This window comes from Oenanthe melanoleuca, chromosome 6 (genome assembly GCF_029582105.1).
Source record: "Oenanthe melanoleuca isolate GR-GAL-2019-014 chromosome 6, OMel1.0, whole genome shotgun sequence".
In the NCBI taxonomy this organism is placed as follows: domain Eukaryota; kingdom Metazoa; phylum Chordata; class Aves; order Passeriformes; family Muscicapidae; genus Oenanthe; species Oenanthe melanoleuca.
In genome coordinates this window covers 22619070-23166283 of record NC_079340.1, presented here as the reverse complement: position 1 = coordinate 23166283, position 547214 = coordinate 22619070, and the positions used below count along the sequence as shown (strand labels likewise).

General features: G+C 45.3%; 18 protein-coding genes across 40 annotated transcripts; 8 read left to right on the top strand and 10 right to left on the bottom strand.

Annotated features, from left to right (window-relative positions):
• Positions 1-11512: 11512 nt before the first annotated feature.
• On the top strand, positions 11513-14294 carry CALHM3 (calcium homeostasis modulator 3). The gene is made up of 3 exons (XM_056495650.1): positions 11513-11799; positions 12687-12942; positions 13833-14294. The coding sequence occupies exons 1-3, from the start codon at positions 11513-11515 to the stop codon at positions 14292-14294; spliced, it is 1005 nt and encodes a 334-aa protein (XP_056351625.1).
• A 4279-nt stretch (positions 14295-18573) lies between these two features.
• Positions 18574-20950, top strand: CALHM1 (calcium homeostasis modulator 1). Its single transcript, XM_056495319.1, has 2 exons — positions 18574-19122; positions 20483-20950. Exons 1-2 carry the CDS (start codon positions 18574-18576, stop codon positions 20948-20950), a joined length of 1017 nt encoding a protein of 338 aa, XP_056351294.1.
• Positions 20951-23687: 2737 nt separating this feature from the next.
• CALHM2 (calcium homeostasis modulator family member 2) lies at positions 23688-29322 on the top strand. Its single transcript, XM_056494432.1, has 3 exons — positions 23688-24212; positions 25936-26915; positions 26999-29322. Exons 2-3 carry the CDS (start codon positions 26373-26375, stop codon positions 27413-27415), a joined length of 960 nt encoding a protein of 319 aa, XP_056350407.1. The 5' UTR covers positions 23688-24212; positions 25936-26372; the 3' UTR covers positions 27416-29322.
• Positions 27836-54915, bottom strand: PDCD11 (programmed cell death 11). 2 transcript variants are annotated; one of them, XM_056494429.1, is made up of 36 exons: positions 54732-54915; positions 53742-53862; positions 53013-53156; positions 52685-52852; positions 51969-52130; positions 51259-51382; positions 50750-50931; positions 50116-50223; positions 49484-49690; positions 49050-49174; positions 48658-48718; positions 47851-47997; positions 47478-47729; positions 46517-46660; positions 46082-46282; positions 45367-45537; positions 44765-44981; positions 43856-43996; positions 42805-42920; positions 42113-42633; positions 41566-41628; positions 41032-41134; positions 40474-40563; positions 40043-40145; positions 39332-39509; positions 38629-38685; positions 37727-37849; positions 37319-37441; positions 36953-37145; positions 36435-36557; positions 35962-36102; positions 34764-35014; positions 33975-34143; positions 33563-33716; positions 32844-33009; positions 27836-32177 (listed from the first exon to the last, which is right to left on the bottom strand). In XM_056494429.1, exons 2-36 carry the CDS (start codon positions 53841-53843, stop codon positions 32006-32008), a joined length of 5502 nt encoding a protein of 1833 aa, XP_056350404.1. In that variant the 5' UTR covers positions 53844-53862; positions 54732-54915; the 3' UTR covers positions 27836-32005. The 2 variants fall into 2 exon arrangements, with proteins under 2 accessions (XP_056350404.1, XP_056350406.1); XM_056494431.1 differs by having other exon boundaries at positions 42113-42630.
• A 57-nt stretch (positions 54916-54972) lies between these two features.
• Positions 54973-57185, top strand: ATP5MK (ATP synthase membrane subunit k). The gene is made up of 4 exons (XM_056494428.1): positions 54973-55110; positions 55952-56049; positions 56143-56240; positions 57064-57185. The coding sequence occupies exons 2-3, from the start codon at positions 55963-55965 to the stop codon at positions 56233-56235; spliced, it is 180 nt and encodes a 59-aa protein (XP_056350403.1). The 5' UTR covers positions 54973-55110; positions 55952-55962; the 3' UTR covers positions 56236-56240; positions 57064-57185.
• A 1062-nt stretch (positions 57186-58247) lies between these two features.
• Positions 58248-68539, bottom strand: TAF5 (TATA-box binding protein associated factor 5). The gene is made up of 11 exons (XM_056494427.1): positions 68018-68539; positions 66637-66877; positions 65680-65995; positions 64860-65023; positions 64258-64393; positions 63648-63768; positions 62930-63059; positions 61730-61894; positions 60631-60808; positions 60315-60492; positions 58248-60028 (listed from the first exon to the last, which is right to left on the bottom strand). The coding sequence occupies exons 1-11, from the start codon at positions 68523-68525 to the stop codon at positions 59811-59813; spliced, it is 2355 nt and encodes a 784-aa protein (XP_056350402.1). The 5' UTR covers positions 68526-68539; the 3' UTR covers positions 58248-59810.
• Positions 68540-68695: 156 nt separating this feature from the next.
• On the top strand, positions 68696-89980 carry PCGF6 (polycomb group ring finger 6). Of its 2 annotated transcripts, XM_056495192.1 has the most exons (10): positions 68696-69917; positions 70856-70955; positions 72249-72345; positions 72921-72976; positions 73856-73915; positions 74521-74629; positions 76567-76594; positions 77157-77255; positions 83321-83407; positions 87697-89980. In XM_056495192.1, the coding sequence occupies exons 1-10, from the start codon at positions 69579-69581 to the stop codon at positions 87745-87747; spliced, it is 1026 nt and encodes a 341-aa protein (XP_056351167.1). In that variant the 5' UTR covers positions 68696-69578; the 3' UTR covers positions 87748-89980. The 2 variants fall into 2 exon arrangements, with proteins under 2 accessions (XP_056351167.1, XP_056351168.1); XM_056495193.1 differs by lacking the exons at positions 76567-76594; positions 87697-89980 and having other exon boundaries at positions 69528-69917.
• Positions 89981-96328: 6348 nt separating this feature from the next.
• INA (internexin neuronal intermediate filament protein alpha) lies at positions 96329-102837 on the bottom strand. Its single transcript, XM_056494273.1, has 3 exons — positions 101750-102837; positions 98249-98373; positions 96329-97721 (listed from the first exon to the last, which is right to left on the bottom strand). Exons 1-3 carry the CDS (start codon positions 102680-102682, stop codon positions 97448-97450), a joined length of 1332 nt encoding a protein of 443 aa, XP_056350248.1. The 5' UTR covers positions 102683-102837; the 3' UTR covers positions 96329-97447.
• A 5899-nt stretch (positions 102838-108736) lies between these two features.
• NT5C2 (5'-nucleotidase, cytosolic II) lies at positions 108737-168566 on the top strand. 8 transcript variants are annotated; one of them, XM_056494269.1, is made up of 20 exons: positions 108783-108827; positions 114802-114977; positions 119651-119691; positions 127361-127481; positions 139015-139088; positions 155917-156034; positions 157432-157527; positions 158832-158923; positions 159094-159151; positions 160341-160434; positions 161455-161508; positions 162633-162716; positions 163460-163501; positions 164630-164737; positions 165053-165119; positions 165700-165870; positions 166723-166774; positions 167012-167072; positions 167587-167763; positions 167980-168566. In XM_056494269.1, exons 4-20 carry the CDS (start codon positions 127381-127383, stop codon positions 168229-168231), a joined length of 1701 nt encoding a protein of 566 aa, XP_056350244.1. In that variant the 5' UTR covers positions 108783-108827; positions 114802-114977; positions 119651-119691; positions 127361-127380; the 3' UTR covers positions 168232-168566. The 8 variants fall into 8 exon arrangements, with proteins under 8 accessions (XP_056350240.1, XP_056350241.1, XP_056350244.1 ...); XM_056494266.1 differs by lacking the exon at positions 119651-119691 and having other exon boundaries at positions 108752-108827; XM_056494268.1 differs by lacking the exons at positions 108783-108827; positions 114802-114977 and adding an exon at positions 116214-116531.
• Positions 168567-172556: 3990 nt separating this feature from the next.
• Positions 172557-289542, bottom strand: CNNM2 (cyclin and CBS domain divalent metal cation transport mediator 2). 4 transcript variants are annotated; one of them, XM_056494983.1, is made up of 8 exons: positions 287894-289534; positions 200093-200236; positions 194083-194220; positions 191827-191996; positions 188906-188999; positions 186435-186500; positions 182632-182816; positions 172557-180434 (listed from the first exon to the last, which is right to left on the bottom strand). In XM_056494983.1, exons 1-8 carry the CDS (start codon positions 289455-289457, stop codon positions 180225-180227), a joined length of 2571 nt encoding a protein of 856 aa, XP_056350958.1. In that variant the 5' UTR covers positions 289458-289534; the 3' UTR covers positions 172557-180224. The 4 variants fall into 4 exon arrangements, 3 of the variants coding, with proteins under 3 accessions (XP_056350958.1, XP_056350959.1, XP_056350960.1); XM_056494984.1 differs by lacking the exon at positions 186435-186500 and having other exon boundaries at positions 287894-289533; XM_056494985.1 differs by lacking the exons at positions 172557-180434; positions 186435-186500; positions 188906-188999 and having other exon boundaries at positions 182696-182816; positions 287894-289539.
• Positions 289543-292446: 2904 nt separating this feature from the next.
• AS3MT (arsenite methyltransferase) lies at positions 292447-296767 on the bottom strand. 2 transcript variants are annotated; one of them, XM_056494504.1, is made up of 11 exons: positions 296565-296767; positions 296202-296268; positions 295565-295692; positions 295312-295462; positions 295104-295240; positions 294761-294830; positions 294445-294526; positions 294227-294358; positions 293979-294121; positions 293455-293589; positions 292447-292649 (listed from the first exon to the last, which is right to left on the bottom strand). In XM_056494504.1, the coding sequence occupies exons 1-11, from the start codon at positions 296759-296761 to the stop codon at positions 292551-292553; spliced, it is 1341 nt and encodes a 446-aa protein (XP_056350479.1). In that variant the 5' UTR covers positions 296762-296767; the 3' UTR covers positions 292447-292550. The 2 variants fall into 2 exon arrangements, with proteins under 2 accessions (XP_056350479.1, XP_056350480.1); XM_056494505.1 differs by having other exon boundaries at positions 296202-296242; positions 296565-296663.
• A 1247-nt stretch (positions 296768-298014) lies between these two features.
• BORCS7 (BLOC-1 related complex subunit 7) lies at positions 298015-300237 on the bottom strand. Its single transcript, XM_056494511.1, has 5 exons — positions 300059-300237; positions 299686-299748; positions 299195-299238; positions 298760-298780; positions 298015-298310 (listed from the first exon to the last, which is right to left on the bottom strand). Exons 1-5 carry the CDS (start codon positions 300197-300199, stop codon positions 298259-298261), a joined length of 321 nt encoding a protein of 106 aa, XP_056350486.1. The 5' UTR covers positions 300200-300237; the 3' UTR covers positions 298015-298258.
• A 441-nt stretch (positions 300238-300678) lies between these two features.
• On the top strand, positions 300679-304949 carry LOC130254684 (steroid 17-alpha-hydroxylase/17,20 lyase). Its single transcript, XM_056494503.1, has 8 exons — positions 300679-301316; positions 301798-301936; positions 302431-302660; positions 302868-302954; positions 303045-303254; positions 303497-303666; positions 303751-303854; positions 304094-304949. The coding sequence occupies exons 1-8, from the start codon at positions 300792-300794 to the stop codon at positions 304360-304362; spliced, it is 1734 nt and encodes a 577-aa protein (XP_056350478.1). The 5' UTR covers positions 300679-300791; the 3' UTR covers positions 304363-304949.
• A 3934-nt stretch (positions 304950-308883) lies between these two features.
• On the bottom strand, positions 308884-368145 carry WBP1L (WW domain binding protein 1 like). 5 transcript variants are annotated; one of them, XM_056494506.1, is made up of 4 exons: positions 368017-368145; positions 323518-323620; positions 312646-312807; positions 308884-311237 (listed from the first exon to the last, which is right to left on the bottom strand). In XM_056494506.1, exons 1-4 carry the CDS (start codon positions 368101-368103, stop codon positions 310498-310500), a joined length of 1092 nt encoding a protein of 363 aa, XP_056350481.1. In that variant the 5' UTR covers positions 368104-368145; the 3' UTR covers positions 308884-310497. The 5 variants fall into 5 exon arrangements, with proteins under 5 accessions (XP_056350481.1, XP_056350482.1, XP_056350485.1 ...); XM_056494507.1 differs by lacking the exon at positions 368017-368145 and adding an exon at positions 361120-361234; XM_056494510.1 differs by lacking the exon at positions 368017-368145 and adding an exon at positions 335676-335748.
• Positions 368146-371330: 3185 nt separating this feature from the next.
• SFXN2 (sideroflexin 2) lies at positions 371331-378370 on the bottom strand. Of its 4 annotated transcripts, none has more exons than XM_056494584.1 (12): positions 378282-378370; positions 376970-377142; positions 376496-376666; positions 375523-375621; positions 375296-375371; positions 375133-375218; positions 374407-374467; positions 374269-374335; positions 373687-373736; positions 373365-373414; positions 373077-373124; positions 371331-372698 (listed from the first exon to the last, which is right to left on the bottom strand). In XM_056494584.1, exons 2-12 carry the CDS (start codon positions 377128-377130, stop codon positions 372599-372601), a joined length of 969 nt encoding a protein of 322 aa, XP_056350559.1. In that variant the 5' UTR covers positions 377131-377142; positions 378282-378370; the 3' UTR covers positions 371331-372598. The 4 variants fall into 4 exon arrangements, with proteins under 4 accessions (XP_056350559.1, XP_056350560.1, XP_056350562.1 ...); XM_056494585.1 differs by having other exon boundaries at positions 378237-378298; XM_056494587.1 differs by lacking the exon at positions 378282-378370 and adding an exon at positions 377863-378185.
• Positions 378365-408730, top strand: ARL3 (ADP ribosylation factor like GTPase 3). 2 transcript variants are annotated; one of them, XM_056494589.1, is made up of 6 exons: positions 378365-378487; positions 388559-388702; positions 389827-389943; positions 394040-394090; positions 396051-396236; positions 404730-408730. In XM_056494589.1, exons 1-6 carry the CDS (start codon positions 378485-378487, stop codon positions 404775-404777), a joined length of 549 nt encoding a protein of 182 aa, XP_056350564.1. In that variant the 5' UTR covers positions 378365-378484; the 3' UTR covers positions 404778-408730. The 2 variants fall into 2 exon arrangements, with proteins under 2 accessions (XP_056350564.1, XP_056350563.1); XM_056494588.1 differs by having other exon boundaries at positions 378391-378496.
• A 6761-nt stretch (positions 408731-415491) lies between these two features.
• TRIM8 (tripartite motif containing 8) lies at positions 415492-445342 on the bottom strand. Its single transcript, XM_056495217.1, has 7 exons — positions 444330-445342; positions 443385-444040; positions 419848-419943; positions 418867-419100; positions 418475-418506; positions 417800-417915; positions 415492-417077 (listed from the first exon to the last, which is right to left on the bottom strand). The coding sequence occupies exons 2-7, from the start codon at positions 443952-443954 to the stop codon at positions 416470-416472; spliced, it is 1656 nt and encodes a 551-aa protein (XP_056351192.1). The 5' UTR covers positions 443955-444040; positions 444330-445342; the 3' UTR covers positions 415492-416469.
• A 16725-nt stretch (positions 445343-462067) lies between these two features.
• SUFU (SUFU negative regulator of hedgehog signaling) lies at positions 462068-546005 on the bottom strand. 2 transcript variants are annotated; one of them, XM_056495027.1, is made up of 12 exons: positions 545711-546005; positions 539927-540061; positions 521877-522013; positions 501773-501915; positions 499399-499484; positions 497305-497377; positions 492564-492720; positions 490952-491063; positions 480354-480488; positions 478763-478901; positions 465708-465776; positions 462068-462563 (listed from the first exon to the last, which is right to left on the bottom strand). In XM_056495027.1, exons 1-12 carry the CDS (start codon positions 545890-545892, stop codon positions 462474-462476), a joined length of 1458 nt encoding a protein of 485 aa, XP_056351002.1. In that variant the 5' UTR covers positions 545893-546005; the 3' UTR covers positions 462068-462473. The 2 variants fall into 2 exon arrangements, with proteins under 2 accessions (XP_056351002.1, XP_056351004.1); XM_056495029.1 differs by having other exon boundaries at positions 492564-492717.
• Positions 546006-547214: the final 1209 nt, after the last annotated feature.

Genomic DNA, 547214 nt, shown 5'->3' with positions numbered 1-547214 from the left:
CTTTCTTCCAAAAGCTGATTTTGCCAATCTATCCATCTGCCTCCACCCTTCACTTTCCCTCCTCTTAGTAAATGTAAGAAAAGCCGTTCCTGGAAAAGGACCACATATGAACATTTTCACCCTGAAAACAGTTACTGCTGCAATTTCAACCAGAAAGCCGAGAGACCCTTCTGTTCTTTGAAACCTCTCAAGTACCTAAGTTTCAGAGGAGAAATTAAAGGTTATTTCTGAGGTTAAATAACAAGATTTGATAAGAAATATTGAAAATCTCAACCAAAATATGATGCTTTAATCCAGGTGAGGATTTCTTTTGGTATGTGTGATGCACAGAGCCAGGGTGAAGAATCATTACTGTCCTGCCCAGCCTTTGATTTCACTATGGGTGAGATGTGCACCTTTTTTTCATTCTTTCCCATTCTCTTAGAAGCAGAAAGGAATGACCACACTGCTCAGAGCAAAGCATGGTAGAGTGGGGTTGGAGTCTGGCCCAAACATGAGCCCTTCTTGTGGTGTATTGGGTCCTGCTCTGACCCCACGTTGTTCCACCAGCTGCCTCCACATGCAGGAAGCTCAAGGACAGAGGTGAGACAGAGACTGAGTCACATGTTTGTTTAGATCCCTTGTGAATATGAACACTGTATTTCCAGCTAGCTCATTACAGTGAGCCCAAAAGGAAACAAATGACCCTGTGATGAGCTCAGTTGATTTGGCATGGTGCTAATAACACCAAGGTTGTGGGTTCAATCCCTGTATGGGCCATTCACTTAAGAATTGGACTTGATGATCTTTGTGGGTCCCTTTCAACCCAGAATAGTCTATGATTTGTGACACAAGACTGGAATAGAGGGACAATTCCACCTCCTCATCATACAATACCTTCCATCCTGCTGAACCTAATTGTCTCCAACCAACGAAAAGAAAACCCCTGTTCTTTCTCCATTTCTTTTCTCTGAGCTCTCTCTCTGCGTGTCCTTGAATTGCAAGAGACCTTGAGCAAGGACTGTCACTTTTCTGGGAAGTTTCATGTTTAATGTGGCAGAAAGAGATGTCAACATAAGGTTGAATTATAATTCTATTCTATAAAAGAGATCTTGGAAAAGGAAAGGTACCAGTTTTGGACTGGAGTCATAGGGAACACCCATGTAAATGCACAGGAAAGATTTTTGTGCAGTTACCCATTAAATGACAGGCACTCACACATGCAGGGTGCAGGCTGCTACTGTGCCATGTGTGATAGCTCAACATGTGGTGAGCCTGTTTCTCAGAAGGACCACGTGCTTTCTGCTGCTACCAAATCCACCCTGAGTTTTAGACACCAGACACCAATTTAACCTTGGTGCCATAGTGTGAATATTAAACTATACCCCACATGGCTAGTGGGTTCTGTGCTCAAATACCTGCCTTTCCAACCTGGATAACCAAGGTAAAGCACAGTTTCATCAGTGAAAGGAGGAAGCCTTATAGGCCTGCTTTAGCAACATGTTCAGCTACCATGAGGGATGGGCTTTTCTTTGCCTGGCACAGCAGCCTGCAGCTGACACTATGGGGAAGAATGCAGAACAGCATCAGAGGGTTGTTGTGATTGTACCTTGGTTCACTTTATCAGAGTCTTTGAATTCACTCCTTATATTGGTTGGAAAATGAGTGAGAAGGAGGGGCTGCTTGCTGTCCTTGCCAACTTGTCAGTTTTTCCTGCAAAAAATGTTGAGCAGGGTGAGAAATATGCTCTGTGATCACAGGGGCCCTTGATAGACAAAACAGGATCACACTGATTCTGGGTTTTTGCCTTTTTCCTGTGCACTAGCAGCAAGGAGCATTGAAACAGCTTGTCAAAACTGCAGGGCTTTCATACCAGCAAGTCAGGACTTTCCTTGTGTGTTAGTGATAGCAATTGAATTGGCTAATTAGAGACATGCAATTCCTTGGTACCAGCCCTGCCAGGTAGTGGGGACCTGGTGCAGAGCGTGCTGTGTGACAGAGAGGATGAGTTTAGAGTGACTTAAAACTCCTCTCCACTTTCTGAATTTGTGCATGGGCACCTGACTTCCAATTTGTAATTTGTGCTTAGGAGTCAATGGAGACAATGCAGTCACTCCATTAATTTCATCTGAAGCTAGTATCAGCTAGTATTGTAATTATAATTATGGACAAACACAAGGAGAAAGGCTCTGCACAGTCACATCTGCTCATGGAACAAAAGTCACGAAACCACCCATCAATTTTCCACCCGAGAGCTGGGTGCAAGGATGAGCTGCAGCTGTTCAGCTAAGGCATATGTGAAAGACCACAGAGACAGGATGTGGAGGAGGATTTGTGAGAGGCTGGAGGGTAGTATCTATGTGCTGGATCATAACCAGCCACAAAACCAACTGCTAGGCTGGGTACATAGGGGTGATTTCAGACTGTGAAGGGGCCAAGGTCAGATGAGTGCATTTGCATTTAAGGACTCTGGGTATTTTGCAAAGGTCTCTAGCACTGAAGCACTGTGCAACAATGAAGCAAATGTAGTTAAAAATTCCTTTTTTAAAGCCTATGTTTGAGCCTTCTAGGCACATGAGCCCTCAAGAGGCTTCACAAGAAACCAGGTAATCACATACGTGGAATAATATGAGGAATCAGAAGAATGGGAGTAGAGCTGAAGCCTGAGCCACCATTCCCTGAAATGTGGGCAAACACATCAGAATTCATGTTCTGAGAGGATGCTCAGAGTAGGAGGTGTGACCCAGGGAATAAATGTCATGGGATAAAACACAAAGCAGTAAGTAGGCACTAGCCAGGCCCTTTTGGATTTGAAACTCATGGGGTGCAGCAGCCTGGACCACTCACTGACACACAAGTGAGAGTGCTGAGAATGTGGCATTTTAAGCATTAAAGGCTCTGAGAATGGAAATATGCCACACATCATTTCCTGAGCAAGGTTTGATCCGCTGGGCCCTGCTGACTTCACATACCCATTAATCTAATTTTTTCCCTTATATATTGAAGAAGGATCTCAAAAGCTGTTGCTTTAATTGCTGTAATTAAGTGCCTGGCATCAGAACTTAACAGATGTGAAAGAAAAAGACACACCTATCCATGAAATGCACAGATCTGCATGCTGCAGGGAGAAAAGATCATCTGGGAGATATTCATTGCATCTAATTGTTGGGCTAATCCCTTATTTGTGTACTTTACACTGCCTGAGTAAAATAGGCATTCTTGATGTGGCGTGCATCATCCCAAAATTAAATACCCTGCAGCCACTACACCCATTTACCCCCATTGCTGTCACCTTGGACAATGAAAACTGGATGTAAGACTCAGTTGTGTGTTTCTGCATCTAACAGGACAACAGATTTCATAGCAGAAACCAGAAGAGTATGCAAAAATGCTTCTAGGGATAATAGGTGTAAGTGAAGAAGGGGAAAAAAGATCTGTAGATATAAAGCCTCATAAAATGCTTAGTCTCAGACAGCAGTCAGAAAAACATCATGACAAGTGATCATTCAATTTCGTGCTTTTTCCCTGAGAAAACTAAATCCCATGTCACCTCTTACATGAGAAATGTAGATACTTGTTGTACATGAGTGGGACAGGCAAGAGGTGTCCATCTTTTGTGACATACTGGCTGTACAGTGTGCAGAATGGGAAAAATGCTTTGTGCAGCCATCTTGATGCTTTAGATTAATTCTATTTGTTTTCTGACCTTTACATTTGCAGTTCTCCCATTCATCAGCAATGGATTTCCATGAGAGAAGGCTTTTACATACTTCAGCAGCCATTTAGCAAAGTGCTACTTAGGTATTTGTTATGAGCTATGCTCAAAGACAATCATCTGAAGACCAAAAAAACAGGAGACAACAAACAGCTGGTTAGAAAATATTAATTTCTTCCACATATACTGGTCACATTTTTTGAGCTCTGACATGAAAGTACAATTATACTCTTGCAATGCCTCTGTGAGGAGGGTTTAAGTACCTTTTAATTCAAGTCTATTGTGCTTCTCATACTGGGAAACTCAGTGAGGCCTGTTGAGCCCCAAGTGTACTTCAGAGCAACCCCAAGGCTGCTTCCTCCCATAGCAGAAAGCTTCAAGGGGCACATTTGTGCCATATCCCAGTGGCCCAAATCTCACCACTAAGCTGGGGCTTACATGAAAGGCCAGTACTGAGCAGAGGATATTTCCAGGGGAATCAGCTCCTCCCTATTTAAAGGGTCCTTTGATCTACAAGAGAAATCTAACAGGAATTTAGCATAGCTAATAGTCAAGCCTTTGATCTTCCCTTTGGAGTTTCACTGGCTGTCAGACAGCCTGAACCCCTACTTCCAGAAACAGGAGCCAGAGATTTCTCCCTAGCACTTTACAGTGAATTTGCCACATTCATAGACTGACCAGTTTGAAGGGATTTTTGTTCCTATTCACTTAACTTTTAGGGAATTTCTCCCTCTAAACCTTTTGTTAGACAATGGACCTTCCTTTCAGTCTTACTTTCATATTTCTGTCAAGATGGTGCATATTGCTGCTGAGGTGGCATAGTCCACTGTAGCAGAACACAGACTCTAAGGGATATCTGCCTTCTAAAAAGGATCCTACATTCCTTCCAGATCTAAATGGGTGCAAGTTAAAGGAGGGATATATCAAGACTTTGATGACAGATGCCAGTGCCAAATTCATATCCTATTTCTGCATCAAAATATTTATGCTCTTAATTGAATTTACTGCACAAATCAACAGAGGAGGTGCCCAGATTTCTAAATGGACCATTGCAAGCCAACTTTTCATCATACTGAGAAGTCAGCATGCTTGAGGAATATTGGGAGAAAAATCAAATATTTACTAAATGTGGTGAGTTAGAGAAAAGGAAAGTGTATTAAGGATGTTAAGGATGTTAGTCTGAGCCTTTAAATGTGTTTGACATTCTTAGTACCTTAAATGGTGGGTTAGATTATCAAAGGCAGCTTTGGTACACTGGTCAGTATTTCCTTTCTCCATGTGGTTCCGGCATAGCAGTGTATCTTCACAGGTTCCAAAGATTATTAACTCCAAACAAAACAATAAGTAAACTCTGGATTTTGATTTCCCAGTCTTCCACATTCTGCAGAGCGTGCACACAGCCAGCACCACCACAGAGAATGACATAAACAGTATCAAAGAGCCAAGCAAGATGGTCTTCCCACATCAGACTCAGCCTTAACATGGCCATAGACACAGGATATGTTCAGTACTTGTGCTCCTGACAAGCTCTCATCCAAGTCAGTCAGGCTCTGTGTAGTCCCTGGAGTCACCTTCAGAGGTCTCCAGAAAGGCTGAGACTGCTCATTAATTCCCTCCAGTCCACACAGGGTGTTCCAGGCAGATTGCAAGGAAATTGGCTGAATCTCAAAAAGATGACCTGGAAATTGCAGCAGTAGCTTTCTCTACCCATTCTACAGAGCCCTGCTGGATGTGTAGCCTGCTGGTAGCATCTGAAGCCACCATTTCTCTTTGCTTCTTGATGCAAATGGTGGGAGCCAGCCTGCACAAACTCAGAAATGTCAAGTTTGGTATCATAAAGCTCCACTGACTCACTGTTTGTAGAACATCATGATGAAGAGCATTTCCCACCAGGAGAATGTCATGACCTGCTCCATTCAGCAAATAAGATGCAAGTATTTCTTTTTCCAAGGATACAATCTGGTCCCAGCAGTGAGGATTAACCCCTCAGACAAATATTAGCCTTAATTTTGGTTTAACAGCCAGGATCAGCTAGAACTAATTTCAAAACTGTTGTCTTGAAATGCTCAACTAAATCAAGGAGGAACAGGGGAGAGCATAAGTTCCCAACAGCACTTATTTGAATAATCTTGCTGACAGATCAGTTCTTTTCTCAGAATTTCCAGTCTGCATAACAGATCACAATATAAAATCAGATACTGTCACTGGGCTCTGATAAATGGGAATGCAAGGACTAAATATTCCTTTTCTATGTGAATAAATACTCCAATTCAAACAGCACCATTCACATTGTTCACACTGTCACCAAAATCCTGCAGGCAGCATCACAGCATAGTAACTGAGCAGCACCCATCATTATTCACTTCATGAGCAGATATAGATTTTCAGCTCTCATTTACTGACAACATGTTCCTGACACTATTATATCTTCTAAAAGCTTCTGCATGAGTTACAGCTACTGGATTCAAAAGGAAATTTTGCATCTCTGCCTCTCAATTGCTGACAATATTTTCAGTGTCTCTGAGACATTTTGGGAACAAATTTCCCTTTAATTTTAAGACTGCAAACAAAGGAAAAGCTATTACACTATTAAGCTAATTTTTGCAATGCTTTAATAACTGTTGGTTAAAGTCCTACAATTTCCAGTCTGAATTTGCTGAGTTACAAGTTCCTTGTCAGTGGAGTTTCTTAGATACTTTCTGTTTGACACAAAAGGCAAAGTACATACTTACGAATTGTAGTTCCATCATTCATCCTTCTTTTGCACAAATTGAACTGGTCAAAGCCCTAGTTCCAGTCTTGCTAGCAGTTAAGGCAAATTGCCAAAGCTTTTGCTTTTATTCTTTTTTTCTTTTGCTTTTATTCTTTGCTTTTATTCTTACAGTTCTTTTCTTCACTGTCCCCATCTTTGCAGTAGTCAAAAACCTTATGGTGGAATCTATCCTCATTTTAGGAATTAATTTTTTAGCAAGAGCTGGAGTTGCAATGCTTCTGTCTACTTTCAGAGTGCACTTCTAGCTAAAAGAGCCCGTGGGCAATTAAACAACAATCATGCCACATTCAGAGACTGAGAATGTGATAATGTGGAATAACCCAAAATGCAATCCCTGCCTTACACTTATATGTCTTAACCATTCTGTGCTGCTGCCCAGGGTAGAAAGCTGCTGCTGTAAGCCAGCAAACACTCAGGTGCAGTCAAATTTGGGTGCTGTGTGCACCCAGGGCCACTAACGCTCCGGGAGTTCTGACCTCTCCATCCCTGAGCACACCACGGCAGCGCTCCCAGGGATGCTCAGCACTCCTGACCAATGTCCCTGCTGCCTGTGGGTGCTCTGGGAAGGACGGGGCACGGAGGAAGGAGGAGCTGCAGCAGCGTTCCCAGGGATGCTCAGCACTCCTGACCAATGTCCCTGCTGCCTGTGGGTGCTCTGGGAAGGACGGGGCACTGAGGAAGGAGGAGCTGCAGCAGCGTTCCCAGGGATGCTCAGCACTCCTGACCAATGTCCCTGCTGCCTGTGGGTGCTCTGGGAAGGACGGGGCACGGAGGAAGGAGGAGCCGCAGCACCGCTCCGTGGTGGCGGCTCCCCTTGCAAGTTAAGGACAAGGACACCGGCTCGCTCCTCTCAAACACTGCCTCAGACCGATGCATCCCTTTTTGTGGCACCAAGAAAAGCTGTTTCCTCACGTTTCAAGGCTTTGCTCTGCTCCCCTCCTTCCTTCCCCCCCCGCTCTAATCCCTTTGCCTGCAAACTCCTCAGTTTTAAAGCCCCTGCACCCCAGGATACAGCAGTGATATTGGGATGCTGCTTCACAGACCTATGCCTGACTGGAAAACACAGTCACCTGTGCTTTATCTTTCGAGTCCAAAAAAAAAAATTTACCTACACATTTCTCTTTTTATCTCTGCCAGTTTTTCTATTCCACACACACAAATTAGAGAAATATAGGATCATTCCTTACAAAAGATCTGTGACATCAGTTTTTAGATATGACTTGCCTAAGGGGTTTTGGTGGATTAATAACACAGTACAGAGAGAAATTTTGACTTAAAAGCCATGAATCCTGATACTGAATGATATTGTCTGGATATGGTCTGAAGGATGTGGTCTGCTTCCTAGAGTAGTCACACAGGACAAAGACTGGGTCACCCTTAAATCCAAATGCAGAAGCCCAGAGTCATAGCACTGAGATGGGTTTTGTCCCTCAACTCTCATTTCCTTTTAAACACCAAAACAGTCTCTATAACATCTCTGCAAATTAAAGACAAACTGATCTCTCAAGAAAAGTTTGTTATCAGTGGTTTTCATCCTGTGAACTGTGGACCCCCCAGGGCTGGAGCTTAATTTTGATTGTCTGAAAAGAAAACAAAAACAAAAACACACACAAAAACCAACCAAACAAAAACCAAAAAATAACAACAAAAAACCCACAACCCCCCCAGCATATATGTGAGCATTAGCAAACCAGAAAAAAGTCTGAGAAATCACTGAGCTGCAATGTTTAGAGATCAGTCTGTTTTCTTAATTCTCCACCTTATTCCCTAATTCCCTCTTAACTGAGAAGAGACTCTATCTCAAATGATGTCACTGCAGCATCATCTCCAAGCCAAGCAGATAAACGGCCTTACAAAAATCCCTCACAGTCAGAAATGGTGTGAATTAGGTCAAGATTGGGGTAATGCAGAGATCAGGAAATAAGGCTTCTAACTCAGCCAGGGCAGCAATATATAATGAGCTCTTAAGAAGAACAACACATAACTAAGCCATGTACTTCCTCACAGGCAGTCAGCTACATGTTGGTGCCTTAATGAAGTTACAAAGCAGAACACAGGAGTATTAATCTCCAGAGAACATCATTAGTGAAGACAAACTACATTTTACAATACTGCCATTATTTTTGTTAGCATCTCATTAATCATGTAATGGTCATTACTCATTATTTGCTTAGCCTGGACAGAGTACACAGCTGTGCAAAAATACCCAGAGTCACAGATTCAGCCAACATGGAGCCAACAAAGGCGTAATTTGTCACTGCTTCCAGTGACCATCAGAAGTCTGCATAGGAGGAAATACTGTCTATGTCCATCTTCATGGGCAATTGAAATGCAAGTTGACTTCTGATGTGATAAATTGAGGATGCTGAATGATTTCCAGGCAGTGAGGACTAAATCCTCTGCCAGATTTGGAGAAAAAACAAGGCAATCATGTTTCTTTGCTGTCCTTGGATACCAGTGGGGGACTGGACCTCCAAACTGTTTGGAAAAGGCCACAGAAGATAAAGCTCAGTTGCAACCTGCTGGTCAAGTATAGACAGGCTCTCAGGGTGTCTCCCTGTGGGCACAAGGACTCCTGGACACAGGCTCAGGCACAAAACCAAACACACCTTTCTGCTGAACTTACCCCATTTTAAATGACCAGTTCAAATTTTAGTGATGAAATCTTCCTTGTCCCCAAAGTCAGAGGGACTTCTCACACCTGTACCCACCAGCCTCTCCATCACCTGAGGCAAGAAGCCTACAGCTGGTATTTTACTTCCATAAAGAGGCAGGGAAGGGAGGCCCCCTCCTTTGCACTGTGTTGTGCCGTGCTGAGGCAAAAGCACAGGGTTGTTTAACATGGCCCTCCAAAAGATGCACTGAGAAACAACAGCTTCCAGCATGGTTTTGGAGATTTGCTATCAAGGAGAGCTGCCTTCCTCTGAGGAAGGTTCTCTAGAGAGCTCCAGGCAGCCTCACCTCCAATGAGGGTGACTACTGATAGGGACGTGGGGCAGGTCCACTTGCTAGAGGAGAGGAGATAGATTATTTTAATCCTTGTTTCCTCTTCATTTTGCCCTAAGAACTGAGTCATCAAATGTGCTAAACATTGATCTGAGAAACATTCTGAACCCTTGTCCATATCTAGTAATTTACTTATCTCAAAAGTCCTTTCTCTCTTTCCTCAGGAAGCTCTGAATTACTTTTTCTTCAAGTTAAGGAATATTCCCTTTCTTGTACAGTTCAACAACTCCATGTCTCAGCTCTGAATCACTGGTGAGATCCCAATCACAACAGGGCACAGTGATTACCCTGAGCCATCTATACAGACTTCTAATATCCAGGTCAGGAGACCTTGGGAGAAGTAAAATTCCCTTGTAGATTGTCCTGTCCAGAGGAGATTTCCTACTCTTTTTATGTCTTATTTTCCTGAGCTGTGAGGAACAGTTTAGCCTTTACTATGTTTTTGCCCAGGAGAGCTGGAAAGGCAAAATGATTTTTCTAAAGTAATTGCTCTACAGTGAGTGCACAGCACTTTCTTGAGCCGAGTCAGCACATAAATGTAAGCCTCTAAATGAGAAATCCACTGAGTGTCAAAGCAGCTGAGAACCAAGACCGGCTGCACCCTGGCTAAAAATCAACTATGGAGTTCAGCCAGGGGTCATGATGCCCTAAAACAGCAATGTGGAGGGGTCCTAATGTCCTATAATGGCAAAATGGAAACATGAGCTGATTAGCCAGGGGTTTTTATTGCTGATGGATGAACATTAACAGGCAATTCACTCACAGGTAAAGGAGAGCACAAATATTATGGTTGGAACAAATGTATTTCATTAAAGTAACTGTGCGAGTTGCTGTTCAGATTGGAGGAGATGACATTCATCTGTGATTCATCTGGATGTGCCTGTGTACAACTACAGGTACCTCCTCCCTGTTGATCTTTTTCAACATGATCCCATCAAGGCAACCTGTCATGCAGTGGGAGACAGCATGGGCAGAAACCCCAGTGATGGCAGATAATGTACTTCAGCGGAGATAATTCCTCTCCTTCTAAACAAAATAGTTAAAAGTAACACCCTTATTTCCTCCCCCTTTCCTGAATGCATTTGGAAACCTGAGCTGAGAAGAAATCTGAAAGAGAAAAGCTGGGGAGAGGAAAATTATGTTCAATATGTCAGGGAAAACCCCCAGAACTTCCTTGTGTGGTAATGAGTTGTATCTATCTGTAAAATAAATTTCTGAGATAAAAAGTTGATGAAGACGATAACCTGGCCCCACAGGACAAAAGACCCAGCTGCTCTGATTGTATTGTGCCCTCTGATGAGGAGCCAGAAGTGCCCCAGTGCAAGAGCCCTGGACACACATGTACACAGTACAAATATCCCAGGATATATAGGATATAGCCAAGAGCAGCCTTTGCCCTCAGTGCCGTTCCAGCCTTTCAAAGCTATGGATTCTAACATCCTCATGACTAAAGGGTTGGTCCTTTCAGCCTGTTTTCATAGGGAAATCTGAGCTTGCAGCCATGCAGTGCACTTGAAGCCAGGTGTGTGCTCCCTGCCTTCTCCCCTGCCCCACACAGGGCTGGGGACTCACAAAGAGAAGTGGGGCAGCAGCAGAAACATAGGTGAGCTCATTTGATTTACCTGGTTTCTCCTGGGCAGTGGATCACTCAAGAGGCTTGAATCAGCAGAGAGAGCAGCTCGCAAGCATCCACCGATGGCTCTCCATAGAGAGTTACCATCCCCTGGAGGGAGGGACCAGGCACTGCTAGAGGCTGTCACTGCTTGTCATGTGGCACAGCCCTGACAATGAAAACCTGGAGGTTGTATCCATCAGCTCATCTAGAAAGCTACCAACTGCCCTGGAAGACAAACACTGGGTGGGAGACAGACCTGTGAGAGCTGTGTGCCAGTGGGGAAGCCCCAGCACAGGGTGTTCCCCCTACCACAGCAGCTCTCTTCCATCCTCATCCTCCTGCTTACTGGAGGCTTAGCTGCACCTCCTGCCCTGTGGCAGCAGAAGGATTTCCCAGGAGGAGCACCCCTGGCCAAAAGAACACAATGGATCGTTTCAGGATGATCTTCCAGTACTTCCAATCCAACTCGGAGTCTGTGATGAACGGGATCTGTGGGCTGCTGGCCCTGGCAAGTGTAAAGATGTACACCAGCTTTGACTTCAGCTGCCCCTGCCTGCCCCAGTACAACATGGCATATGGCTTGGGGATCATGTTCATACCCCCCATCATCCTCTTCTTGTGTGGTCTCATCCTCAACAGACAGTCCCTGGTGATGCTGGAGGAGTGGAGACGACCACAGGGGCACAGGAAGAAGGACCTTGCTGTCATCAGGTGGGGTTTGCAGCAGCAATGGCATCCCTCTTTTCACCTCCTGTTTAGCTGTCTTTCTCCATAGCTTTGATCCTCCTGGTAGATTAATTTTCTTGTATCTCATCTCCTAGACCTGTCCCCATGACCCTGGAGGGGCAGGGGTATGGTAAATGCATTCACATCCAGCAGATATTGAGGCAGTCTCATTCCATCCCAGCTCAGGAGGGCAGGAGTGCCTCAACACCTGGGCTTATGCAGCCACCCTGGGAAACTGCATTACTGCTGCCCTGTCATGCACTCACAAGGTGTCTCCTGGTCTTCCATGTGCAAAAAGATGAGGCATTTGCTTTTAAATATGCAGAAGGTGTGGCATTTTCATCACAGTCATTCATTATTAAAAGGCTCATGATCTCCCTCCCTTCACCTGATTTTTTTTCTAATTTGTACTGGTGGAAGGGTGAGGAGAATCATATTCTGTCTGTTACATGCAAAGTTTCATTCAGTACACAGGTTGGTTCAGAGAGGGGCAAGAAAGACTGCAGTAAAAAGGGGATTTTCCAGATTGAAATTGATGAGAAAAGGAAGTGTGAATGTGGAAGGCAAGGGAGAGCTGACAAAGATTTGTGCATGGGAAATACAAGGGTACGGTCAAGGCAATCACATGATGAGGGAACTGTGCAGTGAGTGCAGACAGCACACAGAGAACTGCCATGTGCCACTGCAGGCTTCACTGGGAGGCAGAACCAATAAAGACATCCCAGAGCAGAAGCATCAGCTGGAGCAATGCTGAGGGCAACCCTGGGAGTCAGCTCCCTGGGTCTGGAAAGGACAGGCTGCATCCCTCAGGGCTCTGGATGAGGAGAAAGCTCTCAGCATTAACCCGCTCACCTCTCTCTCTGCTGCTCCAGGTACATGTGCTCCTCCATTATGCAGCGAGCCATGGTTGCCCCTGTTGTCTGGATCATAGTCACCCTCCTGGATGGCAAATGCCTGATCTGTGCTTTCAGTGGCTCTGTGGATCCCGAGAAGTTTGTGGGATTTGCCAATGTGAGCACAGTGCAGGTGCAGCAGCTGCTGGCCAAGGTGCCCTGCAAGGACGAGGAGCTCCTGAGGAACAGCACGTCCCGTAAGGCAGTGTCCAGGTACCTGCGCTGCTGCTCCCAGGTGGGTCACTGCTGGCAGAGCCTCTCATGTTGGTGAGATGACCAGGCATGTGGCATCTGCTCCTGCTGTTCCTTGATTTGCCATCACTTCAATGTGGTCAGGCTGCTCTGGGCTTCTTTCTGCCTCAAAATGTTGCTATCTTAAGTGATAATCTTGAGTCAGGTAGGGAAAAGGAAAGAAATGATGAATGGTTTATTAAAAGAATGAGCAGATTCTAAACCCAGATAATAAAAGGTGTTGTGTTCAGTGTCAGAAGATCTTTCTAACTGCTAACCCTGCAGACAGGACCCACTGTTTTAAGGACAGTGCAAGATGAAAACAACTTGCTCAGGGGCAATAGAACAGGGCACAACAGGGAGTGGAGCCCTAACTGGCCTCAGCTCTTGGTACAGAAGTGCTTGGTCAGGCATCAGGAGTGGTGGAAGGTCATTGAAAACAAGCCCTTCCTCCTTATCAAAAGGAGCTGCCCATAGTCTGGGCTGTCTTCATGCTGCTATAAGGAGTCCTGGGCCCTGGAGTTAGTGTAGGTGGCAGATGAAGATCAGTGGAGATAAGGACATGCCAAAGGAGAGCACTAAAGTCCCCTTTCCCTGGGGCATTCCTATGCTCATAGCAAATGCCTGTTTGCTCCAGGCAATTTTGCAACCAGTTATCCTCACTGAATGATTCATGCACAGATAAATAGTCCCTTCCCTGGGAGGAAATTACACCAACCCTCCGGATGCAGTATGAGGTGCTGGACTACAGGGACAGATCAAAGACAGGAGTCCAGATATATCACATTTCCCCTGCAGCCACACAAACTCCTTGTCTCACTGATACAGCCAAAGAGCTTGTGCCTATCCTTGTGTCTGTTGCTCCTATTTCTCTGCTTCTTTCTTATCACACAGGCACTTGGCTGGAGCATTTTGTTGATCCTTATCATAGCAGCTTTCCTTGCCCGCTGGCTCAGACCTTGCTTCAACCAGGCCACCCTCCTACAGGCACGTCACTGGAGCAACTACATTGACATGGAGCAAAAGATTTTTGAGGAAGCCTGCTGTGAGCACAGCCGGCTCTTTGCTCACAAATGCATCCTCCACTTCTTCGAAAGCATGCGGCAAGAGATAAAACTGCACAGCTTCAGCTTGCCTAGGGAGGGAGAGCGGGCTGAAGGAGAGGAAGATCTTCTCCAGGGCATCACAGATCAGGACCAGGTGAACAAACTTCTGAAAACGTGGTACTATGAGAAACCTCCCCTGGATGTCAGCCAGGCACACCAGAGGCATCCCCTGGTGCGAGAGAGATCATCTCTGCCCTGGGCAGACAACACCAGCACCCACTCCAAATTCCCCCTGCACACCAATGTGTAAAGGGGGCTTTGTCCTGCAGACACAGAAGGTTTGTCCTTGACAAACCTCTGCACAAAGACCAGCAGGCAGATGACAGTGGTGCTCATATCCTCCTCCAAAACTCCAGCCCCAAAGGCTGCATTCCAGGGCTGCCTAGCAAAACCTCCAAAGTCAGCTAGATCTGAGGGTCTAAGGGTCCCAGATACAGTCACTGTTAATGGCATTTCTCAGCCAAGAGCTCTGTGGGGTATTTTTGTCATATCAAAGAGTTTGCAGCTTCTTACAGCTGTGATAAAAATGTTCTGGCTTGAGGAAGGATTTAACTATGGCAGAAAATTCTGGCTGCATACACAGACCATACACACACAGAGGTGTGAGAAGCTCCTGCCCATTCTAGTGAAACCTGGTTCAAAGTGTTGTCAGAGCTGACACAGAAATTATTTAACTGGTTACTCTCTTAGTACCACACCAACATATGTACTCAAAAAGGCAAAACCACCTCCTATGTCTTCCCATATGCATTAAAATTCATGGAGCAGCATAACTTTAATTGAAGACACCTCCGAATAAGAATTGGATTGGGTTGGATTTGCAGAACGAACAGAAGATGGAGGCTTTGCAAAACACAGCCACAGGGCTATGCTGGGGTTTAGGTAGCTGCTCTAAGCACTGCTGTTAAGCCATGGAAACTACACACTGACTCTGCCTGAGAAGTCTGAACACAGATTTTAAACACCCGACCTTCTTGTATTTGAGTACAAACTGACATATCCAGAGGATCATCCTTGCAGCACCTATTTGGGTATTTTCATCCACAGTTTCAAAGTTGTTTGAATGTAACCTTATGCCTTTAATGATAATTGCTTTCTTAACTGCCTTTTTCAGCCTCTATTGTATATGGTGCCAGTATGACTGGTACCTCTATCCAGCATTGCTGCCTGGATACATTAAAGCCTTTGCTGCAAACTAACCCAGAACAGACATATCTATTCCTCCAGGCTGAACCTCACACTGATGCCCACTTTGTCCCTTCGAGGGAGAGGTGCAGCATGGAAGGGCTGGGAGGAGATGGGGGTGAAGAAGAAACGTCTCCTTGGGTGTGCATGGATAGGTAGGGCAAGCAGGTCTTCCAGGAGGAAAGAAGAGGGTGGGATAGGGGAAGAGAAACTTGCCACCACATTGGGACTAAATCCAAAATGAGGGATCAAAATGAAAATTTGTATTAATGCCCGATATTGACCTGTCAAGCTGCTGGCAGGTGGGTCACCTCCTCCCCAGGATGTTTGTATGCACAGGCCAGAGAATGAGGATGTACTGGGTAAAACACTGAGAGGCAAAATGAATCCATAGCCCAGCCATGGGCAGCTGCATCTCTTGGCCCACTGGGGCTCAGTCAGGAGCTGCAGGGATGGGCTGCAGAGCTTTTCTTGTTTGCATAGCAAAATCAGATCTGGATGAATCCTTGAGCTCCCTTGGATATGCTAGGAGAGTGCACAGAGCCAGCTGTGGCCCATGCTGGCAGGGAAAAACACAGTGGTCTTCCCCTCAGGAGCTCTTTAGATCCAAGGAACTTCTGAGCTCTTACTTGAAATCAGCATTGCACTTTGAATTGTGTCTCTGATTTACTTTTATCATAAATGACAACACAAATCTGAGGCTGCAGCTCAGTTTGGATTCACCATTCCATACTAGTCAAATTAGGTATTTCCCTAACACGCTCAGAGCTGAGGTCTGCAGTTCCATTTGCATGCTGCTTTCCATGTTCTCAGGTTTTAAGCCATCCCAGTGTGGCCACAAAATATGAAATGCAAAAAAGGGGAAGAGGAACAGACTTGTCATCTGTACCAGGGGGGAGAAAACAGGAGGGTTTAAGGGTGCTGCCATAGACTTTGAAGATCTACAAAGGTTCACGTGCTGCTGGGAGAGTCTGATCAGGTCATGGAGTAGCTCCAGTTGGCTGGGGCCATGGGTGCTCATTTCTCCCAGCCTCCCTGAGTCTCCTGCTGTGTTTCCTCTCCCTTGTGGAAAGTGGTATCTGGCACCCTGTGACAGCACAAGAGGCAGTAGACCCAAAATGCAGGAAATTCCATTCAAACAGAAGAAAATATTGATTTTGAGGGGGATGGAAAGGCTTGCCCAGAAAGTCTATGGCACCTCCATCTATGGAAATATTCACATCCTGGTTGTATGTGAGCCTGAATGTGCTTTGTGCGGGGAGGGGTGGGTGGACCAAAAAATCTCCAGAAGTTTCTTCCCACCAGCTCTATTAAGAGTTTGCTCCCTCCTGTGGAAGTTGGGGCAGAGAAGGTCATTCACAAACTTTAGCAGCTGTCTGTCTCTTAGGGCTGTTGTGATGCCTGACCTGCAGATATACCCGGCATCCTTAGGGATCCTCACCTGCCAAGAGCCTGTGAATCAGCAGAGCTGACTGCAAAGACAACTTCCCCAGTCACTTCCTAAACTCTCCTGATGGGAATTGTTGCTGCTTTCACATCCCTCCTTTCTATATCCTACACTGACTGGGACATGCAAAGCCCCCCTCAACTCCACACCTTCCAGTCTGTCTTGGTGTGCAGGTGCAGGACTGGGTCCTGGGAGGGATTAGGGCATATACCATCTCTTTCAGGACAGGGTGGAAACCCTGCACAAATAGGCACAAATAAGTTGGGATTTGGGAAGAATCATCAGCTCTGCCTTCCCTTGCAAGTCAGTTAGAGTGAATTTTCTGTTGGGAAGCTCATGAAAACAAAGTCCTTCCTAACATGGAAAGCAACATGGAAAGAAAGACCTAAGCATTGTCTTCCATGAGCTCTTTTTTGATTCCCACTGACCTATTGTTGGCTTCAGTGAGAACTGTAGTGCTGTACACCAAGCAGGCTCAGGCCCTTCACTCATGTTTAATAAAAGGCAGGGTTTTCCTGGAGATCAAAAAGCTCTCAGATTTTTACAGGGCTGATTCACGCAGGCTTTGATGTGAACTGCCCTTCAAAAAGCTACTTGCCAGGTGAATAGAGAAGCCAGTCTGAACTCTTAGCTAGCAGTACAATAGGCCTCATCTATATTCATGCAGCAAAATCTCTTTCCATTTGATGAGATCATGCAATTAACCTCTCCACAGCAAGCAGGGCTAAGACTGCTCAGGTATTACCCACGCGTTCTGTGCTCACCTCTGCGGTGGCATCTCAGGGTGAACTCAGCATAATCAACTGAGCCCTGGGTCTGGTGCAAGGCAGACTCAGAACCTGCAGGGCTGACAAATGGTCAAAATACCTGGTCTGGCTTCCTACCTCTGTACTGACACACTGCAAAACCTTGGGGGAAAGTACCCCTCCTGTGTCTTCCTTGTGCCACCTACCTATGTACAGCTTCCCCTGGTGACATGTCCCACAGTCACCATTGCAGTCACACTGGTGCCCAGTCACATGTATCTTGATCCTCACATGAACAGCTCAGGTGGTGCCTGGACAGGAGTGACTGAGCCATTGCCACCATCTCTGTTTTACAGCCACTTGTAGCCCCAGTAATCCCTCATCTTTTGGCCAGCTTGAGGGAGCAACCGAGTGCACCAAGGCTGCTTTGTGAATTGGGAACTGAGATGCAGGAGCACACCATCAGCACCATCAACTTCTTTTAGAAGCCTGGCCCTACTGTTACCTCTCCCTCCTCTGCTTTTCTTTTTCTTTTCCCTTCCCTCTGTAGAATAAAAAAGAAGAGGTGTTTCCCAGTGAACAGGTACAGAAGTAGGGGCTGGCAGACCTCCAAGGTGCTTGCCTCAGATGCACGGAGGGAAGGGGGGAGCTCTGGAATCCAGTTTTTCCTTGTGTGCCAGCATTGCAGAGGTGGGGTGTCCTATTCAGCCCTGGGAGGAGCACCCACCCCCTGCATTTGCAAACAGGTTCACAGAGGCCAATCAGCCAACTCTGCCCAGGGCACAAAGTGCTCTGAGGAGGACACAGCCACAGTAACACCTGCATCCTCCAGCAAAGAGGACTGGTGGCTGGGAGGCTGCAGAAATGGGGATGTGGAGAAGAATGAAATCAGGCTTTGTAAATCAGAAACAGCCCACATCCCAGATCCAAATAAGAGCAGGAGGGAGCAAGCTCTAAACTTTTGTAGGCAGCAAAATCAGCAGAAAAAAAAATTAATTTTCTCCTTTAAATAGTGAGGTTGTAAGAGTGCATGAATGAAACACTGAACTGCACAGAAACTTGGTGATGCCATCTTTGAAGAGGAAATCTGAAAGAATGGAATAAACTGAGGTCACAGCTTGGACCCTAGTGAGAGAAGGAATCAAGCAAAGATGGACAAATTTCGGATGATCTTCCAGTTCTTCCAGTCCAACCAAGAGTCCTTCATGAATGGCATCTGTGGGATCATGGCCCTTGCCAGCACCCAGATGTACTCAGCTTTTGATTTCAACTGCCCCTGCCTGCCACACTACAACCTGGCCTATGGGCTGGGCATCCTCCTGGTGCCCCCCTTCATCTTGTTTCTGCTGGGTTTTGTGCTGAACAACAACATCTCCATGCTGGCAGAGGAGTGGAGGCGGCCGCAGGGCCAGCGGGGGAAGGACCCGGCTGTGCTGCGCTACATGTTCTGCTCCATGGCCCAGCGGGCCATGATCGCCCCTGCGGTCTGGGTGTCGGTGACACTGCTGGATGGCAAGTGCATCACCTGTGCCTTCTGCACCTCGGTGCCCGTGGAGAGCCTGGGCAACGCCAGCCACCCCCGCCTCTCCCAGGGGGAGATACAGCGGGTCCTGGCCCGGATCCCCTGCAAGGAGATCTACAATGGGCAGCAGCTCATTGCCAACGAAGTGGCCGTCAGGTACCTGCGCTGTATCTCACAGGTAAGAGGCACCATGGCTGTGCTCTCACTGGTGGCTTGGGGTTAGGCACTGCCAGCCTTAGCTCCCCCCTCGACAGAATCTCCTTGTTGAAATCAAGCTGCAGCAGGAGAGATTGGCGATTTTGCAGGGGTACAAGGTGTTCAGACTCAGCTCTCTGGAGTTATGCCTCCAGTGTGGTGCAGAGGCTGTAGCTGTAAGTTAGCTACTATGTAGCTGATAATTAGCCCCCACTCCTGCCTGGGCACCCCAGGGCTGCAGAGCAATGACAGCCAAACCGTCTGCATGTATTTATTCACAGCAAATTCAGAAGGGGCTGAGATGGATCAGTGGCTGGTAGGTTGTCACCCTCTCCAATAACCCATCAGTTGTCCTTGCTTCTTATTACAACATGTGCAAGCAACGGGCCAATAACCATCTATGCCACTTGTCTCTGCCGCTACATGGGAACAGCCAGTCTGTGTTTATTAACCATCCCAGAGAACCACAAATGAAATGCCACTAACCACTTATCCTGTCCTTAATTCCTCTCAAGCCCTCTGCTCCTGGCCATGCAGGAGACAGGATAGTCTGAAACACCTGTCACTCATGCACTCCCATTTATAAGCAGCCCTTCTGCCTGACCTCCTTAGGGCAGACAGGAGTTATTATTCCCTTTAAGAGAAATGGAGCCACAGGGACTTCTCCAAAGACACAAAGCAGATTTTCCTGGGCAGACCCTAATTGCAAAGCATTGGGAGCTAAAAAACAGGGTATCCCACATAGAACCTCCCCCCAGGTGCTCTTTTAGGGGGCTGCATTTCCAGGAGAGTTGAACCTCATGAGCTCTGGCAGTACAGCCTGGAGGCAGCTTGAGTTAAGACTGATGGTGAACAAGACAGACTGGTCCTGGCTCTGCCCTCATCTCACCCTTCCTGTCAAACCCCATTAACAGGGGAGCTTTCACTGCTGTTCACTCACAGTAGATGTTAGTAAGTTCAACAGCTTGGAAACCAGGGAGTATCTGGGACAATGCTGCAAGTCAGAGGACACAGGTTATCCTAGACCTAGGTGAGGCACTATCATATCAGAGGCACGAACAAGGGCTGGGCACAGGATTCAGCCCTGGTGTTATTTATGGTCAGTGCCTGCTGAAGCTCCACAAGTAAGAGGTGCTGCCTGTGTGGATGCACTGAACAAAATTTCAGTGCAAATGGTTCATAGGGCCTCCTTGTCCAGTTTTACAGTGTAAACACAGCCAAATGTCAAACAGCCCAAAGTGGAGTCAGGCTTGTTTGCAAGCCAGGGGGGTTCTGCTAGCTGGTTCTGCTGGGCATGTGCTCTGCCTGCCTGTGACAGCTCTGGTTCCCCTTCATCCCTGCAGGCTCTGGGCTGGTCCTTTGTGCTGCTGATGACCACTCTGGCTTTCTTGGTCAGATCTCTTCGGCCCTGTTTCAGCCAGGCTGCCTTCCTGAAGAGCAGATACTGGTCCCACTACATCGACATCGAGCGCAAGCTGTTCGATGAGACGTGTGCAGAGCACGCCAGGAGCTTTGCCAAGGTCTGCATCCAGCAGTTCTTTGAGGGCATGAGGACAGACCTGGTGGCTGCTCGCTGCCACCTGCCCAGGAAAGCCCCTGCTGATGCAGGGGAAGCTGCTGAGAAGCTCTTGGGCATCACTGACCAGGGCACCATGAACATGGCCCTGAAGAGCTGGCACAGATGCAAGCCCCCACTTCATCTCCACCCACCCACCCTCCCCACGGGAAATGGCTGGGCAGGAGGAGAGCAGCCCCCCATGTACCCCTCTGCACCCCGAAGAGAGACAGCTGCCTACTACAGCTGGGTGTGAGGGCCCACAGAGCTGTGCAGAGGCAGAATCACATTTTTGTGAGATGGGCTGCAGAGAGGGCAGAAGAAGCCAGGGCACAGGCAAGGACCAGTGCTACAGCAGCTGCAGGGAAACAGGCACCCAACGGGCTCAGTGATGCCAGTGTGATCCCATCTGCTCTCACCTGCTCTCACATCCAGTCCTACAGCATCAGTAATTCAGGTAATGAGTTTTGTGCCAGGAGGGACAATTTTTCAAGGCCATGGTGGACAAGCCCCAGGGATGCTGAAGGGTGCAACGTGGCAGCCAGATGTGCCATGTGTCCCACACCACTGAGCAGCAGGTTGGTGTTGTGGCAGTTGCCAAGACAGATATTACAAGATGTGCAAAACTTCCTTTCTTTCATGACATGCTCAGCACTGGGCAGTATTAAAAATCCCCTGGTGGGGAAACAAGGTGGGAGTGCCCCCTTCTCCTGACAAGTTGTGAAACCCTAAAAGATCACATTACCCCTCCACACTACATCCCCACAGACACACAGCTCCAAGCCAAGAAAAGCTTAAAAACAAATTTGACCAAAGCAATGAGCTAGTGAAGGGACATCCCATATCACACTACATGTGACAGAAACTGTGTTTGGTGTTACAGGCACCATTAAATGAGGATTCCACTGAGATGTTCCTTGAGGGAAGTGTCCAGACAAGGAGAGAAGTTAGCATTCAGCAGCAGGGAGTGGAGAGGGGGTCTGACCAATGCCCTGCCACAAATCTGCCTCAGGATGATTTGTTCTTACAATTTTTCCTGTATTTCTCCCTGACACAAAGATTGTTGTTAAAAACCCACCTGGGTGATTTTTTAAGGAGCCAAATAAATAATTCAGGCTTACCATTCAAGCTCTGCTCTCAGGCACCAGGATTTATAAAAGCTATTTACAAAAGCTGTTGGTGTTTCTTTACTTGGATGCAATGAAAAGGACTGGAAGAGCCCCCAGGCCAAGCCTGAGGTGCTGAGGCTATGTGAGTTGAAGTGTTTTGCCAGTGCATGGCCACCAGCAGCAGCCAGCCCTGGGCCTCAGAAGAGAAGCTGGGAAGTCACTGCCAATATTACACAATACAAGGTGGCTGCCCATTTCCATAGAAACAGAGGATAACATGATGCAGGCCTTGAGGTGACCATTGAAATCACAGCCTGGAAGAGTGTTTCCCAGTGGCCCTGATTTGATTACAAATATGCAGAAGGCAAACCCCTTTTGAGGGATGAGTTTTAGCCCAGCCACGTCCCTTCTGAGATGTTTGTGCACTTGAAATTCTGCTGTGGTGTTCTTGTTCAAACAACTTATTATGGCTGGCCATAATAACTGAGGTGACTGTCATTTACATAAACCTTAATTATCAATGTGTAACTCCACAGAGGCTTTGGGGAGAAGAGAACAAAGGACCAAAATGATGAGGAAATTTTCCTGGCTGCTGTGAGAGCATTTTAGCAAGCCCATAGTCAAGGGCAGGCTAAATTTGGCCAACTCCCAGGAGAAAGGAGCGTGACATGGCTTTGTCATTAATCTTCACACCCAAACTTTAATTAACGCACCTGCCCAGAAATTAATGGGCACAAAACCTGATCTACAAAGCAAAGGAGATTAAAAGATAAAGGTGGTTTCCACTCCTATTATTTGCAGCTCGTTGCCGTTCGTGGCTCACTGAGAAGCCGTGCTCAGAGTCCCCACGATGGCGAGCAGCACAGAGGGATGGCAGGCTCCATGCCACAGCCATTAAGGTACCAAAATAATGCATTTGCATTGAGAAGCTTTAGGACTTTTAACTAAGATTTTTAGGATTAGAGCTTTTTCCCCATGCAGCAAATTCGGCAGTTGCAAAGTCTTCATAGATCAGGGAGGTTCTCCTCTCCTGGCTGGAATCTGGGGATGTTGCTCACTGCCTTTGGGAGGAGAGCCTTCCCAAGGGAACCCGGCAGACCCCCTGGGATTTCAGCCGGGCTGTGGTCCCGGCGCCGATCCCGGTTTGTGGCAGTGCCCTGAGCGCGGAGCGAGCCCCACGGGCCCCACCAGGCCGGCAGCGGAGCCAGCCCCAGGCAGGCCCGAGGCTGTGGGACAGCCAAGGGATGCACCGCACCCAAACAACCGGGAGCTGCAAAAACCCGCCCGGGGACCCCGCATCTGGGGCTAGGGAGGAGCACGGCCCAAAAATCCCACGGGCTGAGCTGCCAGCGCTGGGCTGAGCCACCAGCACTGGGCTGAGCCTAGGTTTGCTCGGGGCAGAGGGGAACGTGGGTGTTGCTGAAGATTTGCCTGTGCTGAAGGCGTTCTCTGGGGAGGGCTGAGTTTAACAGCAGAGACGAGACGGCAAGGAGGGTGGGGAAGGAGGAAGGGGGCCTCCAGCCTCTGCAACAGGCTGGGCAGAGCTGGGCTGAGGGACAGATAGCGGAGAGGAGGGAGCAAAGAGAAAGCGAGGCGCTCTCGGCCGCCTCACGGGCATCGCTCGAGCAGAGGAAGCGGCGAGCGGAAAGGCTGAGCCGAAAGGCTGAGCCAGGCAGGAATGCACCACACTCGCCAAAAAGCAGGCTGTGCCCAGCCCTGCACACGGCCCCCACCCTGCTGGGCCCCCAGCCTGCTCGGTCCCGTGTGGGGGGAAGAGGAACCTGGCACCCCTCAGAGCTTGCCGTGCCCCAAACACCCACCCAGGCGGGCGCCGGCTCCCATGTGCTGAAACAGAAATTTCTGCCCCTTCCCGTGGGACCACGGGCTTCTCCCGTGCTGTCCCTGCCCGCTTGCTGTGCTCCCACCGACATGGCCGTGTCACCTGGGAGCTGTGGGGGATGCACCCAAGCCCCAGGCCGGGGGGATCCCCCCTTTCCCCTCTGCACCCCTGCAAGCTGCCTCATCGCTGCCGTTCTCCAGGCAAACTCCATCCCGGCCAGCCACTGCACATCTGCATCATGAGTCTGAGAAAGATGTGCTTTTTCCAGTGACTCAGCCGGGCACAGAGCCAAGCTCCTCTCTTTGCCCCACCCAGGAGCTCAGGGTTTGAGAACCTCCTTCCTCTTCCCAAAAGCCGTCGGAGAAGGGCACGTTTCAAACTGAAGCCTTTGCAAAGTGTTAAGGCTGTTTTCAAAAGCTTCCATTTTGCCCATCAGATCAGCCTTGGCTGCATCCCAACTCCTGCACAGCCCTATGTGCTGATGGAAACCCCCCACGACCACAGCCTGAGCAAAAAGTGCACAGAAAGTACTGAGAAAGCTCCAGAACTGGTTTCAGCAACTTTTTCAAGTAAGTGACTTAATTTTTTTCTTGCTTTCATATATATTTTGGGGAAAGAAACAGAGGCTCTTAGAAACGTAGCTATTTCAAACAACTTCTCTCCTCCCCTTCTACCCTACCCTCTCTCCCAGACCAAAACCACTGAGCAGAGGAAGTAGTCTCTAAATGGCTAATACTTCTCTTTGCCAGCTACTCAGATTTTTGCTTTGCCTTTTTCCAGGCTCTGTCAGAAAGGTTACAGGGCTGTGTTTATCGGGGCTGTTTGTGGGTAACTAACAACAGATGCTTGAACTAGAGCAAGTTTGTGGGTTTAGCATCTGGCTGCAAATGTGGAGCTCCACCAAGCATGGAGATAGAGGCCTGGCTCCTCATCACGTGGTAGCAGTTTTCAGCAGGTTTGTCTCCTTTGCAGAGGGAGTTTTGCATATGGAAAACTGGGAAGCTGCAGGAATACATTAAGGGCTGTTTACATTTGAACTCAGCAATATTGCAGTGTGACTTTAAAGGGGCTGTCATGGTTAGACACAGCAAAGAACAGAGACCAAATTTCTGCCCCTGTTCCCCACCCCTGCCCCACGGAGAAAGGGAGTAAACCAGGATTTGTTGGGGCAGCAGATGAACTGAGGCAGAGTAGTGATTTAAAGCATAGTGTAAAAGCGAGCCTTGTGCAAAAGACCATAAGGATTAAAGTATCTTTGTCTCTTCTGCCTGAATGTCCCTACAGTTGGGGTGGCCCAGGGAAGACTTTGGGGCAGCCCTGTGGGCCATGGCTCCCAGGTAGCCCCAGATGCATGACAATACTTCCAGCACCGTGCAAGCTGCCAGATATGGTTAGTTGGGTGCCTAGGTCCTTGCTGTCCCCATCAAACCCTGGTGACAGCAGTTCCTCTGAGGCCAGTGTGTTTTGTCACAGAGGTAAGGATTCCCAAAGCTTGCAAGGTGCTTCCCTTGCATCCCTGTGGGGATGCAGCACTGATGAAAAGTCAGCTAAGAAATTAATTGCATCCAGCTTGCAGATGGGATGGGGAAATGGACATTGTTGCAGAAAGTGTGGGTCCATTCCCCAGTTATTTCCCTGCCCTTAAAAAAAATCAGTGCCTGCAGCCCTGTTGGTAGGTTAAACACAGGCAAAGGGCACCAAAGAGCATCTCTGGCACTGAGGTTGCAGGTTGAGGGGCTCAGTCTCAGGACAGCAATTAAGAGGCTGAGCTGGGACTCCTGAGCAGGCCAGGACAGGGAGTATGATTATGTCAATCAACTGCAGGATGGAAGATCATCCTGCCACACCTAATCCTAGCAAAACCTCACACATAATTGCTGTCCCAGCTCTGTGAGCATTTGGTGTTTGTATCCTGAGACATCAGGATAAGCTTACACAGAAAGTAACTTCTCTTGCTGGTAGCAACAGCCCCCAGGCATTCCTTCACCCTTCTCAGCTAAGGCTGCTCCTGCCTGGGCCTCCTATGCCACATTTCTGTGCTCCCAAATCTGCTGGGATATTTCACAGTGCCCCTTGCTGCCTTCCTCACATACTTGTATCTGTTAATAAATATTAACTCATCAGCTCTAAAGAGAAGCAAAAGCCACACAGAGCACCTTCAAAGCAGCACAACCCCAGCCATGTTCCACATGTAGCTGGGCTAGTGTGAGTCAGTGGCAGGGCTGGGACACATCCTAGTGCTAGTGTTCCGGTCCAGTTTTCCCAGTAACATGGAGTCCTCCTTCATTGCAGGTTTGGGAGATCATCAAGACTTTGCCAGTGATGCTAACAATAATTGCCTCTGTGGGAAGTGACTAAAACCAAACAGAAGGAAAGAGGACAAACATGCAATTGAGAGGGACAGAAAGAGATGTCTCACCTGTCATCTTTGCTGTAGTGAAGCTTTTGGAGGGCTTACTGGGAAACTAAAATGGCTGAGGTTTCACATATTGCTTAGGTAAGTCCCTTTTCAGCCCCTTTTGAAGTACCCCTGGTATCAGCAAGCAGCTCCAGAGGCTGGGACAGTAGGTAGGAGGAAGGGACATTAGCAAAGGTGTCTTGCTCCTGGAACAGCTCCTTGCACATCAGCTAGCACCAGCCATTTCATCCCCCACTGGAGTGTTCCTCAGTGCTGGGGCTGAGCCAGCACAGCTCCCACTGCAGCACACACCTCTCAGCCCCCGGACGAGATGGCCGCCCTCATCGCTGAGAACTTCCGCTTCCTCTCCTTGTTCTTCAAGAGCAAAGACGTGATGATTTTCAATGGTTTGGTGGCCCTGGGCACGGTGGGGAGCGAGGAGCTCTTCTCAGTCGTTGCCTTCAACTGCCCCTGCTCCCCTGCCCGCAACTACATCTATGGGCTGGCTGCCATCGGTGTCCCGGCCCTGGCCCTCTTCCTCATTGGTGTCATGTGGAACAACCACACCTGGAACCTGGTGGCCGAGTGCCACAAGCGTGGCACCAAGAACTTCTCTGCTGCTGCCACCTTCCTCCTCTTTGGCTCCATCCTTGGCCGGGCATCCGTGGCACCCATCACGTGGTCGGTGATCTCTCTGCTGCGTGGGGAAGCTTACATCTGTGCCCTCAGCGAGTTTGTCAAGCCGTCCTCCCTGGACAAGTTTCCGGCTGAGTACGGGGCTGAGGTGCTGGCCAAGTTCCCCTGTAGAGACGTCCCTGCAAACCTCACCAAGTCCAGGGACGAGGTGACACGGAGGCTGAGATACGAGTCCCAGGTAGGCACACCAGGGAGAAAGCCACAGGGAGTGGGTAAGACCTCCTTGCCGTGTCCTAACGCAGCCTCTCTCTTCCCTCCCAGCTCTTCGGCTGGCTGCTCATCGGCATCGTTGCGGTCCTGGTTTTCCTCACCAAGTGCCTGAAGCACTGCTGCTCGCCGCTCAGCTACCGGCAGGAGGCCTACTGGGCCCAGTACCGCGCCAACGAGGACAAGCTCTTCCGACGCACGGCCGAGGTCCACTCCAGGATCCTGGCAGCCAAGAATGTCAAACAGTTCTTTGGCTTTGTGGCACTGGACAAGGAGGAGAAGGAGCTGGTGCAGGAGTTCCCGGTGGAGGGCGTGCAGCCGAGCCCCCAGTGGAATGCCATCACAGGTGTCTACATCTACCGAGAGAACAAGGGCTTCCCCCTCTACAGCCGCCTCCACAAATGGGCCAAAGGAGTGGAGGGGAATGGGCCAACCCCAGAAGGCCACGAACTGCTGTTTTTAGCTTCCTGAGACAGATGTGCACCCCACTTCCCCAGACTGCCTGTATCGGTGCTCAGCTGAGGGATGCACTGGGAACATTCCTCCCAGCAGCATGACTTCTCTCAGCAGGTAAACAGGAATCAACAGCCTCAAGGAAGACTGATAAGCAATACCCCGAGCTGGGAAACCCCTCTCTTGGAAACAACAGTCACACTGATGTTCCCAGAGACACAGGGGAGCAAAGAGCAGATGCTGGGCAGGTCCCAGAGCACTTTACAGACTTTGCCGCCTTCTTTTGCAGGCAAAAGGAAGCAGTGGGTAAATTTCTGTCTTGATTTGAAAAACAGGTGTCTGCTAAGGAAAGCACGAGTCTCTCTTGAAATGGGAAATGTAACTCCCCCTCCCTCCAAATTATTATAATTTTGAAATTAAGGAGTTCTCAAGCAAAGATATGGGAATAGGAATAACAGTTCTTTACTAGGAAAATTAAAATAGAAATACAATATTACAAAGAACAAACCAAAACACTGGCAGAGTTAGAATACAACCTGACACCCCATCAGTCAGTCAGGGTGTTGCTAGCAGTCCCATTAAATGGTGGCTGCAGTCCTCCTGCAGTGGCAGATGTGGTTCAGTTGGAGCAGTGCTCCTGTAGAAGGGTGCAGTTTTCCTCTGAACGTCCAGTGATGGTGTGGAAAGGTCTGGTTTTCCTCTGGAATCCAGTTGAAAAAGGCTGCCCTGACGTTCCAAATCTCAGACTTTATCTAGGTAGGAAATGCTTGGCTCCTCCCCCTGGCTGGAGCATCTCACAATGGGATGTTGTAATTTTATCAGTCATGCAGTGGGACTTAATGATGGATTGTGGAAGAGATAAAGAACCTGGTTTCAACAGATGGTTGCAAGCCAAGACAATTCCTGGGGCAAGGAGGATGCAATAGCATCTAGGATGGAATGGGTCAGTAACATAGCCACATTCCAAATAACAGAGACTAAAGCAGGAGGAATCACCAATATGCCTGGTATTCAGAAAGGCACTCTGTAATCACCAAGTTGAAATTTGGGTAAGAGACCGAACTCCCTTTGTTCTTACTGAAGTGCCTGGCAATTTCTGATGAACCCAAATGGTCGCCACCATGAGTCTATACACCCAAAGGAGGCACCATCAGCAGAACAGCTTTGGGGCAAGGTAGCACGGTGGAGATTGAGTGGAATCAGTACCCACAGCACTCTGCACCTCATTGCATTTCTCATCCAACCATTGGATGAGAGTCCTTTGTTTAGGTTACAAGCTGCAGGAAGTCCTCATCCAGATTTGGCTTTACATACATGTGTATATAAGCATACATATAGTGTATATACTGTGTAACTGTAGTTAGTCAGTTGTAATTATGGAGCATCTTTCTCAGAAGGGAAGAGGATGAGAAAGCTGCCAGCCCAAAGAGCACATTGCATTCACCCATCTGCTGCACTGGGACTGCAGCCCTGGAGCAACAAGGGAACAGCAGTAACAGGATTGGGGAGCAGCCCTCTCCCCACCCATCTACCACTGAATTTTCTAAAACTTTCCACTGCCTTAATTGGCCCCTGGAGCAGAAGGTCTCTTTTATGGACTTGGCAATATTCTTGGAAAGCAAAACCAGAAAGGTGTAAAATTACTGCCCTCACCAAGACACTGTGTGACTATGGCTTCAAGGCTGCTCCTCTGGCATTGCACAGTCCCTTTTCTCCCAAGGGTCAATCCTGTGTACCCAATACTTTTCAAAGAGGTGGCAGGACAGAGAAGTTTGTTCTTCCTACTTGAACTGTTTTGTTATAGGTACAACTTCCTCTTACACTGTGCCATTTACCAAAAAGCCTTAAGTTGTTAAAAAAACAGCTCAAACCCTCAGAACTCAGAGGGGCTTACAAGGAAATTTGAAATACATTATTAAATGAGAGTTATTTTTCATTGCCTTCTGAGTTTTTTTCAGGGGGGCATAAAAGGCATAATTTAACATTCTCTTTGAACTCAAGGACTGGGAACTTATTTTTTCTTTCTATTAAAGATTCAGATCCTCTCCTATCCAGACGATTCTAGAATGTTTTAAAGCATTACCACTTATTACAAGTTAGTAATACAGCTTTTTAGTTATTTTTGCAGTGAGAGCACAAATCTTGTAAATCAGGATACACAATTGCAGCAAAGGAGAGAAAATTATTTAAAAAGCTTTTGACAAGTATGGTGTCTTGCAAGAAAGAGCTGCAGGCTATTCCCTCACATAAAGAGGCTGGAACACCGCTGAATGGGCAAGGCATCCCAGGATCAGATTTGCTTTGCATTTGCTTTTGTGGGAAGGCTTGGCTCTCAGCCTCACCATCAACTAATCCACAGAAATAATCAGATGGAAGTTAACTGAAATTGCATTAACTTCAGATGAAAGGAGTTCATTTGCATTTCTCACTGGCTCTCGAGTGCGAACATGCAGATGTGCACGCCACCCCCACACAGCCAGCAGACACAGGATAACTTGCTGAAACACAGTTCCTCTTACTTCCTTTATTTCCCTGGCCTTCCTCCTTGATAGTCCTAATTATTCCTTTGAACTACCTCCACTCTGGTTCCTTCTCTTCCCCGGAAACGGGCAAGACACGTAATTCTTGAGAATGGATTTTTATCCTAAGAATAAACCATGAGCACAAATCATCTTTTATTCTTTTTTACATCCCTTCTCTCTCTCCTACATTAAATCCACTCTCTTTCCATGTGGGATGGGCTTGGGGCTTGTCCAGCTTGTCTTTTTTCCCTCATTGTTGGAGAGGCAATTTTGAGTGGACAGCTGTCAGTGAGGAGTGGAGCAAGACACTACACTCAGAAATTTGCAATTGCAGATTTGGTTTTTCTCCTCTCCTCTGCCACTCTACGTGTAGTCCTCACTGAGACAGCCTCAGGAATATCCCTGCTGTTCCTGTCACGCAGTGTCCCCCAGTGACAATGCTGAGGTGAGGAACATTAACCCACATAGTTTTACACACAAGCACAAGCAGCCAGGTTAGATTTCTCACTGAAATGCCTAGAGTGAAATTGAGCCAATTATCCTCCCAGCATGATAGATCACACAGGCTATGAGCTCACATTCCCTGCTTTTCCTCCAAAGACCAGCAACAGTCCCATCACAGAGCAGCCCACAGGTCACAGCTCCCAGCAGCAAGACGGGTTCAAACCAGGCTCCTCTAGCACAGAGAATTACACACAGGTTTTTCACTTTTCCTGCCTACTACAGACTTTAATAGCCCCAGCAGTGAAGAATAAACAATACCTCTGAGGGATCTTGGTTTCTATTGCAACGCTTATTTACATGTTCTATTATGCAACTAATTAAACCAAGAGAAAGAGCCACCATCATTGAAGTGTTCTTTAAAAAAAGCAGCAGTTGCTACTGGATGTTGCAATCAGCTTCCTCCACTACAAGACCATTAAGCAAACTCTGAGTACAGCACCCTGCTCTTCCTGGGGGCAAGAAGTGAAATGACTTGTTTCTGGATCCCAAAGGACTTGGGAATGAAATAAATGCTGAATCATGCAGCCTTTCCAACACTGGGCATTCACAAAGGCAGAAGAGCTGGTTCCTGCAGAGCTATGGTTTTGAGTTTAGAGTGCCTCCAATGAGTAAGACTCTTCAAGTTTGGTATTTCAAAGCTGGGCATCTACTTGCTAGGGTCTACAATGGATAATCACATCTGTTTGCATACCCTGTTTTCCCCTTGCCTCGAGTTCTTCCTCTGTAAAACATATGGCTGATCATATCCACATCTCAGTGGAAAGTTAGACGAATACAGAATTGTAAGGATATGGACCATAAGGCACCGACATCAGTGACAACTTTTTTAAATACCCAAAATACCTGGCTTTTTCTAAGCAGTAGTTTGGGATAACGTTTTTCAGCACAGAAAAAACCACTTTTTTTCTTTGACTTCAGTGATTTCTCTTAAGAGACAATGACTAATGAAAATCACTGTTTCTGTCATCAATCCCTAGCGACTTTTTACAACAGATGGTTGCCCAGAGAGGTTGTGAAGTCTCCATTTTTGGAGAAATCAAAACCAAACTGGGAGTGCACCTGAGCTACCTAGTCGTGCTGACCCCTGCTTTGAGCAGGAGCTTGAAGATTATCAAGAAGAGGTTCCTTCCAGCTTCAACTATGCCACAATCCAGTGTTGCTCTGCCAATTTCTAGAGCACAAAGGCACCTGAGATAAATTTTTTGAAGTGTTAATTCATTCAAAAGACAAGAATCTTCTTGGCCATCTTAACAGTAAGAAAAATCAATTTATAAGGTATTGCTGTACTTAAAAGCAGCGTGTCATAACTGCACCATTTCCCTAGGAAAGTAAAACAGGTACGGCTGATGTTTCCTTTGATTATAAAACAGTCTATATTTAAAAACACTTCAACAGACCAGCATTATTTGTAACATCTGGACAAAGCTGCAAACATTTATCAAATCTTTTCATTTGATTGATTGTTCATTCCAAGCTGGTTTGGTCACAGACCAATACTCTCCAGAAACTCACTGTCCATAACAGTCATAGCAGAACTTCACACATGAAAAGCCAAGTCTCTCTGCTTTCACTTGCACCACACTTAGGTGTCAGCAAGGGAACTCTTGGTCTCCACATACTCAAGTGCTGCTCTTTTAACAGCCAGGACACTTTCTGCTGTACCAAATTTCTTCTCATAATCCAGGTAGCGTTTGAAGAAGAATTTCATCTTCTTTGGTGCCAAGCTCAGGTGTATGACTCTCTCAAAGATATCTCTGCAAGAAAGCAAAGTGATTCAAATCACTGTATTTGTAACAGCACTCAATACAGGCCCTGAACCCTGTCTTCTAACAAAGAGCAGAAAGCCCAGGGAAATATTCACAGGAAATTGCTGTTAAGTGCTGGTTCTTGAAGAAAGAGATTCCTAACAATTGGCCAAGATCTCTAAGTAGAAGCCTTCTACTTGCTTGCAGAACACTAAGGCTGCTGGTCAACTTAAACAAAGATCCAGACACTGCACTGGACCCTGCATTCATTAAATGTTTGTGGAAAACTACTTTCTTTTATCACCTCTCAGGAAAAAAAAAAGGAAAAAATATGTTTTTCCATTTTGACGTTGAAAAATACAAAGACTGATTATTCAAGATTGATCTCACCCTTCAGATACAAGGCAGAGGGACAGGTGAAGCTCAGTGCAAGGACTCTAGTTTCTGTCATGCAGGCCACAAATTACAAATCAGTCCCCATATGCCCTATGGAACTCTTTGGAGTCTCCTCAGTCCCAGCAGGGATAAGCACTTCCACCACCAGTGGAAGTTTTGTGGAAAAACAAAACTGTTTTGCTGTGCTGTGGGAGGCCCTATACAACCTCACACTGCAGGGCACCTCTGCTCTTTTCAGGTGTGCTCTGCCCCTTCCCAGGCTGCTGCACCACAACTCACCGTATTTCCTTCTGGCTGCCATGCTTGATCATGATGTCCATGTAGATGGACCAAACGTCTGTCCGCTTGGGATAGCTGCTGAGGGTGCTCTCAAAGAGAGCCTTGGCATGTTCTGTGTCCCCAGAATGGAACTCCAGCTGTGCAAACCTTGAAATGACATCCACATCTGGAAAAAGTAATGACATGTTAGGGTATCACAGCAATTCTCTTCCACACGATCAAACACAAGTGAGAATTACACAGAACAGAGGCAAGCACAGAGACCACACCATCTCTATCCAGAGACAAAAGGCTCTGTCATAAAGAGGTTCTGGACCAAGGTGGGATCAAAGTGGGAGACAGAAGGGTCACAGTTAACTTCTCATTTCAGCTCTCTGTGGGAGACAGGTTTATTTTTATATTCATAACGTAACATGCAGCACCCATGGGCAGACCCAGAAACCTGGGCTTAGACCAAGTGAACTTTTCTAGAGGGCTGTAAAACTCAAAGCTGCCTTTGATTTGGGTACTTTGTTTTTGTGCATCACATTAAATTCTATTTGGTGCCTTTAGCAGAGGTGCATTAGCAGTGACATCCAGCTTGAAAGTTTCCCTTTCCTGAGAGCCAGCTGGCTGCACTTTTCACTTATTACAATGCTGTCACAGGCAGAGATACCAGACAGCAGCCCATCCCTGTCTATGTTAAGGTCCACAAAAAGGCTGAGGCAGAGAGAGCTTACGTTCTTTGGTGGGCAGAGCCTTGAGAGCACGCTCCAGAAGCCTGTGTGTAGCCTCAGCCTGGCCTTGCTTCAGGAGGAAAGAGGCATATTTCAGCCACACGGACTTCTCCTGACGAAAACGCTTCAGCATTGTTTGGTACAATTCTTCTGCTTGCTGGAAGGACAGAGTTGGGTTAGATCACACATTCATAATAAAGCCTTGTTTTAAGACTCTCATTCTTAGGCTGGATATCTCTGAACACTTATGACATAAAAGCAAGCATCAATGCATCCTTGCCCACTGTCAATCATAACCATTAATTCCAGTCAAGAACAGGACAGCCCCAACATCTGACATCTGACAGCTGGAAGCTTACACAGCCAGCTTTGAACTTTACTGGCATGCCTGAATGGGATTTTTGCACTGTCTTACCTTGTACTTCTCAGAACTGGCATAGATGTCACACAGATGCTGGAAGACTTTCAGAGGTTCATTGTATTGAACTGCTCTCTCAAAGACTTTCATCAGTGTCTCCTCAGTACCATACATGTTCTCCAAATTCAGCAGAGCTACCCAGACATTCAGCTTCTCCTGTTCTTCCCTTAAAGCAGATGTGAACAAGAATATTCAGCCTTTTGTCAGTCTTCACCAGATTTTTGCAAACTACCCTACACAGACTCACTGACTTCTAGCAGGCTTCCAGGAAAAGAAAAAGGACATACTGCTCCCTGAAACACCAGTTTTGAAACAGAGCACAGCAGCTGATTCACACTACAGTTTTTTATCATTGTTGTTTGTAATTAAAAACCAGAAGGTTGAGTCAAGAAAGCACAATATACTTAACCATGCAGTAGAGATGATTTAATGTACAGCCCTACAGCAAAAGCAACAGGAGTGCCACCGTTTGTTTAATGTTTTGATTCAAGGACATCACTGTCAGCGTTATGCTCTTCCAACACTTCTGACTGCCCAGAAGAATGTCTGTGACACCTCCAGGAGTCCTTAAGTTTGTCAGGTCAGCTATGGGCCAGTGGTGGTGACTCAAGCCAGACCTTCAAAGGGCCAGCTGACAGTCACCACCATTTAATCCTGAGCTCCCTGAAGCAGACTCTGTCACTCCACACACACAGATGCACACTGATACTACCAGTGTTCTTCCACCACAGATACCCCGTCATGGTTTATTCTTTGGGGCAAAGAAAAGCAGAGCTCCAGTATTACCTGAAACTGATTGTTTTAAGTGCTCTCTCTGCCACAGCTCTGGCCTTCTCAATCTCTGTAGCCTGGAGGTGGAAAGCCATGTACTGCAGCCAGAGGATGGAGCTGTTGGGACTGCCCAGCACCAGGCGGTCGAAGTCATCTGCTGACTGGGGCTGCCGACTCGGGTCCATCAGAGCTGCCTCTACTTTGCAAAGCTCCTTCTCCTCCTTCTGCTTCTCCAGCTCCTTCTCTTTCTTTGTTCGTTTCTTTAACTGAAAGAGCAAAACAGGAGGACTGAGGAAGGGCAGGCACTTCATGGGGGAATAGGCAGGTCCAGCTAAAGCACAGCCAGACCTCAGTATGTCCAAGGCTAAGCAGTTCCCACAGGAAGAAATGAGGCCAACTGTTCAAAAGAGGATAAAAATTATATACACCCCCACCCTTTCTTACACAGTTCACACTTCAAAAAGAGCTGCAGTACATGAAATTCTGGGTTTTTTTTAAATTAACTACATTGAGGGACCAAATATTTTGCTAGTCTGGCACCACAATTGCAGGATCCACACTTTGCCCTTCCCTCTCATTCTTCCATCTTTACCCTCCAGGCCAGTACTTGCCACCACCCTCCTTCACTCTTAAAAATGAGACACAATTTCTCCCCATGTACAACTGGAACATGTTGCTGGATCACTAGGGTGACTCAGGTCTAAATTTGGAACCCACAGTGCCATAGTTCTCTGCCTTGTCACCTTGGGCAATAAAGCATCAGCCATGCATTGCCTTTACAGAGGTAAGTTTTGAGGGACAGGGGAAATCCTGAGGAGCAAACATGAAAGTTCACGATCTTGTAACTGATTTTGCTGAATTGCTCCCAGTGGAAAGCCCTTCTAAATGTTATAGCATAAGAGGGTTGCTTTTTGGTGTTTTGCTAAATAAGAGAACTATAATTTGAAAGATTTTTTATCTCCAAGTTTTTCTGTAAATTTACAACACTCAGGAAAGTAAAATATAGAGCCGACATTAAATTTAAAAGTTTTGTGTTCATGGAAGCATCTGACTCTAAATACTTTTTTTTTAACATGTCAACATGTCAGCTGCCAAAGATGTTCCCATGTGTTAAAAGGGTTTGCTACAGGGCAGACAGACATGCAAATACCAAAACATGACATTATAGCCACTGTGTGGTGTCTCCTGTGCAGACAACACAATTACATAGTACCTTGGACTGCATGTCCTCCTCCTCCTCGCTCTCTGAGCTCTCTTCCTTCTGATCCAGCACAGGTATATCCATTGCATTGTCTTCATCCCAGGTGAAGCCCATGGAAACTTGCAGCCTGGGAGCTTCACCAGGCTTCTTTACCTGCTCAGAGGAAGACAGAAAATGGCCTGAGGTTTTAATTTTAAGTTTTCAAACTGGGATCAGACAATTGCTCTTTGCTTGTGGCATCTCTCTATTCAGTACTGTTGACTTCTTGTACTTGCAAACAGCCCATCAGCAAAAATATTACCTCTGTGACCAGCTTTGCTGTAATTTAAACTCCATCTACCTCAAGCCATTTCCAGATGACACAAACACCAGCCTGTGTCACTCCTATCTGCAGCAGTAACACTTATTGTCTTAAAGTCAAACTGATACATATCAACAGGGTTAGAAGGTCCTTTCAGGCTCAGGTTCTCCTCCAAACTTCTCACCTTAGTTTTCTTTTTATTTGCCTCTTCCTCCTGGTCATCCTCTTCCTCCTCACGGTAATACACCTCAATTCCACTGTCATTTTCATCTGCTGGGCAGATCTTCCTCTTCTTTGGCTTTGCCTCCTGCAGCAAGTGGAAATGGAAGGCAACAACTGTCATAATCTTAAAGGCAATTCTGATCTCAAAGTAAAGAGCCTGGCAGCAGAGAGAGGGCAGTGCCCTGGCACAGCATCCCCCACTACTCTCTCCACTAACAGAGACAGTGGAGAAAAAACCCACACTCACCGTCACAGGGTACAAAGACCAAAGGGACAGGAAACACAACTGGGCTGTTTTGTAAGCTCTCACCCAAAAGGAGTAGGTTTTGATCATTGCCATCTCCAATGCAATCTTTTTTTTCCTAGTCGGTATAATTTCTCAGCCTCATCCTTCTAGGATCAGACTGGGATCTTCCCAGTCACTTCAGTATTTGAACCAACAAAGTCCTCTAGCACATCCTTTATCAATCACATCCATACCTGATGATTTTCATTGTTTCCTCTTCTTTTTTTCTTCAGCTTAGGCTCTTCTCTTTTTTCCTCATTATCTGCCTCTCTTTTCTCTTCTTCTGCTCCATATTGTGGTAGGCCTAGGGATTCAGGCAAGACACTTGGCATCCCAGTGTCCTCAGGCAGGAGAGAGAGCTCAATATACTTTTCTTTTCTATTTACCCTGTGGTGCATCACCAGGAGTAGCAGAACAGAAGAATAAAAAAAAAATCAGAGAATTTACAATGACTGCAAGGACCTGAACTTTTTTCAAACCTTCCTGTCTTTTATCCTCCCTTATTTCCATCCTCTACTCTCTTCTAATTCATAGTCCATTTTAAAGAACATTGGACCTACTCAAGTACTTTGGCAGTGAGCAGTTTTCCTTCAGGCAGGTATTTTTCATATAAGGAGTGTTCCTGTACAAAGTATGGTGAAACATTCTGGAACAGGATCCGGCCCAGGAGAGAAGTGGACAATCTGAGAAGAAAAAGAAAACCAAAAATAAGTACTACAGCAGGAGGAAAGAAAAATAAAGTGTATTTGTAGCACCACCAGTTCTATAAAGTGTCTCACTAACTTTCCCTACTTTAATTTCACACGCTCAAGACAGGATCCATGATATCTTGATTCCCAAGACTAAATTTATATTTTCACCTCACATTATGGCAGAGACCATCCCCAAACAAGATTCCACAATCATATACCCAAAATAAGTTCTCCAAGACACATCACTTGCCAGAATAATTTTGTCAGGCTACTCACCCAAAGAATACACCTGATGGAGTGATTGATTTGACATAACCTCTCACTAGCTGGCCTTTTTTAACATCCTTAATGCTTGTTATTTCAATATCCTCCACTTTACTGTTTATCTTTGGATTTAGCCTAAAAGAAAAGAGAAGTTAGAAGTTAAAGCACTCATCTGAATAATTCACATTCTGCTCTGGATAGCAGAAAATAGACTAGTATTAACAACAGCTAGTACTCTCTGGAAAACATATTGGACCAGAGACACCCTTCAGTTTATTGAAATGTACTAATGGACTACCTGCATCTCTGCAAGCTCTACACAGCATTAGGGAATACACATGCTGCTGCAAACAAAGCCAAACCCATCAGCCTGGCTTTCTCTGACACTAAGAAACTGAGGAGAGTAAAATGCTGTCTGGAACTTTGAACAGTATTTGCTTGGTGTTTGCCCCACTTATTTCTACGATACTTAATTCCAAACTTGTGTTCCATAAGGAAGACAAAGCAAGAGGCTCAGTTTTAAGAGACATTTAGGGCTAATTCTATTATTTAATCAAAACTGTTAAAATGCAGCTGAACATTGAAACATAACATATTTGTATTGTAAATTCAGTGGTAGAACTTTCTTCCCAAATAAGCAAACAAAAAAGATAAGGCAGGCCTAGAAACTATGACAAACAGAAATTAAATCTCAACCCACTTGAACAGCTTTATGTTAAGTGTCAGACCCTTCAATGTTTGCTGATATACAGGAAAAAAATCTTTCTGAAATAGGAACAAGTATCATTCATTACAAAATGCATTCCTTGTTCTTTTAACACTTCTCACTGATCTTCTCAAACAAACAACAACTGCATTTCATGAACATTTTTTTCACTAGTAGGAGATCAACAGACTAGAGGGATAACACATACCGGGATTGCCGGAGAGATAACTGGATTTTACCATTCTCATTGGAGAGGATGTAACACCTGCATGGCAGAGGATGGGGAGAAAACAGAAAGCTTTTTCACATGCTAAAAAAAGCCACAGGTAGAAAATAAATATTTGCACGAGCAGAAAAAGGAACAAAGCACTGTTCCTTGGAGCACTTTCTGTCTAATACAAACCAGCATGACACAATAATTCATAAAACTAGATAAAGGACTTTTGAAACATGTCTACTTGATTTATTCAGTCTCTACTGCCAGTATAAAAAATTAAATATTGTTATACCTGAAATCACTTGGCCTGTTGCACTCTCCAACATTCCCAACAAGTATGTGAAGCAGGGAAATGCAATTGCTTGTGCATTACAGATGTAAAAACAACTCAATTCTCAAACAGCCCACAGAACCACTGCAGAGCTGAGACACCTGGCTACCCTTAGCCCCATCAGCACATTAGAGTAGTTACTCTCAGAAAGACACTCCACAAAGGCAGCTGAAAAGGGGCTTCTTCAATAAATAGAAAATAAAAGACTTTCACTCAAACATATATAATGGAAGTCAGCATCACTTCTTAGCTACAGATTGACCTTATAGTCTAGCATTACCTCAAGGCAGTGAAAAGCCTGTCACCAAATGAGGATATTTCTAAGCCTTGTAACTTGAATGAGCAAGGAAGACAATCACTGACCTGACAATCTTGCCAGCTTTGAAGTTCCCCAGAGGATCCTCTATGTAAGTATCATTCAAGTGAAAGATGCTGACTTTGCCAGTCTTCCCACCTGGCAGTGCAATGGTCAAGCCAGTGTGTGGAGTCACCTTTATTACCATGCCTACAGTGATGGTACCCTGCTCCAGTGACTGAATTCCTGGAAAAGTTGAAGGAGGAAAAGGGTTTCATAATACTTGAAAATATGAAGCAACAGAGGTTAGTAAGTTAGTGTAGCTGATTTTAGTTGCTTAGTCACATATCAAAGCCACAAACTTTTGGTAAGGTGAAGTCTATGCAATCTCTGTTCACAGCTATGTTTGCCTTGGTAGCCCAGAGAAGGTCCCTTAGTTGCACAATTCCAAGATCCAGAGTAACTGACAAATGTTGATAAATGTACCACCTCATGTCTGAGATTAGAAAGGAATATGTTCAGAAAGGCTCAGAGAAGGGCAACACTAGGAAACACTATTCTTGCAACACTAGGAAAGTGATTCTTTATTCTAGAGGTCTGACCTTGCTTGCCTTAGATGCTGCTACATCTAAGTCAGGGTGCCAGGGGTTAGCTCTGTTCTACAGGGAGGTACAGCTTGGCTCTGGAGTGTAACATCTTCACCTGAGGGGTCAATTCAGACCCAACTCTGAGTAAAGCACCACATGTGGTGGGGTCCTGCTGTTAAGGCTCCACAATACCTGTGACTGACAAGCAGAGGTTTGTTCCAGTGGCATCTGTTCCAGTCACTGTAGCTGATATTGCCTGGCCATTTTTAAAAGTCTTTTCTGGATGTTTTAAGACCTGAAATAAAATACATGTTTACACTTATTTCCAGAAAAGGAGCTTTGCACAACTCTGACTCATGTTTCCCCTATGAACCTTTACACTTTGTATAAACATCTTTGATGTGCAGTTGACTGATGGCTCAGCACTGCTTCAAATGGCTCTGCTATCCTGAGCCAAACTAGCTACAGGCACAGTGCTTACTTGTTAGCAAGGGGCAGCAATGCCTAAAGGGAAGAGCACTGGGTTATGAGTTCACATGGATGTCAGAATTGTCTGCAGTCATTACTTGTGGCCAAGCATACTGGAAAAAAAGTCTGTGTAGCTCACAGTAACAGCCTCTTACCTTGGTGTTCATAGACAGCAGCAGGTGAGGAACTCTTCCTCGAATGTCGGGGCCGACTTCTACCTCCAGCCAATTTTTGAGCATGTTATACTAAAAAGACACCAAATAACCAGAGAAGACAGTATGATACCTTGGGGGAAAAAAAATCTTCCCTAGCAGAAATTTTTCACTAATTTTTAAGGCTAAAAAGAACTAGTCCAGTCTTGGCCTCTGCACCAAGCAAAAATGGATTCTGTTCTTACAAGCATAACACTGCTGTGGTTCACAGGCAAGTGCACACAGTGGATCAGCAGCAACTGCACTTTGTGCTGGTAGCATACTCAAAGGCCATTTTACTAGAGCCTGCTGGCAACAAACAGGCCATGTCAAACAGGACAAGTCAGCCTGACTCCATCAAGTTTCCTCTACTTTCCCCATAAGACACTGCAGCTGCCATGGGCCACTCTGACAGTTAATGAAGACCATAGTCTTCAGTATTTAGGTCTGAGCTAAGGCCCCCAAGGTCATGCCCACTTGCTGCCTCCCTCAACACACTTCCTAAGACGACTCTGACCTCACCTTCTTAACAAAACAGGTGACTGTCTGCCCAACACTGTAGAGTTCCTTGAGGGAACTTTCTTCTTTAAGGTTCAGCATTGCTGTGAATTCCCCTTCTTTTTCACTGTTTGCAAAAAAAGAAAGGACATCAGTAAAACAGTTTTGGTCCTAATGATGAAGATGGAAGTTAGAAACCCAGGGGAATGTGGTAAGCTAGTACTACTTTCACACCTCTGAGCTGCATTTTTTCTGCCAGGAATTAATTCTTCCCTGATCATAAGAGCAAATCTTTCTGATAGGAATAGATGTGACAGAGTCCAGATTGGCAGAACCTAAAGCCAAAAGCACATTCAAATGAAATCATGTGCTAGGAGAGTAGTTAACACAGCTACAGGACCCAAGTTAGTGTGAAAGAGTAAGAGGCCTTGCCTTACTGCATACATGAGGTCCTTACTCATGGCCAGCTCCTTCATGAATGAGAGGTACAAGGGATGGGACATCCAAGGATACAAGGTCTGTAAAGCATGTGCAGACAGCACAGAGGCCAACACTTACCTTGGTCGAATGCTGAGCTCTGGAATGGATTGTTTGAAGTGTGGATGGGTGATTGGCAGGCACCTAAAAAAAGAGGAAAAGGATCCAAGTTTCTCATGATCTCCTCAGGCCCCAGTCATCCACAAGTAATGTCTCTGCACTGACAAAAAAAAAACCAGGTGCAAGCCCCCTAAAACTACCAGAGCCTTCCAGTTCCAGTTCTTCCTATTACTATTTCAGCAGCAATTTGGGTAACCAAAATACCTCAGCAAATTTAGTCCCTGGGGCCTCTATTTAGGGCTTCCACTGGATCTTAAGAGTTTAGACATCTTTTTTTCCTTGCAATCTATACTCAAGATCAATACAGTGACACAGGTAGAAAGCTAGTTTACTGAAAGCTGGATCTGGGATAGAATATAAGAGCAGATTTCCTCAGGCCTCAACTACTCCAGCAAAGGCAGCTGTAACAGCATCTGCTGACAGAGGGCCTAGATAACCTGAATTGTAACACCAACTGTTTCATCCTTTGAATCCCTCCAGAAGCAATACCATGTACATGTTTTCCCACCTGTGAGTATTCACATCTCTGCCTCCAATGACTCGAGCAGTCACTTTCTGTCCAGTTTTCAGAGTAGAAGTTGGAAAAGAGCCTATGGGCACTTCATCCAGAATCCGGGATGCATGGATTGAACCTATCAGCTTGTCATCAATAGCAACAGTGACGTGGGTGGGTTTGACAGATTTAACAGTACCAGTAACAAGGTTCCCCGTGGACAGTGAGTGTTTCAGAGCAGGAAGCATCTCCTCTAGTGCTGTCTCTGACTCGTTCCGCACCCTTACAAACACATTCTTCTTGGCTGAGCCTTGTACTGCTAGCAGGACTCCGTGGTGGTTCTTCTTCACTGCTTTTAGGGTGACAGAGATTGTCCGTCCCACGCTCAGTTTCTCCGAGTCGAAGCGGAAGGTGTCGTTGAAGTGGCAGGCGATGGGGACAGCTGCCAGCTGGGCTGTTTGCAGCAGAGACACCATGGCAAAGTGCTCTGTGATGTGCTGCACCACCGCAGAGTGCTGCGAGTTCTCCCGGAGCTGCTAGGCAGAAATGGACAGATAGAGTCACTTCTCCTGCTGGGATTCTGATTCCTTCCACTCTACCTCCCACAGCTCTAAAAGAGGAAACAGCCCCCCTTGAAATTTACCCATCACCTACAGTTTGCCAGACAAGCAGAAACACACAAACTCAAAAACTGAATGCATACTTACTCGCCTGGGTCTTTGCTCTAGCAGCTCTTCCCGAAGAGACACATACACCTCAGATTTGAGGGCATCCACATGAAGAACCAACGCCTTCCTTTTCTCACCACGAGCAATATTTTTACCTACAAATGAGAACAAGGAGATTATGTCCTGATGACAATGAAGAATTCTGAGCATCTATGATAGTGGTACATGACAAATAGGAATGGTTTAATTCCTGAAGACCAAAGACTGCTTAATTACTATTGTACCTGAACCCAAATTAGTACTAAACATACAATAAATCTATTTAAGATTCTTCCAACATTACTGGCAATGAGGAAAAAAAAAGATCTTTGTATTTGGAAAAGGTCTGATCCTTCTCGGAAAAACTAAGTTGATTTTATGAAGACACAGCTCTTAAATAATGAAGACAAGGCTGACTGAAAACAAGGTCAAGATAAAATAGGTTTTGAAAAAGATCTTCCTAATATTTGCACAAAACTATCATCAGGCTATCTGTTGCTAAGGAAAAAAAACTCTTCTGACACAGAAGTGCTGGGGTTATTACTTCTGCTGAAGTTAGAGGTTTATCTTGCTTTCACTGGTTTATTCTTTACTTCAGCAAGTATATGTTTGGTTTTGCACTATATGACACCTGTCTTTAATTTTTGAATTACGTGCCTATTTTAACATCATTGATTTTTCAAGAAAAATTGACAGCAATTTCAGATATATATTCCTTGGAGTATGCTCTTCCTAAAGGAAGAAGAAAAAAACCAAGAAAGGTGGAGCTTGTATTCATACTTGTCTATATACAACATGGTTCAACTAAGGATCTCTGAGCACAAACTAGATGCCCAAAATATGAGACAAGATTAACAGAGGCACAGCGAGGTTTATATCATATTTTCTAAATCACACAAATGGGCCAACAAGACATTGGAAAACTTAACTACCCTTCAAGGCCATCCCTACTCTGATCAGACTTCTCCCTAATAGTTCCTCATCAGCAGAATCCATTTGGGGAGGGGTTTCAAAGTACAAGACTGAAACCAACACAAGCAAAGGCCCTCACCTCCCAAATGGTAGCAGGTGGCAGTTACAGTCCAGCCTGTGGCAGAGCAGCCACTGAACAGTGCTGAGCCATCCTCCCTCACATCCTGCACGACCAGATGCACCCTCTTCCCAGGCACCAACTCACAATTGCTGGGCTCTCCTAAATAAAGGGAAGAAAAAACAGGAAATTAGTTTTACTTATGCAGTTTCTTTGCAAAACAAAGACAAGCTTTTGCATTTACTCAGTGGTACATGAAGCATTCATCTGCCTTCATAAGGGAAAACAAAGCCTGGGCTCCTGAATTTGTAGAAATACAAAGTAAATTCTCAGAGTTAATCAAAGTAGAAACCCTTCTCTAATTTTAGAGTGAGAATATTTTCCAATCTTATACAAACACTGGCACTCAGCATTGCATATGGAAAACAGTGAAAGCAAAACAGATTAACACTAGAAACACAAACAGATCTGTCACTTAACAATTACAGGAAACATTAAAAAGTACTAGATATAGGAATCTAAAAAGACAAAGTCAGAATTTGATAAAAACACTAAAAAACCAGCATGAGAGAGAATATCAGATGGAGGATCTGTAAATGCAAGTAGGTAAATCTATCTGAACAAACTCATCCTCATGTGAGTACTGTGTTTGGGTTATCACAAGCACTTGACCCAAAATTAATGGAAGAGGCTTAGCAGACTTCAATGAAAAGAGCAGTTTCTTTGGCTTGTTCCAGCTGTACTTACAAAAAACCTCTTGCTGATGGCAGACACTGCACACACATCCTTTTTCTAATGAGCTACTTTGGGAAGTGAAGTCTTTGCTTAAACTGAGCTTTCTTTCACTTAAATGTTTTTCTTTTCTTGTTCCTCTAGAGCACCACTTTTTTTTACCTGATATCCTTTTGCAGAACATTTATGATCTTTTACCTCTTTTCAACAAGTCCCTGATTCCTTTCAGCTCCTTGAAATATTGATTCAGGAGGGCAAAGCTCTCTGCAGCAGAATCTCCTGAGCTGCACTCAGACACCTTCAGATTGAGGAGCACACGCTGCTTCTCCTCATCAATGCTCATCACCTTTGCAATCACAGTCTGTCCCACCACAAAGTGGTCCTTGGTGTCTGTCACAAACTTATCACTCATGCTCTGTGCAAAGGAAACAGAGGGCAAGGTTACTGAGCACAGCTGGTACTGATCAACCACCCACAGAGCTGTTCAGAAGGGTTTGAGTTAGGACTTCATGTAAATGCATAAGAGAAATTAACAGAGACTAAGAAAAACCCATCAATTAAAATGAATTACTGAGATCACATGAAATCCTTGTTGAAGCTTAAGCTCACTTGAATGAAGTGCTTAATTTTATTTTGGGTGTGATTTAAAAGGCAAATCCTCTACCCTGCAGCAGGAAGCTGTGCAAATGCAGGGCCTGCAGCCCAGTTGCTCCCTCCTTGTCTTTGCACCTTTGCTAAAAGTATGTTTCATGCAGCCTGATCATACAGATGCTGCTTACTGAACTGGAGGCATTGCTTACCACTTTAGGTGCTAGTCCTGTCACACCAAAAGGGAACTCCACAAACACTCCAAAGGGCATCACATTCCTCACATAACCAGTCAACAGCATGCCAGGCTGGATTTCAGAGAAGCTTCTCACAACTTGCTCCTCCTGTACAGCAGAAATCACTGCAGACTTTCTACTCAAGATCTGGACAACCAGTTAAGAAAAATGTGAAAAGATGAATGAATGCAGCACAATGCCAAGTAAATCTCTCAGTGCTGCTAACCATTGGGCTAAAGCACTTGCTGCAAATTAGAGAGTACAGGAGCTCTAAATGCTGTAATTCCAATTTCTGTCTTGATCTTCCCACACAAAAATTTAGTAACTCATGTATCTTAAACTGCTCAGCATTAAAGATGCATGCTGCACAGTAGCAAAAATATCAACTTCCTAACAATTCAGTTCAGATTTTTGATATAAAAACAGTAGCATTTTTCCTAAGGTTGTGATAAGTTTAACAGCCCAGAAGCAGGTTGACAAAACAAGTCAGCTCACAATCTAGCTCTGAAGAGATTCTAGTCCCAGCTGAGCCTCACTTCTAGCAGAGGTTATAATGCCTCTTGGAAGTATCATTAAAACTTCCACTTCACACTAACTACAGTAACCTTATGTTTGTTGCAGATACTCTGGAATCCTCAGAGATACCTCCTTCCCCAGACTTTGTTTGTCTGGTTGAGGTGGCAAAGGATACAATGTGCTCTCCCTTGTCACTTAGATACATAACTCTGGGCAGGACATCTCCCTCTTGAAGACAGTGCCACAGGAGCTTGGAGGTAGCAACAAAGTCAGAGAGGTGCAGCATAGGGATCCAGGCTATCACATTATCTTCATCTTCTAAGATGGAAACTTCTAACCCATTATCTTTCTTCTTGAGGATTTTCACATCAACTATCTGAAAAGAGAACAAGTACAGTGATATAAAATTCCAAGTGTTTTTGAAGTCATCTCTTCTGATGCACAAGGGATGTGATGTGATGTGCTGCAGGGGATCTGATGTTGCCTCCCAACTACACAGGATCCTGATCAGCATCAGCTTTGTCAAAGCAAAGTTGTTCAAAGTGATAACATATCACATGGAAAATGAGTAGGAAAAGGCTAAAAAGGAATCAGCCATTGAATGTAATACCTCTCCTATTTGGTATTTCACTTCCTGTTTCTCCTTTGGAGTACATTTCCACTTGTCCTCAGGGCCAGGCTTGCTTGATAATTTGAAGGACAACAAGAGCCTTTCCTGCTGAGGCTCACATTTTAAGACCATTACTTTAAGAACCTGCAGGAAAAAACAAAGTATAAAACACAAGTTAAGTACAGGTGACTCTCCTCCTCAAAACAAGACAGGGACATACATACACAGTACACATTTCTCTCACACCTGAGGATAGCAGGCCAGTGGCTAGAACTTAACAGGTTCAACCACAGACAAATGTCCTTCTGATCACACAGATAGAAAACAGAAGTACATAATAATTAAATGAGCTCGTGAAAATATGTAGCAAGTCTGTAGTTAAGAAGAAAATCCAGATCTCCAGATCCAAATTCACAAATTCTGACTAGAACATTACCTTTGTCCTAAGTCAGCCAACAAATAAGAACAGGATTAAAGACAAAGAAAAGCATCAGAAAAATAATGAAAATGGCTGAGATCTCTATACCTTCACCCACAACAAAAACCAGAACTGTAAATAACAGTTCCTAAAGTGCCTGTACTTCAAAATCAACAGGATAACCAGAGTAACACTGAGGCAGAAAACATGCTTATGATTCTGTAGGTAGGTTTTAACTTCCTTAGGAGAAACAGCAGCCTTGAACTCCAGACTTCTACTGAGATCTAAGTTACATACCATATGACTGTGTTCTCCTGCAGAACACAGAGAGCTTAGAAACAAAGGCAAGTCAGACATACCCAAAGAAGAGTTGCCCTTTTTACAGCCTACCCTGTTTAAATGGAGCACTGCTAAGTAATAAAGTGAAAGGACAAACATCTCCTGGTGTAGCTGGCTCCCCAGGAAAATCCACAACTCAACTGCAAACTTCCCTTTCACTTTCACTTTCAAACTCACAGCACAGCAGAGTGATACACTGATTACCTGGCCTTCATAGAAGACTTTATCTGGACAAGATATGGGTTCTGAGGCCAGCTCATTCTTGGGTACCAGACCTTTGACATCATTGTAGAACTTCACAATGCAACCAAACTCCCTTGCACACACTACAAAGCCATGTGTGATCAACCCTGGTTTTGCATCTTCATAATTTGAGAGGATTGGAAGCTTTGATTGGACGAGACTTTTCTTTAGAGTAAGGATCAGCTTCTTTCCTTCAGGATTGCACTCTAGCACCTACAAGATTGGAGTACAGAGGTTCAAAAAGCATGTCTGCCCTTGCCTCATCAATCCAGCTGCAAAATACTCAGAAGAGAAGAGTGCAAAGCAGCTGAAGACCCAGTCTGGCAGTTCTCACCCGACACTTGACTTCATCTCCTATGTTGTACTTCTTCTCAGGCTGCTTCAGGATCACATCAGAGAGATGGATGGATGGCACAAGTCCTCTAATCCCATCAGCCACTTTCACCTGCATCCCAATGGGTTTTAGAGAGAGCACTTTGCCCTACAACCCAAAATAGGGGAAAGAATAGGTAAATTCAGCATGAAAAGCAGACTGTGGTCAGGTAGGAAACAGCCAAGACACCACAACACCTACAATCACCAAACCTAATTACATTTTTATTAAAAATAATCTTAGACCAAACTACACTCCACCCAACTAATCTGACTTTTATATTTCATAAAGTTGTTGTATGGCCTCTTTTCTCTAAGCATAGACTACTTCTGCAAAATCCCTACTGCTGCCAGCAAACTAGAATTGTTTCCAGAGATATATCCAATACATCCATGGCTCAGACATAACAATCATAATGAGTAACTTTCTGCCCATCAGCTCATTGTGATTCTTCACACATGAACTTTGACTGCAAGGCAAGTTTTAGTATCTTTCACTTGTGTCTTTCTAAAAATGTATTCATGGCCACAAATAAATTACTGACCATAGATAAAACTTGATTGCCTTAGACACATCATGAATAAAAAAACATGAACAAAATGGAAAGAGTACTGCATTCCACTAATCAAGTCCTGAAAGACAAGGTTTTTCTCATTTTCATCTCACTAGTCTGGATCAGAAGTTGGACACATATACTAGGCAGAAGCAGTATATATTGGCAAGATCACTGTTCTAACTATAACATGCTCAGGTCCTTCAGAAACTCACCTGCACCACATCACCCATGTGGATATCCTGGTATTGCAGAAACCTTGCTTCAATGATCTGACTAGAGAAGAGACACAAAGAGAAGACCAGTCAGTCTTCTTGAAGGAAATCCAGGATAAGACAAGACAGTTCCATCTCTGACTTGTCCCAAATATCCATTATTAATTTAGCCTCCTTGTGCCTCAGCTCACCAACAATACTGATGGCATCCCAATTCCACAGATACGGGGAATACATGCAGGATGCCCAGACAACTGATGTGCCATAACATAGATACAAGTCAAAAACCCCAAATAGCAAGTTCAAGTCCAGCAAAGCAATAAAATATTTGCCACTCTTGAACACCTTTCTAATTCTTCAACCAGTTTTCTGGAAGAGTCTATCATACTCACTGCTTCAGAGATACAATACACATCTCATCCATCAGGCTGTAGTCAATGATCCGACATTTATGTTTGCAGCCTTCCTTAAATGCCCCAGGTTTGAAGGATTTTCTGGTTTTTGAAAGATGTTTCAACTAGAAAAAAATGAATTACAAGTGAGTGTTTGGAAAGTGGAAGCACTGATATGAGCCTTAGGTTAAAGTGGTAGCATCTGACAAATCTGTTCCTCTAGCATTCTCTTTATGCAGGTCTCATCAGCTCTTCCACAACAACCCTCCAACATTTCAATTCAAACAATTCAATGATTTGACAAACACCTCACATGCTGTCTTAGTTCTATCTCACAAAGAGGATAAAGGCAAAAAACAAAACCCTCTCCCAGCCCCCTTTCCCAGCAGGCTAAGATAGATATGGAGGACTTGCCCCGCCAGGCTGGCACTTACCCGTGCAAATGCAAAAGTGCCATCATCCAGCTCAAAGACAGCCCCAAACTGTTTGTAGAAGACTTTGACCGTGGCCTCCTCCAGCACTGCCCCCAGGCGCTGCCCGGGGAGCTGCCGGGGGGCTCCCCCCGCGTGCAGGAAGGGCGGGAGCAGCGAGAGCCGCACCGCCCGCGACGTGGGGTGCACAGACAGCACACAGGCCCTCACCTGTGTGAGGAACACAGTGTGTTCGTTAAACAGAACAGGACAAAGGCACCTCACTCATGCTCACAGACACTCTGCTTGGTACCTGAACTCTCTGTCCATGTACAAGCATTTTCCAGTATTGCTACTAAGACTTTACGTGCTTCTAACAGCTTCACCAAAGAGGGACTTTTGCTTTTGTCTATTGTTTACAGACTAGGCTGGTATCAATGCACAAGCCATGTTTCTATCCCTTACAAATCTCCAGGATTCCCAAATAAGTCTTCCAGGAATGGCTTAGCTCTTTACAGCTTTAAAGCAGCCACAATAGTAATTTAAGTAAAAGATATGAAAGAAGCTATCAGCCTTAATATTTCAGAGATAATTCCATAGAAATATTGGAAAAGATACGAAACATAACAATTGCAGGCATCCTCCACTCTCCTTACCACTTGATCTTGAGAATAGCTCATGGATTTCTCTGGGTCCATGTGCATGAAATCCACAATGCCAGTGAAGTAAGACAGAAATGTCAGCTTCATCCCAAGTGGGGCCAGCTAGGAAGGGGAATGAAAAGATTACAAAAAATTCTGCACTCAGTTTTCAGGCAGCACAGAGAGCAATTCACACATTTCAAAAAATGGCACTGTCAGTGTTAATCAACAAGTGCATCACAAGAGACAGAAAAACTGGTAACAATTCTGCTTTACACAGTCTGTTGAAAAAACAATCCTTTAGTTTTTTGATAATGCTGTGTGTACTCTGAAGACTACTGCTATGTTGAATACTTTAGCAGTAAAGGCCAGAAAGCACAAAATGAGTCCTGTTCTGCATCAAACTCCATCACCAGCTTCAGTGTGAAGCCTTTATACTCGGGGGAATCACAGCCAGAACTGAGATCAGACCTCAGGTGAATGCAGTGGAGGAAAGTGTCTAGCAGATTATGTTTGCTACTGCTGAGTAATTGAGACCAACCAGAAATTTTCCAGGGCATAAATTCTCATCTCTGCTTCACCTTTCTCCTGCCCTCAACAATGCTCAAAAGAAACAAACCCAACAAAAGAAACCCAAACCAGAGCTTACCTTCTGCACTCGAGCTTTCACCACCAGCCCTGGCAATAAATTAGAGAGTGTCCAGTTCTGTCGCTCTGTGGCAATGGATGCAGCCACCTCCGATCGGTCAATGGACAAACAGACCACCCTGCCCTCATTCTTCACTTCCACAATGAGGCAGTTCAGGTTCTGACCTATTTTCAAGTCAGGCCCTACAAAGACAAGTCACAGCATAAAACCTCTACCAAGAACACTCAGTATTTCCTCCCACTCTTTCCAAAGCTTTTACAGAGTTCCCTCATGATCTAAGTGAAGTTTAGCTCCAGCAGGGCCTGGAACACAGTCTGTCAGATCATGGGCTGAAACAAAAAGGCTTTTTGCAGACCAGCCACAAAACTGCTTTTTGCAGCAACCTGCAGAGACTCCACCTTGACCCAATCCAACCAAGGTGCACTAACACCACAGATATAATAAACTCTAATCCCTGTCATTCTCCACCTCCATTTTAAATCATCAGATCCTCCTGCAATACTTCTTACCTTTCTTCAGTGCTTTGATGTAAGTTTTGGCTTTCTGATGGGGCAGGAAAGCATGAGTTCCAGTGACACCAATATCTATGAGGTAGCCATGGTCTTCCATGCTCATCACAGAGCCAGAGAGCAGCTGTTGGGAGGAAAGCATTGCAACTCAGTAATGTAATGAAACAGCTGGGTCCTCAAAGAATGAGGATATGGTAAGAGATTCCCCATCCAAGTACTCCCTTGCTTTGTATGGACAGAGAACTGAGCTTTTCAGAGCAGCAGCAAGAACACTACAATCTTTCTTATTACACAGCTCACCTAGCAGTGAGGTCTTAAATCTAACTTTATCCAGTTATGCACATAAGGAGCTCAAAACTAGTAAGAAAAGAATTGTAATGCTCAAAAATAGCAGATGCATACAATCATACAGCTGAAAACACAAATCATAAACAACCAAGCACTTTTGCAAGCCATGTTACATGCTACTCTCTGTAAAAATTAACAAAGAAATCTACTAAGAAAGAAATCATTAAATAACTTGGCCATATTGAAACAGAATAACCTGAATTAATTTCATTAATGACAACCTGGAGACAAGAATTAAACCCACCCTCTCCTCACAGGTATCTTCCATGGTGGGAGTAGCTCCACATTCTGGTCTGATTCCATGTAAGGACAAACTGAAATGCAAGAGCCCAGAGAGGCTGTGACAGACCCAGAAAACTTACCATGCCTGCTGCTAGTGCTGTAGAGTTCAGGCCTTTGTTGACCTTCTTGGGGTCAATGGATAACTTGACACTGCGACGTCCATCATCACTTTTCTCAACACTGGTCACGATGCACCTGACCAGTGTCCCTGGAGAAAACAGGTCTGGGAGCGAATTCAACTCCTGCCCAGCAACATGATCAACAGAGAAACATGCCATTTTTTCAATACTAAATAATATAAGGTTAGAATTTGTTATTGAAGCAAATTTTGAAATCAAAATCCCATAGGAAAGTCCTGTTTCTCTGTCAACACTACAGTAACAGGCAGGAAATTTAACAGAGAGGAAGGGATGACACTATGTCATGCCAGCAAGACTGAGAGGCTTTGCTTCAAAACACTGTGTGGGTTGGAGTCAGGAGACTGCAGCTGAGGAAACATCTACAGAGCCAACAGCCTCCCCCTTCAGCAGGGAAAAGGGGTAGTACTAATCCCACATTCTGCAACATCTTGGGAAAACTTAGGCACTGCTGACACCAGAGAGGTAGGGTAACTGATTTTTTTTTTTCCTAGCAGTCAGCTGTTACCAGGAAATCACAAAGTTTGCTTGGAAAATCCAGTTCCAAACGAAGGTTAGTCAATGTCCGACTCCTAAGCAAGACCTCAGGGTTGGTTCTGAGGTACTAACAACACTCTCTAGCTCCAAGCACAAATCACAGCCCCAGTCCCAGGTCTCACCTCCAGGAGTTCTCCTTGGGCCACCTGCTTGGTCAGCAGTTTGCTGTAGGCATCGCTGATCTGCGTGACTGGCACAAATCCAGAGAGGCCGCTGGGCAAACTGATGGCGAGCTCATAGTCAGTGACCTCTTTTATACAGCCAAGGAGCAGCATCCCCTCACTGAGCGCCTGGGAAAGCAGGAAAAACAGCATGCTACAGATTATCTTGGAAAGTCAATGATAACAGAGGATAAGCAGATATATTTGGCAGGTTTAGGGAGGAAAAACATGCCATTTTTATGTAGCCCAGAAAAGAGAGGCATACAAAATCAAACATTTATGCACCAACCTCAATTGTGAGTGGTCCAATATTCATAACATTGTCTTTAGCAGCAGCTTCTTTGTCTGCCTTGAACCTTTTCTTGCTTTCCTGCTGCTTTCCTTGATCCTTCTGGCTTCTTTTTCTTTTCTGGGATTTTTCTTCATGCTGAACCTAAAGCAGATTAAAAGCACAGAAGGTTACAAAATAGAAGTCGATAAAGAAACAAACTTTGCACTATGGCAGAACTCTGCTGCTATGAATAAAATACTGCTTTGGATGAAAAAGGAGAACCATCTTGCTAATTGCTGTCTGTCTACATACAAGTGTTCCAAAGTATCTCCTTTGGGCTGATAATTTATAAAGCTAAACCTTGGGAACGGAAAAGAGTGGTGGAAGAGATCTGCACCACACTCTACTAACAGAAAGAACAACTTAGCCAGTATCCAGTAACAGCAGGCTCATCATGAAGCACCTTGGGATAAGATGCTTGTGCAAAGTTTAAAAACTACAGCCAGATCAATAATTTTGACTGTTCTTTTGTCAACAATTTTGACAGGTTCTCAGTCATCATATTCAAGATGTAACAGATATCAGGGATCTTTCAGAGATCAGGAGGATGGTGGATGTCAGCAGACATCAATTTTTGGGAGTCCTTTCTGTAGTTCACTGTAGAAGTAACAGGTAGAGAAGGTTGTCCTCAAATTCTGACACTGGAAGAGCTCTGAAAAGTTAATCAAGAATATGTAAATAACGTACATCAAACAAATTGTCCCTCTCTAACTTTGGCTTGGGTGTTTTTCCCTCTGCAGGTTTCTTCTGGATGCCCCCTCGAGGAAAGTTTTCTTCCATGGATGCCATGCTTGCACTCTGGGAGGCCCTGGGACAAATGACAAAGCAGAAATTAATCATACAGTTATTGTGCTTGTACCTCACAAATACTGAGGTGACATAAGAGTGAACTACCCCCAAAATAAGAAAGACTTTGGACAGCTGCTCTAGTTAGTCAGTGACAAAACAGGAACCCACATGCAAATGGATTTAACATTTGACTACAATGAAGTGTTGCAATAGTCTATCTAAATATGCACATCCATAACACTTTTCACAACTGCACAGTTTCACTGAAGTATTACAGTAATAATTTTTAAGGCACTAGATACACCATATATATATTCATAAAATTTCTTTAACTGTATATTTCCTAAACCAGCCTTTATTATATTCAGTGGCTGGATCTACCAGCTTCATCAAGGAGAAAAACGCTATATAAGCTTGGCCTGCAATTTTATTTTTGAATGCTACTTATGAATTAATTACTTATGACTAATATATCTTGCTATCTGTTTGTCTAAACCATAAGTATATGTTCATAAAATAGACTTTTAACCTTACTATTTCAATCAATAAACAACACCTTGCTTATTAGACCACAATTCACTTGTTACTATTACTAATAAATAATAATAATAATAAATAAAAGTAGTTACTAGTAATATATTCTTATTGCACTTGTAGTATTACTTAAAGCATTGCTTATTATGAGCCAACAATACTTCTACAAAAAATAGCCCTGAAACCCTATGTTGCCAAACTTGAGGCAACCACTCAGACATACAAAACTTCTTTAAATGATAAGCACATGATAAAGCGAAAGCGCATCAAGGTACGCTTCACCTCAGGGCTCGCTAAGGAACACAGACGGCAACAAAGCCGGCAGGGCTGGAGCGGGCAGGGCTGGCGTCTTACCTGCCCGGGGCCGCTGCCAGGGGGGAGCGCGGGACCGGGAGCGTTCCCGGGATGGGAATCGGGACCGGGAGCGTTCCCGGGATGGGGATCGGGATCGGGACCGGGAGCGTTCCCGGGATCGGGATGAGGATGGGGAAGGTTCCGGCGGCGGGAGGCGCACGCGGCGCCGGGCGGAAGCGGCGCGCGGGACAGAGGGCAAAGGGCGGCCGGAAGTGACGTAACCTACGTCACCGGCCCGGCGGAGAGGGGGCGGGGCCAGGCCGCGCCCCGGTTCCGCAGCCAATCGGAGCGCCAGGGGCTGCGCGCGGCGCCCGCGGCCGCCATCTTGTGGGAGGGCAGAGGCGAAGGGCAGAGCGCGGCGGGGACGGCGGCGGCCGAGGTACAGCGGGGCGGCCCGGGCGGGGGCGGGTGCCGGGCCGGACTCGGGTCCTGTTCCTGACGGGTGGGACGCCTTCTGCCGCGGCGCCGCTCCCTCCGAGTCCCGGGCGCTGCGCCTCCCTTCCCCGGCCTGACGCGAGCGCGGGGTCGCGGGTGTAGCCGGGCAAGGGCACCGGGCTCCTCCGGAAAACGGGGTTCATATTGTCACGGGTTGCCTTCCCGTCCTCGGAAGGGCGCCTCGGCTCTTGCCCAGCCTTGTGCATCAGTCAGGCACGAGAAGAGATGACCTTGGCTTCTCAAGTCTTTGCCAATAGTGTGTGGCAGACGTTTAGACAGGCTGTTTCATTAAGCGTTTTACCTGTTGCACAGTCAGCCGAGCTAACGCTTTACCTGGTTATAGGCCAGAGATAACGCTGCTGATTGGGTTAGATAAGAGACAGATGACACACGGGAGCTGCGTTAGTGACCGCAGCATCTGCGGGGCTGGGGAACTGTGTCGGGTGCCTTTGGGGGAGGCAGAAGAAAAGCAGCAAATGTGTGTCCTAAACATACCATCCTTTTCAGAAAAATATATCTCTATACATTAAAAAAGCACTCAGCTTTTATTGTGCAGTGAACCCTGTATTTGCTTATCTTCTCCCATCAACTGTTTTGTTCTCAAGAGAGAATGCTCTGGATGTGCCTACGCCTTATGTATATCCACTACTTGTCAAATGTCCTGAAAGCAGAGTTAGGAACAGACAATGGAATTATGAAGCTCAGTGTAGTGATTAGTTTGGTTTTCCTATTCATCCCATCCAAGCGACTTTTAAATTAATTAACTGTTGTGTACTGTTTGTTAGGATAAGTAGCCATGGCTGGCCATGACTCGGGATCTCAGCACCAGTTCACTGGATTTCAGAAGTACTTCAATTCCTATACCATCATAGGCAGGAGGAATGTATGTATTATTATGTACTTTGTTTTGTAGTCTTGTACAATGGTGTTTTTTGCGGCTCAGACTGAAACCAAATTTAACTTTTCTCTCTTCCAGTATGTAATAGCAACATACACAGGTGTTGCACTCCTTGTCTTATATTTCAAGTTTAGGCCTAAGAAGCAAACTCCTGCTGTGACAGATAAGTAAAAGGTAAGTGGCTGATGTTCCTCCAGGACTAAAATGCTTCAGTGCCAGCTCAGGAAGTGGTGACAAAGGGCTAGTTGCCAATAATACAGTGTAATGAGAGACAGAAACACAGGCACATGGACTTCCTATTTACCATTTTAAACCTCAAACTATGGTGTCAACTTACTTGGGGGCATTCTAAATGGAGTTAAAGGAAGTGCAGAAAGTGTGGGATACAGTATTCTTGTTCTTCTGACATGGTAAATGGGACTAGGGATGGGGATGCAGGGAGGGAGGAACAGAAGGATGTTGCAGCAAGATACAAATAGTAGGTGCCTCTGGTCTGCCCTCTTGCTGTAAAATATGGATAACTTGCTTTGTAGGTTATTGAACTAATGAAGCGGTACTTAAGGACTTATTTCTCCACTTATTAGAATTTTAAGTGGAGATTAATGCAGTCTCTTAAAACCTTCATTTGAACAGAGTAAAGGAGTACCATATGATGGAACTGTGTATGTTGCACACATGATTTTTCAAGGCCCATGTAGAAGTGACTGGACTTGTATAGCAACAACCAAGTCTTAAATTTTGGAGTCACTTTCAAATAAAGAATTTTCACCAAAGTGGCATTTTGGCAAAACATATGGGCTGTCATCATAGCCTGAAGAAAGGAGTATGAAACAATAAGTTTTAGCATTGCTGTTGTGTGTTAAGGGGACATCAGTCACTTCTTCCTGGGTATGCTGAAATCTGGCTGCTCGTAGCTAAAATAGTTTGGGCTTGGGGAAGGGGGGTGCTCAGTTAACATTGTGCAAGAATTGCTATGTTTGACTTTTCTCTTGACAGGTTCCTGGCATGTCTGAACCTCCAGTCTGTGTCAATGTAATGCAAGCTGATGACCTCTTGTGGCTAATAAAATATAAATAATTACTTGTTTTATTGAAAATACGAAATAGCCTAAAAAAGCTCAAGTGTGGTACTTCTCATTTTTCCTCCTTTGTCAGAAATAGTTGCTTGTAGCAGAGATGGAGCATCTGATCATGTTGTTACTATCTTAACTCTGCTGCTGTTGTAACACATCGTGAGGTGTTCTGAGTACCAGGCAGTAACCTAGGAAGGACCTCCTGGAGCTGATCCAAGCATCTCCACATGTCCGTGTCACATGGTTGCTCCCAGTTTTTGCATTCCAAGCTAGTAGCTTACATGGAAACCATAACATCTTCTGCCTCAGTTGTCTGTATTTTGCACAGAAGTTCTTTGGTTTTGACAGAAAACCTCTGAAAAGAGGCTGACCCAGTTATGCTATTTGAGCTTCTTCTGTTACTGGCTTCCCTTGTGGAGGGAAGAAGGAAAATGGCTTAGCCTGCTGATGTTAAGCTTCTGTAACTCTACACATTCATAAACAGTGACTTAAATACTCCAGTGCTTACTTTTCCTGTCTCCTGTGAAAGGTGTTCTACCACAGTTAGATGTGCACAGCCTCCTCCCTGCCCAGCACTAAAATCTCTATCACATTCTCCACAATGTCTTTCCATGGTTTAATTAACACTTGGTACCTTCCCTAGATGCCCACACTTCTGCCAGCAGCAGGGATTGAACCATGCAAAAGCTCGCAAATACCCTTCCCAAACTGAGGACAGCAGGAAGTAGGAATTGTTGCTGAAAAAAAAGGAAAAATTAATTGCAGGGTCTTGATGCTCCCTCTACTTCATTTTTTCTTAAAACTATTTCTGTACATGCTGGGCCTGAACAAATCTGATCATTTTTCCTTCCTGAGTGTTTGCATAGATGGCTTCAGCTGCACTCAATAGCTCCACTAAAGAATAGTGGCTGTAAGAGTGTAATAATGTCAGGAGCTAGAACCTGTTGCCTTCCTTTAGAACAGGATTCACAGGGAATGGCTACTCATCAACCTAAACATTTCTGATTACTTTGTTTCTCTTAGCTGAGTTGTCACAGTTACAAACTACTCTCACTTCCATTGCAGCCATTAAGGGGGTAAATACTTTCTTGTAACATATAGACACAAACTATGTAGTTTTAGTATTTATTATAATATCAAAAGTATAAAACTGTACAAAATACAAAGGCAGAATGTGGCAGTGTTTTCTTTAAGCTGTCAAAAATTATACTTTAACTGGTCGTATTGAGAGCTAGGAAATTTTGTTGAGGTATCATTACACAAAAAAAAAATCAAAATAATTTTTATCCTTTTTTTCTTTGAAGAAAATGTCTAGGTGAGCTTCCTATTCCACACTTTATTTTGATGTATAATGCCTGTAGTATAGCTTTACTCTAAGAGCAAGACGAGATGAAAGAGGAGGTAGTTCTCCATTTACTTGACCTTAGAAGTGACAAGTCTTGTTTTTTTTTTCACTAGAGAGCCAGTAGATTGTTCAAGTGTCCAAGTCCTTAATTGTGAAATAATGAGGAACACAAAACAGATTTCTCTGCACAAATCTTGTAAGAGATTAAGAACAAAAACTAACCCAAACCCAAGCCACACTGGACCTGGCCTTTGGCGGTGCTGTTTTCGGTTCAAAGACACTGATGTTATTCCCAGTGTTCTGCATGTTTTACTGTTCTTCAGAAATAAAACACAGCTTTATTGGTAGTCCAGAAGGATTCACTGAGTACAATCTTCTTGTGGATAGGAATTGTCACTCAGCAGACAAGCTGGCCTTTCAAAAGCAAACTGACCATGCACTTATTCTTTCAGTGCTGCAGTAATGTTTTCTTGGCTAGTTTTACTGGTTTTTTATGTTAAACCTTATGCAGAAAGGATACAGGTTATTAATGTTCTTTTACATCTAATACAAAGTAAAGAGTTTAAGTCACTTTTTTAATAGAGACTATTTCAGTGCCTCAGCTCCCGTTTTTTATTTTCTCATACAATAAAGTATGAAAGTAAAGTTCACATCGCTCTTGTGGTTGCTTATCACACTGACAGCACTGGCTACCTTTGAAAACAGTAACAAGATCTGTGTTTCTGAGACTCAAAAGAGCACATGAGTTTGAAATCTTTTCAGGACTTGGTACTTGGCTGCATAAAAACCGTGCACGGAGCTTCGTGGCAGTTCCCCACAAGCATCAGGCTGTCAGGCCGCTCCGTCAATGCCCTGCTTGTTGCTGTGATCTCACCACGCCTGCTGCCCAGACCAGGCTGTAGTGAATCAAACTACATTCTTCTTTCCTGAAAATGGACAGTTTTGCTTGTGTTTGAGACTGACGAAATATTTGCTAACCATAAATTAAGTGCTTTAAAAAATATCTGAGAACACATGTAAAGGCTGTTAACTTTTCACAAGTTTCAGCAGAGCTCAGTCCCACCTCTGGGAAGAGATGGCTCTTTTCATATGTACATATCTATGTTACCAAAAGCACCACGAACAGTTCCTTCTTTTATAGCCATGTCTTGTCAATCTCCAGCATTTTCAAACTGCAGATAAATATAAAACAGCAGAACTGAGAAACGCTGCTTGCACTAATTACAGTTTCATACTCGTAGGGTCCTTCTGTTCAAGACATTCCCTCTTGTCTCACATCCTGAGGTCACTCCTGCAGTGACTTGGCACAGTCAGTCTCAGCTTCCTGATCTACTGTGAGCTGTAGGCACCCGCAGCCAGCAGCAGGTTCCTGCGTGTGAAATGGAGATGAACAACAGGGGTTGATTTGGTCATGTATGTGCCCAGTAGCAAGTCCTGTGAGTTTTCAGGCAAGTTTATGTGTCCAGTGGCTGTAGTAAAGTCATCAGTTTCTAAATCTTCAAATGCCTTCACAGCATCCCACAGGCGAACTGTGTTATCCATTGAACCTAAAAGGAAACAAAACCCCCACAGTTTAAAGTATTCTATTAATAAAATGGTATATTAAAAATGCTTCTGGGGAGCAAGTTAGCAGAAATTAAAGCTCAGAAAGCAAAAGACTATAGCAAGCCTCATATAGCATACTGAATGCCCACATAAAAGTTACCAGTCCTTGCTGCTTTTGCTAAGCAAGTGATTCTACTTTGTCTTTCTCGATTTAAGGAATTAATTATATCATTCGTCTTCAGAATTATGGAATACAATGGACACTTCACTGTTCCTGGTGAATTTTACCTGATGCTAAAATCTCCCCATCCCTACTGAATCTGAGCGCGTAGACAGTGTCAGTGTGCCCTTTCAATTCGCCAACCATCAAGCCGTGTCCAATATCCCACAGCAGAACTCTTCCATCTGTTGCTCCAGTAGCCAGGAATCGTCCGTTAGGAGAAAATGCCAATGAATGAATTGGTCCCTACAACAGACATGGGGATGCAGCAAAACAAGTTAATTAAGTCTACTCATGTTCAGTCAGTCGAGCTGTGTACAGAACTGTTTAGAATCTCAGCACAGAAATAAAATCACTCTCACACTGTCAGTGATTTGCCTTTACCTTATGTCCAGTGAATATTCTTACACAATTCCCATTCAAAACATCCCAGAGCCTTATAGTTCTATCTGCTGAGCCTGTAGCAATATAGTTGGAGTTTGGATGAAATCGGGTACACGTCACATCTGCAAGATGGCCAGCAAAGATCCGTAGTGGCTGGTAGTGATCTGTTGCCCACAGACTGAAAAGAAAAGCTTTGTTAATAAAAGAACCCTAAAGAAGTTCAGTCTCTATCTGTTGGAGCAGCTCTAGAGGAAGCCACAAAAATGCTGAGAGGGCTGAAGTACCTCTGCGATGAGGAAAGGATAACAGTTCAGCCTGGAGAGGAGTTGGCTCTGGGGAGACCTTGTTGTGGCCTTTCAGTACTTAAAGGGGGATTAGAAGAGGACAGACTTTTTATCAGGGCCTATTAAAACAGGACAAGGATAATGGTTTTAAACTAAAGGAAGGTAGATTTAGTCTAGATATAAGGAAGACATTTTTTACAAGGAGGGTAGTGAAGCACCCAGGTTGCCCAGAGAGGTGGGAGTTGCCCCATCCCTGGATACATTCCAGATCAGGTTGGATGGGGTTCCGAGCAGTCTGAACTAATTTAAGATCAGCCCTGCTCATTGCAGGCTGTTGGACTAAATGGCCTTTAAAGGTCCCTTCCAACCCAAACTGTTCCATAATTCTATGATCTGTTACACAATGAGAAAAAAAAAAGTAATTGTTGAGTGATTTATTATGGGTCAGTTTATTGAATTAGCAGGATGTTTTTTGGAAAAGTATACTTTTCAGAATGGAGAAATAAAGAATATTCTATCAAGTTGTTCCACAATTAGAGGAGAATACTTCTAATCAGAGGGTCACTTATGAGGGCATCATCTCTTTAATCTTCAGATAATGTAACATGTGTTGAAAAAATAGAAAAAGAAAAACCATGAAATAATGTGTGTTGGAAAAAAATAGAAAAACCACATTAAAACATTTGTTCACTATTTTAACTGACATAAAACGTATTTTAAGTAATAAAGTAGGCAAGAGTATATCAGCTAATGACTTTCAGGGTTGATCCACCACAAACTGACCCAGATAAGTAAAAACACATGCAGTTTCTTACCGAGCCACTCTGTCGTGTCCCCCAGACACAAAGTAATAACCATAAGGAGAGAACTGTGTATCCCAAACTGGATAATTGTGTCCTTTATATCCCACCAAACACGTGAATGTTTGGAGACTCCACAATCTCACGGTGCCATCCTCAGAACAGGACAACAGATAGTTCCTGTCACAGGAGAAAATATAGCATGTAACATTTCAAACTCACACGGGGCTGTATAAATATTGCATGAACTCTGTGAGATGTCCATGATAGAAATGTCCCCTCAGCAGTACCCGTTTGGTATGTCACCCATCAATCAGCATTTCAGTTAAGTAAGCAATAACAACCAATTCAAGAAGAACCCAGACCTAGGGCCTTATGCAAAAAAAGAGATGATTTGACATTGATGATTAATCCTGATGGCACTTAATACTGAGGAGAATGAGGAGAAAAAAAAAACAAAAAACACACCACAGATGAGGTCGTTACTCAGAAATTACAGTTACAAGAAAAAATAACTAGTATACTGCTACACTGTATTATTTTTTTAAAATATCTTCTATTACAACTCCAAACAAAACTTCACAATTCCCTGAAAGAGAATTCATATCATGCTCTCATTCTCAATTAATAATTACAGACTATATTTGTTCCACACAAAGTTTACTTCTCAGCTGTGTTTCTGTGGTGGCTGTTTCCTGACTGAACACAAGCAAAAGCAAAACTTAAGATATTTAAACCTCTTTTCCACTGTCCAGACTCCCATCATTATGCAAATGTTTCAAATCTCTTATTTTAAAGATACTGTTTCATACATTCTGAAAATAATTTCTCAAAAGAATACGAGAAACTTGAAGTGCAACAATGAGCTACTGAGACTTTTTAAGTTTTGCAACACTCTAAGTTATATTAGTGCTGCAGTATTTTTCCTCTCTATGTATCAGTTAGTTAAAACTCAGCTTAAACTACAATTTGCAAAACTATAGTTTTGCCATTTAAGTCCTAAATCTCCAAAACAGTACTGGTATTCTCAGCTATAGCTGATCTCAGTAATAGCTGACAGAGCTTAACACTCTGAACTTTATGAGCATTTACACAGTCTCTTACAACCTGCAGGAGCAAGAATTACTTTAATCTGGAAAAAACTGCATTAAGAATATGTTCTCATTCATAGCATGCAATTAAGACAAACAAACTAGTTAGCTTGCAAACTTTTACCTATCAGGACTGAAGCTGGTGCCATAGACAGGTCCACTGTGACCATATAAAATCTTCAACTCACTTGCTGTTTTCTCATCCATGATCCTCTCCAAGACATCATCAGATTCCTTGTCAATGAGACTGAGGTCTGCAAGATTTCAAAGTTCATGTATCAGAGTAACTGCCAGAAGTTCAAAGATAAATGTCATCATGATATCATCTCAGTTAAATATCAAGGTTAAGAAATGTTTGCACGGTTTGCTTCAACCACAACACAATTTTACACAAACAGCAGAATTAAAGCAAGCTGGTTTCCATGAATTTGTGTAGATATTTAGCTAAGTACATTATTTCCCAACCTTCTCAGAGTTCCCTCCTATCCTTTCCCCTATGGTATCTCTAGTCTCTCCCCTAGACCACCTAACCCCAACTATTACACCCTGTAGTTACCATCCAGTTAAGAACCACGATGGTTAGTTCCACACTAGTTATGGCTAGATCCAAGCTCTGTGCACTGACCACCTCATATACATGACCAGATTTCTCACTCCTTTAAAGCTGTTTCTAATTGTAGAATGTAAGATGTAATCATTTTTCTGTGCAGATATTGTTTCTTCAGAGTGAAGCATCTAACTACTTCAGCCAACTCTCCTGCCACAGATATCTTCCCTGTTCAGACAGAATACAAATGTCACAAGTTATGTGTGCATCTATTAAGTGTTACTGTCTCAATTACCTGCAGCTGTTTTCACACTACGTAGCTTTTTTGGAGTCACAGACCACACTCTGACAGTAGAGTCAGCAAAGCCTCCTACAATCATGCTGGAGTCATCTGTAATATCCACTGCAGTCAGACCCTACACACAAAATATCCAGTTATATTGTTTGCATCTCTCATGATACATTGCAAATATTACAAAATCCTAAGAACTACCAAAAATGTAATTTGACTCATTTACAAAAATAAATTTACAATAAACACACACAAATTCTTGCCCCATTAAAAATAAAGCTTTATGTATGAAGTATAGTCAGTAGTGACAAAGAGTATTGTTTTCCAGTACTCCAGTGCAAAACATCTACTGTGCTCTGTAGGAAACACTTGGGGCAGGAAAAGCAAAGGAAGGAATTATAGCAAAATCCAAGCAAAACCAAAGAATGTGGAAATTTTATAGATTAAGGAGTCTTTGAAGAGAATTTTTAAAGTTTTGAAACATAAACTTGGCAATGCTTAATTCAAGTACTCTAATAATCCTTGCCAACACTGTTATCTCTTTTATCTTTAGCAAGAATGATACTCATAATTTTGATTCCCTTTCCCCTATTACCCAAACTCTTCTACCAACCTGGTAAGCATTAAGGAATGTGTAGAAACAGATGGAGGGCAAGCACTCTGGTCCAAGACGCACTCGCCTCGCAGCTTCCTTCATATTCATTACTTTATCCAGCTTGTCAGAGTCTTTCAGTTCTGGCAGAGGAATTCTACACAAGAAGCACACATTTTTACAAAGTAAAAGCACCTTCCTTGCTGTTAATCCAAACAAAGAAAGTGAAACCCTGATATGCAACTCCATACCTCAGTATTCAAATAAGAAACAAGAATTAGAAAAAATTAAAGACTATGTAGACAACTAACTGAAAAGAAAGAAAGCAAATAGCTTTCAGAATTTCAGCCAGGTACTGGAACAAGATAAACAATTGAGAATGACCTGAAAAGATTAGTGAGTAACCAAGTAAATTTTCATCAAGGGAAATCTAGATTGACTTTATGGGCAATGACAAAGGGTTATATGCTAAGGGTTCCATGACCTCCCTTAGAAGTCTTATGGCTAAAGCTGTGTACAGCCAAAATAGCCAAAATTATAAAAATGCCATGTGAACAGAGATGCAGATTTGGCTTGACAAGACTGGATTTTAAAGACATCTCTACACATCATTTCCTTGGTACCTGTTTTGGGGAGGAGCATTAGGGTCTTGTTTTTTACTTTTTGACCCTACATTATCTTTTTTAGGTTTTTTCTTCTTTGGTTTTCCTTCCTCATTTTCTCCTTCTTCATCTTCATCATCCAAAGGCACATCAAATTCTGGTTCTTTCAATAAGCCGAAGAAAACCTACAAGCCAATAAAAAAACACACAAGACAAAACAGTAATTGCTGGTCTTACTAAAAACTGAAAATGTTAATTGTAACATTTCAATGTAGTATTCCAAGCAACAGAGGTGCCCCTTTAAAGATGCTCTGTTTAATATTACAGTATATGTTACTGTTTAGCCCATAAGAAATATTCTTCTGGTTTAGCCAGCCAACTAATCTGGACAACTATAAGTTCTCCCACCATCTCTCAGCCCTTCCTTAAAAGTAGAATCCCCACCTACCTCATTTATTTGTACAACACTGTGGTACTGCACACACAGCTCTTCTAGGAACAACTGGTAGCAAGCTAAAATTACTATCTGTTGTACAAAAGAGGAAGCCAAATTGCCAGGTGTCCGTTTCAAAACTTCAAAGTAATTATTGAATTAGTTTAAGTTTAGTTCAGTGGGCTGAATACAAGGTTATCTCTCAAAAGTGTTCAGCAGTTTCATCCACCTGACAGCAATACATCTGGATCTCTCTACTCCTGTCAACACCTTTTTGTACACTTCTCTTTCTTTGTTCTTTTCATGCTGCCTTTTAAGATTTCAAGTTACGACTGTCAATCTATATTAAGGCATCTCCCTGAAAAAACAGGGAGATTTGTAAGAAGTGCAACAATCTTTGTCTCCTACCTTTGCTTTATTAGCCTCTCGTTTTGCCTCCCCAGCCAAGCTTCCAACCATAGCATCTATCTGTTGTTTACTGCGAGGCATTCCATCAAAGATATCAATGTAAAGATGCTCCTGAACAATGTTCCAGATCTGATTGTTCTGCTTTTCCTGAAGATGCCTCTTCAGGAGCTGGTAAGAGTCACGGGAAATGCGCAGCACAAACTTGCTTGTTCGGAAATCCAGCATGGTCTCATTACCTTTCATATGTTCTTTTTTGGTTAAACTCGACAATACACGCAGGTCATCCTGGTAATAGCACTCCTGATCCCCATGAAATCTATTGAAACATTTAAGAACCATTTGAAGGAAAACAAAGTTATCCTTTTGGAATGAAGTATTTCACAATTGGTCTGAATCCATGAAACAAATTAAATACTATTTCCTTCTCAAGTGATAAACAAGTGAAACATAGTAAGAGTATAGAAAGTTATAGATTAGCCAGAAAGTAATTTCTTTAAGGTCATTTGAAGAATTTCAGTGTACATGCTATGATATCAGCAAATACTTACAGCATTCATTATTTTGGCATCTCAGTGCAATCTTTCAGTGCTAAAGACTGATCCAAATCTTCCAGCGCTAAAAACTGACCCCACCCATCTTTCCCTAAAGATGCAGAACCTCTTCATTGACACTTTTGCAGCAAGGAGCCTATCAGCACACCATTAACATGGTTCAAACTCTGCCAATGCACCGTTCAGTAGTTTGCACATATTTCTAACAGGCGATTGGAAATGAATTTAAGAACAGTTACTACAACCCATGGCATTGTTACTTGAGATTTCAAATCTCTTCAACTTTAGAGAAGAAAAAGAATACATATGCAAGTATATGTATATAAATCTATGCTACTATTGCTCACAGATTTAGCCAAAGTAGCAAACACAAAATAATGCAAAAGTACAAATGAAAATGAATTACCTTTCAAAAAAAGACTTTGCCTCACTCTCATGTTGATTGTAGACCAATTCCAAGTACATGTGCACGAAGAGAGGATAAAAGAGCTGAGACAGTTCTGCCCGATGACAGTCCAGGGAGCACTCGATGAAGTGCTTCAAGCCGCTGTAGTACTCCTCGTACAGCGTGGGGTCCCCTTGCTGGTTGTAGGCCGACAGCACCGCGCTCACGTCCGGCTGATCCTCCACAACCACCGCGCCTCCGACTGCAAAAGCACCAGCCAACAACAACAGCTGCTCAGTCTGGAAGAGCCAGCAAACAAACAGTGACCACAACCCCCCGGTCAGGTGAACAAAACACATCCTGTGTGCATTCAGCACCAAGTCTAAACAACACAGGCGAGAGCACATTGGTGCAGCAACCAATTCTCTCCAGCAGTCTTTTGGACATTCCCTGCCAACAGCTGCCTGTAAGGTAGGCACTTAGTGCCTAATTCAGACAGGATTTTAAGTGTAAAGAAAGAAGCCACTAACATCACCAGAATGAGTTATTTTACTGCTAGGGCTAGGAACTCTTAAACAAGGAGCAGAATGTAAGACATACCCACTGTAATTATTTTGCTTCCAGTAAACAAGCAAATTAGGTAGACTAAGTGAAAAAGTCACCAAGACCACCACACAAGCATTACAGAGCAGGGATACTTAACACTCTGACAGTTCTACACAGTTGTTACACACTTCCATCGTTTTGTCTTCTATATAAAAACAATCATATTTGGTGATGACAGGAACAAGCTGACTTTTTGCTGTACACTCATTAGTACTCATACCAGCAGTTACTGAAATGCCATTATTCAGTAAAGCTGCCTCACAGAGCACCTTGATTAACACTTATAACTGAATTATCCAAAGGACATCTCAAGCACTTAGAAACCTGATAAAGAAATGCAGAAAGCCTCACTTACAAATATCCCACGGCTCCTTTACTAAAACATAGTCTGTATATTAGACCATTGTTCTCATCCCTGCGGCCAGACCCAGGACAATCCCCAGTAACTACAACGGAAACCTCCTGTTCCTGCTACTCTGTCAGTTGTGATGGGACACAAAGACAAGCGAGAGCACCTTTCACTTCACAGCGCTCCCTGCAAATGCGAGAGACACCCTGTCCTTGGTCCCTTGCTCCAGGAGATACGGATATCTCCACGGATTGTACGGGGAAACGAGACATCCAGGGACCTCCCGCAAGCCCGGGGTAGACTCTCGGTGGCACCGAGAACCTGATACCGACCCTTGCGTCCCGGCATAACGGAGAGCCCCGGAGGCTGCGAGCAGCACACAGGCTCCCGCTTCCCGGGGATCCCGCCGAGAGGAGGGACCGACCTCGCAGTTCCCGCGGACCTCACCTTTCCCCGGCGGCACGGCGGCAACTGCAGCCACCCCGGGGCTGGAAGTCGCGACAGTGGCGACGTTGCCTCCTATGGCGACGGCGGCAGCGCCGGTGCCCCGGCCGAGCAACGCGTCGCCGGAGTCCGCGTCGCTGCCGGAGCCCCCCAGGAGCCCGGCGCTGGCGGGGCTGAGGGCGGCGGCACCCAGGTCATCTCCGAGCAGGCGGGCTTCGCGACGTAGGATCTCCTCGGACTCGCGGAGGTTGCTGCGCCGCAGGAACTGCAGCACAGCCACAAGCGTCTGCCGGTCCAATGCCGACGGGGAGGCAGCCGGGCCAGGCGCCGCGGGCTTCGCGGATGCCGCATCCCCACCGCCTCCCGCCACCTCTCCCTCTGCCGTGGTGGCCGGGGCCGCGGCGGGAGCGGGGGCGGGAGGCACCGCGGGCGGCGGCGGCGGCGGCGTCCCCGCGTCGGGGTCCGGCTGCACCGCCGCCACCTCCGCCGGCTCCTCATGCAGCGCCGCCATCTTGCGCCGCCTCCCATTCGCCGGCGGCGCAGGGCCGCCGCCAGGCGCGGCTGCTCTTGCGACAGTGAGGGCAAAGGAAGGGCACTGCCGCCGCTACCCCCACCGGCACGCGCGGCTTCGCTTTGCGGCGCTGCGGAAGCGCTTTGTGGCAGCGAGGCCGCGGTCAGGGCCGCGGTGCCGGGGCGGTGTGGGGGCTGAGTGGGCGCTGCGGGGCTCACGGAGATCCCTGGAGAGAGCAAGGATGGGCTTCGGACTGTGTGTCCTCTGTACCCTTAGGGGCCGGGCGCACAATTAACCTAATTACGGTTGGACCGCTGAGTTGTCCAGATGTTTCTAATTCTGCTTCTTTTAATCGTGTCTGTTAAACGGAGATTCGGTGATACTTGTCGAAAGGCTGAGAGAGCTGGGGGTGTTCAGCCTGGAATAAAAAAGACTCCGGAGAGACCTTACAGCACTTTCCAGTATCTCAAGAGGCTGCAACAGAGCTGGAGAGGGACTTTGGACAAGGGCATGTAGTGACAGGACAAAGGAGAATGGCTTTAAACAGCCAAGCAGGCTTGGATTAGATAAGGAATTAGATAAGGAATTCTTTACTGAGAGTGGTGAGGCACTGGCACAGGTTGCCCAGAGAAGATGTGGATGCCCCAGCCCTGGAAGTGTTCCGGGACAGGTTGGATGGGGCTTTGAGGAATTTGTTTTAGTGGAAGGTGTCCCTGCCCATGGCAGGCAGTTGGAGCTAGATGATATCTAAGATCCCTTGCAACCCAAAGAATTTAATTATGTTACCTAATTAAAACCTTATTTTGAATGAAACTGTTATTGTTTGATTGAGAGTCTTTCGGGACAAATTAAGTGTTAATTGGCGAGTCGCTTGGAAAAAAATATTAAGAAAAAACAAAAAGCCGTGAGGATAGAAATTATAAACCAGTTGTGGCTCAGCGCACGCACGGTAGCGTTACTGTCTTTAGAACTACATTTCCCAGCGTGCCCCGCGGAGTTCTCACGCATGCGCTCTGGGCGTGGAGCGACCCGTGCCAGCCCGGGTCCTTGGACATGGAGGGAGACACCGCATCAGGGGTCCCGGCGCTGTCGGGCGCGGATGGAGCGGGCCAGGGCCAGGGCCAGGGCCAGAGCCAGAGCCAGAGCCAGGGCCAGAGCCAGGCCCCGGCCGATGAGGATCGGGACATGGAGGGGGCCCCCAGCTGCTCGGGGTCGCGCTCCCTCCCCTTCGAGTTTGAGCGGGGTCGCTCGGAATCCAGCGGCGATGAGGATGACGACGACGAAGACGACGAGGAAGAAGAGGTGGAGGAGGAGGAGGAGGAGATGGAGGGCGACACCAGGGCTCGGTTCGGAACGGATGACGGGGATCTCGACTCGGACGACGACCGGGAGGTAAAGAGGGCGGGAGGGTGCCCGGGGCACGCCAGGCCCCGCTCCCGGCGTGCCCCGCGTGTGGTAATGGGCTTTTAATTATTTTTACTACATTATTATTTTAGTTTTTTTTTTTAATATTTATTTTCTTATTCCCCGAATTCACTTCATCTGTCTTATTTAAGTGACGCCCTTACAAACTCTCGGCGTGGCTGAGAGGGTGGGAGACAGTGGCACGTGGGCGAAATGGATGGTGTAATTGAGGGAAGAAAGCCCTTTAGTCGGGCTTTGAGACGAGAGAAAACGTAATAATCTAATGTGTCACCTCTTTCAGACACATCTCAGATCGTCGCTATCGAAGAAATTAGTTCTTTTTTGAAATAGTATTATTCAGCCAGGAAAGCTGTTGTACAACTACTTGTGTGCTTTGCTGTTCCTCATGACCAGGATTCAAAGCAGTGAAATTTCAGCCTTTGCTTCTATGTGTATTTGCATAATCCATAACTGTGTGTACAAACAAGAGGTGACTGTCTCTTGTCATTCAAACTCTCTCTATATCTTGATTTGGGACTCCAACTGAGCATTGCTGGGCATTTTCAAATAATAATGTTGTTTGCCACCCCTATCCACTTCAAGCTTGCTGGCTATGTGATATTTTGTTAAAAGAGTTTATCCAAGATCAATTTTCCTAAAATAATTGTTTAAAGTTTTCTTTTTAGATATGATTCATGAAACAAGTTGGATTATTGCTGTCAAAAAGCTCAGCTTAGAAGACTAGGTAAAAGTCTTTAGAAAAGAGCTGTATATGAGACGCAACTGATGGGTTAGGAAAACCCATTTCTGTAACATTGATCCCATTTTTTCCCATGGTTTTAAGGCTGTGGTATTTTGGAAGCTGCAGTCAGGGAATTTCACGACTTAGCCTGTGTATTCAAACTCTTACCAATTTTCGTTTGCAGCGGATGATAAACCTCGCAGAGTTGACCCCCTACATCCTGTGTTCCATCTGCAAAGGTTACTTTATCGATGCTACAACTATTACAGAATGTCTGCACACATGTAAGTGTCTGTCAGCATTGTCTATCTAAGGGTTTAGTTGCAAGTTCAAACCAATTCAGCTGTTGAAATGTTCTGAGTTCAGAAAAATAATTCTCTGTTCGAAGTGAACATGTGTTGCGTTTATTCTGTTCCTTAAGCAAGATATATTTCTGGGTATTTTAAGCATCAGAAAATTATTAGATCAATCCATCATGAAGTCAGCTTTTCATATTAATGAAGATGGCGTAGGAAAAGATAATGCCCAAGTAAGACAAGAGCCAGAGCTACTACATACTTTTCCTTAATTTTTTTTTAAAGTAGACTCTGGGAATTTGAGTGTATAATTGAGAAAAGAAAGTTGAGTGGCTCTGCTTTTAAGGGACTAGAAAGTTTCCTAAGATGTTGTTGATGTGAGCTTGTAAATTCACAAAACCCCATAAGTGCCTGTGTGGAAGTACCAATTCAGATACAAAAACAGTGGTCTGCACCCATGGGACAGTTTGTCCATAATCAGATGAATGGAAATAGATGGGTAATAAATAGCTGATTTCAATGTGCTTGTCTTGTTATTTTCCACCCTCAATCCTAGTGCCAACAATTTTCCCGGTGCTAACAGAACTTTTCTCTCCAAACTAATAAAGCACCTTCTGTGAAGCTGACTCTTTCAGCCACACCCATGTTCATATCTGAATCCAAGAATCCTGGTTTACTAAATCTCCCAAATATTCATACTGCATATAGGGAAAACTCTCTCTCTCTCTTTTTTTTTTTTTTTTTCCCCTGCCTTTTTTGGAGCACTGCTCACTAGTTTGTTCTATAGCACGAAGTATTCAGCACAGTTTGCAATTTACAAATAAGCACAACGGTTAGTAAGGACAGCATAATGTTGCAAATGCAGCTGTGGTGGTGTCTTAGAACTTTCCTGGTGAATGTTATGGAAAATGTTCCTCTGTTCAGGCTAATGGGGAGCTGACTTGATAGTAGGTTATTTATTCTAGGTATTTCCACTTAGTAGCTTTCCTTCCAAATTTTTAAAGGAAAAATGAAAATGGCAGTTATGATTTCTTACCTTGTTTCTACTGAAAGAGCTTGTAGGGTGCTTTTCAGCAGTCAATATTCTGCTTAGTTCTACTCATTTTCTACATACACATTGAACACTCACCTATGCATCCATTGGAGTAGGAGTGTTCAGTGACTTCATTTTGTCTCTGACAAATTTTCTATGGGAGGTCTGGGTGTATTTACCCCTTTTGCCTGAACAGATGGCACTGTGTAATGAACATGTGACCCCTATGGGGTTTCTTTTCTTTACAGTTTGTAAAAGCTGCATTGTGAGACACTTCTACTATAGCAACAGATGTCCAAAGTGCAATATTGTTGTACATCAGACACAGCCCCTCTATAATATCAGGTAATAAATTTGTCCCATTTTTATAGATTTGCTACTTGCTTTTAAATGTTTTGTTTTACAGACTTGTGCTTTCTTATTTGAAACAACGGAATATTACAAGAAACACATTGTGTTCTTCACTAGTATGAGTTTCACCACAATAATTAAGATAAAAAGACACTATTGTTTTATCTAGTTTGTATCCATTTCTAGGATTTGTTACCCTGCCCTGGATATTTTTATGCATTTGCTCAGTGTTACAGGTGATACACTTAACTATTTGCTTTAGTTTCCTGTTAAGATGAAGTCTTTTTGGCGTGGTATATTTACTAACTCCAAAAATTGAGTTTTAGTTTATTGAGCTGTTCATTAAGGGTGGTGCTTTAAACTTTACATGGCTTCTGTTGGAGCTCTGCTGTACGGGTATGGAAGATGAGTATTTAGAGAGGTGTGAGGTAGATGTGAAGTTGCTGCTCTGTCACTCCATGTACATCCCATTTCAGTGTTGCATTTGGCATCTATGTTACAGTTTACTGAAACCATTTTGTCTTGCACCAAAGGCTCTTTATTTATTTATTTTTTTTCCTAATTCATAGACTGGACCGACAGCTGCAGGATATAGTCTATAAGTTAGTTGTCAATCTGGAGGAAAGTAAGTGCCTTTCTTTATTATATTGCTATCTAGAGATTGAAAAGAACAGAAAAGAGTAATTCAAAACCTTGTTTCTACTCAGGACTCTTTAAAATAGTTTTGTGATGTTTGCTTATAAGTTGTAATGAATTAACTGTAACAACTGGCATCTTTCTGGCTGCTAAATGTTATTGTGGTAGTGATGTGTACCTTATCTCATGAAACACAGCTGTCACTGTATCCAGATAAACATGCAGATAATATTTCATAGTCCTTCCTCTTACCTTAGTAGAACTGTATTATATCATTCTGTGTAAAAAGTTCACCTGGCTCAGTAGAAAAAATGCCAAGACTGATTCTCTCAAATGATTTTAATTTTTCCTCATTGCCATGTTTACTTGTCTGATTTTAGATGTGTTTACTGTCTCATCTCATTTATCTTCAACTTTGGGAGTCCCTGGGTGGGCTGAGTGAAATATACAATCTAGTGAATATCTATGGACTATAGATAGTATTACTTTGTATATCGTGAACATGTATATAAAAAATATATGTATACATAATAATATATGTAGATATAGTATAAAAGTACTGTGCTCTGTGTGAACAGTTATAAAATACTCTGTCATGTCATGAGGCATGACAGCCAGAAGGATACTAGTTCTTGCAGCTATCTCAGTATTTTTTATGGCCAGTTTGTCTGATTTCCTGCTAGTTTTTACCAATAAAATTTTAGTCTGGGTTTCTTAAGTATCTAAGCCTCATTAAATACTAGTGATGGTAAAGGTCTGTAGAAACTTGGAAAGTTTTTACTGCTCTAACCATTGAAAATTGGTCAATGAGAATGGATATTCTCAGCATCTGAAACATTTCAATTTATATTTGCATTTTTTTTTTCAGGAGAGAAAAAACAAATGCATGACTTCTATAAAGAAAGAGGATTAGAAGTGCCCAAACCAGGTGAGCTGTAATCACTTTAAAAACACTCTTAAGGAAATACTTACTGTATATTTTATTCTTAAGGACTTTCTTTAAAATATTAGTTCACAACTGAAGATGGAAGTACTACTGGAAATATAGGATTCTTAGTTATCTGGACATTATAACTTGTCACAGATCTCAGATTACAAAAACAGGTGAATTGGCATCACTTAAACCTGATCATGGTTGAATTATTTTAAACTACATATTCTGCTTACAATCAGGAAATATATGTAAAATGTTCATTAATGTTATTTTCTGGCTGTTAATAAATAATAGACATTATAAAGGAATAAAAATGAGAGCTTCAAAGTCTGCTAAACAGTAGGAGGATTATTCTAATTGTTTTGTGTCTTCCTGTCAAACAAAGCTCTTTGGAGAGTGCTGTGGTGAAAGCTATTAAAATTGTGATTGAAATAAACAGCACAGGATGTAGGAAGTGCTGATTTAGTAATAAAAAACAAGAAGATTAATTGCATGGGCTTTTTCACTTGGTGAGCTATTGTTTTGCTCAGTGCATGCTGGTATCTTATGCTTCTTTTATTTCAAGTTATCTTTGCATTTTGGCTACTTGAATATTTTAGCTGTCCCACAGCCAGTTCCACCAAGCAGAGGAAGACCTCGAAAAGTTCTGGGCTCAGTGTTCCGGATCCCACCAGAACTTGACATTTCCATACTTCTAGAGTTTATTGGGTGAGTCGTGGGCAAATGTAAGAGCAGCTGGCTGACATGAGAGTGCTGCTGGCATGTGATGGACCATGAACTGCCTCTTGGTTTTTATTAAGTGTGCATTTCTTCCATCTCAAATAGTGGTGGGAAACCAGTTTTAACTTACAGTGCAGTTGCCACTACGGCAACCAATGCATGCACAGGAAGATGATGCAGATAATTAAATGTTTAAGATGTATCTTCCTATAAAAGTAGGAGAAGTAGCTTCTTAGGAAGTATAGTTTTAAAATGTAGATGTGTTTTATTTTTCACAAAGTCATGCAGTCTCAGTAAACTGATCAGAGGAATCCCTGTCTGTTCCAGTCCCTGATCCCTGTAGGTGGCAGCACTGTTAATGCTGCATGTGCTTGGACGAAGCACTCAGCAGCTTTCAGATAATAGGAAGTGTTTACCATTGTGAATCCACATACCTGCCTTCGTTTCAGTGCTCATTTTCTTCATGCCTGACTTGCAGAAGTCAATTTAGACCTCAAACTGGTAAACTTGTATCTGCCTGAGAAACAAGATGACTTTTTGAGTCTGTCTGTTATATTTGGTTATTTGGTAGTTTTATTTTAAAGGTCCAGCATTGGCAGCAAAGCAGGTAATACTGTCAAATACTACCTATACCACTGTGGTTTTGTTATTTATATGGAGGGAAGCACAGAATGTTTCTAACAAAAAAAGATGATGGTTTAACACCATCTACTAAAATAAAATAATATTTTAATTTATTGACTTTTTTAACCTTTGATAATTTACATGTTCAAAATCAAAGAGATTATCACAGCAATGAGAGATTAATTAAGCATTTTGGATAAAGAAAACTTGGAATAGATTGGACCAGCCAGAAGAAATTGTTACTTTGAAAGTCTGACTTCTACATTGTGTCTCTACAGTTTGTAATGTGGTCCATCTCTGGCTTTGGAACTGAATCAAAGAAAATGACAACTGTAGTGGAAAAGCTTTTTTATGTTTGTTTCTTAGTTCATGACAGATTTACTTAGCTCTGGTACCTAGTACATATTTAGAGATGGAGATACTCAATCACAGTAACTTGAAGTGCCCTGTTATAGTGTGGTCTTCACAAGTGTTACATTTGTTTGCTATAGCAAATGGTCAGCTGATTCATAGCAATGTTTGATGTTTTGCCATCTCCGGGGCAAGGAAAATATTGCACTGTTTCCTCTCTCATATGTACATACTTGCTAATGCAGTGCAAGAATAATGAAATGTCATGTGTTGGCCTTAATTAACTGAGAAATTTACACATTGCACTACAAGAAGGAGATGTGGAGTATAGGTGATCAGTGGTAGATTGCATGCTCAGGCTGAACCTTGGCTGAAACCAGCTGGAAATCTGGTTATTTGCCACCTGTGTGTGTATTTCACATTCCAGAGAAGCACATGGTGCTTTCCTGAGTTCCTAGATAGCATTTGCATTAATATTGCCATATGGACAGTCTGGAAGGTCAACATCTTGCCCAGAGAGCCCCGTAGGTGGCTGGGTGTGTTCTGTCAGTAACTTCTTAGGTACTGTTTGAAATATTAAGGATCATGAACTATGGATGTTTAAGAGGCATCAATATTGCAACCTAATATGAAAATTAGTGTTATGTTGTGTTTAAAAATGACTTTAGGCTGCATTGGTTTTTATTCACATTACAAACCTTAACATCATAAATAGCTGAATTCACAAGAAAAATGGAGCAGAAAAATAAAGGGCAGGAGAAAAAAAATATATAAATTCAGTCCAATATTAATTTATGTATAGCAACTTAATGAAAGGAAGGCCTAAATTGGAAAAATAAGTTGGATATGCAAGACTCAAATCAATAAGTCACTTTTATAATAAAGAGCTTGAGGATATTAATAACTGATAATCTTAGCAATGTTGACTATTTACTCTTTTGTTTTTTCAGAGCTAATGAAGGCACAGGGAATTTTAAGGTACAAATGTGATTAAATTTTTGTCTTACAGTTTACTTCAGAAATAATTATATCCTGAGAATATTTAATTTAGTATGGTTTTCTTATACCGAGTGCAGCTGGAGCATTTATCAGAATAATAATTACCAATCTTGTATTACAGCATATTTCAAACTTATTGTATAATATCACACCTACCCAGCATTTTTTCTTCTTTTTATCCACATATTTCACGGTATTTTTTAAATCTTTTTTCATCTTCAATATCACCTCCTCCCCTTCCTGTATCATATTTGCCCTTCTTTCTGCCTTGTTTATCCTGGGGTTTTTGGGCCACACAGAACATAGGTCTGTTTAAAACATTTAAAGAATAATCAGTTGCTTACTATTTTTTTAATGTTTAAACAGCATCTGGAGTTTTAGTCCGTACCCTATGAGGTGATCTGCAGGTAGATCAGAGAAGGGTTTAAAAATGTTTCCCTGTTATTTGTTTCCCTGTTATTGTTGCTTGAGTTTGGAGTTTATGAGGAATTAGTGCCAAAACCTTTAACTTTAGCTTAAAACCTTTGTTTATTCTGTGCAGCCTTTGGAAAAGAAGTTTGTGCGTGTTTCCGGGGAGGCAACAATTGGACATGTGGAGAAATTCCTCAGAAGAAAAATGGATCTAGACCCTGCTTGTCAGGTATGTCACTTACTGTAGCCCTCACATGTTGTCTGTGCTCTGGGCAGACATTTCCATTGTTCCTTAGATTCTAGAAGTAATGTTAGAGGTTTTTATACAGTAAGAATTAAAAAATTAGTTGTTTGTAATGTTGTGATCTGCAAGGAACAACTCTTCTAACTCGTTCACAACCTGTTCAGATTTTCATAGTATTGTACTAATTAGACAGAATTTCTGATGTGTCTTGTAAAATTTCAGCCAATTAAATTCAAAGCCAAGAGATTGTGCTGTTTCAAAGGTAAAACTGGCAGGAAAGTGAGAATGTGGGAGCATGCAAAGTCAGAGACAGGTACAAGCTAAATAATAATAAAATTTGACTGAAGGCATACAAGGACTAAGAAAGAATTATACTATGGATGGATGTGTGGAAATAAAAGGTATGAATGCAAATACAGGCACTTATCTCCAAATAAGAATTCAGAGGAGCAGAATATGGCACAAAAGGATTTAGCTTCATATTTCTCAACCATTTTGAGAGGAACTTCATGTCAGAACAAATTTCCAGTTCTTCAGTGTATTTCAACAGCCATTCAGTAGGGAAAGTACAAAAGAGTTCTGTAAAGTGTAAATAATTGTTAAAGCTGTCAATTCCTGAAAGATCAAACTGATGCTGATGTGAATAGGCTAATGGGAGAAGTTTAGTCCTGGATTTGGAGTTAGGGCTATTTTCTTACAGCAATAGCTGTAGGATTGTGTATTTTGGTAATGAGTGTTCATGCTGCTTACCTTTTCAGTGGTGACAAAGCAAATCAGATATAAATTATTCATCTTGCAGAGGCATTAATGTATTTTCATTTGCTGGTTTCCTCTCAGTGAGAGTCTGTAGCTTATACATGGTGGTGAGTTGATATTCTAAACAAATAAAAGTATCCTCAAAATGAGGCTGGAGGAACTTCTTGCATTATTTAGTTGGTTTTTATTTGAGGGGACGGAATTGTTTTGTTGTTTGGATTTTCTTAAATAGTACATCAGAATCTCAATTTTCTGTATCACTGAGTATCCATCTTGGAAACTGCAGGTGTCCATCTTTCAAAATCAGCCTGGGCCTGTGTGTTGGATGTCTTTCAAATTGTAAAATTTTTACTTCATCTGTTAGAAAACTTGAGAATTTTTCACCCATTAGTTACTTTCTAATTAAACTTCGCCAGACAGGTACAATCCCCTATTGGTGGGTAAATGTTACTACTTCTCAAAAGGAGATGATTTCATAGCCTTCCTTTCTCAAGATGGGCAAATCAGTCCTATCTCTGCTAATATTTAGGTTGCCATTGTGGTGTAAGGCACAATCATTGTCTGGTTCTAATCCTTGGTCTCTTCTATGCAAACCCTGCCTGTTTGGAGGAAATGATAAATCTTCTTCTACAGGCAGATGCCTTGGCTGCCTTTTTTTCTCATCTTAAATGATTGCTCCTTGTTTCTTTTCTGCGAGTATTTTTTTTTTTATCATTAGAAATCTGTAGTTGATTTTTATGCCCTAAATCATGACTGTTGTCTTCAAGATATCCAGACTCATTTTTTAAAAAATTGGAAATTCGGGAAATGAAGCTGGAAGTATTTTTTCCTAGCCTGAGTGATCATTTCTTTGTCATGTGGCGACTGAGATTAAAGGACTGTATGTACTGAGCTATTACCTTCTCATGGCAGTACACAGAACTGAAGCTGATGGTTTGTTGGTGAACATTCAGAAAGTAAAAGAGATGTCAGATATGTTATTGAAGATGAATAAGCCTAATGAATCATGTCTAACTCCAGCTTCCTAGGATGGCTAATAAACTGTAAAACAAAATTAAAGAGAACCTGATTCTGAATTAGCACAAGCAGAAGAATTTAGAGAACTAGGTTACAAACCATATGTGCAAAGAATAAATGTAGAAGATTCTTTGCTGCTTTTTTAGTTTGCTCTAGATATTTGGAAGTGTTGAGGACTACAGAGGTTCATTTCCTGTCAGCTTCCCCAAAGTATGTTAGAAATAAATAGAAAGTCCCTTTGGACAACAGGCTCTTCCTTTTAATATTACTTCTTTAGTCTTAATTTCCAACTCTCTTACCTAAAATAATCCATTTGTATATAAAATGTCTTGAGATTGGTTTGTTTAGCTTGGGACTGGAGTCCAAGAATTTGATTCTCTTGGGAAGCTTGGAGGTTTCTTTCAGAAACCTGCATTTCAGACATGAAGCTAAAATTTTGCTACATTTGCAATATTTTTTTACTACATCTACTACAGAAAATTTATTTCAACAGTATTGAATTGTTTTGCTTGGGACTTTGAAAGATTTGACTGTAAGGGAGGTACAGAGTATTTCTTCCTTTATCTCCTCAGCATATCAATTGCATTTTTGGTTTTGTTGTTCAAACTTCTCATGAGGACACTAGGTGTGGTTGTTTTGTGAGTGCAGTCAGTTCCTACTGAATATCAGCTTACTTTGGCAGTCTGCAGAAGTACTATTTTAGAATGTTTCAGTCATTCCCTATTAGAGCTGTTTTGGGGACCAAGTGGTCAAGGTATATTACTCACCCCACTGAATTCCTGGCTCTGCTTGGACATCTCTGACTTAATCTTTTCATGTGGAATGTGAGCTAATACTTGTCCTTCTTCAGTGACCTGCACAAGTGCAATAGATTTAGGTTAATGAAAATGTGAAATAAGCCATCTGGCTCGTGTGTGACAGTATATATAAAAGTCTGAAAAGCAGTTTTGAAGCTACTGCCTTTGTTCTTTTTTTCCTACTCTGAGGCTTCAAATTACTTTCAGACTTCTGTATTTGAATTTGCACATGGATTATGATTTGAATTCCCTAGTTTATCTGAAAGTTAAGGCTTAATTTTTTTTTATCTACCACTTGAGCTGGCAGACTGTAGTTTACTCTTTCTAATGCTTTGTTTTGAACTCTGATTTAATTTTCTGTATGTGTTTATATATACTTCTAATTACAAAGTCTCTCTTGAATATTCTTGCTGGAATTTTTTGGGAGAGGTTGAAAATAATATTTTAGAGACTGGAATTGGCAGTAATAGCTAAGTAGGTAACATCTGATAGAAGCTAAATACAGGTTGTGGTGTTTGGAGCCCAGTAGATTCTTTTCTTTGGCATCAGAAGTTTTCTTTAGAGCATGATTTCCTTTGAGCTCCTCCTGCAGCAGCAGTATTCTTTCTGCTATTTCTTCTGTAAGGATGAGAAAAACTGTTGAAAGACTTGCAGCTCAGCTGCTCAGAATTCATTAATGTAGCTGATGGAACAGAAATGTTCCATAACCAGATGTGCATTCCTGAAAGTGTGTGAACTGCAGTCTTGGGAGAGATTGGGAGAAAGGACTCGGTGCTTATACACGGTGTAGTTGATGCATTTCTTTATGCCAGTCCTAACCCTGAAATAAAAGCATGCAGGGCCTCTGGAAAATAAACAGCAGCTAGAGGAAATGGGAAATTCTAACAGCTTTTTGAATAACTAGCCCAAATACTCATGTCAGTCTCTAATACTTTGTGTTTTCCTTGTCCTTCCCTGGATGGTATGAGTTGATATAGAAAATACTGCTTTCTGGGCCAAATTATCCCTTGGGATGAGTCTTATATGCAGTGTCCCTTGCATGAACTTCTATTTTTATTTCTGTCTTACCTGAGCATGAGTTTATAGTTGTCTGTTATGGTGGCTTTTGGAGAAGTAGCTCTAATAGCAGACATGCCACCAAAAGAAAAGAAATAGCATAATGGAAAACCTACTTTATTTTAATAAGAATTCTAACAGAAGTTACTGAGTATTCAGCAGATCTACCTTCATGCTTCCTTTCAACAAAATGTCAAGCTGACGTCATTGCAGTCTCAGGCAGTCAGTACTAATTGGCTTCAATTTTACCAGTCATTTGAAATTTTAGTAAGTACATAACATTTGTGGTGCTGATGCCACTTTTGTAATAGAACATACTAATTCCTGTATGATATAAGGATTCATCTGAGACACATTTCACAATTTATTTTTGCACTGACCTGAGATTATTGTTTCCATTGTATGTTTTATTCACTTGTCCTTATAGAATGAATGGTAGCGTAACAATTAGCAGGCAATATTTCAGGCTTTGGTGCTGGAATTAGGAGATTAAGCATTTGGTATTCAAAGAACTCTAATACAGTAAATGTGAAAAATTCTTTAAATTTATTATTAGACGCTGGCTATTTAATGACTGCCATTTGAAACTGGAGCAGCAGATACAACAGTGTACTTTCAAACAAGCATTCTAATTCTATTTCAAGAGATTATCAGCAGCTGTGACTGTCTGTTTGCATCCTGTATTGGTCAAACAGATTAGATTTTCTATTTCTGTAGAATATATAAAACATTTATGTGTTAGGTTTCATTGGTAGCAAGATTGAGTTTTCAGTGCCCTATGCTATAAAAATTGTACAAGTAAGCTTATAAAGCAGAAGTAATTAAACTCGTATCTCTGGAAAGTAAAGCAGTCATGTTTGTCTTCCTGCAGTAATAACTGTCAAGGTTAAGAATGCTTGGATGATAGCAGAAAGAGCTGCTGACAGTTTTCCAAAAGGAAAAGAAATGTATTTTTCAAGTACTGTGTTAAATACATCAAATGTTGACGTTAAATATATGAGTATACATGGATCAATAGCTAATCAGTATTTACTGTTATGTCCACACAAATTTTTACTTCCTGGCTTCTTTCTGGAAGGTAAAAGCAGAAGTGCTACTAGGCAGTTTACATTTTCTGCACATTTAGAATCAAACATAAAGACAGTATTCTGCATCATTCTCATACAATACAGGTTGTGCAGTAAATTAGTCCTTTTTGAACCTCTGAGGAGTAGAATTCCTGCATTTCCAAGTCTCAGAATAATGTAGTCTGCCAGCATGAATCTTACTAAATCTTCCCATGAAGAACAGGAGAGAGACAGTGGGTCAGCCTGCAGATGATAAATCTGAAGGAGTGGAATAGCTGCAGCACAGAGCACATCCTGTGGTGGAAGGTGGCTGTATAAGAAATACGTCATGATGTTGCAGTGTGCTCCCCAGCTGCTGCAGGGGCAGAGCTTAGGCAGTTCCCTTGCAGAAAGCTGTGGGACTGCTCATTGTCAATGCTCTTACCTTCAATTTTGAGTTCTTGTCCATTCACAAATGAGAGCACTCTCATTTCCTTGTCTAGAAATTGCTCATAGGAAAATGTAAACAAGCTCCAGTTGAGAGACAAAAACAGTGCTGTTAGCTGCTCTAATTTGGGATGTTAGACTGGATTTACATTATCCACAGTAAATCCATGGTAACTTTATAGAGAAGCCTACTTTTAATAATAATCAGGGCAAGGAATTCAAAATACCTGATAAAGGTTTGTGTGTTGCACAAAATTATTTGTTTTGTGTGCAGTTACTAAACAAAGGGGCCCCCCATGAAATTGCAGGCACCTCTGACAGCAGATTTCAGCTGCTGTAGAGGACAATGCATGGAACTGCTGAGTATGGGCCTGTAGCTGCACCCCAGGAATACTGAGTGCATGCTGAAGAAGGACTCTGATGTAACTGCTGCCAATGGCATGCACCAAGATGCTCTTTTCTATTAAGGCACTTCTTCCACAGTATTAAGTGGAATTAGAGATGTGTTTTCTCCCTCAAGATAAGAATAAGGGTGTCAATGGCTCTTTTTTGTGTTGGTGGCACAAACAAGTTTCCCACTTTTGCAACTGATTAATGAAGCCAAATGTTCATGTGATCATTTTAATACATGATATAAATTCTCATTGAATTCAACACAATTATTACTAAATACATCTTTCAGTGGACACACCAAACTGAGTGAAAACAATAAACTGTCCTTTCTGTTCAGCAGTGAGCCCAGGTCAGGGCCATGAAAGGCATTAGGGCAGTGCAGTGGTGCTGTGAATGCTAAATACATTTGGACAACAGAGGTACAGATGGCTTTAGTGTCTAACATGCTATCATTGAACTCTGCTAATAAAATTGAAAAGACCTTGTTTTGCAACTCCAAAGGCAAGTTGGACTTAACCATACTTGTGTTTTTTCACAGGTGGATATAATATGTGGTGATCACCTGCTGGAGCACTACCAGACACTGAGGGAAATTCGTCAGGTCATAGGAGAGAGTGCAGTGCAGGTATGTGGCAGCTGGGGCTTGGTTGCAGGTTTTCTGTTTCAAAAGAGAAGACCTCTCTTAAGCCCTTGGGTAGCACCAGCTTGTCTGGAGAAGTCACTTAGAAAAATCTCTCCAGTTTATATAAAATCATTTTTATCAATTAAATAAAGTTGACAAGTGTACCATGTTCTTCTTGGTCTCACGATGTTCTGGATATGAGGGGTTTGTGTTGAGTTTTGTTTTGAGGGTTTTTTTCCCCTCAAAACAAGTTGCTATCTTACCTGTGAAAAAAATGTACCAACATTCTTTCAATTAACATTCTTTGTTTTTCCTCTCTGGCAATTGCATCTCTGTGGGAAATCAGAGGACAATTCCCAAATAAGGCTATTCTTGTGACTGGATCAGGAGAATAAACTTGCTTATAAGAACACAAACCAAAGATAGAGGGTAATGAATGCAGTAAATGTGCTTGATGCATATTGTATTGGCTCTGGTCACGGCATGAGTGTATGGCCAGTTATTTCTTGTTGATAACTTGCTGTCTTTAGTGTTGCTGACTTTGCAAATAAGAATGCATTTTTAAAAATTTTTTGTGAATCTTTTCAAAGCATCTTTAAAGGATCACACCATTTTAGAAGTACTGCAAAAACAATGAACTACTCTGCCAAGTGAATCATAAGATAGAGATGCAGAATTTTGATATGTGGTAAATTGTATCTTAGTCTGAACTTGGAAGTCTAAAAAGTTAATATTTAATACAGTGGGAAGAAATGGGATTAGATTGGTATTTTATTTGGAAAGCAATCTTAGCAGATAGCAGAAGGGCTAAAATAGTAGCAAAATCAGCTTTCCTCTCTTGTTTGTGCACACATATGCACAAACATTTACATTTAAAATTCCTGCTGAGCTCTCTTATGCTGCAGGAAGGCTTCTGTGTTGGGGGCAGGAAGTGAAAAGCTCATTTTGAGATCTGTTGGTCTTAGCATCACTTGTACCTGATTTGAATCATTAGGAGGAGTCCCGGAGTCAGAGCAGAGGCAGTTGGTTCCTGTTAATGTTGGCAGATATTAAAATCTGTGAGGCTTGTGCTGCTTCTGCTATTGAAGGGAGTAAATGGTGCACATGATGTCTTAGCTGTTTTATAATAGCATAAAGAAGAAATGAAAACATAACCTAATCCAGTTTGGGGAGCAGGGGATAGAAACTGGGTACTGGTAACAAACTTGTTTCTAGCACTATGAGTCATTGTAAGTAAATTCAGCAATCAGCACATAGTGATTGATGGAAGTGCCCTCTACTAAAAGCTTCAGTAAATGGCATGGGGATGATACATTTCTCAGTCCAGAGTTACAGTCACATGTATGGTTTTAGACTTGAGCTTAGCAGCAGAGCTTTTCATGTATGAGAAATGCTCTTGGGGAAGCACTTCAAGGAATACTGCAGCTGTTCCATTTCTTGTCAGAACTGGGTCTGCCTGATTGATGTTTAGTGAAAAAGTACCAGTCAGCAGCTCCATGAAGAGAGCAGTTGTCTTGGGATGCATTCTCCAGTGATGCTTCAAGTCTCATTTATTACCAAATCAGTATGCTGGCAGTTAATTCTCTACTTCTACTGGACAAACAAATAGAAAAGAAACATCTTGGCTTATTGTGAAGTCTTGTTTTTTCATAGTCAGTTTCGACAGGAAATTTGAAATTCCAGGTTCATCTTTAATTTCTCTTCATATTGTTAGAAGATCTCTAAAGATGCCAAATAGTTACAGTAGAAATCTTTCTTCTTTTTTATATTGAAATAATTGTGATATTTTCATGTACTTTGGTCTAACATTATAATATTTTTTTATAAATCAAGAGGATGCATTTCTAGGATTGAAAAAACCTTGGAAAATATTTTTAGATAATTACCCATGAAAATAAATCCCAGCTGATAGGTCAAGTCTAAAATGGTGAGGGTTGGTTGTTTCTCACCAGGATCTGAAATTCAATAAGGGACACAGTTGTCCTGTCCAGTGAAACTACAAGTACAGAGGAACATTGATGAATTTTACATTAAACTCCAAGGGCATCTTGTGCATTTGTAACTTTCCAGCCTTTCCAAATCAGTGCTGGAGCTTGGAATGTCCCTAACAGCTCTCACCAGGATGCTGAGACACTGTTCAAAACTGCTGTTGTCATTGACAAGTTTCTGAGGTTCATTGTAGATGTTTCATGCAAAGAAAACAGCTTCAGTAGCTACTTCTGCAACAGAAAGTCATTTGAAGGAATAAACATTGGGCTCTTTTATTTAGATGAGTACAACCACTGTTAGAGGAGAAAAATAGCTCCTATTCTGAGTCACATTTTTCACTTGAAAGTTCATTCATGTCAGCAGTTATTCTTTTTGCTGGGAAAAGTGATTATTAAAATGCAGATAAGTTTCTCTTTGGCAAATATATTAATTTTAACGTGCATTCTTTGGTAGCATTTGCAGTGCAGCATCACATATGTTGTATGTGATTTATTGTTCTAAACCATAATCTGTGGGGTTTTTAATGGCTTTTACTTGCACTGAATGGTTCTTATGATTTGTTTGTAAAGATTTCGGGTATTATACTTCTTCCTTTTTTTCCTACTGACTAGCACTGTGTAGTGATGCCTTAGAGCCTGAGTAAATTAGAGTCTCCTGGAGGTGCAAGCTAGCAGGATTTTGGCTCTTCTGGATACATTTCTGCCTTCCAACAAGTGTGGGAAGACAAAGTCTGATCTGATTATAAAATAAATATTCCCACCACTGACCTCATAGTAACCCATTTGGGTTGTTCTAATATGAGTAAATAGGCAACTAATTTTAGTGGTTAAATGTAAGCAATTAACATGTTCATTTCTGAGTAGTTGATAGAAGACTGAAAAATAATCAAGAATAAATCTTGTTTATATCTTGTAGATGTCAAGATATTTTGACGTTTGAAAGTGGGTGGTTGATTAAATCTTCCTAATTAGCTGAAAGTAGGATTTCTAGTTCTGTTTAGGGCAAAACCATTAAAAACTCACTGACAGAATTTATATAATAAGGAACAATTTTGCTTTTTTTCATTTTTTAAACAATGTAAAACTTCTGGACTTTACTGCAAGGAGTGATCAAAGACACTTACAGAGACTTTTAAAGGGTCAATTTTGTTACCAGGCATTGAGATCTGCCTGTAATTAGGAGTTTGATCAAGTAGCTGAGAAAGGAATCTTGTTATTAACTAAATGGGAATAGAACTTCTTCCCTGTATACTTTCCTCCTCTCTGCTGCACAAATGCAACCTGATCCAAGCTGCTGGTTATTTTCACTTGTCTAAAACTGGACCTTCTCAGAGTTCTGCAGCACTGATGGATATAATGAGCTCACACATGGGAAAAGCTAAAAGCAGTAGCTTCCTTGATGTCCTTGGCACAGAGGTTTGGCAGATTATAATGGTCTCTTTGTAGCTCTCACCTTTTTGTAACCCAATGCTATTGTCCTGTTTTTTGGTCTCCTGAGCTAGGCAGCAAAAGCTGTGCTCTAATTTAATTACTGTGACCTTCTAGCACACATTTCCTATGGAAGTGTTCTGCTCTTTGCTATGGAGTTGTTGAATTTGGAAAGTGGGGCACTTTTTGTTGTTGCTGCTCTTAGAACATCAAAAGAAGTGTATGCTCTGATGTTTTGGGCTGTCAGTTTCACTCTAAAGTTTATGGTTGAATGTAACAGGTGGGATCCTTTGCAATTTTTTGGGTCAGGGTCACAAATGTGTGTCAAAGGACACTGGAGAGCTTTGCTTTTCTTCTGTGTCTGAGTTAGCCTTGAGATTTGTAATGGGCAGTGAGAGTTCATTCTCTGTTTGGACTTCCCTTTAATAACATAGTATCTAGAGAAAGCAGCTGAACATTGATAGAAATATGTAATACTTTACAAGTGAATAATTACAGAGTAAGAATTGCCAGTACTGAGGTAACTCAGTAACTGGGGTTACTCAGTAGGTAACTCTAGAGAGTAGAGAAGGAATTGCAGTGGGTTTGACCTTGTGTTTAACAGGGCTATTTCCTTTTAATCTGATGCATTTATTACTTAATAAATGTGTATAGTAGTACAAGATTTTACTTTTTTTTTAACACCCTTTTCCATCTCAAAGAGAAGCGGGGAAAACAGTTATTTGTCATGATAATTCAAAAGTTGCAATCTCCATATGGAGGGTATAAAATGATGAGATTGTACCATGCAGCAATTGTTGTACCAGGTGGTGGCAGAAATGCCTCACAGAGAAGGGAAAGTGCTGTAATGAGACAGTTTATTTTTCTTCTCTCCAGGATGGTCTACTTGTACTGCACTATGGCCTAGTGGTATCTCCACTAACTTAAAGGTGTCTGGAATATCAGAAGGCAAAAGAATCTGAAGTCATGGAGCTTCTTCACTGCTGTTTCTCACCAAAGAAGCCATTGCATTTCCTGTGGCAGGAAGCGAGTGAAAGAAACCACCACTAACTGCTGTGTGCTTGTAATGTAACATCTGACTTTACCACTGTAAAAAATTGCAGCTTCTGTAAGTACAGCTATAGATGTTGCTATGCTTCATGTTACAAATTATTCTCTTCAAATTTCACTCAGCTCAGGGAAACTAAATGCTCAAAGCAGCTAATTTTTTTTTTACTTTCTAAAACCACAAGATTTCACAGGGTGAACAGCCTTTTTTTCCTCTAAGCTCTGAGATTTCTCTTGCTGTCTAAGGGTCTAGCTAGAACAGTGCTCTCAGGGATGGTCTTCAATGAGTAGTATAATTTGTTTTGGGGAAGAGACACACTAATTTGCCTAAAAAAAAGTATACTGTGATCATCTGTCTTTGGATGTGATTTGAGGAGAGGAAGGAAACTTCAGAAATACAGACCAAAACAGGTAGAAAATGATGCAGCATAAGCATTGTTTTTTGAGAAGTAGCATTAAATTTGTTGTTTTTCTTGAAGAAAGACAATTTTGTTTGCACTGGAAATATATTTGCTGGTAGTTTGGCTTATACCAAATGGTGGATCATGCATCTCTAGTCTGAATGGAGATGAGCTGGCTGTAAGCTGGTTAAACTATGCATGAAAAAAAAAAAAAGTAGCACCTCTTTTTACCTGCTTGCTGTATATAAAGTAATCACTGTCAACCTGATTCTGCTATCATATAAAATCCATCAATTGACTTGACTGTCAGGAGCATAAATCCATTCACTTTAGCACATACCTCTCCAGCAGCTGTGAAAATGGTCACTTTTGCCACTCTTTCTAATGTGTTTTAGTGCATTGTAGTGGAGACCAGAGTTGAGTAATGTAATACCTGCCTGTTACTACCATATTCACAGTGGATGTTAGGTGACTTTAATTTTAACATGTTAAAATACTAGGTTTTGTGACAACTGTAACACTTCAAATTTTCTTCTGTTTAAGATTTCCATGTTGTCTTGTGCAGCATTAAGGACACAGAGCTCTGTGTGTTATGGTCTTGCTGCATACTGCATTGTCAATGTGGGGATTTGTGAAAGGTTTCATTAGGCATCAGATTCCTTCCCTTACCTACAGTCAGTGCAGGGAAAAGAAAGAGATTCCTTTGTAAGGCATTTCAGAGCACCTTAGTTACAGAACCATAGAACTGTTAGGGTTGGACTGGCCTGTGGAGATCATCCAGTCCAGCCTCCCTGCCAAGGCAGGGTCACCCAGAGCAGGTGACACAGGAATGTGTCCAGGTGGGTTTGAATGTCTCCAGAGAGGGAGACTCCACACCCTCCCTGGGCAGCCTGTTTGGTGCTCTGCCACCCTCAATGTAAAGAAGTTCTTCTTTCTTTCAGTCCTCCTTTCTTTCAGTCAGCTAATGAGGCAACAGCAACAGCTGAGCTAAGTCCAGGGGTGAGGGTTTGATTGAGCTGTACAGGGGTTCTGGAGCTTGGGGACACCTGAGCAGCAGCCCCAAGCTCCATGCAGACCTGGAAGCCCTTGGCAGCCATGGAGGGGACATTACCAGGAGCAGCAAGGGACATTTAAATGTCCCTAAGGAGTGGAGCAACCCCTTGTGGCCTCTGCTGTGGCTTCTCCAGAAGCTCCTTGTCTTTCTTGTCCTGAGGATCCCAAAACTGGACACAGCACTCCAGATGTGGCCTCACCAGGCTGAGTAGAGAGGTAGGATCACTTCCTTTAACCTGCTGGCCACACTTTCCAATGCACTCCCAGATTCCATTTGCCCTCCTGGCTGCAAGGGACTGTCAGCGTAAAAGGACTGGCATCCTTTGTCTAAAGAAAGCTTTCATGAATCCTCCCTCAGGTCTTGACAATAAACATTGTTTTGTCTGTGAAGGTAGCACCATAAGAAAAAAAAGTTTTGTTTGAAGTAATTCTCATGATGCTTCTAAAAATGTAACAAAAAGCCTTTTTAGCTACAAACTCCTATTTTACCTTTAAAGTTTGTATAAAAGTAGTGTTTAAAATGCAGCAGAAAATGAGATTATTTTGTAAACCCCTCGTGAGTTGTGTTGATAAAAGATTATATATTGTAACAGTAAAATAAACTTTATTTTAGCCAATTTAAAATTGAGCTCTTGTGTTTCCATGCCTATGTCAGCTTCAGAATAATAGTGGGTGATAGTGAAATTGCTGAATGTCTTCTGGGGTGTTAGAATGACAAATTTCAGTTAAGACGCTGAATGATGAAGAGTAATTCAATACCAGAGTCTCCACTGGAGGTAAGTGTGGTATTGTTAGCTGCAGTAACATGAAATCTCTGGGACTCTCCTTTTAATGAGTATTTTGGTGAGAAATAGCTCAGTAAAGAAGTCAAGATGATTCCTCCACAGAAATACAGGTGAAATAATCCTATGTAGTTAAAGGACTCCTTTTTCCATCAATAAGAATATGTTTTTGTGAAAGCTGCCTCTCAATTATAGTCTTTATGTTTATGGCTGTTGTTCTTGAGTCCCTGTTCTTGGCTTTCTCTGCCACTGAAATCAAAGCATCTGGTTCAAATACTCCATATTGTCCATTCCATTATCACTCAGAGGTTTGTTTTCAAATTTACAGCTCTGTGCTAAAAAATCATTATCAGCATAGTCACATTTTACAATGCAAATTCACCCTTAATCCTGGCTTGAACTTCACGTCTACAGAAGGGCTCATGTGCAGAGTTTAACAGCTGTGTAGAAGCTGATAGTTAATTCAAATTAATGTCATTCTAGGATGCATTTGACTTGGATGGCCCCAAGAGGGCTGTGCTGCCACTGGCACTAATGTCAGTGTCAAATTCTGCTTTTCAAAAAAAAAAAAAAAAAGGCCTCCTAGATATCTTAGAAGGACTTTCCTGTAGGATAAATCACATGTCACCTAAAATGCAGAAGGCCAACACTGCCTTCTTCACCTTTTTAATGACTTAATGAGGAGGATTGGTATTTTTGACATGAATGCTTAGTGACCTGTTATTTCCCTTTTGTCCACTTCTCTCTATTTCTTGCTCACCTGCCTTCAGAAAGTGTATTTTTAGCATAGTTTTCCTGGCTGAACATCCTGCTTTCTTTCACCTGAAGGCACTGATGTGTTCCTTCTCCCCAGTGCTGCAGGTCCCCTGGGGTACATCCGTGTGCAGCAGGGTGACCTTTAGCTATTGCCAAGGCTGAGCTGAGGCTCTGTGGTTTCCTGCATAATCAGCCTGCTTGCTTTAAAATGTGCCAATCTTCTTTCAGCTCTCCTGCTGCTGTTTTATTTCTGTTGGTCTCCTTTTAACCTTGGCTTCCCTCCAGCCACTTTTGGTCCTGATGATAGAAGAGCATCTGTAACAACAGGCCGTCTATGGGATGGCATCTCTGCCCTCATGGGAGATGAGCCAGCCTTGTGCTCTGGAAGTGAGGGGAGGTGTGCTTGGACTCATTCATTATTTTACAGACACTATTGTTTCTTTACTTGATGAGATAATTCTGGTTTCCCTTTCTCATTACCTTCTTAATAGCATCATGGCTAACACAGATCCTTTTTAAATACTGGTTATAAATGCAGCCTAATTCTGAGTTCCTGTACAGACCTGCTAATTCCCAGCAAGAGGAGATGATGAGCCTTAGTTTCTGGATTTCTTTTAAATGCAGAATGAAGGTACAATCATGTCATGAACAGAGTTATATTGGTTACATTCTGCCTGTTTTCATTGTGTTCAGTACAGGTTCAGTGTAAGAATAAGATAAGGTGACAGGTGAAATGTGCAGCTGAGCTCTCCGAGCAGAGGGGACCTGCAATGGCCAGGGGTAGCTGTCATTTATATCCTGAACCTGACAGTGCACCCAGCCTGGCTCTGCACTGCCACCAGACTGTGGCACACATGAGCCAGGGGACCTCTTAAAGCTTATTTCTGTTGATGTGAAACTACCAAAGAGTTTTATTGAAAAACCATTCAAGCTTGTCAAATACTAGTCCATGTTGAATATATTTTCAGGGAATCATTAATCATTTATGTGCAATGATTTATATTAATAGATTTTTAACAGTCAGTAGGAAAATTACATCCCTAACATTTCTGATTTTACTTTTTTTCAGTGTGGAATATCATTAGTATGAAATTTGTGGTCAATACAAATGAATGGAGGTATTCATTCCAGCAGCTGAGAGAAAGACTGTTCATAGATATATGAGTTTTTGTGTATTGCATGCCTTTCTTTTAAAGAGATTGTCACATTGTCCCCATTAATCTTTTAATATGCTCAATAGAATGCACCGAGGGCCAGCCTGATTGTTTAAGTTCTTTAAAATGTACATTTTAGGCTGTCATAAGTACCTACTGAGAAATGGAGAAGTGTTGCAAATGGTGCATTCTCTTCACTTCTGCTTTTTATTTGGTTTTTCTATCTCGTGGTTCTTCTGTAGCACTTATTAGTTCAGCAGAAAGAGAAGCAAAGTGGTCACAAATTTTACCATGTCCTCTTTAAGAGACCATTGTTGAATGAGCCAAAGGATATTTACATTGACTGAGGTTTCAGAGTGTTGCCATAGATACAGCTTTAATCACTGGACAAGTCAAATTTAATTATTTTTGAGAGAGAAATGGTAATTGCATCTGAGATTACATGCAATATTGATTGGCTGCCCTACAACTGCAGAATTCTTGCTGGAGCTGTATTATATTGTATCTTTACTAGGTTTGAATTTCATGTAAAACAGTGTATTTGTGTCAAATATGGCAGTGGTCTGCAAAAGAAATGTTTCCCAAAGTGGAAAAGAAACCTTGCATTTTCTAATTGTGTGGTAAAAAGTCTATTTGGAAATGAAAGCTTAAAATGTCTGTTTTCTTCCAAAAGAAACATTAACAGTAGAAAAGTAGGTGGTGGAGATTTGGCAAAGATTGAGGAAAATTGTGTGTTCCTGTGAGAGTCCTCTCAATGGATTTTCTGGTGTCAAGTAGGGGAAGCTCAGTCTCTCAGTCCATGACAATGTTTCACCTGTGTACCTGAGCATGAAACTGAGAGGAATTTGGTATCTTTGGGACTTCCAGTGTTCTCAAATGTGGCTGAAGTTCAGCTGGTGAGCATAAGAAATGCTCAGGGGAGGATGTAGGAGGTAAAGAGGACATGGAGTCACATTATGATCCTATAATCCTTGTTTCCTTAAGAAGAAGAATCTAGCCTAAATGTTTTGGCTTGCTGAATCATTTTGGCTTGCTTCAGGCTTTATTCATACATCTCTCAGGTCTCATTGGTAGACTAGGAATTTGCTAATGAGGTGTCATATCTGGGCTTAGGGTGTTGTGGGTTTTTTTGTTTTGTTTGGTTTTTTGTTTTGCATTTCCATTGAAAATTTGCTTAAACTTAATGATGTTCTGAGCCTCAGTACAAACCATGTTTTTCAGTCTGATCTCAGCTTTTCCAAATGGCACCTCCAAACAGCTTTTTCTTACAGACCACACTTGGTCTGCATGTGCATCATCTCAGGGAATGGCTACATGTCTGTCAGAGCATTTACAAGGCTGCTCTGGACATTGGAGAGCCAATAACTTGTTTTTCCTTGTGCTCTCTGGCATGCAGGCAGGCAGCAGCTGCCTCTCAATTCAAAGGCAAAGGAACAGAGTGAACCTGCTGTGGTAGAAATGGACTTTGGGCCTCTGTTGTTTCAGAACTGATACAGCACCTCAAGAGCTTTGCTGCCATCAGCAAGTGAATGTGTACCTGGGACTCTGGAATTGCACTCTGACATCTTCTGAGTATTTCCCTTCTGGATAAGCAGACGGTTATCATGGACACTGCTCTTTCTTCATGCTATGCTCTATGTCAGTTCTGGCCAGCACAATACCTGCTTTAACAAGGATGTGATTTCTTGTCACAGAGTTACAGGCTCTCCTCTGATTGAGCTGGGTTTTGGATGAAGACCCCTTCACAATCTGTAGGAGTGCTTTCCCCCTGTTCAGCTGGAAGGGTCAATGAAAATTCTTCCACCCCAAGCAGTGCCCTGTTTGCATGTTGTGCTGCATTTGCCAAATGATCCCTATTCCCATAGGCCTGTGAAGACCTGCATGAATGAGCTGGCATTGCTTGTGCTATTAAACTCTGCTTCAAAGTGTCAAGCCCCAGTGATGGGGATGTTTGATCATTCAGAAATGTCTGTTTGGCTGCTGGTGTTAGGGCTCTGTGTGGGTCACTCTCTGCAGGAAGGAGCTCTTTTCCTTAAAGAGGTGTCTGTGCCACGAGCTGGCACAGAGAGTTGGATGGATCCAGCCAAAGGTGCCGGAAGAGACTTTGCTCTGAATTGCTTATTGATTCCTTCTTGCTGAATGACAGCATTCTTCCTCAGTCTGGAAAAGGAGATGTTTGCATTCCTGCCAAGGGAAAACATTTAGGATTTGTGGGGTTTTTTTCCCCTTTGGCTGTTTTTTTTTGGCTTACTTTTTAATGAATTGCAGCATCTAGATAAGCATCATTAGCAAAACTTCTCCATGTGCAGCAACTTTGTTTTCAAGGAGTTCTAAATCTCTGCTATATGGGCCAGCATCTACATCCAGGGAAAAAACAAACTGCCAGTTCAGTGGTGGGAATTTGTCTCATTGTGTGGAAGCTCAAGTTCTCCCCAGCATAAAGATGAAGGAAATGCAGTATCATGGAGAAATAGCTGCGCTCTGCTGCTTCCTGAGCTGACGGTGCAGTCCATGTCCACAGCTGCCTTTTATCCAAGAGGTCAAGGTTTTATAGAGGTATAAATCTTTCAACATCTGCAGTGTGACTCACTCCTTCCCTCTGTCAGCCTGGTTGTTTAACCCAGTTATAAAGATGGAACCACAAAGGAGGATTTATTGTTCTGTTCCAGCTTATGGTTTCACTGTAGAAGCCTTCTGGTGCATATAAGCAGGCAGGTAAAAGGAGCCACTCTGAAGAAGATAGCAGTGGAAAAGGAGGCCTGGATGGAGATAGTCAGAGGTCAGCATTGGCAACATGTTCAGCCAGGCCTGTCCCTCTTTGCTGTCATTTTTCTTCTCATAAAGAAAATGGGAGTGTAGACATGGGCCTCCCTGCCTGTTGCCCCTCTGTCACCTCTGGAGTTTAACACCATGAGACAGCACCAGACTGCTGCAGAGCTCCAGAAATGCAGGAAATCTCTGGGCTGGCCCCACACTGCAGCCATTTTCTAAAATAGTTTCTTGTCCTTCCCGCAGTTCCTCCATCCTGCTCCACCACAGGCAACCCCTTTATACTGATCTCACCAAAGTAAAATTCCCAGCTTCATTATTAGCATCCAGTTAGCTGAGCAAGCAGGAATTCTGACTGAAGATTGTGCTGGGAACAAAGGATGGGTCAGGCTGCCTATGCTCAAGGGACTGAAAGCAGCAGGGCTGGAGAGTGTTTGAGATTCAGAATGTATTTCATTAGCTGCACAGTCACATCTGCTTTTTATTCCCCCTATGGACTAGGAGAAATACTGTTGTGTTTGCATTTCCTAACTGACAGCCGAGCCAGGAGATATTTGGATGTTTCTTGATCTTGTTATATGTGTTAATGCCTTGGACTTAACTCCACAGGTGCTGGCTCCCCCAGGCTCTGCCTGGGCACCCCAAGTTGCTCTGTGCTGTTTTGCCAGGAGCTGCTGGTGAGCTGCATTGCTCCAGCCATTCCCTGGGGCCCCTCTCCTGCCTCTGGAAAGTGCCCCTTGCTTCACCCACCTGCAGGGCTGCTGTCACCCCACAGTGAGCAGCCTGTCCAGGGCATGTCCCCGAGGTTATCAGTGTGACAGGATCAAGGTGTAGCCGTGCTGCTCCTGGCCTGCAGCTCTGGTGGCAAAGCCTGTGACTGTCACACTGTGTCCCTGAGGCTCTGGGGCAGATTGCCATGACATGGTGCAACAAAGCAGGAATGGAAAGGCAACAGAACAGTGTGCTCTGGCAGGGCCACCCAGCAGGAAGCTGTCTGTGCTTTTTCACTCTACAGGCACATCTCAAGCAGAATGTGTGCATCTTCCAAATATAAGCCACTGCTGGTCACAGCACCTGTGACTGCTGAGTTTACTTGGGAAATGGGTGCACCCTCTGCTCTTGTGTAAATCACTTTATCTTCAGTTGTGTAAAGCACGAGGCTGTTTCTAACTCCTGGGCACACAGTAGCATGGAGAGGAAATAGCAGGTACCTTGGGACTGAACTGTCAGGAGCTTGATGCAAATCACAGCCTCAGAGTCCATTTTCTGAGCAAATGAGGGTGCACTCGGCCATGGCAGACCTTGATCCCTCAGCCAGCTGGCCATGAACTCTTCTACACAGCAGGGTCACCACAACAGGCACCTAAGCTGAGCCCCAGACATTGCCCTACTGCCATGGGTGGGTCCAGCCTTACCCAGCAGGAGGGGCTGGCAGCTGTACCCCAACACTGAGCTCTTTGCAGGGGCCCAGAGGGACTGCTGGGGGGCCAGACACCGAGGTGTGTTCCCAAGATGACGCAGCAGCAAAGACGACAAAACAGCTCGGTTTGATCCACACAACTATTTCTTTTTTTAATTATTAACTTGTGCCTTACAATAGAAGAGGAAAGAGTGCGAGCAAACAGTTTGCTGGTTCCAGGAACTACCCTGGCAGCACCGCAAGGGCAGCGAGGTCTGGTGATGATAACCCTGACACACAACACGTGGAGTCTCCGGCTCTTGCAAAAGCGATCGCTGGCGATTTAAGGCATTGAAGGAAACCTATGGTTATTAAATCCTATATCAAATTTGGCACGCGTTGGAACAGTTAGAGCGGAGACAAGGATGCTTTGCAGGCTGGTGTTCAGGAGTCCTGCAGCTTCCCAGTGCTGGCTGGGGCACAATGCTAATCTGGGCACAGGGTTTTCATGTGAAGGCTGTGCAGTCAAACAAGGGGCCCTCAGACCCTCATATTTGGGAGACAGAGATACCACATGAGGTGCTGCACCCTACAACATGGTGGTGCCTTAACCTCCAATGTAACAGTTCCCTGCCCTGTGCCTGCTGCTTATAAACCCCATGTGTCTGGCTTGACTAGTGCTGTCAGAAATCAAGATTTGTCAGTACAAAGAAAAATTAACATTCCTTATAGTTCAAAACATACGTGGCTGAGATCAGATGTCAGGTGTGGTTACAGTCCAGTATGGCTATTTCTGTGCTTCTAGGGTTAAAAGTGGATGGCTACAGTTTGAAGAGTGGGGAAGAGTTTAGCCGTACATGGGTTTGGATAGTTGATGAAGGTATTTAGCCTTGAAACTAGTAACAGTAAACACGTTGTTTCCCTCCCCTCCCCAGAGAGCTGGCTCAGCAGCGTTCCCAGCTGGCTGCCCCTCGCCCGCCGCAGGAGGAGAGGGAGCGTGCTCGAGTCCACGTGCCACCACCACAATGACCAACATGCATCTCTAGCTACCTGTCCTGTGTGCCCCCACCCCATTTAAAAGGGAGCAATGTGCCAAGCTCGGCCTCTGTGTGGCAGGACCCGCAAGGAAGCCATCCCTGGGTGTCCCCAGGGGGGTTTTGTGTTTTCAAGGGAAGCTTCCTGCGAGCCCAGTGCAGCTTTGTGCCCAGAGGGACAATTTCAAGGCCGAGTGGAGACTGTTCCCCCTCAAATGCTTGTGAACAGGGGTTACATCTTTGCATTTGCAAGGATTCCCCCATGCAGGTTTAACCTCCCTCTTTTCTTGACAGAGGTTATGGTCCCCTCAATCACCTCAGCCCTGCTGGATGATATTTTAGAGGTCACTTTAATAACCTCTCCTTGCTCCTCCTCTTTGAAGGACAGCATAGAGGAACTAAAGCTCCTTGGCTGGAAGGAGTAAGTGGGGCTGGGAAGAGAACTGAGTGATGGAAGGCCACTGCTTCCCATGTTGAAGAGGGTCTCCTCTCCCTCCAGCAGCTTCCTGAAAGCACATCACAAGGGAAGAGGTTAGTATGGGGATGTGAAACATCTGCAAAACTTGAGAGCAGGCTGTGCCCTGCAGGCAAGTCCAAGCCATCCCCACAGGGCACACTGCACCATGAAACTGATTTAAAATCATATTTTGGTCAACCATTTCTGGAAAACTTGCAATATGGGGTACATGAGAGCAACCTTCTCCCTAATTTCCTCTCCAGAACCGCCAGGAAAATAAATACCTGAAGCACAGCCTTTTGCATCTACTTTTAACTTTGCAAGAGAGACAAGTTTCCAACCCTAACTGCCTCCATTAAAATTACTGCTTCTGGGATGGCTGAGGGATGTGGTTCACAGCTGGGCATGGAGCCATGGCTGCTCCCCAGGCAGGAGTATGGCACATCCAGGTGGCAGAGATTATTAACATGCTTGTGGTGCTCCTTGAGTGCGTTCCCAAGCATTTTCTGGGCCTACTGAGGTCAGGGGATTGGGCCTGGGAAGTGTCCAGGTAGAGCAGGAATAGAGCAGCCTTACCTGTAGGCAGCTATCTCAATATCAAGGGCCATCTTGACATTGAGCAGGTCTTGGTACTCCCTCAAGTGCCGAGCCATCTCATTTTTGGTGTTCCTCAGGTCATCCTCCAGCTGTCCAATGGTGTCCTGCAAAGGAAAGGGTGCTCAGCCCTGTATTCTGGAACAGGGACTTCTCCCACAGTCCCACTCTGCTTTGCCCATTGTAGAGACAGGGAAGCTGCAATGGGCAATTGATGGCACATCCCACCAGGAGCTTGGGACCATGAAATCTCATGCTAGCAGGGATGAAGAAGCAGGCAGAGACCAGGCATGGCTTGTGAGCCTGTGCAGTGGGGAGGTTTTAGCCATTGATGGATTTATGTAGTTTCCCATCTGCAGTGGGGTGTGTGAGATGGGCAAATAGCGCATGGTGGTGGGACCCCCAGTCCTGCAGGGGACAAGGCAGGCTGCCACAGAGGGAAGTTTTGGGCTTAAACATCATCAAAGTAGAGGCAGCAGTTCAACAAGACAAGCGAAAGCATCCCACACTGCAGCAGCAAAGAAAGACTGCAGTCTACATCTGCAGGGCTTAAGAAGGGTTGGGACACACTTCCAAGAGGTGGAAGGAGAAGTGCTGCTGCAGGGCATCCCCTCCAAGGGGAGAAGTCTGTCACCTTCCTGGGAAAATGCCTCAGAGCCCTGGAGTGAGGGATTCTGAATGCAGGGATTTGGGGAGGTTACAGAGACAGGGGCCTGCCCTGCAAGAGCCAGGGTGCTCAGCTGGACAAGATGTCCTTCCAACATCCTTCCTGTCAGCTTTGCCCTGCCTTTTGTCCCTTATAATCAGTTCTACTGTGGTGCAGAGGGCTCCAAGGCCAGAATTCCAGCTAACAAAGGAGACTAATCTTTTCTTCTATTCTTTTTCTCAGAAAACAAGCAGTCTGTATTTTTCCCTGTATGCATCTAGGTATCTAAGCAGCAGCTTGAAAGCAGTGAAACCTTTCCCAGTCATGTTTCCCGCTGCCAGATGCCCCACTGTGCCACCAGAGGAGCGTGATTTGGAACAGGAATGAGTCAGCAGTTTGCACTTAAGCCACGATGCAGCCCTTCCTACAGATCCCTGCAATGGCCACTGCCAACCTCCACTCTCCTGCACCCCCTCCCAGAGTCAGGCCTTTGCAATTGCTTCCAGAGCCTCTGTTCCAGCAAACGATCTTTGCCCTGTCATATCGTCCTTATCATGTCCCAATTCCTATCATGTCCCCAGCTTCCTCTCCTGCCTAACCTTCCTCGTGGACAGTGCAGAGGCAGTCATGGCATGTGGAGCTGCCAAGGAGCAGGGAGCTGTGCTGACCCTGATGCAGTGGGCCCCGTTCAAGCAGAGCCCCTCAGAGTAGCAGCTCATCCTGAACGCAGCATGGAGCATCTCACAGTGGGATTAGCTGGGCACAACCAGCCTTGCAGGACATTTAAGAGCCATCCTTGTGGTCTCTGCTCTGACCTGTGCTGCCCTAACCATTTTCCACAGCAAGAAGCTGTGCCTCTGAGGAGATCATTGGGGCATCAACTGAAAACCCCCAGAACATGCACAGCTGCTGCTGCTGCTGTACAGGTTAAAGCCTCTGCTCTGATACAGACAGATTGCTGCTGCACCAAGCCAGGACAGGAAGGCATGACTTGAGGTGATCCCCACCCTGGGACAGCTCCACTCTTGCTGCTGTGACTCTTTGTACCTCCAACCCTCTTCCCTCTGCCTGTAACCCACACAAACAAAAAGCTCTTTCAAAACTGATTGCCCTTGTTCCTTGTCTGCACCTCTCTTCCACACCCCAGCTCTACCAGCTGGTAGAATAAAAACCCCCTCCTCACACTACTGCAAACCTGTCCCCTAACAAAAAGCTTTTGCATGTTGGTTCAGATTTGACTGGGCAGCCCACAATTACAAAGACATGCCCCTGCTTTAGCAGGATCATTTTAAAAGCTCAGACAATAAGAATATTCTCTTTTAAGACATTCGTCCAACCTTTTCCACTGTTTGCAGCCAGGGAAATTACTTAGCTGTTACACATGCACATTGCTCAAAAGAATTTTAAGTATTGCTACACATAAAGCAGATCCTGAGGGTCGTATAGGAAAGCACTGTCATGCTGTCACTGAAGCAATTTCAATTATGGTACTGTTTAATTGAGTTGCTTAATTTTTTTTCCCCAATTGATAGGTTGCTCTTTCACATGGCATCAAGAGTATTTAAGAAGATTATTGTGTATAATTTTTTCACTAGAGATAATACTTTATATTGCCTATTTCCACAAAAATTGTTGAAGACCACCTCAACCGTTCAGGAAGCTTGCAAGCAGCTTGGAACTAAGTCACGAATTCCGGAGTGCCTGGCAAAATTTGGCCTTGGAAATGACAAAGCATTACTTGGGCCCTCCAGGTAAGATTAAAGTCAATTGTTTCAGTATTTAGAAGGAAACGTCTTGATTTAGAAATTACAGATCATTTAACAGCCATGTAATAGAACAATCTCATGATTCATTTTATTGTAAATCATGAACGTTTCCTTATAGCAAGAAAATGTGACAATTCTGCCATAATGGAATAAGAGATGTGGAGCACTCAGTGTTTGCTTTACATGAGTCTTTCCACAGACATAAAAGATGCTGAGATCTGTCTGCAAGTCCAGACTTAACCTTTGCAGAGCTCCAATTTCTGCAGTGCAGGTGCCAAGAGCCAGGCCACAGGGCAAAGGGCCAAGCCTGGGCAGACAGCTTCGAGGAATTACCCACAACAATGTGTAGGCAATTTTGGACCTGATCCTTAAGGGACTGGGCAGGGACAGATCGATGCCCCAGACAGCATTACTGTGTGCAGGGATGTTCCCTGCAGGAAGGGAGTGTTGGAGGGGGTGTCCGAAATCTGCCCTGTGGGGTTTTGCCTCTGGATAAAGGTTGAAGGCAGCAGGCAATGCCGTGGAGGGGCAGGATCTGTGTGCAGGGCAGAGAGGCACAGTGCTGGGCCGTGGGAAAGCTGCAGGGATGCCTGGCGCTGTGCAGCGCTGCAGGGGCACTGCCTGCATGGGTGAGTGCTGCGCAAGGCAGGAGGGGTGGGTGCCGTTCCGTGCTGGGGCTGTTGTGTGCAGAGCGGCACTGATGGGACAGCGCAGCGATGGTGCTGAGCGGTGCGGGCTGGAGGCGGCACCGCACGGGGCCGGGGAGTGCAGAGCTGCACAGAACTGCGGAAGGGGCTGCTGCAGGAGGCAGAGCTGCGCTGCAGCACTTCGCAGGCCGCGGAGATGCTCAGCGCGGCACAGGACCAGGGGACAGACAGAGCAGGGTCCCGGGTACCGGTGCGGCACCGCGCCGGGTTTTTGCGTGGGATGAAATTCCCGGTGGTACATATCACAGGGACGGCTGCTGGGTTGCAGTTGCTGACTGGTGCGGATGGAGCGGGAGGAGGATGCTCGGTGCTGCCCGGTGCCAGGGGAGGGGACAGTGACGGTTCCCGGCGCCGCCCGGCTCACCTGCAGGCCGGCGGCCTCGGCGTTGTGTCGCTCCTCCAGCTCCTGCAGCTGCCTCTCCAGGGACTGGTGAGCGCCGCGCAGGCTCTCCATCTCCACCAGGCGAGCCTGGAGCTGGCGGCGGCACTCGCCGGCCTCCCGGCGGCTGGCGCGCACGGCCTCCTGGCTGCGGGCCGCCCGCTCGTGCAGACGGGCGCAGCGGGCGCGGTACCAGTCCTCGGCCGCCTGCAGGTTGCGGGCCGCCAGCGCCTCGTACTGAGCGCGCAGCTCCCGCAGCGCCGCGGCCAGGTCGGGCCGCTGTGCCGGCGGCGGGGCCGCGGCCGGGAGCGCGGCGCCCAGCTCGGCGAGATGCTCGGCGTGGGCGCTGCGCAGCGCCGCCAGCTCCTCCTGCAGGGCCGCCGCCCGCCGCTCCAGATCGGCGCTGGCGCGGGAGGCCGCCTCGGCCGCCTGCTGCCGGGAGCGCAGCGCCCGCTCCGCCTCGGCGCGGCTCCGCGCCTCCTCCTCGCAGCGCGCCCGCAGCCGCTGCGTCTCCTCGGCCAGGCGCGCCCGCTCCAGCGCCGCCTGCGCCCGCTCCCCGTGCGCCTCCTCCAGCCGGGCGCGCAGGGCGCGCAGCTCGCCGCCCAGCAGCTGCCCCAGCCGGCGCGGCTCGTCCGAGCGCTGCCGCAGCGCCGCCAGCTCCGCCGCCAGCGCCTGGTTCCGCTCCTCCAGCGCCCGCACCCTCTCGATGTACCCGGCGAAGCGCTCGTTGAGGCCCTGCAGCTGCTCCTTTTCGCTGCCCCGCGCCCGCCCCGTCTCCGCGCCGCGCTCCCGCACCGCCTCCGGCTCCGCGCCCGGGCGTGCCCACCGGCCCGCCGGCATCTCGGGGCGCCGCGGAGCCTCCGCGAAGAGGCGGCGGTAGGAGGTGGACAGCGCCGCCGGCTCCGCGCTGTAGCTCATGGCGGAGGAGCGGGACCAGCGGCGGTGCCGGCGCTTATGTACGGCGGGGCGGAGCGCGGCGCGGAGGGGGCGCGGGGCGGAGCGGTGCCGCGAGGAGGGGGCGCGGTGCGGTGCGGTGCGGTGCGGTGCGGTGCGGTGCGGTGCGGTGCGGTGCGGTGCGGTTCTGCGCAGCGCGGTGCGGTGCGGTGCGGTACCGCCCGGTGCGGCAGGAGGAGGCAGGAGCTGTCCGTCCGCCGCGGTGCTGAAGGGCTGTGGCAGCGGGCGGGGCACGGGGCGGGACGAACGGAAGGATGGATGGATGTAGGGGGGATGTATGTGGGGAATAAACGGACACACGGACGTAGAAGGAGCATGCAAACACACACAGGCATATGGAAGAGGTCATACACAACACAAAGAGATGGATGCACAGGCATGTGGAAAGGGTGGGGCGCATTCACACTAAGACACAACACGTCTCCATGCTCGGAGCCAGAGAGACAAAGGAACAAGCAGCCGTTCAGAGAGACACGCAGATGCATTGGCAAGGAGAGGCAGAAAGGAAGAGAGACAGAAGGAAGCAGGCAGAAATGGGCAGGTGGAGAGAGTCAGGCAGGCACCTAGAGGGACAAAAGACAGACACACAGGCGCACACACACATGCACACACAAATCACTCTTGCTGGGTATACCCAGCTGTCCCCTCCAGTGCTCAAGGGAAGCTGTGCTGTGCATCTGTGTCTGGGCTGAAGGTGTCCTGGAGGGGTTGGTTCCAGCCCCTCTTCTCTGATAAGGACCAGGCTTATGGCTGCGTGGGACCGCGGGATGTTGATGGGGGCTGTTGGTGTGGAAAGTTGGGGATATGCCTGGAGGGAGTGTGTGACCAGGACAAAGTCTGATAATGATCAGTCGAGATGTACCACAGGTACACAGGGAGGATTTTGCCTTGAGTTGTTTGCCCAGAACTGAAACACTTCCATTTCTCTACTGCCCACGGAAGCAGGCTGGGCCCTCCCACTGGCTGGGGTTTGCTGGGAGTACCCAGGGCTGCATCACTGACAGGAGGGGGGGTACATGCACACCCCATCTCCAGGCCAAGTGCACTGCCTGCACCCCAGTGCAGGACCTCCAAGAGATCAGTGAGAAGTGACTGATTCCTGGGAGCAGCAGCACAAAATATAGCTCAGAGGTGGAAGAGCAAATTGTGATCTAAGAGAGGAACATAGTTAAATGAGTAAATATTTGGATGCTATCCCCTGCTGTACATCTCTGTGCCACAGAGATCTGCACTGATGTCCCATTCCTCTACTTCATTTATCCCTGTTTGTCCTCACAGGTGACCAGAGGACAGCATGGGAGAGTTCCAGCAAATGAGCAGGGAGGACAAACAAGCCAGCGCTGGCATTAGAGAGAGCTGTGACTTCCAAAAGAGCTGTTGCTGTGGTTGAGCAATACTTTCAGTGCAGGTAGCTCTATGTGCAGCTGCAGCATGAGCTGCACACTTGCATAATCTGAGCAGCTCATATTTTGATGGCAGAGCATCCCAGGCAGAGAGCCTCGGCACAGGTGGGGCTGCTAAGCCTTGCCCTGGCCTGGGTTGCCTAGCTCACACTGCCAGGACAGAAATCCTCTCCTTGGTCGGTTTTTTTTCCCCAGATATTCATATACTCCCCACACACAAGTGTGTTCTACCATTTCCTCAATATCTCCTACTTTGCACTACAATATCCTAAGTCAGGGGGTTACTACTGCAAGTAACTGATCACTGAACAGAGAAGTTTCCAGCTCTGCTTAGATATGTGCATGGCATTGCTTTGATGACTTTGCTCTGATGCTTATTACTGATGATAGAGGCTTCTGTGGTTCTCTTTGTCATGGAAAAGTGGAGTGCAGCTTACCCTGGCTTCCTCACTTCTGTTGTTTTTAGCACTGCCATACATATGTACCCTAACAGCTGAGTTAGGGGTGTCACAGTCTCCTCCAGCACATGAACTACAAGGTAGAAGAACTGCTGACTTCCATGGGGAAAGACCGTGAGATAATCCCTTTGCTACCCAATGGGTCAAGGAGCTCTGACATCATTCTACACACCCAGAAGGAGGCTGCATGAAACAGTTGAGACCTGTGCCAATCACTGATGTGACTGCTGGAACTGTGTGGCAGAATGAGTACAAGGGGTCAGAGTCACTAAATTACAGTGAGCACTGCTGTCCTGCAGAACAAGGCTGGAGAATGGCTGGAGAAAAGCTGAACACTGGCATGACAGACCTGAAACAAGATGACAAGCTGGATAAGTGGGTACAAACCAAAAGCAGGGCAGTGCCTGTGATGAGTTCAGCATCCAGAAACCTTGACACTTGAATAAGTGTTGGGACACAGGGACCCATGGCATCAGGGGGAACTTTATAAGGCTAGAAAACAAGCAGAAAACCAAAGAGAAACAGTCCCATAGCTAAGAATTTTATACCAATGAAACAACGATGGGTTGTGTTAGGGATTAAATTACCCAGGACCATTCCATACCTCCTAGCTACTTCAAAAATCAAGTCTTGTATGTGAGACAGCAGGAGGACTCCTTAAAGCTCAGTGATACTCTCCGCACAGCATCTGCCGAGGCTCATTAAACCACTTATCTCCTGAGCTGCAATCTGCCTGGGCTTGTGAGTCACAGGGAAAAGCCACACTCTGAGCTGTGCACACACAGCAATGGGACACACACCTCCTGGCCAGCCCATGAAACTAATGCTCTGGGGAGCTGTTTCCCCAGCCAGCCTCACCACGGCAGCTTTGTGAGAGGGAAGTGCTTGCCAGCAGTGGGAAAAAGGCAGACCCCAGTGTCTTCCAGGAGGCTGCTGCCAGATCTCCTGTTTGATCCCCTGCAGGAGGGAGAGCTCTTTGGGTCAGGGCAGCAAAGTCAGGGAAAAAACATGTAAGTGGTAAACACACATGTAAGGAGGACGGATGCATTTGCTTAGTTGTGCACACACACACACACACACACACACACACACACACAAACACACACACTCTCTCTCTAATAAAAATAGGAAAATGGCTGTATTGGATGCCTCTAACTCAGGAGTTTGTTTCTCACAATGGAAGATTAATGCTTCTTTGGTATAACTTCTCTGGTTCTGTCTGTCTGCAGCTCTGGGGCTTCCCAGACAGCAGTCATATCTCTGTTTGCTGGCTCTTATCTAATCAGTGCAAGTTCACGTCCTGCATGCCATTGTGCTCTGTAATCCACAGTTTGATAATGCACTCTATGAAAAAACATCTTTTTTCATGTTTCAGAGTGGCTGTGAGCTAATTTCTTTCCATGCCCCTGGCTTGTGGGACACAGTGGAAAAACTGGGATATGGTTTCTCCCCATCCGCCTCCCAGTGCAGAATTTTGCAGACCTCTGCCTTACCCCACTTCACCTCTTCCCTAGGCTGAAATGTTTTTGTCTATTTCATTTTCCTTCAAAGAAAAGCCATTTCACATTTTTAGTCATGTCCTTGTTGGCTTCAGTGACTCTTCTTGGGTTATGTGTTGCAAAGATGCACAGACAGACATTTCAGGAGGGACCTTGCTGTGAGGATACATGGAAATGACAAATACAGATGGCTGCATCTCCAAGTGAAAACTCCTGCTTCGGGGCCCGGTGTGGGTGCTGTGAGATGTCCCAGGGTATTGGGAAGTACAGGCTGAGCTTTCCTCGTAGGCAGTGCCTCCTCACCAGAGGCTTGGCACCAAAAATGGGCTTTGCTACAGTCAGAACTAATAATTCTGCTGCTGTTGGGTGTTTCCCCTTGGAAGGGGATGGAGCAAGGCTGACAGAGGCTGGAGAGGTACAATGGGTCAAGTGCATCCAACTCAGCAAAACCCTGCCCAGCTGCATGTCCCTGTGCCAGAGGGTGGTGGCAGAACCTTATCACCTGGAGCAGGGTAGAGGGCAATACAAACAGCTGAGCTGAGGGAATCCTTGGGGAGATAAAGGAAACATCATGGCAGTGGGGACAGAAGAGCTGCTGCCAGAGTGAGGCAGACATTCCCACATTCCACAGATTGGATGAGTGTTTCAGTGGCTTGGCACAGCAGTGTGGGCCTGGGTGAGGTGAGGTAGATGGATGGCTTCCATCATCCTTGTCACTGGCAGGGATCAACCTGAGGTGCCAGAATCCCAATGTGAGGCCTTTTCCAGCCCTCTAGTGTCAGGAAAAACAGACAGAAAAAGGGAGGCTTGTTTTGCTGGGTATGGTTGTTTTGCTCTGCATTTTTGTGTGGCAGTGCTGACCCAGCATGGGTCACAGGGCAGTTTCTGCTCTGCACAATGATCCCCTTAGCCTGTCCAACCTAATGGCCATGCCTGGAGATATGAGGGATGATGTGCTCAGGGTAGACTGGGATGGGACACACCTTTGGGCACCTCCTCACCACCCTCCTGACAGCAGATGGGGCACACATCAACCCAGCCTTGTCCCAGCCCATGCTGCAGAGACACTCCCCAAAGTATCAATGATTAATCACATCATTTTAACCCAACCTCTGGCTCTCCCAGCCATTGTGGAGCTTAACACTAAGTGAACATTATGCAGCTTGGGGAGCTGATATCAAAGCCTAGGTTTTTATTTGATACTGAAGCCTGTACTTCCTTAAGCTCCAGCTCAAGGTGCTGTAACTCAATGGCAAACTAACACAAAGTAGCCTCGTGCCAGACTTTGAAAATGAGCATTATGTGGCACACAGCAGCACGGAGGCTGGCTGACAGAACTGTGGGAGCTCAGGCAGGCCAGGCAGATGCAGGCCTGGGGGTGCAGCCCCAGGGATTTTGTCTGGGGCAATGCCAGGTGCTGGAGGAAGCTGCTGAGGAGGGGCTGTGTGGTTGTTCTGTCAGTTGCCACATTGAATCACAGAATTGTTAGGGCTGGAACAGACCTCTGGAGATCTTCCAGTCCAAGCCCCCTGACAGGTTACCCGGCAGGGTTACCCGGGCCATGAAAAATAGGGACATGTCTGGGTGGGTTTTGAATGTCTTCGGGGAGGGAGACTCCATAACCTCCTTGGGCAGCCTCTTCAGTGCTCTGCTACCCTCAGCATAAAGTTTTTCCTCATCAGAGAAGGTCATGGGTGTGGAGCACCTTGTATGAGGAAAGCCTGAGGCCTGTTCAGCCTCGAGAAGAGGAAACTGAGACAGGACTCAATCATGGATATGAATATCTGAAGGGAGGGTGTCAGGATGATGGACCAGCCTCTGCTCAGTGCTGTTGGGCAATAGGACAAGGGGCAGTGGGCAGAAGCTGATGCAAAGGAAGTTCCACCTGAACTTGAGGAGGAACTTCTGAGCTGTGTAGGTGAACACACACTGGAACAGATTGTCCAGAGAGGCTGTGGAGTCTCCCTCACTGGAGGTGTTCAAGAACCACCTAGACACAATGCTGTGCCATGTCTCCGGTAACCCTGCTTGAGTGGGAGCTTGGACCAGACAATCCGCTCTGGTCCCTTCCAACCAGATTCATTTTGTGATTCCGTGACTCATGTTGAGGTGGAACTTCTTGTGGCTTAGTCTATGGTCATTGCTCCTCATCCTGTCTCTGGGCACCACTAAAAGAGCTGGGCAGCATTTTCCTGGCACCCGCCTCTGAGACATTTCCATGCACTGATGAGATCCGCCCTCAGTCTGTCTTCCCCAGCCCGAGCAGGCCGAGCTCCCGCAGTTTATCCCCACACGGGGGGCGCTCCCGCAGTTTATCCCCACACGGGGGGCGCTCCCGCAGCGTGCCCCACACAGAGGACGCTCCCGCAGTGATCCCCACACGGGGGGCGCTCCCGCAGTGATCCCCACACGGGGGACGCTCCTGCAGTTTATTCCCTCACGGGGGGCGCTCCAGCAGTGTATCCCCACACGGGGGGCGCTCCCGCAGTGTGTCCCCTCACGGGGGGCGCTCCCGCAGTGATCCCCACACGGGGGACACTCCCGGCTCCCCCTGCAGCGGCTGCCGGTCTCGCACTTTGCCGACGGTCCCTGGGCTGCGGGCTGTGCGGCGCGCGCGCGGCTCGCACACTGCCCGCGCTCCCTGCCGGCGGGCGGGGCGGGGCGGGGCGCGGGCGGCGCCTGCGCAGTGCGGGCGGCGCGGGCGCTGCGGCAGTTGGTGCGGGGCAGTTCCACCCGAGCGCGGCGAGAGGTGAGAGCGGCGGCGGGCGCGCGCGGCGGGTGCGGGGAGCGCGCGCGGGGCGGGGGCGCGCCGGGGCGGGAGCGCGCCGAGGACCGCCGGGGCGGGTGGCGGGGTGGGGGGCAGCGCCCCCTCCCTCGGGCGCGCGCCGCTGTGAGCGGGGCGCTGAGCCCGCGGCCGCGGCTGGGGCGGCGCGGAGAGACCCCCGGGCAGGGCAGCGCCCACCGCTGTTCTGTTCTGCCCTGCCCTGCCCGGCCCTGCTGTGCCCCGGCAGCAGCCGCCGCCGCCACGTCCCGCCCTGGGCAGGGCAGCCCCTCGCCGTGCCTCAGCCCCCCGAGCTGCCCCCGCCCGCGGCAGGGCGGCGATTCCCTGCCCGCTCCGCCGCCCGAGCCCCCGGCACGGTGTGTGTGTGAGCAGGGCCGGGGCCGGCACCCGGTGCCTCCGTTTCCGCTTTCCTTCCGCCCCACGTGGAGCGGAGGGTCCCGGCGGCGCCTTGCCGCCCGCAGTGCCCCCGGGGCGGCCGCCGCCCGGCGCGGAGGGAGCGGCGCGGTCGGGGCAGCCTCGGGTCGGGGCGAGGCTTCGCTGTCACCGCTCCCGCTCCGTTCCGTTTGACTGGCGCTTGGCAGTCCGGCTGTGTCAGCCCGGAGCTGATAACCCAAAGCCAGGACCGAGGCACCAAGGAAATAAATAAATAAAACAAACCAGTGCAAGATTGCTTTCCTCGCATTTTGCTTACCTTTTTTTTTTTTTTTTTTTTTTTAATCCCTCTTTGCGTGCCAAAAATAATGTTGCAAAATGTGTGGTGGAAACAAACCTACACTGGTTTTCTGATAGACCAGATGACTTAATATGACAGTACTGCTTCTTGTAGCACAGACAGTTTTGAAAATTCCTGGAACCACTGTGATTATGAAACGCTGAAGTTTATTCCCTTGCTAGTGTTTCGAAAGGCTGCCAAGCTGGATGCTGAGGCTCCTCTTTGACGTGGTCTTGAGAACATTCCTCCCAAGCCATAATCACTCATGTTCTAAAATATTTTTTTTAGCTCTGTAAGATTTATTGTTTGAACATTAAAGATTGCAAAATGCTCCCTAAGTAGTCACTTAGAAACGTCTCCCTATCAGTTCAGAGTAACACTGCCACCAACTGAAATGTATTGATCCAAACAATACTTTGTCGCTAGTGATTGAACTGAATATATGTAGATTTTTAGGTGCTTTCAGGTGCTGCATAGTTTCACAGAAAAGCAGAAACAAAATGCAAAACTGCATTTTGATCTTCAGTTCAGGTGCTGAATTTGTAGTTCCACCTTTGAGCAAAAACCCCAGTGTTTTACATGCAAATCAATCAGCTTAGCTCAGGAAGTCTGTCACTGTTCCTGTCAGCCTGTGTCAACCTAAACATATTTTAGAGTAGAACTGCTATTTAAAATAATCTATTGCCATTAGTCCAGTGTCCAAAAGATCGTTCAGGAACTTGCTGGTTTGATTAACAGCAGTTAGGGTTTGTTCAAGCATAGTCGTGGTTTCATTATATAGCACAATACAACCTTTACTCTGTACAGCGTCATTCAAACAAATTGTATGGCTAATGCACCACCGAACTGCGTTTAGAATGCTCCATTGAATTAAGTACAATTGCAGAGAGAAATGGGGAGAAAAGCCGTAAGAATGGAGAGATGTTTTCAGCTGAGGTTTGAAATTAGCAGCCTGTTAGTATATTTGCACTGGTAGCAGTAGTGTTATATGATGATTCTAGGATATACGCTGGTGAAAATCAGACGCAGGCTGAAACTTTCCCAGGCAAATTTCCAGTTTGTAGGCAATTTTTAATCATCATAATGATAATGATAGTAATATCCCTCCCTTAGAGCTGTCACTTCTTGTCATGTTTTATTCCTCATATAACTTGAAGAGAAAGCTAATAGACCCATCTTAAAATCACTAGAAATATTTATCCTAGACTTCTTTTAACTTTCAGGGGAATTTTTGTTTTCTTTTTAACAGAAGGCTTAGTATGGTGTTTACTGGTAAACATTGTGATATTGTGCTTTTTGGGGAACACTGAAAGGAATGTTTTATTTCCTTCAAAAATATACAAGTATATATTTTTGCATTGGAAGTAGAAGGGAAGGAAACTCTTAGAATACGGTGTTTAAATGATGCTTATTGAAAAAACAGCTTTATTTAATCACATCATAACTCTTACTAGCAGTTCAGCGTAATAAAATAATGCTTGTTGCAAAGTGACAGGTGGGTGGGTGAGCTGTTGCAGTGTGAGCTGTTATCTGGGGATGGCGCAGGCTGGCTGCAGAGCTGGTCTGGTGCTCCAGGACAAGCTGAGAGGGTCTGCAACCTTTGAATCCTGCAGGAATTGTAGATACAGACTTGAGAGGAGGTGCAGGAAGAAGGGGTGACCACAGCTCTTCCCTGAAAATCTTGAGTAAGAGACAGAAGTGCAGTCATGCAGTTGCACTCAGTGAACCATCGTTTTGCGGGAATTTTGAATTAGGGAGTGCTGTGGGGTCTGGGTGGTCAGTACCATGGAATTTGCCGTTGCTTGGGCACTGGTGACAATCCTACACAAAGCAGCGTTACCACGGAGAAGCTGCTTGGCCTGGGGAGAGTGGATTAATGGTCTCTAGCCAGGCTGCAGTGGAAAGTTGTCATAGGAACTGGCTCGCTGTTCCGCAGGCCTGTGCCTTGTCTTCACTCCTTTGAAAGAACACCCCAGGATAAGAAATGCATGCCCTCCATCCAGTGTAAAGCCGTGAAGAGAGCAGGGCACTCCTGCTCCACCAAGGGAAACTGAGGACAGTGCTGTACCCAGCCTGAGTGATGTGCCTTGGGATGAGCTCACAGCGCCTGCTCTGCACCAGGCCCACAAACACTGGGTATCCTGATGTAAAACAGCTGTGGCTTCTTCAGCAGTGAGAATAATAGGAGAGAAAACTGAACAGAATGTGCCCGGGAGGGGAAGCCTTGCCTGGCTCTTTGGGATGTATTTAGGAAGAGATGTTTCCAAGTCAGTGCATGGGAATTCCTCACTTTCTGCTTGTACTGCGTCTACTTTTAAAATTTTATTTATTTAGTGTCAGCAGCACAAATATAATTTGAATTTTATTTGAAATGGCTACAATCCAGGTCTTCAAGAGTTGGCTATTCTGTGCTGAATCTTATTCTTCGTATCTTTGAAGTGCACATTGATATAAATATTTCCTATTTTAAACTGTCTGTTTTGTGCTATTAAAGAAATTATTATGTGTCATGATTATGATGCTTGTAGCAATGAGCAATGAGTATTTTGTTTTTTAATCATTATGACTTATTAACTGGAATGGTTCCTAAAACTTGGGACTTTGCACTCTACACAGAGATCATGTGTATAACATGAATCTGCTTCTTTAACACAACTGCAGAGAGAATCCAGCATATACAATAAATAGAACTTTATGTATGGTAAACAGACCTTAAGTAACATCTGGAAAAAATTGCATCGATCTTAAAGGTAGCCACTGTAAGAAGCTGATAATCTAAACCTGCCTACATAAATGTGGTTAATAAATCTCATGCATGTGTTTGCAGGGCTAAAAAGGTGCTGGGGAGACCTGCCTGTATGAAGCCATAACTGGAGAAATGAATTTTTTATATGGCAATATGAGATCAAGGAGGGAGCCTGAGTAATTCAGCCTAAAAAACCCACTGCAGTCTGTGTTGAAACTTTACTATTACCTGAATGTGTAACAGTGTGTGCACCATGCTATAAAATCAAAAGCAGATATACTTCCTGGAAAAATGGGTCCCCAGACATAGGAGCAGTGAGTGGCTGTGTACCAGAACTCTTAGTCCTGTCACTTTTTCAAGTGTGGTACAGCATGGTAGAGGTTAAACTTGTGGCTTGCTGATGACCTTAATTTATCATCCTCTGGGCATGAATACCTGCTGTGGGATTTACCAGCATAGTCAGCCTTTTTTTGGTGGTTTCACTAGAGACACTATTCTGACTAAACTGGGGAGGTTGGAGACTCCACTGTGATCATCTGCATGCTTCTCTTAACAAACAAGTGGGTTCTTACCCTGTGCATCATTCCGACTCAAACTGGCTAAAGTTCTGCAAATGTGTGAGTCTGTCAGATGTGGAGAGCAGGAGCCACAGTAATGAGAAATGCTGTAGAAATAATGCTGGGACTGAAACCTGTTGGTTTCTCTTTTGAAACTGAAAAATGTGTGGGCAGAGCTTCTGTAGGTGGATGGAAGAAGAAAGGGAGGTCCAAGGAGATGTGATTTTTCTGAGATTGGGAGGTGGCTCTAAAGTGAAGTTAGTAGAAACAGATGTGCAGGAGCAGTGTACTTTAGTGCAGCTCCTGTTGTACCCAGCCTGTAAATAAGAAGGCAGTTGTGGTTGCTATAACTGCCATTCTGGCTCTTTTCACCACAAGTGATTTATTTAAAAACAAAAGCTCCTTGAAGTCATCATGTGGTCCATACTTAGCTTAATTTAGTTGTAAAGTATTCACAGCTCCTAGCTGTGTTTCAGATATTTTCAAAGACTTGGTATTTTGCTTCTGTGGTTACTATAAGATTACCATTGAACCTTTCTTAGCACAGTTGGTTTTGAGGAAGGGGTAAAACAGAGATTTCCTGTACATATTTCTGCAGAAGGCTCTAAAATAGAGTGTTTTTCCACTGTGTATTTAAGAGCAGGCCTTTGGATAGCTGGCTTTCACCCAGGCCTTGTAGTTCTCCCTGTTAACATTGGCATAATAGACAAAACTCTTAAGATACGTTCTTGCTAGATTTTCAGGAAGCAACTTCTCACTGAACCTTCCAGGAAGGTACACTTCCCCAAAATATTTTCCAACTGGTGTGGTGCAGTTTTGGCAGTTGTGGTGTCCAGATCTGGATTGTGAGACCTTCTGGGTGGGTTGTCCCTCTTTTGTGCAAGCTGCTGCCTTTTCCCTGGCAGCAGCTGCTGCCTGCACTGCTGTGGTAGGAACAGCTGCATCCCAGCTGTGTCCATTGGGTTCAGGAGGAAGCGTTTAGCTGTTCAGGCAGTGTTTGCTGCTGAAAGCAGTGCTGCTTATCTCCTGTGGAGAGTGTTAGCTGTGGATGGGAATCAGCTCATACTTTACTGCTTGGACCATGCTACTCTTGGCATTTGCATCAAATGCAGTGTGTCTGGCCATGGTACATAACAAGAGAAACTTTGTAGTCAGTTTGTAAAGTAACCTGGAAAGGGAGGTAAATTCAAAACACTGAAGATGGTTTAGCATAAAGCATCGAGAGTTCTCTAGACTAGCTGAAATCTGCTGTTGTTTGGGTTGATTCAGTTGGTGGTGAGTTACATATAGGCATGCACAGTGAATAATTAGGAACATGAGGTCAGAGAAGAGCATGTGAATATTCTGCTCTCAGAAACCCAAAAGAGGTCCTGAGGTTTATGCCAGAGCTTTGTAATCATAACACAGCAATTACCAATAACAACATCTAAGAATAAGTGCCACCAAAGGGCAGGCAGCATAGGTAATTTTGGAAGTCATTAAATAGAACAGTTGCAATCAAAAATAAATAATCTTTTAATGTTGATTTTGTTTGCTTTCTCTGTCTCCAAGATACCTTCCCCCCCACCCAAATGAATAGCTAAACATGTTGGCAAAGGTATTTCAAATGTTTCTCTCTGATCTTTTTAGATGTTACAAAGCAGTTCCATTTCAAGACTGTGCAAAGATGTAGGTGGCCTTTGAAGTCACAGGAAGGGGCTGTAAAATTTGGTCCCAAGTGTCCTGCTTAAATCATGTCCTTTCTGACACCCCATGCAGTATTCCCTGAGAGCTTTTAAGAATACATGTCCATAATAGCTGCATAATAGTTTCTTTTTCATTACTTGTTCAGTTCCACTTTTATAGTGGTACTCTCAGTGTGTTCTTTTGGGTTAGGATGAGTTCATTCCCTAAAGAAAAAACTGATCTGTTGACCATAAATTGCAGGTGTTCTGAGCATCAGTTAACTTGAGACTGACCCTGGAAACTGCTCTTCCAGTTCAGTTCCTGTAGCTTTCTCATCATTGAATACCAGTGGCTGAATGAAACTGGAAAGAGGAATTTAGCATAGAAGCAAGCCAGACTGGTAAATCATCTGTTAGTCCTGCTGTTTGGAAACTGAGGTAGGAGTCAAATTTCATTTTCCGCTTCATGCTGGAAGTATCAGTTGGTGCATCAGTGATGTTTAAGGGCAGGTCAGCAGGACAGCCTATCTTGAGTCTTTCAGTGTTCGGGGATGCTGCATTTCCCCATTGCTTACCTTTGTTAAAAAAAAAAAAAAAAAAAAAAAAAGGAAATATAAAGCATAGATTAAAACATGTGAACCAGGTCTCTCTGAAGGAAGAAGTGGTTGTCAGGCCACTGTATTCCACCTGTAATTAAAAGCAAGACTTCAGCAGTCAGGGCTGGGTAGAGCTCTGCTAGGGAAAAAGGATAAAAAAGAGTGTTTTTGCCTAGAGCTATAAGTGGTTCAGGTAAGTAGAGATAAACCCCATCTTCTCTAGCTGAAAATGCGTGCTCTTCCCAAAAGTGTCTCTCCTAAGCAGTTACTGGTATACCAGATGATCTTCTGCTAAGTTCTTGTAAGTTAATTATGTGATTTTAGCCTCTAGAAGGCATTAGCTTCCATGTACCCATAACCAATTGGTGACTGGAGACATCTTGAGCAGAATGTGTCTTGCACGAGTTCTCTTGTTTATTAGGATTGTCCTTATAGTGGTATTGAAATAGAATGATTTTATAGAGAGTAAGTATATTTAAAATGTAATTCCTGGAATCATCAGCAGATGTATATTTTATGAGCAAATTTATACAAATTGGAAAGAGTTTTATTTGCTGTGATCTGAGATGGAGTGTCCATCTATAACTTTCAATAATTTGGGGACTTTTTCAATTCTGATCAAAATAACACTGTAGCCTTTCTAAGAGTTTGCAATTTAACCTTTCCTTTTTTTTTTTTTTTTTTTTTTTTCATGTGGTAAGAGATTAGGCAGGTTCTTAACCTCTTGTTTTACATGTGTTTTAACTTCTCTTTCAATATTGCACTGGCAGTTTTATGAGCCAAGGCCAAAATACTCTGCTTGCTAAACTTGAGCAATCAGGAGGGAACAGATGATGAAAAACTAACAGTGTTTTACTCATCCACCACATTTTTCTTCACAGACATGTAGAGAGTAGATATTAACGAAAACAGTAATAAAAAGCACTGTGAGGCCTCATAAATCAATGCGTGGTGGTGGGGTCAGGAACAAATATTGGAAAGGTTAGAACATGTAGAGAACTGTGTTCTCATGTTGTGACGCTCAAAGCAAGGCTGGGAGTTTTTCATTTGCTGATTTGAAAGCAATTAGGAGGAGGCATTTCTGTGGCTGCCCAGGAGGCTTTGTGCTGGCTGGGCGTGTGGTCAGCTCATTTTTTTAGTGGCTACAGCAGGTCAGGTAATATGCTGAAAAATAAGTCCTGGGTGAATCAGGGCTTTTTGTATTGCTGTGCTAGGGACAGATTTTTTTAAAGGTGTCGCAGAACCCAGGGGATCCAAGCTGTTTGCTCATCTGCAGCAGGACAAGACTGTGCTTTTGAACGCATCTGCAAGCCTACATTGACAAGACACTTGAGGTTCCCTGAAGAGATAAGTCCTGGCCAGAGGGAAGGTTCAGTGTTGGAAACTCTCAGCTCAGGTGATGTGCTAATGATGCCTTCTTAGTTGTTTGTTAATGTTCTCTCACCCTGCAGGCTGGCAGGTTTCTTCCAGTTTGCAGCTGATGAAGTAGATCTGTCACTTCATCGTGTTCCTTCTGAGAACTGCTTATGCTGAGACAAATGCAGAGACAACACTCTGTGTCCTCCTCTGCTCCTGCCAGGGAACAGTCTCCTCTGTCAGCAGGACTGATTTAGTATTAAACCCTAGGAACTGAACGGCCCATGGAAAGGTAGCTGTTTCCCCAAATTAACTTAGTGGTTTGTGTTTGCTTGGACAGATAAAAAGAAGTTTCGAAAGAAAAGAGGTTGATTCAGTTGGAAAACGGTTTAATGTAGGTCTTTGGAATCACTTGATAAAGCTGAGTCAGTTAGGTTATCAGAGGGAAGACAGAAACCTAGCAAGAGCACAATCTCATCCTAGATGTTCAGTTATTTTACTGATGAATGTAGTCACATAGGATGCCTAACAAAAGCTGTACAAATCAGCAGTCTTTTGGAAGAGCTTGCGTATACTGCAAAGAAAGTATTCGTAAAATTAATTTACTTGTAGAGTTTCCTGTAGTGGTGCCTCTACTGCACATCTGTCAAGATTAAATGAGATTTGGGGACTGATAACATCTAGGTGGGGACAGTATCGTGCCCTTAGGACAGATTTGTAATTTCATTTGTAATCAGGCAGACTATAATTACTATATTTGCCTCTGATTAAAAAAACAGGTCAGAAAAGTAATGAATTGTTCTTATGGGGGGAGGGGAACTTCATACGGTAAGAGCATTTCAAAACATGTTCAGTCTTCACGTTCCTTGATTTTCCATCTTTGTGCTTGCTGGGTTGGTAGGTCTGTGTGGCTTGTTTCATGTCAGCAGGGAGCTGCTGCCTGCTGAGAACAGAGTGCCGGGTAGGTTTTGGGTACATGCCCTTGTGATCTCCGTGGTGAGTGCTAGGCACTGGCCAGCCTCTGATTTGGGGAGAAAGGGGACTTCTGTGTGTCACAGATTGCAGGGCAGGGGTACCTGTAGGTACTGAACTAGGAGGAACACACAGAAGGTGGAAGTTGTAATTCTGGCTTTTGTGAGCACTTCAGGAGAGTATGAGAGCCAGCCCAGGGTCGATTTTGATGAGCTGAGCCTGCTCACAGGCTGTTCTCACCTGAAAGGCTGGATCAGCCTCAGGGAAGGCTTCTTGGAAGGGAGATGTGTAACTATTATTATGGATGAAAGCAGGAAGAGTATATTAGGCTAGTTTGTGTCTGGAGCCCTATATGTTAGGATAGCAGAGAATCAGGATCCTCCTTACTAAATTATCTCAGTATTTATTTTCACAGTGCCCTTTACAGCTGTGGAGTTTCATTATTTTGGTTTGGGTTTTGTGAAAAAATAGCAAGCTGAAAATTGGCTGAATTTTGTGTATGAAGTTCCTGGCTTTGCTGAATATTAGTCTGTGTCTGGCATAGTTCCATAGTCATCCAGTTTTTTGAAAGATGGGTTTATTTGTCAAAGATCTGTCTTTAATTGTTTGGTAAGTTTTCAAAAAGAAGAGAGACCAGGTTAGTATGTAAGCATTTGCTCAACTTTTTCCTTAAAGAAGCTGAGAGGAGAAGGGAATGGTACTGGAAAACAAAACTCTTAGCAGGGAAAGAAAATTCTCACTGGTTTTGACAGAGCAGTTCTCAGAATTATTGGATTGTTTTCAGCTGTTGATCTCAGTGGTTTTTTTCAATCCCTTTTTTTAAGGGAGGAGGAGCCGGTGCTCCCCAGTTCTTTATTCAGTGGCGTGTCCCTTGGCAAGAGTTGTGTCTAGAGCCCTGGGACTCAGGCTGGCCAGCCAGTTGGCTCTCCTCACTGGGGCTGAGCAGGGAATACTTTCTGCTGAGGCTGGAGAGAGATGTGAGTTCATATTTCCAGCCTGCAGAGATGGTTCAGATGCTGATTCTGCTTTCACATCTGTTTGTGTAGCCCATAAATGTGTAGAGAGGGCCCATGCTGCATGGAAGAGGGTTCAAGGGTCTCCAAAAAATAATCCTTCTTCTTCTTTTTAAAGGCTAGAAAAAACGAGAATGAAGTTTAAGTATCTTTGCTCTTTCCATAAAATATTAATGAAGCAGGGATGTGATCTTCAGAGACAAGGGTTTTTGTATCAGTAAGCTCAGTCAGTAAGGAAAGACAATAAAAATGTCCTCCTTCAGCTTCTGTGTTCAGAAGATGAAGTGAACTTTTGGCTGTTTGCATTATCCAAGCTGTCCTGGTTGCATGTTATCAGAATGACTGTGCCACTGAGCCCAGTTGTGCATCTCAAATACTTTGTCATTATTGCTTCTGGAAAGGCCTGTTAGGTCTGAGATTGCTTCCCGAAGCACAGTGGAATCTAATGAAAAGCATCATTGTTTTGAAACACTCTGATCTGCTGCCAAAAGAGCTACTGTTGTATAATCCTTAACAGCAGATTAGAGTGGCAGTTGCTCCTTGGTTTGAAATTGGTATGTGGCAGGATGGCTTCCCAGTTCTCTCTCTGGGGATGGCATGTCTCATCTTGTTCTTCCCTTTGGGAGCTGTGACTCACATGGCGTTCAGCTGTCCTGAGTTGGGAATAGACCCTTGAACAGGCTGAGCATCAGTGGCACTACTTAGGGGTGACAAGGGAAGGGAAGAAAAATTGGCAGTTTCCTTTGAGAATGGGGAGCAGTGCTCTGCCTGCTGAGTACCAGGGATTACATTTCTCTGTTATTGCCAGCACATTGTTCTGATGTAAAATAAAAGAGATGGAATAAAAAAAAATTGTCTTGACTTCCCTTTCTGATTTGCAGAACTTCCATGCTGACATTTCTGCCTTTTGTGATCTTTATGTTAACCTACAGCTTGGCTGGCATGCTGTCAGGCTTCATCTGTGTAGCAAAGATAGTATTTGCAAGTATCATTCAAACATTGAATTCCTGTTGTGATGGGCATTGGCATCAAAGTTTACTGCCGAATTTTTCAGCTAAAGTAAATATATGAGAACTCTGATAAATATTTTTAAATAAATATACTATAAATTTCTGTAGGGTGGGCTGTATTACAACAAAAGGGTCAAATTCAACTCTAGTTTTTAATCTTTCAGGACTCTGGGCAACTAGAGGAATTGCTTACGGGAAAAACAATGTGAGTAAAGTAATTTAATTATGTTACATGTTTCTTGCTGGAATTTAACAGCTGGAAACAAAAAAGGCAGTGAGAACATCTTTGTAGCCAGGTCCGTGCTTGCCTTTGGCAGGTGCTCAATTGGACAGCAGTTTGGGAACCTCCATGGCAGAGGTTGCTGCAGGCTGCTGAGGGCCTTTTCCCAAGGAAGAGTTTCCCAGGGCCATCAGGGTGCACAGTTTATTGCATTGGTGTTGGCTCAGAAGAGCCTTTTCTTATCCATTCACCTTCTGTTCATGTGAAGCTACTCTGGAGGTTTCTTTTGAATACTGGTTGTGCCTCAGCCTCATATCTGCTGAGGTATTGGGGTATAAGGTGAGGAAAAGTCTCCTGAGGCATGATACTCAGTTTGACTGTCCTGCTGTATAGCTCAGACCATTTGACTTACTGCATTTATTCTTGACTCTGAAAAAAAATGCTGATTGAAACACCCACTCACTTCATTTAGAGCCCTCTGATGGTGGAAAAAGTATTTCATAAATTTGTTGTTTCATAGCTAACTCTCCTCTCTGTTAATATTTTTGTGTTGTTTGATTTATTTAACTTCCAGGAATCTTCTGTCATTGCTAGACTGAGAGCCCTCCACAGTCAGGCTGCTTGCCTGTGTGCAAATGCTTCTAGACCATTTTCAAATCACCTGCAGAGCTACTCTCTGTACACTGGCAGCCTTCCACTCCAGCCTTACTCTCTCTCCCAGCATTATTCCTTTCTCAGTGTAATCAGTGTCTTTCTGAATGGGGACAGCAGGCTGAAGACAGTTTTCCAGCAGAGCTTGTGTCAGTGACAGAGACAGACAATGGAGTCCTGCTTGGTAGTCTTGTACATCCAAGGATCATATTTGACCTGCAGCTGCAGCATTTCTTTGAGAGCTCATGTTTGCTAATTCTTCTCTGTGGCATAGCTCTTGTGCTTCTGGATCAAGTCTCACATTCCTTAAGTATGGACCTTCTTTATTTTTTTGGTGCTGGGAGAATGGGGCACACTAGAGTTAGAGAAGTGGAGAAATACCATTACCCCTAACAAGCTCATTATGTAAGAAGCAGTAAATTGGAAATAACTAAAATGGTAGTTCTGGAAGAGATAGTGGAGAAGCATGAGCAATATGGAATGTAGAAAATATGCTTAACTCACTGGAGAATGGAGTTCCTGTTTCAAGGCATTAAATTCATTTGCAGATAGATGAGGAGAATGAATGGTCTATGGTACAAAGGGTCAGATTTGAGGTTTGCTCCTCAGAGTTGCACTGCAGATTTCATAGTTTTCCAAATTCTATTCTAACCATCCATAACATTGATGATAATTAAATAATACTTAAAATATCTTAATGAACGAGTGCTGCTTGGAACTCCTGAAAGAATAGAATTTCTTGGATAGAAATGGATGTACTCGAGAAGAAACTCCAAATTAATGTATTTCTGGGTTTTAGTCTGTCAAATGCATTTGAGTCCTGGAGTGTTGCTATAGCTCTAGGAACTGTACAGTCACTCTGTGGGTATAGTTGCCAGTAGAAATATTATGATTTAAAAGTCCATGTAAAATAAGTAGGGTTTTGTTAAATATATTTTACAACATATTTGATACACAGACATTACTTTAGCATCTGGCATTAAAACAGAGATAAAATTCAGCCTGAAATGAGATCAAATCCCATAAGAAATGGGATGAGTAAAATTCTCCTTTCTCATATCTTACCCACTCAGAAATAGTCCATGAGTTACCATTGCCTATCAGTCAGACAATAGTCAAATGAACATATGACTGGGAATGCTTTACAAATTTCACTAAAAGCATGCTCTTGAAAAAGCAGCTTCATGATGTAAGCACTGTGGTGGTGTCCAAGAGTAACTGCTACCCCCTTGCTGTAGGATGAGTTAGAGACAGTGTCAGAGATCGTAGGCTTGGAGATAGGAGGTTTAATATGATCCATGGAGTGAGGAGAGTGTTACCCATCTAATGTAATCCAGTGGATCTTTGGATACCACAAGTGGCACCTGTAAACTGACTGCACGTCTGTGGTTAACCTTAACAGGTTCTTAACAGCAGCTCTCTACCTCTTTAATACCCTGTAATCAGTATACAGAATTATCCTGCTTAAAGCCAACCTTAATTACCATGAGTGAGAGTACTCTTTGAAGTGTCTCTTGGAAGTAATTTAATATTCTAATATGAAGGATGTATTTTGCCTGTCCTGCCATAATGGACATGAAGCTTTGCTGTCAGGCAGCCACACCAAAGTGGAAGATCTTCAAGTGAAGAACTTAACTTTAGGCACAAGGAGGGGAGAGAAAAAGAGTCAGTTTTCTGGTTTAGATCATTTAGAAGCATCACTGCTTATTTCTCAAGACATGGGCACAGTAATTTTCTGAAAGCATCGCTAATTAAAAACACCTTTTGGAAACAGTTTTCCTTTGGCCATCAAAGCAGAAGAGTTGTCAGCAAAAGTCAAGAGTGGTTTGAATTGTCATCCCAGGGTTGTGGGGGAGAGGGAAGGAGCCATGTGAACTAAGAGAGCTAGTGTCTAGGGCTGCAGTTCAGAATAAAATCAGCATCATTTGGCATCCATGCAATCCCTGTGTCTTGGAGCCCATCAGAAACCTGCTGCTCTGTGGCTTCTGTCACGCAGAAGTACGGGCTGACCTCTCTGTGTCTGCCAGTTGACTAAGTATTGAAATTTGAATTTGTGTAAAAGTATACTGTGCTAGGAACATGCAGTGTATCTGTGATTCATCCTGACAGCACTAGGAGCTCAGGCTGACTTTTAGCACAGGGACTGAGAAATTAGTGCTTCTGCATTTGATTCCCACTTGCTCTGTGTTATTACCTTCTCTGTGCTTTGCTATCCTTAGCTGACAAAATGGGGACAGCACTTTTGCTGCCTGTAAATGTATTATGTGAACGGGAGCTGGTGAAGTGCTTTGGGACTGCAGGTGTGAGAATGGCACTTCTGGTGAGGCCAGGAGCCTGCCCAGCCCCTGCTCACACAGTGGCACTGGGAGGTGCCATTGAGGGGCATGACACAGTCCTGGCCACTTTTCTCTGTCCATCCCAGAGAATGGAGGAGGTATGATGCTAACCTGCGTGGATTTCACCTCCAGTGCTTGCTGTCCCAAGTGTCTAGCCTGAACAAGGTGCAAGCTATTTCTGCCCTCAGTGGAGGGAGTGGAATGCTCCTAGGAAGTGAGTCACTGGCTTTTCCTGACCATCCTCACATGGACAGACCTCTAAGCTACAGAAAAGATGACTTTTCCCCTCCCCTGCCCTATTCCTGAGGCTGTGTCATGACACAAGTCATGAACAAGCCAACCCTATTCCTGCTCCCTTCGCTTTTTCCAGTCTTTAGGATTTTAGGATGGTTCTCTCCTCCCTTGCTGAGACCCCACAAAGCACTTTGGGGTGGAGCAGCACTGCAGTGAGGAGCCAGGAGCTGCTCCAGGCTTGGCAGGGGCGTCACAAGGCTCGTCTGTACTCCCACAGGCTCCGACTAGACACAGAGCTCCTGAGGAGCCAACCTTGGCTGTGATGGTTTTCCCTCTGTTCACTTTCCGCTGTGCACGTACGTGAGTGGGCTGTGCTGCCAAGGTATTAATGATTCTTGAGGCAGAACATGTGAGAAGAGGCAGATGTAGTGCACGGTGAGTCAGTGGGAGTACACTACAACCTTGGCTTTAGTTAGGGATGCTTTTGTTTTCAGCTGTATAAACTCTCGGAGAATCTCCAGGAAATAGTGGGATTGTCACCAGAGTTTTGCTCATCTCCACGTTTTAGTGTGTATGCCTCTGATTTGGCATTGCATCATCAAAGTGTCGAGATGAACTCAGAAAAAATGAGAGGCAGCCAGTGCATTTAGCGTGAACATGTCAGATATTATCAGGTGCAGAAATTTCTAACTATTTGCTGCCCAAAAAAGATTTAACAAGTAATAGTAAAATTTGAAGGGAAATGCTTTGGCACATTTTATTTAATTTATATGAGTATTTGAAAAAATACAGTATGGATAATATTTTAAATCATCTAAAGTCTGACAAATGGATTTAATTCAAAATATATGCTAAAAATCTCACTTTCTTTTGGACCAAAGCATATGTGCTGGGCAACAACTGTATCAAAACTTTGCAGCTGAGATTTAAATACCTTTTCAATAGGAATCCTGTACCATAAATGCTATCAGATGCTTAATTAAGACAGCACAAGCAAGGAGCAATAAATTATGGGGATGTGTTCTGACATGCTTTATCTATGTAAAGATTTCTATTTTTATGTGAAGCTATTTACAGATTATTGATTGCAAAAATAGATTTGTAACTAAAGAAAGATGCATCATATTTCAGTTGCTTGAGTTGAGAATCCTGCCCGGCTGTCTGCATGCTCTCTTAGATGTTTATTCCAGTGGCTTACAAGTGTATGGAGTGATTCTATCCTTCTTGTTTTTCTCTCTCTATTTGGAAGAGGGAATTTGCATTCAGGGACCAGGTCCCAGATTTCTTACCCATGCAAGCAGGCTTATTTTTGTGCCTTTGAAGCGCAGAATAATTTCGGTGAAGTCCATGAGGCTTTTTGCATGAGTAAGACTTTTGGGTGGTGAAGATCCCTCACAATATATTTTGTCAGTTGTCAGTGTTTTGTTTCAGGGCAGCAAGCTGTTGTCACAGTGTCAGTGGAGCCTGCTAAGCTGTAAGCCTGCCTTTGAGTACGTGTAATAGAAACCTGTAGCATAATTTTTTGCAACTTAATGCTGTGTGAACATTAGAAGAAATATTTTGATAAATCAGGGCAAAACCTGAAGGTAAAGATAATATTTTTCATTAGAGGAACCTTCAGAATTTGAAAGTTCATGTAGGCTTGTGTACCCAAGAGCCTGTCTATTTTTTCCAGCCATACCAGTTGGTCTAATAAAGGATACTGCCTCTGTCTACAAAACTTGTCTTGCTTGCAAACTCTGTTGATTGCATCTACAGCAAAATACTGCTGGATTATTAAAAGAATTCAGGCCTTCTTTGCTTAATTATGGAAACTCAGATTTTTGTGGTTTCCTCAAGTCTCAGCTTTTTGAATCCCAACACGCAAAATGATGCTGTCTGATTTTTTGTACTGTAGAGGAGGGTTTCATCACATAGGAGCTCAAATTGCTTCACTGATTCCTTATTTTAGAATGGATATTATAAAGGTAGTCTGCTAGAATTCTTCTGCCATCTGGATTATAGGGTATTTTGTAGGATACTGTCCGTGTATACTGTCAGCTGTCTGGCATGGATGGCCTCTGGAAGCAGTCCTAACTTGGTACCTGTGTCAGCATCTGGTGTGGCATTGTGATGGGCAGCAGAAGAAATGGGAAGAGGCTGGCAGAACACAGTGTCTCTGGGATAGTCTGTTGGTGTAAATCTTTGAATCTTGCTATGTGTCTGGCTGGGTGGTGTACCCCTTCTAAACAGTAGGAGCTTAAATTTGGACTTGTTTGGAAGACCTAGACCCAGAGCTGTCTAAGGCCAGCCATGCAACAGCTTTTTCAGAGCTTTTTAATGTGCCTTTTAGAGGCTTTCAAAGAGTATGTCTCTCAGATCCGAATCTGGAGCTCTGGGCTAGTAGCTTTAAAATAGACCAAGATGGTGATGATCTGGATCATCTTGAAATGTCCATGACGTAGATGCTTTCCCACCCTCCGAGAGCAGAAGCCCTTTCTGTAGTTTGCTGTCTTGAGGTCTTACCAAATCACTCTCTCTGCTGCATGTCTTGGTTGAGTCTGTGAGCCTTGCAGGGACACTGCTCCCTTCCTGAGCAGCCCTTGCTGTCCCAGAGGAGCCTTGCTGCAGGCAGTGCCCTGCCTTCCCAGTGAAATGGGAACAGGTCAGTGCTTGAGGGGCGTTGAGTTCTGTGTCCTGTGCTGCCTTCTGTCTGCCTTTGGGCACGGCTTAAATAGATAGCTGGTAATTGCTTGTAAAGCCCTTGGTGGCTGTGGCTGGGGCTATTTTGGAAGCTGATTCTCCCTGCATGCCCTGTTGTGGCTGGCTGGAATGGCCTGTCATCCTCTCTGTGGTGACCTCCTCTCCTGGGTGTGTTGCAGGGAACTTAGGGGGAGAGCTCTCAGCAATGGCATGCGGTCTCTTGGGCTGCCTGCCAGGGCCTGGATTTGGTGACCTTTAGGATGTGGCAGAAGATGTATTTGTAAGCCTTGGTTATAGTGACTGGGAGACAAGCAGAGAATGCTGGAAGAGGAGGAGGAGCGTATTTTTTACAGACAAGCTGTTTGCTCTCTGTTTGATGTTTATGACCAGCAGCTAGTAGGTAAATATACTAAGGAGTGCTGTGACAATTGGAACTGTTGCTCTTTAATAGAATTTAAAATGAAAAAGTTATACAGATTTCCTTGAGGAGCATGTGTGTGATGCTGAGAGCACTGTGAGTTCTGGTGCTGGTTTGAACACTTCCTCTGCTCTCTGCTTTGCTGGAATCATTAAATTCCCTTCTGTAAAATGAATGCAGTCATATTTTAGAGGTGTCCAGATGTAGTTGCTATATCATTACCCATGTAGTTTGTGGGTGGTTTTGTTTCTTTTAAGAAGAGCAAACAAGCCAAGACCTGCAGTCCAGCAGTTGTGTGGGTTACACAAGAATGGTTTCATGCAATACCTGATTTGGTATCACTGTGGGTTGTGTGTCCCACCCTGTTCTCCCCACCAGCTCTAATGACAACATTTGGCAGGTTGAGCTGGTTTCAGCCTAGGTTCAGCTGACCACTGGGGGCTACTAGCCTTTCCTCACCTTTGATCAGTTGGTTTGGATAGATGAGGACTTGGACTGGTGAGCTGAACTGACCCACCATGGGGCTGCTTCATAACCCCACCTGGAGCCAGGGAATACAGCAGCGCATGTGTCTGGCTGGAGAAGCAGGCAAGCAGGGCTGCCCCAGTGTGCTAATAACAAAACTGGGAAAGGTGCCCCTCTTTCCTCAGCAGGGCCCTCCTGATGAGGGCTATCTGTGGTTTGGTTGTGACAGCCAGCACTTGAGAAGGGGCGCTCATGTTTGTGAAGATCTGCTGGTGAATATTTGCATCGCTCATGTTACAGGTTTGCAGCGCGTTCTTGCTCCGCCTGAATGTGTCTGACCTGCAGAGGACAAAGGATCATCTTTCTACTTTCCTTCCAATTGTTTCTGCTAATTTAGCATCAGTTTGAAGCTCTGTCTTTGCTTAGAGATCAAATGGCCAGGGACAAGGCTCTTTGTTTTCACTCTATGGTAAAAGTGGCAAGGTCAGTCCCAGTGGGGCTTGTACAGTTTACACTGCTGAATTCATCTCATGTATTAAGGGTTTTCTATCACCTACATTAATGCATATTAGTAACTCTAGAGTCAAAAATACCCCTTTTTAGATTTGGAAACAAGGTCTCTGTTTGTAAATGCATTATCACAATGGATAGGGGTATCTTTGCAGACAAGTAGAACAGCCTTCCTAGCTCTCTGTTTTAACATCTCAAAGAGCAGCATCTTACTTGACCTGCATACTCAGGTCATTCCACTGGGTACTTTGCAAGACTTCCTGAGTTGCACAGGAGTTCCTTCATACCAGGAAACAGACAATTTTCTGGCAAAACAAACCTTGAACTTAAGCAAGCTTTTCTTTTCTATCTCTTTCAGAAATAAGTAAGCATTTGAAGATGACAACCTCATGGAGCGACCGACTTCAGAATGCAGCAGATCTGCCTGCAAACATGGACGGACATGCTCTGAAAAAGTACCGCCGGGAAGCCTATCACCGGTAAGTCATCCCTGGAGCTCCAAAAATAAACACAAACCTCACATTGCTTGGGGTTTTTTTGCTTGTTAGTAAAACAGGAAGGTTGTTCTTATCTTCTGCGTGGAAGTGTTGGTAGAAGAGAGCTTAGGAGATGGCGCAGTATTGGCCTGCAGGAGTTTGCAGATAGCTGAGTTGAGATGCACGTACTAGAGTGAGAGAGGATATGCTTCTTCTTCTTGCGAAGATTAATCAAAGTCAGATTTTGGATAGAAGCTTTCAAGTCAATAAATACTCAGTGGCAGAGGTTTTATCATAATTATTGCAGTGCACATTGGGAGAGCAGAGCCTTAGACACTGGAATGCACAAATATGAATAAGGAAGAGATCAAAAGGGGTCAGAAATTGTTTGAGAATTACACCTAGTGTGAGTAACTGTGTGACCACAGGAGCATGCAGGAGCACTAGGTGAGGGCCCAGCCTTTTCACTATTAGGTATGCCTAAAAGCATCTTTGCTGTAAAACAATTACAGTAAGTAAAGAACATAGAATTCAAATGTTACCACTCTTAGTTTATAGTTTGGGAATCAAAGTGCACACACTAGGGTGATCTTTTTACAAGATCACATTGGAGGTTTGGTTGAGCCAAGAATTTAGTCCACAGATCTCAAGGTTCCAAGCTTAGAGCATAAAAGACTGATGAAGTCCGTATCCTTATCAGATGTCTGGACTGCTACAGAGTTAAAAACAACAGCATCTAGTAATTGTCAGTATTCTGTTTGTGGGAGGTGTATCTTCAAAGTTTAGCTTGGTTATTTTGAGAAGTCATACAGTGTGATGAGCAGAGGATATTCAACAGAAGGGGAAACGTGTGTCTGATGTAGAAACGGAAAAAGAAGTCAAGTTTCTCAACCTCATGCTTAAATGCCACATTGCATTTGTGATTCACATCGGTGGTATTTCTGGGGAAGTGTTTTAGAACTGTTAGATATCTTTTGATTCTCCAAGTGGAAGCTAATTTGAGAAAAATGCCTTAGTGCATCATATGATTTGCCAGGTTGTGCAAGTTGCAGTGTCCAGGGCTAAGTAATGGATCCTGTGTTGCATTTCTGAAGCTTTCCAATTTCCAATGAATATGTTTGAGCAACAGTCTTAAGAGGTGGCATTATTTGAATCTCTCTGTCAGCTGGTTTGTCAGATGTGGAAGCATTTAATGAATGTAACTATATATAGCATGTAAGAAGAGAGGGATTTTATACCATTCCCTGTCAAAATATCTTCACCTTGTTGCAGTCATTGGCAGGTTTACCTTTGTGTCAAAAATTTCTTTAAAACTTCAGCTGTGTTACTGCTGATTCAGTTTGATGGAAATGCCTATATTTTTTTCTAAGTGTTTCCTTAACATTTGTTGTGGTTAAGTGCTGACAGTTTGCTAAATGTTGTACAGGATCCAAAGGAAGGCGTGCTTGTCTTTAAGAGCTCATGCATTCAAGTCTTCATCATGTTTATCCTTACTTGTGTAAGAAATCCTTACTTTCAGAAAGAATTTCCTTATGGAAGATGGGACTGCAGTCATGTAAAGGAGGGTTTCCCACTAGGAGCTGGGAGCTGATAGCCCAAAATTAGTCTGTGGTAAAGTTTAGATACCTGTTCTTAGCATCTAGAAATGTCTTATGCAAAATATAGTGAGCAGAAATGCTGCTAGCATATCAGATTTTCATGGAAAGCACAACATTGGAAATACATTAAGGGGAGGCACATTTTTGTTTTGGAATTGCTATCCTCTTTCAGAGAGAGAGAGAGGGAGGGAATGGGAGAGAATGAGAGAACCTGATGCCAAGACTGTACTATAAATCTGTGCTATTAATGGCTTTGGTATACCAGTTTCATGGGAGTTATTTTGATAATCCAGTATTGTGAGAATCTGAAGCAATCTCATTCCAGAGGCAGTGTTGTCAGATTTCTATTTCTGGTACTTTTCATGGTCGTAGTGCTAACATTCATCAAGTAGTTACTTTAAAAAGTGCAAACTTAACATGATAGAGTATGACTGAAATTATTTCCCCTTGGTGTTTGATATTATATCTTTTACTGTTTTATTAATGCTTCAGGTGCAGACTATGTGTGCTGGTCACAGCCATTAGTTGTAGGATGTTGATTTGTTTCACTAAAGTCCAGGTATGCTCTGACTCTTGGATATTGCTGAAGCTCTGCAAATGTTATGAAAAAAGAGAAATAAAAAATACAAGGTGTCATTGTCAAGATTATTTTCTTTCTCTTTCTTCTTTTCTTCTCTTTTTATTTCAGTCTTTTTTTGTCTCTTTTTATTCTTACTCCAGTAGCTAAAGGAAAAATCCTTGAAAATGTGAATCTAAAGTGACTTAGAAGCAAAACCAGTAATATCATTGAATTTAAACCTATTCTGATTTTGTTACCTTAAAGCTGGTCAAAGTTATTTTGTGGTCCCAGTGTGAAAGGCTGGAGGAGTTTGGCAGCTACACCACATTTACAAATGAACATAAGTGGACTAGCTTTTGTTACCTGTGGTGAAAGCTGAGTTGAGCTCAAAGTCATTCAGCAGATTCTCTAAATGCTGCTAGGAGTGCTTAGTTTTCTGAAGTGTGAAATTTAAAAAACTTGTTTCACTGTTTGTTTGCTTCATGCTTACTTAAATACCAGTGGAGATACCTAGACCAATCAATTTAACATTCTTGTTCTCATGAAGTACACCAGATTTGATATGCTTGAATTGTAAATGAATTCAGATGAAATAAGGGGGAAAGCTTCCAAAAGCAAAATATCTTACGTTAAAATACATACATAAATGTTCTTGTGGTCATGAAACTTTTAAAAAACTTTTAAAAAATTACCTCTGAAGATGCCACTCTAATAGTCATAGTTTACGGTGGTCATTCTTACTTGGAATGTGTTTTTTCAGGTGCTGCACTTCTAATTGTATCATAATTGATGGATTAGTGTTAAACACATAATAATTGTTGGCAGAAGTCCCAGTTGAGACTGGTTTAACTGGTGCAGTGCTTACTTACTCAGAGTATGATTACTATATCATAATCATGTCTGAATGCCATGGGCAAGAATGTTCAGAATCAAATTTTTGTAGATACAGAATTGGAAAAATCCATTGGGGAGGAGAAATGGTGGAGTTTTATCTTCAGGGAGTTTCTGACAGCTTTAATGAAAGCTTTTATTTAGCTGGTGTTACTGTCAGACCTTGTTACACAACACTGCTGGCACCTGTTGGAGGTGAGGTCTGAACATGAATTAATATGCAAGCTACATGTTACTCATTCTCTAGCAGAGGTCACTGGTAAGAGGATACTGCATTACTGTGCTGTTGGCAACGCAGATTTTAATTCGGAAATAAAATGGATGTGGAGTTCTTGGGAGGCTTTTCCTTGGTGTGTGTGGTTGTGAGGCCACCTCCCTCGTGTGCTGCTTGTTGACTTTTCCGGGTAGAGGATAATCACTAGATCATTTGTTCTGGAGGAGCACTGTCATTTAATGTGATTGTAATTAGGCAGGAACTAGGTTGACTCTGAGCCACCAAATTGCCCTAGTGTCTATTTTTTAACTTGGAGTGAACACTTCTAGGCACCCTCTGGATTATCTCACATAGCTCTTTAGCGTTTAAATAGCAACCCCATCTCGTTAAAGCAAATAATGGAAAAAGTTGGTGTTCTATCCACTCTTGTTACTGACAGTTACCAAGATCCAGGAAACAGGTATTTGCACTTATATTTATTTGCACTTATATTTATTTATCTGTGGTTTTGGCTTAACAGAGCAGTAAGGCTGAAATGGCCTTTTTTCTTAAACATACTGGCTTCTACCAATTTGCATCAGAATAATTTGAGGCTTCTCATCCTGAACATGGGGCTTTTGTTGTTGTTTTAATTATTGGGTTTTTTCTTACTCTCTTTGTTTACTGGCTGGTGCAGGGCATGTGGCATCATGATTCCTAATCCTAATTCTCCTGCTGACTGCTGATAAAGTATTAAATAAATTGCTTCATAGTTTTGTACTTCAGTGTGCTTTCAAAGCACCTTATCGTGGTGATATAAGTGATTTTTGCTGTTACTATACACTGAGATTCTGGATTAAAAACAGTATATACTTTAATAATGACAAAGCAAAAGGATTGCCAATTGGTTGTTTTGATTTCATGGATTAAAGATGTACTTTAGCTTGTTCAAATTTGTAGACTCTGGGCTATTCACTGCTAATCTTGTTTCTTCATTTAATTGTTCCTGGATCATCAGTGATTGCAAACAGGTGGAAATGTTGTATAAACTAGGCTGTGAGACTTGAAACTGTTCATCTGTTTAGCTGGCTGTATTTAAAGTAGCTTCAAAATGATCAGTTCATTGAAGTGGGAAATTAGAATAAATCTTTATTAGTCTGAAAGTGCTCTTTTCATGAAACACATTTGGACAGGCCATGTGTGGTGTTTCCATGTACTGGGTAGCTCTAGAGGCTCTGCTGGCCATGGTCTGTCCTGGTGTGTCTGAGCAGCCCCCAGGGACCTGTGTGGTGGCGTGTGTGACACAGGGCAGCACAGTGTGGCTTTCTCTGGTTTTAGTGCTTTAGACACTGCAGGAGGGAGAGGGAGCGTCGCGTCTGCAGAATGAGTGAGCTTATAAAAAACCACACCACTTGCCAGATTAATAATAAAGAAATTACATTGTAAATGTCCCATGATCCTTAGCTTTAATAGTTTCAGGGAGTAGACAAGTGTTATTTTGGGATGCAATCCATGTGTGAGCTTCTTGGCACTTTGCTGTTGCCTGGGAAAAAAACCCAAACAATGAAAACAGAAATGGGCAATGCTGTCTCTTTGCATCTGATTCCTGTGGAATTTCAGAGGAAAGTGCTCACAGTTGTGTTTCTGGACACAGCCTCATCATGCTTTGAAGTTCCAGTCATTACTGGATTTTCCAGTTTTATGTCACTGTAACTGTGCAAGGACAGTTAGACTGGTGAAATTGTGGGGCATGGTGTTGGAAATGTTACAAGAAGTGGCCAGGAAATTTTTATGCCCTTCTTTTGTTTCCCCTGTGTGATACTATTTCATCCTCTAAAGTTATCTCAAGCCCAAATATTATCTCTAAATACGATTACAAATATTCAGAATATTCGTCTTTCGTTGAAGAGGGAATAAAAAATACAACTCAAAAAATCTAGAATTAAAAAAGAAAACCAAAATGGTATGATAAAAAGTAATCTCTGGAATGGTCAATACCTGCCTAAAGAGGCACAATTTAGCAAAAGAACCAATTTCATTGATTTTAAAAAGTTAAAATGGTTTATTTCTTCTCTAAGGCAGCTACCAAAGCATCCAGCATCCAAAGATGAGACATTTTGATGATATGGTAGTATCTTCTTTAGATTGCTCACATGCTTTTTATCAGATAAATAAGGTCAGTGGGGGAGCTTGCTGCTGCTGATGGAAGTCACCTGTGACCAAAACTGTAATGTCTTGCAGAGACACAAATCTCCAAGCAGAGCACATCTGAGGACTAGCTGATCATACTGAGAACATTGAATTGTCATAACAGTAGAGGGATGTTTATTTCATTATTTGCCTTTTTAAAGAGTCCATGGGGAACTTGGGCGTGGGAGACTATTAAAAGCTAATCCATTTAGTTCCCATTATTTCTTTTTAACTCTTCTAGCTTATTAAAAATGGAAGTTGTCCATAAAGCAAAGATTAACCAAAGTTCCTAAACCCTGAGTAAGCGGGAATCTGAGCCTTCTGGCTAGTTAGGCCCTGTTTTGTGGTTGGCTCCAGCCCAATTGTCCACCACAGGCTTTTTTAAACACACATGTGGGTCATGCTTAGCCAGCTCCCACTGTATTTGCTGTTCCACTCAGCAGTGTTGCAATTTTCTTTATGTTTATTTAATTTCCAGTGAAGCATACTGCCCAGAAAAATGCTGCAAGGTATTTCTAGACACATTTGTAAAATTAATATAAAATGTTCTGTTCCAGAAGCCTTGCCTCACATTGTTCATTTTCATTTCCTGGCTATGAGGAATTGTGAGCCATGTTCCTCCTTAATTGTAAAGTCCTGTGCATTTTGTTTATTTTTGTAAACTACAAGACTGTTGTACATGCAAATTTCATTCAGGGCACACAGTTCTTCAGAGATTTTGCACAAATAAAATAAAACCATTTCTCCCTCTCTGTGTTAGCTGCTCTCCAGTGTTACTTGAGAAGAGTTGGGATTTAGGTTCCTTCTTCAGAATTGATTGACAAGAACAGTAACAAAACCAAGATAAGTTCTCTTGTAAAAATATAAAGCACTATGAATTGCAGAGTTGGGGCTATTGGGACTGTGTGATTCCCCTGCTGCATGCTCAGCAGTTCCTTCTTCCTTGCAATACAACACATTTTTCTCTTACCCAGCACAATCCGTAGGGCTCAAAAAGAAAATAAATACTGTAGTCATTGAGAGCCTTCTGCTGTGGCCAAGCTGCAGGTTTAATCTTTGAGGAAGAGCTCATTAGAGAGGTAACATGCTTTGAGGTTTCCCTGGAACAGCTCCTCAAGTCCCTTTTTCCAGAGGTGGGGATCTGTGCCAGGCTAAGCCACCCCAAGTCCAGGTGCTGCTGCCCAATCCCTGCTATGCTCAGGGAGCCCATGGAGCTGGAATATGGTCCCTCAACACCTTCCCCACATGCTACACACCTTTTGTAACTCCAGCCACACTGCCCTGGCAGCCCAAAATGCAGGAGACTCACAGGGATATTCCTCAGAGCAGAAATGAAAAGCTTGGGTTTTCATCGGGAGGAAAGGGTGAAGGCAAGAGAAAGGCAGGGTCCTGTTTGAGGAGATGCTCTGGGTGCAGCCAGGTGTGGAGCTGGTTTTAGGCAATACTCACCTCTGCCTCAGCACAAGGAATGCAGAGGGTGTTCTCATGCTGTGCCTGCAGTTTGTTTTGTCTTACTGCCCAGTGCTGTTAGTTTTTAGATCAGCTTAAATTTTAACTCCAGTGCTTCCAGTTAAAGTGACTATTTTCTAAATGGAAAAAACCAAATTCAGGGGAAGGGAGACTGTGATTTCTTCTGATTTTGGCAAGTGGTGAAATTATTCTACATTAAAACTTCCTTGCCTGAAAATGTTAGATCATTATAGTTTTTCTCTTATTCTGATATTATTTCTACTGTTTGTAATCTGGAAGCTTCTTTGATTTTGTTCATCTGGATGAGCTGTAAAAAACTTGTTATTTCATCCTTTCCTTTCATGACCAGAGGATCTTTCCCTCAGGTGCCTGAGGTTCTTAGAGCCGTTGCTCTTACTTTATAGTCATTAAAAACAGCTCTTGTAATTTCTCTATAGCATTTGTTCTCAGGAGATGTTACCTTTCTGTAGCTAATAAACACAATGTCAGGTTGAATGGAGCCTGGAGAAATCTGATCTGGTGGAAGGTGTCCCTGCCCATGGCAGGGGCTTGGGAATGTGATGATCCTTAAAGTCCCTTCTGACCCCAGACCATTCTGTGATGCTATAATTTGATCTGTATTCTTGTAATCAGGCTGAGTGTACCTTCAACTGGAGTTTAAAAACAGCTCTGAAATGGGCTAAGTCTGCAGCTACTGAGAAGCACCTGTGTTTTTCACAAAACTGTCCAAGAGATTTAATCTCAGCTTTCAATTTTAGTTTCTAGGACACTGCAGATATTTTACTACTTTGAGTAAAATCCCTGAGTTAAGCCCATCAGTTTCTGGGAGTAAATATTTGTGAGTAGCTACTTACTGCCTTGTGCCTAGGGGAGCAGTGTTCACGGGAGATTTCTTTATCAGAATTTAAAATTGAGGTCCTGAGTGCCTACAAAATAAACCAATATCTATCTAGGCCTTCACAAGACAAGTGAAAATGGTCACTTTTTTTTTTTTTAACCACTGTTTAGTCTGTATTTAATCTGCCAAGGCATATGCAAGTTTAAACTGATTAAAATGTTCTCATTTCCTGTCCTGAACATCTTGTGTAATAGCCTTCTTTGGTTTTTTTTAATATTTGCTCTGTCTCACTCCAGCACTGGTGGGTGAAGTGATTACCACATCAGATCAGTTGGTAGGATGCCTTGCAATATGCCAGGTTGGGGTGTGATTAGACCCTGCCAGTGCAGTTTATAGGTCATAGGCAATAAGTGCAAATTAGTGGAGAAAGAGGCATCTTCAGCAGCTGTTACCAAAGGGTGCTGCTATGGTAATTTTCACATTTCAGTCAAAAGACTTATTTTGGAACAAAAATATACTAATGGGTGCTATTTGTTTTGTTGTTCAGAAAACTTTTCCAGATCTTCAGTCTCAAGGTATGCTGGTTTTGGGTTCAGTTTCTAAATACTATAAAACAAGGGATGTCAATCTATCAGAGTTTTAGAGATCTTTCCATGACTTTTTGATCAGTTTGGTGTCATCATCATCTAAACGCAGCAGGCTGGACTGGAACAGATCTCTTGGGTCACAGCCCCCTTGTTTCTGCCTTTCACAGGCACTCTCATATTACCCTTTTTGTGAGTGCATTCAGCTGTGTCTCAGTACTTGAGGTTTTTGTCCTCATTTGGGAAACTTACCAAATGTTGCAATTCTGAAATGATCTTGTGATCTTCTTTAAATTTTCCTTCTTGCTCGTGCCCTGTAAAGACAGTCAGAAAACTGTGCTGCAGGGATTAAGTGTAAAGGCAAGAGCAGAACTGGACTCTGCAGGTTAGACAAAAAATGTCTCCTGGAGGTATGTTATTCCTTCTTAAAGCTCTGCATTCTCAGAAACAAGCAGCACAAACATGAGATCAGAAATTATGTGCTTGAATTAGCTAATAATATTTCCTGACAGCAGCAGCAGCAGCATGTAATCATATGCATTATACAAAGTATCAGACTGTATTTAGTACTAAATAGTGCTTCTCTTTAGTCTCTTGTAAATCAGAACTGTCTTGATATTAAAAGACAAACATGGATTTAGATTGCAGATTCAGATAATTTGCTCCACCTACTCAAAAGCCAGCTATTTCAGGAGAGAGTTTTAGTGAGTTACAAGCCCATCTCATATTTCTGAAAGGCATTTCTTAACCAGTTTCCAGTGTTCATCCTATCACTTTGTCTTCTTTAGGTAATACATAAATCTGTAAGAAAAGAGGGTCATCTATAACCTCCAAGGCCCCTCAGTGACAAGCCCCATTGTCAAAGGCAGGCACTTTGCCAGGAAACAGTGACTCCCAGAGAGAGTGTGCAAGGTTAGGGGGAAAGTGTACTATTGCCAGAGAAACTGTATTCCAAGTGGATTTGCGTGGAACAACAACAATATCCAGTGACTAGTTAAATTAGCCACAGATGTGTTTTCTAGAACACTGTCCAAGAAGATATACAGTACTTTAAGGCTTGGTTCTGGCATAATGATCTTCTGAAGTCAAATCAGATCCAAGCAAAATTGCATGGGTACCAGGGAAGCTTTAAAGGAATTCTGTAATATGATTCAGACAAGTAGATGAATCAGACTGCTGCGAGCTGAACAAGGAGCACGCCGGCGAGAGATGAGGTAAGAGGCTGCACAGCAGCCTGGAGTGAGCTTTGCTGTTAAAATCCGGGCTGTGGAGGATTGGCAGGGCCGGCGGGACGGGCGCGCTGTGCCGGCACCTGCACGCAAGGTGTGTGTGAGCAGGATCCCTGGGGGCTCCTTCAGCTTTCCCGAATGCAGGAGCAGAGTCCCTGCGGGGCTCCTTCAGCTTTCCCGAATGCAGGAGCAGAGTCCCTGCGGGGCTCCTTCAGCTTTCCCGAATGCAGGAGCAGAGTCCCTGCAGGGCTCCTTCAGCTTTCCCGAATGCAGGAGCAGAGTCCCTGCGGGGCTCCTTCAGCTTTCCCGAATGCAGGAGCAGAGTCCCTGCAGGGCTCCTTCAGCTTTCCCGAATGCAGGAGCAGAGTCCCTGCAGGGCTCCTTCAGCTTTCCCGAATGCAGGAGGAGAGTCCCTGCAGGGCTCTTTCAGCTTTCCCGAATGCAGGAGCAGAATCTCCACGGGGCTCCTTCAGCTTTCCCAGCTTTCCTGAATATAGGAGCAGAATCTCCGCCAGGCTCCTTCCAGCTTTCCCAAATGCAGGAGCAGGATCTCCCAGGGCTCCTTCCAGCTTTCCCGAATGCAGGAGCAGGATCTCCCGGAGCTCCTTCCAGCTTTCCCAAATGCAGGAGCAGGATCTCCCGGGGCTCCTTCCAGCTTTCCCGAATGCAGGAGCAGGATCTCCCGGGGCTCCTTCCAGCTTTCCAGAATGCAGGAGCAGGATCTCCCGGAGCTCCTTCCAGCTTTCCCAGCTTTTCTGAATGCTTGGCTCTGCACTTGCCGTCTCCATCGTGTCGCGCTGTCCCCCAGCCGTGCCTCCAGCCCGGCAGTGCTGCCCGTTCCGAGTCTTAAGAGGATAATCTCTGTGCTGAGGGCAGTACACTTAGTAAATATTTTGAGAATTTTCACATGCTGAAGTCAGAGTACAAGTGAAGGCTCTGGGACTTTACTCATACGGGAGAATTTTGTCTTGGCATCGCAGCTGGAGCAGTGCATGGGATTTCGGTCTGAGATGGGTGTTGAAAAGCTCAGCTTCCCTCCCACAGACCAGTTCTGACTCTCATTTTTAAAGTTCAGATAAGCCAGTGGAAAGAAGTCCTGTTGAATTACAGAAATGCTTTATGCTTTAAAGTTCTGGGGAAACATAAGCAGCTTAGCTACTGTCGTAGTTGGAACAGGAAGCAATAAAAGCTTTTGTTGTATTCTCTGACCTGTTTCTTTACCACGTTATTTACTTGAACTAAATTGGATATCATGTATTAATGTTGTCATCTAAAAGTGCCTGGAAGTATTCAGCCTAGAGTCTCATTATAATAAGCATTAATAGTAAAAGTCAAATTTACAAAATAACAGTTGCCAAGTTTCAGAGGAGTTATAAATAAAAATTTTCACAGTAGAAACAGCATGTCTTGTGTATGAAAATTTTTCTCAGTTGCTTTTTTTTAGAGCTTTATTAAATGTTTTTAATGGTATTGGTGGAAATGTGAAAATTAATCTGTTTGGATTTGCTTTGAACTTCCAGATATAGTTTCAAAGAGGAGGCAAATGCTGTGAATTTATTCACAGAAATATTATTTTATTTTCCTTCTTACCTCTTGCTAATAATTTGTTTTCATCAAACAAATTTTATTGCTTTGCATCTACTGTTTCCAGTTTTATATCCTTTGAGGTCTGAATTCTGCTTCAGGAGTTTTGCACTTGTATTCTTAGGAATTTTTGCAGGTCACATGGAAGGCCGTGTGTGTGTGTGCATGCATGCGTGTATGTCTTTGGACAGCATACCGATAATTAGAATAACTCCACAAAGTCATGGCTTTGCTTCAGGAGAACTCGCAAAAAATGAGACTTGACTCTGTTTTCAGGTATATTTGCTGGTTTTGAGCTATGGAAGCCAGACATCCTGACAGTGGCAGAATGTGTTTGTTCTAAAACGTGACTATTTTGAAAATGCTCGTACCTCTGGTGATATTTCTTCTCTCTTTTCAGGGTCTTTGTAAACAGAAGTTTAGCCATGGAGAAGATAAAGTGCTTTGGTTTTGATATGGACTATACACTTGCTGGTGAGTATCTTCTTAAGTTTTTTGAGCACTGGCTTAGTTTGGAATATTGTTTCTTGCAGAGCAAAGAACAGCAAAAAAGCTGATTGGGCTACTTCAGTTAACAACTGCTTCTTTTATTCGTAAATGCATCTTTCACTATTCCTTGCATTTTCATTTTAGGAATTTCCCTTAATTTTGTGATCTGCAAGCTGTATTTGGTCACAAGCCATGTTACTGTGGTTCAGTTTCAAGCGATTATGGGTGTCAAGAAAACCAAACCTTAACTAGCCTGCTTCCTTAGATTGCACTGTATTTTGACAATGCCCCTTGTGCATGCTTGGCTTTGAATAACAAGGTGATTTCTTTCATCCTTGTTGCACATAGCAGGCTACGCCTTTGGCCAGTAGGTTCTCCTGTGTCCTGGGAGAGTAATTTTTGAATAGGTTTTCCTCTTTCCCCTTTCTGGGTTAGTCACATCAATGACTCATTTCAAGACGAGTCATGGCAGGGGGAGTGCCTTTTATCAGCTGAACTAGTTAATTCATGAAGTTTTGTCCATTCTTTAAGACAGATAAGCTTTGGGAGGTTGCATAAGATCTTTTAGTTTCATAAAATTATTGGCATGACTTCTCCATCTTTCAGATACTCAACAGGCGAGTTCCCTGAGACTTTTGATGAGAGGAAATAAAGCTACCATTTTCTTCATAGTCAGACTTTCATGTTATGCATTTTAAGGAAGGAACAGATAAAAAGCTTACTTCCACTTTCCTAGATTATAGTATAACACAGGCTGTAACTGAGGATGTAATGTACCATCCTGCCTTCTTTCTCTTTACCACTTCCAAGGTTATGAATATAAAGTTCCTGTTACCATTAATATTTCGGTTTAGAGTTGTTGTGTATATGAACTGAGAAAATGTGAGGTAGAGTGTCAGGGTCACCTAATAATAGGTTAATGCAGTATGTCAGCTATGGTCATCTGGTTACTGTGTACTGAGAAGCAATGAGAGATGAGTAATGTGGCTGGGGGCAGTGTGAGGTTAGAGCTGGGGTCAGAGGTTAAGTGAAGGGCAGGAAGGTTTCCATAGTCTCGAGGTTCTACTGCAAGGAGCAATTTTGGAGACTGTGACAGGTAATTGCAGTTTATATTTAGATCAGTTCCTTGTGTTCTTTTATCTACAAGGAAGTAGTTACATATAAAAGGTTTGGTTGTTCAACACCTTATTGATACATCTGTGTAAAGTTCTTGCCACTTTTTAAGTAATGAAGTGTGTAGTTGTTAATCTGTGCTGGATATGACTGCAGGCACGTGCTTTCTGTTTGTGTTCCCCAGCTGGGACAGTCTTATGGCAGTGCTCTTGAGGGGTGCATGAAAAACAATTGTTCTAGAATAAATGCTTTAAAAAAAAAAGGGTCTCACTTCAGTAACAGAAAATCAAACTTCTGTGCCTTTTGCAAAGGAGGTGGCAGCACTTCCCAAGGTCCCAGGTGATCCCAGTGCATCTAATGTGGAGCATGAAGTTTGCTGCTAATTTTCATCCTGACAGAAAGAGAGCTTCAGTGCTGTCCTCACTTATCTGACTGTTCATTTTACTCAAATGTTCCTTGTTCATGTATACATAGAGCAAATGAGTTGTTATGCACAAAGTGATGCTTAATTTGATGAAAGGAAAAAATGTGAATGTTTCAGGCATCCTAAAGCAGTACCAGGGACATAAAAATATGGGGCTTCCAAGGCTGGAAGATCACAGTGCTTCAGCTGAGCAGGCAATGTCAGTGCCTTTGGGGGAGTTGAGTGACAGGGTGTGAGGCAGAAAAAGAAATGGGATGTGGTCTGAGCAGAAAACTGAAAATCTGGACTCCTCAGGGGTAAGCTGCTGTCCTGTGACTACTTCCATGGTACAAAAGAGATAATAGCTGCAAATCATTTCACTAGCAGTTGTGAGAATGTAATTAGGTTGGAAAGCCTTTTGCAGATGAAAAGCATTATGACTGGTAAGTACTATTTCCCTTTTTTCCACTCAAACTGGAAATTAACATTTGAAATTACCTGTTTATTATGTCTCAGAGTCATCCTTTCTTCTCCATGTGGGCTTTTATTATCTGACCACTATTAGCTATTTATAGTTTGCATACAAGAAAAAATACTTATCCACTGCAGGGACTTTAAGGAGTGCAGTGTAAGAATATGGTTACAATTACAATAAATTAATTGGAAATGATAATGAAGAAGTGGGACAAGTGAAGTATTACAGTAATATGCTATAGTCAGTGCATTCATGAGACCCTGTTGTGTTTTCTGATTGGTCACATTATCCTTTGCCCACTCTTTCACATGGACACACTACTTGTCTTGAGTAAAAAAAGAAAAAAAAAAAAAAAACAATGTAAAAAGCCAGTTTATGTGTAATTTAACATCTGGAAGTGGTATCTGCATACCAGATGGTGCATGCTGAGCAGAAGCCTTTTGGAGACCATTCAAAACACGTAAATAGGCCAAGGAAAAGAGCAGAAGCCTCTCCAGTGTCATTAGCTCCTCATCCAGTTTTCTGCATTTGTATTTTCAGACATCTCTAGGCTACTTTTCTGTAAAGCTTTTTAAAATATCCCAAGCACAATCTTCCTATTTAACTTAAGGCAGGCAGAGTCATTGACCCTGCCAAAATCTGTATGTGTACTTTCACATCAGAAATAGACTGACAGTCATACATTTTCCAGCTCAGAAGAATGATTATTTTGATACACATTGAGTTGCCTGTCTTGTAAAGAAGTACTCCTGTCTCGTCTCTTTCTACTTTCCAAATCAATCACCACTGGTAGCACCAAAAGTCTTCCTTAGGAGGTGGTCAATACCAGAAAAGTCAGAATAATTTAATGTATTTTGGACTTAAAAAGCTTGAGACGGTTTTATTGTTGCACATTATGAATTTAAGGACACAGATCTACTTACCATAACCATCTTTTCTGTCTAGAATAATCTTAATTTTGGTAGGGACATGGCATTTCCATTTTGAAGTCTATAGTAACAGCTACCATCCACACGCTGCAATGATCATCTACTACTACCAGCATGTCTGAGAATGTCAGCTGAGAGCAGTTTTAGTATCATCATGTTACATTACACATAAAGTACAATTTCATGTGGTATTTTGTAGAGTAGTATTTCTTAGAGTTATTAAATTAAAGAACCACTTAACTCAGAATTTAAAAGAATCCAAGGCTGTCTGATACAGCATTTCCACAGTGGTTTTGTTCACTTTCAAGCCAAAATTGGGTTAAACGTCGAATTTTTGTAAATAGCTCCTGTTTTCCCTGATTGTGCTTGTCCCTTTCCTTGCATGGCGTTGAGAAATACTGTTAATGGTTGGGTTGGGCAAACAAAGTGTTTTTGTGTAGAAAAGCCTGACAGTTTTAGCTTTTTTTTTTCTGAGAAATGATGAACCTTAAATAGCTGAATTTGTAATCACAGTGATTACATCTAGAACTAATTTTGACTTCTGGGAAAATAAAATGAAAGCAAAATGAAATAACTCTCACAGGTTTTAGGTTTCTTGTTTTCCCATAAAGGATTGTTGTTGTATTCTCACGGGGTGAATAAGATATCTTACGTGTGTGGAAACTCCCAAATCTCCCCATGTTAATGTTCTGGATAAATTAATACCAGAGGCTCAGAAATCTGTGTTAAACTGGCTGTCCCCTTCCTATTCAATCTGTTTGGGAATCACATTTAGTACACAAAATAATGCTTTTTAAAGCAAGGTGTTACTGAGAGGCAAGGGGAAGGAGCAGGAAGAACAGCAGGGGTTGGCTGTGGTTTGTGTGCTTAGTTAAGTAGTCGCTGTTTAAAGTGCTGCAGCAGTTGACACAAGCAAGAGTCATCAGCTGTTTCAGCCCTTGCTGTTAGAGGTTAAGACAAGTTTCTGTGATATTATGCAGCCCTTCATTCCCTGCCTCTGACCTTGCTGCCTGCCAGCCTGGGAGCGAGGTCCTGCCAGTTCCCTGTGGTGCCCTGGCTTCTTTGGAAGCCACAGTGTTACACCCAGGGCTGAATTTGCTGTCAGGGCAGAACTGAGAATTATTGAACGATTCCTGTTTAAATTAGAGAGATTGAAGATCCTTTCGTAGTTATTTTTTGTTTGCTAAACAGTAGTTTCATTTATTATCTGAATGATTCATCTCTGCTTATTCATCCAGCCAGAAGACCAACAGTCACTAACAATTCTGGTCTGCCTGCCTTTTTTCCTCAGTACTGTCAAAAGTGCCCATGCTTTGTTAAAAGAGAATGTTGCATGCAATCCAAATGATTCACAGCCTTCTCTGTTTTGTGTTTACTGCTATGTGCAGAAGGTAAAATAAAGGTATGTCAGTGGAAAGTCTTCACTGCGACACTCACATGAGCCTGAGGAGTTGGTGACACCCATTGGAAATGCAGCACAGAGAGATCAGTTTCACACAGCATTTTATTTGGCTGCTTCCTACTCAGTGTGAGCTACTCTTAATTATTAGATCTGGATCCAAATAATGCAGGTGGCCTTGGCAATACCAGCTCTTAAATGGGACAGGCTGCACAAGGTGATGGATAGATGCCCCTTGACAGGAGCAGTGCTAAAGCAGTGGGGGTCCCAAACTGGCTGTAATTTCACACTGGGCTGTTGGCAGATGGAGAGGTATAATAAGAATTACAAACTCAATTGTGCTTGAAAAGATTCCTCTGTGACTATTCTTCTTCTCCAAAAGTTATGGCCTTGTTGAAAGTTTTATCTTCTATCTCTGAAGAGGTAATATCAATAGACAGGATGCTTTCATTTGGAATGCTTTTCTTGTGCTTAATTCATTGCTGCTTCTATGTTCTCCAGAAATTGATAATGAAATTATCAATGGCTGCTGAAAACAGTTTCAATAAAAAAGGAGGGGAAATCAGGCTTGAAAAATACTGGTTTTATTGTGTGCAAATGTGATTAATGCAACATAATCTGATTGAAATATAGCTTGTGTCCTGGAAACATTGCCAATTTAATGCCAAGGTTTGGTGCACTGCAAAGATTTTATTGCAAAGTTGCTTATGCTTTCAGCTTGTAACATTTCCCTTCTCATCTCATGGGAAAAGATATGGGAGAGACAGCTTTAATCTTTCCCAACCCAATCCAAAGTGCAACATGCATAAACAGGTTTTGCCCTTTCCTCAGGTAGGTGTTTGTGTCAAAGCCATCCTTGCAATTTGCAAGAGGAAAATTTTCCACACTCTTGTCTTCTTTTTAAATGCTTTTCTTTATCTGTTGACTCTGGAAAAGACACACTCAGTCAGAAGGTAGAATTGGATTGTTGCTGCGTGTGATCTGGGAGAAAAAGTGACAGCAGAATTGAGAACAGGTTCTTCAGTCCATCTACTATTTTTACTGTAGCTGAGTCTATCAGGTTCCTGTATTTCAGTTTGCACAACTGAGAAATGTGACTCATGAATTTGTACCATGTATGAAAAAATTTCTGGATCACACAAATGAAAAACAAATTATAAAAGTGGGAGTTTCATGCATGAAAGATTGAACTGAATACTTAAACTACTGAGCTTGTAATGTAAACAACTACAGCATATCTGAATGTCAGTTCAGGTGCTCTTATTGTCTGTTTGTTAGTGCTGAACTCAAATGCAAATGTTCTAACGAGGCTCTCCTGCTTAGGTTCAAAGTTTGCCTTTAGTTTCACTGTGATGTAAGGACTACAGGCTTTGAGGCACTTTTGGGAAGACACTAAGCAGTTTTGCTTCTTTCCCAGTTTGCTGGATAATGCAGTTCTTTGTGTCATACAGAAATGTGGTGACTGGAGAAAGGAATTGGTAGATGTGCAGGAGAAGCCTTCCAACTTTCCTAAGCCAGGACCTGGAGATGCCCTGACTCTTGCACATCTGCTGTCTGCCTTTTCACATTTGCACATTGCCAGTTTGACAGGTGCAGATTTTGCAGATTTCAGAGGCTGGTTTAGCCATTGGTGTTTTAAAGCTAAAGGCAGATGGAGAAGCCAAGTTGTTCCAAGTATGCTTTGAGCTGGATGTCTTTCCAAATACCAGTGCAGTGGTTATTGTCCCTGCTCTCTTTGTGTTGCTGCTCTTCAGAGCCTGACCATTTAAAGCTGTGTAATGAGCAAATGAGGCCTGGAGCTGTGGGATCTCACATGCTGGCATTGGGAATGAGGAGTGCAGAAAGCACATGTTGCTCGCTCTGTCCCAGAAAATCACGGACTGACAAACTGCTAAGATGCTGTCTGTGGATTCTTGAAGAATCAGAGTGATAAACAGAAGCTGCCACAAGAGCGAGTCTTCACAGTGTAAGGAAAGTTTCAAAAGCTGCTATATTCTGTTTTCTTGCTCTTAAAAACATGATGATAACACCAAGCTGGGTCAGCAGGCTGTTAGTATACCAAGGCGAGCTCTCATCTTGCCAGATGATGAAAATAGGGAGGCATTTTTCAATCTAATCGACCCCCTTATCAAGTAATCTTAATACCACAACAGAAGTACTATTAAGTTGCAAATACCCTTGTGATGACTCAAACAGCTTACTCTGTAGGAGGAACCAAAGCTGAGAGTACAGAAGGCTTTAACTCTGAGATCACATGTGTGCCATTGCTTTGTGAATGCCTTATTTTAGCAGTACAGAAATTCTTCTGTATGTGGCTGCTTGCCAGCATGGGCACTTGTACTGCATCTAAGCCCAGGTGCACGCTGTTAAACAAATGTGTAGCCTTGGAGGCTCACTCTCTTCAGTGAATATGGAGAAAAATAAGAAGCTGGATGTGTTTGGACACTGATAAACCTGAAAAATGTCTTAGATATATGGTATTAGTGACTACAAGGCCTTTAAGTAATTTCCTTCTTATTTCTAGATGCTAGCAAATTATGTTTGAACCTGAAGCCCAAGCAACTATTTCTTCCCTGTTCATAAGTCTTTATTGAAGAACTAAGCCTATATTTTGGCACAGTAGTTTGTTTCCATGGAAATGCAGGGATATTTCCAATATGGGATTATAACTCACAGTGGGCTGTATCTGAGAGGTAAATTGTGAAGGCCATTTGTTAAGCACAAAAAGCATTCCCTTGTGTCAGGGAGACTGTCAAAATTTCCTGTGAAAAAACAGGTGGCTCTGTAGTAATTTTTAAAATATTGATCCAGTGCAAAGGAAAGTTATACCAACTATTAAAATAGACAAAGTGAAGTTTCCTTGAAATGCAGAGTCTGAGTTGCTTCTCTCAACACGCACAATGTGACCTCAGTGCTGCTGTACTTACCTCAAGCCATTCATTTTTATTCAGCAGAATAAATCTTTCCAACACTAAGTTCTGCTCTGCCAGCCTCTGAGGCATATTCAAACAACTCAAATCTTTGTTACATCGAAGGCAAACAAAGTGCAGCAGCAGAGAGCTAAAAATATCTGGAATTTACCAATGAGAGCACTAATAAGCCTACTTTGGGAAGAGTTAAAGCTGATGATACTTGACAACACTTGTTTTTAGAACAAGTAGAAATGCAGCACTAGAAACAACCTGAAGTGTAGACCCAGCAATTCACAGCCAGGCTGCACATACAGTGCTGTGTCAGTCCTTGAAGCAGCAACAAATCCTGTCTTTACACATCCTGTTAGCATGCACAGCGGGAGAGGGGGAGCTGATACAGTTCCAGGTTAGAGGTTTTAGAGCTGAAAGCAGTGCTGTGCACTTGGGGATGTTTGTAGGAGCATTAGAGGTAAGGAATTTTCCACTGCTCTCGGGCTGCAGCGGGTGCGTCGCTGCTTTATGGGCGCTGCTGCAGCTGGGGACTGCAGAGCCCTGGTGCTGCTCCGTAGGGGAGCTCTGCTTTCCACCCAGAGCCCCGTGTTTGGCATCTTCAGAAAAGGGTGCTCTGGAGCCACTGAAGCTCACATCCAAAAGATTCAACCCTCTGATGGTTACTGACCCTTGCCTTAGTTTCTGTTATCAGATTTACTGTCAAAAACATCTGTGGGCACAAAGATGCTGTGCAAGATCTGGCTGCTCACGCAGGGCAGAGCAGCTTGTGTGTTAAGCATACAAATCTATCCTGGGATGCACCTGGAGGTTTTGTCAAGTATTGTTTGTTGATCACTACAAATACTTAAATTTTAATGAAATAGAAAAGGCACATTAAATATTGTGCTTTAAAGCTAGGCTTACTGCACAGGTCATTTCTCTGTTTGAGAAGGTTTCTACAGGTAAGTGAAAATTATACTCAATGTGGCAGCAGTTTCTTCTCATTTGGACTGAAAAACTAAAAATTCAAAGAAACAAACCGATGTTGCTACCCATTTTGTTTGGTATTGTGAAAAGTCAATTTAAATATAGGCTGAAATGCTGCAATTCTGCTTTCCATAGTACCGTGCATTTTTATTTATGGTTTAGTGCTTAAAATCAAACCTCAGGAGTCAAGAGAACTGGAGTCTGTTCCTAATTGGTTTTCAACTCATTTTGACTGTAGACATGCCCTTTATGGTCACAGTTCAGCTGAGTTCATAAACAAATGGCGAGTCAGAAGTTCACCACGTTCCTAATTGAAAACATGTGAGTCGTCCCATGGGTTTCATTTGGGATTTCTTGTGGTTGCAAACAGGCACGTTTCCACTTTGTCAGTTTGTTTACAGGCACTGAGCTCCCAGGCCAGCACAGCACAAAGGTGCTCAACTCCACTGCCTGCACACAGGGCACATGTTTATGTGGGCCAAACCACTGCTGACACACCAGAGCTTTAAATAGGAGTGTTTTTCCCTCCATGTCCAGTGAAGATGCTGGGAAGTGAAATGCCTTCAGTGGCTGTGGCAGGAGTTGGAGGTAACACTTGATGTGTCATTGGAAAGAGAGATGCAAGGCAAGGGGATCTGGAGATCTATGCTTATCCCCCTTTCCTGGAATTGCCAAACCAGCTGAGTGTTTCTGCAGAGGGTCCCACAGTACAGGTACCTCTGTAGGATTTCTAGTTCTCATGGGAAGGAAAATCCTCAGCTTTATTTCCAGTGCAAAGTGACAGCACCCTGCCAGGCTGTGCAAGCCAAGCGAGAGTCTGGGCTCTCATCAGAGCTGAGCAGTCTGATTGCACTGTCAAAACTGAGGGTAGTTAACACCCAGGTGTGAAACTTAAACATGACATTTCAGATTCCTTCCTGTGTAAGTAATGAATTATTTTAACCTGGAGAGCAGCATAGCTTGAGAAACCTTAGCATTCCCCTTTTGTTAAATTTCAGTGGCAGTGCCTGACAATACCTGCCTGATTAGAATAGGTCCTGTAACACATGCTGAAGCAGAAATCCTCTTCTTTTCCGCTTGTATATGAAAAGTGACATTGATCTTTAACAAGTTTTGAAAATGAGATACCCTGGAAGGAGGGTCAGTGTGTGGAAGTCAGATAGCATTTCTCACTACCTAGTTACTTCTGGGGATCTGCAGGCCTCTGGCCCTACAGCTGAGACAGACTTTCCTCATACTATGGCAGTATGTGAAATGCTTGCCCAACATTTAGAAGTACATTTAATTGGTACTGTAATTTCAGTGGGGTTTGTTTTTTAACTAAGTGTAGTGTCCCGAACACCTCCAGGACTGGTCACTGGCTGTTTCCCTCTGGATTCTCAAGTGGAGTTGCAGATCAGGTGATCAGAAGTGCCAGGGGATGAGTATTTGGAGTTTGTGTGAAATAGCCAGTGGTGTGGTTGCTGTGGAGGAGTGACTGTCACAGACACAGTGTAGTGGACACTAAATGCCTGGATTTGGGGCCACATGCAGAGGAGATACTGACAGAATGGGGAGCTCTGGGGATAGATCTATCCTGCTCTGGGACACTAGGATCTCACTTGATAGACATTGTTGAGGCAGGATACATATATATTTGTACTGTTACAGGGAGTGAGGTTTGTAAAAGGGGATCTCAGGCTTTAACTAAGCAGTTTTTGTCAGTACAACACTGATATAAATCTATTCCTAATACATACTTGCACACCTGGCGAACCAAACCCACTACACGTTACTTAACTATGGTGCAATTCACAGCAATATTTTGATCCTGCTCTTTAAGTCAGGTTTGTGTAATTTCAGAAATGTTTTTATACAAGCCTAATTATGCATGTTGTGCCTGAGACATATAACTCTGGATACCAGCTCTCCACCTGCCCATGTATGTCCCTAACTGCCTGATTTGCATGCCTTACTCACTGGAAAATAAGCAGTAACTGAAAAAACCTGTTTTTAGTTATTTTACTTTCAATTCTTCAAGACTTAACATGAAGTAGTTGGGCTGCATTTCCTGTGCTTCAGAGAAAAGGCGAAACCCTGTACATTATCTGTCTACATTTTGGCTTATCTGTCTTTTTGTGACCTCTGGAGAACCCAGAGAGTGGGTAACATTTCTGAAGATTGAGTATTTGTTAAAGCCTTTTGCAACCCTTTTGGAGGAGGTCATCACCTCTAGTTTAAGAAATACTGATCTTATCTGGACACCTGAAAGTCAACAGCACAGACAGTGCTCTCAGCACCTGCCTGAGGAAGAAGTGGGGGCAATGTGTGCCCAAGGGATCAGAGCAGGATGCACCACCTGCAGGAAGCAGCTGCTCCCCTGAAGTGCCCTGACAGTGTGGGTTTCTTTTGGGGGGCATCACAAGCACCTTTCCCTGGGCTGCTCCTGCTTTCCAGGTGGGAGGAAAGGCAGGTGAGGAATTGGCAGATGGAAGGGGTGAAACTCCTTCAGGAGGTAGTAGGGTATAATGAGAGCAACAGATGGGGAAAAACTGGAGGCAGGCACAAATGATACTTGAGGTCATCATGCAGTGGTCCTGGCTCTGCCTCTGCTCGGAGGAGCTGCTCTCCCTGCAGGCTTTTGTTGCAGCAACATCCCAAACCTGTTTTTCCCTTCCTAAACAAGGATTCTGGTGAAGGAGAGCTGCTTTCTCAAAGCTGCCTTGGTGGTATGGGCAATCAGTGTGTTGTCACTGTTCCCAGTTCAGGGCTTTTACCAGCACCAAATCCACAGTGACTGGAAATAAAATGGCAGGCAGGACTGCTTGCAGGTATGCAGTTTGAGACAGCAAATACGTCTCACACATGGGAGACGACTGAAGCAGAGCAGAAAGGGGTCGTTATTTAAACTTCAGCTCCTGCTTCTCTCCCAAGATCCATGAGTACCCTGCAAGAAGTGTTGGCAAGCCCTGGAACAAACCATGTTACATCTTCAGTGAGAAGCTCCCCTGCCTGAATTTGTGTGTAGGAGAAACAAGGGAAGATACCAGCAGATCCTAAAGGGCTCCACAGCTCAAGCAGAGCCATTACATGCACTTCAGCCTTCCCCAGCTATTCATTTTGAAACAAAACAGGCTTTAAACGTTTATTTTCAGAGAAGCCTTCCAGGAGGTCTGCATACTTCTGTGGGTCATTTTTGCAACATTATTCCAACCAGTTCATCTTTGTATTTAGTGCAAATTGGATCTCAAAGATAATTCTTGATTACTCTATGCATACCTGTAAGTTACAAAATATCTCTGGTGTTCTCCCTGTGTGTGCTTGCCAGTGGAGCACTGCAGTGCAGCTCTCTGTGCAGGTTTGGTGCTGGTTTATCCTGGGGTGCTTTGCCCATGAAAGCCCAAGTGTAAATTTAAATGCAGACATGCACCACAGACTGACCCGGTGTGCGAGGCTCTCACTGGGAGCACCTTCAAGGTGTAGGGCAAAATTCTCTTCTCAGCTTCCCAGAGTAGCTCCTGACTCTGTCTCCCGAGTCTCCTGCATTGACATGTGCAGGCAATGTGTGGTGTGAGAGAGAATGTCCTGAAAGGAGTAATTTGCCACTGACTGAGGAATGGACCATAATAGCAAAGCCCCAAAAAAAGCATGAGACCTTTTCTTGAACCAGTGCTCTGTGTCTGTGAGAAACATGAAGGATTTGTATCACTTGGGCAATGTGCTTGTAGCCTTTTTCTCCTAATTATCCCTGAGCTGATGATGTAAAACTGCTTTGTGGATATGAGGACAGAATTTTGCCTGCAGGATGCACGATTACCAGCTGTGCCTCTTCTATAAATCAGTTGTAAGTGTATTTGGAATAACTGCCAGGCCAGCTTCTGAGCTTGCCAGAGGACGGAGCTCCAGCAGACACAGTCCCACATGGCACAGAGCTGTTGCAGTTTTAAAATCAGTCTGATTTTTTTCTTTAACAGGGGAGCCCAGTGTAACTCCGTCAAGCCTGGAGTGACACTCTGAATCTGCATCTGCCTCATGTGAGTTAAATCCTGGCAGCAGCATTTTGCATAAGCTGGAGCCTCTGTAGAGAGCTTTTTTTTTTCTTTTTCTTTATTTTTTTTTTTTCCTTTTCAGAAAGGCTATAAAATTGTAACTGTATGTGTCTTGGCAGCAAAAGTAAACACAACCACACAAATGCATGAGAATTGCATACCTTACTGCACAACCCCTGCTCATTCCAGACCAGCTTCCCTCCTAGCACGTCCTGTGTCAGTCAGGGGTGCCCGCACCCATCACAGACCTGAAGGCTTGCAGTGTTCACTCTGGGGTACTGCTTTTTACCTTTTAATAGTGTATTGATAAGCCAAGTATTAAGAGGAATCTGGAATACTGTCAACTGGCTTCTGTTTTATAAAAACCTTTAGTTGTTTTTTTCCACCCTAGTTGCGTAATCCATGAGCACTGGGTGCTGATTGCCCTGTGCTGCTGAAGCATTTGCCTGTGTTGGAACAGTACTATTAAAATAACAATTCCTCTGGAGCTGGAGACTTGGCTTTGTGGCAGAGACGTGGTTATCAAGCAGTAAGAAAAAGAAATCAGAACAAGTTGTAGCACGTGCTTTGGTTTTACTGTCATCCCACGTGTGTTGGGCAAGGACAGTGTGAAAATGTGTTTGTGGCTCTGCCTCCTCCCCTGTCACAGAGCTGGAAATGCTCGAAGACTGGCCCCTTCTCACCTGGATGAGAGAGCTGGGCACGGGAGACTGCATGGCAAATAGCAGAATTCATGATGTTGCCATGACAAACTATCTCCATCAGAGGTACCAGGATTCAGCAACCAGGTCTGAAGGAGGAGATAGTCCAGCAAAGTTAAAACCATGTTTTCATCTTGCAGCTGCAGAAAAAAAAGTATTGATCTATCCTCTCTACTCTGTTTCCTCACGGCTGCCTGAAGACATGAGAGAACAACCAGCCCTGAGTACAATATTGAAATAATGGAAATTTATGAAATAATATGGGAATAATGTAATTGGGGCATCTTCCCCAAATATGCTTCCACAGTTGCAGTGATATCAGCCTGTCCATTCTTGATCTGAGGAGGTGGATTGTTTGTTTGCCCAGAGGAAGCTTCAGTTACTCAAATAGGCTTATGAGAAATGTCAGGGATTGTGGTTCCAGTTGATGCAGCCAGTGCTGTGGTGTAGGGTGCTGTCAGGGTGGGCTCAGGGAGCTCTCATTCCTAGGTGTGTGTCTAATTAAAGGAAAGTTTATCTGGAACAGTAATATGCTGGTAACTAGAAAACATTAATTGTCCCTTTCATCAGTCCAGTTTCCTGTGTCTCTGTTTAGTTTGTGTGTCAAGGAGAAGGCTCTCATTTTCCAGATATTGTGGAGTAGTAGAAAAATAGAGATGAGATCTGAGATATGAATGAGCTAATAGTTTAGTTTTATTCGAAGAGACATCAAGGAAGCAAAATCTAGGGCTTGAGAGGTAAGGGGAATAACTGTCCCTCCAAAAGAAACATTTAGATTAATCCTGATTAATGTACTGCCTCATCAGAGACTTGGGATGACAAAGGCTGAGGTTGATACCTCTTCTTCAGTCTTTTTCCTAATGCTGCTTCAGCTTGTTTTCTCAGAGAGTTAAAAGGAGGTCTGTGGTGATTTCCTAAGATGGAGAGGCAAATAAGAAAGTAACAAGTTGAGTGAGGGTATTTTGTGAGCAGCTGGCCTTGTGTCCCACACAGCTGTTCCCTGGTGGAGAGTTAAAAAGATAGACAGATTGCTCATCAGAAAGCCCTAAATTTCCCTGGAAAGGCTCTGCTGGAGCTGTTGATGAACCACTTCTGCTTGTCCAGAGGAGATGCCAGTGTGCTCCTGCCCAGATTCCTGTCTGGGCAGCATCACCATGGTTGGTGAGTTCAGGAAGACCAGGGTTACCTCAGAGAAATGTTTTGTTTGGAAGTGATGTATTATGGATTAAGTTGGTAGCATGGTCTATTTCCCAGGAGGCTGAGAAGGAGAAGTGCAGCAGCTTCATGGGCAGAGCGGGGATTGGAGTCTGTTTCTTGTAATGAGGAGCTTTGCAGAGCTTTCACATTCTGAGAATATGTGCAGCTGCACTTATCAGAGTTTTCCCTGGGAAGTGCCTTTACTGTCCTGAATCAGAGGAATTCCTTGTTCCAGATGATGCCCTGGTGTCACTCTCACAATTTTGTTCATCACCTAACTGCCTATTGCTCCCTCCAACTCTAGCTCACTCCCCAGAATTGCCTTGTCAGTCACTGCTTTCTTCATTAGCTGTACTTTTTGACTGCTTATTCCTATCTATAGCTCAATCAATCCTTCCTTTCCTAAAGGATAGAAAAGACTACGTGCATTGAATGTTGTATCATGTTGTTGATGTTTGCCATTGGTGTAATATTGCTTGGAGATTCTGATAAGTGCTTTACTGATTTCAGTTATCTATATAAGACCATTACAGGTTTGCTTATTACATTTTTAATGTTGTTAGTTTAATGGGGAAAATTAACTCTTGGGATTTTGGTGCTTTTTAGGTTATTAAGAGGAACAGAAGCCCTCTGTCACGGGTACTGTGATCTCTGTCTTCTGACAGTCTTGTTTCATCTAAAATCCTTGCCTTTTGATTTTTTTTTTTTTTCAGTATTTTATATATTTTCTTTCTCCTCTCAGATTAAACTTCTGTATCCCACAGTATATATGTATGCTGGTGATTACTGGGCAGTAAAGATGGTGTGTATTAATATATATCATGGGGCCCACAGATGTGTTAGATCTGTCTCAGGAAAAGCAGTTTGTCCTCTAATGAGTTTAATGTGCAACTTGGCACATTTTCAGCTAAATTTGAAATATTTAAGTGTTGGAGGCAGTTGGACCCATTGAACCATGGTAACCCCTCATTGCAGTCAAGGGTTGTATTTATTTATCTTGGGACCAGTTAAAGGCAGCAACATTATGATGTTTCACTCCTAAGGGGAAGGGAGCACCTGGGATTTGTAGGTGCTCATGGTTGAAAGGAACAACAAAAGTCAGAGGATCCACAGAAGCTTACAAAGTTTTATTAGTAAATTACACTTGGCATAAAAGTTGGTATGTTAATCCCTGACCTTCTAGTATAAGCACACAGAAGTGGGGTTTGGATAAAGGGGTAGGGTAAAAGGGAAGAGAGAAAGAGATGAATTAAAGAGGGGAAGAAAGAGAGAAAAAGAGATGAGCAGTGCTGGCAGCAGCACTGGGGGGGTGTGCAGTGTCCTGGGGCACGTGCACACCTGGGCTTTGTGGGGGTATATTTTCATAGATGAGTTTTCCCATCCTTGAAAACAGGGCTCTTGCTTTCTATGGAAATCAGTTGCCACGTGCACTCCATTCTTCAGACCTTTCAGAAAATGGATCAGTGGTTGGGTGGTCTTGATCTCCCCCATGTGGTCCATGCCCACTTCTCGACCTCATTCCTGCACTTGAGCTGTGCTGTGCTTATCTCTGGGAGCCAAAACAGGACATCTGCTCCAGAAAAGTGCTGCCCTTACCTCCACATAGCCCCCTTCTCCAGCCACATCCTGTTCTTTCTCACAACATGTTATTACCAACAATCCCTGGCTGTTATTACCAACAATCCTTGGTCAGCTTCAGGACTGCCCAGCTGTCTCAGTGTTTGAAACATGCACATTAGCCCCTTATCTTCTGGGCTTCTGCAGACATGCAGCGAGCGTAAACATGCTGCCAGAGAAGCCCTGTGATTTCCATCTGTCCTGATTGCCTTTTAGATGTAATTTAATGATCTGATTAAACAGTAACATTTTCAGTACATGGGAAGGTCATTTGCAGGAAGAAGAAAGGCTGCATGGTAGGAATGACTTAGTTGAACAAGTCAATTTCTTTCGCATGGAGCGAAGGGAAAGTGTGTGTCCCAGATGAGCAGCTCCTCTGACATGTGAGAGCAGTGAGCTTGCTTTAAAAAGTAGCATTTTGATGCACAAGGGTAATAACGTACGGATTTTTTGCAGTACCATATGGTGTTATTAACAAACAAATCATATGTTAACTTGACAGCTCTACCTTCACGCTAACTTAGTCTGCAGCAAACATTAATTCCCCTGAGATGAAATCTGCAGCAATACTAAACTTTGGGATTGTATCCAGAGCAGTAACAGTAGCACAGAAGTGATGAATTTCAGGCTTTCTAACCTCCAACACATGTGCTCCTGCAATTCATTGGTTTCTTTATCGGCTTTGCAAAAAGGTATCAAACCAAAACCCTGTTGGAGCAGATGGAACAGGGAGTGTTCGTGCATCTGCTTTACAGGACTGCAGGGAGAGGAGCTGCTGTTTGAAATACATTTTTCCTGATGCAGAGAGCTATGATAAAACTGATGGATATTTCATCTGGTGTACTCTGCTGCTGAAATTCAAACTGCAGCTCTGTTTCACTGCAGCCCTGGGGCAGGAGCTAATTCCACCCTGCTCTGGGCTGAGGGACCCCAGGCATCCAAGGAGAGAATGGTATGTGGAGGAGGGAGGAGGGAGAATGGGTACATAACTTTTAATTGCCTTCTTGTTTAACCCCCTAGCTGTTTTCAAATTTTCTAACTGAAATCTCATCTTGGTACAGTGTATAAATCCCCTGAATACGAATCTCTTGGATTTGACCTGACCGTAGAAAGATTAGTTTCCATTGGATACCCTCATGAGCTGCTCAATTTTGTGTATGATCCTGCATTCCCTACCAGGTAAATGACTAACAGATACCCACCCTGCCTGCTCAAGGCCTCCAGTACTTGTTCTGTGAAGTTCACAGGTGACTTGTGAGGCCAGGTTTTCAGTTGTGGATGTGAAGCCTACATATCATGGGGAAGGGAGAAGACTAATCCAGGATGTGGGGGGCCTTTGCACACATGAACCCTTGCCAGCAAAGAGGGAGTGTGCAATAAAAGAACCCTACTGAAAACATGGTCCAAAAATAGCCCTTCAAAGCAAAGACAGCAGAGACACAATTGGATTGGGAGTGAAATCAGAATCAGGGGGAGAAGGAGCCATTACTGTCTAAGAGGCTGCTGGGATGTCTCAGAATATTTTTCTTTAATGATTTTAATTAGCAACATCGTGGTGCGTAAGACATCCTGAAAATTAAGCTGACAGTAAACAAGAATAGAAGTGGGACCAATCCAGTTCTCTTGTCAAGACCAAATCAAATGTCAAAAGCATTTGATTTAGTAACTTATTGATTTTATAGCTTTGCACTAAGTTAAGGGTGCAAAATTACTAAATTCCTATATTTAGTCTTTTGATGGGAGAGATAAAAAGGGTGGTTTGTTTTGAACAAAGCTTTTGATCTAACTCTGCACCTTCAAGTTCTTTCCACTTGTGCCTTTGCTGGATTTTGCTTCTTTGACTCCTTTGGAGTTTCTTTACAAAAGACTGGACCAGAGGGTCTGTTGGTTTGTTCCACTTTCAGTCTAGCAGCCTCCTTTCTTCCCTCCTCTCAGCATGTTTTACACCAAGAGTTGCTGCTGGCTGTGCCTTTGCCTGTAACAAGGCATAGCCCCTCACAAACCTGTGATGAGAGCTCTGTTAAATCTACTACCTTCATCCCAGGGAGGGGACAGAAGGGATATCTCTGTGGGAGGGCTGTGTTCTCCAGATGCAAGCTGCTAGATAAATGAGACAGAATTTTGTCAGAGTCAGAACTGGGCATGTCCAAAGTATTGTGCCATGGTTACATGCCCCATCTGGCTTTGTCTGTGACAGAGCCATGAAAAAACAGAGAGGAATTCCTTTAGCACACCTCACTGTTCCCTGCAGCCCCACAGGGGTGTCAGGTTTGTGACCCTGTGGAAGAGCCCACAGCTCCCCTGGAGGATGCAGAGCTGAGCCTCTTGGGTTGAACACTTTTGGGACCATGGGGAGTAGGTCAGGTGTCTCTCCTGCCTGGCCATGCTGGGCTCTGGTGCTGACCTGCTGCCAGCTGAAAGGGACAGTAGGGACCCCATCTGCATCATAACAGCAGCCCTGTTCTGATGCCCTATGCCAAGTGAGCAAAGTTGTTCTAGAGCTGTTCTAGCTGCTGTTGAAATGGTCACCCTTTAATGCACTTGCCTTTTCACATCCTAAACTGCTTTCTTAACAGAGGCCTGGTGTTTGACACCCACTATGGAAACCTGCTGAAAGTTGATGCCTATGGGAACCTCCTAGTATGTGCACATGGCTTTAATTTCCTCAGAGGGTGAGTGCAGACTCTTGGCTGTTCTTTTTCACTCAATACACTCTATTGTGTCAGTGATTCTCAGGGCACCCATTGTATATGGAGTCACAGGGACTCTGCTAACAGCAGAAGCTGTGTTGGTGTTCCTACAGCTCCAGGATTAGCTGTGGATGAATTGAGGGTCTCAGGTGCAGCAACAGCCCAGATGTTTACAAGGGAAAGGGCTGTGCCACTGCAGGCACATCCATAGCGTGCTGGGAATAGAGGAATGTGTGCTGTGGGGAAGAGCTGATGGGATCATCCAAGGGTTCTTCACCTATCCTGCCACAGTTTAACATCAGCAGCTTGTCAGTCAAGACAAAGTCATTGCATGTGGTCCTGTGCCCCATGAGACTGTCAGCTCCACAGACATTGCTAAGAACGTGTGAGGGATTAAGCTGACTTGGGGAAGGAACAATCTTGCTCTACCCCTTCATGTTTTGACCTTTGAGGGTGTCAGAACTGAGCATTACATGCCATTTCCTGCAGCCTTCCTTGGCTGCTTGTGTTTCTTGTCCCAGAGAAGGTGCTTTAGGAACCAGAAAGGACTGCATTTCCATGTTCCTGATGTGTCCTAGCAAATCCCCCCTTCCACATTGCTGCTGCAAGGGCATATGAATGGAAGGCAAGGCAAGCTCAGGGGCCCCAGGGTAACAAACCTTGTCATTGCAGGCCTCTAAGTCCTTGCATCAGGTCTCCAGAATTTAGAAAAAAAACCCTTATATGTGCACTCGAGTTCCTGTTTGAGTCTAAAATGATCTTTAGTATCTCCAGAAATTAAGGAGACCAGAATAATGATACAAGTTCAGTCATGGCCACCCTGCTGATGAATTGCCCCAAGCAAGCCTCCTGCAGCAAGCCCTGCATGCCCCTGGCTGAGAGCTGCTGGAGAGTGGAGAGCAGCACATGGAAAGTGGAGGAGAGTTTAAGATAAGCAAATAATGAAAGTGCAGATGATTTAAAGCATCCTCCTAGCCATCAGCATGGGGCTTAAGGTCGAGCTGTGGACTCTGGACCCCTCTGTGTCCCTGTGTGGGCTCTGCTCAGTTTGCTGGCTCAGCAGTGAGAGCTTTGTCCTGGCTCTGCTGGAGTCAGGACAGCCCAGGGAACACCCCTACATGCACTTTTGCTCTTGTGCCAAGAGTGCATGTGGGGAGGCTGGGTGTTGATTAAAGCACACCAGACTTTGGTTAGTGGACCCTGCTACAACTCTGTTTTGCAGGTCAGCACATTTTATCTTAATTATGTTTTGTGGTTTCACTGTTCTTCACTTTATTTATTCTCAGGCCTGAAACACGGGAACAATATCCAAATAAATTTATCCAGAGGGATGACACAGATAGATTTTACATTTTGAACACGTTATTCAATCTACCAGGTGAGTCTAGTTTGTGCCTTTTAAGCCAGTAAAGCTTTGCTGATGCTGTACTCTGCTTTTCTGTTTGGGGTTTTTTTTACATGAATTTTCTTTCTTTGGGCACTAGGTCTAAAGTTAGCTGCCTGCATGATGCTATCCTTGTCTTACAATCTTACTGTGTTTTCTTGCAGAGACCTACCTGTTGGCTTGCCTGGTGGATTTCTTTACTAACTGTGACCGATACACGAGGTTTGTATTCCCTCCACTTTGAGATGATGATGGAACAGTAAGATTGTTATTATTTTATACAAGATGGAGCACAAATGGAATACTCTTTATCAGTGGAGGCCTCTCAAGTGGTTTTGGTGGGCCTCCTATAATTTTGATCAGTGAGTTCTGCAGAGGCTGGTTATGAAGGTTCCTTCACAGGGTACAGCAGTACCAGCATACTGACTGACATTGGTATTTGGGGCAGTTTCTAGGGCTGCACACTTTTTACAGGGTGATTACAGGCACCAGTCAGTTCATTTTGAACCTGTGTCCATTGGAGCCTGGTAACTGAAAGGCTGAATTTCCTCAGCCTGTTACCACAAGTGCTTCATGTTGTAATAAAGGACATTGCACACTTAGAGATGAAATGCTCAGTGTGGTATAAAAGGCTGTTTGTGCAGCATGAGCATTTAACTTGCTTTCAAAAACATATAAGCATGAAAACAAGCTGTGGTTTGAACTGGCAAATGTGATGCTGCTCATCACTTCAGGTGATGGGTCATCTTTGCATATATGTGAGTGGAAGGCAAAGGTTTAATGTGATTTCACCTGGGAGCAGAGGAACTGTTTATGCTGGCAATCCATCAGGTGAAGAACCTTTTCTCAGAAGAGGCATGATGATTGCTGTCATAATAAATACAGCTCTGTATAATCCTTCTTGATTTCTTCTGATGCAAGCTGTCATGCTGTCTCAAAGATACCTCCAGAGTATCTTGTAATTTTAATTCTAAGTGTTCAACATAGAAAAAGTTCCTCCTCTCAGCAGCATTACATTTAGTTGATTTCCAGGACTCTCCCTTCCTGAGAAAGAGGGAGAAAAAGCATCACTCTGTTTATTCCCTCAGTACCATTCATCTTCTGTTGAATCCTGCAAATGGCATTTTTGCAATTTTCTGCAGTCTTTTTATCTTGTGGGTGAGAAGTAAGAGTTACAGAAAGCTGTAGTACTGCTGTGGAGGCACAGACATTCCTGGGTAACACACAGCTCCTGTTAAACTGTGGTTGTAGCCTTCTTTCAAGTCTGAGCTCTAGTAAAGCAGCAGATAAGAAACCATGATGGTAAGATGAAAACACAAGCTGCAAACAGCATTTTGAGCTGTCTCACTCCTTGGTGTGTTTCTTACCTGCTGTGACAGGCTGCTAGAATCTCTCTTCTGTCTCCTCACAGCTGTGAAACAGGGTTTAAGGATGGAGACCTCTTCATGTCCTTCAGGAGTATGTTCCAGGATGTCAGAGATGCTGTTGACTGGGTTCATTACAAGGTGACTGCAGGAACTCCGTGGGATGTGTGTGGTTGTAACTGGGTTTGGGGGCTGGTTTGTAACTCCTCAGTTCAGATGTTCTCTCCCTGCTCTGGGCAGGGTCCTGCTTTGCCGCCTAGTGAGCAAATAATAGACTGCAGTTTTGTGGGAGTAAGTCAAGATCTCAACTGCTCTCCTAGTATGGGAACATATCTGGCTTGGCTTCCTATTCCTTTCTTATTGTGCCCAGATTTCATTTTTGTACTGTAATTCATGGGGTTTAGAGCATGATGCCACAAGCGTATTTGCACTACAAATCCACAATTTGTACATTGTCCTAATTATTAAAGCAGTATTCTACTGCAAGTTCTGCCACTATTTACATTGGCACTATCCTATGTTGTCTAAAAAGTACTGGCATTAAAGAGAAAAATAGATCAGCTGTTCTCTAATTAGAGAGAAGCATTTCATCTTCTGCACACACTTGTGCACAAATTTAGAATATAATTTTGTGAGCATTAACATATGGTTAAAGACATGATTTTCTTGCTCTCCTTCATTCAAGCAGTCTGTTGGGTGGGATGGAAAACCATCACAGGAGAACTCTGCTCACAGTTGTACTTGTGGTGTCCTTTTACCCATGCAGAAGTCAGGAATCTATTTTTCTTTCCTTATGCAGTGTTGTGTGATAATGTTGGAGTTGGCCTTTGACTAAAGCATTATGGTCAGTGTTGGAGACAGGTCATTAACTATCTTGTTTGGTATGGCAAATCTATTTTTTGTTTGTTTCTATTGTATTCCCTTCCGAAAGGGTTAAAATGCTGTTGAAGTGGATTATTTACCATGGTGAGGGAATCGATGGATCACAGAGTTTGTGATGGTCCCTGCTACTCAAAGCCTCTCATCTCTAGAGTCACTGGTTCAGATTCGCCCTGGTTTGTACTTTCACAGCATTTTAAAGTGTGAAAGTTGGCATTACTTTGTTGTCTCTTACATCATAAGTTTCCATGACCTCACTGGGTTCTGTTGTTTCTATTTCAGGGATCACTTAAGGAAAAGACCCTTGAGAATCTGGAGAAGTATGTGGTGAAAGATGTAAGTGTGAAGTTACTTTACTTGTGCTATGTGACATTCAGTACTGACTAAGCAGGCAAGAAATAAACATGCTGATTTGCTTTGCTAAATCACAAAACAGATAAGGCTGTGATTTCTACTGTAATAGCTAAAGACAAAGTAGAAAGTTCAGATGCAGCCTTTATTCTGAGCCAGTGATCCACATGATTTTGTATTAATGTGCACAGTTTTATACATAAAATATAAAAGCCAGAGGAAATGTTATCAAGGCGAACAAACTGGCAAAGCTCACGTTGTTTCTTTCAGTGCTGAAAGCAACTGTGTTCCCTTTCAATGTTTTTTTGCCTAAGCAAACCTCTCTTTAAAAAGCAACATTTGAGCATCTTTTTAGCCACATGACAAAAAAGTTACACTTAGCCATGAGGGACTGAGGGAAAGATCCTGAAAGACTCACCAGTGTCTAGTCTCTTGATAACTCCAAAACGTGTGTTCAGCACATCTAACTGAGCAAGCTGCAGTGGTTCCCTTACTCCTGCCACCTGTTCAGTGTGCAAGGCCTCCCTGGACCACTTATGGAGTAAGTATTTCTTAGTTTAGATGAGTTCTCTGGTAGATTATCACTTTAAAGCAGTTAACCTTGTTTCTAGTTACACGCCTACAGAATTCTTAGGTAAGTGTCCAGTGAGGTAATCAGCTATTTTGGCAATGGACTGAGATTTCAGATTCAATAAAAATAGCCCCAGGAATAAATTCTCCCCTAATTTGAGGTTGGAATTATAATGCATTCCAACTTGTGGCTCGTGAGCTCAGATTTCACCTGCCTCTGGGCCCATTTCGGGAACGGACTTGGAGCTGGAGCAGATCGGTGGGAGCAGCACAGGGTGCCTGGCACTGTGGTTGGCAAAGGCACTGCAGCCCTGCTGAGCCCTTCCCCCTCGCCTTCCTCCCCTGGGCTGTGCTCTGGAGGGGTTCCCTGGATGGACCAGCAGCTGTCCTGGCTCTGGCCAGTGCACAACACGTGAGTTTGCTTGCTCGATGGTTTGATTTGCCTTGTTTTTGTCTGGTGGGATCATAGTTAAGTGTTTTTCCCATGATAAATGTCTGTAACTTTTGTGTGTGACTTGGATGTTCCCCTTGGCTTCCAGGGGAAGCTGCCACTGCTGCTCAGCCGCATGAATGAAGTGGGGAAGGTGTTTCTCGTCACAAACAGCGACTATAAATACACAGATGTAAGTGCTGCTTGAATTGGTTGGTATATCATGGAATAAGCATGAGCCAGCCAGGCATTTAGATGGGTTTTGATGGGGCATCTTCTGGTGGGGAATTGTGTTTTCTAATCTGTGTGTAGGAAGGGTTAGTGGTGGATGCAAATGCTTAAGTCACCTTTTGTCGTCCTGGTTCTGGCACTGAGCTAGTCTGGCACAGGTCTGGTTTAAGTCCCTCTGTGCTTCACTCAGTTCCTTAGCAATTAAAAAGCTGTAATGGAAAGTGATACTCAGTTTTGGATTTTAGCATCCTTTAAAATGCAGAGTTTCCCTTTCAAGTGAGATAGATGGTCTGAGTACAGAGAGGTCACCAAACCAAGATCCTGGAGAGGTCTGAGACCCAGAAAGGGCTGTCTGCTAAGCTGAGAAATAAACACGGTTACTTCCAACTCCAGGTGAATGTCAAGATGTTGGTAACACTGCTAAAGATTTATATGCCATTTTAAAGCATTGCAAGATATCCCTGAAGCAGTGTGCAGTTTTCTGAGACAACGTTATTTGTTATTTGATTATAAAAATTACTGATTTAATTCCTGTCACTGTCCTGTTCATTCATTTTGTCTCCAAATCCTATACTGGCTTCTGTGTAAATTCTAAAAATAAAGTTCTGTAATCTGAAAAGATAAAATCAGAAAAGTATGCTTTTATAAACTACACAAATGAATGTTTAAAAGCACATATTTGAATACTTTATTTCTCTCTTTTAGAAAATTATGACTTACTTGTTTGACTTTCCACATGGACCAAAGGTATGTGAATTCTAGACTGCAGTTGCAGTAGACACTGATGTGCCTAATTATCTGTGTAGCTAGAAAGCATTTTAATCCTGCTTCATCCGCTGCATGGGATTAGTTGCTTTAATCTGGTTAAAATACACTTGCTGTTTTGTGTCCTGTTTGAATGGGATCAAAGCAAATACAATATAACAAAGAGAAAAGGGGCATCATCTGGTCTCAAATGATAATCTGTGTTAATGATAACATGATTTCAGTGATAAAACATTTCAACTGTGGCATTTTGTAGCCAGATTTCTTAGAAATAATGCAGAGTGGTTAGGATGTTGTTAAAAAAAGCCATGATGGAAAGGAAATAGTTTAATAGAACAGCAGAAACGTTTATGGCTGATTGTGCCTTAATTATCGTAACTCCTAAAGTTGTAATCATGCTTTTTTTGTGTGTTTTTCTGAGGTCAAAACTCAGCCCTGCAACTTTTGGAGAAAGGTTTATGATACAAATTTATACTGCTCTTTCAGTATCCCAGTGAGAGGCTATGTCATTTTCAAAAGATGTGTTCTCACACTGCTTTAAAAGCAGAAGGCAGCCATGAGGGAAATTTTGAGAGCGTAGATACTCACCACAACTGATAGCTGAAGATGCCCCTTGCTGTGGCCTTGATCTCACAAAGTGTGGAAGCGTGGGGCAGAAAGGGCTCAGTATCCTTTGGGCAGGGCTGTGATTCAAAGCCATGCTCTGTGGGATAGAGTCCAGGCATTTTCCCACTCTTGGCAAAAGTACCAGTATGGCATTGTAAGCTGAAGCTGTAGAGCTGCATGTGCCTGGATCTGTGCAGGATGTCACTTCAGGAGCAGAAGCAGAGTGTCATTTATAGCACCTTTTTACATGGCAGCTGTGTGTTCAGTTCTGTTGTCCTGTCTCACACCATGTCCTCAGCCCCCACTGCTAGGACTGGGATAGGACGGGCTTGTGGCAAAAGGGGAATGCTTTAGGAGCCTTGTCCCACGGGAGGGATGAGCTAAGGGATTTTGATGGACCAGCAGTGTCACAAGGTTATGGCTATGGACAGCGACACTCCAGTCAAACTCCCTTGTGTTTTTATGTGTCATGCCTGATTCTAGGGTTTGTTTTTGCCTTTGTAGCCTGGGAGTGCCCACCGGCCATGGCAGTCCTACTTCGACCTGATCCTGGTGGATGCACGAAAACCCCTCTTCTTTGGGGAAGGCACTGTACTGCGGCAGGTGGACACGGTGAGTGCTCAGTGGAGGCTACCTCCGTGGCTGGAAGGGCTCCTGCACCTCCTCTATGGCATCCCTCAGTGACAAGGAGACAGGACGTACTCTAGAGGTTGTGGGCTGGAATCTCATCTTAGTGATTCCTGAGCAACCCTATCAACTCAAGGCTTTGCTGGCTTCCCTACCATACTGCAGGTGACAGTAGAAAAGCCACCTCTGGGCTGCTTGGGAGCGAGACATACAAAGAGTGATATATCTATGGTATCAATATAGAAAAGATCCAGACCATCCATCAGCTGTTCAGCACTAACACAACACCTCCTTCCACAGGTGACCGGGAAGCTGAAGATTGGTACTTACACTGGCCCACTGCAGCACGGCATTGTGTACTCTGGAGGTGAGGCAGGAGCCCTTCTTCTTGTGTGGAGTGGCTCTGACGTGGCCTTCAGCCACTCCAGCTGTGAGAGGACTTGTGCCAGGCAAGGTTGTACTTCCCAAGGCACATTGTTTAGTGCCCTCTGCACACTGCAGCAGAATCTCCATGGTCAGAGCTGCACACTGCAGGGAAGAGATGGACCCATTCCTCCTCAAATGTCCTTTTAATTCTTGCCAGAGAGGGTCTGGGAAATGCCTGCAGGGCCTGTGGTGGAGGGGTGGCTCCAGCTGGCCCAGTGCAGTGTCCCCAGCTGCACTTAAAGGTGCTGCCACCAGTGTGAACACACTTGGAAGGTTCTGCCAAGCCAGGGAAGGGCAGTGGGTGGATACAGAGCTGTCTGTGACACCCAAAGCTCCATTACTCTCCCATGGCCTCTCTTGCTGCCATTCCTGTAGGGGTGTGCATAGGCAGAGCTGCTCCTGGGTGAACTCCCAGGCAGGTGAGCAGTGTCCAGGGCAGCCACGGTTAAGGGTGGAGGTTTCTGGGAGGAAAATGCACCTGTTCTGGCTCACTGTTCTGAGCCACGCCATTCCTCTCTCAGGCTCTTCGGACACAGTGTGTGACCTGCTGGGGGCCAAGGGGAAGGATATCTTGTACATCGGAGACCATATCTTTGGAGACATCCTCAAATCCAAGAAGCGCCAGGGCTGGCGGACCTTCCTGGTGATCCCCGAGCTGGCGCAGGAGCTGCACGTCTGGACAGACAAAAGCGGTCAGGAGCCGGGCAAGCCCCTGGCCAGGCTTTGCTCTTGCTTGTCTGATGCTGCACCCCTGAGATCGCCAGGGCTTAGGGGTGCAGGGGAGAGATCACCCTGGCTTGCCACTTCTCCTTTTGGCCCTTTTCACTGGGTCTGGATGCTGGTGGCAGGAGCTGGGGTGTCTCTCCGTGGTTTGGCCTTGGGGTCCCAGGCCTTTCTGTGCTCTTTCTCAGGCTATTTGTGTAATCAGCCAAGTGCTGCCTTGGCCACGGGAGAAGCTGCAGCTGGGTGGGGTTGAGTTCTTCCTCATCAATAACGCCAGAACCTCCTCCTCCTCTGTACATATGGAGCTGTGGCTTTGGCTTCTATGTTAAAAAATATCTGACAATACCTGGGTTATTCTCCCTGTAATGCCTGAGCCATGACTGCTCTCCCATCTGCAGGGAGTCCCTATTCACCAGCTGCTTCCTCCTCGTTCCTCCCACTCCCTCTGCTGCTCTGCCGCCAAAGTGCTGTGTGTTTCCCATCCTCCAGCGCTCCTGCTTTTCTCCCAGGTTTGCCCTTCGGTGTGTAAATAGGGCTGGGGGTTATGCAAGCTGCCCCATGGCTGGTTAGAAGGCTTTGGTGAGAGCTGCAAAGGTTCAGCCTCGAAAACAAAAGGGCCAACCAGAAAGCAAGCCCAAAGTTCTTCCCATGGCACAGAATGTGATTGACCCCTCTCCCTGCCCAGAGGCCATGAGATGTGTCCCTGCTCCAGTGTCCCTCTGCTGCCACGCAAGGGGAGTGGGCAGGGGAGTGGATTCACTTTCAGCACTTTTCAACAGTTTAAACTTACCCTTTCCCCCTTTCTTTTCTGGATTTTCCAGCCCTTTTTGAAGAGCTGCAGAGTCTGGACATTTTCTTGGCCGAGCTGTACAAGTAAGTGTTCAAACAGTGACAACTTTCCTGCTGCCTCTCCCGGCTAACGAGCGGCAATGACAAAACCTTGGGGTTGGGTTAACGGCACTGCTGCCGGAGCCTTGACTCGGGCCTGGGCTCTGCCCACGAGACCAACCTTCCCCTCCAGACCAGCCTCCCTCCCCTGAGCCCCATCCCACAGCATCTGGTTCTGAAAGACTTTTCACACCATGTATTTACCTTCTCGCCTGTAACTAGGCATCTGGACAGTAGCAGCAATGAACGCCCCGACATCAGCTCCATCCAGAGACGCATTAAGGTACCAATCATCAAAATCCCTTTTCATCCTTCTGGATCCCAAAGGGCTTAACAACCCAACCCCACTGCTCAGTCCTGAAATGTTTTGCTCTGCCTTTGGGTGGGCACAGCAGGCTTGGCAAAGCCACTTTGTCTCAGATCTCTGGTGTCACTGGCTCTCCTGAAAGGCAGCCTGGTCTGGAATAGGGTCCCTTTCCTTATGCCTACAAGCAGCACTGGCTGAGGGTGCTCACTGCTGCAGCACGTGGCAGTGGCACACACAGGCTCAGAGGAGCTGTAGCCAGCCCTGGGGTGCCAGCTTAAAGCAGTGCTGGCCCTGAGCCTGCTGCCACCTTCCTTTCTGTTACCTGGGGCTCAGCTGTGCCCTCATGCCACGGGATACAAGCACAGAAAGCCTTGTTGGAGATCCTTAAAGGTCTCACATAGGCCCCAGCCCTCAGGGCACTCTGCCTCAGTGTTGTGGCTCTGAGGTGCTGCCTGCCTGGCCCAGGATCTAACCTGTGCTTTCCTCACAGAAAGTGACCCACGACATGGACATGTGCTACGGGATGATGGGGAGCCTGTTCCGCAGCGGCTCTCGGCAGACGCTGTTTGCCAGCCAGGTGATGCGCTACGCTGACCTCTATGCAGCCTCCTTCATCAACCTCCTCTACTACCCCTTCAGCTACCTCTTCAGAGCCGCCCACGTGCTGGTGAGTTGCAATCCCAGGGAGGTGGATCCCAGAGGTGCCCATGCTGGCGTCCATTATCAATTCCACAGGACACAACAGCACCTTGGAGGGTTTGGTGGCATTTGATGGACTGTAGACCAAATGGTCACATTCTGGGATTTGCTCTCCATGTGTCCCAGGGAGGCAGCCTGGGACTGGGACACCCCTTGTCACCTCCTCTCTCTGTTCCACGTGCAGATGCCACACGAGTCCACAGTAGAGCACACGCACGTCGACATCAATGAGAAGGAGTCGCCGATGGCCACACGCAATCGCACCTCGGTGGATTTCAAAGATTCCGACTACAAGCGGCACCAACTGACCCGTTCCATCAGTGAGATCAAACCGCCCAACCTCTTCCCCCAGGCACCTCAGGAAATCACACATTGCCATGATGAAGATGATGATGAGGAAGAGGAAGAGGAGGAAGAAGAGGAAGAAGAGGAATAAGAAGGAAAGAAACAAGTATTTCTGAAGATAAACCGTGACTCTAGCAGTGATCAGGAATGGATTGTTGTTGGGGCCCTTGGGGTGATGGGTTGGGGGGTGTGATTCTTGCAAAGGCACATTTTGAAAGTATTTGGAAACTTCTAACAAATTAACACTAATTAGGAGGAGACCCTTGTTTTCAGTTTTGCAGACGGTTCAAAAAGCTGATGGAGTCTAACTGGGTGGTGCATTGAGATTGGACTGCCCGCCTGTGCTGTCATGCTACTCCCATTACATTTTGGGATGCTGCATGTTTCTGCCTTTCCCATGATGTGTTTCATTTGGTTTTCATTTAACAGTGTCCTGTGAACGGTTTTTGGCATACGTTACATTCTCTGTGGAGACAGAAGGGATGTGCTGGGCCCTGCAGGAGACAAAATTATCCAAGTCCTGCTGCTTGTTAGGTTGCTGCCCTTAACCCTCTGCTCCTGGGTTACATAATCCCCCTTCCCCTGTTAGCCAGGCTGTTGCTGTGCCTTCCAGAACTCAGTTTACCTTCTGTTGGTGTGAGTTTCTCTGTGTAAGTGGTTTGACTCCTCCAGCCATCATGGATGGCAGTGAGATTCCAGCTCTTTGCACATCTGCTGCCATACACTTTTTACCTTGTAGCCACTTGTTACCCTCTCCCAGTGTCTCCAAGCTCTCTCACCATTGGCATGTGATGCATAATTTCCAGGGCATTTCTCAGACAGGTGAGCTGCACACTCTGTTCTCAACTCCTCCAGTTTCAGCAGCAAATATTAACCCAGGAGCCTGAAGCTGCTGCTTTAGCATTACATTAGTCACTCTGTGTTCCTCCTGATCTTTCTGTCCTCTCAACTTTTAAGTGAAGCATCCCAAAACCAACCCCAGCCACCATCTGGAGTGAAAGGGCCTGTTGTGCCAGAGGGCTGCAGGCCACAGGGGCCTGCCCTAAACTAGGAAACAGCAGATGCCCCAGGGCCAGCCCCAGGGTGGGAGCCATCCAGCAGCTGCCCTGGTCTTTGGTCTGGTGCGGAGCAAGCGGAGCCTCATCGCCGGCCGTGGGGGCAGGGCTGCGTCCCTGGCCAAGGAGGGGCACGGCTGCTGCGTGGGCACCGGGGGTGTCCCAGGCAGGGCAGGTAGTCCTTGTGCCTGAAAGCCAGCCCAGGGAAGGCACAGAGCTGGCACACAGCTGGGCAGCAGTGCCCTGTGGCTTCCTCTGAGTCACGGGTGCAGCCTCCCTTACTCCAGCCTCTGCCGTTCGCTGCAAAGGGATTACAACGAGGGCCCTCTTGTAATGAATTTGACTGTTGTTTCAGTACCATAAACTCATTTAATTTTTTTTCATTTTAAAGTATCTTAGTAGAGAATAAGAGAAGAAAAACCACACCACCAACATCTGAGCAGGAAAATGCTGCTCTAGTGGCAGTTGTTCAAGTCAATAAATGATGATGTTTCTAAGAAATGCCTGGTGCTTTGTGGTGTATTGCTGAGATGATGAGGGCTGTGCTGGAGTTGGTGGGAAGAGAGGGGACTGATCTGTGGGTTTACCAGCAGGATGGGTGACTGGGGAACATTTTTGGGAACTGGTCATGTGAAGCACTGAGGAGCAGTGGCAGTGGATCTTGCTGTAAGGGCACACGTGGTCCTCACATTGCCCCAGGAAGCAATGGTGGGGCATGAGGCTTCTGTCATCACCATCTGCATCAGCCAGGAAAGCATAAGGAGGGCAGAGAAACATTTGGCTTGGACATAGAGAGTGAGGAGGGGCTTTTTCATGGTAGGAAGGGGAACATCCCTGCACTACCACTATCTCCAACACTGTGTCTTGCCAGGGCTGTTTCCCACAGACCTTACCAAGGGCCACTTCCTGCCCCCTGCCCCTGCAAGACACATGGCCAGAGTGGCAGCAGGGCACAGCCTGTGCTCTCCAGGAGCTGCAAACCTGCTTAAATAGACAAGAATACCCAGGGAAGGCCAGTGCTGCCACACAGCCACACAAGGCTGTGCCCAGCTAAGACAGGCAGCCCTGGCACTGCTGAGCTCAACTCTCCCCTACAAACAAACTCCTTATGTCAACCAAACCAGACCTGAGGAGATTCCCCCATCAGCACCAACACAAAAGGATATTCAGTCCCAGGGCCCAAAGTGCCAGCTAGAAAAGCAATATTAAATGGCAACAGCTGGTGGCCAACACTTGACACTTAAGGGATTGCTGAAAACTCCAGAGCACTGAGCCCTTGACACCTCAGTTTTGGGGTCTGGAGAGGAGCTAACATGTACCCACAGTGAGAGTGCTGCAGGAAGGGTTCCAGGGAGCTGTTCCCGAGCCCTTTCACCAAAGGCCATGCTATGCTCAGCTATGTTTAAACTTTGTTTCTCCAAGTATAGCTACTTGAATTTTTTAAGCTTTAGCTCAGCAGCTGGGGGAGGCATGTGGCTGTGGAAAGGGAGGTCTGGGGAGCTCCATGCATTCCTCTTTCCCAATCAGTCACCACAAATAGCTCACTCCCAGCCCAGGGCTATTTCTGACAGATGGGGAGAAGAGTCTTCAAGGCTGGAGCAATGGAAAGTATTTGACCCTCACTTCATGGTGGGAAAATGTCGGGCAAAGCCTGACAGACACACAGGCCTTGTACTATCCTATCCATCCTGTGCTGGCTCCCCCATGAAATTGTGGATGGATCAAAAGCCAGGGTGAAGCTTCTTGCCCTGGCTGGCACTGGGGACATGGTCACAGCTCAGGTTTCCAGCCCACACCTTCCTCAGCCCATGGCTGACCTGCACCAGCTGCTGCTTTGCAGAGGCTGGTGGCCTGGCAGTGCCTGTGTCTCCAGTCACTCTGCAGAGCCTCAGGGAAAGCTCCTCCATAAACCTGCTGCTCTCTCTGTAATCGTCCCCCAGCCCAAGGACAGACATGCAGAAAAAGCCTTGTGGAAGCAAGGTGAGCATGGGGGGAACAGGCCTCACCCCCTGCCCCGAGCTCTCACTGGGATTTCGGGTTTGGGTTTCTCCCACTTTCCCCACCATCTCCCATCCACCTTCCCAGCTCCACAGAGCCTGAGGGGGCTCACAGGGGCTGCAGGAACCAAGCCCTACCAGTGCCAGGAACCCGAGGCTCTTGGCCACAGCCCTGCAGACACCAGGGCTGGGCACTGCCACTTCTGAGGAGGGCACAGCCATCAGAGCTGCTCCCAGCTCCTCTTCCTTTATGGCACCTCCTCACCCCAGAGCAAGGCCCAGCTGGGTATCAGGATATGCCTGACTGTGATGGAGGGTGAAAAGCTCTGTGCCAGTCCCTGAGCAGCAGCCATTCCAAACTCCAGCCTGGAGCCCCAGCACAGCAAACATGGATGAAGAAATCTGAAACTGCAGAGCCACTGGTCCACCCTGGCCTGGCACAAGGACACTTTCCCTCCAGGACAGCAGCCCTGTGGAGCCTGGCCATGGCAGGAGGTACTGCTGGAGCCTCCAGGACACAGAGCCCTGGGTACAGCTCTGGGCACTGCTGCCACAGCAGCTGGACCTAGCAGCCAAAATCCATCCCACCTCCCTGAAGGGATCTGCTCTCTTACACCCTTCCCTTCCAGAAGTCCTGAGCCCTGTTCCTCCTTCCCACTGCTCATTACCACCAGAGCCAGCCCCTAAGTTGGCCTCCACATTAATCCTACTTCTGTTGCACTTAAAACATCCCACCATCTGTCACCTGCTGCCAGGCAGGCACACACAGGGAGCAGGAGTCCTCAAGGACCTGCCACTCTCTCTGTCCTGCTGACACATCATGGGGAGGGAGGTCCAGATGAATGGGGCCATCCTGCAGCACAAAAGCAGGGACAGAGTGGGTGCAGCAAAAATCCCCAGGCTCGAGCAGCTGCTACTCATCTTGCCAACCCAGGGTTTGGCAGCTCCAGAGCTGAGCATGGTGCAGCGAGAGTGGCTGGGTGGAACAGCTTGAGGAGGAGAGGGGCTGAGGGATGGCAGAAGCACCATGGGCACATGGCAGGGCTGTATCTGACACACAGGAAAGGGGCTGTTCCTCCACCAGTGTGAGCTGGAGGTGATGGTGGGCAAAGGACTAAGCACAGGCTTGCTCTCCTGCTCAGAAATGTCTCTGTTGCTGCAGGCTCCACACAGCCCCACTGCCAAAACCCCAACACGAGGGGAGAAGGCAGCAGCACCCAAGTGCAGGGGGATGGACCAACTCTCTCCACCAAAGCTCACCCATCCCCAGCCACATCCCTCGCTGCAGACCCCGCCATGCCTGGCAGGAGCACCCACAGACACCATCTGCACTTGAGACAAACATGACCTATGGAGAGCAGGTTGTAATAAGGGGTTTTTATTACTGAAAGAAAAAGACCCTCACCCTTGAGGGAACTTCAGAAAGTCAGCTGCTTACCATTGCCACCAGCTTCCCAGCCAGCCCCTGATCAGCAAAGCCACCAGTACAGCCCTCCCCAAGGCCAGACCCACCAAAGCAAAGAGCAACACCTGCCTCTAAAGGAACAAGATCCGGCTTCTCTGTGGCTCTTGGCAGCTGAAGTGGAGATTAAAGACCGTTAAATGTGACTGTTAAATGTAGCAGAGATCTGGGTACAGGATCACAGGCATTAGCCCACCACCCACATGCCAAAATCTGTCCCTTGGAAATGAGAGGGGAGCATAGAGGAGGGAAAAATGCATAAACTGGAATGTTCAACAGAAAAAAAAAAAATCATCATTTATCTAAAAAGAATAGAAATAAACAAAATGCTTTAAAACAAAATCACAAAATATACAAATAAATCTGGTACAAAATAAATAGGAAAGATTGGAAATCTACAACAAAATTGGAATAATTATAAAATTAATTTGTATGACAATCAGTATATGAAACGTATACACTTCATTCAGGATTTCAGTTGTGCTTATTCAGGTTTATGTACACACACGGAAATACTGTAGTCAGAATACTACAACTCTGGAAACCCGAAGTCATGTACAATATGATACAATCAGCAAAGACCACATATGATGGCAAATAAGACACAGGGAAGAGCTGGCTGGAGTGGGATCAGACAGCCATGAAAATGCACTGCAAAGGGAGAGCCACCATGCTCTGGAATGGGGGGACCAAGGCCGAGCCACAGCAACCAGGACAGGGCTAGGGGCAGCCAGGAAGGAGAAAGGTTTGGTGTGAGAGCTCTGGCTGCTGAGCACCAGCTGCTCATGGCTTCAGAACACACATCAAGTATTTGGGCTTTCAAATTCACTTCATTTGGCATCCAAGCACCTGCCTGGTGATTCAGGTGTCAAGGCTGGCTCTGCTGGAGAAAAATCATGCCAAAAGCTCTGAGGTCCCTCAGCAGGGCCTGACCCTGAACTGCTGGTAAACCACCCTTGTGCTTAGGAGATCATGGATCAAATGGGACCACAGCACTGCTGCTGGGGCCCTGCTGGGCTTCCACTCACCAAATTCCATGTGATCTCCGAGGAAGGCAGCATCTCCTACCCTCAGTGTGAGAAATGAAGACAGAATGGCTGCAGCATGGCCTGTTCCTGACTGCTGCCCCTCCTTCTCACCTTCCTGAACACTCAGCTAAAGCCCAGCAAGCAGAGCAGAGGAGCAGCTGTGGCCAGTGTGAACACAGCTGTCACAGAAGCCACAATGCTGAATCCAAGCCAGCACAGTGCAGAAGGACAGAGCACGTACCCTGGGTGAAAACCCCCCAGCCTGCCCAGCCAAGCCCAGCCCAGCCTGCTGGACCTGAGATTTTAAAGCAGGAATGACACTAGAGCTGATCTAGGCCTGGCAGCTCAGCAGGAACCCCTCATCCCCCCACAGTGATCTTTGGGACATGCATTCCATATTGGCACTTCCAACTAAAGGCATCTGACACCAACTAGTTTTTCACTTGTATTTGGAAGGATTTGGTTCAACAGTGATGCCCAGAGAATAAAACACCACCTCCTATGATAAAGCTCTGTGATCAGCACACAGTTGAGAAGGGATGCTAGACTGCTACACCAAGCACCGAATGCTGGGACAAGCCCTTCCTCCCCAACAAATCCTGTTACAAACCAACTGCCACGCTGCTTTCTGGAGGAGAAGACAACAAAGAAATCAAATCCACCCCTGGAACATTGGAGCCACCTGCAGCCTTTGCATGTTTCAGGTTCACAACAGCTGACAAAGCTCCAGCCTAGGTCCATGACAGGCCACTTCTGCCAAGTCCAGCCAAACCTCTGCTTCTGGGGGAGGATCAAACACGAAGCACTTCCTTAGCCAGAAATCTGCACTGAAGGAGCAAGAGCAGCCAGGGTACCATCTACTGCAGGATCCTAGTGATCAGTCCTGCTCAGAGAAAAACAGAGCACAAAGACAAAACCTGAGAGAAGAACATTGTTTTTCAGCTGGAGACAGACCAGCAGCTTTGAGTACCGTATTTCCAACATGAAGAACTGCTATAGAGTCTAACCTCAGGATAACAAGAAGAAAACAGCATTTTGACTGAATTCAGTGCTACCAACCTATGAAACAACTCTATCTGCCACCTGTACTGTGCCACTGGCTGGAGGCAGCTTTCCAGCAACCCCTTCCCATCCCTAAAGCTCAGGAAAAAAAAGCACACACCAGATGGAAAAGCTCAGCTGTACTGCCTTGGACCCACAGCAACAGCATCTCCTCATCTGGATGCAGCCCTGAGACTGACCCCAGAGAAACACAACCCAGCATGAAGCCAGGCTCCAGGACAAGAGGGAGACACCAAGCAGGATTGCTGAGGGGGCTCTGCAGGAAGCCATGAATGTCCAGGTCCCCTGTGCTGCCCACACATGGGAGTGAAGCCAGAATCACCACCACAGACATCACACCAACAAGACAGCTGCAGCTGAGGGACCAAGTGTAGCAGCAGTGCAGGGATGAGGGTGGCTGCCCAGCCCAGCCTGTGGTGCAGAGCCTGTCTTCCCTGCTGGCTAAGTCAGATGAAGGCTGCTCTCCCATCCATGCCATGGAAAGATCCCTGATTGTTGGTTAAGCTCATCTTTTCAACACTGGGCCAAACCAACCCTCAGTATCCAGGGAACTGGTACTTCTTTGGGTCTATGTAGAGCCCCAGTGTAGATTCAGGTGGTGGGACAGGCAGCACATCTGGGGCTGTACCACACCACAGCCAGGGTTCTTGCCTTGGGACAGGGCACAGTGTGGACACAGGGACCCCTCAATGCTGGGTGGGCACCTTTGGGATGAAGCCTCAAGTCAGCACCACAAGAGGTACTCAGCAGCATCCCTTCCCACCCCCAGCCCCAGTTTTCTATTGGTAATCCAGACACTGGGTAACTTGACAATTGGTACACAGGTACTAGATTAAAACCACAGATGTGTGTATTAGCTATTATATAAAACATGGCACATCTTTCATGTGGGAATGATTTCTATAGAGAACGTAATTCTGCACAAGGAAGATGCAAGTTCCAAGGGGTGCTAGAGAATGTGGTTGTGTTCTCCATCATGTAGGATGCTTATGCAGGGTGCTTGTGAGGAGAAAGGGCTGCTCTTTGCCATCAGCACCCCCACACCCCTTGGCTGAGCTCTGCAGAGATCACAGGAAGCACCACCACTGCCCCTCACAAAAAGCTACCTCTTTGGTTTTCTTTGGGCTGATTTCAAACAGAGCCTGACACCACCAGTGCCAAATCTCATCCCCATGCAAGCTGGGCCCTGAAGGCTGAGAAGCAGCAACAGCAGGTGATGTGTGTGGGCCATGGGGGCAACTCACCCTACTAGCCCTGAGCTTTCTCCAGTCTGAGTGCAAAGGGCCATATCCTGAGACTCCTACTCTCCCAGCTCCACCCACACAAAAAGGCACTTAAAGAAAAGAAGAAACACAAACAAAAAAGCCCCCAGTGGTGAGGAAGAGGGAAGTGAGTCCAGGAGAAGAGAGGAGGAACAGAAAAGTGAGCACAATGTGAATGAGTGGCTAACCCTTCTTCCAACAGGCCCAAGGACTGCACACCTCCAGCAGGCAGCTCCAGCTGCCCTCACACAGATCTCAGCATCATCCCATTCCTGCTCAGTCTGGAGCAGGAACTTACAGGGGCAAAAAGAATGTGAGAGGGAACTACACATGACACAGGTTTGGAGCAGAAGTGGTGAGCAGAAGGATCTGCCCTGTGGAGCTTCCTCTCCTCATGCATCTGGATGAGGGAAGCACCTTCTCCTGCCACACCAGCCTTGGGGCCCCTGCCACCAGCCAGCCCAGACACCCTGCCAGCATTCCTCATCCCACTGTGGGATAACCCAACCAGAGCTCCTCCAGGGCAGCAGTCTCCAGCTGCACTGGGACTTCAGGGAGTGGACAAGCTGGGAACAAAACAACAAGCACTTTGTAAACTCTGAAGGGTTTGAGCTTGCAGCACAGAGTGGCTGAGGCTGGTTTGCTGAGCCCCCCACTGAGCCCCTCTCCTCTCAGAACTAATGTGTTTCATATGATCTCCACATCACCAGAGTCAGTCTCACTTGGAGAAAGATTCTCACTGGAAAGCAAGAACATTCCTTCACTCTTTTACAAAGATTTGGCAATACACAGAATTTAAAAAAATAAATCATAGTTACAACAGATTCAGGTTCATTTCATTTAAAGGAAATTCAACCAACAGGAGTGTAAAAGATATAATTCACAGTTGTGCATTTAAGATATTAGTGTTGAAAACCTCACTTCAAAGAACTCTTGTGCAAAATTGTATTGACAGTAGAAACCATGGCTAGATGCCCTCCCAGCCTCCCCTGGCCAACAGGCCACCATCCACCCTGCTGCCTGCACCGGGGCAGACGGGCAGGGGGAACAAAGGCAGCAGCAGGAGTTGACATGGGAAGATGCAGTATCCTTTCTACAAGTCAAAGCCTGGCCAAGGTCTGAGGTCAAGTCCAACGATTCCCAAAGCCACCAGCTGGTGCCCTGCGCTGTGGTGGGCCTGCAGCACGGCACCCAAGCGCCCTGCAAGGCAGAGGGAGCAGATCTGCTCGGGCAGGACACCCCTGCAAGGGCACGGATCAGGTACCGTGGCATCTCCACTGCAGCCAGGAGAGCCAAGCCCTGGCATCCCAGAGGGATCCTGAGCTGGGCATGGGCTCCTCTGCTGTGATGGTTCCCACCAGGAGAGCTGGGAACCCCTCGCACTTGTTAAACAGTAAAACTGTAAATACCCTGAGAACAGGGAGACTGGATTTTTTCCCCTCCAAGGAGAGGACCATGCTTTGTTCTTCAAGCTAATTAGTAGTAGCAGCTCCTAACCCCTTCTGGGTCAGGTTCGTATTTTCCATATGAAACATATCTATAGTCAACTATTTTTATGGAAATTAAGTGAAATTACTTCACTTTCCATTATTTGATCTGTACAAATGATGAAAAACAGTCATGCAAAAAATCGCCTGCAAATTTTGGAACAGTGCAGCATGGGCAGAAGCAGGAGGTATTTGCTTTGGGATCACATGGCTTTGGTTGGAAAAATTGAAGCTTTTTTTTTCACGTTTTTCTTTTTTTTTTTTTTAAAAAGGGAAACAGACATTGAAACAAATCCTTCACCTGCCATAAGAAGCAGAAGTCAGATCCAGCGAGCAACCTGATCCTGGAGAGAGCTGCCTTGACTTGAGCCTTCCCTCCTTTGGCAGGTTTGACAAAACGGATACTGCATCTCAAGTTCACCACCGTGTCAAACAAACTTTTACATTCAGCAACACTAGATAAAAACTGCAAACGCTGTAACATCTGGACATTTTGCTCTGTGAGAAAGGTGCAATATTGGCAGCTCTCTGGGAAGGTGCAAGGCTTAGGCCAGCCCGTGCTGCTGCCAAGCCCTGTGCTCTCAGCGGTGCTGGGCTGGTGCTAAGGAAACACTTTTAGATGGGAAAACGTCAAAAAGCTACATGTGAGAGCAAGGCTTTGGAGGGCCTGTTTCCTCCTCACTGGGTGCACAAGCTGGATACTGTGCAATCTCTATGTCTCTTACAGGGACTTCATCCTGATGGGTGGCTCCCACCAGGGCAGACAGCAAAAATTAGGGCTGCTTTCTGAAGCTGGAAGAGAGAGGAGGAGGAGAGAGACAAGCAAACCCAATTGGTTCTGACAACACATACTCCAATTCCCACGGGGAGATCCTGCAATGGAATATTGCACCTTTCCAGCCACCAGGCACACAGACAGACCACGGGAACTTGCAGTGAAAGCCTTTCACAGCCCAGGAGCAGGAGAGACGGGACAGGCCTGCAGCACAGAGAGCTCTGGCAGTTGTATTTGGGGCTGGGGGCTTCTTTGGGTGTCTCCAAAGAGACCATCCATTCATAAAGAAAGGGAAATGCTACATAGCCAGGGGCCATAGCAGGGTCTTGAAACACAGAAACCACAAAGCCTGATTTATCAATCCAGATACTGAGGACAATGATGTTCACATTTTGTTTGAGACAGCATTATAATGGGAGAGGACTGAGTGGGACAACTTTCTTTTTTTTATGAATTTGAGGACTTAGACTCCATCTGTGGAAATGTGTGATGCACAACTGCCATAAGGTGCCTCTTGCAGGCACCCAGTCTGCATCCAGGTTTTTGGGGTGGAGGAATTGGTTTCTGCTGCCCAAGACAGGTGTTACCCTGCGCTGGTGGCAGCTGGGTGGGAGGCTCTCTGCTCTGCTACCTTGGTAATCCTACAATGGCTGTTAAAAGGGACAAGAGACAAGGAAATGCACTAAAACCACTCAAAGGAATGAATGTGGCTGGGAACAGCCTGGAAATGAACCTCTCTGAATCCCTGAAGTGCAATACACTCGCGTCTGGAAAGTTTTGTCAGCTCTTAGACAGGAGAGGATGGTTCTGGCTCCTCAGCAGTGCCCATCCTTGCACTGGCAGAGGTTTACTGTCACCTGGAGCATGTACTTTGGGTGTAACTGTAGCAGCATCTTCTGTGTTAATATTAGAGATTACAGGGGGGACAGGGACTGATGTTCTGATACTCAGCAAAGGCTGGACCATCTGCTCTGGCCGAGATAATGGTGCACAGACCACTACAGCACGGGAGTGTTTAAAGCCTTGGCATCTCAGGGTGCACACATTACTTCACCATGCAATTGTCAGGAGCATCAATGAAAAATCACCCAGTTACTTCACTATGGAGTATCACACCCAGCTTTCATTTCACCAGACTACAGTTTTGCTAAGTAATTCCTTCCCCCCAGTATCATCTTCAACATACACAAAGGTTTTGGAGGTTACAAAACTGTAAGTGTAACAATGCTTTTGCCTGTTTAATAAAGAAACTTTCTGAAATTTGAAATATTATTAAATACCAAAGTAACCACTCCTTCCCTGAAAATTAACTGCAAGAATGTAATAATCCTCATGTCTTGGTCCTCCAGGTGGCTGAAACCAGAGGTTCCTTGAAGCTTGCTCATTCTTAGGACACAAATAACATACAAGTACCAGTTACTAACTTTTTCAACAGGGCAACAAAACGGACCACAGAGGGGTGAGAAGAGGCCTAAGGACATTGGAGCCAACTCACAAAACCATGACAGAGCCCATTTGAGGTTCATGAGGGACAGAAACAATTTAAAACTCTGCAAAATACTTCTTAAAAACATGATCTCTCTTGAAAAAATAATAGAGGAGCTTTTAAACTTCCCCGTATGTGTTTGAGGAGGAAAAACCCAACAAGGATCAAAAGTACAGATAAAAAATAAACATAATTCTACTTTGCAAGAAGAATTTTCATCGTTCTCAAGGGTGGCTCACCATTCCCAAATTATGTTTGGGTCTTTAGTCTCTCTTACTCTTTGCTCCTTTCTTCCTGTTTCTTCCTCTTCTGCTCTCAGAACGGACGCAAAAGTCTTTGGTCTCAGAACACTGGATGCAGCAGTGTTGCAAGCACGCACTAACGGTGTTCACACTCGGGGAGGAGGCAGGAAGGAGCGAGGGCTGGTCCTGCTGAGGAGATGGGATGGGTGAGTTGTGGGGAGTCAGCTCCTAGATGGCTCCTTCACTGTGCATACTGTGGTTGGGCTTGTTGTGAGTCACACAGTTCTGTTCGTTCAGCAGGTTTGCTGTCTCGTCTGGCAAACCATCGTGCAGCTCCGTAAGAGTCAGTTCGATTTTAGTGTTTTCACTGTCCGAGGACTGAGGTGTTTTGTCCATCCGGGATGCCATCAGGGCATTTTGGTACTGCTGTCTTGAGATCTGCTCCAAGCACAGGGAAGAAACAAAAAAAATCAGTTACACTTCTATGTCTCCTGTAGAGCACAATGAGAAGATGAAGTTTCTTCCCCTTCCAGATGACCACACTTCAACCCCTCTTTACCTGTTTCCACAAAACATCCCTGCACTTTGCAAGTCTAGAGCATCCCAGCTCAACACCCACAGCATGGTGACATTTCCAAGGAGGGTGGAAGAACAGTGCTGTGCAATCACCATGCTGTTCAAAGGCAGGGATTTACTCCTATGCAGAGATTTTTAAATCAGACCTCCATTTCCCTCTAACCATGCACACACCTTTAGGACCAGAACCAGAGATCAGTGAAGTCTTTCTCCCAGCTTCAGTGAGCTCCTGGTGAGGCTCTAAATGTCCCTATAGAGCCAAGCCAGCTCTATAGTACAAGTATAGAGTACAAGCATTCCTGCTCTTGTCTAGGCCAGCAAACACAGCAGGAGTTACAGCCTTATACATAAGGACATTTGATTCTAGAAAACACTGGTATGCCCATAGAGATGAGTCCAAATTAGCAACCCATGAAGTTTTCCACTGGTCTCTGCAAGAGCTGTCTGCATCCAGCAGAACAGTGATGACAGGAGCTGGCCTAGAGCACAGAGTGTCACTGCCCATGACGCCCCAGGGACAGGGAAGCCCAAACATCTGCACGTGGTGGCGGAAGGCAGAATTCCTCTTGGAGCCACAAGCAACCAGACCTGTGAACTCCTCCAGGCCAACCTTCTCAGCCAGAACAGGCAGCATGTGCACTGGCAGCCCCATGAGCCCACAGCAGTGGGTGATCTTGGCAGGCAGGAAGGTGGAAGAGATGAAATGACTTTTAGAAAACCACAAATTTCAGTAGCAACAGAAGAAGAGGGACTGGAAATGGACAGTCAGATGGACCAGGTCACAACTCCAAAAGCAAAACCCAAACATGCATGAGCAGGTCACAACCTCAGTTTTACAAGGTATTAATTGAATGAATGACCATGTGGCACAGTGAAAACACTAACGTTGAATACTCTGACCTACACATAAAGCAGAGTGATGCAAGAAGAGGTGTGCAAGTCTGATTGCAGAGATACCAGGACAGTTTCATTAACATTCATTAGCCTCATTATGAACACAGGAAGATTTGGAAGGACTCCACATAAACCAGCACAGGGTGAGCAGCTGCTCTGTTCAGCAGATTAGCCATTGAAATCTGTAGTGAGAATCACTTGCCCTGTGATAAACATCTACTGACAATCTTTGAAGGACTGAACAACTGACCAGTATGCTTGCATCTCAAAGTTTTGACAGCATGACTTTACTCTTCTTTTAAATTTTGGATACAGAATATTCAGTTAAGCATTCTAGTATGTCTACCCTTTTCCACACTCTTAACATTGAATTAAATAACAGAAGTGAAGTTCACAAATCACTTGAGTTACATACAAACAAACTGTGAACATGCACTTAATTTAAGAAAAGCATCAATGTCAACTTCTGGCCATGGGACATCAGCTTCCCTGGACTCCCAGCTGGGCTGGAATTGCTGCCAGCATTAGCTGTTCCTCAGCTCAGCTAGATTTCCTCTCCCACAGGACTCGCACACATTTCAGCGTGGGATGCACCATGCTGGGGGACAGAGCTGTATTTCATGCAGCAACTCACTGGTAGTATGAGACATGAGCCTAATACATGTGAAGTTAAGATAAAGAGAAATATCCAAGACTTCTCCAAGTTGAAGAAGGATGGCAAGTCGGAAAGTAAGATCAAGAACCCCAAACTGAAACCAAAATCAGAAGTGAATAAAAACTGCAACGAACAGTAAATGTGTCATCCTTTAGAAAAGGACAGTGTCTGATAATGAAGGGTCTCCATTTCAGATGGGTCCAAAAGCTTCACGAGGATTGGTCTGACTAAAAGCAAAGAGGTTATTTTCTATAATATTTCCTCAAAGGACCTGAAATCCAGATAATTATGTGACCAACCTACTTACAAGTCCAAATGAGAAGAACAGTGAAGACAAATCAGCAGACAGCAGATATTGGAAAAAAACGTAGTTTAAAGTAACTTTTAAACAGCTGCTTTCATAATGCTATTTACTCACAGAGGAATTTAGAGGGAATTCCCTTCCCCAGGCTCTCCATCCTACCAGCCAAGCCCGACTTTCCAGCAGGGTCTTTCTAGGTTTTTTCCTACCTTGACAAACTGAATGTCTGTGAGGGCTTTCACTGAGTAGTCTGGAACATACACTTGGAGGAAGGATGCATTCAGCTGGTTGTTGCTGCTCCCTAAGGTCGGGGTCACGGCGTCAATGCGGTCGCTCCGGTTTAAAGAGTCTGAGTGATTCAAGCCACAGGGCCGAGGTGGAGACTTGTTTTCAGCTAAGAAACAGGCAAGAGCAAGAGATTCCTTAACTCAAGTAGAAAATGTTTAATGTCACCAGTTTCAAAGGGACATAATAAATTGTGATGTAAGACAAATAAACTGCAAATGCTTAATCCATTCATAAGTAGATATGTGGCTAAACAACCAAATTATCCTGAACAATGGTACATTTTCAGTCCAGAGCTGGTAGCCAGCATCACTGAGTATATCCTAAACAAACCTGTACTCGTTTATGCTGCAACAGACATGCCCTGAAAACACAGTGCTTCAGCTGATGAGCAGAAACTACCACAGAAAGGTAACTTCCCAAGGCTCCCTTACAGGGCATCTTGATAGTTAGACCATGCTTAATATATTTTTATTTCTTAATCATTGTTACTCTCATCCACAGCCAGTCCCAGCTGAACTTTATCCCCTTTTATTTCATCTGATACCTACATATGCCTTGCTCCCTGAGCCAGAGCAGAGGGAGTAACAGAGTCCTCAGTGGACCAGAGTGCAGTGCACATGACAATTACTTCAGCATTTGCTCTCAGTGCTTGAAGTAGCAAAACCTCAATGCAGGAAAGCAAACTCCATGTAGAACATGCCAGCCAGTGACACAGGCAAAATAGTCCATGCTACAGAGAAAAATCTGTCCAGGAAAGGAGAACACTACAAACATCATTTTTCACCATTGGCCTTCAAGTCCTGCAGGGTTTCACTTGAAGACCTCACAGCTGTCCCATGAGTGTGACTGGACACAGTCTATCCAAAGCAAACGTGCTTTTGGGACAACACAGACATTCTGCATCTGTGGCTTCCACCCACACAGTGACCCAGAAGATAGGAGGGCAGAAATACATCCTAAGAGAGATTCCAAGCCCTCCTGCAGAAGGGCTGCTCCCTGGGCACACACACAGTACATACTGATCAAAGAACTATCTTTGAGATGAGAGAATTTTTGGATCTTAATGCACTTAAAACTCATTCAGCCAGCCCAAACTCAAACTTGATGTAAACTACGCTACTCACCACATGATCCCCATTTTCAAGCTGTAAGATAATTTTCATATAATCTTAAGATACAAAATCACTTTGAGCAAATGAACAAAAATATCCTTACAAGCTTTTCAAATTCTTTTTTGGAAGACTTTTCTACATATAATTTTATTTCTTAAAAAAATCAAAAACCTCCCTTAAATTTAACCCTACCTCTGCCACTTAATCACTAGAAATGTATCTTCTTGTCCAAATGACACAGCCTGTTCCACATCTCTGAATCCAGCCTTTCCTAAAGCTAACACTTTAGAATGCAGAATTGGCCTGATTCTTATACCCCTCTTAAAATCCTTCTGACATTGTCTTTATTGCAATTTTAAAAAGGGGAACAAAAAACCACAGGTTCTGACAACTTGATAATTTCCCGACCATTTCTGCACGATAGAATTAGAGCAGGACCCTATGGCAGCACCAAGTGCAGGCTTAGGGGGAAGCACTCAGAGCCTTGCAAGATTTTCCTCTGTGCCAACTTGAAAGCCACAGGAGGCTGCAATAACAGCAGGAGCCAAAACTCTACCTGCACACAGGGCTTGATGCTGAAATTCCCACTGGAGAACAAGGAACTGTGAAGGCTGGATGAATTTGTCCTCTTTCCCACCTCTCTGTACACACAAAATATGGCTCTGTGTGACAAGAAAAGCATCACTGCTGCTTGGCATAAAGGCTGGAACAACTTTACACTAGTGTGACCTGCATCTGCCCTTTCTTTCCACCAGGGAACTTATAGCAGATTACTAATAAAAAGCAAAGATATACAGCAACACGGCAAAGCGTTGTAAGGAAAAAAAAAAAAAAGAAGAGGTGAAACAAAAGGACAGAACAAAAAGGTATTATTTCTAAAAATGTGAGGGAAACAACATGATTTCTGGATCTCATTCAGTTCAGGTAAGATAAGATAATGAAGAGGAAAGGATACAGAAAGAACAGATGACAAACACCAGGCAGGTCCATGTTAGAGCTTCTCTACCCAGGTTTTCCCACACTCCTCACCTTTCTATAGAGGGGATAAAGAGCACAAGCCACAAGAAGGACATCAGTACAAGTGTGTTATGAATTTGTGTATAAACAACAGGATTATTTTCATAAGCACCACACAAAAGGTCTGAGTTTCATCAAAACTGGAACCACACTGCCATAGTGACCAGGCTTACACTACCAGCTCCTTATAAAGGAGATTCTTCCCACTATTATTTTTCCTTTTTGTTTTTGTTTTTTTTATTTAACTGGGGGAAAAGCTCTGAAAGTATGCTTGGCATTTTTACTGGAAACAACCTATTCAAAATGTACATTTATTTGTAGAATGGAAAAGGAAAAATGAAAGTAAAAAAAGAAGACCTGGCAAAACAAAATAACCAAACCAAGAATCAAATCAATAATCAAAGTTGCCAAGCTTAAAGGAGATACTTCAATTTAAAAAAGATCAAATTTCTCCCCCTTCTTTGGTGTTTAGCAGCAGGAAACTTTAACAGAGCAGGAAAAAAGAATCCTCTGCAAGGCAACAACAACCTGTAGTTTGTTCAGAATGTGCATGAAGATAATTTAGGGACCAATGATGAAACATATTTTCCAAAGTTAAAGAAAGAGTGAAATACAGGAAGCAGATGGTGAAAGTGCATAAAATGCATGATATGTATTAATGTTTAAGAGATGTTTCACTTAAATATGCATATCATTATCTTGTTTGCTTTTAGTTCTGAGGAAAGACTGAAAAAAAACAGAAAAGACTTCAAAGGAAGATATATGCTCACTGTGGCCCAAACTATTTTAGGATTCTGATCTTCCTACAGACTTTCTTGATGGGTTTCCATTTTTCCCAACCACTCCACGCATGCAGTGTCTGCAAAGCTCAGTTCTTGATGCTTCCCAATTAACAATCTCTCAACCACATCTCAGAGATCTTTTTGGCCCAGTTTGTTCCCTTCTTGGTCTCTGCACTCCAAAAGCATTTCTGTGCCAGTCAGCTTGGTAATACAGCAAGGAAAGGTCTTAAGCACAACAGGAACCAGAAAATCCTCCCAGACTTCTACAGCATTCCACTGCAAATCCATCCACTCAGCAGATCACTGTGCTGGTCCCTGGCATTAACCTCACTGAGAGAAAGCTCAAAGCTTTCCAGGAATTGAAATGGCCAGACTGTATACAAACCATAGAATTTACCCATAAGAGAATATAAAATACTTTCATTAAGTAAGTTTTCCTTTTATGGCAGTTTAGCAGCAGACATTCTCCTCTGCCAAACACATTTTCCTCAGAGTTTTTTATGCTTCAGCTTGGGGGAGAATACATTCTTCTAAAAAACCTCCCCTCCTGATTTTCCATCAGTGTTCATATGAGAAAAAAGAACAAGAACACATTACCAGATACATTTTCTTAAATGTGTTTTTAGTTCTTCCCATTTTGATGACTGAGCAGTTACCATAAACAAAAGTTCAGGATACCTACCTGTGAGGCACAACTCTGTGCTGGACTTCACCCTAACGAGCAAAGGGGTCAGACAAATACAGACTGCAGCTGACTTTTCATGGCATCAGGGCAGTCACAAGAATGGTGAAAATAGAAGCATGCAGATTTACCTGGAGAACCTGCTGCTAACAACTCTGTTCTGCTGACAACAAAGGTACGAGACAGGGACAAGGGAACTAGAAGAGGGAGAGAAAAAGGATGAGATCACGACCAGAAAGGTGGCAGCTATCCACATTCAACAGGGGAAGGAGCCAGCTGACAAACTGATGAACTAAAACCAGAAGTGCAAATCAACTGTGAAAAAGCAAAGGGTTAAAACAAAAGCAAAATCAAAAAACACAATCAAATTTAGGTATAAACCAAAAAACAAGACCAAGGAATTGGAGTGAAGTGAATAATTTTCACTTGCTATTTTAAATGATTATCCAGCACCAAACAGTCATCAAGGTACAGTCATGTTCAAAAAGAGCAGTGGTGCCTACTCCAGCCTAGCCTGGAAGGCAAGAATTAAAAAAAGCCAGAAAACATTCAGGGGTGCTCTTCCATATGAGAGCAAAATAACAGAAATAAAGCCAGAAGATACTTCATAGTTCTTCAAGTTTCCAGTAAAATATCAAGCAAGGCTGTGATTCTCCAAGATCACCCCTGTTGGGATAGGTATCATACTGCTCACCATTACTGCAAATCCTTCCCAAGCTGCACTTAAAAAAACCCTTTGCTTATTTGTCTGTTTATTTTCTGCAGTTTTATTTGTGGGGTTATTTTGGTTTTTTGTTGTTTGGTTTTAGTGTTTACTCTCCTGTTAGTGACTTCATCTTCCAGGTAGGGAGAGCAAGCATGTGTAGTTTATTTAGGACACACAGAAGAGAAGTTTTATTTCATTCCACAATAAATTGTACTTTCCCTCAGCTTTCCTATCTACACAGAGCAACAGGAACTTATTTTTATGAGCTCATCTCAACAGAAATCTCAGGATACCACAAGACATCATAAAATAAATTCCATGAACCTGGAGGCAAAGCTAACAAAATACGGGATTTTCTACAGGTGGAAAAAAACAAAAAAAAACAAAAAAAAACAACCAAAGCCAACCAATTGAAGGTAAATTCAAGATTGGCCAAGATTACTTTAGTAATCTTGCATGTTCTTAAGTGTGACATGATGAAATTAAAGACGGATTTCAGGGCACACAAAGAGGAGACTATTTGACTTGATAGGACTTGGGGCAACTGGCATGGTTGTGGGGAGGGTTAGGAACATTTAAAAAAGATAACCCAAAACCCAACAACACATGAAAACATTCAAACTGAACAATGCTGGCAAAACAGATGCCACAGGTGATTTCCAAGTGTAAGCCTGGTAGAAGTGACCATGCCTGATCACCCCAGCTCCATGCCTGGCCTGTACTGCAGAAGCTGAGGACATGATGCAGTTGTACATGTGTCACAATTCCTCATGAACACAGCTGCTATCACTGAGATAAAATCCAACCAGTGGTCTGCATGCTTTAAAACATCTCAAATCTCAAAAAAGTATAAGCTACTGATCAAATTAAAGTGCACATAATTAAGGAATTAGTCTTGCCTGTAGAAGTGAGCTCACAGAGGTCCAGAGAACTGCTGCTGATTGTAGAGTCTAACAAGGTTACACTCATAACTCACAAAACAATTTCCATTCCACCACTATTTGATGGTGTATATACACACAGGTACACACATGGAAAGGGAGCAATCCTGAGTGTACAATTAACACAAGGTGCCTCTCAAGTGGAATGTAAACCCTGCTGTGATAGGACACAATTTCAGCATGAGTAACATCTCTACCTGGAGCTGAACAAGTGGTTTTGTGTCAGCAGAAGGCCAACACCAGCTCCAGTGCCCCAGCTCACCCAGCAGGGCTGTACATTTCCAGCTGAGGTCAAGACCTAAGTGGTGACACTTCTGGCAATAAAATTCATCACCAACTGCTGAACTCTAGCATTGGAGCCAACTCTTGGTGGATTATATGAGAATTCCCCAAACTCTGCCAGTGAGGTGGTGGCTCGTGTGGCTACCACTTGTGTGCTGGTAGGTGGCTCACAGTCACCCTCAGACACCACCTCTTCCCTCTTGCTGATTTCACAGGTGCATTTTCACACAAGCTGGCAGGAGCAATTGTTTTTCTGGCACTGCTCCACCCTTTTTCTCCAGACAGCTTAAGGCACAGACTGGCAAAGAGATCCATCCCCAGCCTAACTGGGCAGCTGCTCCTCACACCACTAGATGTCCCTCTGCCATTAATTATTTTTTCCTGTTAATTCACTCCCTGCTACCCTGCCATGAGCAAAACTGCAAAGCTTTCCACCAGTACCAACCACATCCCTGGCTAAAGTAAACTCTCACATCCTCTGGCAGCTGGCAAACCACTGCCAACTGCTGGGTTCTGCAATCAGTGCCAGCATTGCCACCGGCCAGTCCCCCAGGGACACTGTGGCAGGCTGTGCTGGCAAGGAGGTGACAATCCCATCAGCCCCACAGGCACAGCCAGACAGGCCTGTGCAGGAGCTCAGACTGTTCCAGAAGCAGAAGATAAGAGGACATACCTGGTGATGCTGTGAGGGCCATCACCCCATAGTAGGAAAAAGCACCAGCTTCAAACTTCATCCCCTCTTTCCCAGCCTCCACTTCCACTTTCCCCTGTTAAGGAAAAGGAGAGAGAGCTGCAATTAAAAGGGACCATGGGTCTCAAGGCACAAGATCAGACTTGAGCCCTGAAAGACTAAGCAGTGTCATGGTCCCAGCAGTTTGTAACACTGCCTGAACTGGGACAGACCCTGAAGGGCAGCAGGGATTTGTGCCCTGAGCTAGCCTGTCTTTGATGCCTTGTGGCCAGCATAAGTCTCTGCAGAGGAGCAGGATCAGGATCACCACACAGCTTTGGGTTGTTACTATTGCCCTGCTCCAAGTGCTGCCAGGCTGTTTTCCTTAACTGCAAAGTGAAAAAATACTCCTGCAGTAGCACAACAAGCTTAAATGTAGCACAATCATCTGGCACCTTGAAGCACCTAGACATTCTGGGGCACAGCTCACATTCACACAGAATTCCCTCTAAGACAAATACAGGAAGGGAGATAATGTGTGAGGAGGCTGGCTGCCTACACCGATGAGGCTCCCACAGAAATAAAGCCCTTATTCCTGAAGGAGCAGCCTTGAGGATACCTTGGCTTGATTTCTAGCAGTTTTGCAGATTCCAGTACCATTAAGATCCTGCTCTTTCACAGAGTCTTGCCTACAAAAGACCCTCAGTGCTTCCCAAGATGTACAAAACTACACTACCATGCAAGTACACCTGTTTCTGATGTGGGCTCAACCAAATGTATAACATTATGTCCTACACAGGACTCCAGAACAGAACTGACCACATTAAACATAGCTGTAAAAACATCCCAGGCACTCTGGTACACAAGTAGACAAAAATAATTGTCTTTTTAGTGGGGCCTGTTTTTCATGTCCATCCATCCTTACTGCACTGAGACTCACAGCACACAGACAAAAGAGATCTCATCCAGTTTTCAGGCTGAACGACACAAAATTTAGAATTTCAGGCAAACAACAAAATTACCTGCAATGCTTTTCCTCTGGCTAGGTTGGGAAGGGGAGACAGACTGCCCATCCCAGGTATACTAAGAAGACTGAACATTGTCTAAACATAACTGGGTGAAGATGAGGCCAAAGGTAGAATTTATTTCTAAGCATTTATTTCATTAGCCCCATCTAAAGTAAATAACCATGCCTTTAAATTTACAGTACTAGACAAGGGCACAAAAAGGTGATAATGAACTCAACCTGCATGAACCCAAATACCAAGTCAGTTTATCTACCTGTCCCAGATGAGAAAAACCACAAAATCTGCCTAGCAGGAAGAAGATGCCCAGCTCACAAATCTACTTTCCTGCTACCACAAGAAATAGCTTCATATAAATCTCTTTTAAAACCAATTTCATTCTATGACACAAAAGTAGCTTATTACTTCATTATAAGCCTTCCAAAAGGTACAGTTCTGTCACCCAGGAAAAGACTGGTTACACACAAGAAGAATATACATTTAATTGTTTACTGGCATGCATTTAATGTGAAGGCATTCTTGGTCCCTCTGTGTGAGAGAATAAGTCCAAGTCCATTTAAATAAAAAAGCAGAGTATTTTTCCTCTCTTGATCCTGGCAGAACCAACCTTGTTACCATTTTTGTAGTATGTATTTACTGCAACACTCACTTTTCCAAATGCATTATAGAACTGGCATGTTGTTTTTGCTAAATACTTATTGATTGCAAAATAGCTCAGAAAGAACTGACTGTTCTTTTGTACCCCCATGTCCTCCATTTTCATCTTTGCAGCATTACATCAGGAGGATTATCTTGCCTTTGGAATATTTCAGATTGTAACAATTCAATATGTAAGAAAGAGCAGTTAAAGAGATACCAATGGCTCCTCAAATTCTTGGGGAAAAAAAAAAGATTTTTTTTTAACATCAGAATATAATATCCCAGTGCTCTCACACCTGTTTATCACGGAGTGTTTAAACTCGTGCCCTCCCCTTTTCTGTTTTAAAGGCCATGTTAAGATTTCAAGTCTTGTGCTAAAATTTCAGCCACAATGCCTGTACTTTTACAACCAAAACTGATTTTCAGTTGTGCAGGAGAGAGAAGAACATTTCCAGCAAAATTTCTCTGAAAGGACTATTCCTGTTTAAATGGTGCTGGATAGAAACTAAATTTCTGTGTAAAGCTTCACCGAAGCCATTCAACAATTCCTGACTGATACAAGACCTGGGAGATGCCAGCACTGGAAGCAGTCCTGTACAGAACACACAGAAAACAGTTCTCCTGCACCACCCAGGGCTCCAATCTAAAAGCCACAGCAGTGCAGGGATCTCAGGGCAGGATAAAGGCTTGGATGGCAGGGTTCCGAGGGTCTGCATTCTGCCAGGCTGTAGCAGGAGGTGACATCAGTTCAGTAGATGGCACAAGGCCCCCACTGAAACTTGTGCTTCTCACTATACCTCAGGTACAGACTTAAAAACTGCACAGAAAACTGTAATTTCTCCAAACCATCAAACTCCCTATGCCACCTTTTGCAAAAGGAAAAGGCACAGCAGATAACGTATGCTGGCCAAATTCTTATGAAGTGGCATTTTCTGCACCCCTGTTTTCCAAGCAGTGTCAAATGGGGATTCCTCTGCACTGTCTGTCTTGGGATAGTGAAAGCATAAGTAACTTTTGGCAGATCACTGAAAGTGGGAAGTGCTTTCTGTCCTTCACAACTGGTTTAACTGAAGGTGAAAGCAGCTGAGTGAACTCTTCAAAGTTGGCAAGGTCATAAAGGAGGCAGGAGCAGTTCCCAGGAGCCACAGTTCCCCTCCCATGTTTGAAAGAAGACAAACTTCAACAACTGGAACAGCTAGAGAGGGGGCTATATCAGGAGATAAAAGGTTTAGCACATATCTACACAATCACATGTCTGACCTGTAAAATGAGAACAAAGTAGTCGACGGGCTTGTTTCGCTGGTAGAGGTAGTGTTCTGGGGCTTTCTTGTTCTTCTCATCATACTTCAGCTCCTGGATCACGTTGGGATGTTTTAGCAGCCTGAGAAGGATCTTCTCTGACATCTGGGATGGACCAAATGCTTCTACTTCTATAACACAAGATACAACTTGGCATTACACCTCATATGCCTGGCAAGAAGTTAGCAATACTCATTAATAAGCATTTGCCTATAATAGACACACAGATGCAGAGAGATCCATTATGGAATTGCAGGTTTCCTGTCTTTTGAGACTGTTAGATTTGTAAAAGGGAGGGGGAAAAACACAGTAACACCCCAACTTCCATTAATGAAGTATTTTTCAGAACAACCAAAAATCATGTCTTCATCTGAAAGGGAAAAGAAAAAGATGGTCTTGCCCTCTTGAGAGTTCTGAGTCACAGAGTTGTATAAATAGAAGAGCTTTACAGTTAGGGAACAGAGAACCTTCGAATTTGTTTTTTTCTTCCCTAAAAGCTATTAAAGTTACTGCATTTATTGCACTTTATTAAAATAAAAAAAAAAATTAATTACTGCTTGAGGCCAAGAACGTTGCTTTAGAGAGATGTTCTACACAAATTAGACACAACTGGGGCTGCCATGGCTCATATGGGAACAGTTACTCAAAGCGAAAGAAGTACAGGTCAGCTCATGTGGGATTAATGCCTGACACACAGAACACAATCCCTATCCACTTGATCTTCAGTGTTTCCAACAGCAGTTGTTTGAAGCAGAAAAGCTCATCCTTGTGTGGGAGAGGTAAGCCAGGGACGTCGAGAATTACACATGCAAATTGACAAGCTTTCCCAACACCTCATTTCAGAACAGGACCATTAACAACTCATCATCTGCTAAAGAAACTATTCTCAATTTAGAACAGAGAAGCCAGAACTGTAGCTTCCATCTTTTTTAGCAGAGGCTTCACCAACAGAACTGTATTTAAGCTACACAATCCTTTCATCCACAAAACAAGTAGAGAAGCAGCACTGTAAGACTATGTCAGTTGAGCAGGTGTTTATGGAACTCCATGGAATCTTGTACACTACATGAACAAGGCCTTGCTTGCTGTTAAATCCACATCTTCCTGTTGAACTGCTTGCTTTCACCAAGGACACACTCATGTGCCCATGGGCTGTAGGAGTCGGAGCCTTCTAAGGAATTACTGCCCCTCAGCTGAGATGTGATAACCGATCATGTACAAATTTCTTTCAAGTCACAGAGGCAAAATAAAGCATGAAGATAGACTAGGAGCATCTAGGCAGGCAGTTACTGCATCTTAGAGGAGGGGAAGTACTAACTTCCAAGTGGAGCTGGCAGACTTCAGACAAAGCAACTTTATCATTTTCCACCCATGAATTTATGTTGACATGGCAGCGAAAGGTGATCATCTGAAAGGCCTGCATGTGGCAAGTCTTTATATGTCAAAGAGAGACAGCACAAGCAATAGGAAGGCATTTTTCCACAAGCTCTCCTGTTTAAAGGCCTCATCTCTGAGGTGAAAGGGCCAAGTTTATGACGAAAGGCAATACCAGCTGCAAGAAACCATTCAAGGCCCTGCTCTCTCTGCCAGACTGCCCACCCAAGGGCTAAAACATCAAGATGTTCTGGGATGGAGACAACTGTCCTCTGAAACCTCTGAAGTCATCAACGGAGGTCACACAAGCCAGACAGAAATCCATTTTAAAGAGTACAGTTCAACCACCTGTGCAGTCTGCATTAAATGTGTCAGGAGAGTTTTTCACTTGAAGTCATAAAGTCTCATGGAACAGGTTTAGACCTTCCTGCAAAAAGTCCCGCATCTCTTTCTGGAGAAGGCGCCAGAGTGCAATTACAGCCAGCTGGCCAGTGGTATCGAGTCCTCTTTGGTTTGTTCCCTGAGCTCTTCCTAATGGGGTGTACTTGCTAGTCGTTAATCTGACGGACTCTAGACATGCAGTGCGGCACTTGGCATTCATCCTTACCTTTCAGACCAATTTAAAGTTACTGGTCCACCCCTGGCATATGTCTCAGAGGGTTCATGCCGACACTGAACACAGGAGAGGAGAGAATTTAAAAAGAAAAACACAACAGTGGCATTATTTGTCACCCCACAATCCAGCCTCCCTTCCCACCTGTACTGTCCCACCCACCTCACCGGCCTTTGCTGGCCAACTCCGAGGCTCTGGCACGCTCACACAGAGAGATAACCCGCACTTGCCTGTGGCCAGGAACCGGTGCATTGCCAGGAGCAGCTGCGGTGATATTTTAACCTTCATCTCGCTGTCTGTCTGCTTGAAGGCAGAGAAGTCCTGCTTCCTGTCCCGATGAGCTACTTTCTTTTTCGTCTTGTTATCAGCTGGGGAAGGGAGGGTGGGAGAGGAAAGGAAGGAAGTGATTTCTGTTAGAACGGGGTCCAACACGAACCGCGCTGGCCAGTCAGCCAGGATGGCCACACGGAGCACAGGGTGCAGGCAGAGCCCTCTGCAAAGCCCAGCTCAGCATCACACAGCCCAAACCACAGACAATCAGGAGCTGTGCAGCCATGGGACAATGTCCTGCACAGCCAGGCACCCCAGCCTCTGTCACGTCTGTCACCTTGGTCAGGGGAAAGTCTCTGCTTGCAAACACCTGACTGCAGAGCAGCTCTGCATGTTACACTTCAGCTGGGGAGAAGCCCTGCCCAGCACTACTAAACATCAAAAGGTGTTGTTTTACAAGCATAGCTGTGATAGCTGTTTTTTACGTATACATTCCTTAGAAAATTCCCAGCACGTACACAGAGGAAATAGACAATAACTTATTTCTTTTGCTGCACCATTGGCTTCAGTGACTCTGCACAGCTGTGACAAAATCTGCATGCCTTTGGCTGAAGTATTCCCAATATCTGGTATATGCAGTTTCTTTTGTCCTGTCTAAACTTCAGGAGAAGCTGGCAAGGCATACAGCCTGGAGGTGGGAATCTCTGGCCACTCTACAGGCCCTGAAGCCAGAATAAAGTACAGAACAGCTTCAGAAGTTCAGATACAGGTATTTGTCTGCTAGTGATCCTGGACTCCTGTCCTTTATTCAGCTAAAAACTTGCCACTTGGTTCATCTGCATCTTAAAACAGGCTCTGTGGTGAGGAATCTCCATTTGTGAAAGACAAGGTGAAAGAGACACAGACAACCCAAGAATTACCATCTACCCCCTGAGCTAATGCCCAAAAAATGCTTAGGAAACCAGGTAAGTGGACAGCTATGGGTATGTTGAGGTATGGTATATATCAGTTCCAAGGAGAAGAGGTCTCTACTCAGATGGTAGGGTGCTGGCTGCTCCTCCCTGGTGACACCACGTGTAGGGTGGCAGTGGCTGTAAGCAGCACAATACTGTCAGACAGCTCTGAGCTTACACGTGTTGAGCCAATTCCTGTGAGCCGCTCAGCAATGAGACATGGCTCAGTTCTAGGGCCTTTGAGGGGGAATATCCTAAGAATACTACAGCAACTTGTCTATCAGCCACTTAGTCAATTGGTGTAAAATTACTGGGCTTCTGAAGGACCACAGGCACATGGATTCATGGCACAGGATTTGGGCAGGCACACAAAGAGGTGTAGGTGAAGCTGACACCATGAAACTGTACATACTCCCAGGTGCTTGTTCAGATTTTACATGCAAAGATGATTAAAGTGATGCACCGGAAGCCACTGAGATCTGGAGCCCTTTACAAGTCCAAATACATGCTACAGATTACATTAGGCTCAGAGTGGCTGAGTCTGAGGCTTGGAAATGCACAACTCTGGTAATTTACAGACTTCTAGATTTTCCCAAGTCACCTAGTCTTTTAGACATGAGTACATCAAGATCCTCAGCTTCCTAGGAACATGCCTCCACTACAGGACACTATCCACTATCCACTACTCCACTATCACAGACTCAACAGCAATACTGTACTGACAGTCATTTATTTATTTGAGATATCTTGAGCGTATTCTGTAAGCAGTGCAAATCAGAAAGTTAGAGATACTTGTTCCCAGGCACATGGAGAAGAACAATGGTGACCCATGTCCTTTTTCTTCTTTGAAAGCAGAAGCCCCTTACCCTAGTAGTACTTTACCCAAGACCTGGACTACATCAGGGACTGCAGTTTCTCTTCCAAAAGCAGGAATAGAAACTACTGAAGGGACTGCCTACAGACTAAAAACAATCCCTGCCTTAGGAAGATAGATTGAGACACACCTTATCTTACTTGCAGTTAAAGGAGAGATGCATACCAAAGCAATGGAAAATTAATAGGAAAAAAGTCGCCTAGAAGCTCTCACTAGGTCCTATCTCTTGTAAGAGATAAGAAGAATAGAAACTGCTTTTTCTGAAAAGCTCAGAGAATGTTATTTTTAAAGCACTATATCTGAGGTGTTTTCTCCCAAGGAGCTCTATCATTGCTCTCTACAGGGAGGCAAAAATCACAAGTACAAGTGTTGGCCCTGGGACAGGGAAACATCTCTGTGCTTTTCCTTTGAAAGAGCTGTAACACTGCAGGCTTCACACTGCACTACTGGTACCTGAAAACAAGATCAGCATCACACAATGGGAAGATGCTTTAAATCTTTCTGTCCCTAATGGTCATCAAGGTAAGATGACCCAGGCTCTAACCCAAATGATGGGCAATTTCAACTCCTCCTATTTTTTTTCCTTAGCAGCTTATCCAAAAATCTTCCCTCAAGAAAAATGTCACATGGTTATAGCAGAGCCACATGGCTTAAAGCCATTATCTTTGCTTATTTTTGCAAGGGATGGTTTTAAATTGTTCTTTGCTATCCAAACAACTTTTGAGTTTCTTGTAAGATGTAAGAACCAAGAACTGGATTGTGACTGATGTAACTGAATCTGAACCAGGTACTTCCTGTGGGTCCTTTCTCCAATAAGGGAGATGGAGATGTGGGCACTGAAGTTATCTTGGTGTGCTCAAGTGATCTCTGCTTACAGAGTGCTGAGAGCTGAAATGCTGTTTGGTTCTGCAACAGGAACAATGAGATGCATAAGGGATACTCTCATTACAACTTCTGGTGAGGTATCAACAAATACTGCAAACACCTTCAGTAGGTTCTGGGAGTATTTAGACTTCTCCTTCAAATTATAGGCAACAAGACCATGAACTCTGGGCTGAGGTAGGGAATGCCAGAGGATGAATGGTCAAAACAAAATTAAGGTTGTGATATCTCTCGTAATAATCCTAAACTTTGGTGCCTGATGGATAACATGATGAAATACTGAATTAATTTCCTTGAAGGAGCCTGCTTGGACTGGAGACAGCTACAGAACAGGCAGTTCAAACCTCAGATCACCCATTCAGCTGGAGAGGCAGGCAGGTTGATGGGCACTGCAAATGCACCCAGGCAATTGCTGGGGAATGTCCTTGTTCTCCTCCTGTGCCTTTTTTTGTCTTTAGGACAGAGGAGACATCTGCAGTGAGCTCCAGACAAGACAAAAAGATGATAAAACTCATCTTCAAGAAGAAGCTAAGATAGGCCACCAGACAAACCCGGACCAGAAGAATGAACCAGTCTGTGTAGTCTAACACAGAACAAACAGCTTTCTCTCTTGGGCCTCTGAGAAAGCTGAGAAATGCCCTCCCACCATGGTAGAGCAGCAGAGGACAGATTCCTGTAGTGTGCCAACCATGAAAAAATGCTACAACTTTCCAGTACTAAGAGCCAAACACTGGCAGCTCTTCAACATAACATGGGCTGAAATGTGCCATGTGTCATGACAGAGACCTCATCTTTCCACCCCTTCAGCATCCCCAATACAAAGTTTCATCCTCAGAAGTACTCAGTCTATCCAAATGTTGAAGGATCAGACATATTGAATAATTTTTCCTGCTCTCTCTTCTCCTTGCTCCCAACACCTCTGCAAGTGACAGCAGAATAGAGCCACATGAAGACATACCACACATTTATTTGGCAATCTCCAGAAATTCAGCTGCAGAGTTCAGCAGTGAAAGCAGCTTTCAGCAAAAACTGTAAATATATTATTGCTGCCACTTTAACACAATTCAAATGTTTTTTCATGGAAACAACAGAAAGGCACAGCTCCAACAACAAGGTCAGCCATTTCATCAAATTTCAAGTTTCCATCAAAGCAAAACAAAACATTTTTAAAACTTCAGAACAAAGTGTAACAATGCTGCCAGAATTTTTCAAAAGCTCTTTTTTAAAGTAAACACCTAGTACAGAGCAAATCAGTCCAAGGGTTTCAAGCTGACTTGTTCTGAGCTGAGCAAGCCAGACTGCTATAACAATGAACAGAATCAGAGGTGGGGTTACTTAAAACTGACACTGTGGTATCAACACCAAAAATAACCTGCCTTAACATATCATGGACAATAAAGTACATTCAGTAAATCCATATTCTTATACATGTTCTCATCACCAAACCTACTGGAGGTTGGCTGCCCAAGTCCAAACCCTCTCACACTTCCTGTGATCCTCACAGCTCCCTGGGATTTCTGCTCTCTCCTCTACTGCTACAGTATCCTTCAGTCCAATCAGTGCTTCATTAAGATCTCCAGTGCTTCATAAAGAAATTAGAAGCTCCTCATGGTACTTGGCAGGAGTCACCCCCTAAAATTTCCTGCATCCTCCAGGAAGCATAGGAAATTTCCTTCCTGTTCTGAATGAGGAATTTTCAACGGCAAAAAATTATGCCAGGAAGGAGAGCTTCAAATGAACTCAATGTTCACCAGGTCTATTTTATGAGCCTTCAGGTAGTAAAATTAAATTCTTGTTTCCTTGCCCTCTAACATCCTATTAATGGGTAAAGCTTTTTTTGTCCTGAAGAACAACACAGCATGATCTATGTGTTTTCTCTTAATAAACAAGGCAGGGGAGAAAATTGAAAGCATATGCAGCATTTTCCCTCATAGATGCATGTAAATATCTCAAAGGTAGATAAAGATAGGATCTTTTTGGAGTATAAAAGGAAGCTCGAATTCAGCCTGCAAAAGCATTATGTTGTAACTGATTAGCCCAACAATTCATTTGTGAAGGTATGAAAAGTAATCAATACTAACTGGACTTCTGTGATTTACATAGTAATTAGACTGTTCAGCACATGGTGAAACAACTGTAATTTACATGAACATTTGGGTACATAAATACTGATAAAATACTGACTAGGTACAGAAAACATTTTGGGCAAAAACAAGTAAGTCTATCCCAGAGTATAAAGTGCTCATTGGGCATTTGGCTTGGAGGGAGGATTGAAGATGCTTGGGTTGGCCTGAAAAAACACTGTAGAAACATTCCAATCCCTTCTGTGAGGAAAGAGAAAGAAAGCAAAGGAGAGCTGAACAGTGTTAAAGACACTTCAAATTATTATTTCTACTATAATAGAATCTGGAGACATCCTTGTGCTGCATGCAAACACAAAGTGAAAAATAGCATCTGCCAGCAAGTGATCAAACCACAGATAAGACAGATGAAGAATGACTGAAAGGAAGTTCTGTGTGCACAGCCCAGATTGTGCAGATGGGGAGAGAAGCAGACACTTTAGGTAACTGGCCAGGCTTTAATCTGGGAAAGAAGAGGATCCAGATTTCTCAAGTCCCAGGTAATGGTTGACCTGCAGCAGCATCTCCCTGAAGAGACATCAACACAAAGAAGGAAGATGTTGTGCTAAGTGTTAAAAAGGCATTTAGGACAGGCTTGTTTTCAGCCCTGAGGAAGACTTTCCATTCTCAAGACTTCTTAGTGAGTGACAGATATTCTAAAGAGACTCCATTCCTCTTCCTTGAGGCATGGTATTTGCCTGCCTCTTGCTGAAGTATAGTAGTACATGGACTACAGGCCCTTGAGGCAGAGGGACAAGAGAAGAAAATGAGGGAGATCATGAGCACTGTAACAGAAAGGTTTAACAAGCCTCAGTGGTGAACAGCAGGCAGGAGAGAGTAGATTTTTGCAGATGTAAACCTTCCTGGTAAAAGGATCAAACAAAAACTTGTTCTGCTTCTGAATTAACACAGCCTAAAAGGGTGAGGGTCCCATGCTGCAAAAACAAAAATTACTTTGACCATCTGTGGGATCTGTAGGTCATTTTGTTTAGGAAACTTCCTCAACAATTTAACTACTGAGATTTTAAATCAGGAGCATAATACCTCTCAAAAACAGCTAAAAATACAATTGCTGCTGGATGTAGTCTTTCTTCTCATCCATAAACAAATTGTTTATTTGTGAGTGTGTATTTCTACTCACTGTATAGATCTGTTTCATCCAGAATTTCAGACTTGATGATCTCTTCAATCACATCTTCTAAAGTGACAATTCCCAGGACTTCATAAAAGGGATCGCCTTCTCCTTCATTGTTTACTCTTTGCACTATAGCCAGGTGAGACTTGCCTGCAAGGAGACAGATCAGCAATTTAGACATTTTAGAAATTTCTGAATGATCAGAAATTATAGCAGAAGTAGAGACATGCAGGTATCAATAAAAAGACAAAAAGCTTGGTGTCAGGCTTTATGAAAAAAGGGGTAATGTTTAACAGATGCTTAAAAGCACAATCTGATTTCTGTCTGAGATACACATTCCTGCACCACATAAATCCATCTTATGCCCTAAAAGAGAGCTAAAGTGATCTGTGTTCTTGTTCTAATGTCTTTCCACACAAAACTGTCACCCTGGTACTGAATTAATCGTTTAATTTTGTTGTTCTGCTTCTTGTCTCATGCACTGGCAGAAGAAGGCCAGGCTGGAGCTCTCCTTTGCAGTGAGATCCCACGGATGTTTTCCTCAAGCCTGGAAAAAACAGCAACAATGACCAAACCACAGAAGCACAGGGCTAGGGAGAAGTCAGCCCCATCCATTAGCTCCTCTTTTTCCCCTCTCTTCCTCAAAAATAATTTATTTATATATTCTCCATATGGCGTGATGACACCTTATTTAGGAATTAATGAATTAAGATATTCAAAGCAACTGTCTGATCAACAAAGAGAAAAGCAAAGAGATTTAGTAGTAGATCTAAAGATTCCTGAGCTATGCATCATTCACAGTGAATTCCTGAAGTCTTTTATGCCATGGAATTATGACAGTAAGAATATATCATCATGACCCTTCAAACTGCCCTTGATACCTGTGGTTGCCAGTTTCTCCAGCTGCCATTGAAAACCAGCCCTTTGTGAAGCTGCATAAATGATAGCATTCATTCAAAGGGTCCACCAAATGCAAGTGGTATTTTGCAGTACAAATACACAGACATCAATATGCTTTCTAAACTATCAGGAGGTAAGAAACAGTGTCTCTCACACTCTTGTTTGCTGGTCTCAAAAAGTATACTTATCCCAAAAATAGTTCAACTTTGCTTAGACCCCTTTATAGGCAATAATGCCTGCCTGTTTTAAGATTCAGATTATTAGACTAACAAGCATTCAAACTATTCCAACCCAGACTTACTCATGCTTAAAGAATGAAAATATCCCGAACAAATTAGACGAGGGAGGAAAACTTATCAACTACTGATATAAACATTGCATCAGGTCAAGTCAATTCACTTTGGTAAGTTTTTCACATCTGCTTTCCCAGGGACCCAACATAAGCAGTTAAAAACAAATTCTTGGTGAATGCTGTCTGTCGAAAGTTAAATTCTTTTGCTATTCCCAGCTTGTGATCATTTAAAAGGAATTTTCCAAAGCAGGGTCTAATATTAGACTCAAAATGAAGTTTCCATTCCACTTAGGCGATATTCTCACCAAAGTAACTACTGCATAATCTGATTGTCTTGGAGCTACTCGTTTAGATGCAGATGGACATACTTTAAATACCAACTACACAGCACTGCTGAGTCTTATCTTGAGGAGACCTTATTCTACAGTGAATTAATAGAAAGATGATTTGTGATTTTTAAAGTACCAACATTCATATTGTACTGAAAGTCTTTCACTGTGCCAGGTTTTACGGGTTTTATTTCTCTGCATTCCTTGCAAGACTTCCAGCTCTTTCTACTCCTCAATGAACAGCATTAAAGTGACTTTATAAAAACATGAAAGATTTAAGCAATATTATTACTGCAAATCCCCTGTAATATATTACTCCAATTATATCCTTTCAACATAAGTCTTAAATAAGAACTGCAGCACAAAAAAAAATTACACAGGCAAAACAAATATTCTATTTCCCAGTGCTTACTCAGATATTAGTAATTTGCTTTCAAGTAAAAAGACATGGCTCCTTCAAGAACTGTTTCTATCACAGACCACAGCAGCTCATTAGCACATGCTTTTTCAGATGCTAATTCCTCAGGAAATCTGTTCTCACATATTAGTGAGTGGTAAGATCTGTTCAAGTGGGTTAAATTAAAAAAAACAAAACAAACCAAACCAGACAAACAAAAATGCCAAAAGGCAATGCTATCAACTCATGTTTCAGCTTTGATCAAAATCATCAAATTCCAGCCTTTTCTTCCACTTCTGCCTATGACAATGCTGAACTAAGTGATGAAATTTGCAATTTTGATAAGAACAGTCTTTCTAACAATGAAGTCATGAACACATCTACAAGCAACATCAAGATTTATGAAAATGGGACTGGGGAAGGACCTGAGGGGCTGGAATACAATGGGAAGCTGTGTACAAGTTTCATTCCCAAAACAAGTTGCATGCTCTTCCCACCGGAGTGGCCCCCACCAAGAATTCAGCATCACTAAAATATGTTATGTTCTCCCCATTTGAGCAGCTGCAGGACTCTGACCCAAGCAACAGCACCTAATGTGAGATGAATAACCAAAATCTGTACCAGCATCTGCTCTCTTAAGCAAAGTGAGCTGGTAAGACAGGAGTTATCAGACATTTTGCACTTTCTACAATTAAAAAGAAGGCTAGAAACACTTTTTTTCTGGCCTTGCCATAATCTTTGGATAATAAGTAAAAAACCCTTAAAATCAAAGTATCAAGACCATTGAAACTTGTCACCATGACTGGATTTTGGTGGGGTAGCATCTATACTCAGTTTTATGCTCATTATTAAATAAACTGCATGTTACAGAGAATTTGTCTGCTGAAAAGAGATAAATTATCCACACACATGGTGACTCTAACCTTTCTTCCCTCCTGACTTGTCAAGTTTTCCTGTTCCAGACTCTCATCACCCCAACACTTTGCTGGGGTCAGATGAATTTAAGCCAATCTAATAAGCTACTTCTAAAAGGGTGCCTTTTGCTCCCATGTTTTCTCCTTCCTTTCTATTGACTCCAATGTTTATATAATTATTTGATGAGACAGACCAGATATGAAAATTGCATTTCTTGTGTCTTTGCAAGATAATTTTGACCCAGATCCAATAACTTGGAAGAAATCACCAGACAGTGGAACACACATCAGAGGTGGTGATGGAGATGTTCTGAAGATGCATTCCCAGACTGGCTGCCCTCTCACCACAGAAGACTGCAAAACATCCTGCACGTATGGAAGTAACCAAGACATAAAAGGCTAAAGGAGAAGCTAGGAGTGCAAAGACGTCTATATACATAGTAAAAGAGCACAATACAGCATGTGCTCAACTGTAAAAGTGGCCTGTAAGTAAAATAATGACTCCTCTGAGTGTTTGAAACAGAAATTGGCTACAGCTTTATTCAAAGACTTTATGAGGCCACTGGCAATTATCATACTATTTTATTCAACTGAAAATGAGTGGTTTCAGCTTGTATTTTCCACTGCTAAAGACATTACAACTCAGATCCAGTAAGGAGCTGAATAAAGTAAACATCCAGCAGATAAGCAAATCTGGACTGAATATAATATTCCTAGGGCTTTGAGAGCAGAACACAAATTAAACAGAGAGAACAGGTGTGTGGGGAGCTCTGTACTCTAACCACACTTCATAGATGACATTAATGCTTCTTTAATCCCTTGTTTTAAGTGTTAATACAACGAGATTTAGTAATTGGGCAGCTCTGCAAAACTGCCAGGTCTGGCAACAAAGGCAGAAATGTGATGTGTGACCCACAGCTCCTCTGTGGGCACAGGCAGGCAGCATTTGCTTTCTGCCTCAGTTACCCCCTGTACAGTGACAGTCAGTGACACCACCAAGGGCTATGTGGAGCTGATACCCGTACACCTGAGGCACCAGTTGACAAAAATGTTACCTTCACAGGCAACTAAAGCACCAAGCAGTTTCAGTAAACATAAATCCAGTCTCATCCCATTGCTTCAAACCCTGCCGCTCAGCTTAGATTCTGCTCTGTAGAACTTCTGATTAATTTATTAAGCTAATTAAGAAACATGAAGATACTTAATTAAATCCCCATGAGTAAGTGAACTAGAATGAGCTCCTGGGAGTCCATGTGATTTACTGACCACACAGAACAGAAATGGAAGAAAGAAATGCCTGAAATACTCATTCTCTTACTGTACCATGATAATTTCCTGAAAAATGTATCATAGGGGAAAATTTTCCCTTTGATCCTGAGGTATTTATACATCTAGAGCAAGGACCTCGAGAACACTGTCATGCAGTTCAAACCAGAAATGAAAACATCTCTTCCAGGTCTGCTCTGGTCAGCCACAGGATTTTGACTCCATGAAGAAGTTTGCCATTTGGATGGAGCTTACCCACCCCACTCTGACATGTCACTTCCCCACAGACACACAGGCAGAAGAAAAAGGATGACAGACACATTATGGAGTTCAATAAATGCAAATTCAAAGTCATAAACCTGGTACAAAACAACCCCATGTGCTGGCACTGGCTGGGTGAACACACTCACTGCAGGAGTCAGCAGCGTGTCTCTGCAGCAATGAGCAGGAACTGTGTGCTGACACCAGCACATGTGCAGCTGGCAGGTCAAGGGAATGGATTATTCCTCTCTGTTTGACACCTGTGAAACCACACCTGCAGCACTGGCATTCAGTTTGGGGTTCTCCAGTACAAGAAAGACATCAAGAAACTGGAACTGTTTTGGTGGATGGATGCTAAGATGGGCTGGATGTGCAGGGAAGAGCAGAGGGCACTGCATTGCTTGAGTCTTGCAAAGAAAGGCTAAAAGAAAGCACTTAGGAGTCTTTCTGTACCTCATAGTAGGCTATGGAGAACACAAAACTAGAGTCCTTTGAGCTAGATACTGATGGGACAAGAGACAATAAACACGAATTTCAAACATGGAGACTCTCTTTAAAGAAACCTGCTCCTCACAAGGGTGGTCAAACACTGGAACAGGGGCCCAGAGGGGCAGTGCAATCTCCAACTCTGGAGGTATTCAAAACTCAGTGACCTGAGCCAGCTTCAAAGGTGGCCTGCTCCGAAGAGGGGGCTGGACCAGATGACCTCCAAAAGTCCCTTCCTAAATTATCCAGTGATTTTAAGAGACTTTGAAGGGAGGTCTGACTGAAATCCCAGGCCAAACTTCATTGCTGAATTTCTAAAGAAACTGCAAAACTTTCAGTACATAAGGATATATAAAGACAGTAAGTTTTACTGATCTGGAATGCCACAATCAGGCCCTGTATGTGAACAAATATAATAACAAAATGATACTATTAGCCACACTATATGCAGAAAAATAGAATGCTGCTGCCATAGATTTAGAGCAAACACAGGTTCCCAGGAATGAGTGATCCAACAGCAAAGGTGTAACTTAGGGGCTCTGAGCAGTGAGCTACAACCTGCAGTGATTTGTATAAGCTGACACTATGAGAAAGCAACTTGAAATGCCTCTATTTCTGCCAAAGGAGGTTTATGAACTCACTAACTGGGAAGATTTGGAGGTGTTACTTAACCCATGCAAGCAGCAGGTCTTACTAAAGGCCCCTTTAAAAAATTAAAAAGAAAAATCAGTGTTAAAACTGTGGTAGACATTTATAAAACAGAAGATTCTTTTTAAGTCAGTTTGTGGTAAAACAAGAATTAGGCTTTTTGGAATCAGGAATTTTTTGTTAAAACCAGTAATCTGGGTCTGTTTGCAGTTGGTTAGTGCCCTGGAACATTAAGCCATAGCCTGTTTAACATGCCTTCAATGACATGGAGTAAAATCCCATCAAGTGTTTAGCTGCCCTTGAGTTTGCTAACTTATGGGACTGTTTTTGTTTTGACTGATTTGTACAAAGGTAAACACTGGTCTGTCAGTGAGATTCACAGATTCAACAGCACATTATTCAAAACAATCAATTTTAAAATGTGTTGTATAATTTATCAATTAAAAATAACTCCCTTTGGAGTAGTCCCGGCTTGCAAGCAATTATACCAAAGTAAAAAGTGTTTTTGTAAATTTCTTTTCTGCACCACAGTTCAAGGACATTAAATCTCCCTTCTATTAGCAGAAATTTGCATTCATGCTGTTTGCTTTTTCATTTTGATTATTTTCAGTGGGGCAATCAGACTGCTACATTCTCTAAACACACACACACAAACTGGTGCACACTGTCTTTGGGTTCATAACGCAACAACATTCACAGAATCAAGAAAAACCCAAAGCTTCTGCAAAAACATAATCTAGGTTTAGACTAGGCTTTTCAGATCCTGCTCTTTTCAGCAAAACACATAATTTTTAAAATACATTTGGGAATGAAACCTGATAACTAACATTCATTTAATACAGCCACATGAAAATCATCCAGACCCTCAAAGGAAATGAGTGAAAGTACCAGCATAACCATTGGGAATATAGTGATTCTCCTTTAAACCAGAGAGCTCAGTCTCGAACAAACATTAACTAGAAACCACAGCAGCCTTCACAGGGAAATAAAAAAGTAGCACTTTAAATAGACTCTTTGTGTTAAAGTCCATTTAGTGGGAGGACACCAAAAAAAGCAAAAATCAGGGAGAGTTTCAGAATGACTTCCTGACAGTGAATTGTATTTGTAAGGAATACTTTCCCAAGGGAAACAACAGAAGCTCAGTAACTTGCAACTTTGAAAACCTGACTGGACAAAGCTCCTAGAAAGGACTCAGTAATTCTCCAGTGCCCTGTGGCAGATGGAAGAGGAGCAATGAGCTAACATTTTCCATCTTCACCAGCCTATCAGTCAGTGCAGGAGCTCCAACTCAACTGCTGCTGCCTTCCCTTCAATCCCTTCTGGTAGGACCTTGGTGAGACACACACTGACAAACTTAATTTGCTTTGCTGCTGCTTCCAAACATGAGAGCACAGCTCTAGAAAGCTTCAGCTTTACCTGCAACTGAACGGGACCTGGAAACCAGCTCAGATCAGAAGCTGGGAAGTCTCCATAGGTACATGAGTAAAAGAAATCAGCTGGGAACCAGAAATAACTTGAGTGTAAGGAAAAAAGGTAATTTCAACTCAGAGCTCTCCTATCAAAGCAGAACTTTTAGGGAAGAATCAGATGTGAGAATATTTAGGGAAAACTATTACAAGGTGTAGGCAGGCATCACAAATAAAATTGAAAAGTGGAGAGAAAATGTTTCAGAAACTCCTTGAACATCACTAATGATTCCCTTGCCATGAACAGCATGGCAATGCTTCTCAGTCAGGCAGTGCTTCTGCAGTAGGAAATTTATGCTGAATGTGGCTGGGGTTAACAATAACCAGGGTCCACAGGGGTGCAAAATGCACACCACTAGCTGGGCTGCTCTCAGTGCTGGCCAGAACTCTGAGTCCAGCCTAGTAAATGAACAAACATAAGCTGCTTCCCAGAACTGGAAGCATTTTTCTGTCTTGGAGAAGTATCCACTGGATCTGAAGTGGGAGAGAAAGAGAAGGAAAATCTAATACTTGAGAAAGAAACCTCTCCCAAAAGCAAAGTATTTTTGGACACCTGTCTGAGGCTCTAATCTGAGTTCAAGGTTGTGACACCAGGATACTGGTGGAGATGAGAAACAGAGAGGAAGTTTAAAAACAAAATTAGGGCACCACTTCAGAAGTGCAGCAAAATAAAGTTGAGAGAAGAGGTGGCAACAAGAAGAGAAAATACTGAATCTGGAGAGAGGCCTAGGACTATTTGGACTGACACAGAAGAAAAAAGTTCAGATAAAATTTAAGGCAAGCAAACAGAATATTGAAGTCATTCTTGGTCATGATTCAAGTCTTCCACACTGGATTTAAAAGATACTGAAGTGTGACTTACACTGATGTGATTTCCCCTGTGACCCCACTTCCCAAGGCAAGTAATGACCTTTTGGAAAGAAGTGTAAGAAATGCATCTCCTTACTGACTCGCACCTCCACAGCATGATCAACAAGGAATTTTTGAGTGTTCAAACACCCTAAAAGGGAACCATACTAATTTTATTACTTCCCTGTTTGTTCAAGATTGTCCCACTGATTTCAGCATTCCTTCAGGGATGAAGAGGAGGCACTGGCTGCCAAAAGTGCTGCCAGCAGAGGGAGTGCAAAACCTTGGGTTTGCTGAGCTCCAGCCTCCAGGTCCTCCCCAGACCTCAGCCCAGCAGATGGAGAGAAGTGCTCCTGGATTCTGGCATCCTGAATTCTGGTGGGGCCTGGCTGCTGGCTGGGTGCTGAATCCTCTGAGAGATGTGTCCTTCAGCCTGGGATCCACAGCAGACAGCTGCCATGGCCTGGTCAGCATCTCCTCCTGCAGCTTTGCATTGCTGCTACAGCTTGTCCTCCTTCCCTGCCCTAGGGGGGACAATTTCTTGAGCCCTTTATAAAGGCTCAGGAGAGAATCTGTCACCTCCTTAGTCTCCTCCTCCAGTCCAACAGGCTGCTACCACAAACCAAGAGTTAATCCACTAAAAGAAAACAAGAACATCAAGAGATGTATGTTTATGAGCAACAAAAATAGAAGTCAATCCAAAAAAACTATGAACTCGGATGACTTTGATGTTCAGGTAACCAAAACACAACACCAACAGAAACAACAGCCTTGTTCTGTATCACTGCAGCCAAAAATCCTACTAATCTAATCCATACTCTAATCCTGCCTCCCTCAATTCCTAGAACAGACTGGGTATAATTCAGGGAGCTGCTAGATTTTGGCATCTCCAACACGGGATTTTAAATCCAACAAAGGTAAAGTACTAGAAGGTACAACAGAAACATGTTTGGACATTAGGAGAAGGTTAGCTGAGGCCAGCATGCTTACATAAGGGCCTAAATCATGCTGAGAGCAAGGAGCAGGATCTGAAAAGGAAGAGCAGCATCTTGGGACTGTGGGTTGTGAAAAGAATTGGGGGCTGGATATACTCTCTCTTTTTTTTTTATTTTTTAATTATCATCATCAGCTCCTATAGTTTACTTTTAGTTCACTATTTAGGATATAAATTTAAAAGGGTTCTTGTGTTACCAGCATCTTAGTTCATTAATATTCTATTTTAATGACTTGTTTTACTTCAGGCCATTTATATCACATGCAGTTTGCAATTCCAGCAGCTCCAAACCCAGCCTGGTCGATGGCGCCATCAGATTTTTCAAGCTCAGTGCAAGGCTTTCAAATTTATACTGTGGCAGAAGCCAGGCGAAGATTAACAAAAAGCTACCCTGTTAACTTTCTAAATTGGCGACACCACCTTCATCCATCAGGGTCTGTACCAGCCCAAGAGCACTTAGATGTGTGCACTACCACGGTGCCTGAAGCTGTGGGACTAACACAGCCCTAAAACACAGCCAGTGCCAGTGACCTTGACTTTGCACGAGCGCAGGATCGGGGCCACGTGAGCTCTGACACTGCACATTTGCTTCCCTGGAACGCAACACGGGCACAGGTATTCACACACTGCCATTACAGAGCAACTCCTGAGCCGTGCAGCAGAGCACCAAGGACACTGCAGCAACTTGCAGGCACAAGAAACACAGACACCTTCTCCCACTGGCTTTTGGTTTGGGTCAGGTCCCACTGGGCAGCGCTGCAGGAAGAGCTGCCATGAAACTGTGCTTCACTCTGCCAACAAACTCAAGGAGAATGGGGAATGTCCTCTGGCTGGAAAGTGACTCTCAAAAACTAAAGGTATGGCACAGCTAAATGTAGAAAAGTGCCAAGATACACTCAAAGTTACAGAACTGAGAACTTCACAGGACCAACCGATTCAAGCTTTCATAGGCTGTATTTTCACTTTGCTTTGGTGCAATTTTAGCTAACGACACAGATCACAGCTGGATCCAGATCCATGCCTCTTCATCAAAAACACGTACACAGCAACTGTTATGGATACTGGGGGAGAGGAATAACTTCAACCACTCGAAGACATACTGGAATTGTCTGACACCAAACCAGAAGAACAGAAGAGCACCTGTGATTTCATAACTGGGCATTGCAGATATCTAAATGCCAGCAAACAGAGGATTTTTGCAAAATAATAATACAATAATATACAGAGAAGGGGGAAACCTCTAATTTTGCATTTTGCTAAGGATATAAGTAGATCTTGTGTTACTTTTAAAGCCCATCATGCAAAGAAGCTGAAACAATTGGTTCAAATGCTGACTCATCATCCCCAGGAAAAATTACAGAAAACTGCCTTGTTTGAAAGAATGACAATCCTGATGGTACATTTGAATGCGTTCTTGCTCTTTTCCAAGAACAAATGTAAATTGCCTGGCTTTGTTCCTAGGAGTTATCAATTACTCATAAATGTAAGATCTTCAAGTGAATTAGTAATACAACATCATCTTCTCAACCACACAAAGCAAGATTAATTTTCTGAAAAATTGCACTACTGGGTCATATTTCAGAATTAGGAACTTCAAAGATCAATCTCCGTGGCAATTATGCTATTAATACTTTTAATTACTCACTTAATACAAAAACTTCTTTAAATTTCCATTTGTGAACAACAATCTAATTAGTGTTTTTTTGGGCCACCCTGCATAGCCCTCTGGTAGGCTGTGCTTGCCCTGAGCTCTTGAAGGAGGAAGGAAACCTCTCAGATAAGACAGCAAAGCCCTGCTCCATCAGCAACAGCCACTGGAGAGAACTGGAGATAAGGTGAAGTGAGAGCCTTGCCCCTGAGCAAGAAGACACTGGAGATAAACCAAGAGGAGAAAAAGGAGTCTGAAGAGATTGAATTCGTGAACTTGCCACTTGCTATTTTTGCTGTGATGAAGAGTTCCTTTGCTCCAGAAGACTAAATCAGGATTGTTCAACGGTTTTCCAGTTGCTGGGTATTGATGACACGTGACTCACACCTACATTACAATATTATTCAAATCCTCCTTGTCAAATATTTACATGAAGTGAAGACCTGTAATATTTTTGTGACATAACAGGAATTCTGTGAGAATACTATTTCTTTCATGATGTTTAGCTCAGGCAAGATGTAGTAGAGACAGCCCTGTTTTCTTTATTACTCTGCAGAAATCTGTATCATTATTTTAGCCCCATCCAAAACAAATCTGAATATATTTGCTCACAAATAACCTAAATACCAGCTTTAATATCCCTGACTTCTGAGACTGTTTATTTTGACAGTTTTACTCCAGAATAAGCTTTGTGGCAGAACATCTCACAGGGAATGGGGTTATTGATCTAAGCAGAACACTTTTTCATTTAATCTCCTCTGGGATTAAATTAAAGGGACAGATCTTTACTGTCTTTTTAAGATTGTTTACCTTTGTTTGTAAATGTGTGTAGAGCATCTCTTTGATTTTGCTTAAGCCTAATACTTAGATACAGCTGTCTAAGCTCTTATACTCTTATACTAACACCATGTAAGAGCATTGCATCTAGGTATCTCAGGCCAGCAAGGGCTCACAGGTGATGTGAATCATCTGATACACACAGCTTCGATCCATTCACATGATGTACTCAGCAATTCCTGCAACACTCACAAGAGCTACAGTGGAGCATAACTCCACTAGGTTTGGAGACAACATCAATTACCACGGTTGAACCCACTGGCACAGGGCAGTTTAGTGCCCCTTGTGAGGGCAGAGGGTGAATTAAAACTCAAGCAATCTGTACAGGTTTGCCCATAAAACTGCATCCACATTAAGAATGCAATACCAGCATCCCTAAAATACTCTGACCATGGAAATGGCCCCAGAGAAACAGTGTCCTACTGCCGTGACTTCTGCCTTGCATTTGTTTATTTTCAGCTAGGATTAGGCTGAATTCTTCTACATCCCCATAAACGCTAAAGTAAAACAGCTCAAACTTCTGCTAGAAGAGACATGGACAACTGGGTCACGCAACAATACACATGCTTCACTGTTATCTTCCGTGACTGCCTGCAGATCCAAACATCCTGGGTATGCTACAGCAGCACAAACCCAACCAGAAAACCAATCTGCTAGGCTCTGAGGACTTGCAGTTAAATCTACAGTATAAACAACAGTATTTATCTAGCATATTAGCAACAGCAGAACGGATGTCTGCCACTGTTATGTGGTTCACAGGAGAGTATCCACGGACTGGGACACTAGAGTTTGGAAAATTAAAGATACCCAGCCAGACCTTTTCTTGAGGTCTGCAGCTCTTGAGCTTCTTCCTGCATCTTCTGTTTGCTCAAGAAAGATCCCTCCACAAATGCAGCTAGAGCCAGGTGATGTTTCCTGCACAGAACAGGTCAGGGCTGAGCTCTCATCTCTACCTCAGAGGGAGCAATAGGAAAAATCTTCTCTCTTATGCACAAATGACATTTTCATGAAACTTACAGAAACATGGAATTTCTGACTTCTGTAGATCAATTCCTTTTATAGCAATGGAGGATAAAAACAGGTAAGGAAAAAAATAAACAACAAGCTGGTTAAAAACAAAATACACAAAATCCCAACCAAACCAAATAAAAACAACCAGACAAAAAAGCCTCCACTAATTCCCCCAAGCAGCCTCCTCCACAGCAGTAGCAGTGCAGACCCTATGCCAGCCACCAAATGGCAGAACACAACAAACTTCAAAATATTGCTATAATTTCCACTTGCAGGAAGAGGCTGTCATTCTTTCACAATAGCAAAGAACAAAACCCAAACAAATTTACTAGAAAGCCATGAATAAAAATGATTATATAAACCCCAACTTTGTACCATGCACAATTTAGTTGAAACACCACATATTTCTGAGTAGAGCTCAAATACACATTTAGTCTAAATATTAGGGACTATGTATCTAGTGCTCTGCATCTCAACATACAGAAGGTTCACTTGTGAAGGTCCCCATCCTTCCAGGAGCCAGGAGCCTGGCCACAGCCACAGCATCCCTGTCCTTACAAGGGTTAGACAAACAGACCAGTGAGCCCTGGCAAAAGGAAATGCATTTGGAGTTCACAGAGGGGCTATCACTTGGCTATTTCTGTAGTGCCTGTATCTAAAAAAAGATCCAGTTCACACAAGTAGCTATTTTACCTTACTGTCCCACAAGATCTAAATGCATTTTTTCCGATTACACTTTCCCACCATAAAATACACAACAAAATGTGACACATATTTTTAAATATTCCTATGAAAGGATTTTGCTTATATATAGAAACATGAGTATATATGGAAACACACAAAACTCCGTGTTTATATATAGATGTCTCCTCACTGTATAACTAATATTAGTTCATGGAACTGAAGTCACACACGACAACAAAAACAACAACAAAAAGAATTAAAGTTCCAGGGAGCTTTGCCATAAAGTACACAAAGCAGAAAAAAACTCTTGGATTTATGATAATCTCTGCATGAAATGCTGAATGGTAAATTCCCTTGAGAACTTCTCTGACACAAGAAATACACAGCAAAATAAACAAATGAGGAGACAAGTCCAAGATGCTCTCTGAAGAGACATCTAGTTGACTCTTTCTCCCTTTTTTTCCCCTCCAGCATTCCAACAAAATCTGTCATGAACCACAAGAGAGACAAAAACAGGTCTTCCTGTGGTCCTCTTCTAAAGCTCATCTCCTGGGGAACAGAATACCATCAGCTTCCCTAAGATAAAGCATTTCAAATGACTACAACAAGTGTTGCCCTTCTGAGAGTGGTCCACAGTGTAATGCCCTATCTGTATGAAAAAAATACACTTTGGTAGTTACATGAAGGTGGCAAAAGTTCTTCAAGACTTATTTACACAAGTTTGAAAGGTTTGACTCCCACTCTCCAAATACTCCTCCATGGTTTGATGTCCCAAACACCCCATTTCTTGCATTTAACCAGAAGATTAACGTAAAATTGACTAATCCATTTCGGTGTTTAAGCTGAGGGAAGCAAAACAAGAAAATATGAGAGACATATTTTAAAAGAGATAATATCTACATACTTTTTCCATGCCTCCAGGGAAATTAGAAAAATGGATGAAGAATACCCCAACTCTCAAACCCATCTCATCACATCTGCTCAAGCACTATCCTATCCACTTCAATACTTGAAACTGTCACAGGAGCCTGTTCTAACATAGCCCAAACTCCCTGTCTGAATGCCTTCCTTGATGAGTACAAAACCCTGGTGAGAAGGAGAGTTTTCAGCAATAAAGGCCACACACTTTTATACTGGTTCTACCACCGTCAATAAAAAGAACACTTGCATGACCTGAACAATTAGCAGATCAAGGTTTTTTTCTAAATTAAACTAATGTAAAGCACTGTTTGTGGAGCTTAGTGGAGGGACTCAGACAATAGCTGTGTGTAACAGGAGTGGCAGATGGCTTTACAGAAATCACAATATTTCTTTCAATCTTTAAAGGCTCCTGGCATCTCACCTGCTTATTTCCATGACAACTGGATTCCCTTCTTACCAAAAAGCTATTGATGCTAAGTTGTCTTCTCTCTTCCCCTGTAACTGCTGTTGCATCAAATAATTGTAGAAGCCAATGGGACTGAGGATGAATAAAACTCAAATGAAACAGTAACATGTCAGGGTTTTCTTACCAAAACTTTACAGACCTCTGTCCCACTTCACAGCATTATCACCTTCTCGATGGTTGGAAATTATTAAAGATATAATAGGTTCAGCTATTCAGGGCACAATGCAAGGGTAGCATTCTCTAACCTAGAGCATAACTAGATCAGTGTGGTGACCACAGAACAAGAATAGTTCTAGATCCTGGGACCAGGAACTGCACATCTACTCAGCTTCACAGGAACACCAAGTTCTTTTAAGACCACAAGTGATCAGGAGCTCAGATCTATTATTCATTGAGATGATGACACGTCTGGCAGAACAACAGCTCTTGGCAGGACAGTAAAATATTTATGCAGTGTAACAACTCAAAGAAAATGACTTGCCAAATTGACTGCAACAATGGTCTTCAACCTTTTTCAATTTATGGACTGCTAAAAATGCTCAGTGGGACTGAATGCAGAATTCTGTAGTGCAGAATCCTATAATACTGAGCTCTCTACTGACAAAAGGCTTATTGTTCTTAAGATACCTTTTATTGAGACATCTGAAATAGTCCTTGGAAGCAAGCTAAAAAAAATAAATTCACCATACTGCATAATTTTCTGGAAAATATTAAGCAATCTTCCTTACAGTATACAATAACCAAGACATAAAAGCCTGAAATCAAATTGTTACAGGTCCCTGCACAATAAAGTTATTCTTCCTAGTGACTTTAGCTTGAGGTTACATGACAAACACGGAGAGCAATCTTCACACAGAGTGGTGAAATGATGGAACTCAACAGCAGAAGAGCTGCAGGCCAGAGAGAGCACGGGGTGCTGGCCACCAGAGAGCCCTGGGCAGTAAGGGAGAGCAAAGAGCAAACATGAGCCTGAGAGGGACACTCAGTGCTGGATCCCACACCACTGTATTTCTACAGAAAGCTGAAACTGAAATCAGGGACTGGAGACAGTGGTTTTGTTAAAGGTAGCATTTAGAGAATTATTGACAGAAACAAAATATCACAGAAGGGGAAGGGAAGGAAAGGGAGGAACTCTGAGAACTGCAGATTGGATTCATGTTATTTCCACTGTGGGAGCATTTGAATCCATGCTCAAACCACCATCTCTGCCCCAGCTCATTAGAGTACCTAGTAATTTGCCTGCTCCTGTGCAGTAATCCACATGGGAGCCATGGCAATGCAAGGGGAGAGGCCAGTGCTCCCCAGCCTCTCTGGGGGCAAGGCAGCAGTCAGTAGAAGGAGCAGAAAGATGATGGCAGGAGAGTATGATTGTTCCAAGCACTGATGTGTTCCATCACATGTACCATTCCACTAGATATAAATACCAGCAAGCTGGCCTGGTGGCGTGGCCATTGCGAAATGGCTGCTTCCTGCCAGCATCACAAGAGATGAGATCTGAGGGAAGGCTTTGCAGCTAATGCTAGGAAACGTTTCATGAGTAAAGGAGCAAGACATTTAAAATGGTCCAGGAACAAATGGGAAGCTCTTGGCCATCCTGCATTCACCTGCAATGACTCAGTCATGTGCCTTAAATTCCTCACTGCATTCAAGGCGACATCACAATCTACCCTTACACCTCTCACTTTAGCACCTTGCCACCTTTCAAAAGCCCAGACTGAGAACAGTTCCTTCTTCCCTTGCAATGGGTCTGAACCAACCTCTGATGGCAGAGCAGACAGCACGAGGTCCAAATCTTTAATCTAAAGCAACCATTGATCTGCAAGGAAATACTACAGCAATACCTCCATCAAATATAGGAGAAGATGTGTATTTCCAAACACCAGGAATAGCAAAACTTGATTAGCAGAGAAGGTCTGAGAGAAGATTGTGGTGCTCCTGAAAATAGCTTCAAAAATGGCAAGGGGAAACACAGCAAGAAAGTAGCTTGAGAGAGATTTTACTGATCTGACAGGAGAAAAAGACATCTTAGAGAATCCTGCTGTTCTCAAAGGAGACAGGGAATATCTTCAATGTTTAAGAGATTATGAAATGGTGACTGGAATGAAAATGTGCAAAACTAAGGTAGAAAGAGGAGAATGAGTATGAGTGAAATGATCAGTAGTGCTAACAATGGCATGTGAGTTACTTTGGAGGATAAGCATAGAAAGATTGAAGTTAAGAACATGCTGGGACAAGAAGGTACAACTGCTGTAGCAGTTACTTGCTGAAGCAAGTTAAGATACATCAAAACAAGAGGGGGGTTTGTACACAGAAATCTCCCTGGTCATATGAGTGAGTTGCCCATGGGGTTAGCTATTCACAAGAAAGTCTCCTGGACCATGTGAACAATGAAAGCAGTCCTTTTTCCATCCATTTCTCCCAGAGTATTTAAAGATTTGAATTTTCCCATCTCATTTTTGTTTCATCTCTCTCTTCCTATAAATAGAGAAGCAGCAGTGCATCTCCTCATCTTTTTTGGTGGTCTAGCATTGCACAGATGCTGGAATGTTTTTCTAGTAAATGATAAGCGATGGGAAATAAGTCAAAGACAAAGGACAAGAGACCTTGAGCTCAGACAAGTAGGAGAGATGGGAGCTTTCTCCTCTTTCCCAAGAGGCAGGTATCTTTTCTCTGGACCAAAAGGTTTTGTTTTGGAAACAAACACATCTATTTCTGTCACTTCCTTTAGACATTTAGTCTTCATGGGGCTGATAGCAAGACTGACTACGGTGTCTGAGAATGACAATCTGGCCCCCAAAAGAAAGCATTTCTAATCCAATATGAAACCCAAAGGAAACACACCCCTGCTGATAGGCACACGTCTCAGTGGACTAACGCTGTGATCTGTGCTGTGCTCCCAGAGCCTTTATTTTAATCCCAAGTCCAATAATCAAGTTAGCGCTTTGTAAGGAGAGCTAAAGCCCCCGGGGCTTCTGCCGAGCCGTCGGACGGTGGAGAGGCTGAGCTGGACATCAGCAGGTGGTCAGCTGCCATGGGAAAACAAGTGTGGTGTGGGCAGCCAGACTGCTGAGCAAGGAGCTACAGGAACGCCTGGAGCTCTACCCTGACCCATACGAGGTCAAACACACCACTGGATGTTCCCAAGAAAAACAAAAACACGGAGAGAAGAGGAAGGGCAAGCCATGGTGAAGGAAGAGAACACCAAGACCAGGCAGTTTGGGCTTAGAAGTTGCTTCCTAAGTCAATGAGCCCACTTAGAGAGGCTTCAGCACCACACAAAGGCAGCACAGGTATCCCAAACTGCAGCCCTGCTGTGCCACAACAGCGATGAACAGGATGAGCCATCCACACTAACACAGCAATGTCTCTGATGGATGGCGAAGGAGCTGGGCTGTGGGGAAAGCTAATGAGTTCCAGAAGATCACAGCCCTCCATCCCTGCCCAAAAATAGCAGCTGTGGTCAGGGGTTTGAGACAGAGTCCAACCACAGCATTGGGATGCAGATTTTGAAACCACAAGAGGTCAGAGTTAATTAATGGTTGGTCATTCAGAGGTCCTGGGACAACTTAAGATTTGACAACGTGCTGTAAAGTCTTGTTGAAGTTAGGCTCTGGTCTCCCATCCAGAAGATATAACAACATCCCTGAAAACAGCAGTCCTGATCAGCACCATTCCTAGGCTTACCTGCTCAAAACTTTGGGGAAACAAGCAAATTTCCTACCAGCAACAGAGTCCTGCAGAGCGTGGTGGCAAGAGAGGCAAGAGAGAAAAGCTTTCAAAGTAGGCAGCAGTGGGCAGGTTCTTTGGAGCTGGCAAGGACACTGGCTCTGGGATAGCCTAATCCACTAACAGGTAAATCCCCTCCACAAAACATTCCTTCCTGCCTGAAAACACTTACTTGGCAACCAAAGCCCCCTGCTTTAGAGTAAGAGCTGGGGAGGAATGTGACCTGGGGCTCCTGATAGGAGAAGGCCCCAGCACACGGAGTACCAGACTGAAAGCTGCCCAAGCCTTACTACAGTGAACTGTCCCTGCTCCACTCCAATGCAAGATCATCACTTGGCAGGAAGGACACTGGGCAGGCAGGACACCTGGTGCTTGCTGTGCTCTTTAGATACATGAACTAGGTGACCTTTAAACATCCCAAGCCAAACTCTTCTATGATAAAGGACTATCTCTCAGAAGAGTTGGATCTTCAGGAAGAAGAGATTGTGACAAACATCATCCCAAGTATAAGGGTTTAGCCTGCTGGTTCTGAGGAGAACAACACAGAAGGGAACTCAAGCCTAAAATGAAAGGCAAGAGACTTCTGCTTTGGACCGCACTGCAACATATTTCTGGACATTGCTGGTACATGGAGTCATAGCCCATTCTAGGATTTTCAGGCAATGAGAGAGAGGGAATTACAAACGTGTCACTAAAAGCTAGCCAGCCCTGAGATCCTACCAGCTCATTAATCCCTCTGTTCAGCTTTTGTTCTATGAAGTGCAAGTCCTGTGTAACAGCACAAGGTTAGCAAACCAAACAAATCAAACTTCATTGACTGAGATTAGTGAGGAAGAGGCACAGATACTCTCTCCTCCATAACAAAGTAGCTAAAATCTGGCACATCCACTAAACCCAGACAAACCAGAAAATGTCAGAAAAATCCCACGTGGGAAAGCAATTTTTATCAGACATATTACCCAAAGCATCTTTCTGCATAATTTTTTTGTTTTTTAAATTTTCCAATAATTCTCTTTGCAGCTCTCTAGACAGAGAAGGCTTGAATGCAGGGATATGATACACTGCACTGCAGTCACACTGATGACCTTGAATGGAGATGTCTCACTCCCTGCCCAGATACAGATTCACAGAGGTAAAGGGAGACTGCATGTTTGGCATGTGCCCTGCAGGACTGCTCACTCACTACCCCAACTTGTACCAGTATGGGCATGAACTCAAAGGCAGGAATGTACAGATCTCTCTTGCAAGAAGAGTTGGTCAGTCACAGTGGTTTAGTTTACACAGAGTGATGGAACAGCTCCTTACCAATGCAAATGTGAGTAAAAGAAGTCCCTGGACCTGCTGTGGCTTCTCAAGTGTGCAGAGATAAGCCTTCTTATCAGGTCTAAATCAGTATAAGATTCAACTGTTTTTCTAAAAGAACTTTCACTCACTCAGTCTCACATCTTATTTGTTAGTAGACAAAAAACGTTTTTCCCACCTCAACAAATGATGTTTCTCAAAGTGTTGGGAAAAAAGAAAAACAGAAGTTTTGGGTTCTGCATCATCTGGGAAAAAAAGATCATCATTCTGTCTCACCACTAGAATAGGTACAGAAAAGTACTGGGGTGGCCATGGTGGGACTGACACAACAACACACAAAAAAAGGAATTTGATACTTAAATCATAAAAATATGAGGAGAACCCAAGGGTAGGAGTACACATACAAATACAACCAACCATATTTCAAATTGATAGCTTTTCTTTACACATACCAGGACAGAATGTTATCTTTTTATTACTGTTCCTTCAAAGAAGGGCATGTAGCAAGCTTGCAATTAACCATTACCATGAATTTTCTGTATTATATTAGTATCTGGGAGCACCAGACATGTATCAGATGATTATCAATTGCTCTGTTGCATGTAGTTGTTCTCTAACAAGCTGAAAGATCAACTAGGACATGTTAAGGACTCCCTTGCTTATGAGTACCTGCAGCTGACAGAAGTAATTTAGAGCAAGACCTTCTGAGAGAAAACCCACACAATTGAGACAGAGCCCCTTGGAAACACAGTTCAAACCACCACCATTGACTCTGGCTCTGGTTTTTTGGTAAGTAACACCTCCAGTTGGGGCTGTAAGAACACTCAAGAGCTGATGAGAAATCTGTCATGGCTCACTTGTCTCTAACAGGGTTGTAGATACAGCCCCTGATTTTTTTCCTCCATGTTTCTACGAATTTGAGCTGCATATGAATTTGCTCTCCTTATAATCCCTCTCTGGAAATGGTCAGAACTGCTTGTCACAAGCCTATCACATGGTGGTGGGGGGAGACCCAAGGCACAGAAAAGGTGCAAACTCCACTTCCTAGCAACAAATGAGAACTGAAGAGAGGTGAGAGGACACAAAGGAAGAGAGGGCTCTACTTGAGGGCTCCTAGATCACTTCTTCACTTTTACTGTCTTCAGTAGTCAGGCTGAAAACTGTAGAGCTGCTCATGGTAAAGAACACATCTACAGTGGTAAAAACAGTCACACTGGATTAAAGAACAGACAAATTAAACAAAGAAAAGAATTATCAAATGGACAAAACCAGGAGCTCTCTTTGCTAGCTCCACTTCTCTAAAAATAACACATCCCCAGGTAAATAGAGATAGCAAAGCAAAGCCTCCAGTCTGTGTGAGAGCAACAGCACAGTAGGCCAAACAATACACATGTTCACAGTTTCCTTTTAGTAGACCTAGAGAGTAACAGATTTTAAACAAGAGTATGTGCGCATGTAAGTTTGCTTTCCAAATCCAATATCCCTTCCTATCCCCTCATAACTTCTCATCAGCAGTTTTCTATTTCTACTATGAAGGGCTCTAGTGCAATTATGCTCAGTTACTGAAAGCCTCTTTACTCTAATCCTCTTCTTAGTTTCAGAAAGCAACAGCATCAATTGATACCTGTGAGCTAAGTCTCCTCCATGGGAAACACTCTACAGAGTCCATGGCAGAAAAACACACTCAGGACATATCCATCTACACCTGTTTCCCTGTTCACCTTACCTGTGCTAAATACCAGATTTCTAACTAAGCCAAAACAGAATTTCAAAGCAAAAATTCACAATTTTGGCCTTTTAAAGAAGAAATTTTTGAGCAAAAAACTAATGGAAAATGTCAACTTACACATACTGCTTTGTCCTCTTTTTAAAAAACATTTTAAGCTATTTTAAAAACAGAGTTATTTGCCATGAGGCTGGTGGGAAGAGGGTGCTGAAGAGGGGCCACTGTGCTGTTTGTTACTTTTGGCATGGTTGTTGAAACCAGGGCCTAACATGCATAATTATGGGGTAGACTGAACTCTTCCCTGACGAATTTTCACCAACCATGAAGCTAAAGGCAAACTTATGGAGAAGTATAAACAATTCTGATTCAAGCAGTGAAATTAAGAGAAGCAAGCAAAAGTTATAAGCATCTCAGAAGTTCTTTTGTGAGTTATTAGATCTACTGAATGACTGCAGTTTTCACTTTAATGCACAGAGTACTTCAAGTCCAGCTGTTTAACCCCTGCAATGCATAGTGACCTTTTTATTTTCCATTGCTCTTGCAGTTTTCCAGCAGTTTGAGTTCATTTGGGCTAATTACCTCAACATGGAGCTGCAAATGGAAAATGTTGCTGGTAAGTTGTTCCATTCACAGCCATTTAGTCTTGCACTGCTGGCGTCAAGGTGCACTACTTTTTTTCCTGTCTCCGTAGCCACTGAGGCTTCAGAGCTCGCGGCTGTTCTGCTCCCAGCGGTCACACAGCCTCCAAAAAGTCAGTGACCTTCCAGCCAGAGGACTCCACCCCATCCACATCTGCATGTGCACCCTCCCTTTGCAGCCCACTCTGCGCTGAGACTCAGGTAAGGGATGCTGAAGCCCACTGTCCCTGACCCACCAGGGTTTTCACTCCTTGAATTTCACTGTGAAGAACAGAGCCCCTTCCAGAGCCAAGTCGTTACTGGGTTTCCATTATAAACCTTATCCTGACCCTCTCTTGCAAAATACACTCATTTATAAAACACCCCATCAACAAGAAAATTGGTAGGTGTGACTTGGTAAAGGAGAAAAACCCCTTCCCATGCAGATCCCAAGTTAAATTGAAAGCTGGCTTTCAAAAAATAGTCTGTCTATTCAAATATCTACTTGTTGGTTTGAACCTAAGTTTATGAGACTTGTCATTAAAACTCAGAATCATCAATGCTTTAAACTAGAATTTCTAAGCTGCTCTTTAACTAAGATGGAAGACAAAATCATTCAGCATGGCTTGCATATCCCCAACTGCTCAATATCAAGATTTCATTAAAATGCAGTTTACATGCACTTCATATCAGGAGTCTGGAGGGCTTGCCTAAAAAGTTGCATAGTTAATGCTAGAACAAATCTGTGAGATATAAAGGTAACATCTGACATGTGTTTCCAGAGCTTCACATATAAAGACAATAAACTGGAAAAGACAGAATGCTGACATCTAGGCAAGTGAAAAAAAATCAGGCATGTTGTCTGGGAAGTACCATCTTAACCTTCCAACGTACAAGTATATTTGTGGTGAAAGGTCAAGAGAAGTTCTTCAGATGGCTGATAGTCTTGAAAGAGATGACTGATATTCTTGAAAGAGAAACTTTATTTGTCACTTATGATTGCAAAGCAATTTTTATTTCCCATGTTGCAGATTATCTCAGCCTGCATTCCTCTTTATTTAGCATCATCTATATTTGTCCCAGCAGCACCAAGTGAAACTTTCTCCCCTAGGTTATTATACCCCTCAAATTCTTAGAAACAGCCCTCAGGTGCCCACTCAGCATGGACCTGCAAAGTGAATCAAAGGAACGTGTAGGCTGTGCTCAGGCTCAGCTACAGAGACAATGTCACAGTCTGTAGCACCAGCTCTGCATGGCCATGTAAGGGATCTTTAAAGCCATAATTCTGTTTCTATGCCAAGCACATCTATAGATTTCCCTGAAGACTCAAGAGCTTTTCCTAAATTCATACCAGAACCCAGGCAGAGAAGTTACATCTTTGCTACACCAGCAGTTCACTTAACTACACAAGATGTTACTGAAACTCCAGGTACTTAGAACTTTCAGCCTTATTTATAAACTCTTCGGCTTCTGATCACTTGTTGGTTTAGTTTAAGTTGGCTGTCAGACTTTCATACATGGGGTATCCTGGGGCCAACAAGCAGCACTGTGCCTAATGGGTGCACAAGTATAGTTTATTCCCACTAAAATCCAAGTGTGTATGTAATATAGTGTACAGTGGCTGAATGGGAAGCAATTGGACATATCCTTTACCATCCATCATTCCTACACAGTCATTCCAGTTTATGTCTTTCTGTGCTTCTTTAACTACTTCCCTACAGATGGCACTGTACCACTATCCAAAATACCCCTTCAGGAAAAAAACAAGCTCTAAACAATTTAGATTCATGCTGAGTCACCAAAGAGGAGCTGAGTGTCCTCCAAGGTTCACGCTTTCTCATCCAGACAGCCTTTTGAAGAGCATCAGCAGCATCAAACATTGAGAGATCACAATGATTTGTACATCCAACCTTCTGTACTGCAGACAGGAGGGGATCTAGTAGGAAAATGGGTCCTAACACATAGAAATCCTTGCTCCACGTTTCCCTGAATTATTTGGTCCCTACCACTGTTGGAGATAGGATGGTAGGTTGAACAGACCTCAGTTATGACCTTTTCTGGAAATTCCTATGGGAGGCAACTGAGAAACCTCTCAAGAAGCCAGTCTGTGTCCAAAGATTTACAGTCAGGGCTGCAATGTCAGTAATTGAATGAATACAATAAAATCTGCAGGATCCTTTTTCTCAGTCGTGTGGTATTTCTATTACTTTCTCTGCAACTGTTTTACATCCAATAAAAACACACTGACTAGAAAATACAGCAGTAGATGTTACCCTCTGCTCTTGGTAAGAAGAATAACTCATTGCTTCGGCACTTCCCAAGGCATGCATGAAGGGAAAAAGCACTTGGCTCAAACAGGCTCATGACTATTAGCAGCAAATTCAATCAATAATATATTCATATTGCACCAGCTGCCTCTTAATTTTATTGCCTCTGAGCTGCACAGATTTATGTGATAAGTATTTAATCAGCCTACTGTAACTACTGAAATCCTTTTCTTTTTGATTCTCATTAGTGAAGGGTGAAACTCTGCCCCTAGATGCACATACAGAATTCCCGCAAGTTTCCAAAGATAATAATTATGGTCAAGGCCTCTAAATGTTGAGTTTGAGACCCTGAAAAGAAAATTAAATTCAGAAAGCACTAGAACGACCCTTAGAGATACCCTACTTTGTTGAATTATCAGGGCATCACAGGCACTTAAATACTCCTGCTGATAGTATTTTTATCCTTATCTACATCAAAAGCAGAAGTTTCTTGAATGGTGTCCGTCTAGGCTGTGTACCACATTATTCTGAAGTGAAAATAAGATTACCATCTACTGAAACTACAAAAGAAAATTATGATAAAAATGAGAAGACTATGTGGTTAAGATTAACAGAATGTCTACAAATTGCAATCAGAAAATCAGTTTCAATCACTAGAAAAGAATTCTATCAGCATTGCATCTGCAACATCAGCACTGGCTAAACTTGCAATCCTGCACTCAGAGTAAAATGAGGGGAAATGCTAATTCTACATTCACTGCTCTGAGATTACACTTGATCAGGAATAACCCTGCTTAGTTTCAAAAAATATAAAGACATTGTATAAAGCTACATTTACATCCACAGATCTCCTGTTAGCAGCATCAGACCCTACTACTTCTTTAGCAACACTGCTCAGGGGCCAAGTAACAACTGCACTTAATAGAGCAATACCACACTTATATTATAGAATACAAAAATCTATTCCAATCATATTCCCAAAAGGCACTATAATTGAATGCTTCACAGCAGCTGACTACCCTGCATAGCTCTGTCTCATCATATTCAGTTTGCCAATCTCATCCCAGTAATTAGACACGACAGGCTATTCACCTAGGCAGTATCCTGAGCCTCAGCTAAAAAATGTGAGTTTCTTCCCAACTGGAAGCTTATGAGCAGAAGGAAGTGAAAGTATTTCCCAGCTCCTACTGTGTAGGAGTGATTGGAGCTTATCCTCTTCTTTCAGTTTGTTATCAACTGCTTGTGATCAGCTCTTTCTTTCGCAATACAGCTAAATTCACTGTTGGTCAACAGCTGCTTTTCCATCAAAATCATAATGCCTGAACCAAATGCTCACCAGGGAATACTAAATGAGTCTTGTCTTCCTAAGCATTTAATCACAAATGCCACAAATGGATAAGCAGCCAAGCATAGCTCTAATGAGGTTGTGTTTGTCTGGGAGGTTTAACTGGGTATGCAGCTCAACTCCTCAGTAAAAACAATTTTCTAACCCCCCATTTTCCAAGGTGATAACACTGGTCTAAACACTAATTTATTTACAACTTTTATCTTACCTTTTCACACAGTAGCAGGACTGGATGAGTTGTTATGTGGCACTTGCTATGACAAATTGCTTTACAGCCCTTTGTATAAGCATCATCTTGCTGTGATCTTGTTCCCATGACTGCCATGCCATTCCAGACCTGACTGCTGTAAGGGTGAAAGAACCTTCCCCACACCTCCAACAGAAATACATTCATAACCACTTTAGACCAACTCATTCTTGCTCTAATATTTTTCTTTACCAGGTTCTTTTCTCAGGTCTAGACTCCTTATTCATTACGGAGAACAAATATATTGATTTTTGTCCTTTGTTTAGCTAGGCTAAACAAGGCAAGCTTTAAATTCCTTTGTTTCTGCATCCCTCCACTCACACTGGTAATCCAAAGGAGGCAGGATCACCAGCTACAGCTGGTGAGAGCCACAGATGGATAACAGATTCTTGGAGTGATGGAGCTAGAAGTGCTCTGGATTCCCCCTTAGATGTGAAAGTTGCTTCTCAGAAACCATCAAATCCAAAACCTGTTATTTCAGCTTATATCAAAAAACCTGTGTCTCTTTAATAGAAAATGCATACTCGTGGCCCTGAGTGGGTAGAGGATGATCTCATGCAATTAACAACTGAGTGCAAAGCTGCAGAAAGCTGTTTCTTGAATAAACTCTGGGGAAGATACCAAGCTTGCAGACCAGTTTATCCAAAGGGTTCACTTTCCCTAAATGCTTGTCAATGTCTATGCATCGACTACAGTCTAAGTATGGGCCTCTCTACTCCCTGTAGGCATTGGGATTTGTTAAATAGCAGCTCCACCCCAGGTTTAAACCTAAACTCAGAAACTGGGCTGTTTCCAAGATTTCTCTAAGTACCTACTGTGTTGCAAGACCAATTCCCTCACCAAAGGCCATATCCACCTTTCTAGTAACTTCAGAGTTCAAGTCTCTCAGCTCCAATACATCACTGACTCAGATCCCACATTTATTTGTTTCTGACTCTACATTTTCCCTCAAGGTATTTAACCTTATAGTTTAACACTTACCATCATAAAGTCCTTCTGCATTTCTGTCAGTATCTGGTTTTCATTACTCTTGATTAGATTAAAATTCTCAGCTCAGACAAACAGGAAACTACACTAACACCTCCTCTTCACTAAGAAAACAAATCATTTCATCTTTACCTCTGATGCTTTAACTAGTTACAGAGCCATGTAAGCAATCTCTTTTATCCGGCTGCTGCTTACTACTAATTTGTTGCTTGTAAGACCCAACTTCCTTTCACAAAAGCTCTGAAGCTGGCTTAGCACACACTGTCCATCAATGGCTCTAAATAGTGCAGTCCTTAGTTTTTTATCTGCCAGGGGTTTTACAGCATTCAGAATCACACCCTAGTACAGAATCTTCCCCACCCCATTTAGTTACCAGAGAGTAAGAAATCTTCACTCCTGTGTGCCCTGTCCTTGCTGGCAATTCCACCTCCCTTTACACATCACAGCCACTTTCACAACTGTCTCTGAGCTAACTCTTACACTGCAGTTTCCCCCTTGAGAAAGTTATCTAAGGAAAAAGAGTTAAGGAAAAAGAAATCATCACTTCCAGGAGCCTGGACCAGGGAACAGCATATGTACATGAACCAGGACCACCTGCTGCACCAACCCAGCTCTTTCCAGATGCCTAAGGGTGATGTGACCCAGTACAGAAGACCCACTGTGACACATACTGACAGTTTGATTGACCCCCACAGGGCTGCATCATTGATTAAGCTGTAAGAGTTTGCTTTTATCTTTCACCCCTCGTCCCCTTTAGCTGTGATAGCAAGGATTTATGCTTTAAAATTGAAAACTGAAGGATTGTGCAGTGAGTGACAGGCATCAATAGAAGCTGTGTCATTTAATGAGACCAAAGTGCTCTGTGTATCAGCTTTCCTGGCAAGAGGAGTGCCCTGCTGCTGCTCCTGTACTGGGGGCTGGAAGGGGGGGCATTGGGAATGAACAACACTCAAAAATAACCATTAGACGGGCATAATTTTTTGAATTCAATTCTATTCCCTGACTCAGTTTACAGCCTACAGACAGTGATACAGACTATAACCAAGCTGACAGAAATACAGGCTACTGGGGCAGGTTTCTTGTCTCACTCTTGCCATCAAGAGGTGTCTTAACAACAGATGGTGCTAGGATCTGTTGAGTCCAAGCTTGAGACTTACGTCATGCAATAGACTGAAAACAGCATTTTCATTTCCCAAAAGAGCCTAGACAGAGGAAGCTCACTGGGGCTATAACTGCATTCTCTCCAGTCCATTCTCACTGCTGTTATTTGGGTGTTGACTACACCCATCAGCCCCAAGCCCTGACCCACTGTGCCAAAAGCTGACAGCACCATTACAGGATATACCCTTGTATGGGCACCCAAAATAAATCATGTTGTAACTTCCAACACACCATCCCACAGCCCATAAAAAGAAACCCAAACCAAGCCATTGCATAACTTGGAATGTAAAGCAGCAAGAACTTTAAAGGGAGGCTGAGGAACATAATGAACACATTTCAGCAAGGCAGCACTTTCTTAAGTAATTTTGACTAACCTTGTATCATGCTTTTCCTTTCCAGAGCACCTTAAAGATTCAAGCAGCTCATCAAGTCCAATAATGCATTTGGCATTGATCTCCTTACTCAAAACCACTCTTAAAGAATTTCTTTCTGCTCCATTAAAGCTGCATTAAGACCTTCATTTTAACAGTGGGGGCTCAACATCAGCTCTGAAAGAATTTTGCGTCACTGAGGTTTCTTTTCTTATGCCTTTTTTAAAATGAAGAACATGTCATTACTAACCTTGGCCTTTTTATTTCTTTGTAAGAACTCTTAATATTGAGAGGAAGAACAAATTAATGGCACTATGTCTGCTAAAAGTACCTATAGGTGACTACATTCTAATTCCAGCTGCAATAGATTTACGAAAATAGATGTTTGCATCTCCTGACTTTTCTTTTGATATCCTTTTAATTCCATCTACAGAAAGACACTGGACAGTAGTCTAGCAGTACTTCCCAACTTTACTCTATGAATAGTTTGTTTCCTTGGAAACAAAAGGGTACCTTGGAATACAAAAGCAGTGCCCTTCACCTCCTTCCATCCACAGAGGGGAACAAGCTTCAAACAGGGATTATATAACAGGTGATCAAAAAAACAGTGCCAAGCAGACCACAATCAGGCATGGACAGTCCACAATATCTCTCTCCATGCTGCCTTTTATGGGTGTAATTTGTTAAGCTGTCAGAAAAACAAGTATTTTAGTAAAGCTTAACAACTTCAAATTCTGTCCCAGCAGGGCTGTCAAACCCTGCTTGTAGCCCAAGGATGTTACAATGACAAGTTCACCCAACTCTGCAAGAATTTCCTAATTACAGGGTCCTGTTTTAAATCAACTTTAATCCGATTTTACTAGCTAATGTTTTCATTCGACCGATGGGATCCGTCATTTTCATAGATCTGGGGAATGTTCAAGATTTGTTGGGAAGCTTGGAAAATGAGATTTTTCTGTGAAATGGAAAAAGAGTTTTCATCACTAAACTTCACCAGTTATGAGTTCTGCAGCATTTCCAAAATCCCTGAACAGGGATATCAGTGAGAAATTAACTTGGTGCTACAAGACAGGCTTTGAGCAGTAAGCAGTCTTAATCAGCAGGGTTTTCTGTGTTGTCTTCAGTCATGAATGTTCTTTAATTTATCAGTCTTTGTTTCATTAAAATTAAGAGATAAACATAGGCCCATTTTTGCCCAACAGCTGTATTGACTTACTGTACAGATACATGTTTGAAACAACATAAGCATTCATCACACACCCAATGCTTTCAGTAAAAAAATTCCAGTGTGGAATCCCCCAGAATGGGGAGGAAGTATACACATCGCAAAAGAGATTTGGAAAAATATTACAATTCTAAACCCCATTTTTTTCCTGCTAACAGGCTATCCTTTCAGTAGCTAAATACATGACTGACCACAGGAATGGGCACTTATTTGTGAATTTTGCTACACCAGTCTTACACGTAAAAATCCCACCATGTACTTGCTCTCCCTGAGTTTAATGAGCTGATTACTAAAGGCGTGTTAGAGTGCCGAAGGAAGCTGTGTTCCCAGAGCTGGAAGTCCCCTGCTCCTCAGCTGGGATGCAGTGACTGACCTCTACACATTCTTACCCCATGACAAAGCAGAGTGCTGTGGGTCTGACAGCACACAGGAAAAGGAGTAGAAGAAGGATTTGAGCTGCAGACATGTTGCTTTGATCTCACCAGGAAAGAAAATTATTTAAGGGCGTTTATACTCAAGCCTCTGGGCAATTTTTTTGTGGACAAAACAATTTTGAATGTAGAGGCAGCAAGTAAAGTAAAGAAAAGAAAAGAGCTTATGGGTTTATTACAGGCAAGTCAGGAACAATAGATAAGAGAGCAAAGTTGCAGTTCTTACAGGCTCCTACACAGAAGCAACATCTGGCCAATGCCCAGTGATGAGAAAAAGTTATACATCTCCTGTGGAATAACAGCAGCAGTTTAAGCATTGGTTCCAACACATTATTGTAATGCCCAACATCCCCAAATTTGCAAGCCAAGATCCCAAAGGAGATTGAACAGATTAAAAGATTTCAGAGTATTAGTGTGGCTTTTTCGTTTGGGGTCTTCCAGGTATCATCTCCCCAGCATGAAACATGGATAGCCACAGCCAGAAAAGCTAGCAGCTCACTCTGCAAGATGTAAACATGCATCAACAGAGCACAAATATTCCTCCAAGGCACACACACAGTAATCCCATGCTCTACAATCCAGATTTCTCTAATGCACTGAGAACCAAAACACAGCAAGCAGGCACAACCCGGTTTGGAACCATAGTTTCCAAACTTTTCCTCCCTGCAAAGAGAAACAACAGAAGAGATTGTCCAGAGAAGTCTCCTCAGAGATTTAGGATAAACTCAGAAAAGTAGCAGCACTCTTCAGGATCATTTAAAGTGCTTCAGGTCATGAAAAAAAACCACATCAGTCCTCAAAATAAGGACATGTTACACAGCAACTTGTTTCTCTTTGAGTAGATCAAGATTTTAGCAGATACTCTGTGAACTGTTACAGTTTGAGACTAACTCACGCTTCATACTATTTTAAAACCAGGATTTCAGAGCTGCATTCAGAGACTACAAAGCAGTAGGTCTGGCTTCAGTAATTCACAAAGCATCAGCCACTCTAATCAGACAGAACTTCAGACAGAGAGAAAAAGAGGTATCTAATTTAGAATGAAAATTCCTAATTAGAACCCCAGGAACTGAAACTCCATTCTCCTCAAACTAAAGAAAAACAGACAGTTTGAATAAAAACTAAGTTCTCTGCCACAGATACACAGTATTTGCTACCAGCCTGGGTGGCGTTAAAAAAATCCAAAATCCTTGATCTTTAAAATTACTGGGAGACCTCTAGCTGTGGTTTCAGATTTAGCAACAGGGACAGCCAACAGGACAGGCTCCCTCTCTGTCCCAGGGTACTGAACCACATGGTTCAGTGATCACACAAAACACATCTGTTTAAGGAACAAGGTAAGTACACCTTACTCCTCCTGACCTCTTCTTGTGTTATGAAATGGTGCTAGGTGTTTGGGTTTTTTAAACCTAAAATTTGTATCAAACTGGAAAGAAAGCACACTTGAATTTACATGCAAAAGATGACAGCATTTAAGCTCATTTTAATAATTCATGTATTAACTACATCAGATAAATAGCCTTTAAATGTTTAAATTCACCTGGACATGATTTACATTTTAAAACCGTTGCATCAAAGAGGAGATTTTGTCTGCAGGGAAGGAACTTGTCTGAAGCATATGATAATCAGCCCTTGGAACTAGCAGATGCCATCATCTCAGTCCTACTCTTTAATTCATGGATGGACTTCTCTTACTTTTTTACTCTGCTTTTTCAATTCTCAACTTGATTTCATTCAGTCATTAAAATTCAGAAACCAAAAGAGCCTCTCTGTATTCCTTTATATACTCTCCTATGATGTCATGGTCACCAAAAGTTGCTTTACTACTTCAAACAAGTTCTGAGTGTTCAGCCAGTGACCTCTACAAATTCAGTTGATGACTTTAAGACTTCAGCAGGATACATGGACTATTTAATGAGTGTAGGTCTCATTAAGGCAGCTACCACTATTTGAACAGGTTGGACCACAATCAAGAATCCTACTCAGTACAACATGAAAGATTTGAGTTTCAATTTTTTTTAAATAACAGATATTTATGCAATCTGAGCTGAATGCAATACAAGCATTCTTTAATGAAAAAGTACTTTATATAGAAAAATCCATCAGAACAATAGCACAGGCAGGCAGCCAGCCACAGGCTTGGCATATATCTTGGCAGAGGTCAGTGACCCTAACACTGCTTCGTGTTGGTAAAGCTCCTTAGTTTGATCCCTCTTCTCTAAAAAATCTGCCAGGCTTTTGCATAATTCTCCCTTCTCTCCCAAGCATGCTGCCCTCATTCTCAGTACCTTGGTTAATTTTACGTCAACTTCTGGGAGAAACAATGGAGAAACCCCAGTGGGCAACAGCTCCCTGCGATCACTGCTCCAAAGTGCCCAGCAATTAGCAGTTGGCAGAAAAATCAGTTCTGGCACCAAATCCTTTGATTAATATAATCTTCTAAGGTACAAGAGAAAGAGTGAAGTTGTCCAGGGTCCTCCTCTAAGGCTTGCAACAGACGTCTCCTTGAAATTGAGAAATCCAAGTTCAAACACAACTTACTTGTATGGGAAGGGTTACTTTTACACCTGACTATTATAATTTTGACTGCCCTAAAACTTGCTTCACCAGCAGCTTCTCCACACTATCACTGCACCGAGCAAGGTATGAATTAGTCATATCACTGGAAAACTGATTCTTCTTTATCAGCCAGAAGAAAGCTGCTTGTCCCTCAAGGCCTGGGGAGTTTTGGCTATACAAAGATGGAAGACAGTAGTAATTATTGTACTGAATTAATTTTTAACTTCACAAAGAAATGTTTAACCCTTCATGAAAAGGCATTTAGTGTATATGTAAGATCACATACAACATATGGGCATACACACACACACACAAACACAACTGCTGGGCACACACACTGGTAAGATTCAGCATCCATCTGAATTGAGACAAGTTAAAGGTTATAAAAAATCTCAAAATCCTAATATGTCCCATTCAGTTCTCCTGCAGAATGGATATGAGGCACAGCTACACAGAGGCTGATGTACAGATATCCACAGACCACTTCAAGAAGGGAACAGAGGTAATGGGCAAAGGAGAAGGTGGTGGCAATTTACAACACCAAAAACATTTGATGTAGAATGAAAGATGAGAAGATGGCATTCAACACCCTCAGGCTCTCTCCAGCAGCAGTTTCAGGGAATAGGCAGACATTGAGTTGCCTGACCTCTCAAAGAGGGCTGGGTCTCTCAGAGTGAAAAGAGGGGCAGAAAATGTTCTATTTTAGTCTCACCCACCTTGAAAGTGTGCAATATCTCTTCTGTTACCCTCAGCTCTCAACACTGAAATGAAGAGTCTTAGTGGGGCCAAAAGGTGGCAGAGCATTCCAGGAATATGATTGCAACAGGGCAATATCCAATACCAAGATATGGTACTGACCCTTGAGAGATTTTCAGGGCATTTTTGTTGAAAGACGTGATTTTTCTCCTGCATCACGAGTGATGGTCCCTACAAGTCAGAGAATTTAGTTTTTACACAACCCCAGAGAAGCTCTGACTCAGGTAAGAAAGAGTCCTTTCCCACTCCTGAAGGGCTGGGCAGCACATGGACCCCTGTTCCCAGCAGCCAGGCAGCTTGCAAGAAACCAAGCTCTGGCTACAAAGACTGGAATGTGTAATTCCATGAGCTTTTTTAGAAATTAAGTGGGAGGTGGATATCAGCCATAGTTAAAATTCCCAAACAGATGAGCTCTACAGCATTAAAGGGACTGCATGTATGAACCCAGCCTTGAGCCATAAAAAAATGATGAGCGGATGGTCCAGCAATTAGAATGAAGCTTGGGAGTCAGGGGATCCTAACCCTCTTTCCACTCTGCAGCTGACTCATCATCACTGGGGTTATTCAGCATGGAGAACAGAAGACTCCATGGATACCTCATGTGGCCTTCCAGCACTAAAAGTGGGCTTATTAAAAAAAGGAGAGGGAGGCTTTCTACACAAGCAGACAGTGATAGGATAAGGGGGAATGGTTTAAAACTAAAAGAGGAGAGATTGAGTTTAGATGTTAGGAAAAAATTCTTTACTCAGAGGGTGGTGAGGCACTGGAAAAGGCTGCCCAGAGAAATTATGGGCACCCCATACCTGGAAGTGTTTAAGACCAGCCTGAATGGGGCCAGAAGCAACCTGGTGTAGTGGAAGGTGACCCTGCCCACGGCAAGGGAGTTGGAACAGAATGATCTTTAAGGTCACTTCCAACACATATTCTGTGCTTCTATGATCCTGCATAAGTCTCCTCCAGACCCATGCTCTTCTGTCTTCTCAGTGCACCAATACCAATTTATCTGAGCACAGACCTTCACTGAGCAGCATTCACAAGCCTGCAGGAGAAGTAACAAAAGCAAGAAAACCCTCAAGGCTGCACAGGTGCTTGAAAGCTTCCAGCCTATCCAAGGGATTATTTGTACCCAGCTAAGGATGGGACATGTAGCACTAACAGGCTGTAACATCCACTGCACTGTTCAGCACTGGGACTTTCTCCTGATGGACGTGGCACCAATCGGATCAGTCATATCCCGGGGTCATTAGTAATAGAAGAGAGAGTAAACACAGGCAGTGTTTCTTTTGCTATTTAAATGTTTTAATCTTCTAGATGCACTGATTTTGGGCAAGCCAGCAAGTTTCTCCTCCATAACAAACACACTCACTTCATCTTTCTTGTTTCAAGGATTTTAAATTTTCAAGAGAAACCATGGGAACATATTCCGATTAACAAGGATTTTATTACAGGAAAGTAGGAGGGCAAAATCCAAGCACTGTTCCAGTCAATTAAATACTATTATTAGTGATGCTTACATACTAAGTTCTTGAAAAGTTCAACTGGGTAAGGTACAGGGCAACAAAGTGAATCACACAGAACAGGGCAGCTTCCAAAATTGTGTCCATGAAGACCTGAAAATGGGTTAGGTAAAACTGTATTCCCATTAGAATCACCATTGATTTTAATCAGCTGAGCACTGTAATAAGATTAGAGGTGATTGGGCTGAGTAGTGGGATTTAACCCATCCACTAATCCCAGAATTTACTATTCACAGATCAAACCTATTAGCCCTTCAGAGCACAATGGGCTTCATCCTCCTCTTGAAAGATGCAACATCCAGAAGCAGTATGAGATACTCAGCAAAGAGATCTTTAACACTGTTAAATGAGCACCATTAATTCCTGCCTGCAGAGCCTGTGTCCAGCTGGGCTGTTCACTAGCAAACAGCCCCACCCCATCAGGAGACTGCCCAGAAAACCAGCAATATTTTGCCTCTGACCTGCCAAAACTAACCAGAAGAGGTTGCTATTAAGAGGGGAAACTGTCCAGAAAGGAACATTACTAAAGAGGACAGTGATCAACAGCTCAGAGTCCAAATGGATATCAGTGGCAAGTGGTGTCCCTCCAGGGTCTGTGTTGGTGCCAGTGCTATTTAATATCTTAATTAATGGCACAGATGAAGGCATCAAGTGCTCCTTCAGCAAATTTGCAGGTGACACCAAGCTGAGAGGTGCAGTTGACACACCTGAAGGACAGGATGCCATCCACAGGGACCTGGACATGCTCGAGAACTGGGCCCATGGCAACCTCAGGAAGCTTAAGATCAACTACAAGGTGCTGCACCTGAGTCAGGGCAAGCCCTGGCATCAATCCAGGCTGGGGGATAACAGATGGAGAGCAGCCCTGCTCAGGAGGACCTGGAGGTGCTGTGGGTGACAGGCTGGACATGAGCCAGCCATGTGCACTCAGCCTAAAAACCAACCATGTTCTGGGCTGCATGCAAAGCACCACAGAGGGGATTCTGCCCCTCTACTCCACGCTGTTGAGATTCCACCTGCAGTGCTGCATCCAGCTCTAAGGTCCTAACACAGGAAGGACATGGACCGTGGTGGAGCAGGTGTAGAGGAAGCCACTGAGATGATCAGAGCAATGAAGCACCTCCTCCTAGAGGAAAGGCTGAGAGAATTGGGATTGCTCAGCCTGGAAAAGAGAAGGCTTCAGGGTGACCTAATTGCAGCCTTCCAGGACCTGGAGGGAGTCCAAAAGAAAGATGGAGAGGCACTATTTACAAAGGTCTGGGGTAACAGGACAAGGGGAAATTGCTTCAAACTCAAAGCCAGTAGTTTAGATTATCTATTAGGAAAAAAGTCTTTACTGTCAGGGTGGTGACACTGAAACAAGTTACCCAGTGAACCTGGGGATGCCCCATCCCTAGAAGTGTTCAAGGCTGTATGGAGCTCTAAGCAACATGGTCTAGTGAAAAGTATCCCTGCCCATAACAGAGGGGCTGGAACTAGGCGATCTTTAGGTACCTTTCAACCCAGGACATTCTATAATTCTATGAAAAACTGTCAGGAATACATGTTTAAATATTTCTTGAAAAAAAGGGTAAAACAAACAAAAACAAAACAAAAACAAACAAACAAACAAAAAAAATTCCAAAAAAAAACCACGATCAGAACAGCACTCACAAAACTTTGCTGCAGTCTCCAAAGAATGAAATGAAATGAAATGAAGAAGTATCACTCAGAGCAGCCAGCTGTGCAGAATAATTCTGTTATTGATTTGCAGCAGGCAGGTAAGACAAACCTCAAAATGTGAAAAACAGTAGGATGGCATCAATGTAGATATGTAGAAATATTTTACAAACATAGGACTATGTTTCTGAGATGGGGGAGGAGAGTGAGTGGTTACATGATCAGTGAACCAACAAAAAGTTATGAGCCAAAATAGCTACCAAGAAGACCTGCAGGCTGTTCCTTCAGCCCTTATCAAAAATCCCTACATTACTTCACTAAGCTCCACATGTCAACATGTATAACTCCTCTGCCACCACCCCTTTCCTGAACAGGAAAGGTTTAGCATCTTTTTGGGTGCCACCCAAACCAATGGTTCCTGCTGCTCTCCATTGCCTCTCAAATGAACCTCCAGTTATCAAACTATGGACTCATTTCCCTATTCATTTTGTGCACTGAATTTTCTTAAATTCTGCAATTATAAACATTCAGAATATTTTCACAATATCAGAGAGCCTCAGACTACCTGAAGCAGAAGAATCATGCAGGATCCATCAAAATAGCTGTTATTATTTTTGCAATTAGATTGGCAGAGGAAAAAGAATTAAGTCTGAAGATTTACAAAAAATAAAGCTGATTAAACAAATTCCTCTTTAACATGATCAAAAAGATTCCCAGAGAGACAGTAGCATATACCAGCAATCAGCATTGCCCAATTTCCTTCATTTCTTGGAACACTGTGCTCCTTTTTTGGCCTGAATTTCAGAATCCTAAGAAGGCTAAAAAGACAGGTACTAATGGAACAGGTATGAAACACATTTCCAAGAAACCCCTTAGTCTGCTGTTGGCGTTTCAACAACAGAATCTTTCCATAATTAATTCAATTTTCATTTGGCTACTGGATTGTGTGGGTGGCCACTGACCCCTAAGGGGTTTTCTAAGGACATAAAGAGATTGAAATCTTGGGAAATGGCCTCTCTGTATGAGTCACCAAGGCTGACGGAGGCAGTTTGGGGCTGCTGTGTGCCCTGAATACTGGGAGAGCAGTCTCTAACATATTTATTGCTGAGACTAATCAGAAAACATAATTAGGATGCAAACTTCTTCCCTTAAGTCAAGGTATTATTTTAAGGCTTTAAGAAGCCTCCAATATTGCACTTACTGAAAGCTCTGAGAAAGAACCACAGTGAGTATAAGCATATCTGACAGGGTCAGAATCCAACTGCAGAGATTGTTTCCCATTTTCTGGATGTTTCCCATTTACCAGTACCTTAACTTCAATCTATCAGGCACAGACCAGGACAAAAAGACTGATTACACAGCCTTTTCACATTATGGTTTTCAGGTTATAATTAGGGACAAGGTTCACAGACATGAGGATGGCAGGACTGAAGTTAAAGTCTCTGCCTCAGCACCTCCTCCTGCAGCACACATTCCTGTTCCCCTGACAGGGCTGTAAGCACCAAGTCGTGCTGTTCCTCCAGAGGCCACTCAAATCCAGCCCTGGGCACAACCAGAGAGCCCACTGAAACATTCCCTCTTGCACTCAGCAAGCCTAAGGAGCTGGGAATTATCATGTTGTAGCTACAGAGACTGTCACAGGACAGCCACTCAACACCACAGAGAAATGGAAACTGGTAACCTTAAAGTATAAGGTGCTGTTCACATCAAATATTTATTCCATGGAGGTTCAAGATCACAGTTTCATTAGAATGTTCACCAGATCAAGCCTTCAGTGTTCTCCACATCCATCCCATGCAACTGCCATTGATGGTCCTCTCTGCCTTTCCAAGAGTCTTCTAAGCACTCATTCAAATGCATATTGTGAAGGCAAAATGACCCAAACTCTTTCCTGTCCTTGCAGCACATCTTTCCCCACATGCAGGTCCAGAGAGTGCAAGGTCTCCTCTGCAGGATATAGGGTCCAGATATGGCACCATGCCAGAGTACAAGAGGATGATAAAGCAGCCAGACTGGATCATATAACTTCAGCAGATACTTTGGATACTCACCATTTTCACTTTCTGATCAGCAGTGTTTGATCAGATGCAGTAAGTCACTGATGCGTGGTATTTCTATTTATTTATAAATTGTGAAAAGTTTTCAAATTGTATCTCTGTAACATTTAAAATTCAGCTAGTCCAAGACCTGACTTATGCCACCATCTGTGCTGTTTATCTCCTGCACTTCAGTTAAACTGAACACTGATTCGGCTTTTGCATGACAAAAACAAATGGCATTTGATAAAATAGAGGACTCATGACAATGAGGATAAACCTTAATTTGCAGTTTGGAAACTGCAGCACTAAAACCACTCAAGTAATTCCAAACCAAGATGCTTAGAGGAGGGAGTCAGGAGTTTTTCTTCAAGCTTTCCCAGCTAGCAACCATAATACTATAGAAAGCAATTAGCTGGAAACTAACAGACAATTAGCATTTAAAATTCCCAAACTATTTTTTTTTAATTAAAGTGACTCTAATGCTATTATTCACAGGCCAGACTCCCTTCCCACAGACAGCAGGAAGGCAAGCTGGATAGGCACTGCTCAGGTTTGCATCCTCTGGGACACAGCAGCACATAGCCATGGTAACCACTCACCATGGAAAGAAGACATCTTTTCTTTTGCTGCCCTCCTAAAGGGATTCAGCAGATTGGGAAAATTTGCATTTGGTGTCTTGTGGGTCCAGACAGGCAAAAATCTTGAGGAAACAGGAAAGCACAGGAATTTCTCTCCATGCCTCTTCCCTGTAACTGTTTTTATCTCTCTTCTGGCAGTTCACTGATCAAGCTGGAGCAAGGACTGTGGTCTGCAGCCACAACTTACACCTGGTTAATACTGGAGCAAGGGAAAGAAGCATTTGGCCACCAGTTTTGTGTCAGCACATGCTTATGTCACTGCAGTGGCACCAAGGCAGCAGGGAAGAGGAGTGAGCAGCCTCCTGAGACAGCTCTGCTGCACTTGCCATGATCCCCCATCTCCCAAGGTACCTGAGCTCATAAAATCACTTACAGATAGCACAAACACTGCTGCAGACTTTTCCCACTGAAATCCTGGGTGATTCAGGTGATTTAAACCAGTACAGAGCTTGCAGCAGGAGATGCTCCTCCCTGAATACACATCAGGACTTCTCCATGGAAAACAGCTGCTGTCAAATGGCACTTCTCCACAAAAGCTAGAGGAACCACAAGCAATTACAGTTGAAATTGCATATTTCAGGGATTTCCAGTCATTATTGTTAAATTCCTGTGCTAGAGAACATGCCTGTAGCCCCTAAGCTGGGATTGTGATGCTTCTAAGATGTCCATGTTTTACTCCTCCACCAAGCTATATTTTTGTGTATTTGGCCACACAACAGTTGCCACAGGAACTCCCCCCCGCAGCATCACACAGCCCTGCTCACCCACTGAATCACAGCTGCACTGGGCAGAGGGGTGAAGGGGATGTCTTGGACCAGGACAATGGAGGGAGGGATGCCCACCTGGTTGTATGTTAGGAGAACCTGAGGTCTCAGCTTTTTAAGCACCACAGTTACAGCTCCAGAGTTGTTTTTTCTGTCTGTCCCACTGTTATCAGCACTGCACACACAAAGGCACACAGACACAGGCAACACAAAGAAAGGAACAAGTTCACAAGACAGAAATAAGGCACTGGCAAACTGAAAAACACCAAACAGAGGTGCATAAAGGAAGGGTTACAGAACAGAAAATGCAAGGGAAAATGGAAAGTGTAGGAAGCAGAATAGAAACGGCAACAAGACTCCTGAAAGAGAAAAGCTGCAAAAAGCAATCTGATATTAACAGTAAAATGCAAGAAGTGCTGCTGCAGCTCCTGCAGGCAGGTTTCTGCTCAAGTTCATCAGTTATCCTGAGCTTATTTGGCAGAAGCAAGGCAGAGCCTCAGCACGGTTCTAGACAGAAAAATCCAATTTCCTTCCAGAGGGTCACTAAATTTGCTACATATTTTTATCCCCATGATGAGATAGCAATGATGTCAGATCCTCTCCCCATGAAGTTAACAAGCTCCAGCAGTCTCATGCCCTCCCCCTCAAACAGAGTTTCTCCCTGCAAAAGAGGGGAGGAGCTGGACAAGGCACACATTCATCCCAGCCTACTTCTAACCTACTTCTGGAAATGGAATGACCAGAATGAGAAGGTTGGTCATAGTCCAGTCTTTATTATTTTGCACAAATAGTCACTAAAGAGAGTCTGCTCCAGACATGTTTCAAGCATAGTATTATCATCTAAAAAACATGCTTGCAAGATCTGTGACACAGTGAAGCCAGGCTAGATGCCACGAGTTTCAGAGCTTAGTTGGGTTATATGTACATGACCCTTTGTGCAAAATGAGATCAGATGCTTGCTGACACAGAAAGGTGTCCCTGGTACTGCACATTTAGCCCAGACTGACCACAGACCTGGGTGTCCCTGCATTGGAGCATGAAAGAGAAGGAGGCTTGCTGCTCATCTCACTCCAGCTATCATTGGACTCTGAATGAGACAAGTGAGACCAGCTTACAGCTCCATACAAAACATCAGGCTGTCCTGGCATCTTGTCTCCTCCCAGCCATGGGAGACTGCAGAGAGAAGCTAAACAACCTAGAAAGCAGCTGAGTAATTCAGAAACTTTCATGCTTTCTTCTACTTTAACTGAATGCAGAGTCCTCATATTTGCTTGTCTGCTCTCTTTTCTCACATGACCAATCTTCATGGCCCTCCATCATCCCTAATTTTGAAAACCATTGCTCTCAAAAAGCCTCGTTGTAGCTACGGTGTCAAGTATTACTGACCCACCCCCCAGACCACTGAGACTACATCCTGAGGAGTCAAGGCAGACATTATCCTGCATCCTCTACCTTTACAGCACAATACTTGATTCTAGGATAACCAAGCCTTTCTGCTGTAATAAACACAAAGGTGCCCTCACTGATGGTTTTACCCTATCAATCCCTCCAGTGTGCCTCTCAGATGCCAGGTAGTGAACCCAGCAGCAGCAGAACAAGTACACACATCAAATCAGGGGAGCTCTCAATTGCCTGAAAACAACATGCACCTGGAGAGGTACTGTGGTCTGATGCTGCCTCAGAAATAGCTCAAGAGATAACAGAACTTATCTGGTCCAAGGCAAGTTTTCCAATTGAAATATAACCTGGCTTATGCAGAGGCCAAGCATCACCTTTCCCTTACATGCACCTGAGACCTCTCCTTTCTGCTTTCAGTGCCCATGTGCCTCTGACACTGAAAGAAGTTTACATACTTAATGTTGCAATAGCTGCCAGAGGATGAAATAACATCCTGACAGCAGAATTACTACAAAGAACACATTCAAAATCCTCAGAGAAGGCAAAGGTTGCTCAGAGGTCAAAGTACCCTGGGATCGCCCATATCATTTAGGGACAACACTAGAGAAGGTGAGCAATAAAAGCACAAAGAGCACAGTATATTTAAAAGAAAAAAAAAAAAAGGCAGACATCCATAATGGATAAACGTGTTCCTTCAGAAAACCTAGATAAAACAGTCAGTGTCAACTTTCACCAGAAGAGTATTTCCAGATAGAAAGATGAGACATCATTTAAGTTGCCCCTACTATAATGCGCCTTGGGTTAAAAAAAAACACAGCAAAAAATGGTCAGCAAGAGCTTGCTCTGGTTTCAAAGCTACAAAGCATCATCCTGAAAAATGCAGAATGGTGCCAGGCAAAGCAAGCGACAAATGAACCTGATAACACCCAGAGAAAGTTTACTCTTGGCTCTACAAGACGGGAAGTAGAGGAGGGTCCTTTGGAGGTTGAAAACAACCATAAATATTAAACTTGTCAGAAATTCATCAGAAAACTGCACCAAGACAAAATCTTGGGAGAAAAAGACTAAGGGAAATGATCATCACCATCTGCTTCCAGCCAAGAGACAATCCCTACAACACCATACTCCCAGCTGCAGATCCTATCTAGGACTGGAAGTATCCATGGGGCACATGCAAAGAGCATGTCTAAAGCTGAAAACAGGCTACAGTGACAACTCAGCCCAGGACAGATCTGCAAGACCCTGCAGCTTGTAAGCCTAAGTAGAGCAGCAGATTAGCACAAGTAGACAGGATGTGATAGCTTCAGGCTCATGGCAGTCAGGAAAATCTCAGCACAGGGATCTCGTGTATTCTGCGATTTTAAGATTAGCCCAAGGAAAGTCAGCTCAGCTCTCTCTGTAACTATTGGTATAAAAATAACCCATCTTCTGTCAAACAATACATAGCTAACCCTTGTTATAGGTTGTGTCATACTCCTTTCAGCTACAGTCTTATGCCCTGGTCTGCATTTTTGAAGACAAGTCACGAAGTCCTAGAGGAATACAATGAAAATACATGACTAAGCAGGGACAAGAATTTTTAAATGAATGCACACCATTAACCAACACTGATATTAAAAGATGAGGGGAAAGGAGGGGAAGGAAATAAATAGAATGGGAGATAATGCTTATCTTCTTTTCAGAAAAGAAATGTTCATTTAGTAAGTGGGGAGGTAAACAGGAATTCAGCCAGACAAGTCAAGGATTGTCATATAACTACACACAGACTGAATCAGTACAATGATGGTCACTATTTACCTAAGACACTGAAACTACCCACATTTGGATATTTGTTTAAAGCACAGCTTACAGTTATTTCTAAAATAGTATTGTTCCCACATTTGGTGGTAATAGAACAGATTAACAAGGTATTCTGGTTGGCCAGTACAGAAGTCTAAAGAAGCAGGCACTGTACTAGCTGCAGGCTGAACCCATCTTGAGCCAAGCTAGCACTTTAGATTACCTTCAAATCCTGCCTTCCTAAATGCCTTTCCAAACGTACTCCTATTCCTCTCATGTTTTTAAAATAAAGCAAAAAGGTCAAAACAATCAAGGAGGTAGGCAGCCATATACACTAAAGCCAGGGATGAGAGTGTCTCAGGATACTGTGGAGATAAAGTTAAATGAGTTAAAAGAATAAACTGGTTGGACTCAAGGAAAATAAGACAGCTGAATGCTAGTAAATACAAGGATGCTGCTTCTGCCTCTGGAAAGCCTGCAGCCACAGGTGCCTGGAGGCAGAGAAGGTGCAGTGGGATGTACAACTGCACACACAGTATGACCTAGGAGCACCTCAGCAAAGCAAAGATACCAAGACGTGACTTTAACTCCACCAACTTCATCCAGCCACCCAGACTCACTAACCTGGTGCTGGTGGTGGCAGAGGAGCCCATCACAGCTTACCACACCGCTTTAGTACACTTGGAATTATTTTCTCTGAGGCAGTGGCCCTGAACATTGAACAAAACATTTTGTACACTTAGCAAGCACCTTGAACACTATGTCCAGATTGAAGTATTTTATATTAAATGTTAATACTGAGCAGGGTAGGCTATGCATACAAAGCAAGCAGAATGGTAAATAAGATTTACTACAGGTTTTAAACACTGAGTAAATAAGACCATATATTTTTCATTTGTAATTCCATTTCCAGCTTAACCCACTCTGCCTGTGCAGGAAAAGCACAAGATTGCAAGCACCAAGTTATCCAAAAGGAGCATGTGCTGCTTATTTTGCTCTTAATTTTAAGCAGATTCTGAATCTGAATAGATTTTCAGAGAACATTAGTCACTTGCCTTGATCCTGCACAAAACAACAGCTTCTTGATGGAGAAACAGGAATGGGGACAAGTTCTATGGAAAGAAATTCAATCCAAATTTGAAGGCACCATTGAGATCAACGAGCAGTCATGGCTACAGGAACCCTGAAAAGTTTGCCACAGTTTTAAGAGAAAAAATGGTACATTTTGAAGAAATTACCCTATCATACAAAAATAAATACACAGCTTCTTACAAGGGTTGTGACTTATATATATGGGCTACTTTTTTTTGCATCAGGCTTCTTACCCAAGCCGATATATTAAAATGCCAAGTTATTTTTAATGAATCTGGTTATCCTTGATGCCACTATTTTATTTGGTACTTTCCATTATCTGCCCTTGATATCTGGGCTGCATAAGTCAGTATCCATGTAAGTGTAGAAGTTTCAAGTATCTCATCTGCCCTGGGATCCTAATTAGTTTGCAAAATAGACTCCCCCTACTGTGTAAGAAAAGTCTGAAGTCTGAGCTAAGTAACATGGGCCCCACTTCAAACAAAGTTACTCTCTGTTCATATGAGGGTTGTTGAAATGCACAGGCATGAAGATCCAAATCTCTTACATTAGAGACTGCTCAAACTGGTGGGTTTCATGGTATCATCACTATTCATACCAGGCATGTGGCTTGCTTCACAACAGGCTCATTTTGAGTACCAGAATCTCAACCTTGTTCTCATATATTCAAAAGAGAAAATGTCTCTAAATGCACTGAGTATTTTCTTTCTCACAACAGACAGCAACAAAAATTACAATATGACTTATGGGTTAAACAAGCTTCTTCTCTTAAGCAGGACTAATCAAGTGCATTATAGCAAACAGCATCCTGAACAAAACAGTGTACACCCATGAATCCTATTATAGCCTCTTCTGATTTGAACATTCCTGCCCACTGCAGACTTTCAAACATGTGAAGAGTCACAGAGCACTGCAAGAAATTTTTTTTCTGTACCAAATTTAGTTCTGACTTTTACTGATGTAGAAGCACTGTAACTGCTGTAAACGCAGCAAACAAACAGAGCTATGATGCTGTAGCCCCAGCACAAAGCCAGCACCATGGGCAGTCAAATACATTATTTCAATAAACATCAATGGAAAGGTTCTAAGACATGGTAAAATGCTGCTTCACACAAAACCATGCTTTTAAACTGAATGAAAGTGATTGTTTCCCTTCTCATTTTACAGAAGCATTAAGGCTCTCCAACGATAAAAAAAGTGAATTTAGCAATTCTAGGCCAAAGCTTTATGTTTCAATTAATACACATTTGCCAGCAACAGAATTTCATTGTAAGGTCTTTGTGAGTTTTTAAAAGCATGTTGTACCATGGCTCTCCTCTTCATAAATTGTTTTTTAAAGCTTTGCACAAATAAAGACAATGTTTTCCTGCATTCAAATAGGCAGTATGGGAGTCCTTCAGAGAGCAAATACCAGTTCATATCAAATTTAAGGAGCTGTAACTTTAGAGACACAAAAATAATTTTAAAACTAAATTATTCTAAATTCACTTAGGAACAACTAACTTCCATATGTCTGGATTGTACTTCCAGTTCTTGAACCAAGGATTATGCTCTGGCTCAGAGAGCAGGATCAGAAAGCTCCTAAAGTTTTGCAGTTCACCTACACGCACTCTAGATTACACATTAAAATACTTTTTAATTTTGAACTCAAGAATATTGTGGCTGGGAAAGAAAACTCAATGTTCATTAGTTTAATGACATTCTGGAGCCAAATTCACTGTCAGCTGTTATGTAATCTTCCCCTTTGATTTCCCAAGGCAAGATGACATGTGCAGCCTGCCAAAGACAAACTTTCATATTATTTAACAGTTGGAATAATGTGTATGACAGGGATTGAAGGCAAAAGAGCAAATTAGCTTTTAAATGAAAAATAATAATGGGATAGAAGTTAACAATGGTTTCTGCCTGGCAGGGAAGTGTTGAGTTCTCCATGCTGAGTCACCAAAGAAAAGGTCAACAAGCAGAGCCCACTCTCAACCAACTGAACACCAAGGAATTCTTACCTTAATTACATGTGAACTGAATCAACTTCAACAAGTCTTTACAAATAAGATCTTCTAAAAAAAAAAAAAAAAAAAAAAAAAAAGGAAATGGAGACCTTGGTGCAAAATCAGCCACTGGTAAAAGCTACCTTGACACATTTATATTGGAAAATACTACTGTTGCCTCAAGACATGAAATCAAGTATGCCCTAATTTGTTTTATAGTAAATTTGGGAATGACAGGATGCAAAGCTCTGTCAGCACACAAAAATATAACTCTGAAATTGCTTAGAGACTGTCAGGCTCACTTGGCCAAGCTAGACAATGCTAAGAAAGACTACAAATGTTGACAAGGGTATTTCTAGATATCTCAGTTGTAGAATTTTATATATTTTGCTGTTCATAGCAAAGACATCCTTGTAAACCAGCAGACCTTGAAAAGAACAACCAAGGCAGAAGCGTGCATTTACTCTGGTGGTGCTGTACCAAACACTTCTGAAAGTTCTCCTGCTTACTCAGTCACTATTGCACTCAGGTACCACATCTAACTGGAAACATTTTGCAGATTGGTTTCTTAGGTTGGGGGTGACTTAAGATTAAAGTGAGTAAACCCACTTAACTCTGGTTCTAATTTCTTCAGAACACTAGAGACTCATTAACCAGCAGTGCAGTAATGAACATTTGTGCCGTAACTTGCTGCCTAGGCAACAAGGGACTGTATTTATCAAGCGTGAAATTAGCATCAGAAAGCAGCTCCTATGGAAATTAAGTAGAAACTGTTGTAGCACCGCACCTTCCCACTGAAATTTGAACAGCTGTGATCCTCTCCTAAAAGAACTTAAATATTTGGGTGGGCTGGGGGGGAAAGAAACTTTTCTCTGTTGCAGAGATAACAGTAGCTCCCATTAAAGTACTTAAGAGTCACACTGGTGTAAATTCAACTAGAGAATTAATTAGCAATTCTGTAATAACATATCATAATCCAAACAGTAAGTGAGAGCCAAACTGAAGGTCTGGAGAGCAAGAGGAGAAAGGGACTAAGTTTTTGGTATATTTGAACAATGTATCGTATTTACTTTATCTTCTTAATTTTTCCAAACACCTACTCCCAGCTGAAATTCAACACGTATTTTGCTTGAAGGCTTATCTGCAGGTAGTCTGGCAGGAGGATTAAAGTGTTTTGGCTAATTAGACAGATACTCTTAGCTCTTTTCCAACAGGGAAGTTTTATGAATTTCCACAGCAAAAGCCTTCACACAAGAACCATTTCTCCACCAAAACAGAAGAAAAGCTGAGCCTGTCCTGCTAAGAATTTCATGGTTCATTCTTGGTCCACTCCAACAGACTCAATGAAAAGTTCACATTGACTGTAAAATGAAAGACCCTCTCAATTTCATCATCCCTTGAAAGTTAATGTCATATACTTAGTTCAGGACACAGACAAAAACAAAAGGCTCTATCTCCCTGTGAGCCTTTACAGAGGACCTGCTCCTAAGACCTTCATCTTTTCCTGAGCATTCCTGGTTTCAATCATGCCTTTTCTAGATCCTAGATGACTCTGAGTCCTGCTATTCCACAATGGCTGATTTATTTCCTTGTTCCCATTGGCACTGCAGCCTGGCCAAATGCAAAGTCAGACTACTAAAAGTGTAATGGGGTTTGTTAAGAGAAGGGAAAAAAACATTTGTGACTTCAAAGCCTTGGCAGAATAGTTAATTTTGCCAAACCAGACCTGCTAGCTATGCTTGATGAGATTAAAGTACACCCAATGAAAAAGATTCATTAGAACATACTAGCTCCACTGGGAAAGCTATTCCCTGGCCCCCTAAGTGTCTTCTCATTACTAACCTACCTGTAAAAAAACGCCAAAAACTACACAAAAGCCTTATGCCCCCAAATATAGAAATTCCTGTGTAAAACACCACAGTCTGTAAAGTTGCACAAAAAGGCTTTCAGAATACCAGAGATCTAATGATCATTTGAAAACCTCCACATATGCAATCACACCTCCCTGTGGATAAATGTCACCACTAGGCTGAACTGAAATAGCAGATAAACATCTGCATTAAATACCTTAAGCAAAAGTTATTTTAAGTTTCAGCAAGACTTACTGTCCTAAGGGGAGTGTGACAAAATTAGACCTACAGAATGTCTTAAACTCAGGTAAAAGTTTGCTTGCCTGACTTATATATGAGAAGAGGGACTTCTCATATATAAACCAAGAAATTCTTACAACTGACTTTAAGTCACACCAAAATCTGTGTTTCTTGCAAACAATGTGATCACTTAGTCATAGAAATGGAATAGTGGCCCAGATGTGATCCCAAAGATGGGAGAGTTGAGGAAGTCAGGACGCACACAAGAGCACAAGAGTGACAGAGCTGTGGTGACACAAGCAGTGAACTGCAATCAGGGAGGTGTGTGTTCACAGCTCATTAACTCCGCTGGGTAAATGCCTATATGGAAACTCTTCCCAGTGACACAAGGCAGCCAGCTCCACTTCTGCCCAGGGGTCAAGCTCTGCTGCAATTAGCATGTTATTTATCCTCTAGGTGAGCTGCTTGTGTAGACCTGCCACACAAAACAAAAGCCAGTGCTGCTCTAGCACATATTGCAACAGAAGCAAGATCAAACAACTTTCATTCTGTTCAACAACTGCTTGGCTTTGGTAAGAAATGTGCTAAATATCCCGTTTTTAAAGTAGGCTGCAACAAAATGAACACTTTTCCACAGAGCTCCTTGTTTAAGGAAATGCCAACAGATGAAGGAGCTGCAGCAAGACAGTTGTCCACAGATGGCAATGAGAAATGAGTGAAAAACTCTATTCAGAACTCATGGTGATTAGCAGGCTAAAGATGCATCTTAAAGGACAGGAAGCAGCTAATACCGCTCCAGTTGGGTAATCTTCCCCTGTTCTCCTTGAGAAAGGCAGCAATGCAATAATGAGCAAACCATCCCTCTTCTCCACCAGCACAGCCATCACTATCTTGTTTAATGGGCACATAGCATCACTTTTAATCCACAGTAACAGAACAGTTATGCCCACAGCTTCAGCAGAGCTGGATGGATTTTATGTAGAAATAGCTGTAAGAAGTGTGATCAAAGACCTCCCTAGCCCAGAAACTCTTCTCTCCCCAGGGCCAAGAGCAGATGCCAAGGGAACAGAAGCACACAGCAAGCAGTCATCAGCCTTCCAAAGGATGTTCCTCCAGCCCCCAGCAATTCAGTTCATAGGCTACTGGTGATGCCTGGCTATCAGCAGAAATTAGCCCACTGAATTTTTCCTGTTCTTTTTATAGTGTACTGCAAGTGGTAAGAGCAAATGAGGGTTCAAAATGTATGCTGTTGGCTAGTCACTGGCCAACTCAGTTCAAACATTTCCACATAGCAATAGTGAAGCAAGATTTTAAAAATTTAGTAAAAATTAGAAGCGTGACAGCAATTTTACTCAATAAAAGCAATGAGCACATCAATAAAGACTACCAAGACTCATAATGACAAATGCAAACAAGGACCACTCCCAAGGTATTCCACCAGGATCTGCTCAGCATCTTCATTTTTTTATCAGAGCACACTGTTTTAGGATCTGTTATCATCTACTCCTTTCTCTTACCACAGTAACTATACCCGTTTTATAACAGAAATGCTCCTTAGCTACCCTGCGCAGAGAAAGCTTGATTTGATTCTGAGATCCAATCTAGAATCTCATTAACTGAAGAGACAACACCAGTAAAACCTAAAGGTGTTAAACAGATTTCAGTTTTGATAATTTCTTCCTCACCAACAATAACCCTCATAGAGATCAATACACTCACTACAGAAAACAATACAAATCTATGCTCTGCTGGGCTTGGGCTCCATCACATTGTGAAGGAACAATTGATCAACTGCCCATGTTTAAGAATGGCAATAACCTTACCTTTATATTCAGGAAATATTAACTTAAAAAGGAAACAAATCTTTAGGCTTAATTAAAAATCGTGGTCGACCCTCTATGCCTAGATTACTTTCCATCATCAACAACTCTCTACCAGTTTCCTTCCCAGTGCATGTGTACCTATCAAACCAGTCCCACTTCCAACAAAAACCTTGCCACTCAAATAACAGCCAGGACTTAGATGTACTTAGACCTGTACATCCAAGCATGCAGAGATATTTGAAGCTGCAACACTGCTGAGAAGCTTGTGCTGATGGGCAGGGGAAGAGAAGGCAGGTACAAGTACTGCCTGACAGCAGGGGGAAACGCTAGAAGCAAAGCCACATTCCAAATATCAGGTAATCATTTTCCTTATTTAGGTCAGGGGAATCATCTCAGTCACATATTGTGAGCCTGCTATTTTTGTACAGACCAGCTTTCACACTGAGCAGAGACACTATGCTTCCTGGGTTTTGTTTTTTTAAAAATAATCCTTAAGAAGACACTGATGCCAATTCCAACACTTAAAGCATTACACAGGTCAGGCCATCTGTTTCTTAACTTGGAAGGGGAAGAGAGAAAACTGGATAAAAACACCTTACCCTAGCCTTTTACATAAATATAAAGCACAGAAATATTTTGCAATAAACCCCAAATTAACTAGCATACATTGTCTGTGTTTCCTCCTAGTCCCACTATGAAATATAATTAAAGAAAGGATATCAGCAGTAATGAAAGCACTTCAAGAATCTATCCAAGAAAATTACTTCTCAAAAGCCAGCTTATGATTCAGTTTTTATTACTTCTACAAAATTTGTCAAGGTCAGATTTGTTTTAGTTTGGGGTTTTTTTTCTTAGACAGGTACTAGGAGAGTTCTCAGTAAAAAACAAGAGAAGACCAAGTGGAGGAGAGAAGGGAATCTGTTGGGGAAAAAATGCAAGCCTAGCACCACCAATTAGTCTTCTGGTGTCCCTCAAAACCTAAATCTAGTACAGACTTTCTCATGGACTGCACATGAAGCAGGGTCTAACAAAGGAAGATGCAGCTTTTCTCGATGGAAAGAGCTAGCAAAGGCCAGTACTGTCCTTCCCCAGACAGGAGCAGTGTTTGTCAGATGTCAACAACTCAAACATGCATTGAAATAGTTCTTGCTTTCTCATAATTCATAACCAGAGACTTATAAAAAGCAGTTATCATGGCTTGGGTTGTTTGAGATGCAGTGAAAATCTGACCACATGGGTCAGATTTCCACTGCAGAAATGCAGGTATGTCTTCATCTCCTCTAGAACTCTCACCCCAGTCCCTGCTATCCGCTCTGTCTTTCTAGATTATATATGGATCCTACATGTTTGAGTAGCGAGCAAGTTCATCCCACATTAAAGAGGAGAAACTAAGCCACACTGAATTAAAAGGAAGATTTGCTATTAAGTTCGATAGATTATTTAATTTGATTTCTTAGTCAAGAACTGTCTGCAGAAAATCAGGAAAACAAGACTGGAAATAAAGCCTGCATCAGTAACGCCAGGCTGGTAAGACTGCCAAGTGTAAACACTCTCTTTTTCCCTCCTCCCCCAGAAGATTAAAATCACATAATTTTAAGTGTATTTATAAGAAGATCTTAAAGCAAGGCCTTTGGAGAAGTGGGCTCTCAAAGTCCTTCCTTCAACCCATTCAAACCATCATATTTAAATCAGATTGCTTAGAAAACAAATGAGCAGGCCGTTTTTCCCACAGTTTTACAGACTTATGCAGGAATTCAATAGCATCTAGGAGGTTAAAAACATGTTTTCCATACACTTCTCTGCAACAACAATGAGGGCAGTGCAGAGCTAACCCAGGGCTGAACAGCAAAACAGTCATATCTGCAAACATGCACATTCTTGGCTATAGCTGTTTACAGGTTTGTGATTCATAATTAATACCCCCAATGAAAACAACTACTCGTGTCTGAAAGCCCTAAAGCCACAACGAGCTAATTACTAATAAAAGCTCCACAGTCTCGGTTAAGCTGTGGGAATGCAACCAGGCACAGCAAATAGTGCAATGGTGGCAAAGCTTCAACACTCTGGCTACTTTTTGATAAACCAGCCTCAGTTCTGCCCCTTCCCCTCAAAAATAAAACACTGTGCTCCCCAGTACAACACAAAGGAAGATGAAGACACAAGACAGCCAAAGCAGGAAAAACAAAACAAAACAAAACACAAAAAACCCACACCCAGGTGTCTCATGGAAAACTGGGGAGCTCCAGTGCAGCCATGACCTGTGGTCAGGCTGGCAGCAGCAGGACACACCAAGAGGTGCTGTGCAACAAACATACTGGATCTAATGCTTTTTCCAGGAAGAATTAACAAGCTGGTTTGAGAGTTACAGATTTCTTTTGTTTAAAGGACTTTAAAGTTCATTTTTCAGGGGCAAAAAGACCAGATGCAGCTACTGTGCCAGGAGTGTAACAAAGGCTTCCTGACATTTTTACTCACTTTCTCTCATACACTTCAAGTTTCTTTACAGCCCCAGCAGATAGTACAGTAAGTTTTCCTCCATTTGAAGTCTTATAGATTTAAAAACAGAAGTGCCAACATGGCTCTTAAATCAACAACCAGGTAGAACTTTGTCTAATTAACTGAGACTTCTCCATAAGAGATCTGACAAAGTTAGAAACTACATCACCCAGGTATGTAGCACAAGTTTAGCTGCTGCCTGCACACTTGGAAAGTCTACTCCCATCAGGTTGTGATTGGGATCAATAAGCCAAACAGCTGCATGGTGTGCCTTGTTGGAAGCTCAGCACACATAACTAGAACATAATTTGATTTATAAAAATCAGTACGGATAGAAGTTTCAATGCACTGTTTGTAGATATTAACAGCTGTCGTGCTTATGTTACTAGGCAGTCAATCTACAAAGAGAAAATTCAACAGTGTCAGGCTCATCTAGCCCTTGGACTGTGCCTCTCAGCGATTTTGGTACCAAGAGAAGTGAAGTGTTCTTATCAGCCACGAGCGGCTGTCAGTGCGGGACACGCTCTGCTGGGCAGCACATCCCTGCAGTGAGCTCTGCTCACCCAGTCCCAATTAGCAGGGAAGCCAGCAGAGATGTTCCAACCCATCATGAGATGATTATTACTGCTAGATCACACCAGCAGCAATTGTGTCAATTAACAATGAGGCTGACTAGAGGTATTTGTTCTGAAATTTGGGATTACAAGGTCAGGACAATGCTCTATTAGCATCAAATCTCAAAGGTCATCTTTATTTTCCTGCTGGCTTGTGTATGACTGCTGCCAAGCTGTAAAGCAGCAGTGCTTTTTGAGGGGTCTGATTTGTACTTTGGTGCTGTTGAATGTTTGGTGGATGAAGAAAAGGAGTCAGGGAAAAAAAGTCAGCCACAGCTCTTGCAAAATTCAAGCGACTCACAAGAACAAGCTGCTATGTTTGGGCACAAAACAGGGACAACAGACCAGATGTGAGTAGTGAATATTAATGTAGCTATTTCTGTTTAAAAATAGGTCCTTAAGCACAATGTAAGATGACTGACTCTAATAAATTCCCCTCTTTGAAAAAAATAACCATTTCTGAAATTTTAAAAGTCAATCTTGTTCACTGGTGCATTCAGACTTTTTTAGTTTGTTTTCTTGTAATAAATAGCCATTGCTTCATGAAGATGAACTGCTCTAAGTGTTTTGGAGGATTCACATGTAAGTGTTTTGAGAATTGCATAGTCAAAAGGCATAAGCTTGGACAACCACAACAGAAATTGCCGCTGCAGCACTTTAGTTATGACTAAAAGGCTTCCATGCACTGTGACCAGACCTAATTCTCTACCAGAAGAATTTATGGGAATGGAGGCAAAAGAGCAGGTGGTAACTCTTGCTTAAGACACAGCGTTGCTATGCTTCCTTCAGAGTAAGACTTAATATTTAATACCCACACATGCCTGTTGGTCACTATCCAATAAAAAAAAAAAAAAAAGTGTTGTTTTTACTTCTCAGAGGCATGAAAAATTCACAAGTGTAAAATTAAAAACTCCTTTTCAGCAAGGCTACAGAGCATTCTAATAGAGCTCCCACACCAGCTGCATTCAGAACCCACACATCTGATATGAAATCAGTCCAGAAGCATCAGGGTGAAGATGTATCAACTCCTTCCTCTTGAGCACAATCTTCAAACATTTTCAATATTCATCTTTCCTTCAAATCAGACAAAAATTTAGACCATCTCCAGACTCTTAAGTAAGAGAGACCAAAAGAGCCAGTCTTCCAGCTGCCAGAAGCACAACACAACCTTGCTATGGGACAGGCTTCTGTCACAGCACATTTTCAGCCCTACTGAAAAAGAAGGCAAGGAAATTTGCTCTACTTGGGTTCAGAAAGGCATGAAATATGCTTTCCTATTTGATGTGGAATATCAAAGCAGGATTAATTTGCAAGTTGCCCCAACAGAATATAACCATGAACATCACCCTAGCCCAGGTCTAAACATGAGTACATGACATAACTCCTGCCAAATGGTTTGGAAGAGCAGAAAACTGGAAGCAGAGAGAGGTTTGCCTTATTCCAAAGGTCTTAGAATAGATGCAAATTTTAACATGTTCATCAGCACTTTTCCTGCCCTCAGTACTGACCTTACCACTGAAGCACCAGAGCAATTTGGAAAAGCTGCTGAAGACAAGCTGTTAAATTATCTGGACAGTGTCTTAGTGAAATACAACAGGTTTTTCCCCTCCCCTACCTTCCCACACAACACAAGCCTGCAGGCAGTGTTTCACTGAGCAGTAAGTCCAGAATGAAGCCACAAAGAAGTCTTGTAAGATAAAGAGCTGGAATAAATTGTTAAAGAGAGTCAGTTTTCCCTGCTTATTCCTTATCAATAGTCAAGCTGTAAGCTAAGGAGATGCATTCTTAACCTGCAGAGCAGACTGACAGACCTTTTCCATTCTGAGCTCTAACTGTAACTATTACATGAACTCATTCTTTAACATCAGAGATACTATGCAGAGTCATCACTTAAGACTGCCTTACTTTTGAGTGACTTCTTGCTCTGCTTGCAGGAGATCATGTAAAGCAGATGATCAGGTCTGGCAAACTGATGACATTACTATAGATTTGATACTGTTCTGGTATAATACAACAGATAAGACAAGCCAAAAAAAATATCCCTTATTATTCTTAAGTAGAATTCCACTATAATTCCTAATTTCAGTTAGAGTTTATTTTTTCCTAAGCTTAGCTTCATTAGTCAACATATTTTATAAAAGGAAGACAAGCTGCTTGAAGGCTGTCTATGGAGTCCAGTGGTTTTGGCAAGGAAAAAAGTTTTTTTGCTTGCTTGGCAAAGGCCTGATTTTAAACAATACTCAACAAAAATTAGGATGTATGGCTACATACTATATAAGGCACAAGTTACATGCTGCACTCTGTTTCCAAATAAAAGAGGTGAGTTACTTGACATGTTTTTAAAATGAAGAGGGAGTTGGCTGACTACGAAATGTAGAGCAGTGAGATACTTTAGGCAGTTTTAGCTGAAGATTATGAAGTCTGCAGAGCAAGAGCATCTTTTTTATTCCTATGGGAGGCCTGACTGGCTGTGCAATTCTGAGGGCAGGATTAAGGCCCATCATTTCCATGGATAGGTTTATTATTTGCACATGTAACTCCATGAAAACCCTTGAGCATATGACAATTCCCTACTAACCTGCCCCAAATTCAGTGCATACAGCTTAGAACACCAAAGCTGTATATTCTCACAGTAATTTTCCACCCCTCCAACAAGCAGATGTCTTCTAAGTAACCTCCAAGTTCCTGAAACTTGCTTTTCCCCCCCCTTCAACATTCCATCTTGTACCCAGGATTAAAGTCAATTTATACCTGCAATATTTATTAACATTTCTGTGTAGACTTACCTAGGATATTGGCAAAGCTCCAAGATAAGCAACTGGATTCAAACTCTGAATTCCTGTTTTAAGTAGAATGTATTTGTGTTTATTTATAGCCACAATATCAATTTTATCTGATGATTTACAGAAGTCAGGCCCGAGTCATCTTTGTGGAACTCAGAGTCAGCATCCATGTTATCAGCTTTGAACTTGCAGAATAAGGACAGTGGAGTCAGTAGGGTCAGTATTTGCAAAGCAGGCTGCTGAGCTGCTTTCCAGAATGGTAACAACTGAATAGGTGTGCTTCTTCCTAATTCTAGCCATGACACTGACAATGTTACACCATTTTACAGTTGCCAAAGAATTTCTAGAAATGACTAGTCAGAGAATCATTCCCCAAAGGGGCAAGACTCCAAGTATTTGCCATGACAAAGGGGCAAGTACCTTTTTCCACATCAGGAGCTTTCTGGTCAAGTTCAAAGTAATTTCTAAACATTTCCTACAGACAACAATTGCTGTGAAAGGGGCAAGCTGTACTGTGAACCTCCACTTTGCCCCTTGGCTGTTTAAGTCATATGAGAAGCTACTTGCACTGTACAGGATGCAAACATAGAAAATGCACTTTCACCCTCACTCAGCTCCTGCAGAGGTCAATTTCTGAGGAAGCAGTGTTAACTGATACTGTTATCACATAATTATACACAGAACACAATAAACTGAAGGTCTGGGAATATTCCAAATACCAACAAACAATCTTTCAAATCAGAAAAAAATAAGATTCCCCTCAACAGCAAGGGACACTTCAGTACCACGGTCATTTCAAGGGACTGTTGCACATCATCTAATCAAAACAGGCTTGTCTTGGTGGCAGGTTTTGTCACCTCCGTCAACCCAACACTGAGGCTTGGCCTCCTATCATTTTGTCCACATGATGGGGGGGAAAAGGGATCAAGGCAGAACTGTGCAGACATTGCTGCTGCAAAAAGGACAGTTGAATGCCAATGGCTCAGAGGAAAAGATAAAATGGTTTTCCCTGACAATAGGCTTCAACCCAATTTCCATCTTCTCTACATGCACAACTCACTTGATCTGTTTCCAAGTAACTCATTCCAATACAGGACAGGAAAAGCACACTAATGCTCTCTGGATGGCCAAGTACACCAAGTAATACACCACATCTGACACAGAGGAGCTCTCAGAGCCTATGGAGGATGAATTTTAGAGCACACCTGTACAAAACAGAGGAGAGGGAACAGTTCAGTGACAGTCTAGCTCATGCAGCGCTTTGAGTTTCAAGTATTGAAAGTACCATGGCGTCAGGCAGCCTCAGGGCAGAAGGGTTACTCAACACTGGTCTGTGGGGATCACCTAAGAGAAGAGGAAAGGTGTGTCAACACAACCTGACAACTACAGAGACAAGCGACAAGAGCAAACAATACAAGAACAGACACTGGGTCTCCATGGACTGCCAGGAGAAGATAGTTTCAGTCAGACTAGCAGGCTCCAGGCTACACCCAGGTCAGTGCTATCCGGCAGGAGCCAAGGAAGGTTCAGACATCAAGATCATCTCGCCTGCCTTAAAAGGAATGGAATTAATGACCACCAGCATGAAGACCACAGCTTTGTGAAAGGTCAAACACATGCTTCCTGCCAAGAAAGAGACCCTGTCCTCTCAGTGACATCAAGAGCATCCAACAAAGCTTCCCACTAGTCTTCCTCCACTGTAACATGTAACTGTCCTCCAGTTCCCATGGGGTTGTCAACTCAGACATAAAATTGTACACTAGGTGACATCTGCTATCCACCCTGGTAGGCTAGCTAAACTTACACTAGCCACCAACACAAAATAAGGAGAGGACACTGCTCAAAGAGTTGCTGTTTTGCTCACAAACCCTAGAAGGATTTAGTTCCTCCCCACTGGCCTAAGAAGGAATCATTGGTGTACAGTTTTTTTTAATCCTCAATCGTCTTCTGCACTGCTGAGACCACACAGATAAAATAATAGCAGAGACTCAAAGGAGAGGTAAAGACTTTTTTTTCCACCTTAAATCACATTGTTGTTCTAGGCTAGCCCAAGAAAAGTTTTGTGTTTTGTGCTTAGTTTTCCTGCCACATCATGGTGACCACTTGAATTCACTGCAGTTGCTGAATCTGCAGGCCTAGAGCTGTGAATGCATCCACCCAAAGAACATCCTTGACCACCAGGACTGTTTGCCACAGCACAGTGGCTTTGGATGCTTATTGGATATGTGCCTACTCAGAAAAACATTTTGCTTACCCAGCAAAGCACCTTTATGAAAGTATCCTGATGGACAACAAATGAGTTGGATTTCTGCCTGAAGCAAGTGGTTCTGCAGGCCATGGTCCCCTCTGGCTGCAGAGCAGGGAGAGCAGACATGGATGTCTGTGACCACTAAGTACCCCAATGGATGTCCTTAGAAAGGACAGAGTTAATGGCTATGAAGAACAAAGTTCAATACATACTTTAAAAAATGTATCAGCACAGCTAAACAAAAGTAAAGATAATGTCCCTGCTCATTACAGAGTGGTTGGACTAGATTATCTTTAAAGGCCTCTTCCAACCCAAACTGCTCTATGACATTGTGCCAGTTTCATGTGCCCTTATCTAGGCTTAGAAAGAGTCACAGAAGTGAATTAGATGAGCATCATATTCCAAGAGCCTGCTATAAAAAATTAGAGGAAATATAAGCAGAGATGCTTTCCCCTATGTGATTCAAAGTCTTCCAGTAGGAATTACCCAACTGAATAGATCAAACTTAACTTTTGACAGAGGTCAGCAATTTGGCAGAAGCAGGCATTGTTGCAAGGGTGTATTGGGAACTGCTGAGTGCTGTGCAGGTGGTATGTTAGTCTAACAGAGATGAGTATTTGCTTCTGCTCAGGCCAAGAAGCAGCAATGAGACCATGACTGCTCAGAGCAATGGTTATTGGGGGACTATCCTCAATTTAAAGAAACCACATCTTTCCTGCCTTTGCTTTTATATTTTTCATAGACATGAATTTCTGTGAAGTGCCCCAGGGACCAGAACTGGAAGAAGTACTAGGTTATGGGTATCTCTGTGAGGAAACTGAAATAGAACCAATATATAACCCATAAAAGTATCAAGTCTAGTTATTTATCTTCAAAATCCACATTTACAGTAGCTGCACCCATTTTCTAGCCTGTAAAAACAGACAGGCTCTCCAGGATAACAGGTTATGTCTCTTTCAGATAATGTTTTATCAGACTAGACTATGTCTGCATCCTCATAGGATATCCTCTGATCTCTCTCAATCTAACCTCTCCAGAAGAATTCTGACACCCAGCAGTGAAAAACATCCTTCCAGACTGGTTGAACTCGGAAGTCCAGAGGCCCCACACTGGTAAATACCTGACAAAACAGAAAAATGTCTCTGCAGACTGGAGTAGCTGCAGGAAAAGAATACAGCCCAGAAATTCAGTGGCATTCATGGGGACACAGAAGGTAATTTCACACTTCTGCCTCATTCCACAAAAAATACTTTTCATCAACCAGGGTGCAATGGCAGCAGGCAGATGGCAAGAGAGAAGTCAGGGCTGAAAGGAGATGAACCACAGAGGAACATAATGCCATGCTGAGTTTTCAAGTCTGAATTTCCTTTATTGTCCAGACAGACTGTCTACTCTCCCCTCCTATGTGGCTACAAAGGGATGGAAAATATTGAATGCAACACTGTAATTAGAAAGCACATGATGGAGCTATCCTCACTGTGACTGATCTGTGGGCACACACAAAGTAGACTTTCAAAAAAACTGCTACTCTTAGACAAGGCATACCAGTGGGGAAAGACACGTGCTCAGTCCCTTCCTTACACATCAGAGAGCTCAGCAGAAGTCTTATCAACACGTTTCAATAAGATGCAAACCATCTTGCATTAATGTATTCATCTCCTCCCTCACTCTTAGGACTCAAAACTCTCTTGATTTAGGAAAAGTCATTTGTAATAAATGGTAAAAGTAACTTGAAAACCCCCAATGTTCTAGGCACACAGTTATACTACCAGCCATTTGGAGGATTAAGGCATGCAAATACATAAAGTATGAACTCTCAAAATGCCTGCAAAAGCCTCTGTTTACAAGCAACTAGAAGCACAGCATCTAAATAATTTGTATAAATCCTCAGTGACTGTGTGAACAAACCCAGCTATCTGAGTTTCAGCTGTGTGCTCTACTTGGCTATAGAGCAGCAGTTTCTGTACTCAGGATGCCTGAATTATGAAGAAGAATGGATCAGCCTTGAAAAAAAGTCTGTTTCTTTCATCAGTTTCTAATTAATGGTTACAGATAAAACAAATGGAGAGCAGCTTTTATCCTCATACTGTGTTGGTCCCCCTCTGGTGAAGGCAACATTAAAAGATTACATTGATAAGCTAACTGAACAGACAGGGTACTGGGAGCCACACAAGGATCTCTTTCCACCACAAACCTTCCAACTGGGTTACAAGGACAAAGCACCACAAAGGGAGACCAGAACACCATCAGCCTGACTGGACAATAAACATGCATGCATTGCCTTCACTTTGGACTAATTAGTCCACAGCTCATTCCAGCAATTTTGCTGGCTTCAGATGTCTCAAAACATACACTAGGCAATAACCTGGGAAAATGGAAGTTTTTTTAAGTAAGCTTTATGTTGAGATAAGTCACTTGACTGATGTCTCAGTTCTTCAGTTTTGTGGAGGTAGCAGAGATTGTCCTTTGCTGCACCACTGTAGCTGTTTTGACCACAAAGACATCACTAAAAAGATGTCACATTCTGTAACATCTTTTCATCTCATGTTTAAGCATGTCTTCATTTTAATCTAAAAAGAGTCTGTATAAAACTTCATAAAACAAGAAAACCAAATGATGCCTCTCTCATTACTTCAACCTAGAAAAAGTGTGTGACAGAAATGCTGTCATTTAACACAGTCAGCAAGTCAACTATTGAAAAACCAACAAGACAATGCTCAAGAGATGTATTTTTACTAAGACACTTCAAAATCCAATTCCTGCATTATTCACTTTGCCCCTTTTCAGCAGATCTAATAATACCATAATATGCAGCATCATTAAACACACCAGATTCTAGTCCTTTAAGTCCAGTTGGCTTTAATTTCTTTGCTAAGCATGCATTATTCAGGCTGAAGCCTTCACAGAGCCTCTGAGATTTCTTTGAAATTCATTCATCAGAGAGCCAACAGCATCCTGTAGCCTACCAGGCCCAGAGAGCCAGCACAGATTAAAAGTATCTTAACCACCAGTCTCTTTTGTGCTTGCAGCTCACCAGTGGCTCTGCCTTCAGCTGCAGATCTGTTATAAACACACACCAAAACACAGAGTGGTTGATACATCAAAAAAGATCCCTTTGTCCATCATCTCCTATGCACCATTTTCATTTTCAGTTGTGCAAAAGCTCTTACACAGGAATCCAACACAAAATCTTGAATGTGTTACTTTAAGGTCTCAACATCTGTGACACATCTGGTTCTGATTTCATTACTACAAATCTGACATCTGCAGGCATAAACAGTGGTATTTTGGCCATCTAGAAAAGTTACTGCTAAATAGGAGCTTTTATGAGTAGCTATGTGACAGTTACTCAAACTGTCAGATTTTAGGTTCTACCTTCTCATAACTCAAAGTTTATTCAATAATATCCTTGATGATTCTCTTTTTTCTGAGAATTTCAGGATATTTCCCTAACTTTGTGCTGCAGTCAAACTGTTATCTACCACAGGAAAAGCAAGATGTTGTTTCTGAGGAAAATTTATTATTTCATCCTTTTTTCAACAGCAGAAACAGAGCTATTTTAGGAAGAGAAGGAAAAACCCCAAAACAAAAAAAAAACACAACACCCAAAACCCCAGCCAGAGTTACACAGGCAGGTAGCTGTACCACCAGCCAAGTTAACTTCTTGGATTTCAAGAACATCCCTTCTCATCCTATAGCTCATATTATTCAGGTGCTATCTTGGTTTTTCCAACCAACCCCTCACAGAGGGCCAGTCTTCCAAACACCAAGCATTCAACCCTTCCTGAAAACCTGGTGTCTTCCCTGGTAGGCTGGACTACAGAAAACCAAACAGCATCACTTGTAGAAATGCTGCTCTGCACAGCCCTGCACATCCACAAAGCTCAGCTCATTTCCTGGTTTCTTCAACGTGCACTGATAGCTTCCACACTCAAATTACCTCTGTTTACAACTCACAGTGACTCATGTCAGATTGCATGGCTCTTTCTACAGTGCAAAATTTCACAGATTGAAGTGATTTGCATCTCATTTCTCTCTTCTTGAAGAACATTGTTTGCCAGTTCAATACAACACTTTTAATAATCTATTTCAATGTATAATCTTGTAAAGTTAGAAAATGAAAAAGACCTGTGTTTTCCAGAAGATATTCTTTATAGACAGAACATACCTGTGCCAAACCTTGTCCACAACAACCTTAAACCTTTGAGAGCAGCCACACTTATTATCTGATTTCCAAATAAAAAAAAAATATTTGAGTTGACAGGAGAAAAAAGCCAATAAAAATCTTTCAGTGAAGGAATAAACGCAGAACACATTTTTACAATATCTGAAATCCTATCCTGAGACTTCCAAAGGCAAAATTATTTAGGCCATTATTGGAGAGAAAAAAATGGAAAGGAAAAAAAACCACTAACTTCAGTGAACAATTTTTCTATCCCAGAACATTCATAGTACAGGGTACTGACTATTTTGGCATGTTATCTCCCAAGAGGAAAAGCAATGGGAGGAAAATTGATTTGCTCTGTCATGCACAATGAAGCAACTGCTCATCTCAGGCAGTCACATTTTGTTATGCTCTATCAAAGTGTAACACAGCATTTTCAGCATGAAGAAAACCTTCATGCTCAACTTTGAAGAGCCTGGAGACTCAATCTTCAGCAGTCATATGTTTAAATATGTTCCATTTAAGCCAAAAAAGGACAATACGGAAGGCAATTAAAGGATTTTTGAAATTGAAAAGCTTCTCCTCTCGGACAAAAGGCAGATTAAATTAATGTTTCAGGGTCAGACTACGATGCCTAACAGTGTCTGCATCTGAAGAAAGGCAAAAGAAAGCTACTGCACAAAAACATCTTAGTATCAAACCACTTCAGGATGCACTGCTCCCTTCAAAGTCCTCAGAAAATGGGTACCTAAGGGTTTGTAGCACTTAGAGCCAAGCTGCATTTCAAAAAGCTTCCTTCCTCTCTCCCCATATTTACTCATTCTCTAGCAGAGTGTCTGTCATTTATTCTTTTTACACTGACCTATATGCTTATAGGCAGCTGACAAGTATCACAGGCCCTCCCCCAGGCAATACAGAGCTTAGTGAGGTATAATTCAGTGTATAATGTTAGCCATTACAAAGAATAGCAGGACCAACATCAGGTATCACTTCTGGCACGAGAAAGAGATCAGAGAATTGTCTTAAGCCTTACTAATATGCCATATGCACAAAAAAAGGAAAGTACCACTAAGAGACACAAGATTAAGTCCACTGAGACCTCAAAAGCAACTGAACCATAAGTTTATGGTGGATGCAGACAATCAAGGTTACACTACAAAGTACTGTAGAATAATACTGAGTTTTAATATTTGGTTGACTTAGTTTTCTAAGCAATTTGGCTTTTGGAAGAATAGAAGCATTATGCCATGAGCAGTTACTTCAGAGACAGAATTTCTTCGCTTTCCTTTTAGAATTCATCTGAGGTGATATCTGCCTAAAAAGGAGAGAAGATATAAAAAAAAAATAACATATTTTGACCTTCAGCATTGATGTAACCAAGGCTAAGACAAATTTTTGCATTCTCTTCGGCTATCTACTCGTTGAAAGGCTATGTTGATCTCTGCCCCCCTACATTAAATAATATGCATCAAAAAAAACCAAAGTTCTAAAGGACTATTTAAATGCAACTTCTCTATTTATTTATAAAAGGACTTTTCACTACACGCAACTCTTCTGTGCCATTAGCAAGTTTCAGAATATAATTCACCCTGGAGAAAACACAATGTTAGTATGGCAGGTGTTATGTGACTGAAGGCAAGAAGAAGAGCATTTCAGACTGAGAAGGAAAACCAAGTAAATCTTCTGAGAATACTGTTAGCTTCCAAAAAAAGATACAGTTTTTCAGGTACCATGGAAGCTCAACTCTAAAATCAGTGGAACAGCAATAATATGACACTAGAGAAAGAACTGAGCATTGTTTTTCTCCAAGTAGGACCTTAAAAATTCTTCCTAAGAAGTAATCTTTCTGAAGGCTTCCTAGCTTAGAAACATAGAAGTGGTTTCCACTTTACAAAGTCTATATTTCTCATACTCTTGCCTGGCTTAAAAATGGAAGACTAGACTGTTCCAGCCTAACATCTACATCTTTGCAAGCCACCAGTGTCTCAACACTAATTTGGGAAGTGCAAACGTATGGCCAAATCCATTCATTGCTGATTCAGTCTGTGGCTTCCCTGCTCTTTCTGGGATGCATCCACCATCCAGGCCAATGGAAGCTGATGCATTTCCCCAAAACTACAAGGGTAGGACCCAAGCTCCAGCTCCTAAAGCCTTTGCTGCCACAAAATGCTATATAAAGATAATTCCTACAAGCTGCAGAGTAACCTTACAGCTGGAGCTGAGTGTCAGAGCAGGTATGTTCATCCCTGTCACAGCCACACACAGGCAGCAGCCCTGCCTCCAACAAACCTCAGACCAGCAGAGTAACATTCCCCTTCACTTTAGACAAAGTGAATTTAACAAAAAGCATGCCATCAAAAAAAAAAAGAAAAAAATCTCTTTCCTTCAGCAAAGCCTGGAGAAAACATTTAGGTTCCTACTTGCTCAAATACACAGTGCATACAGCACTAGCAGTGGCATACATGACCCCAGGAGAACAGAGAAAATCAAGAGAATGTGCAGAAACCTTCTCAAACTCAACCATTAGAAAAGGTTTGCTGACACCTCAGCTCAGTGACAGATGTCCTGCAGCACCCTGAACATGCCACAGGCAGATGAGTACCAACAGGCCCAGAGCTTTGCCACAAGCTAAAGTGGGGAAAGGAAGACAGGAGATGATGGTAAACAGGCAGTGGTCCCTGACACCCTCTGGGGGCTGCACAAAAGCACCAATTCCTCTGTAATAGGAAGCACCCTTGAAAATGTAAGCCTTGAAACAACTGGCAGTGCTACCCAACAGCAGTGCCTTTGGTTATCTGCAAAGGAAAACTCGAGCTGAGAGCTGCCCTGGGAGCTGAGGTGAACTGGGGTGAGCTACCACTGCAGCAGCCTGGCATGGGGAGCTGGGGCCCAACCAGTCCCAGAATTAGCTCCAAGCCACTGGATTCATCAATCCTGGAAGCCCAGACTAATAGAAAGACGTAACAGTAAAGAGAGGGTATAGCTCTGCTGCTGATGCAATGAGCACTCTGCCATGCTCACCTGATTTTGGGACCTTGGCCAAGTCTCTACTCTGCCTAAATCCTCTGTCTGCAAATTCTCACTACCCTAAAGTGATGCAGCCTGCCTGGAGTTAACAAATCCTCTGACCAGCTTACAGACAGTCTTGGCTGTTACATCTCCTCATTCCAGAATATTTCCATGACATGATTCAGTTATTTCTGTTCCTAACCATGAAAATAAATATGGGGCTGATCTCATTAAAATCTCTCAGAGCCTTTGATGTAATTTTAATATATTACCACACTTCTGTTCTTACAGTTCTCTTGGGCTGAAGTGACACAGTTTTCCAACTGCTCCAAAGCAGGCTGTAACACAGGTTGGTGTGAGTCAGCTCTCCCTGCACACAGTTAAGTAAAGCAACCTTTTTTAATGTTATAATTCTCAACATCATCTTCTCTGCTTAATATTCACTATTTCCTCTGCTGGGGAATAAGACTAGCAGATGCTTTACCTCATAGGTGCTGTGTAAGAGCTAAACCCTTGCTGCTGAGCTGCTCTTTGCCAACTTCTTGCACAGCCCTTTTTCTGCACACCTTCTCACATCCCTGAAACTCTCAGAAGCAGCACAGTCACTCCCTTACTGTAGCAGGGAAACACAGGACAGCAGCAAAGTAAGATTAGCCAAGCTATAAACCATTTAAAGGCAACTTTTTGGGGATTAATCCTCTCCACTCACTTTGGCTGGTGTCAAGAACAACACAGAATGAACACTACTGCTCCCACACATCTCTATTCAGTCACCTTTTGCATTCATTCTGCTTTGAATACTCAGAAATACTACATGCTAATACTCTGCAGCTGTTTCTTAAAAAAAAAAAAGGCCAAAAAACCCAACCAAAACAAGCTTCTGACAAAAGAAAACAATTAAAAAGACCATTGGGATTTAACTGCTCTGAAAATGCAGCTCTCACTTGCCTCTTGCAAGAGACAAGTACTTAAAAGAGGATATTTTTTAAAAGTAAAGACACCCTACAAGGCACACCTAAATCATTCAATTTCCCAATAGGATTTTCAGGTGAAAACACACTCAAGGTTAACACACAAAATACAGGGTTTGGATATCAAAGAATAATTAAGAAAAAAAATATGAAATCACTGGAAAATAGTAGTAGGGAAACAACACTGGGGAGGGAAGCAAAACACACAACAAAACTGACTTGCAGGCTACCCAGCAAGGTCATCCATTGCAGTGCCACCCAGAAAATGTGAGGCTGGGGGCAGGGGTAGAGGTACATTTACAAAATTAGTTTGTTTGACAGATTGAAAACATCAGAAATGCAAGTTTTCATCTTCAATTGCAAGGACAAAAGTGAGAAATGTTATGCATGTTCACTTTACTCGATGTCATATCTTGCCAGTCAGTTCAGTGGCTGTCACCATAGGACATCACATCCCTTAATTCCATTCTGTGGTGTGGCAGTGGTCTGCTCTTTAGCTAAACTGCAGCAAGGAGACTTTGCAGTAACAACACATTACATCAATTTCCTTTTCCACAAGGAGAGTGATCAATATTTTATGACAAAAATTCCTGGCTCACAGTGCTATAGCTTTGTACAGCTGATTATTTACTTGTGTTTCCATTCTTTGATGGAAGTCATAAGGCCCCCAAATTGTCCAGACAGAAAACTACTCTAGCCTTGAGGAACAGCTAACCACATCCTCCTTTTAAGGGGTCTGTAAACAAATACTCAGCAAAAAGCTGAGTTTAGGTAGAACAGTTTTATAGATGAGAGTATTATAATCAGCATTACAGGACATGAAGCACACAGTGGGAAGCTGATGTCCTGGAACAGACTTGAAGGTCCCAGCATGAAAGGGGGTCACAACTACAATCCCCAACAGTCACAAGGACCTTTCTTCTGCATGTGAGGATTTCCCATTCTGATCTGAAGACCCTCTTGCCCTATGGAAGTGGTTGACTGTCACAGCTATAGAAAAGAGCTAATGACACATGGGGAAAGGAATAATTTAGCTAACAGATTTTTATGTATCTGCTAAATATCCCTGAGCCTTATCTATTGACAGAGTCACATCCATATCACCCAGGACACAGCAGTGTAGCTCTGTACATGCCATACTCTAAGCACAATCAAGGATGTTTTGATCCACAACTATTCTAAGACTAATACTTTCCTGGTGCTGTTTTAGGGCATTGCCTCAGTTCTAATCACCTGTGGCCTCTGTACACATCACACATACCTGGGGCACTCATGGGAATATGCAATTTGTACAGTAAAATCACTCTTCGGATGGCCAAACTCAAGTCAGGTCTCAAAAAAACTGAAGCATTATGAAAACACTGCCCATCTAACTGCATTTATACCAACACAGACAAATATCATCCCGGACTAATTTCCCATCCTGACAAGAAACATTAACAAGTAGTTAATGTCAATCAAGCTCAAAAGGTCAGCAGTTACTTGCTCAGCATCTAAAAGAAACCCAAATTTTTCACAGAATATTGCTGTGTCTTCTCCATACAGGCCAGTAATGCAGTGAATTTAGCTCTGACACAAGACTTCAGAAGTTTTTTCGTTGTTCCTGCTGTTGTTTTTTGGAGAACCCTTTGTTTAAAAGGGATCATGCAACCTGGAGAAAATATCAGCCAACACAGGGTCTTCTCAAACTCAAAACACTTTTCACTCTCACTTCTAAATCAAGTCCTTTAGCTAAATCTCCAGGCTCTTAAAAACGGCCTTAAAATTGTGACAGAGTGCTTTCCTCACATTTTTTAGATAAAAGAAATTATGGGAAAGTAATTTGTGCAAACAGCATTAATCAAATTCAGTAGTGCTTGCAGTTTTCAGCCTTTTCAGCCAGCTCAAAAAGACTCAGCAGGCTTCCCCTGGTGCCACACAGCAAAAGCTTCCTCAGCATTTAGCTTCTCTTCCTGCCTCACCTCTCTGCTACTTTTCTGCTCAGAATACTCACAAAAATAAGCAATGAAACCTCTGCATGTTGCAAGCTGGGGCATGAAGTCGCGGAGAGGTATCTGGTCACCATCAGGCAACTGTTTCCAGAAAAGAAACTGTATTCTTTATGTCTTTATTCAAGAACAAACTGTATTACTACTGTCAATGCCCACCATCCCAAATGTTATCAGGCAGGTCTGTGCACACAACTCCGTGAGCAAAAAGTATTCTTCAGTAGCACCACCAAGGAAGAGCTGCAAACAAGTCAAGTTTTGTTGGTGGGCTCTTGCTCTTGGTAAGGGTGAGAAACATCTGCAGATCAGTGAAACTGGGACACAGAAGCTGAAGTGAGGAGAAGTTGAGCAGATTTAGGCTGAACCCTCGGACTGGAGGGCAAGCGCTCATTAACAAGGGGAACAACTCGTTACTTCCTACCTGCCTTATTCCAAGTCTCCCACGCCCAAAGAACTGATTAACTCTCACTTGGAAAGGCAAAAATCCCCGCAAGGCAGAGAATGTGCTGGGGGAGGTACAAGTGAGGGGAAAAATACCCGGATGGCTGGGGCCTAGTGGCCTACATGCAGCTGAGATGAAGATAGAAGCTTTAATTTTAATTCCATGGATTTTAACAGCAGTAAGAGCCAGGGCTTACTCAATTTGGATTCCTAAAAATAGCACTTGCCTAAGTAACCACACAGGACCACATGGGGCTCTATTTTCCTTAACTAGCTTTTGATCTAATGGAATTCTTCAGTTAAGTAAAAGAAGAAACGGGGTCTTTGTGGTGAAAGCACATGACCAGGAGTTAGAAAAACTGGCTTCTCCTCCACACTGCCACAGATTTGTTGTTTAGTCTTTCATGCAAAACAATGTAGCTCTTAAAGTACCTTTCCACCTCAGACCAAAACCTGCAACTGCATTTAAAAGCTGAAACACCCCTGCCAGCTCTGATCCTTACAGCCAACCAAGCAGCCAGAGCTCAGTGCAGGACACAGGTTCTATCTGTGAGCCACACACGGATTCAAACAATTCGCCTGGTTGCACTCCACACCTCAAAGCCACACTGGATGCAACAGGGCTGAGGTAAGAAAAGTTCTGGTATGATTCTATGCACTGCATTTATCCTTCTGCACTGTGCCTCTGCACTTCACTTGCCTCACATAGGGAGTGAAAATTAAGCTTCTAATAGATGCAAGCACAGTGCATTAAGCACTGGTAGAGTGTTTGTCCAGCACCCAAAGACGCTCAAATCCCACAGCAAAGCAAGGCAGGTAATGCACCCAACGCGAGGAGGCAGAGCTGCAGCTCGGCGAGGCTGGAAAGCACAAGAGCAGAGTGGAAGCGACACATGCTGGTATTTCAAACAGTCAACAAGCAGCAAGTAACCTGGTAAGACCTCTGAGACCTTGACCAGGATAGACGAGCTCTGCCCTGCCAGAACCAGCTGCTTGCCTAAGTTTGCAGGACCCTACCTGCTTCCCACACCCAGGAGAGGGCTGCAAAGGCTCAGAGCTGAGATGCATCCTCCCAGCCTGTAACCTGCCAGCTGAGCTGAGTGCTTGCCCCAAAGCTCCCTTCCACCCTCCTCAGCCACCATGAGCTGTTGCAGCTGAGGGCTCCCGAGATGGGATTCCCCACAGGAGCAGTTTTAGGGAGAAGACACTGGACAGCAAGAGACAAGCTGGAGTGAGCTGTAACAGCAAATTAACCCCTTCCCTGGTTGCTGGGAAAGTGAACTGAGCCTAGCACAAAAGGAGGAGACATTTCAGCAGCCACACTGCAGAGAAAGGACATCATACACCTGACAATACATTTAAACAATGCAAAACATCCTTCCCAATGCCTGCAGCAAGTCAGCTCCTATCCTAAAGATCTAACACACTTAGGCCCACAAGTGCTTGCCAAGTTGTCAACATGGCCTTTGATATGAGAAAGCTTTGAAACCCCTGCCTTAAAGGCCAGCACTTGCTTCTCCACCCATATTTGAAATGCAAGATGCCTGAAAGCTATAGAACTATTTTAGCACTGAACATGCAGGAGTCCACAGCGCAGAGCGGACACGTTGGCTGGGAACCGCACTTGGAAAACTAACAAGTCCCCTACTGCTACAATAACCGTAGCTGCGTAACGGAAGACATGCCAGGGATCGCAGGAAGCTCAAGCCTTCCAGCGCTTTCTGAAACCTCCATGGGGAGATCAGGCCAAGGAGCATCTTGTTTAAACCTATGCTGAATGCCAGGACAGCCAGGAATGTGGGGCAGGGAGGATAAATTGCCACCGTTTTCCTTAAAAAAATTTTAAAAAAACAACCAAAAAACCCAAACAAAACCCCACTTAAATCAAGTTTTGCACCAAACTGAGGCGTTATGAGTGTTTGTTTTCGCTCAGGGGGGGGAAGAATAGTCAGTAAAATGTTATTTCCCCACATGTCAACAGAAAACCCATGCATCCCACCCTGCAACTCAAACATTACAGATTCATGCTTTTTTCATCTAGACGTAATCCATTCTGTATTTTCCTTCTGCTCCTTTTCCAGGGGATATTGATGTAACTGCAATCTTCCAAAGTCAGAGGGTATCTTTGACCCCTTGCTTTCTGAGCTTCCCCCCCAAATTCACAGCTGAACTCACCACAAGCCCAGCCACTCTTCAGGCCCAAGGACTCCACAGCACACGAGATGCTGAGACCATATCATCCGACCGTGATGGAGCACCGAGGGCCCAGCCTCACATCTACAGCCACTCCAAACTCATGATTTCACTCACACATAGCAGAGCCAGCCACCAACTGTTTAAAGTACCCTTCTCCCCAGACACGAACAAAACAGGGCAGCACATGTTTCAGTAGGAGTTCAGTCTTCTGACTTTGGCACAGCAATTTAGGAGCTGTAAGACAAGCACTAAGGCTGGTCTGATCCAGCCTTTTACAAGCTTTACATTTCACACTGATGTTATCAGCAAGTAAATCAAACACATTGCAAGCACAAGAATTTTTCATATGTTTTTTTCTATATGCATTCCTCTCACCTGAGTGTTCCGGATACATTAATAGTTTTCTGACAGTCATCTTTCCAATTAAGATCTGCTCCTTCCTTCCTTCCTAATTTTGCCAGTATGTTACACAAAATTTAGTTGCTGACATGTTCCAACAGGGACAAGAGGAATGATCAGTAGAGATTAAAGCATGCCATGCATCAGCCAACTTTTCAAACAACTGACAAATGAAACACAAAAAAAATCTTGAAAGGAGAGGTTTGCAGAGATGGCAGCTCTCTTATGATGGTTGGCCTCAAGATCATCACCATTTCTGTCAGTTGTCAAAAGTGTTTTGTGTTGCATTTTTAAAAATGGCAATTAAATCCCCAAACACACACAAGAGGGGAGCCCATAAATGTTATATCTATGTTTTATTAACTCAAATCCAAGCAAGACCATATAGGACCATCTCTAATATGGTACTAAATTGCACCACAAGAGCTCTGTTCCAGGTTACACACAGGCAGAACCATCGATAAAACTAAGATGAAGATGATGTACCCTTATGGATTACTTGCATTAACATGAACATCCAAGTTCTGCAGTCCTTAGGCATAGGCACTTGTCAAGAACTCCAAATCAAGAGCTTGTCTGGTCATAAACATCTTCGTATAGAGTGTGCTATTTTAAGAGACCAACACCTATGGCTCAACTCCAGATGAGCAGTAAATGAACCATCCACTCAATCCACAAACAGAGTAGCTAGTGGTAGGTTTTGTTTTCAAATAAAGATGCTACTGATTATACATCAGCAAGAAGTCAAGTTGCAAGGCATTAACTAGTATGCTCTCACCTCATTTTCCCACCAGCAACATGATTCTCAGATCCAAGTTTTATTGCTCAATAGCCACAGCTTCTGCCAAAAATCACAAGAGAGCCAGGGGGAGGGGATGGCAAATATGAAATGGGACAACAGCTGTCAAGGTAATTTGATAGCAGCAATGGCTTCTTGAACCAGTGGACACTCTTGAGAATGTGAGCCAAGGCCTCCAGGCATCCACAGAAAAGCCAAGTAAGATAAAGAGCTCGGTGAGAGAGCAGATACAGATGTCTGAGACAGAGGAAAGAACAAAGAAAGCCAAGGCCATCTAACTTCTAAGAACTTCAGTTTTCCAAACAAAAAAAAAAAAAAATTCAGAGCAAGTGTCCAAATGAACCCTCCCAGCCATGAAGACAAACCATCTTTTGTTTGAAAAATGTTTGCAAGTTTTCCCAGTACTCTTTCCAAAAACATCTCAAAACTACAACATCCAAACAGAGGAGTGAAGAATGAGCTGACAGATTAAAAGATCAAGTCAATAACCCTCTACAGGTTGAAATCTAGCTCAACTTCCCCTAACAAGTAGTCACCTGCATTATGAGACTTACATACATTAAACTTAGCTCAAGTCAATTCCTAATAGACCAATGCTCACAGTCAAAAGTTGCATCCACACACAGAAAATATCCAAAACAAAGAGTTATCAGTAGCAACCCTGAAAAATTCCATACTTTTAGTTTATTGCTCTGCTAAATGAACCATCCCTTCAGCAATGAGTCACATCTTTTGGTGGAACAGTAAGAAGAAAGCTCTTCTGCTTGTGTCTATGTGGCACCTGTTTCAGTAACGTTAAATGGATCACAGAGACAAGGCAAAAACACAGCCAAGCACAAACAGCAAGGCAGGAACGTGTTAGCTCTGACAAGTGCAGCAGAGGGAGGTCAGACACTTTAATGATTACTCTCATCAGTAGGTTTTATCCTTCTTTTTAATATAGTTTTAATTTTCTGTATTTTATGCTTTAAAATTCTTCCATGCACTGAACAATTGCAGTTTTCTTACTTTCCCTCTCAGGGCTTCTGGATTCTCCTTAACCACCCCTATATACTGGCTTGTCTCAGCAATCTCACAGGAGTTTGCAATAGCTGAGAGGGGGAAAAAAAAGCAAACAAATGCTCACCACTTTGTTCAGTATTATTGCCACCTGCTACAGACATGTGACATACCAAGAAACGCACCCACAGATGCATTTTGGCAGTGATCACGATTGAGATCAATTGTTTCTTCATGCTGAAGTTAACATTTTGACTGACACTAATGCAATTAGTCATTTATGTTAAAAACAGCTTATTCTGATAGGGAAATAAGAAAAAAGATGACAACTGGCTACCGGAATTTAGCATCAAATTTAAAATCAAACTGCAAACCTAGTTTAACATTCAATTTCACTAGTTAGATCTTCAACCATCGTACTTGGGCAAAGCAGCCCCTGGTTTGTCTAACTGAGGCTGCAGATTTCCTCCAAGCATTGCAGCTCCCTCACCTGACCCTGGAGGGACCATCTACTGCTATTTTTGAAAGCAATTACTAAAAAAGCCCTTACCCAACACAGGAGCTCTTGCCTTAAGTGCTGGTCCTGCAGAGCAGACACCAGACCTGGAAGAGGAGGGTGGCCTCTGCAGACCTCCTGGCCCTCACAGGGGCAGATAAAGAGAATCCACAGAATGACTGCCTCGAAGCCAAACAGGTTTAACAGCCCTGCACCATCTCTGAGGCAAAAGGCAATTTGCTTGGTATGTCACAGATAAAACGTGCCTGTGTTGAGGCGAGGGTAATGAGACATCTACCCCATGCCACTTCAAAAGGTTAACAACTCAAAGGTTGCAACACTCCCATCTCCTCGCCTGCAAAAGCTGCCCTACCTAGTCCCACCATCACTCCCTTTGGCTCCCTGTTCCAACACAAAGGGATTAAAAATTAAGGAAAAATAATTTAATCTAAAACTAGAAATCTACTTCTGTTACTTTTGGTAGCAACTTTTTCAATTACACTTCTGAATTTGCACTTTACTGAAGGTTACCATTCACTCACCTCTTCATTTAGTGAGTCAAAGGAAGAATGAACTAATCCCTGTCCCCACTTTCCCTGCACAAGCCAAACTCCTGGGTGAGGGATGGGAAACCAGATGAAGCATTCACTGTCCCAGTCATATCCATTTTCTGAATGGGACAAAAAAAAATTCTCAGCTCCTATCTCCTATGTCAAAGAAAACGGTAAAGAGCCAGGTCATTATCATCACAGGCACAGCACATCTCTTCATGCCAGAAAAAATGGTAGCCTGGATTATGAGTCAACACCAAGCTTCTGCACTAACAGACACTTCAATCAGACATCAGTCACTAATGGTGAGAGACAATAAAGACTCATAGTGATAATGGTATCAGCAAGACACAGGTCCTTTCAATTCTGTGCCACAGAGGCAAGTCCACCCTAAGGAACAACCACCAAAGCAGTGACAGAACCCAGTCTGTCAACACCTCAGGAAAAGCAGGACACATTGAGTGGCATATGGAAGATGCTGCCTGCACCACCCTAGAGCAGGTTTGAACCATCACAAGGAGAAATCATGCACACCCCCTTAATTGCTGACTAATACCTGGTGGGCTGCACTTTCCCCACACCACATCACCCCACATGGAAAAAGGGCAGAGTCCAACTAAGCCATCCTTTTTATTCTTAATGAATAGGATCCACCAGCAGTGAGAACAGACTTGGATCTGTGTCACTGCATCCCTCTCAGCCAGCTTGCTGAAGATTGCTTGGAATGGGTGGCAGTGAGGAACAGAGCAGTGCTACCCTCTGGAATAACTGACCCGCCCATGGTGCAAGAACAACTTTTCCAGTGGCACCAGTATAAGGAGCTCAAGACTTTCTGGTTCATGAGGGAGCCAACATATTTAACCATACTCCAGGTTACCACCTTGTCACCAACAAAAAAAAAAAAAAAAAAAATAGTCACCTGCATACTCCCTAACACTGGGAATTTAAGCATTAACATGTTTGCCACCTGCCTACTAGGTTTTCAGCCCAGAAAAACAGGAAAGTATTCAGTACAGAATTAATCCAAAATTGGACATTAAGTTTAAAACTGTCTGAAAGCAAAAGTCAAGCAGCACAGGATAAAAGGACAAATGGCATCTCTGACACAAAGAAAAAACAACATATCAAACCACTCTGTCTCAGTAAGAGGTAAGAAAGCACCCAACAATGAACTCTACAGCAGCACAGAACAGGGCACTAACCATGGGACATTCACCTTAACTGTCTCTACAGCTTGCCTAGTGAAAGGCCTCATCTATCACCCAGTCTCCTGTTTTTCCTCCCCTACTGACAAAAAGTAGTGCCAGAAGAACTACACATTGATCTGAAAAAGGAGAGTGAAATGCTGAAGACATTGACAGCCAAGGAACTCAGGGCAAGAGAAACAGTAACTGAGTCACTGGAGGGGCTGTCACTAAAGAAAGTTGCAATCATCATGCAATGAAGTTATTACATGAACATTAAACCAAACTCCTATTATAGACCTAAATTACAGTAGACAAGCTGAAACATACTGGCTCCCACAAAACCAATTCAGTTGACATAAAAGAAAGGGATAAAAATGAGTCCTCATTCTATAGCAAAGTAATTGAAGCAGAAGAGGAAAGCATCACACTCAACTAGAACTCTGGACAGTGCTAGGAAATACAAAAGATAAAACCCACTACTTTATCCTTGCCCAGCTCTCAACACACTTGAAGCAGTTATGCCCTTGATTTCCCTGGGTCATTTTTTCATTATGAAAGAAAAAATGCAGAAATAGGAAAATTAAGTCTCACTTTTACCAGGATTAAAAAAAAACAAAAAAACAAACCCAAAACAGTTTGTTCGTATCTTTAAGAACTTTTGCATCTTAAGTCTTATCTTAAAGGGCTTTTTTTTAATGTCCCATCATCCTAAAAGTCACAGAAAACACTGATTTGTTAGGAGAATTGTTCACAAGTATTACCATAGCAAGAGTTTTTCCTCCCAGGAACTACATGCTGCCTCTAACTGAGAGAGTACATGTTTAATCACAGCACACATTCATTCCTTGTCACAACTACTAACTGCAGCACCAGAGAGGATGGTTAAGAAATTTCTTAAAAGAATCTTTGGATCTTAAAGCATTTCATTCTCTCCTAAATGTTCACTTTAAAAACAGCATGTCCCAGTACTTTTCAAAGTAAATAGACCCAGACACCACTAAAATCCCCAAGCCTACCAGCCTCTTCATGGTGGCTCTTTGCTCAGCATCCTCCTTTAAACCTTTCAAGCGCTGCTCATGGCACTCAACTCTTTCTATTGATCAGGAGGTGGATTCAAGTAGAAAACAGGGTACCTAGAAACAGCCTCCAATACTTTCCAGTGTGTTTCCACATAGAAATCAATCAGGTAGTGGGAACAATGGCAAACAACAGAGTATCAGCCATACAAATTTGGTAAGAGACATTTTCTTCATTTCTCTAAGCCATGCATGGATTAAGATAGTCCACATAGTTATTAGTTCAGGATGGTTGCATATCTGTCTGAAAAAAAGCATGTACTGATCTCTCTGGAAAGCCAAATAGTTTAAATACAAAACCATCAGGAATTAAAGCTAGACAACTTCCCCCTTTCTGAGTATTTTCCTTGGAACTTTTTGGTTGGAGCTTGTGTACTGCATAGGGCTGAGAAGGCTATTACTCTTGGAAGCTATACTCCCAAATTCTTTCCTTTACTGGAATATATGAGGTTGATGATTTGCAAAGAAGAAATGTATTAAAGCCTCTTACTCCTGGACCATGTTCAAACAGCAGGCAAGCAACAAGTTTAAGCCCAGTTTCCAGGCCAGGAATCAGAAATGAAAATGCCCTCAACACTAAGATGTGTGCGTGTCTTCACTCTACCCCACATGCTTCTGCAGTGTCTCTCATAATAAAACAAAGCTTGTTCAAAGATTACAGTAAGGACTGGAAAATTCAAAACAGCTGCTCTGAAAAGAAAAAAAAAAAAAAAAAAAACATTAATAGAATAGAGCCATTGACATCAGAGCTCTCCTGGTAGACCTCTCATCCTGTGCACAGCAAGTGTTCCCTTGCAGAGAGGAGGAGCAGAGACTGGGATTCCCATCCGTGGTGCATCACACAGCACAGGGAAACCTTCATCCCCACCCTTAACCCCAGGGGCATTGAAGAAAGCAGAAAAAAGAAAGCTACTCTATTTGCTTGCTCGTTGACTGCACACAGTACAACTGCATTTACAGGTTCAACTCTATGACTAGATCAAGCACCAGATTGCTGTAGTTTTTGGAGCCTGCATCCAGTAGGTAATTAAGTTTTTTCACTGCCACAGCTGCCTTCCTCAAGCTCAAACCTCAGGGGATTCCCACACTGGGAAGCTTCACCCTCCACCAAGAGTGCCTACAGGGTGAACTGTACAACTTCTCCCTTTCCAGGTTCTCATTGGGAGCCTTCAGAAAACACAGCACAAGCTGAATTAAACTAGCACACTACTGGTAAAGCAGTTTCGTATTAGGGACCACAAATCCCCTCTGGGCCTTTGTCAAATGAACAGACAGACCCAGAAAACTGCCAGTCCTGACTACAATGGGTCCATCATATGGGATGAGAGCTTTAAGCATGCTGTGATCCCTGTAAGGGTCACAGGAAAACACAAACATACTAGTACAGAAGGATCAGAAACTGGCTCTCCTCTACACAACATACAAGAGTCTCCCATTTCTCTTGCAAGTGAGCATTCAAACCTTTAGTAGCTGACACTAAGTCTGAAGTACACTGTAATTCTTATTAAGAGAGATATAGACATGATTTGGACAGGGATCTTGATTTCTCTAGAAGAAATCCCATCCACATAGCATAAGCAATGCTTCAACTCTAAGAGAAGGAAAAAAAAATACTCCCTGTGAGCAGTGTTAAGTTCTTGAAATTCACTGTTTTGAAATTAGTGTTTTCAAACCTAACCACTCCAAAAAGCTCCAGGCAAATTAGAACATCAACAAGAAGATAAAAGTTATTCCCCATGGGGGTAGGGAACCAGCACACAAGACCAGATCACATCTGAAAAACAGGATAAATCCCAAACCTTTACAGCCACATAGTCCATATGGTGAGTTACTCACAGGTCCACTGCCCCAGCTTGCAGTGAGGCATCTCTTATTCCTCTATTTTGCTGGAGGAAGACCTAATACAGTGACTTTTCAAGGTACTTTGAGAGATTCTTCTTCACCCAATCCCCACACACTGCATCAAGATATTTAAATAAAAGCTGAAAGTCAAAAACCCAAAAAGCTGTACACATACCTCAGTTAGACGGGGGGAGGGGGGGGAAACAACAGACACAAATTCACAGAGCAAAATATATCACACGAATTTATCCACCTTGAATCAAAAACTTAGCGATGCCCCTTGGAGTTCAAGTTAGAGCTACTGAATAATTCACAATTCTGGCCGACTTTAATGAGTAAAAAAATTGAACTGAAACCTCTTTACTAGATGCCCTATAACATGAGCTGAAGGTCCCTGTCTACACTTGCTGTGTATGGGAACTGTAACTGTAAGAGCTGTTCTTGCTTCCAAAGGAAAGATGTCCCAGGCAAGATAGGAAAAACTAAGCCTGAAGCTTGCCTAAAACCAACAGCCACACCTACTTTCAATGCCAGATTGTAAATTTTTATCAAGAACAAGTTCACATTGGCAGATTTTCTTCCTATTTGTAGGAACCTGGAAATTGCTGACAAGCAATTCACAAGCAATAAAAGCCGGCAACTGATCGTCCTTGTCCTCACATAACTGCTGCATGGAAAGGGGTCCCGCAGGCTGCACTTTGAACCCCCCAGTGCAAAGGGTAGGCAGGACAATCTTCTGAAAGCTGGAGGTGGAGCCCTGGAAGAACACCAGAAATGGCAAGATCCTTCCTAAAATTGTTTGCTGGCAGCAGGGTATCCAACCAAGCCAGAATCAGAACTTTGTTACCCTCATTATCCACAGACAAATGGGGAAATAAAGCCTTGCTCACCTCCATGAAGATTAGCTGTCACAAAAGGCTCTGTCCCATCGCTATAAGAGATTATACCACCATAAAAAAGCTCACTGGAAAGAAAACCCCACCTTTCATTCTCACTTGCTGTGGGAAAGAACCTCAAGGAAGTAGGAGCCCAGTCTGAGGGCACAGGTCACCCTGCAGACAGCAGTGTTACCACACCACTCTCATTCGAAGAGTGGCTCCTTTCGGGACTGCCACAAAAGAATGGTGTAACCCAACAGAAAGCATTACAGAAAACAAAAGTATACAGAACTTCTGTGCAGAATGTATGTGTTCATCCCCGGGCCCCAGCGCCTTTGGCTGGAGCAAAGCTCTTGCCCAGTTAATTAGTAACTGCAGCTGAGTCCTGTTAACTTGTAAACTCTTGCAGCCTCCACAATCATCAGGTTTCAGCTCCCAGATTGACAGGCATCATACTTACTCTGTCCTTCAAAATACAATTCCTTGGTGAGAAGGGTTGTTGTTTCATAAACACTGAAATTATTATACCAAACAATTCACAAGTGAAATGCTTTAATATAAAGAGACAAGTCCCAACCACATAAGCTTTCCTTGCTTTGAGGTTTCTGTTTAATCTAAGGCTTGGATATTTTAAGACAAGTTGGTTACAAGACAAGTTGTTTTTCTAGTATTCTTTCACTAGTCCTTTCAAGAAGGTATCATCACCAGTAGGTGAAGAGCAAGTCTGAGTCATGTTTTTAAATAACAAAAATAACCACAAACACCCATGTAAGAATCCCAATTTCAACAGGCCAGCCAACAGACAAAGAAACACCTCTGGCACTCTTTCCAGACAAAGAAGCACCTCTGGCATTACAGATTGTGTACTACAACAGCCCAATCCTCAAAGGCAAACAACCTATATGATGCCCCATAGACAGCATGGAAGTGTGGAAAACCCTGGAAGCTATTCTTCACTTCAATGAAAACTCTGTCTACCAAAACCCTGGAAGGCTCACGGACAATTTTAACAGAAAACGTGACAACAATGGCTCAAAGATTCCCAATTGTCCCTACCTATGACCTTTCAGAGTGGCAAGTTACTACTGACAAAGCCACAAACAAGGAAAAAGACACTTCTGAGCAAAAGAGGGGAAAAAAAAAAAAAAAAAAAAAAAAAAGGAAAGAGCAAATGGAGACAATTTTTAGGGAATCAAAGCTTTGTTATTAACAAGAACCAAGAATGCAAAGATAAGCCAACCTGGCTACTGTGTTAAAAACATTTGGTACATGAAACTCCAGTACCTCTCCAAGCATGATGGATGCCACTGCCATCTCTCCTTCTGCTATTGCAACTTCGTGTTTCAAGCTGGAGTGTCAAATACGCGGTTCTTTTAAGCCCACTTTGTGAAAGACACTGTATGGTGTGATGTCCTGGAGTCACAACATTAGAGAAGGTTTCAGTGGATTTCTTGTCGGCGTTTTGTTCTGCATCTGGGGGTTTCTTTAAGAAGCTATGGGAAAACTTCAGTTCCTCTGCTTCAACGATAGCAATTTGTTTTGCAGAATCAGAACTTTATCACTCCATGTTGTACAAAAAGCTATTTAGAACACTTGAGGAACACCTCATCTCTTCCAAGCCATTCCTTTCTTTTCCCTACATCAACCTCTCTGAAGTGGTGAGGTCATCTCTTCCCCTTATAGGTCTTTAACCAGTCCTTCTTTCTATGCCCTTCTCACACGTGCTTTGCATATCATCACACCTAGCTCCAGTTTATTCCCAGCAGAGCTTATTCTACCAGCTATTGGGCCATGCAGATTTCTTGGCCAAGGGAAAAGGTGCATTCCTCCAGAAAAAGGTCAATGACAGATTTATGCATCTCATCTTCTATGACTATATATTGGTAAAAAGTGAAACAAAATCCCAATGCTTGATAGTCCTGAAATGACTCCGTGACCTTGGCAGGAGCCAGGCTGGATTAACCACCTGGTATGGACTGTTAGCCATGTCCTGGGGCAGTAGCTCATTAGCACCAAGTATTTACGCTCCTATTTGTAGATGGTAGGCTGTAATTCAGGACCTTGTCAAATTAACAAGAGTGCCAGGTTGCACTCACTGGGGTATGGTTCAGAGTACTCTATGTTGAGGGCTAGTTTTACAAGTTCCATTAGTGAAATTGGAAGGGACTCAACAGCAGAAATGCCACGGCCTACCAAGACTGGCAATTGCACCACAGCACTGCCGAGTCAGATAAGTAAATGCAAAAGTGAGCTCTTGCTAAGTAGTAATGAAAAAAGCACAGCTTGGTGGTCAGTCTATAGACTCGCTCAGCACTTCTTGGCCACTGCTTTCTCTCTTGTCCTACTTGATCCTGACAAAGGTGCTGTAAGACTGACTTAGGACTCTTAATACTGAGCAGACATTAAATGTTTAAAAGAGGTGAAGTAGTGAGACTTTGGATCCTCCAGGTCTTAATTCCTGTGCACTAGGATGTGTGCCCTCCAAGTAAGCAAGACAACCTGACACCAGACAACACCAGGAAGATGAGTAGATCTTGTCACAGTCTAGTGGCATTGATGCTCCAAGTTAAGCAGCCAAATAACCCCCACAATATTTCCCCCCACTATGACTCCTTCAATAAAACAGGGAGGAGACTCAGGCTCATGAAGTGTGAGGTGGCTCACACCCTCATTTCCTAAATTACCAGCTAGAGTGATACCATAGCATGTCAAAACAAAACTTAGCTTTGGATGGCTTCATACAGAACTGACAATCTACTTCTAGACCCACCTCCCTCTGCCACTAGCACTACACAGATACAGAAGGAGGCACCCACTACTGGTGTTTGTTTCTGTGCAAGAGCTGACAAAGGTTCAGTGTTGATTAGACTTGCTCACAGAGAGAAATAAGAATCTAGGGCTATTTAATAAAGACAGTATCTTTAGTCCCAGAACTTCCTGAATCACAGCCTGATGAGATCAGTAAGCTTCCGTGGGGAACAAAATAAACTGGCTCTTTTCTTATACTTTCTCTAAGCAGCCCCAGCCATTGTCAGAAATGACCTACTGCAGAGGATTCGCTGTTATTGTTCTTATGCCCTCGAGTCAACTGAAGTTCACTGAGAAAATGTTCTGCTCCTCAGAATCTCATGTCAGCAGAGAAAAAAAATGAAACTCAGAAAAAAATCTCAGATCTGGAAGGACACTGTGATGGTTAAACTACCTGATCAGCTTCCTACACTAATGAATTTACTCAGAAGTTGACATTCTGCCTCTTTGGTCTATCCTGCTCCAAAACTGGCTGTGAAATGCTTGGCTGAACAGAGATTGACCTGAAATTTACATCTGTGCCTATTACAGATAACAGACACAGAGAAAGCAGATAGGAGCATGGTTCACTTGTGGTAGAATTCACTCCCACCAGCTTCAGAACAGGAAAGCATTCGCTAACTGAGCAAATAGCTGAGGGGAGGAACAGGCAACTTGTGTTTGTCAAATATCAAATTGGTTAAAAAGCAATCAAAGAATCATATTCAACACAGGCATCAAACTCAAACCTCTACTGCTCAAGCCATTTAGTTCACTTCCTCCTCTCCCTGCCAGCCACCTGAAACACATGTTTCTTCCAATTCTCAGCAGCAGAAGGACTCCATGGATGGGCTGCTCACCAAGGCTGCTCTCCTAGTAGCCTCTCTTCTCCTGGTCCCCATAAAATGTTCCCAGCAGGGAGCCCAGGAAGAACTGGAGCTGCTCCCTGATGCATTCCCCTTGGAGCCTCTCCCTCAGCATACCAGCAGGAGGGCTGCCTGCAGTAACCCACATCCGCTGCTCTCCGCTGGAACGAGCACGCATCCCCCAGGAGCCCTGCAAGGCCAGCAAAGCTCTTGGCAGTGCAGTACCTGCGGGTGCTGCTATGTCACACAGCCAAGGAACAGTTTGTCACGAGGCAACCCCCACCCCCACATGCAATTTTTGTTCAGGGAATAAATCTGCAGGCATAGCATGCTAAGACTTCTGTTTCTTGGTGGTAAATTCTTTCCCACCTACCACTCCCCTGCTCTCTTCACACAGAAAAGTCTCCACACTGGACCTCCTCAACAACTCTCTCTGTTATATGAATTTCCCCAAAAGGATCAGAGGAGGTGCCTTTTATTAGCTAAGCAGCCTTGAAAACGATATTGTTTTCCAAGAAGTTTTACGTGCCTTTCATAATCCCAGAAAGGATTTAGGTAGTTTCTTCCAGTTTCTTGTTCTTTCTGCAGTCACAGGGTTACATGGAAAAAGTGCCCAGGAGACAGACAACCTGCTAGATAAAGTAGAAAGTGAGCATTCAGATCTACTAAATCAAAGCTACTCAAGGGAAGACTGGACTTATATTCAGCAGGTCATAAAAGTTGAAAGGAACCAGGGAAGAAGCCACCTACAAATCTGGATTTGAACTGCACCAGAAAGGTAAGTGACCTAATAACAAAAAAAGCCCCTCAGACCAAGTGACCTAATAAAAGAAAAAAAAAAAAAAAAAAAAAAAAAAAAAAAACACACAAAAAAACCTCAGACCAACAATAGTAACGGAGAAATTTGGATCCCTGGGCTACAAATTACTTGCTATTCTACCTGTTTCCAAAAAGGGGATCTATGTGCTCAAAAGAAAAGTAGGTCTAGGTATTATTCTCTGCACTCAAAAGTCAGAGGTTTATGTTTCAGGCTGCTGGGACTTGGTTTTCTTTCAGGGAGGAGGAGAAACTAGAAAAGAAATGGACAACATTTTTACCCAATGTCCACTCTAAATCAACCACCAAACATAAATGCTACTAATGCCAGACTATACAAGACCAACAGAGCCTTAAGAAAGTATCATCAAGCTAAATATGACAACGTTTTCAGGAAAATAAAAATCTTTTAAGGTCCAGGTTGGCAATGATTTTAATAAGGAAACTAGGAGTTTTCTCAAGGCTGCCATGTGATTCAGAAAATGAGAGCTCAGAACTGCTGCACAGTTACTGTGGCTTCTTTACAACAGGTTATTAAGCTCTGATCTGTAGTATAAAATAAAAAAAATAAAATATAAAACAGATATAAATAAGATCAAAACATATGACTCGAAGTCCTCAGATAAGGAAGACTCCAACTGAGAAACTGTTGCCCTCCAAAGCCATCCAGGCCACCAGGAACACAGCTGTAGAAGGCTTGCAGAAAGTGGGCCAATCTTGAAATATTAGTATTACAACATGAGGCTTTTCAAGCTGAATTTTTGTAGCTCCAGCAGACAGGGAGCTAGAAATAGAATGCTTTGGATTTAGGATGACACAGGCAGATATCTGCCTGTGAAAAACACCAAGAGCAAGTGCCAGAGAGCACTTAAACAGAGACCTAAGGGAGACTGTCAAAAAGAAAGAGAAAACAAGAAAAAAAAAATTAAAAGCAGGTCCACACACTTTTTCCACAAAGAAAAAGAACATCAGTGGAGACTGTTCACCATCTTGTTTTCCAAAAATGACTCTGTGGCCCGTTCGATCCCTGCTGCAGATTAGGAACCATGACACGAATCAATCCTGGAACAGGTAACACCTCGCTCCCCTTTACAGCAATGGCCAACATTACATTAGCTAGGAGTGAACTCATTTCAAATGAGATACTTCTTTGCTCTGGCAAAGTCAGGCAGGTCCTTTCCTAGGCCATTAGAAAAGGTACCTTAGACTCTCTTGCATTAAATTTGAATGATTGAATTCAAGTTCAGCACTCAGTCTGCTCAACCTGTATACAGGTGGATTTGACAGCTCCGGTAGAAGTTTAAGGTCTGTTTTTAGAATAGAAAAATCACATCTATTTCAAATGCTATTTATTTATTTATCTGAAAGTAAACCATGCTTTTTAGAGGAGAAGCTTGTTTGTGGACTGCTTCAGGAATCATGTTTTTTCACACTTTAGAAGATTAGAGCAGCAAGGGGGTGGAAATGAGCTGAGGCTCTCTTAAAACTAAGTTTCTTGCCTGGCAGAATGGAATTGAAACAGATACTTAGTTTGCAACTGTGGTCAAAGAATGTTAACGGTAGGCCCATCACCAAATCCTCCAGCTGTTCAGCCTAAGCAGTAGAACAACCAGAGAACTACCCATTTCATCTTCTGCAACAGTATAAGGATATATATCCTGCTGTATTTGGCTTTTAATTACCTCCTTGTAAGCCTCCATTCCACATTTAGGTTAAGGAGGTTTTGCTTCTGACCAAAATGTGAGTTTCAAAACCCCCACCTACCCAGCTAATTATCAAACTTACTAAAAAACCCCATCCCCTCTCCTCAAATAGCAATAACTGACAGCACCATCACATGAGCTGCCTGTTGCATCCATCAGAGGTAGGATGGGCCTGGGTATCAAAAAAAGACACACATGAGTTTTGAAGCAAGATGGCTGTGGCAGAAGATCAATTTGATGGGAAGGGAATGATTAAAAACTGTAAGCTTATTTATTTCCAGCACTCTACTGGGGAGTAACATGTAATTTGATTCTCACCCTTAATTTGTACATTCTCATGGGAATTTGGCAAGGCTGCTCTGAAGAAGAAAGCTGGAAGAGCTCTTGCAAAAGACAGTGCACTATGCCAGATCAAGGCAGCTATCAGTTATTTACATTCATTTCAAAGGACACAAAGGAAGCCACTTATTTCCACTATATCTGCACTTTTTAAAGAGAAACCAGTTAGGACAAAGCTGATCCTAACATAGGGCTTGCCCATACAGACCAACCAGCATAGTGACTCTGGAGTAAACATTTTAGTATGCTCAAACTAGTCTGAATTAATTCCCAACTACAGAGATTATTCCAGGGCTCAGCAATCTCAGGAGAGAACACACACTTTAGGAGATCATCCTGAAGTTGTGCTACTGGAATGTTTCCTAGCACAGGTAAGAGACTGGCTACCAGGGAAAGTGATCTCCAGTCTGCACCTTCCAAGCCACCCAAGAGAATTTTTAAGCAGCCTATTTTAAGCACCAGTTTCAGGAACTCTAAGGAGGAATTTGGCTTAGCCACTCTTGCAGGATTAAAGTGCCCACCTAATTCTCCCAGCTGTTAAATAAAAGGACTGCTATGCTGACACACAGGAGCGCATTTCATCCTTTCAGACCAGGGAAATAAACCACCAACATAACATGCATTTCTTCAGACACATTGCTGCATACAGAACTAGAGAACACCCACAAGTCCCACTACAGGCTAAGAACCCTGTTGTGCTATCTGAAGTCTGAGCAACAGGGACAGAGGAGAAGAAGAACCACCCTTCTCTCACACATGCAGCAAAATCCACATTAGCCATCCAACAGTTAAGTGACATCATTGGGTTTCCTACACCCAAACTGGAGATCCTGCAGCACAGAAACCACAGCCAAGCGAGGGTCCCCCTCATCTCTCCTTCAAAACCAAGTAAGACTTCCCTATCTCTACACACAGGCTGAAAGAGATAAAGATAACCACCGCTGCACTGGTCAGTAAAAAGCAGGAGTATGCTAATCTCCTATCAACAAAGATGAAAAAGATGAGGTAACCCTCCAAATCCCAAAAATTGAGTTAAGTAGGATGAAGAAGATCCAATGCCGTGACACAAGAGCTTAGCATGTGGATAAAACAGCAACTGAAACTTAAGTAGTAATTTAAACTTATCTAAAAAGAACATTAGCAAACTCACAAAGGTTTTTTTCAAGATAACTTGCGCAGTTAATAAAAGGTGAGCTCAAATATTCCCCACCAGATTTCCTCTGTCAAGCAAATCAACCCCAGGAACCAAGCTGTTCCATGGTGCTTTGATCAGATCTCCCTGGGTAGGAACAGTCTGGTGGCACTCCAAATAGCCTTTCTTTTTCCAGCACACAAGTTCACACATCCAAACTGTCTGAAATTTCACAATTTAACAACTGCTTTGAAAGCTCCCTCCTGCACAGGCCACAGAGCATTATTATTTGGCTTGCAGAGAAGAACAGATTTTAAAAGGAAAACAAAAAGATGTTTTTCCCTTTCTCATAAGCAACAGCTTCTAACAAGAATTAAGACGCATTTGTCAAGTCAGCACCACCTACAATCAAGAGAAAGGCAGAAAGCCTCAGTCCCATTCTGATACATAAGCTACACCAAAGAGGCAGAAAAGGTCACATCTCTGCTGAGTCTGTGGTCCTAAAGCACAGGGTAGCCTGGGGAAAAAGAACTGTAACTCTGAAGTGCAGCACCAGCAGGTGCTTTGGAATATATTTTAAGACACTGAAATGATTTATGAGTTACAAGACCAAAGTGTCAATCAAAGTAACTGGAACACGGGCAGAGTGCTAAGGTCGGCTGGCTGAGCCTATGAATGGAGCTAAAACGCCTTGTTTATCTGAGCACGTGCGTGCACTGAGCCTGAAAGGCACCCGAGCAGCCCACCCACTCCTCCCCATCAGGCCAGCTGAAAAAGCACAGAGAAGACACAGCCAAGGAATGGGCGCAGATTCCCGTCAGTGGTTCTCACTATAACAGACAGATGAGTGGAAAAAGCAAGAAGGAAAACAACCTTGCTTGGCACCATGCCCACACACACATCTCAGTGCAGTGGGGGAAAAAAGGCTGGGGGCACATCCCAGCCGTGGATCAGCTTTCTGGCTCAGGGAAGGAGCAGATCTGGCAGATATCTAAATACCGGTCACCAACAGTCCAGAATGCACCTTCCCACAGCCTTCCTGAGCAGGAACCCGAGGCCCCCCCGAGGAGCTCCCTCGCTGCAAGCAGGTGGACACTGACCACCACGGAGCAGCACCTCCCGCCGCGCCCCGCCACAGGCACGAGCCCACCTTTCTTGAACTCCTCCAGCATGGCATCGAGCTTGGTGTCATTGAAGACAAAATGCAGCGGGTGGTTGTAGAAGCGGGTGATGGTCTTGAGTGGCGTGCAGTCATCGGGGTCCACAAAAGCCAGGTCCTTAACGAAGAGCAAGTCCACAATGTTGGAGCGGTCGCCCTCGAACACAGGGATGCGGGTGTAACCGCTCTCCATGATCTCGGACATAGTGTTGAAGTCGAGCACAGCCTCGGCAGCGATCATAAAGCAGTCTCGGAGGGGAGTCATCACGTCCTCCACAGTCTTGGTGCGCAGTTCCAGGGCTCCTTGGATAATGTTGAGCTCCTCCTTGACTAGATCATTATAAGGGTCGGTGACCCGCAGCATCTCCAACAACTTCTCACGGTTATAGACCGTGCCGATCTCCTGGCCCAGGACACAGTCCAGCAACTTGCTGACGGGGTAGGAGGCCGGGAAGGTCATCATCATGAAAAACTTGGTGAGGAAGATGGTGTTGGCGCCCACGGCCAGGCCGTGCCGAGAGCAAATAGCCTGCGGCACGATCTCGCCGAAGATGACGATACCGATGGTGGAGACCACCACGGCCACCAGCCCAGAGCCGGCAATGTCATCCAGCAGGATGGTAAGCGTGGTGTTGACCAGGACATTGCCCAGCAGGAGGGAGCACAGCAGGTAGTTGCCCTGACGCCGCACAGGCTCGATGCGCTTGGCGTAGTTCTTCTCTTTGTCCGTGCCACAGTTCTGCACGATGCGCAGTTCCATGGGGTCCAGGGCCATCAGGCCCAGGTTGAGGCCACTGAACATGCCCGAGAGGCACAGGAGGAGCGAGATGAAGATGACCTGCAGCCAGAAGGGCAGCAGGAACTTCTTCTCCTCGCCCACGATCATCTTGGTGTCCTCGCCGTCATGGTAGATCCAAGTGGTCTCACCCCATGGCGGGGGTCCCGCCGGCCCCTCGGCGCCCGCCAGCCCTCCGGGAGCCCCGGGCCCCAGGGCGGCGGCGGCGGGGGCCGAGACGGAGGTGCACAGGTAGTAGGACTTGCTCTTCTCCGTTTTGCGCAAGGGCTTAATATCGATCTCGATGATGCCCGAGGTGCGGCGGTTGAGCACGATGTACGGGCGGATGATGATGTCCGAGGTGCGGATGCCGCAGCGCTGCGGGGCCCCGCCGCTGCCCGCCGACCCGCCGCCGCCACCGCCGCGCCCCGCCGGCCCCGCCGCCGCCCGCCCGCCCCGCCGCCGCTCGTGCTCCGTGAAGGCGATGCGCGACCACGTCTCGTTGTTGATGTTCTGCCCGTAGACCCGCAGCTTCACCCGCGTCCGTTCGCTCACCCGCAGCGCGCCCCCCTCCATGAAGGAGACGTCGTCCGTGTCCTCCAGCCGCAGGCCGATGATCACCGTCTCCTCCGCCGCCGGCGGGGGCACGACGGCGGCGGGCGGCGCGGCAGCGGCGGCGGCCAGGGGCCGCCGGCCCAGGCAGCCGCCGAGCAGCAGCAAGAGCAGCACCCGCGCCCCCCGGCCGCCCCCCGCCATGTTCCCACCGGGCAGCGCGGCCATCTTTAGTCAGGGCTCGGCGCCGCCGCGGCCCCGCATCACCGCGCGGCGCCTGCGGCGTGCCCCGGCTCCCCCGGCGGCGGCGGTGGCGGCGGGCGAGGCGCGGGCTCGGCTGCCCGCGGGACCCGACGGGCGGCGACTGCCGGGCCGGGCCGACCAGCGCCGCCTCTACCCGCGCCCGCCCCGCCCCGCCCCGCCCGCCGTGAGGAGGAGGGGCCTCCGCCCGGCGCCGCCAATCAGCGCCCGCATGCTCGCCACCCAGCGCCAGGCCACGCCCCCATAGCGCCACGCCCCCATCCCAGCCCCGGGGCGCGTGACTCCGGTGTGTACGCCGGGCGCGCGAGGGCGGGGCCGGCCGTGAGACCGCGGCCAATGGCGGTGACGCTCGGGCCCGGAGGGGGCGGAGCCTTAGGAGGGGCGCGACCAATGGGGGTGCGGTGCGGCCGGCGCGCGCGGCGCGCGGCAGGAGCAGCCCCGGGAGCGCCCTCACCGGGGAAAGGGGCGGCCGAACGGACCGGGCGATCCCGCTCTCCCCGCCGCTCCCCCCGCCGCTCCCGTCCGGCCCATGGCGACCGCCGCTCCCCAAGGACCCGCCGCGCCGTTCGCCCCCTTGTGCGGCCCGGGAGCGCCGCCCCTCGTCCGCGCGCCGCCAAGCTCGGCGGTCGCGCAGCGCCCCCTGGCGGCCCCGCCGCGCCTCGTGGGCCCGGCCCGACGGGGCGCGTCCCGGTGCCTCCCGCCGGGATCCGCTGCGGCGGGGGCGGCTCTCCCAGCCGCCGGTGCAATACCGTGCGACGTTCAGAAATCGCACTGCGGGTCCCCGAGCACCCTCCGCCCCGATATGTCCTCGGTTCGCGCCCGAGAGCGGAATTAACCACTAAATACTGAATACGGACGGGCCGCGCTCCTCCTTTGCCTCTGCTCTGCCCCGCCGCCCCGTGCCAGGGCGTGGGGTGAGCGGGGCTGCGGTTGAGGACGTCCAAAGCCGCCCCAGTTGTCCCGCTCCGCTCTCCCTCCGTTCAGGGATGCTCGGGGGGCAGAGAGCCCCGATTCATGAAAGCACATGTAAATGGCCGTGTGCCGCCGCCCTGAGAGCCCCGCTGTTTCCAAGGCTCGGCTGCTGTGCCGCAATCCCAGCACCAGGCATCCATCGCTCCATGTCCGTCAGGGATGAGGGAGCCTTCAGCATCCTGGGCAGCCAGCGACGAACAGCCATGGGAGCAAAGAGGGCGGCTTGTGGTGGCTGACACCCTTTAGGGGAGGTAAAACAGCCTCCCTGCTCTTTAAGTGCTTGGAAAATGGAAGAATAAATTGTGCAGCGCAGCCCAACACAGTGTGGAGCAGAGCACAGTGCTCTGGGGTCTGCAGTCACAAATCTTTCCTGGGCCCAAACCCAGCTTATCCTGAGGGAGTTCTGCAGGTTTGCTCCCCTAAGGAGGTGAAGTTGACAGATGTCCCTGAACCTCAGCAACACCGTGCTAACCACAGGGTGAGCAGGGACTCAGGAATCCTTCCCTTTCCCCTCGGAGCGAATCAGACCATCACAACCTCTGGCTGCTGCCATCACAACATCCTCTCTGCCTGCCGAGGGAGGACACCAATGCTGCAGAGCTTCACACTAGGGGAACAGGATTTGGGCCATCTCTACAATCACCGAAATTCACAGACTGGGGTGTTGGACAGATTATTTTGGGGTTCCTCACATGGAAGGGGCTGCAGGACCTCCTCTTCATACACTGGGGGCTGAAAACCACGAGGCTGTGCATGAACAAGGAAAGCCAGGCAGAGAGGACACCACTGCATCCCCAGCCTGGTGAGGACCTCTAATGATCCCACATCAAAGTCAAGCTCTCTTAGCTGCTTCCTCCCTGACATGCTGAGAATTTGGGACAAACATAGTGCTATGCAAATGCAGTGACATTTGAGCTGTGGCCTTTTTCTGTATGCACAGAGAGCGGGGATCTCGCTGCGGGTGCAGCTCCTCCCAGGCAAGTTGAAAGGCCACGCCAGGGACTCATGTCTTTTTAATGAAGGGATTTGCAGGTAGGACCCACACACACACCCCACCTGCTCACCCACTGGGAAGGCTGTCTTTGATAGCAGGAGCTAATTGCTACAAACCTCCCAGGATGAGCTGTTTGGGGATTTGGATGAAGTCTTTGTAAGTAATCTAGGAAGAGGGCTGGGGGTGGGGTGTGTGTATTAAACAGCTTCTTCCTCCCAAGGTGCCCCCACCAGTGAGGTCATTCCATACAATTTCAGAACAATTTCAGGTGTCCTGAACACCTGGACCCTCCTCAGCCACTGCTACTACTACAGCAGAACATCCTTAGCACTGACCACTGTTGCTTTTTGAACCCAAATTTTATTGGGCTTTGCTTCTCCATGCCCCATGACACAGCAAGATGATGCTTAAATGTCAGAGACAGGAAATTTTGGTCCCTGCTGGAAAAGCACTGTGTGAGGAGTGGTGGAAATAATCCCTTATTTCCAAGTTTAGCTGTTCAGCAACCCCCAGCCTTTCCCAAACAGCTTCCACGGGCTAGGTCCTGTGGGATTCGTGCTGGACAGCAGGGATGCAGCCCATCACCTCCCACCACAGCCTAAAATCCCTTGCATCTTGCTCTTTGCCTGCTGTGGGATGCAGCTGGATGTGTTTCTGCTTTTCCAGAACTGCAATATTTCTCTGCAAAACTCTGCAGGTGCGATGCCTGCAGGTGACTCAGGGCTTTCCAACTAGATGGAGTCCAGGGGAAAACAGAAACCTCAGTGGTGCTGCACAGAGAGAGCAATCGCCATCTCCTGGAACAGACTGCAGGGCAGCAAGTGAGATGGAGACTGTCCCTGCCTGTGCCAAAGCCAGCAGCCACTGCCAGCCCCATAGTGAGTGGACCCACAGGACAGGTCCTCACTGCAACCAGGCACAGTCTGCCCCATTAGCCCCACCAGGGAAGCACAGCACCCACAGCCCTGTGGCAGATACAAGCACACAGCCTTTGAGCTCAGATATGTATTTGCTCTCTGGTGGAAGATGTCACTGGGGTCACATCATCTCGCCCCATTGATTTTCAGCAGTGATGTGGGGACACCACTTGCCACTCAGCAGCACCCTGGGGGACCACAGGTGCCACCAAGACAGCAGGCGGGACCTGGGGCTGACAGCCGCTCCAGCAGCTGGAAGGGATCATGGATCTTCTCCTGAAGGACAGAAAAAAACCCAGGGCAGGATCAGGCCAGTGGGAAGCAAGAGGCACCTGACTCAAACCCTGCCACAGAGCAGCCCAAGCAGACCTTCCTTAGCTATCATGGGGGCAGCTCCTGGGTCACTCCAGCTGCTATTCCCTGCAGCAAGGAAGAAGCCAAGAGCTTGTCTGGGACTTTGGCTCAGCTTTTATCTGAGAAATGCCTCCTGATTGGACAGAGACCTGAGAAAATCTCTCCTTCCTAAGTACAAGGCTATATTTCAGGGATACACAGCTGCAGGGTGTTATCTCCCTTGTCTCTCCTGGCCCATCTACAGGCTGGAGGGACCACCAAGGAGAACAGAGAGACTTCCAGCAGATAGAATACTTTGTGCTGCAGGGTCAGGGTTGGCAGCCAGGGCCAACCTGCTTTTCCATCAGCAGGTGGGAGAAAGAAGGCAGGAAGAAACTGTGGGGATGGATCATCATCTCCCTGGGGCAGGCTGAGCACAACCATCCCCTCAGGGGAAGGATGGCTCCCCTTGGGAGACCTCAGGGAAGTACAGCTGTCAGCCTCACCAGTCCCCATGGACATGTTGGGGTGATTAGAGCAGATCCCCCTTTGAAGGGCTCCAATTTACTTGGGTAGAGTTTGCTCAGGCACCAGGCACCACTGTTGGTGTCCCTTGAGCTCCTGCCTGGCCCAGGACTCGGTGTCTTGGTATCATGCCACAGCCCTTCTGGCCCTACAGCAGCTCTAATGGCATGGGACACCCATGTCCCAATTCCTTAACCTAGCCACAGAGCTGCCCTCTACTTACCTTCACTCCCTTGCCACAGCAGCCCTGCAGTGCTGCAGTGTTGGCTCCACCAGCCCGGATCAGGAACTCCTCTGCAAACCTGGAGCTCTGCAAGATTGCAGCCATCTCAGCATCCACATCCACCACCTCTCCTTCCTGCGGGCAGAGGAATGGTCACAGGCCTGTTCTAATGGATATGTGTCCCAGGGCACTCCATCCACCCAGCCAGATGATGGGGAGAGTGAAAGCAGGAGCACGTCTTGGCCCAAAACCTGAAGGAACACCCACAAAACCCAAGCATCAGACTTCAAACCATACTGGGAAGCCACCATGGATGTCCTACTTCTACTTTTACTACAAAGCAGTGCATGCATCTGTCTCCCTTTCCTGTACATTTGCACTTCCCTGGGTTTACACAGCCCCTTGGCCCCCACCCACCATCCCCTCCACCGAAGCTTGTTCCCTAGATCACAGAGGATACTGCTGAGTAGCAGCTTTATCAGATTTAACTTTTCCCTAGAGAGCCCCAGCATGCCTCCTCAAACCTTGAAGCTGAAGTTGGCATCGAACACCAGCTCTCGCTCGTGCCCCACAATCCCGCCATTGTAGATGGCCTGTCCTGGCCCGGCCCGGCTGCCAGCCGGCACTTTGAACAGGCGGAAAGTTGCAGAAACAAAGCGGCAGTCGCCTACAAGGGAGAGGTTGGTGGCTTGGGCCCTGAACACCTGGGCTGGGATCCCAGCAGAGCTTCCCACAGCTTCCCAGAGATGACATCCCCTGGCTGGCTCCTCACCAACTATGGCCTCCAGCTCCTTGTTGCCAATGGTGATGGGGCTGGCGGTGACCAGGCGTGGGGTGCTGAACCCCACCTCCTCAGCAATGCTGTACAGGTCTCTCCAGTACAGGGCTCCTGCCAGGCATTCTCCTGGCACAAGACCACAGACATGGGGAATGGAGGCAAAGGCCCAGCACCCCCATGTCATGTCACCCCCGTCCCACAGCCCTACGCACCCCACAGCACCCGGTGCTTCCGGATGGGCTCGCTCAGGCGCTGGCTGGCGTAGATATCACTGAAGTACATCTCTCCCCCGGGCTGGAGAGCAGCAAGGAGTGAAGGGAGACCTCAAGAAGCAGAAGGACAAAAGGGACAGGGAGAATTGGGAATGCCCCAATCCTACCCCGTTTGGGACTCTCTGCAGAGATGCCCTCCCGGAACTCATCCTGCATCCCCGCCTTGCTGGATCCCATTTGATGCTTCTCAGTGGCATTCTAACAACAGGGCTACCCCAAGTCTGCTTTGCTGCCATGGGTACCAGCCCACCATCACCTTCAAGACACGGAAGGCCTCCTGCAGCACAGCCCTCTTGTCAGGGGCAAGGTTGATCACGCAGTTGGAGCTGTGGAGGAGGAGACCAAGGCTTATTTGCACCCTCTTGCACACTTAGCACCACCAGCTGCTGTGTGTCCCATCACTTCACACCGGATTTGAAACATCAATTTGACCATGAAAGGGACAGTTTATATTCCCAGACTCTAGCTCAGATTCTGGCCTGGGATTTCCCTTTTCCTAACATGTGGTTCTGATGCAGGTGACCCACTGGGATGCAGACCCAGCCCACAGCCCCGGGAAGCAGCAGGACTGGGGGTGACTGTGCCTGCACTGCACCTACACGATAATATCGTAGCTCTCGTCAGCCAGTCCGACATCACCCAGCTTCTCCATGTAACCATGGAAGAACTCCACGTTTGGCTTGCGGTAGCCAAACTTATCCATGTGGTAGGCAATGTGCTTCTTTGCCACCTCAACCTGGCAGGAGGAAGGGAATGTTGTGGGGGCGCTGCTGGGAGGATGGGGGGAGCCCCAGATCTGTGCCGTACTTGGCCCTGGGTCATATCTATCCCGGTGACGTGGCCCTGCTCCCCGACCAGCTGGCTCAGCACGTAGCAGTCCCTGCCGCTGCCGCTGCCCAGGTCCAGAATCCAGCACGATGACAGGCACTCAGGGATCACCAGACCACAGCCATAGTACCTGCGTGGATGCTGAGGTGAGCTGGGTGGAGGTGCCCAGCACAGCAGAGAAGGGGCTGCAGCCTATGTAGTGTGGCAGTGGAGGAGAGAACCTGGGGTTTACCTGGCCACCACCTCTTCATGGATGTGCTCCAGAGCATCTCTCACCATCTTGGGAAGGGGCCTGGCTGAGGTGATGCACGCATTGGTTTTGAGGTCCTCTGATTTCTGCAGCTCTTTGCCATAGTAATCCTGAGATGGGAAGGACAGAGGCCACTAAACTGTGCCAAGTCGAGCCCTGGGAGCTCCCCATGCTCTAAAACATGGGGGCCATGCCTGCACTCAGCCCGTACACGCCCACATGTCCTCTGGCACTAGCACTCTCATTTCCACCCAGCCAAAAACTACACTAAAGATCAGGCATCCCTTTGCCCCTATCCTCCCCAGCTCCCTTTGCTCACATGCACTGATGTGTTTGTCCAGGAGGGAATTTAATTCCCATTCTCAGTAAATTTGCAGGCTGCAGCCACCATTTACCTGGCTGAGAAGGGTGTAGGGAACAAGGCAGGGAAATGCCAGGCTGCTCAGCCCCCCATCCCTATGCACAACAGGAGCAAAACAGCCATCTGCAGCTGGCATTTTCATGTGGGCCCCGAAACAAGCTTTATCTTCCAATGTCAGCAGGAATTGTGGCACAGCCCAGGCACGCACCCCCTGCCCAACTGCCCCACCCCTCCGCAGTTCCCATCCGCGCCCCTCACCTGCACCTCCTGGTGGATCTGCTCTCTGCAGGGAGCTGCCACTGCAACGGGAATGTGGGGCTGGTGGCTGACAGCACAGAGACAGGCACCACTCCCAAGGGCTCTGAATCTTTTCCCCCAGATATCAGAGCACTTTTTGCTCTCCCCGAGGAGAACCCTGAGAACCTCCCCAAATTTGCACTCTAATAGGATGCTCCAACGGGCACCTGACGACATGTCAAAAAACACAGGCCCAGCTGCCCTGGAGAGATGAGCCCCCAAAGCATGCTTGTAGGGTAAATCCTCCCCTTCCCTGCTTAGCAGAGAGCCCTTGGCCCCAAGGACAGCCCCAGCACCCCCGTCAGAGGCCCTGGCCTGCCTTACTGCCTCCAGCTGCAGCGCCTCAGCTGGACTCTGCCCAGCTTGGGCCACGCTCCTCCCCAACAGCCTGTGCTGTCCCGGCATCCCGCGCTGCCCGGGCCCGGCTTCCGCCCTGGCAGCAGCTCCTGCCTGCCCAGGCCCCTGGCACACAGCCCTGCAGGGCACAGGCACAGTGTGCTGAGCACACTGCCATCATTCATGCTTCTTGCTGCACCCACACCCCCAAACCCACCCTGCTGCCTGTTCCCCAATAGCTCCACACCTACACGGTGCAGCCCTGTCCCTGCTTGCCCCAAAGGCAGGGAGACATAAATTTAATGCCACAGGACTGCTGTGGCCTCTGCACAGGAGGACAGGGCCTTGGATGGGATGAGCCACCTGCAGCAAGGTCACACGACCTCTGCAAGGCCCTCTGAGCTCAAGCAGAATGGGGGATCCTAGGGGGCAGAGACCCACCACCCCTCACAGTCTCCCTGATGACAGGGACTGCCAGCAACAGAATCCAGGACAGACTGCTGCGGTTTGGTGGTGTTCTGGACAGCTTTTATTCCCGTCAAGAAAGTCACAGGGAAAACTCTCATTCCCAAAGTGCACCTGCAAAGCTGGGGTCAGAATGTCACCCAAGGCAAAAATACTGGCAGGGATGGTGAAATCTAGCCTGAGAAGGCTCTGCAGCGCAGGAGCCAGACTCCAGCAGCATTCCAACAGGAATGTGGCAGGCCAGTGTCAGCTCTCAGCCTGCCTGCTCCTATCAGCTGGTGAAAAGCACACTCAGGGAAACAAGTGCTTCCCGTGCACTTCAAGTGCTTCAGATTAAGTGACTTACCAAAAACAAGACACAGTATTTATAGTTGTTCCTGGATGTGAACAGGTCACTAGCCTTCAACAGAGCAGTACAGAACTGAGCACACCAGCTCGTGATGCTCTCCTGCCTGCTTCCCAGACGGGCCTTTGGATACCTTCCCAACCAGATACAAACACACACCACAGCCAAGGCTGCTTCACCAGAAGCTGGAGCAGCAGCCCAGGAAAAGGAATGCAGTTGAAGGCCAAATGCAGCCCATCAGGGTTGGCAAAGGGATGATGTTCCAAACTTTGGCAAAGAGGAAAATAAGATAACCTCTGAGGAGGATGATGGCCAAACCACATCCAGCTAGGCCACTAGCAGATGTGTGTGCTTAGATTCCTGGTTTCCGAAATCCTGTGCTGGGACTGGCACCTCAGCCTACACTGAAGCACCTCTCACCCGCCTCAGCACTTGCAGCTCACACTGATTAAATGCCCTAAATAAACTGTACTCTGTGCCACCTAAAATAAAGGAGGCTAAATAAAGACCAGTGGCAAACTGCAGACACCTGCATTTAAACACCATGCCTCAACTCTGCATTTCTTGCCAAGGGTGCTGGTATGGGCTGAGCACCTCACGCTGCATGGGAAGTAAGCAGACACAGGAATTACTGGGAGGAGAAAGTTTCAGGGAAGTTTGTTTCAACCAGGTGTGGGTGAGCATTCTGCAGCAGAGGTGTGGGTGCAGGCACACAAAAGGGGGCCACATGCTCAGAAACACAGACTCTGCACATATCCCAGCTGACTGATCCAGTATCATCCAGATATAGTTCTGAGCCCAGGGTCTGGAGGGGAGAGGACGCTTCACTCCCTCAGTGCTGGTCAAGTTTCCTCGTGCCTTTGGCTCCCCTTCATTTCAGCAAGTGACTCAGCTGGTCCTGAAGGTTTGATGAGCGCTCCACACTAGGCACCAAGCAAGAGGAGATTCATGGTGAGATCTGCTCCCAGACTGTGCTGTGCTCCCTGTGCCCAAGGGACCAGTGCAGTTCTAGAGCTGACACTACAGCAAAGAGAAACCCTGGGGTCCCTGGCCCCCCTCTGTGTTCACACAAAGTAAACCTTACTTCATGCACCATGCTGTACACAGCTCTGCTCCCACCACCCTCATCTCCTCTCACAAGCAGCCTCACATGCTCTATCACATCAGTGAAAACAAAATAAAGCCTTGGTATGAATCCCATCTCCACTCAAATTCCCATCTCTTCACAATACTGAAGTGTTACTCTGCTCAGCCAGCATCTGCCTCAAAGGCAGCTGCAAAAACCTTTCCATTCTGCCTTCCCCCATCCAACTCCATCACCTTCCCCTTTCCACCCCCACAAGCGTGTCCCTCAAGTCCTCCCAGAACTCACTTCTTTTGAATTGCTTCTTGCCTAGATGAGAAAACAAAAGACAAAAAGAGCATTAGAAAAACAAAATTTCAAGTCACAGTTTATGTTACATTGAACAAGGGCTCAAGAGGCCAAAACTACAGGGTTTTGGATTAAGTTCTGAGGGACAGAAGCAGCACTGGCTTCTCCTTCTTAGTCCCAGGTGCATCATACATACACATGGGAGACACAGTGCACAGCAAACAGGAGGCAAAAATTTCAGCTCCCACCCCAAAACAGCTTGAAGAGAGCTGGTAAATTCCAGCTCTAGGTCCTGCTCAGGTTTGAAGAACTGAAAAAGAGGGATCAGTCTGAGCTGGCAGCTTCATGCAAAGTCTCTACTGAGAACAGAGAAAGACTAAGGGATTCACTCAGCCCTCAAGAGAGAACACCTACTTATTAGTGTCCCCTACTTACTGGTACTGTAGATGAGTAGTTATTATGGCCATTTTTCTTAAACTCTGTGGAGAACAAAACAAAGAATGAATGCCTACAGAAATCATAATGCAAAGCCATCCTAATGCCCCAGGGAGTTCCTCTAGCACAGCCACCACCGTATTGCTGCACTGCATCCAAAACACCCCCACTGGTATCTGTCAGCAGTGGCACACTTTCCTTTCTCAGTGACAAGCAGAGACACTGAGGACTTTGTTTCAGCCCACAGTCCCTCAGGCTTTCTATCAGAGAGGGCACAGCTTGAGGACTGAACAGCCTGCAAGACATCAGGAGTCCAGCAGCACTGGGTCTGAAGAAGCATTAAATTATTCTGGCCACCAGCCCTGCTGCCTGAAGTCATGTATTTCCCTCCAGGGCTCCGGCAGCACGGCTGCAAACTGTTCTTACCACCCTCCTTTCCTCCCCTCCCGTCCCTAGAAACACTGCTGCTCGCGAACAAGAACACAGCTCACATCTTCCGAGTGCAAGATGGCATCTTCTTGCATCACCATGTTTCTCGCAGCTTGACCCAGGAGCTGGAAGACAAACAGACAGACCAGGCTGAGACGCTGCAGCTTTGCGTTTCCCGAGGTCCCCGTGACGCCTGGCAGGGTGACACTCGGGGTGACACCGTGCGGGGATCACCGCGGTGCCGTGAGAGCACATCCACGGGGAGCGCCTGAGGCACCCTGGAGTCCCGAGGAGCGCCCAGCCGCGCCGCATCCCGGTCCCGCTGTCCCCGTCCCCCCCTCGGACTACAGCTCCCAGCGTGCATTGCGCCGCCCTCCCCGCTCCCAGCTCCGCTCCGGCCCTGGAATCGACCGCCCGCCGGCACCCACCGCTCACCTCGGCGCTACGGGAGCCCTTCAGCACCTGCTTTGTGAGAGCGATCACGTCGGTGCCGCAGCTCGTCACCTTCTCGGTCAGAAGCCCCTTCACCGAGTGGCCAAAGCGAGCCTGGGCATCCGCCGCGCCCCCCGCCGCCATCTTACCGCGCCCGCCCCGCACCTCCTACCCCCGGGAGCCGCTACGGCGAGCGCCGGGGGCCTGAAGGCTGGGGAAGGCGCAGAGCCCGCCGTGGTCGGGGACACTGCCGGGAGGAGATTCTGTTCCTAAAGGATCCCCCAGGACACCTCATCGCCTCGAGCACGGACACCCACAGGCTGCCCAGCACCGACAAGCAGAGACCAAGGCTTCACTGTAGTACAGTGTAGTACAGTGACCAGGGCTCACCAATGGTACCAGGGGCTGCCCAGCATTGCCGAGGGCTGCTCAGCAGTGTCAAGTGCTCCCCAGTATCTCCCCAGCACTGACAAGAGCTGATGATCTGGGATGCTCCGGCCTTATCAGCATTTCCAGTCCTTCCCTTTCCTCCCGGATCTGTCGAGGCTCTCCCAGGCTGGGGATGGATTCCAGTGCCCCAGTAGACCCCTGGCTGTGCTCACGGCACCCAGCACAAGCCTCGAGGGCTCAGCTTCGCCCCCACCCCTGGCCCACCACAGGGCCTGGGGATGGAGCCCCAAGTACGGATCCGACCCTGGGCATCCCTTGGCCCCAGCGCGCTGGAAGCAGCTCCCCCATGGCCACCCAGGGTGGCCGTGGCCCCCTGCCCTCGCCCCCCGCCATGTGCCCACAGCTGCAGAGCTGGCCACGGGCCCAGCGCCCGGCTCCCCCCTCCTCGTCCCCCGATAAGGAGCCGAGCCCGCCTCAGAGTCAAGGCGACGACCCCGCAGCCGCTATAAGGGCCCCCCGCGCGCCGCAGCCCGCAGCCGGGCCCGCCATGCCGCTGCTGGGCGCCCTGCTGCTGGCCCTGGCCCTGCTCTGCACCTGGGGGCTGGCCCGCCGGCGGGACGCGCTGGCCATGGCCACAGGGACGGCTCTGGGGCGCCCACGCAGCCTGCCGGCCCTGCCGCTGGTGGGGAGCCTGCTGCAGCTGGCAGGGCACCCCCAGCTCCACCTGCGGCTGTGGCGCCTGCAGGGACACTACGGCAGCCTCTACGCCCTCTGGATGGGCTCCCACTACGTGGTGGTGGTCAACAGCTACCGGCACGCCAGGGAGGTGCTGCTGAAGAAGGGCAAAGACTTCGCCGGACGGCCCCGCACCGTGAGTCGGCAGCAGGTTTTGGGGACCCCTTCCCACTGTGGCTGGGGTGAGGAGGGGGATGTTCCCAAGAAAGACACGGGCACACAGCAGGGTGGGTGTCCCCTCCCCATCCTGCCTGCAGCGAGCCGGGGCAGGGCAGTCCCTCCGTGCCCTATTCCCCAGGGTGAGCCTGTCATCCCCCAACCCAAGGGTGCTTGCTTTTCCTGCAGCTGGCTGCATCCCTGGGAAACGGGGATGTGGGTTTGGGTACTACCAGGCTCCCTGCACCCTTTAAGTTCCCTGGGTATCCTAGAGCCCCTAAGCTTCATATCTGTCCCCAAACCTCTTTATCAATCCTTAGCAGGGGGAAAGCAAAGCTCACAAACTGTGCTTTGCCTGCCTGCATTAACCTCTAGCCATTTCTGGGATGGGGTGAGATGATCATCCACGCCCCTCGGGGCTGCCCTGCAGCAGGGTGACCCTGGGACTGCCTGTCCCTCAGGTGACCACGGACCTGCTGTCCCGGGGGGGCAAGGACATCGCCTTCGCCAGCTACGGGCCCCTCTGGAAGTTCCAGCGCAAGCTGGTGCACACTGCCCTCTCCATGTTCGGGGAGGGATCGCTCGCCCTCGAGAGGATCAGTAAGTGCCTCCTCCAGCCCCAGGCTCCCTCCCAGCTCTGGTGCCCTCCCACGCTGTACTTTTTCTTTGTAAGTGTCCTGATTCCCTGGGAACCAAGGAAAGACAGTGGCTCAGCGCATGCCCCTTGGTATCCCCTCAGCTTGCCAGGCAGGGGCTCTGTCCCCCTCCTTATATCCCCTATACTTTACCAACATCTCTCCATGTGTTTTCTACCATGAACTTTAGTTCCCCTCACTCACAGATGGGGAAACTGAGGCATGAAGTCAGCTCCCCACTCTGCCCAGGAGGACATCCTCGCACATCTTCCTTCTCTCTGCTCCTCCCCAGCATCCAGCGTTGTCCCTTCTCCCCATCCCAGCCCCTCAGGGCCAGCCCTGTCTGGGGGTTGCCCTCTGCAGGCTGCACACCCTGAATGAGCAGGGGACTGCTCCTTCCAGCCCCCAGCTGCCCCTTTCACTTCCTTGGCTTAATCATCCCTCCCTCATCACGCTCAGTCTGCCGGGAGGCTGCATCCCTGTGCGAGACACTCAGCGCTGCGCAGGACACAGCCCTGGACATGGCCCCTGAGCTCACACGGGCTGTCACCAACGTGGTCTGCTCCCTCTGCTTCAACTCCTGCTACCGGCGTGGGGACCCCGAGTTTGAGGCCATGCTGGAGTACAGCCAGGGTATTGTGGACACCGTGGCCAAGGAGAGCTTGGTGGACATCTTCCCCTGGCTCCAGGTGAGCAGGGACATGGGCACTGCCTGTTCTTCTCACCTCAGATGTGAGGAAGGAGCTGGGATGTGTCCTGTAGGAGCCCCCCTGAGTTAGGAGGGTCCCTGTACTGGTGACCCACAAGAGCCAGCACACTGGTGGGCACAGAGTGACCGCCTGGGGGCCTGCAGGTGCTGGAGATAAAGCCTGTTGCAACGTGCTTTTCTCCCTCAGATATTTCCCAATAAGGACCTGGCCCTGCTGAAGAAATGCCTCCAGGTCCGGGACCAGCTGCTCCAGCAGAAATTCACTGAACACAAGGTGCCAGCAGGGCCAGGACAGGGAGTTGCTGGAGCCAGGGTGGTGGGCACTGTGCCCAGGACAGCCTGCCTCATGCATGTCCTTTGGCAGGAAGCTTTCTCTGGAGACACTGTGAAGGACCTCATGGATGCCCTCCTGCAAGTGAGGCTCAGTGCTGAGAACAGCAGCCCTCCGGAGCCAGGCCTGGAGCTGACTGATGACCACCTCCTCATGACAGTGGGGGACATCTTTGGAGCTGGTGTGGAGACCACCACCACTGTGCTCAAATGGGCTGTGCTCTACCTGCTCCACTACCCTGAGGTAGGGTCTACACCCTATGGCAGGGCCTTGGGTTCCTTCCAGTACCAGGGATGTCATGGGGAATTTTGGGGAAGGCAGGTGCCAAAAGAGAAATCAGGCTCTGCAGATAAGCAGGATCAGGCTGTGGGCACTTCTGCCCCCACACAACCTGACAGGACACACTGATGATGCTGGGTGTGCTCCACTGTGCACAGGGCACCCTGCACCCTGGGCTCCCACACTGGTCTTTGCTTTCCTCCCAGATCCAGAGGAAGATCCAGGAGGAAATGGACCACAAGATCGGCCTGGTGCGTCACCCCCACCTCAGCGACCGCCCACTGCTGCCCTACCTGGAGGCCACCATCAGCGAAGTGCTGCGCATCCGGCCCGTGTCCCCCCTGCTCATCCCACACGTGTCCCTTACTGACACCAGGTGAGACCTCCCTGGGGCACATCCAGGCCATGGGCAGAGACTGTGGGGAGGGAGCCACTGCCTCACTCTGTGTCCGCTTTGCAGCATTGGGGAATACTCCATCCCCAAGGGTGCCAGGGTCATCATCAATCTCTGGTCTGTGCACCACGATGAGAAGGAGTGGGACAAGCCTGAGGAGTTCAATCCTGGTGGGTTTTGTGATCCCCATCCTCTCCTGGGCCAGGGGATGGCCGGGTGGGTGCAGGAGAGGCTGAGCCCTGGGGGAGGCTTGGTGCTGGGAGGTTGGATCCTGCTCCTGCCTGTCTGGGGCATTCGCACCTTTCTGCTCCTGCAGCTCCTGGGAGGGACACACATGTGATGAACTCAGGCAGGTCTCAGGCAGAAGGGATGACCCTGCTGATGCCAGTGGTGCCCCTTACCATTGCAGGCCGTTTCCTGGATGAGCAGGGCCAGCACATCCATTCACCCTCACCCAGCTACCTCCCCTTCGGAGCTGGGATCCGTGTTTGCCTGGGAAAAGTCCTGGCCAAGATGGAGCTCTTCCTCTTCCTGGCCTGGGTGCTGCAGAGGTTCACACTGGAGTGCCCTGAGGACCAGCCCCTGCCCTCGCTGGAGGGCAAGTTTGGTGTCGTGCTGCAGGTGCAGAAGTTTCAGGTGAAGGCCAGGCTGAGGGAGGCCTGGAGAGCGGCCTCTTGATGGGGAGGAGCCCTGGATCCCAGGCAGGGGGGTGGGGGGTGGGACCACAGAGGCTGCCCATGGATGGGGGGTTGTCTAGATAAATCTATTTCCAACACAGCATGGCTCCAGCTATTCTTTTGGGCAGGAGATGGAGGACAGGGTTAAGTGTGAGATGTATGGTGGCCCCACAACTGTGGCGTTGGGAGGCTGTGGCCTCTCCGCAGCAGCATGAAGCTCCTGCCTGCTCACTGTCCTGAGCACTCACTGTCTGCCTGGGTTTTGGCCATCGCTCCAGCAGCAGCAGCACAACCTTCCTGTAACGCAAGGGGCCGTGTTTGCTTTGCTTTTGCCAAAAACTACTGTGCCATGGAGGGCAGCGTGTAATTAGGTTTCTGGTTCTCTATTACTTGACCTCTTAATATTTAACTAAATAGCTGCACAGCTATGGCTCAGGGCCCCTGGAGGGAAAGCAGCCAAGGCAGAGGGGAAAGCCCCACAGAGCCCCAGCACAATTTGGCACCCCAGCCCTGCACACCCCCTCATTTTTTCCGTGCCCTCTCTCTTGCTAGCAGGCAGGAAAACAGACATAAACTTCCCCACCACTGAACCTCCTGCTCAGTGTGTATGAGTTCTTTCAAACCCTCAATACTTGGCTTTCATGCAGCCCTTCAACACTGGCATCTGATGCCAAATGGGTCCTGTCAGCCTGTGGCAGGAGGGTGATGATGAAGGCAATGCATTTGCAGCCTGACACAGCACCGGGAGCAGTCTCCCTCCCAGTCCATTTCCCTGGGGGCTCAAAGTGGTAGGGAGGAGCTGGAGAAAGAACTGCCATGCACATACCTGTCCCAAGGGCAATCCCAAGACTGATTTGAGCAGCTGACCCACCTAAAGCTGGGCAGAGGGAATAGTGCTGCACAGAGTCTCTGATGGCTTCTAAGGGCTGGGCCCCACATAACTTCCTGCTTTCCTGCCTGTTTCCATCACACCATGGGTGCCACTGGGTTTTCAATCCCTCCATTTCTGCTATGACACACTGAAGCTGTATGGGTGAAGTGGGACAGGACTCAGAATGGGCTTTGGGAAAACATGATGTTCTGGGTTTCCCTGGGGATTGGCACCTCCATGCCAGCCTTGTCCTTCCCCTGTCCCAGATCCTGTCAGTGGCAGGAAGGCTCCTCTCCAGTCTCCTGTAGTATTGTGATGCCTCCAGGAGCATCAACAGGACCTTCAGCACATTTGTGCCTCTTTGTTCATGGTAAAGGAAAGGATTTTCTCCTTGCCTGAATCAACACAGGGCTGACACCTTGCTGTTTGACAATGCACCCACACAAGTGCTAAAAGCCAGCATGCACCTTGGGGCAGAAATGGGGACCTTTTAACCAGGGATGTTTCCAACCTGGAGAATGCCTCCAGCCACAGCCTCTCACAATCCACCTTTCCCATTTGCCAGGGCTGGCAAGTGCTGTCCTAGGCTAGGGGACCAGCAGGTGCTGCAAATCCCAGCACCCCAAGCTAGGCCCTGCTGCAGGGTGTCATAACCCCCACCCAGCCCACCTCCTCCCATGGGGAGGAGATGCTGCTGAGGAAACTCAGTGCCCAGAACCAGCTGCCTGGCACTTTGTGAGCTGGTAAACAGCCCCCGGCATGGCTGCTCCCTGCTCTGGGAGCAGACAGAGGCACTGCTGAATCACCCAGCTGGCATTTCTATCCTGACAGCTGCTCCGGGGCTGTGCTGCTGCACCCAAATCCCTGGTTCCACCAGAAAGCTTCCCTGGGCCACAGGCTCCAGCTCCCTGACACAAAGGGGGTCTGCAAGGGATGAAGCAGATGTGCAGCTTGCTGAGGGCACTGGGCAGAGCAAGCCTGAGCCTTTCCACTGCACAAACTCATTTTGGGGTGCACAGCCACCCCACAGCGCTCGGCTGACCCAGCTGCACCACAGCTCAGCTCAGAAGCCCTCCAAGTTAGAGGGGCTTCTCTCTGCACCAGGCACCGGCTGAGCCTGGACTGTGCCAGTGACAGACAGCAGGAGACGCTTGGAATACCTGCGGGCTCTGCAGCGGGCACGGTGCCGGGAGAGCTGAGTAAGCACAGCCCTCAGGACACAGCTGTTCGCCGGCCGAAAACAAACCCAGAAAGAAGTGGCAGCCTGTGACCCCCCGGCACAGAGACTGCAGCGCTTGCACCACCATCGCTACGGCCCCGCAGCAGGCACCCGTCCCATCTGATAAAAACAGAGCTGTGCTGCAAGGATGGGGGAACCAGCTCTGACCAAGAGACAACACATCCTGGCCTTCCCAAGCTGCCCACTGTGGGATGCTGTGGGGCTTGCCTGAGCCAGGGGCTGCCTGTCTGCCACCCCTCCCAGCCTGATCCAGGCCTTTCCTATATAAACCAACCAAAAAAAAAAAAAAAAACCAGCGGCAAAAGCCTCCCTGGGATGTGTGCACAGGTGGTGGTAGGGGGCCAGGAAGCAGCAGCCTTCGGGGAGAACCACTCATTCAGGGCAGCAAAGGAGTTTATTCACCAGAGCTGGACTGTGCCCCAGCTCCTTGCAAAACTGCTGGGAACAGGTCAGGCTGGGATGAACCCAGGCACGGCATGCAGAGAACCACAGGAGATACAGATGTGGGAGCCCAGGCTGTGCAGAGCAGGAACTCAGAACCCCTGACTCACATCCCCGAGTGCTGAGGGGTGCCCAGGGAGCCCAAATCTCCCATTGCTCGGCGGAACAGCCTCATGCTGACAGTGGAGCCGCTCATTCTGCTTCTCTCCAGGCTTCCTGCCCCAGGAAGCTTTTGATGACTGTGTCACACAGAGGCTTAACTGCACCTCAGCTTTCCTTAGCCTCCAGTTAGGCAGGCAAAGTTCTGAGAGCAGGCTGCCAGCAAGCATCAAGACACCATTCCCTCCTCCTCCACCTTCAGCCAACACCCATCCACAGGGTTGTACAAACATGCAATGATATGCGGCAGGAAGATCATACCACTGCTCCCAGACTCAACATCACAGAGTTGCAGAGTCCCTTGGGAACACCAAGGAGATGCTGCAGTACCCAACGATCCAGGAGCCCCCGTTGTGCCCAGGGGACACTCTGAGCCACCACACTGTGCTCTTTGCCTTCCCCAGGCAACACAACCCCAGCCCACCGCTGGGTCCTTGCCCTCGGAGACACTTCAGGGGCCAAAAACACTCTCCACACATGCCATGGACTCCAGCAAAACCAGACTTCAAGGAGTACTGGCAGCCACACCTAGAGCACATTGAAAAGCAGAACACTGAGCACTAGATTGACACTAATTTGCTGTCAAACCTGCTGCATTATTGCACTTCAGTTTTGAAACTACGTATTCATGCCTTCCAATAAAACACCCCTTAGAGCTTGGAATAGGTGGGGTTTGGTGCTCCAGCGCTGGAGATTAACATCTGCCCTTGTCCTCACACCTCCAGCCTTTTACACAGTGTGCATTTGGAGAAGGGCTCTCTTTGGGCCATGTTGGCTTCCTACACAGGGATGTGAGGGTCAAGCTCCTTTCTGAAGCTCCAAAGCTGGAGCTTTGGGAGTCCTCTGCTTGCCTGAAGAGGCATCAGCCAGGGTATGTCCAAGGAGCTCCCCTGCCCCATGTCCTGCCCTGAACCACTCCTTCTCCCCATACCTGCTGCCCCTTGCCTGCAGGATTTTAGACCTGAAAGCACTGAAAGCCATTAACAGTCCTGCTCCTCAGGCACTTGAGAGCTGAAGAGACATGGTTTGCACCCCATTTAATTCTTTATGGCCTCTAAATGCCAAAAAAACCTCCAGGAGTCATAAAAGGCACACCACTGCTTCTTTCTGACTTTTCAAAATTAGAACCATCAGCTCAGCTTACTGGTACTTACCTCCGTGTCTAGAGGATTCCCATGTCCTTGGTGTGAGGCTGGAAAGCAAATATGGAGATTCCTTATGCCACAGAAATGTTGGCTAAGGGTCCCCCACTGACACAGGGCCATCTCCAGGACTTACAGCAGTAAACCCCATTCCTTACAGACTTACGTGACTTCAAGTTCCTCTGTGGCATGAAGAACAAAACCAGGTGCCAATACATACAGAATTCCTGGGGGTGGTACTGGGGATCTTTAATTACCTTCTCAAAAGATGTATATGGTCAGTGTACACAGCTGGAAGTGACCACAGCCTCTCTGTTACCACTCATCCAGGTATCCAGGCTCCAGACATCCAGGAATGAGGTCTCTTGAATCCAAATCAATGCCCTTCATCATTAAGAGCATACTAAAACACAAACTGAAGAGCTGTCTTTATCAGCTGTTCTGAGGGAAAAGAAAGGCTGTGATGGGCAAAGGAGACTCTTCCAAACCCTGTAAGGTAAGAGTGTTCTCCTCAAACGTGCAGATAAGATGCTGGCATAAGCACCACTTCCCTTGCTCTGTAGCCAGCCAATGTCAACACACCTCCAGGCAGAGTAACAAAACAAATCCACAAACTAAAGACACATCTTGTTCTGAGCTCACAAAATGATACACATACACATGGACAAGTTATCAGAAAAGGCATTATATTTTGGTTTCCACCTTAGTTAAAACTGATTTTGGTTTTCAATCAATCAGATCTGAGTATGTCTGAGTTCAGATTTCAATGGGTTTTTTTCCCCATAACAGTGATGATCTGGACGACCACAATTATAAAAGGGATGGGGAGAAATCCCGAGAACAAGTTACACAGTCTGAACTGTGCTCTCTTCCACACGAGCACTCTAGGGAATGTTAGTTTCAGCTTTTCCTTTTTTTTTTTCTTTTTTTCTTCCTTCAGGTTGTTACTAACAAAAATCTCTACTGTTTATTAAAGCAAAGCTACAGTAAATTTTCTTGCAGTCTTACAGCAGGTTTTCATATTACCAGTAGGACTCGCATGCATGGATTGCAGTCATACACACACGCTCACAGACATTATACAGTAGCCAGTTGCCACCATAAAAAAAAAACTGAAAAGAAAAAGAAAACAGACATTCATTTCTTTTAGTGGTCATCATTAGAATCGCACCAAACTTTTGGATTAAAAAAAAAAAATACTGCACAGGTCTTCCACATCTACAAGGTAAATCATCCCTTTCACAATGGACGGAGCTCTCGTCTCCATTTGTTCAACATGCATCGCTAAAGCTTGAAGGCACGCTGGCCAAGGAGAGCCCTGTTCTTTTGTCATCTGAACTCCAGTGTGCTGCTGTCGGGGTGCAAAAAAAGGACAAAAATAAAGCCAAGCCCTTTTGCAGCACACCGGGAAAAGGTCATTCGGAGACCACAGTACTTGGAAGGCAGCCCAGCTGCCTGGATTCTACTGCTAACTGTGCTCTTGGAGGCATTGAAGGAACACACCTGCGTTTAAAAATGACACATAAAGGCAAATTTCTGCAAACCCTTTCTTTTCAAACTGCCTAAGGTAGACTAACACTCCTTCTCGAAGAAACTGGTCCTCCAGTCACCAGATTCAAGTGGGAAATTTCCTACCTGCTGTCTTAAACACTGAAGCACCAGAGATTATAGGGCTGATGTGTTTGGGCATTCGCCAGCTTCAGAGAAACTTAACACCAGGAAAGAAAAAAAAAAAAAAAAAAAAAAGAAAAGGAAAAAAGATGAAAAGAAATCCCCAATGCCTCAAGAGCACTATATTAAACCAGAACTCTTGGGCTACTGACTGCTGACTGTCAGAAGCTGCTCGCTTCTGGGAAGACACCTGGAGGTTGAAGCCTTATGGTGATCTGGTATCCTCCCAGGGTGAGATTTGCTGAGTTTTACTGATTGAAAGATAAAGCAGTGTTTCAGAAAACTAAAGCCAACAAACTCAAAATAACCATCACCAAAATCACCATTGGAAAAATTCCATTTTTTAGAAGGTCTCATTGAGAAACATCAGTCCCTGCTCAATGGAGCAGGGCAGATACGATTAACAAAACCCAGAGTGACCCGTCCCCCACAAGCTGGGCCTTTGAGGTCTAGTCCCCATATTATATTGGAGGGGAGAAAGAAAAATAAACAAAACAAAACAAAACAAAACAAAAAAAAGAAGGTTGTATCACCTTTTCCTCCTGTTAAAGTTTTAATCCTCTTATTCCATTTTTTTTTTTCCCCCCCGATTCTCCCTTCCACTCTGCCGCCTTAGCTGGGGGAGTTATTGGTACAAGAGTTTGGAGAGTCCTGCTCATTTATTGTGTTCAAGAGTACACACACCGGCTGCCGGGGCAGGTGGTGGTGGCTGTGTTCGCGGTGCTGCTCCTCCGTGGCACTGAAGAGCCCTTCCTCCTCGTCCCCGTGGGGACGGCCGCTGCAGCTGTCGCAGAAGTCCAGGGGCCCGTCCAGAGCGTCGTCAATGAGCCCATCAAACTCCTTGAGGTCGTCGTCGTGATGACCCCGGTTGCACACGCACACTTCTATGCCCGAGTCGCCGGTGAAACGGCGCTGCCTGGCCGGCGTCTTGTCCTTGGCGTCGGGGATGGCGCCGCTCTGCTCCAAGCTCTCAGAGCTGTAACCTTTCAGCAGTTCCTCCTTGCACTCCGTATCCTTATCGGGACTGGCCCTCTCCACCAGCTCGGCTCCCGTGCTGGCGCTGCCGGGCTCCATGCTTTGCGTTTTGGCCACGGCTCTCTCACCCAGCACGGTGGAGGAGGGCTCGGGGTCCCCGCGGCCGGGCGCCCCGGTGCTGTCAGTACTGCTGGTATTGCTGCTGGGTGCTGCAGAGCTGCTCTGTGCTGGCTGCAGGGCTCTGGGCGTGTCCGGGATTGTGCTACTGCTGCCTGCTGGGACACACTGCTGATGTAAGGCACTGTACGGGGGCGGGGGGGTCGGCGGTCGGTTCACCACTTCCTCATAGGGAGGTAGCAAATAATTTGGCAAAAACCCTAGAAGTGGGAGGCAAGGAAAAGAAGTTATTTCAGGAGCAGCTTATCTCAGGAAACGAGTCACCAATACAGGCCAGTATGGCATTTGTCACCTACCAGCACCTTCCCACTGAACAGCACAATAGGATCTACAAAGGGGTCCAGAACTTGTCCCAGGTGAGGCATGTTATGTGTTAGAGAAGCAGCAAGCACAGCAGAGGAGGGCACCATTACAGGAGGAGATGGACACAACTGGGAACAGCAGCCTGATCTCCTGGCTCTCTCTATACCCACCAGACAAACCTCCCTGGACCATGTACCCGAATACAACCCCATAAACCACACTGCAGGATGGCCTCTGTTGGCTGGAGGGAACAACTCCCCAGCCCTCTCCAACACTGCCTTCTCAGCCAAATTTCCACTTTCAAGAGCAAAAATTTCCTCTCACAAAGCATTGTGCAAATATGAAGAGACATGAGCAGTTACAAGGAACTTGGAGATCCTGGCTTTTGGTTGCTGTTTTAATGCTGGATTCAATTCTTCTGGTGCAGTCAGAATAAATTGGCAGTACTGGCAAAAGAGTTTGGCTTATTGTACTTACAGCCTTTCAAATCAATAAAAATTTTTGTTTATTTCTTAAGAGACAACAAAATAGTCTATACAGACAGAATGTACTTAAACACTGGAAACATTTAAGGATAGCACTGCAATTTTCCATGTGCAATTGCATATCCCTGGGGCTGGGGAGGAAAAGGCTGCTGGGGATGATTTCTGAGGTGACTGCCAGAGTTTAAAAAGAAAAGCAAGTTCATGCACGCAATTCAACAGTCTGTCAGGAAACTCAGCTGTGCTACCTCCAGTCAGAAGGAGACTTGCTGTTCTAGCACAGCACAGCAGAACACAAGGAGAGCACAAAGTGATTGTACTTTCCCTGAGTTGTAGGCAACAGCTCCTTCATGCAAAGTCCTAGGGCTGCTCACCAGCAGTGTGGCCTGAGAACCACAGCACAGGGTGGGAGCCAGCAGAGTCTCTGCTGAGACTCCACTTTCTCCCACTTGGTGTGACCAGATTTTGTGAAGCCACTTTCCACGCCTCAGTCCCACCAGCAGCAAGTCTGCGCTGGAAAGGAGGAACATCCATAAAGTCCTGAATGAGGTATTTTAAGAAGCTCTGCAGAAAAACACTCAGGGAATCACCACACTCTCAGGGGTGGGTGTGAAGGTGCTGTAGTTGGTGTTGTCCAGCTCTAGACTCAAGGGGCTTCAAATGCATCCAACACCATCTCCTCTCTGCACGCCATGGCTGGGCAGCAAAGCTGTCCACAGCCTCTTGCTGAGCTCAATTACTGCTCCCTCCTTCCACCTAACATGGGAAATCAGCTGCTGCCACGCTCCCCAGGGTTTCCAGGCACTGCATGTGAGGTACGTACGGAAATAGAAGGGCAGGGCTGAGTAGTTATGGGCCTCCCGGTAGGCGATCAGGTTGATCTCGTGCTGCCGCTGCTGGGCCTGCAGGCGGTGCTTGGTGCGGCGGTGATGGCAAACACAACAGCAGCTGAGGATGATGATGATGGTCCACACCAGCCAAAACCCTGCAGCAGAGGAGAGCAAGCGTTAGCCATTGTGTGACAGCTGCATCCAAACCCAAGGAAACCCCAAGAAGCCAATGGAGAAGATCATCTGGAAGCCTGGATCTGAACCTGCACTGCTCTAAAGGCAGAAATATGTGTTAGACCAGGAGGCTTCAACACTGACCTTCCTGCCTGTGTGGGACACTGCTACTCCAACAGCCTTGCCAAAAATGGGTAACTCTGAATGTCCTTTGGTACAATGTGGATCATGTTCAATAGGTACAACTCTGGAGAAGAATATGGAGACAGGGTTCCTCCCTCCATTGCTCCTACCCTTTGGTTACCATTTCTCCTAGCCAAAAATGAGCAGAGCTGTGAATAGCATTGAGCTTGCCTCCCACAGCCACTTTGGTTTGAAAATAACAATCAAGACACAAAAGACACTCTGCAGATTGACCACAGAAGAAGAGAAAAACCCCAAGCACTATGTTTTGCTTTTGTTTGCACTGCTCTTTAATTTCCAGCCCAAATCCTTCATTGTTAGGATTAACAAAAACATGCTCTTTTTTCATAAATGTCTCAAAATATTTTTAAAACTTATTTTTGTATTCAAAGTCTTAAATTATCTAAAATTAAATTAAACTAGTCTCCCTCTCCGAATCCTCAAGAAACCTAACTTCTGCTCTGTTTGTGGTAATGGCTGGTTCCTGTGCACTGTTGTACCATATGTACACTGCTCCTTAAAAGGGAATTTTAAAAGACCACTTCCTGAATTTTACCCACACCCTCCAACATGTGGAATAACTCTTCCTTTCCACCAATTTCTCACTTGCATGCACTACAACATGTTTCCGAGACACACTTAAAAAAGCTGGAACAGATTAGGCTTTTGTCTCCTGCAATTGCAGCCCACAGCTCGACCTACCCCCAGTCTCTGTAAGCTCTTTTTTAAGCTCAGTATAAAGCTTAAAGATACTAAAGATACTGGGAGAGCTCCTCCTTAAAAACACTGCTCACTAGAGATCACAACACTATTTTTCTTTCCGTAACACCTATGCCACTCTTCACTATCCCCAAGCAGTCAAAACTGAGATTCCTAATGCCCCAGCCCATTTTCAGGATGGCCAGTCTATCCTGTGGTATCCAACTGCTCTTCTCTCTCCACTTAAAACCTCTAGTCATGTCTTTAAAATACCTTGATGTTTTCAGCATTCCCTGCTGTGTTTGCCATGTTTTCTCTGAGCTAGGTGGGGAAAGGTGAACAGTTTAGGAATTTGAAGAATGAAAGGAGTATTGCTCTGGCTCAGGACAAAGGGCAATCGATTGTATCACCCATCTCAGAGACCTGTACTGGGCTGTTTGTAGGTGAACTGGATGTGCCATACCGTGTCTCTGAGCATTCTGAGTGGGGACTTTCACCTCCCTGTGTCGTAACCCAAATTCCTCATGTATTTTGGCACAGCAAACTGAAATATCTCTCCTGCCTTATGCAATCTATTTCCCTGATCAACTGGAACCTGCCTTACCACCAAATTTATCAAAACCTGCTATCAAATGAAGGTGTTACATATTCCCTACCCCATTTTTTTTCTCTTGGCTGGAAATGAAGGTTCCTGGGTAGTTTCTCTGGCCAGCCTGCTCAGCTGTACCACGATGATCAGAGAGGAGACTGTGATCTTCACTGCAGAGAAGCAAAGGACAAAGTACTCAAGATGCTCTCTGCACTTCCCAAACCAAAATGAGAATGTGGCCACTGACCTCCAAATACCCTCCTGTTTCTAAAAAAAGCTTTTTAATATAAACTAAAATGATTGATCCAGTCCACTCTTCTCTCCAAAGCCAAACATTTGCAACCATTCCCATAGCTTCTATCACTGCCAAAATCTTGGTACACAAATGCAATAATTCAACTGTCTCACAGTTTGAAGACTCTCAGCAATAAATACACTTTATTTCTCGCTAAGAGAAGGTCCCTTGGCTCTTGCTTGCTGAGGAAGCAAGAATACACTCATCAAAACCAGGTCATTGGCACAGCATGCCACCATGCACTGAGGCAGGCCTGCAGTTCATCTTCTAAGTACTCCTTATTTTCGAAGAGCAGTACATGATCATGAGTTCAATAACAATGGAAAATTACACCCAGCTATCCAGGGATTTTAGCTACACTTATGAAAACAGATGCTTTTTAACACATTTGATCATGTCCTTTCCCAAGGAGTCTACATACAATGGTAGCAAGCAGCACTTAATTAGTTAAGATGTCCTGGAGAACTGCCACTGTTAAGCAATCTCAGCTGTAGCAGCCAAATATTTCTGCAGGGAATAACTGCTCCCACCCAAGCCTGCATCCAGAAGATTAAAGAAGTATTCCTTTAGAAAACTTCTCTACCCATTCCAAAAAAAAGTCCCAAAGTGCTTTGCTCACAACCTGACGCACAAGCTCAGAGTAGGGGTCAGAATAAGCTCAGCCATTCCTGGGAAGAGGTATGGCAACTCTGTTAACAACACGCAGTAACAACATACAACAGTTTAGGATAATAAATTAATGCTGGATCCTACTGAAACCGCAGGTGGCATTTAGCAAACACACCATAATTTAGTGGATTGCAATTTGGCATCAGTGCCAGGAACAACACCTTCATTCTCCTGCAAAGGGTCTGTGCATGCTCGCAAATGCAAGTGGATGAGATCTGTTGTTTTTCGTAAGAACTTCCAGAAAAAGAACCCACTAATACCACATTATTGCCTGGTTTCATTAACCACTGACACTTCCTTGAGCTTCTAGGAATTACTCAACCCCTGACTCAGCGTGAGCCTGGATGGAGGACTCAGCACAAGCCTGGAGGACTTGCCTAGGTGATCACAAGGAGATCAGCTGCATGTGCCCACCAGACTCATCTGCTGGCCTGGCTTCTGGCACCCTCTTTAACAGCTGTGTCCCCACCTTGTCACCCAACAGCACATCAGCACCACAGGGCTGGAAAGCCCCAAGTGCATCAGAAGCAATAGGATGGAACACCCATGGGAGCCGAGGCAGTCGAGGGGCTCCCTGGCTGTCACCTGGGCAGAGGTGCCAGTGCTGGAGAAGGACTGGGCACAGCTCTGGTTGCAAGTCCAGCATGGTGCTGGGAGTTCAGGGCCTCCATAAAAGGCTCTACAACACTCTCTTGCCAGGACTTTGGGCACAGCTGCAGTTTTGGCTGCAGAACAGAAAACTGCAAAAGCCTAGGAAATATATAGTAAGGTCATTTATTTGGAATAAAACTATGCTCCAAGGCCAAGTGCAATTGTAAATATTATGTCTAAAAGTATGGAGTAAACAGTGAAGATGTTCATGGCTGAGTTGTGCATTTGTACACCTGGTGAGGCTTGGCTTCAAACCGGCAGCAGGGAGGTGAGCCGAGCAGAGCACTGGCCCGTGCAGCCAGCAGCTCATTTGGCAGGAGGGGAACTGCAAATTCACCCAAAGACAACACTACACAAGCAGGAAACGCAGGGGCCAAGCACAGCAGCAGGGCACACTAACACGACTTCAGGGTAAAAACAGGTACCAATTCTGCCTTGTGCTGAAAATGGGTAAGATCTACAGAGGCAACTAAAGTCTGGCATTAAAAAGCCTCTAAAACCAAGTAAAACTGAGCTTCTGATTGTCTTCAATGTCCCCAAAAGCCTTCACTGTTGCCAAATGCCTTCCTCTTGCTCCTCAAGATGTACCTTCTCCCCAAATGGGTATGAGCTGCTTTTCAGCAGCATTGTGTTGAGCTATAGCTGCACTCACTGGAAAAGGAAAAAGGTTGGGAGACACATTCTGACCCAAAGTTGCCATAAAATGTCTGATTTGAGAGTATCTTCCAAGCCACCTGGCAGTGACCAAAAGCTTGTGACAACCTGAGGACAACATGACAGATAAAAAACAAGGAGTGACTTCAGAAATAAAACTTCTGATGGATAGTCTGAGCAGAGGCAAAGTACCAGTCTGGAGCAAAACAGGCACCAGGAGGCCACTAAACTTGAAGGCAATTTCAGTCTTGCTCTTGGTTTATGAAGAGTCAGAAGTTGCAACACTTTCCAGCCCAAAGATGCCTGAGTCCTGAGAAACACTGCTACATTTTTTGCTAAATTCATGGTGATGCCTACAGGTATATAATGATGCAAGCAAAGGTGAAACAGACACAGCCAAGGAGCTGATTATTGCCAAGAGATTTCCCTGCCAGAGCACCAAAACCTTCCATAAAAGAAGCAGCACCAATCTGTAAGCTCAGAGCTGTAAGCCTGACATGAGAACAAAGCTCAGGAAGTCAGAATGGGAGTTGCAGAAACACCTGGGAATGGAATTAGGTCCCATGAAAGCCATCTCTCACAACCAGAGGAAATACTGAAGAAAGAGAAGGCTGCTACATTTACAGCATTCTTGGGCAAGGGAGCCTCATCACATGGTCATACTCCAGAGATGTTTCCTACCAGCTGTGAAAAAATACGCTTAAAGCTTCAAGAAAACCCTTTCCAACTAGCTATAGTTTTGCTTAAACTTCAAAATAAGTAAGAATAAAACATTTTAGAATTAAAAAACCAGAGCACTCCTTCCCCATAAAAAAAAAGAGGGAGCAATGTTTGCTTTGATGCTGTATTTGCTGTATTTGCTGCCTGGGATGTTGCCATCAGCAATGCCGTTGAGGGAAGCTCCTTTTATCCTGTGCAAAATGGAAAATGTTTTCTGGAGCGTTCCAAGGGTATGAACAGAGAAATTTGCCCTCAAGTTCATGGTAAACTTGGGCAAATGCCATGGCTCTGTTGGCAGGAAATCCCCTAAAAGCAAGCCAAAACATACTGCAAAGTGCCTTTGTGTCTGCCTGACAAGCATCTGGGTAATAGCTTTGGCTCCATGAGAGCTGGTTCTGAACAGAAGGAGAAGTGGGACAATTTCATTGACTAAGAAGTGTCCCAAATGGTGGCCACATAGTCAGTCATGGCTGGATAAAATTGTCTTTCACAGGGCCAACACTATAATCAAAAAAGGGAAGAGAAATTTACTCGGTACCACAACCTGGATGCCCTTGGGTTTAATCGTGTCCTTTGGCAGAGAGGTCACATCATCTTCTGCCACTGCAGGCACAAGCCAACACTGCTGCTCAAGAATGCCAGATGAGGGATCCAGGCCACAGGCTCATGAACATTTGAAGAAGGAATAAAAGAAGGTGCTGAGTGACGTGATCTTCTCCTGCCTGTCTCAACCATACCTCCTGCTGCTTCCCCCACTTCTTCTTGTGCTGGCACAAAGTTGCGCGCAGCTGTGGTTTGAACTGGTTTGAGGGAACCAGAGCAGGTTGAAACTTGTTTGGCAAACACAGCAGCAGAAGCAAGAGAAAGACTGTGACTTTCAGTGACAGTTTTATGTTAGTTTAAGTTATTGGAACTGCAGTCCCAGCCTGACCTCACTGCAGGAAAAACTTACTGAATGTTTGTAGAGTACAATGGCAAAAGAAAAAAGCTGAAGACATCTCCAACTCCAGCTCACTTGCTCCCAAGCTAGTAACAAAAGGAGATGCACTTCAACGGCAACTGGTTTCTAGTTTTCATAATAGTGTCCGCTATATTTGGTACACCCACTGCAAAGGGATAAGATACAAAACCACAAGTTTCAGAAAAATCCTTTGCCTATCGTGCAGTAAGGAAGTAAATCTGCACACTGTTTCTATGCCTCTCTCCCAGGGAGGGAACCTTCCAAGGGCAATTGCTCCCATGCTCCAGATGACACATTTTTAAGTCCAGTCCCTCCCAAGAGATCTATGTTGGTAAAATGCATGTTGAACAGTAACAGAGACCAGAGTGGAACATCCAGCTGAGACCATGTCCTGAAACACCTGGGAACAACAGATCTAGAGGTACTTGTGACAAGCTGGGTTGGAGGTATGTAGGGCAGGGGGCGAAATAACACCAGGAAGTTCTCTTGCTTTTTAACACCAACACAGCACAGGGGGAAGCAGCCCCATAGGGCAAAAGTCAGTATCTGCATAGCCAGGCTATGCCAGACAGCTTCCCTTCTGCTTTGGATCTGGGAATTTTACTGAGCCAGACCAAAACAAACTTAAGGTGATTTGGCTGCCTGGATTAGGCTACAAGAAGTCCAAGGAAATCAGGAAATAACTCCCTCAGTGACCCTACTTATTATGAGTTTCTGTGCGGTTGTGACATCTGTTGTTTGTCCTATACTGTTGGTGAGGCTTTGTCATGGCAGGGTTATAGCTGCAGCATAGCTGAGGAGGAACAGCCCAAGGAGAGCTCGAGACACCTAGGAAAGAGAAGAGAGTACAACCACGTAGAAGGCTGGGTGAAAGGCAAGGAACAGCAAAAATCTCTCTTTGAAAAAGAATGCGGGATAAGACAATACGGGGTAAGGACAAAAACATGGGACTGGTGCATTGCTTGACTGTTTTGAAGACTAGAGCAAACTCTTGGACATGAACTCCTATTATAAAGCTGACCTCCTGGAATATGTACGTGGTACAGCAGTTGCTTTAGTTTTAGCAACTAATCGGATCCTTGCCAGAATTTTCTGGCAGCATGCTTTTTGGGAAAAGAGCTGTCTAGTGATTCCAAGGGGAAGCGTGCAGACATGAGCAGAATGTTCAAAATCAGCAAAAACACTGACTGTGCTGCTTGCAAACAGAACATTTTTTCCTGTACAACCCTTCCACTAGGACCTAAACAGTCAAGATCTTTTTTCTTTCTTTCAAAAACAGAGGGGCCCAGTATCAGTGCTAAAAAAGACAATGAAACAAAAGCACAAACAGTATAAGAACATTCACTCATTGCCAATACTGGGTTGCTGTACAGTACCTAAATGACCCAATATCAGCTAAGCCCTCGAACTTCTAAATCCTACAACTTTTTACAAGCAGTGAGCAGCTGCCTGTTTCCTGCCCCATGAGTCCTGAAGCACTGAGTACTATTTTTCCAACCACACAATTACATGTACTTTCTACAGCTTTGCTTGTTATGTTCAGAGCCTCTGGAATCATTTAATGATTCCAAAGGCAAGGGGAGACATGAGGATGGATGTCAGGAGATCTGGATTTAGTGTTCAGTCCACATCATACTCCTAAACCTGGGAAAACCCAGAACCTCTGAGCCTTACTTCTTAACCTGCAAAACACAGGAACTGCATTCCTCGATTACCTTCTCTCCTGTATTTTGAAAATGTTTAAGCAATAAGACACCTGTCAGGCCTGGAAAAAGGCCAACATTGGAAAACTCCAGCAAATCACAATCACATCACAGAGACCTGAATAAAAACTGTGGAGAAGCAAAATCCAGTGGCTGCTGCCATTCTCCCCCTTGGGGACCACGAGTTCTCTGGGGAACCCCAGTAAATAGTTCAATTAAAATGCTGACCCAGCTCATCCACCATCCCAACATCTTTTCCTATGTGAGGAAATGCAACGGTAAAGTAAATTTTTGGTTTTTATTTTTATTGTTATGTTCCAAGAAAATTAAAAGACATGATGCAGCTTTTCTCCCACCATGTTACCAGATACCAAGCTGGAGTTAGAACTCAAGAATTAGAAGAACTAATTAGACCTTTTCATAGCTATTAGACTTATATCTATACATCTGAATATAGTTTTGTTATTTGGCAACACAGCACTGTTTTTTTTTTTGTTTGTTTGTTTGTTTTTTGTTGTGGGTTGTTTTATTTTTATTTTTTTGTTTGTTTGTTTGTTTGTTTTTTTGGTGTTTTTGTTTTTTTGGTTTTTTTTCTTAGGGCTTTTTTTTTAATAAGAGATGGGTGGGGAATATGAACTGGGCTGTTATCTAATTTTACACACAGGCTGTCCACCTGCTTGGCATATCATATTCTCCATTCCTCCACTCCACCCCTTAACAAAATAATACCTTGATTTTACATCCTATTCCACTACCCTCAATGACTGGTTTAAAATTACCACAATCTTACTTGCTGCCTAGAATTGCTGAGAGTAGCCATTTTCAAAGACAAACTTCCCTCAAATTCCTAAACAGGAAAAAAGGTCCTTTTTACAGGAAAAATTCCAAGTGGCCACAAAACAGGATCATGTTTCAGAATGCATGTCCAGCAAAGCTAGTTTTCTTTTCCATTTCAAATCCACCCTCCTCTGCTGCTTCTTCCCACAAAGCTGTGGTGATAGATAAATCCAGGATTAAATTCAACACGACTAGCAAGAAGGTCTGTTTTCATGCACACAAAAGTCTGAAACACACACTGGTGGTCTGAGAAGGTCAAGAGAAGCAAAAACTTCTCAAAAGCTACTTCAGTACATGCATATGCTGGTTAAAATCAAAACAGAACAACTATGAAGCCATACTTAAAATGTGCTGCTATGTTAACTGTTCATTAACCAGAAGTTAATAATAACTTTTAAAAAGCTAATCTGTTCCCAAGCATGTAAAGCTGTTGCTCACCACTGCTCATATTAAGACTATTTACATTTACTATCACCATTTACTTTTCACCTTGAAGGCCTTCAGAGTGCCTCAGCATATATATCTATCAAAGATACTTCACAACTCCTGAGCAGCAGCTAAGCTCAAAAGCTCTAGAATATGGGTTTACATTTAAAGGACGTGCTCCTTCTATGACTCCTTCCCATCCAAAGGAAACTTTTTCTCCTACCATTCATAATGGCAAAGCAAGCTTTTAAAACATTAACTGATTTTAAATCAGTGTTGGATGTTTGCCTGAATTTGCAAAAAGCCTAGAAAACAGATCTCATGTTTGAATTACTCCCCCCATTTTGGTGTGGTACACGATGCTCTCTTAAGGCAGAAGGAATGTGAACACACAGAAACCTATCTCTCCTGAGGAACCATCCAGCAGCGTGTGTGACCAACTTGCTTATTCCATGATCTCAGTGTGACCTAAAGACTCACTCTCAGTGTGAGTCTGCTCTAAAGAGAAGCCTTTAATATTCTGCCTCCTTCTAACAAAATCTGGTTTTGCCTTCCAAGAACTTTTACGATGCAGCCAGGCACTGCCAAGTACAAAAGTCTGTACCATACTGAGAGCACAAAGACAGCTAAACCATCCCATTAAAATTGCAGGGGGCTATTGCTTGGACCAGACTGTTTGCAATTCAACTAAGCCTCTCTTTCAAGATGTCCATGGGAGAAACACAGTGACCGTGCCACCACCTCCAGTGTGCAGCTGCACTTCATGCTCCTGCTCAATTTAGATCCTGCTTGCCAAGGAGACTGCAAGCCTTTGCACACAAGCATCTTCCTCTACATTCCCACCCACACAAATGCAAAACTGGGTTTGACCTTCCCCACTCTGCTCTGTCCATGCATCCCCCTCTAATCTGAACAAATTCCTGCCATCTGTCCTGCCTGTGCTGCTGACTGCTACAATCTGATCCAGGCACTCCAAGGCTCCAATATATTCGTGTCTGTTTCTCAGCCTGCTACGGTTGTTGGAGCTGCCTCTGGCCCCCTATCCTGAATTGATTCTTGAACTGTTCTGACATTTTGGAAAATAAATCTGCTGTAAAAGCTCTGCAATATGTTAAAATCCTGTCATTAGTATCGACACAGCCAGCCCCTGGAGTCTGAGCACAGTGTATCTTCAAGATGCTTACTACAGAGTCCTGCTCAGTATATAACCACATCCTTCATACTTCATTGGCTAATTTAAGAACTGGAAGCATGTTTCTAGACTAAAGGATGAAGCGTCAGCTATTCCTGTCCTTGGATCCAGGTTAAGTGACAGTCTTCGTATGTGTAACACATTTCCACACACAAGCTACTATAGGAAAGTGAAACTATGGGCACAACAGCGAAATTAAGAAGAAAGCACAGTTGCATAAAAACTAGAAAATACCATTGGGTGTGGTAAGAAAGTATCTTCAGTCTCTAATGTAGGGGTACAATGTTCAGAGCACAGCACAACATCAATGTTCGATCTTTTGTGTTCCTTCTTGAGAAAGAAGACACCATCAGATTCAACAAGCTTAATTTTCCTTGAAATTCAGCATGTATTACTTTCTTATGCTTTCAACTTTCCATTTTTCCATATATCTTAATCAATTTTTGGTGACCACCTGCTTTGACCTGCCTGCTACCATCTAGGGGGATTCAGCAGGTACAGTCACTCAGCCATTCAATGGAAACTTGAATATTTTTAAATCTCACATTTTGGGAATGAGGAGATAAGAGGGGCTGCAATGGGCAATGTGTGTTCCTCACAGCACTGCATTCAGCCACTGCAAACCCACATGATTTACCCAAGGACTCTGAACAGTCCTGAAGATAATAAGCACCCTGGCCCTCCTCCTTGAAAGGACATCTTTAAAAAGATATACCAGATTTAAACTTGTTGTGCTTGCACAGAACTAAACCAACAACATGAAAGACACTGAATTAATTCCTTTGAGTGTATCAAGCTCCAGTGATGTGTGTATGGCATTTCTCCCTCAAGCTGGTTTCCTCACTCCTATATAATGTCATCTTGAGGACCCAAATCAGTGAGAAGAGCAAACAACAGTGGTAAGATGACCCATTACTCCTGAGAAGGCAGCCACTGTGACAACCCTATCTCCTTGTCATATCACATCAGCTCTGGATTGTGCTGCAGTGAAATGCAATGGCAATGCACAAAAGGGTTGAATACAAAACCCCAGGGACACAAGCCAGACCTGCAGTACTGTATGAGAGCCATGCAGATTAGGAAGGGAAGCCATACAAAATGGAAGGACTTACACCAGAGTTCATAGTAGTAGTTGCAACACTGGGATTGTCCACAACAGTGGCCCGTTTCACATATGTAACTTTGATTGTTGACACCCATGCAGGTTTCCTTGTCCTAAAATTAAACAGACACACTTTTAAGATGTTTTGTCAGTATCTTTTGCAAATGTTTTACTCAATGATCTGAAAGCATTTGAAAAGTACAAGTCATAGTCTTTGGAAACTCTAAAATACATAAGGAGGTGAAAAGACATCTAAGGACCACCAAAAAACACAAAGGACCATTCAGAAGAAGATCCCCATACCTCAAACCCATGAGTTACACTGCTTTAGCAGTGCTGCTGTCACATCATCCCTCTCCTTTTCCACTAAAAGTTACCACATTTTGGGAGCTAGGCCTTCTCTTAAAAGAAGAGATGACATTTGTTCCACACTGTATTACTGGGGCTGAATGCCAAGTAGAGGAAAAGCATTCATAAAGGGAATGTTATAATTTGAGAAAAGACTGCTTGGATTCATTTAGATCTAAATGATAATTACAATATGTTCCTACAAGATTCCTATCTAAAATGATTCCTTTGCAATTAGCCATGTGCTTTATGTAAGATCAGCATTCCTGTAAAAGTTCTTCCTGGAATAGCAAAGTAGTCCAGAAGCAGAGCCAAATCAGCTGTAGTGTATCACCCAGCAGTTCCTCAAGACACCTAACATGGAAAAGGTCTATGCTGTGAGGTCTCAGCTCCCCACATGGTGCATCACTTCCCAGAAGCCCGTTTTTTCCTGAAAACACAGCTGGGAAAAAGTACAAAACACAAGAAAACAGAAAAATTTTACTGTGGTTTGTACATCCTCTAATAGGTTTTGGAGCAACCTGGGAGTTCAAAGAACATTATAGAGTTTAACCAACTAACAAATCTTAACTAAAACCACTGCAACTAAGTTTTTATTTTCACTTCCTTTGACTTGAAATTTATCATAAGGAAACTAAAATGTGGGTAAGCTTATACTGAAAGCTGCGTTAAAAAAAAAATTTGGAAGTACTAACTTGCAAATAATAAAACACCAACCCACTAAAGCCCAACAAAACCCTACCAATAGGCAACAGGGATGCACATATTTGGATCCCGGCACTGGCTGAACTGCACAGTTATCTTTTATGTGAGTGCACCATGGCCACACTTCTCACAAACCTCTATGGAGCCACCACACATGCAAAATACCAAGTGCATTTCAAATGTTGAACCATGTCACAGAACAAGTGACGTGAGGCAGCAGCTTCAATGAAGAAGAGTCCTGCACTAAGTTTTCAGTGTATTTGGGGACCTGGAGGGGCACCAGCACTTCCCCACCACAGAGCACGCTGGTTGGAGCCACACCTCCCCAACACAGATCTCTCACCTGAGTGCCCAAATTACACCAGCAATGTAACTTCTAAAAGCAGAACAACCTCCTGCCATCTGAGGCTCAACAGGAAAGACCCCATGCTGCTTATTTTCTCCCAAGAAGTCATACCAACTTTTGAAAGGGTTTTGATCATATGAGAGCACAATTCAGCAAACACAACTCAGCATATGATGCACTGCTTCCCCTCCTTGATTTATCATGATTTCCACAAAAGGCTCTAAAAAGCATCTTTAAAACTCACCCACAAGTCAGAGGGGTACCTGCCTCTACTTTTCAGGAGCAGACAAACATACTACAGGCAGCTAAAGCAAACATTTGGTCCTTGAGATGTTGGCATGCCAACAGTAAAAACACCATTTTCCTATATGGTAAGGAGGTGTTTCCATATCTAACTAGTGTCAATTAGGAAACATTGCTGAGCTAGCACAGCATTTTCTGCTTCAAGCATGGTATTCACTACAAAAATTGTAATTTTAACCAGCAAAAGAACTAGAAATAGGACACATCTATTCTCTTATCTGTTCTTATTAGTTTATTTACATTTTTCCTCATTTTTGTTGGCCTTGCAGGGCAAATGTAACTGATGAACAACATAGATTTTGGCTCTATTATGAAGAGAATTGAGAAATTAATATGCCATTGCAAAACTGCAATCCTGTTGATAATGCTCAAGTCAGAGAATGACTGGCTGAGGTTTGTGGTTGTGACACATGAAGATCAATGTGACCCGCTGAACCAGCAAATGAATCACATGAAGCTGGTGAAAAACCAGTCTCACAGTGCCATTTCATGATCTCCTCTGCATCACGCTTGATCCATCCTTAAATACTTCTGGTTTACTCTCAAAAATCTCATCCATTCAGTGTTGCCTGCTTCAACGAGTAGAACAAATCAGTGTCTTTGGGCAGCAGTAACTCATAACATCTTCAACTGCATTTTTCCCACTTAAAAACTTGCCGCAGTCTTATTTCAGAGGGTTTCATCACACCATTTTATTTGAAATTACTGACTCCCTCTTGCCATCCTCATTATATTTGAAATTACTTTTCCACACATGCTTATGTGCTGGGCTGCTCCTTGCTAACCCAGCTGGCCAACGGGTGTGTCTGTTGAGAATATACTGAGGATCCTGAGCAGCTAGGATGGTGTTCTGCAGGCTGTTCCTGGAGATTAAGTCTCAAGCAACATTCTGCTTCCCATCTAGAGCAGAGTATAAATCTTCCTGTCCAAAGCTTCTTTACACACTGACCAAGACAAATGCTCTTCCCTGCCAATGCACATGTGCTTGTACCTTCAAAGAGTCCCATGGTTGGCTTTCAGCTCCCTCAGTTCAGAACAGCCAGGGGTTCTGAAGCCCTTGCAGTGCTGACCACCAGCCACGCTCCTCCAAGTCCAAGCAGCTCATTTTGGAGCCTTTCTGCAGCCCTCTGCCAGCCCAGGCACCAACAGGCTTTTGGGAACACTGAGCTATTAGACTTGGGGGCCACATGTCAGACCAAGAACTGTCACCCATGTTTCCAAACAGTTTCACAGAATCAAGTAATAATTTGGTTTGGAAAGGATCCCAGCAGGTCACAAGGTCCTACTACAGTTCAGAGCATGGCTATCTCTAACACTGGGTTACACAGCCTGGCACAGGGAAAGAGATAAAAGACAAAGGCAACAGGTCTTCACAAAGAGAAGTCTAGTAGGGAAAGGTTCTGGCACAAGGAGAGCATTGTTCTGGGATATATTACAGGTGACTTTTTTGGAACAAGTGTTTCAATCTCCTTTCCTCTTTTAAGCCAAGACTCATTTCTGTGAAAAGCTGAGCCACTGTACAGTTTGCTCCTTTTCTGCAAGTCAAGGAAGAGGTTACATAGAGTCACCCTTGCCATGACAGAGACTGTGACATTCTTTGTTAGGAAATTTCTACCTACTTCCAAGCACTTTGATCTGACTTCAATTTCTATTTAAATCTCAGGCTGCACTTTTCATACCAGCAGCATTTTATTATTTCTACTTCCTTCTCCCATGCATTCCTTGTGTCATAGGCTGCCAAACTAACTACTTAAGATATATCAGCAATACAGTTATCTAGAGTCTAAATGTCTCCTGGAAACAATATCCCAAGCACTTGTGCTATGAAAGCATGCTATTTCCTTTTTCACACTAAGAGCCATAGACAAGGCACAGGGCTGAAAGAGTAATTTTACAGATAAGGAAAAAACATATGGTGGAAAGAACTCTCATAGAAGCAAAGTTGGAGTGCTCATATTTTATTGACCTGCCTTTGTTTTTAATTTCCATTGCAAGCAGCACTTGTAATGGTAATTTTTAGTCATTCTTACCATCATGGAGTTTTTATTAAACTGTTACAGAAGGGTTTTGGAGTATTTTTAAGACAGCCTCAGGAAAATAAGGGGGAGGGTTTCTTTCCAAAAGCATGTTCTTCCCCAATAGCCAGTGGCTATTACATTCCAGAGTAGGCTTCCCTGCTGAAGGAGAGTCTCTTTTTCTTGTTGTCCAGGCAAGCAAGCACATCCCTTCCCCCCAGCCTTTGTTCAGGTAACTGTAGATGCCTCCAGGCAGGATTACTAAGCAGGATCTACACGGTTCTGCTCTCAAAGGGCATTCAACTCCATTAGAGCAGAATAGTCTTGTTCTACATCTAAGAAGCCAGAACATGCCATCCATTATCTCCCACCTAGGAGATTCCCAGATAGTTTCAGGGGATTCACTTTGTCCTGTAAATCAGGATGTACCCTAGACTGCACGTGCATCACTGCCTCCATGGTACCATCTTAAAAGCTGGTCTGAGAAACTGGATCCACTCACTCCTGACACACAAAAAGCCAGGAGCTTTTGGGAGAACACTCTGCAGACATGGAGCCTGTGTTCCCTCCCAGTCCAGTCCAACAGAAAGGATTTGTGATATGTGGTATGGGCTCTTTTGTCATGAAACTGGCTGAGCTGGGAAGACCTCACCTGGTGCATTTTGAGAGTCTCTTTGTATTAAGATGTAGCAGTTTGAATCAGTCTTCACATGTCATAAATTTTATAAAGTAACAGTGAATAAGATTTTTTTTTTTAACTTATTTTCTTGTCAATATTTGGCATTTGTGATAAACTCACAACCATACTAGCAACTCTGCCAGTAGTCCACTTTTGCTGTCAAATGCTTTTACAAATAATCCTTAAAATATCCAGCAGTGGTAGATATAACAGAACTCAAGGCAGTGCTGTATGTTGTCACTTCTGAAGCCACAGCAAACAGTAATGTCAGTGCCAAGGAAAAAAGCCAATTATTTTCTTCACGTTCCAGTTTAGTATTAGACCTTTACTGGAGGTCTGTGTGACAAATTAAAGGTCAAAATCTGGGGCACTATCAAGACAAGAGCCATTCATGAAGGTCTGTAGTTTGACTGAGTTGCTCCTCGCTGCAAGGAAGGATGGACAAGACCTCCTTACCCTACTTTTGCAAAGGTTTTCAGTAGTAAATGGTTGGGTTTAATAGCTGTAAATCTTTTAGGATTTATTGTGTCTGAAGCCAATGCTGGAAATAAAGAGAAATAACTGACTGACAGTTGAGTTCCATCACCATAAAAGATCAAGGCACTTCTCTTTTTTTCTACTCTCAAAAGTAAGCAGCTAACCTGGGCACATACTGCTGCTAAGTCAGAAGGAAGAAAGATGAAGATGAGCAAATTCCAGGCTAGCATGGCTCTTTTCCAAGCTGAAAATTAATATGTGCAACCGCAGCAACAAACGCCACAGCCCACACTCAGAAGTGCATAGTTGGCAGCCAACCACCTACAAAAGTTGACTCCTCAGTTGGCATTAATCAGGTAACCAAAACCAGCAGTGGCCAGTATCACGAAATCTAATAACCATTTTAGCTTTTTGCTCTGTCTCCTCTTTCTACAGAAATCCAGACTTCACTAGCCTAAATATGAGCACCTTTTTATGACTCTTATGTCTCATTCAAACTGCCAGAGTATCCATTCATCCTAGCCTTGGCAATACCTTGGGAAACACTTGGAAATGTAACTTGCATTTACTTACAGCAATTTATAGGCCATTTCTGTCTTCCAGGATAGCCAGTTTTTCTGACCTGTTCTGATTCCCTAATTTCTGTAAACTTCACTACAGCATTAGTCAAGGCACTATGCAGCAAATTACTATTTTAACAGGAGGAGACAGAGAATGACAACAGGATGACAAGGGTGAGTAAAGACCTGAATAAGAGGCATACAGATAGAGGGACTCAGAGAAAAGCCCAGCAACAGGATGAAGGGAGACTGCCAAAATGGCATCTGCTGAAGGGCAAGATATAACTGGTTTTAACAGGACCTAGATTCAACCTGCGACCACTCCAGACCTTCTGGTTTCACAGCTCTCATAGGGACTTTGGTAATAAGCATCTATTTAATAATAAATCAAAATCCTGACCTAGTTATTTCACTAATCTCATTAATCGCAGGCAGCAGTCCCTTGCTCAGTACCCAGCCACACCCATAACAGGCAGGATGGATTCAAGCAAGTGACACTATCCTCAGAAAAATACATTGAAGTATGTATTTTGAGTAACTCACAATCAGTATTTGAACCAAAAATATTCTTTAAGTGTTCTGAGTAAAAGAATGGAAGTGGTTGTTAGTATATTAAATATGTCAGAAACAACTATTTGATATTCACTATTTATTAGTTCCCAGTTGGATGTTACTCAATCCCACATATCAGACTATCACTAGTGCTGGTTAGCGAAGTGCCTCAGCAACAGCTCATGAGAATGCAAACACAGAGCTACCAAAGAAAATGATCTCTGTCAGATAAGGCACTCAAGTGGTAGTAAGTTAAAATTGCTACTGAAAATACTAGGCTGGAATGCCCAATCTTGCCACAGGGTTTACCACAATTCCTGGTTTGCCAGCAGCCCCCCAGTTCCTAATCAGAGTTAATATTAAATAAAAACTCACTATATCCTGTCAGAGAAGGACAGCAGGTAGGGTCACAGCAAGGACAGGCAGAACTGCTGGGGAGCCCTGGATAACCAGGGCAGCTCAGGACCCACAGACACCAGTGTGGCTGAGCCTGCACCAATGCTTCCAGACACCTCCTGTCTGTAAACATTACACTTGCTAGTCCTTTGGAACATAAAACCATCTGAGCAAGTGTCATGTCTTTGGTGGGTTCAGTTTAACAAAAACACGTAAGATTGCCAAAGATGAAAGTGGCTTTGACTGCTGGGAGTTACTGGAACCTCACGTGCCAGGCCCTGCCAGCACAACAGGGGATAGATTCCTGTAAGCCTGCCTTATGACAGACAGCTGAGGCCAGGAAATAAATCAAGTCTGGACACTTCTTCATAAGCCACCACCAAAAATTTTGTTTTGCTGAATGTGGAAAAAAAAAGTGTAGTAAGTACAAATATCAAAACACTTATAAGTATAGTAAGTGGGGGAGGAATGATGCCTCTGAGCTGTCTCAGGCACAATAAAGATCTCCAAAATGGGAATTCTAATCCACAACATTTATTGCTTCACTAATGCCAGCATCAGGAGAATTATATTTAGATCACCAAGATTAATCAGCCACAGCAGACCCATCCTCACCCCCAGCAGATGCAGAACCTCCAAGGTTTTATTAACCTTTATCTGAGGAACAAATTGGTTTGCTGCATCCATTTATCCTGAAGAAATACTCCAACTATCTTTAAAGAGACACTATCCTTTCACAGAATATGGACACTTGGATTTATTTCAGTAAGAGGAGGCTTCATTTTTGTTTTTTGCAAGTTTCAATTTCAGATTCTGACAACTACACATTAGCATTTTAATATGTTTACTTCCTCACCCCTTGCTAAAAGCTTCCCAGCTGCAGTCCTTAGCCCTCCCACATTAAAGATATACATACACTTGTAGACTTCTAGGAAATTACAGCTTTGGGGAGGCCGCTTGCCTTTTGCTGGTTTAAACCACCAAACAGAAGGCCATGATGAAAACCTCAAGCAGTTAAAATTAAAACTGACAATGTTCAGAATCCAACAACTTCCTTCTTTTTTAAATTTATTTATGCAGTGAACTAGGTGAATCTGTTCGAGCTTCCACCTCCACCTTTAGGAGGAAATGCTCATACAAAACTAAAAGCAGAGACCCTCTACAATCATGTGTCCTTGGGTGGGAGTTCAAACACCCACAGTGCACTGATGTCAGATAGTGCTGACCTAGCTTTTTAGGCATTTAAATATCATCCCTACTGCAACAATAAAAATAACCCAAAATCAACCAGACACCTTACTTTTGCCAGGTCCATCTCTAATTAATGCTACAATACTGCTGGGTCCCAAAGAAGAAATGAAGGCAGATCCAAGGAAAGCAGCTGTTCAGTGCAGTCCAGGGGAGCAAAGCACAGGGTGCTGGTCCTGGGGAGCCAAAGGCCTCACTCAGATCCTTCCATCCTCACCAGCTCATGGGAGGGCACCCCACTCAGCACCTCTTCTCTGAGCCTGCAGCCCAGGATCAGCACCCCTTGTGTTGAGTGAGAACAACAAAGGGCATCCCAGACAGCCAAGTGTTTACAGTCTGAATGTACCAAGTAAAAAACAAAAAACAATGGAGGTGATGAGATGTTCCTGAATTCCTCCCACACTTCCAATTAAACAGCACTATTCAGTAACAACCTTTGGAAAAATAAATTACTGAATAGTATTTGCATGAAGGACACAACCATGAATACTTAAGATTTAATTTTTTAAGACAAAAAATTATTAAAACTAAGACAAGTTCAGGCAGGTCTTTTTCACTATATCCTTTATCAGTGGATAAAAATAGTCAAGAACTTTGCTCTTGTGTTCTTGAGGCAACACCTTTTTTTCCTGCTTCCTGTAAATGTCTCTATTGATGCCACAAAGTTACCAGCAGAGAAAAAAGTACCATCCATCCACCGAGACTACAGATGTTCACTGCTCCAGAAAATGAAGCCAAATTACACCTAACTTCTACTTTTACACCTTATGCAGCACTCCAACTGCACTGAACACATCTCTAAAATAAAATGAATTATTTAAAAACAGAACTTTAGAGAAAAACACACCCGTGAGTCTGAAGCAATCTCAGCATTTGAGGCAGCTACATCTCATTGCAGTTTGAGAGTTACCTAAAGCCATTCAGCCTTTCTGCCTGAATTTCCCCCTCTGGTTCAGTTCCGAGTTTTTAAGGCAAGTCTCTTTGCCCTGAGTGCTAACAAGTGAACTATTATTTATAGCTATTGCACCAATCACAGAAGGTCATTGTGCTAGAGGTAGTTTCTTATGTAAAACTGTTTTCGGATGGGGGTTGTAGGGGTGGGGAGAGAGCTGCATTTCACCAAAACTGGACTGATAAGAAAAAAGAGACAGCACTGTTTACTCAGCAGCGCGTTGAAGTCTTTTTAGCACTGCTAAACAACTGAAAGTAGGTAGTTTAAAGCATGTTATGGTCCAATCTCGACTTCTTAATTCTAAACTAGAAACTGCAAGCAGCACTCTGATATCATTCAATATTTATTTATTGTGGATTACAGATCACAGTAGTGCTGGAAAGAGTTTACAGTTAGATTCCCCTACAGACGTGCCTCCCAAACCAAAAAAAGGGTTTGCTCTCCCCAGCCTAGGAACACATAGTTGGCACCTCCTCCAGCAGAGAGCAGCTGGGCAGTTGCTACCACTTCTCATTCCACTCGATATTACCAGCTATTAAATTATCCCAAGTTTCTTGTTCAAGCTCAAACTCTCAAAACAATTTTAAAATTACCAAGCTGTGGGTCACAGCAAGTTGCCATTTTCCATTTGGTGACTTTTGTTAGAGAGGAGACATACACACTAACACATGTATATATAAAGACTTTTTCTGGGTATTTTCTGTTTTTTTTTTCGGTTTTTTTTTTTTTTTTTTTTTTTTCCCTTTTTAAAAATGCACCGTTTTACATATAGAATAATGCCTGTACAAGAAAACAGTTCAAAGTTTGGCACTTTTTAAAACATTCAAACGCAATTCCATTTTAAGGACTGTGGAAAGCACCCTAAAATCCAACCAAACAAAAACTCCACAGGAGCACGACACAAAGAGTCTCCCTGCTGCAAAGCCTCCGACAACAACAAGGAAGTTTCTATCCCTGGCTCACAGTTTTGCTCCTTCCTTGCTAATAAAAAGCGTCTCTCACACAACTGTGCTCTCCTCTCACACACCACGGGTGGGGAAGTGCTGATTGTACAGTTCCGTTTTGGGAAAGTCAGAAATCATATCCTTAGAGGTGGGGGAAATAAAAATAAAAGTAATCAGTCACATCTTCCACCTGAGCAAGCAGCTCCCACCGCACTTAAGCCGGTTGGTTACCTGTCTGAGACCCAGGAGGAAAGGCATTCTGCAGGCTCATCCTCCACGCCAGCACATGGGAAGGCAGGAATTTAAAGCCCCACAGCAACCATTTCTTCATCTGCTGTGGGCAGCCCGCTCCTCTGATCCTATTTAAACCAGGGCTTCCTCAGCTGGGAATGCTAAATAAACAGGGTCCTGGGACACTGCACGCACTCACTGGCTCCCCCTCCTCCTCCTCCCACTCCCTGTGACATATCTCAGACGCAGCCCAGCCGGGGTGTTTGCAACAGGGAAATGACATCAGGTCGGGCAGTTCTGAAAAAAAAAAAAAAAAAACCAAAACAAAAAAAAAAAAAAAAAAAAACACAAAAAACCCCCAAAAAACAAAACCAAACAAAAAACTCCAAAAAACTAAAATTAAAAACAACCCCCCAGCACAAAAATGCGCACACACAAAATTCCAAACACAAAAACAAACCCCCCCCCCCCCAAAAAAAAAGAAAGATAAAAAAAGGCAGCCCTGAACCTTAAGACTGCTGAGCTATGGGGTGACACCAGGCAGGTTGCTGCAAATGGGACCCGTCAGAGAGCCCTGGTGGAGCAGAACTTCAAAAGTGGTCTCCTCCCTGCTAAGGGGATGCTGCAATGGAGGGCAGTCTACTAAAAATGCTGTCATGAGCAAACAGCATGGTGATGATTAAATCTCACTAAGCAAAAATAGACAGTTCATCTATTTCTGAGAAGAAAATTAAGTTTGATGCTGGCTGCTGAACAGCACTGGAGTCCTAGAAGCCACCACCATGGTTTTTCCGAGTACCTCCAGACCCTGGGCAGTCTTCACAGATCCAAAGCACTTCCACAGCACCTTCTGCCTGCCACCACAGTTCCACTTTTTCTGATTCACAGCATTGTTCAACTCTCAGCCCCTCCAGATAACAGCTGTCCCTCTAAAGAAACAGCAACTTCCCTGATTCCTGAAGGATCAGGATTGGACCCCTCCAGGATTAGACAGGTGATGGGAAGAGTTTCAAATCCACCTCTCCCCAAGGAAAATCTGACTAGCTCTGTCGAAAGGTTTCTCATTCTACTTAAGCTCATTTCACATTTTCATGCCAAGGGGCAATTAAGCCTTATAAACAAATTTATCATCCGGTGCCCAGGATGGCATGTCTTGTTTGTCCTCCCCCAAGCAAGGAGTACAGCAAGTTCCACAGTGGTGTAGAAGATGACACTGCAGAAGGTAATCTAAATTTAACTCCCTTTTCTACCTCCACTTTGAAAGTTCAGCAACATCTTTTTTTCCTTCTTCTCTTTAATCAGCAGCTGTCCTCGTCTGTCTGGGGGGGAGGGGGGGACTGGGACACCATTGCCACTCCCATATGCCCCAGCAGCAGCTCCATGGATATTTGACAGAGGACAAACTCCCCTTGGCTTTGGAGCCCAACACATTAAAATATATGACAAGGAATGGAATATACTTTTTTCCATAGTGAGTTCATTGAATGCCTTTTTTAGTAGCAGTTTTAATAGCAATTTCAGTACTTCAGACGAGAGAGAGAAATCACATAAATTCTTACAAATGCTAATTTGAAGGAGGAGAAAAAAAATTCAAGAGGAGGCAAAAAAGAAAAAAAGGGAAGGCTAAAGCAGAACAGACACCCCTTGCCCCCCAACAGCTAGACAGCTTTCAGCAGTGTCAGAAAAAGACACCCATTTTGCACACGCTAAAACCACTCAGTGACCACCGCTGCTGCCTGCTCTCAGTTCAGCCCAGAGTGGTTTCCCAAATGAGATTACTCTGTGTATCCTCTCCATAACTGGGCTGTGAGACTACACACAAGCATTACTCATTTTTACACCAACTTAAAAGCACCATCTAAAAATGCTGTTTAAGGGTAAGCACATCCCTGATTTCCCTAAGAAAAAACAAGCAACAAAGCAGTTTCCTGGAGGATACAAAACATCAGTGCTAACTAGCATCAGCCAGGCAATGGGATTTTCCAGTTTTTGTGCTCCTGGATCAAACAAACTCTCAACCTTTGCTTTTCCAATTCTATGGCCAAACACCAGCGATATAAAAGGGCAGGTTTCTGTTTTAGTAATCTGTTCTGTGGCCTCGCACTGGCCTTTGAAACATCCGATTTTGGCTGTTGCTATCCAGAGCTCTGGACTAGGCAGATCCCACGGCTGAGCCAATGCAGCAGTTTCTAAATCCCTACTGTCAGAAGGAATCTAACTTTAACCACCCGCCTCTGCCCCAGCACACACTCAAAAGGCAAAGCGTCATTCCAGACCTAAGACAAGTTGTGAAGGACTATCAAAAGCAGCCACTTGGCGGAAAAGCAAAAGCAAAAGCATCCTAATTTAATTGTGAATTTAGCAATCCTGGAAAGACTGACACAAAAAAGGTGGCTTGCAAGCAGGCATTACCACATTTGACTGCAGCAGGAGCAGCCACGCTCTCTTGCAGTCCCTGAGTGACAGCAGTCAGTAACACGCTCCACAACTCTGCTATAGACGACTATGGAAAAATATCCTGTAGAGGGACAGGAAAAAAAAAAAAAAAAAAAAAAGAGCTGGACAAGGTAGCTCATACCTTATAAAACCCTGATCAACACCCTTAGAACCTTTGCAAAACACCTAGGTTCTCCTAGCCATGGCAATTGCTTTGTATATACCCTTTTACTCCCTCTTCTTTTTTTAAGTTCATAAGTTCTTGCCCCAAAGCTCTGCCTGGCAGCAGTGAGTTTCATAGACAGTGGTCGCGAAAAAATAGTTTCTTTCATCAGGAATGAATTCACCACCTTCTAATATGACTTTCATATTATTAGCAGGTGGTAACAGAAGTCCTCATCCATCTTATCACCCATTCATTACTCTGTACCTGTTAGCTATCTTCTTATAAAAGATATCAATCTTCCCTATCCTCTTAATGTGAATTTTTTTTCCAAAAGCCTTCAGCTGCTCATTGCCCATTTCCAAAACCCTTCTAATTTTCTACTGCTTTCTCCTTGGGGAGAAACCAGAGCTGAAATAATAATTATTTTAATGAAAGCAAGAGCAGCTCTAAGGCAGGCTCAGCATGGGTTCACTTCCTTTATACAAACCTGAAATTTAAGATCTGCAAAGGCTACACAAGAGTGTGTCTATCCAAGATATAATGAACAAAACCAACACAAGTTTTGTGTGCCTGTTCACACAGTGCCTCAGTAGATGACTCTCTTGAGGGCTCTAAAAAGTCAGGACTAATATCAGGACAGATTATGGGGTCTACATTACTTTCAAAATTTGCTTCTTCATCAGATTTACTCTGGAAAAGAGGGACTAGAGGCCTCTAGGCATTACCAGAATGTAATACTGCTCCACAGCATGCCTTCTGCCTCAAACATTATGTCCAGCAAAGGATGCTGCTTAGTACCTTCACAGGCCAACACACTGTGCCTTATGACCTCAGATATAATACAAGTGAAGCACATGATGGAAGTTGTTTGGACTATTTTAGAGTCACTTTCCATGTTTGATAGGAGATGCTTGCAAGCAGGTCTGGTAACCAAACAAGATATAGTACTCATTTTGATACACCCTGAGGAGGTCCAGTTATGATAACACAATTGCAACAGAAATTGATGTTGTGCACCTCAAATCTGTCAGGCTTGAAGCATGAGGCTTGCTCTCAGTTGCTCCACTATTACAGTTCTAGGCAGGGAGATGTTTTGAACAGTAAATATAGATGATGTGTAATATCCTCTTGATTAAACTTTAATACCATAGTTCTGCAGCTACATACATAGGTTGACAATAAAGTTGGAACAATTTTATCTAATTACTCTTCCATCTGCCCCAATGCACTCTGTTATTTTCATGTTGATAAGAGGAGTGTTTCTGGAGCACCAGCTATCCATTTCTGTTAGTCAGCCTGCAGCTCTGGGTGCTAAGACTGAGACTTCACAAATCTGGTGTGCACTCAAAACAAAATGTGAAAAAAACCAACCTCAATGAAGGTGACTTTATCTTTCCCCATCCTGGAGATGGTTTAGAGAATAAAGAAGAGAAAAAAGAAAGAAACATACAGAAAGGTGTAAAAGCAGACCTGTTTCACTAGAATAAGACAATATCCAGGAACAACAAGCTCCATCTGCCTTGACAGCAAATATTCTAAAGAGACTTGTTTGCTAGCAAAACTAGCACAAGACACTGGAAGATCACCAATCTTGGAACTGCAATGCAATGCTAAGTCTGCCTACAAACCATTTCTGTCTGCCCACCTGTGCACTCGTAGATCCCTGAAGAGTGAAGGCAACTTCCCCACCCTAATGATACCATTACAAGAACATGATGACTTTCCAGTGTGAGGATCGGGTTCATGTAACACACAGCATTGGCACCGCCTACCAAGAATGCCATCAACAAATTCCAGAGGACCAAGATGAAGAGGTCAGGCTGGTAATGTCCCAGTACCTGCAGGATCTAGAATATCTACTCTTCTGCTCAAGGGACAAGTGGCCCAAAACAAATGCCTAGTATTACTGTATTGTTTAGGAGTGGGGTAAAGCGGGTCCCCCAATCCACATGCACTTCAACTACAAAACAAGAACACTGGAGTCATACCATTTACTATGTTTCAGGCCAAATGTCTTAATCTTTGTTGGAGAAAGCAAAGAATAATTTCAGAAAGAGACACCATACATGTTGGAACTTGGTGTGACCAAGCACTGCAACCAGGCTGATGGATCAATAAACTTTAAGGTGCAACAAAGCACAAGGATTTGCAGTGGTGAGAAGCTGTGCTTCTTCCCCACAGGCCGTCACTTCTGTCAGCTCAGTGATTCAGAAGTGCAGCAAGATTTTGCAGCTTAGTAAGTTAAGCAAGTAGAGACAGTGTATTTCAACCTCACTGGTATTATCTTTGTCTCTGAGTAACTGGTTAACCAGGGAGGATGAGACTGTGCATTTCAAAATATTCTCAGTGTTACCGAGAGCCCCAACAGCAACAGCTCATGCTTGATTCCAACTGACTCTTGATTCCAACTGAATCCCAAACAGCAATTGCCAGCCAAGTAGACAAGTACAAATATGTGCCACATCTCCACCCAAAAGCCATGTGTAAGCCCTGAACTCAAGCAGTGTGCAGCACAGAGGAAGCCACTACCCACTCCATCATCTGCTATTTCAGTGAGAACCTGTCCTCCTCTTCACTGCTCCTTTGTGGGTGAAGAAATGCCAACAGTAAAGCACTTCCCTTTGCACTTTTGTACAGCAAGCACTCCCTTTTCTGATGCTGCCTTCTGTATTAAGCTATCCTAAGGGCACTCAAGGAAAGGGCAGGGAGCAGACAAGGAGTGGTTGTGGAGGGCATATCCAAGAGGAGTCCTCTCCAACACCCATCTGACAGAAGAGATAAAAGGAACCACATCCAGGCTGTTCAGACACTCCTACCCACTCTGCTGTTCAGTTGATGGGAGAGTGGTGGCAATGAAAAGCCCAGGCTCTTCTCTGGAACCAAAATAGTTTTTTATAAGTGTAGCTTGAGGTTTCCAGCCCTCAGTGACATTGTTCCCACTGCTGTTTCCCCATGCAGCAGAAAATGACAGCCACAGGTCCAGCATGCTTTTTTTCACACTTGTGGCAAAACCAATGCAACTGTAATGCCAAGGTCTGTGTGAATCATCTACTTTTGAATGACCACTCCCCTTCAACACCCACGCCTGCCATCCAAGCCCAGAGGTTTTAAATAGCTTCAAAGTCCTTCTTCACTGAGGAACAGAGGGACTAAAGGGTTGAAAATGTCCTACTGAGGTAAGTGCTTCAAAAGAGACAGGGTTGATTCTGTCCCTTTAGCATTTCCAGGTTTTTGGGCACCTGAGATGCCCAAATGAAGATGTCAGGCTTCACTTTTAGTCTGGAGTGGGTAATGAAGTCACAGTAAAGCCTACTCAGCTTTCTCTGAGCCTGCTGGGAGGGGGAGAAGGGGGAGGGAGTGGGCAGTTCAGCTGTTAAATATTTGACGAGACTGTCTCAGGAGGGCAAGTGTATCCGGGGTGGTACAGGGACACCAGCTTGGCTCCTTGCTTTTTGGCACTACAGCTCTTGTCTTCCTGATGCCCATGAATGCAAACAGGACTTTGGTAATGGCTCAAGAGGAGACAATCTGCTCCAGACAGGGAAGAAGGCAGAGTCTGCAGACAGTAACAGGATCCCCTAAGCACAGAATCAAGACGGTAAGCGTCTGTTCTAGTTTTAGAGTCTTGCACCACGTGGGTACCAAAAATACAGCCTGTGTGTGCCCTTTGGTCACATCATCACAGATATGCATTGTCCCAAAGATGATTACCAGCACAACCTTGATGAAGATCTTGGATGCCTTACTCTAACAAGTGCTATTTCATTTCTCTGCAAATGACAGCAACTCACTATTTTTAGTGCTCATCTCATGTCTGCTTGGCGTTTCCCTTGGGTCTTACTTACCCTTGCTTCACAGCTTTGGTGCCAGCTCCCACGAAGCATTTTTTTGATGCCAGAGGGGATCATGCCAAGTTTGTCTGTGTTGATGCCAAAATGGCAGCTGGCTTTACTGCTGAGACAGGATTTGCCAAAACTAACAACACTAGTGCTGGGGTGACTAGAACTGACTTTAAGGTTTTCATCTTCCTTACTCTTCTATGCCTCTAGATTCCATGGGATAACACTGTGCTAGATATCTTCTGGGCTCTTAGAAGATGGATTTTTTCCTCATAGGCTAAGTCAATAGGCAATCATACAGCAGACAGTCTTAACTTAGAGATCATCGAAGAGAAGGATACTTTTATACATGAAGCAATTATCTGGGATGCAGCACTGCTTCTGCTTGGCCCAACTACACAGGCCAAGGCCTGCTGCAGATATGGCAGGGCATGAACTCTCAGAGCCTGCCAATATGTTTATAAAGAACCTACCACAAAAACAGACAATCTGTTGAAGATAAGGGTGGCTACATTATATTTTATTACTAAGATATACATACGACAGAAGTCTGGTGTACAAGGTCAGAGATCAGCCAAACTGCATTACATTACCAGGAGCAAGAAGACAAAATCCAAGCAAGTTAATTGCCCTTTGCCCCTTTTGGACTCTCACAAAAAGTGCCACTGTGTGAAAAGCCAACATTCAGATAAAATCCAGTCCCATACATGATGCACAACCATATTGGTTATGGGAAACAGCCACAGAGATACGAACAGATAGCAGACATGATAGGCAATCACACATGCAGATGCCTGTGATTTGAAGTGATGGTATCCCTGCAAATTACAAAGGGATTTTTGTGTTTCTGAGTGCAAATTTTTAGGCATTTTCATGGGTTGCTATGGCTTAATTTGTCCTGGATCTTCCCTGATGCTTTTCCCAATAAGGCTTGGAATTTTTTACCAGTTTGGGGTGTTTCAGTGTCACTTTTAGGACTATTTCTGGCCATTTTCATATTGATTTTTAGGGGATTTTTGCGTCTCTCAGTGTGAATTTTTTACACCCTGCTCCGAAACAGTGGTGTCAAATAGGCCTCATTGCCCAAAGACACCCAGCTCTTGCTTCAGGAACAGTGCATTGGTTAACTTGACAAGAGGTAAACAATTGGTTAAAAAGGCTTTATCAACATGTAAGACTTTGCTGGGAGGATCTGTTATGCATATAGTCTAGTCAGATCTCTCAAGTTTGTTGACCTTTCCTAAGCATAAGTTTACACCATGAAGAACTTTAGAAAAGCTCCCCTCAAATCCCAGCAGTCTTGTTTTCTGCAGCTTCTTTTACAAGAAAGAGGCTCTTTCATTAAATTGAGAATTAGGTTTCTGTTTCTCCATCAGAACACCACTTCTGCAACGCTTGAACCCTTCTTTGGAGGAATGGATTTTCTGGGAAATCCTTCAGAAAAAAACCAACCAAACAAACAAAAAAACTCAAACAAAACATCAGCAGCCTCCTCTTTCTGAGCACGCTGCGGGATATTATGGTTTGGCAATGTTACACTGCTGAGCAATATCCCATAGGCTGAGGCAAATGCCCTCGAATTGCTCTCCACATATGTGCACCCTCAAGAACCTTCCTATTATCCCTGGACTTCCCATTCCAGGCCCTGCTGTGCTACATACATCTCCACTGATAAACTGATTCTCGTTTGCAGTACTCAAACTACAAACAATTGGTTTAACTACATCTCCCTCCTCTTAGAAAATACATGAGTATCACAATATGGTATTCCCAAAATTAAAAGTCTCTCAATTAACCCAATGAACTGTGCCATACCTGGAGTTCTACAGGATTTCTGTGGTCTAGCAGAAACACAAAGTCTCATGTATGGCTACAAGTACACTGAGGCTTGAAGTATGTGGCACAAGCATGGTGAAAGCCTCTCTACATAGCATGGTGGTCTGACTAGCAGAAAGAATTCTCTTCTTCCAAAATGAAAGCCACTGAAGATCACATATTTCTTCATACAACCAAAATGAAGAATGAAAGGAAATCACACGTTTAAGTTCAATACTACAAGCATTTAAAAGATCACAGCACAACAGTAACACGTCACTTTTAAATCTCTAGACAAAACTCTATGAGAGCTATTCGTTCTTAAACTCCACTGTTAAAAACTTACTTAAAAATGCAACTTTACAGAAAAAACACTTCAGAAAATCTCTTTTTAAACAAAAGATTGTCTTTTCTAACTTGAATTACTGCATTGCTTATGATCTCTCCAAGCACTTGGAAGAAAAAAAATGAGTAAACAAAAGTAGGGAACAAATCAGCATTGTGTATGGTTAAGGGCAGATTCAAGTTGAGTTTACCTGTATCTGTGAAAGAGAATAAATATACCTTAAAGCCTAATCTCTTTCCTGTTACAGTATGGGCTCTGTTTTGACCGACATCTTTACCAGAAAAACAAGAAAAGTTCCCCAAAATGCCACACACTTTTCTGCTCTGCAACCAGAGAAAGGTTTTGAGGAGGCCCTCAGAAAACATGTGCATGAACCTGAGCTGACACATGTAGGTTTCCAGGTGCAGATGAAACTTATTCAAACCAAATATATAGGGCAAAAATTCAGCGCCTCCCATCACCAGCTTCACCATCCTGCTTCATTTTGCGTCTCTGCAGCAATTTTCCCTAATCACAGAATGGGGACAGGGCCTGAGGAACTACAACCACTGGACACAGAATACAGTGAATTGCTATTTTTTTATACCTAGCAGAACTGCCACCGGCTACCCAAGTATTTCCTGTTGGGCTCAGCCCATCCGAGGCGGCTCGGGAAGCCCGGAGTTACGTAAGGAGCGGGCGGCGGGAGGAAGCGATGTCCCGGTGTCGCCTTTCAGCACCGGCCCCGGCGTTACGCAGTTTGCACTTTGCTTAAGCATTAAAGGCACTGGCGGCACCCGGAATCACAGCCAGTTTCTAAATTTCAGTGACAAATCTGCTGGCCAGGTGGCTTTGTCCTTTCAAGGGCAGATACCTCCAACACCCTGCGGTCTCACTCCCCTTCCTTCCTGGTATCTGGAGGATTTTCCCCTTAGATGTGTGCATAAGCTTATTGCAGAGAGTGTAGTAATTAAAAACTTAATTCAGTTTTATTTTGGGAAGAAACACTGATAACCATAGCCTGCCTTTATGGGCATTATCTTATCCAAACTTCTATATTTTCCATTAATGCTTGTTATTCCACTGGCAGATAACGTGAACACTCCCCTGGCTGTGCAGAGCAGGAGGACCAGATGACCCACACAGTTTTATCTCTTTCTTTCATTTACTTCTCTGCAGCAAGGTTGCAGGCTGCAGGAAAAGAGAGAAGACCAAGCACTTGCTTTTTCTCCTTGCTCAGACCTGGCTCCCAGACCTAAATCACAAAACCAGTGACCTTTTACTCCTGCAACCATTACTTCTTTTGGAATTCTCCCACAGCATAAACCAAATAGTCTGTATGCACCAGTATAAAAAAATCAAAACAGATCAAAACCTGATTGACATCCTACCTTTTTACACAGGAAAGTAGTTGGAGTTAGAGTGATTACAGTAAAACAGTCAATTAAAAAAACCCCAGAAAAAACACCAAAACAAAACCAAGAACCCCAAACTAGCAAAACCTTTTCTTCTCCAAAAGGTGAACAATATCATCCTCAGCACTCAGGAAGCTCACAGCCCTGTGGGTGACTGTTGAATGAAGAAACTCTAAGACAAGGAAATATCTTCAATTTTTAGAAATACTCACTTCTGACACATCACAGGCTCCTACAGTAGTATTTCTCCCCTGAAGGGGAGTAGAAATTCTGAACATCTCCTTTGGAGCACCAGGACATCCCTTCCTGGCTTGTTTCCTGGAAACAAGTGAGAAAACTAACCACCAATTTAATTTCAGGGTCCCAGTCTGCACCTTGTAAAGCCATTAGACCACTGAAAAGACATCTTCCATGTAAAAATACATAAGAACTTAGGCACAGACAGCAACACTTGAGAGCAGGATTTAGTTATTGATTTAATTACAGACTGACCATCAGACTTGTCCTCCTTTCAGCACTTGTTCCTCAACACAGGCTTCAAAAGTCAGGACTGTTAGAAAATCTAAAGAGGCAAACCCAGAGATACCAGGCTGTCAAACTGCTCTGAGAATGATTTGCTGCACCCAAAGCACCAACATTTCTCTAACCTATTCTTAAGGAAACTGTAATCACTAGTGTACCCACTGCCCCAACAGGGGATGTGCTTGATGCTCTTTAAACATAAGGATGTTCTTTCCCATTAATATTAACTCAGGCCTTAGTGCAAGATAAGGCAGTGATTTTTTCTTCTCCGCTAAAAACAAGTCGACTGATCATAGTGATCATCTTAGCTAAGCACACCTGGAAAATTGTTCTATTCCTCTGTAAGCTGCTTCCAGAAGACAAAAGAAGCTTTTTTTTTTTTTTTTTTCCTAGACTTTGAGGATTAAATCATGGTTTTACTGGTTTTCTCAGGCTGAAACTTAAACCCATCTTAAAATGTGGGATCCAAAATTGTGCACATCACTTACTAGCATAGAGTATTAAAAAATACCTGTATAGGACAATTCTACACTGTTAAAGATTTGGTGAGTTTTTACTGAAAGAACTGCCTTCAATTTCTGGTCCAAAATCTCAGACTATTTCACTTTTTTCCATTTCTAAGTACTCCGAATTTTTGCTTGAGCAAAAGTGAAATAGGCTTCAGGCTATTTCTTCAAGTTGTTCTTCTGTTTTAAAAAACATACACAATCTTCCATCTGCATCTCAAGTGTTTTCTCTTTGTCTCCCAAACTGTTGGCACAGAGACAGAACAAATCCCTCCAGGATCCCAGTCACCACCACAGACACTCCTTAGCAAAAACTCATCACTTAATGGACCCTCCTGAATCCTCACTCAGTATCCCATAACCAATGTGCTCCCTCACTCAGGCTGGGCTGTAAAAAAATCCATTGAATTAACCAAATTAAATTCATCAGCCTCCTCCCATGAGGTTGTTCCTGATAAATCCACACTGCTCATTTCCTGTTTGTTGCCTTAGAGATGCTTATAAAATCTTCAGGGATTTATTCTAGTACTTCCATAGAGACTGAAGCACTCCATAATTTTCTAACTTTTTCTTATTTTTTTCCTTTTATCTGACCCTCTATACATTTAGTATTTATTTTCATATGTGTAGATTTACAGCCAGGAGTTCATGCATTTTCTGTCAGAGCTTTTTTTTCCCCTCAAGAACCAAAAGAGCTGCAACCCTTTTAGTCTACATCAATTACTGAGTTATTGTACACTCACTTCACTCATTACATTTTAGATCAATTCCTTTCTTTTTCTTTTTTTTATAATATCTAACACTGTTTTGCAGAACCTTTTCCTAAGCCTTTGTGTGCTCCTTACTAGTTGCAATACAATTTTTACGCCAAAGGTAAATTATATAATCAGTTAAGTCTTTACTGTCCCTTCAGTTTTAGATGGCTGGATTTAGTACATGGTTCTAACATCAGCAAAATATAATGAAGATGATAATAAATTTCAGAATCCTTTTCAAATGCAGGTCTGGCATGAGAAAGAACTTTTACCACATATACCCCATTTGTGGAAAGAATTGAGCATCAACTGACAGCATAGCTTTATCTTTTAAGAGTGTCAACACACAGTGGACTATCTATTGAAGTGGGAGCTCACACTGACTTGAAGTCACCATGAGGAAAAATAAGTGACCATCAAAAATGTCCCAAAATTCTTGGGAAATTCTAAGCAAAGCAAAATCAAAATAGCTAAAGCCATCTTTTGTAAATGTAAAAACCTAATAGTGAAATGGAACTTCTCTCTACCAAAGCAAACCAACAGAACCAGTGGCATTCAGTGTGCACCCACCATGCATCAAAAGAGACTTTCAGAGATGCTTGAAGGATTCAGATTGGAAACCAGATCCATAACAGACAAATCAAGCAGCTTTGCTGTCAGAGAAAGCACATGGGACAAGGGTTAAGTCTCATACATGCAACTAGTCTATCCTTGAGCTATTCTGTTACAGAAAAGTCTCTGAGCTGTTTTGTGCTTCACAGTCCTGTAGCTCTGCACAGCTGAGGTTTTCTACTTCCCCTTTCAAGGCAGGCTGAAGGAAACACAACTCTCATTAGCGTAAAGTGATGCTGTCAAATTGTCTGCAGACAGCTTTTGAACTATCCCGAGGAACAGCCAGGCCTCCAAAAACTAACACACACACAGAAAATTCTTCTTCCTAGACTTCCCAAGAGGAGAAGGATGCACCAGTGGCTCCTACACTCCATGAACTGCAGCTAGCTTAGGAGTATCTACAACTTACAGCAGCTCTTACCAGACTCTTGCTCAAGTCCCACACTCTTTTCTCTCATTTAGGTGACCTGGAAGAAATTTCGATGCAGGCAGATGCCAAGGACATCCCTCGTGAGCAGCGTCCTTAGGTATGAGAAATGCCACTCAAGTCAGGGGTTTGACTGAGAGCCCAGATCTTGCTGTAATGTGATAGCTCTGCCAGAGCCATCCTGCCAGGTCTATAAATCCCAGTATTTCACAGAGTAACAGTGGAATATGAAATTAGATTAGTTTCTCAAGAACAAGTTGGTGGTCTGGAGGTTTTGTTTTATTTCAGAGTGTTGCCCTAGGTCAACTGACCACACAGGCAAGGAGCACAGGCTGCTGCTGTACCACTGCACATGCCAAGCTTTCAGTATCAGCAGTCAACACTAATGCCAGAACAAAAGACCAGACTGTTTTCCCAAATTCAACAGTCCCCCCACAGACCCAGCTTCACTTGGACTGTATCTAGGAACAACCATTTTTTTTTTTTTTACAGTAGAGACAGATTTATTCTTGGCAAAAAAAAAAGAAACCAAAAAGCAAAACCACGGTGGGTTAGATCTCTCAGAGGTACTCTGGCATCTTCAGGAAAGGTCAAGAACTCGCCCCCAAAGCCTCTAAGCCTTACTAGGAATGAACAGATATGAAAGAAACACTCTATCTATTCAATAGCACAAATTCAGACATTCTGTCAAGATCTGAGCACTTTTACCATGTATTTTTCCCAACACAGCCTGGGGCTAAAAAACATTCTTGAACATGAAGGTTCATATAAATCTACCAAATTAGAGTCAGAAAGATCTTCAAATGTAATTTACAACTCAGCCAGTAGCAAAAACATGAAAAGGCACTGCCCAGTATTCTCCCCATATATAAATACTCAGAGCAGCATCAAAATTTGTTCTGCAGTAATGTCTTCATGAGACAGCTGATCTTTAGTGATCTAGGAAGTTGTGGATAAATCTCAAGACTGAGAATGTTTTCGGTGCATATTCTCATTTCTCCCCAGGGAACCTTGATCTTCAGAGGAATATTAACATGAAGTATGTAAAACATTTTATGGACTGTTTATAACCTAATGACTCCAAGTGTAACCTTAGATGTCATTCTGCAAAGACTTAGTCATGTTCAGCAATCTGAGCAGAGGGAGAATGCTAAAGCCTCTTGGGCAGATCACTTTTATTGCTCCTTTAGCTCTGTTCAAGCCGTTTCACATAATACTGTTATCTTATACTGGTATCAGCAAAACACTGCTTAAAATTGAGCTGACATAAAACTCATGGTTGCACTATTAACTAGTAAAATCCTTCCAAGGACTTGTGTTTGGAAATGTCTCTTCACATATACAGCCAAATCTGAAAATGCAGAAGATTCTTATTTAAGTATTACTTAATGGCAATGTTTAAACTAGTGTTCTTCTGAAAAAGAGATTTTTAAATAAATACTCTAATCCTTCAATAAAAGACAAACATGAAAAGCATGTGATTCTCACTGGGTATGCTTACTGCAAATCAAGTTACCATCCTGGAAATTCAGTATGTATTTGCTAAATGAAAACAAAGTATCTCCTGTGGCTCCACAATTAGAATTTTTAAAAAACAGATGCTGAATGAGTTACAGTTTTCTTCACAATGTTACTTTATCAGTTCTACATCTTGAAGGCTAAAATCAACTATTTAAGGAGAAAAGAGTGTCACAATCTGTGAAGTTAATATTTGTGTTAAAAATACTCATGGAAGAATCTAGCTGTTTGCTTTCCAGATGCCACTATTTGGTCTCTCCTATTTTTCAAATAAGAAGAGGCCTTTGCAGAATTATAAATAAAACACTGAAACCTCCATGTGACTTTCCCATATGTAGCTTTTCAACAGCCAAGTGATTTTCCCTATCCCATCCTCACTGTTTGCATACTAAGGCAATGTTTGCCAAGTTTGAAGTAGAAAATTTTTAAGCCTAGTTTGTAAAACCAAGAAGATAAAGATTTTGTTAATACCCTTTGATCAGTGATAAACTTCCTAAGGAGAGTTAAACTGTGGAGAAGAGCAAGAGAAAAAAAGATTCTATATTTTGCCATCAATTTACCAGCAATGTCATTGTGTCAGTATAGAATATGAGCATGCCAACATCAGCTTCTCTGAGTTTTTGAGAGCCCTACATGCAACTATCCAAATTCTGGACATGTTCTGAGATATAGTACTCGTCACTCATTGAACAAACAAGCAAATCTAACCTGAAAGGTGGAAGAGTTAAGAGAATATCTCAGTTTTATTCCTCTAGGGCTACTGGCAGATGTAGCTGACAGAAGGATTTTCCTGCCTTTTACTTTTCTGGTTGCCTTCATTCCCACCACAATATCCAAATATCTGAAAGACCAACATCCAAATGGCTCTCTATACTATGCATATTCTATATTACACTCTATACTATACAAAAAGCTTGTGCAGGTGACTTAAAACCAGGCTTCCAGTTTTCTGAAGGGTGGGACCCGTAACCACATCTACAAGGAACAACACAGCAGCTAATTCTGAGCCAAAAGGAGATGGCAGGCAAGGCTGGAGGACATTTACCAGGACAACAGAAAGGACTGCCTGCCAGAGGAAAAAGCAGAGGACAAAGTACAGAGCTGGTTATCTCTTGAACAAGTAGGGCAGCCCAACAAAGTCACCTGCCACAGAACATTAAGATGCCACCTTAGACTGAATGCCCTACAGCAGAAGTCTGAGACTGATCCTTCCCAGGACAACAAAGTATCTCTTTTCTAGTCTAAGCTGCAGCACAACATTCATTCCCACTGACCTCACTTTTCCCCTTGGATGAGGAACACACCCAAGGTACTATCTTGATCAATGCAATCACAAAAGATTGCTCATTGCATGCAACAGTTCAGTAAAGCACACCTGGCAGCATGACAAAAATCTGCACAGGGACACTCTGAAATTCTCATGTTCGATTTGACCTACATCAAATCCCACTAAGATGTAAACACTCCTCTGCCACCAGGAGTGCAAGAGCTGTGGCTGTGGGCTGGTGACAACCTGCAACTTCACTCCATGTAGCCCCCAGTCTGTGTCATGAAAGCCTGGCACCAAGACTTACATGAAGAAACTGCACAAAGGGGATGGAAAAGCCTGCTCTACCCTTATGAAAGGTGTTCTGTGGTCCTACTTACAGCCTGAAAAGCTAGGGGAAAGAGGTTCTGTCTGATGCCTGCACTCCTCCTAAGTTTATGGTTACTTCCCATTGACAAATATGTTCTTCTGTAATCTATTTAATCTATTTTCAAAAAGACAGATAATACTTTTTTTTTTTTTTTTCACATTAGCCAGGTTTCTTGTGCAAGACAAATTATAGCCCCTATAATAAACGTAACTGGGATTCCAAATAACTAGTCATCCATTCTCAAACTGTACTGGGCTTCATGTCTGGCAAAGTCACTGTTTTCTATTCTTTCCTTTTCTATTAGCAGAATAAGAACAGAATTTACTATATCAGACACAAAGTAAGTCATTAATGTTTATAGAGAACACCTATTACTTTACATTCAACAGAAGATTTTATGTGTTTCATTTTAATTTGATATTTTTCATACTAGTTCAGTGTTAATACTTGTATAGGTATTCAAAACAGCCAGAACTCTTAAAGGCTCACAAGTTTCAGAAGAGGATATTCTATGATTTAATTATTTGCACATAATAAGAGAAAACAAATACAAAATCAAACTGTTCATGAAAACTAGTAATTGTTTATGATGACCATATTTTTAGGGTCAATCTTTGGAGAACTGTCAGTAAAAAGAAGCATCTTCCTTTTATTTACCCCTGTCCTATACCAAGTATCTATATTAAAAATAAATTTAGAAACCAAGAAAACTCTATTTTCTTTTATCCTTCCACAGTATCAAAGAGACTGAAAGCATAATTCACTCTAGTAATTTTCTGTAAAGGAGGATTTAATTGTTAACTATAGCAAGCAAACACCAGACTTAAATTTTCCCTTGCAACTTGCCAATCTTCTCATGATTCAGCTTTAAAAAAAAAAGTTTTCTTTCCACTTCAGTAACTTTCCTCTTTTGGTCTCCAGCAAAAAGATGGATGATAATTTAGAAAAATTCCTAACCATGCATCATTTCTGCCTGATATCAGTTACAAGCCAAAAAGTAATCAGAGATTTAAAATACTGGCAGAAATAGTTTAGTGGTTGGTATTCCTTTCCTAATGCAGAACTTCAATACTGCCTCTATAAAATCAGCATCAAAAGAGACACAGAAACGTACCCATTGCTTCTGACATTGTAACTTGATTGTAACTGAATATTCCAAGTAGGAAGCCATAAATACATTGCCAACAGCCTCTGAGATAACCAGCAATATGGCAGCAGTAAGTGGTATCAGGACTGTAAATGAGTGATCTCATAATTTCTCCCAAAGTGCCAAGAACTCAGGCCTTCACATGACTGAAGACTCTTTACAGAGTAACCATACATGAAAACCTATGTTCCAGACTCACAGGACTGGAACCCTCATAACAAAGTGCCACAGTGATGACTCAAGTTCTACGGGAAATTTTTTTTCCATGCCATTAAATGTCTAATTTTTCTGTCTGCACATCTCACAACCTGCTCTTTGTACCTCAAAATACTGACAAAAGTTACCAGTGATCTCCCATGGCATGAGATGCATGGGAAGCTATGCAACAGCCTTTGGGGTGGGGAAGCAAGCTCAAATCCTAATTTCTCAACTCAGGAGCACAAAGAAAAGAACACTTGTACCAGCTTTCACATCTCTCTTCTTCACATCTTGACATCTCTGCTAACAGATTCTAATAACCAGGACACCAGAATTCATACTTCAGTGTCTTCAACTTTTTTCTGAAGGACTCCAGCTATTGATTCCTGATAATGTTGCCAAGCTGGTCCCTGAAACAAGCCATAGAGCGCTCAGGAAACATCCAGGAAAAGGTTGGAAGAAAGAGGTAGTTGCAGGGAGATCCCAGCACACAAGAGGTCAGCCCCTGGCTGCAGGGATTAGCAAGGCTTTCCATATCCAAACACATCTCAAAGAGACTGCAAGGATTTCCCAACTTCAGAGTAACAACAATGAGGAACAGTGAAGCTGCAAAGGCCTGTGTGGCTGAACTGAACCCCTGAAACTCTCTGTAGCCTGGGCAAGGTACAGTCCAATGTGTTATCACAAGTACTAGATGTTACTCTACACTGAAATCCACACTTCTTGACCAGAAACCTGAATTTAGAGGTCAGATTTAGCACTACAGCTTTGTACAAGGATTCTGACATGAATGCTAGAAGCAATAAACAAGAAAGAAAGAAAGAAAAAAAGCCAACCACCCAATCCACCAACCATCATTCTTTACAAGAGCAGCTGCCTGGAAGAATTTCAGAAATACTTCTTCCAAAAGTGTTCAGCTGCCATTCAAAATACTCTCCCATTGCATTTTCAATTTCAAAATCTCTTTGCCTTCAAAGTCTGTATCCTCCTATATTTTATTCAAAAGCTCTTGCAATTAAAAAGTCATAGAAAAGCATACCAAAAATACTAGACGTGACTAAATGAATCCAATTCTCTGCAACCTTTATTCCTTCCAAACCTCCATGAGGGCTGTCAAACACAGATAGATACAAAGTCAAACAGGATTTTCTGTTATAGAAAGAACTGCTTCTAGTGTTTATTTTCCACTTGAACCATAATTTTGAATAGCAGATGCTCCAATTTTAGTTTAAGCAAGTAAACATAAATCATGATGAAAGGCATTAGGGGTATAAAAATCCCCATTACCTCTTTGGGCTAGATTTGAACTAGTGACCTAATGATGTGACATTCAGTAGTCCTTTAACTGTGATCACAAAGATTTGCATCAGCAAATACTTAAATCCCAGGAGATGATACTTCCTTGGGAAGAAATGAAATATTCAGAAGTAAGAGTCTACATTTGTACAACTTTAACATGCAAGAAAATACAAGTAACAGTCGCTGATTCCTGGTACTACAATCACACAACACAAGAATTTGTACCAAAAGCCAGTACTTGCAGAGCTCTGCATTCACTACTAGACAGGAGTAAACACAACAAGTCCTAATAGTCTCTGTCATGGCCTTAGAAATTTACTAAAAATGAAGACACATTTTGTATGAAAATGCACAAATAAATCCACTTTGAGACAACTTACTAGGAACTAAGGTTTTCACATTCTGTTCAACTGCACCATGTACACCTGCAGAGCCTGGCACAATAACCAGAACTCCCCTACCAGAACTATCCAGGCTCTTTGCAATCCAGGAGCCTTGCATCAATATCCTGGTGCTATGGCAGTGCAGGTAAGCGTAGGTCCCAGTGAGGCAAGCACATGCTTCTTACCTGGTTTCAAAGAAGCATCAGCTGAAGGCAGCTATCAGCTTTCTCCTGAAGAGAACTACACTCTGATATTTTACTTGGTTGTAAAAATTTCACAATGGTGTATGTGCCAGCGAGGCAGATAGAGCCAAAAGCACAATTAACAATTCCCAGCAGGGAGCAGAGAGCAGATGCTGTTTAACATTTTTCAAAAAGTACTGCATATGTGCAGGTGCTCCATTTCACTGGAGAATCTGCAAAGCCATCTCCTCATCAATAGCAATATCTTTAATCTCCCTGATGAAAAATAATATTCCCATGAACAGCCATCAGCCCCTCTTCCCTTCACATATACAAACTCAGCCACAAGTGTGACCAATCCTACAAAAAGGCTCTTGAGAAGAAGCATCTGTACAAACAGCAATGTGCCTGCTGGGGGATGAAAGTCCTTTGCTTGGGTTTGGTTTGGAACTACAGATGTGCTTCAGCTGCTCTACACTCCTTCAGCCATCCCAAAAATACCAGCCAAAACTGTTAGGCCATCCACATGAAGTGTGTCACGTTCTCCAGTTGGCATCCAAGAGGTGTGCAATTAAAGACTTGCCAAGAAAAGGTACTTATCATAGGTAATTTTTACAATATCACACATAGCATTAAAATAGCTTCAAGAAAGGAAAGAAAAATGTAACGTAAATTACAAAGGCAGGTGATAAATCTTCCAAAAGCATTCAAAAAGATCACAGTAAAAGCTTGTAAGGGTGAGCAACCTGATTTCATAAACATGCTTCCGATTAACCCTTCTACAGCTTCATAAAGATACCATCTCTGTTGTTCCCAAGCACATCTGCCAGAGCTTGCCAAGGAAAGCATGAGCAAGCAGCTTCAAAGGCAGGATGACGTACCTATAGCAGTAAACCCTAATCCTTGCTGGGGAAACCACGCAACTGAACTTAGTCATAGAAAATGGGATTAGAAATTCTAAAACAAAACAAGGCATTGAAGGAATTAGCAGTCATCCCAAAATCATGTTGAAAATATTGAGCAACATTTAAATAACAACTTTTGTCAGGGCTGATAAAGAGTAAAACTAACGTCTTGCACAGGAAACCTTTAGTGGATGAGGAGAGGAACAGGATATCTGTGTCAGCCCAAAACCTTACATGCTGGATGGTGGGTTGGAAATGAGCAGAGGTGTCAGAGAGCACCACAGCCATCACCCCTAAAAACTCAAGTGCATGGACTCCTAGAGAAAGGTTTCTGTGATTTGACCATAGGACACACAGCAGTGATGGAAACAGACTGTGCTTTGATTATAAAGCTCATGTGCAGGGGCAGGGAGAGTTTCTGCAGAGTGATTTGGGAAGCACAGCATTATTCTTTCCACAGTTCATAATGTCATTCTAACTCATGTATACAAGAATGTTGCAACTGCTCAAGTGATCATCTCCACTAGCGTCACACACATGGCAGAAATGCAGAGGTCAGGATTTCTGAGGCACTTCCCCAAGGAGACAGTTAATGTGACTTTCTGAAGTTCCCCACGTTTCTTGCACTGGAACTTCCTGGACAACAGTGTCACATACTTTCCAAAGCCCAGATCCAACCCAAATTACATGTTTACACAACCCCACATAAAACTCAGGTTTTGATCAATGTGTGTTTTCATTTTTGAACAAGAGCTGATTTTCTAACTTAAGACAATCTTACTAAAGTAAACCATGCCTGTGCATAGGGTCAGGGTGCCTGGAGAAATCCTAGTTTAAGTGAGCTTCCCATGCCTTCTCACTGCCAAGCAAGCTTCATTAGCAAGTACCAAGTATTAAAGTCCTGATGGCTTCAACAGATAAAACAGAGAACACAAAATTTGCATCCGGAGAAGGAAGGCAGTGGAAAAAAGTAGACAAGCAAGAAGAGAAAACAATACATTGAGGAAAAAAAGGCAGACCATCATGATCTAAGTGCTGATTAAAACTGCTCCCAATCAATATTAAATGAATGGGACCATAAGGCACAAGTCCAGTCTAGCAAGAGAGCATATTTCCCCTTTGGTCATTCTCTGGTGTCAATGGAAACCCACTGGGGCTTGAAGAGATACCAAGTCATTGAGAGATGACTATCTAATTTAGCACACAGAAGGTGAATGAAAGTAAATTTGAGTTTCCACCCCACATCCTCAAGTCCAGGACTATCACTTGCATTTAATGAATTCAGAGTACTCAGATTTCAGACACCTCCCTCTGCTTTTTCCCTTTGCAGTCAACAGTTTCTTCTTTCCTAGATATCAGGCTCTTCTTTCCTTTAGAAAGGCCTCCATACTTCCCTCTCTCCAAAGTTAAACAGGATGAGACAGATACCACGTACCACAGCTTACATGCAGCTAGTTCTTCATCCCAAGCAGTACATCACAGAGCTGTCCAAATTCAGGACAAGAGCAGAATGACTGTGTTACCTTTCATTTACAACTGACACTGTCATGGAAGTCTTTTCTCCCTTGCAGTCTCATAGATCCCAGTGGAGTCCTGCAGAAGAGTGACCTTGCAGCAACAACCAGCTGTACAATAGCAGGAAGAATTGGGAACCAGGTAGTTCCTAAACCAAAAGCTGTGGTAGCTTTGAGTGGAGGAGTTTGGAAACTGCTTATCTACAATCTCTGCAGGGAAAGCAAAAAGACATTTAAGGACAATCCTGCAGAGCCCCTCTGAAACCTCAAAGGTAACAAGACCTGCACATGAACCCAGGAGAACTATGCGAAAATTCAGCTTCCACCAGTAGCAGTACCCCAATCAACTAGCAGAGCCTCTTTGCTGTAAGTAGATAAAAAAACAAAAGCAAGAGAAGATAGGACATTTCACACTCTGCTCAGACTCTTGTAAGATGAAAGCAAAGAGGGGATTTTTTAAAAGTACTTGCTTAGAAGTTTTGGAGGGAAAGAACAACTCCTAGTTTTCCTTCCATATTTAGGCTGAGACGTTTTCAATATTTCCACTGTTGCGAAACGAACATAGAAGAAAACAAATCTTCTTTGACTACACAGAAGTGCCAACCAGAAAATAAGCCACAAAAGCTTGTATAAATACATGCATATCCCAAAAACCAGATGCACCTATCAAAGCATTGTTTAAAGTTTGTCCGAGCTGAGACCGTAACTGAACTCTCTGTACTTGTTGCTAAGAACAATTTTACTCAAAATAATAACCAGGATTCAAACCAAGTAAGAAATAATGAACTTGGGTTTAATTGGTTTGTGAGAAACCCAATTTGCAAGTGCTATCCTTAGCCAGCTATTGAATGACTGAGCCCAGAAGGCACTGTGATGAGTGGCTTAAGTGGAGGCACCCTACACCCACCAACATTCCTGCTGAATGAATGTGAAATCGGCAAGAATTGCTTTTATTTATCTTACTAAAAGCATTTCTTGGAAGGGCTGGAAAAATTTATTTCAGATGGATTTTTCAGCTGAGAACAAAGTTGTATTTATTATAATTATGCACTCTCCAGTGTGGCCTGCCTTGCTGAGAAAGAACATTAAATTCAGCTGTGCACAAACTCATGGAAGTGACCTTTTTTATTGAAAATGCTGCAGCAAGAGGCTTGTGGAACATTCTCACTAAATAACCTACTGTCTGCAACTTGCAGATTAGTGCTCAGAACACTGATTTTAGCTGCTACTTACACAGGCACAAGTCCACATGAGGTCAATCAGCTGAGAATAAATTGTGTGTGCTGTAGAATACAATACAGAGAACTATACTTGGTCTCCAGTCCAGTATGGATTTATGAACTTTTATTAACCATCATGTACAAGCATAACATTGCAAGGCACTTTAAAGAGGTCGTTTCTGCAGGACACCCAGTGTTCCCTTTACATAAGGGGATCAAAAGTGTTTTAACACAAACTGAACAAGCTCTCACTTTAATGAGAGCAACAAATGCAAGAACAAACACCCACCACCCACACAGAAACAGCCTGCTGCCTCTTTGAGGAAGGACAAGGATTATCTGAAAGACTTCTGCTGCATGGAAAGCCCACACATTTGGGGAGAAGACAGGTTAGCACTAAAGAACTAGCAAGTTAAAGTAGAATGCTCATTTCATCCCCAAATGAATGGTGAAATGTAAAATAGCAAGAGTGCAAGACACACACTTCTTTGGAAATGAAGAATGCCATTTCAGTGTGCACATATAAAATATCTTCCTTAGACACATCAGATGATCTCTTTGCAGAAAGGCTGGGTATCTCATCCTGTAAAGAACTTAACACAGATGACTGAGCCTTCCCAGCAGCTGGGCAATCAAATTCCTGGTGCCAAAGAAAGCAAGGCAAGCTTTCCTGATGACGTCCAAGACATCTCATGGGCAACTGGAAGTCATTCCTCTGCTTGCCCAGCCCAAGAGCATCCTGCCATGACCAGGATCTGCTGCCAACCTGCTCCAGGCTCCCTCTCCCTTTCACTCCCAAGGTATGCAAGGCAGGCTGTCGTGGTTCATGGCCACCTGAACATTTTGGTATGCAGTTCAAAAGCCTAGAAAAGCGACTACCCTGTACTAAGCATCCAGAAGCCAAAATACAGCTGTAAAAACAGTCTGCATTGCCAGTCTGGGTTCTGCACTCCCTTTTCAGATTCTGCATTTGCATTTCAGCCAGTTCGAGCTTCTCCCACTGCACTGCTCACTCAACCTCCTGCTTTGGTTTCCAAATCTCCATCTCTGTGTGCTGCTGTCTCCAAGGGGAAATAAGACACAAGAAATTCCATGTTTTGACTTTGCTACAGAACCAATTAACTCAGCTGCAAAGAAGGAAAAGCTTTCACTTGAACTAATTGTTTTTCATGCAGTAAACAGAGCACATGCCATTCGTGAGGGGCACTAAAGCTCAATCCTCATGTGTCTTCACATGTTGATTATTTACAGTAATGCTTTCCAGATAAATAGAAGAACAGTCTCCACTCAAGAACAGAAGAATCCAAGAACAATAAAACTGTATCTCGACAATTAGGTAAAGTTTGACCATAGTACTTGAGGGCATTAAAAACCTTTGGACCAAAACCTTACAGAAGAAAAGCAAGAGTTTCTTAGTTAACAATTAATAATTTAGACCTGAAAACTTTCACCCAGACATCCAGCTGAAGAAGAAAATGACACAGTATTTATACAACCAGTACCACACAATCCCTTGGTATTTTGATACAAAAAATATGGTTCATAGTACATTTGCCATTTTAATGTCCCCATTGTAGATGAGAAATGTGAAATTACTTTCTTAGTATTATGTGGTAAACCAGGATCACAACTGCAGAGTTCTTACAAAACTACTTGAGAGTCAAAGGGAGTACACTGGGGCTTTTCAAAAATATTTCTTATAATATTTATAAATTCACCCTAAAATCTCAAAACAAACAACAGCAGCTAAACCCAAAAAATCTTCTACTTTTCCCCCATTGTTTACCTTTGCACTAATCTTTTGGGTTAAGTAAATAGCAAGACACTTCACCCTGGAGAGCCCTCATGATTGAAGCAGATGCAAGATGCCTGCTGCCAGGACAGGGAAAAAGCTGACCAACACAGAAGCAGTGTAAGACTTGTAAATGAACTGGTTATTAGGTTGAACCAGATAAAAGAAGTATGTTTAAACACCAGATCTTTAATTAGAGACACTAGTTAAAATCATAAGCAAGTTTTACCTTACACCCTGTCCTGAAGGAAAGTGCCTTCAGAAGGCTGCTGGCAGGCAGTGCCTGTGCAAGAGAAGAGCCACTGATAATAAGAGCTCTCACATCAAGATACAAATAAACAAAATCTAGGGTAATTCATTTCAGAGTCTGTCCCAGCTTGTGAAGTGCCACTAGAACTTAAGGTTTCCAGAATTGTAAAATTAACTTTTTCTGTGTAATGATAAAGGCTACATCAACAGCAGCACTCAGCCAGCCTACAGATTGCACTCATGGAAGGTACACAGTTTCGTACACACAAATACACCCTCCATTTGTTTGGTTCCAAAAGATCAAGATGCAAGGGGCCCACACCACCCAGCCAGGTCACTGCAAACATCTTGCCTAGTGCTGCTTTCCTCCCTCTACATTTTCCAGACAAAGCCAAACTGTTCACTAGCTTGCATACACAGATTTAGTCCTGTTTTATTTGGACACACTGAATGTATTAAATCCTTTGGTTGCACTTCTAAAATCTTTTAGAGTAGGATTACAGTAAGAAGAGTTTTGGTTATATACTGTTAGATAACACAACACAGACAAGAAACCACCACTGCCACACTTTGTGTTCCACAAAGTTTATCTGTTCTGCTAAAGGCTGTGAAAAAAGGAGATTAGTCTGTGCCTCATCCACACAATGAGCAAATACAGCAAGCTCTTACATTTCATACCAGCCTGAAGTTACATGTCAGCAAAGGTGAAACAAGGCAACAACAGATTTGTCTGGCTCTTAAACTAAAGTTTTCCTTGCAGAATGCTTCTCAAAAAATATATGTTATGCTGAAAATAAAGGAGGACTGCTTCTATAGCTAATCCAGCTAGAGAAAGCAGACTGCAAGTTTTGGAACAGAAAACAATTGCTCCAGACCTCCTGAACTCATCTTTGGCAGGATAATCTTTGGACTTTGCAGTCAAATGATGGGCCTAAGAGCACAAAATAGGTCTAAGGAGAAAAATCTCCCAACTCTTGTTTTGTCAGCCTAACCACTGGTTTAGTACGACACAGACTCTGGAAAGTAGACATACAGAGAGCAGTAAAGCAAGAAATTCAGTAAAAACAATGAGGCACAAACATGAAAGTGATATTTATAACCAAGTATATGAGATGCAAAAATTCCTAGTGAGATAAGTAGGAAAAAGGTGCAAAACAATGAGACAAAAAGAAAATAATACAGCTAGGAAAAAAGTAGAGGAAAATAAGAGCCCTTATTTTTGACACAGCGATTTAAGTTAGGCTCTGTTGGAGTCCAAGTGCTAAGTGTCAGTAAAAGGAGACAATCAGCAATGACAGATGTCTGCAAGTCTGTTTTATCTAAGCTGAAGATCACAGGAGGTTGGAGAGTAAAATGCAAGCTGTTTGTGAAGTTTGTGTCATCTAAAAAGACACAAGTAAAAACGACAAGGTAATTTGAAGACAACACAACACAGGCATAACCCTCAATCCTATTCAGCATTCACTCTTTGAAAAGCAGTCTGCAAACAACAAATGAGGCAAGGACTAAGAAAAGGAGGAATTCATCACACAGGAGACCCAGACATGAGTCATGATTTTCACATGCATTCAGGTAGTTACATGCATTCCAAGCAGAGTAAAGGTCTTTCAGATCATATCTGAAGAAAATTCTTTCCTTCCCCCAAGAAGAGAGGCAAGTTTGGTAAATTTACAGTTACAATTGATACACAGGATGTGATGAAGTCAACCCAGGATGAAGTAAGCCCAGTGCTGTGGCCTTGAAGATTCTGCCTTCTTCAAAGGTTTTGTTCAGTGTTTACAAGACCCCTGTACTATGCCCACCACCTCCTCCAGTCCTTCCCTTACCTCCTGGCTCATTCTGATCTCAGCCCCCATTTAACCCCCTCATTCCACACCAGTCACTCCCAATTCTTGCTTAGCTCAGTTCTAAAAGGTGCTTTTACCAACTGCTAGCTCTGTGGGACAGATTTTCTGCCCACCACTGGTGTAATGGCTGTCACAGAGGATAATTTATGCAACAGGATGGCCTGATCTTCTGCTGGAGACAGAAGATATGCAGTTCCCATGGGTTCCTGTTGGCAGTCATCCACCACCTGGGATTTAAAGAGGATCCCAAATAGAGAAAGGTTTTTTTAAAAAACAAGCAACTTCTGATACAGTGTAAACAAATAAAAAACTTATTACAAAGAGTGAGGAATACAGAACTTAGCAAGGAAGACAACTTCTGCATATTTTGCACTCTTTCTGTATCAGGCCTCTGGTGTGGCTGCCACAATTACACCATTGTTTGACTGGAAGCATTATCTGAGACCGTCTTGATTATGAGCTCTGATTCCACAGTAAGTTTTTAAAAAAGGTCTCTTGTGGACAACAGTGCTTGACCTGCTGGTCACATCTGTGTGCTGAATACAGAGAAAAGAGCGAATCAGAATCAGTTCTGCTCGCTAAAAAGCCTTTGCACTGTCTGCAGGTGAGTCATGAATGGTCACGAAGTGTCTTCCCTGCTTCCAAGGGATGGAACACTTGACACCTTTTACACAGGGAAAGCTCAGGATGGCTGGTGAGATTCCTGGCAAAATAGACTCTTCATAGCTGTTTCTACATTTTATCAACCCTTTCAATTTCAATTTGCTCTTCAGCCAGTGGGAGACAAAATGAAAAATAAAAGTAGATCTGTAACCACTGGAGCTAACCTTCCATAAGTGTTTTTCACGAGGCTGACTGACTTTGCAGGCTGACAAACTGCGAGCGCCAGCAGAGGCTCTGGTAAGAGTGGGGGATGCATCACATCAGTCAGCCCAACTCACAAATTTCCCAGTGCCAATAAGCTCACTAGTGCAGCTTCTCACTCAGTGATTCCCTGTTTGTTTGGTTTTTTAAGGAGTCTCTATGCCTATCTGTTTTCAGGAATTCTGTTGAAATTTTATGCATCTTCCTATCAAACTTCATCCAAGTTGGTCAGTAGCTTCAAAATGGATGGGGAGGCAGACACTGATAACTACATAAAGCTCACCTTCTCCTGTGAATTATCTTCTTTCATTAACAAAATCCAGTTTCCTGCTCAAGTCACTCTCTCTCCCTCTCCAGGACATTTAGCAAATGTCAGTATCTCGACAAGCTCTCTCAGCCTGAAGTAGAGCCAAGAAAGGGTTAGTTTCTGCTTTTCCCATGTTCTGTCCCAGATCTCAAAAATAAATCCCCACAAGCAACAAAACAAACAAAAAAACCCCAAACCAAAACATAAAAAAACCCAAACCCAAACACAAAAACCAAACCCCCACAGCCCTCCGCTCAAGTTGCCTCTGAAATTTTTATTACTGCCTTGAACACACCAAAACTAGAGATGAAATTAAAACCCATTACCATTACAAGCAAAAAACTTTCACCTCATAGTAATGGAGAAGATTAATGAGGATAGATGACAGAATCCTCTTCTTTATTGCTAGCAAATCTTTCCTTTCTTGAGGTTCACTCTTTCCTCTGCTAGTCCTAAAGACTGCAGTCAGGAAGGAATGCAAGGTCTTGATCCTCTAAGAGAAAAGGAAAGGTGCCTGTTGTCTCTTACTCCCTAAACCTAGCACCCTGCAACTGGTCAGTCCTGGGAGCTGCTTGCCATACTCATCTATACCTCTACAACCCATTGTCAGCAAGATGACATTTAAAATGCTGCTGCCCAAAGCTCTGTCCCCTCAGAATCTGCACTGGGGATCTCCACGCAGTCACTTCTTCATAAGCTTCCTGTGCACTGTCAGTGTTTGGATTTGGTTTACAGTATGCCAATATAAAAGTGCTTGGGAAGAAGGAACTCTCAGAAAACTGCATCTGAATCTCCAACACAACACACTTCTCACATCCTTTTCTTCTCTGGCCAGTTTGGACCAAACTTAGGTGATGCCAGGTAGATGGATACTGGTTCAGCAGAGAAGGCCTGCAAACAAGCAGCACCACAAGCTGCCTCCACACAAAATACAGTTTCTCCGTTCTATTTGTAGATGTTCAGGGCACAGCATGCCAGGGAGCATTAGCATTAAATGGTTTGTCCTGCTGCATCAGTCCGCCACCATCACCTACCTCACTTTGCACCTAGCAAACCCCTGCACGCAAACTGCTCTGCTGCAGTTCCAAAAGCTACTCCACAGACCACAGCTATCATCTAAAAATAATACTGGTGATCCCACTGATAATCACATCATTAGAGAAGAAGCAAGCTTTTCCTTGTTCAGGCAGATAAACAGCAGGTTTCTGCAGCACCTTGAGCTTTGCAGTCAAACAGTACCTGCTGCTGAAACCATGGAAAAAAGCCTCATTTGTGACTGCCACACCAACACACTTCTTTTAACAAGCAAGGTAGGGGCATGCAATTCCTGCTTGGCAAGCCTGTCCTCTCCAGCCAGCTGTTATTTCAGGCATGTTTGTTATGTGCACTCTTCACAGGCCCAGCCACACAATCACCTGTCAGAACTCCATTGCCACAGCACCCAGGTGTTGGCATCTCAAAATGTCTCGTCTTTGCTGTGGGCTTTCTAATCACACAGGACAGCATCAGAAATGAGGGATCCAACTTCCCTGTCAGCATCTCTCAATGAACTCAAACAATAACACCATCCCTCACCCTGAGCTTTTCTCCCTCTGACTCAGAAGCACAGACCAAAACCTGGCACAATCAGGTTGTCCTGCTACGTGCAATGAGCATCTCTGCCTTGCCATGACTAATGGCCCTTCCAGGATTGTCACCAGCCCTGCCTCAGAGACAGCTTTTAAGATCTCTGACATGCTGAGTCCCACACTGCAAAAACAGCAGCACAGCTTGCCTGCTTGTTTTGGATTCATGAGCCCTCTGAGACAAATGCAAGACATGACTGTGTAAGAGCCATAAAGTCATTAGTTATATGCATTAATAAGCTCAGAGGGTTCCTACACAGCTAACCAGAAAGGGCAAATTCTTACCCAGTAAAATAGGGCAACTCAGACCAGAGGAATATGCCAAAATCTGGTACCAGATACACAGAACAAAAGGCCACGTGCAGCTCGGCATTACTGAAACTGATGGACATGCCTGACCAGGAGACCTTTAGATAGGCACAGCCACAACCACAGGGCACATCAGCGACAGCACTGCATGGAGAAGTAGGCCACAGGATCATTAGCCCAACAATAGCTTTTTGCCACAAGCAAAAGTCTGTTCAATCCTGCCAATCCTCCTAATGTGACTTAAAGGGGGGGAAAAAAAGGCAAAAAGAAAAGGTGGGCAATTTGCATTTACTAAATATATTGCCCATTACCTCAGAGTATGGCCATATGGAGGATCATAAAGAAACACAAACTATTATCAACATTAGTGTCTTTCTACTACCACGGAAAGATGAAGGTGAACATCAACATAACACCAAGTTAATACAGGCTGACAGAGACATATAAAAGAGCTGAATTTCCATTTTTGCCAGCAGAAAAGCAGCTGTTGAAGATGCTTAGAGGAGCAGCATTTCTGGGAATCAAAGTGAGGGTTCAATGGGTGTTTCAGCCAGGTCTGAATAACTGCTGTTGAAATGTGGCCAAACACTGAATGCATCCATCCTCTGCCTCCCTAACAGGCTGATGGCAGATCACCACTTTGGGCAGGGTCCCTGCTGCAGAGCAGCACCTCATACAGCAGAGCCAGAGTTCAGGGACACCCAGTACTGGATGCTCCCACTAGCCACATGGACTGATCTGGCCCAACAGGCTAGGAGGATGGAAAAACCCCCAACCACAGTAAAACAACTCCGGCAGATGAAAACTTCCAAGTTCCCTTCTGGTACACAACAACTCTGCAACAGTTGCCCAAGTTAATTCTTAAAGAGGTGCTATTTGTTTTTTATAACTAACATTTGCAGAGTGGCAGAGAAATTCTCAGAATGCAATGACAGGTCCCAGTCACAGAGACGCCTTGACTTAAATGAAGAAATCTGCCACTCTCCACAGGGCTCACTGGACATTTTCAGACCAGGCTTTCCATCTGCTGCCCAGCTGCAGAGCTGCAAGTTGAAAGTCTTACAGAATTTTGTGTAATTATGAGTGCAACTCTCAAACAAAATTTAATCAGCAGGAAAGCTTGCTATACAGATGAGACACTGGAGTTCACAGTGGTATAATCATCACAGGAAAAGCAGTCCGTAACCCAGCCTGCAGTTATTTAGAGGCTCCCATTCTGAGCAAGTACACCACGTACTCTGATCTCTGCTGCCTCCTGTCAAAACTGTAGATATTAGCAAGCCTAAAAGCCAAGAGTCACAAAGATATGGCAGGCAAAATACATCCTATGGTTACACAAGCAGTCTCCTCCTGAAGGAACCTGATGCATTTCAGGAGACAGAAGTGCAGTTGTAACTAATTACCTTTACCTCAATCAAAAATGTTGTTGTAAACTTGCAGATGAGGAGCCTGTTACTTGAGAATTGAAACTTTGCTGTTCAGTTCACAGACTACCTGAAGTGATGCTCTGAAAGGGCGTGAATCCAGCCACAGCCTTGGATGAAGTGAGGTAACTCCACATTGGTGCAATCAGAGCTGTGGTCACAGCTTTGGACAGAAACTCTGTGTTACAGAGCTGTTAGCCACAGTGACAGTCACACTGAGTTATTCCTTAAAGCAAGGATCTGTCCTCTTTGTCACATATGATGAATCATGCCTCAAGTCACAGTACTTCAAGCAAACTCTTTAATTTGGGATTAAATCTGTCTTTAAAAATATGCTTCTACCCGATTTGGCTCAAAACCATCTTATTAGAGAAAGATGAATTCCACAGACTTGTCACATAGTTAACATTCACTTAAATCTCTTGTTTTTAAAGAAAACAACAGTTGAGAAAACTATGTGATAATTAAGCTGCAGGCATGGGAAGCAGACATAGTTGAGATGGTCAAATAACCTTTATTCTGCCCTCTGGAGACAAACTACGATAGAAAAATGATTAATGTTTGAAGTTTTTCATTACAAATTTTATCCAGTTAATTTGAAATATATTAATTTCTTATTTCCTTCTTCCTCAAACCGAGAGGGAGCACATACCTGAGGTGTGCTATGACTCTACTTCTACAGCTGCTACTGAACACGGCTAGATTTCTTCTTCCTGTGATGTTTATTACTGATTTTATTACAACATAATTGGAATACTTCTGCCTGTAATCTACTAATAAATGCTTCCACTCAAGTTAACAAAGTTTTGCGCTCCAATTACAAGTGAAACTGCAATGAATAGTCTTGGAGGCAGATAAACTTGGACACAGGATAGAAGATAATATAATAGCTCATCATTTTCTCTGTGATCCACCTTAGTTAAAAGAAAGTCTCTGACGATCCTGGGCAGCCTGGATATTTTAACCTGAAAAATCAGACACTCCTGCAGAGCACAGTGTGTTCCCTGAATGTTTGTTCAGTGCTAGGCAGTACAGCTCCACCTCCTGAATTATTTAAAGGACACATTTCTTGCAGCCCAGTCTTAGACCACCGAGTCTGTGGTACAGTTCTTCCAGGCAAGGGGGCAAAGACCATGAGCAAGAGCTCTCCCTGACAGCAAAAGCAACCAGGAAACAGCAAATGTCTGCAAGATATATGGAAGTAGGCAGCAGTCACCAGAGGCAGCAAGGGCAACAGCACTCTGGAGAGGACAAGAGAGAAATGCTGTCAGGGTTTCAGGTAGAAATATAGGAACCTTTGGTGCAGAGATCTTCCAAGCCCAGCACTGCCCTGCTGCAGGTCTTCTCTATGAACTCGATGGCTCTGATGAAATCAGACTCTAAGGCAACACCAAAGCAGATGAAGTTTTTTTACATGCTAATTTCTCAAGATCCTACATTACCACTCTGGTTTTTGAGTGGGCAGCTGTCAATCTCTAGTGTGCAGTGAGATAATACCAGCCTTTTGACAGACAGAGTATACATTTAAGATCCAAAAAAAGCTGTGAGAGTTTTATATAGACAAACTATGGAAAGGAAATGAGTAAAAGATGTATCCCTTATCCAAGTGCTCTTAAAGAAAACGTAGGCAGCCAAAGCTGTTCTCCCCCACTCTCATGTATTGTACCACTCAAGACATATTATTTTAGGATTATTTCTGGTGCACTGACTAGAGAGTATTTCCACAAGTCACAAATGCCACTATCCCACATGCAATCCAGAGGTACAATTGCTTCCATGCTGTCCTCCTTTTTTTCTTTCCTCCTTTTCTACTTCCTATTCGTTTGACTAATGTATGAACTGTCTGAGGCAGGGGGCATCTTGCAAAGTCTTCAGAACAAGTACGACATTTTTATTAGCATGTATAGGGTTGTAGAGACTCACAGCTACCATACAGATAATCCTACCACCTGACCACTGCTCACAGCTGGGTACCACAACAACCAGAGAGCAAAATGGTTTTGAGATGTGCTTGTTTATGTTTAGTTTATGTACCTCAGCCTGCAGGTGAAATGGAGCAAGCACCAGGACGTCCACCTATTAAAGGCAGTTGAGACAATGTGAAAAACACACAGTTCAACACAATCCTGCATCTGGCTCCCTAGGGAAGCAACAGCCAAGACTTAGTCTCAGTGTGACTGAAGGGAATTTGGGATGGCTCTACCGACAGCTTTTAAAGTAGAGCTGGTGCTCTCAACACCTTGAAAAGAAGAACAGAATTCAAAAGAGGCATAACATCTGTAATCATAGACAACATCCGCTCCTCCTCCAACTGCAGGAGTATTGAGAAGTATTTTAGAGGACACCTTCCAGCCATCTGCATCCCTATGACATTAAGCACGATGCAACACATGGCACCTACGACCTACAGTCACAGATCAGCATCTCACTATCTCTGACCTTCAACAAATGCAAACTGCAATTTGTACTTTATACAGAATACATCATATCAAACCAGAAGTCATCATATTCCATCCATGACCTCCATGGGGTGAAACAGACATGCTGACTCCGTGAACCATGAAGATCCAGGTCGTGCACAGGTTGCTTGGCCAAGTGCAATCCTCGCTGAGTGTCACTGAACATAAACATCACGGTGGGAGAAGTTACACTGCTGGACTCAAGACCACCACTGGAGATGTGAATAATACATATTGCAGCATAGACAGGAAACAGAGTAAAGAGATAAAAAAGAGGGAGCCAACTTCATTAAAACCCTTTCCAAGCATGACAAAAGTAGTAACCGGGTGGTCAGAGCCTACAAAGACAAGGCCTGGTTCCCCTCATCCCAGCTGAAACACGCTCCCTCTTCCCTCCCGCTGCCCACAGGTTTGCACCGAACCTCCTTCTCCACTGTTCCTGCCACGGGCAGACCAGCTCGCCTGTCCTGGGCAGCACCACACAAGTCCCACTTTCCTGCTGACCCATGTCTTCTGGCCAGCTGCTCCACTGGCACCCTCCAGCTCACTCCAAACCTCCTTCAGCCCTGTCCCCTCACAGGTCACCTTGCGCCCTGTCAGCACCCCCAAAAGACACCTGCCCCTCCACCCGCAGGCCCCTGCGCACCTGCCAGCTCCAGCCTCCTGCCCTCATACAGCCACCTTTCCCTTGGTGTCCAGTCAAACACCTTTCTCCTTCGTCCTGCAGCCACTCTGCCGCACAAAGCCGCTGCAAGCGGCACTGCCACCCGTGCCTGGATCCCCACACCACCTCTCCATCCCTACAGCACACAGGAACCCCCATACCCAGGGCTCTGCATCTCCTCCAGCTCCACTCCAGTGGAGCTCCCCAAACCTTAGGCGGGCCCCCAAAAGCCTCTACCCCCCGGCACCGCACGCACACCCTGCCAGCCCCGCCGGACCCCCCGCCCCGAGGGCCGGTGCAGCCCCCGCACTCACAGGCGCCCCCTTTCCTAGGAACGCAGCCCCCCGGCAGGCACGGCGCGACCCCAGACCCCCCGAGCGGCCCCTCCGTACCTGGGCGGGCTCCGCGCCGGCGGGCAGCCCCTCGGGCAGGGCCTGGAGCAGCAGCAGGGCCATGGCGGCGCGGAGCCTCCTCGCCATCCCCCCCACCCCCCGCTCCCGCCTCCCCGGCCCGACTGCGGCCCGGGACGGGAGCCCAGGGGCACCCCGCGCCCGGACCCGCCCTCAGCAGTCGTCTATTGGGCGGCCGGCGCGGCTTTCGCCTTGCCATTGATTCAGCACGATGTCGCTTAGGGCAAAACCGGGAGGGGCGGGGTCTGCGACTAGGGAGTGGCCATCTTGAGTGTGGCAGAGCGGGGAGGGAGCCTGCAGTCCTGCTCGGGCCGCCATGTTGTGAGTGGCGGAACTGGATGGGGAGTGCGGGGCTGCACACACACATTGCTCCGCAATGGAGCCCCGTGAGCACAGCTGGGCACTGCGAAAAGGGGGTTCACAGGCATCCTTCTCCTCAGCCATAGCTTTCCTGTGGCCGCCAGGCACTCATCCTTCATTCAGCAGGTCACTCCTGCTCAGCATGACCCCTGCTCAGCCTCCTCCCCAGTGCACCCACATTGTCCCAAACCCCACAGCCCGGCCGGACCTGGGGCACACCGCGAAGTGCGGCATGGGGAGGGTGCTGGGATGGCAGCAGAGGCATGGCACTGGACTCAAGACGTGCAGTGGGTAGCTCTGTGTTGGTGCCAGCACCATTGGGAGACATAAGCAGCATGGGGAAGAGGCTCTCCCACTGTGGCTGTGTCCCAGCATGTCCCCACACAGCGATGCTGCACACTCCCAGCTGCTGTGGGGCCATCAGCACCTGGCATTGATTCACAGCTCAGGAGGGACAGCCCGTGTTTCTGGGCAGTGTCAGAGAGTTTCTACACTGCTGCTCCCAGCGTGCCAATGCCCGATTGGCATGATGAGGTTCATCAGATACTCAGATAACATGTTGAGAAAGGCCAGAAAAAAAATAATGGATTTAGCAGCTTATCTCCTGCCCTGTCTTTTTTCTATCAAGATCAGCTCACCCACCTGCTGCTAGTGTGGGCCAGCAGGCGTTCACCCATCACACCTTCACCATGCTCACTCCTCTTCCTGTGGCAGCCACATCCCGGCCTCCACTGGCCCTTGGCCAAGCCCTCCTGCTGGGACTGCCAGTGCTTAGGAGAACCCAGCAGCTCCCCAGCCCCTGCTCAGGCTCTGCTGCAGACCAACGTGACATCTTTGGTGTGGTTGCCATTTGAGGTGAGGTCGTAAACATGCTGGAACACTGACATTTCCGCCACACACAGTTATTGAAGGAGCTTTATTCCTGTTCCCAGCTAGTCCTGAAATTAGAGGCACAGCAGGGAGAAGGCATGGAGTTCACGGGAGCACAGGACAAGCCCAGATCAGGTGTGACTCATTGTTGGAGAGCAATTAACACTTGCTGCTCTTCCCAAGCAGGGATGCATCTGGCTCTGACTCTGTGCAATGAGGTTTCCTTCCTGTTGCAATGGGAAACGGAGGCCAGGCTGGCCACAGCTTGGCAGCAACTCCTCCGCTCCCCAGTGAGACCAAAGTAGGCTGCGGACTTACTGTGGTTTTGAGGAGGGCTGGCAGGCACTGGCTGCAGTGACCATGTCCAGAGTGATGTGAGCTGTTGAGATGACTTGAATCCTCAGGGGGAGATTCCAGCTACAACCTAGAAACCGAGAAACCCTGCTGAGCTGAACTGTCAGCTGGCATAAATCCATCTCAACCTAAGAGGAAATCCACTGCTATAAGCTGGGGAGGTGGGAGGGAAGGTCTGTCTTGAGGATGGCTCAGAAATTCTACAAGCCCAGAGCAAACTTCTTACTCTGTCCATAAGCAATAAACTGCACCCTGTCCCACTCCCCAGGGCAGGAGAAGAGCTGATGCGAGATGGCAATAGCACTTCAGGGGGTCTCTATGCTCCATTGCCCCTCTATTATGGCTGGGGACAGGAAAAAAGGAGTGGCCAAACAGCTGAGGCTTTGCTGCCATGGTCCCAAGCTATGCTTCGTGTGCCTTTCTGGGATTCTGCCTCAGAATCACATGCCACAAAGCTCCCTGCCCTGCCAGGACCCCTCCAAACTTCCAAGGCAGGAAGGGTAAACAACAAGAACAGGGAAAGAGCAGTTTTCGGGTTCTACAGCACACCATTTTACAAACATGGCCATGCTCCCAAATATGCCAGAGGCACCTTGGACCCAAAAGAGTGCTACAGATGCTTTTCTGAAAGTCCTCACAGCTGTTTTGGGTGTAGGACAAGAGGAGCATGAGCTAAGGAGTTTAAGAACAGCAGAGAGCAGAGGTGTCTCTTTGTGGTTTCTCTCCACTCCCAACAGGAGTGACATCTTTTCATTTCATGTGCTTATCTATTACTTTAATTGTGCTTTAACAAGAGATAATAATAAAGCCCAGGGAACAGATATACAAGTTTGAACATGTTTTCCTACTTTCTGCTCTGCTATTAATTATTTCAGAGCTCTTTTACAGCTTTCTAGCAGTAGCTACATGTGGTTGGAGATGTTATCCTTTGCCTGTTGCAGCTTTGGCAGAAGCAAACCTGCTGTGGATGCAGCTTGGCACTTCAAAAATACCTTTTGGGTTTGGCTGTCTTCTCTGAAGGAGCAGAGTGGGTAATGTGTCAGGCATGTGGCTGATGTGAGAATGCTGCTGCCCTAGAGATCAGAGTATCCCTGACTGGAGGAAGGAGCATGGATCATCCACTGGGCCACAGGGCTCTCAGAGCAGCCTCATCACATGGTTTTGTTAGATAGATGCTCATCCCACCAAGGGATGTTCATCAGCAAACAGTCTGGATTGAAAGCTGGGGCTTTAGTATTGGGCTCCTTTCTCCCCCAAACCAGGCTGCAGCACACTCAAGGTGCTCTCATTTGGGGTGGAAGAGGCCTCATGGCAGACCCAAGATAGCATCATGAAACTCTGCCTGGCCATAAAGATAAACAGCACCCATGGGCATAGGAAGGGTCACCCAGTGTCATCCTCCCAGGCCCCACAAGAGGATGAGTGTTACTAAGCACAGCACAATCACCTTTTGTCACTTGCCATGGGACTTTGCAGCCCCAAGAACCTCTTGGGGAAGGCTGCCATTGAATTCCCTAGGGTTTCAGAGCTCATGCCACCCATTACAGTCTTTCTCCTTCTCCTGGCCCCTTTGCTCACCCTCACCCTGATGCTTGGTGGGTCACAAAGCCCACACCTTTCCCTTCCAAAGCAAGCATGAGAACCACAGACCCATGTACCAACCCAGCCCAGAGAACCAGACGCAGAGATCAGCCCGAAGCACAACTCACAGCTGTTTTTTAAAAATCACTGCATGTATTTTTCAACCTTCCTCTGTCTGCAGTTCTGCTATTCAGAGCTTGAGTTAATGCCTTGATAGCTCTGTGACAAGAAAGAGAGGAGCTACTGGAGAATGTTCAGTGGAAGGCCACAAAGATTATGAAGGATTTGGAGCATCTCTTATGAGGAGAGACTGTGAGAGCCAGGCCTGTTCAGTCTGGAGAAGACTTGGAGGGATCTCATCAATGCATGTGGAATGTCTCAAAGGCAGGTGCTAAGGGCATGGTGCCAGGCTCTTTTCAGGGTGCCCAGTGATAGGACAAGGAGTAATGGCCATAAACTAAACAACATGAAGTTCCACCTCAACAGGAAGAAGAAATTCTTTACATTGAGGGTGGCAAAGCACTGGAACAGGCTGCCCAGGCAGGTTGTGGAGTTTCCCTCTCTGGAGATACTCAAAACTCACCTGAATACATTCCTGTGCAACCTGCTCCAGTGACCCTGCCTCAGAAAGGGGGTGCTGGAATAGATGACCTCCAGAGGTCCTTCCAACCCTAACAATTCTGTGATTCTATGTCTTCTTCCCCAAGTCAAAGGGGAAACAGAGACAATTGTCCCCTAAAGCTGCAGTTTCATGATTGTACTGTGGGAACCAGAAATGTAGGACAAGGGTGAAAGTGCTCAGAGGAATGAAAAAACAATTAGCTATTTCTTTCCTGGATTGTGGCAATCACAGAGTGAATAGAACCTGAACCTGAGAGCAAGGAATGCATAGTCTAAGCATTGGTCTCTGGACTTTGGGATGGTCATTCTCACGGTGCAGAGAGAACAGGTCCCTTCACACCTGCCAAGACATGATCCAGCTCTTGGGAAGAGGCTACTGTGGTGGTTTAAGGCAGGAATGTGGTTTTGTTGCTGGTACAATGGCAGGATATCTGCTTTTGGAGGTAGAACTGTACTCTGACCCCAAGGGAGAGAGCCTCATGGGGCCAAACCCAGTGAGGTCCAAAGAGTCTGGGCCAAAGGAAGGCACAGGAAGCACCGGCATCCCTCAGGGCAAGAGGGATATGGGAAGGCTGGGAAATGGCCAGCAGCAGATGGGGGTGGCTCAGAACAAGCAAGTGCTCCAAGCTGGACACACAGAGTAAGATCGTGATTCTACAGTGGAAGAAGGCTGGGTGGGGGAGCAGATCTGGGCTGGACTGTGCTGGGCTGTGCCTCTGCTCAGGGGACGTGGGATTGGTGGAGGCAGGGGTGCGATGGCTCCTGAGGTAGTCTCCATTCACAGTCCTTTGTTAAAATAGACATACGGCACTTTGTCCCCGTGCTTGGCCACGATACTGTCACGCAGCTCTGGCTCAAGGTCAGCCAGTGCAAGGGAGCTGTGGAGAGAGGGGATACACACTGAGAGCCATCATCCTCCTCCCCAACCACCAGTCAAGCCACCCTACCTCCCCATTGCCATTTGAGGCCTCTGCAGTCTCAAGATCTTGCAGGCTCATGGCAAGACCCACCACCCTTCCCTCCCGGTGCAGGGAGCTGCCCGTGGAGCTGGGTGTCCTGTTGCTCCCAGCACAGAGCTCACAGAGCAGAGGAGGCAGATGCTCTCCTGCTGCCCTGGACACCAGCATATACAGGCAAGCACTGCCTTGGGTTGAAGGGTTGGTGCCCATCATGCTTCTCCTGGGATGGGCAGAGAACTAGAGGAGGAGAAAGGTCCTGAGATCCCAGGCAGGAGAAGGAAGCAGTGGAACAGGTACCATTGCTGGGGGAAGAGGGCACAGGCTGCTGGCACCATGAACAGGAGGCTGTGGGACAGAGAAGAGCAGAGCTTTAGTCTTGGGGATCCCAGCCTGTTTGCCCTCCAGCCATAGGGATTTCAGCCCAAGAGGTTCTGCTCACACCCCATGACTCCCAATAACTGGGGAAAGCCCAAGATGAATGGTAGGCAGCTTTGCAATCTCCTCTGGGAAAGAGGTATTTTTGCAAGCATCCCTTCGGAGCCACACTCCAGGCACTCACAGGCGATTGAACAGTGAGACACTTACAAGCCCCCGCAGAGCAGCACCTGCAGAGGCCCATGAAGAACCCGGATCCGCTGCAAGAGAACAACCAGGAATGAGTCCCTGGCCTTGTGGTGACAAGACCCACTCACAGAGTGGGCAGACTTCTCCCCTCAGTAGGACTGAATGCCCAACACCCAAACCCTTCCACCCTCCCGTAGCCTCCCCATGTCACATGAGAGGCCATTGGTGTATCAATGACTGAAGCTGGGCTCTGCAACTCCCCATTTGATCCCCAGCATATCAGCAGCAGGGAAGCAGGGCTGGGGCACCACAGAACCCACTGGCAGGAGAAACATGCACTCACCTGCATGAAGGTGAATTTCTCCAGCCGCTCCATGATGATGGGCAAAATAACTAGGCACAGAGAGCAAAGATCAGCCCATATCCCAGAAAAGCTATCCTGCTAGCCAGCCTGCAGGGCTGTCCCAGCAGGACCACCCACCTGGAGGCCATGGCAGCAGCTATTTATCCTGGGGGCTACTGGGTGTTTGCAGACAGCAAGGACCTGACACAAGACCCCCACACATCCATTACCCAGGCAGCATGGTCTGTGCTCCTCATGCCCCTGTGCTTCCTTCTGGGCTTGCAGCATGTCAAAGGTCTCAGGAGCAGAGGGCTGCAGAGTGAGGGGCTAGGGCCAGAGAGCACAAGATGCATCCTTGTGGGGCCAAACTGCCATAGGAGTGCTCCCTGTCTCCTGGGCTGTGGTTTGGCATGGAGGGGGCTGTGGGCCTGTGATGGGAATGGCTGGATGAGGAGAGCAAATGCCATCTGGGATAAAGGGCCATCCTCCCTCTTCATGAAGGAAACTGAAGCAGGGGAGGGCAAGGTGGTGGGTCCTGGAGAGTCCCCAGTTCAGTTGCACACCCTCCTGCCCCACACTCACTCATGCCGGGTGCTGCCATGGTGATCCTGGAGACCACAACCTGCGAGATGCCCTTCACTGCTGCCCTCTGGAAGCAAAATCAGCAGGTGAGCCCTGGCAGCACCGTGCCCCAACCCGTATCCCCATCCTCAGACTCACCCTGGAGCAGCCAAGCTCGTTGTTGTTCTCATCTGTCACTGTGATCCCGTTGATGATCTCCCTGAAGGGGGGACAGGCAGCCATGAGTGGAGAAAGCATGAGGACACAGCAACGAGGCGAGGGGTTGCCAGGGGAGTGCTCTATGCCAGCAGCCCCGGATGCCCCCAGGGCACAGGGCTCCAGCACCCCGGGGCACCGCGGTCCCCAGCCCAGCCGATGCTGCCATCTTCAGGGCACAGCTGTGAGCAGGATCTGGCCATGCTAGGTACAGACACTGCCTGGGATACACAGCTGAGCCAGGGCACAGTCCTTCACTCAGCACCTGAGCTCCTTGTGCTGTGACTCACAGGGAACCCCGAACACCAGCCACAGGTCACTACAAGGAACCCAACTGGGATGTCCCAGCATCAGGATACCACGGACTGGGGTTCTCTCATGACATGCAAGAGATCTTTGGGTCTGAGGGATCTTCCAGCACAGATTCCAGAATAGCTATCCTCAGCTGAAAATCCCCCTCTTATTCTAGGTGGAGGCTGAGCCATCCCACCCAGCACCCTCCACCAAGACACAGCACTGCAAATGCACAGACCCCAGTTCACCTCCCTCCAGCTCCCAGGATGGGAATCCAAGGCAGGGAGGTCAGGCAGCCCAGGATCTCGGCTGCCACCAGCTTGCCTTTGGAGGGAGCTGGGATCCTCAAGCACCCCAGCCACGTGTGACACTTACTGTTGCCGCATCATGGGGATATTGACACAGTTGGCAGCAGCCACAGCTGCAAAGGGGACCCAGCGGGCCAGCAAGGGGGGGGCTCGCTGTGGGAAACAGGCTGGCATCAGCATAGGAGAGCAGGATGTGCCCAGCTGCCCCAGCTGGCCCTGGCCTGGCATACCTTGGTGTAGAGGTTGAGTCCCACTGCGGTGGCAAGGGCTGCACCAGTGGCCGTGACGTAAGCCACCCCGATTTGTCTGGACAGCAATTTCAAGGAAGGGAGACAACAGGATCACCAACTCTGACTCAGCCCTGTTCCTTCTGTGCCCAAGACACAGCACAGGGGTTTTTACAGGGCATCCAGGAGTGCTTCAAATGGACACACTCCATCCTGTGTGGCATGCTCACCTCAGAGAGATGGGGGAGGCAGCGTTGCGGTTGGTGTAGTTGACAAAGGCATTGAATGACTGGTTCACCCACTGCCAGAAAACCACAGCAGGCACTGTCCTGCAGAGGGAAGGGACTGAGAGAGCACCTGAGGGCTGCCAGGGACACCTGGTCTGTGCCCATGGCCAGGCTTGGAAGGGAGACAGCCAAGATGCCTGCAATTCACTCATCATGGTGTCTCCAAAGGGAAACTGAGGAACTGTGGCAAAGTGACAAGCCAGTGGCAGAGCTGGGAAATGGTCCCAAGAGTTCTGGTTGCCCTAGGGAACATAGGAAGGGGGACACAGTCCTGCAAGGCACTTGGGCAGGGGTGGGAGACAGCTCTCAGCAGGATGGCAGCCATCCTCTGCTGGGCTGAGATAAGCTTTTGTCAAAGTGAGCAGCAAGGAGGGGACACATGGGGACAGAAGTGGCTCTGGGGAACAAGTGTGCCTGGGTTTCTACTGCTGTCTCAGGGACACTGACATGGGGCAGGAAGATAGGGAGATGTGGTTCTAAGCACACTTTGGAATGCAGGGAGGTGGAGGGAAATGCAGGGAGCTGTCAGCAAGGGCTGGGGATGATGAAGCAGCCTGGCCTAGGGGCACATTTGGTCCTCAGTTCCAAAGACAGTTATGGGCCACAGACCAAGAGCAGAAGCCAAGTAGGATTTGATTGTATTAATCATTACAGGGGCTCTAGGAAGAGCTCAGCTGAGTTCAGGGTGAAGTGAGACCATCTCCAGCCATGCCAGGGACCAGGGGGATGTGTGATACTTCTACCACAGACTGGGTGCTGGGGACAGAGCCCAGAGACACTGGGTTTGACAACACGACATTGGGCAGCACCCAGCCCCAGAGGAGGCAAACTTGCTGTGCTCTGGCCACTGGGGACCTCGAGAGGGGCAGGGGGCTATCAGGGCTGTGGCCCCAACCTGGTGTAGCCAGGAGCTCACCGATAGAACTGGAGCATGCAGCCAGTGATGGCCATGCCCCCCGGCACCTGGAAGGACATCCTCCCAATGAGGTTCATCTTCTCACCGCTGTCAGGGTGGAAGGCTGAGTCGTACAGCTTCTTGGCATAGAGCAGCTGCTCCTGGCTGCTTCCTGGTGGCACCAGCCCGGCCCTGCAAGCCCAAAGCCCATCAGGGGAAGCTGCACCAACCTGCAGCACCCAGCACTGCCAAGGAACAGAGCTCCGGCACCACATGAAAGGCAGGGGAAACATCTCCTCAAAAGGATGCATGTTACAGCTTGAGGCTCCTGGGAGAAGCCTGGGAAAACCCCCAGATATTACCTCCAACAGATATTACATCACAGCGTACCTGCTTCAGAATGACTGCCTCCATCCCTGGGCAACACTGCACAGTGGTTGGGATGGCCATGAACACAGGGATGGCACCTGCCCCATCTGTACCCCTGGCCCTCACCTGCAGCCCTCCACCAGGGCCTTGGCCCGGTCCAGCTCCTCCTCCGGCACCAGCACTGTCCGAGGGTCGGTGATGTTGAAGAAGTGCTTCAGGCGCCCCACAAAGGTGCTCTGGTCCCAGCGTGGGGAGTCGATGTTGAAGCCAAGGGAAACTGTGGCCATCTTGGCTTAGGTCTGGGCAGGGGGAAAAGGCCACTCAGGAGGATCCTGCCTTGCTTGCTCGTTAAGTGCACGCTTGCCACAGCCACAGAAGCAATCCACTGGGTGAGAGCCATGGCAGGTTTATGTTTAACAGGACAACTGGACTTTCAGCAGCTCTGAGTCTAGGAGGCCCCTGCACTCCTGCTGTTGGCAGAACACTGCAGTCAGGCTGCTCCTTCACTCATCACCCTGCTTGCCTGAGGTCACCCCACTTGTGCTGCACCCACAGCACCATGCACCCCCTCCTTGGGGTGGTATGGTGCTGCACAGCACTGTAGGGCCCAATGCTCTACAAGGCTGTTTTGCAAGCACTCCTACAGGGGCACTACTCTGCAGCCCCCGAGTGTGCAGAGCACAGCAACCCCACACAGTGCTGTGCTCCCCACAGCACCATCCTGCACATCCCTCTAATGCTGCTCTGCACTGCCATGGCATTGCCCTGTGTGCTCCCCGGGGTGCTGCACCACATGCCCACTGTTACACAGCACAGAATCACAGAATTAATAGGTGGGAAAATACTTCATTTGAGATCATCTGAGTCCAACCTATGACCAAACACCTTCATGTCAACTACAGCATGGCACCAAGTGCTACGTTCAGTCTTTCCTTAAACACCTCCAGGGACTGTGACTCCACCACTTCCTTCAGCAGTCCTTTCCAGCATCTGTCAAGAAATTCTTACTAATGTCCAACCTGAACGCCCTCTGGCACAGCTTCAGACTATATCCTCGTGTCCTGTCGCTGGTTTCCTGGGAGAGGAGGTCCACTCCCACCTGGCTAAAGCCTCACTTCAAAGGTAGCTTTAGACAGCGATAAGGTCCCCCTGAACCTTTTCTTCAGGTTAAAACTCCCAGCTCCCTCAGTCACTCCTCATAAGACTTGAGCTCCAGACCCTTCACCAATTTCCTTGCCCTTCTCTGTAAGGCACAACACAGCTGGGCACACCCCAGGCTCGGCTCGGCCCGGGACGGCACAGCCCCCGGTACACCTCCAGCGCGGCTCGGCACAGCCCGCCACAGCCCCGCCACAGCCCCGCCGCCGCCCTGCCCGCCCCGCCGCGCCCCCACCTGCGGTCCCGGTCCCTCTCCCGCCTCCCGCCGCGTGTCGCTCACCCGCCCCGCGCTCCGGCGCGTGCCCGCCCTCAGCCAACCACAGCGCCGCGAGCGGCCGCGCCCACCCGCCCGGCGGGGCCGCTCTCGTGCGCATGCGCAGTCCGTGGGCCGGGCCAGCCCTGGCTCCTCCCCCGGCGCGGGCACGTCGGCGCGCGGGGTGGGTGTGACGCAGTTGCCCATGGTAACCCCGGGCCGCGCCGAGGATGGTGAGCGAGGTGGGGGCGAGCGGGGCCGGGGCCGGGGCCAGCGGGGCGGGGCGGGCGGGGGCCAGAGCCAGCGGGGCCAGGGGCGCATGAGGCTGCGGATGATCGCCCCGCGGAGCGTGGGGAGATGGGGGCGGAGGGTCTGTTGGGCCCGGCCGGGCTCATGGCAGGCACAGGCAGGCCTTGGGCCATCAGAGTGGGTTCCAAGGCGATGGAACCAGGAGGACCGAGCCAGGCTCTGCTCGATGCTGTCGGGCAGTAGGACAGGAGGCAACGGGCATAAGCTGATGCGCCAGAAATTCCACCTGAATACCAGAAAGAACTTTGCTGGACGGGTGGCCACAAGCTGGAATAGATTGCCCAGAGAGTTTGTAGAGTCTCCCTCAGTGGAGATATTCCAGAACTATCTGGACACGATCCTGTGCCATGTGCTCAAGGATGAGCCTGCCTGAGCAGGAGGTTGGAGCAGATGACCATGGTCACTTGCAGCCTGACCCATCCTCTGATTGTGTGACACCCACCCAGGGATGGGGCCAGCCTGGGGTCCGAGTGCCCACCTGGGCTGTCCAGGCAGGCACGGGGACCTGGGGCTGTGCAGGTTTGGGCACCCATACAAAGGAATGAGGTATGGGTAAGTTTGGGGCCTCCAGCCATGGAAGACTGGCTGGGGTTGGGGCCCTGGCAGCATAAAGACATTATGGGGGACACAGAAAAGGGGGTTGAGTCCCAAAAAAGGCAGCAGAACTGGTGAAGGGCCTGGAGCACAAGTCCTGTGAGGGGTGGCTGAGGGAGCTGGGATTGTGTAGTCTGAAGAAGAGGAAACTCAGGGGTGATCTTATCAGCTACCTGAAAGGAGGTTGTAGACAGGTAAGGATCAGCTCTTCTCCCAGGTAGAAGTGACCCAAGTGACAAGACGAGGAAATAGCATCGAGTGGTGCTAGGGAAGGCTCAGACTGAGCATTAGGAATAATTTCTTCATAGAAAGGGTGATTTGACATTGTAAAGGACTGCTCAGGGAGGTGGTGGAATCACCATCCCTGGAGCTGTTGAGGGAAGGATTGGAAAGATTGGCCATGGCACTTGGTGCCATGTTCTAGTTAACATCTAAGTGTTCGGTTGTAGGTTGGACTTGGTAATCTCATTGATTTTGTGATTCTGTGAATCAGGTCTAAACAGAGGCTGGGAGGCTCAAGGATGCTGTAGGGGGGGTGTGTCTTTGTTGGGATGGAATTAGCATACCTGGAGTTGGTTCAGTCAAGGTGTGGAAGGTGTGATGGAGGGGTGGGTGCTTGGGAGGGCTGGGGACCAGGATGGCAGTGGCCTGAGGAGGGAAGGAGCAATGGAAGAACCTGGCAAGGATGGAAAGCAGTGTTCAGAGATTGCTTGTGAGGAGTCTGGGAGCATCTGTGATTCTAAAGGGGCACTGGACAACCCAGCCAAGGTGGGAGGACTTGAATCCTGGCCATAGGAATTGAGGGAGCTAGAAGAGAGCTTGCTGAAGTGGAAGGGCTGTTTTTTGATTCATAGCCTTAGAAGGGGTGTTCAATCATGGCAGAGAGAGGCTAGATGAAGGAGTTAGGTATTCAGAGATGGCCAGGACAAAGTGCTCAGAGACTGAAAGAAAACTGCCAGTTGGGTGGGATGGACAGTCTGGTGAGTGAGTCAGTGGGAAAACCCAGTCAATGTTTGGCTGGCTAGTTTGCTGGGGTGTTATGTGCTCTGAGGTTTTCTGCCATGGGCTGGCAAGATGAGGGACAGTCTGGGTTGAAAAGAATAAATAAGAATAAACCGTGGGAAAGACTGGAAGTGGAATTTTTATGTTGATGAGAGAAAGAAAGATCCCAGGGAGAAAATAAGTGTTAGAAGAGATAAATAAATTGTTTCAGAAGTAGCAGCATGAAGGAAAAAACTGAGTGTCTTGGGTAGAGGGCAATGCTGGGAAACTGGTGAGGTGGTGAGGATGTAGTGCAGTCTAAATTGAGGTTGGAAAAAGATTGGATGATGGACCAGGGTAATCTAGGTGTTGGAAACAATTTGCGTTTATATGCCAGTGTAGCTGGGGTGAGACAAGTGGGATGCTAGCAAAGTGCAGCAAGGACAGGAAGGAGGTGTTGGAACTATGGGTGAGGGGTGGTGAGAGACAGCTATCGTGGATGTGGACCCACTCATGAGGATGTTCATGAAGAGAGAGAGCAAGCAGAAGGAAATGGGGAAGGAGCTTAAGGGCAAAGCCTTATTTTGTCCAGGAGCTCAGTGGACACAAGTTGGATTCATACAAGTAGAGGGATTTATGTGTGGGAGAAGGTGTAAGCAAGAGCACCAAATGCAGGTTCTTATCTTTACTGGGTTAATTCTGGCTGCATTCCTACCTGCTGGGCCACAGAGGAGGCTGAGATTAAGCCTGTGGGATCTGCTCTACTTTAAATGAGTTGGTGATGGGGCATGTCACACTAGGCACCAAAGCCATCACAGGATGGACATCTGCTGTAAAGATGAGGACAGCTGCCTCCAGCAGTGCAGTGTTTTGTGGGATGCATTTGGCTTGCAGCTGCCAGATCTGCTCTTGCCTTATGATGTCCTGATAAGCTGGTGTAGTCTGGCATCTGGCTGCTCTTATCCTGGTGCTTTGTGTGTGGAGAGGGTGGACTGGGTGTTCTCCAGTGTTCATGTTATTTGATACAACATTTTACTGCCTCTTTGTCTATTTTCCATTTCTTGGAATTGTTTTTTGAATTATAGCCTCTCAGGCAGGGTGGGTGGCAGTTTGGGGTGCCTGGTGGGCTGGCTGGACTGGACAGAGGACTGGAGAGCAATGCACTATCTCTTTAGATTCTCAACCTTCACTAAAACAGAATAATCATTTGTGGTAGAAATTCTGAAACAGCAGCAAATATATCCAAAGCAGCTATGGCAGCCTGGGGGTGTGGGTCAGCAGTCAGAAATCATCCAGACAGCTTGATGTAACAATTTACTGCTTGTCATCTGAGCCGTGGTAGCTGCCTGTGAGCACGTTCCTGCCATGTCCTGATTTCACTGGGAAGTGCTTAAACTCCCCTCCATGACAGCTTGCTCCAACTCCAGTGATAAGAGGGTTAATGCTGAGGTTTAAATTATTTCAGTGTTCATCCAAGTGAGTTAAGTACAGAGGCGAAGTGTCTTCTGCAGAGCATACCAGCATTTCTCACAGCTGTGGGGCAGGGGTGGTGGAAGGTCACAGTTGGAGCATGGAGGGAAGGATGAGCCATAAAACTGCAAAGCATGAGAGATGTGTAGTGCTGGAGTCTTTGGCACCGTTAAGCAGCATCTGCAGTGGGCGCATGGCAAGGGCGAAGGGAGGCTGCTACATGAAAGGATATGCTGCTTTCCAAAGTTTAGGAAATGCTGTGTGAAGCACAGCTTGTGGCTTCCTTGTCACTGTAATAACAATCTTTACCAAGAGACATGGTATGTTATTGATAGATGCTGGGGCCAGAGGATGGCCAGTGTTTTTCTAAAACCTTTGATTGAAAATGACATCATTGTGTCAAAACCAGATTTGTCAAAGTGTGGCCCTGTTTTATAGTTGAGGAAACTGAGTCACAGAATGTCTAGCTGACATAAAACACATCTGGTGAAGAGGATAAAATACCAGCATAGCTACATGTGTAGTCAGGCATCTTTCTCCTGGTCTTGAGCTCTTGTTTCTAGGAAAACCAGCATCTATGTCTTGCCTGCTCTAGGTGTACCTCAAACCTAGAAAATCTTTCTTTTGTTCCTTGTGTCTTGGCAGTAAGGCTTTCTTTAAAATGGCCCCATAAAAAATGCTTTCAGGGATTTATAAGTGTCTCACTACTTTAGTTTTCAGTACAGTTCAATGTCATGTTTTTTGGTTTATTTTACTGATTGCTGAAAGGTTGATACGAGACATCACCTGTAGATAGGAGAGTATACCAGTCACTGGCCAAGACTTTGAAGTTCTGAAACCAGACAGAGACTGCTGACATTGTCCAGTGCTGGGCATTGACTCTTCTCTGCACAGGGCAAAATAGTTCTTTCAAACCTGCTGAAACCAGAGGAGTTTGATTTTAATTATGAAAGGAGGATTCATGCTGGTATTGGTTTATGTATCAAACTGGAAAGTGCTGTGTGACCTCTTTGACAGAAAACTACATTAGTAGGTTTGAGCTGGAAAAACTCTGTAGGTGACTTGACTCCATTAAATTTTGGATTTCAATGCAGGAAAAAAGTCTGCATTGAATGACACCATATGGTGGAGACATGCAGCAAGCAAATGATTTTTTGGGAGTTTTGCCAGAGTAAGAAGTATTGAATAAACTGTGCTCAATAGATTAATTTACTTCGGTTGTATTTTGAAAAAGACTGGATGATTTTATGACCATTAGTGACATTTGCAGTTCTGCAGCCGAAGATAAAGGTAATCAGACGTCATTCTTCAGGGTACCAGCTAATCAGTGCAGTTGTCAGGAAGGACTCCCCTCCTCCAGCTCTATGTGTTCAGGATTGCACCCTGGATGACAAATGTAGCCTCATATATCCACTGTGCAAGGCAGGATATTTGGCTCAGCTAAGCCCCTCGTCCTTCCCTGTGTCATCTCCTCCTGTGTGACTTTCTGAAATTGTCACGTGTACCCTCTATCTTTAACTTACTCTTCAAAAATAGTGAACTTCTACCATATTGTTTAATTGAAAATTAATGAATTGGTGTCCAGAGCTGTGCTTGGAGCTGTGCAGGCAGAGCACGAAGGTGCTCCCATGCCGTGGAAATATGGTCTCTCTGAGGTGAGAGATAACCAACTGATATGAATAAGTAGAATCCAAGACAGGTTTGAGCTTGACATGTTTGCTGCCTAAACCTCATCAAGGATTGTAGGTGTGGCAGAGAAGGAATTAGCAGAAGAAACATGGGCTGGTTTTATGAGTATTTTGTGAAGTTTCTCCCACGGTTGTAGGAAAGTCACAGAAGTTTGAGAATAGAGTTCAGCAGTGCTGGGGAGCTGTGGGGAGACCTAAGTTGTCATCTCAATGGCAAATGTGCTTGGCTGAGATGAGTCTTGAGGACAAAGACAAGTGATTTGTGGTTGCAGTAGCAGGGATGAGGGCATCTCTGCAGGGGTGTAGAGATGGAGGAGATGTGGTCGTAATGGCAGGCTGAGCTGCTGAGCTTTGAGACTGTATTGCATCTTGGTGAAGTGAATTGATTCTACCTAAATATCCACATCGAATAGATAAGCAATTGGTGGTGACTGAGGGCGGTTTCATTTTAAATTCATTATCTGAGCCTTGTGGCTAATAAAGTTAAACAGAATATATTTACTTCTCTTTCCTAATAAGAATCAACCGTGCTTTGCAGCAGCTTGTGGGCCATGCTTTTTATCCATGCCCTGTGTATCCAGCCCTCAGTACAAGGGAAAATTGTTCTTTCATTATGGCTTTATACTGCCAATCTGATACAATATTTAAACAGATTATCTCAATGCTCTGTTTGTCCCAAACCAATTTTTGCTTTGGCCTGTAAAGTGAATCTTCCTTTCAGTGGCTTCTGTGGTACAGGATGTAGTTACATGCATCAGCTAGTTCAAGAGACCCATATACAGCATGGATTTAAAACTGAATAAACCCACAAAACCCTTAGCTAGGACTATAAATGTCACTGTATTTTTATGTATGTAGGATTCTTTTTTTTTTTGAGAGAGAAAGAATAGGATTACTGCATGCAGCTATAATTGAAAGTCCTTTGATAATTTGGTAGGTATTTTAAACCTAGCAATAATATACTTTCATAAAACCACACATCCCTGTTTTCTGAAGGATGCTAATAAGATGGTTAGCTTTGCTTTCATGCTCGATGTGTTTATGAGTGCTCTTACCCATTTAGTTGCATCTCTGAATTTAATGCCCCCCTCTGATTTCATAGTAATTGTCAGGAGTCTCTTTTTCTTACTGTATGTCCCCGCTCACTGTCTGGAAAATAGAGTCTCCTCGCTGCTGACCCCATCAGTCTGTCTCCTCATGGCGCTTGTAAAGAAAACCCTCTCCACCAAGGACAAAGATGTTTTTAAACAAGCCAATCTGATATAAGACAGTTTGCTTAACCCAGAGGTGACCAAGAAATGGTTGCTGGCTGACTGTGCCCAGCCTTGAGGTTGCTCTGTCTGGCTGCCCTTCTCCAAAGGCTGCACATGCTGCCATGCTGTGCTGTTCATTATCTGAGCAGCATCTGCAGTTCCCTTCTCTGTTACAGATGCCGCAGTCTGCTTAGTTTTGTGCAGCTGACACGCTGCCCTTACACTCCTGTGAGGTGTCTCAGCAGCTCCTCAGCCTGTTCATGTCTACCCTGGCCTGCTCAAGAGTTGTCCTACTTCTCACCCTGGACCACTCGATTGAGTGAGTGCTCCTGGCCTGGCTGCCATGCAGGCATCCTGGGAATCCTCCCTTCTTGTTACTGGCTAAGTCCCAGCATGAGACGTTTGTTACCTGCCCTGCTTCAAGAATCTGCTCCTCCTCTGTTGCTTCTGTGCATCATCTATGCACCAGATCTTCCCATTTCGTGGCTTTCTACCTGACATCTCCCATCAATAATAAGGCATTGCTTTCTGACTCTCCTCAGTCTGTTAGTTTCAGCATTGTGTTTGCCAGTAGAGGAGTGCTTGTCCATCAGTGTGTGTTCAACAGGGGCTGCTTGTCCCACATAGTGGTGGCATGCAGCAGGGAACTCTGCTGAGTTATTTTTTCCAGTCTACTAAGCTGTCAGGAAATGCCTTCTGTCTTTCTAGCCAGTGTGCTCATAAGGCCAATTAAAAAAAAATTAAAAAGAAAAGAATGAGAAACCCATCTGGGCATGGCTTTCCTTAGTTTTAAATCTTTACTAACTACAGGGAGAATGCTAGGTTTATGTTTTAAGTACTGTTTACAAAATAGTAACAGTCACAGGAACCAATACTATTATTTGGCTCTTGATGTAAGTTGTATATACAGACCATGTAACCTATGCTGGCAGCTACTGAAATAAAGTCCACTTCTCTATGTTGGCTTGCTTGTCTTCCAGCCTCTTAAATCAGCTTACTTTATACCTTAGAGAATACTTTTATTTCTATATATATCCTCTCTTCTATTGGCTCCCTGCGATAATCCTGTGATCAGCCATGCAGCAGTGTCACTTGAGTAGAATATGGAACGATGCTGATCGTTTTCTCATAGGCTGTCATACTAGCCCAGAAATAGCATCCATCTACAATGGGAGAAGCTCTATTAACATTTACAACTGTTCCTCTTTCCGACCCTTGAGAATTGCTCCGTGGTAGATAAGCAATACTTTGTAATACATTTCTTTGCGCTCAGTATTTTGGAGTTGAATTCTGAAATATAAAGGCACCTAATCCTGATCTGCTCTGGGATACGCTGTTCTGCTCTTAGCAAGTGGAGCTGTGAATAGGATTAGCATTTCAACAGCTTCTTTTTTTAACTGTGAGCAATAAACTAAAATAATAGGGCCTGATTCAGAGCTCTCCAAAGTCGGCAGTAGTGCTTTGGCTGATGTACACTGGTTTTGGGTCAGACCCATAAGAATGGGAAATTCAGTGTTACCCTAGAAAAGAAGGAGAATGTGTGAATTTTAGAGTTCCTGCTCCTGTGGAGTCTGTCCACACTGAGCTGAAACCCACAGATTTACAAGCCAACAAACACAACTGTAAATTTGATGGCAGGTGAAAAGAAAATGTGTTGCTAGTCATGCAGTTAAAACTTGTGCTTTTAATGATGTCAAGGGCACTTAGGACATGCATATAAACAAGTAACCATTAAAGGTATTTTTGCTGCTGTTCATTTTCTCTTCCCTCAGATGTGTGGAAGTGCAGACCATCATCAGGGCAGAACATGGGTTGGGCACTGTGGCCAGGGAGATGAGCTGTTGGGCTGGCAGGGCTTGCAGTGAGTGGCTGCACTGAACACAGCCCTTCAAATTCATTAGCCATGGGCCTATGGGTAAGAGCCAGCTGTAAGCATCTGGCCCTAAGGGCCCAGCATGTGGTGTTACAGACTTCCTCATTTCAACTAAAAGCTGTTTGGGGATTTACTGTGCCTGTGCCTGTACTGAGTGGGCATGGCACTCTCTACCACGCAGAGCCCATTTCTAATCCACAGCTCTTGAGCAGAACCTGGATTCACAGTTTTTTACCTGCCTATCACCTATGAAATAGGTGATACCTTGAGCCTGCTTATTGGGCAGTAAGACTGCAGTTTTGCAGCTGGCACAAGCTCTGAATTCCTGAACCTCAGCTTTCCACAGTGCTTTTTAAAAGCACAGCAACAGTGGCAATCCTGTAGCTTTCTACAGATACCTTTCAAACTAGTTAGTAAGTTCCTTCTCTCCTCCCTGTTTCTTACACATTGCACATGTATTTTGAGCTGTAGCTGATAATTTAACAGAAACCAAATAAATTACTCTGAAATCAAAAATGCTTACAGGAGTGGATCAGATGTCACATGCATTTGAATCTCTGAGCGTTACTAAAAGCTTTAGCATCGCAACCTGTAGTGCCGAGTCCTTTCCAAAGCACTCCCATCTGGGAGTGTGATGAGCAGTTGGAAGCAGTGGCTGAGGTTGGGCTCTTCCCGAGTGGGCAGAAAGACACTTCTGGAGTCAGGGGACACGTTGCAGCCAGCAATGACAGTTATACTGTGACATGCAGCTTTTTATCTTGAGGACAAGTTTCTGATTGCTGCGATCTGGAGGGGATCGGGAGCAGCCTTCCAGGCTCAAATAGTCCTTGGCTCTCAGCAGGAATATTTAGAGGGTTTAGTTCCTCATAGCAACAAAACACTTCAAGACATTTAGCTGATTACACCCTTGCAGGTCGACAAGAAGCATTGTCTCCATTGTGCTATTGGGAGAACAAAAGGGCTTGAGATATGGGCCCCATGGGCTCAGGTTTCTGCTGATATTTGAACTTTCTTCCTGGCTGTTGGTCTTAGTGGGCTTCAACAAGGGGATTGTCTGGGAGAGACAGGACAGGAATGCTGAGGGCTTTCAGAAGGGGCTGTAGGTGTATTTCTTTCGTGGATTTTCTCAGCTGAATTAGTAGCAAATGCACTTTGTGTCTGCAGGCAGGGTCTCAGTGTGGTATGTGCTGCTTGGGCTCTAGGAGGGGTCCCTGACATGCAAGGACTGCAGAGCAGTGTGGCAGCGTACCCAAAAGAGATACCCAGGCATTCTTGGTGTCACAGCCTGCTCCTGTCCCCTTGGCTGCAACTGTCCTGGGGTGGGCTGGCTGTGAGAGGCAGGTGGAAGTGGAGTGATTTGCATCTCTTGGTTACGTGCCAGGATCCAGAATATTTTTCCAGCCATTTTAGAGAGGTGCTGGTTTCTGTCTGCTGGCACTGTCAAAAGCTTGGGTGTGCTGCTGTAAGGTGCATGGTTGTAAGTGAGTTGACCTGCATATTCTGTTTCCTAATCCTGAGTGATACTGTCAGCTCAGAGAGCTGAGCCTGGTTAATGACTGGAATCCACTGTGCTTTTCTTAGCGAGGATGTGTGGTGATCTGAGACAGTTGTTAAGTGCTACATCCTGAGAATCAGAACTGCATGTGCCCCATGGGTTCAGCATGTTTTAGACAGATAAATGGGGTTTGAGATGACCAGGGAGTTACTATGAGAAGAACCAATGTCAGGTACATAGTAACCTGCAGTTACCTAGGAGGCAGATCAAATTAATGGAGTTTTCCCTCTGATAAAGGTAATGAGGAGCTGGCAAAGACTTGATCTGCAGCTTCTGCACATAGGCACTGTCTCCCTGGCACAGAGAATGCCAAACAGCTGTGTGACAAGAGCAGTGCAGCCAGCGGGGCACCCCACTGCGTGACATTTGTGCTGTCTGAGACCTTGCTGATACTCTGAGATGGAAGAAAATAGTGGCAAAGGGAGGAGTAGGAAACAAAATGGGAATAGGGACCACAGAACGGTATTCAGGGTGTCTTGGGACCCACCACCAGACAGAATCCTTTTCAAGGGAGGAGGGCATGACATAATGGGGGGCGAGAGTTGGGGAAATAACAGCTGTGGTCTCTCTTGTGCATTTAGGGTTTACTGTCAATCCTACGCAAACTAAAAAGCACCCCAGACCAGGAGGTGAGAATCCTCCTCTTGGGACTGGATAATGCAGGCAAGACCACACTCCTGAAACAGCTGGCATCAGAGGACATCAGCCACATCACCCCAACACAGGTGAGGAAGGCCTTTCCTTCATGAGGGAGTTACTGTGGTCCCACCTGCCATGTTGCACAAAGCACTAATGATTCATCAGAGTCTTTCAGTAAAAGGGGGAGCAACTGGAGCCTGGTGCATCATTAAGTTTGTGTCTTTTCTGCCTAAGAGGAGGCTTCCTGAAGGAGCCAGAGAGCTTCAGGCCAGATGAGTCAGGTAGTGCAAAAGTGGATGAGTGCTGTGGAGTTCTGCAAAAGGCTTTTGAGCTAGGGCTGCATGGATGAGACTTTGTTCCTGTTGTCCTTTGCAAACAGGGGACATGTAGAGTGGATGCTGCAGCACTGGGCAAACCCTTGTCTCTTTGCATCTTTCACCCAACCAGCTCCAAGGGTTCTGCATATACCAGTTCTCCTCCCTAATGTCTCTCATGCCCTTTTGTTGAGCTTTGGGGCTGGAGGAGAGCGATGGCTCCCATCAGAAGCACTGCAGCATTGCTCCAGAGGAGGTTGCTAGAGAGCTATGGGAGATGCTTCCCCCCACCCTGTAGCTGCCTCCCAAAGCTCCCAGCTCTGGCACCCTAATTCCAAGCCTTGGTCCCTGGGTGGTGTGGCAGCACATTGCCAGCCCACGCCACATCCTGTTTTTCTACTTGAATGCACTTTCAGTTGGTGCCCTAATTGATGAAATGGACCCTTCAGACGTGCAGCTGTTGCTCTTTTAAGCCCAGCATTAGCTGTGTCGTGTCGAATTGAGCTGAGACCTCTGGCTTCATATTAGTTGTGACTGTCTACTCAGCTTTCACAAGCTCAATCCTGTTTCTCACAGTGCCCTTGTTTTCTCCTTATCTGCAGCTCTCCCACCTCTTCCTGCACCCACCCTGCTGAGCCCTCTCAGGGCATTAACTGCATCATATGTCTCCATAGCCATGACAGCATCAACCCTTGACCCAAGAACACTGACAAACTGATGGTTTAGTGGCTGCTTATGCTGGTGCCTCTCTCACAGCTGATCCATCTTTGTGGGCACCCAGCCCATCTCAATGCACGTTGCAGGCATGGGATATATAAGGTGTTAATGTCTGGCTACAAACATGCTCCAGCCATTCAGGTTGATGCTCTATGTGGCTTTTTTTCTGCTCTTTCCAGGGCTTCAACATCAAAAGTGTACAGTCTCAAGGCTTCAAACTGAATGTATGGGACATAGGCGGACAGAGGAAGATCAGACCATACTGGAGGAACTATTTTGAAAACACTGATATTCTTGTGAGTATTGGCTGCAGCTGAATGCTGTGTTCATGCAATAGCTTTCCAAGATCTCAGCCAGAAATTCAGAAACAAGTAATGTAATGTCCCAGCCCTCAGCAACACCATTGCCATTGTAAAGGAGTTATTCTGAGCTAAATGGCAAGATTGGTTGAGTGCAGTAAGAAAAATACAGTTATGTTTGCAGAAATAATTCAGTTGCATGTTTTTACTTTCACAGGATGGTGCTGTTTATAGCCAATTCCTTTCCTCTCATCTCAGTCTCTTTCAAATGAAAGAACTTTAATAGCGTGTACTTTACCCATCTATAGCTCCTTTCACTGGAGACTCTGAAGGCCTGTCATGGGCATTAGTGACTTGAGCATCATGTGTAGAGGTAGGTCAGGATGGTGCCCTTGTTTTATAGGTGAGGAAACTGAGGCATAAGAATTAAATGCTCTGTCTGGCATCAGATAGGAAAGCTTCTGACTGAGGGACAGAAAGACCCTTTATCTTTTCTTTTGCTCTTTTAATCACAAGACTGTCTTTTAATGGTTTTGACAACTTAGCTGTAATTACCTTACAATTAGCTACAGATGACCACAATTACATTTACAGTGCAGGACCTTTGTTTTTCCATGCCAGAGCACATTGCCCTGGGACCCTCCAGGTGCTGTCTTGGCTAGTTTCAAAGATCACCTCTAGCATGCAGCCACATATGCCAGGATGAAGGCAGACTGGGGGCTGCAGGCCTCTCTCTGCCCCAAGCAATATTTGTCTGTGGGAACAGAAAAAAGCCGAGGTCTGCAGGCTCTCATGGGAAAGTGGGAACCTCTCTCAGAAAGGCACCATTCCTCCTTCCTGTCACACACATACTCAGTAATGTGTCAGGAGCTTCAGTGCACTTGCACGGAAGGATCAGTGCAACTAGGAATAGGACTGTTCACCAAGGCTTGTGTTCAGTTGCTGAAAGGCTTGGCTGTGCCTGCAGGCTTAGAAAACATTGTCCAAATGAAGCTGTTATTTAAATGTGACTAATAAACCCATGGTACTCTCTTTTGCCCATCTTCATTTTTGAGCCTTTATTTTGGAATCTAAAGTTCAAGAACAGCCACGACTGCATAAACCCAATTGACTGCTTTTGCAGAGAGGAGCTGTGAGATTTTCCGTGGGGTAAGATCTGGGTTTGAGAAACAAGCAGGACACACACTGTGCTCCACTGTGGCTGTTGAAGACAGAGACATAGTGTGACTGTGAGGTGACTGTGCCCACTGAGCCCAGGCTCTGGTGTTGTGTGTGGTGGGGAGGCAGTGAGTGTGCAGATCAAGCCCTGCAAAGCAGCAGCATTGGGATCTCTGCCTGCTGTGACAGGTGCTCAGGCTGTAGAGGCCGTGCAACCACAAAACAATATCTGGAAGGCTCTGCTGGCAAAGACAATGAGCTACACTGGCCTGTGGGCTTCCACCCTTCCCAGTGTGTGCTGCATGGGAGGTGCAGAAATAAAGGTGAATTTGAAGACTGAAGGAGATGAAAGCAGTTGTTTTTCTGCTGCTCTCTCACCCCAGTTAAAGCAATGTACAGAGAAACCCCTTCTTTTCATATGAGTAAGAAAATGGGTAGATAGAAGCAGAATCAGTTTGGGGGAAGCAGCCGTGTGAATTCAGAGAAATAGCTTCTGTGCAGATGGACTTGGGTTCCTTTAGCTGCGCCTCATGCTGACACCCAGTCCCAAACTGGGAGATGTTGGCATGTTGGGGCAGTGCTTTGCTATTTCCATACACACCAAAACTGGGATCACGTATATGCTGATGGCTCGCTCTGCCTTCTGCCAGTCCTCACCCCTATTTTAGCCAGTAATTTTACCCTCTGACAAACCTGGTGCAGATTGTGTATTTATAAATTGAGCCAACTTATCCCTCATGCTATTTCTTAATCTAGTCCTATCACTTGCAATTTCTGCCCAACCCATTTACTCCAGGTTGTGTTTTGGCTTGTTTCTCAAAGGAGAATTACAGGAATTTCTTTCTCAAATCTCCATTCTCCAACATTGCATTCAAATTTGCAAACTCAGTTACCAGGCACCACAACCAGAAACAGGCCCTTGTGTGGCCTTGGCCATAAAAGGAAGTTGGACGTGAGATACACTACAGTTCCCAGGACCCCCTGCTTCTCTCTTCTCCTAAACGGTATTGCATAAAACAGAAAGGACCCTCTAAAGTGTATTAAAAAGCAGGAAGTAATTACAAATTCAAATCCATGCAGGTGCCTTTGAATGAGAGCTTGGTCTTGCATCACACACCTGTGATATTTGGAAGCTTAACGCAGGCAAATAAGGTGTGGATATCTGGCTGATTGCATATTCAGACAGGCACCTGCAGCTATTTGGCACAGTGCTTGCTGGTTTGGAAGCAGGCACTCGGCACATACTTTACTTTCTCTGTGCTGTGCTTTTGTGGCTTTTGCCCCAAGCACTGTTGTCTCTAGTTCTCATCTTGCAAAACAGCTCCCTAGTGAGGAGTGAGCGGTGCAGGAGAAAGCTTGGCTGGATGGGACCCAGAGCTATTCCTTCCCAGTTAGAGAGGCACCGTAATCTGGAAGGTGCCACCTTTCAGTTCACAAGCAGCACTCAAGTATTGCATTCCTGTGTTGTGGACTTCCCCAGAGATGTCCCGAGGGAGCACAGATGACAGTCCAGTCTCACCCCAGAACACAACTGCCAGCCCTGCAGCTTCTTCCTTTCTTCTGGTCTGTGTTTCCTATTCTAAATGGATGCATAGGGATGCATGCTTGGTAGGGGCGGGGAGGACGTGTGTAGCTGATCCAGTATTGGTGCACGTGCTTGGGATCACATTGCAGGGAGAGGCCTGTGTGTCACACCATGCCCATGGGCTGGTCCCCATCACATGGCACCGGGTGCGTGCTCTGCTGACACATCCCCACGCAGCTGCGTCCACCCTGCTGCATGTCCCCCAGCCTCTGTCAGTGCTCATCAGCCCCCAAGTGACCTGCAGAGTGGCTGGGAAGTTGCTGGGTTACCATCTCAGGCCTTGCATACAGATTCTTCTGCTGCGTGTTTGGTACCATTTCAAACAACTCAAATGCTGTTCATTAAGGGAGTGCCAATAGTTTAATAGATATTGCTGCTAGAGATCTTCCCTCCCCCTACTATTTGGTTGAAATTATCCGTGGAAGCATGGAGTCTTATGCTGAGACTGCCTGCAAGGATGCCATTTATCTTGATGGCGGGGTGCTGTGCTCATCTATTCCCTGAAAACCAGGCTGACACTTGCTCCCTGTAAGCCACCAAAGAGCATGGCAGATGACATGCTAGCAGCTTCAATCACTACTGATGGGGAATGGCAGCGATTGGAAGCAAAATGCTCAATGTTTGTCACCAGTCCTGTCCCTCTCTGTTGTCCCAGCATCCTTCTTCAAAAACCTTCATGTAGGAAGCAAAGAAAACTGGATATCAGTCTGTTCTTGCCTGCATGTTGTACTGAGGTTCCCCATTTTTTTAGATGGCAACTGAAGATGGGGTCTTGCAGGCTGAATTCAGCCCTCATGCCCAACTACTCTCTCCAGGAAGCTGCAGTAGGATTGCCTGATAGAGATGAACTCAATGTCCCCAACACATACATGTGTCCCCTGAGTGCCATTGTGTGCCTTGATGGCTTATTGAGGAGGTTATGCTAGAGGGCAGCACGGCACAGTCACACCAGGCCAGTGTACACTTGGCTGGGATGAAAGGCCATGTCTGGCTCCCCGGGTTTTGCCCTCCTATGCTCAGTTTCGGCTTGTAACAGTAAGTTTCAAATAATACCAGCAGTCTCCTGTTCTCTTCTGATAATATATGCTATGGAGATGGCGACAGCAGGCCCAGTACTGCTGCCAGCTCCTTTCTGACTCTACCCACATGGTTGTCCACTCCCCCAGTATTAAAAGAGGTGGTTCCTCTCCTTTCAGAACATCATGAAGTTTTGTCAACATTTGCTGCAAATAATAGCAAGGATCTTTGTGCCCAAAAGCATAATTAGTAGGTTCAGCTCACTTAAGCACGTGCTACTGTGGAAGAGCGTCTTCTGGGAAGAGTAACTTTTCCTGTAATTTCTTTTTTCAGATCTATGTCATTGACAGTGCAGATAGGAAGAGGTTTGAAGAAACAGGTCAGGTAAGTTACTTATGCCCAGCTTCCTTTGAAGTAACTCAGTGCTTCTGAGTGCCCCTTGCTCACAAAAGTTAGGAAGAGGATTTTGTTGTTTATAAAGGAAATTTGCATTTCAAGAGACTTGCCTTTCAACATCAATACAGATTATTTTGGTAGATGTGAAACAAGGAAAATAGGTAGCCTAATTCTGTTTAAATAGAACAGTGTTCATTAAAGTTATACAATAATAGCAAATGGAGCCTAATACTGAAAGCACAAACTTCTCTAAGTCCTTTAAACCTTGCCAAACCAAGACCCTGAGGAATCCTATTTTCTTATTTACAAAGCTGAAATGGAAATCATATTGACTTGATCATCTTTTGGATGTAATTGAAAAACAGCTAAGAACTTTCTAACTAATACTGGCCAGAAAATAAGATTTCCATTTTGCAAAGTTCTGACATTTTGTAACATTTTTTGGTTTAGGTTGAAACAAAAATATAATTTTTAAACTTTGTTGTGTAAAATTGAGAAAGTGACAGCATCCCAAAATAGCTAGCAATAGATTTACCCCACAGAAATGGGAGATGTAGATTAAAGCCTTCTGTTCTGCCTAATTTGAAGGAGACACTTGATCTTTTGCCTCTCAAGTCTCATGGACACACCCCAACAGCAGAACCATTGGTTGTTCTAGGGGTGAGGGACTCTTTCCCTTGCTAGAGCTATTTAATTTTATATCAATAATTAAATATTCATTGGGCAAAAGAGATGGAAAGGAAGCAGCAGCTTAGATCACTTGCCTGAGTCAGGCAGAGCCAGCCTGGACCCCTCCTCATATTTCCGCAAACACTTTTGGTTTCAATAAATCAGCCGTGTCAGATGAAAGACCTATTTTGTTGAAAAATTCCCAGCCAGTTCTGTTTATAACTCCTTCCTCTCATCCTGGCTTCCAAACCAAACATTTCTCTTGGGGGGATGGAATTGTATTTCCACTGCAGTTTAGCATCTCCCCCACTACACTTGTTTAATCTAGAAGTTTCTATTCAGTGGATAAAAGATGTTAGAACATTATCTGAATGCATGAAACCTTTCCAGCTAAATAAGGAGGCCACAAAAATCTCCAATACTCATCTGTCTGCAATGCCAGCAGTCCCTACAGGTTCATATTCTGCTGAGTTTGTTGTATGTTCCCATAGGGAAGTGACTTGAGACTGAGTGCTGGTTTCACATGAGACTATTGCACAACTTAGACATGAAGTATTTCAGCCACCATTGATCCACTGCAGATTCAGATTTGAACTATTCAAAAAATGTTTTAGAGTCAACTGGTTTTGAATGAACAAACCCATTTTTAAGATGCCACCCAATGTGTGCTGTGCATATGAAGCCAAAATCCAGCTATTAAGGCTGATCTAATTTGTCTTCAGCCAACCAATGCCTTCAAAAGCATCAGCACTTTCCTGTGGGAAGGAGATTTCCATTTTGGGGGGAGTGGTGGGGGTTTTAAATTGCAGTAATTAAGACTTCGAACAACCCCTTGAAACTCATGATTGATTAGCAAAGATATCAGGGCCACTGTCAATGGTTGCTCAGGTACAAATGTCAGTCAGGCAATAACTTAAGACAGATTCCTCATACTGCCAATTTACATGGGGGTTTTTTTTGCTGTTTCATCAGTTTTGGTCTCCTGGGATCAGAGACTGGTAAAACACAGAGTTGTAGCCTTTAAGGCAACTGCTAATTTCAGACCAAAATGAAGATTTTTCTAACCTGTAATTGGAAGCAATAGCTTTTGAACCTTGGGCAGAGATGATTGTATACTTTTTTACTCTCTTATAATAAGCTCTAGGTTTCACTGGAACACACTCTTCTAGTATTTACCCTAAATATATTTCTAATTAGAGACAAGCACTGGTGGTTGAAGGTTTTCTTCCCTTCCCTCTCACCATCTTTCCCCCACCCCACTCCCTTGTAAATGATACAGGAGCTGGCTGAGCTTTTGGATGAAGAAAAGCTTAGTGGAGTCCCGGTGCTTGTATTTGCTAACAAGCAGGATTTGCTGACGGCTGCCCCTGCTTCGGAGATTGCCGAGGGACTGAACCTACACACGATCCGGGACAGAGTCTGGCAGATCCAGTCTTGTTCAGCTCTTTCAGGAGAGGGAGTACAGGTGAGGTTCTGCAGAAGGCTTGCTGTGCCAGCAGGCCATCTGTGAGAGATTGTTGATCTGCAGGGTGGGGCTGGACTGGCTGCCTCACCGATGGGGGTCGGCACAGCCAAAGCCTTGCAGTGCAAAATGTGAGGGGTGCGTGTCTTGGGTCCTGTGCAAAGGGGAGGGAGAGCTGTGGGCCCTTGGGATCTCTCCGTCCCTGGTAAAGGGGAAAGTGATTGCCTCCCCACCCAGGAGCCCTTAGCTAGCCCAGATGAAGACATTGATTTCTTTTAAAGAGACTGCTGTCAGGTTAATCATTCTCACAAAACAAATTGTCTTTTACTATTAACCCTTTGACTGGTACGAGTGTGCACTCTGGAAATCTGATTTACCTTTGCTTCTGATGTCATTTGGCATTTTACTAAACCCAGGCACTAGAGAGAAAAACTGATCAATATTTTCTCATCCAGAGAAATGTAAGAGTTGCACATGGAGCAATGACCACTTCTAATGTTAGCATGTGGGACAGCAAAAATGCACCAAAGGGTCTGCGCTGTGTCCCTGTTCTGAACTGTAATAGTTGTGTTTTGGGCTTCTGTGCTGTAGTCAGTTCCTGCAGTATAGTAGCTCTTTGTAATGTAAATGGGACCTAGGTTTGTTTATTTCACTTTTAGGCTTTCCTGAATTAATGAAGTATATGCAGAGCTTGAAATCTGAGTACTCCCTTCACTGATATTTAAAGAAACAGAATGGTGAAAACATTTATCTTCACTGCAGTTTCAGTAAAGCCTTATTTGCAGATGCTACAGAGCAGTTCAGAATAGTCAGATCTCAAGCTGAGTGTGAAGAGTCACAGAAGCAGCCCTCCATGCTGAGTGGGCAGTAAAATGGCAGATGAAATTCAGTGTTGACAAGTGCAAAATAATGCACATGAGAAACAACAATCCTAATTATACACATACGATGATGGACTCAGAATTAGCTGCCATTACTCAGACGCAGATCCTTGGGAACAGAGCTCGTCAGAGGCCAGAGAGGAAAATTCAAATCCTATAATTCTTGACAATTACAAGAAAGCAAACAAGATACATCTTTTCTAGCAGGTTAAAATCATTGTGAACCCATACCTTGAACATGACCTCAATTTCTGTCTCTGCAACATTTAAAAAGGTTTTAGTAGTAATAGAATCATAATGTCCAACCAAAAAATAGGTAGAAGGTTCTTCAGAGGATCTTTACACCAACCTCATGTTTAAATAGCTGTGAATCTAGAGGAGGTTGCTAAGAGTCTTGTCCAGTCAAGTTATAAGTATCTCTAAGCATGTAAATTCCACATCCTCTCTAGGTAACCTCTTCTAGGCTCTTAACTACCTAATCAGAAAAAAATATGGTTCATATATCTTCTTAGAATTAGGAGAGATTTGAGGATCCTCTATCAGGAATGATCAGCAGCACAGAGTGGCCTCTGTATACAGGGATAATAAATAAAATAGGACTAGCTGTTTGGAAGAGAGAGGACAGAGAGTGGGAACATCTTTGAGATTTATAAAATAAGATATAAAAATGTCAGATAGACTGTATGCTATTTTTACATTGCTAGAGAAAGAGTATTCCTAGTGAAATAATCAGAAAATGGTTTAAAAGAAATAAAAATAAGTGCTTCTTTGCAAGTTGCATGATTAAATTCTGTATCTCATTGACACAGGATGCTGGGGAGACCAAAGGTATCAGAAAAAAAAAAATAGGTATCAGAAAAATAAATTTCTGAAGAAGGGGTGTGCAGGCAATCACTGACCACTAAGTTCTGGATGCAGCTTTTGACTGAGGAACAGCTTGGGCCATGAGCTGGGAGGGAAGAACAGAGTTAAGGTAGATGCTGTTCCTATATGGTCTTTCCCCTGGCATGAACCATTGATGACCCAGTACAGCAGTTCTGATTTAAAATTCCCAACCTGATTTTCACACCTGAACCTGAATGTAGTAGGTGGTGTTATCTAAAGGACCTTTAGTTAGCTAAGCTACAAATTCAGCTATATTGTAGCCAGTGTTGTGAACGGCTTCAGCTCTAATCTTTGCTCTGAAGTTTCCAATCCAAAGAAATCTGACCAGGAAAACGAGGCTGCAGTTGACAGAATTTCAGGCAAACATAGGTCACCTTCCTCTCCCCTTCAGGGCCTTGCCTAGGTTGTGGAAGTCCAAGGGAGCTCTCCAGCTGCAAAGGGGCAGTAAAAACACAGATGAAATTCAGAGAGATGTGTTGGATGTGGAAGAAGTAAATGATACAAAGTGTTACTTTCTGTTCCTGAGCTTGGAAATGTGCTTCCTTCTCAGGCAGGCTTGTGGGCTCTCTGGAGTGAGCTGCACACTTCTGTATTGACAGCATCTTCTTACTGTGCCTCCTCTCTGAAGCACAGCACATCCCTAATCATCCAGTAGTGTAAAATACTCAGCCCAATACCCTCTGCCAGGGAAATGAAATCTGCTTCTGCATTCACTTCCAGAAAATAGAAGACCAGAACTAAATAAAAGTATTTGCAGGCCTAGGTATTTTGTTCATCATGCTTATCAAGACAAATTAGTTTAGATGCAGGCCAGATAACATCCCACTTTGTTGTAGTCACTCTCATTGCCCTAAATACTGCAGTTTATTCTATAAGTGGTTATAGCAGAAAAATCAAGAAAGTCGCAAACTCTCCTCTCCTATAGCTTATAGAAGAAGAGTCCCTACATTTCTCTTCAGCCATAACTTCAGCCCTGTCAAATCAGACAGCAAGCACTCCATTTCCTTGCAAATTGAGCAAGATGTTTGGGGAGATGGCTTTTAAACTAAATGCAGATCAGCCTAGGAAAAATGGTATCCTCAGTCTTGGTATATTAAGGACAGGTCAAAATTCAGGAGAATCAAAGAACTTGTTTAAGAGTGAGATTAGGAAAGATGTTTTTGAGGACTGTGGTACATGAGGGCCACAAATACCAGAGGCTCAGAACAGGAGCTTTCCATGTGCAGTTAAATCTCAGGTCACCTCTTTAAGGACTTCCTTGAGAAATGACAATTAATGTCAGCAAAATAAATGGAGACAGCGAAGCATCAGGTGTTCAGAGTGAAAGCCAAGGAACGAGCACACCATCCATTGCAGGTGATAGAATGTATTAGCTGGAGTAGAATTGGAGACATTGCTGGTTAATTTTGCAAGGAAGAGTGGTGGCATATCTTGTACTGAGCACATGCAGGAACAGAGTTCATATGGGAAGATGTTTGTGATAGCTTGAAAGAAGAGCAATGAGCAAAGATAAATAATGCCGATACATGAAGGAGGAATAGTTTGAAGGTCACTTAATTAGTTTAGCAGCTAGCACCATCGTGTATAGAACTGGATAGTTAAGACTGGGGATTTCAAGGTTAATGAGATTAGATTATGGTTAATAGAATGATATAAATTTAGAGATTTTAACTATTATTTGAAATGGGTTATTTAATAAAACTGTTAATTAAGGAGGGAATCTATATAGTCATCTTCTCTTTTAAAATTAACCATTAGGGACTCTGGAAAAGGGGCCTAGCAATGTCCTGAGCAGGCTCAGAAGAGAGGTGACTGGGTTAACTGGAAACTCCATGTAGTGTCTCTGGATGCCAGCTGGCAGCCCCTGTTATGCCAGCTGAAGACTTCATTACCTCCCTACAGTAACCGTGGGCAGCACTTGTCTTGTTAATCAGACTTCATGGTGCCATCGAGGCTTTTTCAAGCAAAATGTCTGCTTGGGCCTGATCTTATCCTCAGCCCCAGTTAAAAAGCAGGAAAGCCTTTTCTCCTTGCCACTGCCATCTGGGCTCTGCTTCTGGAACAGAGTCCTGACCAGCCTACACCGAGACCCTGGCACAGGGTACAGCAAGTCAGGGAGGTGATTAGTGATGACAGCAGAGGAACATAAGGGAGCTGTTGCCTCACAGTGACTCTCTGGTGCCACGTAGGCTCTCTTGGAGTTGTATTTGTGACCAGATCTCAAATTGTAGCCATTGGTGTGCAAAATCTGTGTCCATTTCACCCTGGCCAGCCAGGGTGGTGTGAAAACAAACAGGACCCCTCTGCTTTGCTGCCAGCTCTCTTGCTGAGGTGTTATTTAGGGGGCAGGGTGTGATATTAAATATGACTCCAGGCTTGGGACTGATGTTTGCTCTGCAGCTTGTTTTTTGTCTGAAGCAAGATTCTCCAATCAAGGCCACAGGAGTTCAGCCTGCCCTGAGGAACTGTCCTCCAGAATGATGATGCAGCGTATTGTGTCCAGAGTCTCCCAAACATAATGACCCTCTGGAGACCATTAAAAGCCAGTGAAAATGAGAGTAGCCACTAAACTTTTCCAATTTATGCCAGAGCCCATCTGGCCCAAAGGACTATGGGAAGGGCTGAGCCTCTGTCTCTTCCCTGGCTGTTTCAACCCAGTTGAGAATGAAGCCCAAGACCTAAGTTATGTTTATGCTGCAATTCAACACTTTCGTAAGGGCAAGATTCAGAGCAGGATTATCCCTGCCAATGTGTTATCTGCGGACCTTAGGTTTAGTCTTAGCCAAGACAGGCTGGATGGGGATCTTCCACATCTTAACAAGGCTCTGGAGCTATTTGTAAATGTGATTTAAAACTAGTTTTGATGATGGCAGCTCTCCTGGGGCAGGCAGAGCCTGTGCATGTTGAGGAAAAGCAACCATGTTTCCAGATTACAGCGCAGTGTCTTCTGATTTTTAAGTAGGCTAAGGAGGGAGTCTACAGTACTGCACAAGGTCTCAGAGGACAAGAAAATAAGCTTTCACCCAGGCAAAAACCAATGGATAATGTACTGGCAGGAGCCTGTAAGAGCCAGCCTGTATGATCACTGGAGGTGCAAGGAAATGACAGATAATGAAGGCACAGTCCTGGCTGTGCAGAGGGAGAAGAAAGTGACAGTTAAAATAACGCATACCAAAAATGCTAGAGATTGAGATTTTTGCACTTGCCTGACCCAATTTGTTATGGCAGACAGAGGATTACATGAAAGGATTAAGCTTTTCTGTCCTTAAGGTCACATTTGGGGTCACAAGTTTGTGGCCTTGCCTGATCCCAGGCTTGCAGGGGAGCAGAAATCGCAAGGCTTTTTATGGGGTGGAAAGGACTTGTTCACTGTGTTTGAAGTCAGATTACTTCACTCCCATAGCCTCAAAGCTGATAATGCAGAGAATGAGCAAGCAGTGGGCTAATCTTAATCAGGACTTTTTATTTCTCCCAGGGAAGGCTCTACCAGTACTTTCCCAAAGGGCGTTGGAGTACAACTCCCTTGGCACAATAGCAGATGGGACTGCAGCAAGGCGGGGTTGTGTGAGCAGCATTTCTCTGCAAGGAGCATTATCCTCTTCCCTGGGGTTCTCTCTCTTTGCTTTGGTAAAGTTTACTAGCTGCTTGTTAAGGAGCTAAGAGAGGCAAAGCTGAAAGATCTGAAATCTTTGCCTGGCTAAGTTTTCCCAGGGTTGACTTGAGGCTGGAATACTAATATTGTATCCGCCTAGATCCTCAGAGTACCTGCCAATGTCTCTGTGTCTCAACAAAGCAGCACAAGGACATCTGTCAAGATCTAAATGTTACTGTAGGGATTATACTTTCTTCACAGAACCATCCTTTTAACACGAAGATATAGGGACAAAGTATGCAGGGACAAAGGATGACAACAGTTGACTCCTTGAGGACTTGACTCTTTCAAGCACTGTTTCCTCCTTCCCATGTGCCTTTCCCATTGCAGCTCTTTATGTTTGTAGCAGCTTTCCTGGATTTCTCTGTCTTATCAATGCTCCTGCTTCACACCATAGGTAGAAAAACTGCAAATGTACCTTTTAGGTTTTTTTGCTTTCTATTGCATTTGGTATTCTCCAAAGCATCTGGGGACACTTGCAAAACAACATCCCTCCCCAGCTCCCCCCCACCCCCCCAAAAAAAAAAAATTGCACCAGAAGCTGCAGACATAGCTGAGGAAGGCATCTCTCATACACCTTTCTGAACATGTTAATTTTCCCTTTATCACTGTCAGGCAGAGGGATATTTACAATTAAATGTGATTTTTTTCTGTCAATTTACTCATGCCAAAGAGAGTTTTTAAAATCTATTCCTGTTTTCAAAGTTTGGTGACCTACTTACGTATTTCAAGCGTGTTTGGAGTTCACCTTTCCTCTTGCATTTTGCTATGTCATTCTTTTGCCCTCGTTAAATGCTTCATGCAGCCAGGCTCCCAGCCATGGTAAATCCCACCATAAACTCTGCTTTATGACCCTCACTGTGCTGGTGCTGCAATGGTCTGCCTTTCCCCTTGCCGAGCTCCCCAATGGCAGCAGGCAGAGTTTTAATCACTGTGAATTCAGGTTGTGGTCAGATTAGGTAGGAGATAGGATGCATGTTTGTTGTTTTGCAGTGATGTATTGTTTCTGGGATTACTGCTGAATAGCAGAGGGTGTCAGCTGATATTTATTACTTTAAGCTGTCTCAGCTGTTCTGGTTCAGCAAATAAACCTACATTCAAAATGAATGAGGAGCACTGCTTGCCTTGTATGCCATGATGTGTGCAAATGTGATTATTGCTTCCGAGGCAGGGGAAGCTGAAATCATTGTGGGAGCATTTTTAGTTATTTATTTATTTTTACTCTTTGCAGGCAATCATGCAGATTTCTAGAGCACACAATCAAGTCAAAGGCTTGACGCCTCTCCTTCCAGCCCCATTGTTAAGCCCTGGCATTCCTCATGCTGGGAATCACTCACTCCCTCTCTCTCTAAAGTGATAAGCTTTAAACCATGCTATTGATTGCTTAAGGCATTACATGTTTTACACCTAGGTTATCAGTGTTATTGAAAGGAGAAGACACAAAGCTACCGGGCCTTAAAATGAATCTACCGCTCATCTTTTCCCATTTGCTCTGAGGATTTCAGGCAATTTGTTTTACACTGATCTCTGCTGGGGAGATAAATAAATGAAACTGGAGACACCAACCTCCCCAGGGTTAGAGTTAGAAGTGTTATTAGTGTTGGGCCGCATGTGCACCCCAGCACAAACTGGGCTCACTTATTCTTTATTTAACACAGCAACAAGGGCTGATTTCCAAAGTTGCTGCTCCCCTTCAGATAAGAAGTGTCACATAGCACAGTTATCAAGGTGAATTGGTATTTTCAAGTGAGAACCTCTCTGCTTCTGATTAAGCCCTGAGGACTCCCTCTCTTCTCTCTTAACTCTTTAGCTCCCCTCTGACATGCCCACCACCTTTGTAACTGAGGGACAACATAGAGGCATGGCAGTGAGTGTCAGCTTGCCCTAAGGGCCTGCCATACTTTGCCTTGGGCTACCTGTCCTTGGAGAAGTTGAGGTTCTTGGCATTCTTTTGGCAGTCTGGGAACAAGGGTATAGGAAACCAGTAGCACTGCTGGTGTGGGGCTAGCAGTGGTGTTTGTCCAAAATCTCTGACCTTTCTTCGGGTCTAACTAAGTTTGTTGTTGTAACAATACAAAAGTGACCTCTGAACATAATACAGTGAAATGCCTCCACTCTAAACTCTGAGGTGACATTTGCCTGACTTCCAAGCACAAAGATGTGCTGCTCCCCTCTCACCCCCAAAATCCTACCTTTTGCCATCAGCCTCCCTGTCCACAGAGACACCTCATGTCAGGCAGGATAAAGGTGAGGGATTAGATGGGACACAAATATGGGGAGAGTGTGCATCTTGCACTCCATTGTGCATGTCTCCTAACAGATAAGTGACAGGAGCAGATGTAGTGTTGCTTTGGCTTTCAATAGCATATCCCTTTCTGGGATCTCAGCAATAAACTCACAAATTGGGTATTCACAGCAGAAGTGTTGCTGTCCTGCTTGCACTGGCCAGAGAAGTCATCCACACATTTTAAAAGACATACCTTAAAGAGTTTATCAGCCTCTTAAAACATGACCACAGAGCTTTTCACTGAACCTCTGTAGGATCCCTGAGGGCCCACTTTCTGTGGGGGCCCTGAGGAGAAGGGTCCAGGTCTGGTTATTGCAGTGACTTTCATGGATCTGGATTTCAAGGCTTGTGGATGAGCAGAGAATTAGAGCTGTTTTCTTAAATGGGGCTGACTGTATAACAAACAGTCCCCTAAAATCCAGTCTTAAAGATAAGATGATTTGCCCGAGGTTACACAAATCATCTGTAGCTGAACCTGGAACTGAGCCTTCATCTGCCACTGACGTACCTTGACTGCAAAGTGATCCTTCCTCGAAGGACCTACACATAGCAACGTGATGAGATGATGATACTTTTTTATGGTCAGATGAAAGATTTAATAACCTCTGTGTGACAACATCTACCAAGCAAGGAAGCACTTATTATTTTAACCCACAGTGGTTTTGGGGACAGAAGGGCAGGCAGGGGGTCGATGAGGAGGCAGAACACGGTGCTTGCAGAATGGTGATGGGGTGGGCTTGGGGGATTCCTCCTTCCATTGCTTGACTAACATTACCTTTCTCTGTCTGAAGGACGGCATGAACTGGGTGTGCAAAAATGTCAGTGCTAAGAAGAAGTAAAGCGTTCCGAGCTGCATGGAAATGGAGGAGCGGTGGGAGCAGAATTCTAGCCTGAAAACACTAATTTGCTGCTTTCTGACCAAATGTTTTTCCATCTGTGCACAGCTACAGCTGTTAAAAAGAAAAAAAAAAAAAAAAAAAAAAAAAAGAGAGAGAAAAAAGGGAGCAACATCGGTTTAAATGTACTGCTGGATTTGGAACTTGACCTGCTCTTTAGTATATTTTTTTTTATCCCAATAAAGGAATTACATATTTCCTCCTTATGCATAAATAGTATTAAATGTCTGATTAGCAAGCAAGTTTGTAAGCAGAAGCAAGACTGATTCAGTGTGGAGCAGAGGGAGTGGTGAGTTACAGTAGTGGCTTAGTGCATAGGAACTGCCCTAATACACGTGGTTGCTGAGGACAGGCTTGGGTGTCAATCACAGCTTCCCCTCACTGACAGATAAAATGCAGTTGTGTTACCAATTGTGGGTAGATTCTTAAAATAAAGCTGCTAAGGAGTCATTTGTGTAACAAGGGTAGAAGACTTCCACATATTCCTACAGCCATAAAAGAGGAGTTTGATGATAACGAGGCACTGTTGCATTGCGACACCGCCATAGAAGGGAGAGAAGGGTTATATGTGTATAACTGAAGCTCTTTACAGCTGGAATAATGCAGGATGAGCATGCCTAGGGCTTTTCTCGCAGCTGAAGGAGAATTTAGCCCAGCATTTCACCTTGAGCCAGCAAAATCGTTGTTCCTCCGTTCAATAAGTTCCATATGTGAGATTAGTCTTGATGTTGAACAATCCCTGTTGATTTTCCCTTGATGTTAAGGCAACTCTGCAGGAAAATGCAATTAAGTCCATGATTACTTTCTAGAATGAGATATCAGGTCCCAGGTTTCCTTCTTTGAAATGTGCAAAATGTATTCTCCTACCCCACCACTTCAGCATGCTTTGCCTGGCAGTTCCAGGGACTTGGGGACTGCCCCACGGCAGGCTGGCTGTCCAAGGCCTGAGGTCCTCCAACCTGGTGCCTGCTGTGGATTGCCCGGGTGGAGGATGAGCATCCTGGTGAGCAGCAGATGGGAAGTGCTCTGTAAAACGAGCATTCATTCTTCCCTGGGCTGGCTTCCCTTTAAAAGGACACAGTTGCTGTTACAGGAAAGAGAATGTGAATTCACCTCCTCCCCATTTCAATTCTAGCCCCAAACTGACGAGGGAGCGGGAGCGATTAGCACGCCGAAGTAGCCATGTCCTGCATGAGGCGAGCTTGGTGACTCCTGGGCCAGTTTCTAATGCACAGATGGTGAAATAATCCCTCTGCCCTGCTTGCCAGCTTTGTTTGCTGCCTGCCTGCAGAAGGCCAGAGAATGACTGGGGACTGCATTACCCCTTCCACCTCTTGGAGACGATGGTCGCGCAGGATGGGGAAAGCTGCATGTACTAAAGCATGTGGCTTTACCACGCGTCAGCGATTGACTCATGGACCCAGGCAGTCGGCTGACACCCCTGGAGCTCCCAGCTCTTTTTCCTCCCTTCCGCTGGACATCTCCAGCTCACGGCACAAACATCTGCACTGTACTTGAAGCAGCCCCTGGCCGCCTACGTGTTACAGCTTGGCATAATAAAATCATCTGGGGCTCATTCCAGGTCCCCCATACATCAGGATGTACAGTAGCAGTTCAGGGATGATCCGTGTATAGTTCAGCTGTCTTTGCTGTGGCTGGGGGCACAGGGACAGCTGGGACAGCAACTGCTTTAGCAATCCAGCTTTAATCTGGCTGCGTCCGTGAGTCAGCACCCTGCGAGTGCATCTGTCTCCAGCAGGGAGGCAGGACATGCATGCCGGAGTAGCAGAGCCTTGCTTTAAAAACCAGACGACTGGGGAGCGGGGTGGGGGGGAAGAGCGGACTCTAGTGAGCTGTTAAGCAATCGCTAATGACACAAAGTGACACAGCTCCGGCTTTGCATGGATTGAGTAAGGAGTCATAAGATGAGATGTTCATTTAAATGCAGCTTGCTCGGTAACTCCCCAGCTGCGCAGGCTTATCGGGAACGCTGCAAATTTGAGCATGGTGTGTTCCTGGGTCAGTCCAAGGAGGAAAAATTCATCCCAGCGTCACCTTTTCCTTGCAAATAATGCATTTGCCTGATGCAAGCAATGTAAAGAATTGCAACCCTTTCCAGTGGGCAGTCTTGTGCTGGCTGAGTGGCAGAGCTTTGTGACAGATAGCACCCAAGCTTTGGATTTGCCTACATTGCTTACCAGATGCAGAGGGAAATGCTTGGGCATCTCTCCTCTCTCAGGCAGGGCAGGGTAAAGCACCCTTTGGGGATCAGGCATTGATCTTTCACACTTGCAAAGAACTTGAGTCGGTGCTTTCCCGCTCCCTACTCTTAACAGTGGCAAACCTAGTCTGTGACACCCCACCAGTACCACAGTTGGCTTCCTGGGGCTGAAAAGCATCCAGGAGGATAATGTGGGTTTTTTTAAGTCTCATGTTGTTTAAACTTGGAAATGTGTGTAGTTGGGAAGGAAAAATTGCCTTATGGAACTCAGGATCCAGAAACATTTGCTGGCTCATTCATTATGTTTGCTTGTAGCCACACATATTGGTTGTGTGCATCTGTACCTGCCAGTGTCACTTGTAACCCAGTAGTTAATTTGGTTTTCCTGTGCCAGGTGGCAAGAGAGGAAGACTGTGATAGAGTGAGCTGTGCTGGGTGGATGTAGGTAGGGGGTTAAAATGACCATGTCTTAAGTATATCATCCTGCAGTGCTGGCTGTAAATGTTCATTGTATTGTAAACGTTTCTGTGTGCAACCTGGTGAAAATGTATAAGGATTTAAGGTTCTGTTCACTTGCTACTCCTTATGTGAATGTATTTACATCAGCTATGGCCTCTGCAGGGCTCTCTGCCTGGCTAAGACGTTAACCCCCACACACCTGGACAAGTGTCTGGGGCCAGCCAGAAACGCCTGCCACCGATGAATGCAGCCCCTGCCCTTCTGGCAGCCCTTCAGCCCCGCCTGGTTTATGGCAGTGCACACGCAGGGCTCCGTCTTCCCAGCGCTGTCAGCTTCACCCTCCTTTAGAGTGAGGCTGGGGGAACCAAGCCTCTCATTGGTATGGGTGGAGCTCTGCCACACGTCGCATCAATTCTGGATTTTTAAAGCCAGAAGGGACCGCTGTGTTCCTCTTTCCTGACCTCCCGCATACCACAGCCCGTTAAACCCCACCCGCCGTGGTGAGTCACGGCTGAACCAGAGCCCCTCTGGTAGAAAGAACCCCAGCCATGATTTAAAGGCTCCGAGTGACAGACAGACCTCGAGATGTTTGTCACAGGGGTTAATTCCCCTCCCGTGCTTCACTTTCACATCATTAAATCTGGTTCTACCTTTGCGAGAGATGAAAGCAGCCTCTCCTGCGCCACTGTGTTCCCTGGAGGGGAGAGGTGCTGGAGAAGTGAAATTCTCCAAGGGCATGTCAGAAAAACTGAGTCCAAGCCCCTGCTCTCACCATGAGTGCTGGGTGTGGGGACTCCCCAGCTGTGGCCGTGTCCTCCACTGCAGCTTTACTGGAGACGCTCTCCTGCCCTTGGAGAATGCTTGCCCAAGCCTTTTGCAACCTTCTCCCATTTTTCCCACTACCTATAACATTTCTTGCACATTAATGACTTCTCTGTCAAAACTATAACTGGTCACCAGACTCTTTTTATGAAGTGTCCTGGGAGAAGACCAGCCCACTCCAACAAGCTCACTCTTCTCCAAAAGCAAAAAGTGGCAGCTGTTGCATTCCCTGGGCTGGTCAGGTCCACGCAAGCTCTTTCTTTTATGTTCCCTTTTTGTATTTCACCAAAAAGGGATATTTGCAATATCTGGTCTTGTTGTTACTCAGTGTATAATTTAGATGTCTTTGTCAAAAAAAAAAAAAGGAAATAAATTAAATTTAGTAGAAAGACAACTGGTGTTTGGGGCTGATCCTTTTTTCTTCAGCAGGTTCATCTTCTGACAGGATTGTCTCTTCACAAGGAGCCCCCAGTCAGGCTGCAAAGCTGCTCTTCCATTGCTCCTGTCATCCCACCAGAAATGGTTGCTGGTACTAGAAGTGATCAAAACTGGTGAAGAAGCATTTTTCCTTAGGATTTTCACAATTCCAAAACTATCAGAGAAGTCAGCCAGAGAGAAAGGGAAATTCTGGGAGGATCTTCTTTTTTCAAAAATTGTGTTGTAGGTTAAAAAAAGCATGTCATGAAACACGTTCTCCACTGACCTGGCAGGAAAAGGGAAGGGGAAAAAGGAAAGCAGCAAACTATTTAGGTTTGGTTCAGTGAAATGGGGTTGGGAGGGGGTTAGGAGGGAGGGAAGCAGATCCATTGCTTTCCAACTAATCTGACTCATTACTGTTCCTGCAACACCCAGATGGGCCAAAAAGCGAGAAACTGTTAGAACTCTTTAAAGCATGAGCTCCCTCCCTGCACAGTCAGGATGCCTGGAAGGCTGTCAGAGCCACTGGAAAAAAAACATTATAGATGGTCACACTTAATTTCTTTTCTCTTTCTTTTTAAGGCACACTTTATACTCAGTCCTGCTATTTTTTCAGCGAAGTAGGAAATACTTTTTCATCTTGTTTGCCTAATGGATTGGATGTGAAAAATATTTCTCTGGCAAGTGAACACCCTGAGAGTTGTTTGACTTGTCACAATGTTATGTATCGGCCCCTGCGGCCCCCGGCCCCCGAAGCAGCCGCGCTTCCCCTCTCCTGTTGCTGTTTACGGGGGGACGCGGTAATTTATGGGGCGGCTGCGTGTGACCTTGCATGCGTCCCTTCCCCGCACAAGCCCCGCTTCACATCCACATGATGAATTTAGTGCTCCCGTAAGGACAAGGAACCGAGCGGATTGGGTGTGGGGAGGAGAAAAAAAGAAAATAATAATCTGCAGCCTTCAGGAGAAAAAAACACTGAGATTTTTGTTCCTCTTTGACCAGTATTTCCCTGTTTACGGCCTCGCAGCCCTCCTGCCTCGCAGGACTCCTGCCTTTATCAGCGCAGAGAAGTGGTCTGTGGCTGCAGAGCTGGGTATTTCAGCATTGGCATCTCCCAGCCCAGCTCTGCTGGGACACGTGGGGCAGCTGGACCGATGGCCACAGCCGTGCTCCAGCCCACCCACCCGGGCACCCACCCAGGCTCTGGCTGAAGCTTTTTTCATTTTATTTTGTTTTGTTTAAGTGGAAACAAGCTTGCACTGCAGCCTCGTGATTGGCTCCTGTCGAAATGGCAGCTTCGGGCTCAGTTGGCTGAATTTGGGCTTGTTGGATTTTTTATTGCAATCTGTTCACTTATTTCCCTTCCCAGCACCGATTGGAAGCAAAACTCTTGTAAAGCTGCGGTCAGGCTGTGCCTGTGCTGGGGGACGCTGTCAAAGGTTTGCTGGAAACAGCACGGGTTGGGGGGTGCCCCTCTGCATTTCCTATGTAGCTGTCTGACTGAGATGGATATCTGTATCATTTTTAATGGGAAAAGAAAAAAAAAAGTCACATTCAGAAGAGGAAGGGTTGGAAGGAGCCTCTCTGCTTGCAACGTGCGGTGACCACATGCCCTTGGGGTGGAACAGCTGGGCAGCCAAACACAGCCCCAAGTAAATAAACCTGGAGGAAGGGGAGCTGGCAGGTGGGTTAGGCCCCAAGTCTGAGCTGCATGTGGAGCTGGCATGAACAGCCTGCAAGTAAATCACCTGGATGAGAGATAATTTTAAATAGAAGTTGTCCTTGCTGCTTGGCTTCGCAGCGTTTATGCTACCAGTGGGAGCCACAGCCTGCAAGCTTTAATGCTTCTCTGTCTGGCAGGAGCTTGGGGTGCCAAGGGGGACAGTGTTGGAGACAGCGGGTCCCCCCTGCTGAGAGCATCATTATGGGCTGGGACACTGTGCTGTCCCCAGCCTGCGGCAGCTGGGTCCCAACTGACCAGACAAAGCCCAACGTCTTGGGGTGGCTGAGCCAGCTGTCCTGCCCTGGCTCCATCACCCTCCCTTGATGTCAGACAGGAGGATTTATATGTATTTTGGGTTCATTTTTATAGCTGGCACCTGTGAGGCCAGAGCCAGGAAGGGATAAGCAAAGGGGCTTTACTGCGAGGGGCTGGGTTGGTGGCATGAGCTTGCAGAGCTGGTCTGGGGAATGGGGAAACAGGCGTGGCAACCCCTCTGCACCTGGGGACAGTGCTTGGGTCTGGGATGGGCAGAGAGCTGGGCCTGGCTGGCGGCTGCTTTTGGAGCTGGGGCAGGAGCTGCAGCTCTCACAGCCGGGGGGGTTGGGAGGGGCCCTGAATTGGGTGCATTCAGCTCGGCACAGCTGGTGTGGGCTGCGGGGCGGGGGGGCCGCAGTTGCTCCTGACACTTTTGCCTCTGAATGTGATGATAAACTCCCTTTCCCGATTAGCGCTGATCCCTCTGCCTCCAAAACAGTTGGCCCTAATGAACATACGGCCCAACAGCTGTAAGCGGTTATACATATGCATGGATATATATATTTATCCCCCCCCAGCCCATCCATATATACTGGAGATCACAGCTGTTGCTATTCTTCCTTGCAATGCAGATCAGACGCTCTCTCTCTTTGGAGTCTTACTTGACCTATTTTGCAGGCGCAAGATTTTTTGTGATGATGATTTCCCCAGTTGGTGCTTTTGATTCTGCCTGAAACATCTTGATTGAAGGCAAACAATGGCAGCTCCGGCAGCCGGCAGCGCCCCGCACCCACGCGCCGCCCCGGCCCCGCAGCCGCCACGCGCCGGGGGGGCCCCGGCACGGCCCGGGCCCACGGCGGCTCCTGGCTGCTCCATCCCCACCCTGCTGCTCTGCTGCCACTTCCCTGCGCCCACGGGACATGGCTCTGCCTCCTGGCCCACCGCCTAGGCCATACAACTGCACCTTGGGGCTTGTGCTGCTGTCCCCATGCTCTGCCCAGCTGTCCCCTTCTCAGCTCTGATCTCTTCCCACCAGCTGGAAACTGCTCCACCACCCCAAAATCTTGCAAATCAGGTGGTGGTGCCCCTTGGGGTCCCAGGGGTGTCCTGGCTGTAATACCAGAGAGGGGGATGATGCCAGAGCTGGCACCCAGTGGCTGCAGAGCAGCATCTCATGGGTGATGGACGCCTTTGAAGTGCAATCTCCAATGACTCCCAGCCTCTGCTCACTGCTTAACACCAACTTTTGGGGCTGTGAGGGAGCCTTGCCTGTCCCTACAGCCCTCCCCGACCACACAGGGTGCCCCAAAGAAGGGCCTCAAAGCCACTGCATCCTGGCAAGGAAAAGCAGCCATCCGGGCGCGCACAAAGCCATTTCTTGTTTGGCATTTTTGTTTGAAGTGTGTCCTTCATCTGGGTTTCTACAGCAACTGGGAAGTTCCTATCCTGGCCCAGCTGGAGGGAGTGAAGCAGCCAGGGGAATGGAGCAGGAGGGCAGGAGGCGAGGATTGAGGGCAGGAAGGGAAGAAGCAAAAAATGTTTTTTTGAGAAGTGGGGTTGCATTTTCTGCCTCTATCTTGGGCCCAGGGCTGCTGCAGCTGGGACAGGATTCCAACCCTGTCCCTGTCCCTGTGCCTGTGTCCAGAGGCAATGCAGCCAGCTGGGGCCAAATCAGGGGGTGTAAAACAGCAGCTTTTAGGGTCCCTTCAGGTAAAGTGTAGTCTGCTGTGTCCCACCCTGGTTGGCCCTGGCATGGCTGCATCTTCTGAGCCCCTGTGCCAGCCTGGGTTAAAATGAGTGAATTGTCTTAGAAACACACTTTTCTTAAAAGAAAGCAACAAAACCCAATGAAACACCAGTGGTTCATCTTAGGCAGCGAGTCTCTTAATTTATTCATTATGAGATAATACCCAAATCTGGCTAATTAATATTCCTGCATATTTTCCAAGGGCTGATGAGATATCTTAAACATCTTGTGGAGATGGGCTTTCATATTTATAAGGTTGATGTGCAAACTTAAATTGACACTGTCTAAATATACCCTCATGCTTAAGCATGGGGCTTTCACTCCCAAGGCGCCGAGGGCATTCCCGGGGTGCACACCCTGGATGGAAGGGGGACCTGGGGCTCAGTGGGTGGGAGAGCTGCCTGAAAAGGCTCCTGTGAGGCAGGGTGTGATGTGGTGTGGCCCAACTTTCCACAAAGATGTGGGATTTCTGTTTGCTTTGGTAACGGGAACAGAGTGCAACAGGCACTGACCCAGTGGTGGTTGTAGGGTCACTGGTGTTTTGGGGTGAAGGATCAGTGTGAGCACCCACATGGCTGGATGTGCTAATGGGCACCAGGACAGGGCCTGCAGCTTCCTGCTGAAACCCTTTTCCAAGGTTAAAAATAGGACTTGGTTGCAAACTGAAAGCCTGGTTTGCACTCACCTTCATTATGTTGATTGCTTATTTACATGTATGCAAATGGAGGAAGAGGCAGTGGCTCCTCCACCTGGGGACCCCTTGGCACAGGAGAGCCTGAACCCCACCAGGTAAATCCCTGCTGAGGGCTGGGCCATGGGGCTGTGCCCCTTTCCCAGGATCACCCTGAAAGCGAATCATCAGCCCCTCTTGCCCTGCTGCTCCGAGGGCTGAACTGCAGCCCCGTGCCTGAGTGCGGTGGCCGGTGGCACGGTGCTTACAGCAGCCACTGCCTCTCCCCTCACCCTGCTCCACCAGATGTGCGTGTCCAGCTCCAGCTGTTCCCCATCAGCCTCCCCCGTGCAGCACCGCCAGCCCCGGGATCCTTTTTCCACAGGCCCCACGTCCTTCATCGGACACCAATTTGGTCTGGCCCAGCTGCTCATTTTTCTTTCCGCCGTGTGACATGTTTTCACCTGGCTCCTAATCCGTCTCTTTCCATTCACAACTCGAGCTGTTTATGGATGTGCCTCTGCTCCCCCTGCTCTCCCCACCCCCTGGACATAGCCATCCATCAATAAAACCCAACTGTGCACCCGAGCATCAGCACTTCCCCTCCCAGGACACCGATATCCCAACAGGGCTGAGGGCACACATTCCTCCTCCTGCTCCAGGGGCTGACCCCATGGGGCCACTGCTCTCCTCCTCACCACCAGCAGCACGTGGGGCTTGATGGCACTGATGGTCCTGGAAGCTGGGGCACCCAGGACACCAGGGACTCTGCTCTGCAGGGGCACCCACTCTTTTGGGGCTGGTCCCTCCAGTGAAGGTGTGGGGTGAGAGTGGCCCATGGCGGGGAGAGTCCTAATCTTTGGGGGTCACCCTGCAGGGTGAGGCTGTGCCTGTGTCCCCCCATCAGTAAGTGGTGACAGGTGCTTTAATGCCTGGGCTGGCAGCTGCTGCTATCACAGGAGGAGGCAGCTGTGCCATCACAGGAGGAGGCAGCTGTGCCAAAGAGGAAGATGATGATGAGGAGGAGGACAGCTGGGCAGTCGAACCTAGAGGCACCAAGAACAGGGGCCATGGCTGGGGAGTACCCTGGGGTGGGGGTGGCCCTGGCTGTGCACTGGGGACCCTCCTCCACAGGGAGGGACGTCACTCATCTTGCCTGTATTTCCATCACCCAGGGCTCTTCTTTAGCCCTCAGCAGCTGGCCCGTGAACATGGAGGGGAGATATCATGGGATCCCTGTGGAGGTTGGGAGCATCCTGCTCCCTTCCTGCCACCCTGGAGTGCTTTTCTATTGACTGAGAAGCAAACCCCCAAATACCCCACTGGACTGGGGGCTTCCTGAAGAGCCTGAGCAGGACAGGGTTGGGAAGAACCCAGCAGGACAGCAGGGCTGAGCTGCCAGGCTCTGTGGCGTGTGTGTAAAAGAACACACAGGGGTAGGAGGTGCTGGCTCCCCAAACCAACACTGCCTGGGAAGTTGTCCAAGGTTGTGCTGCCATCTCTGTTGGAATGGAATGGGGGGAGTTACTGAGAGGTTCCCCCTCCCTTGAACCCACTGTTCCCCTGTTTCAGCTTACTGAGACTCTCTCCCCTTCCCAGTTCCCACTAAAATAGCACAGGGGGAATCCAAACCGGAACTAAACCAGGGGTGTTTTGCAACCAAGAAAAAAATTAAGCTGAACTCGAGAGCAATGGAAAACCCCTCCTGCCTCTAGGACACTGCTCTGCTTTATGAAGTCAGCCTCATTTTCCCCAGATGAAGATTGCCCCTGCACAGCCCCAGCCAGGCCAGCCCATGGCCCCACTGCACGTCCTGGACAAAGGGTTCCTCCTCGCCCTTCCCAGCCTTGGCTGAGCACTGAGGGTCCCCAACCACACCCACAAAGCCCCAGGGGGCAGGGGGGCTTTTGGTGGGGATGAAGGCTCAAGGGCCGGGTGCCAGGGCAGCAGCATGGCTGGAATGGTGGACACTGGCAGAGTCAGGAAAGCTGCTGTCCCCGACCCAGTCCCCATCCCACAATGGGGATTGTTCTGGAGCTCACGGGCAGGATGCGGCCTGGCCGGCTCCGCGCCTGACTCACATCCTCGCTGCCTGGGAGGGAGCCACATCTCCAGCACACCTTCCCACGGGGCTGGGACATGGGATGGGCGCTGGTGGGGACCCCCTCCACATCTGGGACCCCACTGCCGAGCTGCTCCTCCCAAACAGCCCCTCTGGAAAACCCCATCATCATCCCCCGTCCCTGCGGGACTGGGGAGCGTTTCCTCCCAAAGCAGGTTGGAGCCTCCCGCCGGAGCTGGCGTTCCCGGGGGAAGAGCTGCAGCAGAGCGAGGCGTTTGCACTAAGTGATCACATTTATTTGAATATTTTGCGTGTGTGTGTGTGTGTGTGTGTGTGTGTGTGTGTGTCTAAAATCGGTTACAGAATAAATACCTGTGCCTTATAGCAGGAAGTCCACTTTTTTTTATACAAAGTGCTTGTTACAGGAAGTTGCATCAGCGATATGCAGGAGGGGAGTGCGCTTCGGTCACGCTTCCCCTCCTGAAAACTAGAACAGATTTTTTTTTTAATTTATTTATTTGTGGTTTTTTGTAAAGTTTCTTTTCCCTTTTTTTTTTTTTTTTTTTTTTTTTTGTGCATTAAGTTTCCTGCCATTGTGTATTTACAAATCTCTGAAAGAAGGAAAAAAATGCCAATATGCATGAGAAGTGGCCTTGTAACACAAAAAAAAAAAAAAATCAGCCTTTAAAAAAAAAAGTAACAAACCCAAAATCTACAAGTATCATTTCATACTGAATCAATGATAGATTTTTTCTTTTTTTTTCTTTTTAAAAAGGGAAAGAAAGGGGTTGGGAAAGGGGAAAAACTGAACCAAACCAGAAGAAATGAACTCGGAGAAATAGAAAGAGAGAAGGTGCCATTGTCCCTTCTGAAGTTTTCCAAAGGCAGAGAGGAGCGAGGAAGAGCACAACGCACAGACCCAGATGTCCGACTGAAATCCCCATCAATTTCTTCTCGGTAATTTCTCCCTCGTGTTTACCCAGCGAGGGGCAGGAAGGACTTCCAAAATTAAATTAAAAAAAGGCATTAAAATGAAAAAAAATTATTATTTCATTTTTAAAGGATTTAAAAAAAAAAAAAAAAGAGAGAGATATGATAGAACAACCCTCCCCAAAATCCTGGAGGGGCGTGAGGCAGGGAAAAAATCAGGTTTGATTTAAAAGGGGCAGGGGGGAAAAAAAACCAAAGAAAAGCCAAACCAAACCAGACTTTTCTCTCAGAACACGTCATCGAGCAGGACTCTCCGCAGAGTGTGACGGTTAACTGGTGACGTAGTGTTTGGCCGACGGCTGGCCGTAGACCCTATAGAAATCCTGCCGCCCGTGCTGCTGGGAGGCGTCAATCCATTCCCTCACGGCAAGTCCCGGGAGCGACTGGGGCACGGCGGGGGCGGGCGGCAGCGGGTGGGAGTACTCCTGCGACGACACTGTCCAGGGGAAGTGCCCCGAGCGCGGGTAGGGCTGGTGCCCGCTGTGGTTGGACACCGAGGAACAGTAACAGTTATCCACGGAGCAGACGAGGATTTTGCGCCCGCCGTACTGGGAGAGCACGGACTGCTGAGATGACGTGGTGTTGGGGTAGTGAGATGGGTTGAAGACGGAGCCCGAGTGCACCGGCTGCGGGCCGCTGGGAAGTCCAACTATGTGCTGCGTGGAGCTACAAGGCACCATGGCTTGTGCGGACTGCCCCTCGCCAGCCGAAGCGCCCTGGCTCATGTACTGGCTGGCCACAGTCCCGGACGATGGCTCGAGGAAGCTGCCCTCGGGAAAGGCGGTGGAGTGCTTGCGCTTCTCCGCGCCGGAGTTGCTGACGGTGCAGGGGTACATGGGGATGCTCTGCAGGAAGGGGACGGGGGTGCTCAGAGGACCTGTGCAGGGGAACAGGAGAGAGGGTTGTATTAACACAGCTCCAGGGTGCTCCAGTTGCTGATCCGAAGCTGCAGTGGAGCCCCAGGACCCACATTCCAGCCCTGCATGTGCAGAGGATCCCCCAGCCCGCCCCACCAATGGCAAACCACACACACACAGCCCCGTGCAGGTGGACTTGCAGATTCAGGTCTGGGCCCTTGCCAGTGGGCTCAGAGCAGCCCTGGGCACTGCTCTGCAAACAGCTCATGAACACAGTCCCTAACAGGAGCAGAGTGGGTCAGCCTGGGGGATAAACATGAATCCCCCAAGGAGGGGACTGGGAAGCCTCCACAGGACGTGGTCTGCTCCCAGGCATTGGCTGGGGGCTGTGGGGCCACGCCAGCCCCTGGCTGTCCCTGCCCACATGCTGACCCCCATCTTTCCACTGACTTTTCCTGGCAATGGCCAACCCCCCAAAAGCTCTGTATTTCAGGGTTTTGTGTAACCCCAGAACACAGCCATTTTACAAGACAAGGAAAATGCCCTGGGGAGAGTCTGGCTGGGGAGGGGAATTGGCTGTGTGACTTTCCACGCCCCTGCTGACCACACAGGAGCTCTAAGGGGTCCCTGCCCCAAAGAGCTCTCCCCACCATTTTGAACTGGGATCTGCAGGGCAGCCAGCTATGGACACAGGAGGTAGTCAGGTCCCCCACCCCTGCACCCCTCAGGTTTCACCCCTCACCTTCCAGCAACTTCCTCAGCTGCTTCTCCTTCTTGGCGATCTCATTCAGGAAGAGTTTGGAGTTGAGGTGGCCAATTTTGGGTGGGGGCAGGCTGCCACCTGTACAGTTCTGAGTCCTGTTGGGGATAGCAGGAGAGTGGCATGAGTTACAAGGTAGACTCAGGAGAGGGACAGCTCCTCCCTCCACATCCTCCTGCAGCCAAACCCCCTCCCTATGGCAGAGGACTGAAGTGAACTGGCTGTCTCCGGCAGGCACCTTTCCTGTCCAGTTTTGCTTGGATGTCCTCTGCCAGGGCACACCTTCTGCAGTCCATGTCCCCACTGCAAGGCCATCCCAGCTCACCTCTGCTCTGCTTGTGCTGGCTTTAACCCCCTGCCCTGATTGCCCAGGGGAGCTAGACAGAGCCCGGTACCCCAACCCGGCTGGTCCCACTCTCAGCTCTTCCACAAGCACAACACTTAGTTTCCCCTAGTCCACAGGGAGGACCTCATTCAATGGCTGCATGAGGTGATATTTTATCCTCACAGAGACAGAGGAAGCTGAGCACAGCACATGCCTCTTCCAAACTCTGTTCCATCCCTGGCCCTGGTCTTCCTCTGGATATTGTGCTTCTGCCACCCCTGTGGACACGAACACACCCTTTCCCCCAAACACATCTGTCCCGCTGCGCTTACCTGTCCATTAAGATTTTCACAGACTTGGTGTTCTAGAAATGGAAGGAGAAGCTCTGGTCAGTAAGGCCAATCCCTGCCATGGTGGCCATGCCCCCTTCCAGTATCAGCTTCCATGGCCCCCCAGAAGGAGACAGTCTGACCATGGGCACTGATACCTGAATGGGCTGCTCCAGCCCCATCTCCAGCTGTGGCACCTCCTCATTTGAGGCCAGCACTGAGCCTGCCCCACTTCTCCTTGACTTCTCCCACTGCTGAGCACTCTGGAGGCATCAGCCAGCCCTGCTAATGTCCCCATCCCGCTCCCCACCACACCCCACACCTGTCCAATTCTTCCCACACAACCAAATCTCTCCACAGTCCCCATCCCATCTGGCAAGGGCAGCTTGTTTTACCTTCATGAAGTTGATGTCCTCAGTTTTGTCGAACATGACCTGGACAGAGCTGAGAAGCTTCTTGGCCTCCTGCATGCGCTCATTGAGGTGCAGAACCTGGGCCGCGTTCTCGTTGCAGAACTTGGCCTGGGCCTTGTCCAGGATCTCCATGGTCTTCCGCAGGTCCTCATCCAAGATCTGGTGCATCTTCTCATACTGCAGGCGCACCTCGTCCTTCAGCTGGCTCACCTTCTCCTGTGGGGAGGAGCAGGGTCAGGCCCTCTGTGCCTCTGACCTCTTCCAGGATGTCCCAGGACACCTGGGTCCTTTCTCAGCAGTGGAGAATGCAACCTCAAAGCAGCTCTGCTCTCTTGCAACACCCAGACAGCTCAAACCCTGCTGTCAGCTGTGACACAGGACTTCTATGGGCCAGAGACCCAACAGGGACACTGTGAAGGTTTGATTGATTCAGCAGATTCCTGGATGTACTTCCTGGGGTCAGTGTGGGGATCAGCTCCAGAGACCCAATGCCAAGGAACAACCTGCTGCACCACCAACAGAAGTATGCTCCTCTGAAAAATCCCACCTATGCCCATCTTCATCCTCATCCCCAGCCCCACCCCAGGCTGGAGACACTTCATGTTCCAGAGCCTTTCCCTTCATGCTCTGGGAGGTCAAAGGGCTTTTAGGACCACAAGAACTCCCTTCCTGAGAAAGGCTGAGGACAGGATGGGACATCTGATATTTAAAGACAGCCTTGTTCCTCACATCCCAACTCAACCCAGGACCCAGAAGGCTGCAGAGTAGCTCCAAACACATTTTGTCTCCCAAAATGATGACTGGTGACACTGAAATGGAGGCAGGAAGTCTGTCCAGCTAATCCTCCCCTGCATGCCTGCCTTCCTCCCTGCACACCTGGCTCCTATGTCCCAGGAGCTTGTTCCCACTGTGCCACAGGGTGACAGTGCCTGGGACTGGCTGTGACAGGGTGAAGCTGGTTACCTCGACCAGCCGCTTGTCCGATTCCAGCTTGTAGAGCTGCTCCTCGATGTCCTGCTCCCGCTCCTCCAGGCGGTCCTGCTGCTTCATCAGCATCTTCTGCAGAGACAGGGAAAAGCAGCATCGTCAGAGCCCAGCGGCCACGTGTGCCAGTGAACATCAGTGCTGCCCACACTGGCTCTGCCCACGTGGTTCAGGAGGGGATGGCTTTTTCCCAGCAGGATGCCACTGCCAGGCTGAAAGCCCCCGCACAGCTTGTGGAGCTGGAAACCTGGTTATTTCCATGGCAGAAATGGCAGAGGGGCTGCATGTACTGGGCTGTGTTATCGGCTGGGTTGGGTTCCCTGGAGGGAGGCACCATCTCAGGCAACTTTCTGCAGCCCAGTCAGTGGGGGTGGGTCAGGGCCAAGCCCTGGGGACTGTGGTGGGGACACAGAGAGGCTCATCCCCCACTAAGGCAGCACCATTTTGAGGCCCATCACCCATCGCCAGCAGGCTCCTGCGAGACATCACCACCTCCCTCGTGCTCCCGTACGCCATGCCAAATCCTTTCTCCCTTCCCTGCCTCCCTGACAAGCCCCAGAGCCAATGTCAGCGTAATCTGGAGGGACAGAGTGAGGGGCCTCCCCCCACCACACTGCCAGCCCCTAGCCCCACTCCTTGGGGCTGGGCCTGGGCCATGCACCAAATAACTGGGACAAAACCTTATCCCCAGCTATCAGTGCTTGCGCCTCGCTCCTGCATGATTCCCAGCCAGGAAAAACACACTGCCTATGAGAGACGGGCTCCATCCCTGTGAGGAGCAGGGCTTCCCAAAACACCCCTCAAAATCAACTCCAAATATTCACCCTTCATGTTTACTGGGGGGAAAAGCCAGGACGCCAGCGGGGCGAGGAGAAGGGCTTCACCCAACACAGAGATGTGGCGTTAGAGACTCAACGACGGGGGCGAGATGGAAAGAAACCGGCAGCAAGAATGAATTTCGAGGGGATTATTGCTATTATAAACTGCCACTCGGGAATTTATAATCAAGTAATTAATTCCTGGACGAGGCGGGAGGGGGAGGGCAGCAGAGGCGCTGCCGGGATTAATTGCATTGCAGGGAAAGGCTGTCACCTCCGACTCAATTCAGGAGCAGGAATGCGAAGCCTCCTCCCTCCTGTTGTTTTTCTTAAGGTCTTGGGCACCTCCAGCCTTACTGTCATTGGGCTCTTACCACTAATAATAACGAGGAGCTAAAAAAACCCAGCTTCCCACTCACAGGCACACTCCACATGCATGCCTGGGGCCCACGCATGTGCACCCACCCAGGCACATGCAGACAGACACACAGACAGCACATCCACTGAAATGGGGCCGAGGCGCAGTCACAGCAATGCAGACCCCCAGCCCACGGGGGGACATTTGCTGTCCGTGCGTACAGAAAAGAAACACAGGGGCCTGCAGCATTCAAGGGCATCACTGAAAGCATCCACATGGAGAAAGATTTGAAAAAAAAATTAAAATCTCCCGTTTTCATTGTAAAATGGTTGTTATTTGTACTGCTGCAGCATTAGAAGGCTGCAGTCCACTCCCAGGTTTAACGCAGTGGGAACTGAGCTCTGGAGAGTAAGTGCAACACCACTTGCTTGAACCTTGGAGAACCAAGGGTGCAGGCAGGAACTGTGTCCTAGGTCCTGTGCCAGCAGCCAGGCCTAAGTGTAGAACTGCTGGAGGCTTCTCTAGGGGCTTGGACAGGGTTTTGGATCAAGCACCAGGCAGAATTGTGGAGCAGGTAGACAATAGACCCGTGTAGGTGGACAGAGAGTGGCAGGCAACAAGACTGCTCCTGGGCTCCAGAGAAAGTGATGCCTTTCCAACAGCACTGTTTGCAGGAGGCCAGTTGAATGTGGGAGTTGGGCAAGCTGAGCAGTGCAGGCTGAGCTGCTCACGCCCCACGCTGGGCAGCCAAAGGACACAGTGAGCTTTGCACTGAGCCCTTCCCTCCAGCTCCCTCCCTGCCACAGATTCGCCATCTCCACCAGGAACAGCCAGACCCATCCCACACCAGCCCACCAGGAGGATGGCCAAATCTAGCCAGACCCTCGGGAGCAGCCCAATCCTCTGCCTGACTTCCCTGTCTGCCAGCTGGGACAGGTGTGGGTAAAACACACAGGACAGGATGCGAGGCTGACAGCTCGCTGGACACAGAGGCCAAATCCCCATCCCACTCTTGTACCCACCAGGTATCTGACATACCCGAGGCAGCACTGCCCTTCCCCCCGATGCTGCCAGGATGCTCTTGCAGGGGAAAGCAGGGGTTCCTATCACTGGCAGATGCCAGGTGGGCAGAGGCCACCCTGCCAGCCCCACTGGTGTGAGGGACCCCAAGGGAGGCACCGAACAGCCCCGGACATGCACGTACCATCGCCCTGCAGCTGCCGTGGCAGAGCTGCCAACCTTTGTGTTTTGTAACCAACCTCAGGCTGATTCCACTCCAGGAATCATGCAATTATGTGAAATCACAAATATACATATGAACATATGTAAAAATAACTTTTTATACATATAAATTAATTTAATATCCCCTCACAGCTGAAAAAAGTGACCAAAATCCAACCTAAAGCCATAGAAATCAGAGAGAATAGAGGACATGCAGTGCTTTCTTTAAACCTCATATTTGAGCCACTCTCTTGATTTTAGGGTGATTTAAAAACTGTACATGCCTGACATTGCAGTGGAATGGGAGGGCTTTTCACCCATGGCAACAAAACCTTAACAAGACACAAGGGTATGAACTACCCCTTCTGGCACCGAGGGGCAAAATCTCACTGTCTATGCAGCACAGGCTGAATTCCTTAGGTATTTTGAAAAGGAAAATATATCCCTTCCCCTTCCATCCCCTCCCAAATCTGGCATTTCTGAAGTCATGAACCCCTCCTCCTTCAGGATCAGAATTTCTCGGGGTAATTTCTCATATTTCATGCATGACCTTGATGCTGGGAGAGCCGAGGCTCCCTCCGTACAGGCACCCTTCCCAGGCTGCGAGCAGCTCTGATCCCAGTTTGTCTGTTCCGAGACACGTCGCCAGTTTGCGAAACGCATGCTAAAAATGCTTCTTATTCCAACATCAGCTGTGAGTGAATTCATCTCATTAATTAATAAATTAATCTGCAGCTGGGCTAAGTGGCTGGTCCACCATGACCCTGTAGGCCCCAGTGAGACAGGGACAGTTCATGGACACCAGCTTATTCTGCAGGAGATGAACACAATCTCCCTCCTCCTCAGGGGAAACAATGAAACATGGGTACAAAAGGGCTGAGAGCTCACAAACACACCGTGGGCATCAACCCTGCAAGGGAGCTGCACCACCAAAGGTGGAAGGACAAAGGAGGGAAAATTATTGTTCTCTTCCCTTCGGGAGTGAGGGTGCACTCCTCCCGTGCAGGCAGGGGAGGGTGATTCCTGAGCAGCCATTGTGGCAAGTCAGATGGGTTTGGGGTATCAAGGTCATGCACTGGGAGTGAAACACTGCCTGGAGGGACACCTCTGCAGGAAGGAAAGCAAGCACTGCAAGGTTTCATTGCAGAGAGGATGCACACAGCTGGTCCCCATGGGATTGTGCTGGGGGAAGGCTTGCTGACCATGGCTACCCACAGCACTTACTGGGAGGAAATCACCACCAGGGAAACCACGTTTGCCCTGCCTGCACCTTACTGCACCTCCTGCTCAGTCCCCACAGACTGTGTGCTGACCCCAGCTCCCAATGGCTGCCCCAGAATGAGACACATCCACCCTGCCAGGCAGGGCATGGGGACATGTCTGCTGGGGGACCAGGGCAGTCACAACAGAAAACTTCTGCAACACTGAATGCCTGCAGCGACAAGACAGGAAGATAATAATAAAGAGTTTAACAGCTCTGATGATACAGGTCATCAATGCTTCTCATCCAAGAGCCATTGCATGGTTGCAGCACCACAAGCCTCAGATGTGTTACACACAGGGGTCCAGCTCAACCAGCTGGGAAAACCCCCACTGTAAAGGGGGGCACTGGGGTGTAGGAAGGAGGTCACACCCACCCAAGACCTCTCAGGCAGGGAGCAATCTGTAGGCAAGATATCTCCCCAGACTTGTCTTAGTCTGGTCTCAACACTGTGCTCTCCAAAAGGGCAGAGCTAAGCCTGTGGTCACTACTGAGCCCACAGTAACAGTTGATTATGGCCCTGCTCTGCATGAGGCCCAGCACTCCCTTCATCCTCCCTTTGCAGCCCCCAGAAGCCCTTTGCCCTGGGGCCAGCATTGGGGCAGCAAAATCCCATGATATGCCCCAAGGTTTTGTGTTCTTTGAGACTGGTCAGGGCCCTTGTGTACCTCCCAGGGAGAGCTGGCAGGGAGAGCCTCTGGCACCCCTTCCCTGGGGGCTCAAGTGATCACCAGCCCCTGCCCAACTCCCAGCAGGATCAGGAAGGAGCCTGGCAGCTTCACCAGAGGCAGAGCGGTGCCCCATGACCTGCTGAGCTGCTGTGGTTTTAAACAAGAGCTGGAGGAGTGAAAAGCCTTACTGCGTTCATAGGGCAAATAGAGCTGTGCAGCTTTTCTGAAGTCCAATAAGCACTGTGCATCCTTCAGGGCCATTCACCTTGCAAGAGCAACCAAGTGCCCACACACTGACCTATGGGATGCTTACAGGATGCTAATTCCCAATAAATTCAGCTGAAACTGTCTGTGGGTTTGGAGGGTACCACAGCAGGGCAGGTGGACAAACCTCAGGAGTGCACAGCCCTCATTCCCATAGGAAACTGGGGGAGCAGAGAGCCAGACTGCCCCACAGAGCACCTTTAACCACAGCTGGACAGCTGGCCCAGGACAGGCACACTCACTTCTCTGCCTCTCTCCTTCCTCCTCCTCTGCTCCCAGGCCTTCCCCTCGCCGCCAAATCCCAGCCACCAAGTGAATAAGGACATTGTTTGCAGTCACCGGAAAGCCAGAATGGAGGGAGCAGCTTGGAGCATGAGGGGCAGGAAGGGTGAGGAGGAGGAGGAAGGTGGAACCGGAGTGAGGAAGCCCCACAGGGCAGATGCCTGTTGTGGGAATGGCTCCAGACACCTGCAGCTCAGCTCAGGGACCGGGATCAAGAGCACCCATTGAGACACACGTCCCAGCACGTTGCTGGAGACGGGCCTGAAGTCACAGTGACTGAATTTTAATGCACCAAAAGCCCTGGACCAAGGAGGCGAGTGCCTTTTGCCTCCCCAGGCCTCCCACACACAGGCTTCCCTCTCGCCAGCCCCGCTCCACTGTCAGCTGGACCGTTTTCTCAGAAAAACCTACGCAATGAGCTATTTTCATCCCTCCTGAAAGTGTCACCCCACCTGCTAAAACATCAGAACCTTGACACTGTGCACATCTGGGGCACAGCACCCCAGTGCCCCCAAAAACAAGACTGCAAACCATGAGATCATGCACTGCGCACTGCCACAGCCCAAACCCCCTGGAGCATCCCTCCCACCTGCTGGTGGCCTCCTGCTGACCAGACCCAGGCAAAACCAGTTCCTTCAAACTCCCCACAGCCTTCACAACACTCGCAGGAGGTTGATCCACTTAAAGGGGAAGGAAGGAAATGCTTTCTGGTTGGGGTTTCATCTTGCACACATTTACAGTAAGCACCAGGCAGAAGGGAAGGTCTCCAGCCAGAGCACGAGGTCTTGCCTCCCCTGGCCAGCCGAGCATACACAGTGCTCCAGGCTTTGGCTTTTCTCACGGCGCTCCCTGTGCAGATATCAGGCTCATTTATCCTCAACAGGGGAAGGAAGAGGGGAGGAACAGCCTGAGATATTAATAGCTGCCCTTGCTAGGAAGGGATGGAAGCAGCAGCCATGCAGTGAGCAGGAACCAGAGACCCCCTCTCCAGCCCTGAGGAATCCCTGAGCACCAGGAGAGCTGGTGCTCTATAGAAAAGCACTGAAGGCCAAATATTCAGCGCCAGCTTGGGGGAACAGGATGCACAGTGCCTCTTGCAAGAGGAGCTCTCCATCCTGTTCCCACGCTGGAGTGGGTGAAGATGCCTCCTGTTTGTCCACATCACCCTGTGAGATGCTGCCTGGCCCCTGAGACTTCCCTGGAGAAGAAACCATCAAGCTTAGACCTATATCTCATCTCCACTGGCTACCCCCACAGGCACAACCCCATGTGCCTGTGCTCACCCCAGCACAGGGCATCCCTGCAGCACAACTGCCAGGCAAGGATTTCTGGAGGTCAGGAAATGGGGACCTATTCTGTGTCACAAAGCGACCTTCAGGAGGATATTGAGGATGCTAATTCACCTTCCTGGGCCTCTGTGCATCCCCCTGCTCATCACAGCAATGGGAATTACTTCATGCTGTGCCTCTCACACAAATAGGGGAAAGAGGCTGGAGCTCTACCTATAATTTTTGGACTCCAAGCCATGGCCCAGCTGCCACTGTTGTCAGTGTCCTTGGGAGCAGGGATGAAGATTTACTTCAAGAGGAAAAGGAGGATAAGGGAGATTAAGGAGCAGAGAGACAAGGCCAGTGGATGGAGACACATCACCTCACTACCAGCCACCCTACAAGTCCTGGAGGAAGGAGCCTTCCTCCTACTGGGTGTCCAGTACGGCTGGTGCACTCCTCAAAACAGAGGCTCCCTCCATGCAAAGCACAAGAGGCAGTGAAAGCAGAGCAAACTGCCTCTGCCAGACCTGGGGCTCAAGACTCATTCACAACATGTGCAGAAGAGGAAAAAAGGAGCTGGAAATGCACCAGGAAGACAAATACCAGGACAAGAAGCTAGTTTGCATGCCGAGCATACAGCCAGGCGAGTCATGACTGATGCTGCTGGCTCCACAGGACAAAGATGAGCCTTGCTGATAGAATCATAGAATCATAAAATCATTAGGATTGGAAAACTCCTCCAAGATCTTTGAGTTCAACCTATGACTGAACACCACCTTGTCAACTAAACCATTAGCACTAACAGCCATGTCCAGTCATTTATTGAACACTTGCAGGGATGGCGACTCCACAACCTCCCTGGGCAGCCCACTCTAGGCTTAACCTCCCTTTTAGTGAAGAAATTCTTCCTGATGCCAAACACGAACCCTCCCTAGCACAGCTTGAGGCTGGTTCTTGTCACTTGTTGTCTGGGAGAAGAGGCCCACCCCCGCCTTGCTACACACTCCTTTCAGGCAGCTGTAGAGAGTGGTAAGGTTCCCCTGTTTCTCCAGGCTAAACACCTCCAGCTCCCTCAGCCACTCCTCACAGGACTTGTGCTCCAGGTCCTTCACCAGTTCTGTTGCCCTTCTCTGGACTTACTCCAGCACCTCAATATTTCTCTTGTAGCGAGGGGTCCAAAACTGAACATGAGATTTGAGGTACTGTGCTGAGTACAGGGGGATGATCACAGTCTTGGTCCTGCTGGCCACAGCACTGCTATACAAGCCAGGATGCCACTGACCTTCTTCCTCTTGGCCACCTGGGCAACTGGCTCATGATCCTCAGCTTTCCAGCCACTCTGCCCCCCAGCCTGTAGCACTGGGTGGAGTATTGTGATCCAAATACAGGATCCAGCACTTCACTTTGCTGAACCTCATACAACTGGCCTTGGCCCATTGATTCAGCCTATCCAGATCTCTCTGTAGAGCCTTCCTAATATTAAACAAGACTCATCCGAAAACTGAGTCTTGGGGAACCTCACTAGTGACTGTGCCTTTGGCCAGTAGAGCCAATTCCTGCCCTGTATCTGCCAGGAGAGACAGCATCCCGTGGGTGAAAATGCTCCCACACTGTGTCCCAATGCCACAGGGACAACAGATGCATTTGGGTGGTGCAGGAGCAAGATAGAAAGACCACCTCTGAGGGCTGGGGCTGCAGGCATAACCAGGCCCTCAGGGCAGTGAGGAACTCAAGAAATTTCTTTTCTTTCTGCTGGGAAGGGAGGGAGAAGAGATCCCCACCCAGGCCTGGGTGTGAACACTGGCCAGCAGTCCAGCCCAGCCAGTTTTGGGCGGGAGGACAGTGCAGGCCACCTTGGCATGGGAGTGAGGAGAGCCAGGGAGAGTCACAGGGCTCAGCTCTGTGTTTATGAAAGACAAGGTCTGCATCTTCTTTGCCATCAGGGGTGCAGAGGAGGAGCTCTTTCCCCCACCTCTTTCAGTTTCAGGGGGCAAATGTACAGGTTTAGGGCTGCTTATAAATTAGTGCCAAAATTCACCCTGCTGCTGACCCATCTCCAGCACAGGGCTCTGGCTGCAGGCCCTGGCACAAACCTGCCCTGCCCAGCACCAAATGCCCTTTGAGTAACCAACTCAGGAGCACCAGCACTGGGACACTGCAGAGAAAGTGCAGGGGTTTGCAACATCCAGAAAGTTTCAGACACCCAGACCCAAGTGCCTTAAGCAACTGTTTCCAGGCACTTGGGAGCTCAGACTGACACCGACACCTGGAGCACAACTGGTCCCCATGACCAGTGCTGCCTTGTGCTTCATCCCACCATGCCAGAAAATAAAATCTGGGTCTGTAGCTATATTGAGTGGGATTCACCAGATTTCACAGTTTCTCAGAGCCTAAAAGATCATGTAATAAGTCCTGCCCTTTCTGCCTTCAGCACACTCTGTGCTTGTGGTTTCTCAAATGCCTCAATCGATTTATATGGACATTAGGGGGGCCCTACCATCCTTTTCTCCCTCATGTCTGTTTTCATACATCTGCCCCTTCCCAACCACAGATACAGATAAAAAATTCATCCAGAAAAAAAGAGCAGTCTGCCTTTGGTGGGATCATCTCCCTCAGCTGGCTCTCAGAAGTGCTCTGCCAGCTCCAGTGGTGGCAGTCTGGGCTGCAAAGAGAGATCACTCAGTGCTGAAACTCAGCTGAATCACGAAGTCCTGTTCCTCACACAAGCCCTATTGCTCTGACATATCATTTCTCAGTCGCTCCTCCCATAAGCCCCATAAAAAATTCAACAGGCTTTGGCAGCACACCCAACCCTGCCTCGATCTGCTGCCGTCCCAGTCTTGTCTAGCTCTGTTGAATTCCACGATCTTCCCAATGTGACAAAATCTCAGGCTCTCAGCCAGTTGTCCCCAAACTGTGACTGGGGGAATGGCTTGCCTTACAAAGGAGCCATCCTGAAAAGACCCATCCTATTGCTTGGCAGCAAACCTATCCCCATCTGCAAGCCCTGCAAAATTGAGAAACCCTCACTCCCCCTTCCAAATAAACATCTTGGATTCAAGATCCAGCTGGCCTGTGTGATCTCAGAGCCTTCTCCCTGCAGGGGTGAAACACAGCCAGCCTTGCTCCCACTACAGGCTGAGCAGCCTGTCCCCTGCCCAGACCTCCACTCCACACTCACCAGGCTGAGTCCTGCCATGGGAAGACCTGAGCTCTGAACAACAGCCCCTTTGGCTTCCCACCCCCCTGATTTCTAGTTTCTGCTCTGGAGAGAGCCTGGCACGAGGATCTGGAAGCATAAACAGGTTTTGCAGGGAACTCAGAGGAGCAGAGCAGCAGCAGCAATACCCACGTGCACCCATGTCCTGGCCATGAGACCACTGGCAATGACCTGCAGCCACATGCCCCATCAGTGTCACATTTGGTGAGGCAAAGACAAGGGGTCCAGCTGCACAAAACAGCTCTCCAGACTCAGGCAGCACTAGAAAGAAAACCCTTCTTTGATTTAAAGGACATGATTTTATTTTTTTTCCCTCCCAACTGATTTAGTTAAACTTCCAACCGCTCAAGGCTATTTTAATTTGTACTGGTAAGTTAAATCAACACAAACAAGGGCAGGACAGGTTTATATGCACCTCTATTATTGGCCTACACCAACTAGAGTGCAGCCACATTTCTCCAGGCAGCTTTTTTTTTCTCTAATAAAGATAAGGGGGACGTTTTTGTGCACCTCCAACTGACAAATGGAGCTGAAAGTGAATTGGGAGTCAAAGCCTTGAAGAAAGTCAAGGTGACTTATGCGCCAATAGGCTGGATTCAAAGAGCTTTGCAAAAATGCAGATCAACTAACAAGATTTATAAAACTCGTTAGGGGCTTAGAGGTCGCTTAATTCTCAAAGGTGCCAAGGAAAGTGCCTGACTCACAGAAGGATGGATGGGGCTTACAGAGGTGGCTATCTCAACCTTTCAGTTGCTTCAGGAAAAGCGGACTCAATTTCTCTTGGAAATGAGGTTTTGACATGCCAAGACGTTTACTGTGAGCCTTGGCTCCTCCATCACTTACTTTAAAGAAAAAGAAACCAAGTCCTTTGCTGCAGACAACTGCTACAAACATCTACCAAAAGCCACAGCAGAATCTGCTGCTTCAGCTCACCAGCGACAGACACCACCCAGAGGAGTAAAAGACCAGATTCAGTACACAAGCTGGAAAAAACAGAAGGGGTAAAAAGACTTTGCACTTCTACAGCTCCCCAGTGCCTGGCATTTTGCAGGCTGGAAGCAGCCTGTCGGCACCTGTGGGCAGCCAAGGAAACATACATCAAGTCCATCCACCCCAGTGACCAGGACCACAGTCTGCTGAACACCAAGGACCCTCCACTGACTCCCTGCTGGGTTTTTTCTCTTCCCAATTTTTATTTTTTTGGGTGAGGTGGCTGTTGAGAATCTGAAAGCCCGGATTATAATCTTTATGAATCCCATAGTTAGATCGCGCTGAACAGCAGCCCAGCAATACCAGATGTTCAAACAAAGCTGCCAACCGACAGCTGTCTGCAGCTTGCAGCGTGTTTTTACTTTAAAATGCAAAATGATACCAATCTATATTAAAAGAGAGACGTTCAGAGCCTTGCGATAGCAGCTGAAGCCGCGGATATTGCTCTTTCAGGGTGTGGCAGCAGAAGGAAATATCTCAAAAACTACTGCTTAAGCCACCCTCCCAGCCCCCCCAAATCCTGGCCCCTTTCCTAATGGTTAAGAGACTCACGTTACTGCCTGAGTGCCGTGAATGTACCAGTGCGTGTCCAAACAAGCCAGCAAAAAGAAAAATGCAGCATGAACAAACACCATCTAACGAAGGATGCCAGAACGAATCCAGGCGCTGCCCACACCTGGCTCTCAGCGGCACGGGGAGGACAAAGTGACACATGGGGGGACAGAGGGAACCAGTCCTGGGGTGGAGGGTGCAGCCCCTCCTGCACCAGTGACAGTGGGACAGCACAGCACTGCCTGTGGAAGCGTGGGATGGAGGGGCAGATTCCAATGCTCTGGCCCATCTGCCCAGCGTCTCACCTCAGGCTGTCCCACATCCCTCTAAAACACACAGGCATGCTCTGGCCCCACTGGAGAAACTCTGCCTGAGTCTCCTTGATGTGAAGCAGGTTTTCAACTTGCATTGCTTTGTACTTGTATTTCCTAGGCTGGCTGGGACCAGGCACAAAGCCCTACACCCTGCAACCTTTTCTGCATACCAGCAGCTGGAGAAGGCAAGAACTGAAGCTCAGCCTTGCTCTTCATTATTTCTCCCTCTGGAAATACAACCACCCCCAACACATATTGGGAATGGCGAGTTCCGAATACACTAGGCATGGCACAGTACTCCTGGCTTGCAGGAATTGTGCAAAAAGGGCGCTGACTTACTCGAACGTGACGTCCCAAATTCCCCACCAGCCGCGATCACAGGAAATCTTTGGGACCGGTCCCAAGGCTGCCTCATTGTGCTCGGAGCAGCAACAGCATGAATGAATCATGCTCCTCAACGTGACACCCAGCTCCCAGCAACGTACTCGGGACCAAAATATTTACGTTGCAAATGAGTAAGAATAGGACCAGATCCCCTCCCCAGCCTGGTGACATAAAAAGGCCAACCTGGTCTTCCATTGAGCAAGTGGGTGGCAGAAGGATAGGAAAACAGGAGGCAGAGACCAGTCCCATTTCTTGCAGCCTGGCTCTGCCCAGCGATGCTGAATCAGAGCCCTTCCCAGTTACAGCAAAACCCCAAAGTGGCAAGTACGGAGACTAAGATCCCCACAGTACCACGCTCCCTCTGGGGGACACGTGAGGGAGCATGCTGGGACCTGTAGTTTCTAGCGAGCCAGCTGCAAAATGCCATTCCCCAGTAAACACATCTCAAATTAAAGTGATGCAAGGCCCCCAAACTCCTGGCAGGGTGCCAGCCAGCCAGCTCCTTGTTGGCAGGCACTTGGCCAATTCCCATGTGTTGCACTAGCCCCTTTCCAAGGAAAAGCCAAGAGCCCACACCCCACAAATCGCCTTGCAGCTGACCTGCAGCCTGCCCTTTCCAAAGTGACGTGTCTGCACAGACAGCAGGATGCTCCCAGAGCTCTGGTGCAGCCCTGGCCTGCAGGAGACATCACCCCTGCTCCTGCCTTGCTGTTGAACCTCTCCACCTTTGCTTCTTGGCACTGTGATGCCAACCCCAAAGCAAGATGCTGTATCCAGTTTTGGTCAAAATTCAGCTACATAAAGCCCAACAATGCATCCCTCGAGGGGTCCCAAAAAGATGCCACTGAAGCAGAGTCTTAGGCAGCAAAAAGCAACACGCTGGTGTGGTGTTTTCAGCAGAGTAACACAAGCAGGCAGAACTCCACCGAATCACCATACCACTAAGGCTGGGGACAGCCACCTCCTCACAGCATCCCAGATGGGCACACAGCTACCCCAGGAGTGCTGTCACCCTGTGCTCCAGCAAGACCAGACCATACGTCATCCCCTGGGGAACGTGGCACCCCTCTCCTTGCCCGCTCACCCTCCCTGCTGCGGAGGAAATCGTGCGCCCGGCTGATGTCAGGAGGCATCACTTCACACAAAGGCCAGGCTTCCTGGCGGGGAAGGGGTGGGGGAGTGGGGAGGAAGGGGAAGAGGAGCCCGGGGCAAAGGCAAACGGCATCTACATCTTCTTGTGTGCGCAAAAGGGGCAGCAGCAGGAGACAACATGGCCCCTTCTACTTCAATCGCCTCTGCACCCAGGAAAGAAGCAACATCGTATTTCCTAGTGCCCTTCACAGGAGCCACAGCATGACCCTGCCCTGCACCCTGTGCACTCCTTTAAGAACGCACTGAAAAGAAGAGACTTCAGTTCATTTTAATTTGTTCCTGCAAATAAATAATTTTCTCCATGCCAGGCTATGGCTGTTGCCAACCAGGGGACAAAGCTCCCTGCTTAGCACCCAACCAGGAGAAAAAACACTTCTATGACAAGATCTAACATCAGCACCCCCAAAATCAGCATGAGCATGCACCCCCCACCTGTCCCCTGCTCATGGGTGGCTAAATACTCATGGTACCCATTAATTGATAAATACAGATAAAAGTAACGTACTGAGACCAAAGGCAAGAGTAATCAGCAGCCCTCATTTCTCAAACTCCTCTCCCCAGTATGCTCCCCAAAGCCAAGCATCATTACAAAACACGGCATATCATGGTACCTACAGCATCAATATGACCTTCTCAGATGCTTCAGCATCTCCTCTCTTCCTCTATCTCCTGCAGTCCTGCTCACCCCCAGGCAGTGAAAGAGGCTGGTGGCCAGCACCAGACGACATTGCTTTTGTCCCCAACTCAGCCACTCTCTCAAGGACAGGAGCACTCTGGACCAGATGCACAGGGACCAGTGAAGAGGGCTCAGCTGCAGGGGACCTGCAGGATGTGGTCGATGTTGATTGAATAGGGAAATCACTGATATTTCAGAGGGCAGCCAGGGAAGGTGGATTTTGGATGTGGGCACTGCCAGAGAATAACTATAAAGGAGCAAACCCTGCTGCTTTCCTCCAATGTGCTGAGTTCTGCTCCTAGGAGAAGTCCTGTCATTGGTTTTTAATCTCACCCGATTACGGACCAGCCTTTGACATTATTGATCTGAGGCCCCTGAAGTATCATTTATCTTCCAGGTTTGACTCGGCCATCAGAGCTCGACAGCTCAGACCCCAGTCAGATCCATCCTCCAAGGGAACCAGGGGAACTGCTCTGCACAATTCCAGTCCTGCTGATTCACCTGAACCATATTTGATGCTCAGTTGTCGTTCTCACATAAGGTGTCTTTCACTCTCTGCCTACCTGGCATTTCATTTTCTGACTCAAAAATCCAGCTCCTCAGGTCTCTGGCAGAGCAGCATTGCTTTCTCAAGCTTGGCAGTCCAAGGTACCTCTAATGTGCCCTGCTTCCCTCTTTCAGTTTCATTATCCTCTTTCAAAGAGGATGTGGTAGACATAAATGCCACAGGATGTGCTGAAAACTGCACAGGGACTGGGGGAGCAGCACCAGCAGTCAGTGTACAACCAGAGAAGCCATTTCTATCTGTGACCCACTGCCATTTTCTAGAGCAGAAAGGACCAACAACAGTAGCTCCTCATGTCCTGGTGAGATTGTACCCACAGAAAAACTGGCAGCTATCGTGGTCTTGTGCTGGCTTCCCCTTACCTGCCAGCCAGCACAGCTGCCACAGGGCCAGCTCATGACTTCTGCTTGACCTTCAAAACGTCAATGCCTGCTCCCTCCATCAGACCCAGATGAGATGGGATGATGGGTTCCCTTTCCCCTGGATACCTCCACCCCCCACCCAAACTCACAGATGCTCCCAGCCTCCACTATTTGGGAAGCACAGGATTTTCCTCAAATGCCTTTGTCAACAGCTACTGGATGCAGCATGTACATGAAAGCTGGCTTTTCAGATGCCTACTGCCTCTCTCTCCTGTGAAACCAGCCCTTATGTTTTGGGAAAGAGGAGTATTTCCTGAGGAAGGCTTCAGTGGCCAGTTTTAATGCAAAGAGAGAGGAAAGGTTTAGTTTTTCTTCTTCATCTTGTTATTGTTTATCATATTGCTGAAAAGCACTTTGGTAAATGGAGATTAATATCGTGTGCATTCATAGATTGTAGCAGGAAACAGCCCTAGGGAGGAGCAGGGGAGAAACTGCTTGGATGGGGGGCAGCTAGCAGGGTCCACATTCTGCAAGGTACCACCATCAGCAAAGAAAGCTCCAGTCTCCAGGACTGCTTCCCCATACTGCCATGGACTTCCTGACTCCTAGAATGTCTCCCCACCTCTGCTTACCTCTAATTTAGGGTAATATCCTGAGTTCCCCATCCAGACTTTAGGTTTTTGCAGAGATTAAAATGTTCCTTTTATCCCCTGTCCTAAATAGAAAGCTACAAATTCCTTAGCTGGAGGACAGGCCTTGGTTTTACCTGCTGGGCTTACATGCTCGGGAGATGTATTTGGAAAGGGGTGGTCTTCAAACCAGGCACTATTTCCAGTTCCCTGCCCAGACGCCCTGTTGGGCAGGATGGGAGCAGGCAGAGGCAGGAAAACAGCCCCCAGACGTGCTCCCATTCCCTTGATGGGGACAGGCTCTGTCCCCATCCCCTACAACCAGCCTACCTCTGACCAAAGCACAGCTCACAGGGCTCAGCTACCCAGCCCACAACAGTGCAGCTGTGGCAGGAGAGCTGCAGTAATTCCCTCCTGGATCTGGCCACCCCCACCACTAAGGGGCTAGCACAATACCAGAGGGAAGGGGGAGCGCAGCACCCGCCCCCCGCACTGTCCCCAAAGGGTCTGGGAGGGGGACAGAGACCTCGCAGCACATTTATTCCGCTCCATCCATTTGAGAGGCACGCTTCAAGGGGCTTTTTGCCGTCAGAGGCGGGTGCACCAGGACAGGAAAAGAACAAAGGGAGGCACCGGCACCCCCAGCCCTTTGTCTGAGCGCAGAGGAGTTCACCTGCAGGGAAAACCTGCTCCCACCGCAGAGGCAGCAGCTCCACATGGATTCAGATGGGGAGAGCAATGCGGCCCCCCTTTCCAGCAGGAGGATAATGAGCAGAAAGATGCAATCACATTACCCTTTCTCTCCCCTTGCACACGCACAAGCCCATTACAGTGCACACCAACCCCCCTGACTTACGAACAACCCAACAACTGCAACCAGCAATAAAAACCATTGCCACAGAAATATCAACCCACCCCCCAGTGTGATCGATCTGTCTGCGTGTGGCCCAGCACCAAACCCTGGAGCTCGGCTCCACCGACCAGGATTGACTGGGAGGGAAGGGGGTGGGAGACTAGTTTCCAGGGGACAGGGTTTTAAAGCCACACAATAACTGGCTCAAATGAGAGTTTAGATTAAGCTGTTGTATGGCAAGGGAAAACACTGCCTCCATTAGGACATGTGGGATTTTCCTTCCCTTTCTCCAAAGCTACAGTTCTAGGATGAAACTTCCAGGTCACCCAGGCAGAGAGAGGAGAACTGGGTGATGCTCAGCAAATGGGGGATCCCAACAGGGAGAGATGGGTGGAGGGAAGAAAAGGCAGATCAGCCCTCCCGAAGCCCCAGATCATACAGTCGGCTGCTCTGACAATGTTTACTCATATTTCAGAGAGACACAGCCATCCGGAACATCACTCCCTGCCAACTGCCTCATCTGGAGCCATCCACAGCTCAGCTCTCCACAGCCCACTCCAGAGACAGCCCCCCCATCAAAGCATCCACACTGCAAGAAACTGAAAAAGGACAGGTAGAAAGAAGAGAAGAAACAAAGAAATTAAATTAATTCATGTTGTTTTTTTTTTAACAGTTCTGGTACATCACCCCAGCAAATGGGTGACTTGGAGTGTGTTTGGAGTGCAACGGCACCGCTGCAGAGTGCAGGGCACTGTGCTGATCTGGGAACTTCTGCTCATGTTACCATCACAAGTGAATCACAAGACACAAGAGGGACAACCATGATGCCCTGGTGAAAACAGGCTGAAGCTGTCCTTATCAGAAATGATCCGGGACCGGGAACCTCTTCCCTGAGTTCATCTGGGGGACATATGTAAAAACTTTTGCGTGCATCCAGAGTCTCATGCCTGTGAATAACCATCCCTTCCTCCATATTTGGGACCAGACATCCCTTGCTCCCATTCCCAAGCATGCTGGTTGTAGCTCTCCCAGGAAAAGGAGGGGTGGTCTCTGTCCTTCCATGGAGGAAAGGGAAGGGCAGGACATCCTTGGTCCTGCACATTTCACATCTTCCCACCAGACCCCCAGCATCTGCCTCACCTTCTCTTCCAGCAAACAGAAATTCATAGCAGAAAACTGGCTATGACTGCAAGCAAGCTCAGCAGCTCTGAGGTCTCTGCGCCAGCCCCCTTACTTCAACCCAACCAGCATCTCCTCAGCCTATAGGCTGTTGATAAATGCAAGAAGTTGACAAAGTCACCAGAACCTAGCCCAGATCCATAGCATTTAAAAAAAAAAAAAAACAAAAAAGCAAGGCCAGACCAGATTCTGCCCCGAAGCCTGCGTGGCAAAGCAGAATCCCGCTCCAAGTGTTTATTTATAAATCCGTACATACATGTACATTTGAATTCTGACAGAATTAATTCTGGCATCCAGCTAATTCAAAGCATTCCTCCCCCATCACACTACTGTTGCAGGCCAGCCCTGCACAGAAGCTGATTATAAAATGCTGCACTAGCCAGGCATTTCTGCAAAGGCTTGTGCTATTGAGCATTCAGTCTTTCCTTGCTTGGCTATTTCATTGTTTCGGTGTCGATCCCTCCTCTCTTGCCCTGTGTTTCCTGGTTACTTTTGTCCCTGCTCTGGAAGCAGTGCTGCTCTCAGCCCCATTTCAGTGTCAGATTGAAAAAAAAAAAAAACCCAAAACAATTACATAAAATTAAAGAGAAGAAAAGAAGAAATTATCACCATGTACCAAGATTTCCAGTAAACAGATAGGTAACGAGCAAAAAATAGGCCAATATGCTGCAAGGCAAGCTGCAGACAGATCTGGGGATAGAAAACCCGCTGCCTGCCTCCCAAGTACAGCTAAGAAATCCCTGTGTGGTCACACGCTGTCCTCTGGAGCAGAGAGGAGAGAGGTCAGGGCAGCCAGCACTGTAAGAGCCTCTTTATTCTTGGGCAGTTGCACGAATCTGATCGCTTGTGCCCTTTGTGAGACATGGAAATCTGCCTTCTCCTCCCACCCCCTTCCCCAGCCCCTTTTCTGCTCCTCCTGCTCAGATGGGGACAGAGGCAACTCCTTGGCTCCAGAGGCAAAGACCAAAGCAGCAGAGAGGCTGTGGATGCCCCTCGGGCAGGACCAGGCCTGGATGAGTACACAGGAGACCCTGAGAATAATGCTTTGTTGGAGCAAGGGGAGGGGAGAAGGGAAGGACAGTCCTGGGACTTGAGCATTCCTTGAAGGGCTCACCCAGACTCCCACGAGTCAGGCACGAGGCTGAGGAGTGGAGAGAAGTCCAGGGTGTCCCACTGCAGTTCATGTCTCTCCTACCTCTCCCTCTTCATCACGCTCCTGGGCTTGAGGAGAACAGCATGCTGATCACCTCCATGCCAGCAGACACATGATGCTCACATAAGTATCACACGATAGATTTAGATTAAACAAGGGTCTGGGCTGAGTTCATTATGCCCTCATCACCAGACAAGCTGGGCTTAGACCTCCTAGTTCAGAGACCAGACCACAACACCTCCATCTCAGGGGCTCACTCAAAGTCACTGCTGAGGGAGTGTTTCAAGGTGGGAAGCTCTAGGTAGGCCAGGGCAGTCTGGTGAGCAGAGGTGTAAGCCTGGGCTACATTTTATTGCTATTCCTTGCAAAGCAGCTCAAGGTCCTCAGGTGAACCTTTCCTTATCTCGCCTCTTCCCACCTCACTCTCTGACAGCTCCCATCCAGACTGCACTGTCCCCTATGGGAAGAGAGCATTCTCCACAGCAGCCCCTGTCCTACTCCTTCACCAAGGCTGTCCCCTCCACACAAGTCTCCTCCCTCCCACCCAACCCACCAGGCTGCCTCCCAGCATCCTCCATCTCTGCTGTCACTTCTCAGATTGACTCTACACAAAAGACTTGCAGCTGCAGGTCTGGAGCAACCAACTGCTGGCAACCTGACGGGCTAAGGGCACAGAAAATGCTCAAGCTTAGCAGGGAAGCAGCGGGGAAAAGCCCTTAATCCAAACCCTGCGGAGGCAGGAGACTGCTCCAGTTCAGCCAGCGATCTGGGACTGCCAAGATACCCACTGCTGCTTGGCCAGCAAACCCAGAGGGGTTTGCAGAAGGGTGGTTCAGCCCCTCCAGACCTCTAGGGCAGCTTGGGCTGCTACAGTTTGAACTGAAATCTGCTGCCCCTGACAGCTCAGAGCAGCAAAGCCTGACAGATCGATGTGGTGAGTGGCACAGAGCTAGGAAGCCAGGCTAGCTGGGTGCTGGGATTTCTGCCACTGCCCAAGGCCCAAGAAGTCAGTACTCATCATGGCAGCTTGACCAACTGACAGCATCCCAGGGCACAATGATCAGCCACATTTAGGAGCACAGTGCCATATTCCTGAGGCCCCTGGGCAGGAATTAGGGCATAAGCAAAGCCAGGGAAGGCGAGACCTGGGTTAGGCTGACCTAACCCTTGGGCTGGGCTGGCAGTTCAGCTCTGGGGGTGCTGGTGGAAGTTCAGATGGAGGGCGCAGGGAGAAGCTGCACAACTTCTGTTCTGTAGGACCTGGTGCAAAAGTTGTCTGGGGATCCAGGCATGCTCAAAAAGTGCCACAGCAAATGCCTGCCAGGCACCAGCCACACCACCTACAGCCACGAGAGCTAAATTAGCACTCAAGCATTTGGGCACTTGCACTCACAATGCCTGCAGTGAGCTGCGTGCCGTGCTCCTCATAAACAAGTCATCTGGAAAATAAGTAAGCCTGTAAAAATCCAGTCCATCACAAGCTACCAAACCTGTTTCAGAGTAAAACAACCTAGAGCAGCTCATGCCAGAAGCCTGGCAGCGAAGCTGATACCAAGCTTCCCCACTGGTGGGACTCCCTTGGTCCCAGCAAAACATCCCTGGCACAGATGGCAGCATGGGGATGCCACGTAGGACTTGGTGGTGGCCAAAGCTGGCAAAGAACCAGAGTTTCTGGTAGAGACTTGAGATCCATCTCTTCCTGGGCTCCTACCAAGCACTCACCTTTCCTCGTTCTCATAATTTAGAAAGCACGTGAGTTGGCCTTATGTGGGGTGCTGCCAAGAAAGAAAGCCCAAACCCCTGAGCTGCAGATGGACTCAGAAGCCTGGTCCCTGTCCCCCTGGATTTGCTAAACACGCACTGCTCCGTGGATGGGCTGGATGTCGTACCTATACACCTGCAGGAGGACTCCCGATGTTTTCCTCCAGGTCTCAGCACCACAACGCATTTTCACCCACTTAATGTTCAAAGCCACCAGAGACCTTCAGAACGTGAAGGGATTTCTAGGAAGCTAGGACGGGGGAAATCAATCTCCTTCCTCCAAAACAAAACAGAAGCAGTCTCTCTACGCAAGGCCTTTTCCACTGGTAGCACCTCTAGCTGAGGACAAGCATCCGGGAAACCTCTGTGCAAGCTCAGATGTACCTGGCCTCAATCAACCATGTGCCACACAAAGACAGAGCAGCCATGGTAATACCCCACAAGCGAGTCTCTGCTGACTTCTTACCCAAACTCCAATCCTAGCAATGTATTTTTCCCCTTTTTGGATGGAGAAAAAATAAAAAGCAACATATCAACCTCGCATTGGAGCAACTTTCTTTTTCAGCCTTAGAAGCAAGCTCCCCCATGCAGGCGGGAGGCACATGGCTGGGGCAGCATAGATGGAAGAAAAAATATGTTAAAAATGTTTCATTTTGAGACCTTGACACAAACAAAATCACAAAAGCAAAAAAAAAAAAAAAAAAAAATTAAAAAAATAAAAAAAAAAAAAAATAAAAAGGAAAAGAGGGTGCCTTGTTGGCTTTTCTTCCCCCCCTCTCCTCTTTAAGTGCTACAAAAACAGGAAACAAAGGAGAAAACATCTCACGGGGGGAAGGGGAGGTAAGCGCTTGATACGCCCACGAAAGAAAGATTAACCACATATTTTATTTACTGTTTGTATTACAGTTGCACCGTGGAGTTCAACTAATTCCGAGCCAGGGCTCTGCGGGTTTGTGCAGCACCTAACACTGAGCGGGGTTCCTTCTCCCAAACCCACCAGGCACATGTTCTGCTTCAGGCAAACCCTGCACAGACACCCCCTTTCCTCCAGCAGACCCCACCTCCAGCCTCCTTACCCAGCCAGAGCACTTCTGCCCCAGCTGCCAGCTCAGCTGACAAAGCACTGGTGCTGTCCCCAAGGAGTTTCCAGTCCCTTTTCCCCTTCAAACCGGTCTGTAACCAGGGGTAAGGTGCCCTTCGAGGCAGGCTGGCAGCACAGCCAGAGGAATAAATACTAAAAAAGCAGAGTTTATGGGGAGCATGTTTGCAGGCTCTGGTCCCTTCTCCTGGCCATGGGGGCCACCCACTCCACAGCGAGTCAACGCTGCAACCCCCACACTTGCGAGTCCCCTGCACCAAGGTCAGGGCTCTGATCCTCCCAACTTTGACTCATTTCTCAATTAACGGCTTTCTGAACACAAGCCACACATGGAACAAACCTCTCACAATGGGGCCTCCCCCGGACCTCCCAAGCCCAGCGTTACTCATCTGCCCCCCAGTCCCAGTCCATCTTTCCCGGGATGCTCGAAGCGCGGCTCACCGCCGCTGCAGGGTGAGCAAGCAGCCAGGAATCCCGGGCCCGGCTCCCGCAGGCGGGAAGCCGTCACCAGCTGAGCTCATGCACCCTAATTCGGGAGCCGACAGGCCACCTTCCTTGCTGGCTGGCGACGGGCAGCTTTCAGCCACAGCCATGGAGCAAGGGCTGGCAACCTGCTGGGTGCTTTTCCCAGGGGCTCATCCCTGCCCCAGACACCTCATGGAAGAACTGCTTCAACTATAGGAGGGATCCTTTGGGCACACCGTCCCCCAGCTTGGTGCTGTCCTTCATTGACCCAGACTCCGTGCACCCAACCGAGCCACGCGCCCAGCGGGAAGAGACAAGCTTATCATCACAGAGAAAGGAAATTAAGATAACGCGGCGATGGAGGTACCGAGGGATTTGGCCAAGGTCACAAAATAATTCCGTGGCTCTACGATACAGCCGTCTAACACTTTTGGTGTCTGGCCACATATCCTAAAATTTCAAGCCAGAGCCAAAATCCAGCCTAGCCGGTGGCAGATTTCTGCCAGGTCATTAGCAGTGTGCATCCGCAAGAAGCGGCGAACATCCAGCCATAACAACGGCAGCAACAACAAAAAAAACATGCAGCAAGAGCGGGAATAAATGAGATCAAAGTGTCCTGGAAAAGGACCTGGAAAAATAGTTTTGGTCCCTGGCTAAGGCTCCTGGGAGATGCACATGTGAGCCCCATCCCAGCCCTCCCGAGGTGGCTCCCCACCCTGGCAGAGGGAAACCAAAATGACTCCCTATAAATAGAAGCAGAAAAGCGCTTCTCCAAAAGACTGACTGGGTCTTTCCCCTTCCAGCGTGTGTGGCTAAGCTGCTGGCACCTCACGGAGGTCCCTGGTTTTCCCCCAAAAAACCTGGAGAGGGAAATAACCTTCCTGTGAGCTCAGGCTGGCTCCCCTCTACACAGAACTGCACCCCCCCGCCCCACTCCCAGGCCTGGCCATCCAATTGGAAAGTAATTATACTGCAATTTTTATTTATGACTTCTTTTTTTTTTTATTGCTAAATGGTGACTCATTTTGGCAACATTAAAATACACAGGAAATCATCCCCATTTTACAGTAATCACCATTCAATTCATTGTTAAATATTTATTCGGCAGACAAGCGCCGAGCCTCTTTCGAAGGGTCGGAGGGGGAGCGGAGGGGCAGCTCTGAAAAGGGGGAAGGTGGTAGAAGGGTCATGGCAGGGCTGGTAAATGCCCGCCAGGAACTGGAGGGTGGGGAGCCAGGGGTGAAAGCTCCTGCCAGATGGCCTGGCCAAGAGCAAAACACAGACCCGCTTTCCCTCGAATCCAGCACAACAGCCCAGGCTGCTCTAGGGAGAGGGGCAGCCCTGTGTGTCCCCTAATAAAAATCACATTATTTGGCCAAACCCCAAGACTGAATCCCCACCAGTGAGACGTCACGGGTCTCTGACACGTCATGGCTCTCTGACACGAAGCTCTTCCATTGCCGGGGGGAAGAGGATGGCAGCCACCAGCCCCAGTGGGAGGCAGTGGGAAGAGCAGGCAGTTTGACATTCAAAGGCCTTACAATGGACAGGGTCCGCTCCTGCAACCGCTTTGTCCTCCCAGGAAGCCCAGTTTTGGGGTGACTAGACCTCAGATGCAGGCAGCTCTTCTGCCTTCCTCCAAACAGCTGCATAGCCCAGCACAAACCTGGCAGATGGCCCCTCCAAATGCCCCTGGCCCAAGACCGCAACCCTTCCCTGCAGAGCGCATACCCAAGGGGCCGTAGGTCCCACGGCTCAACAGCTACAAAGGGCTCCCAGCACAGACACCTTCCCTGGGGAGCCCCCCTGGCACCCACGGGCTCCGTCACTGCTGGGCTGGGAGGCCACCGAACATGTCTGCCACAGGGGAACCCCGGGCGGAAGGAGGAGCAGTGCCAGGATGGGTATTTTGTGTAGGATCTACACAAACACAGGGGAACAGACACGGCAGGGAAGAGGATGGCTGGGTGCGCCCCAGGCTGGGCAAACCCGGCTGTCCAGGACGGTCGGACTCACCCGGATCTCATTGCGGCGGATCTCCACGTCGCAGACCGAGTGTCCCTGGTGGGCCCCGCTGTAGTAGCAGCAGAACTGGCAGACGGCCACCTGCTCGGCCTCGCAGTGGTACAGGCGGTAGGCGTTGTGCTGGGGGCAGCTCCAGGCCCGCACGTCCTCTGCCTCCACCAGGAGATGCCCCCGGGCCGTGGAGGGCTGCTGCAGGTGGGTCTGGACGTGGGACTGGCAGCACGGAGCCTCGCACCTCAAACAGATCTTCTGGGCGGGCAGCGGCGGGCCCCGGCGGCAGAAGACGCAGTGCAGGACCGAGGGGGGCTTCTCCAGGTTGAGGGAGTTGAACTTCTCCACGATGTTGGTGAGCTTCAGGTTCTTCTCCAGGTTGGGCTTCTGGTTGTAGGCCTGGTTGCACTCCGGACACCGCACCAAGCCCGACTCCTTGGCCCACGCCTCCCCGATGCAGCCCCGGCAGAAGTTGTGCTTGCAGGGCAGCTGGACCGGCTCCACAAAGACGTGCAGGCAAATGGGGCAGATGAGCTCCTCTTCGAAGCAGTTCTTCCAATTCTCGGCCATCTCTGCCGGCGGCTCTGTCGGCGCTTCCCCCCAGCCGCTTGGGTCGCTCAGTGCGGTCTAGGGGCGGACGCCGGGCTCTGTCCTCCCTGGAAGGGGAAGGCTGAGGGTGAACGGACAGGCTCCCCCCGCCCCGCAGCACGCGCCATAAAGAATAAACCGCAGCAGATTTTAAAATCGGGGATAAAATAAACCACAGAGCACCACTCGAGGAATATCCGGCAAGAAAACGCAACATCCCCATCGCTTTGTTAAAAAAACAACACAAACGGTTAAAAAAACCCCAACACGATCCTACCGGACTTACAAGCCCCAAGTCATAACCACCCCTAAAAGCCATTTGCTCCTTTTTACCCCAGAAGGTGAACTGAAACTTACCAAAGGTTGAAAAAAATCCATACAAAATCCAGCAGCACAGTCCAAGTTCCATATAAAGCTCCTAAATTTAGCGCTCCGGATCAGATTTTTCTTTTCTTAGGTTTGCAACTGACATTCAATATTTTAAAGGGACTTTTGTCCCCCACCAAACCTGGCCAACAGCTGAGGGCAGCGACTCGCTCGGGCTTTTTTTTCCCTTCCCTATATTTCTCCTCCCTCTCCCCCTGATGGGAGTTGGGAATCAGAGTCTTTTAAAGGAAACAGATCAAAGGGTTAAGATCCAAAACGGGAAAAGGAGGAAGATTAAAAAAAATAATAATAATAGCGACGATGACGATGGCGGAAAAACGAATTCTCTCTGCGGCCCCGGAGATTTGCTTCTAAATCGGAGGAGCAGCAGGAAAAAAAAAAAAAAAGAAAGAAAGAGGGGAAAAAAAGACAAGACAGAAAAAAAAAAAAAAAAAAAAAAAAAAAAAGATATGAAAAAAAAGCCCTCTCGCCTGCTTCGAGATTGCGAGGTCTTGAATGGGAGAGCTCGGTCATTCAGAGCAAACCCCAGCCCAGCACAGCCCGCCCAGCTCCTCCAACGCTCCCGGAGAGGGATGGGAGAGGGGACGGGCTTTGCCACGGGGGGTTCTGAGCCCCGCGCACCCCAAATCAACCTGCTCCCACTTCCCACCAGGGCTGGGGGGAAAAAGGCGCCCGGGGGGTCGGTGCTAGCCCGCTCTCATGGCCGGCGCGGGGGTCGCAAGCCCCCGGCGGTAACAATGCTGCGGGGCGCACGGCCGGTGCCCGAGCCGGCGGCCGAGCGCTGCCTCGCCGGGCGCGGCCCCGCCGGGAAGGGGCGAGGCGGCGGCGGGCAGCCGGGAGGAGCCGGCCGGAGCGAGCGGTTCCGGGAGAGCCGAGTCAGCTCTCAGCCATCTTGAGCTGCCCGGCTGAGAACGGAGACCGGGAGCGCATTAAAAATAAAATTAAAGGGGAAAAAAAAAATTTAAAAAAAAAGGGGGGGAAGAAAAGAGGGTATTAAGAAAAAAAAAATAAAAAAAAAGAAATTATAAATAAAGTCACCAGAACAACCCCGCTCCCGGGAGCCGCCTCCTCCGCCTGCCCAGCGAGGCTCTGCGGAAGGGCTGCGGGGCCAGGCGAGCCCGAGCCGAGCCCGAGCCGTCCCGTCCCGGCGGGGCCGCTCAGCACAGCCCCCCGAGCCCGCCCCCGCCGCCTCCAGCCATCTTGGGGTCGCCCTGGGCGCCGGAGCCCCACGCCCCGGCTTCCTCCCGCCGCCCCCGGAGAGGCGGCCGCGGCCGGCGGGGGGGGAACGAGGAGCGAGGCGGGTGGGGGCGCGGATCCCGCAGCGGGGAGGGGAAGGGGGGCGGCGCCTCGGGCTCAGCCCCGGCGCGGGGGGCCGGGGCGGCGGCGGGGGGCGGGCGGGGCGGTCATGGGGATCGATCAACCGGGAAAGGGGTGCGGACGGGCGCACCCCGCCCCGCTCGGGAGCCGGCCGCGGTGGGGGGCGGAGCGGAGGCGCCGGTGCCGCTGGGTCTCGCCGGGCGCTGCCGCCGCCGCCGCCGCCTCGGAGCTGCCGCTGTGCTGCGGCGGGAGCGGCCCCGCCCCGGCCGCGGGACCGCCCCGCGCGTCACCGCGCCCCGCCCCGCCGTAAAGGGGACACGGCCGCCGGTGGGGCCCGGCCGCCTCCGCGCTCCTTCCAGCCGGCCGCGCTTGGGGTGTACCGGCCGTAGGGCCACCCCGCCTGGCCACCAGCATCCCTACGCGGCCAGCGCTGCTCACGGTGCCAGTCCGTTAAAAGGCTGATTGCCCTGGAACCAGTGCACATCTGGGTCACAGCTGGTGCTGGGCACCGTCCTCATCGCTGTATACAACTTCCTCTCGAAGGGAACAGGAGGGACGGGCACTGAGCTCTTCTCTCTGGCGACCAGGGACAGGACCCGAGGAAATGGCCTGAAGTTGTGTCAGGGGAGGTTGAGGCTGGATATTAAAAAAGGCTTCTTGTTGGACACTGGAAGAGACTCCCCTAAGAAGTGGTCATACCACCAAGCCTGCCTGAGTTCAAGAAGCATTTGGAAAACACAGGAGCACTTAGGGTATTTAATTCTTGACGGTGTCTTGTGCAGGCCAAGAGCTAGATTTGATGATCCTTGTGCGTCCCTTACAACTTAGAATATTCTGGGAAAAGTGCCCTCAAGAGCCTCCTGCACCCTCTTGGCTGGCTTCTAGATGGGCTGTTACTTTGCACAGGACTATTTAGGTGTGTTTCCTCCCTGTGCAGAGCAATAGCCGTTTGTCCTCTGGGGTCTTTCCCAAACCAGCAGCCCCAGCACCTTCTGCCAGAGCTTGGGGCACAGAGGTGTCTCTGTTAACAGCTCTCCCACCAAATGTTTCTGCAGCTGTTTTGTGGGACACTGTATATCTAACCCCTGCCATATGTGCCAAGCCACTGGGAATAAAGCACTTTGCTGGTATAAGTCCATTTCCCACTGGTAAGAGTGTCAATGGCTCAAAACAAAGTATTTACATCCAAAAATGCTCAGGGTCCACAGTCAGGTGTGTGGTGGAGTGACAAGAGGGCAAAGGCTCAGTCAGCAGCTTCGGGATCTGGCCCAAACCTAACCCTTGGGTGACGCTCTCTGATGGCAATTTGCCTCTGGGAGGGATTTAGCAGGAATTCCCCATCTGCAGCCTCAAAGCTACCGACCAAAACGTCTGGAGACACCACTCAGCAGTGTCTGCTATAGCACCCTATATCCCCGGTGCCTTGGACCACCCGGGGCAGCCTCCAGAGGGATGAGCATTCCACACCACTCCCAGTATGGAGATTATCCAGGTCTTTCTGCGCTGCGTTTTGCAGGAGCCCCCTGTGTGTAGGCAGGTCTTGCCAAGAGGCACTCTGATAAGGAGCCAGTGATGGCTTCTGCTCAGGACTGGGGCTCACCCTGTATCACCCCTCTGCTGCCTCCCCCTATCCTTGCACACCCACTCCAGAGCTCCTGGGGCTCAAGAGCTGATTCCTGAAAAGGGAGCGGTTTGCCATGCAATTCCTCTGCCAGGCCTCAAAGCCCGTGGGCTGTACCTCTCCTCCAGGGTTTTACAACCAGCCGGCAGCCAGGACTGGTGGGAGCTGGGCAGGGCAGCGCGAGATGTGTCGGAACCGCAGCCGACTGGCGGAGGCCGTGTGGAGGCAACCTCTCCTCGAAAAGTCAGTGCAAAACTATTCATGACTCTCACTTCTTTATAAACACACACAGCACCAGACAGCCTCCAGTGACAGCCACCATCCCCACCCCAGCCAGCACAGGGCCCTCCTGCAGGGGTGTCCCAGGCCCCCTGTACTCCCACTGTGGCTGCACTGGAGTGGTTGGTATTTACGTGTGCTTAAAAGTGGAAGGTGGATGGGATGGGGCTTAGCCAAGCTGAAAGATACAGCCTGCTCCTGGTCAGGAATCCCTCTGTCCTGGGACTGGCACTCTGTCATCATACCCACATCTGGATGATGCCATATTCCTGCCCATGCCAGAGAAACTCCCTTGGCAAGGGAAGCCCCAAAGCCAGGCTGGGCATTGCAGCCCTTCTGCAACCAGCAGGAACTGCCTGGAGGAAGGCTGTAAACAGGGCCCTCTCTGCCTACACAGCTCCCAAACCCCTTCCTGACAGTGCTGGGTGGCTGATGAACATCAGCAGGAGCAAGCTACAGAAAGCCTGCCCATGCTTTATTCTCCCCTCCACCAGGACCTTGCTGGGTGTCCCAGATCATGCCAAAGGCCCACAGAGATGGTTTGTAGCTGAGTCCTCATGTACATCCCTCAATCTCCCCCAAGCCTCAGTTTTCCCAGCCACTGCCAGGCCATTTCCCCCCTTTGCCAGAGGTCTCCCTTCAGCAGCCCTTAGTCCTGCTCTGGAAAGACCACTGCCTGTCCCTTGACTCTCCAGTAAAGTATCAGCATCTCTGCTGAGCCCTCAGTGAGCACAGGCTGGATTGCAGGTACATCCTGCAGAGCCAGGGTTCTCAGGCACTTGTCACTCCTGAAGGCTCTGGCACCCAGCCCTGCACATTCCCCAGAAGCCTTGACCCTTCTGGAAGTAACATAAAGTTCTGTGTTTCTTGAGTCATTTGTAACTCAATTAACCAATCAGAGAAAAACCATCTCTCCCCTTCTGTCCCCTTCCATGTCAGGCTGGTGAGGTGGCTCAGTGTGATGCAGAACGCTCCCTCCACCCTCTTCCATGTGATTAACACGCTGAAGGCTTTCACTGAAATTTAAGTTTTAAAGCTGGTTTTAAGGAGGGAAGGAACTTTCAGGGTGGTGACAGTCTGGTTTCCAACACTAAATCTGTCTGCTTATGACCATCCCCTGTTCATGCTTGGGGTGGAGGAGGAGGGAAACAGCCCCATGGAAGAAGCACAACTCAGAGGACCTAGCCCAGGGCACACCACCGACGTGCACCACTTGTGCCCAGCCATCCCATGGAGCCACACGTGTCCCTCACACACTGTCACCTGCCTGCCGTGGCATCCTCCCAGCCCAATACCTTTTGGGAGAAGATGTACATGTGTGTATGTAGTGCTTCTGCAGGGGAAACCTCCTGTGCTCTGACATTAATAAAAAGGGACCAAAAGCAGGGTGTGCAGCCTGGTGCCCACAGCACACAAAGCAGGTTCCCAGCCCCCCAGGCACTGGGATCCAGCAACACCCACATCTGGCACTGGAAGCTGGGAACAGGTCTGGAATGGTGTGCTGGGTGCAGGGATGGTGATGCCCTTGTTGGCCCCATGGGAGAGCCTTACCCTTGTGCAATGGGTGCACAACTGGGGCTCCTCCTGGGGCAAAAATGCTGAGCTTTCTCCCCTCCTCCCCAAGCCTAAAGCATGGGCCAAAGTGGATACTGAGTGCTGGCCAAGGGGGACTGCATGTGAGGGTGTTGGAGGGCAGCTCTGCTTTGGTTCAAGCAAATCCGGGGTGGAACAGCCCAATCTGAAGTTGACTGGCCAAATCCAGGGGTGCACAGCCAGCCAGCTGTGGAGCAGGGGTGATGCTCCACGGCTCAGCACCTTGGCTGAGCACCTTGGGGCGCTGCTGAGTGCGGGGCTGGGTCCGGCAGCTGCGGGGCTGGAGCGGGGGAGCCGGCGTAGTTCCCTGCTTGGTGGGGTTTCTTTCTATGCAAATGCCTGGGAGCAGCTGCCCTGCCGGCGTGACTCATTTCCTGCTCTTGTGTCACATTCTGGTCAGGCCAGTTTGGCAAAGGCTTTCTTCTCTCCCTCCCTGGCTTCTCCTCCTTCTCTCCCCAACGCCGAGGGCTGGGATGTGCATTTGCTCAGTCCCTGGCAGGATGAGGCAGGATTTTCAGGAAACTGCGTCAAAGCCACAAAACCTCCATATATATTAAAAAAAAAAAAAACCCAAAACAACCAAACAAAAAAATCCAGCACAATTTTCTCTTATTCTTTTTTCTGAGCATGATGGAGACTGGCGGCCAGACAGGCTCCTCTGCTCTTCCCCCTCCTGGGGCGGCTTCTTCCCCCCAGACCCAGGGGACAGGACCTGGCAGAAAAGCTGTAAAAGTTTGCTGGGGGGACAAGGGGGGGGAAAAATGCAGCTTGGTCTCATTTTACCTTCTGCTGGCAGTTGGAGAGGTGCTGTCAGTGGCCAGCCTTTAACAGGGGATGGCTGGTGAGAGCATCTGGGGGAGCCACTATCCCTGGAATTTGCCCGACATTTCTTTTTCCTCAGCAAAGCTCTGGGGCAGCTTCACCACTGCACTCTGAAAAATGTATGAGGTTAAAAGTAACTCATTCATCTCAAAAGGGGTCTGGAAAGTTGGGTAGCAAACGCTGACAGGCCCCAGTGTGGTGAGTCTCCCACCACAGATCAGGAAAAGGGAAGGTGACGCTGGCAGTAAATCCCTCTGGCTGCTCCCACAGTCCATCCAGGCTGGCACTGCCCAAAGCCCAGGCTGTGCCACAGGTAGAAAAGTCACTTTTTGAGGCATTTCCCACCTGATCTGTGCTGTAGTGGTGATGCCAGGATTTACAGGCTCCCAAGTGGTCATGTAACCCTCCTCTTGCTTTGCTGTCACCATCCCCTGAGTGCAGGACACACACCCCCCCTTGCTGCCCCCAAGGCCGAAAGCAGCAGCCCTTTGCCTTGAGCATGAGGCTACCAGTGGCCCAGTCCTCCCTCTGTACCAGCCCTTTACCTGGTGCATCAATCTCTGGCACAGCACTCCACACCACAGTGGGGCATTTCCCTGAAGGAAAGATGGAGCTCCTCAGAGCTGCCAGCCCAGCAACAAGTGTGGGACATGAAGATGCCAGCCCCAAATCTGATCACAGCAGACAGGATGGGAGCAGGATAGAATCCCACCATCTCCATTCCCATCTGCAGTTTGATTCAGCCACTCTCCCACCAGAAGGCCCCTGCTCAGAACAAGGTGTAATCTTTGCAATCTTCACATCAATTTCTCAGCCTTCCTGTTCATTGAATGCTCCCTGCAATTCAAGTTGGTTCCAGCCAAATGATCCAGTGCCACACACATTCTAAAAAGCCAGGGAGCTGCCAGGGAGCTCTTGGGCTTTCCTGTGAAGGGCAGAGCATTCAAGGTTGCCATGCCCTGTGCAACCCCAAACCCAGAGCCCCAAAGCTGAGTGGTGCCACAGAGCTCCAGTTTGGTGCATCTTGGGGAAACTGAGGCAGGTGAGGGCATGGTATTGCTCCAGAGCTGTGGCTCTCTCATTGCTGCTGGGGTTCAACTTCCTCTCAGAAAGCCTAAAGGTCTGTTTGCCCACAGTGAAGGGAAAAGCAGGAGGGCAATGGTATAAATTAGGTCAGGAAGCATTGCTAATAAACTGTCACTCCTGGTTGTGTAATGGGAGCAATTATGGGTTTAGGTTTTGTTAAGACACCAGGAAGGAAAACACGACATGTCTGGGGGTAGGAGTGTGATGGCAAACAAAAAAGGAGGGTCCTGTTGACAGAAGGATGAAGCTGCTTTCGTGTCAGAGGCATTTTTTGTCTCATCCTGGTGCATTGGCAGCCTGGGGCTTGAACAGACTGCTGTATGGGGAATGCAGGGAATGGCTTCCCAGCTCTCTCTGTGCTCTCTCCTTCCCCTGGGCACCCCAGGGCTCCAGAATCTCTAGGCAGGTGGTTTTAATCCCTCTGAAGTCTCCCTGTCCGTGATCCACTCTGCTCAGCTCAGCGCTTGGTGCCCACTGTCCCTCACAGATCCTCCTTTGGGGTCCAGTGGGGACCTGTGGGCAGCAGGGCCCATGCTGGGCACTGCCAGGAAAGCCTGGGAGAGGTGTCTGAGCTCTCCTGCATCTAATGCCCTCCTCTCCCTGCAGGGCTGCCAGGCTTCCCTTGCTGCCCACCACCTTGTGCTGCCCACTGCACTGCTGGCAGCAAACACAGCTCTGTCCATCCCTCCCTGCTGCCAGTCTCTGAAGGGATGGTTGGCTGCAGGTGGAGGTCACCCAGAGCCTGGCCAGAACAAACTCAGGACTCCCCATGAACAGAACTCCAAGGGCCTGGCAAACCTGTGGTGTGGACACCCACATCCCCTCCATGGGTGTCAGGAGAGTGGGAGGCTCCTGGAGTGAATCCAGCTCATGCACACCACTAAGGAGGGGCTGTGGCACCTGGCAGCCAGGGTTAGCCTTTAACCACCCAAAACATGTCAGGAAGGGAGAGGAAATTCTTGAGGCATCTATTAACATAAAAGGAGTCATACTTTACATTCAGTCCCACTTATGGCTTATAAATGATTACTGCACCTTTTAATAAATGGTTAATCGAGTGTTAGAGTCCAAACAAGTTGATGGGTTGCTTATTACCACAGTTTATAACCTTTTATGAATGCCTTCTGTCGATGTACTTATAAACATCCATACCACGTACTTCTCATGTCTTGACACGTTGGTCACATCTGTTTGAAGTTTATTAACTCTTGAGCTGCTGGCTAACGGCGGGCTGGGGGCACCCCACTATTTTTCTGTATCAGAGGCTCAGAGGGCACACCTGCACCAGCTGAGGGGCAGGGTGGGCATCCCCCTTCATCCAAAAGAGGCTCTAGGCAAGCAGGATGCAGCTGCCTCAGAAATAAGTTGGCAGTGGGGTGTTGCTCTCAGGGGTGCTTTTTTTTTTGGCCACCAGGACAAACAGCCAAAGGAAGTCAGTGGGAGATTCTTTCTCTCTTGAAGTCACCGAGCCGAGACAGGACGCCATCCTGGGCCGCCCGCTTGAATCAAAACCACAAGTTATTGGGCTCAGTGTAAGGGGGCTTGGGGGAAATTCTCTGGTCTGCAAACACAGGAGGCAACACACGATGATTTAATGGGATTTTCTGGACTAGAACCCATGGAAACATCATTGGCCATCACTGTTCCTGTGCAGCTGAAGCCCCCCTCCCACCATGTTGCAAATAATGAAATGAAACTTTCAACAAGCTGAATAATCAGAAAACAATTTTCCAATAAAATCATTCCCTGAAATCTCCTTTTAAGGCAAGGACTGGGATTCCCAGTGCTGAGCATGTTCCCAACGCCTCTCAGTATTGTTGGGCTGGCTGTGCTGGGGCTGGGCAGGCTGCCACACCGCCCTGTGCCCCCGGGAATGCTCCCTGAACACAGCCCAGCCACCCCTCACTCCTGAGCCCCTCTGCCTTTGTTGCCCCTTTTGCTGCAAGCTTCTGATAGTTTTCCTGTTCAAAAAGCGAGTGGGACATACGAGGTGCCATGGCTCTGTGCTTGCTCCAGCATTTGTAACAGCCAGAAAAGAGATTTGTGCATTAGGGGTGATTCCAGTCCTGGCAGCAAGCTGGGTCTCCCAGGTCATCTTGGCCTCGGACACTCTTGGAGATTTTTTAGTATCTAACCATGCTTTTTTTGCTCCCTGCTGTCCAGCCCTTCCAGAGTGGGTATCCCATCTCCTGCAGCAGGAGCATCTCCAGCTCAGGACAGCCCAGCTCGCTGCCCTCCAGCGGGTTATGATGTGTGCCCAGAGTGTAGAAAGTCTGAGGAAATGAGAGTGATGGGAAAGGGTATTAAAAATACTCCTCCCCCAGGAAAAACAAAACCAAACCTGAAGCTTCAGGCAGTGCTTCCCTGTGGCAGGTGAGCAGTGGGGCACGGAGGGGACAGAGGGGACAAAGCCTGCACTTGAGGCCACTGTGGCCGAGCTGCCACGGCCTGTCCAAACACTGTTTCAGTTCTTGTGAGCAATGAGGTGACAGGGCAAGGTAAGGACATTTCTTCCCCCAGTACAAACCCTGCCTGACAGCAGGAACAGTTGCTCTGAAAGCTGTTTGGAGAAGCTGGAGCTTTTGGCATGCCGTGGGTGCCTAGACAGGGAGCTGGGGCTTCCCTACAGTCTCCTCCCACTCCTGCCAGGTCCTGGTTTCCTGTGCCAGACCTGAGGCTGCAACAAGCAACAGGACACATGGGGCTGGGGGTGCTTGTCCTGTGCCAGAGGGAGGGAACAGGATCTGGCCAAGCCTGGCTGCTCTGGGACCCTCTCCAGTCCTGGCTTGGCCACAGGGCCCCTAGGAATATGGGGCATTAACATCTTGGATCCTATGCACTGGGTTGTGTCGGGAGCTTTTCCTCTGCACCAAGGTGCTGCTGTGGCCATCTGTGCCACAAACATCATCTGGGAAAGACAGCAAGCAGAAGAGAAATGAGAGAAAAAGAGAGAGAAAATAATAAAGTACCTGGTGTGGTGGTGTTCTGTTAGTCCACATTTCTGGCTGTTGTATGACACATCCTCGTGGTCCAGGGGTCTGAAGCATGAAGAACACCTCCTTCCCATCTGCACCATCCTGCCATGGGCTAGGGTACATGCCATGGGATGGGAATGTGCCATGGCAAGGGGCATGCTGTGGGGGTGATGCTTTGTGAAGGGGTTGGGGGTCAGAACTGTTCCTGGGTGCCCAAGTCCAGCCCTGTTGGCTCTCCCCTGGGTGGGCAGGGAGCACCACGGGAGTAGGAGCCCCTTGCTGTGGGGGATGCTCCCTTCTTCCACCCACGGGGGCCCATCTCCCATCCTGCTCCATCTCCCTCTTCGGCTTCATAGGTGTGCCCTCGTCCCCACTTAGGTTCCCAGGCACTGCCATTCACTTCTCAGATGGGAAATGAGCCCCAACCCTCTCTCCACACTCCAGGAAAAAAACCAAGAGAGGAGCGAAATAAACAAACAAATCCCTTCCCTCTCCTGGCTTGGCATCTGCTCACAGCCCTTCCATTATTAATTAGAGAAGCTGCCGGCATTATTAGCAACAAACCGCTCCTAATGAAGTTCAGAGCCGCAGATCCAGGAGGGGCTCCCAGACACTGCTTTTCAGAAACCTTAATTAAATTCACTGCCCGAAGGTGCTTTTGGCTGGGGTGGAGGCAGAGCAGTGAGGCTGCCTGGGCTGGGCACTGCTGTGCCGGCGGTGGGCCTTGGGGGAAGGGTGGCAGCAGGAGAGGGGCACCCCACTGTGCCACAGCTCCACGGTCCCCTCCTGGTTTGGGGCTGAACAGAGGAATCAGCTGGGATGCACTGTTGCAAAGGGGGGACTGCCTAGCCACCACAGGAAAGGCAGAGGTGGGTATTTTAATTCATTAATTAAATGAACCAAGTGGCTGGTGATGAGGGTTCCCAGCACTATGTGGGGTCCCTTGCTGCTCTGGCTCTGCCATCCTTGCTGGAATATCCTAACAGGGGGGCCCTGTGCTTGTATATGCTTAAAAAACTGGGAAGGCAAGAGGCATGAGGGAGTCTTGGACCAAAGAACCAGCTGTGCGTGGCCTCTCTCCCCCCAAGCCCCTGTCTGGGTAAATAACCTCACTGGGGAACCCAGCTGACCATCAAGATTTCTTCAGGTGAGATGGTGAAACCTGGCCAAGCTGCGGTGATGTTCTCTTTGTCATGTCCAGCAGGGGCTGTTCTGCACTGGCAGAGCTGGGGGATCTCACTGCTTTGCCTTGGGGCTGGGGCAATTTGTGTCTGGATGCAGCTGTGGGAGAGGTCTTAGGAAAAGGATGGCTTTCACTCCAGACTTCAAAGGAAAAGGCATCCTTGCAGAAACCCTTTCTGCCGACTGCTCCCCTTTTGATGCAGGGTGGGCTGAGACAACACCTGTGAAGAGCAAGAGCAAAACCTGTCTAGAGCTGGATTTTGGCTCTCCATGCATCCTTTCCTTTCCCTGTCATCCTTCCTCTGAGCACTGTCATCTCCCTTCCCAGATATTCCACCATTTCTCTCTGGCCTTAAAGGCATTTATTACTGATGAGTGTAAAAATATTACTGCAAAATCATTCTGTGTTACTGGGAAATCATTGCAACATTAGCTCAGTAATATTTTTTCCTAAGTGTTTGCTGTGTCTCTTCTCTGACATATTCAGTCTCTGTGCACAAATCCACACCCCCACAGATCCCACTGAAGCCAGGAGGCTCTTGGCAGAGGACAGGAACACAGACCTGACCTGACACTCACCCCAGCTCCCTCCTTCCTGTGCTGGTGGATGAGGTTGCCATCCCTTGGCCAACTGGCTGCATCCTTGGACCCATGTGCAAGCACTCCCCATTCCAGCTTGTCCAAAGAGCACGGAAAACCCTGCCTGCCAGGGCACTCAGGCTGCCTTGACTCAAGGGGTTTTGCCATCAGATGCTCATGGAAGATGCTGGACCTGGCAGGTCCTGGGACCAGTCGTTTTGCTGAGTTTTTAGGAGAAAAAAAGATCCCTTTGCCACCCATGCTTGTACTCCAGAGGTCTGGGCAAGAGACCCCACTTCCCTGGGAGCAGGGAAGAAGGTGTCAATGAGCAGAAAGAGCTGCCAAAGGAGGTGCAGAGCTGAGCAGGAGACAGTCAGTCCCACTGTGTTGCCCGCAGAGAAGGACACTGACAATTCTGCAAATACCTTTAATGCACTTAGAATACACGGGAAGAAAAAAAAAAACGTTTAGTGATTCACAAAAATATTACAAAAAGTCACGTGCAGGCGAAACACACCCAGCACTGCAATAACAATGTAAGAATTTACATTAGAAACTAATATAAAATATTTAAAAACCTCTGCTAGTTTAGCTTTCTGTTTGTTTTTTGTCTTTTATAAAAAAAAGGAGGAGGGGAGAGGGAAGAAAGGCCATCTACAAGGTACTGATACACCGGCCACAGAAACACAGGCTCCTTCCAGCCCCGCTGGGAGCGTCCTGGGGCTCCTCCATCCACACGACCCCCATGCCTGCAGACCACACACACACACACACACACACACACACACACACGCACACACAGCTGAAGCACTGAACAGTTCACCTCAGGGCTGCAGGGGCAACCCCAGCGGTCAGGGTTTGCTGTGGTCCCAGTCACCCATGTGTCCCCTGCCCTGGGAACCTTGCTTTTGCTCCCATTGAGCACACAAAACAAGTAGTGTCCCCAGCGAGAGGCAAAACCTCCATCTGTTTAAAAAAAAAAAGGGAAAAGTGTATCCAGCCTGGGCTGGACAAGAGAAGGGTTTTGAAAGCGTTAACTTGGGTTTGGAGCATGAGCATGGCCAAACTCAGAGTACCAGGACTGCAGAACTGGATAGGTGTAAGGAGCATCCCAGGGCAGGGGCCAGGGCATCACTACCAGCCCCTAGAGGGGTGCTGCAAATTCCCACTTTGGGGAAAGCCAAAAGCCCAGAGACCCCAGCCCGTGATCAGTCCCTAGCAGGACAACATGGCCATTCACACCCACCTCCCCTTCCTCAGCCCCTGTGGGTTTTGCATCCTGCTTGCCTCTGTAGGAAGAAGGGCACAGGAGGCTCATGACCAGCAGCACGGAGCCCTCCTGCTCCCGTCCTGCTCGGGGCATTGTCAAGGAGCCGTGTTCCTGCAGGACCTACCGCACGCACACGGTGACAGCTCGGTCCCTCCCACCCTCGCCGCCCGTGCAGTGCAGAGTTTCCGGAGCCGCACTTTCGCTGCAGTTGGGCCCCAGGGAAAGGAACAAAGGAGCCATTTTCATCTCCAGCCTCGTCAGGAGTGGAGGGAGAGGGCAAGAGAAAAGACCAGTGTTTGCAAAACATGACAATCGGCAGGAAATTTTCCTCTGGCTTTTTGAGGTTGGGTTTTTTTCTCTCTCTCTTCCTCTTTTTAAAGAGGGCAGGCACAGCATCAGGACAGTTTAAAAACAAGCAGGCCCTGGCCAGCCCCATCTGCCACGTGCAGCCATTCCTGGGCTCATGATCCTTTCCTAAATTGGGGCTCCACCAGCCAAATGGTGAACGATGCTGTGGTCTCCAGTGAGGGAAAGGGATGGAACAGCCCCTTCACAGCAGACTAGAAATGACATTTGTGAACTGATGTGCCACTTATGATGATTTTATGGTCTGTCAGGGGAAACAGAATCATGGTAGAAATAAAGAGGTGGTGAAGCACAATACACGACAGGTTCACTGCCTGAGAGACAAGTCGATACGGGACCACGTTTAAAACACATTTGCAACCTCAGGCCTATTCTTCATTTGAAATTTTGGACTCATGTCAAACACAAGGGTTGGGTTTTTTTAAAAGGAAAGAGAACAAGCAGTCACTGCACAACGCAACAGAAAAAAAAAGTTATAAAAATAGTAGGTTAAAACAGAGCTTGTTAGGTTGAAAGTCTTAAATACAGCTTTAAAATCTTAAGAGGTGAACCCCAGAGGCAAATGTGGATTTTGAGATTGCTTTGGATACAATCTGGCTGCTGTGTAGGCTGGCATTTATCAATAGGGACAGATGCACTGAAAGGAATTCTTGGTTGCTTGACAATTTGTCTGCCCTTGCAACTTCACTCACAGGAAAACTTAAGGCACAATGTGTTCTCTCACAGGAGGGCAGTCACCAGCCCCTGGGAGGTGGAAGGGCTCTCCTGGTGCTGGAACCCCTCCTCACCTGGCTGAGATGGAGCAGGGGCTGAAGCCCAAGACTTGATACAGCAGAGCCAGAAGGCACATGGCCATGCTCTGGGCTAGGGGAAAACTGGACACACAGGTCTAAGGGTTTCCTCTGGCCTGAAGATTTTCTCCTCACCTGATGTGATGCTGCCTTGTCCTGGCCAGATACAAGCTGGAAAAGCAGGACATGGACTCTGGATGCCAGTCTAGGAGGAGGGAAGAGCCAAGCATTGCTTTAAAGTGTTTTGGGTTTTTAAAAAAATATTTCTACTTGTCCCAGATGAAAAACAACACAACCCTCACTTCTCCCAAGACCATTTGATGATCTGATGGTGTAATTTCAAAAGCCATCCAAGAGTAACTGAATATCTAAAGTGAAGAGCTTCAGAATATAATTTCAAATCACTGTTGGCAATTCCACGTAGAGTAAAACCAGTATACACCATCCTCAAAGAATTAGACACAGCAGGCACCACCTATCTAAGCCACTGAAAATACAGTCACAGCAACTACAAGATTGACTGCACTGCTTAGATCACACCCTACATACTTTAATACTGAAATTATACATTCCTTGTCCTGTTTTTAATCAGAAATTGAGAGAGAAACAGAGAAGCCCTGGTTTTTAAGTCTTCTCCTATTTCAGAATTGCTGTCACATGTTGGATTTTCAAGGCTCTTCATCTTTCCAAATATCTGAATTGACCTGCATTGCCAGATTTCTTCAGGAGAGAGAAATCCTGTAGTCACTGCTTTCTAAACTGCTTTCATTTCCATCCAGGTCACTGTCGTTAGCCAACACAAGCCCCACAGGTTTTGGTTCCATAGAAACCTGCTTCAGGCCTTCTATACAATCTAGAAAAAGTTCAGCACCAGTGGTCCTACCATCTCAGCAGGTTTGGGCTAGAAAAACACTGTGGCATTTATTAACCCTGATGATTTCCCTCTTTCAAACTACTTGCTCACTAAAATACAAATATTTCTTTTCCATTTCTTTCACACACAGATATGTCCTCTTGCCCCAAGACAAAAATACCCAAACTTCATATCTACTTTACTTGCCAATGAGTAAGGCTTTGGCATGCTTGCAAACTTGATGTGAATCGTGAGGGGATGTCCTGTGGCTGCCCAGCTCTTCAGGATACTGAGTAACTGCAACTTTCTTACTCAGATAAGTTGCTGAGAGGCAGCAACAGGACCAGGGAGCTTAAGGGCTGACTTTCACCAGATTCTCATAGTTACTCTAGCAATAAGACACAGAATTCTATTTTAGCAATTATTTGTCTAATATTCCCCCCCCCTTTACCTAAATAGGAAGATTTCACTTCCTTCCCTTCCAGCCTTCTCCCCCCTCAATTGTTATCTGGCTACCAGCAAAGATCTGTGAGAAAGTGTCTCAGAAATAGAGATTTCTGGCATGCCACCTGTTCATAACTCAAATACACAGAACTATATATAAATACATGACATGGAACAAAAATACACACACACACACACACACACACAAGGATACTGGGTGGATTATCACATGCATTCAGCGTGCTCCCTCTGAAGTCAATGGAATCCCAGCCCAGAGCGTGGATGAGAGTGAGTACGGTGAGGAAAACACTTGCATGACAAAGGGAGAACTGGAGCACAAGCCAGCTTGGAGGAGGTGCTTTCCCTGCATACAGCACCAGATTCCTGCTGTGAAGGCTCAAAGAGTTCATAGGGCAGGAGGTCCCAAGCTTTCCAGATGTGTGACAGAGCCCAGAGAGGGTCTGATGGACTTCTCTCTGCCCCGTGCTGATCTCTGCAGGAATAGCAACAATTGACCTTCCAAATGTCCCTTCTCCACCAAGATGTGGAATTTAAGCTCCTTTTAATGAGAGCTAGCATCTGGAAACAAGGAAGAGCAGCCAGCATTGTGGCAACAGGCCAGCTCTGCTGCAGCACCCCCAGCAAGCTCGTACAAGAGCATCCAGGGCTACTGTTGGATGCCTTTGGGACAAAACTGTAGTTGCTGCCCTTGCCTTTTCCCCACTGCCACAATTGTCTGTTTGCCCATTATCTTGTGGTGGGACGCTTGGGTGTGTTATTTTTGAAGCTGGACTGGTAGGTTTTCATGCCACTTTCTCATCCACATTGTCCCTTGCACATACATCTACAGTGCAGAAGGGATGCTTAGTGCTAACCAGGACAATGAAAACTGGCCAAGAGATCTCATGGATGAATGCAGCCTGCCACAGCACAGAAATCACTCTGGCTGGCATGCAGATATCTGAAAGTTTGTTCTTTCACAGCAGGATTTTAAGATGATCCTATGACTTCAGACAAAATGACAAACTCATTTACATGTAAATTGCTTTCATAGCTTTGCAGAAAGGAAGGTTCTGCAGAGCAGTGTTGGACCCTGCATTTGGCCTGCCTTAAATTATAATATAAAAACAATTATAATAATACAAATACTACTTTGTACACAAAGCACGCCCTCCCCTGCAAACCCTGGCATGCTTCGGTAGGTCCTACAGCCCTCTAGTCAATAGTCACCCTCTCTGCACAGAGACACATTGAGTGGCTTGCCTGAGGCCACAGAGGAATTCTGTAGCAAGTCCAAGTAAAGCTTTGTGGCTCCTAGCTCTGCTTCTTGACCAACATTAACCAGCCTCAAATATATGCAGAAAACATCAAAGCTGACTGTGCTGGGAAGAAATTAAATCAGAAAACAAACAGAAAACCAACCCCAGGGTACTGTGAGGCCTCCTGGACTTTGCTGTTTGATCAGGGGAGTTAAGTGTTAAAAGCTTTTGTTATACTTGTATTAGGATCACACAGCAACTGCGCATAAACCACAAGTTATCTTGTAGGCAGAAAGGGGTGGAAGGAAAGCTGCACCTCCCCTGACAAGGAGTGAAGAGTTGTCACCAAAAGACAATGGGCAGAGGAAGGCTGGGGAATATGCATCAGAAACAACCTGCAGCAGCAGCAGGGGGTAAAGCCTGCGGTGGTTTGCTGCAGCATATCCACAGGCCAGCAGCTGATGCAGAGACACAACCTGGCACTGCAGAGACCGGCTCCTCTGCACATGTTTTGCTCCGAGGAGGAAGCCACAGGGATGTAGAGAGAGCATCTTTTCAAACTGGTTTTGATGCTTTACAGTTCAAATCCATCTGAAAGGAGGAAGGTCAGCAACAAGAGCCACCACAGTGAGACTAGAGGGGAGAATGGAGCTGCACTAGGGCACAACCCTGCTGGAACAGGAGAATAGTTGGCTTCATTGAGGCTGAGTCTCCTCAGCTGTGCCAGGGCAGCAGAGATCTCCACTTCATATGCTTTCAAGCAGCCCCCTGATCCTGCAGAGCTGCTGAAGTTTTCCCCGCAAACAAATGATCCTTTCTAGCTTCTCAAATTCTGTACAATAGCAAGGAAAAAATACTTGACAGTATCTCTTTAAAGATAAACACACTGTAAACAGGAGATCTCCCCCGCCCCTGTAGCTTTCTTCCTCCTGCTTGTGCAAAACCAGAGGTTGCGACCTTCCCTGGGGTTCAGGCACAAGGACAGGATGCACGAGAATAAAGTTGCCTCTGTTTGCAGTGATACCATAGCTAATAGCACCAAGACCAACACTTAAAACATGCCTAATTTGAGGGCAGGGAGGATCTGGATTTGTTTTTCTTGACTGAACTAGAAAGTTCATCTTTAAATCTGTTCAGTTTCAAGCATGTGAGCTTTTGGCCTCCTTTAAACAGGGGAAATACCATTCCATTTCTAAAAAGAAAAAAAAAATAGCACATGGAAGAACAGTTCTGCAGTCAGTAAAAGTTTGGCTAACAAAAGGACTCCAGAGTCACGTAAAGAACATTTAATCCATGGATTATAGGCTCGCACCTGGCAGAAATGTATGTGTAAATACAGGCGTGCAGAGCGTCTACACCCTGGGCTAAGGCAGAGGGGAGTTCTGCAGCTAGGAGAGAGAAAGGATTCTTACTACTAATTTTCATAGTTAAATATTTCTCACTCGCACTCACACATACGCAGGCTGCTCCCAGAGAGTTCAGCCTTGGGAAGGATAAAGGAAAGGGCTCAGTTCAGTCTGGGCTGGTGCTGAGTAGCTCCTCTTCTGTTTGCAGTGGTTGTGCAGCAAACTCTTTTTATTTGCAGGCAGAGTTTTTACTGCATTAATTATCCTGTGAGTCACTGGGTAATGGACAGTAACTTGGCTCTCCCAGTTGTTAGAATAGTGTAATTCAGCTCTAATGCAGTGGGCTGTCGAACACGGCATCTGGCAAGATGGAAACTTTCAGTTTCTTTTCAGGCCAGCTGTACTCCTTTGGAAGTTTAAACTGTAAGACAGTAAAGAGAATCAGTTAATGCATATCATTGCAATCAGCACAGAAAAAACAAAATTGTTGCAAAGGCAGGCCGCCCCATGTTATTATTATTTTTTAAAACAAGAGGCCACTAAGAAAACATTTCCCCATCAGTATGTTTTGGACAGCAGTGGACATTAGATAATGTGGCCTATCTCAGCTGCCAAAGTAAAGTTCTGAGCCTTCAGCCCAAGCACTATTTATTTCATCAGACGAATTTTGGAGGGTTTCTGCTACCATCACCATTTCCCCTTCCCAGTCTCTCAGAAGATATGCAGCAGAAGTGTCTTCCCTCCTATCTTACCATGTCCCTTTCACCCAGCCCAGCCCCCAGAGCCCACATTTGCTTTAAAGGGAGTCGCAGGGCAGCTTTCAAACCCCTGCTCATTCAGGGTGGAATGTAGGTGAGCCATCAGAGCTCTGCTGGGTGACAGGCAAGCTGTGCTGCCCTGGCTGGGGAGAGCCAATGTGCCTGCACAGCATTCCTGCTCCAGTCCTTCCCACCTCTGGCACAAAGGCCTCACAGAACTGTACAATGCCTTGTGCTCACACAGGCACTCAGCTGCTCAGGCTGTTTTGGAAACACTGGTTGAAGCACACAGAAGGGAGATTTTTTGCCCCAGTCTGGTTTACACAGCACTATCTGTGACCAGTGTTTCCCAAACAAGGCAAATCCACTGGTCCCATCATGATGTCTCTCCTTAGGCTAGGAAGTCACCCCAACATCAACCCAAACACAACCAGCAGGGATAGAGCTGCAAGGAGCCTTACTACCAACCTTCTCAAAACCACATGACCAGTGACCAAACATTCACACAGGTCTCTCAAACACAGCTCTGGGTGGGGGAGAAGGTGTGGGAAAGAATCTCTTAGACAACAAATCTGCTCCATCCACAGCTGAATGGCAACCAGTTCTGCATAGGCATTTCATGCAATCCCAGTGGCCAACCTGAGAACCCAAAACACTGAGGGACAGCTCTGGAAGCCTGTTTGCAGGCTCATTTTGTTTTCAAAACTGTACTGCACCCTGTGTTGCACTGCCTTGCCCTGTGTTACTCCCTAGCACCCTGATGGGACTCCCAGTGAGGAATTTCATGGGGGCAGTCCAAACGCAGTGACAATCTGCTCTGGAGGTGGCTAATTCAGAATGGTTATGGATACAGTGATCCTCTCCTAGGAGAGTCCTCAGACCCAGGCCAGCAGCACCATAGGCTTCCCAGGGGCTGTTTGAATATGAGAGCTGATACAAGAGGACAGCGACCTGGAAATCATCAGTCTTTATCCAATTACTTGTCTTTCTTCCTGTAAGCACCCTGTTTCTGATGGACATCAACACAGGCTCAGTGTGAGGTTCCTGCTAAAAGAGATCCCCTCCAGCTGCCTGCTCCACAGCAAGGGTGCCTCTAATATGAATTTGATCCTGACCTTGCTCCATTTGCAGCTGCCCATGAGGGTAACCTGCAGTTGGTATCCATTGGCCTTAATATGCTGGTGGTTCAGGGTCTGATCCATGATCTGGGGGCACAGTAGGAGGATTCTTCAGGATAGAGGCTATCACAAACTCCTGTTCATTATCCTCTAGGAAACAAGCAACTCAAGTCCTATTTAAATTTTTTTTATTAAACTCAAGCCCTGTGTGTAGCTTGCACCATGTAATCTACTGGCCCTGCACAACCCAGGGAATTCTGAGTGGCTGTCTAGGACATGTGAAAAATGCTAGAGATACTCAGACAGATTATTTCACTTAATTTCACTTAACACAGGTGGCTCTTTATGCAGGGAAGGAAAGACTCCTCACAGCTCTTCATTCTACCACATGAACATCAGCAGCAACAGTCAGGGCTGCTGAGGAATGCTTTCAGTTGGCCCAACCTGGATCCTGCAAGTTACAAATCCTTGGAGGAATCTGGATGCTGAAGGATCACATTTCATCTCAAGTATTTTCCTTTTTATAAACAGCAGTGGTTCCAAAGCAATCCTCTTGGAGAAGTCATCGTTTGCATTTGTTTGTTTTTCACTTTTTAATTCAGCAAAGTCACAGTGAGTGGGAACCAAACACCCCATTGCTGTGCCAGGAGCTGCCATGCTCTTTGCCTCAATGGACAGCAAAGGAACATGAGCCATCCAAAGCCTTCACTAAAGGGCCTTCAAACCAAAGTGCTCCTGGGCTCCCATGTCACTAGCAAAAATGAGCTTTGGATTAGGTTTAACTGGATAAAAGCTGGCCTGAAAATCACTGCACAGCCAGCAGCGTGCTCCCCTCACTCACATAGCGAAGAACACCCTGGCATTAAGTCAACTCTGGATTAAACAATTAGAGCCCTGAGATTTTCCTAGGGGGAGGGGAGCAGAGCAAGGGATGTGAGGGCTGTTCTACAAGCCAAGGAAAGTTTCTTTAGAGTCTGCAGGGAGCTGTAAAAAATGGGATTAAAAATATTACATGTCATTTCTGCCACTGATCTTTGAAGTCAAGCAGAATATTTATATGGCATGCATGGGAGACGGGGTGTTAAATGTTCCCCAGGAAGAGATCACATGGCAGTGGGAAGTTTAGTACCAGCTTTATAAAGCCCCCCTGGCTGTTGCTGTAATGCTTCCAGACTGGTGATGGCCTTTCACACACGATGCAGGGCCAGCAGGTGAAGGCCAAGTAGCAGATGTGAAACAGCCCTGCTTGCTTACCAAACCCACTAAAGGGGGCCCATACAACAGATTGTTCAAAAGTAAATGTGCTGCCACCACTTTCAGCCTTTCTGAAAGCAGGGAAGGTGATGTGCTAGGAGCTGCTAGTGAGGACAATACCTATGCATGGAATGGAGGAAACCCTGCCACCTGGCCCAGGGGCTGCACTGCTTTCATTTGGGGTGCTCAGATACCGTCCTGGAGAAGATGCTGATGGAAATTAAAATGCATGGTCTCCCTTAATACCTATCCCTGTCTTGTATTTCTTGCAATCCCTTCTCTTCACAGCAGATGTGAAGGCTTAGCATGGCCTCAAGTCTATGGATGGGGCAGGGCTGCAGCCTGCAGGCTGAGGGGAGGATCAAAGACAAGCTGCAGGATGGGCTGAGCTCTCTGGGACAGTACATGGAAGACACAGGAATGATGCAGCCTTACTTCCTCTGGAGAATTCAGATCTTCTAAATCTTCCAGCATTCTCTCTACGAACTCTTCGGTCAATAGGATCTGCAAAGGAAATACAGTATTTTACACCTTCAGACTCTTACTTTTAGCTAATTGCAAGGAACAGCAGGACTTCTGCACAGAGCAGACTGTACCAACTCACTCCTTCCCCTATGTCCTTCTTTACCACAATACAAAGGTTTGAGGGCAAAGAGCTCCTAACTTTGTCTTCCGCCCCAACCACTGAAAAAAAGGTTGAAATTATACAGCAATCTTTTTTGACCCTCAATTATCTCCCTCAGTCTAAAATTAGAGGCTCAGCTTTAGACAGAAAGAGGGGGGAAGGAGGAAAAAGGGTCAAGATAACAACTGTTGGAGAGACAGTGGGAGACAGCCACTTTCATCTGATCCACTGAAGTCAAGCTCGCAGTTTAATCAGGAAATAGCAGCATAGGAAGAGCCAGAGACCCATACAGAGCTGGTGCTCTGGGCATGGGGAAGTGATCCCAGAGGTGCCCACGTGAGGCCCCCCCATATTGTGATAGCACATGCCCATCCTGTGTGCCTGTGCTGGAAAATCTTTTGGCTTATCTCAGAGCCAGGCTGGCAAGTATGAAGCAGTCCAAGAAAACAGCTGCTGTCAAGTCTAAAGTCCTAGATGAGGACCACGACCCCAGCTCCATGGAGTCCCCCAAGTCACAGAAACCAGAGACATCACGGGAAAAAAGCCCCGGGAATTCAAGCAGAGCAACTCCCACCCTCTTTAAAAAAATACGAGATAGGCAAAAGCAAACACATCCTGCCCTCTTCACAACAGCCGCAAAGGCCAGAGCTCCAGGCAGGACAGCTGGCTTGGCACAGGAGCAGAGACAGCAGTGCAGGACCAGGCAAACATCCCCACGCAGTGAGGGGGCCTTGGAGCAGCATTCCTGGGAGTTAGGTTGCAGCAGCATCCAGTGGATTATTATTTCCATTTTAGCCTACAGGTTTGTTTCTCTCCCCCTGCTCCTCCTTTCCTTCCTCTGGTCCACCCTTTCCTCCTCTCTGGCATTAGTTTCCATGCAGAACAGCCCACCATTCCCATGCCTCCTTTCTCATCCTTCCTCTCCCTGTTCTTCTCAGCCAACAGCCCTGTGCTCCAGAGAAGGGACTGTTCTAGCACCGAGCAGTGGTGGAGCTAAGTGGCCAGTTGCACTGCTCTCCACCTCTCACCTGGAAGAGGGGCAGCCAGGTTGTCCCACTGTCCTGCAGGAAGCCCACCTCCCCCATGCCCACTGGCTGCTTAGGGCCAGTAACACCAGTGGAGAGCAAGTGACTGTCAGGATGCCATGGGCAAGTGGAAGCCTCTGGGCTCCATTTTGCCAACACATGAGCAGAACTATTGCACAGAAAGAGAAAGGGAAGACTCTGGTCTCCCTTTCTTCTTTTGTTGGGCAAGACAAGAGATCCAAAAACCACCAAATCCAAATCCAAGGTGTCTGCAGTCCTCTCCCCTCAACATTGCCACACTGCTGCCACAACACACAGATTTCCTGGGGGACAACGGAACCACAACCTCTCCTCTCCACTACATTCCCCTCTTCACTTAGCTTCAACCTGCAGCAGGCTCCAGGCCAGGGTTTATGAGCAAGCTGCTCAGCATGAATGCAGGCATGCAGGCACCTTCACCAGGCTTTTCTGATCATACCTCGAGCCTGAAAAAACTCTGCTTCAGCTTGGAGCCAGCAGCTTGCTGCTTTGGACAGGTCTCTGCAACCTGGCACCAATCTGCAGACTGGCAAGCTGAGGAACATTGCACTGAAACACGCAGTGTTTCACTGCAAACTGCTGCAGTCTCCTTGCAGGGGCCTGCAACTCTTCTGCCTGTTGAACTGGAGACACTCATTTGCTGACTGTTTGCAGGAGGAGGGAGAAGTCTGTCCCTGTTTGAGGCAGGAGGGCAACCTGATCACTCAGCTCAGGAGGAAGGGCTGGGTGGGGAGCCAGGGCTCTGCACCGAGTGGATCGCTTTCTGCGGATGTGCAGTCTGCAGTAGGGTGAGGGAATGAAAACAATTTGGCAGACATCAAAATCTACAGAACAGCCGGAAAAAGGAGGAGGAATTGGTATTCACAGCAATCAGGCCAGGAGGAAATGAATATTCAGCCATCCACGGATGAGCAAAAATGCCAGAGGTTGGGATGGGTGAGAGAGCAGGAATGAGGAGCTGCAGCTTTGGCAGAGAGACTAGAAGACAAGCGCAGCAGGAAGACCCCTGGGCGCTCCCAAGGTGCCACAGGCAGGGGAGAAATGGGAGCCACATGTGCAAGGCAGCCAGCTGCTCTGAGGCTGTAGGAAAATAAGACAGGGTATGCAGGGGTAAACAGCAAAGAGTGGAGAGAATGAAGGAGGGGATGGGTCATATCTTGGCCAGGGACAAACCTACGTGAACACTGTGCCTAGCACTGAAACTAGGGTGCAATGCCTTAAGATGGCTGAGCCTGTCTACAGCTCACTGCCCTCTCTCAGTGAATTTTGGTAATCCAGCTAAAAAAAAGCACAAATTCCACTGAGGTACTGAGCTGAACTGGCTCCCTGAAAAGTCTGACAAGTGGAGCGAGACAGGAGACCACGGCTCAGCTCAGCTGCATTTGGGGGCTCAAAGCAATGGCAGCTTGCTCTGTGCAGCACGTGAGGAAAGATTGCAGTGTCTTCTGCGAGCCCTGCACAGACAGTTAACTTTGGTGGAAGGTAGCATAACAGGCTGCAATGACAAACTGCTGCAGTGACATTCACATACACAGTGTGTGTCTCAGAGCCTGTCCTTAACAGTCCAAGTCAGAAAAAAACCCACCCCAAATCTTACTACCCCACACTGCTGGGGAGACCAGGAGACTCCAAAGTGCACGTGTAACCAAATGTACAAGCAGCCACATCCCATACCACAGGAAACTGGCACTCTTGAAGCTCTCCTGAGTATGCAGGGGGAAGGCATGTGCCAGCAGGACACCAACTGCTTAAGAGGGCTTGGAAGCAAGAAGTATTGTCATCATGGATTCGCGTCCAGACAAGATTTCTCCTGTTAGAAGTAGCCCAATCATAACGGCCCAAGAGCACTAACACCTGTGCTCATACATTGATCAGGCTGCCATCCCCATCTACAATCAGCTAAACCACCTTTGTGCTGGTGAGTCTTACAGAGAAGGCTGAAAAGAAATCCAATCCGATCTCAGCACCCCTCACTCATAATATTTCACATTTCCAATTCTTGTAGCATGCCTGCTCCCGCACAGTATGATACCCCATTACATTAACACACACACACGTTGTATGTGCATGATATTAAAGGTGACATTCCCAGCAAATAAACATGACAGACTGCCATTGCTCTAGGCACCTAATTTAATTTCCTCTGGGATTTAAACCTTAGAAGCTCAAATTAAACAAATAGGCCTCACTCACTTTATACTTCAGAACTGAATCTGAGTTTTCCTCTGATGCTGTTGACTGATCTTATCAACAGGACACTATACAGAGATCACAATGATGAAGCAGCTTATTCCCTTCCCAAAGGAAAACAGAGCCCCACTGTTGTGCTGCAGCCATGGGAAAAGCCGACACAATCTGGAGGGCAAACGAAGCCATCCCATGTGCACTGAACAAGCCTCTTCTCCCATGAAATCTCTCGGCTGGTGCTGAGGAAGCAAAGGAGCAGTCTGAGCAGGTGTCCTGGGTGCTGCAGCAGCCCAGTACTGGCAGCACTGTGTTTTCACAGCCCTGTGCAAACACCCAGCCTGCTGAAGCTGGTCACAGGCTGCAGCTCAGCCTGTGCAATGGCTGTTTGCAGTATGAGCAGTGAATGGCCCTGCCAGACAGCTGTGGATATCTGAAACAACTCCTTGGGGGCTGCACAGTCCTGCTCGCACCAGGATCTCCCAGACCTGACCTAGAGAGGCCTGGACACGTGCTAAACCACTGCCAGCAGATCTGGATTCCATTTTCTTTGTGTTTTGTGGCACTGAGTCATGCTACAGATGCTCGGAAGATGACGACTAGCCAGAAGATAAGTCCCTGTTTTCTATCACAGGTACTTACCACACAACTGAGGTACAAAGTTTGGGTTCTCACCACTTCACTAACAGCTGCAAGTGTCCAGACATGTTCAGAACACCAGGCTAGGCTGTCTCATTCAGGTGGATGTGCTCAGGGAACACATGCTGTCTCCCTCTCGTGGCAAGTCACACCTGAGCTTGCTGAAATCTACTTCTAATCCACAGGGCTCACCTACAGGTCACCTGAAGGAGTTTGTGTTGAAGCTTTCTGTGTTGAAGCCTTCATACCCACATCTGGCTGAGAAATCTCTATCGTGACTTGTTACAGGTACTCAGCTGCAGGCATATGAAAAGGGATGAAATCTAAAAGTGTACACAAGATCATGGGGCTCCAAATGAGTTCGGCTGACTTTGAAAGCATCTGGTGCTTAGTAAAACATTAAAGACTTTATAGTCAGCTAACAGGTACCACCCCACAGTTAACACCCCATCTCTCACTACAGGGTTCAACACTGCCAGGAGGGATTGAAATTTTCAGCTCAGGAAAGGATACTGGGGACAGAGGTCACACCAATGTTGTGAATGCCTGGCACAGCTGGCAAGACTTTGATCAAGGAAGACTCTCAGGGGTCTCTCAGGGGCTGAGCTAGGAATCAAACTGCACCTCTGCCCAACTTAAAGAAACATGCTTTGCCTCGGGCAAGGCACAAGCAAATTGCCCAGCTACACTGAAGGAGAGGTTTTCACTGATAATACTCCATTTTCTTGCCTACCTAGGAAAAAACCAAACAATCACACACTTTGCCCTAGTGCTCTGTTTGCATTAAACACTGCAAGTTGCTTTTCTAGCGGGTTTGTCAAAGAAAGGAAACCATGTTTTATTAGTTCTGGACTTAGTACAGAGCAGGCCTGTATGTCCGGCCAGAGGTGAGGACACATTGTAATAAACCCCTATGTAAACCACACCAACTCTTGTAAGAAACTGTTCATCCATTGGGTGCTATGCCTGGAACAGGTGAACAGTTGTATCCTAAGACAAATCATCTGTTACATCAGCAAATACCCAGCAACTTTTAGGAGTCCTTTGCCCTGAAAATATTTCAGCTTAATTCTCGCACAGCAAAAAGTTAAGTTAAAATGTGTCATCCTTTCCCACTGAAATTTCAACCAATAAAATCCCCTGATGAACCATGTGTTGTGCCACAGGCACACCCCCAGGCCACCTCTCTACTCTCTCCTTGACCTGGCCTTCTTTGCACTGCTTTGCTCATGCTGCAAGTGGTTCAGGGCAGAGGTCTTGTCACATCATTGTTCTATGTGAGGCCAGCCCTGACACTGTTTGAAAAGGCACCTTACTGCCTGAATCCATCACAGCTCTCAATACAGCCCCAAAGGTACCAGTATTGCAACAAACACCTCTGATGGGAAATTCCACTGCTGCTCTTCCAGGAGATTCACAACCCCCCTTGTAACAGAGAGTCATCCACTTAGAGATGCCTTAGGGACCCTATTGCTTCACACCATGATGTTACAATCCCAGAAGAGGAAGTATAGGATGACACTGAAAGATTTTGACCTTGTGGAATCTTTTCATGACATTCTCAGTCACAAGGCTGATCCCAAGGACTGAGCGCCTTAGAGCCCAGACTGATGAGATCTATCGTGCAGACAAGGCTTCTTTGATTCAATACATAAAATCTGGCTCAGCTGGGGAAAGGGCTGGCAAGGGAGCCAAGACAACAGGCAAATCCAATTCTTTCAGAGAGAAAAAGCAAAGGCAGAACAGGCACTTCAAGGAATGCACTAAGTGGGTGGAAGACAACCTACACAAAGTAGCCAAAATGTAGTTTGAGTGGCAAGGGAGGGGCATTAGGTGGCAGGATAGACAGTCAGATTAAGGATGAAAGAACTTGACTCATCCAAAACTAGCCTGGACAAAGTTCTAGAGAACATGTTGCAGGAGAGTTGACATTGGGAGGACCATCATGTTCTAACGGTGCATTTCTACCCTACACTGTCTCCCAGTGTCTCATTCAGCTGTGAAGGAGAACAAACAGGATAATGCAGCAAGATTTTGGGGAGTGTTTGGGGCACACAATAAATGTATTGGAAAACTGCTAGCTTAGATTTCTAAGACCTGCTCAAGAATTTGGGGGAAGCCACTTAAAAGATTCTGAAAAATAATTTCATGAGTAGACACATAAAACTGCTTTGGAGAAGAGCAGGCTATAGTTGTACACAACTGAAACCAGCTTGTGGGTGTTGTCCTTAAACTCACCATGCTAGGAATAACACGTCTATTCAAGTTTGGGGAGACCAAAAATCAATCCTATGTCTTCAAGAGAGGACATGACCCATAGCTACCACTTACAAGTGAGCATCTTGAGCATCAGAGTAGCTCTTTCAAATGTTGCTTTGAACCTCTGTTGCTGCCATTATGCCAATGTGCATAAATGATTTAACATGTGGTCTAGCAGAGAGAAGAACCAGATGTGCTCATTTCCAGGGGAATGTCCTGACTCTACCGGAACAAAGTCATTCTCTTGTGCACTCTGTCTCTGTGACTAATTCAGTGTTTTATATGATGTGGAACAACTCCAATTGGAAGAGCTGAGCAAGAACCAAAATACCCTATAGTTGTGGTGCCCATAAAGCAAAGAAGTAGAAATAGGGGTCCAAATTAAAGAAAAGAAATAAAGTATGAATAAAGTATGAGTTTCTCATATCCTATATAAACATTATATCCCTTAAATATTGATTAGAGAAGGCAAACTTCTAACATATCCAGCCCTATTCTGCAAAACCAGATTTTTTTCCTGTTTTTATTGAAGAAAACTTTCTTATTTCTGGTTTCATTCAACATAAAAGGATTTTATTTCAGCTTTTGGTCTCTTTAAGGCTTTTGTTTCAGCAAGAAAAACTGAAAATATTTAAAGATTGGGCTCAGTCTGATCTTCTTTCCCAGATTTTTCACTTAGGTTGCCAAACCAAAAGAATGGATCGTCCCCCATGACCCTGCTCACAGTAATCCCCCCTCTGCTGTGACTGCCAGCATAGATAGCACATGTTGATAGCTCCTGCATGCTGGATGCTTCCCACGGCTTCCATGTACCTATCCTGCCTACAGGCCCATTTAACATCCCTATGAAAGGTTTGACCTTGCTGTCCTAAACATCAACTTATTTTTCCATGCTGGATGCCTTGTTTTTGATTTTTTTTTTTCTAAAGCTTTTAAGGAAAAAGGAATTGAGAGAGGTATTTTGGAAAAAGTGTATTTTGACAGTACTAGCAAATTCATATGATAATTTTGTTGGCATGAGAACCACTCCTTACAAAGAGGGTGATGAAGATTAGCAAACAAATGCTCTGGAGGACAAGGGAAAGTCTTTCTCCTGATCATGAAAATGCTTTGCTAAGTCAGAAGTCTCTGAAAGTACTGTTTGCCCATAGCCTTTATGAGACATGATGAGTCCTTCTTCACTGGCCATGTCCCAGCCCAAGTCAACTCTGCCCCAAAAAAGGGCAGCTAAGGAGTGATTTTTCCTCTGATCGTTTCTCTGAGAGGTGAAGAATTGCTATGTCACCAGGCACATCAGGACTAATGGCAGGGAAACTCTCCAGCACTCTCAGTGTTTCTTGCTGGAAGTCAGACCATGTGGAGGAGGAGGAGAAGGAATTTTATAACTTGAATGAAGAGGAGGAGAGGAAAGCAGAGACAGGCCAGGATGAGGGGAAGACGGAGACACAGAAAAACAGGATGAAGGGCAGATCAGATGCCAAAGCTGGGGACAACAAAGGGCAAGGAGACTGGAGAACCACATTTTCACAGCCTTAACACCCACATGCTGTCAGATGGACATTGGGAACTTACTGGCATGGGAGGCAAGCAAAGAGGGCCCCCCAGCAGTGCCTGATGCCAGAGGGTAAGACCCCACCACTGCTGTGAGCTCTTCAGCTCACACACAGACACTCACATTGTACTGAGAATCAGAGGGTGCCAAGTGCCAATGATCCATAGCCTCCACCTGCCTAACAGGATTAGTCCCAAACCCAAGTAAATTACCTGGAAAAAATACCCTCTGCATTCAGAGATGAGTGACATTGGGCATACAAAACTTTGGAAACTGCTGCATAGAAACTATGCCATGCTAATTTGGCCCCAGCATGTGTCTGCCTCACGAAATGAATCTGTAATCACAGGATCACCTGCAGTTTTTCTCCAGCAAGACCTCTGCCCTGCTCAGTCCTCAGGATGGTTCTGCTCACTGAATGCAGCATTAGCCATAATTTCTTTTCATTATCATTCAGCTTGCTTCCCCATTCTCTCCTACTCTCTTACCTTTTATTTAGTATGCTCCATCCAACTACTGCCAGCATGGATAACACTGGATGTTGGGAAGGAAATTAACCCCCACAACTGGAAGTACCTAATCTACTGTCCACCACTTTCTCAACCTCTGATGTGCTTTGCCTCACATTTCTGCAAGGCAGGGAAGTGCTCCCCTCCATACAACAGATGGGGGATGGAGAGTCAAGGAAGTAGAGATTTAAAAGTCACAGAGAAAACCTGCAAGAGCAGGAAGCTAAACATGAGTCTTCAAACACAGCTCCCAGGCTGAACCCCTGCCCCAAAGAAATCCTTTCTTCTAACCTGCAAGAACAAATTTTTATCTCTTCCTGAAATTGTTTCTGGTGTTCATCTGTGGAGCTGGAATGCCTGGCAAGCACTGAATTCATTACATTCTTCACAGGATGGCTGGAAGAATGTTCTTCTGAAACAGACATAGGAAAATGAGTGAAGAAAAAGTTGAATCTAAATGCCTACTTCTTGTGAGTGCCCATCTCAAAACTTGCAGATCCCTGTTTTCCAGTCCACTTAGTCCTGTTTGAGCACAGAGGTATGCACAAGGGAATTCCTCCTGACCTCCTCTTGTTGCTGGAACATAGATCAGCCTTCAGGTCTTGAGCTGGGCATCCAGAAAATGAGGAACACAAAGTCACTTGCCAGGTGAGAACATTTTAGCTTAAGACTCTGGAATAGCACTGAGAAAGAAAAGAGTAGTAGAGGCAGGAAAAGGACCCAGTTCTCCAGAGCAACATTTAACAGGCTTGACTGTAAGACTACTGTGATTTTTTTCTGCAATTACCTGCCTCATTCATTACACACTTTCCAATTTTAACAAATAAACAAAGTGGAAGTCCTATAGGCAAGAGTCTACTTTACTCCACGCTCCTGATTCATCCCCCAAACACACTGAATCTCTGTGCAATGAATGAGGAAAGCACACTCTGTTAAAAATATGTATGATTCTCCAATTAGATATTGCATTGAAATACACGTGTAACAGGGGCAAGGCTAAAGTGCAGAGATATTTCTTACATTATGTGTGCTAGATTTTACAGTTAATGAGGACTCCTTAACTATAGGTTTGTTTTCACTGCACTGTATTGGCTTGTATGTCAGAGTCTGCAGCAGTATCTGATGTGTAACATGTACGTTGCACATGATCAAAGACTTGAATGTCATCTTCTTGCCTAGAACAATGACTGCCTAAAGCAGCAGGAGCAGAAATTATCTAAAGGTAGAGCTAAACAAACCTCCTTCTCCCCTCTGGGGAGAGTAAGCAGTCCAGGTGAACAAGTCAGGAGGGGAGAACAGCCTGCTTTGTGCTAGACGGGCAGAGAGCTCCACATAAAAGCAGAGGAGCTTTGCAGAAGCATGTCCTGACTCCCATCACTGGAGACTTAATGATGGTAATTCCCAAAGGATGATGCATGCTGACAGGCTTTGACACAAACTACCCCAGGATAATATTAATATGTATTAAAGGCTCAGGCAACTTTATTGGGACAGGCTTGATCAGTAACACATTTCAACAGAGTGTCTCTATCATCTGTTGGAACAAAAGTAAGGGAGGGAGAGAAAACACACGCACAACCTCACCTTGCTTTGGGAATGTTTTAGAGACAAACAAGGTCAATCTGTGATGAGTTGCACACTTGGCACAGCTCAGACACTGGAACCAAGAACCTTGGACGCTCCATCACAAATACGAATGTCACTGTGGGGCAGTTTATGTTGGAGTCTGTCTGCATGATCAGCATCCTTAACCCTCCAACAGGGCCAGACATCTCCTGCACAGCCTTTCTCTGTGCATCTGGAACACCTATCCCTTGGAAAGCAGAGGAGAGGTGCTTAGAAGGCAATGTGGGGGCTCTGCAGCACTGGGGGAAGGGGGAGTGGAAGAAAGAACCGCGGAAGCCTTTGATCATGTGTAATGTTAATTCAAGTGTTACACATCAGAGAGTTTGCCACAGTAGCTAGCATATAAACAGGAGTCTAGTGTTAACAAGGAGGACTTCTTGAATATGTTTGTACATTTCTGAGTTAAAGCAATTTCCCTATTCAACAATACATGACACAGAGGAAGGAGTTCAGAAATAAACCAGCCTAACATGCTAAGATCCTTAATAGAATTTAGCTTCTTAGAACTAATTAAATGTTACTTAAATGAAAAAGAAAATTCCAAGTACTTGGGAAAGGTGCCAATTTGACAGCTCTGGAGAATGAAATAATCTAATCATCCCCAGAGCATGGGCAGCAGCAGGACAGGCTTCCCTTACTAACATGCCTCAAACGTGACCTGGAACGACTGTTGATAGAAATGGGGCGTACAATCTCTCTGCTCTAATGACTCCTCACTTTTTCTGCTGAGACTGCTAAAACGGTTCCCGCTGAGTGCCAGCTGTGCTGGAGATGTGGACACCTGTCTGGTTGGAATGGTGCTGGGACCTGCCAAACTCCTGTCATCTGCTCACCTTCCACCAGAGCCCAGTGACTCTCAGCTCATTGCTCAGCCTGGGCAGCGGGGGCTGATAGACAGCAGCTCTCTGGCTTGTCCCACCTTGGACATGCTCCACTCCAGCCCACAAGATGTAAACAGGAGGTACTGTGTTTAGTCTGCAGGTTTGGGCTCCCACTGCACCAAAGCTTAGACTCAAGAGAAGCCAGTCTCTGGCTGCTGCAGAGTTGAGGCTGGGATTTTGTAGGCTCTTATTTCTACCCTAAGATAAGGGAAAAGTCTACAGGAGAAAAAGACTGACATGTCTTCTTCACAGTTCCTCCATTTACTTCTCTTTCCAACATGCCCCTGCATTGCATTAATGTGCTTTCAGCCACAAATTCTCCTTGGAGCTCCTTGCTGCGCCTGGGGTCCCAAACAAGGGAGGAGGAAAATCCTCTCTGGGCCTTGCTGTGAAAGCTTAGCAGGACTTGCCAACTCAGCCAGCCCAGGCTGCAATGGACTAAACCAAACACAGCTCGCCGCCTTGGAAATTTTCTGCACCACAACTTCTTTTACTTCTGAAGCAAAGCCACATGAACCTCCCCCTCCCCTGCTCCCAACACCACAAGGAAGGGCTGAGCACGGATCAAGTCTTCCATTGCATACTAAGCCAAGAGTCTCAGACACTCCCACATCTCACAACTGGGTGCTACTCCTGCTGTCCCAGGCTGCTTTTAGCCTTCCCTCCTCCCCACTTCAGCCTGTCCTCCTTTGTACTCAATACAGGACAGGTCAGGGGCCAGCAGCAGAGCTGGTTATGTCAGACAAGAAGATCCAATACATTGGCAGGAGACAAGCACGGGAACTTGCTTCTCTCTACCATCTGAGCCAGCAATTGTTCACCTTTCCATCCCACCTACTCCAAAAATCTTACACATTTTTAGCACCAAAATGAGAGGCATGAAAACAGCCAGGTTCATAAGGGTTAACATGTCTGAATGGTGACATAATTATTGCCATTCTTCACTGTTTAGAGGTTACCTGACTACTCTACACATCAATATATATCGAGATGTGATGTAAATTCAAACAAACTCTCATGTTTGGAGTTAATACAGTCACAAGATCCTGTGTATCGTGTTGGCAAGCACAGGAACCAACAGCAAATGACCCACCCTTAAACCTGACTCTTTGCTGTTAATCATTACAGGAGCATTGCACTTTCCAGTCAGAACAATCAAAGCATGCAGGGTCTTTGAAAATCCCTACATGAGATGGTTCGGGCTGAGATCAGCTCCTTTATAAGTCATGCAGATTCCAAGGTATGATGTCCTCCAGACATATGAATGCAGGCTGCAGAATGCCTTGAAAATAAGTCCTTGGAAGGCTAACTGCAACACTGCAATGCTGAAACAACCCCCTGTCTTCAAAACAGAAGAGGAGGCAGGGATGCCACAGTTACAGTGAATGCAGAGACATACTGCACACACAGTCCCTCAGAAATGGGCTTTTCTGCATTAACATATTCCCTCAAGATTTTTTTTTTCCACAATATGCTTATAACTATAAAGAAATTCAAGGGTAGAACAGTGTTACACTGTCAGATCATTAATGCATCACTGCTCTAGGGCTGACCCTCAACTCCAAGCAGATGGGGATTTTCCAGGGAAAATCTGTGATACCAAAAACATGTGGGTGCAAAAATGTGTGGGTGCTTCAAGCAACCACCAGCTTTTGTCAAAGAATCAATAGAAAAGAGCTAAAACTGAAAGGCATTGCTGTCTGTGCTGCTGTCCTGTTAGGGATGATGTCAAACTGAGATCTTGGCTTTGCAGGATGACAGTCCCACAGCTTTCTAGCTCTTCTGCCCTGGTTCCATTCTTGTTTAGGTCATTCCACTCTGCCTCCCCAAATTCCTTTCTGGAAGAAATCAAGAATAAATACAGCCTGTAAAGTGTTCACTGACTTCAGGAAATGGATACTACTGTACTCACAGATGATTTCTGAATTTTCCAGTCAATTATCATTTTGAGTTCCACTAATATAAATAGCAACATTTCACCATTATCTTTTGAGGCCATAATTACTGAAAATATTGTGCAAGAGCAATAAGAGATGTTGCAGCAGAAAATATAGGTTTGTTACACTTTTAAACAACACAAGCCCTTAGCAAGATAATTTTTAGGTCACAGTAAAGAAGGAAAGGGGAAAAACAGGAGTCAGGCTTTCTCACTTGTAACCAAGGTCCGTGGGCTGCATAGGGGTGCTCCTCTGTAGCAAAGGCTCCTTCTACTCCCGTTGATACAAATGTGATTGCTGTATCTCCTGTAATACTTTTATATGTAAAGTGCCGTCCATGTAAGAGCCTTCCCCTGGGGAATTAAACACGTGCATGAGTTGAGAGGGCGTGCACAACATTCAACACAACAATGGAGATACATCACTATTGTTTCTGCCATCAGCATGGGAAACTATTTTGAAGGCAGCAAATATTTATTTTTCAGAAATATAAGAATTATTTGCTCCAAAAAGTAGGTTGTAAGCCTCCTTCAAAGGCAGGGAACTACCTCTGATCCTCCCCCTTAATCTCAGGGCTAGAATACATCTAAATCCCACTTCATGCTTATCCCCATGATGAGGTGCTGATGTATGTAAAGGCAGGGGACAGCAAGTTTTCCTGCAAGATGGAAACTACAGAAGAGAATCCAGACTCCACATCATGAGGGAATGTGAAGATGCATTTCTAAGAAGGCTCATTGCTGTGACAATACCTAGTAATCAATTGTCCTGGTGCTTGACAAATGTTACCTGTATCACTTAAGCAAATTCCTAGAAAACACACATTCACAACCATCTGCAGTTTTACTTCCCTTTTTTCATTCAATGCAAGAGAAAATCATGGCTCTGGTATTTCGGCTCAGAGCATCTGTTACACCCATGAATGGCTTCTAACATGCAAGAGGGAAAACTTCAGGTAATACATTTAGTGCCTACCAGAGTCACAGTTGCTTGATGAGTTACTGCTGGCCAGATGAGCTGAGGTAACTGATCAGGACAGACTGTTCACACATTTGTGATGTAAAATAAAACATGTTTGTGTTAACTTTCCCATTGGTTTCTCAACAGGCCCAGGCAAGTGTGCACCTGCTGCTGATAACTCTGATACTACCAACACGTAACTCATTAAGCTAAAGTAACTCAATCACCTACAATCATTTGTCTTGACACGACAGTTCATCTTTATCTTAAGGACTAGAACATTTGCACAGGGATTTTTAAAAATAATGCTGGATGAAATTATGGAAAACTAGAAGGCAGTGATATGCATAGACTGAGCCTTCAAAAGACAATGTATAGAGTATGCAAAAAAACCAGTGTGTTGCTCCTTCAGTCATGTGATATAATTTGTCTAAAATCCACTCTTGTATGCATAAACTGATTGCAAACAGGTTTTGCACAACCACTTATCTGAGTCCACAGTCAGAATGAATAACTTAAGGGATTTCTTTGACAGAGTATGTTAAGATATACCTTTTTTATCACAGGGTGGATAACATTAGACTAATAAAAAAAACCCTATACTATCCCTGTCCTGCTTCAGCACTCAAAAGACACTGAAAGACGTAAAAAGAATGAGAAACAATCTTAAAACATGATGAGCACAGAATCATGCAAAGAATCATCTGTTTCTAATGTGTTTTGGCAAAAATATCCAAGCTCTGGCCTTTACAGACCCATTGCATGCATGTCTGTATGGTGAAACAATGCCACAAGGCAAAAGCATCATGTTAGCACAGGCTGAGGAGGAGGATGGCTCCACTCACCTTAGACAGAGGGGGATGAGCGCTCCGGACTCCTGGTTAAATTTCAGGTGCACGCTCTCCAGCTGTCTGGTGCGGATCAGCTCATGAGGGATGATGGCTGCTGAGCTCTCGCTTTCCAAACTGTCCTTACGGCTTCTGAGAGAACAGGCAAAATGCACAAATTCAGCATTCTAGTACTGTGCGCTAGTTTGAATGTAAATATTGAAGGACACAGGAAAAAAATGTTATGAAGACAAAGACACATCTGAGTTTTCACCACTCCTGCAGACATACAGCCTCCTTCAGACTACTAGTCCCAGCATGCAGCTCTTCACCTTGATTTGACCTAGGATCTGAATTGATGCATAAACATGGTGCATCCCTTCTCAGTGTGAAGAAAAAAAAAAAATTCTGGAAAGAGCTGCAGCAAAACTGCAGTCTCCAAAACTCCAAGCACTATAAAATGGTTTGGAAGAATTACCAGGTGTATCCCCCTCCTGCTTTTGCTTTATCTTCAGGATTTTTCAGGCAGTGGCCTGCAGGAAAGACTTGTCCAGTCCTTTGTGCCCTTTTCCGCACAGTTCAGCCAAAAGGCTTTGAGAATCTCCTGCTTCCACCAGCATCAAGTGCAACAGCCAAGGAACAGATTCTCCATGTGACAGGTAGGAGATTCACAGATTCTTTTCCCTTTTAAGTTGGGCTGCTTTAGGACAATGATAGCTTTGCTTTCTTATTCCTTTATTTCTGCAAGACCAGCATATTCTGGAGCTACAACACAGTTATGTTGTTACATGATTAGGAACTTTGCCAGACCAAATCCTCTAGATAATAAAATGATCTATCTCAAGATACTTGACCATAAACACTTTATATGTTCAAAGAGCACCAGCATGACCCCTTACTTGACAGTCTGGAATGAAGAATAAAGGACAGGATGGGTTATGACTTTAATGGATGACATGGACTGATCAGAAGTGTCTGGTGAGTGATTTATATTTTTGTCACCTGGCATTCCACAAGAATTTAATAGAGGTAAGACTTTGTTAAGATAGTATCTACAGTACAGAATTGCCAGAGAGAGACAGGGAAAGCAGGAGGGCACAGAGATTCCACATTGCAATATACCTCCATTGTGCCACAAGAACACAAAGTTAAACAAGGCTATCAAGCTGTGGCTTCATTTGAGGAACACAGTTAAAACAAGCCTGGATCCTTCCTCTATCCAAGCTTAACTTTCTTTAGTGTACATCTGGAAATCATTGTAAAGAAAGCTTCACTCTCATAAGCTGACCTAGATGACACCTGTACTTGATTTTACCTTTGAGGGCTGTCCCAAAATTAGTCCCATCAACCACACACATAGCAGTGCAGTTCAGTGTGGATTCCAGTGCAGATCAGCCTCCCATGCTGCTGAGCTGCCCACTCTGAAACAGCTAAACTCTGATATCTCTTGGTCCAACCTGCAAATACACTGCATGGCCAGGTCAGAGATGCAGAAAAAAGATACCAGAGCAGCTCAGCTCTCTGTGAGATAAAAACTGTAAAACATTTTCTTCTTTAGCAACATACAAAAGTAGTAATGGATCCAGGAGGGACATGGTAGCTCAGGATACAGCTTATGCACAGGGTGGGCTGATGGACTGGCAGTCAGCAGTGTCAGTTTAGTGGGTTAACCCTGAAGCAAAAACACAACATGCTTTGTAGTCTATGTGTGGCACTTAAAGTTGTGTTTAATCTACTTCAGCAAACATTTTATAGCTCTTTCTAGGTGGGGTCTTCAAAGAGTGAAGCAGGCCAGCATTTTTCAGGCTGATTACCTGAGAGGTGCAGTTACAGTTGATTAATGATCAGTTGACCTTAAGCTAAGCTTTGTCTCAACTTCCTTATCAGATCTTATATACACAGTGAGCTGTGGGAAAGTCAGCCTGTGGTCTACAGCTTCCAATCATTCATTTATCAGTCCCTACCAAAAGGGTCAGCCATTAGCAATGCATGATTTTCAAGCAAGCCATAAACTTGCACTCCTAAATGCAGGAGTTTAGGCACTGTGGAGTGGATCAAGAGTTTTACAGCAATGTTACTGCTACAGACAAGAGACTGCACTGCTCACCTGGACTGCTTAGGCGTTCCAGGCATGGGGGCATCCCAGAACAGCCTCACAGGCAATCCATGGTGTAAGGTGTGTGCTTCAGCAGGACAGAGAGCTGCAGGACAGCTCCCCACACCCCTGGGCTCCAAATCCCTCCGAGCTGAAGGTGGGTTTTTAGGTTTCCACCATGCTAGCCAGTACAGCTGCAAGCACAATGGGGCTGCAGTCCGGAGGGGAAACAGCCTCCGGTTGTTAATGCAATAATAGAAATGACGACAATATTCTGGAGGCAAGGGGCAAAGCTTTCTGAGTCTTATTAAAACCAGCAAATGCTGTTTGTCATTACATGCTCAAGAGAAGATGTTGACTAATGTATAACTATCAAACGGAACTGTCATGACTTTACGGCTGTCAATAATTATGACTTCACATTAATAAGTAACCAGCCCTTCTGTCAAAAAGGTGAAGCAAAATGGTAGTTAAATACTTTGAATGACATGAAAGGATTAATCTTTTCGACAATTTTTTTCCAAATTACTCATACTCTCTGTCTCTTGATTCCCTTCAGAGGAGCTCATGCAATTTGAGGAATTTAAAATTAAGGATGAAACTCCAATAGCAGAAACCAAATAACCTTCTGTCTAAGGCAGACCTTTTTAAACAAGAATTGTGTATTGTGGGCTGCGCATAACACATCAGGAGGCCACAGTGCCATCACTTTCAGACTTGGAAAAATGTTGCATGACAAGGGAACTAAGAAATACCCATTAAAATTCTCTGTGAGATTGGAAATCCTTCTGCTGACCCTTCCAAAGGGTGATAGCCCAGATGAAGGGTCAGCAGGACCTCTAGGTTGTTATTAACAAAAAGCTCATGTCCTAACAAACATTGCCATCCACAGCTTGTAGTTTTCAGACGCAGAAAAAAAAAGTAGAAAAACTTTGTTTCAAACACTAACATCCCTGGTTTTACGACTGTCAGTTACCCGTAAGTCTTTGCTTCCTCCACCCCATCACCAAATAAATCAGCAACAAGAGTCAGTGGAGTTTTACTTGTTATGACTAAGATCTAGCTGACTATCTTGAAAAATGTTGCAAACTTTGTCTATTCCAGATTTAATACTTTGTCCAACCCCCACAAAAAAATTCATGTTTCTCAGTGTCCAGAAAAAACAACTCTGCAAAAGCCAGGGCTGCTGCATTAGGAAAGGCAGGAGATTTAAATGGAAGCAGCATGCCGGAAATGCCCCAGTTTAAAGACTGCACATCTAGTGTTTTGTGAAACTGGAGGGGAGTTGGAGGAGATTAAAGCGCATTTCCCTCTGATTGGGAGCTTGTGGGAGGTGTAAACGTGGGCAGTTGTCAGATTAATTCTTTAGATGATTACATTCTTTTTGTTTCTTTAAAGCTGTTTGTAGTTGGGTTTGATGTCTCCTGTTCTGGGCAAGTGTATTGCTGCAGTTACCAAGGTGACTTTAGCTGACTTTCAACTATTTTTTTCCAGCTTCAGTTTCTACCAGTAGTCTGCTTCTGGGCGGAGGAGAGAGGGAGGAAATTATGTTTGCTGTTTTTTTGTTAAGTCTCATGAATTCTGATTAACATGAACTTAGCCAAAGCCATATTTGATTTTTTTTTCTCTTTTTCTGAGAAAGAGAGGGTGGTTAAGCCATTGTAAAGGTGTCCAGTGTGACCTGCAGCTTCCCCACATCTGTCAACAAGGGGGAAGGGCCTGAGGAGACTCAAACCCCAGTGTGCTGTGCTCCTTCTTGATGTGAGAAGGCCACACGCTGGAACCTGTAGCCTCCCGGGGGCTCTCTCTTTGTATTAAAGATGAGGGTGGCTGCAACCTGCTTAATTTGATGCCAATTAGCGGCAGCCCGTGGGGATCCTGGAAAATCGCCAACGCAATCGCTGGGTTGCACAAAGTTTGGATGTCCCCTCCTTACAAGTCGTGTTTATAGCAACTCCTTCTCAAGCAACCACTGGCAGTTATTTTATGGGATTCAAGAATAACCAGGTTGATGGGATTAAGAAAGATTTATTTATTCTTGCATTTGCGCTTTGCTTTATGATCAGAGCGCTTGATCTCATGGATCTGTCTAGGAAGGAAGTCTCAGTTCCCCTCCAAGCTCAGTTGCTGATACAGAGCATAATTTTGCTGTATTTCCAAGCTACCATCCCAGGTATCGAAATCACAAAGGACATGCTGTTGGAATCTGGCCATGGCAGGGGCTCTTTCCATGAGTGGGTGCCCACTGCCTCACTGAAGTTAGTTTCTGTCATTGCTCCTTGCTCCCTCCATATAAAATTCAGTACTGTGAGTTAGCAAATGCAAACCATCGGTGCAGGCTTGCACAGCTGGCAGAGAAAGGTCGGGCCACTTTTCTTCCCCTCCCACCCCCCCTTCCACTCCCCCTTCTTCCCTTTCCAACCATGGCTATTTCAAACCTCCTCACTCCCTCATGAAGATATGGTCAAAGATCACTTAAGTGCCAGCAATCTTCCAGTCTCTTTCCCACAGTTTCCCTGAAGGGCAAACCAGCAGCTGTGGGAAAGAGCCCTAAGCACCTTGGCACACAGAGTTACAGCACCCGTCAGGAACGCACAGAGGCAAGTGCAGAACTGGGGAGGACATGGTTACACAGCTCCTGCCGTGGTCACACTGAGACCTCGAGTGCTCAGACTTGGGCGCTCCTCAGCTTTGTTAAACAGGATGGTGACGATGTTCTGTGTGCATTTCCTGGCAGGGAATGCTAGGACAATGCCAGTAGCAACAATCTTCTTGCCACTCACATAACCCTTTGGAAAGCTGCATAATAACCACTGTCAGAGCTTGCAGGGGCCAGATTGTTCCAAGACCTGCAGCTGAAGTGGAATTGAGAGATTTAGGCTGTGCCACTGGCACCCTGAAGACTCATGAGTGAAGTCAAACAAGTCTTTATGCTTCAGGTTCCCTGTCTGTAAAACCGAGACATTTTTCCATGTAGGGACATTGCAAGGATTAAGTCAATGTTTGCAAAGCACTTTTGGATTCTTAGATGGGGAAAGCTATGCAGGAGTGCAAATTATTAGCGTGGTGACTGCTTTGCACTTCTACTGACACTGGTTTTCCAGACATTTGCTTTCCTAGTTTGCAATCCTGTCACCCAGCACTCAGTCTCATGCTGAGAGACACTCCCTAAAGTATATTGCCTCCCTCCATTCAGCATTCCTGACTCAACCAGGACACCACTGAATGGCGAACCGATGAGAGAGCATGCCTAAATAAGCAGGACTGGATTGGAAACTTACTACTTAGTGGTTGCAGAATCAGAAAGCCTAGCCAGAACCAGACAGCTTCAGAGAATGCTGAAATGTTCCTCTTTATGTAAAGTTTGCCTCCAAGAACTGAAGACAGGAAACCAGCTACAAAGACAACAGCTCCCCTCCGTCCAAGCAAAGCAGAATGAAAACTCAGTTTTCAACTGGGAGAAGCAAAGTTCAGACTTGCCTCCAAGAAAATCCTACATTTTGGCTTGATCGTCAGAGCTTCCTCAGAAATGCTGCTGAGATGGAGCTTGTTAATGTGCATTAACCCAGTGCTGCTCCCTGACAGGAGATGTCCGTGTGCCCTATTTACCAAGTCAGAGGAACTACAGGAGCAGTAGACTCCAGCCCTGGAAGCAGTGCCACTATTACTCATGCGCTCCAAACCAGGCATGTCACAGTCTGGGGATATCCCAGGAGGAATTCTGCAGTGACACAACTCCTCCCTCTTCCCACGAGGGAAGGGCAACCACCTCAGATGCTCAGAGTGCAGAGCTCCAGCAGGTCACTGCCAGGACAGTCCTGCCAGCCCCACCTGCCGGAGGGTTGTTCCCTACTCTGTTTGCCAGGAACCTGCCTTCATTTCCCTGCACATCTGGAAACTGTTCAGGGCTGGATGGAATTAGCACATGGCTACAGGGCTACCATATGTTCAGGTTTCCCTAGACTCAACCTGTCTTTCTGCCTAGAAACTGAATGCAGATGGGACTTGAGGTCTCTCTGGGTCCCTGGACAAATGACCACGATACAAAAGGAATCAGCATGATTACCTGGGAAATCCCAGAAAGAAATACAAGAGTCAGGCATGCAAACCACACCACTTGATCCTTTTTGAGAAGAGGGAGAGTTATAAACAGCACAGACATGATGGAAAAGCCTTATCAAAGTAATATAGACTTGAGAGACCCTTTTCTATCACTCAAACCTCACATTCAGACACTGGGGTGTGCGTGGGCAATACCTGAATTCTGGCACAATGAAATGCAACAATTATAGATAATTTTAGCTTCGACACATGCAGTAATGCAGTGCACTAGCCCTAGGTTTCTACTCCATGCCTCAACTCACAGAAGAACAGTCTGAGTCAGCCAAGAGGCAGAAAAACATCAATTTCAGCAATGCTGGATGATCAAGGGGGCCCTTGAGGGGTGGAAAAGGTCAAGAATTCCCCTATCCCAATGCTGCCTCTCACTGCAACTGCGGCAAATTAGCTGTGCTGTCCTAATCTGTAACGCGGAGATACTACTCACCTACCACACAGGAGAGCACAGAGCTAATTACCAGGGACAACCAAAGACTCGGCCCCAGAAATTATTACATCAAGAAATTAAATAGTGATCGAAGCAAGACTCCACAAGTGTCACTGAACTTTGACATCTGGAGTTTCCAGCCCACTGAGGGCTTGACAGCAGCAGTGTTTAGTCTGACATTTAAACATTCCCTACGGGTAACAGTTCTCTGTATCCAACAAGAGTCAATGTGCACAATTCAGGAGACTGGGAGCCCTTGCCTTTCTGTGTATCTCAGCAGCACCTACTAAGCTGATGGGTCCTAAGAAACAAATAATGCACCACTGAAACACACACTGGTGTTCATACACTTCTTATTTTTCCAAGTGGTAATTGAGAGTATTCAGTTACCTATGTTCAAAATGATTAGTCATGTTTCCAAAGATTAATTCACATGTTCTTTTGTTAATATGTACGAACTGATTTAATGGCTGCTTGTGAACAGAGCCAACAGTCATTTTGAGAAACAGATGTCCAATGCAGTTTTAAGCTTTAAGTATGCTTTTATTCATATCCTTAGGAGAAAAAGGGCTACACAGTCTACGGTAATAACACTAATGAATCGAAGTACTACAGCTGCCCAGCAGGGTTTTGACAGAAACCAGCTTTTTCTCAAAGGAACTTTTTTCAGGACTCTGGGACAGTGAACAACTGGTAATATGAATGCTTAACATGTAAGTATGTGCTTCACTGGAGCCAAAACACTGAATCAAGCCCTATCAATAACCAAATAATGTGAGTTTTTTGCATAAGCACTGAAAACTGTAACCATACAAAGACTGGGAAATCTGTATGGAATCGGGATCGTCTACATTTCATACAAATAAATATTCAAAAGTTTGAGTGTTTCTGATACTATTTGTGATGCTGAATGCAGAACAGGTTGTCTGCTTAAAACCTTGATAGATTTTTGTGTGTGGGTGGTAAGGTTAGGATAAAAGAAAGGGAAAAAAGCTACTAGGAAACCAGTTGGTGGTTGCAAATCCATGATAAATAAATAGCACATTCCTCTTCTGCACAAAGCCCTTAGAGTCTGTGTCAGACTTTAACATCCTACTGTCAGTTGGGTGGAAATTTGACAGCCTGGGGTTCTGCAGTGTTCGCTGTGGAAAGCAGATTTGAAACAATTTGCCATGCCTCAAGAGAGTGTTTCTGTCAAGTTCCTAAAGAACTTCTAATGCACCAGTTATTCACAGGACCCTTGCAAAGAACCACAGGTTTGATATTTTATGATCTGGTGTGTACAGTGCAGGATATGATTACACATAAGCCTGCTTCCCATCAGCCAGCACCCCGTAATCATTAACATACTCATCCTTGTGGTGCCTCAAGAAGATGACATTGTTATTAGTCCCATTTTATAGATTCAGAACTGAAGCTCAATAGCTAAATGATTTGCCTTAGATTATACAAGATTTACAGTGAAAGATAGACCTGAGTCTCAGCCCTATCAGGCTCAAGCAAAGCAAGCAAGGATTGCACCAGAAGGACTAGCTCTATGTACAGAATTCTCCTTTATCTCAGGTGCTCAGAAGTCCTATGAAAGAGTTATATCTGCATTGGGTTTGTGCCTTTTGTGTCTCAGCCTTAACCCTTGCAGGTACCTGGAGAGAGCATGGATGTAGATACATTACTGCATGCAAAAGTGAGTTCCTAAGTTACATTCCTGTGCAGCAGCTGGAGATGAGAGCCTCCATATTATGCTCTTGTACTTACTGCATATTGAGCAATTTTGCTCAAATGCATGAGACATGCTGAGACAGTGTACTGAGGAAGGCAGAGACATAAGATCTTCCTCTTCTGCTCCATCTATACCACACTGTTCTGGAAAATGTGTTGACTGATCAGTTTTAGCCACAGGAAGGGTAATCATCAGGTCTGACTTAAGTACTAGTTAGTCAGAGGTTGTAAGTAAACACTGCTTTCCAGCACAAACCACCCCTTTTGGTATGGCCAATGCATTGAACAAGTCCCATTGTATCTGCTACATGGAAAGGAGAAGATCCTTCCTAAACTCCTCTCAAAGCTAGTAAGATGGAGGAAGAAAGTATTAGGACACATTGCTGTTTTAAACTGACATTTCCCCTCTCCCTCCAATAGTATCACCACAGTAATACAGCTGATAGCTGTTTTTCCTTAACAGAAGTGCTTATGGAGAAACAGGCTCCCTATCAGTTTCCTCAGTGATAACAATAGACCTCAGAGAATGCATTGACCTCCTAGGAGGCAAACACTGGGAACCAGGCAGGGTGGGTGTGCAGCTGCTGCAGGTAAGAGATTTGCAACAAAGAGCACTGTCACAGATGTGAGCCTCTGAATTTGACCTGCCTTCCTCTGTCTCAAAACAGTTAAAACCCCAGGTAAATATTTGTGTGCTTCATCTTAGACCTCTGCTAACCTTTCACCACTCTGTCTGAAACGTATCTCTGTTTATCTCACCCTGAATAATGTAAAGCTCTCTTATCTAAGTAACAGCTGCCTCTCAGCATTAAGGCTTACCCATCAGCTGCCTCCTTGACCTGATGTGCACCCAAAATGTTTGTGGTCACCTCCAACCACTTGAGCTTACACTGGACATTGTAGATGCATGCAAGAGCCCAGCATCTGTGAGAAATCCTGCCCAGTACTTTTGAGCTCTACAAGGCTGGGTGTGATTTGTGCAAATCACATGGTATAATTCTGTATTTTTTTCAGTGGGGCCAGTGGGACCAACCAATGATCCCATGTGACCAACCTGCAGGCAGAGAAACACTACTCAAAACCTGAGTCAAAGCAGAATTTGACTCCATGTAAGTACTACATGGCAAAAGTAAAATTATTCCTAAAGCAATAATAAAGTCACTTGAGATTTTTAAATATAAGTACCTATATCTCATATTACATATTAGCAAAAAGCATCAGCAATTGACACATAATACTTCCCCCAAAGGATTAGGCAACTCATAAACATTCATATATTAGGCAAATCAGAAGTCACCCACAAAATAGAACAAGAAAGGACAACAACAAGAAATATTTTTCTCATGAAATGTTTGAATCAAGAATGAAGCAGGAATTGGAACAGACCAGTCCCAGCCTGACACTACAGGGAAGTGGTGATTTCATGATGATCTTTACTCTTGAAAGCAGAAAGGTACACATGTTCATCAGAAGGAAATACCAAGAAAAAAGACTGCAGCAAAGATGCATGTCTTTCTGTATAATTTAGATGGAAACATTAAAATTGGTGGGAAGACACTGAACTAGCACTTGAAGTCTAAGATGGAAGGGGAGAAATACAGAAAGACAGAAGTGCGTATACTACAGATGGCTTGAAACCACGGGTAATTTCCTATAGATTTACTTAAGCCAAAGTTACAACAGATATGGGCCACTCTAGCCCCACTTAAATAACCTGTTAGACTGCTCCTATTAGAGACCCAGGTGTTATTGGCATGTAATTACTGACAGAACTCACCTGTTTTAGCAAAGCAAGATCAAAGTCACCCAAAAAGAAAAAAAAATCAACGTTTTAACCAAAAGGTTTGTAATTATGAGCTTGAAAATAAAATACTCAGGAAAAAAATAACAGCAGTCAACTATGCTACGTATCTCTACTGATACCAAAGCACTTTTCAGCACAGTACTTTTTATAGGGATCAGTCCAGTCTGAATTCAAACACCAAAGACCATGAACAGCAGGTTCTACAGAACAGTCAGAGCCACTCTACATTAGCACAGTTTGTCCAAAACCCCTCTAAAAAGATGTCCTCCTGAGTACTAGCCCATTTATTCAACCTGAACAACTCTTCTCTATTCTTGCACTTTGCAAGTATTCAAGGCCAGCTTTCCTCTCCCCTTGCGAAATCTTTTACCACCCAGCTTTAACTTTGTTTTTCATGCTGAGCTCTTTAGCCTCCCCTCTGCCACCATGTGAATGTGCAGGGTGAAACTCACGGTGCTCGGTCGAGGTTCAACCCATTCTGTCTTTGTGCATTGATTGGAGGTAGGACAGGTTTGCTGTTAATCTCAAGCCCTCTCCGCAAAGTCTCCCTGATTTGCTCTGTATCTGCAGAGAGAATTTTTTTCAACATGGTTTAGAATCCCCAGAAAGAACACAGACACAAGAAGATATCAAGTATGTTTCATCTGAACTCTTCCCCTTCAGAAAGAAGTGGAGAAATGTTATAGGATAACACTTAACTGCACTTCCTGAACTTCCTTAAGAGTTATTTTACTTTATAATGTCAGCTTGAGTTCCCTTGTTTGGGCTTCATTGTTATGTCAGGCAAGGAGAGCTGGAATCTTTGGTACTGAGTCCTGCTGATGAAGAAATTCTGAGTAGTTTAGTCATATTTGCATAAATGAGGTGTTTGTTGGTTCTGTAACTCTTATAGAACCTCCTGACACTTCCAAGCCTTTGTACTGGAAATCATTTTTCCCATTAGGCATAACAGGAATTAGTTCTTTTCCTAAACTAATGTATGAATGTTTCCAAGTTTTTTGCAATTGGCTTTGGAAATCTGTTGATTAATTTACAACAAGATTCACAAAGGGAGGGATTTTTATGCAGGGCAACCTTTAGCCTCAAGCTCACATCTGAAAATAAGCTGCAAATTATGCAATTCAGAATCAGTCTTTTTACTTCTGCCTTTTTCTGAAATGTCTACTGGCCAAATACTTTCAGTAGGAAGCTTTCCTCCCTTTCTTAGAAGTTTCCTCATCTGTGTTTAAGAAATGTAAGAATTAGGTAGAGGAAAAGAACCCCAAATTATTTCAAAATCTTTTGAAGGGTACACAAATTTCATCATGTATACCTCTCTCGGGCTTTTCATTTCAAGGCTGAGGCAAAACAGCCTTTTTAGATCCACTGCAGTTCAAAATATTTGCACAGAAGCCAGAAAAAATGCTGTATGCATTTCACTAATTTTTACCATGGATTTAAGAACAAGTAAGATGCCATTCCTGTAGAAACCATTGTTAAATCCAGGAAATCTCAAGCCCTCAAATTTTACATTGCTTCATCCATTTGAAAGGTAATATGCATAATTTCAAGGCTGTGTAATGGCTATGGCATCTCTACCCTGAGAAGGCATCTCACTGTAAAGAGGAACTCCATGTTTTTTTAAATTCTTCCTTCCAGAGTTCTGTATTTGCACAAATTCCTTGAGCTCAGCTGCAGCAATGTGCAGCGTCAGTCCAACTTGCCTCCCAAGAAGGGACAATGTTAATAAGGAAACACAGCCTGGGAAAATGAAATTGCTTCACCTTGCAGTGTTTACAGTCCTGGTTTCAGCAGGTGCTGAGTTTAACTTTGCAGATTCAGATTACAATTTGCCTAAGAACTGAAAGGCATATTTAGACAAAATAACGACAAGAGCTCTTTTCCTTTCTCCTGCCTTCTCCAAAGAGGCCAAAATCCATTTTGCTGCCCTGAGACATACCAAGCCTCCCAATGGCTGTGGAGTTTGTTATGAACTGGAAGATGCAGCATGACCCAGTGACTGCCCAGGCCCACCAGAAGAGAAGCTGAAAGGCCATGGCAGTGACTTGGCCCAGGAGCTCTTACCTTTCCCAGAGAGCCGCCGAGGCTGGGTCCCAATGCAAATGCTTCTGCTGTCTTCATCATCCTCTGGTGGCCGGCTCAGGTCATCCCAGGCACATTTGGCACTCACTCCACTCAGGTTTGAGCCATCTGTCTCAATCCCTTTGTCGACTCTCTCCTGCTTGAAAAGATTCAAAACACCAAGACTTTTTTTGAGTGTGGCTTGAGCCTGAGTTGGAACCCGCCATTGTGCAGCCCAACCTTCAGCAGCTCCTGCAGATCTCCTTTTGTGGACAATTTTCACTCTCTGGACCCTCTGTTTTGCTGTGTCAGCAATTGCACATGGAGCCAAATCAGGAAGCTATTCTGAATTAAACAAACCTTTTCTGAAGTTCTGGGTTGGTCTGAAATCCCACCCTGTCCCCATTGCTTCACTACACGGCCCTGGCAGGCACAAAGCAGGGAGAGAGAAAGGTGGAAATCAATGGCCTGAGGTGTGTAGGATTGCTTCTTTCAGCATTAGCAGTGATTTACACCAACTTGAAATATTTAAGACACGAAGCACAGCTTGGCAGTCAATCTCTTATATGTTATCTTAATGATAACAAACCCCTGAATAACTGAAGTTCTCTTTCCAACCTTACCAAAGAGTCCCACAATGAAAACAGCTCATGGAGAGACTCATCATTCACACGGGTTCTTGATTTGCAAACTTCCCAGAGAATCTCTGCTTTCCAATGTGCTGGGTGTCCCATAAAGGACAAACATGCAAGTTTGGACGTGCAAGGAGACACAGGTCTGTTCCCAATGTCAAAGCTTTTGCATAGTTTTCTCTATTGGCAAATAAACAAACTCCCTCCCTCGCAAGCTGGACTTTCCAAGCACGTAACCGTGTTTGGGTCTCAGAAGGTGTCACACACCAATCATAAGCAGCTGGATGCTCTCAGGCACCAGGCATTTTCTCAAGGACATGTGCATCTGTTGCCAGCAAGACTGCACTAAGCTACAGCCAGAACATCTACAGGAAGTTCCACCTTCTTGGACATGGGCATCAGTCTGAATTTCCACCTGTGACCCACAAGGGGGTAATGTTGAGCTGAACAAACTCGGGGCTGTGCCACACCGAGGAAGGGCTGGCACCTCTTCCCTGGCATCAAACCAGCCAGGCTCACTTCCCCCTTTTCTGAAGGGGTGTTGCCTCTGGTACTGCTCAGTAGCACCAGCAAAATCTGCCTCTCTCTACATACGTCTGTGTCACCTCAAAACGCAGGCAGTCCCAAGAAACTTCAAAGATTTGAGGAGAGAGCAGAGTGGTGTCATACACAATGGGAGACGATCTCTCCACTCCATGCAAGTACCCTCTGGTTTGACATTGCCACTGAAGACAAAAGATTGTGTGAACATTTTGCTCTTTGCAAAATCTGTCCCCAATAAAGAGTTTCCAGACTAAACCCATATATGTCCCTCCCCTTGCCCAGCTGTGCATGCTGCACCCTGGGAAGGGCATTGCCTGTTCTTGTGACCATTCAAAAGAGGATTTGAGCAGCTCAAAGATAAGCACAAGCATTCAGGGTGTGGTTGCACAGCGGTTTAAGTTGATGTAATTTGCAATGACTGCAGTCCCACCCTCCTCCATGTGTTCCTACCCCTTCCCTTGAGCCAACTCTTTTTTTTTCCATCTGGATCGCCTCCCAAAACCCGCTCTTTGGCCCAAAAGTTGAGGTAGGAGCCTGTGGCTGAGTGCAGGACCAGAACAGTCTTGACTTAGACTTAAGCATTCAAGCAACTGCTTTTCTTCTTTGTCCCCCTTGTTAGGATCTTCCTCCAGCGTCAGGGGAAACTGACTTCTTGAAAACGTAATAGGAAAATCTGAGAAATAATAAATCTGTGATTTTCTTTTGTTTTATCCTAAGCATAAAATTAGTTGTGTCACCCAAAAATAGAACTTGTGGGAAAAGAAATAAAAATACATCCGTTCCTACATATGTAGACAATGCTCTAAGTGAGATTTAGCGCGTGGATCCTTTGGGAGCCCTCCACGGTGCTCTGTGAGGACCCAAATGAGCTGGCGTGGGGAGGTGTAACTTGTCAGCAAAGCTATTTTTTATCCCAGTCATTGGGGAATCATGGGAGAGCCATCAAACCTGCTCTTGAGCAGGGAGAAGGAGAGGCCAGAGGGCTGTGAGGCTCTGGTGGGATCTGCTCCCCCATCCCTGCAGCCAGGGCCCCACTCCCAGCCAGACCCTACGGACAGAGTGCAGAGCCTCGGGGAGGGGGAAAGGGCTCTCATCTGCAGCTCAGCTGGCTTGCAGAGCACTTCCTCAGGGGAAGAAGGGCTGCTCTGTTGGCATCCCTTGGAGATCATGGGGAGCTGATGGAAATGAGCTGGCTTATGACAGCCTAATTTGCATGCCTGTTTTATAATGTTTGCAAGTATTGATGTTAAGGGGGGAAAAGTCCGAAAAACCCCAACCAGTGTAGACTCACAGCTCTGGTAATACACAGTTTTACCCCATCTTTAGCCAGCAAAGATTTGCCTGGACTGAGGGGCTGTTCTTCCTCCCTTGAAAGGCCAGCTTGAACAGGAGGTTGGAGGAGCCCAGGGCAAAGGAGGTTCAGCTCTTTCCTTCCTCAAAGAAAGGATATTTCTGTCCCATTTTCCTCTCAGCATGTGGGAGGGATGCTCTGAGGCTCTAAGTCATTGATCCCTTTTTACACAAGCCAGAGCACTGCAGTGTGACCTGCAGAGCAGCAACCACAACTCAGGAAATTCAAATCAGCTTTATTCTCTTCTGAGATATCTGCTAAACAGAAGCAAAGCACTGAGAATCAGCACAGAGCTGGGGTCTGACAGGAATTGTTTGACAGTGCTGCCAGGGAAATCTGAATGGCCTACAGGGAAGCCTGGCTGAACAGAAAACAACCAGCATTGCCACAGCGTTAATTGCCGACATCCTGGGATGACATCTTAGTTGGGATCCATTCTCAGCAACTTCGAACAGAAAGTACAGCTGCTGCTGCCAGAGCAGGGTTTAGGCCTCAACCAATTCCCACAAGAGACAATGAAGCCTCCAAACAAGCTCTGCCTGCTTCCCAGACAGACAACATGCTTGCTGGCTCCCTGGAAAGTTGTCCAGTTTCTCTGCTGTTCCCTCCCTCCTCTGCACCTCACTTCCACTGCTGCCTTTCTGGTCTCACACACCCTCTACCAACACCAAGAAAACGACACTTTATCCTTTCCCCACTCATTAGAGCAGGAGGCACATGACAGGGCTGAAGCCAGCCTGGCACAGCCTTACTCCCTGCACTCAGCAGAGGCTGTTTGTGGGACTCAGGGGTGGATTTTGCTCTGTGAATCCCTGGGGGCTGTGGCAGCTGAGCAGGAGGGAGGTGTGCACAAACACACCTGCCCATACACACTTCTACAAGGGCAAGAGAGAACAGAAACAGGAATGTGTTCAATGTGAGGAAGTCCGGAAGGACCACAGACGTAGCAGCTTTCAGCAGCAGGACACACTGGTGAGGCAGAGGTACTCTTTTATTTGCCTTAACTTGCCTTGGCTGACTCAGATTCCAGTAAGCTGAGCTATTTTTCATTTACAGTAAATTGAAGAAAACCCTGTTATCATTAGGAATCACCAGTGTGCAGACAACAGAAACACCTCTCCAGGAGGGGAAAGGGCAAGGTTCTGGAAAGTCTAAAAATTTTATGGGACTTTCAGTTTTATTAGCTCCCACATTGTGGGACATTTATGGAACATTTTTTTGTGTTTCTCAGACTGGGGTTATTTTAGATGAACAAATCCTTAAAACCAGTAAAAGTAGAATTTGGTTTTGTTCTTAAGCTTTCAAAGTAAAAGATGTTGTGAGGCAATTGAGAATAATCAGATACAGACATGCAGACCATAAGCAAATGCATGTACAAAACATGCACATTTGCACGTGCCCTACCAGGCTGAGCCATAAGTTCTCTGTTAAAGGCAAATACTCAGTAATTCACTGAAACATGGCCAGCACCACACTGGATTTGCTTGAGACCCATGCACTGCAGTACCATGTACTCCAGCTCTGCTGAAGGGATTACAGAACTGTCTCCCAGGTGCATGGATCAGGAGAAGTCCATAATACAGTAACTTCTCCATAGAGGTTCTATTCTTATCTTTAAATTTCATAAATTAAACTGAACTCTGAAGAAAAAGGTTTAATATTTCTTCCTGCATGGGTTATTAATAACTGCATCTGGTACTTTTGGGCTTCCATCATTTCTCAGTCCACAGTAACTACTTGACCTCAAGTGATATGCTACAGGAATTAGCTACACTGCCACATTTGCTGTGGAAAAATAGTACTTAGTTGGTTTTGAGTTTTCTGCATGTTATATCTCCTTACATTTGCATATAAAAGGAGGAAGGAATATCCTGGTGTACCATTCCTAAATCATGTATTATTCTATGCCTTTAATCTTCTTTCTTCCTCCTTTCTATAACAACCAGTCCAAATCTTACCAATTTTCCTCATATAAGAGATTCCATTTTCCTGGTCTCCCTTCTCTTTCTTCCTAGAGCTACCATTCACTTGGGGCTGGAAGTGTCTCTCTTGAGCCACCTCTACGAGGGCAAAAAGTTTCTAAAACTTTTCCAGGATTATTACAAACATTGAGAAGATCCAAGAAACTTAACAGAAAATATTAGAACTATTGTTAACAGTAAACCAATTCTCCTTGGCTACTACAAGAGATATGACATTTTATAAACTAAAGACATACTTGCAGATGTGGGTCAATCTCAAATATGGTTTCTCCTCTTCGCATGTCTGTTATCAACCAGGGGCCTCCAGCTCTACAAAGAAAGACAGGTAATGAACCAAACAACCCCTTTAATTAGAACTCCCCAGCAGGGTCCTCAGAGTGGACCTGTACTGTAAGGAAGCACAAGATTAGGGTTTAAAATAAGTCTAGAAACCCTTCTATGCGGTGTACACATCCCACAGCATGCATTTTCTCTTTACGTTTTCCAAATAAATAAATAATAAAACCTCTCCATGACCTAGCTGTTAATCTGCTCAGTGTCTGGCACCACCCAGACATGCAGAGCAGTCAGGACTGACACAGGCTGTTATCCCCTGTGCAGGCCCCCTTGCTCATACAAGACTGAGACAGGTTTTAATCTTACAGGATACAAACTGGGACTGAGAAGTCCAGTGTAGCCTGAGTCAAAGAAAGATGGGCAAGGCATAGAGTCAAGATTTATTCTCTATTACATATCTAAGAATAGAGCAGGGCCCCAGTGGGACTCCACTTTTTGCCAAGATTGGCAGTCACGTTCAGTACCACAAAGAACTTTTTGCTCTGATAAATACTATCACAACAGACATTTTGATCAGTTGGTACTTAGTGCCAAAGTACTCAGATGGTTCAAGGAAATCTTTGTTATCATTTCAATGAAAGCTGGAAGGCTCAAGGTGTTTCCCAACAAAGGTGGTAGAAAACAGATTACTGTGAAGATGAAATACTCAGACACTTTGCTTTGGGTCACAGTGCAGTGCACTGCAGAATTCAGCCTCAGATAGTGCTTTTAATTTGAAGTAAAAACTAAAGTCTTTTGGAATTGCCATAAAAAATTAATTTTTTTTCATGAGATACTTTGTTATTGCAGTCAAAAGCCCCCTCCTCTGGTCTAGTTTGTGTCAGTCTCCTAAAACACTTATGAGTAAGAGCAAAAAAGGTTTTCAGATACATGGATAGCCACTCATTTTTTCACATCACTTTGGAAGTTGTGAATGCAGGGGTGTGACCTGCCACAGTTTCTCACTGGGGTGCAAGAGACCCTTGTTCCACATCAGTGGTTTAGTAGTTTGCAGCTTTGCCTTCAAATCATGCACATTTGGGTCTCATTTTTTCCTTGGAAAGGTGCTTATATCACAGCATAAAAGCCAAAAACCAACATGAGAACAGACTGAGGAGAGAGGTGCTGTATCTGTATTGACTTAGAGGAGCTAAAAGAGCTGCAGGCAATGTTTATTGTCTCAGGCATCCAGAAATAAAGCTTGCAGCTGGACAAATTCACTCTACTCTAGGGCATTTGCATGAATTATCTGCACTTGTGCCTAAAAGGGAGAAGTTCAAGTTAAAGAAGTCTAGCTCTTCCAAATAATCCATCAATTCAAGTCTATCGTGACACTGGAGAGTGTACTATTGTGCCCAGAAAGGAATATTCAGAACTATTTTGCTTCAAAAAGTAAATATTTTGAGTTACAATCACATGGCAATAACTTCCACTGAATTTTAAAATATTTAAACAAAATACCTGCAAGCCAAAAAGATTTAGCTGGCAGAAAACAAAGCATCAACATATCATTTACCATTTTAAACCCATCTCTTCCTTAACCCAGCATCATCTTTGTTATTTTTCCCATGGCAAAACAATGAACTTCACTTTCATGAATGCTCCTCCTGCTGCAAACTGGCCCACCAAGAGTGGGCCAAATTTGAGAGTGACTTTCTCACTTTCAGACAGCTTTGTAAGCCAGACCCTCTCCTTCCTTTCTTTGAACTAAACAGCGAGGTCACCAGTAACAGTTATCCCAGGAAGAACCAATGAGAAAACCCTGCAGGCATAAAAGGAAGGAAATTAAGCTTTCAAGACCTCATTCTCTTTCACCCTGAACATGTGGACTTCCACATGCATTAATTTGCCATCTAAGTGTCTGTGCGTGAGAACAGATTTACAATGAATTCCCATCTCTTGCTACAGCACAGATTAAATAAGTTCCATCAGCAAGTTAAAGATTGTTAATAAAAATAAACAACTGAATTGTTCTCTATGGAATTGCTCCCCTTATGGGCTATATGACCACTTACACTGGGACAGTCCGAAGCAGTTCCAAGATCCCTTGACCATTCCACTGCTGAGCTGCATGCAGTTCCTCAGTGCAAACCCCAACAATCTGTAATAAATAACAACAAAGATACTAAACTGGGTGGGAACCATGGTAGAACTGTGGAGTAAATGTGCCACGTGGTACTGGATCAAACAGTGCAGACACAGAGAAGCACCATGTGTTTAATTTAACTAGATATGCCCAGACAAATGGAGACTGAGACAACAGTGGGATCCCACAAGACCTTGTTCTCTCTCTCTACACTTACCATGTGAAACACCCTGGTCATGTAACATTTGATCTTCTATAGAGTGTGTGAATTTAACAATGAGGGGGGGTCTGGTGACAAATCAGGGTTTATATTCTAGGTCTGCTCAAATTTTCAATCAAGTCCCCACAGACAGGACAGAGCAAGACAGGTTAGAATCTGACCACATACAAACACTGCTTGTGCAGTATTGCATTTGCCCCTAGCAGTCATTTGATAGAGCAATCTCAACCAGCCAAGGGATTTGCTGCCACATGGGATTGCTTTGGTGCTTATAAAATCCTTGACCAACTCAGTTTGCTGACTGGTTATATCTTACCCAGCACCATAAAGTAAAGCTGCTTACACACCACATAATCCACTTGTCACTGCAGGCAACTGCAGACTTCTGCCTTCCTGTATAAAGCAGGATGTGTTTGCTTTTCAGGATAGGAGCTGCCACACTGAGCAATACCAGATGTCTCTCTAAGAGCAGCTGAGATCAGCTGCTTCAAATGTAGGGGTGAAACACCCTTCAGCTGATAGTAGAAGGCAGTTTCTTCCTGCCGTATCAACCACTGGCTATTACCTTTGAGCACAATCATTCACTCTGAGATGAAAAATATTTTTAGCCATGGCCTTCTATTTTCTTCTTCAATACTCTTAAGTCTATTACAACAACACTGAATTTTTGGTTAAAATCTGTTCAAGTGATGTTTTATCAGAAAAGAGGAAAACTGAAAATTAAGTTCTGAAGAGCAGCAAGCAGAAGTTAAGGATGTGTCTTCTGCTGCAGGCACATCACTGCACTGATAGAGATCTGTATGGAAAACCCTCAGCACCCAGCTTTGCACACCCTACCTCTCCTGCCCCTTGCAGAGCTCACTTTCTCAGGACCCAGCCCTTGTAGGTGCACTTCATCCCCATCCATCTTCCAGGCTTCCTCCACCAACAGCCTGAATCACCCCTGCTTCAGGACACCCCTCCCTGGGCCTTCACTCACTAATTACACACAAACAGCAAGGCTCTAAACAGGAAATTATTTTGTGTTCATTCTTTGCTTTTTGTAATCATCTATCCTCATGGGTCAAAATAAATCCATAACAACAAGCATCAAACAAAGGGGAAAATGAAGTCAACTGTATGTGTTGTGGAAGATGAGAGGCGAAGGGCCTCAGGAAGAAGCAAGCTGACTGTTTCTTTGATTCAGGACAGCTGGGCACTACTAGCTGGAGAGTCAGCCAGGGATTATCCTACTTAGCTTGGCTCTCTCTCCCCTTCCAGGTCCCACACTCACCTTGTACTAATTAATCTCACACCCACATTGTTTTTGTTGATAAAACAGAGACATTTGGGCACCTCAGAAAAGCCTTGCACAGCAGTTGTCATGTGCAGGTTTCTGGTAACAGAACTTCCTTTTATATGTTGCAACTACAGCCAAAGAAAAATGGGAGCAACCAAAAGTTTAAATTGTAAGATAGATACTAGAATTTTCCCACAGGAGGGAAGCTTTTGCATGGAGCATGAAGAAATCAGTAGGTGGCATAAACTGTGCCACTCTCCCACTAAGGTTATTAACCCAATATGCAATTTAAAAATATCCAAAGCAGCCCATATCTGAGAAGCATCGCTCAGAAGGACTTTGGGAAAGTAAGCAAACCTGTTTGGCCACAGAAGCTCCCCATGCTGAACAGCAGAGTTAAATCACAAGGGACTTTTTAAATATTTCTTTTGCAAAGCAAACCCAAGCCTTTCTTAAACAGTAGATCAATACAGGAAAACTCAGCCTCTAAAGAATCTTTGTGTCAGGGCTGCAAGCCGTTTTTGCCATTAAAGTACTGTTAAAACAGCTCCAAGTCCTGCTCCAAACTCTTCTCTTGCTGGCATTCACACCAGTGGATCACTTACCAATATTACAATAGAATTAATTTCAATTAATCTTCACATTAGCTTTTAAAAGTGTTTCTCTCAACATTTGTTTTTTCACTGCTCATGTTTGAAACTGAAGACAGGATAATAAATATCCGAGTTACACAGCTCAATGCAACATTAGCTGCTCTCCACTCCCCCAGGAGGTGGCAGTGGGAGCCATCGTGGCTGGGTGTACCTGTAGGAAAGTAACAACTCCAAAAGGAGTCTGCACTGGCTGCATCTGGGGGTCTTCTGTCAGTAACATGTGCTGGATTCGAGATTCACTGTTGTCCAAAGGGCTGTGCCACGACACATGGTCACCGCTGCAAAAGGTGTTTTCTGCAAGAGCAAGACACAGGAAATATTTAGTTTGTGAAGTCTGCTAGAACATTCCTTCTATTGTTAGCCTTGCTCCTGACTGCTGCCAGGCAGGGACCTCCAACCTGGACTGAGACAGTCACTGGTGACTATTCACTGCCTGTCCCTGGCCAGCTCTGCTGAGCCTCTGAACCACCTGAAACAGGAATGGAGTCTCATTGAGTGATCTGAATTCAAGCACTGATTTCAAGAGTTCCCACTCTTGAGTGCTCTGGCAAAAAAAAAAAAAAAAAAAAAAAAAAATCACTGTCCTACTCTGATATTAAGCCCAACACAGGAATACCAGCAAATAAAATTAGCCTGTCTCTCATGTACTATTAGCCTCCTTTTGTGAGAGGGCACAGAAAGTCAGCAGACCATACTGGATGCCCATTGCCACAGCAATTCACACTCTTAATTTAGTACAGTGAAATTATTCAGAAATTTGAATTAAACATGAATACTACCTGCTATATCTAATAAAAATTCTGCTGCCCACCTTGTGATAGTATAAGTCAAAATCACTCTCTCTCCCAGTCATCTGTGTGGCTTTGGTGCAGAATCATAATTAATATGTTTCTTTTTTCCCAAACAATGAGGAAAACCAGTAGGCTATACATTTCATTCTATGTCAGAATAGACTGCATCAAAACAAGGCAGGCATTCCTTTCCTCCCCTCCTGCTTAGAAAGACAAAACCCCAGATAATCCCATGTTCCACTAGCTAGCCAGAAGGCACACCAGAACCCATCTGTCTGATGCTGCCCCATCACAGGAAAGGCTAATGCTCGCTTTCTGAGTGAACTAGAAGTAAAACAACCAGCCATGACCACATTCACAACAATTAAAGCATGCTCCATTCGCATGCAGTTCCTGGAGCATGTGTGGTAATGCTGCCTAGCTGACTGCTTTTATCCTAGGTCTTGTGCTTGTCCAAGCAGAGCTTTATCGTACATACAAATAAACAACCTGAAATCCACATTCTGCCTTCTGAGATAGGTGTAGTGGTTCAGGGATGAACTGAGTACTGCCTGCCTGCTTCCAAAGTCAGTGGCAGGTCCTGTGCCCCTCTCCTTGTCCAAGGTCATCCATGAAGGCAGTCTGGGCTGCTGTCCTCACTGTGGTCTCTCCCAAGGCCACACTTGGAGCTCAGCAGAAAAGGAGGCCTTGCTAACTGGAGGAGGACTAGGAATTCCAGTGCAGACTGGAAAACATTAGTGGTTGGTTGAGTTGCTGTCTGTTGAGGCTGGAGCATCTCCCATGCTACAGGAGCAGGATCCAATTCAGAGATGTGCCCTCCCCACGGTCCTGGATCTTCACCTAACCTTCCCACATCACCTTCCAAACATATCGCAACAGGTCACCTCTTAAATATCTATAGGGCTAAGAGATGAACATGGCAGTGTCTGCAACAGCAAGAGAAAAGCTTTTTGAATTGCCAGTAATTGCAACTTATTCCATTTGCAACATTAAACACCCCCCCCAAGGAATTGGGTGCTTGCACATCCCATTGCAATAGTTGTGCACCAGGACCACCCTGACAGCAAACACGGACTCGTGCAAGGGCAGCAAGGGCAGGATGCTTCAAGGGAGCCCTCAGCAGCAGGCAGGTAAACTAATGAGAGTTCCCTCAGAATTGCTGTGCTTAAAAATGTTTGCAGTCCTCTCCCTGATGAGGAGCTGCTGGCCCACTCCTGGCTGTAATGCTGGGCAACTCAGAGCGTCTCCACTGGGTGTCCCCATTGGTGTGGGTTTGAACATTTATTACATATGTTTCTTCAGATGAATTTCATGGACAGCTCATTTGATTAAGGATTAAAATAAACTCTAAATACCACAAGGAACTTAGCCTGAAAAAATGAGGCATGTAACAGAAGTGCTATGATAAGTAAGGGAATGCTTTCCTTAGTTAAAAATAGAAAAGAAAGAAAACATAGGGAACACAAGCTGCTTCAAAGAGTTTATCGTTATGTGCACTAAATTACACGCTTCCAGCTCTGTGACTGGAAGGACTGGATCAAATTTTACTTTACTTTTAGAGCTGAGAAAACATAAGCAGACAAATAAAAATTATTTTTTATATCAAGATCTGATTAAAGAAACAGCACTTAGAACATTGCAAGTAATATCTTGTGATATTTTCCAAGTTAGACAAAATGTAGCTGATTAATTTTTTTTAAATGATAAAAGCCCCTCAGTCACAGTTTTCAGGAATGAAACAAAGCCACAAAGAGCTTATTCTTGGGCCCTGTCTTTATACCACAACATTTTGCCCATCAAATGCTCACACAATTCTATGCTGATCGATCGCTGCGTTTCACTGTTGGTGCTGCTTCTCCTGGGAAAGCCCAGCCCGTTTAGAGCAGGTTTTCAAATGCAAATGTCTCTGCTGGAAACCCACCTGTTTATGTCCCTGTGAACACTGAATACTTAGAAAATCTCCCTCTCCCTTGCATACACACAAACACCACAAAATTCACACTGACTACTCAATTAAATCACACCAAAAAAATTCTGCAAATAACAGGAAGCCAAATTAAAACCTGTGGGAGTTCAAGAAATTTGGAATTACACCCTGAAACCCAGTTTTCCACTTGCTGCATTGTCACCCATGTGGGATGTAAGATCAGCTCTTGTTCAGAGACCATTGCAGCACTGAGAACAGCCTGAATTACATGACTTGTAGTCACAAAAACTAAGAAATTACAGAAACAAAGGACTAGATAATCACTTTATATTGCCTCATGCTGGAAATTGAGAGTATCCTCCCTTCCTACCTTTCACATTCACTTTTTCAAAACAGGACAGGGACAAAGACACCACAACTGTACAAACCTCATTTCCTTAGATGACCACAGCAAAACTAACAGGCACCAGAAAGAGTTCCAGGACATGACCAGGTAATTGGCAAATCCATAGGACAGGTGGGAAAGCACAGAAACGATCTAGCCATTAACAGGAGAAATTAAAATAAAGGAGCTAAAAGAAAATATGTTAAAAAGTTAATCCAAATTACCCTATGGAAAAATCAGCAATTCCTCAGGAGTAAACTAAGGCTCTGATTTACTGCACACAAGCTGACTGCTGCTGAATACTTCTGCCTCGTGGTAAATCTGAGGTGGTTACATGGTCCCTCCATGACAGGATGAGCTAAGGTACTCAATCTGCCCCAGGATACATTCATATCCTCCAGCAGTTACCATGGGAGCAAGGGATGTGTTGTAAATACACAGGCTTGCTCACTGTACCCTCTCTGGGACTCTTGCACCCTTCCTGCTTGGAAGGGGCACTAACTAACAAGTCTTAAACCTAACATAGCAAGGTGAATCACCCTCACAATTTTGAAACTGGTTTTTTTCTGGCAAATTTATGTTTTAACAAAAAAAAACCTTAACGTCTGTTTCTTTCTGGTGAGGATTGCCTATTCCATGAAATCCAACTGCTTCATAGGAAGGTATTTATTTCATAAGAACTCAACAAGGAAATCATTAAAACATTTAAACTCAAACTCACTATTTTAGTGCATAATTTATAATAGCAAATATGAAGCCTCTCTCTAGCTATACAAAAATGAAAAGTCTCTAAATCTGCCATAGACTAGCTCTTGTGCTATTCTATTATGCAAAAGCAGCAGTTATACCAGACCACTCTGTTAAGCCACCCATATTTTGAAGTCTTTAAAATGTCATTATCAATTTTCTTTTACAGCTCACATAAAGCAGGTGAGGTTCCTTCATGCAGCAACAGTCATAATTCACCTGCACAATCTCTCCTAACTTTACTATCCAACTGCTCTGTAATGAGAACTGGGGAAATAACTCAGAGGGAACCATTCCACTATAGACTAGTAAATTCTCTTTGTCTAGCTTTGCTCGTGTATTTTCTTGGAGTGCATTCTCCCTCCCTCCTTTAATTTGACTAAATATAGCTGATGCCTAAGGAAATAAAACCAAGTCTTATTCTTGGCCTCAGGATGTTTTATAAACAGTATAATGCATGCAATCTACACTCAAGTGGTGTCACCTAGCTCTAGAGAGAAACACAGATTACTTCCCACTGTATTTTCAATTTCTTTCATAAACCTGCCAGCTTTCCATATATGGGATCCTCCTAGGAGTTCTTACTCCCTTATTGCCACAGGAAGTAAATTGAAAAGGAAAGCAAATTTAGAGGAGTACAAGGAGCTAAGACATCATCATCCTAAAAGCAGCCGCAGGCTGAAAGTAAGTCAGGGAACATCTCCAGTTACCTGGCTACCCTGCACCCAGAGTGGATGACAAACACTCTTTGGGGATCTGGGAATCCAGTATCTTCTCCTGCATGTGCATTGGCAACTTAGGGAGGAAAACAAAGACCTGATGCTGTTCCACTAACAAGAAGACAGCAAGGCAACCTAAAGCTTTTCTCCTGTCCATGCAGGCTCCTGTCTCCAGCCTGTCTGGCTCCAAGACAGTTCAAATTGCACCACCCTGGTTCATCCAGAGGGCAGAAACTTACCTTATGACATGGTTCCGCCACGTAATTCTTGAGATAAATTTTAAAATTAGAAAAACAGATTTGCAGCCTGACCATTCCTCTGTACTTATGATAAGACACCTCCTCCTTCCAAATGCCAGCTAAAATCAGCAACAGAGGGGTTAAACTGTACTGAGTAATCAGCCAGATAAATCCACCTGGACAGTGTGTTACAGGTTATAAGCTGATTCAGTACAGAGTGGGGGAAGTCCTAAATACACTAACTACTACATGTGCTTGGTGTTGGCAAAACCAGCCACTCTAGACTCATACCCTTCAAGTGCATGTTTCTGTTCCTCCTGCTTGTGGAGAAAGCCAGGCCACCATTAAATGGTCACTTTATTTGGGGACTTGTGCAAGGTGATGCTGAAAGAAACAGTCCTGCCTGTCCCAGCAGGGACACCTGGATCACCCCCTCAGAGCAGTGACATTTGCTTAGCTATGCTTGTACAATGCTTGGCAATTCTCTGCTACCTTGGTCTAAAAATAAAAGAAAAATCCATTCAAAACAAAACCCAAAAAAACCCCAGTAAATTTGCATTAGCATGTAGCACTGGGGATTTTGGCACACAAACAAGATGACCACATCCCACACATGAACCAGACCTACACTATCCACAGCATTCAGCAGTGTGAAAACTGCCTGCTCTAAGGGCTACAAACCTACATTTTCACTCAAAGATCTCAGCTAAACTGCAGGCAGCGAGTCACAGATGTCAGCCTGTATAACTCAGAGAAATTGTGTATTTGAGGGCAAAGAAGGATTTTAACTCCATGACTTATGGGTGCAGGAATGTTAAAAAGGCCCCCAGTGAGTTCCTGACCAGCATGACAGTGATGCAGCCAGACATTTAAATTGAATGCAGCTTATCCAATACTTACAGAAACAACGTAATTTATTGCATTGCCATTACCCCATGCATGGTCTGTGTAATTTATTATATAAATGCATTTTCTCCAACACATTTTTAATATTCAGTCTGGCTTTGTTAAAAAAAAAAAAAAAGTAATCTGGCAATCTGTCACAAATAAGATTTGATGCTGTTTTTCAGTACCATTTTGCAGACCAAACAGCTAGAATTAATTGAGAGAAACTAAGGGCAAACACAGAGTCCAGTGCTGAAATGTAATAGCTATATTTTTTACCAGACCTACTTAATATATTTTTAACTAGCTCAATAATAAATATAAGCATGCATGCAGAAATGTCAGCTAGAATAAATTGATACAAAAGCTAAAGATGAAAGTTGTGCCTTAATATCTCAAAGAAATACTGGTATTGCAACTTGTTATATGGATGAAATTTAAAAAAAAAAGTATAAGACTTTATTCAGACTCATTTGTCTGCCACATTAAACTAGAATAATTAATGCTATATTCAGTCTCAAGCTTAGTTTCCTAACTTACAAAGAACTGCACACATGTAACGAAAAAGGAAAAAAATCAATTGGGATATAATCTGTGGGGCCCACTGGCAGTTAGATTATAATTTTGTTTTCAAGTCAAGATGAACACGTTTTAAGAAAATACAATAAATTAGCAGAATCCAAGCTGTGATATATTTGCACTATGTTTAAAAATGCTTTTCCTCCCTGTTTTCTTTTTCAGTTCAATTTTGCTGCCCCTTATCTCCTGCCTTGGAAACAGGAACTGCCCCAGCCCTGGACCTCCAAAGAGGTGCAAATTCACACAATGCTGCTGCCTGCTGCAGACATGCAACATAGAGAAGATCCCTTAGGAAGAATTAAATCCCAGGAATACAATTAAACAATAGCTCTACTGCAGGGATTCAAATTGGGCTTTTAGAAACAAGGGGCCTAGGCAAAAGGTTCTTCAAAAAAATAGCAGGGAAAAAAAACAGATTATCAGTACTGTAAGAACTGCTTAACCTCTAAGGTTTGAAGAGAGTTTCAGAAAGCAGAGAAGCGTGATGCAGATTATTTTTTTAAATTACTATGCAAGTTGAAAATACAAAATTGATTACTGCATAGCTCCAGGGTGTTAAGTCTGTAAAATTAACAACCCTCTCAAAGGAGCCAAATCAATTTATGCAAACACATATAAACTTACTTGACAATTTAATTCTTTGAACTGAAAGCCTAGTGAAGAGCCTCCCACACCTTCAGAGGGTACATCACCAGCAGAGCAAGGTGATTCCTCACTTATCTGTGTTGTGCTTAGGGTCATCACCACTATTGGCAGCGGGATGATGGAAAATGTACCTCACTGTACTGCAGATTCCACTGATGGAGTTGCAAATACTGCTTTTCTTAGCACAAAGTAGATCTCAGGCACCCAGAAGCCTTCTGCAACATTGCAGAGTGCAGTATTATAGCAAAAAAAACCCAAACATTAAATGCTTCTGTACAATAAGCAAATTAGTTCTGAGCCTCTTCTTCCCCCCCTCTGTTTTCCAAGATTTCTTTCCATCCCTTACAGATCTGCATATCTAGCTCATTCCCTCTCCCTGCCCCATGCTACGTGTGTATACAATTTCCATGACTGCAAACTCTGGGAATTTCTCATGCAGGCTCCCAGCAAGTGACTCTAGTGCCCAGGGCACACTCCCACCCTCTACAAGTGGTGGGCCCCCTGTCCTCTCCCTGACTCTATACAGCCTGTTCCACCAGCCACCTTCTCCCACACTTTCTCTCCTCCCCACAACTTCATTTAGCTCCTCCACTCTGTTCCCCTCAGGCTTCTGCAGCCCTTGCAGTCAGCAGAACCAGGAGCTGGCACATTCATCATGTTTGGCATCCCTTTTGTATAATACTGTCCAGGGCAGGTTGCATCTCTCACCTTGATTTTGCAACAACACAGTTCTCACCCATCTGCAGATTTATCTGTGTGACTCCCTCCTCCAGAAAGGGGAAGCTAGAAGAAGGCATGGCAGCATGAAAGGACTTAGCTGGCATTGTTGAATATGTCAGAAAATGAACACAGATATCAGTTGCTCCTTCTCAGACCCACAGAAATTTGCTGCTCCAAGCTCTTGCTCCTCTACACGCCATCACTCAGACCCATCACCCATGGCTGCTGCAGGGTTGGGGTGCTTTCACCTCCCCCAGTTTTACTTTCTCCATCCTCCTGTTCCAGCAACCATAAGGGAGCAGGAGTGATGCACTTCCTGAGTTCTGAGCTCCAGGTCAGGCAAGAGACCCTTCCATCTCTGCCCAGTTGCACTGCTACCAGCTTTCTGAATCCTTCACCTAAAGGAGACACATTTTGCAGCACCCCTTTAAAGGGTGGTAATTACATCGTCAACAGTTTCAAGAAGTGAATAGCCTCAGGATGGGGTGGAGGCCCAGGAGCCAGAAAGGATATCATACAGCAGGATCTCTTGTTAGATAAAGTCTCGCTCAAAACAGGTATTTAATAACAGTTTATTTACAGATCAAGTGGCCCCATATGACCAGTCTGAAGAGATAATTGCCTGTCATTTAAAAACCTTATCCTGTGTTCTGGCACAGGAAAGCCAGAATGTTTTACAGTTACCTGAATCTTTCCCAGCCAGCTGCAACTAGAACAAAGACTGGTACCCACAGCATTTGACAACCTTTAAATGTCCTCAGTGAGGGGATAGAACTACAGCAGGTGAGAAAAATGTCTTTGTTGTTGGACCTCCTACATACCTGCACATGTGCAGGCCACTGAGAAGGGCAGAAACTTAGGCAGACCCATGAGTATCATAAGCCTGCACAGTCACTTGTGATCTTCCCCTAGATATGCATCTATTAGACATTTCTGTTGAAGAACTTTCAAGGAGTGTGAAGGGGAAGCAAAGGCAATATCTACCTCTGAAGAAACTAAACATGCAAGCAGCTTCTTTTAATAGCCTTCACAGCACAGACATCTGACAGAGACTGTTAAACTGCACCAGGGTATCACTTTTAGCAAAATTATTTAAGAAATGGCAGGAAAAGGGAAATGGACTCTGAGAAAACATCCACAAAATTATCACATCATAACCCTTTTAGAAAAAGGTTTAATTACACAGGCATTTGTTCTGCAACTTGTAATGGACAAGAGGGCAGAGGTCTCCATGAGTGCCTTGTGTCATTTCTCTCAGTGGTTGATTTATTTTCCCTTAAATTTTCAGGAATTTAAAGCTTGCACAGGCCAAACTTTTCTTTTACTTTGGCAAAGCTGGAGGCCAAAGGGCAGGAAACAGAAAAACTCTGCATTCACACATACTTGCATAAAATAGTTATGCATTGAGCTCCACCAACCCATTACAGTACTGCAAGAGAAACATGCTTATTCCAAGAGTTGTATTTATGGTTCAAATACAAAATGGACAGCTTGTTTATGGAGCATCTTTTGAAACAACACCCCAAGTGTTCTGAGAAGACTCCTTTAAGCCCCTAATTTTAAATCAAAAAGCACAAAAGTCCACTTCCCTGAGGTTCTGGGCTGCCCACAGCCTCTGAATATACTCTCCCAGTTTCTCTTTCCCACCAAGAACAAAACACTTCCCCTGCTGTGCCCATTTGCTGCCTCTTGGCTGAGCGGCTGCTGCAAAGGATCTTTAGCTCTGAGGCTGTCAGAAGATGGTCTGTAATGAGCTCTGCACACTGCCACTCTCGCAGGCAGAGTGGGTTACTCAGAAAGCACAGTTTGAGCACCACTTGCTGCACAGATCTTCAATAGAATGTGTAAGAAGGTGGATATGTAACAGTGAACCCAACTTCCAGCTCTGCAGTTCATCTGCAGTTACTCTACTCTGCAGTTTCATCTAACTTGGGTTTGGCAGCTGTCAAGGGAAAACACTGTCCTTTTCAGAAGGCTACTCAGTATGTGTAAGCTTCAAACTCTCCCCTCTGTGCATCCCAAACAATTGCACACGGACAGTGAGAGAGGATGCCCTTGCAACTGCAGAACAAACCCTCTGTGCTGTTGCTTTCAGCTCCTCCATAGGAGGAGGCAATACTGCTCTCTGCAGAAGCTTTTAACTGCTAAAGCGGCTGCTTCCGTTTCCCAGGAAAGGCTGGGTGGGACAAAGACCTCATGTATGAAAGGCCAAAGGACCTCACACCAGCAGGAGGAGGAGTTTTCTGCCTTCCCTGTGCTGCTTCCTTTGTCCTGCATTCCTCCTTCAGTACAGGGGACAGAGCCTTTATCCAAGGCTGGGCTGACCATGTGCAGATTCCCCCCTGTTCCCTTTATCCCAGGGTTAAGGGATACTCTTTCTCACAGAGCTTGCTGATCTCTAACCTGCAGGCTCCTCCTCACTCTCCTACAGTGGGGAAGCTCTGGGTAGAATAGAAAAAAAGGCTTTCTGCAGAGATCTCAGCTCCCCTCCACTTTGGGCAGAAAACATCAGCCAGATGAGTCCTGATCTTGAACTGCAGCCACTGTGGATAAACACCTGCTGGGGCCAGCATCCAGGGTCCCTGGGCACGGGGCCTGCTGGCTGTCCCTGTGCCAGCCCTGCACAGAGATGTGCCACACAGCTTCCTCCAGGTCTCTGTGCCAGCTTCTTCCCTCCCTCTCCCAAAAGCAGTCCACCTGCAAAATGAAGGCTAAAACAACTTGTGCATTTCTAAGAATAACCACGAATCAAAGTTACAAGTCTTGGTACTCTGTCCATCCCAAATCCTCTGGGAGCAGCATCAGGGCACATGGACTGATGTAAAACATAGAGAGAAGACAAATTTCCCACCCGTCTTTTTTTTCTTTTTCTTTTTTTAAATAAACCAACTGAATGAACTGTACTGAACAGCTGAAAAACAACAAGCCAAGTTCAGTTCCCAGGCAGGAACAGGACATGAGTTGACAGAATTAAAAGGGACAGCATCAGTTGAAATCTCGCCAACTCAAACTGGGCCTAAACCTACTTTATCTAAATTGCAGTAGCAGCTACAAACAAGCCTTCTCTTTCAGGCAGCACTGAGATCCCTCACTTACTGCCTGGAAATACTGTGTAATCAGTAAAGCAGTCTAGGGGAAGACAGCTTTCCTTCTATTTCAACAAAGTCCTTTATAAGCAACAAAGGCTTTCTGTGCCTTTGCTCCTGGCAAAGTCTCTCCGTGCCTTAGTGTGAACCTATCCTTTGGGGCTGGAGAAGGTCAGAGACCTGATCCCAGCCAAGAAATAGAAGTTGTAAAGGCAACAGTGGCTTCCACAGCAAGATGCAGGAAATAACCATAAATCCAGACAAACTGCAGGAGAGGAAAAAAGCCCAAACTGTGGCAGATTAGGGAGGTAGAGAAGAAAATACTTTGATTTGTACTATGTAACTAGCTTAATGACTGCTGTGCTTCCAACTGGGAGTAGTCTCATATCCAGTCCTACTTCACAGCACCCATGCTAATGAAGCAAAAGGCAATGTCACTCAGCAGTGGTGATGGTCCCTTCCTCTCATGTTCCTGGGAAATCATCCTGCACTTTTCAAATCTGGCCAAAGGGTTGCAAGGGCTTTTCTATGCCACAGCTGAATCAAATGTGTGGGGAAGAGATTGCCTAGTCTTGCCCAAGGTCCAGCAAGTCACAAAGGCCAGAAACATGCTACTCACTAAAAGCATAACAATTAGCAAAAATAATGGCCAGCTTATCCCATCAGTGGCTGATGAAGTGACAGTGCTCCAAGGCAAAGGGCAGGACTGAGCCTGGCAATGGGGTGCCTCCAGTATTGCAAAGGGGCAACATCCTTCCTGCTGGAAACAGGAAGAGAAGTCAATGCAATCACACAGAATCTAAGGCCATGCAACTCTGTGCTGCCAGAAAGAACAGGCATACCACATACATGGTGGCATTCACAGCTGTGTCCCTTCTCTATGCCCTCTCCCAGTTTACCACCCACACCTGAAACCACTCTGATCATGATAGGACTCACAGAGAGGAAGGACAGGCCACCAGCTGCTAGTTCACAGCCATGGAAACCTCAGCTATAGCCAAGGCCACTGCAAAGCTGCTGCCCAAGGACAGGCAAGCCTGTGCCTCAGCACCCACCCACAAAAAGAGAGCTGGGTGTATCCCTGCCTCACAAGCAAGGACAAAAGCATCGACTCTGGAGGTCTCAGCAGTCATACAAACTGACAAATAACATTAAGCTTTGCAAGCCTGCAGAGGGGACCTGCGTTAATTTAACCAAGGGAACCCAGATCTACAAGAGGGAGCAAAAGGGGCCATGCCTATCTGCAGCCAGCACTTTGCTGCAATGCTTTTCAAGAAGATTTACAAGAGTTACATCTGGCAATTCCGTTGCCAACAACTTCAGTGCTGCCATCCAGCTCCAGAGGAAGCCAGCTCCAGGTTAGGGACCAAAGCACGAGCTTGACAGCTGCCTGTAGTGCCCAGCTCGTCAGCCAATCACTCTGCACACCAGCAACCGGTTTGTTTTATCAGCCAGCACATCATTTGGTACCACTCACAGCACGTACATCCCAGCTGGAAGTTAGGGGATGTGACAAGGCTGGCTTAGGAGGGAGGGATGGGAAGTATTAGGGAGGTGAGCTCAAAGGCAGCAGTACAGAAGAAGGGGATTTATTGCAGCAGAACAGGACACAGTGCACAAAAACACAAAGGACCAGGCTCGGTCTGAGCTGCTGCTCACAGAACAGCTTGTTTTATGGGAAACATCTAAGAGGAATTAGGCTAAAACCCAACCAATTTCTCAGGACTGCTGAATAACTATCAGATGATGAGAGCTTTTGGCCATGACAAACTTGGGTTAAATTGGAACCAGTGACTTAATGTTTCCATACCCCTTTGCAGAATAAAGGCACGCAGCCCCTGCACACTTGGTTGAGTCCTGTTCACCTACAGCAATTTACTGTGCTACAATTTCAGCATTCACACAGCAGAGTTCACTGCATAACAGGTTCTGCTGAATTGAAATTGGTGTTGATTTATACTTCTTTGTAGAGCTAAAAAATGCAGTTAATCTCCATACAATTTTAATCTAAAATCCTGGAATACTAGAGAGGAGACAGGGCCAGCTCTACACTGGAAACGGGTCAATATTATAAACAGATGATAGAAATAATATATATATTTTACAGAGCCATAGCAACCAGAAGAGAATAATAAATCGGCCCGGGGTTGGGAAAAAAAAAAGATAAGGGCACAGTCAGGAAAAAATGTGTATGAATTACTGGCAGATTTTATTTGGCTTTAGTCATCCTCCTGGGAAGAAATAAACAACTTTACAAACAAGCCAGAGAAGCTTCATTTGTATTCAAGGAAGCAAGGAGTTTGTTTTAGGTTTAGAGTTTGGTTGCTTGTTTTGGTTTTTTTCCTTTTTACACACAGAAATTGGCCTGCATCAAGAATGTTTGAAAACATGTTGGCAAGCAAAGAGTCACTGAGGCTATTACACTGAAGCTTTCTGGACCCCAGGAGATGTGAAGATGAGGCTTGGTGGTGATGGCAGGTGCCAAGGCATCTGCTGGCTAATGACTGCAGGACTGTGACTCCCAGCAGATCCCCTAATCTCACTGAGCCCCACTTTCAGTGTAAGAGTTATAGTGCCTGTCAAACACAAAGAACCTCCATGACTCAGACTAAACTAACTTGACTCAGGTGAAAACTGCTGAATAAGAAGAGTGCATCTACACCAGCAGCCTTTACAACTTCCATAATCACTCTTGTTTAAACAAAGGTGAAACTGTGGCATAGAGAGATGGCATAATGGCTCCAAACTGATGTACTGGGATATCGTGCACATGGCAGGAATCGCGTGTCCCTCTAAACTAGAGTCAAGCTGTCATAAAATAATTTCTACCTGAAGAAAGCACATGGCAGAAATTACTAAGGAGGGCTACATGTACCTTGTTTTGGGCTTGCTTTTCAGCCTGGCTGCCAAAGGCTTGTGTAGCTGTGCTGCCTTGGTGACTTTCATGCAGCAGAATCATCCTCCCTTTCCAGGGGAGACTTTCAGAAATTGGCCCATGGACTTGAATCATGACAGAGGACAGAAGCTCACAGATAGTAAGTTCCTACAGGTTTCACAGAAATAACAGATATATTCCATATATTCTTCTCTGTAAAGGGGATCGCTTACCATGACAGTGCAGAGGGTGTTTGTGAGGGAAAAAAACCCCACAAACCAAACCAGCTATAGTCAGTCTGGTTGTTGTTTTGACATGTTATCAACATGTATAACTTCTCATGTACCTACTGGAATTGGTTCTGTCCAATCCACTTTTCAGAAGTAATAAGCTTTCTAAGAAATAATTCACAGAAGTTACTTCTGAAGTACACAGCTGAAATCTACATTAAAATGCTACTGAAAAATTGCACCTTGTATCCTTACTTCTTTTGCCTGTACATTTTGTTATTAATGTTTTGCAGTACCCAGGATGCACATAGCTTCCTACTACTGGCTAGTCAAAGGTCAAATACTAAAATTCAACTTTTCAATTAGTTGAGACATCGAACTCACCTAGTCATCAGGAGACTATGAGAAAAGATAACTTACGTATTGATGGAATAAAAAAATTTACATTTAGAAGACCTGAGAAGAGCACTTAGTCATTCAAGACATATTTGTAATAGTAAATGAGACTGAGAAGGCTCCTAGTCTGTCCTTGCCTAAAGGAAGGATCAACTCTGCCTGACAAATATCCATGAAAGAACAGTTTAACTTGTTCTCAAAGATATGCAGCAATAGGGAATCTGCCACTATCCAAATGTGTCACTGCAGTTGCCCTTCAGAAGTTCTAATGACAAACCCTAAGCCTATTTTACAGAAATTTTAGTAGTTAAATTAGAGAATTTTTACTCTCCCCTATCCCCAGTAGGCACATGAAAAATATATTTATTACTTTATTCCTTACTGCAAGCTTTTGCGTATTTGAAGATTGTTCTCATGTCTTCTATCTTCTCCTCCCTAGACTAAACAAATATAACTCTTTTGATCATTCCTTCACAGGCTGTATTTTCTGGACCTCTGGATCATTCTTAGTGCTTTCGTCTAGTCTCCCTCCAACTGGGATACATCTGACTTGAAACTTTTTGCCTAAAATGAAATACAGTGTTCTCCCTCTCCCTTGCAGTGTAGGACCCAATCATATTCAATACACAGAACACTTCTATTTATACATCAGAAAAATTTCAGTTCTATCTCTCAGCATGAAGAGCGTGTTGGTTTGGGTATAGCTCATTGGTAATAGTAACTCCAAACAGTTTTCTTTTCCTTTCAGAGCTGCTGCTTTCCCCCAACTGATTGCACTGGATTATTCCTGTGTCAGGAGAAGACCTTGCACATGTTGTGCTTCCCTGTCCTTACTGTACACCAGTACTTCCCAGCTCTACCCATCTTCTGTGGTTGATGACAACACAATGACAATTACTCAGAGTCTAAATATCCAACCAGTATTGCAGCCCTCTTCATCTTTTACCAAGATCTCATTTCCTCAGCTCATTCACACACAGTACTGATACCTGTAACTTACTTTCTTCTGATTTATTGTTGATAAATCCATGCTGGAACATCCATTATTCTGGATGCCTTTTGGATGGTTTGTTTATCTTAGGAGATTCTTAAAACCCAAAATATGATTGACCAATTAGAAACTTTTGTTGTTGTTTTCTTGGAGTTTTTTGTTTTTTTTTTTTTTCTTTTGGCAGTTTGTTTTGGTTTTGATACAGGTTTTTTAAGGGGATGTGAAGAACAGCATCTGCCAGTTTTCCAGTCTCCTATGATGCTACCTGTGTCTCCCCTAAACCAGCAGGGGCTCAGCCTGCTCATGCTCATACATTCTCAGGTAAATGTCATCAAGCTCAGCCAGCCTGCAAACTTCTAACTCATGGGCATCCTCTTAAAATTTCTGGCTCTTTCCCCAGTACAACTCATGCATTGTTGACAATATAACCATGACATATGCCACACCATTATCTTTAGGCTCTATGCATGATGAGTTTTCATGAAATTTCTCCAAACCTGTACCTGACAGCTGCAGCTGTTTTTTTTCAGGCTAAAAATACAGAAGCAGCAAGAGCTCATACACATACGTACTTGTTTTCATGCTATGTCAGTTTATTGCCTTCCTGACACATATCAGACAGACCATTGAAAACAAAATAAATTTACCCTAAAGAGAAAAAAATATGCAGATTTGAATTTTGGGAAAGCACAAATCATAGTCCCTCTCTAGTGATCAAGGGTCTTAACACTGTAGTACATAAAGAGTTAACAATTGTAGCAAGCTCTGGATAAGCTTTCTGTAGGAAGAGTGTTTCTTCCTTTTAATTTGAATTGAAGTATAAATTTGTTCTACCATGAGATATTTGCAGTACACCCATGAACCATGACAAGCTAAGGTCACAGAATTGTACAAAGTCTCATTTTCAAGGTTTGAAGGTTTGGTGATGTTTAAAAACTAACAGAGTTGGAATTTGTGGTCATGGTCAAACAGTGATAAAATTAAGAACAGATAAAGCCACAAATAAAACTTTTTGAGACTTGAAAGCCTGGTTTTGTTGAAGGAGGGTAAGTACTGCCCTTGAATCAAAAGCACCAAGTGCTTGTTACAGTGAACAGAGAAGCCAAGGCTGAAAGGGTCTGAAATTCAATGCAGAAGATTGCTTTTCTAAAGCACTGCCACAGTGCAGAAGAGAAAGAGAGAAACAAAGGAATGCAACATTCATTTGCCTAGAAGAGTTTGTTGAAAAACACATAATTTGCAATGAGACATGCTTTGCAACTGCAGTACACAGGAATAATATTTAGAACAGCAGTAGCTGCTAGGTGAATATTCAACTCAGTCGTCGCCACCTGAAAATGCTTCGGCTCAGCAGAAGTATAACTACACTTACTCTCCCCCAGCTTCAACTGGACTCAGGAGCACACCTCTGGGATAACTAAAAAGTTGGCTTTTATCAAGAAATAAGAATTTAGCTCTTAGTACAGCTTTCAGAGTAGACAATTTTCTGACATATGAAAGTGCTTGGAGCCTATCCAAAAAAGTTTCTGCCAATTTTATTCTTTTTCTTGCTCCTTGTCCTGGGTGGATTCATAAGTTTTACTTTAGTTGTTTCGGTTCATCAAATGTTTTTAAGGCTGCTTCAGAGTATTAAAGAGGCACCATAGATTATTTTTTTTAAAAACTGAAGAGGACAACATTAAGCTGCACACACCTGACTTAAACATCACTTATCAGAGTTTCATTTGACAAATGCTCTAAGCACTACAGTCAGAAAGAACCTGAGCAAAAAGAAATCATGTAAAACAATGCTGTCATGGCACAGCCTGCTTCATACCCAAAAGGCTTCAGAGGAACCAACCCTTCAAATACTTCCGTTTAAAAGTTTCAGTCAAGTCCTGTAGAAAAACAAGAAAAACCAACAGCAGAAGCTCACTTGGCTCTGCAGAGTGAGAATGTCAAACTGGGGGAAACTGTTAGTCAGAAAAGAAAGTTACACTGCTGAGAACTGGGTGCCTGATTACCCAGGAGTGACATAAGGGAGAACACAGGAGCTGCTCTGGACACTACCATCCTGAGAGAAGACAGCTCGAGGGAGTACAACAAAACAAAGCAGAACACATCAGATATAGCAGAAGCACTGAGAACTGTGCAGAGCAATGGAGAGATCTTTGACTAAATTAGAAAATTACTGTATCTAGCCATGGTCAACTGGCATTGCCCTGAAAGATCAAGAAGAAACACGATAAAGTAGGTCCCGTTACAAGTCCTACTTCTAAATTCATCATCTTGTCAGGATGGACATGATGTCTATAATTAACCAGACAATTTTAGCCTGAGAAAATTCTTTTCTAAAAGAGACATGTGATAATCAAATTTCTACTAAAATAAAACTAGAGATTGTTCACTTGTTGCAATAGCATACAGATGCCTTTTATACAAGGCAAGGAATGGTTGGTAACAGCCAGTCACAACACACAGCTGCTAGCTGAACAGCATGAAGCAGCATGGAAAAAAACACCCAAAATCCAACACTTCTGTAATATTCTAAGGGGCATTTGCAGATTCTTTTGTCCAGCCTCCCTATTTGAAGTGGAGCCACCACCAATGCTAGATCAGGGCCAACTTAGCTTTGTTGAGCTAAGTCCTGAACCTTTCCAGGAATTGATTTCCAACACCTCTCTTATAAACCATTCCCTGTCCTTTGCTACTTTCCTTGTACACAAGTTTTTCTTGAAGCTTTTCCAGGGCCTCCCATATTGCAATTCAGAGCTGTAGCCCTTTGATGTACTATCAAGGGCTTGACCCCACAATCTTGTAACTACCCTCCCTACAACTGTAGGCTCCAATTAGATCACCCTGCACATTCTCTTTCCAGACTAAACTAGCCCTGCTCCCTCCAGCTCTCCTCATGGCTTACAAGCCCTAGAACTCTGACCACCTTGAACACTCTCCAGCTTTTCAGTATCTTTTAAAGGCCCAAAACAGGATAAAATATTTTGTGCTATTTTGTACCCAGTGCCACTCCAAAGAGGTAATAACTTCCCTCTATGTGCTGCTCATACTTTTCCTAAGGTAACCCAGCATGAGGTTCACCCATTGTATGATGAGTGTGGTATTGGCTTGCATCCAACTTAATATTCAAAGAAAAGTCAAGTTATGATTAATACAATGTTGTATTTCATATGGCAAATTGAAAACTAAACACCCAGAGGCTAGAATCCATCAGCATGTGTTTGAGTGTGCCTTTAAAGAGTCATAGTGGATATAAAGTAAAAACCAGGATGGATAAGCAGAAGATAATACTGGAGGGTGGTTCATGCCAGATTGAAAAGAGTGGTTGTACCCATGCTTATCATTCTAAGAACAGCCCTTTGGCTTTGAGGTCAAAAAAATGGAACTGCATTACTGCAGAAACCAAACAAGGGAAGTCTCTGATCTGACTGCCAGTTTAGTCACCAAGATGTTTGCCCTAAAGTACTTTTCAAAATTCCGTTTCACCCTGCAGACCCATGAAAAGACACTGACCAACAAGCAACTGCTATGAGAACTAGCCTGGACTAGGAAATTTAAAATGTTCCAAACATGTTGGAGGATATTCAGCAAAAGTTAACACCTATATTACTTTATATCTAAAAGGAAGACCTTAGATTCAGATGTTTTCTTCAGATCCCACAATCATTGCACAGAAAACGTGGGTATGGATTCATCACTTCATGGTCAGTATCAAAAAGCTGCTGTGCAATACAATTTAGGCAGGATGGGAATCTCAAACAAGATAAAAAATAATGACAGTCACGTAGATTTAGATGCTTAACATTTGCAAAAATCAAGATAGAAAGGTGAGAAAAATTTTGGATGGTAACTGGGGAAGATAGCTACATAGCAAAGGTTACAAAAAGACAAGCAATAATCCAGGCTGGCACTGAACTATGTTCACCAATATTTAGAAAAATACCTAGAACATTGCCAGTTCCTCAGATTTGTTACAGAGGTTAGCAGAGCAATCCTGTTCTTACCCAGACCTTTTCCCTTTGAGAGTCAGCCAGCTGACTGAAAAACATCAGCAGAATCAGAAGTTACTGAGCAATTTATGAACTAGTATAGTAGGTACCAAAAGCTACCAATTCAACAATCACTGATTTAGACGGTACTTTACCTGTAAAGGACCTCAAATTAGGTTAGAAAGTGTTCTTTAAATATTTTCATTCAGGTCTTGTGATGCTGGAAAGCGTCTTTCAAGTACATTAGCCATCAGCCATTCCACAGGTTTTCATGTCCTGACACTAAAAGCAACATTCAATCTACCAGTATAAATGAAACTAAGAAAGAACAGTGCAAGAGGATGGTTTGTAGGCATCCCGGTTCCCAGTTTTCTGGCAATTCACCATCTGCAGTAATGATTCACAATTGTTAATACCTTGGCCCTCCCAGCCTTAGTATTAATTACAACTTCTACATTTCCACATCCCAACAACTCCACGTTCATACACATTGCTACTGCTCAGCTGCAGGGACCACTGGAAGGGATTTACCTGTGACGGAGCTGCTATGTTTTTGGGAGTTATGGCACTTCTGCTGAGAAGTGAGACCTTATCAGATGGCTGTTCCTCAGCCATTCAAGATAAACAAATGTGTTTTTCGTGCTGAGAGAAGATACTGGACATGGCACTCAGTGCCATGGCTTAGTTGATGAGGTGTTAGGTCATAGATTGGACTTGATGACCTCAAAGGTCTTTTCCAATCTAGCTTATTCTGTGATTCTGCAATTCTGTGAACCCAACCATGCAGGTAAGAGTCACTGGGCAGACTTCCTATAGTTACTGACTGTTGTGTAACTTCAGCTTTTCAATACTCAGATTTGCAGTACCTGAACAACAATTGGTTTTGTCCCTGCAGGCTAGGCTGGAGGAAGGAACACACTTTTTTGGGCTCCCACACAAAGACAGTTCCCAAGACCTGACTGGGTGCTGATGAGACAAGTGTCACACCCTGTAACAGATATGGCCCTTCAAAACTAGAGCAGGAAAAAGCAAGGCCCTGCATTTAACCCTGTGGTACCTGACTGGAAGACGTATCTGGCCAAGCCTTGCATCAGCTCTGCTGGCCAGGTGGGTGGTGCCGACTCCCCCGTCTCTCTCTTCAGCCGGAATGTCAGCTCAAACCCGAAACCACTCGGTCCATCTGTTCCTGTAAACCTGGAGGGAATGAAAAGTAAAAAGTCATGACATGCTTCTTGTAACCAGAGATTTAAGATGAGGACCATGGAAAAAGGATGAGCATTCTCCTCATAGAATCAGCCATCCAGTCACGTGCAGATCCACCTGACTGACTGGTACAGGACAGTGACAGCTTCACAAATGCAAAGTTGTACCTCAGACAATCAGCATCCTTATGATGTTTTATTAGTTAGTAAAGGAAAAAATAAATATTTCTTAAAGGGAGGAACAAAAATGCTTCAAAATGGATAGTTTTCAAGAACTGATTCCAGGAAAAAGCATAAATCAGAAAGTCAAACATTATGAAGGGGTCATTTTTAAGAAAGAGCAAAGTGAACAAAAAGCCTTCGAGCTGATCTTTTACAGTTAAATTTTTTGGAAAGTAAGATGGCTCCCTATTGAATTTCCTTCTTTCAAAGCATGTTGTGAAACAACACAGCTTTACTTCTAATATGCAATGAGACAGAGTTTAGCGGGCTTTTTTTTTTTTTTTTTTAACCTCTTGGCTCTCTACTTCCCAAAAATAACTGTTTAAAGAAGACCACACATGCTTTACATTGATCCATATGAAAGTTACTAAGTAACAGAAGTCTTTAGGTGAGTATCCATCAAATCTAAAGCAACACTTGTATTTAGGAGAACGTTGCTGGTCAACAACACAAAGTAGTTTCAAAGCAGTAAAGCTGACAGGCAACATTATTTAAATGGATTTGTTCATATGGTAGCGTGACTCTTAAACAGAGAACTACAGAACTACTAAATAAATAATAATTTTAAAAAGGCTAAGGAAACAAGAATTAAGCTACTTCCCTTTTAAGATTAAAAAAAAAAAAATCCAAAGATTCAAGATGTATCTTCAAAGAACACCCACAAAATGCAGCAGCATACAATGCTTATAGTCTCAAATTAACAGTTAAATCTTAGAAGAATTTTATTTGCATGTGAGAGATTTGTATTTAAAGATTAGACTTAAAATGTTTTTCTATAGTTAATGGTCCCAAGTTGGTGAAAATACAGGGAAAATTTAAAAATACACAGTTCACCTGCACTGTGCAGCTGTTCAGAGGTAACAGTCTATAAAGTAAAAGTATTTGATCTGTTTAATTTTAGCTTGGCAATCTGGTTTTGAGGAAATTGTGACACATGTGGCTTTGAATACTTGTGATTACTTTGGAAATACTTCATGCTTAATTTAGACAGGTCTTTAATAGAAAGAAATATTAATATTCAGAGTATAATTAGCATAGTAACTTCGTTAGTATATTGCCAAAGGTTTTGCTTTTATTATTAATAAAAGTCTTGTATTTGAAGGTAAATTCAATGTAGTTTCAACAGCTGCCATGAAATTTCTCTCATTGAGTAATGGACCATAACCCAGGATCAGAGCTCCTGGATGAGGTTTGAGGAATGTACCTGAGAATGGAGGCAGACATGAGCTTCAGGAGCTACACAGACCTACAACCTTCCAGTATGTTTCTGACCCTTGGTCTAGGAAAATCACAGAGATGTATCCAGTAGCCAAGTTATGCAGCTTGGTTTTTCTTATGGATATCCTTTTTACTACAAGTGCTCACACTGGCCCCAGCTTCAAAATTTGTTATGAGGATGCACCAGTCTGCTAGTGGAGAAGCAAGTAGCATGGGAAATTATTTTTGGCAGTCAGAAACCCAAGATCTCCAGATACACGTGCCAATGGAAGACAGAGCAAATGGCTTATCTCTCACAAGGACAGAGAGATTCCTCTTTATTTCATGTGGAAACACTGGGTTGTCATGGCAGTGTCCTCCTTTTAAAGGATGTCTTGACTGCTTAAGCATTCTCTTAGGAGGATGTCAAGAAGCTAGGAAAAAACCCACCCTACTTTGCAGGCTTGCAGGTGTTTAACTTGTGCTTCTTCCTGAAAGTTCCAAATTTCCCCCAAAATTCTAGAAAACTTCTAGAAAAATCAACCACCTTCATCCAGCCAGTCAATGAACAAGCTAAAAACTCTAACAATACTCCCAGAAGAAAAAGATCAAACAAGCCTCATTTCCATAAAAAAAAAAAAAAAAACTGGTTGGAAGGGTAACAATAACCCACAGATGGAAGAAATCTTGCTAAAGCACATGGAAGTCAAGAGCTCTTCCACAGAGCTCCCCACATGCTCTGCTACCTGTACCTGCACCAGCCTGCTCCCTTTCCAGCGGAAAGTATTCCCAGGAGGTCAGCCTGACACAACTCCTCTGCCAGCTGCAGAGGCAACATATTTTGATTACAGCCTTTGATCTACAGAAGCAAGATTCTGGCACTATTTGGGGCTGGTTTCTCAGAGCTAGGTAGGTGAGGAATTAACTTGTAGATTTGGTGTGGGGTTCTCTGGTCATGGTTAGGTTGGTTGGGGATTCAGATTGGCTTTTTCTGTTTGGGTTTGTTTGTTAGTTTTTTGGTTTTGGAAAGTGTTTTTTGTTTGTGGGGTTTTTTTTTTTGTTTGTTTTCTTGGGGGGTGGTAGTGGTTTAAATCTGAAGGTAACCAATTCAAACTACAGCCCATTTAGAAGAAGGACTTTGGAGTTCAGTTCAGTATCTCAGCACTGAAGTGCTTTACAGGTCATTTCTTCAGCCAAACTCTTGCAGTGCAGCACCCCAAAAGCACCTCAGCTTTACAGTAAGATGATGATCTGAAATGGAACATGTGCAGGAAGAAAGCCTCAGAATTAGTATTTTGTATCCCTGCATGGCCCTGGCTACACAAACTAAAAGCTGCAGTACAGCATTAAGTTTCTATACTAACAGACCTGAATATTTCACATAGTTTGTTTTATGCTTTGGTTCTGGTGAGCTCTGGAGTTTTGAGTGAAAGTTTCTTCTAGACACTAGGAAAGGATTTTGCCCCAAAACTAAAGATGCTAAGTTTAAAGGGATAGCATGGACAATATGGTGCCCATCTCTGCTTTGCTCCATCCAACACAAAGGCACATCATCTTTTCAGCCAATCCAACTGCAAAGCAACAGGGTAAGTTTTCAGAAAAATAAACACTGATGGAGAAATTCTTGGCTTGCTGCACACTCATTGGCACACATCAGATAGTTTTGTATTATGACTACTGCAGTAATAGAAGGCTCTGGTATCTGCCAAGTCAAATCCAACCCCATATTTAATATTAAAGCCTTATTTTGTCAAAAGAACAAAAATAAACCTTTCAAAAGCCAAGGTCATATATTACATGCCATTCTCAGGTTAAAACTCCCTTTATCTGTTCAGCAAATCAGCTCAGCAGAACAAACCACACTGCAGAACTGCACATATTCTGGAAGAGCCTGGCTTGTTCCTTTAATGAGGTAAGAGTTTCACTGATCATGATATTTAGTTCCAGCAAAAGAATACAAAGAAATAGAGGCCCCTTTATTTACAGAGCTGTGTAACCAGGCTGCCCCGAGTCCCCCACCACCCCACGCTCTGCCAGGCCCTCTCCTGAAGCCACACACAGAGAACTGAAAAGCTGCTCCCCTCTGCAGCAGAGTACCCAGGGTGTTTTTCACATCCAATAACCCAGCTTAAGAGGATCAAAAGCCAAAGTAGCCCTTGCTTTAAAAGCAGCTCTGAAAACCAGAGGCTTTTCAGTTTAAATCAAAGCTATTTGCCAAAGCACTTTCATTCTCGCTTTTGCAAGGACGAAGGGAAGGTTTGCTTCACTGCAGTGCAAATGGCAGTATTTCTGCAATTCTGCTTTTGAAAACTGCACAGCTCTGTACAAGGAGCAGAGTGTACTAGGTGTTTATTTTTTTGAGAGTTTAAGAGTATGTGCACATAAATATACTAGGTGAACCAATCCCTGGAAAAGGGAGTTTACATAGGGAAATCACTATGATTATTTCAGCCTGAGAACAACAAGAAAGCCCTTTCAGGCTGTTTGGGGATAGTTAGGACTGCACTTTCAGAAGTCACAGCTGAACTCCCAACAATTTCAGAGACATAAACCAAGTCTCTTCTGGGAAGCAAGGTCACAGCACTCTGGAATTACTGGTCTCAGACTCAGTTTTTAGCTGCTTCAACACTACCTTTGTGAAGCCACTTAAAATGCCTTTTACTTCAAGTCTTCAATTGCATTTTTCCATGTCTTCTACAAGGACAGTTACCTATTCTGCTCCCGGTGAGCTACTCTGACACCATTTTGAAGGTTGCAGAAACACAGTATCACTAAATTTCTAAACCTGAAGAGCTACTGTTATTTGCATCAGTACCAATTTTAATTGTACCCACAATCCTCATCCCATTCATAAAAAAAATTCCCAACACAGTAATTGCCAATCCATAGCTTTCAGTACTCCAGATCAGCTTCTCAGGTTCTTTTCAAATTTTGAGGAGATAGTCAAACCAAGGTGACAGGCAGTCACCACTCTGCCTGATGAGACCAAAGCAATTTGGAGCTCAAACCTCAATAGTGTTTTAAGGCTGCAGAGCTAATACCTGTCCCAGCAGATTTTTCCATTAGGTACCAAAGAGACTACTATTAGCAACACAGAGGACTGGTGTCACAAAGAGCATCAAGATACCCAGTGACTTCACAGGTCTTTCCTGAGAATCACTTGAATCACCTGAGACATGAATCACTTTCCCTTTTACTGCCCACTAACAAACAACACAAAAGGTGGAGCCTTTAGCAGCCACTGAGCTGAACACTTTAGTGTCTCTAACCCCTGGGAAGGACATCAGGCAAGAGCTGATGTACCTTTAACAAGATTATGCACAGCCAGTCTTCTGAATTCAAGCTCCAGGTGCATTGCACAGTTTCTACCCACCATAAGCAAATGACCCTCAGATTCCAGAGCTTAAGGTGGGGGGGAAGGAAAAAAGGACCCTATCTAGTGCTTCCATCATCTTGCCTAACAGGAAGCGGTTGATTTTAGTGCAGCTGTCAAACAGTATACAACTCTCATCTGAGAGCCCCAACAGCATGCTGGGAGGTTCCTGGGAAGCAATTCCATAAGAAAACAGGCACAGCAACCCCTTTACATAAAAGGCTTAAAAAGTTTCCAAAAGAGTTATTTCAGCCGAAACCTACCTGCTTACTCCCATATTCTCCTGGATTGTTTCCTGACACTTAAAAAAGTATTCATTCACATAAAAACACTTGAGAGAAGCAGAGGGTGGTTATCTGGATGTCAGATGGTTATCTCTTCAGAGCACTCAGCAGGAAATTCCATGAGCTCCTGCCACCCCAAACTTGCACACACAATCTTACTGGACTCCTTTGTAGCTTGATCTAAGAAAAAACTTCATGCACAAGCAGGGCAAATATAACATTAAACATAAAATGAACATGTGCTCAAAGATTTCTGTTCATGTAAAATCACGGCTGGAAAGTGATAGTGCTCACAAATGTCAGAGATGGCAGCTGCTGCTAAGAGCTTGCTCTTGCAGTACATCATAAGAAATGTGTAAGCCATCAACCAAATGGAAAACTCTTCGAGAAAGTTAAGTTGTTTTTAGAGATTTATTCCAACATCTAAATCCAAACAGATGCAGAGGCACTCACTCTGCAGTTATTTGGAGGCGTTTCTCAGCTTTCTGAAGTACTCATGTAGGCTCCACTTAGAAAGCTTACACTGAAATAGATCTGAGTAAAAATTTGTGAATTGATTTGCACTGGCCAGTATGAAAACAGAACTATGTTTCACTGAGCTACCATTCAATGAGGGAAGAGGACATAAGGTACAACACTGATTTCACAGATTTTACTATTCAGTTTCTTCAAAACTCAGCCAGTTATAACCTTGTCCCTTAAACCTGGAGACACACAGCTTAGAGTTCGTTTTTACAAAACTGTCTCTGTAAATAACAAATGTTGATACAACAGATACATTGTTTTTTCCTCTAAACCAACAGAGTCGAGTCAACCTTATTTGTAATTCTGCAGACACAATTGTTTTATATAGTGTCACTAGACAGTGATCAAACTCTGGAATAGGATCTAGGGATGCGATCCAGGGAAGTCAGCCCTCTGAGAAAGCATCAACTGGAAACTTTCGGAGGTCCCTTCCAACCCAAGGGATCCTACAAAGCATCATGGACAAAAACACAGGTATGAACTTCTGCTACTGATACTCTGTATCCAGAACTGTGCTTGCAGGACCCACAGCTGATAATTCAAACACACTTGAGCTAAACTCGTTTTGACAGAAGTGGTTCCCACACTCAGCTCCTGCCCAGCCACCTGGGAAACAGCTCCTGAAGTGTGCTATCTCCAGCCTAGCATGTTAAAATAAACCACCATCACTTTAATGTGCTGGGTTGCAAGCTAAGGCAATCTAGGCGTTGCTTCTTTGAGGCTCTGCTGCCCATGCCATGAAAGCAGTAGCATCTGGAAGAAGGACAGGGTGATGCTTAGCAAAGCTGTTAATCCCTTTGAGCTCTAGAGACTTGGGAGCATTACTGTCTCATCCTGGAGAATGCCAACATACAGTCACACCTGTAGGAATAGTGCTTGCAGATGAAGGACAAAAAGCTGCAAAAGCCCCATCAGTGCCAAAGGAATCGATCTGCCTCATCACTGACACCATGTCAGGAAACTTCAGAATACTCTAAAAGTGCTAAAACAGCATCCAGGTAACCTAAGTTTGAACCTCCTGTCTGCTACAAACTTCTCATCCTCCTCAACAAGTTACTTAGGAATTTGATTCTCAGATGTAAATAATGATATTTCCCTGCTTCAAAGAGTAATGTGACACACTCATCATATAGGAAATGCTTATATACTCCATCTATCAAGGTCACAAAAGCTGGGAAATTAACTCCACATTCTGCACAGCATGGACAAATACAGAACACGGGAAATGACTAAAACAACTAAATATGAAACAGGAGGTTGAATGGGATATGTCACTCTCTACTCCAGCAAAAGATGTTCACAAGAGGGCAGTTTACATTTTATTTTCTCTATTTTATGGTGCATGGATGTAGCTATACCAGTAGGTGATGGTTTATTCTCCCTTTACAGTTGTAACTACAGTGACAAGACCAAACCATTTTGTCTTCAAGATTTCCAAACCAACTTATTAAAAAGAAATAAATCAACATGTAATCAAGTAACTAGACTACCATGTGTTTCAGTTCAAGGGCTCACACATTTCTCCACATAGCTACACTGGCTTCCCACTTCATGGCCAGCAGAATCAGTCCCAGCCCAGGAGAGGTGTTGAGAGCAGGTTCTGAACCACCACAACAGGCACCACAAGTGAGGCTGTACTTCTTGGTAAAGAAAGTGCCAACACTGCAAAAGCCTGGGAAGTTGCAGCAGACTTGCATCATCTTAATGCCTACTGAAAATATCTGGAAAGAAAGCCTGTAATTACAATAAGGATTTACTATTGCATTCACAGGACAAGAGTGAAGACACTAACGAGAAAGAAAAATTTATCAAGATCTGTAACATTTACTTAAGCTGCCTGTTTATGCTGCACTTCAGAACTACTCGTCCTTCATTTCTACAAGGCCCAGAAGAACAGTGCTCTCATTTGGCCTGAGCTTGAGGTGATTCTGCCAACAAAGCACACAGTCACCGCATGACAGTGCACCAGGGAAGACAAACTTTCATTTGCATATGGATCCCACTTCACATTGGAACTGAATCCTTAGCTCTGACAGACAGGGAACAGATCTCCACAACTTCACCTAAGGGCTCAGCTGTGGCCTCACCAGGCAAGAGAGCATTAGCAAAGGGCTAGTTTGAGCCAGCGTGGCTGGGCAGTACTGCTGTGCTTGGTGAACAGCTGGGAAAAGGACACCAACTTTCCTTGCAGTGCCTGCTGGCTCCTTCCGAGCTCCTACTGTGGAAAGTTCTGCAGCTGCTGGGAGGAACCTATTCGCATAACAAAAGCGCCTTTCAAAAGCGGTACGGGAGGGTGGAAAGAATATGAAAAAAACCTCAAAGCCACTGACAGCTACAGTTAGTATTTTTCAGCGTTGCCTGAAAGTCTCAGGCAAAGATTAGGACTCCAATATATTACCTAGAGTATAAATACTGGTGGTCTCCCATTACTTTCCTGCTGGCTAAAGAACACACATTAAGAAAAATCATGCAAGAAGCAACTTTAGCAAATCCTTGAGCACATTTTTAGGACTCTCACACAATTAAGTTCTCAGCTATGCAATAAATGAAGTCGGGGCATAAAAGGTATTTGGGAGCTTTTAGGAGCCTGAACTCATACAGCTTGCAAGCAGGCTGTAGGCACCAAATATTGCTGGTTGACAAAATACTCAATGTGAACCAGCAAGGTGCACCTGCAGCCCAAGAAGACAACTGTGTCCTGGGCAGAACCATCAGAGATCTGGCCAGCAGGCTGAGGGAAGTGGTTCTGTTCTTCTATTCTGTTCTTGTGAAAATCCCACCTGGAATGCTGCATCCAGCTCTGGGAGTCCCGTTCTGAAAAAAATATGGATCTGTTGCAGCGAGTCCTGAAGATGGCCATGAAGATGCTCAGAGAAGTTGGGCCTGTTCAGCCTAGACCAGAAAAGGCTCCAGGGAGACCTTAGAGCACCTTCCAGTACCCAAAGGGCTGGAGAAAGACTTTTGACAACAGCATGAAGTGACAGGACAAGGGGGAATGCCTTTAAACTGCTAGAGAGTAATATAGTCTCATTTCATTGCAAAGGGGACACTTAAAAATATACTGATGAGCACCATGAGACATCTTAATCAACTAAACAGGCAGTGAAAGGTCCTTGGACATTGAGCTGTAATTCCAAGTCTGATGGTGAATGTTGCAGCTGCCGAGATGGACACAACTGGTACCACCACTAGTCCCTTATCAAAAACTTTTCATGCCTTCTCTCAGGCAACTCCAGACAGTACTGACTCCTTTCCTCACAGCAGCTCCACACAGCACTAACTCCTTCCCTCCTTCTCCCTTATGCACGACCAGCTAATCCAAACTCATCCCTTACCTGGCCACCTAACCCTGTCTGTCCCTCACATAGCTTCTTACCTTCTCTGTTCCCTGCATGTCCTTTCCTCCTCACAGCATAGCCAGCAGAGTCCATCTCAAACTGCAGCAAACTCTGGTGCTCCAGCTGTCTGATGGCCAGCTATAACCCACTCTTTTATAACACCCATCCTCATTGAACAAGCAAGGCTGTTTCCACTCCATGGTAATCAGTACAGCTGTAATTCATTAAGGAAAACTGCACTCTGAACTAGCCTTACAAACCTTCTTCCCACAGGTGAAAGACTCCCAAAAGGGAAACAAGGCATCTGCAATGAAAAGTCTACTATAGATATTTTTTTTAATCTGCCTTTAAGTCTTAAGCTTCTCCTGAAAGACTATCTTCCCTTTGAAGCATTTGAAACTTCTACGGCTTGTGAATGTTACACAAACTCCATTTGTTGTAAGACAATGTCCAAAAGGATAAAATAAATCTTTGCCTCTTAAAAATCAAACAAAGGAAGGAAGAAAGCATCATTTCTTCAGTATCCTTTCAGTGGCTCCAGGCTTACCCCTAAGAATTGTAATAGTGACAAAATAGTTTTGCCTCTCAGCCAAGCCACTTAAGTTATGGGAACTGCAAAATGGCTCAACTTGTCTTTCAAACAGGAGGAAAGTCGGTAGAGAGATGTCAACTTACAGCATATTTCAGTACTGCTTACATTTTAGTGCAGTAAGCAGGAACACTCTTCTCATGTTCCTGATCACTTTTGGAGGAATAACCTGCCCAGTAAAAAACACAGAGGTCAGCATACAGCTCATCACAACCGCTTATTAGAGAAAATTCCCCCATCTATCTCTGAACACTAAATTCTTTGCTTTTCTGCGTAATGTTACTCTTCTGGGTAAAAAAGGAATTCAAGGCCCAGAAACATATTATTTTTGCGTAATAAGGTTATACATATGGATTCAACTTAGCTAGGAAATGTCAACTTAAGGCTTGTCTTCATGAGGAAATTTACTGTAACTAGTCTACCAGTATAATTATATTGCTGTAGTTCTACTGGTAAAATTCCCCTGTTGAGCCTTATTCATAACAACTGCTGCCTTTATGGTTTATTTTTATCAACTATGCCAAAAAAGGCCCCAGCTCCAGAAAGGCCCCAACAATTTACAGAGGAGGAGGGGAAGAAGCTGTGCCAGTGCAACTGGAGCAGTGGAAAGAATAACAGTATAGAACTGGCAATATTTCTTTATACTAATGAATGATTTGCTACCAAAAAAAAAAAAAAAAAAAAAAAAAAAAAAAAAAAAAAAAAGTGAAACACTACCAGAAAACTATACTGTACATCAGACATCCTTGCAGGTAAGGTATGTGCTACATTTCACACATTTCATAGCTTTGGTAAAGGCCCCCAAGCCAGACACTGGTCTGCATCAGCTCCTCCTGTGCATCCTTTTGTTCTTGCCTCATCCCCAAATGCTGCAGTGTATTTTTCCCAGGAGTACTCTTTTCCCCCCATTCCTTTATAGAAGCAATGCTTTGCCACCCAGCAACTGCCCAGGGCCTCTTGGACTGACCCTCCAAAACAAATGGGCATTTAAGACCAGTCCCTCTGGTTAACAGTTTGCATCTCAGGGACCAGGGATAGCTGGAAAGCAAAGAGCACTCTTCGCAAAAAGGATTTTAAAACAATTGCCCTTCACTTGGCAGTGCAAGAATGCTGAGCTAGACAAAACAATGAGCCATCTGTGCACTCTTCCCTTGTCTGTATCCTCTGAGCTTAAATCAGAGCTCCCCAAGAATGGCTGAGTCCCCCTTCACCTCCGCCCACCCTGTTTACATTCTGAAAAAACCACTTTTCTGGCCTATTTTTTTCCTTTTTGTTCTTAAGAGCTCTTGCAAAATCTTCCTTTAAACCTCAGCCCTTTGTCAGGTGGTATCCCATCTACCCAGCTTTGTCAAGTGATCAAAAAATGCTTCCCACCAGTGATCCGTTCCTTGTTTACCATCCCTAGAGGCAGAGTGGCACTCAGGAGCCCTACTCACCCCTTTGTCCAAGGAAGGCAATACCATCTGAATGGGAGACCACCAAGATTTGCAGCCCTCTTTTGTTAGCCTAGTGTCACTGCCTACTGGGCCTTGATTCAAAATTGAGATGACAGTAGAGAGGCAGCTGAGTTAGGTCATCACCACGGAGTTTCCAACTTAGAAGAGAAAAACAACAATAGCTCAAATTTTACATAAAATTGGTAACTTTATTATCAGTGGTAATTTCTTGTTACCAATTGTAGCCACTGCCTCATCAAGAAACATATACTATTCTAGTACTAGCCAAGAAAGCAGGTTCCCAACACTAAAAACACATTGCAGAAAAAACAAAGGGGATTAGGAATGAATAACAGCATTTGGATCTATTTCTTCAAACGTTTATTTCGTTAGTATCTCTATGCCAGGCAGCAAATGGATTAAAAAATGTCAATGGTCTCACAGATGGAATGGCTGCACTGCTCAAAAATACTTTTACCTTCACCTCTCAATGGAAAAAAGCGCTATTTTTTAATTCTTGATTTTTAAAACATCATAAACAGATCTTTATCACATAAAGCAATCTTTCACTAGAAGACCCAGTTTTGATTCCCAGTCACTTCTCCTCCTGGCAGACTGAACTTGCTGGGAGAGCAGAGCCTGCAAACCCTCCCACATGATTCTGTACCAACACAGCTTGGAGATCAGAGTAAGGAAGCCACATCTCTGATCAACTCTCTCCAGTATGCCAATCATAAACGTGGAAGTTCTGTTGGCAAAAAAAACCCCATAAAATCATCCAGTTTGAGCATCATGCCCCTTCCCCTGCATGGAAGCAAGAAGCTCATCCTACCAGGATGCAGCACTGGAGTGCAGACACACTACCAAACAGGAAGTCGTGTTTGCCTTCAATGCTCAGCACTAAACCTTCTTCCAATCTTTTTCCTTTTTTTTTTTTTTTTTTTTTTTTTTTTCCCTGTTTTTATTGAAAACAGTCCTTCTTGTAAATTCAACTACGGTGCTGTAAACCTTATATGAATTTCCTTCAATGCTTCAAAAAAACATTCCAGATCTAGCACAGCTCAAGAGTGGTCTCGTCCCACAGCCCCTGCACATAAACACAGATAGACCGCAGCACAGAGCGGGCTGCTCTCCGTAGGTGGCCCACATCTTTCATTTCATTAAGGGTACTAACTACCTCCAGCAAATGACATTTGGAAGCCAAGTGCACTCTGCCTTGGAGGAGGGAAAATCAGAGTTCCCTCAGACCATAGCTTCAGGGGAGGTCTGCCTCCAGCAATGAAACACAAGCCTTAGAGGGTTCTGGTGCATGGTAGTCACTGGAAGGACACCCTCAGTGGGACACAAATAGGCATGATGCTTGGTTTAACTGGGGAGTTTTTTTGCCTGGGAAAGAGAGAATTGAACCCTATATGATCACACTTGTGCATCTGCTTCTTTAAAATGTCTGAACTCATTAGTCAAATTCAATACAGTCCTTCAGAGGAAAAGTTGTCCCCAAAATGCCACATTTCTCCAAAATATGCAAAAACAAAGAGCCAAACAGAAGAGAAGGATCTACAGGTGTCCCCAGTAAGCAAGTTTCAGTGGAAGCACACCTGTATTTCTAGACACCAGAGAATCCACACAGGTGACACTTGTAAAAAGTACCTTCATTTTAAGAAAAGCTCATTCTAACTCACATCTTCAGGTATGAAAAAAATCTCTCACAAGACAAATCCATTAAAAGACAGATTTTATTGTGCTGTGCAGGTAAACTACCCTTTCCAACTCTGACAGATTCTCAAACTACCATTGAAAGAAAACTTTTGTTTTTGTCACAGAACTCACAAATTCTGTGGCCTCTCCTGTTGCACTCTGCCATGAACCTTCCTCTCTCCCCTCTGCCTCAGACAGAAGACCAAATGAAACACTAAGCATTAGATTTGGGGTCAGTCTTTGATAGGCAAACAAGACCTGGAAAGAAAATACTAAGTCCAGAGTATGGTGCCCACTTTGGACCCTCTCTCCTCTAAGTCCTACCTCTTTATACCTCTTTCCTAAATCAATGCTCACTGATATCCTCTTCCATGTCATTCCCTTTAGCTGCAGCAGATGCTTGAGCTCCAGCAATCTTTCATCTTTGAAGGTGGACATGCTGAATTTTACAAATCTTAGCTGAAATGCGAAACCACCACCTCTCTCTAATTTACTGTCTTCCAAAAGGCCCTCTGTTTTATCAAGAAAACAAAGAAGGGCAGAGTCAGTCTTCACCATTTCAAAAGCATTTAGTTACCTTGGAGTTTGGTGTAATATTTCAGCAGTGCTTCAGGCATGTGGTTTATAAAGCACTTAGGGACTCATTAAATACCAAAATTTAAGGCTAAAGGCTGGCAAGCTGAGGGCAGTGAGCTTTTAAATTTATGAAAGGCTGCAGAACTAAGAGGCCACTAAAGTGATAGCTGTCAGCACCACTCCGTCCTACATTCATGCAGGTTCAAAGGAGAAGCCTGCATGCACTCAAAAGAAAGAGAGCACTCGTTCCAACTTCCAGGCTATTTTCTAAATACTCTTTTCAAACCCCTTTTATACTCAGAAAAAGCCTTCCAGAAAACATCCACCCCTCTTCAAGCCTTGCATTGGTTACCTGATCCAGTTTTGCGCTCCTTTTTCTTCCTTCCAGCTCTAACAAGCATCCTTGCCCTTTTACAAGTTAAGGTCATTCAGAGGATCTATACAAGCAAGCAGAACACAAGCTGGACTGAAGATCTTTAAAGGCTCATGCTTACCCTCACCTTTAATAGGGAGGCACCACCCACAGAGACAACATGTTATCCCGGCATGCACTGCTCCCTCCTGATCCAAATGGAAAGCAGCACAAATCAAAAGGACCACAGCAAGTTGGAACCTGTTGTCTCAGCGGGTGGTACCCTGCATCTGTAATAGAGATGAAGGCAGCTGTAATCTCTCCGGTTTTATGCAAATGGGATGCCGCATTTCAGCTCCTGGCTAGGGGCCAGTAAAAAAAAAACAAAACCAAAAAAACCCCAAACCCCACCACCCTTGTCAGTATGAAGTTGATGCAGTAAACATCAAAACACAGTTGGAATGTCACTTTGCGGGATGTGGGAAGACCACAAATAAAACTCTTATCTCAATCTATTCATAATTTAAGACTTACTTTCTATTTCAGCTCTGAATTACAACCCTGTAATTTTAATACAAATAAGACTACTCAAGGGTGCTCAGGAATTCTATCACATCATGGTCTTCCACTTTTGCACTTCTTTAAAGTGTTAAGAAAAAAGATGACCACTCAAACTACAGAATAGTTAAGTGGAGATTCAACCTTGGCCTTAGATTTTCTCAGACTGAAGACAGAAGCAAAACCACATTTTCTTTCTTACTCCCTGGACAGCCCTGCAAACCTGTGCCAGCACCATCCAGGGCTGGCACACACTGTGGCACCACAGTAACACAGAATCACAGAATGGGTAAAGTTGAAAAGGATCATAGTGTGTCATCTGGTCCAACCTTCCTGCTCATGCAAGGTAATCCCAGAGCACATGGTACAGGATTGTGTCCAGATGGTGCTTTAGGATCTCCACAGCCTCTCTGGACAATCTGTTCCAATGCATGGTCACCCACACAGTAATTAGGTTCCTCCTCATCTGCAAGTGGAACTTCCTGTGCATCAGTTTCTGCCCGTTGCCTCCTGGGTCAGAGACTCCCATGGGCTGCTGCAAAGGCAGCACTCAGCAGTAGATGAAGCTGGCATTGCTGCTGATGGAGTCTGAGTCCAGCTACACCTGCTGATGCTCAGCACCTTCCTCAAGCACCTGTTCTCCACCAAGGAAGAAGTCACCATCATGTTTGTAAACTGCATGAATGATCAGGCACTTGTCCCTCAACCTTGTTGATGGCCTGGCATCAGAGCACAAATCTGCAACTGCCAGCTGAGGCACTGGCTTTGTGCAGACACACAGGGACACGTTCCTTGCTGCTGGCATTGCTATGGGCAGTTGCTGCCAGCAAGGGGTGGAGAAAAGTGCAGGACTCAGCCTCTCCTCTCCCACAACTGCACCAGCCAAATGCTTCCTGCCAGCAGGCTGCAAGCACTCACCACTGCAGTGCAGAATCTCTTCAGAATGCAGGAACAGTCCGAAAAAAAGGCCCTGCTTTAACCCTGCTGAATAGATTTGAGAAGTTACACATTTGTTTTTATTTGAAAGAAGATAGAAAAAACTAAAAATGGAATATAACTTGCAAAAACATCCTGGAAGGATTTCTGCTGCCACTCAAGTTGTGCAACATCTCGACTGGAGAGACTTATTTCTATGCAAGCAGCTTGGCATGAAATCCCACTGAAAGGCCTGTGGTTCCCTAATGCTGTCATGACATCATGATTTAGGATTTTTAGAGCTATCAGCCCAGCACAGCTGGTGTCATGGTTGCCATTATACCATGAAACACTGAGGGGTTTTAAACAAAAAAGGTTTCCTTGTTTGAAATTCTTAGATTTCTTCCATCTTATTCTACAGATTCTTAAAACCAGACTGGTTCTGTAAGCAGAGTACAGCTGATACGTAAGCAGAGCAGGAAACACTGCTGCCTTAACTGAAAATAAATCTGTCAACAAGGAGGCACTGGGAGAGCTCTACTTCAGACTTTTCAGGTTCTTATTAAAAATATAAATTAAAGTCAACATTTTCACGTTATTTGCTACATCTGTTTGCTATTCCATTATAAATAAAAATATGGGGGCCTCCAATTCAGTGTTAGTTCACTAAAAAAATCAAAAGGTCCTTTTCATTTAATACTGCATTTTAATTGTTCTAGACTTGTATTACCATGAGAGGTCCACAAGAAATAAGTTACACATTGCCCAAACTGGGCAATTAACAAGACCTTTGGCAGTGTTCTATCTTTCCCTTTCTAAAGTATGAAGGACAGCAAGGCTATGGAAGCACATCCCTGTTGCAAGAACCTTGCTGACTGTCACAAGCAGATCCAGATCTGCACTCTTTGCAGACAGCTGGGAATCCAAAAAAACCCACAAATCCTTTCGTGTCTCCGGAGGCCAGGGCAATTGAGCAGAGTTCAGTGCTACATTGATTTTAAAGGAAATACACAAAGATTTAAACAAATGCTCTGCCACCCCATGCTCCTGCCAACCATTCCACAGCACACTTGACCTGGGACAGCAGAATCCTAGAGCCCTTCAAACAAAAAAGACACATATTTTCTTAAATAAAGCTTTATTAAATTCCCTGTCAGAGAACAAGAACCTCCTGAGTGCATAGGAAAATCCACCACTCCTACAATGTGCACCTACAGCTGGGCTGGGGATGTGCATCTCCCACAGCCATCAAATTTTGAGAGTAGTTTTAGCAAACAGCAATTGCTTCTGGGAGTGAGAACTGTTGGTGAGTGCTCAACTCCTTTGAAAATCTTCTCTCAACCAGTCTACACTGCTCACGTGCCAGCTGGAAACTTCAGGTTCAGTGCTTAAGAGATGTGTAGGCCTTGACAGCTCTACCACATGCATAATTGTATATTAAGACTTTTGGGCACAAGGTAGAACTGACCTACTCCACAAGACAAATAGTAATAAGCTTTGTAGCTCCAAGAATGAGGCCAAATTAAAGGTGACAGACTGCAGACAGCTGAGCATCTCAGGACACAGTGCTGTGGAGTTGGGGATGCTGTTCCAGCCACTCAAGAGAGAAGGGAAACACACAGCTGATATATAAACAAAAGCACCATGTGAAGGCCTATATGTTCAGACTAAGATCTCTTGTGAAAGGGAAGGAAGCATTAAACTTCATTTTTTCACTTGCCCTACTTTTCTTCTGACCCTGCAACTAATGACTCAGGTTTGTTAGTAGAGGTGTTGGTTAAATGAACCAGGCAGATCTCTGTGACATTAGGGTCCTGTATAAACTCCAGACTTGTTTTCTGAAAAACAGTTCTGTAATCACAAACACAAGGAGAAAAAAAACAGGAGAAACTGTCTTGAGGAATGGGTAAAGTTAAACAAACTGCCCAACTGCTGCTGTTACAAGAGAAGCACTTTGATGGAAAAAAAACTGGTGGCTGAATCTTAACCAAGACAAACAAAAGGAGGAAAGCTTGTGTGAACTGGAGCCTTGGCTACACCATTCATTAGGGACATTTATACTGCAACTATAACACAGTGCAAAGATAGTTTCTGTAAACAGCAAGAGCAGAAACTTTGTGCCCTTTCTGGCTGGTTAAAAGGCTATGTTCACAGCCCCAAAATCATGATGGCTTGGCTACTGCCACTCACTTTAACTGGAGTTAAGGAGTAAGGTCAGCTAACAAAAGACAAGTATAGGGTCAGCTCATGCTGCCTGCTTGGTCTAATCCAAAGTTCCTGCTAGAAACCATCCATACCAACAACCTAAGATAATAATTTAATTACTGGAGAAAAGACAGTCAAACAATTAGAGTTTTAGGCTTCTGTTACACAAATTGGCACTTTATACAGCAGCCAGGGGTGGCAGTCTGCTGACAGTAACACTGCTGTGCCAGCAACAGCAAAATGCCCTTACAGCAGTTTTCCAGAGGAAGGCATTTAACATGCACAGGGAGGGGTTAGGATTTAAGTGTACGACCATAACAGATTACAGAGTGTGAAAAACACAACAAGACAGACAGTTAAAAGAAAATTTCCCAACCAGTTAAAAGAAATTTAAACAAAAACCCACTCAACACTGAAAGGAAATATAGTGCATTCAAAGCCAGCAGAGGGGAACATAGAATTTCTTCTACATGCAAGAACAGGCATACGTAATCTTTTCTGAGAGCAGGGCTAGGGTGTTCTCAACAGAAAACCAGCTGTTCAAATAATATGAGCAGCAGGACAGGGTTTTGCCTACACACCCCCAAAACACAACACTAAACACAACACACAGCTACAGAACTTAAATGACACTTACTCATGTACTCTGTTGTCTCCATACAAGTCACTTAACCCAAAGCTGACATAGTGCCAGTGCTCAGGAACATTCAGTGCTGGGTTTCCCAGGTTTCTGTACATGCTAACATAGTCCAGAGGGTCAGGTCCTCCCAACCTGCATTAAAAACAGAAAAAAAACTTACATAAGTTAGTTTACTCAAGAAAAATGGTAAGTCTCACCAGGTGCTAGAAGAGGTTGTACAAAGACCTGGTTTAAAACAAAATTATACTCAAGAATATTAAATTGCCTCTTAAAAAAAAAAATTGCAGAGAAAGGTTAGCTTAAGTCCAGAAAGCTTTGAGTACAGGAAGACAAAGCACACGTGTGTAACATGCTAAAAATGTTTTTAACATTAAAGCATAAAAACCCCTGGAAAATCATGTTAAAGCTCCCACAACAAAAACAAAGAAAATTGAAAAACAGTACTAGTAAAAGATCAATGGCTGTATCTGCATTGCAAGCTCTTAATTCAGTCCAGAGGCACATACCTCACAAAAAGTGATGCTATTCCTCAAGCAAATCTTGAAATTACTAAGTTTTGAGGAGAGTAATAAATACTTCTGAATATAGAAAAAATAGTTCAAACAGTGGAGGAGAAAAACATTGCTTCAGTAAAACCAGCAGCAAAACTTCTACAAATACACCACTTGCATTAACCAAGAACAAGTAAAAAGCACCACTGTACCTCCTGCATCAGCATTAGAATGGCTTCCTTAAAAGAGCATAACTCAAAAGCCAATGCAGCACAGGCAGGTCACACTACACAGCAACCACCAAAGCCTGCAGCCACCCTTTCCTGCTCCAAGGCACAGGGAATTGAGGCCATGTGCCAGCAGAGAGCACATATCCTCCTGCCGCTCGCATCACCTTTGTCTGAGCAAAGACAGGACAACTCCCTGCTGAAGGAAGGAACACACTGGACTGTTTTGCTATTTGCCCTGTCAATCATAGACATCTACCACAAACAGTTACAGCACAGCTGAGCAGCTGTTTAACCACTTTGTGCCTACAACATGCTGTGTCTTCAAGTAAAACTCTCAGCTGCTCCAAACGAGAAAATCTGAACTCACATGACCCCAGTCACTGGAACCAATGATTCTACACATCAATTCCTCTCATGTCTACTGTCTTTTTACACCTTGACACAATCATCTGCAGGGTGCAGGGCATGGCTGTGCTTCTTTCACTTGTCTTGAGGTTTGTGTATCATCATAAGCAGTCTCCGTGGCTGGACAGATGGATCCAACCCTAGTAACAGTGAGACGTGATTTTAAATTCTCTGCCCTCCTCCTGTTGCCCAACCTTATCAAGTATGTAGAAAGCAGCATATCAGCTTGGTTTATTAAAAGACAACATTAGTTTGGTGTATGAAAACATCCTTCACCTCTCCACAGGTGTGCTGTGCTGTCTTGCTCCTACTGTTGCTGGCAAAAAACAGAGCAGTTGTCTACCATGACTGACTTTACCTAGGACAGCTTCTTCTTAAATCATATAAGGCCATCAGGGTAACCAAGACCAGTTGCAGTTTCTCCAGCAGGTCAGTTAAGGATGCAGCCTAGGATACTGAGGCAGGACAGAGAGGATGAGCAGCTCGCCCCCAGTGGTGGCACAGGTGTCCATTGTCAAAGGCTACATCAAAACAATGCAGCCTTCTTGTATGACAAATGGCACCTTCATGGTATAAAAGGCGAATGGTGAGCAGACATGGGGAGAGTATGTCATCGTCCAGGATGGAGCTGAGTCTGATCTTCAGCAGACACCTGAGAAAACCTGTTTTCAAACTCTAGCAGTAGTTTGAAACACTCAGGAAAAAACAAGCCCCCTCTGACACCCTTTCCTCACCTGTTCCCTTTCACTGGCATCAGGTCACACTGGGGGCTGAGATCTCTACCAGAAACACCCATTCAGGTGGCTCTGTTCAGAGCATGGCACCTATGTCCTGGCTAGTGCTCAGCCCCCAGGGATCCATGATGGAAGCAGTCAGATGGAAGCAATTCCAGCCAGGATGGTCACTTACCCTTGAGAAGCAGCAGTGAACAGCAGCCACACACAATTATTACTAGACTGGGAAGACTTCAGACTGAGGGAGGTTCATATACTGACTAGTCAGAGACTAGTCAGTGGTCAGAGCAGTTGCATGGGCTTTGCAATGAAGGGATAACTGCTAAGCAACCAGCATCTCCTACATGAAGAAAACCTGCTTCCAAACTCGGTTTAATAACACTTTAGAAGTCAAACAAACCATGCTGGAACACTGCTGGCACAGGCACTCAGACAACACTCAAGACAAATCTCTACACTGCCCTTTTCAGGACAGGGACTGATCCATGGGTATATGCTTTCCCTATGGCTACTCAAACATACTTGTCAGGTCTGAGGCAGATGGCAAGTCCTGTCTGGGACAGCACTAGGCAAGCCAGACACTTCTCCATCACTCCTGCCAGCAATCCTGTGTCTGTCTCCAAAGGCCAAACTTTGGAGACAACTAGACCTGCAGCACCACAGAGGCGGCCACAGCAATGTAGCACCAGGTAGCCTGGAGGAGCTGAGCTCAATCCTGCCCAGAGTTCACTACCAACTGGTTCACATGTTGCTCAATGATCCAGTCACATCATCTTTGCTCACTGAGAAATGCAGTAGACTTGGAAGAGATGTAGACTAAAAGCCTGCACTAGCAACTAATTAAATTTTTAAACACATATCCAAGCCATATACGTACCCTAAAACTGCTGCAACTGCACGAGCTTTAAGCCAGCTACCTGCAGCACACAGTAACATAGTCATGGCAATAATGCTCACCTAAGATTAGTCAGCACAGATACTCATCCAGTTTCGGTGGCAGGTTTCACTGCTCTATCATCGGCGGCGCTGCTGTGGTGCATCCTCCCGCCCACGGCCGCCGCGGCAGGGTTCGACCTTGTATCACAATCTACATATCAGTACATGCACTCACACAAAGAGCTGGAAGCGTTGGAGGATTTTATTAGGAAGAGCCCGACTTCAAAGCCAGAGGTACAGTACAAATTTGTTACATTCTCTATTCATGGTGCTCATTCAGGAGCAGGAAGGGCTGCCTCAGGGGAAACCCTGTATTTGCATCTGCACCAAGAGTCTTCTTTTGCCTGATGCTAAGAGCACTCTTAACTTTCTGTGGAAGGAGAAACGCAAAACAGAGAGGAAAGAGACCTGAATGGAAAGAAACTGGAAAACTCCTAATTCATTCACCCCGTTAGTGTATTGTTTGTAGTCACTTCCCAGCAGCTGACAATAGGACTGCTTTTCACAGATGCCTTTCGACAACCCTTCAGAAGTAGTCTGTGACTCCCAAAAGGCTGCAAATCACAGCTCACTGCACAGGTTTTTGAGAGTATGGCCTAAATTTAAGACAGGTGATAAAAACCCAGTAGTCGAGCCCAGATTATGCCCATTTCAAAAAATTTATTAAAAAAAAAAAAAAAAAAAAGAACAAATTTGATTTTTTCACTAGAAATTCTATGCAATAAGATATTTAATTTTGAAATACTCTACCATATTTTATAATAAAAGTGGACACTGGATATCAACACAGACTCCATCTTGGTGCATGGCCCTCACAAAAACAGACAGAAACTATTCCAAGAAGTTCTGATTGAATCCCAAGCTCTCTCCCAATATATGCAAATAGCATTTTAAAAGATTAGTTCCATTAAACAATCCACATGGCTAAACCGCTTTATGTGATAGGCATGGAGCTCTCCATGCCTATTCTCCAATGTTACACAGTTAGGATCTGCTCTGATCTGCAAGCCAAAGACTACAAGTTCAGCTCCCTGAACAAAAAAAAAAAACAAATTGCTGTTAACCATAGAGAAGCTGATACATATAATTAAAAGCTGATTAGTGTTACAATATTTCTCCTAAGGCAGGAGCTTCGTGCAGCAAGTTCCTCTTCTAATCTAAAACAGCTAATAGCAGGCAGCCAGGCAGAGTAGGACAGATTAGCAGAGCTGTGGCAGGAGTCCTTCTACCAGATTTAACAAAACCAAGCTCCAAGTTTCACCCAACAAGAGGAGAGAAAGGACTTGTGGCATCCACAGAGGCCTTACCTCGCACAAGCATTTCCTGCACAGGACAGCAGTAGGAAGCTCACCTCTACAACAGAAGCTCTCAGCTCTCACTGCTGGCTGACTAACAGTTGGAGGAACCAAGTGGAAAATGCCAGGATAAACAGGCCTTCACATTACTTCTTACTTGCAACCTTGTGAGCAGCAATTCTTTTAGTGTTTGAGTCCAGTTGCAGCAAAACCCTAAACAATCCCTCAAGCAACAAGGTTTCTTTCCAAACAAGGGTCTTTGCCGTTCTTCACTATAGACCTAAATTTCCCTCAACCTTCACAGATCTTACATCAATATAGTCATTATGTTGATAGAAAAGAAGTGCTAACATGACTGGAAATGCTTCATGAGTATCTAAGATTAGACACAGGTGCAAAAACAGACTGATCAGACCACCACCAAAGTACTGATGTGCACAGATGACTAAGAAATTATTTATATTTTGAGGTCTCTAAGGTCAGATTTGCAACATCTTATCTCAGCCCACTATGTCATTTTAGTACAATATTCCCCTAGGCAATAAGGGCTAACAGACAAACTTCTTGCTAGAAACACTTAAAAACGAGTTCTGTGGACAACAGCTTTGTCTGTCAGAACAGCACACAGGGAGGATATTATTCTGCTGCTGCTAAGGACTCTAACAGGTTGAAATGAGCTGTAAATAAAGAAGTTGAACATTTACTAATTTTTTTCAAGTGCTGAGGTAGGGACTGACCCATGTCACATAAAGCAAACATTTTAGGGTGACTTGATCATGTTTCTTAGCTCCAGCACAGGGGGATGAGCAGCTATGTGATAGCAAAAAGCAAAAGGAACTCCTCTTCACACGGGATTAGACACTAGACACTTATGTTGATAGCTAAACATCCAAGAACTTCCTTCATGCCACTCTCCCACATAAACAACTGCTGTTCCTGGTGTCAGACACTGTGTCAGCAGAGACACTGAGCAGCAGATTCACAGTCTGTGATAACACACGGCTACGTAAGGCCAAGAGAAGCTGGCAGTGCCCCGTGGGCTTTATGGGTACACACAGCATGTGTCCGGCCTGGAGGCTGCAACAACGGCGTCACTCCGGTCAGTGCCGCCACACTGGAACCCCAGGCTCCTGGCCAGAAGACAGAGCTCGTGCCTCCAGTCCAGGGGAAAAACTCCAGATCCTCACCTTCTGTGGGAACACCTCCCCTGAGTAATATGCACTCCCTTTTTGTAGGGTCTGCCCCAGCCGGGGCCTTCACCAGCCACCCCTCACTCAGGGACCCTCCAAATTACCTCAGAAACCCCAATACTCTCTCCTGTCTTCAGTGCACACCTCTCTAGACCTTCCTGCTATTGAGAGCACATTCTCCCCAGGAGCCCCTCCAAACACACGCCCTAGGCAACCAACTGCACCCGCAATGCCTCCATCCCCACATCCACTGCACATCCCCAAAACTCTTGCATCTCACCCCTAACTCAGGACACAACCCCCCAGTCCCTCTCTCCTTGCTCCAACCCTCCCCAGCCCCTCCAGCTCACCCCGTGCAACGTCCCCAGCCCCAGCGCTTCTCCCAAACCTCTCCCACCCCCACTACTCCTCCCAAACCCGCTCCTATCCCACACAAGGCGCCGGTCCCGCTGCTCCTCCCAGCTCCACGCAAGACCCCGGCCCCATCCAGGCCGCCTCACCAGTACTTGAGGATGGCGGTGACCTGCAGTGGGTTGGGCTGGTCGGGGTAGAGGCGTCGGCACTCGCCGTAGATACCGTGCAGACCCGGCGGGAAGAGCGACGGGAAGGACCCCGACCCAGACGCCGAGCCGGACCCCGGCCCGCCCGCGGGGGGCCCCCCGCCCGGCCGCACGCCCTCCATGTCCCGGAGGCGGCTGGTCCCGCCCGTCCCGTTTGGTTCCGAACCCGCTCCGCTCCCGCCAGGCGCTCCCGGCCCGGCCCGGCCCGGCCCAAGCGGCTGCGTGGGGCCGCGGGAGGAGGGGCGGGGCCTACAGCCAGGCGGCGTGAGTGACAGGCCAGCTCCGCCAATGGCAGCGCTGAGCGGGGCTCCGGGCGGAGGGGGCGGGGCCCCGCTGCACGGGAGGCGTGAGTGACAGGACAGTCTGGCCAATGGGAGCTCGCGGCCTGGAGTGCGGCCGCCCCTCTGCCCCCGCCCCTCGGTACGTTGCGGGCGCGCCCCCTAGCGGCGGCTCGGGGCCCGCGATGGGCGGGGCGATGCCCGCACGAGGCGGTGGCGGGAACTCGGAGCGGGTCCCGCGGGAGCTGCCGCACCTGGGCAGGCCTGCGAGCAGAGGAGGGGTTTGTTACTGCTGCCTTTACACCTCCTCCAAGGCTCAAGGCACCTTTACTCTGTAGGTCCCTTGGGGGCAGCTGGAAGCTGCCAATAGGTGAAGTTTGAGGGCTCTCTGATCGCGGATTGTGACTTGTGCACGAAGCACGCTGACGATCTGGTTCATTCCTGAGTTGTAACTACAACTGTGGTCATGCAAAGCCAGGTGTGTATGGTCTGTGTGCCATAGTCCTACACATGAGTCCTCCTTGTTAATCAGCAAATCAAGAAAAATAAGCTCTAGAGTGCTCAGAGGAGAGGGTGAGTGTTCATGTTTGCATTTCTCACTTAAATAGGTGGTAGTTTATCCTAAACACATTCATGACACCATTTGGGAGAACACACGAGGTCAAGAAGCTGACAGCCAAGCAACAATCCCCTGATAAAGGAGGTGAGCAGTAGGTGTTCTCACTTCCCACAATGAAAAATATTTCACTTGTCCTGTTACTGTGATACTTATTGTCACATCTGCCTGAGTAGTCAGCTGAGAGGGTGAATCTAAGAGTCTGTATGAAAGGCTGTGTTGGCTCAATACACCCATAACGAGTGTATTCTGGCATTCATTGAAGTGGTACAACAGTGGCCTTAATTTAAACTCTTCAATCCTGTTGTACAAAAACTCCCTCTTTTAGACTAAGTGAATGGGGGAGGTCGCTAAAGATTAACATCTGGGATAAGACATCTACTAGGGCTAAAGGCAGGAACTACAGGAGAAAAGTCCATGTCTATAGGAGAGTTGTGGGACAACACAGGTGAGTCAAGACTTCAAGTGTGCTCACTGGCATGGAAGTCCATTTTAATTAATTCCAAGAGCCAGAGTTTCAGTCATCGATTATTCAAGTGCTTTTAGAATA

Excerpts from the sequence above, each read along its gene's own strand:
- SFXN2 (XM_056494584.1), bottom strand. The coding sequence starts at position 377,130 with ATGGCCACAGTTTCCCTTGGCTTCAACATCGACTCCCCACGCTGGGAC. Across the intron at positions 376,667-376,969 it reads GCCCTGGTGGAGGGCTGCAG|GGCCGGGCTGGTGCCACCAG; the intron begins GTGAGGGCCAGG and ends TTGGGCTTGCAG. Across the intron at positions 373,125-373,364 it reads GTGCTGCTCTGCGGGGGCTT|CCTCCTGTTCATGGTGCCAG; the intron begins GTAAGTGTCTCA and ends TCTGTCCCACAG.
- CALHM3 (XM_056495650.1), top strand. The coding sequence starts at position 11,513 with ATGGATCGTTTCAGGATGATCTTCCAGTACTTCCAATCCAACTCGGAG. Across the intron at positions 11,800-12,686 it reads AAGGACCTTGCTGTCATCAG|GTACATGTGCTCCTCCATTA; the intron begins GTGGGGTTTGCA and ends CTGCTGCTCCAG. Across the intron at positions 12,943-13,832 it reads ACCTGCGCTGCTGCTCCCAG|GCACTTGGCTGGAGCATTTT; the intron begins GTGGGTCACTGC and ends CTTATCACACAG.
- ARL3 (XM_056494588.1), top strand. Across the intron at positions 388,703-389,826 it reads GCCACATCACCCCAACACAG|GGCTTCAACATCAAAAGTGT; the intron begins GTGAGGAAGGCC and ends TGCTCTTTCCAG. Across the intron at positions 394,091-396,050 it reads GGTTTGAAGAAACAGGTCAG|GAGCTGGCTGAGCTTTTGGA; the intron begins GTAAGTTACTTA and ends TAAATGATACAG.
- SUFU (XM_056495027.1), bottom strand. The coding sequence starts at position 545,892 with ATGGAGGGCGTGCGGCCGGGCGGGGGGCCCCCCGCGGGCGGGCCGGGG. Across the intron at positions 478,902-480,353 it reads CTCATCCCCCTCTGTCTAAG|GGGAAGGCTCTTACATGGAC; the intron begins GTGAGTGGAGCC and ends TTAATTCCCCAG. Across the intron at positions 462,564-465,707 it reads ATCTGAATTCTCCAGAGGAA|TTTAAACTTCCAAAGGAGTA; the intron begins GTAAGGCTGCAT and ends ACTGTCTTACAG.
- CALHM1 (XM_056495319.1), top strand. The coding sequence starts at position 18,574 with ATGGACAAATTTCGGATGATCTTCCAGTTCTTCCAGTCCAACCAAGAG. Across the intron at positions 19,123-20,482 it reads ACCTGCGCTGTATCTCACAG|GCTCTGGGCTGGTCCTTTGT; the intron begins GTAAGAGGCACC and ends TCATCCCTGCAG.
- WBP1L (XM_056494506.1), bottom strand. The coding sequence starts at position 368,103 with ATGGCGAGGAGGCTCCGCGCCGCCATGGCCCTGCTGCTGCTCCAGGCC. Across the intron at positions 312,808-323,517 it reads CTACTACTATGAACTCTGGT|GGTTTTGGCTGGTGTGGACC; the intron begins GTAAGTCCTTCC and ends CCTCTGCTGCAG. Across the intron at positions 311,238-312,645 it reads AGCCCTGCCCTTCTATTTCC|GGTTTTTGCCAAATTATTTG; the intron begins GTACGTACCTCA and ends TCCCACTTCTAG.
- PCGF6 (XM_056495192.1), top strand. The coding sequence starts at position 69,579 with ATGGAGGGAGACACCGCATCAGGGGTCCCGGCGCTGTCGGGCGCGGAT. Across the intron at positions 70,956-72,248 it reads TACAGAATGTCTGCACACAT|TTTGTAAAAGCTGCATTGTG; the intron begins GTAAGTGTCTGT and ends TTTTCTTTACAG. Across the intron at positions 72,346-72,920 it reads CAGCCCCTCTATAATATCAG|ACTGGACCGACAGCTGCAGG; the intron begins GTAATAAATTTG and ends CCTAATTCATAG.
- TAF5 (XM_056494427.1), bottom strand. The coding sequence starts at position 68,525 with ATGGCGGCGCTGCATGAGGAGCCGGCGGAGGTGGCGGCGGTGCAGCCG. Across the intron at positions 65,024-65,679 it reads GAGAGGCTAATAAAGCAAAG|GTTTTCTTCGGCTTATTGAA; the intron begins GTAGGAGACAAA and ends ATTGGCTTGTAG. Across the intron at positions 63,769-64,257 it reads CATTCCTTAATGCTTACCAG|GGTCTGACTGCAGTGGATAT; the intron begins GTTGGTAGAAGA and ends TTTTGTGTGTAG.
- INA (XM_056494273.1), bottom strand. The coding sequence starts at position 102,682 with ATGAGCTACAGCGCGGAGCCGGCGGCGCTGTCCACCTCCTACCGCCGC. Across the intron at positions 98,374-101,749 it reads CCGAGGCCGCCGGCCTGCAG|GACACCATTGGACAGCTGGA; the intron begins GTGAGCCGGGCG and ends TTTCCTTTGCAG. Across the intron at positions 97,722-98,248 it reads ATTGAGATAGCTGCCTACAG|GAAGCTGCTGGAGGGAGAGG; the intron begins GTAAGGCTGCTC and ends ATGTGCTTTCAG.
- NT5C2 (XM_056494265.1), top strand. The coding sequence starts at position 127,381 with ATGACAACCTCATGGAGCGACCGACTTCAGAATGCAGCAGATCTGCCT. Across the intron at positions 156,035-157,431 it reads GATCCTGCATTCCCTACCAG|AGGCCTGGTGTTTGACACCC; the intron begins GTAAATGACTAA and ends CTTTCTTAACAG. Across the intron at positions 162,717-163,459 it reads GCGACTATAAATACACAGAT|AAAATTATGACTTACTTGTT; the intron begins GTAAGTGCTGCT and ends TCTCTCTTTTAG.
- BORCS7 (XM_056494511.1), bottom strand. The coding sequence starts at position 300,199 with ATGGCGGCGGGGGGCGCGGCGGATGCCCAGGCTCGCTTTGGCCACTCG. Across the intron at positions 299,749-300,058 it reads AGGGCTCCCGTAGCGCCGAG|CTCCTGGGTCAAGCTGCGAG; the intron begins GTGAGCGGTGGG and ends TTTGTCTTCCAG. Across the intron at positions 298,781-299,194 it reads ACTACTCATCTACAGTACCA|GCAAGAAGCAATTCAAAAGA; the intron begins GTAAGTAGGGGA and ends TTTCTCATCTAG.
- LOC130254684 (XM_056494503.1), top strand. The coding sequence starts at position 300,792 with ATGGCCACCCAGGGTGGCCGTGGCCCCCTGCCCTCGCCCCCCGCCATG. Across the intron at positions 302,955-303,044 it reads AGAAATTCACTGAACACAAG|GAAGCTTTCTCTGGAGACAC; the intron begins GTGCCAGCAGGG and ends GTCCTTTGGCAG. Across the intron at positions 303,855-304,093 it reads GCCTGAGGAGTTCAATCCTG|GCCGTTTCCTGGATGAGCAG; the intron begins GTGGGTTTTGTG and ends TTACCATTGCAG.
- CALHM2 (XM_056494432.1), top strand. The coding sequence starts at position 26,373 with ATGGCCGCCCTCATCGCTGAGAACTTCCGCTTCCTCTCCTTGTTCTTC. Across the intron at positions 26,916-26,998 it reads GGCTGAGATACGAGTCCCAG|CTCTTCGGCTGGCTGCTCAT; the intron begins GTAGGCACACCA and ends CTTCCCTCCCAG.
- CNNM2 (XM_056494983.1), bottom strand. The coding sequence starts at position 289,457 with ATGGCCGCGCTGCCCGGTGGGAACATGGCGGGGGGCGGCCGGGGGGCG. Across the intron at positions 189,000-191,826 it reads ACTTTGTTCTCATTTTACAG|GGGAAAGTGGAAGTGGAGGC; the intron begins GTCAGACATGTG and ends TTTCCTTAACAG. Across the intron at positions 186,501-188,905 it reads GGCCCTCACAGCATCACCAG|TTCCCTTGTCCCTGTCTCGT; the intron begins GTATGTCCTCTT and ends TCCCTCTTCTAG.
- TRIM8 (XM_056495217.1), bottom strand. The coding sequence starts at position 443,954 with ATGGCCGAGAATTGGAAGAACTGCTTCGAAGAGGAGCTCATCTGCCCC. Across the intron at positions 418,507-418,866 it reads AGGACATCAACTTCATGAAG|AACACCAAGTCTGTGAAAAT; the intron begins GTAAAACAAGCT and ends TTCCATTTCTAG. Across the intron at positions 417,916-418,474 it reads GTGAAAATCTTAATGGACAG|GACTCAGAACTGTACAGGTG; the intron begins GTAAGCGCAGCG and ends TATCCCCAACAG.
- ATP5MK (XM_056494428.1), top strand. The coding sequence starts at position 55,963 with ATGGCTGGCCATGACTCGGGATCTCAGCACCAGTTCACTGGATTTCAG. Across the intron at positions 56,050-56,142 it reads CCATCATAGGCAGGAGGAAT|TATGTAATAGCAACATACAC; the intron begins GTATGTATTATT and ends TCTCTCTTCCAG.
- AS3MT (XM_056494504.1), bottom strand. The coding sequence starts at position 296,761 with ATGAATGATGGCAGTGTGCTCAGCACACTGTGCCTGTGCCCTGCAGGG. Across the intron at positions 296,269-296,564 it reads AGGCGCTGCAGCTGGAGGCA|CCACCAGCCCCACATTCCCG; the intron begins GTAAGGCAGGCC and ends CTGTGCTGTCAG. Across the intron at positions 294,122-294,226 it reads GGAGCTGGAGGCCATAGTTG|GCGACTGCCGCTTTGTTTCT; the intron begins GTGAGGAGCCAG and ends TCTCCCTTGTAG.
- PDCD11 (XM_056494429.1), bottom strand. The coding sequence starts at position 53,843 with ATGGCATCCATGGAAGAAAACTTTCCTCGAGGGGGCATCCAGAAGAAA. Across the intron at positions 52,131-52,684 it reads CCCAAGGAGAACTCCTGGAG|GAGTTGAATTCGCTCCCAGA; the intron begins GTGAGACCTGGG and ends GTTGCTGGGCAG. Across the intron at positions 44,982-45,366 it reads CAGGACTAGCACCTAAAGTG|AGCATGAGTGATAAGTTTGT; the intron begins GTAAGCAATGCC and ends TCCTTTGCACAG.